The sequence below is a fragment of the Lissotriton helveticus genome, chromosome 8, assembly GCF_964261635.1.
Source record: "Lissotriton helveticus chromosome 8, aLisHel1.1, whole genome shotgun sequence".
NCBI classification, from domain to species: Eukaryota; Metazoa; Chordata; class Amphibia; order Caudata; family Salamandridae; genus Lissotriton; species Lissotriton helveticus.
The window spans coordinates 65,925,334-66,456,985 of record NC_136069.1 but is presented as its reverse complement, the minus strand read 5'-3'; the positions used below and the strand labels follow the sequence as shown (position 1 = coordinate 66,456,985).

Genomic DNA, 531,652 nt, shown 5'->3' with positions numbered 1-531,652 from the left:
CCGGCGTAAAGTGTGTTGCCATAATCCAGTCGACTCGTGACCAGTGCATGGGTGACAGTCTTTCTTGTCTCGAGGGGGATCCAGCGGAAGATCTTTTTGAGAATACGAAGGACGTTGAAGCAGGAGGACGAGACGGCGTTGACTTGTCTGGACATTGAGTGAGAGGAGTCTAGAATGAAGCCAAGGTTGCGTGCATGGTCTGTGGGTGTGGGTGCTGAGCCCAGAGCGGAGGGCCACCAGGAGTCGTCCCAAGCTGAGGAGGAGGATCCTAGGATGAGCACTTCCGTTTTGTCTGAGTTGAGTTTTAGGCGGCTCTGTTTCATCCATTCGGCTACTTCTTTCATGCCTTCGTGAAGATTGGTTTTGGCGGTGTTGGGGTCTTTGGTGAGGGAAAGGATTAGCTGGGTGTCGTCGGCGTAGGAGATGATGTTGAGGTTGTGTAGACGTGCGATGGAGGCGAGAGGACTCATGTAGACGTTGAAGAGGGTGGGACTGAGTGAGGAACCTTGAGTGTCAGTCTCCTATGTTGTAAACGTCTCCTAATTGATGCAAAAAGCGTGTTTAAGACACAGGTTGTGTACGTAACATTTTTAGATATACTCTTCCAATCTTATGTTTGCGTGATGCCATCTTATCAATTCCATAGTGTTAAAGTTTTGTATTTGACCGACCCCACCCCATACAGTACAAAGATGCTCATGATGGACAGAACACATGACCGATTATGTTAGTGGTTCCATAACATGCAGTAATGTGTCTATTCTCAAAGTAAACTCTGTAATGGTTTAGACAGCCCAAGTGGGCTGGGGTATATCACGTCAAGTTGCTACTGTATAGTCCATTCATATTGTGGGTGTTTTGCCTCCATCTGTGGATTCAAAGAACCACTCCCAAAAGTGAGAACCCCTGTATCTCTCCTATTCCGTTACCATCTTGACATTTTTCAGTCTATCATCAATGGGCCAACCATATCAGAATACTTATGACTACCAAATCGCAAGCCAAATCCAACCAGTGGGTGGGGGCTTTCCATATTTCCAAAAGATTGTTCTGTAATTCTGACTAATGTGTTTACTGCTCCATGTGCCCTTGTATGTATGTACTCCCTGTTGAAAACGGATTTTAGAGCACCAATGAGCAAACAGAAATCACAATATTCAATATCCAGTTGCAAAACAGATTGTTTGAGTTGGTGTAATGGAAAGTCATCCTTTTTTCACCGAAATGAGACATTAAAATTGGTATTATGCCAATAGGTAAGGCTAAGTGGTGTTTTTCAATTGGTATTCATACGTACCCTGATATGGTTAGCCCCTATGCGAACCTTCTAGCTCCCTACAAGCACTTTCACCCCTATTCTCACTCTATTATCCCCTACACAAGCACAGTGGTATGTGGCCAGCACCTTTTTAATGGTGTTATGCACTTCTCTTGTGCAAGATTCAGGAGCTTTTTTAGACAAGATGGGCCTTCCTCTTTTAAGTCTTGGCGAAAAACTCTTTCCTTGAACTCACCAAGGTCAATTACTTTACTTGGATTGTTCCCCGCAGCTGAACAGAGGGGCAGACAGACACGCTTTGGGGTTTTAAGCTGAGTGCTGGGTCCTACAATGCAGAGTCTTACAGTGCAAAGTCCAGCCAGCTTGGTTATGGCTATGAATCTGAGTCCGCTCAGGTATAGAACACAAACTCTGAAGGGCGAGGGAGTACAGTTTGCAACAGCAGGCCTTGAGATGCAAAACTGCACGGCCTGCTAAAATGGAGACAAGGTGGGGTTACACCAAAGCAGACACAGCGCTCACAGACCAAGCCTGGCTGGTGGCCAACTATTGAGTACTAACAATGGTTATCTAGGTAAGCCTAACCTTTGAAGCCTGGGGTACCACAAAGACTTAACAACTCAGAGAATCTTTGACTTTGCCTGATCATTGGAAGAGGACTATTGTCATTTGCGATTAAATGTATCGTACATCTAAAACTTTCTTTGCCCCTCCTGGGAGTGGACCCTGTATTTTGATAACGTAATAAACTGTGAACTCCAGCACGTCTACATTTTGTAATTTTTTTAATTTATATAGTGATTATTATCCCTAAGTCATTGAAGCACTTTTCTGCAAGTAGCACGCTACTCTGGAGCCCAAAGGTGCATTAGTAGAGGCAAATATAAATTATTCTTGGGAGTGGTGGGAGAAGTAGACTTTAGTCTGTTAGTTAGATGAATAGGAGATAGGATGAATAGAGGAGGGACGAGTCGAGAAATGGATTATTTAGACATTCATAGTAGTAAAAGAAGTTTAGGATGAGTGGGAGAGCCTGTTAGTTGGATAATACGATAAAGGATGGATAGAGGAGAGAAGAGTTTTGAAAGAGTTGTTTGGGAGTTCATATCAGTAAAAGAGGTTTGGGAAGTTATAGAATAGAGGTAGGGGAAATTTTCTAAGAGTGATAGGATGAGTCATAGAGTGGTAGTTTGATGAGGTTTGGGGGTTAACTTTATTTTCTTTTTTCTCTCTGTAGTGGGAGGAAAATATATAAGTATGTAGATACATGACCACACATAAAAGTTACTTATACATAGATATTTTAGCATGACACGGATGTGGAAAAAAATCAGGAGATATAACATTGTATTTGATAACCTCCTATTTGTAAATGCATGGATAAATATTTACAATCTCATGCTTTCCATTTTTAAGAAAATGTATGTTTTTTTATATTTTATTTAGTATGTTTCTTAATAGTCTTTTTTAAAATATTTTCCCCAATATTTCAATAGTGAAGTACTTATAGATACAATTGCTAAAATCATATTCACACATTGTGACAGATATGTTATTATAGGAAAATAAACCCATAAGCATGCCCTTGTCTCCTTATATGTAATTGATGTATTGATCTATATGGTTAGAATGATAACGTTGTACATATATGTATGGAATATGTATATTTTGTTTAAATATATTTATTTACTTATTGCCATTGTCTACTAAGTATAAATATATTTATTTATAACACAGGGTGTACTATGGTAGGGCACGTTTACATCACATAGGGAGGGGGGAGGAGCCCAATTGCGTGCGCTGCCGAGTGCCGGGGGGGCACCTTCTTCCACACGGTTTTGGAGTATTCCCACATTCAGAGATATTGAGGGAATCTGTTAGAGGAACTAGGGGCTATTCTGGAGGGGACGATTCCTCTGAACCCGCAGTTAGTTCTGCTGGGAGTTTTCATGGAGGTTGAGCTCCCTAGGACAAAAATACTGCTACTCCAGCTAGAACTAGTGGTGGCGAAGCATGACCTGGCCAAGACATGGGGGGCAGTGACATGCCCATCACTGAATGAGTCGAGGAAAAATATGGACATGTACATGCTGGGGGAGAAAATTACTTATCAGGCAACGGGCTGTCCCTAAAAGTTTTGCAGAATATGGAAGCTGTGGCTTAAACACTATGGACTTACGCTTACTGACTCCCAAGAGGTCTTGAGATGGGGCGGGAAGAGGGGCGGGAGGGGGTGGGCTTGGGGGGAGCCGAAGGGACATGCTACAACCGTCTTAGAGGCCTATTCCGACATCGGTCAGGAGCTGTAACCGACCGACCTGCTGTGGTCGGTTACGGCCCTGCAAGTACGATGCGACCGAACCCTGTTCAGTCGCACTCGTATGCTTCACAATGGGAGCATGCATTCCAAGCGGAATGCATGCCTCCATTGTGAAATGCAGGGGTGCAGTTCATCCCTGCACCCTGTGGCCGGCACCCCAAGGTGCCTGCCACCAGGTGCAGGGGTCAACGGAGGGGCACCATAGTTACCCATAGGCCCATTCGGCAGCCTCACACCCATGGGGACCCTGCTGGGGACCCCCAGAGACAGTTTCCGACTGCCAGTGAAAAACTGCCATTGTACTCTCTCAGTCGTAAAGAGGCGACCGGGGAGTACTGGAGGATTTCCAGATGGCAGACGGGCTCTCCCGGCCCGTCATAGGCCATCCGGAAATCCGAGTCGGATTCCTTTCTGACCGAGCCCATCGGAATGGCTCGGTCGGAAAGGAATCCGGCTGACACGTTCCAATTTGGTCGGAAGGGCGCCGAACATGGTTCGGAGCCCTTCCGACCAGAATCGGAATCGGACCCTTATTATTTACCACTGTACAAAGAACTTGATGCTGAAGTATTATTATTGAAACGTCTTCACATTCTTAATGAGTATTGTTTCTGTATTGCAACTAGGAAAATGCCAAGAAATACATTAAAAAAATAATTATATATATATATATATAAATATATATATATATATTCTGTCACGCCTTTGCACCATCCGTCGCTCCTCTTTGCCTTGGGTGCCTCCTTACCGCACGGTGAGATGCGTAATATTTTCAACACACACGGTCCACACTCGCAGGTCCGTTCCACAATTAAGGGCACACACAGCAATTGCTCCGTCGTTTTAAATGCCAAAGTTTATTCTTTTTGGCGCTGCATAATCAAATCAACATATGTTGATTTGATTATGCAGCGCCAAAAAGAATAAACTTTGGCATTTAAAACGATGGAGCAATTGCTGTGTGTGCCCTTAATTGTGGAACGGACCTGCGAGTGTGGACCGTGTGTGTTGAAAATATATATATATATATATATAGAGAGAGAGAGAGAGAGAGAGCGAGATACATACCTACATTATTTTTGTTTAGGCTATGTTCCATTAGTTAATTAGTATTATTTGTTCTTATTATTTAATTATTTTGATTTATGTAATAATTGTTTTTTTTAAGTATATTGAATAGTTAACATTTACACATACTTTCTGTATATTCAAATGTATATGTTGTGATATGAGTGATCATAATAAATGGAGATCCATAAGCCCGTAGTCAAATACCTATGCTATATATGTAATGACCTATATACATTTTAAGCACAAATATGTAATCATAAATAATAATTTCATGTGTACATATGTTAAGCATAAATATAAGAAGGTATAAACATTTTTATTCAAATGTATTACATGCATTTGCACAAAGAAATGCACAGATCTGAATACATGCATATAGTCAAAGTATACATATTTACAAACACAGGTATATGCCCTATTGGTGCCTTGTGCATACTATTGCTGTACAGTTGTAGAATATGGTTGTCATGTGGTCCAGTGGGCTATTGAAGTTTCCGTCCACCTTTAATTTCACTTCCTGTTTCCTTGGTTGAGAAAATGGGGAACAGCGAAAGTAAGGAAAATGCTTACAAATTGTATCAAAAATAAGGTTATGTGGTTAAAGTTGGAAAATAAATCAAGTGGAAATGAAACTGTTAGCAGCAAGAACGAGTGTGTATATATATATATATATATATATATATATATATATATATATATATATATATATATATATATATATATATATATTTCTTTATTGTTTAGGGCACTTCCCCAGGCAGTGGATTTCGCACATTCACCACAAGCAGATATTGAAGGCAGATTCGTCCGTGCAGGCAGCATTTATTTACAGACTGCAGCGACCAGCAGATTCCAGTGCACAGCTGGCCTCCCCGGAGGGTACCATTGCGCCGAGGTGTCCGGCCCCGCTGAAGGCGCGGGGCTGTCAGTCACCAAGTGAGCACCTCTCTAATGAGCCGTGCCGAGCGAGATGGCATCGCAGCTGGTTGGCAGCTCCTGGCACAGCGGTGCCCGCCGCGGCGCCCGGGCAGCAGCTGCCCCGAGGTGATTGCGAACCTGAACGTTTCCCCTCTGGCTGGCCGTGACTAATACACCCCCCCCCCCTCGCGCAGAGGCAATGGTCTCCCCCCAGGCCGCGCGCTACCTGTGCGCGAGGCAGGACAATCGAGCCGCCGCGCGGCCCCGGGGGTTAACAGGAACAAGGCGCGCGGGCATCTGTGTTAATGGCCGTGACAAAGCCAATGGTCCCCCCCCCCCCCCCCCCCCCTGGCCGCGCGCTACCTGTGCGCGAGGCGGGACAATCGAGCCGGCGCGCGACCTCGGGTGATACAGGAACAAGGCGCGCGGGCAGCTGTGTTAATGGAAACCTGCAGGCCTAGCAGCGGGGGACATCGAGGCGCTAACTCGATGAGCTCCCAGCTGCGACAGGGAACAACAACCAAGCTTGCTTAGCATGGCAAACCTGTGTCCGGGACCAATGTGTCTCTGCGACCCACCACCACCAACAACAGGCCGCCCGCAGAAGCTGGAACACGATCACAGCAGACCAGCTCGCCACCTCCCTGAGCCAGCACCCTCCTGCCAGCTCAGCGAACCCCAGCCAGGCCGCCGACTACCTCACGAAGTGGATCAGCAACTGCGCGGACGAACTCGCCCCACTGAGGACCCCGCCCAGCAGACCCGGCAGCAAGAAGGCCCCTTGGTTCACCGACGAACTCAAGAGCTCCAAGAAGAACTGCCGAGCCCTCGAGAAAGTCTGGAGAAGGGATCCGACACCGGACAACAGGACCTCCTTCAAGCTTGCCACCCGGAAACACCACCAGCTGATCCGCGCCGCCAAGAAAACAGCATTCAAGGACAGGCTGGACAACAACGCACACAACAGCAAGGAACTCTTCAACATCGTGAAAGAGCTCTCCAACCCCAGCGCAGGAAACAACGACATCACCCCATCGCAAGACCTCTGCAACTCCCTCGCCTCATACTTCCACAACAAGATCGCGGACATACACAACAGCTTCAACAACCAACCAACGCACACCATGACCAAACAACCACCCCCCACCACCACCCTCCACGCCTGGACCCCGATCAGCACCGAAGACACCATCCGCACGATGAACTCCATCCACTCCGGATCGCCGACCGACCCCTGCCCTCACCACGTCTTCAACAAGGCCGACGCTGTCATCGCACCCCATCTGCGAGACATCATCAACACATCCTTCGACACCACCATCTTCCCTGAGAGCTGGAAACACGCCGAACTCAGCGCTCTACTCAAGAAACCAACAGCGGACCCCACCGACCTCAAGAACTACCGCCCCATCTCGCTCCTCCCGTTTCCAGCCAAAGTCATCGAGAAGACCGTCAACAAGCAGATGGCCGCCTTCCTCGAGACGAACGGATCCCTCGACCCCTCACAGTCCGGCTTCCGAGCCAACCACAGCACCGAGACCGCCCTCATCGCCGCCACCGATGACATCCGAGCCCTGATGGACAATGGAGAAACAGCGGCCCTCATCCTCCTAGACCTCTCCGCGGCATTCGACACGGTCTGCCACCGCACCCTAGTGCAGCGCCTCAGCAACGTCGGAATCCAGGACAAGGCGCTGGAATGGATCATCTCCTTCCTCGACGGAAGAACACAGAGAGTCCGCCTACCACCGTACAAGTCAGAGGCCTCCGAAGTCATCTGCGGCGTCCCTCAAGGATCATCTCTGAGCCCCACCCTCTTCAACGTCTACATGAGCCCCCTCGCGGCCATCGTACGCAAACACAACCTCAGCATAATCTCCTACGCCGACGACACCCAGCTGATCCTCTCCCTGACCAACGACCCCGCCGCCGCCAGAGCCAACCTGCACGAAGGGATGAAGGAGGTAGCCGAGTGGATGACGACCAGCCGCCTGAAACTGAACTCGGACAAGACGGAGGTCCTCATCCTGGGCTCTTCACCCTCCGCCTGGGACGACTCCTGGTGGCCTCCCGCCCTGGGCACCGCACCCAAACCGACAGACCATGCACGCAACCTGGGCTTCATCCTGGACTCCTCCCTCTCCATGACCAGGCAAGTCAACAACGTCTCCTCGGCGTGCTTCAACACCCTACGCATGCTACGGAAGATCTTCTGGTGGATCCCCACCGAGACCAGGAGGACCGTCACCCAGGCCCTCGTCACCAGCCGACTGGACTACGGCAACGCCCTCTACGCCGGTACCACCGCCAAGCTCCAGAAGAGACTCCAGCGGATCCAGAACGCCTCAGCCAGACTCATCCTCGACATCCCACGAACCAGTCACATCTCCGGACATCTCAGAGACCTTCACTGGCTCCCCGTCAGCAAAAGAATCACCTTCCGCCTCCTCACCCACGCACACAAAGCCCTACACGACCAAGGCCCGAGCTACCTCAACAGCCGAGTCAACTTCTACGCTCCCAAACGCCACCTTCGATCAGCCAACCACGCCCTCGCCGCCGTCCCCCGCATCCGAAGAGCGACTACAGGAGGAAGGTCCTTCTCCTACCTGGCTGCCAAGACCTGGAACTCCCTCCCGACCGACCTGCGCCTGACCCAAGACCACCTCTCCTTCAGGAGGAAGCTGAAGACCTGGCTGTTCGAGCAGTAGCGGCACCCCCCCCCCCCCCAGCGCCTTGAGACCCTACGGGTATGTAGCGCGCTTTACAAGTGTCATTGATTGATTGATTGATTGATTGCCTCAGGCTTGCACGCCATTTAGACCGTGAGATTTTCAGTAGCTGTTGTATTAGGAGCATCGGATAAATGCAAACAATCGTGTCCACTTTGCTAGTAACAGTCTGTTAGGGAAATATTGCCTTTTTAATTTCAGCACGCTCCCCCCGTGTTTTGTGCCACATCATTATAATATATGGAATACATTTCCTCCTGCAGTATATTCTAAAGATATTGCGAGTCACCCAGGAGTTATGTGACCATACAGAGGAACAAGGGGGCATTTAATCAAGGGTGTAATCGCCGCTTTTTCAGCGCCGAAAAAGCAGCGATTTTTTTTATCATTCTATCAACAAGGACACGCTAACAAGCGTTAGCGCGTGTTTACTTGCTACTTTGCATGTCAGCAATCAATATCGCTAATGACATGCAAAGTAGGCGTTCCCGTCCATAACTCTATGTCAATTCACGTTGACACGCTTCACGCTATTTACAACCCTGCAGCAGACCCGCGAAGCAATAAAAAAAACTGCGCTAACCGCGTTTATCGCTGGAATTTAACATCTGCTTTTTATTTGACTTAGCTATACTAATAATGGGAGGTGGATTGTATGTTTAGGTCCACACTCCCCTATCAGCAAGCAGCCCCGTAGCGCTGTGAAATCTTGGCTGGATTTCACACGCTATTTCTCATTTTCGTCCTTGATCGCCGGAATTACATCGCCTGTTAGCAAAGCGTTGATAATACGCCGCTAACACGGCGATGTAATCCGGCAAGAAACAGAAACACGCTAAGAGTGCTTAGCGTTGTTTATCGCTATTCTTTGATAATATGCCCGAGGCCTTTTCGGCCTCTTTCCTCTCTGAGGTTTTTGGCCTTGTTCCTCTATTACATGGGTACTCACAAACATGTTCCCAGGGGCCAAAAGGTGTGTGTGGTCTGTGATGCGACTAAGGGCCGCATTGATGCCAGTAGGGTGCAGTGGCCCTTTGCTGTGGGGGGCATTGGCGGTAGGGTGGGTGTAGGGAAATCAAGGCATGTACATCTAGTTGCTAAATGTGAAACCAGAAAATCTGGGATTAATCCCAGCTTCCTCACTTTACCAAATTGAGTGATCCTAGACAGTAGTTTTATTTCACTTCCCGTCTTTTTCTTCATTATCACAGCAAAAAATGTGGGTGCCTAGGGCACAAGGATGATTTTGCAACACTTGTACATATTACTTATCCTTACATTATTCTATGTTTACATAAATAAGTAAATCTTTTATCATAACTATTTATCTACAATTGCTTCACTATTGAATTAAAAAAATAAAAGTACAGCAACACTTGAAAGTCTGAGTTTATTAAATGCAACTTTAATCTACATATATTACCTTCTTTGTACATTTATACCTTCCATGTACTTATGTATCTTTATATTTATTACTTTGCTTCTAATTCAGCACATCCAATGCACCACCCTATATTTCACCATATATCTCTTGCAATATATTCTCTACCTCAACTATCTGACTCATCTCAAACCTCATTCGACTCCTCTCTACCAATGCATTACCCTATTTCTCACCCTATATGTCTCTCAATATATCCTCTACCTCCACACACTCATTCATTCCAAAACCCATTCCACTACTATGATCCCCAAAATAACCCTTTCTAGACTCTTCCCTCCTCCATCCCTCCTTGCATCATTTCTTACATCTTTCACTATTCAGATCTCCAAAACAAGCCTTTCGAAACCCTTCCCTCTGACTCTTCCCCCTCCTACTGCTATGAACTCCAAACAAAACAACAACTTTCTAGACACTTCCGTCTTCCATCCCTCCACTATGTCTTTTCAATCCAAATAACACGTCCTTAAGATGGTCTGACAGACAATTTGCCACAAATAGACTGAAACATTGATGGATACATCTATTTTCTCAGCATCTGTTGCTCTTTAGGAATTGTTCTCTCTTGTTTAAGATTCATTTCCTTTCCATTTTCATTTGGAATAGATGGTTACACCTATGATTTGTAGTTTTTTTTGTATATCCTCTATCATGGTGTTTTGTTGTATTCCAATGTACCCTTTTAAAATTTTGTTTACATTAAAAACTGTGTACCTTTGAAAAAAAGATATACCTGTGTTTGTTAATTTTCTGCTGTTGAATACCTATGTTTTGAATAACCTTATTGATGTTTTTGATTTTTTAATGGTTAGCTACCAATAGTGGTTGAACGTATAAGTAACTATCTTGTATAAAATTTGACTAAGAGTAGCTAAAGAAATCCCTTGAAGGCACCTTTACCTACTACTAATGTACCTGCCCAAGCCTCCAAGTATATATTGGGTTTCCCACTTCTCTGTTACTACTTTCTTCATGCAGGCTGCATCGCAGCCTACCTGGAGAAAATGGCCTCCCCATAGGTGCCTGGCTGGGCGCCGTCCCGACCAATCACAACCCAGCCAGCATTGTGATTGGCTTAGGGGAGGGAAGGGATGCTCCCTGCTTCCTGTTCCTGTCGGAAGCAGGAGAACAGAAGCAGGAGCCGAGAAAATGCAGGACCGACCAGCCGGCAGGCAGGTACGTTTTAAAAATGTAATATTACATTTACCATCCCCGTTCCCAACGCGATCCCCCCTCCCCATGATTAATGCCCGCCGCGACTGTGTGTCCATCACGTTTTGGATGATCTGTCTCTCTCTATTTTCTCTCGTTTTCTCTCACAACGGTGCTGCTATGAATGTGTGCACAAGAACTTCAGCACTGAAACAGGCCCCCTCAGTGCTTAACATGTAGAAATGTAACTGCATAGGCCCTTCTCAGGAGGCTCCTGTGGCCTGCACAACTCATTGCCTCTGCCAGCGCTGATAACAACAGAAACAACACAAGCAGTAACCATCACACTGCAACAAGTGTGATAATTCAAACTATCCCAGGCCACCCTAAGCTAAAATAATGATGTGAGCAACAGATGTCATTAATTTTTTATGCATATTGACTTATTAATCCCTGTTGTGCTTATGTCAAACTTTGACAGACAGCGCCACCATGTGATGGACTATCACTAGACCCAATGTTGACAATTATGTGCTGGTGCCGAGCACCGGAAATCACCTGCTCAAATTAAGCAGTGCTAAGCCTGCATTTGTTGGTTGGCAAGGCAGCACCTGTCTTGATAATCACATTATGGTGACTTAGCACTTCACTCGCAGGCATTCTCTGTCTGCTCTGGAAGTCACAAAACTCAGCCCCTCCCCTTTTTTTCATTGGTTGCCATCTGTGATGCTCCAGTTGCCACAAAAGTACGGTGTGTGGGAAAACTAACACAGCAAACACTCACTCAGTCGGGCAGTGGAGTGAGGTCAACAGGGAAAACATGGTGGCTGCAATCATTGCTGATTCGTTTGCCTAACATTTGTATGGGATTTGAGTGATTTCCAGTGGCAGGGGCTGGCAGGGAGCAGTTGGGCAATTAAAAAAGGAGAGTGTCACGCTAGTGATTTGCCCCCCCACTCGCCACACTCACAAGCGCTGATCACCTCTGCACTGGTTGCAACCACTTTCTCAAGATTCTGCGGCACTCATCCCCTTGAAGGTGCTGGATGCTCTTCTGACCTCCTGTGCGGCTCAGACCTCTTTTTTCAAGGTTTTGTGCCATTCATTGGTGGTGTTGGACCCCGGCGACAACGACCTGCTTTGTCAAAGCACTGGTCCACTTAAAGAAGATGGACGCTGCTCACTAATGCCATGCCTGCCCTCTTAATGCTGCTTACTCCCAGCACTGCTCTATGTCTGTACCACTCATTATCTACTCCTGCCCTTAAAGCTGAACATTCTATGCCAACATTATATTTTATTTATTTATTTGTTTATTTATTTGAAAAGTTGTACTTAGCGCTGGCTAGACCTGGAGGTATCAGTGCGCTTTACATGAGGTAGGACATTGTTTCAGAACATTGTTACATAGTTACATCAGTTGCTGGAGCGTCACATAACATAGAAAGGGAAACAGTATAACGTAGATACGTGAGTAGCAGGAGCATAACATAGCATTAGGGGGGGAAAAAATCCCCTTAAATCCATTGATCCATCCATTTGTGTCGTTCTTCCCATGGCTGTGTCATTGTGGCTCGTTGTATGGCTTTGGCTGGGGTTCCTTGGTGTCGCCTCTCCGCCTGTGCTGACGAGTGAGCTTGCGGCTGCACTGAATCAGCTTGTCAGTGGCGTGTAGCAGCAGCTGCGAAAAGAAAACATGTTATTTCACGCTGTAATATTATTTGTGTTCTGCTCATGGTTCCCTCTGACATTGCTGTTGGGCAGGTGGGTGGCGTTTGAGCATTCTTTTTGGAATCCATAATAAATTCCAGCAATGCGGCGAGGGTTTCCATATCCTCTCCCCCTCCATCGTCTGAAGCGGCCGGACATCGCAGGAAGTAGGTGAGAAATTGAGAATCATTCCTGTACCTAGGGGCAAACCACCATCCTGGCTGGTGGCAGCCCGTCCTAGGTTTGGGGGAGCCCTGCTCCTCCAAGCTCACTTTAAAGTGTGAGGTGGTCTCCTCAGTGGGCCCCACTAATTGTAAAGCACACATTCACCCAGAAGGGTAACTTGTCGTTGGATAACAGATGTTTATTGTTTCCCAACGGTACTAATTTTATCGACCTCAGAAGGATGAAAGGCTGAGTGGACTCACCGGGATTTGAACCTGTGACCATAATGTTAAACAAAGACTCTGTCACGAACGCGATCCGAAGGAACTACGGTTCCCGGCACGCCCTGGGCCAAAAACTACCGTTCCCGTGATCCTTCGCGTTCCAACGCGATCACACGAGAACGCATTTAAAACAGCCGGCGGCTGACGGCGGTGTCGGGAATTCTTCCAGAGGGATTCGAGGCGTTGTGGAGTTTTGGAGTATCTGGTGTGGTAAGGGTGCCTGGCACCACAGCGCTATGCAGCGGGATCGCTGAAGTACTTTGTTTGGTGTTTGTTTATGGTCGTCTCGGTAACGGCAGTTACCGTGATTAGGTTTTGTGACCATTTGTGACTTTGGATTTGGCCCGGTTGGTATTGTCGGCCAACGGAGATTACCCTGAAGGGGTTTTGGGTGTGCAGGGCGCACATGAACTGTGGTGATCATTTACCCTCTCGTACTTTGGAATATACCCTTGAACCCATCTAAGAGGCATTATTTGGGCTAGTAATTGAACTGAATTACCAAGGGTCTTCACATTTTTCTTTGTTATTGAAATGGATAATACAAAAGGTGGCAGTGTGTAATTCATTGTGTCTAGGTGCTAACTGTTGTATTTACCTCTTCCACTTAACAGGGGTATACTAGAGGTGTATGGTTTCACTCTTCCCCTGTGATGCATTGTTAGAGGTATACTTAGGTAGGTTCTTCTCTATGTGTTGTATGTATAGAGAGAAGGCTGAAAGGTGTGAATAATTATTATAGTGCTGTTACTTGCTTTGTATTGTTTTAGTTACACCGCAACAATTTCTACGCTACCATAAGTCTCTACACATCTAGAAGAGTTATATTTTCCTTTACAGGTATAACACTTATAGGTGGTTGTATATCTATTGTCAGTTCCGATTGATGCAAACATAGTCTTATGTGTGTGCTCTGTTTGTGTCTTACAGATCTCCCTCCCTGCTGTCCCCTTCCTTTCCTTCCCTGATTTTTGCATCTTTTTCCCTTCGCTTGATCCTCTCAATGCTCTGTGCCATTACGGCTATTCAGGCGTTGACTCGATCTAGAGGTGGGCATACTATTCCACAAACCGATCCTGAGGACGTTAACATAACAGACTCCTACAGTGGCCTCCTGAAGGCCGAGCCCCACCACCCTCCTAATCCTGCACCACTCACACCTGCTTGCTCAAAGCACTGGTCCACTCGTCCACTTAGACATGGTGTTCACTGCTCACTCATGCCCCCTGAAGGCCTTGCCCCGCTCGCCCGCTGAGCTGTTGTGCAGCAGACGTGCATCTTTCAGTTTATTTCTCATAACAATGATCAATCAATCAATCAATCAATACATTTGTAAAGCGCGCTACTCACCCGTGAGGGTCTCAAGGCGCTGAAGAGAGGGGGAGGTGCCTACTATTGCTCAAATAGCCAGGTCTTGAGGTGTTTCCTGAAGGTGAGATGGTCTTGGGTCAGTCGTAGGTGTGCGGGGAGGGAGTTCCATGTCTTGGCTGCTAGGTAGGAGAACGATCTTCCTCCGGTGCTGGTTCTTCAAATCCGTGGGACGCTGGCGAGGGCGAGGCTGGTGGAGCGGAGCTCTCGGGTGGGAGTGTAGAACGAGAGACGGCTGTTGAGGTATTCGGGGCCCATGTTGTGGAGCGCTTTGTGTGCGTGGGTGAGCAGCCTGAACGTGATCCTCTTGCTGACGGGGAGCCGGTGCAGGTTTCTCAGGTGGGTGGATATGTGGCTGTGGCGAGGGATGTTGAGGATGAGTCGTGCAGAGGCGTTCTGTATGTGTTGAAGGCGTTTCTGATGTTTGACTGTGGTTCCTGCGTACAGGGCGTTTCCGTAGTCCAGTCGGCTGGTGACGAGGGCCTGGGTGACCGTCTTTCTGGTTTGGGTGGGGATCCACCGGAAGATCTTTCGGAGCATGCGCAGGGTGTTGAAACATGACGATGAGACTGCGTTGACTTGCTTGGTCATCGTGAGGGAGGAGTCCAGGATGAATCCCAGGTTCCGTGCGTGGTCTGTGGGTGTCGGTGCGGTGCCCAGCGTTGTGGGCCACCAGGAGTAGTCCCAGGCGGATGGGGATTGTCCGAGGATGAGGACCTCCGTCTTGTCCGAGTTGAGCTTCAGATGGCTGTGCTTCATCCATTCTTCGACATCTTTCATTCTGTCCTGGAGGTTGGCTTTGGCGGTGAGACGGTCTTTGGTGAGGGGGAGTATCAGTTGGGTGTCGTCGGCATAGGAGATGATGTTGATGTTGTGTTTACGTGCGATGGTGGCGAGGGGGCTCATGTAGATATTGAAGAGAGTTGGGCTGAGTGAGGAGCCCTGTGGTACGCCGCAGATGATCTTGGTGGCCTCGGAGTGGAAGGGCAGGAGGCGGACTCTCTGGGTTATGTCGGAGAGGAACATTGTGATCCAGTCCAGGGCCTTTCCTTGGATCCCAGTGTTGTAGAGGCAGGTTATTAGGGTGCGGTGGCAGATGGTGTCAAAAGCTGCCGAGAGGTCTAGGAGGATGAGAGCGACTGTCTCTCCGTTGTCCATCAGGGTCCTGATGTCATCGGTGGCTGCGATGAGGGCGGTCTCGGTGCTGTGGTTGGCTCGAAATCCGGACTGGGATGGGTCCAGCGAGTTGTTTTCTTCAAGGAATGTAGTCAGCTGTTTATTGACGGTCTGCTGAGGTACTGGGTTTTTCGGAACCCAGTGGTGTCAGGGTACACCCTAAGACCTCGGGTACTTTCCTGATTCAGACACCGAAACTCAGAGTCTTCTAGGTGAAGTCAAAGATCGAATTTATTGGCTGCAACCAAGTAACAGGCGTCCTAGAAGTACAACACGTTGTATATTCTCAGGAGACTGCTCAATCTTACAAAGCCAGTCTTCTCTTTTTATACAAAATATTATGCTTCAGGCAAACATTCTTAGGTTTACAGTTGACCATTCACATATTTTCACTACAAAGAAAAAGCAGAGTCATGATGACAAGCCCACATTTCAGTTCGTCCAGCCCACAACAAATTACCCGGCAAGGCCCAACATTTTCATCAGATATCGGTGGACCCCCAATAAAAACGGGCACCTCCTCCTCGTAAAGCAAGTCGTAGAGAAAGAAACAGGGACAGGTGTGAGCAAGATTAGGCAGGGTGTGTGTGCGATGAAAAGGTTTATGGTAGGCTGTGCCTTGATGCTATCTCGCTCGGCCACTGGGAAAGGAACTGGCCGGGCAGGTTCGGCCTGGGGCGATGGTTCCAGCTTGCCCAGGTCGCAGAGAAGTCAACCAAGGTGTACGTGTCCTTTGCAATCATGTTTGGCCTGAATCATTGGCCTATGTGAGGGCAACTCACAAAATGGCTGCCGTACACAAAATGGAAGCCGAGGGTTCAGGACGCAAATGACGATTTCGAAGTGAAATCGTCACTCGAATATGACGAAAATGCTTGTGCATAGTGTACTAGCCATTTTCGGTCTTCTGATATCAAAATCGTCTTGCTACGACAAAGTTTATTACACGAGTCCAGAATTTTCAGAACCGCAAACCCTCCTTTTGCCCTTACATAGGCAATTAACCTATCCTCATGCTAATCTGAGTCCAGGTCTATATTCCTAAAGTCATTGAGATGTTGCTGTAACATCATCCTAGTACTTAGCTCGTCTCTTGATACAGGTTTCCTTCCACATGATGTAGCACAGAGGCCACATATTGCAGGAGCACACTGCACGCACAGACAGAACAGGAAAAGAATTGCTAAGACCATCCCAATGACCATCAGAAATTTCCATCCCCAGGCGGATATCAGTTCCCAGAACCATCCCATTAACGACCAATCTCCTTTATCCACATGAATAGATTCGGAAATCTTATGCAGTTTGGAGATGGCCTGGTACACTGTTGGAGCGTTATCTGGAATGAAAACACAGCAACTCGATTGGATCAATTTACATACCCCACCTCGGTCTGCAAGTATGACATCTAATGCGACCCTGTTCTGAAGGGTCATGAGACGATCCGACTGGAGCTCAGCAGTCAAGTTACTAAGGGCACCGGCAGTTTCTACCACGGTGGATTCAACCACCCTTGTCAATTGCCTTATGTTCCTGCTGTTAGCCATCGGTCCCCAGAACGGCAGAAAACCCTTTACGAAGTCCCCAAATTGTCCTGCAGTGTCTTCTTTACTGAAGACACCTCTAACTATCCTTGTCTTATGGTAATCTGCCGCAGCTGTGTAGGTGGGAGGCAGCAGGAACGAAACAAAACATGTGCCCGAAAAGTCAGGGGGCAACCATGTATAGGCTCTATCATGGCAGATGAAATAGGTACCCTTAGCTGCTAAAAACGGAGGGGAAGTCTGAGATGCAAAAACATATGTTTCAGTGCAGGTGCTTTTCCCTAGCTGAGCTCTGGGATTCTTGCCAGTACCTTGCAGACACAGGTGACCCTGATGGGGTACAATCCAAATCAGGGAAGATCTCTTAGCTTGCTGTTTCTCACTCAGAGTAGCTCCATATCCGGTCACGTTCCATCCTATATATACTAGTGTCTCATCTCTCGGGATAGTCTCGTAGGAAATATCTTCCTTAATCATGTCTACTATACCCTTAACTAGAGCACTATTCTTAGGATTGTCTTTTACAGAACGTAGGGGGTAGACTTCATGTGCGTAGATGAACATTGTTCTGTATGCCCACACAGAACCATTGTGGCTGAATGGCAGGACCAGATAAGGGATACCTTTATCCTTTGTGTGAGGCATAAGACCACACACCCAACAATTAGTCGTGTTCATTACTAGTTGGTGTTGGTGCAAAAGCTGAACAAAGGAGTTATTAATAAACTCTAATCTCCTAGCGGATTCATGTTCAGGAAGGGGCTGAAAAGAATGAGGGGAAACAGTAGGAGGAGGAGGAGGAGGTATAGGCGATGTAGTGGGTGCAAATGTCACTCGAAAAGAGAATAAAACATATCCTATTAAAAATATCATTACACAAAATAACATGAAAATGCATATTATCAAAAAGCTTTTCATGGTCATCATTTTACACATTCTGCTTTTAAAGTTCATTTCTTTGGCAGGTCTCTCCATCTCGAAAAACTCCATCCTCTCTAATATGCTGCTCGCGATGGTTGGGTGTTCTATGCTAAGGAATGCTTCTGTCAGTCCAGGGCAACTCCCTTAGACCAACCAGAACTGTCGACCTAACGTCTTCAGCTGCACCCCAAAGACTTTGGGCAACCGCGACCCTACAGCGGAACCCGGATGGTGGTTCGAAAAACAAAAATAAAAAAGTTTCTCAGATGGGAGAGCTGCACTTTCAAAAATAGCAATAGAAAAGGAATATCTTTTTATTAGTTCATAGTTCTCGGCCTCAGATTATATCTTTGTTTTCCCGGTATTGTCTGGTCTCGGAAAAGGAGTTCAGGTTCTGTAGTGTCCAATCGAATTGACGGCGGCACAGCTGCTTGCAAGAGATTGTCACTTTCTTGTTCGGAAATTGTTCCTTTTATACGTGCATCACTGAAAGGTGAAAAACGAGGCAGAGTTTCAGTCTCTGAGTCGGCGACACCCTCCTGGACCCACCGGTCGTACGGCAGAGGCAAAGGCACCCTCTTGCAATGTACACCGTGGATCCAGTGTTTCTTTCCTTCTACATGAACAGCTGATCTCGTTGACAGGACGAGGTGAGGGCCGGTCCACCTGGGCTGGTCGTTCTTTGTTCGCTGGAAGTTTTTCACCAACACCCAAGATCCAGGTTCGATGTGGTGACCTGGAGCTTCAGAGGCTTGAGGCAGAGTATCGTGAACCTGTTGGTGTAAAACACGCAATTTAGCCGTCAATTCGTACAAATAGTCAAGCAAAACAGGGTGTTCGATTTCACTAAATTTTGTGGGCCTTGGCACTCCCCATATGTTGGCCGGTCGGCCAAAAACTATCTCGTAAGGACTAAGTCCCACTCACGAATGCACAGTCATTCTGGTTGATAGGAGTGCTAAAGGGAGAGCGTCAGGCCATTTAAGACCAGAGCTCGCTTGAATTTTGGCCAGTTTTAACTTTAACGTGCCATTGTAGCATTCTACTAGTCCAGCTGATTGAGGGTGATTTGCAGCGTGGACTTTCTGATGGATGCCTAGCCCTTCGCATACTTTCTTCATCACACGACCCACAAATTCACTCCCATTGTCACTCCAGACCATTCTAGGCATTCCAAATCTAGGGAAGAACTCTTTCACAAGGGCTTTAGCTGTGGATAAGGCAGTGTTGTCTTTTAGCGGATATGCTTCTATCCATCTTGAAAAGGCACAAACAACAACAAGTACGTATTTCAAATTGTTTCACCTTTCCATGTGGATGAAATCTAGCTGCAAAACCTCAAACGGATACGTAGGAGGTGCAAAAGGACCAGCTGGAGTTGGGGTTCCCCTACCAGGATTGTATTTCAGACACACCATGCAATTCTTGACCACATTCTCTGCACACTTAGGAATTCCAGCATTCTGCCATACTGGAGCCAACAACTTACAAATCCCTTTCACACTGATGTGAGCCATTCCATGGGCCATTGTAACCACTGCAAGCACATACGCATCGGGTAACAACCATCTCTGATGCTCTGACAATTCAATCCAACAACCATTGGTATCCATTTTACCCGTACTTTCTCTCCACACACTCAATTCTTTCTCTGTAGCTTCAGCTTGAATAGATTTCACACTCTCTATCGTGTCTTCACACATTCCAACGTCACCAATCCATCTTGCAGGGCCCGCAACATACATTCGACTCATCACATTCCTTGCTGTTTCTTTCGCGATTTCGTCAGCAAATGCATTTCCACGACCAACATCATCAGTCACCTTCTTATGTGCACTGCATTTCACAATCGCAACTTGCAACGGCAAGGTAAGTGACTCGAGGAGCTCATTCACCAACTGACCATGTTGAATCTTAGCTCCATGCGAAGTCAGGAACCCACGTTCTTTCCACAATCGTACAAAACTGTGAGCCACACCAAATGCATACTGGCTGTCGGTATAGATAGTCACTTTCATTCCTTTCGACAACACACATGCTCGTGTAAGTGCAATCAACCCTGCTGCTTGAGCTGAATTATGTTGGATACGTGCAGCTTCAACAATCGTATGCAAAGTCGTGACAGCATATGCTGCAGTCGTATCACCATTCGGAAGCTTGAAGCATGAACCATCCACCCATAAGGTACCATCACACTTTACAAGAGGAGTATCTTGGAGGTCTATTCTCCCTTTCGTTTCTTCTTCTGTTCTGAGAAAACAATCATGCTGTTCAGAAGCATCTAACTCTGCTACACTCGGCAACAACGCTGCTGGGTTAAGAGTGTTGCATCTTTTTATGTGCACATGACTCGCTAACAATGTTAGCTCGTAACCTGACAATCGAGTACTAGTTAAGTGCTGTGTCTTGGTTCTGTTTAACAACGTGTCCACTGCATGTGGAACCATCACAATCAATGTGTTATTCATCACTAAACCAGCAGACTGTCGAATAGAAACAGCTGCTGCTGCTGTGGCTCTCAAGCAACTTGGCAATGCTTTAGCTACCGGGTCCAAAGTCGACGAAAAATACGCGCATGGACGCTGCTTGTCTCCAAACAACTGTGTCAACACTGACAATGCACAACCTTCTTTCTCATGGACATACAATGTAAAGGGCTTACTGTAGTCGGGAGTACCCAACACAGGAGCCGAACATAATGCATCACGCAATTCGGAAAAACGTTTCTGACACTCTTCAGACCAGGGAACGGGATTTGGTGTATCTTTACAAGTTAATGCCACCAAAGGTTTGGCCAGCAAGGAAAAATTTGGTATCCATTGCCTGCAATATGATGTAATGCCCAAGAAAGCACGCACTTCTCTCTGTGTTCATGGCACACTCAATTTCGCTATTGCCTGAATTCTTTCTGGAGTCAGTTTCCTTCCCTCCTTCGATAAGAGATGACCGAAATAGGTCACTTCTTGTCGACAATATTGCAATTTTGAGAGAGACACCTTGTGATGCAAATCACACAAATGACGCAACAATGACAACGTGGCTTCTTTACAAATTTCCTCAGTATCTGCAGCAACAAGCAAATCATCTACATACTGAATAAGGGTAGCGCCATCAGGGAAAACAATCATATCAAGCTGTGTTTTTAGAGCTTGACTATATATTGATGGACTTTCACAGTAGCCCTGGGGAGCGCGTTTAAAGAGGAAGCTTCGACCTCCTAAACTGAAGCCGAAAATATCCCTACCCTCCTCGGCTATTGGGATGCTGAAGAAAGCATTCTTCATGTCAATCACCGAAAACCAGGTCGCGGAAGCTGGAATCATAGTCAATAGGGCAGTGATATCAGGAACAACTGGAAATTGTGGCACACCTATTTTATTGACCTCTCTAAGATCAATCACGAATCTGTAAACAGGTGGCTGGGAAGGGTCAGATCATTTCAAAACAGGCAGAACAGGACTATTGCAAACGTTGCCTCTTGTCTTTTCAATCACGTCTTTTTCAATTAGATCGTAAATGATCGCTAGCAAAGCTTTTTCACCTTCACTAGAAATTTTGTATTGGGGAATACGTGGCATTTTAACATTGGCTTTCAATGTCACAACATATGGCGGTATTTCCAAAAGACCTACATCATTAGGACCAGTAGCCAAAGAATATTAGGTAGAAACGACAATTCTGTCGGAAGTTTATCCCTCGATAAATACATTGGAGAAACCACTTTCTTACCCAGTGTAAGTTGTACTCCCGAAGGAGAACAGTACAAAGTCGCATACAATCTTTTTAACAGATCCAATCCCAACAAGTTTTCACCACAACCTGTCTTTAGAATAAGGGGTGCTTCGAATTCACAAGGTCCAACAGAAAGGGACAAAGGGTCAGAAATCGGGTTTCTAACTGGGGCGCCAGAAAAACCTACTGATACATTCGTTTCGCCAGACAAAGGTGCGCCAGGGAGTTTTGAGTGCATAATAGAACTCTTTGTAGCACCAGTATCCAACAGAAAAGGTTCTGACACACCTGATGTAATCACCTCAACGTAAGGTCCACTCTGATCTACTGGAACTGAAACAACTCCCTCTCTTTGTATATGGCTGTCCTAGCATGCTCATCTTCTGCATAGTAATCATCAGCATAGTACTGAGCCGTCCTACGAGACGCGTTTTTTTGCTGATCAAAACTATTCATTGCATTCTGAGGCGGAAAGGAACGCGCGTTCTGGGGGAAATTTCCACGCCTCTACCTCTAGGAGCTTGTTGAACACCTCGACCTCTTGCACCAGAAACACCATTCATACGCGGTAACAAAATAGGGCAACTATACTTAAAATGATCCTCTTCCTTACAATACGAACACTGATTGGGACCTACAGGGACACGTGGTTGAGTATACTCGACTCTTTGCGAGTTCCTCTGAAACTGTTGAGGCTGCTGATAGTTATTCTGATAGTTACTCTGACCACCACTATTTTGACCACCACGTGGCGGATACGCTTGCTGTAGCAGAACCCTCGTTTTTAACTCTTTAGTTTTCTTCTCTGCTCTATCTTTCTCATCTTTGTCTCTATTTTCATAATACTGTGCAGTAGCCAGTATTTGTGCTGAAGAGGAAACTGCCCGAGAACTCTCTGAATCCTTTAACTTCTTACACAACTCGGGAAGCAGATTATGCACAAATTTATCGACGAACAACCGTTGGCCACCTTCTGTACTCATATCCTGACCACTGTGGTCGACAAACGTTTCTTCAAACCTGGTGAAGAAATCTGACACCGTTTCATCTTTCTTCTGCTTACACGCAGACAATTTATCCCAATTTACTCTCATGGCAGGCATTAAAGTTTTCATGAAATTAATGATCCTACCAGGGAGATCTGTTACTAAAGGCTCGGGTTTAGCACCACCAACTTGTCGGGCATCTGCAGCAGTAATATTAGCCCATGAGTCGCCTAACTGCTGATCATGATCTGCATGACGAATCTTTCCCCATAAAGGATGTGGAACAACATTTCCAAACAACATGTCAATATCGGCTAAATTCATAATGCAAGAGCCTGCAGTCTGTGACAATTCTTTGTAATACCCTGCAGGATTTTTACGGGGATCAGGCAATGTCTGCTTAAGGGCCAAAACTTCAGCTCGCTTCCATGGAACATGTACCCAGACACGCTGAAAGTGTGGTGGAATGATCGGATTAGCATTCGCGTCCCCATCTCTCCAAACGGGGGGAACTTCTCTCATGGGATACTGTCTCACCTTCTTTTTAACAGAGGAATCAGACTCAAACAATGACCGAGAAACACCTTCAGTCCTTAATGACAACAATGTCGCAACTGCTTTCTTAACATCTGAACTCACAATTGCGCCTTTCCCAAACTCGAACCGTACACGACACAACTCAGGCGTATTGGGCTCCAAATGATTCTCCTCTCTATCCTCACAAAGGAAAGTACATATTTTCTCAAAAACGTACCTCTGCTTTGATGCTTCCCACTGATGGAAGACATCCATAACAGATTCTAGCTCATACGTTATCGGATCGGTAACCCATTTATGCGCCAAATAATTCAGTGTTTCCTTCTCCCTAGAATCAGGCAGTTGGCTACGTAACTGCTTACGCTCTGTGACAGGGGTTACACTTGTTGCACCAAAGAGAGGATATAGAAAGCTAGTAACAGTGCTAGTCATTCTCTGCCGAACAGAAGGAGAAGTCGATGCAAGGACAGGCGGAAAAGCAGGGTGAGGCAAGGCAGACGCAGAGGCAGTGTCAGGAGGAGTACCAGGAGTGGTAGTCGATATAGTGGTCAAAGTTGTAGGAAGTAAAGGCAGAGCAGATGTCAAAGCCGGTGGCCCTTGAGGAGGCTGCACCAGAGGAATAGGAACCAACTGAAGAGCAGCTGGTAGTTGTGGAGGAGCAGGAGGCAATACAACCAAAGGTTGCGCAACTAAAGGTTGCGGAGGTGCCGTAGCATTCTGCGCATAAGGGGGTGGCGAACTTAACAAATGCGACATTAGGGGGTCTTTTTCAAGGTCTTTTGCTGCATCTTGCTGAAGAGGCGGCAAAACTGGATAACATTTATCAATCACCATTTTACGTTCCCTGTGCAACTGCTCACTCATCTGTTCTTCTTCGTTATCTTTAAACTGCATAGCAGCTTGCATTACCAAGATACCCCTTTCTCTCTTATTTTTCTTCGCTAATTTAATTTCCTTCTGTTTGGCTTCCTTACGCCATAGGCGGAAAGAGTCAAACATCGCCGGCCGGGCTTTCTTCTTGAAAAGTTTAACTTCGAGGTTATCTAAGATTTCCGTGTCAAAGCTACCATATTGGGGCCATTTTAAAACACCATCCTTTTTGGTGTATCGGATCCACACTTCATTATATGTGATGGAGCTACTCCATGTTTCACATACAATTCATAAGTTGGAGTTCCAATCGGAGGAACCGGACACGAGTCCTCCAATCGGGAATCCCTATTACTACCACAACAAAACAAGTTTCCAAGTCTGCTAAGACCAGGCATCTTCGCTTTCTAGTCTAGCTTCAAACTTCGAAGGATTATCGATTACGATATTCTCGTGAATACACGAGTCCTTCGGCTTTGGTACTTGCAAGTTCCAAATCAAAGAACCCAAGGGGATACCCAAACTAAGAACCAAACTAAGGACTGGGAGACGCTCCACTTATACTTAACTGAGGTATCGATGACGTCACCAGAAGACTCGTCTATCGTTTCGCTCTACCAAACATCAAGGGTCCAAATCAGGGTGATAGCCAGGGCAGCAGTCCTTCGTAGCCTTCGGGAAGCCGGGAACCTCGCAGCAAAGACTTTTGGACCACGTCGACATGCAGGGGTCGATGAAGTGGCGGCCTTCCTCCAGAATTTTCACACGAAGCTCCTCACGAACCTCTGGCTTGGACCGGTACCGTTGGTATCACCCCACGTTGGGCGCCAGCTGAGGTACTGGGTTTTTTGGAACCCAGTGGTGTCAGAGTACACCCTAAAACCTCGGGTACTTTCCTGATTCAGACACAGAAACTCAGAGTCTTCTAGGTGAAGTCAAAGATCGAATTTATTGGCTGCAACCAAGTAACAGGCGTCCTAGAAGTACAACACGTTGTATATTCTCAGGAGACTGCTCAATCTTACAAAGCCAGTCTTCTCTTTTTATACAAAATATTATGCTTCAGGCAAACATTCTTAGGTTTACAGTTGACCATTCACATATTTTCACTACAAAGAAAAAGCAGAGTCATGATGACAAGCCCACATTTCAGTTCGTCCAACCCACAACAAATTACCCGGCAAGGCCCAACATTTTCATCAGATATCGGTGGACCCCCAATAAAAACGGGCACCTCCTCCTCGTAAAGCAAGTTGTAGAGAAAGAAACAGGGACAGGTGTGAGCAAGATTAGGCAGGGTGTGTGTGCGATGAAAAGGTTTATGGTAGGCTGTGCCTTGATGCTATCTCGCTCGGCCACTGGGAAAGGAACTGGCCGGGCAGGTTCGGCCTGGGGCGATGGTTCCAGTTTGCCCAGGTCGCAGAGAAGTCAACCAAGGTGTACGTGTCCTTTGGAATCATGTTTGGCCAAAATCATTGGCCTATGTGAGGGCAACTCACAAAATGGCTGCCGTACACAAAATGGAAGCCGAGGGTTCAGGACGCAAATGACGATTTCGAAGTGAAATCGTCACTCGAATATGTCGAAAATGCTTGTGCATAGTGTACTAGCCATTTTCGGTCTTCTGATATCAAAATCGTCTTGCTACGACAAAGTTTATTACACGAGTCCAGAATTTTCAGAACCACACTTCTCGATGACTTTAGCCGGGAAGGGGAGAAGAGAGATGGGGCGGAAGTTCTTGAGATCTTTGGGGTCCGCTGTTGGTTTCTTTAGAAGGGCGTTGATTTCTGCGTGTTTCCAGATTCCTAGGAAGGTGGCTGACGTGAAGGAGCTGTTAATGGCGTTCCGGAGGTGGGGTGTGATGGTGGTGTCGGCTTTGTTGAAGATATGATGAGGGCATGGGTCGGAGGGGGAGCTGGAGTGGATGGTGTTCATGACGCGGGTGGTGTCTTCAGTGCTGATGGGGGTCCATGCGCTGAGGCTGGTGGTGGGGGTCATTGGTTTGGTGGCTGGAGGCGGAGTCTGGGGTCCGAAGCTGTCGTGTATATCTGCGATCTTGCGGTGGAAGAATGTGGCGAGGGAGTTGCAGAGGTCTTGCGACGGTGTGATGTCGTTGTTGCTGGCGCTGGGGTTGGAGAGTTCTTTGACAATGCTGAAGAGTTCCTTGCTGTTGTGGGCGTTGTTGTCCAGACGCTCTTTGAACGATGTCCTTTTGGTGGTGCGGATCATCTGGTGGTATTCGCGGGTGGCGCTCTTGAGGGCTGTAATGTTTTCTGCTGTCCGTTTGTTGCAAAACAACAGGTGATGGACAGAATGCAGAACAATGTCATACATTCACCCCAGTACAGAGATCTGGGCCTAAATCCATCGTTTTTTTGCTCACCATGCCTTTCCAGTTTGAACCCAGCTATATGCAAATCAGTCTTCAGCCTGTGCCCCATGGGAACAGTCCAGACCGAACTGCTAAGCCAGGTCCTCCCTGGACTGGAAACAAGCATCCAAGGGCCGGTTTCAGGCTTTCAGCCCTCTTCAGCCTGGATAGCTTGATTCCAGTGGCATGGAGAGCACGGGACTCACATCTGAGCATACCCGTCCCACTCGGGGTGACAAATGCAAAACAACAGGTGATGGACAGAATGCAGAACAATGTCATACATTCACCCCAGTACAGAGATCTGGGCCTAAAGCCATCGTTTTTTTGCTCACCATGCCTTTGCAGTTTGAACCCAGCTATATGCTTGTATGCTCAGACGTGAGTCCCTTGCTCACTTTGCCACTGGATTCAAGCAAGCCGGGCTGAAGACGGCTGTAATGCCAGAAACCGGTCCTCGGAAGCTTGTTTCCGGTCCAAGGAAGGCATGGCTTGGCAGTTCGGGCTGCACTGTTCCCATGAGGCACAGGGTCAGACTGATTTGCATATAGCCAGACTGATTTGCATATAGCCATGTCTGAACTGGGGTGGCGGAGTGGGCTAAAGAACGGTGATGGATTAAACCCAGATCTTTTGACTGGGTGTGAGTGTTTGATTGGTTCAGATGCTCCGTCCATTACCACCCCCTTTTGTACCGTCCGTTTGTTGCGGCAGGCTTTTTCGAGGGTTTGGCATGATTTCTTTGCGATTTTGAGGGCATCATGATCACTTCCGCTCGATGCTGAAGATCTCCTTAAGCATCTGACAGCGCCTGGATTCATTAGACAGACCGTCCCGCTGATCTCACTACAGCTCAGAGCTGGAGCATCGCCTGCCACAGGCCATAACATAAACAGAGTATTTGTAAAGCACACTTATCACCCAACGGTCTCAAGGCGCTGAATAACAGATGTTTATTGTTACCCAACTCAATGGGACTCATTTTATAGACCTCTGAAGTATGAAAGGCTGAGTGGACCTGCCAGGATTTGAACCTGTGACCATGAGGCCAGCACTGCAGCAAATCAGTCCAATGACACTCAAAATATTAAATCATATTCAGGCTGGTGTTTTTGGTTTATTTTTATGTTTATGCTGATTTTAGTTAAGCTTGATAAGCCATTAAGCTTGTCGGTAATCACTACATGTGCGGTGCCGTACGTAACAGGCTGCTACACGAAGCTACAACTGGCGGCTTTTGTGACCGCGGACATTGCCGTAGGCTTGCTCCATTACTTTCTAAGGGGTTGATCATAGGAACATACAGTTGATGTTCCATTGCGCTATTTAGATGCATCACCACCTTAATATAGGTACCATAGAGCTACAGGGTGTCGCCGTCCCTGAACCCTATTTTTACTATTTTATTCCACTTCACACGGTCCTGAAGAAGCGCACCGGGACTGAGCGAAACATGTCGACCACACCTTCACCTTCACATACACGCATGGAATTTTAAAGGAAGTAGCAGAGCAATACTCTCCCCTCCATTTTATTTGTTTTTTGGAGGTGCTTTATATCCAGCGTGGTACGAACACACACCTTTTTACCTCCTGGACCCCTGAATAAAGGGTGTTCTCTAGGTACCAGTTTGGGTAATTTTAAACCACTTTTCACACTTTTTAAGGCCCACATGCACAACTGCGGTGTCTCCTAAAAAGATCTCTGATAAAGAACCCTCTTGCGGGGCCTGTGGGGAACTGCAGCGCCACCCCCACGAGGAGCAACGCCCAATGATCAAGCATGACACTCGCAAGAGTTTGTGAGGGCACTATTTCTTAAAGGAGAAATTCCCCCAGCTTCATATTATCTCAACCTGATCACTTAGAGACATTTCTTTTCTCACTTTTTCACCTTATCGGCCTTGACTCGCAACCAAAGTTTGGCCGCGGACTCTACTCTTTTGGGAACTGTTACCCCTGGTGATACATAGTGACCCTTGGGAGCATTGGTACTGGACCCGTTTATTTATTTTTTCTAAATGCTCCCTGTCCCCCCTTCTTATTGTCTAGGGTAATCACTACAGGCCTAGCAGTTCAGGTGAAAAGCCGTGCCAGGATTGGCAATCACTAAGCGCTGCCTGCTCAGGGCTAAAGATGTCAGCCTGTCCCATGGCAGTTCTACCCGAGGAAGTGCACCCATCACAGAGCACTAGCAAGGAGGCGGAGCTGCTCCTCCTTGTCTTTCTTAATTCATTCTCCTGCTGGGTCTGGTGGCTTAGTGCCCTGATGCGTCCACTGTAAAGGCCTGTGTTTAAGCTTATGGTCACAGGTTCAAATCCCAGTAGGTCCACTCAGCCTTTCATCCTTCTGAGGTCGATAAAATGAGTACAGTTGGGTAACAATAAACATCTGTTATCCAGCGACAAGATACCCTTCTGGGTGAACGTGTGCTTTACAAATACACATGTTATGTTTGTGCTTTGGGTAAGTTTATAAGCAGGTTTGGTGTGTTTGGGGAACACATGCTGCCTCTTCTTTACAGGCCCCGGCTTTGCTGTGGTGAACTGTGAGCACAGTGCTCTATTTCATCACTGAGACTCTCAAGTGCCGCTGTCGGTAGTCACATTCTGTCCTTTTCCTTGCTGTTCCAGTCTGCTTTGTTAAACAAGCACTGGCAAAGCCAATAGGTCTGGCACTAATATGCAAATACATGCAATCATCATTTGTGTATGCCTCAGCATTAGCACTTTAAAACCAGATTCATTGGCTTTACCAGAGCTAACTGACATCAGCAAAAGTTAAAGACGGTATGTCCATGCTGCTGGGTGGCTTCTGAAGGCAAGACAGTCACAGTAAGCACCGCATTCAGCCTGATAGGTGGGGGGCATATGAGGCAGTTAATGAAAGAACACAGGGTAAATAGGACAGAGTGCTGGAAATGGAAAATGAATGATTTGAACGCTGTTTGTTTCATTTTGTGCTAAAAAATGCACAGGTAACTTTAAACAATTTCTTATGTACGCTGATGCAAAATTTTTCTTTATTAAAACCAACCATAGGAATAGACATCCTTCTGAGACCCATGGGAACCTTTCAGAATTTTACAAAACAAGACATTGCTCCTCAGAGGAAGATTTTGAGGGCGGGGGAACTAGAATAACTTTTATACACAGGACCGTAGTAGATAAAGACAAGCCAACAACTTAACAGGGGAGCTGAGCCAAAGGTCTAAAGGTCCAGGCGGATGTATGACATTACAACGCATGCTTTTACCACGCATGCTTTTACATCGCAAGTTTTACAACGCATGCCTTTACAACACATAGCGCTTTGGGGTGCTGGATAGTGAATAGTTAAATTTACTATTCCAACTCCAGTCCCCGTGGATAGTAGGGAAGGTGTTGGATAGTAAATTAAATCTATTCCCTATCCTAGAGCGCCCCCCAACGCAATGCCTTGTAATGGTTTGCGTGGTAAAAGTTGCGTTGTAAAGGATGTTTCCCGTTCCAGGCACAAGCTGAACAATGGAATCATGTGGCATGGAAATCACGTAACAGATATTGTATTAGGACGCACGATAAAAAAATTGCCTGCAATCACACAATTTGAAGCCAGGATTGGTTCCAGGTTTTTTGTTCTCACTCTGTGTATTTAAGCCATTTGATTGGTATCCCTTTCTCACTATTGTTTGATATCAAATGTTATTTTGCCTTTCATTCTTTGTGCATGAGGTTAGAGCATTGGGTAGCAGCAGAAGGCACAAGAAAGCCCACTGCAATGTGGGCTCAAGGGCTCAGGAGAAGCTCGAACTGAACCAGAGTATAGCATCTGCCTCGAGCATTCAGTGGCTCACCCACCTCTAAACTTTGTTCTGAGTATTATGTGCCTCAAATAAGCTTAGATGTTTTCTCCAGTGTGATATCAGTTTTGTATGTGAGGATATATTAGCTTGCACGGCTGATGACCTTCTTGTATCTGTGTTGCATGTGAGGGAAACTTGCACTGATCCAAAATGCTCCACAGTGTGTGTGTGTGTTTGCACACAGTCTTGGGCTGCTGTTGCAGATGCTGACCATGTTCTGTGCACACGAGAAGCTTGCATTGTTTCTGACTAGAAAGGTTTGTATTCTAAGGGAATGAGGGAAGCGTGCACTCTAGCCTGTCCCTGTACCTGTTTGTGTGAGGATGTTGCTATGCACGTGAGTCAAATTTGCACCCGTACAGTTACACTTGTACCAAATATTAAATCCTGCTTATTCTTTGTATCTAAAGGAGGCATTAGATGGTACTGCACAATGGCATGCTTGTTCCATGTCTTCAAAGGAAAATCGCACTAGCCCTGCAATAGCCTTCTTCATAACTTTGGAGGAAGCGTGCACTGCCTAGCCCTGCGGTCCCACATTTGTTCCATGCTTTTTAAGAAACCTTGCTTTGTTGCCATTGCTTGGCTCTGCCTAGTTGACAACCCCTAGTCTTTTGGATGTCAGGCAGTCTGAGTGCCATTATTTTGCCTACTTACTCTGCATCCAGAGGAGTCCAACCTCCGAAGATATTTCCTTTAAGTTTATCCCCCGGCAGTTTATGCAAGGTACGACTAGTGCTAATAGAGTAATGAGACTACCAGCAGCTGCGCTGCCAATGCTACTGGACCACAACGCATTTTACCATTGCGGCGGGTGCTGCAGACTTGCAGAACTACACTGCAGAGAGTGCAAATACAATAGTGTGTGTGTGTATAAAAATGGCAGTGAATTTTGATACTGCGGATATAGACTAAGGAAGGAGGTTGAGGAGTGTCAGGGGCAGCTGATAGACTGAAGTGTCACCCCAGTGAGGGGGGCCAGTTACTTTTCTTGCTCTAGTGCCCTTGGAAACCTAACTACGCAACTGACACAAACTTGTGTGTGTTCCTCACCTGGAGCATAACCTATTTACCACCCTCTTGACAAGCTGACTTGTGTCCTTCCACTGCTCACTTTTGGGAACTTTTCTTATCTTTTTGATTAAGCACTCGACCAGGGTACATATGTTTTCCAACTCTTTCCCTCTTTTGTTTCTTACTCCGCCAGCTGAGCTCTCTGTGTTGCGCCCTCATGTGTGCTTCCCCCATGTGCTCCTCCCTTCAGAGTGTGTTGCTTCACCCTTCCCCAGCTTTATTGTTAATTCATCCCCCTCTGACTCCCTGCTGCTCCCCCGTCCACCTGCCCCCTCCACCCACTACTCCGTTGCCTGCCACCCTGCGGTTCTCTTTTTAACTTTTTTTGGGAGTGCAGGCACCAAATTACTGCAATTACTTAAGATGTATTTTGTTTTACCAATTTAAAGGTGCAAAGTAAAACAAAATGGCTCCACATCATTCTGTTGGCACTAAACAGCAAAATCATTGTGCTTTTTAACCATCCTGTTCAGGATCACAATAAAGCTTTGACAAAATCAGTGGGTTCAAGAAGTGAGACCTATTGGCTTTGCCGGTGGTTATTGGAAATACCACCAACTTCTTAGTGAGGGTTTAAGTTTATTGATCCTGTCCAGACCAAAACATTTTGTGGCATTCAAGCCGGGTACTGCTTATATTATATGTAACCAGCAGAGGGAGCACTTTTATTAGAAATGACTATAGGTTTTGCACAAATGTGGTTCTTCAATTCATGGAAAATGTATAACAAGCACTGGCAAAGCCAATAGTTTGGGCATTGGCTGTCATCCTTTTGGCTTTGTAAATCTTTGTTTTGTTTTTTCATAGTTTTTGTAAATTTTTATTTTTGATGGCGGTGTCAGGCTCTCACCAATATAAATATTTAAGCAAATTGCTAAATGCAACTGATAGAAATTGGGTCTCTAGTTGGCAGAGATATGCACCCTGTCGAAGTAGGGACTACGATCCTAGCCAGAGTAAGTCAGATACACACCCTTAGGTTAACTGTTGCTCACCTCTGGTAGCTTGGTACAGAGCAGGCAGGCTTAACTTAAGAGGCAATGTCTAAAGTATTTGTGGAATACTTATTAAATGTGTTCGGAAAATAGAGCTTAATTTATTGAACAAAACAAGACCGAAATGACAAAAATACAATAAGTAGAAACGGAGTTATGAATTTTTAAAGAATATCTTGAAATCTAGTGCTTAAAAGCATTAAGCGCCAACAGGGGCTATCGGGTCGCGGTGGACCGGGTCAAAACCGGAAAGGCTATCCGACCGCAACGGAGCGTTAGTCAAATACAGGAGCCATGCAGGGCCCGCTGCAAAAAGTCCCTTCACAGAGGAAGCGTTGACGTCGAGGAGCAACTGCCTTCAAAAAATCTCTTAAAACATGGATCTATGGCCTAGCCGAATCAGTTTACAAATCACTTGTCTGATCCCCTTGTATACAGAGCATCTACAATCAGCTAAACTTTATCAACTTACCAGCAATGAAATCGCAGCGCCAGGATGCTCCTTGGAGCGACAGCGCGCTATATAAATAACCTCAACATCAACATCAAGGAGTCGTCAGTTGTGATGCCTCGTTGTCGATCTATCGGATTATAGGCAATGCATCGGTTCTGAGTCACGCTGTTGGCCGATAAATCGTCGTCGAACCCCTGGTGATGAAGGCATTGCGTCGTCATTGAACTGGGCAGTCGGCTGTGTGATGTCCTCATAGCGGCTATGCGTCGACGTTGAAGGAAATGCTTTGTTCCTACTGGCATAAGGTCAATGATGTGTGGATTGTGAGGCAGCAGCACAGAAATACCCACTTTATAGGGCCCAGGACTGGATTGGCACCACTTGGCAAGGTAGGACTCACAGATGGCAGAGTCCAGGTGCTGGTTGGAGAGTTGCAGGCAGTCTTTAATGTCCCTGAGACTGCAGAACAAGCAGGAAAGCCCTTGGAGTCACACTGGGTTCAAGTGGTGTAGGTCCAGTCCTCCTCACCGAGGCTGAGAGGGCTGCAGGCCGGTCAGCACAGCAGAAAAGCAGTTCTTCCAGACCAGCAGACTGGCAGTCCTTCAGCAGTACAGCAGTCCTTCTTCCTGCCAGAGTATCCAAAGGTCCAGAAGTGTACTGATTTGGTAGGTTCAGAAGTCCAGTTCTTATACCCAGTGGTGCCTTTGAAACGGGAAACTTCAAAGAGGGGCTTTGAAGTGCGCAGATGTCCTCCCTCTCCTGCCCTGGCTCCAGACACACTACGGGGGGTTTGCAGCTTTTTGTGTGGAGACAGGCACAGCCCATTCAGGTACAAGTGTCAGCTCTTCCCTCCCATCCTGCCCAGGATGACCCATCAGGATGTTAATGGCCAATCAGGATGTGAATGGCCCATCTGGCACAACTAAGCTCCCTTTGTGTGTGACTGTCTAGAGCAGGGGTCTTCAAACTAAAGGGGCTTTAATTCATTCCAGGGGGGGCACCAGGCTCTGGTTGAAAGAAGCAGCATGCTGATGGCAGTGCTTTGTTTTAAGCTGAAAACAAATGATCAGCAGTAAGCTACTTTGTAATGGGCCATTACTTACATATTTTGTAGTTTATATCTGGCTGGGAGCATGTGTCAAATGTGGAGGGACTACACATATTCTTCAAATTCCCTGCCCCCATGTCGGATAATCACAATGTAGATACCTTAGGACATTAGTAAGGTCTAGCTAGCCAGAATAGTATGTTTCGCAATCATGCATTTTAAAAATGTTTAACATAACTGTAATGTTTAAATAAGTCTAGACATATTTAACCATTGCATTAGGGGGCGCCATATTTGAAAGTTTGAAGACCACAAGTCTAGAGGGAATGCACAAAACCCAGCTATCACCCAACCCAGATATGTATTGGGGACAGACAGCAGGCACACAGGGCTTAAGAGCAGGAAAATTGCAAATTTCTAAGAATGGACATTTTAAAGTTGTAATCATAAATCCAACTACACCATTAAAGAGGACTTATCATTACAAGTCCATAGGTACCAAACATGACTGGTCTACTCCTTCTCAATCAGCAATTACACTTAATAAAAGTTTTAGGAATCTACAATGCTATCCTATGAAAGGGGTAGTTCTCAAAGTAGTGAAAAATGAATTTGGGAGTTTTTCACTGCTAGGACATGTAAAACTAAAGAGTATTTGTCACATTATTTTACTTGCACAGCATCCTGCCCTACGTTAGGGGTGACATGTATGCAATAAAAGGGGAGTTTAAGGCTTGGCAAGAGATTTTAAATGCCAAGTCAACATGACACTCAAATTGCATGTACAGGATCTGCAGTGGTAGGCTTGAGACATGTTTAAAGGGATACTTCAGTGGGTGGCACAGGGATGTGGAATTCCTATAGCCCGACGCCCAGGACATATTGTTTGGGGTCAAGGGCAACAAGTTTTAATGTGTATTTTGTTCTTGGGACAAGTAGGCCCAACCCCCTGCAGCACAAACCCTTTGGCTACCAGTTTGCAGTACCACGTTAAAGGTCAGGGAAGGGCACTGCCTGCAGTTAAAGTTAATATTTGTGTGCATATGTTAATGCTGTTCAAATTTGCATTTATGGTTCATTAATTTAAAGCCTTTTTTATTAAGGTGAGCGCTCTAAGTAAATGTAAATTCTGACTGCACTACTGTGAGTGTTTCCAGTATAAAATGAGGCTATGCATAATGCTCCCAGAATGCTCTATGATGAGATGCAAATATTTGCAGAAGCTTGAAAGCAAGATTAATGATTCTTAGCTTTCAATATAAAATGTTCCTAAATGAAAGTAGGGAAAAAAACATTTTGCTAAACTACTGTAAAATTTCAGGTACCATTTCTTTGCAGCATCATTTAGTAAATTGTGTTGATGCATGCTAGTATTTCCCAAAGATATTCATATTGGAAAATCAGAGTAACCAGTATCAATAAGATTATGGAAAACATAACAAATAAACAATCATTGGCAAAGCCAGTAGGTCTGAAATTGCTGGTAAGTGTTTTAGTTTTAGCAATGCGTGACTTGCTTTGGCATGGTTTTTGTAAAGCCTTATTGATGTGAGAGCTGCCAGGCCCTCGCCATTATAACAAACATTGCCAAAAGCAAAAATAGTTTTTGGTCTCAAAAAGCACACACTGCCAAATTAGTTAGTGGCGCTGAACAAAACTATGTTGTGTGCAGATATGCTCCTTGTGAAAGAGCAGAATGCTGTCACTCACAGTGAAGCAAGCCAATAGAGAGAGAGAGAGAGAGAGAGAGAGAGAATTTTAATAAACCCAAAAGGTCATGGTTAAGGCCACACAAAACTAGAGGCCCAATTATTAAAGAAAGTCTCAAAAGTGCAACCTTGGTATATGTACTTGCATTAAGTTTAGCTATATGGTTTTCGTGAATTCACAAGAATTTACAGAAGTAGGACAAGAAATTGTACTCCTAGAAAATATTTGTGAACTGCATTTTAGCATGAGCAATATATGCATGTGTAGATTTGCTCATGCGAAAACCTGAGTGTCTACAAGTTCATTTTCCCTCCAACCACTTTTTTCCTAACTCTGGAAGAAGGTTTGCGTCCGCCATTATCAGGAGTACATTTCCAACATTTCAAAACTCAAAAGGGCATTCCAACCCTGAAACTATTGCTTACCACTGCCTTCAGTCCCAGTAAGTAGATCTGCTGAAACATGGCAACATAAAGGGATTGCTAGTATTCAAACACTACCATGGTATGAGCCCTGGCATAATCAGAGAGGCTATATAAGAGCTCTTATATAATGAGATTGCTGCCATAATTTGTCGCCGCACTACACGGCACCAAAGGGACAAGTGGATTTTGTTACAGGACAAGTAGATTTATGAAGCAACCTGCCCTATGGACAAGTAGATATTTTAATAAATTCCACACCCCTGGTGGCACAATCAGTTCTGCAGGCCCACAAGTTGCATTTACTTTACAGGCCCTGGACACAAATAGTGTATTTTGCCAGGGAATTATAAGTAGACCAAATATACCAATTGTGGGGATTGAGCACTTTAGCAATGGTAAATTGTCCAGTATGGCCAACAAATATAGATCAGCAAAAAGTAAGGCTAACAGGCAAAGCGTTTGGGGGAAGACCACCCTCAAGCTGACAGGTGTAACAGCAACACATTTGTTTGATCTCAAAAAGCACACATTGCCATAATTATCCCTGGCACTGAAGGAAACTATTTTGTGCACCGATGTGCTCTTTGTGAAAGAGCAGAATGGTCATACTCACAGGGAAGTTAGCTAGCGGGTGAAATGGGCTGACCTACTGCACCATGCTGTATGCAGTAATCTGAAACCACCAGTCACTTGTTATTGAGGCTTCACCAGAGACTTAGAAAGCACCAGGATGTCCTCTAACTAGGGTAATACAAATTGATTCAAAACAGCAGAAAATATAGACCCATAAAACACTAATAAATATCTAGGGGTAGATTTACAACTTCTGGCGCATCTCTGCAAATCAGCAGGGAAGCGCCAGAACAGATGCGTCACGTAATCCCCCACTTGCGCCACCACAGATGCGTCGCATTTACAATGTGGCGCACCATGGTGCAAGAAGGGGCAGATGCGTGACGCATCTTGTGGCGTACGGGCGGCGCATTGCTGGAGTTGCATCAAGCGCGACACAACTCCTTCAATGCACAGGGGCCGCCCATACTTAACGGGGTGCGTCACTCCTTACGCCTACTTGAAGCATGCGTAAGGATTTGACGCAGCAGCGTTGTCAAACTGACTCAGTGAAATCTTGTAGATTTCACTGCGTCAGTTTTACGGGGCTTTCCTGCGAGGGAACGCCCACCCTGTGACATAAAGCCCACATGAAACCTGACGCAGGTTTCATGTGGCGCAGGGCTTTACAACGTGACGCATCTGCCTAGATGCGTCACGTTGTAAATAAGTCGCAACATGGCGCATGGTTTACGTTGCCGCTGCGTCAAAAAAGTGACGCAACGGCGACGTAAAAGTGTTGCAAGGGGCTTGTAAATCTGCCCCTGCGTTCATAACACAACCCAAATGGCATTACGCAATATTCAAAATGCCCAAATGAGTTGTGAAAAGCAAATTGCATTTCTCACCCTCTTTTATATGCATAAGATCACAAGTACCTCGTCAGTCAAGCTTAGCCAAGCAAACAAAGGATATTAAACCTTCATCGTAATTTGATTAAAACATCGATAATCAATGTAAGGGAGAAAGTCCTGATCTTTCTTGGATGCTAAAAATAAATGTGTCTCTGCCGGTGAAGAAGATGATACAATTAAACCATTTTGTAAATTCTCCTGCAAGTAAGGTTAAAGTTCCTTCTTTTCTTTTTCCGCCAGTAAATAATTACCTCCAAAGGTAACAATAGTATCAAGTTCTGTTGGAATGGCACAATCATATTCCCTGTGAGGGGTATTGCGGTGATTTTAGGCTTAGTAAAAACTGGATAAAAAAATGGTACTAAAGAGGCATTGCAAAAAGTTCAGCAACAATCAAATCTGAGCTGGCCTTTTTGATCTCATCATTAGATGGGCAATGGCTTTCTGATGCATAACAATGCTCATGACAAAACTGAGATTTTAAAGCTAGTGTTCTGGTCTACCAATTAAGAAATAGTTATGGCTCTAACACCAGATTTATAGCATAATTAGGACAGGCAATAACCTCAAAAATATTACTTCCAAAAGTAGCTTGTAATGGTGATGAGGCAACCCAAATTAGACCTGAAGTCGATGGAAACCTATGAACTTCAGGCGTCGTCTTTACTCTTTTTGGAATGTTTTTCCTACTGAGCCAATCCCGAGCAATAATAAAATCTGCAGACACCACTATTTAATAATGCAGAAGGATTAATTGCTTTCTCTTCTTCCACTCGCAAAACAAAAGGTAAAAAAGGATAGATGACTATCAGTATTATTTATAGATAATCCAGTATAAGGGAGCCAATGCACTCTTCTTTTTCTTATGAGATGAATGGACTCTTCCTACATTCTTCTGAGGTCATTTAGCCCATGTCTGAATCATATTTCTAGCATTAAGACAATATAAACATAAGCAAGCCTTCTGCAAGCATTGCTTTTCACTCTCAGAAAAAGGAATTCTTAATGATACTATTTCCATAAGTTGGACATGAGAAAAAGGATCCACTCAAAACTCTGACCAGCCATGTGAGGTAACTCTGGATACATTAGAAAAATGGAAGAGCTGGGCGAGCACGCACAGAAAGATGGCCACAACCCAGTAGCTCCGGATAAGCCAGTAACGAACGTAGAGCATTTAAAATTTATTTTGGGCTATTTTCTACATTAAAATGTACATATTCTTACCTTTAAACCCCAAAACTATCTAAAATCTGACTTTTCCATGAGAGAAGATTTTTCATTCCAGTTTCAATGACACCAAGCATGAACTAGTTACCTGCTCCCAATGTAATAAGGTAACTCCATTGACACTGTCCGACAATCCCTTCACCACTAAAGCTAACTTCCACAGATGCAGGAACAACTTTGCAGACTGGATGAAGGACAACTGTCTGAAACTCAACACCGAAAAAACAGAAGTCCTCATCTTTGGGAACAACACCTCGTCATGGACCGACACATGGAGGCTCGATGATCTTAGCACCCCTTCCACCCTACGCCTGCAACCTCAGCATCATCCTGGATAGCAAGTTATTAATGCAGAAGCAAGTCAATGCAGTTTCATCTGCCTGATTCTTCACCCTTCGGATGCTCTGCAAGATCTTCAGGTGGCTCCCAGCAGACACCAGGACCCTCACTCCGGCTATCATCATCAGCAGACTGGACTACAGAAACATAGGAATCACTGCATGCCTCCTGAAGAGACTTTAGACAATACAGAACTCAGCAGCAAGACTCATACTCGACCTCCATAGAAGGACCCATATCACACCACATCTCAAGAAACGACATTGGCTCACGATTCAGAAGAGATGCCAGTTCAAGATGTTGACCCATACCTACAAGGTCCTGCGCAACGAAGGACCAGCATACATCAACAAACACCTGACCCTTTGCTCAGCTTCCCTCTCCCTCACAGACACTCCATAGATTGGTCGAGCCAACAGCGGAGGACACTCCTTCTCTCACTTGGCAGTCAAGACTTGGAACAACCTCCCCCAGTACTTCAAGACTGCTTTGTCATGCCAGCAAATCAGAAGAGAACGAAAGACCTGGATGTTTCAATGAGCAATCCTCCACGCAGCAGCAAACAGCTCCAGTGCCTCGAGTCCCTCATGGGTGATTTGCTGCACTCTATAAATGTTCGATTGATTGATTGAGCCTATGGGACAGTTAGGCCTTGCAGTAGTGAAAAATTGATTGTAAAGTTTCTCACTTCTGGGAAATGTAGAACTTAAAGGTACATGTCCTACTTTTGTGAATGCTACTTGCTTTAATCGCTCCAAACTTGTACCACTGGAACATCAAACGGTGTACACCGCTTGATGTTCCAGCGGTAGACATTTGGCACGACAAAGCAATTTGGATATTCTGGACTTTGTAAGTGGCGCCAATAAGATTCCCTTCAGCATTGAGCCTGATCATATGCCTAATTGTTAGGCTGTACCGGTGTCTGTAACCTGGAATTCTTTTTAAGTCATGCCCCCCCTTTTTTGGTACACATTTAGTATTTTACCAGACATAAGGGACTGTTTTAACATCTTTCTCTTCGTCCTGAAGATGGTCTAATGAACTAATTTGTCAAGAAAGACCGAAACGTCGACAAACTCATCTAATTCCCTGTCAGCACCCTTTGCGTTCAGGAATTGTTTTCTGCTGTTTTTCAGATTAATTTTCTATGTTAAATCATTTGGAATAGATGTTTACACTTATAATTTGAAGGTTCATTCTGCTGTACAACATTTAATATCCTCTATCATGGTGTTTTGTTATTACCTTATGTACCCCTTCCTGATTTGTTAACATTAAATTTGTTTACAGCTTGAAGAATACATTCCTATGTTGCAAGATTGTTTACCACAGATTATTAATTTTTAAATAAATATATTGAGATTGAGATTGCTCAATAGCCAGTCACCATTAGGGACTTCACCAACAAGTAATTGATTGGAAATAACCAACTGAGTGTTTTGAACAAAATCCCTTGAAGGAACAGTTACCTGTTATTACTTAAGTGGATGACACAATCACTGCTGCAGGCATTCAATTTACAGGCTCACCGTACATGGAGTGCCACAGTACTAGTCTCTTACAAGTAAATTAAATATGTCAATTGGGGATAGCCAATGTTGCTATTTTTTGAGGAGTATGCACATGCCCTTTAGGTCTGGTTAGCAGTGGTTAAGTGTGTAGAGTCCTAAGACCAGCAGAAAAGAAATCAGCAAAAATAAGGATAGAAGGCAAAACATTTGGGGTAAGACTACCCTAAGGCTGAAAGGTCTAACAATGGCGCTTACAGTTTCCAACTCATAAAGATTTTACTTTTTTCTCTACTCCCCATAGCCCATATTCTCTAATTGATGTGCATTATCCTCAAGAGATTTAGTCCATTCTATAACTGAACTCACTATTAGAAATATTGACATATCAGATCATGCTATGACTTCTTTATGTTTACAATTGGATACATCTCACCTATCTTGATCAAAATGGATTATGAATGTTGATTTTGCTCTTAATGAAAATAATAAGACTAAAATGTTATTTAAGATGGAAGAATATTTTTCTCTTAACTATTTCCATAATGGCAAACAAAAATTTATATTTTAGGCAATAATTTATGACCTATAAAAATAAATAGCTAAGTATGAACGCATTTAATAATAATTCTTTTAAAATTCAATTACAAAAGCTTTGTTATGAATATAATTTTTTAGTAAATCAAATCAAAAATCTAAATTCTATTTTAATGCTACTAGATCTGGGAAACTTCTAGCAAATCAATTTAGCATTAAGAAAAGACAGAACTCAAATTCATGCTATTTATAGGAATGGTGGAAAATGGCATTATCTAATACCGATATTGTTAATGAGTGTTACTCTTCTTTACATTGCGAATCTGAATGCATTGACAGTCTCTTATAGTTTTGTTTTTGAAATCATGTAATCTCCCACTAACTTCCTAATCTGACAGATCTATTGTAGAATTACCCATTTCTAATGAAGAAATTAAAATAGCTATTAATTTTTTGATGCCATGCAAATCACCAGGATGGTATTCCTGCAGAAATTATCAAATATCTTCTCCCTGCCTCACTCTTTACTTGTTTCACTTGCTTACTAACTTTGGTAATACAGGTGTAGTTTCAGGTTCTTTTACTGAAGTATTGATTATAAGTCCTACCTGAGACAGATAAAGACCATACTAAGGTATCCAACTACTGCCTTACCTCCTTAATAAATCAAGACTGTAAACTTTATGCAAAAATCCCTGCCACTAGAATATCCAAATTCTATCAACCATCATTCATGAAGATCAAACACGTTTTATGAAAAAAAGATGCTGTGTTAATAATACAATACTTTTGTTCTATGTTATTGAAACTATTCCATCTTTATCTTTTCCTTCTTGCCCTCTAGAACTTGGTGCTGAGAAAGCTTTCGAGAAGGTTCACTGGCAATTTTTATTTCATACTCTTTCTACCTTTAATTTTGGTGAATCATTTATTAGAATGATTTCTGTTCTACACTCGTGCTCCTCTGCCAGTCTGTTTATCAATGTACACTTTCCTAAATGTTTTCACCTTTTAGGGGCACTAGACAAGGTTGCCCATTATCAACTTTATGTTTTTTTTGCTATTCAACCTTTACGTTCCATCATCAGAAATTCATCTAGAATTCAAGGTCTCATTATTAAAAACATTACCCTTAAAACCTCTGCTTATGTAAATGATGCTTTATTATTTATTAGTAATACACTCTTATAAGGTATACATGACTATTCTTTTGTTTCTGGTTAAACTTTAAACACATATACACATTAAATACTTCCTTTGAATGCCATTGTACTCATGATATGCTAACCAATACTAATATCATACACCAAAAAGAGGAAACAAATATAAGGGAATTAAATGTTCACACTCAGTAATCCATTTCATTAAATTGTGAGTGCTTACTTTCTAAAATTACTGAGAAAATCCAAAACTTATCCACAATACATCTTTGATGGTGGAGTAAGACTGATTCTATTAAAATTGTTATTGCTCCTTAAATATTTGATCTATGCTTCCACTCCATTCCCCTCTCACATTTTATAACAAAAAGTAGACAGGACAGTATCTCAATTTATTTGGAATCACAAACCCCACGTTTAAGCTATGCTAAACTCAAACTTGCAAAAATTCATGGTGGACTTGGTTTACCATATTTTTATACATATTACAAAGCATTCATTGTAAAACTAGGCTCACTATGGTTTACACAGGTAGACGCACCTAATTCATCTACATGGGCTCAAGTTGAACAAAAACTAGTTTTGCCCTTTCCCTTACATGCACTAATATCCATGTCTAACTCCAGTAAAGTCCTCCACCATTATTACATTTACTACATTCATAATACCAGATTTTGACTCATTGAATAAATCACCTATTTCTGCATGTGCAAAATTGTCTTTATGGCATAATCATAACCAATATTATAGCGCCAGAAAGACTATTTAAAGCTAGACAGAAAAGAGTACCATCACCTTGGTACTCACCGGAACTAAAAACGGCCAAAATTAACTGCAGACAGAAAGAGCATGCCTGGAGATCTCACTATGATGCAGCCGAAAAGAAGATATATTGTGCTGCACTTGAGGGCAGAATCTTATTATTCAAACCAAAACCACCTACTACTCTAGGAAGATACAGCACGCTGTGCACTCTGGCCGAGAATTATTTTTGACCGTAAGTGCTCTGATGAAATGTCCTCGTGATGTAGTTTTTAGACCAGACCAAGTATTTGTGGATAAGCTGGCCTCTCATTTCCAAAACAAGGTACAATCGGTCTACAACGACTTATCTAAAGCAGCAAACTGTACAGAGAATAACCAAGGTAAGCTAGATACCAGTAGCGATACTCAGGGGGGTCTGCTACAATTCTCACCTCTTGATGTGAACTCGGTGACAGATCTTCTGTTAAAAACCAAGTCAGGATCTCCCACTGATCCTTGTCCACCTTATGTACTTCATCTGGCTCCCACAGAGATCAGTGCATTATTAAGGCCAGTCCTGAATAAGGCTCTGACTTCAGGAGTGTTTCCGTCTGTATGGAAAAAGGCTTGTGTTCGCCCGTTGCTAAAAAATATAAAACTTGACCCCCTTGATGAAAAAAATTATCGCCCTATTTCTTCCTTGCCTCTGCCTGCCAAATTAATGGAGAAAGCCATGAACGTGGAGCTAACTTCATACTTGGAGATGAATAACCTGCTCGATAATACCCAACACGGCTTCCGTGCAAATCATTCCACGGGAACAGCATTAATATTGGCGGTAGAGGAAATACGAAAGGGCATGGATGAGGGAAATAGAGTCACTTTGGTCCTGCTTGATTTAATAGCAGCCTTTGACACCGTAAACCACGAGGTACTTATTGAAAGGCTCAGGGATTTTGGTGTCAAGGGCAAAGCACTGGATCTCCTCACCTCCTTCTTGACAGACAGAGATCAAGCTATCTTCTGGAATTTGTTTTAGAAATTTGCCAACAATGGAATTTGTTGATGCATAAATTACAGGTAATTGATCAGTCTAAACCTTTACAATTGAAATCAATTTGATTAAATCATAACCTGTTGTAAATCTATTTTGTCACTTCAGTTCTTGGCATAATGGTAAATACTCATAGGAAAAGAAAATGCTTCACGGGGAATAGATTCAAAGAAATTACACTTTATGTAAAGTTTTCATCATTCAGGGTACATTATTCATATCTTCAGAGAAAAAGAAGAAAAGAAGAAAATAAATTAACAATATACAATTGGACAAGAAGTAAATTGATTGTTCTTAAAATTCAGTTGCGGTGTGTTCCACTCTTTAAAGATATATAGCAGCAGATCTTGTTAATTGAACAAAGACCACGTTGTCCAGAATAAATCTGGTTAAAAAGATGTGGATTTTTAAGTCGACGTTTCGGCCTTATTGTTGTCAAATCCTTAAGGCCATCTTCAGGTCCTTCAATCTTTAAAACAATTATGAACCCCTGTGGAGGATACAATAACCATATTGTTACCTCTGATCAAAATAAATCTATGTACATTTTATCACCCGTGTGCAAAGAAAATGTTATTACAATTTTTGTTATCTACATGACTCCATAGCTCCATAACGTCAATCGTATACTATGTTATCAATTGTCATCCTTATAACACATTTCTGACAATTTGAAAACTTAATTTCCAAAAATCTTTGATTATCTACTTGAACATTTAGAGTACTCATTTTAGATGTTCATATTTAACTAAAGATGTTTGTCGCTTCATGATTCGTTAAGATATCTAACCACATGACTGTTGCATGTACTTGTGCATAATTATTGCACAAAATTACAAACAAGATGACTCTGTGATTGAATATTTATCAAAAATCCCCTTGGGATACCTGATTGTCCACTTGGTCGTATCCAAATGCCGGGTATATGAGGGATTTGTGTCTTAAAATCTCCTGCCAGGGAAAAAGACTCTGTTATTTATAATCGATATCCCAATAATAATGGTGGCTAAGTTGACCAGCCTCTAAATCTTTTCATTCACTTGAAAAAATATTTACCTTGTTTTATTAAAACTCGGGCACGTAAAGGATGAAGATGAGATTTGATGCTGCGTACTTAATCCGCTTCACCAATTCGTTATCTAAAGAAACATATGTTTGATTATATTTATTTTGTTGTCATAGGCTTTTTGGAAAATAGATACCTTAAATATTATGCTAGATTTTGGTTAAGAACCAGGTTTATGTATAATCCTTGTCGGTTATGATATTCGACAACCTTTAGTTTTGGCAGCATTTCTATTGCAGGAATTGTCTATTATTCAATGGTCCTTTAACAATCCTTCTATGTTGGAAATGTTGTTCGAACAAAAACGTACTTCAGGGTATCGTTATCTTACTGCCATTCTAAGCAAAAACTTGTCCATTTAACATACAGATCACTATTCTTGGGGATATTATAAACCACCAATAAATCGATCATGTCTTGTTTATAAATATTGTAGTTAGATAAATATCTTTTCACTCTTAAACTGCAAAATGACGGATATAAACTATGTATCAAACTAACGCCTTTAACTTGTTGAACTGTCTCTGTACCCCACATAAATTGTTTAAAGCCAAACTTTTAGATTCCTTGCTATGTTGGCATCCCAAATGATTGATGGTTCATTAATACATGTATTGTTTGAATGTGCTAATATTTCAAATTTGGAAAAATGTATGGGACATATTTATGAAAATACATCACATTCCTCATAGTCTCTCATATGACAAGCTTATCTGTAAATCTATTTCTTTGACCTCTAAATTATCTGATATACACAAATGATTTAACTTGCATCTTTATTACCAATTCATACATAGTGATTACATTCGCTCAACAATGAGCTAATTTAGCTACAACATGTTTTGTTAATTCTACTTCCTCTTTTTATTTGTTTTGGAAACCTGCTGAGAATTATAATGCATTGTATTTATATTGTTCACAGCTTATATATACAGATTATTCCAATTTAGTTATGTCATTCCTTCTAAGGGATGTGGCTCTTGTGTCATTTATTTTTCAGTTCATTTACAAATTACATCAATATTTACATGTTTTAACTCTTACCGGTACAGCATTACTTGAATATATTTTGTTTTTATATTTTCTTTCCATATGTACTGTTTCTGTATTCTTGTATGTATTGACCTTTTCGTTTTCAAAATCAATAAATTATTATGAACTCTAGAAAAATTTCCTCAGGACTTCTTTCTTTCTTTCTTTTAGTCATTTGTGCAGCCTATGTTCAATTAACAACACTTGACTACTCTCTAGCCAAGAAGTGTCAGCTGCCAATTGACGAAAATGAGTTGCATAAATCATAACATCCATTCCACTTTGCAGAATACCACAGAAATCATAGTCCAAATGCCTTATGTTTCCAAACAGGCATCTGAATTTGTTACATGAGGAGTAGCCTAAGACAAAGCAAGTCCTGTAAGGCAACCAATACTTTGATCCACCTTTACTCAATATTGATTGAACTGTGGAGGGCAAAAAGCCAGATGCACTATCGGAGACTCCAAAAATTCTCTTAAGTTCATAGTATCCCTAGAGAAAGATGATGCACTGGAAGGGACTTTTGGGGTGTTTCTTCACCTAGGAAACCAAGATCTGTTTTAATTAGGAATTCTCAAGGCATAATTGTTATAATTATTGTGGGATGTCCAGAAAATTGAAATGCAACTTTCTCTTGTGAGTGCCGGCTTTACATATGATATAAATGGAAAAAGCCTTCACAGAAATGACTGTTGCTTCATCTTGGATTGCGAGCATCTACTAGAATTGTCAAGGCACTCTATCATCATGGGAAAGGGAATTCATATGCTTAACTGTGCCTCTACCTTTAGAATCATGGGGTTGGCTAAACATGTAAAGAAGACCAAGTTTAACATCCTGTGTCCAGTGCAATATTCTGCAACTCTACCACCACCACTACCTGTCCTGACTAATGTCAACCGATCACAGAACAGCCCTCCGATTGACTATGAACACAGTACCATCAGCGCAGAACATGCAGCGAGAATGCCACGCTATGTGCTGGGCATAGAACCCAGCAGTGCACTGCCTGAATTTTCACAATCTTCTTCTGACCATGGACTCCTGTCAGTAAACCCTGAATATGCCGTTGGTTTTCCTGATTGTCCTTCCTTATCCATATCCCTGTGGAGACACACATTAAAGTAATCAGAAATCCCCAATTATGCTTTAACATGCACCTGTATGCCCATCCCTATATTGTCACAGATATTAACATACTCGCATATTATGCTTGGGGTTTGGCTTGCCCCTGCATGCTCTGTTCCTGTGAAGTCACACATTAAAATACTCTGAAAGCTCTCACACACAAACACTATGCTTGGACATACACCTTCACGCCTCTTCCCTGCAACGTCACACACATTAATATACTCTGAGATTCTTCATATTCAAGACTACGTTCTCCTTCATGCCCTATTCCTCTCTGTGCACACTTTAAAATAACCTGATGCTCTCAGATACCATGGTTATGCATGGACCTGCACCTCAATGTCCCCTCTCTACAGGTCAAAGAACAAAGAGAAAACATTCCATCTGGGCTTCCCAAAACCTAATCTACAGCTAAGATTTACATTTCTTTGATGGCCACAGTACCATTACCTAAATGTTCCAAATAGGAGAGGTGTCCTTCTTGATATTATTATTGGTTTCCTGAGCACCATTTTCCTGTTATCTCCACCAGGTCAATGAAATATATGATGGTAACCACTAGAAAGGATACAGTGATTCCTGCAAATCTCAATAGTTTGATGTCAGATGATTCTTGACTTCTAATGATTCTAATGATTCGAAGATAACCTTGAACTGTCCACTCTTGACGAATCACAAGGACCATTTCTCGGTTTGCTCAGCCGCGTTGTCGTAGTTTCCAGTGATAAAATAAAGCCTTACTCTGACTCAAAGAGTTTCAAACAGCCAGTTTATTCTCAAAAACAGACAAATGGGAAGACAAAACATGTGTATGTTAGAACACATTGTCATAATGATAAACTCAGTGCTTTTCATAGTGTCCTAGTTGAGTAAATATAAATATTGTAGCTTTTTATCATATAAATTTAAAGATCTAGACATTTAATGCATTCACAAACTGCATGTTTATGGCATCACAGGTAGAAAAATATATTAGAATAACACTAGTCCCACATCTGGTCTAGTCTTAGCAATGGTAAGCTGGACAACTTTCCCACTGTATGACTGTCCAAGAGATTATATACTGGTAGGTAAGCAATGGGGTAAATAAGACTTTAAACATTCTAGGGAAAGGGAATATCATTCTTATGGGATCAGCTTCTGCAAAGGTGCTTCTCTAGTGCAGTGGTTCATAACCTGGTACCTGTGGAACCCTGGGTCTCCGTGACAGCTACTCTGGAGGTCCACAACTTGTTATACATTTAAATATGAGTAGAAAAATGTAAAACCCCTGTACATGGGAAAGAATTTGAAATTGGATGCTAAAAATGTGCATCCTTAGATTGGTTTGTAGGAGCAGCACAAGTACAGCAAACATAATCAAGTATAGCCAATTGGTGGCTTCAATTAAAGCTCGGGTATCCACCGACAAAATGAGAGCCTGCATCAGGGGCAAAAAAGACAAAGGGCCTGATTTAAAATTTGTGAGACATGTTACTCCATCACAAACGTGCAGATATCCCTCTACCTAATTACAAGCGATCATCATATCCTATTGCAATTGTAATAAGGCAGGATATCTGTCATGTTTGATGGACTAACTCATCATCCAAGCTCTAAATGAGGCCCAAAGTGATATGCTAAAGTCTACTGTATCGCATTATCTTTCAGAAATGAACTCAAATTTTGTAAAGCTCTAACCTTCCCATTAATTTTTTTTAGTGTGAATTAAATAACATACTGTGTCATTTGTGTGTGTGTATGACGTATACTTGTTTTTGTATTTTTGTGTATTGTTTTGAAGCTCAAATCAGAGAAATGTCTTACACTGAAATTTCTAGCTTCCAGTAGTGATTCCATGGGTGTCCATACAAAAGGTATCTACAGTTCCTGCTCTAACTTTGTCACAAGGCATGCAGACTTGTTGTGATATCATATGTTACTATTACAACTAATGAATTCTATGCCTAATACAGAGGGGAAGAGCTGCAACATCACTCGATGATGAAGCAACCAGCCCCGTTTGCCCTGCTTGCCATCCGCGTACTGTCAACCGCTCCTAACCACAGCAGGAGGACCTTCTAGTAGGGGAGTCCTCATTTGACAGGAGCAGGCTGGGCTCTCTCCATCTGCTGGGGTGTCTGAAAGTGGGAGAGTGACACAGAGGTGGTAGTTGTCTTGGCTTGGCTATAGGGTGACTCCTGGGTGTTTGGGGGCTGGTGTCAGGGAGTGATTGAGTGGGCAGGTGGGCCGAGGGGGGCACGTTATAGTCCATTGTTTCTACCCATCAGCTTTTTAATATTTTGACTGGTGAGTGGTGAGCCCAAAGCGGCGAATGGTCCTTACGTGCAATTGATTTTATCAATTTGATTTCATTATTCAGGTTTCAGGTTTTAATGTCTTTATTTCGATAATAAAATCATAAAAGACAAAATAAACATTCATGAACAAATCAAGAACCACTTCAACATACAGACATTTGTAAAAGGCCGAACTTATGCATGTTATCAAATTTACACGTTATCAAATTTACACTAAAGCTAAAACCACAGCTAAAAAGTTATTAAACATTTGTAAGTTCCACAAGACATTAGATGAGCCTGAGTCTAGAAATACAAAAAACACATTACAGGATATAGTTAAGAAAGGGTTGAGTTCCTTCTGGCTCTAATTGCCCAGGCCCAGCCTAAAAATTTGGCCAAGCATATCACAATGATTTCAGAGGTGTTTGTTTTTAGGGCCCATATTGCATCCGAGGATTTTCTACAGGGTAATCGTTTAAAAAGGGGTTTTAACCACTTGGAGCGGGGTTCTGTATATTGAGGACAGGCAAACAGAAAATGACCCTCGATTTCTTTACAGTCAAGACAACAGCTACAAAAGCTTGATGAGGTTTTACCCCAGGATGAAGTAAAGGAATTCAAGGGTAATGAGCCCACCCGGAATTGATGATACAGTTTTTTATCCAGTGGCCTGGTGATGGAATCCCAATAGGTCTCGCGGGCAGGATCCAGCTTAAAGCTTAGAAAACGCCCCGTTAGACCCTCAGAACTAGAGGCATGTACCAGGGAAAGGCGGGTTGAGGCCCAAAATAAATCCTTAAATTCCTTTTTCGAAGGAAAAGTATTGATACCTGGGGACACCCACAGATGAGTTAAGCCCATGTCGCACAGACTCTTTTTCACCGAGCGAAGCCAGGGGATCCGCTCAGAACCCCCCATGGCCCTCACTTCCGCTAGCTCTTTTGCAAAGAGAACAAGGTCCTCAGAGGTCCACAAGCGCCTCCAGGTAGACACTACTCTATATCTTGCCATGTCCATAATTGGAAGACAACCCATATCATGGCAGAGAGGGATCAATGGGGTCGATTGGGGTAGCCCTACCAGGTTACGAAGAAATCTACACTGAGTTCTATATAGACTCGAAAGATCCATAAACCCCCATAGCTCTGCCCCATAGAATGTGGCTGTATTTATTTTGGTGTCATATATTCTCAAGGCGGGGATAACCCGTTTTGTGATGGATTTCTTCTGCTCGCGCAGAAGACATCCAGTCAGTTGGGCGAGTTTTAACTGCTGGGTCGCTATTTGATCTTTCCAGGACAGACGACGGTCCAGAGTGACCCCCAGATACGTCATGGTTTCAACTTGTTCCAAGTTGACCCCATTCATTTGTACGCTGCTGCGTATTAGATTTTTCCTGGATAAAACCATAAACTTGGTTTTACCCACATTTATCTGGAGGTCATTTTTTTTACAAAACTCCTCAAAATGATTTAAGGCCCGCTGTAGGCCTCCCCGGGTCTTTGATAGGAGTAGGGTGTCGTCGGCAAAGATCAACATAGGAAATTTAATCCCCGCCAAAGATGGAGCATCGGTATGGGTGGACATGAAAAATTTAACTACTTGATCAATAAAGAGTAAAAAAAGGGTGGGAGCGAGAACGCACCCCTGGCGAACTCCTCGTGTTACTGGAAACGAGTCCGTGAATTGGCCTTGTGCTCCCCACCTTACCCTGGCGTAGTTCTCGTCATGTAGTCTAATAATCATCTCGACTAATTCACCCGGCATACCCAGATCCCTCAAGACCTGCCATAATTTTCCCCTCGGTACCAGATCGAAGGCTGACTTCAGATCTATAAAGGCAGCAAAGATAGTACCACCGCCAAGCGTAACAACCTTCCAAAAAATCATACAGAAACGTAGCACCTGATCAATGGTACTTGTACCGGATCTGAAGCCCGCCTGCATTGGGGACAGTATGTTTTCAAGATCCATCCACCCCTGCACTCTCGCCAGGATCATGCGGGCGAAGATTTTTTGAAAACAATCAATTAAGCTAATCGGGCGATAATTGCCTGGGGTTGATCTATCTCCCTTTTTGTGTATAGGGAGAATCTCAGCCCCCTTCCATGTTTTGGGAATACAGGCTCCTCTCGCTATAGCGTTAGCTATGTTTGTTAAATAAGGGACCCAAAGGGCTGTGTTGGCCTTAAACAGATCAGCTGGGATTTGATCCAACCCAGGGGCTTTCCCCCGCTTTGTCAAGCCTAAAGCTATCTCCGTTTCTGTTTCAGTGAAGGTCATGATCACATCACAAGGGGGCATTACATGTAACAGGTTCAGTGTGGGCGGAGGGTCAGCAACCTCTGAGCAAAATTGGGAAGAATAATAGTTTATCCAGGCTTCAGGGGATACATGATTGGATGGGATACGAAAATCACCATCCTTACCACATTTAACAATGTCCCAGAATTTAGTCTGATTATTAGACTTGCTGGCATCCAAGAGATCCGCCCAATAATCATCTTCCCACGCCCTCTTTGCTTCCCATTGAACTCTTTTGTACCGTTGCCTAGCCACCTTTACTGCGCTCATGTTTCTGGATTTGACTTTCTCAATTAAAGAGCTATGGGCCTCCCTACACTCTCTGTTGTACCATTTTGCTCTTGGGGCTTGCAAATGCCCAGTACCTTTCTTACAGGGTTTCGAGAGAAGTTGTTTAAGCTCCATAAAACATTTTTCATGCATGCCCATAATCTTATCTAGTTCAGTCTGACCCCTCCCAACAACATCAGGCCTCATATTATTTAATACAAGCTTCACCACATTTTCTATACTAGCCTGTATAGTTGCATCACTTGATATGGTGGACCATTTCAGTCTCCTCATTTCATTATTCAATTTTGGTTTGTTTTATACTGCCATCCTGAGCGGGTGACCTACTCCACACTTATGGCCTGATTCTGATGCGGGTTGGAAAGCTTCCAGACCAAATCGGTTTTGAAATGATTTCCGACCCACTCGGATCGGTAGAATCCGACTGACGGAGTACGATGCATCCAAATTTTTCCAGATACAATTTGGTTGGACACCCATTGACTTCAATGGGAGCATATGTTCCTACCTGCATCATAATTGGGCCCTGGGTCGGGAAGAGACATTCCCGATCCGATTTGGAAGGAGCAAATGCCATTAGGAGGCCTTACTAACCGCATCAGAATCAGGCCCTTGGTGGGAATGCTTTCCTAACCGCATCAGAATCAGGCCCTTTATTAGGACATGGGTATTAATCAGCTTACTGGTCTCTATTGACTTTTAGCAACTCAAATTAGAACACAATTAATTTCAAGCTACTTAATTTAGCACAGTATAATCATTGATCATAGGCTATTTCAAACAATAATAATGACCTTCAACATCAACACCACATTTTATCAACTTACTCTTTTACTTGCTTAGTCGGTTGTACGGATACATGGGAAAAGAAACCCCGTTCACCAAGGCGCCCAGCAAGGACAAACATTATATTAGATCTAAGGAAAGGCCCTTCTCTCCCTCATTCACCCCTGTTAATTTTATGGGGGGTGAGAATAGTTCTGATTCAGACAATCTACCATGGACTCTGAGTGCATACCAATGAATACAAACCCACAACAAATAGACAAAATACATCAGTATGGGGTACTGATAATTACACACAAACAACAACAGTCAAGCGTGAATCAAATACCAATCAATCCCATATAACTGACAACAGATAACCTTCAATTCAGGATTGTTTCATCCCAGCAGGACAACTGCGGAAGACCGACCTTCATAACACTGCTCATTTCTGTAAAACAACTGATATACTTCTGTTATCTCGCTTGAGCCAATCAAAGATTTGACATCTCTCATCACAACCACAACAAAGATAAACATCATTCCACGTGACCAAACTTCATTTGCTGATGATTCCCTCAGCGACTCCATCTATGGGCGAGAGGAAATGGGGCATACGGATTCTAAAGAAATCCAGAGCAAAATATCTCGACTAATCACCAGATCATTAGACTAACGAACTAAGATGATATCTCTGAAATGAATCTTTGATCCAAACACGAACCCAATTTATATCTTACTACAAACAGTTGATTTTTGTTAAACCTCTGTCTTCATAGCTAAAGAAAGAACTCCTCTCTCACATCCAGTGCTAGCAGTCATAGAAGCTATCAGTACCGCACTAACACAGATATTGATGGAGCAAGGTTTCATAAGTACAGAAACTTGCTTGTATTCAATCCTCTCGAAATAAAATGTATCGAATTAACCAACATGTTTTGTGAGTACTAAAACCGCAAAACACGACATTTCTAGTAAGTAGGGGAAGCTTGTCTATGTGCCTTTACTAATAGTAACCCGAGTGTCTTAAAATGGCCACCGAAAACACAGGAATCTTTCTGCGCATGCGTCTGCCACATCTACGTGGTGTGACGTATCTATGCTTTTGGTGGGAATTTCTTGCAGCTGCGCATTAGTGCCAAGATGGCCGCTTCATGCTTCACATACTAATGCACATGCTCCTGCTCGAACTAAAACTTGTCTGTTCTGCTTAACTATTAATGCTATAGTTAAAATAAAGTAATGGGGTTAGAATAGAAATAAGTGGTATACAGTGCATTCATTTATTTTTGTATTCTAATAAGCCTCTCTTTGACTTCATTATTAGCTCGTATTTGGGCCTGAAGGGGGTAGCAAACTCCATTTTGAAAAGGCTGCATCTGCGCAGACGATCCCAGAAAACCTTGAAGCCGCTGACATTGACAAGCAGCCAAAGTCCTGACTTACTCACAATGCTCATGGGAACCTGACCGTGTGAACCCTGGAGAGGACGAAATTGAATGATTTTGCATACATTGTATATGAAATTGAAACTAATATTGCTGGGTGGAATAAAATCATGGGAAAGTAAATTATGGGTGGGAACATTGATCAACTATATCGAATTGAAATTATCTCATCTTAGTATGGTGTGATGACCTCTCCTTGTCTTTCTGACCAATCAAATGAAGGGAACACATAGAATCTGCAACATTAGGTGGGTGGTACACACACTGAAATTGTATAACTAAGGTAGGTTTAGTCAGTTAGATTGTCCGACTTGTCACAGACCTAACGTAGGAGAATCGAGAGTAGAGTACTGGTCGACCACTCTGACAGAAGAATCGAGAGTTTGCTGAGGAAGAGTCAGGGTCCGAGAATAGCCGTAGAGAGGGGTGTAACGCTGGTGTTGCACTTAGCGGAGGTTACCTGTCCTGTTCTGTACCTGTCCTGTCCTGTTGGCACCTGATTAGTCGGGAGCCCTTCTTTTGTCCCAGCCCGTGGCCAGGATTGGTCATCGCACCATTCTAGGTAAATATAATCCATGTGGTATGTCCTTGTGCCGTTTCCCTTTTTCACCCTTCCAGGGTACCTATGTTTAAAGGCATCTTCTTAAAATCCTGCAAGATTTATGTTCTAATAGTTATTTTCTTACTTGCAAAGCTTTTGATCACACTATTGTGGCCCTTGACTTATAAAATATTGCATAGATAAAGTGTTTAAAACTTCTGATGAGTCTGTGGTTATTTTTCATGAAGATAAATGTCAAATCGCTACCTATTATTCTAACGTCTTGATCCTTAGTTTTAGGACTTAAAGCATTAGTGACAAGGATTTGGTAAGTCATGGTACAGGTGTGAGTCCTAAGGTGAAATAAAATTCTGATAGGCAGGAAGTTGAATCTGGATTACCGGTTCAAAGTATGAATGTTTATGGGCCTAGGTGAATATGATTAACTGAACTGGTAATCCCGCGCCATCAATATCAAACACCTTAATTAACCAAACGTTATTATTTTCGGAACAGGCGTCCTTATTATAACACATAAATGCTAACCATATATCAAAACAGGAGAACTCCAAGAGTATATATAGCAAGTATTGAATCAACATAAAAAAAATATGAGTTCAGTTATTCAAATCTGTCTTGTATTGATGACATCATTAATTTACTTCAATTGATGTCTGAGAAAATTTGAAATCATAATGGACAAGTCATACTATGAAACACAAGTAATGGAACATCTGGAGGATGAGAATGTATATATGCAATTAGACAAAGACCCGACTCAAGAAATACAAAAAACACTGCATCAGATCATACAGAAAGCAGTAGACAAAGGAGTCATATAGGAACGTACAAAAAGATATCTCTTACAAGAATATCCAAAAAATCCCACTTTTTACATGGTGCCTAAAGTGCACAAAGATTTGAAACGACCACCATGTCGACCCATTGTGTACACTAGAAACAGCATACAAGAACCGATAGGGAAATTTTTAGATAAATATCTGCAACCTTGTGCCATGGCAGCGCAATCATACATAAAGGATACAACAGACTTTTTGAATAAATTATCCAACATAAGTAGCAGGGATCACCAACAAATCACACTGGCAACCATTGACGTCAAGTCCTTATACACTTCGATACCACACAATCTAGGCCTGGAAGCTGCAGAAAAGGCACTGTTACAGAGCAACTACGACCAAGATCTGAAAATATTTCTCATGGAACTGTTACAATTTACTCTCATGCACAGCTATTTTTCCTACCAGGGGAAGTGGTATTTACAAAAAAGTGGTACATCCATGGGATATCCAGCGGCCCCAACTTACGCTAATATATTCATGAAGAACTTTGAAGAAACCAACATTCTACAGAAACAATCATGGAAACAGCATATTCAACTATATGTACAGTTTATAGACGATATCTTTATCGTATGGGAAGGACCACAAGACACATTGATCGAACAAATCACAGCACTGAACGCCATAGATGACAGGCTTCAATTTACATGGGAAACGAGTAAAGAAGTTATACACTTTTTGGATGTGGAAGTAACCAATGCACCCACGGGCTTTAAAACCAACTTATTCAGGAAAGACACTGATAGAAACAACACTCTCAAATATGAGAGTTTTCATACTCCATCGCTAAAAAAACACTTACCGTACTAACTGATGAGTGTCAAGAGAGTCGTCTCGGAACCAGAACATGTGGAAACTCAAACTAATCTCATGATAAACAGGTTTAAAAATAGAGGATACCCAGAATCTGTTTTACAACAAGCTCAACAAATAATTTCCAACAAATCCAGAGAAGAGTTACTAATACAACAAAGCAAACCGGAAGAGCAAAGAATTACCTGTGTGAATAAATATTCCACCATGAGTCATCACTTCAAGAAAATCATAAAAAAACATTGGCCTTTATTAACAGCAGAACCGGATTTCAAAGAGTCATTCTCAAAACAACCATTGTTTGCATACACCAGGTCCAAAAACATCGGACAATTATTAAAACCAAGTAACTTCAAAGTACCAACATGCAGATATAGAGGGACAATACCCTGTTTAAATTGTCATAATTGTGCAAACAGTGAATGGAATCTGTGATTCGACCAATATCATCTATCTTTTAAGTTGTCCATGTGGCAAAAGCTACGTGGGGCAAACAGAGAGGAAACTGAAAGTAAGGCTTAATGAACATAAAAGCAATATACGAACTAAAATGATGAAGTCTACCATTGCCACACACTTCATTGAAGCGCAGCACCAAACGGACCAATTAAAAGCCTGCATTTTAGAGCAGGTGGAAAGACAAGCAGGAACAGACAACAGGAGAATATTGCTCAAACGGGAAAATCACTGGATTTATTTTTTGCAAACCATGAAACCGAACGGTTTGAATGAAAGGATTGAATTTACTTGTTATTTATGATTAATAACTTGTTAAAAACTCATTTGATTACATATTTCCGCTTATGGCTAACCAACATTTTACGTTATTGTATCTGCTCATGATGAGATGATGAGGGCACAGATACAGATTGCCAGATTCCCCTCATTGTAATTTGGATGAGAACCCCCTTTTTTTAACACAAGCCACGCATTTAACTTTATCAACACCGATTTGGGTGATGTTGCTTTAAATCCACACGCCTCTACAACGATTATAACACGTAGAGACACGCGTCCTGCGACGCATTAGCCGATACCCCAGCATGCACCAGGCAGTGCAACATTGTAACGGTTTCAGAACGCCATTACGGTAAGCAGATATTCAGTTAACAGCATTAGAGTAGTAGAATTTTTGTTAACGTGGCCAGCGTTCAGATAATGTTAACGTGAAAGAACCATTTCATAACGTAAACCGCTTATTTAAACACAGCACCTCCGGTTTACACATTTGTAACAAACCACGAACCGCAACGATTAAGAAGTGTTTAGAACACAGAAATGAAGGGGCAGAAAGTTCCATTTAACTACGATTCGGCTATGGCAAATAATGAACACTTTTTTTTGGTTTTTTTTTATCCATAATCGCACCAAGTGAAGATATAGAATTGTTTAATAAGCACATTACAGATGGGTGAATACTCGGTGAATTTGTAAAGATGCATTTATAGGTGGCATTAGTAAGCAAAGTAAAACATTGTATGTTATATCGTTCTTTTGACAGATTGATCCCTTGACAAAGGTGCAAATGCGCCGAAATGCATTGGGAAAGGGAAAGTGGCATACGCATTGATGTTTAACACGATATAAAGCTTGAAGAAGTATCATGAATGTGAAGTTAGATGTGAAATGAACATCTGAAATTACCAGAAAATTGTTGAATAAAAGGAATCACAAGACTTTAAAGTTCTTATGTTATCTTTATAAAAAGCATAGCTTGAATCACAGCATATACTGTGCCCAGGGAGACAGGCCAAGAATCATGGATCTGCCCTATAAGATAAAATTTTAAATCAGCAATCAGATTTTAATATCTCTGGACCTTTTCAGCCTGTTACTTCAAATACGAGATCCATTACAACTACCAATGAATTGAATGGTGTCATGCACCTGTGTGCTTCAAACTCCACACAAATCGGCACAGAGGGAGTTCAGGTGCTCATTTTTCTCAAAGGGAAATTATAAAATCCCTGACAGGAGCAAATGACAAGCATTTACCACCCACTCGAGAGCATAATTGATATTTCAACGGAAGAGTAAAATGCAACTAAAGAAGCTGTAGAAGTTGCAGAAATCAATGAATCAAATAAAGTAACAAAAGCAGACTCACAACAACAACTGAAAATGTCCTGGAAAACAGAAACTCTATTGTATTTGTACTCAGACAGACCCAAATATCCTGGAATAATGGTCAGTTTTACAAAGTAAGCCCTAATTCCAACAAAATTGATGAGGATGCTGTTGAAGACCAAAATATCATTGTAAATGATCAAGCACTAAGCTCAGCTATCCATACCAAGTCTTCTAAACCAGCACCCACTTATTGTCAGATTGCCGCAAAAGACTTACAAATTCTACCCGATTTGGCCAGATCAAATGCATTAGCAAGTGATACTGAAGGCATAAACACATCTGATATTACAAACATTATTGCAGACAATCTGGGACAGCTAACAAGAACATTATTCACTTCAAACTGGAATTATCAACCTTCACTTAATATGCAGAGCTATGAAAGGAGTCCAAGGAGCTCACCCAAAACAGCAATTCTAATAAAAACTAAGATACGCCTCGGGCATTGGATGATTCCGAAGTCACATTTCATACACGATCACCATTGTTAAGTACAGGGGATAACTGTAAGCCCATATCACCAGAGTCTCAATGGGTCAATTCTGAAACCATTAAACTAGATTTATATGCAACTTATAAATCAAGGAAAAACAAAACATTTTAAACCAGAAAACTTATTAAAATGACTTGGTCATTTTCCACAACTTAAAGGCATTAATACCAGTGCTTTAGTGAGTATACAGTTTATACAGTCCAATCTTGATGCACTCTAATATTACACTCTAATATGTTATGTTATGTTATTCGGATTTATATAGCGCACAGCTGTCCCAGCAAAGGGGCGTTCCGGCTGTACCTAAACACCAGGACAATAGAACGCCAGAGAATAGAAAGAATGACCAAGGAAACTAATTTGAGGGAAAGAGTGTGTTGTTATTCTCTGAGGCGGAAGCCGGAGAACTGTATCTGCAACTCTGTGTTTTAAAATTTCACTCTTGTCACTTTATTCTGATTTTAACCCTCGCTGAGCTTACCTGCTTAAAAAGCCCGATCTGAAGGCGCTTGACAGCCCGTCACGACCACCCCTGAGACAGCGACCCCAGCGCTGAACAGGGAAACGCCCAAAGGCGGCAGCCACGCCCTCTGCGAGGCCATGCCCCCTCTAACGAGTACAAAACGCTGACTGGAAGCGGAGTGCACTCGTGTGTTGTTATTCTCTGAGGCGGATGCCGGAGAACTGTATCTGCAACTCTGTGTTTTAAAATTTCACTCTTGTCACTTTATTCTGATTTTAACCCTCGCTGAGCTTACCTGCTTAAAAAGCCCGATCTGAAGGCGCTTGACAGCCCGTCACGACCACCCCTGAGACAGCGACCCCAGCGCTGAACAGGGAAACGCCCAAAGGCGGCAGCCACGCCCTCTGCAAGGCCACGCCCCCTCTAACGAGTACAAAACGCTGACTGGAAGCGGAGTGCACTCGTGTGTTGTTATTCTCTGAGGCGGAAGCCGGAGAACTGTATCTGCAACTCTGTGTTTTAAAATTTCACTCTTGTCACTTTATTCTGATTTTAACCCTCGCTGAGCTTACCTGCTTAAAAAGCCCGATCTGAAGGCGCTTGACAGCCCGTCACGACCACCCCTGAGACAGCGACCCCAGCGCTGAACAGGGAAACGCCCAAAGGCGGCAGCCACGCCCTCTGCGAGGCCATGCCCCCTCTAACGAGTACAAAACGCTGACTGGAAGCGGAGTGCACTCGTGTGTTGTTATTCTCTGAGGCGGATGCCGGAGAACTGTATCTGCAACTCTGTGTTTTAAAATTTCACTCTTGTCACTTTATTCTGATTTTAACCCTCGCTGAGCTTACCTGCTTAAAAAGCCCGATCTGAAGGCGCTTGACAGCCCGTCACGACCACCCCTGAGACAGCGACCCCAGCGCTGAACAGGGAAACGCCCAAAGGCGGCAGCCACGCCCTCTGCAAGGCCACGCCCCCTCTAACGAGTACAAAACGCTGACTGGAAGCGGAGTGCACTCGTGTGTTGTTATTCTCTGAGGCGGAAGCCGGAGAACTGTATCTGCAACTCTGTGTTTTAAAATTTCACTCTTGTCACTTTATTCTGATTTTAACCCTCGCTGAGCTTACCTGCTTAAAAAGCCCGATCTGAAGGCGCTTGACAGTCCGTCACGACCACCCCTGAGACAGCGACCCCAGCGCTGAACAGGGAAACGCCCAAAGGCGGCAGCCACGCCCTCTGCGAGGCCACGCCCCCTCTAACGATTACAAAACGCTGACTGGAAGCGGAGTGCACTCGTGTGTTGTTATTCTCTGAGGCGGAAGCCGGAGAACTGTATCTGCAACTCTGTGTTTTAAAATTTCACTCTTGTCACTTTATTCTGATTTTAACCCTCGCTGAGCTTACCTGCTTAAAAAGCCCGATCTGAAGGCGCTTGACAGCCCGTCACGACCACCCCTGAGACAGCGACCCCAGCGCTGAACAGGGAAACGCCCAAAGGCGGCAGCCACGCCCTCTGCGAGGCCACGCCCCCTCTAACGAGTACTAATGTGCCGTCCATACCAGCGCAGCGGACGAGCGCAGCGGGAGCGCCTAAGGTAAGCCCGTCTGCGCCCGTCCGCGCACGACCGGGCACCCCTGCCCAAAGCAGCCAATACTAAAGTAAGGTACTCACGCAGAGAGCTACTATGCCTCAGACCCCCTACGTCCTCCTGCGAGTACACCCACGATCTAAATGGACCTTTCATTCGCTGCTCTTTATGTAAGCCAGTCCAGCTCACGCTCCCCACAAAACCTCACAAACCCGTATCCCTCAAACTGGCTTCACTAAACTGTCGCTCACTTCCAAAACACTCGACACAAATCAACCATCTCATAGAAGACCTGGAGATAGATGTCCTCTTCCTCACGGAAACGTGGCTTGCCCCACAATCACAATCAGATATGGCACTAGCAACCCCACCGGGCTACTGCATCCAGTCCCTACCCCGCCCTTTAGGCAGAGGCGGTGGTGTCGCCATCATCCATCGAGACCATCTCCACTGTAAAACCAGTGAGGCGCAGATTATTGACTCAGAAAGCCTCCACTTCACCATTAAACTGAACCCAACTAACTCACTAATAGGAATACTTGTGTACCGTCCCCCCGGTCCCCCAGGTCCCTTCGCTAGCTCCCTCCTGGACTCTGTCACAACCCAGGCCAACTCCCTATCTAACTTTATTATAGTAGGTGACCTGAATATACATCTGGAAGACCCGGCAGACACGGTGGCTAACGATCTGATCCTAGATCTGGCGGCACTTGACATTCACCTACTCAACTCCGGAGCCACTCATATCAGGGGTCACCTTTTGGACCCGGTGTTCACTAGCTCCCCCTCGATGCAAGCGAAGAAGGCCCTTCCCCTCCCCTGGACAGACCACTTCTTAGTCCCCTTCCAATTACCTGATACTCTCAGGAAACCCCATAAACTTCCCACTTATAGCAAGGACAGGACCTGGTCCAGACTCCCCACGGAAAAATGGGCTAACACTCTTGAAAGGACCACCCCTGCTCATGCAGAAGACCCGGCCATCGCAGACAAAAAATTCAGGGACTGGATCACTTCCTCCCTGGACCTAGTACTCCCACTTAGAACTAGGGAAAACAAAAATGGCAAACCTGGGTCAGCCCCATGGTACACCGCGGACCTCCGTATACTACGCAAAAATTGCAAAAAAGCCGAACGGCTTTGGAGGAGAAACTGGCAGCATGCCAACAAAGAAGCCTATCAGACTACAGTCAGACTCTACAAAGAGGCCATCAGACAAGCTAAAACCTCGCATTACGACTCGCGGATACAGGAATCTTCTAACTCAGCCAGAGAATCCTTTTTAATTGTAAAGGAGCTGCTTAAAGTCCCCATCACACCCTCCCCCACCACCCCCATAGTCGACAGAAGTAATGAGCTAGCGAATTACTTTAATGACAAAATCACCCGTATCCTAACATCCCTCCCCCCCCCCGGTTCCACCAGTCACATGGAAAGCCGCTTACCCCTAGACCAGGCGGAAAGTATCCCATGCCCCATACTGTCAACTTTCCGGCCAGTAACCAGCCTTGAGGTAGAACAAACCTTAACGAAAATAAAAAGCGGATCACCCCTGGACCCAGCACCAATCAGGTTCCTTAAAACCGTAACCTCAGTCATCATACCCACTGTTACGGAACTTATCAACAGCTCGCTCGCCCACGGATCTGTCCCCGACAACTGGAAGAAAGCTGTGGTAAAAGCACTTCTAAAAAAACCTCAGCTGGACCCAGCAGATATGTCTAATTACCGTCCAATATCTTTACTCCCGGGTATCAGCAAAATAACCGAGAAACTGGTAAATACACAATTATCCCAGTTCCTTGAAACCAACAACTTGCTCAGACAATCCCAAACTGGCTTCCGCCCGGGCCATGGTACAGACACCGCACTTCTCGCCGTCATTGAAGAAGCTAGGCGCATACTGGATTCAGGAGGATCAGTGGCAGTGATCCTCCTGGACCTAAGCGCAGCCTTCGACACAGTTAACCACCGTGTCCTTCTGCATAGACTGGCGGATGTAGGGCTCACCGGGACGGCACTCAGTTGGATTAAATCCTTTCTTACAGGGCGCACGTTCCAAGTGTGGGACGAAAACCACCACTCATCCATCCTCCCACTCACAAGCGGTGTCCCTCAGGGCTCCTCCCTGAGCCCGACGCTTTTTAATGTATACATGGCCCCTCTCGAGGACGTGGTAACACCATTCAACATAAAAATGGTAAACTATGCTGACGACACTCAGCTGGTCGTCTCCCTGTCCCAACTGATCGACCACCCAGAAAACCTGATCAACTGTCTTACAGAAATCCATAACTGGATGAACAACTCATCCTTAAAACTAAATGGGTCAAAAACGGAGGTGATGCTCCTAGGAAAACAATGGACGACCATCCCTCCAGCACTCTGGCCCGACGTGTTCGGGGAAATCCCCCCCCCGAAACGTGAAATTAAGACACTCGGTGTGTGGCTCGAACCAGAACTGACCATGAAAACACAAGCAACCAAAACTTCGGGTACCTGTTTCGGGCTGATGCGCACGACCCGCAAGATTTTCCCCTTACTGCCACCCACCTCCAGGAAACTACTTATCCAGGGACTGGTACTGTCCCGCCTGGACTACAGCAATTTGGTCTCCCTGGGAGCCCCTGAGGCCATACTAACGAAGCTCCAGCGGACACAGAACGCGGCGGCACGCCTGCTCACCAATACCCCCTCTAGAATGTCCGCCAAGCCGGCCCTCAAGGCCCTGCATTGGCTCCCTGTGCGCCAAAGGGTGCACTTCAAAGCGATGTGTACTACACATAAGCTGATCAACGGATCGGGCCCTGCGATCCTCAGCAAAATGATCACCCCCTACACAGCAACCAGACCCTTACGATCTCAGAATGAAAACCTGGCTAGCATTCCTAGATTTAAAAGATCTCGCACAGGAGGACGACAATTTTCCGTTCAAGCTGCCGCCGGATGGAACGCTCTTCCCCGCTCCCTCAGACTGGAACCCAACTACCTGCCATTTCGCAAGAAATTAAAGACACATCTATTCCCTAAATAAAATCCCCTTCAAATGTCTCCCCCCTCTCCCTTCCCCTCATCAGGATCACAACTCTCACAGCGCGGGGATGCCCTTGGGTCACCAGGCGCTTTAGAAATCGTTAAATAAATAAATAATTTGAGGGAAAGAGGAACATTTGGATAGCTTTCCTGAAGTCCAGCAGACATTCCATCCTACTGATCTGAACAGGCATGGAGTTTCATAACTTGGCTGCCAGGCAGTGAAAGGACTGGCCCCCGCGCGAAGACGTTTCACATGGGAAACAGTAACCAGGTGCTGCCCCAAGGAGCGCAGATGGCGTGGGGGAACATATGGGGTAAGCAAGTTACCAAGCAGGCTAGGCGTAGCAAGCTTCAGAATCTTAAAAGAAAGACACAGCGTCTTAAATTGAATGCGCTCTGCCATGGGAAGCCAGTGAAGTCTCCGGATGGTGCCAGCAGAGGGGCAAGACCGCGGAATCCCCAACAGCAGGAAATATAACTTCTAAAATTAGTTCAAGGTAGGTCGATCTAGAGGCATGGGGTATTATTGTTCTTCAAGTTGAAAAGCCGTCATATCCATATCTATTAAAAGGACATGATTCAATAACAGAATCTTCTATGACTTTATTAAACACAAACACTTACTTTAAGGGTCCGGATAGCCTAAATGTACTGTAGAATTCGCCAATCACTACTAATGAGTTTTTGACAGGATATTGCAGTGTTTTCATGCCAACATCATCAGCTAAATCGAGAAGTTACCCTGCCCTAACCACATTATCCCAACAATTTTTGCACATTAACAACATTTTTATATGTTCTTGGAAAATTTCTGGAATTGGGAGGCACATTTTGTCCAATAATCTAAGTACTTTTCCAAATGCCATGTTATATGTTTACAAGTCTTTTGTTTACCAAACTTTACCACTGACTCAGTGCTTTATATACTATAACTCTAGGATGATTTTAGTAGTTCAGTCAGAAGATAGGAAGAAAAATCAACTTCTGATTGTAAACTTGTACAAGCTCAATATCAATTAATGCTCAATAAAAATCATCACAATATATGTAGACTTTTTATAATTTTGACTGGTGACTTTAATCAATACTTACTAGTTAAACCCGTAAATGACTCATTGCTTCAGGAATAAATGTAATCAAAGAATATTGACTATTAGTAATGCAATAATTTAAAACGTTATGAGTATTTAGGTATAATCATTAACAAAATGTTAATTTGGACTGATATAGGGAAAAATAGGAAACATTATATCCAAACACAAACAGAACTTGGGCCTGCAACTCCGATGCTCAGGTTTCAAGTTAGAAACAGTTTTAGACCCCAAGCCTCCGCAAGAAATAGTTAAAAAATACCATGTCACAAAAGACAATAGGGCACATGCATCAACATAAGGAATTACGATTCCTCAATAGCGATTTATTAGAAATCGCTATTTACGAATCTCACTTCCTTATGCATGTAGGAATCTCTAAAAAAAACTGTGAGTCCTACATATTTCTTAATTGTGAATTGCGATTCGCAATCAAGGAATAGCTAGAGGCCCAAAGGAATGAATGGGAATTAAATGAGCAATTTGCGAGTACCAAATAGGTACTCTCAAATTGCACATGCAATTTCAAGGGTTCAGGGGTGCCAAAAGGACACCCTGATGCACCCCTGAAATTGCCATGTGACCACATCTTGTGCACACACATGGCCCAAGGGCATGGGTGTGTGCAACATGGAACTTTGAAAAATGCACTTGAGTGCATTTTTCAAAGTTTTCGCAAATTACCATCGACTTTAAATGTATGGTAATTTGCGATCCCTAATTGCAAACTCTCAATTTAAAATTGCATCATGCATTGCATGCATTTAGGGAATCGCAATTTGCAATTCCATAAATGCATTTGCAATTTAAGTAATCGGAAATTTTCAGATTACTTAAATTGCGGATTTGCATTTGGGTTGATGCATTCCAAATGCAAAAATACCGGTCGCAAAGGGGGCGATTTGCAGAATTGGCCCGTTAGCGGCCGGTATGTTCAATGATGCATGTGTTCCAATGTGTTTAGCTGAAATAATCAGGTCACACAGTTCGTTGATCTGTCAGTAAGTAGTCTGCAAGGTCACGAAATAGCTTGTGGTCAGAAAGTTGAGCTACTACATGAAGCATAGTCTTTGTCTTCTTTCTGACTCAGGTAGAAACTGCAAAAATAGGTTACCACAAGTTCCATCTGCTAGAGAGACAGGCCAAAATGCACCAAGAGCATGCTCCATCTGAAATGCTATAGTTTCTTACACCTTTAAACTTGAACATGTACATCAGAAGAAATGCCAGGTGCACATACTGCCTTAGTACATACTGACGCACATGTGTATGCTTCTGCCAAGATCACACCTACAAGTCAGATATCTGGTCACTCGCTTCTGCAGAAACCACAGCTTCACACCTAACCGGCTAGATGGCTTAATGGAACATACCACATAAAAAAAGAAGCTTGGCCAATAGTGGTTGAGCAGGACATAACCACTTGCTGAGCAGTTAAATAAAGATATATTTGCTCCGCTTAGATTTAGAGAACCAAAACCCAGAGGGGGGTTTCCACGCTCATCATATAAGGCTAGGCCCACCTACATGTGCTTCTGGTTCGGAGAAATTGCTACATCTACTGATGCTATCTTGTATGTCCTGTATGAACATTGCTAATGTCAATGGTCCACCTTTTCCTTCGTGGTTTAGAAGAATAAATAGAGCTGATTCTGAGCTAAAACTAGAGACATCAAGTTGCATCTTCTCTGAGGTAAACTGATCTCTCCTGTAGTGACTGATCCTCACTACAGTATTGTAATAAACCCATAGTGTATTGTCTTGGTGTTTGTTCAATAGATTTTTTTCCTTTAACAGGACATATTGTCACAAAGAAACAAAAAGCAGGTTTATATACTAAGGATGTTGAAAGGATCTCTATGACTTACCGAGGAAGAGCGATAGGTCATTTGGTATATGGTTTAAACATAAAACATATTCCCTCACTTCTCTATGCAACATCCATCTTTAGTGATAAGGTAATATCGGACTTGAACTCAACTTACATACAAAATACAAGATCTATGCTTGAGTTTCGTTCAGCTACACCTCACTGTAAACTATACTTTGAATTACATTTGAAGTCAATATTTGTCCATGACATTATTACTAAAATGAACTATATCTGTGACTGCAGCACCGCAGGTAATAATAAATTGAAGTATTTAATTATGGAAGAGTTCAAATCTCGGCACTTAAGAAAAATGGGCATGGAAGTTTCAACACTTAATAAAGTGATTAAAGTTCAAAAACGACCACAATAGGTTGATCTCCCCCAAATGAATAGAAACTTGAGTATGAAATTATTAAAGAAAACTTTGCTGAAGATGAAGATTCGTTGTCAATTTTGAGGTATAAACGTACAGATTTGATATCTGACTCTTATTTTACACTAAAACAACCATATATCAATTGTAATTTGGGGGCTGCATTAAAAAAACATTGGACATATGATTTGCTTCTGTCCATAACAATTAGATGTCAGAAAGTAATTTTTATGGCCAGCCAAAATGAAGATGGTTAGTTAGACTGTAAAATACTGTTTTACGACAGAAACTATTCCTTTTATTAGCACATTTATGAATGTATTTGATTATGCTTACTGTCATCCAAAATGTATAAAAAAAGTAATTTTAAATTTACTCAGATTTTATATAATGGGTTTTCAAGGTTTTTAACTTCATATCCAATGGTCTTTATCGAGCTACATGCCGATGAAGACTCGATCTCTTGTATAATTTTATTTAATCTTATTTGGTGTGTATAAAATATTGCAATCACTGATTGATGGAGCAACCTTTTCTCTTTCTCTCTCTAAAGGTAGCCTTTTTTGTACTGCTAGAAGAGCCTACGCCAAGCAACATGCGATCCCAAACACATTTCCTCTTCTAAGAAAGACAAAGTTTGGAGAAATGTGGATATTTCGCAGAATGGTTGTTAATTAATTCAACTTAATGATGTTCCTCCTAAAATTAGGTTAGCAAGTCCATTGACAGAATATTGTCCATCAACACTCCTACATGTTTATGGCCACAAGGATATGCTATGTGTCCTGCTGGACTAAGTGAAGGATGCATAGGGCCAAGCAAAAAAAGGCCCTCTAATCTCATCCCTGCCGTTATTCTTTATGATGAAAAGAAATAGCAGTTCAAAACAAACAAATATCTTCCCAATCAAATCCAGTAAGGTCCCTGGCTTCTCACCACCTATTACTTTAACACATGCTTCCTTGATATCCCTGTGTCTCAGCTGTTCTTCTCCAGATGTTCTTTGACACCTACTTGCACATGCCATATCTGTACATACCACTACCTATTTTCAGCACACCCCACCTATAATCACTAAATATGATGTTCATACCAAAGAACACCCATGAATAAATAAATATGTGACTAGATTCTGGGTTCATGGCAGTACTGGCTAGGTCTAGTAGACAAAAATGTTGGTAGGAGTTAGGGTGAGTTTCAGGCAAACATGCAGGGTGCTCGAATACACTCATCGAAGGCCGATAATGCTTTCAAAAGAATGGGTATCTTCAGAGGAAGGTGTATTTTAGTAACTTGTCTTTGAGCACTTGAGTAAATGTCTAATGTCTAATCGCCCTACCTGGGAGTTGCTGCAGAGTTTGCCACATCGTTTCTTGCCTGCCACTACGCCACGCCACGCGGCCCCCGCTGCGCGGGCGCCGCTCGTGGTTTGAAGATCTTTGCTGGGGATATCGCTATTGGACCTCGCCTGGCCATTGAAGGACCCACGACCTCGCTGCTGACCCTCTGCCCCACACACACGGCCGGAGGCGGGACTGCGAGGACCAGCCTGCTCAGCGGCGCTGATCGGCCGCAGCTGGTCCTCTTCCCGCCCCCTCCTGGTACTCCCCTTGATAACGCGTCATAGCCTCGCGCACGCGGGACGCGCGCGGGACTAAGGCCGGGGCGAAGACCGGGCTAAGAGCGGGCCGTTTGAGACTGGGAGAGACTGGACTGGGCCACTCTCCTTGGCCCTATCTTTCGGTCCACTTGTTATAGTCAATATGTCATCCCGTGAGTATAAAGAGAGGGCAGCTAAGTCCAGACAGAAAAATGGTACCCTAGATGATTTTATCACCAGGACCAACACAGCAATTGACACAGAGATTGCCAAAATGCAGCACAGAGTATCTATTGAACTAGATGCCGCAAGGAGATTGTCACAGGAGTTAGCAGCAGCCACAAAATCTTCATTAGGGTCCATAGCCTTCGCTAAAACTCCTGATCGTTTAATTGGACCACCTCTCATTTTGATTGAAACCAAGGCAGATGTTCACCAGTCATCAGTACCCACCACATCTATATCAAAGGGGGGCTCACCACCATTATTATTCACTAATTCCCCAAAATCTTCTATGGTCGGGATAGACGGAGAAGAGAAGGAGGGTGAGGGCGGACCCCGGAAATGGCGCTAAGACCTAATCCCATAGAATTGGGTGAGGGAAATTCTTGTATTAAACAACAAGGGCAACTAAATAAAAGGAAGCGTAATCACTTGACAGCATACGCAAGAAAAAAGGCTAAGATTGCGAAGGCACAGTTACCTTCCAAGGCACTATTTCCGCTATTCCAACATTTACCCCCAATGAGTAACACACAGCCATCTGATTTAGCACCTGAAATCGATATAGATTTGCTGGTGGTAACTCATGAAAATAAGAACCTCGTAATAGAGAATGAAACCAATGGGGTGCCACTCTGCGTCATAAAAGGGAAAGACGTAGATTTCCTGACTGTGGTATGGGAAACACTTAAAAAGCTCCTAAATCCCTTTGAAGAAAGACTCTCACAGATAGGATCCCAGCTCTTGGATATGGAAAAAAGTATTTTGAACTTAAATAAAAAACCAACCCATAGTCAAGACAAGGACCTTATGGCCAGTCTTGAGAAGCTGATAAAAACTCTGCTGAATCCCTTGATGGAAAAAACCCAAGTCGTTAATCTAAAATTAGATCAACCAGAGTTTTTAACATCTAAAAACACTGCTTTATTGGAGAGCCTTGTAGGGAACAGCAAACAACCTGTTGCTACTGGGGGTAATAATACTACTAATACTAGTTTAGTTAGACAGTGTGTTAAGAATAACCAGACACAAGCACAGCAACCTAAAACTGCAGTGTCCGTAGACCCTAATGGTATTATCCCCTGTACAGCACCAGCTATCTTGTCCAAAACTAAGCCGGTGACTACTGCAGGATATAAGCTAAACAACTCTATGGTGGTGGCTACACCAATAAATACAGCTGCCCCAACCTTGCCAAACCCAGAAGGGAAAGAAACTCCAGTTAGTAAACCCCTAGTTCCTAGCAAAACACCCCTACATGGTAAACAGATCTATGTAAATATACCCCCTGAGGCTGCCCCGTTTATGGCAATTTTGACAGGTGTTCCATTAATTGCAGAGAACAAATATGAGAAAATGGAGGACCTTTTAAATAAAACAAAATTTTGGCTAAATAATAATAGGCCCCTAACCGAAAGCACTGCCACAAGAATACTAAGTGTGCGGAGGGTACCCTGGGTTGGTCCAAGCAAAAAAGATCTGGAGGGAGATTGCATCCTGATTAACTTTAGAGACATCTGGGTCAAGGATATTATCTGTAGCAAAGCGAGGTTTGGAAGGATGGGGGACATCCAGTGTGTGGGTCTAGAATATTTTTATCCCAACCTTTATCATACTACCCCAAACCCCAACCACCACGGCCGTAGAACAAATGGTAAAAATCACGTGGGTTGGGCACATAATTTGAACATGAACCAAGGCCCGCTAAACTACTACGCCCCCTGGCATGAGACAAATGGCCCCTTCATGGGACCACTAAGTATGGGCCCGTTTACACAAGTCCCGTTTAACCCACGAAGACCAAGGCTTCAGGGCGTAGAATACCCAGGATGGATCTCAAATAACAATAATAATATCTCATTGATGAATCGCTTTGACCCATTAATGGATTTGGACGGGGTAGACTGACCACCAACTGGGTTTAAGGGCAATGCGCCTACCGTCCTAGCTTCAGGAAAGAGGGAAGATTTAGGGATACTTCTCAATGATGACTTAGTGTTGGTGAATGTTAATTGTGATACTGTGAGCATTGGCCCCCCATACGTAGAGAATGTTGTTACTCTTGGGGGAAATATCCCTTTGGGTTGTGAGAAACATATATTACTACCTGACCAAGACTCCTCAAGTACAAGAGATGAATTGGGAAGTAACTATGGGATACAGGGGTCGTCTTTAATATCCTTAATATCATGGAACATTGCCGGTCTAACAGCTAGACTGGAAGATGAGGCATGGCTGGACTTTGTGGGAGCCCAGGGAATCCTGTGTTTACAGGAGACTTGGACCAGGACTACCTGTGACATTGAGGGTTTTCAATCATTCTCGGTCTTGGCCGTTCCATCAACATCTGGGAGAGCAAAGGGTGGTATAATGACAGCGTTGTCTATAAAACTACAGAAGTTGAAAACTTCAAAACTGGTGGACACAAACTGGTACCAACTGCTGTTATTAGAACATCTTTTCCCAGAACCTGTGTTGTTAATCAATTGGTATTATAACATCTTCAATGGACATGACATATCGATAATTCAAAGTCTGGAGGAGGCAGTGGCTAAAGCACGCAGCAGACACCCTCTATCGTCTGTCATTTGGGTTGGCGACTTCAACTGCACGTTGTGCAGTTTTGGAGGCTCGAACGTGTGTGGTCTGGAGGACGTAAACGCTCAGCCCTTGACCCACTTTAAACACACACCTCAGGGGGATGCTCTGAACAATATTATCATCATGAATGACTTGTGTGTGGTAGATCCTGGGTCTGCCCTCGATACACCGCATATACCAACTTTTCAGGGTACAAGGGGGGAGATGAGCACAATTGATTTTGTCCTGGTATCCAGCAGCTTCCTCAAATATGTTGATAAGTTGGAGGTGGTGGCTAATCCCGCAAGTGACCATAACCCCCTAATGTTGTCATTGTTCGTGCCAGCACAAGAATCACCAAAGATCTGGGAACAGTCAATTAAGTACAGCAAGAATCAGGGCGTTACCATGAAATGGGGGAAGGTAAACACGATAAAATTGGAAGAAGATATTGTTGTTAATTGTAAAATGGAAATAGAATCATGCTTAGTTCCTGTATCTGACCCCCATGAGGTTATTGACAGCTTTGAGAAATTGTGTGGTCATGCAGCAAAGCACCTTAGGAAACCCAAGGGGAAGGGTGGACACAAGGCCTTTAGATGGTTTGATTCCGTGTGTTCTATCACACATCGATCCCTAAAACTAGCTCTGCGTCAAAAACCAAGAAACAAAGAGCTTGTAAGAACTAGCAGAAAGGCTTATAGGGAGGCAATTGCAAAAAGAAAGCAGGACCTAAAAAACATTGCCTGGGAAGACCTTGAAAAGGCAGCAGAACTAAAAGATAGCAGACTCTTTTGGGAGGTTCTAAATCGCCCCCTTTTTAAGAGCGACAATAAAGAATCTATAGTTATGCAGGTCACCGCAGAACAATGGGTTCAACACTTTACTAAGATTTTTAATCCCAATTCTATTTCTATGGCAAGTATGGAAAGGATAGAGGAATGGGTGGCACCTCCCTCGGCTTTGACCCTCAGCTCTTCACTTACACTGATAGAGATTGAGGAAGCCCTAGGGAAGGGATTATCATTAAAAGCCCCAGGCCCAGATGCTGTCCCTTTGGACCCTTTTAAATCTAATGTTAGTTTGTGGGCACCCATACTACTGAATGTTTTTAAGGCTGTTGTGGTCGGGCGCATGCCTGGTACATGGGAGGAGGCAACCGTAGTGCCGATTTTTAAGAAGGGTGATAGGGGCGACCCACGTTGCTATCGCCCGATTTCTTTAATAGATGCGTCATGTAAAATCCTGGGTAGGGTAATCCTAGCGAGATTAGAAAGTTGGGCAGATTCTACAGGACTTATAGTTGACTCCCAATACGGTTTTAGGCGTGGAAAGGGGACCAATGAGCAATGTCTCAACCTGGCACTAATTTTAGGCAAGTACACGAAGGCAAAAAAATCCTCAATACATCTTGCCTTCATGGACTTGACAAGTGCATTCGATACAGTTTGTAGACATAGGTTGTGGCGGATGATGGACGATATGGGCTTTGAGGAACCCTTGGTCACATTGCTTCGTAGGTTACATGCAGTAACAACTGTATCAGTTAGATTTGGCTCTGGAGGTGAAATGACAAAACCAATTCCTTCCACTGAGGGTGTGCGTCAAGGATGCATTTTGGCGCCTTTTCTTTTTCTGGTTTATACAAATGGGCTAGAAAAGTATCTACTAAACCAGGGCTGTGATTTTCCAAAAATTAAAGGCAAAAGCATTCCCATGCTTTCTTATGCAGACGATACTGTCCTAATGACATTAACTGGAAATAGCATGCAAATATGTTTAGATGCTTTCAATACTTTCATGCTTGACCTTGACTTAAAAGTGAATTTTGATAAATCCTTTGTAATGTCTTGTGGCCCTAAAGGGTCAAACATTAGGAAGTTTGTGGTCAATAATCGCGTAATTGGAAAAGTGGAAAACTTTAACTACCTTGGTAATTTGTTTAATAGCAAATTAAGCTGGATGCCAGTCATGAAGGTTCGAGCCCAGAGCGCGATACGGGCTATAGAGGGTATTTTCCGTTTCTGTAGCAAACTGGGGCAAAAACATGTTACGCACCTTAAAACCCTCTATACATTAAAATGTATATCGGTGGCCACCTATGGGGCAGGGGTGTGGGGGACTGAAACACCATCTGTGATACAGGTGGTGGAAAATAATTTTATAAAAAGGGTTTTATCAGTTCCCAAAGGCTGCCCAAACATCTTCTGCCACAAGGAAATTGGAATGGTCAGTGTTTCAGATACGATTCATTTGTCCCCTTTATTGTTATGGGGCAAAGTATGGCAATCTGAAGACCTGCAACTTACCAAAGACATTATCACTGATTGCATGGCCTTAGAAAATTCAAAACAGATCCCCTGGTTGTCCTATGTTTGTAACACGTTTAATAAAATTGGATTGGGTTCCTATTATGATAATCTTGAAAAAATAGAGGGAAACCATAAGGTGGACATAAAGGCAATGTATTGGAAATCACTGAATCCACCATCCTCGGACAATGTTAATGTTTATGCTCGTAAGCTCCAACCTCAGTTTTACCTAACATTTACCCTTAATGTGCAATGGCGATTCCTTCTAACAAGGTTTAGACTGGACATTTTGCATTTTTTGCTTGCCTTCCCGAAACAAGGGGGCTGGTGTGAGAGGCTGCCCCCATGTCCATGTAATAACAGGGATAGCCAAAACACTATACATGTGATCCTTTTTTGCTCCTTATATCAAGAGCCAAGACTTCGGTTTATTAAACCAATCTTGAAGGGGAGGCAACCTTGCACCTATAAGGAAGGGTACGATTATTTGACAGCATTATCATCTGTAGAAATTTGCTGTGCCATGCTAAATGTTATCAGAGTTTCGCTAAAGATCAGGAAGGTCTATGGTTAGCATCACATTGTATATAATACCCTCTGGTGAAAATCATGTATTATATATTTTTATAACAGTCATTATTATGCCTTTTAAATTTGGGAAAAAATGTGTATTTAAACTAAACTTTCTTGTTATGAGGTATGAAATATTGTATGTTCAGTACTTTTATGATCCATTTTATGAATCGAATAAAGTTTTTGAATACGAATACAAGTAAATGTTTAGGTGCTGCCAACAATATTTGGAGCTGTCTGTTCAATCCTGCATCACCTTAATCAGGCGAGTGACAACCTAGAAGACGAAGTCTCCTGACCTTCGCGTGTGATCTGGGTGCTATCCAAATGCCACTCAAATTTAAATCCCACAGTCATCCAACTGGTTGAATGTTACACTATTTATGCCACTACACAGGCTGACAAATTCATAATGTCTAGTACATAAAGGGGTGTTACATTATCTTGGGGGTGGGGAAACTCCTCGGATCTCCCTTTTTAATTTCTTTTTTAAATTAAGTTACTATTACTATATTTTTATATAAATAAATCTTACCCTTAACTAATGCCCCACAATTTACTGCAGTAGGATTATACCTTCCATTTAGTTACTCCCTTGTCCCATGCATAGTTTATAATGTAAGTAAGGCAGAGAAGCCCCTGGGTTTGTTGTCAATCCAACTGTCCAATTTCAGAGAGCAGTCCTGTGGTGACCAAAGCACCCGCCACCCTAATGGAAAAAGTTCGAATACGTTTAATATGAAATTAGCAAGAATTTATGTTCTGTGAAATGGGTACAATACTACCTTTTCTGGTGGCTTTCAATTCCCCTGATTCGAGCTGACCTGCTTCCATTTTTTTGTGCACCAGTTTGACCACATTTTTCCAAATGCATTTTTAGCTGTTTCTGATATGAAATACCATTCTCTATAAGAAACCATACCCAGGTATTCCTGTTGCCTCAAATGCTAATGCTTCCTTGCACATGTATACCACAGTGGCTCTGCAATATTAAATAATTGAATATTAGGTTTTTATTTTAACCTGAACAGTTCATCAGCCGTGACAAACATGCAATGTTTCATGATACTCATAGGCCTAGAAGCCATTTCATTTTAGGTAATATATCTGCCCATCTCCTGCATCTTCTAGTAAAGCGTAGCCTCACTTTCAAAGTTGGCAAAAAGAAACATGATTTAAGTAGAATGTGTATGTATCTTTGTGGTCATTTCAAAGACCTCCTGCAGTCTCTCCATGAGAAGATCCTGCCTCCTGCTCATGAGATAGTTTAGTTGAAGCAACAGTTTCTGTCAAGTGTTTATGCTCCATTGACATGCATTGAGAGAAAAGTGCAAACGAACGATACAAAATGTCATGTGTTTTAACGTTATATGCTGCAAATAGCTTTTTGAGCTGGAGTGCTTGTTGGCTGAAATAAATATTTGCTGTGTTGCTTACTATTTATAAATATCTTAAATGCATGTTAGACAAGGAGGCCTTCTGACTTGCATTTTATTTCGACACTTATAATTTAATTATACACAATGTTCCACTATTTTCAATGACACTATGTTACTGTATTTTGAATGTATTATTACCTCTCTACTGGACAGATTGCTTTTTTATCTGTTATTCACTTATGTATACCCTGTAAACTTGGTCAATGGAATCATGCAGCAGGGAAGGTCAAAATATTTCCACAGGGTTAACTAAATTATGAGGCAAGAAAATTGCAAATTATGTGGCATGATGTGGCACATTTTATGGCAGTACAACTTCATTATTTTGGCATTTTTACACGTTTACACGTCTGAGCAAATGTTTCACTGCATTAATATCCATTTAACACTTAAAAACAGCAATGAACAACTGAATATTAATTTGTACAAAGGGCCCACTGTGTGGCATCACGTGAAATGTGTGGCAGACTTTTGTTTAGTAACATTTGATCCATTTAAATTAGATACATTTATTTTTTGCAAATTCTGCAGCAAATGATGAAATGTGTGGTAAGTGCAGCGAATCCATAACTCCGAAGAAAATGCTGCAGAATCGCATAATTCCAGTCTTCTTGCTCATGGGACCTTAAAACGCAGAGCACTGGCAGCAGAGATCCACGAAGGCCCTCAGTACATAAAGGCATCTAATCCTGGTTGCTGGCCACATTATGCTACGGGCCATCATGAAAAGGGTAGTCGTCTCCGGCAGGGTGCTCAGCTGGCAGTCAAATCTATGCCACATGGGCCACCGCGTACTGTCTTATACACTTAAATATTTATTTTTACTGGTCTGTTCCTCGAAAGTTTTAATCTGGGGAACACATTTTTTTTCTAATGGAGTACCTCAATGGCATTGAAAAATACATAGCCAAAGACTAGGCTCGATGCATGCTGTCATAAGTCAGTTTCCTTAATTTCACATTCAATAAAAAAACACCTTCCAGCACCCAACAAACTGGGCAAATACATTGAAATGCCCTGGAAAATGCTTTCTGATACCGCCAAAAACTAGAAACATAAAGAGTGGATGGACTGCAAGTTGCTTATGCAATAAGGGCAAAAGGAGAATAAATGACCGTCCAGGAAGTCTTATGCTTATTCTAGTGGTGCACAGCAGTGGTGTCTCTTAAGTACACGAAGTAAGGCTGTTGTATAGACAACTATCAATTATTGAAGTTTAAAAAACTAATTGTGTAGTGCAGGTGACCACAAAGTGTACTTGATAAGTGTGGCTCCACTATGGAGAGAAACCAATGCCACAATTCCAAGCCATGTGCGTAGGATGATCAAATATGTAAAAGTCAGTGATGCATTATGTCTATTACAATTAGGTGTGTTCTCTCAAGTTGAGGTTGGTTTATAGTATACACATTGATGTCCTGTTGTATCTGACTGACTTTATCTCACATTGGGTAAGAGGTTCAATAATTCGAACAGAAAAGCTAGCTATGATACTGTACACAAGGCAGCTTCTATTACAAGATGTGCTACTAACATCTGTTATACTCATTTTGCCAGAAGAGGTACATTTCCCACTTTCTGCCTCCTCAAATGCTATTGTCCTTTAGAAGTTTAGAAATTGTCCATCTTTAGAAATGGAGATGACAGCAATAGTTTGTTTTCTATTTTATGCATTACTTGATGATTGGGTGATGGAGAACAAGCCTGGATTAGCTCCAGAGACACAGTTCTGATCTTGTAGATGGCAGGCAGTAATTATTCACTAGAATACCATGATCCTAGGGAATAATTACTGTTGCTCTTAAGCCTAGCTGATGACGGCTGATTAGTCAGAAACTGGTCCTAGGATGCTTGTTTCTGGTCCAGGGAGGACCTGGCTTGGCAGTTCGGGCTGGACTGTTCCCATGAGGCACAGGGTCAGACTGATTTGCATATGACCATGTCTGAACTGGGGTGGCGGAGTGAGCTAAAGAATGATGATGGATTAAACCCAGATGAGTTGACTGGGGGCGAGTGTTTGCATTGTTCAACACTCCGTCCATCATCCCCTTTGGTTTTGCCTTTAGGGCATCTCCAGCCTCTTGAGGTCGGTCCGCTTCTGATGTACAACAAGCAAGTTTCTGAAGGTTCAAGTGCTCAGAGCCTCTCCCGGAGGTGAATGAGGCGTGCCTGGGATGGCCTATTGGCCCTTTCTTTGGGTCCGCACATGCTCGTTAGAGGGAAAGGGTCCTTCTTGGGTTCCACGGCATAGAAAGGGCAGGTCTTTAGATGTTCGGACATTGATGGGATGTCATTGAACTCCCATTTGGACACCGTAGAGAAGAGGCTGCTGAACTGCCAAACCTGGTTAGAGCAAAACAGAAAATAAAATATTAATAAGTAATATTAAAAGATACTAGCTATTATAAAGTTTTTAACATTACTAGTCAGTAAAGGTCACATATAAGAATATAACATTTTAAACATTACAATAGAAAGTTATGATATCCTTCGGGATCAAGTTCGCGCTGTATAAAACTTTATAAATAAATAAATAAAGACACTTTCAACCAGTGTTGAATAGCACGTAAGACAACTCATAATATAATACTAAACAGCCTGTTTAGCTCTAATGAGATATAAACAAATTACAGAAATTCCACATTTCTGTCTAATATTGCTGTATACTATGTGTTACCATGTCCACTGATTAGGTCAACACAGAAACATCAACCTTTTATGTTGGCTAAAAGCAATGTAGAGGCCCTACTGCAGGAACCTGACAGTTCTAAGAACCTCCACCCCTCCATTAAATGGATGTATGTGATGGTGAAGTAGGAGCAATCTTGTAACACTTTCAGGAGGATTCTAAAATGCACCCTGTGGCATATTTATCTAGAAAAGTAAATACACCATCTTTTGATCTAAAGTAACTTAAAGCAGTGGCCAATGCATGTAGTTGTTGTGGATGAAATCTAAAATATTCAGAAGAGCTGTTAGAATTAATTCCTGATCACAGAAATTTGATAAACTACTGTTATAAGGATACTGCTTGTCTCCTGATTAAAATTTATGAGCATAAGAATGTCAAAGTTGGTTTCTAGACCAAGTAACGAAAGACAACAGAGAGTTTGAATCCATTGAATAAAAAATGTAAATCAACTGGAGTAGTGGAGTGATTTAATAAGCTAATGTTATTATCATATGAAAATTTGGAATGCCTAAATAAGAATTGGATTCAGCCTCAAGTAAAGGGAATGTAGTATGCAAACTAGATTGTTGTATGAACATGTAAGAGACAAGGAAGAAGTGGGCCTAATTGCAAAAGACACTGGAGTTGGCTTTTCAACTGTTTGCCAGACTCAGGAGAAAAGGAATTGAGGGATATGTAAGGTCATGTGGTCAATATATATATTACTAGTGCCATCTCTCACTCTTAGTACAGTTTGACATATTGTTTTTTTTATTTGCTGAATACCTTTCTTACATTAGAGCAGAATAGTGTGGTGTAGTTATGGTTGCAATGGGTGTGGTTTGAAATATGGCAGAGTACTGCTGCATTGTGTGGGTTGTCTCTTTGAAATCTGCTTATCTATGTTGATGAGTCACCTGGAATCACAACATATGTAAATATATTCCCTGGCACTGATTGGGTTGCTGAAATAAAATCTTTTTAGCAATCCATCCACAATCTGATGGCCATAAAGAAACCTTTTTTTGCACTGGGCCAGTTTGCACAGATTTGTGTTTCTTAGGGCCAGATGTATGACCATTTCATTTTGCAACTTGCAAATTGCGATTTTTAGCGATTCACAAAATTAAATGTACTAATGTGTCTCATTTAGCGATTCCAATGCGGTCACCAATGACCTACCCCATTAATATTCATGAGGTAGGCTGCAATTTGCAACCCATTGGGAATGGCCTGTAATCACAGGGATGGTGGCTTGCTGGGGTCAGCAGACCACCATGTCTGTGATTGTTTTTTGAATAAAGCATTTGTTTTCTAAAATGCAGCTTGTTTTCCTTAAAAAAAAACGGTGCATTTAAAAAAAGAAAAATGAAAAGTTTCCTTTTTCATTTTTTAAGAGTAGACGGTGGTCTGTGGGACTATCCCCTGCTCTTAAAAAATATTGCCGCCCACCTTCACAAAGTTTGTGAATTGGTTACCACCTCCTCCACCGAGTCAGTAAAATATGAATGTTTAGCAACCGAATTCTGATCACAAAACATTTATACATGCCGCTGCAACTCTCTATTAGGAAGGGATGCCCTTGAAACGCCCTAATAGCGCAAACCCTATTTTGTGAGTCTGTAAGATGTTACCAAATAGCAAAATTGGGTTAGCACATTTCAAAAGCCGTTTTAGCAGTTGCAAATGCGCAATTCTCCATTTGCTACCGCTAAAAATGGTGGTATATCTGGCCCTTAGAGTCTTTAGATTGGGCACCTCTCAAAACAAGAGAGCGACTGATAAATGCCAAGTCATGGCTGGAAGCTACCTCTTGATGATCATTCTCTTTCATCATTTTGCACTCTTGGTCTACTCAGCACGGCTCATTGACCATTGGCAATGTGTGGCACAATACTAAACTCTGTACTAAATAAATATATACATGAGTAAATAAATATAAAGGAGGTAACTCTTCTTCAGGGCTCAGTGAAAGAACCAAAGCTAGCTGGTCTTGTTTTGGACCCTGTTGCCCTATTTCAAGCCACCTGAAAACTTTTGATATTAATCTGAGAGAAAACAACTTGATTGTAGGCTGTTGTTTCAGAAAGCAAAACTCAGAGAAAGAGAAAAGAGAGAGAGGACTAAACACCCTCGATGTGGTAGAAGATCCAGGTCAAAGAATTAGGGGCCAGATGTAGGTCGCCCAATCCCGGTCGGTAACGGCCGAAATTACCGAATTTCGGCCGTTACCGACCGGTATTGGGTTTTTTAGATGTAGGTGGCATTTTTGTAGGATTCGGTATTTTACCGAATCGGTAATTTAAGGATTCGGTAAAATACCGAATTCTTAACATACCGATTCGGTAAATTACCGAATCCAGGATGTAGGGAGCACTCAAGTTAGTGCATTCCTCAGTTAAGGATTCGTTATTTACCACCAACTACAAGTTGGTGGTAAATAATGAAAACCTTTGAAAAAGCATTTTTTTTGCTTTTCCAACAGTGCTGGTAAATACCGAATTTTACAGATGTGATAAAATGTACCGAAAAATTACCTACATACGATTTACCTATTCTTCAATACCGAATCGGTATGATTCGGTATTTAAGAATATGTAAATAGTAATTACCTACATCTGGCCCTAGGTATCCATTTGCCAGCCCCAGGAGGCTAGAAACAAAAACAAAATCACTGTCCTGCTTAAGAACCACGAGAATCATCTGCCACTCTTGAGTGTTCCAACATTTGTGGATGAACATAGGAAGGATGGCATTGAGAAACTCTTCTCCAGTGGATCAAAATAAGTCTATTAGGGAGTCTGTGGCTTGAAGTAGAAAGTTTTTTCGCAGTCGAAAAACCTGACATTCTCAAAATCTCAGGCTTGGCATTCGCAACAACTTGACTCACAAAGTACTGAAGGCACTTGCCTGTCTCCAATGTTTTTGTGACTCATAATGGACACATTGTGCCCCATTACAAATTAATAGGAAAAGGGGGTGAAATGGGTGCCCCCCTATCCTAGAGGGCTACAATGAGATGAATAGAAGGTTTATAACTGAAATTGCGTTTGCACGCCATCGTTTAGATACCAACGTCTGAAATGGGTGATATCCATTTGTACATTGGAAGCTGAGAGATGAGAAGGACAGATCCATTTCAGATTTTTAGGATATCTGTATAAGATATATTTAAACTCAGTGAACTTAAATGGGCATCCTCTGTGATTTGTCTAGCATAGATCTGACCCTCCTGGATTGAGGTTGGCCATGTCTGACCTGGGGTGGCTTGGTGAGCAAAATAACGATGGATTAAACCCAGATCTGTGACTGGGGGCGAATGTTTTGCCATTGTGCAACATTCCGTCCATCATCTTGTGTGTTTTGCTGTTTACCCTATGTGGGAAGGGTATGCCCAGACGTGGGTCCCTTGCTCACTAAGCCACTGGAGTCAAGCTATCCTGGCTGAAGATGGCTGATAGCCAGAAACCGGTCTTAGGATGCTTGATTCCGGTCCAGGAAAAACATGGCTTGGCAGTTCGGTCTGGACTGTTTCCATGAGGCACAGGGTCAAGACTGATTTGCATTGGCCATGTCTAAACTGGGGTGGCTTGGTGAGCAAAATAACTATGGATTAAACCCAGATCTGTGACTGGGGGCGAATGTTTTGCCATTGTGCCACATTCCGTCCATCATCTTGTGTGTTTTACTGGACACTGTACTAGAGCATCGGGCCACCTACCCTACATTTCAAGTGTAAACTACAACACACAGTTACCAACCAAGAAACTGGGACGTTAGCTGACCCAACAACCGCAGATCCCTTCTATACACTTACAGACTGAGCCTGAAACACATTTGCATTTTAACATCTTCTCAATGTTAAGACAACTAAGAAGTTTAGATAGCCCCTTCCTATACACAACCTTACATAACTTAACACACAACACATCTTCATAAACATTTCAGCAAAGCATTTCATTAAAAAAAAAAAAAAGGTCAGCTCTACAAGCTAAGTTTTTGCTTGATAAGGAATAGCCAAGTGCAGCCAATAAATGGAATACATGCATTGGTTCAGTCCAAGCCAATGTGCTTTTTAAAAAGTAGGAAACAGTGGCCATCTTAAAAAAGCATGATAACAGTAAAAAGCACAATATATACAGGTAAAGCATTGGAATAAGCTACCCCCTCTTCTCGGGAGAGATGCTATGCTTTAAATGGCACAGTTACAACACATTTCTAAAAAACATTTATTCCAAATCTCTCAGGCGAATCCAACATATAAAGAAGCAACCAAAACTCCCTGGTTCTAGAATGCCAAAGGTCAACACTCGTAGGAGCAAGACTAGATTAAATGGAGCCAAACTTAGGGAACGGAGACACCATGGTTAACCTGAGTAAGTGCGTAAAGAGTATGTTTATTTAGATAACTGACCATACAACCAATATAGGTCACAAATATGCAATTATCTCAGTAATAGTCACTCCAGTGCATGATTATTCAAATTACTCATAAATATTTAGATTTCTCACAGATAATACAAATATGTCCCAGCGGGACTGCAACATCTAAAAATCTGATTCTTGAGAAAAGGTCAATCACAGTAGGACGCATTAAAACACCAAACTTTAAGAACAAAGGTTTCAAAAATCTTGAGGTCAATCTCTCTAAATCCTTTCTTCTTAATATGTCTACCTCCCAGACTGAACTAGATGAGATAAGGAAGTCCTCACCATTCCAACAGGCCAAATAGGAAATAACTTACCTAGGTATTAAGATTACGCCAGATCAGGCAGACTTATACAAAGCTAATTTTCTTCCTCTACTACGACACCTTAAGCTAGATCTCAAACGGTGGACAATGGTCTACCATACCAGGATAGGCCGCATAATTGTGACTAAAATGATGGTACTTCCCCTCGTCTTGTACCTGTTTCAGGGTCGTCCCATCGAATCAAGCAGGGAATTTTTCTCCAAATTGTATACACTGATAATGCGATTCATTTGGCAGGGGCACAGAGTTAGACTCTCTTACAGTCTACTAATACACTCGAGATCAGCCAAGAGCCTGACCTTACCCGACTTTCTACTTTACTACAGAGTGGCTTAACTTAGATTTATTTCTGAATGGTCTCTCAGGGCCTCGAATAAGCTTTGGCTCCATATGGACAGTGCTGTGTTGGGCCGCCCGATATGGGACCTTCTATGGAAACCCCGATGAGACCGACAGAGAAATTCTTACCTAAGTATTCCTACAGCCACTACGCTTAAAGTCTGGGATACGGTCCTTAAATCTAACAAACTAACAACTTTTCTGTCCCCGTATACGCCTGTCCACCATAATCCCGCATTTCCTCCTGCACTCTCCGTAGGCCCGTTTGACAGGGGGCGGAAAGGGGGCGGCTTAACTATCTCTGACCTGTTCCATGGGCATGATGTTGTGACCTTTCAAAGTTGCTGTCGCAATTTCCATTTGCGGCCATCCAAGAGATTTCACTATATTCCATTGAAACACTGGGTTCTGCAGTCGTAGATGAGACTGGTGGCTACCAGGGACCTCCTTCCTGTCGAGCAATTTGTTCAAAGTGGTAGGGCATCTAGAGGTTGTATAATCTTTTTGAACTCCCTATTGCGATCCACTGGGCCCCTGTCTGCCCGGACATGTGTCCTTTTGGGAATCCACGCTGGATATCACTGTACAAGAGAAACACTGGGCAACACTTTATAGAGATATCACTAGGTATGATCGCTCTATGAGCTAAGGGAAGCGCATTGTAAGATTTTGTACGATTGGTACCTCTATCCCGAGAAACTCCATGCAATATTTCCTGATACCACCGATAGATGCTGGAGAAGCTGTTGGGTGTTGGGAAATTTTCACCGCATCTGGTAAAATTGCCCCTCAATTCGACCTTTTTGGAAGGAGATTCTCTCACGTATTAGGGAGATCTTGGGCTATCGGATCTTTGAGAGCCTGGAGCACCTGCTGCTAGGCCTACGAGACCCTGCTCTGAAACAACAAACAATGGGTGATCGCTTCATTATGTGGCTCTGTCTGGGAGCATATCAATCACAACAAAAGAATTTGCGGGTTCATCTGAACTCAAAAGAGCTCTTTGAGCACGAAACAATACCGGCTTTTATGACCCACTCAAGAGAGAGGGGTGTCCTTTAAAGAGGACGGAATCCCATCACCCACTGAGGTGGCATGCTTCATCATCTGGGATCTCCTCAAAGGGGCCGATTCCGATCTCAGTCGGAAGGGCACCACATTGGGTTTGGCATTAGCGGATTCGATTCGGAGGCTGAATTTCCGTCCGAGTCGTACACGGGTCCGGACGTCGAAGTACGATGCAAACAAGCGCGAAATCTCCATCCGAATCGTTTCCGGGTTCGAACCGGTCCGTACGACTCGGTCACAAGCAAGCCGTGGCACGCAATGGAGACGTTTTATGACCGAGCTAGTACGATGCTGGATTCGGACATCCAAATCGAGTCGGAGCGGCCAGCTTGCAATTGCTCCAGGAGTTGGACTTCGGGGGTCTGCGTCGGACCCCCATGTTACCCGCAGCCTTACGACTCAGACACAGGGGGAAACCCATGGGTCTCCCCAAAACCGGCATGTACGGTACGGATGGCACTGACGCATACCCACTGTGGGGGGCGCACTTGTCTGCGACGTACCCATTCAGTCAATGGGAGCCCATGTACACATTGTACGACCAGCTCCCATTGACTTCTATGGGAGTCCGACCGAACCGAGTCCGACAGCATACGGCTGCATCGTACTCGCTCGGTCGGACTGCAGGAGTCCGGATCGGTCGGAAAACACCTTGGATCCGGTTCGGTCGGAGTGCATTCCTACCCAGATCGGAATCGCCCCCTTAGTTGCAACGCCTAGTGAAAGCAAGATCTACAACTCCCTCACTGTGAGGGAGGAGCTCAGGGATGTTTTAGTTTGATCAAACTAGAGGATTAACTAAAATCCATGAGAAATGAAGCAAGCGATGCTTTTAGGGTGATGGTTGCAGTGCACGTGATGAAGTGTGCAGTGATTTAAAATTGACTACCAAAAGAAAAAAGATTTATTAGATATCTCTTGGTGCCAAAACTAAAAGCAGTGCAAGTGCAGTATGAAAAAATATAGTAACTGCACTAGTCTTATAAAACAGGTCCAGGAGCAGCCAAGACAGCCCCGGCCGCAGCCTGGAAGAAGCAGGAGCCCCCTACACTCTCTCAATGGTATGCTAGGCTAGCGCTCTGATACCATAACGGGTCAAGTTTGCGCTCTATAAAACACAAAAATAAATAAATAAATATACAACAGATGTCGTAGCCGATACATGGAAGAGCTTTAGCTATATATAGGGCCGCTAAGTACGACATCTCTCGAGGGACTTCCACTGTTCTCTTGTCAGCCCCGACTGCGAGCACTCCAATTTTTCCAGACTTAGCCGGACTTTACTTGCTGCTCCTCCCTGGAACCCAGAAGTGTACTCTGTGGATTTAACCCCCTTAGCGTGAAGTCCTCTTGTGTCCCACCCTTCCATAACACTCATAAGGCATTCTCCATCCGTAGCTGTTAACTCCGGACATGCAGGTTCTGCTGTGTTGGTTTTATTCACTTGGATAATTTCTTATGATGATGTTTTCTTAAAATGTTTCCTATCAAGGGTATTGGGCCACATGTGACTGGAAATGGGCCGAATTGTAATGTGTTCAATTGCCTTTATATTCATGTCGAATTTGTCGAATTTATAATGCTCATAGCTGCCCCAGCGACGGGGCGTCCCAGCGCAAACCACAGACTCCAAGACAAGAACCAGAGAGCAGAAGAATTACACAGGAAAAAGCCAGGTCTTTATGGCCTTCCGGAACGCAAGGTGGTTCTGGATCACTCTGATGGAAACAGGAAGCGAGTTCCAAAGTTGCGCGGCCAACTTCATGTCAGTCTGTTCCAGGTTTTTTGTATTGAGAATGCTGGGACTTTCTGTAGCCTGCGTATGTAATTGAACTAAAGTATGGATTGGTGTCCTATGAGGCGTTGTTACCCGTGAAAAAATTTTAATAAAACATTTTGACATAAAATCTGAAGAGTAAACATCTGTCAATCCTGGGGTGTGTTTAAACGGGGAGAGAAGCTTCAATGTATTTAATGGGCATTTTTTTCAAATTTTTTTTCCTTTACAAAGGATGTCAAAGACTGAGGTGCAGTGACCCTGTACTTTTGTGATCTGTTTTTATGGGCTATTTAAGATTGGATTATTTCATACTTTGTCAGACTGCATTTTTAGCTCCTGTTTTGAATTACTTTTCTTTAAAATGTTGGATTTTGCAACTTTTTCCACACACATTATTTTGCCTCAATATTTGTCCGTACGAGTTCATTCTGATTTGAACATCACTACTTTGAATTCTGTTGGTATTTAGAACCGCACTATGTTGGCTTAACACAATTCATTTTTTCCTTATCCCCTCGAAAGTTGAATAGGGTTTTTATTTTTTTATTTTCTGTAATCTAGCTGATATTGTGTCCTTTATTGCCTCAAATAAGGCAAATTGTTGTTGAAGAAAATCTATGTTTGATAAGCATTGGCCGGAAGGTAATATATTCAGTCCCCTTTATGTCTACTTCATCATTTGACAAACCATCAGGGGCTAAATACGACTGGAATATGATCTTCTCCCAGATTACTCGTGAATTGATAAGCACGTTCTATGCGGTCACACTTATTGGTCTTATTAAAGTGGGTAAACAAATATTCACTTTTTGTAGTTCCACAGTTATATTTTGCAGGAGAGTTGTATGGGTATCTTGGCTTTTGTTCATGGCTACAGGGCTTCTAAAATATCCTCAAGAGACCCTTGCATTAGCAATAATACATCCAATCGAGCAGAAGACATGTAGGATCTATCAGCTAGATTCATCAAACAAAAATCCACTCGCAAACTTTGCGACCGGTATTTTTGCATTTGGGATGCATCATCCCAAATGCAAAAATCGCAAATTGAGAAATTGCTCAATTGCGATTATTTGCATCTAAGAAATCTCAAATTGCGATTCCTTAAATGCAATGCATGAACGTTTTAAAAATAGCGAATTCGCTAATAGGGCATGCAAATTACCATGAAGTACAACTTCATGGTAATTTGCAAAAACTTTGAAAAATGCACTAAAGTGCATTTTTTAAAGTTTCATGTTGCACACACACATGCCCTAAGGGCATGTGTGTGTGCAACATATGTGCACATAACAATTTCAGGGGTGCAACAGGGTGTCCTTTGGACACCCCTGCACCCTCGAAATCGCAATCTCAATTTGCAATTCGCTTATTGCGATTCGCAAATTGAGATTGTCTTCCCATTCATTCCTATGGCCTCTAGGCCCATAGGAATGAATGGGGAGGTATTCCTTAATTGCGACTCGCAATTTTCGAGTCGCAATTAAGGAATTCTAAGAAATCGCAATTTTTTTAGTGATTTCTTGATGCATTCCATTTTGCTATTCCTTAATAGCGAATCGGTATTTTTCACTATTAAGGAATCGCAAAATGGGTTGTTGATGCATCTGGGGGTTAGTTTACACTTGATAACAGTAAAGAGGGTAACAAATGCCTGTTTCAGCTGAGATCAAAGGATCTCAGTTTAAAGAGGCATCTGTTAAACATATTTGTTCTTTGGGCATGTGGGAGTTTCCTACTTCAGCTCTGAGGCTAGACCCTTTAGTGTCATTCAACAGTATCTCTCGTATACACAGTGATAGACTGGGACTTGGAGGCCCATCAAATAGACCGAATGATCCTATAATGTTCATACTACTTTCTCCCCATGGATCTTCAACCAAATTTGTCAGATTATCTACTGGAATACTTTGCTGGACTCCCCATTTGCAGAAAGAAAATGCTTTAATACAAACTTTCCTGCTGGAGTCTGAGAAAGGGGATCTAATATCTTTATCATTTGAAAATGTATCATTTTCCCCAATTCATATTCATGGTTACTACTGGGGCTTCTAAGTCCTATATACACTGCTTTGTTGCTTTACCTTGTACCTTGGACTCTACACGATTTTTATTGGACCTCAATGTATGTGTAGATACTCAGTCAAGTATGGGAAGGTGAGGCACATCTCCTTTTTGTTAATAGCAGAGAACCCACAGTTCCTTGTGGGATGGCTCATAACCAAGGTGGGGGTGTTCTAGGGTGTTTAAGTGGCCACAGGCCGCTACCGAGCCGCCTTCACTGATTTAAAAGCCCATGAACTGCCACAACCTGCAAACATCCACATACTACCACCACTTTTAAGGTAATAAGGACCTATAAAGTTTCTACGATGGCATAGACAAGGAAGTAAAGCGAGTGGCTGTGGTGGCTCAAACACCAAGGGCACGAGCACCGTATCCACTTGTGTATCTCTTTCTTCTTCTCCATTCCTTAATATCTGACTCTCTTCTGAAGGATTCAAATCACTCTCCTCAATGGTCCTACACTATGTTGCATCAACGCGTTCGCCTCAGCTCATCTCCTGCTATAGCAAAGCACACTAAACAGTACACTAGCATTGCCTATCACCGATACTATAGGATTGCACAATCGCTTATAGACACTAACACCTATGTCTGTGGTACTCTTTGACATTGACTCTTGCTTACATGTGCATGGTCCCAACAATTTTATCAAGGACTTCCAGTAGACTATTTCCCACCATATGTTCTGTTAACTTGCCTTTGCTCGAGGTCTCCATGACTCGCCTCCATGCGAATAGCTCTTCTTCTCCCACCTCAGAAGGACCATTCCTCGCTGATGCAGCAGCGTAGAGCTGACATCTCTCATGAGACTAGACACCTGGGACAGCTGCGACAAGCTGAAACTGTCCAAATAACTAGCAATATGGTGGAGGATCTCCAGCGGCAGGGCGCCCAGAGCATCTTTGCTCTTTCCTCGCTTGCTCCTGGAAAGGTTGGGCTTGACGCCCTGGCAGAGGACTGGGGACAAGTGTGGCTGGCTGGCAAACGTGCCAACCTCTTTACTGTAGATGATCTTGGCCTGTTGCCCTGAAGGGCGGAACTGGTTCTGAACGAAGGTGCATCCCAAGTAAGAAAGCGGACAACGCACTTGGAACCAGCCATTGAGGGAGGACTGGACATCCGCATGAACGTTCTTGAAGTGAGAAGGAAATTCATCTCTTCGGAAGAAATGATTGCAGTTGAAGGTGAAGGCAGAACAGTTTTTGTTATGTCTTCGAGTCACGCACTCGCTCTGGAGTCCCAGGTGGAGCCTTGGGCTCTTTTGAACCTCCAGATCTGCAAGGACTGTAGTTGGGGAGAATGGCAGCAAGCCAAAATCATACGTCTGGGTTGCAATATCAACAAGCAGGCCATCTGTGACATTCGTTTGAGATATAAAACTCATTTTTAACTCCTTTTCCATTGAACACAGCAATGCAGTTGCTACAGCATCCATGGTGGGAGTACCCACATGGGTTGATTCCAATTCTGAGGTATCTACACCCTTGTCTGCCTTTACCATCTTGAAGCCTTCATTTCCTATACGTGCCCTGTTGCCACTTCTGTAGCTGGTGGGAACCCTAAACGTGTTGACGATCTTCAGCTCTTGCGCCTCAAGGTTACCATACACAAAGTCCTTTTCCTTAGGGGTACATGCTGCCATCTGTCCAAAATGAATAAGCATCCGTCCATGATGAACCAGATACATGTTGTAGTCACTCACAGGTGCTTCGTTTCTTAACCTCTCCAACACACCCTCCTGCCAAGGCGCAAAACCAGTTTTCTCTACATCTATTTTACGTTGCTCTTCTATATTATGTTCAGCAGCTGTGGCTTCTGTCTGCTTATGGCCGCTCTCACCGCTTGCATCACTGACCTTCCTGGGACCATCCTTTTCTTTCGGCTTTGACGTCGGTTCCTTGTTGAGAAGAATAGATGCAGAAAGCTCTTTACTAAATATCCCCTCCCATTGCCTGTACTGCGATAGATCCATACCTTCCTTACTTGTTGCCAGTTTTTCATAGTCTGTCTGGCTGAGCTCCACCTGGTCATTGCCATTCATATACGCGTCATCAGCCTCAGCTGCATCACCTGGTCCATCAACGATGCCACCAGTAGCCCCTTCTTCCACGCCAGTGGCGCCGTTGATATCTTCCAGATCTTTGCTCTGTTCCACAAGTTCCGGGAAGAGGGAAGACATTTTCAGTGAGTCAAAGAGGGTGTTCTGGTCCCTGAGGGCAAGAGCGGTGTCTAGACATTCCTCAGCGTGCCCTTCCTTCATGATGTTGTCATGTAGCGTCACATCCGCGTCAATTGTGGGGAAACGGTTCCACTCCATGGAGCAGCAGACCACGCTGGCAGGACATGACTTCAAGTGCTTGGCCAACTTACAGCGGAGCATGGAGAAAGGGCATCCATAGCCAGAGTTGAGGCATGGCACCTGTTGCATGGGGCAAAGAAGTTGGTGCTCCTCCTCCTTGCACAAGTGGAAGGTAACACCACAGTGGGAGCTGCATTTGATCATCACGCAGGAGACGGCGGGATCCACAGGCGCTCGGCAGTGGCTGTTGAAACATTTTTCACAGTGTCGGTGATGACCCGGGTTGGTTCTTTGTGCTCTTCCCTGGGAATGACAGCAACAGAAGAAGAAAGAGAAGTTACTTGTATCATGAGAAATTCATTAGTCATTAGATAGTGTATGCTTTTAGACATATAGTACAACATTAGAGCATTATGTGGAGCCATTGAAGTAACATGGTGCAACTCAATGCTGTCAATATGGATATTGAATTAAAAATCTGAATCACAATTCCTATCTCTATCTGGAATTTGGCCAAATTTAGAAATTTACTTCACAATAAATTCTCCTGGTATTTATCTACTACAGAATTTAAATCAGTGTTTGTCTAGTTTCCGGAAGCATGTGAAAATGTAGCCTTGGAAACCATATTTTGCAGAAACATGGACTTCAAAGTAGAGACTACCAAAATATTGACCGTACATCAATATATCCCATCTTAAATTGGCTCTAACATGCACCTAAATCCGCGCCCAGATTAGCTACCACTGGAGTAGAATAGTAAATGAATCTGGGATTTAAATATGTGGGGAGTGAGTTTGGCTGGATAGAAATTAAGATGTTGTTGCCTAGGCATTTTTTCATGCAGGTGAAATATTTTGTTACACGAATTTTGTGAAGTTTTGACACATTTTGTTGGCCCATATTTGATAAGATTTTCACCCACAGGAGACTGATCCAAGCAGAGCACTTGGGGACATTTTTACCTTAACGCAGTCTCCCAATATCTCACATGATGTTTCAAAGCATTCCAAATTATATTGAGACACCAGGAAGTATATTTTGGGAAATGTCACATAATTTCACAAAGAATAGTTATTTTGCCTGCCATGGACTCTTGCACGTTGCAGTCGTCCTCCCTAAATGCATTTTAAATCTCCTGACATGCGACTTTTTCTGTGATGACGGATGTTACTCAACTTTATACAAGGGTCTAACATCTGGCAGAACAGAAAAAGTGCATGTAGCCATTGCTCATGGAGTCAAAATAAGACATGACACCAGATACTAGGAATGAACAAATATTCTGGCTGTTAAAGTTAAAAATTGAGAGCTTGGGGCGGGTGAGTTGATCAGATATGCCTGACTTCCCATCGTTCAACCACCATCATATGACATGGTCAACGAAAGATCAAATGGTGACCAAAGAGCTGCAAGACATGGCCTGCATCTGAATGATCTTTATACAAAGGAGCAGCGGGGTCCTCAAAAATGTGGAGAAGAGAGGGGTAATCGATAACTACAGACGAATCTGAGGAGGAAATGAAGGACGCAAACGGCTCCTTTAAGGTTGGCTGGAACAAAGACCCGCATCTTGCTTTGGTGGAGGAAACACCTCCATATACCTACGATGGACGGTCTACCACATCTTAAGCTGGTCGCTCTTGCCGCAGAGCTTTTTTTACACAGTCACCTCCGAAAAAAATGGCCATGGTCGCCATGCCACAATGCCGGCTTGGCATGATGCCATTTCTCTTAGTACTTTAAATGTCTTTTTGATAATTTTATTGATTCAAGATGCAATGTATTGTTTTTGTCTTATGTTCTTTTATGATTTTACCTGTAAAATCGAATTAAGATATCTTGAATTGAAGTGTATACCCCAAGTTGAGGGTAAATTTGCAGTACACACATGACAAATGTCCATGACCTGCTGGGAGTTTTCTCTCAGCATATTAGTGTCCTGTAAAAGGCTTTCGATAATAGACAATCAGGTGTTTATGGTGGAAATTAGGGCTGGGCGGAATTTGCGTAATCGCATTACGCAAATCTCCGCGAAACGGTAAAAAATCTCCGCGAACAAGCAGAAATTCTTCGGACACGCGTAATTGCTTGCTTGCGATGTTTTTTTACTGTTCGCAATCGCTGTTTGCGTGCTCGGGGCAATATCTTGCGAACATGCATTTTGAGAACACGAACAAGCAAAAATTTTGCAAAGCCGCGGAATGCATAAATGTGGGCAATTTCACGTTCTCCGCGGAACGCGAAATTACCCACATTCCGCAAATTCCGCGAGCAGAACAGAATTTACCGCCCAGGCCGTGGATATATTGATGGTCCCACAAGTGTAAATTGCCCGACCTAGTCGGCAACATTTCCAGTGGTATCACAGGTGCAACGCTGAGCTCAGGACAGCTCTATCCCCAGACAGAATGGATTCCTCCACTGCGGAGTCAGGAGAACACCAAGGTGGGCAACCAGAACATTCCCCATTTTTGGACGAACGCCGTATTTCCACCCAGCTCTAAATCTGACCCTGTGCTTCGGAACACATCAGTTCCAGAACACATCAATGTCGTCATCACTCCTCCCAAACCCCGACCAATGAAGTTGCTACCACTAATGAGATGCAGCGGTATGCCTCAGACTTAAGAGTGCAGAGGAGATGCATGTCCTTCAGAAAGAGACTCCTGACACTTGGACTATCCTCCAAGAGACATCAAGGAGAAGGATGGAGAGGGTTCTGGGTGGTTGGGACTCTAGGTAAGAGAACACGGTAAGAGGGCTGAGCCTATCCACTGACTCTGACCATAGAAAATATTATTGTAAAAAAAAAAAGGAATTTGTATGATTGTATTGGTTTACTTGAACCGTGCAGAGACTTCATGGCACTAAATTGCAGACACTTGTCCATGAATGTTTTCACTTATATAATCCAAGTTCAAATCCCTTTGCCTGGCAGTCCCTCAGATGATTAAGCGCTGACTCAGCACACCAGTGGCCACTCTTTGCAACACTCACTCAATATATTTTCTGGCCGCTTTCTTCACTCATGAGCATCATTACATACAAACCAACCACGCAGCTCACACTTACCATGGCATTGACAGTCTGATGGTCTTACAATCCCTGTAAGAAAATGGAGGTAGTTAGCTTTAAGATTGTTTTAACTTCTAATCAATTTGAAGAAAGCATGTAAAAAAAACAATTTATACAACAATTAAGGGGTGGAGGGGGTGGAGGGGCTGTGGGGTGCCGTGGGTGGGGAGGGCTGGGGGTGTGAATTGGGTCTAGGCTTCTCGACCTCTCAACACCCATTCCCCGCAAAAGAAAACCATACATATAAACGGAGGTACAGCAACTTCAAACAGGGTACCCTTGGCTCACCTTCGGTAGCTCAGCGTGAGGGACAGGGCAGTCCTCAGAGATATGGCTGCAGGTGTGGTGTGTAACAAGCAAAGAGTGACAGCCCTCCTGAGTAAAGAGCCTAGAATGTCTACACTAACTCAAATAGGCAGGCAAATATTTTACAAATAAAATAAAAATAAGACATTAACTGTTATTCAGGAGTTATGTATTTATTGTGCAACACTTATTTATTGGATATTGGAGAACAGAGCAACGTGTATCAATCAGGGTGTCGATTCAACAATATATAGAAAAAGAAAAATCAATTTGTGTTCACTCTTTCTTCTCAGCGATTACAGTAACGGAGTTCATAAAAGAAAATACACCCGCTGTACACAATTCTAGAAGGTACAGTGTGTACACCGGGAATGCATGAGCAGCGACAAAGGCTATGGAACTGTGGAGCACTGGGAGGTAAAGGGGAGACCGGGGTGGGGATGATGGGCGTCCGCAGGGAGGGGCAAGAGGGGGCGCTTACCCCCCTTTAATGACTTTGTCCCTGCCCTTTGACATAGTCAAAAAGGGTCTGAGGGGGGACGTGGCCAAGATGGCGGCGTGAGCGGACGTGCTGCTCCTCTGTTCCCACCGACGGCCGATCTACAGCACCGGTTCTGGCCGTTCCCTTGTTCGCTGACACGGGCTGGGGGGCGGATCGGACCGCGGAGGCAGCCGGCCCGGCCTGAGAAGCTGAACCGGAGCTGTGGCGAGCGGGGACCGAGCGGGGTAGTGCCTGTGGCTGGAGACGCGCCCCTCCCCCCACGGGGCCGCGGCTGGAGACCTTGCGCTGCCTGGCGGGGAGAACCCCGAGCATCGGGATACGGAGGGCCGGAAGAGGCTGCTGACGAGCTCAAGCCGCCGCGGGCTGGGCGAGTGCCTGGAGGCGGCGAGGGTGGCGGACACATAGCGGCCGGACGCGGAGACCTGCAGAGCTGAAACGGAGGACGACTGCGGCGCCATCTTGCAAGGCGCCTCGGGAAGCGGTGGCACAACGTGAGCGGTTGAAGGCCTGACAGGAGGACTGCGGCCCTCCCGCGTTACTCCGGAGTGGAGAGGTGGGCGCACCCCTCCCTGCAGGGTGTGCCAGACTGCGGGTGTCCCTCAGGTGAGGTGGGGACATTTGCCCGGAGGCGCGGGCGGCAGGCGGGTTGTGGCTGGCTGCAAGCTCAGACAGGGCCACAACAGAAGGAGGCCGCGACGCCATTTTGAGAGGGGCTGCGTGAAGTTACAGCGCCGTGAGTGCGGTCAAGGGCCCGATGGGAGGATCGGGGCCCTCCCGCGTTATCACAGGACAGAGACGTGGGCAAGTTTTACAACACAAGGAGTGCTGGACTGCTTGTGAGCCCTGAGCGAGATGGTGACTCCGACTAGAGGCGATTGAGAGGTTGGACGCTGCTGGGGGTCGGGAGTCGGACGGAGAAGTGCCTCAGTAAGACCCCAGGGACCTGGTGGCGGGGACCAACCCCCCTAGTGAGGATATTGGCCACAAGGGGGGAGCAGACATCGGGGAGAGCACAGCAGAGCTCACTGGGCCTAGGGGATAGGCCTACAAGCAACCGAACACTGCACCGGAGGGCCTGGAGCAGCAGGCCAAACCTACGGGGAGCTGCTTGCTGCCGGACAAGGCGGAGAAGGAGTGGCCCCGCGGAGACAAACTATAGTGGGAGCCAGGAAGGCCGGGTACAGGACATCCGTACCCTGCGGTGGCGGGACGACGCAGGGAGCACCACCACCGTCTGGGCGTAACTCGCAGAACTTTTGAAGAGGCCCGGGGGAGTGGATGATCGGCGCTGGCCCATGGAGAAAGGGGTCTAGGGGGCTCAGCACGGAGCTGGCAGCGAGGGGGTCATTGCACGCCCCACGACAGGCTTGGTACTACCGGAAGAAACCGCTGTGAGTGGCGGACATAGGAAAGGCCCTGCACCTGTCTTGCCAAATCACCGGGGCAGAACGGGATAGAGCAGAGAAGCGTCACCCGGTACAGCAGACCGGTGTTTTTTAGACTGCTGTGTAGCCCACGACAACAGGACATCACTTTAGCGACACGGACACCGGGAGGGAACGGCGTCTACGGCGTTCTGGGTCCGGTGAGAAACTTCTGAAGGGAGACCCCCTGACCATGGCGCAAACGTCATGTCCGCCGTCGAGGGTCCACAAGGATAAATCAGTAAAGGACCTGTTTGCCAAGGCCCAGGCGAACCAATCGTCTAAAGACATGGCTACAGCTACGGCCCGCCCGGCTGCGGTCGCTGCCGACGGCTCAGAACCCATTCCGAAGGACTTCTTGGAGTCCCTATTCACGGCTTTGAGAGATGACATCCACACCTTCAAGAACGAATTTTCGGAGGAGCTCAGAGAGGTTCGCAAGGACGTAGACGGCATTGGGGAACGTGTAGCGGAGCTGGAGACCAAGAATGATGGTTGAGGCACCGAAATCGAGGCACTACAGCAGGAGATCCTGCGGATACATGATCAACAGGTGGACTTGCAAACTCACTTGGAAGACCTGGAGAATCGTTCTCGTCGCCATAATGTGCGGATCCGGGGGGTGATGTTGACAGAAGATACTAAGGATATGTTTAGATTCACAAGAGAACTCTTCAATCACATCTTGGGGCGACCTTTGGAGTCAGAACTTAGACTTGATAGAGCACATAGGGTGGGACCCCCACGCACCACGTCGGACACCCTCCGGACATTTTAGTCTGTGTGCAAGACTTGCGGACAAAAGAGGAAATTCTCCAGAAAGCTCGGCAGCTACATCCTCTCTCCTTCAGAGATCAATCGCCGACCCTATTCCAGGACTTGTCAGCACTAACGTTACAGAAGCGTCGGATCTTCAAACCGGTTACAGCATACCATCAACAGCACATCTCCTACAGCTGGGGACATCCATTCCGCATCGTGTTCAAACTAGGAAATAAACTCTACCAGCTCCGTCCACTGAAGGAAGGATGTCACCTGCTGGGCATCGACCTGCCGGTGGAGGACGAGGAACCGGTGGGTGCTGAGGCCTCGGGATCCCAGTGGCGCCAGCACGGAAGAAGACGTCGTGTCAAGAAACCCCCAGCGGCCGAGATCAAAGATGGCCAGCGAGCAGCAGTGAAAGCAGTAGCCTCTGACTTGACCTCGCCTCACCCAAGCTGAATGTAACGCTCTTATCTTTTGAGGCTGGTGGCTGTTTGTTCTTATCGTTAGGTCGTCGGCGGGAGGGGGGAGTGTATAGATTGGATCACATTACCCTGATATACCTTGTTTCCAATCACCTGTGAAGATGATGGACTATGGACTTTTCAATTTTGCGGTTCTTGTTGGAGGGGGGGTGGGGAGGGTTTTTTTTGAGGAGTTAGGGGGGGGAGGTCGTGTTCCATGTCCACCGGGAGAGTAGTGGGATGCCTGCCGCATGCTCCGCAGACCCGCTGAGGCAGCCAGAATTCCTGCTTCCTGCACCTCACCAAATTGCCACAGCTTTCCTGCCTATAGACCATGTACTAGTACGGTTGCTACCTACAGGCTGTCAGGCCTTGTCCCCCTTTGTTACCTGGTATTCCGGCTACCATGCCTAAGATTCTGACCCTGAATGTAAGGGGTCTAAATAACCCCGTGAAACATAGAGCGGTCCTGTCCTGCCTAGAAAACACACAAGCAGATATCTGTCTCCTGCAGGAGACTCACCTTTTAATTAGAGAGTGCCATCGCATGCGTACCCCGAAATTTCCCACACAATTCTTTTCATCTAGCCCCAATAAGACAGCGGGGGTGGCAATCTTAGTGGCCCAACGGTTCCGGGGGGAGGTTTTACAGAAGGAGGCGGAGGTCAAGGGGAGGCTATGGGTTTACCGTTTTGCTATTAACAGCCTGCCTTTCACCATTGGCGCTATTTATGCTCCTAACGACGACCAGGAGAAGTTCTTACACCAGGCCATCTCGAAAGCTACAGACACGACGGATAGACATATTTTCCTGGGGGGAGACTTCAACCTAGTTTTTGATAACCAGATTGATAGGTCAGGCCAGCGCTCTCAGCAGACAGGCGCCATTTCTAGGGAGGGGCTCGCCCGGGTTACTGAGTTGGGTCTATGTGATCTGTGGCGCGCTTGTCATCCTCACGAACGAGAATATACATACTACTCCAACGCACACAAGACATATGCGCGATTGGACCACTTTTTGGTATCCACACAGGCCCTCACGATTGCGGTGGAGATAGGGGTAGCCTCCCTATCGGACCACGCACCGGTAACTGTCACTCTCACTCTTCCACCACAGTCCTTACCCTCTAGGGTGTGGCGCCTTCGGAACCCGCTCCTACATCGGGCAGACGTCGTTAAGCGCATATAACTTTCTATCACTGAGTACCTCTCACATAACGCCAACTCGGACACCACCCTTGCAACACAATGGGCAGCGCTAAAGGTGGTAGTGAGGGGGGAGTTCATTGCTATTTCGGCAGCGGATAACGCAGAACGCAAACATAAGCAGGAAGAATTGACACAGCAGACTTGGGAACTTGGTAGGATACATCAGAGGACAGGTGCTCCGCGGGTGTGGCGACAACTTAAAGCCGCACGCCGCCAACTTGCAGCACTGGTTCAGGATAGAGCAGAATTCGCTGCGCTCCAGCTAAAACATGCCTATTACACCGGGGGGGATAGGTGCGGACGCCTACTGGCCCATAAGTTGCGAGAAGCCCAACAGAAATAGGGGGTTCGTGAAATCCATAGAGCGGATGGTAAGTGCGTGGCAGAGGATAGGGAGATAGCAGCAGTGTTCCGTGACTTTTATGCCACCCTTTATACTGGGGCCCCGCTGGCTGGCGCGGATGGTGCTGCCTTCCTGGACTCGGTCACCCTGCCGGTGCTCACACAGGCCCAGGCCGACCGCCTTGATAGGGCCATACACACGAAAGAGTTTATTGCAGCCATCTCCCGCCTTAAGCAAGCTAAATCCCCAGGACCGGATGGCTTTTCTGCCATCTTTTATAAGACATTCTGCGCCACTCTGGCCCCTTTACTCACCAAACTGTTTAATTAGTTTGCTGACCCGGTGGCCATCCCGAGTGACCTCCTGGAGGCTTCTATAATGGTCATCCCTAAACCTGGGAAGAATAAATCTAGATGCGGAGCGTATCGCCTAATCTCTCTCTTCAATATAGACCTTAAGATTTACACAGGCATTCTCGGGGCCCGCTTAAGCCCGCTTATGCCGGGCCTTATAGACCTGGACCAGGCAGGGTTCATCCAAGAGCGCCAGACGCCTGACAACACCAAACAGGTCCTCCACCTTATCGAGAAGGCCACGCGCATCCCGGGAGAGTATATGATGCTTACCATCGACGCTGAGAAAACGTTTGACCGGGTACACTGGCCCTACTTGGAACAGGTTCTGGAACGCATGGGGATGGGAGAGCGCTTCCGCACATATATACTCAATCGCTACAGGTATCCGACAGCGGTGGTACGGGTAAATGGACATACGTCCTCCCGCTTCCCCATTGACCGAGGTACGAGACAGGGGTGCCCCATGTCGCCCCTACTTTTGCCCTCTATATGGAACCGCTAGCTATGCGGCTACGACTGAATCCCGCCATCACTGGTATAAAGTTTGGTGGATACGTCCACACAATCTGTTTATACACGGACGACGTACTGATATCACTCACCAACCCAAGGACGGCACTACCAGCATGTCTAATAGACCTGGACGCATTCGCTCAGGCAGCAGGCTTCAAGGTGAATGCGGACAAGTCGGTGGCCCTTGATCTCTCCCTGTCGAAATCCACCCGGGAATATCTGCAGAATTTGCTTCCTATCCAATGGGCGGCAGACTCGACCCCGTATCTGGGGATCCAGCTGGCCCCCACGCTCTCCGAGGTGGTCACCACCAACTATGCGATCCTGAGTAGGAAGATCCGTAGGGAGCTTGGCAGATGGAAGCACTGTACCATCTCCTGGCTTGGCAGAATAGCAGCAGTTAAAATGACCATCCTACCCCAGATCCTTTATCTTTTCCGCACCATCCCTATACGGCCACCCGCGGACTGGATAAGACAGACACAAGCAGAGTTGGCACAATTCATTTGGTACGGGAGGAAGCCACGAATGTGACGGGTGTTGTCAACAGTAGCCCCGGAGGGAGGAGGACTGGGGATCCCAGATCTTCACCTTTATTTCCAAGCCGCTCAGTTGAGGTACCTAGTGGAATGGAGCCGATGGGAATCGGAGAAACACTGGTAGTTTCAAGACCAGGCGGTGGCGGCACGGCCCCTTCAGGAAATTCCCTTTCTGCGTAAGGCCCATAGGCCCCCGAACCTCTATGCCTCATATGTCACTCGGGTACCCCTTGAGACATGGGACGCTACTAATCTCAAACACAAACTTACATCCTTTCCCTCGCCATTGTCCCCACTACTGAATAACCCAGAGTTCACTGCTGGCATGGACAAGGTTGCCTTTGCACGATGGGGACCCGCTGGGTGCCGAGTGCTGTATCATGTGTACGGAGCTGATGGAGTCATTCCTTTTCCCCAGCTGAAACAGATGTACGGGCTTCCGGAGACGGACCGACTCCGATATCTGCAAGTTAGACATTGTGCGCTACAACCTCAAGTCCACTCTGCAGCGAATAGACTCCTCACCCCTTATGAGCGGTGGTTACTCACGCGCACATCGGATAAGAAACTTATTTCTGATTTGTATAAGATGTTACAGACACGACTCACATATACTTATAACCCCAGTAAGGCACGGTGGGAGAAGGAGCTAGGCAGGGTCCTTAGCCAGAAGGAGTGGGACAACATATACTACCGGGCCCGACACTCCGCATACCATATGGGGCTTACGGAGACTCTTACGAAGGTAGCCACATATTGGTACTACACCCCGGAACGTTTGCATGCTATGGACAAAACACAGGAAGCGACATGCTGGCGGGGTTGTGGTCAAATAGGTACCTTAGTTCATTTGTTGTGGGAGTGTGACCATATCAGGTGCTACTGGACCCAGGTCTTGGATGAGGTGGATAAGCATTTCGAGATTGAGATCCCGCGCTTTCCAGCATACGTTCTGCTTAGACTCCCCAACCCCCTGATGTACCCACTGCGGTCTGGTAGAGGCAGACAGCTAGCAATCGCGTTGGGGTCGGCGACACAGAACATACTTATACATTGGCGTACCCCTACTGCCCCGACGCTCGCTCACTGGCTGCCTACACCGCCTATGGCTCGTCCTTGGGATGGAGAAACTGACACTCACCTTGGCAGGGGAGGGATCTAAATACGACAAATTGTGGCAACCCTTTCTATCACTACTGGCCACGGAATTTAGGTAGATCACCTGCCCCAGATACCTTAGGCTATTGCGCCTCACAGGGTCGCTGGGAACGTCTTGAAGGATGAAGGGAGTTAAGGAAGAGTTTCGACATTTTGGGTAGTGGACATGGAACACGGGTGGTGGGGGCGGGGGGGAGGCGGCATTTATGGCATCTGTTTTGGTTGGATTCAATCATACACAGCTGTGACATAGTTGGCTGGGACTAATGCGGGCATGTTTTCGCCTTGGAATTGCCTAATATGATTGCTTATGTTAAAGCCTTCCTGACTAGTAATGAATGCACATTATCATATTTCTGTGTTACACTGTAAAACCACAATAAAGAAATTTAAACTTAAAAAAAGGGTCTGAGGATGGATGACGTTAAAATGATGCCCCACCTGAAAATATTTCTGCGGACGTCCATGGTGCGGACGATATAGAAGGGTCAGTGCCTGGGTGCCTTTTAAGATTCATGGGAGTAGCGACTGAGATCTCCTAGGGGTATTTAGGATGATTTATCATACTGAAGATTTGACTACAGGGCACGCCATGGTACCCATATGAAGGAAGGCCGGGTAGGTGGACTCATGGGGGCGAGGTGTTATCACTTATATAGAAGGTTCCTCCATACTGCCTCAAGGACCTGTATTTTGTCGATGGGTTTCGAGGTAGTGCTCATGGCTACTCACTCTATGGAGCTTGATCAGCCCTTCGGTACATGTCGGGTAAAAGCTTTTCGCCAATGGAGGAGTAGGCACAGCTGGACTACAGCAGAATACCTTCTGCATAGAGTAGGGACTTTTATTTCACCTACATCCGTAGGGACCCCATCCACTTCCTGAACAACTTGGACTGCCGCTGCCAAGACTTCTAATGCTAAAAGGAAGAGAAGAGAGGACAGAGGGCACCCCTGGTGGGAACCACAGCCAATTTTGAAGGCCTCCGAAAGGAATCCTCCTCATGCAACCTCTGCTGTAGGCGCATCGCACAAGAGGCGAACCTTGTGGAACCTTGTGTATGAAGTTATCACTCAGAACCATATAGGACATGATGTAAAACACACTCCACCCAGTCAAATGCTTTCTCTGCGTCTAATGAGAGCGCCAGCGTCTCTGTTGGATCGTCTTTCGTCCGCCATAGAAGGAATGCCAACGCCCACAAATTATTGCAGGAGCTATGGTCCGAGACAAACCCCACCAGAGATTCATGGATAAATTGAGGGATCAATTTACCTAGGTGCATCGCCAGGATTTTAGCCAAGATCTTTAGATCCACAGCCCCGTATAAAGTAAAGAGATCGGGCGGTAACTGGTGCAATCTAGTGGGTTTTTGTTAGTGCCGGCTCTAGGACAGTGCGACCGGTGCCACGGCACCTGCCGCTGACTTCGGAAGGCGGGGGTTGTTTTCAAATATATTCTGGATGTAAAAGCACCAGCTGCAGCTTCTTTGCCTCCAGCAACTTCTAGGCAACAATAAAAATGCCAAGATAACGATGGTGGTTAATGGGTCTGCTGGAGAGGGATCAGAGTTTTGTCTAGTGGAAGGTTTGACTCGTCATAAGTTAGCACAGAGGGTTAATATGCCTGCTGCGAACAGCGTGCACCATGCAGATCACAGAAATGCAAATAATTCCGCGGGTTTCTGCTTCTGTCACAGAGATCATTTTGTTAGTTGCAGTTTATAAGTTAAAATCCTTACATAGAACAGTGAGCTATTAACTGTCATCAAAAAGCTGCATAAAGCCTGCAAGTTAAAGGTTAGTACATTATGTTTTCTTACCCAGTCTCTCATTATCCTAATGTTGCAGAAAGGGTTAATTTGGGTAGAAATCAATTCTTAGTACGAAAGAGAACTCCCAACCCTGGTGTTAGGTTTTAAATTCTGAGGGCCCGATTCACAAAATGAATTTACGACTCAATCCTAAACTTACTACTATTTTGGTATTCACAGAATGCACTTACTACTTTTGGTATTCACAGAAGTTAGGATTTTGTCTTTAGTTTGTCTTAAGACAAACTTAAGACAAACTTAAGACACACTTAAGACAGACTTAAGACAAAATCCTAACTTAAGTCTGTCTTAAGTTTGTCTTAAGACAAACTTAAGACAAAATCCTAACTTCTGTGAATAGCAAAAGTAGTAAGTTCATTCTGTGAATGCCAAAAGTAGTAAGTGCATTCTGTGAATACCAAAATAGTAGTAAGTTTAGGATTGAGTCTTAAATTCATTCTGTGAATCGGGCCCTGAGTTTCTGCTTCTCCAGACCAAGCAAACAAACTACACTACCTACCAGTATGGATGACGTGACTCCTACCCCTTGTAGTCCTCTGTCTTGTGTAACATTTCCTATACAGTGATTCACCACGTATGAATTCATTGTCTCAGTGTAATGTGTGTGTGATGTAAAGCGCTCTGACACCCTACACTGGCATGAGTGGCGCTATAAAACAAATTAAATTAATGTGAGAGAGAGTGGTTATGGAACTTCGAGGGGGACTGTTAAGGGTGTCGCAACATAGGCCCCCGCGGTTTACATTGTGTACTTTAAGTTAAATATTTAGGGGCATATTATCAAGGACTGGCAATAACATTATTGCCGACAAGGACACACTATCGCGTATTTCCTTGCATTAGCACTTGGTTTCTTTCTGCCTCGCCTCGCATTGCATCGCTAATGAGATGCAAAGTAGGTGTGCCTCGTAAAACTTCATTGTAAAATATCGCTAACGGGACTTCACGATATTTACAAACGAGGCCTCGTCCGGTGTAGCGCTGATCTTTTTCGCCCTAACTCGGCCTTAACGCAGGAACTTACCGTCTGTTAAATTCCTGACTAAGGCATACCTAACATGGGAGGTGGATTGTGGGGTTAAGGCCACAGGGCCCTATCATCAAGCATATCGCCGTTTTCCATGGAACGTCGCTGGAAAACCAGCATTGTTCCATGGAAAACGGCGATATCCCTGCTATCGCTGGAATATTTATCGCCATAGTGCTAAGTGTTATATATTCCAGCGATAGCCGGCGATAAAACAAACCGCGCTAAGCGCGGTCAGCAATAATTAATATGCCCCTAAGTTGTTTATGAATGACTGTATTTTTTCTTTTTTAAAGTAAAAGCACTGCCTGGAAATGTATTTATTTCATGTCACTGCACACAAAACGGAGGTCTACGTTTTCTAACCACCACCACCACCTCTCTCAGTAACTGGACGCATGGAGGAATTGGGTGAGAGAACAGATGGAAGCTTCCAGACACTTTCACAAATTAACCTTTGCTAATGCCTGTTTTTCTTTGCAAGGAAAATAATTTTCCTTATGAAAACTTCCTTTCCCCTATGCCCCTTGAAAGATGCGGGTGTTACATGCTCTTTCGCGGACTTCGTGTGCTATTAACGTCCTGTCCTTTTAGATGTAAGTTTGAAACTTGTGAGGAAAATAGCACATCAATTATATTTATTCTTTCTGAATCTGAATTTATCTTATGTTTGCAACTTTTTAAATGCACGTCTGCGAACATTTAATTTTGTGTTGTGAAACCACATTGTCTGGCTTACTCTTGTGTTCACAAGCTCACCCAAACAGGGAGCGTGGGTAATTAAACAATGACGTAAGGGACATTGTTTGCCAGCTGGTCTTCGAATACCAGAGCATGACGCGCGGGTTTCCATGCAGACGCTCGCCATCTCTATGTTTGGGATGGAAAGAACAAGATGGCGGGAGGCCAGTCAAACCCCACGCTGCAGCACCCGGAGTGTCAGGAATAGCGCCTAGAAACTATCCGGGCCGCTCATCTGTTCCTGGGTCTGTTAAAGCGTTTGCACAGTCGTAGCTGTCATTGGTGCAGCAGGTGCAGCGGCACCAGGGCTCCGAGTTGGGAGGGGTCCTCTGCACCCTAGTTAGGCCTGTATTTTTTTCTAAATGTCCTAAGGTGGGGCAGGCACACTTCAGACTTGAGGCATGACCATTGGTGAAAGTGACGTAGCAGGAAGTGGCGTCACAGTAATTGACATTTTAGGATTGGGTCAGGAGGAAGCCAGTGGGCAGAGGACGAAGAGCGTGTACAAAAAACAGGTCAGTGGCAGTGATTCGGTACTGGCACTGGGGGACTGACTAACATATCCACCACTAAAATTACTTTCATGTTTCACCATACTAATTCAACACTAATCCTGATGGGTTCCGGAGTAGCGTGCTACTTTCGCTTCAAAACACCATCAGAGGTAGCAAGCGCTATATAAATACAAACCTCTTTCCCTCTTCTATCCCGCCACCTACCCTTCTCTACCCAAATAACTGAATAACATATCCACTACTCAAATTACTTCCTATTTTACTATACTAATTTTCAACACTAATCCTTTATGGGTTCCGGAGTGGCGTGCTACTCGCCAGAAAAGCGCTTCAACAACCATCAGGGGTAACAAGCGCTATATAAATACAAACCTTTTTTCCTCATCTATCCTTCTGCTATCATTCCAAATCCAAATAGCTGACTAACCTATCCACCAGTTAAAATATACCTGCATGTTTCACAATACTAATTCAACAATAATCCTCTATGGGTCCCGGAGTAGGGTGCTACTCGCTGAAAAAGCGCTTCGACGCCTCGTATGGGGTAGTAAGCGCTATATAAATGCAATTACAATACAATACAATACATGGAGGCTGGCACCGAGTGATGGCACTGGAACGGTAGAGTACATGGAAAATAGAATCGGGCAGTTGGGGCGGGATAGGTGGCATGGAGGCTGGCATTGGGTGCTGATAATAATGGAAGTGCAGGTGTGCCGGTTGGTATTAAGTGCTGGTACTTGGGCCCGGGGTGATGCATTTAGACTGGCAGTGTGTGCTGGTACAGCAGGAGGTGGGCGAATGTAGGGTGGTATTTAGTGCTGTTACTGGAGAAGGTGGGCATGCATGGAGGCTGGCACTGGATGGGGACAATGGGGCGGGCGGGCTATGGAGGCTGGCATTGGACATTGCCACTGGGGCCGGTGGAGGTGCACGGAGACTGGCCTTAGGTACTTACCTATACTGGGGTGCGGAGTGCATGGAGGTTGGTACTAGAAGCTGGTACTGGGACAGGTGAGGGTAAGTGCTGTCACTGGGGCAGGTGGAGGTGCAGGGAGGCTGCTATAGGGCACTGGCCCTGGCAAGTTGCGGTGCATGCGGGCTGGCACAGGATGCTTGTATTGGCACCAGTGCGGTGCATGGAGATTGGTGCAACCTTTTGAGACCGGTGGTATGCATGAAGGCGGGCTTTCGACACTGGCACTGGGGCAGGTCAGGATGCGTGGAGTTGATCCCAGGGTGTTGGTACTGGGGCAGGTAGGGTGCATGAAGGCTGGCACAGGGCAGGTAGGGTGCTTCGAGGTTGGCATATGGCATTGGTATTGGGACTGTTGCGATAAAAGGAGGCTGATACTGGCACTGAGGTAGTTTGGGGTGTATTGAGGCTGTCAATGGGTGCTGGTTCTGGGGAGGAAGGAGTGCATGGAGGTTGGCAGTGGGCACTGGCACTGGAAAAGGCACGGGTGCATGGGGGTTGGCATTGGGCGCCAGCACTGGGGGAAGTGGGGGGTGAATAGAGGCTGGCATTCAATACTGGTATTGGGGTACACGGGGCGCATAAAGTCTTGCACTGGGTGTTGGCACTGGGGATGTGCCAGCTGGAGCACATTAACGCTGGCATTGGATGCTGCCACCGCGGTAGGTGATGGTGCTTGGAGGCTGGCATTGAACGCTGTGACTGGGGCAGAAGGGATGCATGGAGTCAGTCACCCACCTGCAGCGGGGGCTACAGGGTGATGGGCATCAGTGGAGCACCAGGTGGGGGGCACCACAGGAGGGGGGAGATCAACAGAACACCAAGTGAAGCACTAGAGATGGCCCACTGGGGAGTACTGGTGATGAGCCTGGTGGGGCACAGCACTGGGTGGTGTTACAGCAGAGATGCACTGGAGGAGTCCTGGTGCCCGCCTCAGGAAGGGGCACACCTGCCCTGGGAGTTCAGAGGAAGGAGCTGCGAGGGGGGTAACATGGGCTCTGGAACATGTGCCTGGAGGCAGAGAAAGCAGCGCTTTACCAAAGTGGGTGTGAAGCAGTGATATGTAGCAGTGACTGCATGCATGGTTAACTAGTTGAGGTACAACAGAGACATAATTACACAACAAGATCCCAGCACAGCATTACATGGCAATAACACATCACTAAAAAAAACACAACAGCAATACAACACGTGAACACACCAAAACAACGCACAACAAGACCACAAAACATAAAATATAACACACCAACACAATGACAAGTCAGTAATATAACACACAAACACCAACACAGCAGCCACAACATGACAACAAACAACAACTCTGCAAGCAGCAACACAACAAATTAACACAACATACTGACAGAAAACACAACACAATACACAAATACAACAGTAAAACCATAGTACAGACTGCAATTGAATTATGTTTCTCTGCTAAGGTTTGTTTGTGGATGGTGTTATTTTGTTGTGGTGGTCTGTTGTTTTGTAATGTGCTGGGGTTGTGGGATTGTGTTCCTACTGTGGTGTGTTGTGTTGAATAAAGGTGAAGGGTTTGAAGTACACTATTGTGTTGTGTTGGTGAATTGTGTGTTTTGAATATTTCTACTGTGCTGGTGTCGTTGTGATATGGTGTTGTTATTATGTTCTGCTGTTTACTTATTTTACAGACATGGCCGATGCTGTTCTGCCTGCAGCCAAAGCAGCACATTCCAATATAATAACAGCAAATAACAACCATTTACCAATGCAAACGTGGTACCCTACAACGGCTTCCACTCTTTACTTTTTCAGGACATCAGGCATCCCAAAACAATGCAAAATCCTGGCCTTAACTTAGCACTTTCCTTGCTCACTTTATTGATCCAGTCCTTGGTCTGGAGATAAATTTACTGAACGAGTCATTCATGGGTCTAAACTCACATACGCTGACACACCAACGTGTGTGATCTTGGGCAAATCACGTGTCCGAATTTCACTGGCTAGCAAACAATAATTAGTAAGTGCATGCAATTATGTTAATAAACATCCAGTCGAAAATCAAAAAATATCACAATTAAATCTTGTGCATTTGCTTTTGAAGGGTTTCTGGATGATATCCAACCGCCCCAGCCTCGAACTTTGTATGTTCAGTTTAGATATGGAACCCTTCCTCTGAATTCAATGAAGAGCTCATGGGGAAACCTGTCTGTCAACCCATTGTGTCCTTTATGCCATATCCTCCCTGAAACCATCGAGCACTTTTTTTTCTGTTGTTCCTTTTACGCTGAACATAGGAAATCTGGCTGTCCCCTGTATGTCACACTTTACCTTTTAATTGTCCATTGGAAGCCATGCGTATATTTAAATCAGATACTACAAGCTGGTTAGTATTTTTTGTCTCAAGGTTTTTAATGTTTGCATGGTGGAAAAGGTTAAAAATGGGCAAATGTGTTTGTTAGAAACGGGACCCCCGGCCGGCCAAGGCTCACGCCAAGGTCAGTCAGGGATCACCATTTCTAAGGTCAGGGCAAGGGAGTCACACACCAAGACAACCCCCGCTCACCCTCTAGGTAACGTGGCGCGAGCAGTGTTGGACAGGCCGCATGTTCGAGCTGTCCCCCCTCCCCGCAATGGGACCAGGACCCTGGCTCTCCCTGCATCCCCAGCCAGAGTCCACAAACGACCACCCGAAGTACCCTGCAATCCCTCCACTACAAGACACCAGCTCCGGACCCAGCTGGCCCGGGTCACCATCTACCCCACGACATCGACCCGGCCGCCATCTTGGGGCACTGCAGCACGAGGCCGCGTGGCCTCAACTCGACCCTAACCCTGGGCCCGGCCGGCCCCGACATCGGGGCACCAACCTCCCCCCAGGAGGCAGAGTGACCACTTGGCAAGTCAATGGGAGAAGGAATCGTCAACGGCTCTCCTCCGCCAGGTGTCGATCACCCCCGGCCGCCCTGGGCGCTGGCTCCACCCCCCTGCTGGGTGTCTGGACTCCCTCATCCCGGACCTCCCGGCCCCCAGGCGCGAGGGTCCGGACATCAAAGGGGACCAGACCTATAACTGGGGCAGTGCCAGACCAGGAAGGCAGTTGTATCCTGGAGTCGAGAGACCCGAGAAGAACTCATCCGTGACTTGGCCTGCTGGCGCTGCCGCGGCCCTCTGCCTCGTGAAACCATCGTCTTGGCCTGCTGGCGCTGCCGCGGCCCTCTGCCTCGTGAAACCATCGCCTTGGCCTGCTGGCGCTGCCGCGGCCCTCTGCCTCGTGAAACCATCGTCTTGGCCTGCTGGCGCTGCCGCGGCCCTCTGCCTCGTGAAACCATCGCCTTGGCCTGCTGGCGCTGCCGCGGCCCTCTGCCTCGTGAAACCATCGTCTTGGCCTGCTGGCGCTGCCGCGGCCCTCTGCCTCGTGAAACCATCGTCTTGGCCTGCTGGCGCTGCCGCGGCCCTCTGCCTCGTGAAACCATCGTCTTGGCCTGCTGGCGCTGCCGCGGCCCTCTGCTTTATGAGACTATCACCTTGGCCTGCTGGCGCTGCCGCGGCCCGATCCACAGACCCTCCAGCTCGAGGATTGTGAGCTCGCCTTTTACCACAACCTGTACCGATCCGGTACCAAGACTGTCCCGCTACCCCCTTTCCCTACAGAGACTAGAAGTGAGAGGACCCCCGGGTCCAAGTTATCCTGTATCGCTGATATCCTTGCCTTAAGAACCTTATATAAAGCCTTGAACTCGACTTGGTGTGGTGCCTGTTTGTGGGGAGGGAGGGTACTTGTCTGTACGATCGCCGGAGACGGTCCCCCTCGGGGATCTCTCCCTCGGTATCCGGCCGACCCTCAGGGTCCCCGTCTAACATTGGTGGCCAGCGACGGGATCCGAACCTACGCATAATCGTACAGAAAGTCACTCGCCCCACCACACACAACAACCATGTCAATAGAGAGCGGAACAACGGAAAAATTTCAGATGGAAAAATTGGAAGACTACAACCACCGGGAACTGAAGCAATATTGCATAGAACTTGGACTTCCAACCACAGGTCTTAGCACAAAGGAAGACTTCAAACGAGCCCTAGAAGCTTGGGCAGAAACGGGTACGGCCGTACCCCGAACACAAACAACCGAAACTAGCCCCGCACCAACTAAAGAAAGAGCGGATCTCTCCCTGGAAGAGATCCGAGAAAGAGAAAAAACCAGACTCCACGAATTAGAACTTGCCCGACTTCGCCTGGATGGGGAACTCAAGCTGGCAGAACAAAAAATAACCCTGGAACACTTACGGCTCAGGGAAGAGCGGGAAGACAAGCAAAGACAGAGGGAGCTAGAGGAAAAGAGACTAGAGTACGAACATGAGCGCAATCTCAAAGCACTGGAGATTCAGAAACAGAATAAAGACCTCGGGCTCCCCGAACGACCGACCCCGTCTGCCTCGACCGAGCCCAAGGTTCACATCCCCAAAGATGTCATCCGGGAATACCACAAGAACGATGATATCCAGCAGTGGTTTAAAGCCTATGAGGTGGCAATGACCTCCCACCGGATTCCCCGAAGCGATTGGGGAGCCGGATTATGGGGGAGGTTTGTCAACGAAGGGCGGGACGCCCTGCTGCAACTCCCGGACCAGCTAATGACCTCCTACGACCACATGAAGGCCGCCCTCCTCACTCGATACGGGCTCACACCTGAGATGTACCGCCAACGGTTCCGCGACTGCAAACGGATTCCGGGTACAACTTGGGTGGAGTACGTGAACTTTTTTAGCCGAGCCTTCGAGGGGTGGATCAAGGGCAACAAAGTAACCACCTACGAACAACTCTTTGACCTTATCGTATGGGAACACCTGTCGAACAACTGCTTCGTGGAGCTCCGGCAACACCTCCTGGACAGCAAGCTAACCGACCCTCGACAACTCGCCGCCGAAGCCGACCGGTGGGAAAGCACCCGAGTTGGCCGGAGCGCACCCAGCGAAGTATCCAGATCGTATCGCCCCCGAGGGGGAGGAGGAAGTCAGGGTCGGGGGAGAGACCCCGGCCCCTCGTCACCCCCCAGAAACCCCTCGACCCCGGTTGGCCGGGGAAGCCCTGCCGTCCGGGCCGGTTTCCGGGCCAACATTACGTGCCACAGGTGCCAGCGACCCGGCCACTACGCCAGTGATCCCAACTGCCCAAAGAATCCGAACACGACTCCCCGCCAAGTTGCAGCGGCGGCCCTAGGGGAAGAAATAATCCCGGAAGACCAAGAGGAGTACGAGACCGATCCCTCGGAATGGGCACCCGCCGCCATGGCACTGGTCTGCTTAGGGGAGAGAGACATGATTCCGCGGGCCCCCCTTCCCGCCAACACACAGAAGTACGGTCAATGGGTTAACATCAATGGTCGCCGGGCGGAAGCCCTCCGCGATACCGGGGCCAGTGTAACGGCGGTCCGACGCCACCTCGTCACTCCAGACCAAATCTTGCCGAACATTCTTTGCCCTGTTCGATCAGCCGACAACTCCGAAAGCCTATGCCACATGGCCTGCGTCCCCTTCGAGTGGGGAGGAGTAACAGGGATGTTAAAAGTAACTGTCCGCGATGATGCCCCCGTGGACTGCCTCCTAGGAAACGACCTTGAAAGCTCTCCCTGGGCAGCTGTCGAACGGAGGGAGCACCTGGGGATGCTTGGCCTCCCCGAATGGGTCTGCGTCACGACCCGGTCCATGACCGCCCGCGCGGTCCCCAGCCCAGAAGAGCCCGAGTGGCCAGAACCTCCTCCCGCGCTCCTCCCAGAGGAGGCCGCCCCAGAAGCCATTCCCTTGACCCAAACCGAAGAAGGACCCGACCAGCTTCGGGACGTCCCTGACCTGGCACAATGGCGGCAGGAGGGAGGCCCCACGCAGGAACAATTCCGGGCCGAGCAAAAAACCTGTCCTTCTCTCGAAGGACTCCGGCAGCAAGCCCTGGCCCAGAGCACCGGGGATACCTCGGGGGCCCACTGGATCTACTGGGACCAAGACCTGCTCTACAGCGAGCAGAAAATTGCAGAACTAGGGGCCAGTCGGGTGCTGGTGGTGCCCCTTCGCTTCCGAGACTTCCTCCTGAACTTAGCCCACGATGTCCCCCTTGCCGGACACCTGGGGCAGGATAAAACCTACGACCGCCTGGTGACCCATTTTTTCTGGCCCCACATGCGGAAGGATGTCACCAACCACTGCAAGGCCTGCCCCACCTGCCAGGCCAGCGGAAAAAGTGGCCGAAAAATCAAAGCACCATTACAACCCTTTCCTGTCGTCACCACCCCGTTTGAACGAGTGGGAATAGACATTGTGGGGCCCCTCGACCCTCGAACAGCCCAAGGACACCGGTTCATCCTGGTCCTCGTAGACCACGCCACCCGCTATCCCGAGGCCATCCCTCTTCGGACTGTGACGGCCCCCGTGGTGGGCCGGGCCCTGATGGGGATCTTCTCCCGGGTGGGGTTCCCCCGGGAGGTCGTCAGTGACAGGGGCACGAACTTTATCTCCAGATATATGAAGTCCCTCTGGCAGCAATGCGGGGTCACCTACAAATTCACGACCCCCTATCACCCGCAAGGAAACGGACTGGTCGAGAGATTCAACCGCACCCTCAAGGGGATGATTATGGGTCTAGAAGAACCCCTTCGACGCCAGTGGGACGTACTGCTTCCATGCCTCCTGTTTGCCTATCGGGAGGTCCCGCAGAAGTCCCTCGGCTTCAGCCCCTTTGAACTACTGTACGGGCACCCCGTCCGGGGCCCCCTCAGCCTAGTCAAGGAAGGTTGGGAGCAGCCTCCCCAGAAAACTCCCCCGGACATCTACCGGTATCTCCTGGCTCTCCGCAACCAGACCCGGCGGTTCCGAGACACCGCCAAAGCCAACCTCGAGGCCAGTCAGGAGGACATGAAGAGGTGGTACGATCAGCACACGTCCTCCATTGAGTTCGAACCTGGACAACAGGTCTGGGTGATGTCCCCGGTTGAGCCCTGTGCCCTCCAAGACAGATGGTCCGGGCCCTTCAAGGTAATCGAACTCAAGGGGCCCGTCACCTATTTAATCGACATGGAGACTGCCCGGAACCCCCTACGGGTCCTCCATGCCAACAGGCTCAAACCCCATTTTGTGCGATCCGAACTCAGCCTCCTGATGGCTACCGATACTGGGACAGAAGAAGACTCCGAACCCCTTCCGGACTTACTGAGGGCCCTCGAGCAGGATGGCTCAGTGGAAGGGGTCCAGCTCTCCGAGGCCCTGTCCCCGGAGCAACGCCAAGACTGCCAAACGCTCCTGAGGCAGTTCGCCTCCCTGTTCTCCCTCACCCCCGGAGTCACCCCCTGGTGCCTCCACGATGTGGACACCGGGGACAGCCCTCCTATTCGACACCGAGCATACCGCGTACCAGACCGGGTACGAGCCTGCATCCAGACCGAGGTGTCCAAGATGCTGACCCTAGGAGTGATCGAACCCTCAGACAGTCCCTGGGCGAGCCCAGTCGTCCTGGTTCCCAAGGCAGCTGCCCCGGGCGTTGCCCCTGAGCTCCGGTTCTGCGTGGACTATCGAGGGCTGAATGCAGTTACCCGGACCGACGCTCATCCCATCCCCCGGGCAGACGAGCTAATTGACCGGATGGGGGCCGCCCGCTACCTGAGCATCTTCGACCTAACAGCGGGCTACTGGCAGATCGGCCTCACCCCTAGGGCCCAAGAACGATCCGCCTTCTCTACCCCAGACGGGCACTACCACTTTAAAGTCATGCCCTTCGGCATGAAAAACGCCCCGGCAACGTTCCAACGGCTGGTAAACCAGGTACTGGCGGGCCTGGAAGACTTCAGCGCCGCCTACCTGGACGACATTGCTGTGTACAGCCACCAGTGGACCGACCACCTCCGCCACCTGCGGGAGGTTCTACACGCCCTCCAGCAAGCCGGGCTCACCATCAAGGCCAGCAAGTGCCAAGTTGGCCAAGGGTCCGTGACCTACCTGGGACACCAAGTGGGAAGCGGGCTGGTGGCCCCTCTCCAACTCAAGATTGCTGCCATCCAGGCCTGGCAACCCCCTACGAGCCAAACGGAGGTCCGGGCCTTCCTGGGACTCACCGGATACTACCGGCGGTTCGTGAAGGACTATGGCAGCATCGTGGGGCCCCTCACAGAGCTCACCTCCAAAAAGAGCCCCAAAACCGTCAACTGGACCCCGGACTGCCAATCAGCCTTCGAGAAGCTAAAGACCGCCATGTGCACAGCCCCCGTGCTCCAGGCTCCCGACTACAGCCGGGAATTCATTGTGCAGACGGACGCCTCCGATCATGGTGTGGGGGCCGTCCTCTCCCAACTCAACACCGAAGGGGTCGACCATCCGGTGGTCTTCATCAGCAGACGCCTCTTGCCCCGAGAACAGCGCTGGAGCACCATTGAGAGGGAGGCCTTCGCCGTAGTCTGGGCACTCAAGAAGCTCCGGCCATACCTCTTCGGCACCCACTTCCGGGTGCAAACAGACCACCGACCCCTGCAATGGCTGATGCAAATGCGGGGGGAGAACCCGAAGCTGTTGCGCTGGTCCATCTCCCTGCAGGGGATGGACTTCACGGTGGAACATCGTCCAGGCCAGGACCACGCCAACGCCGACGGCCTGTCACGCTTTTTCCGCCTCAGCGAGGAGAGTCCCCAGGAAGATGGCTGACTCTCCCCGCCTTCAGCTGGGGGGGACGCATGTTGGACAGGCCGCATGTTCGAGCTGTCCCCCCTCCCCGCAATGGGACCAGGACCCTGGCTCTCCCTGCATCCCCAGCCAGAGTCCACAAACGACCACCCGAAGTACCCTGCAATCCCTCCACTACAAGACACCAGCTCCGGACCCAGCTGGCCCGGGTCACCATCTACCCCACGACATCGACCCGGCCGCCATCTTGGGGCACTGCAGCACGAGGCCGCGTGGCCTCAACTCGACCCTAACCCTGGGCCCGGCCGGCCCCGACATCGGGGCACCAACCTCCCCCCAGGAGGCAGAGTGACCACTTGGCAAGTCAATGGGAGAAGGAATCGTCAACGGCTCTCCTCCGCCAGGTGTCGATCACCCCCGGCCGCCCTGGGCGCTGGCTCCACCCCCCTGCTGGGTGTCTGGACTCCCTCATCCCGGACCTCCCGGCCCCCAGGCGCGACGGTCCGGACATCAAAGGGGACCAGACCTATAACTGGGGCAGTGCCAGACCAGGAAGGCAGTTGTATCCTGGAGTCGAGAGACCCGAGAAGAACTCATCCGTGACTTGGCCTGCTGGCGCTGCCGCGGCCCTCTGCCTCGTGAAACCATCGTCTTGGCCTGCTGGCGCTGCCGCGGCCCTCTGCCTCGTGAAACCATCGCCTTGGCCTGCTGGCGCTGCCGCGGCCCTCTGCCTCGTGAAACCATCGGCTTGGCCTGCTGGCGCTGCCGCGGCCCTCTGCCTCGTGAAACCATCACCTTGGCCTGCTGGCGCTGCCGCGGCCCTCTGCCTCGTGAAACCATCGTCTTGGCCTGCTGGCGCTGCCGCGGCCCTCTGCCTCGTGAAACCATCGTCTTGGCCTGCTGGCGCTGCCGCGGCCCTCTGCTTTATGAGACTATCACCTTGGCCTGCTGGCGCTGCCGCGGCCCGATCCACAGACCCTCCAGCTCGAGGATTGTGAGCTCGCCTTTTACCACAACCTGTACCGATCCGGTACCAAGACTGTCCCGCTACCCCCTTTCCCTACAGAGACTAGAAGTGAGAGGACCCCCGGGTCCAAGTTATCCTGTATCGCTGATATCCTTGCCTTAAGAACCTTATATAAAGCCTTGAACTCGACTTGGTGTGGTGCCTGTTTGTGGGGAGGGAGGGTACTTGTCTGTACGATCGCCGGAGACGGTCCCGCTCGGGGATCTCTCCCTCGGTATCCGGCCGACCCTCAGGGTCCCCGTCTAACAAGCAGCAAGGCTGATCTCTCAGGCGATGTGTAAAGCGTTTGCGCGCGCACCCCAGCGACAACACCCTAGGCCCACCACAAAGGAAACTCCACACAAGGTTATATCAAAAATAGCCTTTGTATTATAATAATAAAAACACATTAGATAACACACACACTTTACAATGTGCCAACAGGCACGGGCAAGATTTACAAGGGATTATGTACAGGACAGGGCCACCTGGACCACTGTCAGGGGTATGCACTTTTTAGAAATAGCACTTGTAGGTATAACACTTAGCACATAAACATATAATGACTGTAACACAGAAATAGTAAATGTAGCATACAACCAGTAACTACTGGTAAAGGGTAAATACCTCCTACGCCACCCTAAACACTGTAGGGAAATCACGCAGGGAACTAGGACCTTATCATCAGGACCTAAAGAAGGAAAACCTATCACCTAAGCAAGTCACATTTAGCAAAGGGAAGGAAACCTAAAATAATCACCTAGGCAAGTAACATTTAGCAAAGGCAATAAAACATCAACATTCCTCTAAGCAGGTCACTTTTAGCAAAGGGAAATAAAAGCACAAGGCATTACCTAAGCAGGTCACTTTTAGCAAAGGTAATGACACAAACAATCCTCTAAGCAGGTCACTTTTAGCAAAGGGGATAAAAACATAAAGAATTACCTAAGCAGGTCACTTTTAGCAAAGGTAACAACAAACATTCCTCTAAGCAGGTCACTTTTAGCAAAGGGGAATAAAACAAAGAATCACCTAAGCCGGTCACTTTTAGCAAAGGTAATAACAAACAATTGCACATGAAACATTAAAACACATTCAGAGGTGCAGGTAGAACATTTGCGCAGGAATCAAATTCACAAGTAAATCACAATGCGCAGGGTGCACGTAGCACCACACTCGAACTGTCCCTCAGGCCAACTGGCCTCGCAAGGGGCTTAAATGCCCTGAGTCTCAATGTCAGGGGAGGCTGCGCAGGCAGCCAAGAACAAAACCTAAACGTAGCAACTGTCCACTAAGTGCTGGACAGTTGTAAATAACAGGTAGACAAACGTTGGAGCCACGTGGGCTCAAGAACAAAGGTGGGGAGACACAGCGTGGGAGCTTCGGGGCTACAACCAACTAACTGCCTGTGTCCCCCTAGAGCCGCTCTGGCTCGCAAAACAAATGTGCACTCAAGAGCTCAGCGCTCAAAAATAAGGAGGGGCTGTGAGCCTCGTGGGCTCTAGAACAAAGGTGGGGAGACACAGCGTGGGAGCCTCGGGGCTACAACCAACTAGCTGCCTGTGTCCCCCTAGAGCCTCTTTGGCTCGCAAAACAAGTATGGGCTCAGAGCCTCGTGGGCTCAGAACAGCTGCCCCCTCGAGCCTCGGGGCTCGTGAATACAATTGTGCTGTGAGCCTCGCAAGGCTCGAAGTAAGAAATGCCCCAGGATCGTTGGAGTCCCTCACGGGGGACTCAAGACAACAGAAAAATGCCCCACGAGCCTCTGGGCTCGAACACCACGAGGGCCTCGCTCGGCCCGCACACGGAAGGGGAGGGGCGGGCACCGACAACGTGCCCCGACGCCCTCCTCCCTTCCTTCACTCACCGGCTGTCTCGCTGGGGCTCCTCTCTCCTTACGGGGAGCCTCGGACACGGCCAGCTGCTTCCTGCTCCTTCGGCAGCCTGGAGGACGCGGCGGAAGGCCCGGCCGGCTGGGCCAATCCCAGCACGGCCGGGCGGTGACGTCAGCGGCGGCTTCCTTGCGTCCCCAGGCTGCGGCGGTGATCACGGGCGATGCCGGGTGGGCTCCGGCTCGCAAATAATAAAACAATAGCGGGGCAATGCCGGGTGGGCACCGGCCTCACATAAAAATATAAAGCGAGGTGGGCACTCGCTCGGGGTACCACAAATCGGCTAATCTGCTCCAATGCCGGGTGGGCACCGGCAATGTCAATAAAGCGCTCCCAAGCGCTCTGGGAGCAAAGGAGAAGCGCGCTCAGCGCTAAAAGGGAAATAAAGCGCTCCTAGCGCTATAAATCAAAAATAAGAGCGCTTCCAGGCACAGCAAAGCTCCAGCAGGGTCTGGAGGCAGGCAGAGGGGCAAGGCAGGGCCAGAGCCAGCACACTGGGTCTCCAGGCAGGGAGACAAGCCAAGTGGCGGTCCTCCTGGCCCCAGCAGCAGCAACAGCCCCCTCTGGCAAGGATCCAAAAGTAGAACAACTTCTGTGGGGACACAGCCCCATTTTTATACAGCGAAATCCTTTGTTTCCAGGGTGCAGGGTGGGGGGAAACCAGTTGCAGCTGGCTTGGGAGTACCCTTGATGGCCCAACCACCCCTTTTATTCACTGGGGAGGCTTGGGTCGTTAGGCAAACCACAGGGGGCGGAGCCAGCATTGTGTGGGGAAAACCCCAGCCCATCAAGGACCCAGGTGCACTCCTCCCACACATCACTCATGCTGATCTCACACTCACCACCGGGCAGACCCATCCAGACTTCCTGGAGCCTGGCATGCCAGCCAGCTCCAGCCAATCACCCTCCAGCACCCTCACTGCACACATACATCAATGTCCAGCAGTAGCACTTCCCTTCTAGACACATACATGCCGCATACACCATCTTGCAGCATTCACTCTCACGAGTTCATACATACTAAACTCGAGCCTGCACTCCCCACACATCAGGAACTAACATGGACACTCACATTCCCCATGCATTCCTATGGGAGGGCAGGCCAGCCATACTACACGCACGCACTTTACTCTGGGACACAGGGAAAAAGTGCGCCAAGACCCAGAAATCACTACACAGGGTCACAAATAAAAGCAAAAAGATTAGGGGTGAACCTGCCCTAAGGCCCAAGTCCAACACGACCCCCTTCCAGCCAAAACGCAGGGCAGACCAATCACCACCGCGATGGACTTCCCTGCTTGGGGCGATAAAACACGGACGCGGGCCCACAACCGCAGGGACACCCTCCGGTTTTACGCCACGGTGAACCCCTAGGGTTCCTTCTAAAGCTACTGTAGGGACTAACTGGGGTACCCCACTGGTACTCTCCAGCTGCCCTTGGCCAGGACCAGGCCCTAGGCCATCCAGGTACCACTGGATCCTGCCTACTCACAAAGTGGGGGGTAGTAGCCCCTGGCACATAATAGCCATGCTCCACTCTTCCTGTCTGTAAGACAGGGCTAGACTGCCACTGGTTCTCCAGCCTAGGGTCTACAACCTCAGGCGGACCAGGAGTCTCAGGGAAGGCTCTCCTCCCCTTACCTCTTCTCCTAGGGTTCCTCCTCCTCCTGCGAGGGGTCCCCTCTAAACAACATTCTCCCAACCTAGGGTTTAACCCCTCAGGTTGCACCGGGGTCAGAGGTGGGCTCTCCCATCCTCTGCACCCCCTTCCAGAGTCCTGCTCCCTCCCAACCGGGGCGGTACCTCTGGAAAAAGAACTGGTCAGGACACTGATTACAGTAGTCCCACCCTTCAGGTCAGGCGGATCCTGAACCTGGCCTTCCAACCTCTGGTCTAAAACCTTTGGTGGAACCAATGCCTGGCACTCCAGGACTTCTGGGGACTCACATCCTATCCCCCAATCACTCCTTGTACTGGAGTCCTGTACCCTCCCTACTGGAGCGGTACTGCCAGACTCTAGAACCATAGAAGCTCCGCTTACAGATGCTCCAGGTCCTCTACCCACTAGGAGATCTCCCTCAAGTGAACTAACAGGCAAGTCTAGGTTCCCTTCCTGGTGTTCCCTAAAGAAACCATCCAGGCTCTGTGACAGGGCTTCGGGCGTCTGGGGACTCTCGGTCACACACTCACTCCCGCTCCACTGAGACAGGCAGTCAGCCCCTACACCCTTCTCACTAACCAGGGACCTAGCTGGGCTACTCTCACCCTCCTCCACCACACTGGGCTGGAAGACACCTGACCCACTATTGTTGGAATCACTCACTAGTGACTCTAAAGAACCTCTCGCACTGTCCCAGCGCTCTGCTTCCTTTGCAAGCTCACAAGGCTTAATCAATCCACACCCTAACAGGTGTTGGCGCAACTCTGGCGCAGAACAATTGAGCAGCTGCTCCCTGACAACTAGGTTGAACAGCTTATAATACTCAGGTTCCCCGTGAACCCTTAACCAATCAATCAGGGCATCCTCACACTCATCGGAATACTCCTCCCAATCCTGGTGAGGCAGTCTCCTAAGATTCCTGAATCTCAACCTTAACTCCTCTTCTGGGGAAACAGGCACCATACTCGGGGAACTGAGAATGGGACTGTCTACACTTATACTTAAAAAGCTGCCACCACTGGACTCCACCCTCCCTGGGGAATCCAGACCATTACAATTACACTCAGGGGATAACCTACTCTCCCTGAACAAGGCCCTCTCTTCCTTCCTATCCAACCACTCCTCTGGGGACAGGGAAAGGGATGGGGCGCTGGTACTGACACTGGACCCAGCAAGGGGCTCCCTATCTATGGGGTCCTCACTATCTGCTGATATCCATCCACTGTCATCCTCATTCACTTCACATTCTTCAGGGCTCCCAACAGACTCACCATCCTCATGACGTGCGGCCCGGGCCCTATCTCTCTCACTGTGCTCAAGATCCCACTGACCCTTTTGCCATTGGATCAGGCTGTCCCTAAGCTGGGACTGAGTATCCAACTCACTCACCTCCATGCCTCCCTCTTCACAGAATCTGACCAGCTCTGACCTACTGTACCTAAAAAGACAACAGAGATCAAAAACAGGCTCCATTTTGGCGGACGTTCTCAAGAAGAGTTTGACACAGAGAACCTGGGGGTCTGAGCTTACACAGGAGTACACAATTAACACAATTCAGCAAGATACCTATCTCAGAGAACTTGCACTCCACTGTCCAGTGTAACACAACACTCATTCACACACAACCCTCCCCTTGGACCGGTAAGGCAGTTTCTACCACCCCTGATTTTCTCAACCTGACCACAAAGACACAGGTACCAAACTCTGGGAGCAGGGCGGGGAACAAATGTACTGAACGCAAATCACAAAATGACACCTTTCAGGAGAAGCAAAACTGATCTTCCCTAAAAAACAATAATCCCCAAAATGTGGTTATCTAAAATTGCAGAGTTTTGTGATGTGGCCTGTCGCCACTGTGGTACAGCGCAAACGCAAGTCCAATCCGCACCGCTAGCCACCAATGTTAGAAACGGGACCTCTGGCTGGCCAAGGCTTGCGCCAAGGTCTGTCAGGGATCACCACTTCTAAGGTCAGGGCAAGGGAGTCACACACCAAGATAACCCCAGCTCATCCTCTAGGTAACGTGGCGCGAGCAGCAAGGCTAATCTCGGAGGCGATGTGTAAAGCGTTTGCGCGCGCACCCCAGCGACAACACCCTAGGCCCACCACAAAGGAAACTCCACACAAGGTTATATCAAAAATAGCCTTTGTATTATAATAATAAAAACACATTAGATAACACACACACTTTACAATGTGCCAACAGGCACGGGCAAGATTTACAAGGGATTATGTACAGGACAGGGCCACCTGGACCACTGTCAGGGGTATGCACTTTTTAGAAATAATACTTGTAGGTATAACACTAAGCACATCAACATATAATGACTGTAACACAGAAATAGTGAATGTAGCATACAACCAGTAACTACTGGTAAAGGGTAAATACCTCCTACGCCACCCTAAACACTGTAGGGAAATCACGCAGGGAACTAGGACCTTAACATCAGGACCTATGGAAGGAAAACCTATCACCTAAGCAAGTCACATTTAGCAAAGGGAAGGAAACCTAAAATAATCACCTAGGCAAGTAACATTTAGCAAAGGCAATAAAACATCAACATTCCTATAAGCAGGTCACTTTTAGAAAAGGGAAATAAAAGCACAAGGCATTACCTAAGCAGGTCACTTTTAGCAAAGGTAATGACACAAACAATCCTCTAAGCAGGTCACTTTTAGCAAAGGGGAATAAAACAAAGAATCACCTAAGCAGGTCACTTTTAGCAAAGGCGATAAAACAAACAATTGCACATGAAACATTAAAACACATTCAGAGGTGCAGGTAGAACATTTGCGCAGGAATCAAATTCACAAGTAAATCACAATGCGCAGGGTGCACGTAGCACCACACTCGAACTGTCCTTCAGGCCAACTGGCCTCGCAAGGGGCTTAAATGCCCTGAGTCTCAATGTCAGGGGAGGCTGCGCAGGCAGCCAAGAACAAAACCTAAACGTAGCAACTGTCCACTAAGTGCTGGACAGTTGTAAATAACAGGTAGACAAACGTTGGAGCCACGTGGGCTCAAGAACAAAGGTGGGGAGACACAGCGTGGGAGCTTCGGGGCTACAACCAACTAACTGCCTGTGTCCCCCTAGAGCCGCTCTGGCTCGCAAAACAAATGTGCACTCAAGAGCTCAGCGCTCAAAAATAAGGAGGGGCTGTGAGCCTCGTGGGCTCTAGAACAAAGGTGGGGAGACACAGCGTGGGAGCCTCGGGGCTACAACCAACTAGCTGCCTGTGTCCCCCTAGAGCCTCTTTGGCTCGCAAAACAAGTATGGGCTCAGAGCCTCGTGGGCTCAGAACAGCTGCCCCCTCGAGCCTCGGGGCTCGTGAATACAATTGTGCTGTGAGCCTCGCAAGGCTCGAAGTAAGAAATGCCCCAGGATCGTTGGAGTCCCTCACGGGGGACTCAAGACAACAGAAAAATGCCCCACGAGCCTCTGGGCTCGAACACCACGAGGGCCTCGCTCGGCCCGCACACGGAAGGGGAGGGGCGGGCACCGACAACATGCCCCGACGCCCTCCTCCCTTCCTTCACTCACCGGCTGTCTCGCTGGGGCTCCTCTCTCCTTACGGGGAGCCTCGGACACGGCCAGCTGCTTCCTGCTCCTTCGGCTGCCTGGAGGACGCGGCGGAAGGCTCGGCCGGCTGGGCCAATCCCAGCTCGGCCGGGCGGTGACGTCAGCGGCGGCTTCCTTGCGTCCCCGGGCTGCGGCGGTGATCACGGGCGATGCCGGGTGGGCTCCGGCTCGCAAATAATAAAACAATAGCGGGTCAATGCCGGGTGGGCACCGGCCTCACATAAAAATATAAAGCGAGGTGGGCACTCGCTCGGGGTACCACAAATCGGCTAATCTGCTCCAATGCCGGGTGGGCACCGGCAATGTCAATAAAGCGCTCCCCAGCGCTCTGGGAGCAAAGGAGAAGCGCGCTCAGCGCTAAAAGGGAAATAAAGCGCTCCTAGCGCTATAAATCAAAAATAAGAGCGCTTCCAGGCACAGCAAAGCTCCAGCAGGGTCTGGAGGCAGGCAGAGGGGCAAGGCAGGGCCAGAGCCAGCACACTGGGTCTCCAGGCAGGGAGACAAGCCAAGTGGCGGTCCTCCTGGCCCCAGCAGCAGCAACAGCCCCCTCTGGCAAGGATTCAAAAGTAGAACAACTTCTGTGGGGACACAGCCCCATTTTTATACAGCGAAATCCTTTGTTTCCAGGGTGCAGGGTGGGGGGAAACCAGTTGCAGCTGGCTTGGGAGTACCCTTGATGGTCCAACCACCCCTTTCATTCACTGGGGAGGCTTGGGTCGTTAGACAAACCACAGGGGGCGGAGCCAGCATTGTGTGGGGAAAACCCCAGCCCATCAAGGACCCAGGTGCACTCCTCCCACACATCACTCATGCTGATCTCACACTCACCACCGGGCAGACCCATCCAGACTTCCTGGAGCCTGGCATGCCAGCCAGCTCCAGCCAATCACCCTCCAGCACCCTCACTGCACACATACATCAATGTCCAGCAGTAGCACTTCCCTTCTAGACACATACATGCCGCATACACCATCTTGCAGCATTCACTCTCACGAGTTCATACATACTAAACTCGAGCCTGCACTCCCCACACATCAGGAACTAACATGGACACTCACATTCCCCATGCATTCCTATGGGAGGGCAGGCCAGCCATACTACATGCACGCACTTTACTCTGGGACACAGGGAAAAAGTGCGCCAAGACCCAGAAATCACTACACAGGGTCACAAATAAAAGCAAAAAGATTAGGGGTGAACCTGCCCTAAGGCCCAAGTCCAACACGACCCACTTCCAGCCAAAACGCAGGGCAGACCAATCACCACCGTGATGGACTTCCCTGCTTGGGGCGATAAAACACGGACGCGGGCCCACAACCGCAGGGACATCCTCCGGTTTTACGCCACGGTGAACCCCTAGGGTTCCTTCTAAAGCTACTGTAGGGACTAACTGGGGTACCCCACTGGTACTCTCCAGCTGCCCTCGGCCAGGACCAGGCCCTAGGCCATCCAGGTACCACTGGATCCTGCCTACTCACAAAGTGGGGGGTAGTAGCCCCTGGCACATAATAGCCATGCTCCACTCTTCCTGTCTGCAAGACAGGGCTAGACTGCCACTGGTTCTCCAGTCTAGGGTCTACAACCTCAGGCGGACCAGGAGTCTCAGGGAAGGCTCTCCTCCCCTTACCTCTTCTCCTAGGGTTCCTCCTCCTCCTGCGAGGGGTCCCCTCAAAACAACATTCTCCCAACCTAGGGTTTAACCCCTCAGGTTGTACCGGGGTCAGAAGTGGGCTCTCCCATCCTCTGCACCCCCTTCCAGAGTCCTGCTCCCTCCCAACCGGGGCGGTACCTCTGGAAAAAGAACTGGTCAGGACACTGATTACAGTAGTCCCACCCTTCAGGTCAGGCGGATCCTGAACCTGGCCTTCCAACCTCTGGTCTAAAACCTTTGGTGGAACCAATGCCTGGCACTCCAGGACTTCTGGGGACTCCTCACATCCTATCCCCCAATCACTCCTTGTACTGGACTCCTGTACCCTCCCTACTGGAGCGGTACTGCCAGACTCTAGAACCATAGAAGCTCCGCTTACAGATGCTCCAGGTCCTCTACCCACTAGGAGATCTCCCTCAAGTGAACTAATAGGCAAGTCTAGGTTCCCTTCCTGGTGTTCCCTAAAGAAACCATCCAGGCTCTGTGACAGGGCTTCGGGCGTCTGGGGACTCTCGGTCACACACTCACTCCCGCTCCACTGAGACAGGCAGTCAGCCCCTACACCCTTCTCACTAACCAGGGACCTAGCTGGGCTACTCTCACCCTCCTCCACCACACTGGGCTGGAAGACACCTGACCCACTATTGTTGGAATCACTCACTAGTGACTCTAAAGAACCTCTCGCACTGTCCCAGCGCTCTGCTTCCTTTGCAAGCTCACAAGGCTTAATCAATCCACACCCTAACAGGTGTTGGCGCAACTCTGGCGCAGAACAATTGAGCAGCTGCTCCCTGACAACTAGGTTGAACAGCTTATAATACTCAGGTTCCCCGTGAACCCTTAACCAATCAATCAGGGCATCCTCACACTCATCGGAATACTCCTCCCAATCCTGGTGAGGCAGTCTCCTAAGATTCCTGAATCTCAACCTTAACTCCTCTTCTGGGGAAACAGGCACCATACTCGGGGAACTGAGAATGGGACTGTCTACACTTATACTTAAAAAGCTGCCACCACTGGACTCCACCCTCCCTGGGGAATCCAGACAATTACAATTACGCTCAGGGGATAACCTACTCTCCCTGAACAAGGCCCTCTCTTCCTTCCTATCCAACCACTCCTCTGGGGACAGGGAAAGGGATGGGGCGCTGGTACTGACACTGGACCCAGCAAGGGGCTCCCTATCTATGGGGTCCTCACTATCTGCTGATATCCATCCACTGTCATCCTCATTCACTTCACATTCTTCAGGGCTCCCAACAGACTCACCATCCTCATGACGTGCGGCCCGGGCCCTATCTCTCTCACTGTGCTCAAGATCCCACTGACCCTTTTGCCATTGGATCAGGCTGTCCCTAAGCTGGGACTGAGTATCCAACTCACTCACCTCCATGCCTCCCTCTTCACAGAATCTGACCAGCTCTGACCTACTGTACCTAAAAAGACAACAGAGATCAAAAACAGGCTCCATTTTGGCGGACGTTCTCAAGAAGAGTTTGACACAGAGAACCTGGGGGTCTGAGCTTACACAGGAGTACACAATTAACACAATTCAGCAAGATTCCTATCTCAGAGAACTTGCACTCCACTGTCCAGTGTAACACAACACTCCTTCACACACAACCCTCCCCTCGGACCGGTAAGGCAGTTTCTACCACCCCTGATTTTCTCAACCTGACCACAAAGACACAGGTACCAAACTCTGGGAGCAGGGCGGGGAACAAATGTACTGAACACAAATCACAAAATGACACCTTTCAGGAGAAGCAAAACTGATCTTCCCTAAAAAACAATAATCCCCAAAATGTGGTTATCTAAAATTGCAGAGTTTTGTGATGTGGCCTGTCGCCACTGTGGTACAGCGCAAACGCAAGTCCAATCCGCACCGCTAGCCACCAATGTTAGAAACGGGACCTCTGGCTGGCCAAGGCTTGCGCCAAGGTCAGTCAGGGATCACCACTTCTAAGGTCAGGGCAAGGGAGTCACACACCAAGATAACCCCAGCTCACCCTCTAGGTAACGTGGCGCGAGCAGCAAGGCTAATCTCGGAGGCGATGTGTAAAGCGTTTGCGCGCGCACCCCAGCGACAACACCCTAGGCCCACCACAAAGGAAACTCCACACAAGGTTATATCAAAAATAGCCTTTGTATTATAATAATAAAAACACATTAGATAACACACACACTTTACAATGTGCCAACAGGCACGGGCAAGATTTACAAGGGATTATGTACAGGACAGGGCCACCTGGACCACTGTCAGGGGTATGCACTTTTTAGAAATAATACTTGTAGGTATAACACTAAGCACATCAACATATAATGACTGTAACACAGAAATAGTGAATGTAGCATACAACCAGTAACTACTGGTAAAGGGTAAATACCTCCTACGCCACCCTAAACACTGTAGGGAAATCACGCAGGGAACTAGGACCTTAACATCAGGACCTATGGAAGGAAAACCTATCACCTAAGCAAGTCACATTTAGCAAAGGGAAGGAAACCTAAAATAATCACCTAGGCAAGTAACATTTAGCAAAGGCAATAAAACATCAACATTCCTCTAAGCAGGTCACTTTTAGCAAAGGGAAATAAAAGCACAAGACATTACCTAAGCAGGTCACTTTTAGCAAAGGTAATGACACAAACAATCCTCTAAGCAGGTCACTTTTAGCAAAGGGGAATAAAACAAAGAATCACCTAAGCAGGTCACTTTTAGCAAAGGCGATAAAACAAACAATTGCACATGAAACATTAAAACACATTCAGAGGTGCAGGTAGAACATTTGCGCAGGAATCAAATTCACAAGTAAATCACAATGCGCAGGGTGCACGTAGCACCACACTCGAACTGTCCCTCAGGCCAACTGGCCTCGCAAGGGGCTTAAATGCCCTGAGTCTCAATGTCAGGGGAGGCTGCGCAGGCAGCCAAGAACAAAACCTAAACGTAGCAACTGTCCACTTAGTGCTGGACAGTTGTAAATAACAGGTAGACAAACGTTGGAGCCACGTGGGCTCAAGAACAAAGGTGGGGAGACACAGCGTGGGAGCTTCGGGGCTACAACCAACTAACTGCCTGTGTCCCCCTAGAGCCGCTCTGGCTCGCAAAACAAATGTGCACTCAAGAGCTCAGCGCTCAAAAATAAGGAGGGGCTGTGAGCCTCGTGGGCTCTAGAACAAAGGTGGGGAGACACAGCGTGGGAGCCTCGGGGCTACAACCAACTAGCTGCCTGTGTCCCCCTAGAGCCTCTTTGGCTCGCAAAACAAGTATGGGCTCAGAGCCTCGTGGGCTCAGAACAGCTGCCCCCTCGAGCCTCGGGGCTCGTGAATACAATTGTGCTGTGAGCCTCGCAAGGCTCGAAGTAAGAAATGCCCCAGGATCGTTGGAGTCCCTCACGGGGGACTCAAGACAACAGAAAAATGCCCCACAAGCCTCTGGGCTCGAACACCACGAGGGCCTCGCTCGGCCCGCACACGGAAGGGGAGGGGCGGGCACCGACAACGTGCCCCGACACCCTCCTCCCTTCCTTCACTCACCGGCTGTCTCGCTGGGGCTCCTCTCTCCTTACGGGGAGCCTCGGACACGGCCAGCTGCTTCCTGCTCCTTCGGCTGCCTGGAGGACGCGGCGGAAGGCTCGGCCGGCTGGGCCAATCCCAGCGCGGCCGGGCGGTGACGTCAGCGGCGGCTTCCTTGCGTCCCCGGGCTGCGGCGGTGATCACGGGCGATGCCGGGTGGGCTCCGGCTCGCAAATAATAAAACAATAGCGGGGCAATGCCGGGTGGGCACCGGCCTCACATAAAAATATAAAGCGAGGTGGGCACTCGCTCGGGGTACCACAAATCGGCTAATCTGCTCCAATGCCGGGTGGGCACCGGCAATGTCAATAAAGCGCTCCCAAGCGCTCTGGGAGCAAAGGAGAAGCGCGCTCAGCGCTAAAAGGGAAATAAAGCGCTCCTAGCGCTATAAATCAAAAATAAGAGCGCTTCCAGGCACAGCAAAGCTCCAGCAGGGTCTGGAGGCAGGCAGAGGGGCAAGGCAGGGCCAGAGCCAGCACACTGGGTCTCCAGGCAGGGAGACAAGCCAAGTGGCGGTCCTCCTGGCCCCAGCAGCAGCAACAGCCCCCTCTGGCAAGGATCCAAAAGTAGAACAACTTCTGTGGGGACACAGCCCCATTTTTATACAGCGAAATCCTTTGTTTCCAGGGTGCAGGGTGGGGGGAAACCAGTTGCAGCTGGCTTGGGAGTACCCTTGATGGCCCAACCACCCCTTTCATTCACTGGGGAGGCTTGGGTCGTTAGACAAACCACAGGGGGGCGGAGCCAGCATTGTGTGGGGAAAACCCCAGCCCATCAAGGACCCAGGTACACTCCTCCCACACATCACTCATGCTGATCTCACACTCACCACCGGGCAGACCCATCCAGACTTCCTGGAGCCTGGCATGCCAGCCAGCTCCAGCCAATCACCCTCCAGCACCCTCACTGCACACATACATCAATGTCCAGCAGTAGCACTTCCCTTCTAGACACATACATGCCGCATACACCATATTGCAGCATTCACTCTCACGAGTTCATACATACTAAACTCGAGCCTGCACTCCCCACACATCAGGAACTAACATGGACACTCACATTCCCCATGCATTCCTATGGGAGGGCAGGCCAGCCATACTACACACACGCACTTTACTCTGGGACACAGGGAAAAAGTGCGCCAAGACCCAGAAATCACTACACAGGGTCACAAATAAAAGCAAAAAGATTAGGGGTGAACCTGCCCTAAGGCCCAAGTCCAACAGTGTTCCTGTGTCGAAATACCGTTAATGTAATTTCAACCAGGCAGGGTATGCCCAGAGGTGGGTCCCTTGCTCACTTTGCCACTGGATTCAAGCAAACCGGGCTGATGACGGCTGATTAGTCAGAAACCGGTCCTAGGATGCTTGTTTCCGGTCCAGGGAAGACATGGCTTGGTAGTTCGGGCTGGACTGTTCCCATGAGGCACAGGGTCAGACTGATTTGCATATGGCCATGTCTGAACTGGGGTGGCGGAGTGAGCTAAGGAATGATGATGGATTAAATCCAGATCAGTTGACTGGGGGTGAGTGTTTGATTTGCTCCACCACTCCGTCCATCATCCCCTTTGGTATTGCTTTGTTTTCTGTGCCTGACCTATCTTTCAGAGCAAGTGTGAAGGTTTTAAGATGTGTGTGAAGTGTAGGCATCATGTCTACCTACTGTCTAGGCTGACATAACTTCATGTCCACTCTTGGAAGTGGACACATTTTGTGTGGTATCCCCCAGATTTTTGCCTTCACTGCCCTATTTTTTTGCTTAGCCTGTTTTTGTTGACATTAGGACTCTGCACACTTTACTCTTGCTAAACAGTGGAAAGTGCTCATTCTTTCCCTCCATAACATGGTAACATTGATATACTCATTATTGGCATATTTCAATTAATTATAATTCCCTAATAAATGGTACTACATGTACCCAGGGCCTGTAAATTAAATGCTACAAGTTGGCCTCAGCACTCTAACATAGCACTGTAAAACAATTCTCAGGCCTGCCATTGCAGCCTGTATCACAGTTTTAATCTGCCATTTCGGCCTGGCAAAATAAAATTTTTGTCAGGATAAACCTTCCATTTTAACACTTATATGTCATCCCAATGTAGGCCCTAAAGGCCTACAGGGCAGGATGCATGGTATATACTGAAGTGTAAAACATTAATGACTGATGAAACGCTACTGTAAAGCGCTCTGATACCCTACACTGGGTCATGTTCGCGCTATAGAAAACACTAAATAAATAAACAAATAAATATAAAAAGTAGGACATGTACATGTCCAAGAGGTGAAAACCCCTCAAAGTCACTTTTCACTGTAACAAGGCTAGCTCTCCCATAGAATATGAGATGTTATTTCGCATGCCATTACTTCGCATGCTATTACTACACAGTTATTACTTAGCAATAACCGTTACTAGGCAAGTTTTTACTGCGCATACCATTACTTTGAAAGTGTTAATGTATGCTAAGTAAAAACTTGCCTAGTAATAAAAATCGTATGCGGAATAACGTCATATATTTTAAAAAAAAGTCTTATACACAACACTATAGAAAATACACTACCCTACACATCTAAAACACTAAGGGCCCGATGTAGGTAATTCTTATTTACCACTTCTTAAATACCAAATTTTACCGATTCGGTATTTAAGAAGTGGTAAATATGAAGGGGGGAGATGTAGGTATTTCCAGATGTGTAAATACCGAATCTTTAAGATTCGGTATTTACCGAATCTGGAAATACCGAATCGGTATTTCCTATTGATTCCTATGGGCTGTGAAGCCCATAGGAATCAATGGGCAATACCGATTCTGTAATTACAGAATCGGTAATTACCGATTTTAGCAAGGGTGCAGGGGGTGTCACTTTGACACCCTCTGGCCCCCCCAAAACAGGCTCGGGTGCCGTGTGGCAGGCATACATGCCCCAAGGGCAGGTCTGCCTGTCATATGGCAGAGGTGTGCATGCACACATGTGCATGCACACCGGAATCGGTATTTTACCATCAAATTGGATTTGATGGTAAAATACCGATTTTGTAAGGCTTGTGGGACTCAGAAGAGTCCCACCTACATCTCAAATTTACCGAATCGGTAAAAATACCGATTCGGTATTTTACAGAATCGGTAAATTTACCGATCGGTAAATTTACCGATTCTGTAAAATTAAGGGCCCTACATACCATTTCTGGAATACCGGTCGGTAACGGCCGAAAATACCGATTTTCGGCCGTTACCGACCGACCTACATCTGGCCCTAAAACACTACACTACCCTACACTACTGAAACACCACTACACTAGCCTAAACCCTAAATCACTACCCCCTGCACTAACATACACATTCCCCTACTCTGCTCCCTACAATCATTCACTACTCATCACAACCACAACACTACACTAACCACTAAAACAGTAAACTACACTACACTAACACTACTACACTACCGTAAACCTTAAAATACTACCCCCAGCACGACCCTGCCCCTACCCCCAGTCCTGTCGCTACCCCCAAACACTACCCTGCACAACCCCGACACTACACCCTAAACCCTACACTACACCAACCCCACAACACTACCCTAAACCCTACACTACACTAACCCCACAACACTACACTAAACCCTAAAACACTACCTCATCACGACCCTGCCCCTACCCCCAGTCCTGTCCCTACCCCCAAACACTACCTTTCACGACCCCCTGCACTACACTACGCTGCACAACCCCCAACACTGCCCTAAACCCTAAAACACTACCCTACACTACACTAACCCCACAATACTACCCTAAACCCTAACCTTATACTACCTAAACACTACCCTCTACACTACCCAACACCCAAATACACTACTCTACATTACACCTACACAACCGTCCCTACTCCCAAACACTACCCTGCATGACACCACCCTAAAACAGTACAACCCTACACAAGTACACAACCCTGCACGACCCTACACAGCCCCTACATGAACCTACACAGCCCCACTTAACTCTTTCCACGCGTGGTTCCAATCTTCTCCCCCTTCCTGCTTCCTTCGGCTTCCTACATCCTCAGCAGCAGCAGACCCTGGGAGCAAATGGCTGCCGCGACGACCTCCAAAAGCGGCGCCCGCCCCCTACGCATGCGTTGTTAGTACGCATGCGATGTAACAGCACACGTACTAAAGGCGACGCATTGTTACATCGCATGCGTACTAACGCTTGCGTATTAATGGTACGCGAAAAAATGTCCGCGCACTTATGGATGTTTCCCCTACCATAGACTAACATGGAGTTACCTTATTACGCTTTATAAGTGATAACTTTACTTTGGGAGCAGATGGCGAAATACTTCCACTCATTTGAATTGTAATTTTAAATCCTCTTTATTAGTAAAGTCAGATTGTAACTTACTATTCTGAGAATGCCACTTTTCGAACGTTGGCATCTTTCTGTCTTAACCAAATATCACTATCTGCCGTATCCAAGGTCACATGAATGGTTCTCCTGTGGTGTGATGTGTATTCTTTCCATATGGGGAAAAAAGGCCCTGGGTGTTTGGAAGGCTGTTCCTCTCCTAAGCAGGATGGCCTGGCGTAGTACTCCGCCATTCCTGAGCATCAAAGGGTAGCCTGAGGGCTGTACTCAGCCCTTCCTAACTTCTGTAGGTGCCTGCCCTGTTACTAGCAAATGCAGCTAACACTTAGGCCTGTCTGCCCTTTGCCCAGAGACAGAATGGAGCCAGACCCAGGAAAAAAGAAAGAACTGATCAGAACCAGTTCAGGGCTAGACAAAGGCGGTGCCCTCCACACACAGGTTGACACTAAAAGGTGCAGCCTCAGAACCTCTTATCAGACCACTCCTGGACCTGTTGAGGCTCCGAAGAAGGACTTCCCTTTGCCTGAATCCTGAAGGACTACATGACTGGCTTGCCTTGAACCCAGGACCCCAGAAGTGAATCCCAGGGTCACTTGGCAGACCTCCTGTTTCAGCTACAGGGGCACAACTAGCCCCCAGAGACCTTCCCTACACCTACCCAGCTGACAAGTACCAATTGGACCTGCCTGAACTCTGCTGCTGGCCTGTGCTAGAGTGAGTCTTGACCCCCCAAGACTTGTCCTCAGGTCCTGAACCCTTGTCTGGTATCAGAGTGTACTCCTCCAAACTTAAAACTGCCGGAACTGGACTCCAGGTGACAAATCAGAGGTTCTGGGCTCTTCACGTCGAAAAGAATCACCCCTGGGCTCCTTATGAATGTGAGCGGACTTCACCAAGGCGAATGCAGATCTTGCATCTGACTGCCAATGTGACTTTACGGGATACAGACCCCAGACTTCACCGCCAGGAGCTCTTCGTGTTGGCAACAACTGCCTTACATTCCCCCACAAGGTAAAGTATCAATTGGCGACCAGCTCTTTGTGCCGATGATAATCGCACCACCAACATGAAGTGCGGACCGAGGTTTCTTGTGTGGAATAGGACTCAGATAGAAGATAATCTTTCCATCGGTCACTGTATTCGACCTGTGCTTTATTGCAGTTGGCCTGAACTTTTACATTTGCTCTGGTCCAGCATGACCAGATAACCTCAATTGATGCTTTCTGCTTCAGTTTTAAAATTCTTGACTCTGGTTGTACTTTTTGAATTTTTGGCGTTTTGATGTCATTTTATTTACTAAACCACACAAGGTTATATCAAAAATAGCCTCTGTATTCTCAAACCACATCAGATAGTAATCACACCATGTACATTGTGCCAACTGGCAATATTTACAAGGGATTATGTACACCTGAAAGGGCCACATGGACCACTGTCAGGATCATCACAAAGTGAACTTGGTAAAAGTGAACTAAATCATAAACATACAAGTAAAAATAGGTCATAGAACGTACAGCCAGTAAACACTGATAATCACTGTACTTTGCAACAGTCTGTGACATGAAATCCATTTTGCACAGTATCCCACAAGTCTAACTACATTAGACCCTAACCACCTAAGTAAAAGTTACACTAGGGGCGTAAATCACACAGGGAAGTATCATCTCCCTAACGCAAACCTAAACAGGTAAAACAACCTCCTATGCATAAACCATATCTAGAGGTATCAAAACAGGGTGAGCAAAACATACTATACACCATACATTTCCTAGCACCCAAAAGCATTAGTACACAAATCACATCAGCACATAAATCAATTTAGCACATAAATCACATTAAATCAATTTAGCACATAAATCACATTAGGGTCTGGCGCCCCTTAAAAGTAACCATCCCCCTAGCCAACTGGCCATCTAAAAAGGGGGCTCAGACGCCCTATGTCCAGAGAGTCAGGGCTGCTGCCTAGGCAGCGAAGGTCCAGGTTGCGCCACTGCGCCAAAACCTAAACGTTGCAGCTGCCCACTGCTTGCTCGGCAGCTGAGAACAATGAACTGGGCCTAAACGCTGCAGCTGGCACTAAGTGCTGCGCAGCTGGGGAAGGCCAAAGTAGGGCGAAGGAGTGTGTCTCACTCCTGGGTTCCCAAGCACAGGTCCCCTGAAAGAAAGAACCTAAACGGTGCAGCTGCCCACTACTTGCTGGGCAGCTGGGATCTGTAAACTGCGGCATGGGCTCTCACTGGCCCTCAGGAACAACTGCGCCACAGGTTTGGAGCCCTCTAGGCTCTGAAAATAAGCAGGTCCCCTCAAACACTGGGGACAGGACACAGGCCCTTAAAATAATGGTGGCACACGGTGGAACCCTCTAGGCTCTGAGAATAAACATGTGCCTTGGAGCCCTCGGGCCCCTTAACTAACTAGGCGCAGTATAGGGAGTCCATCAGGCATCCAGGGGCAGGGCCCAGGGGCCAGCACACAGGGCCCTCCAGCAGTGAGGCAGCCCCCATGGCGTTCCCTCCTGGGCCCCACCAGCAGCACGCCCATGGTAGATTCAAGTAGGAGAACAAGAACATTTTCATGGGGTCACATCCCCTCTTTTATACACAGAAACCCTTTGTTTCCAAAGGTGCCGGCAAGGGTGCGAACCAGATGCAACTGGTTCTTGAGCACTTTGTTTTGCTCAGCCCCTCTCCCTATTCACAGGACAGGCCAGGGACATTAGACACACCACAGGGGGTGGAGCCAGCCTGGTGGAGGGAAGGCCCAGCCCTATTCAGTTCCCAGGTGCACTCCTCCCTGCCATCAACATGCAGATCTCCTCATTCACCACCGGGCAGACCCATCCTGACTCCTGGAGCCAGGCACACCAGCCAGCTCCAGCCAATCACAAGCCAGACAGTCAATTCACATTCACTGCACAGACATGCCAACTTCTAGAAGTGGCACTTCTACACTAGACACAATAAATCTGCACACATGATCGCGCAGCATTTAATCTCACGAGTTCGCACATACCAAACTCGCCCCTGCACTCCCCATACATCAGGAACTACCATGCACACACATATTCCCCATGCATTCCTATGGTAGGGCAGGCCAATCTCACCACATGCACTCAGGCAGCGCACGCACTTTACACTGGGCCACAGTGCTAAAGTGTGCAGAGACCAGAAATCACTACATTAATGTCAGAGTTCAAGGCAAAAAGTTCAGGGGTGAACCTGCCAAAAGGGCCAAGTCCAACAAAGCCGCATTTATTAAAATAATTGTTTAGTTTTGATGATACTTTGGTGTCTGCACTACATTTGTTTACGCAATATCAGATAAAATTGGGGATCAGATACTATAAAAACCCAGGTATCAGGTCACAGTCAGAGAGGGACTACGTGCTAGGGCTATCACACCCGAGGTTATGCTGGTTTACAACCTCAGTGTGAGGCGACACTATGGCCAGCAAGAAGTGGCCGTAGGCCAACCCCTGTTTATTCTAAAGCCCCAGGAAATTGTGACAGAGAATAGCTGTGCTGTTACTGAACAACAAAAACAGGTATGTATGCTGTGCAAAGCAATTTAAGAAACTCAATTATAGGCTTGCTATTTACGAATGCTGCAAAATTTTAGCAGTATGCTTAGAAACTGCTTGAAGTTGTTAGGATGCCAATAACTCAATATTCATGCTAGAAATATTATTGCTGTTTTCGCTGACTATGATTAGGGCCTCTGCAATTATGCGGCATGGGAAGGCCAAATTATGTGGCAGGGTGGAGTAAATTAAGCCACAACAATAGGCTAATTAAGTGGCATAAGGCTCAACATTTTGTGGTAGTATTACTTCATTACTGTTTCACTTTTAATCTTGTCAACACCGTTTGGACATAGGATGCATATATTAAGTAGTAGTTTAACACCCAAATATAGCAATAAGCAATAGAAAGGTGATCAGTTACCCATTGGAAAGTGGTGCTATGAGTGTGTTATTATTTCACAAAAGAGGGCTTGGAGTTCCACTGTGGGCCTGAACTCATTTTGTGGGCCTGATCCCCACCCAAAAACACTTCCTGCAGGATTGTTCAGTGGATTCTGTGTGGGTTGCAGTCCAATTGGAGTTCTAATTTACATTTTTGCATTGGCCAAGTACTTGCACCTGGGATAAAAAATCTGCCTACTGTGGCTCTGGGGGTGCGGGCCCCCCCGGATCATATTAAGAGCGGCGCAAAATACATACCTGACGGTCAGGCCATAGTGCAGTCAATAGACAGTACAAACAAAACACAGGCTAGAGAGGATATTATGGGCAAAAATGTAGGCTAGGCAAATAGTTGAAACACAGGACAGGGAAAACTTAAGACTGCTTAAGAGGAAAAGTCTAAATACAGGACTGTCAAACTCTAATGCAGGATGCAGGACAAAAACACAGAGCATGCAAAACACGTGACCAGTAGTAAGTAAAGAGTGCAACAAAATGAAACGACAAAATCAGAAACCAATCAAAACCCAGGACAAGTAAAACACAGTCGGTCAACATACAGGATAGTCAGAACACAATACAACCGAAACAGGCATTTGCAATACAATAGGACTCGCATCCACGCGAGTTTGAGCTATTGGCATTGTAAATGACAATGCCTTTTATTTAGGTTTTGGGTTTTAAAACATAAATAAAAGGCATTGTCATTTACAATACTAATAGCTGAAACTCTTGCAAATGCGAGACCTATTGCATTGCAATAAAGGGCCTTCTCGACTGCTTGTTAGATTGTAAATTTCAAAGGAAGAGACCAGCCTGTGACGTCTTCAAAGTAGTGAGAAATAGTGCAATGAAGAAGATGTATAAGTGTTGTAAATTACACAGACACAAAGTGTGAAGTGAGAGTAACATATGATCCGAGCTATAAACACTAACAAGTGCTCCAACACTATTTGCTCTGTGATTACACTGTCGCAGCTCAGGAGGAAGAGCAGGAGGGGGGCTATTTCCTGCCCTCTCCGGGATTTGAGTGTGCAGTGTGGCATTGCGTAATGTCATTGCCATATTTGGCCTATTAGAAAACACTCCGGCTGAAGTAAGGCCCTGGCTTCACCTCCAGGTGCAGAGCGGGCTGTGCATTATGGCAGGCATAGAGGGAGAGCGGGATGTGCTTTATGGCAGGCATAGAGGGAGAGCGGGATGGTACCGGCTGCAGCTCCAGCCTCGTACAATGCACCTGCTATTATAAGTGAGTGAGAAGCGCAGAGGTAGTGGTGTTGGTATTGGTGGTGGTGGTATTGGTGGTGGTGCTGGTATTTGTTGTGCTGGTATTGTTAGTGGTGCTGGCATTGGTGGTATTGGTGGTGATGGTATTGGTGGAGGTGGTGGTGGTGGTATTGGTGGTGGCAGTATTGCTAGTGATGGTGGTACTATTGGTGGTGGTGGTACTGGCATTGGTGTTGGTGGTATTGGTGGTGGTAGTATTGGTGGTAGTATTGGTGGTGGTAGTATTGGTGGTAGTAATGGTGGTGGTGGTATTGGTGGTGGTGGTATTGGTGGTGGTGGTACTGGTATTGGTGGTGGTGGTATTGGTGGAGGTGGTATTGATGGGGTGGTAGGGTATTGGTGGTGGTACTGTTATTGGTGATGGTGGTGGTGGTATTGGTGGGTGTGGTATTAGTGGTGGTGGTGGTGGTATTGGTGGTGGTATTGGTGGTGGTGGTATTGGTTGGTGTGGTATTGGTGGTAGTGGTGGTATTGGTGGTAGTTTTGATGGTGGTGATATTGGTGGTGGCGATATTGGTGGTATTAGTGTGGTATTGGTGGTAGTGGTATTGGTGGTGATGGTGGTATTGGCGGTGGAGGTATTAGTGGTGGTACTGGTGGTGGTGGTGGTGGTATTGGTGGTGATGGTGGTATTGGTGGTGGCGGTATTGGTGGTGGTGGTGATATTGCTGGTGGTATTGGTATTGGGGTGGGGGTATTGGATTGGTGGTGGTGGTGGTATTGGTGGTATTAATGGTGGTATTGGTGGTGGTGGTAGTGGTATTGGTGATGGTGGTATTGGTGGTCGTATTGGTATTGGTGGTGGTATTGGATTAGTGGTGGTATTATTGGTGGTAGTGGTGGTATTAGTGGTGGTATGGGTGGTGGTGGTATTGGTTGTTGTGGTAATATTGGTGGTGGTGTTATTGGTGGTGGTATTGGTATTGGTGGTGGTGGTATTGGATTGGTGGTGGTGGTATTGGTGGTGGTACTGATGGTGGTAGTATTGGTGGTGGTGGTGGTGGTATTGGTGGTGATATTGGTATTGTTATTGGTGGTGATATTGGATTGGTGGTGGTGGTATTGGTGGTGGTATTGGTGGTGGAGGTGGTGGTATTGATGGTGGTGGTATTGGTGGGGGTGGTATTTGTGGCGGGATTGGTGGTGGTGGCTGTTGTGGGGTTCGTGGTGTTGGTATTGGTGGTGGTATTGATGGTGGTGGTGGTATTGGTATTGGTGATGGTGGTATTGGTGGTATTGGTGGTGGGACTGGTATTGGTAGTGGTCTTAGTGGTGTTACTGGTATTGGTGGTGGTGGTACTGATATTGGTGGTGGTGGTATTGGTGGTGGAGGTGGTGGTGGTGGTATTGATGGTGGTGATGGTATTGGTGGTGGTGGTCCTGGTACTGGTATTGGTGGTAGTGGTACTGGTACAGGTAGTGGTGGTACTGGTATTGGTATTGGTGGTGATGGTACTGCTATTGGTGGTGGTGGTGGTGGTTTGGTGGTACTATTGGTATTGGTGGTGGCAGGTATGGTGGTTGTGGTGGTATTTCTGGTGGTATTGGTGTTGGTGGTGGTGTTGGTACTGGTGGTGGTGGTAGTGGTGGTGGTGGTATTGATAGTGGTGGTATTGGTGGTGGTATTGATGGTAGAGGTGGTATTGGTGGTGATGGTGGTGATGGTGGTATTGGTGGTGGTGGTATTGGTGGTGATATTGGTATTGGTATTGGTGGTGGTGTGGTATTGGATTGGTTGTGGTGGTGGTGGTGGTGGTGGTGGTATCGGTTAAGGTATTGGTGGTGGAGGTGGTGGTATTCGTGGTGGTGGTATTGGTGGTAGTATTGCGGGTGGTGGCGGTGGTATTGGTGGTGGCGGTATTGGCGGTGGTATTGATGGTGGTGGTATTGGTGGTGGTTGTATTGGTGGTGGAGGTGGTGGTATTGGTGGTGGTATTTGTGGTGTCGGTATTGGTGGTGGTATTGATGGTGGTATTGGTGGAGGTGGTGGTATTAGTAGTGGTGGTACTGGCACTGTTATTGGTGGTGGTGGGACTGGTATTGGTAGTGGTGTTATTGGTGTTACTGGTATTGGTGGTGGTATTGGTGGTGGTGGTATTGGTAGTGGTGGTCCTGGTACTGGTATTGGTGGTAGTGATACTGGTATTGGTAGTGGTGGTACTGGTATTGGGAATGGTGGTACTGTTATTGGTGGTGATGGTACTGCTATTGGTGGTGGTGGTGGTGTTGGTTTGGTGGTACTGATGGTATTTGTGGTGGCGGTAATGGTGGTGGTATTGCTGGTGGTATTGGTGTTGGTGTTGGTGGTGGTATTGGTACTGGTGGTGGTGGTAGTGGTGGTATTGGTGGTATTGGTGGTGGTGGTGGTATTGATGGTGGTGGTATTAGTGGTGGTATTGGTGGTGATGGTGGCGGCATCTGTAGTGGTGGTATTAGTATTGGTGGTGGTATTGGTGGTGATATTGGTATTGGTGGTGGAGGTGGTATTGTATTGTTGGTGGTGGTATTGGTGGTGGTGGTATCGGTGGTGGTATTGGAGGTGGTGGTATTGGTGGTGGAGCTGGTGGTATTGATGGTGGTGGTATTGGTGGTATTTGTGGTGGTGGTATTGTTGGTGTCGGTAATAGGAGGTGGTTTTGATGGTGGTGGTATTGGTGGTGTATCGGTGATGGTGGTGGGGGTATTGGTGATGGTGGCGGTGGTATTGGTGGTGGTGGTGGTGGTGGCATTGGTGGTGGTGGTACTGGCACTGGTATTGGTGGTGGTGGCACTGGTATTGGTAGTGGTGTTAGTGGTGTTACTGGTATTGGTGGTGGTGGGACTGATGTTGTTGTTGGTGGTGGTATTGGTGGTGGTTTTATTGGTGGTGGTGGTCCTGGTACTGGTATTGATGGTAGTGCAACTACTGCTGCTGAACGTCGGTTTCAGTTTGCTTGCTGGTTTGCATTGTTAGTTTTGCAGCTGGAATGCAGTGTCATCTCTGAATGTGGATGCAGTGTCGGTGTTGCGCTTGGCTTGCAGTCTCATCACTGCTTCTGTATTGCAGTGTCACTCAGCACTGTGGCTGGGTTGCGCTTGGCTTGCAGTCTCATCACAGCTTCTGTTTTGCAGTGTCACTCAGCACTGTGGCTGGGTTTAAGTGTTATCTCCACAGCTGGACTGCTCATTTCCGCAGATAAATTGAAGTGTTAGGTCAGAAGCAGAATTGCAGCCACCACACTGCTCCGGAATTCCAGTATTGCCACTGCTCCTAGTTTGCAGAGTCAGAAAAGCAGGTGGATTGCTCTACCTCAGGTGCCGCTGAATTGCAATGCAAATTCTGCTTCTAATTTGCACCACATCAGCAGTGCTCTGGTGGCAGTCCAGCTTCAGATCTGGCCCTGCACCACCTCACCTGTGCTCTGGTGGCAATCCAGCTGCAGAACTGATACTGCACCATAGCAGCAATACTCGCAGTACAGTCCAGCTGTAGAACTGACGCTGCACCTTTGCAGCAATGCACTGGTGGCAATCCAGCTGAAGACCTGACACTGCATCACAGCAGCAATGCTCTGGTGGAAATCCAGCTACAGAACAGACACTGCACCACATCATCAATACTCGCAGTGCAATCCAGCTGCAGAACTTACTCTGCACCACAGCAGCAGTGCTCTGGATGCAGTCCACCTGCAGAACTGACACAAGACCACAGCAGCAGTGGTCTTGTGTCAATTCACTTGAACAGCTGACAGTACAACTTAGCATCAGTGCTGTGTCTGCAATCCAGCTGCATAATTGACATTGCAGTCTAACTGCAGCATTGGCACTGCAGCTGGATTATCAGAGCACTGCTGATGTGGTGCAGTTTCCACTCTGCAGCTGGATTGCCAGCAGAGCACTGCTGCTGTGGTGCAATGTCAGTTCTGCAGCTGGATTGTACTGCGAGTATTGCTAATGTGAGGCAGTGTCAACTCTGCAGCTAGATTGCACTGCGAGTATTGCTGCTGTGAAGCAGTGTCAGATCTGAAGCTGGATTGCCACCAGAGTATTGCTGCTGTGGTGCAGTGTCAGCCCTGCAGCTAGATTGCCACCAGAGTATTGCTGCTGTGGTGCAGTGTCAGCTCTGCAGCTGGATTGTACTGCGAGTATTGCTAATGTGATGCAGTGTCAGCTCTGCAGCTGGATTTTACTGCGAGTATTGCTAATCTGATGCAGTGTCAGCTCTGCAGCTGGATTTTACTGCGAGTATTGCTAATCTGATGCAGTGTCAGCTCTGCAGCTTGATTGTACTGCGAGTATTGCTGCTGTGGTGCAGTGTCAGCTCTGCAACTGGATTGTACTGCGAGTATTGCTGCTGTGGTGCAGTGTCAGCTCTGCAGCTGGATTGCCACCAGAGTATTGCTGCTGTGGTGCAGTGTCAGCTCTGCAGCTGGATTGTACTGCGAGTATTGCTAATGTGATGCAGTGTCAGCTCTGCAGCTGGATTTTACTGCGAGTATTGCTGCTGTGGTGCAGTGTCAGCTCTGCAGCTGGATTGTACTGCGAGTATTGCTGCTGTGGTGCAGTGTCAGCTCTGCAGCTGGATTGCCACCGGAGCATTGCTGCTGTGATGCAGTGCCAGTTCTGCAGCTGGATTGCACTGCAAGTATTGCTGATATGGTGCAGTGTCAGGTCTGAAGCTGGATTGCACTGCGAGTATTGCTGATATGGTGCAGTGTCAGGTCTGCAGCTGGATTGTACTGCGAGTATTGCTGCTGTGGTGCAGTTTCAGCTCTGCAGCTGGATTGTACTGCGAGTATTGCTGCTGTGGTGCAGTGTCAGCTCTGCAGCTGGATTGTACTGCGAGTATTGCTGCTGTGGTGCAGTGTCAGCTCTGCAGCTGGATTGTACTGCGAGTATTGCTAATGTGATGCAGTGTCGAGTCTGCAGCTGGATTGCCACCGGAGCATTGCTGCTGTGATGCAGTGCCAGTTCTGCAGCTGGATTGCACTGCAAGTATTGCTGATATGGTGCAGTGTCAGGTCTGAAGCTGGATTGCACTGCGAGTATTGCTGATATGGTGCAGTGTCAGGTCTGCAGCTGGATTGTACTGCGAGTATTGCTGCTGTGGTGCAGTTTCAGCTCTGCAGCTGGATTGTACTGCGAGTATTGCTGCTGTGGTGCAGTGTCAGCTCTGCAGCTGGATTGTACTGCGAGTATTGCTGCTGTGGTGCAGTGTCAGCTCTGCAGCTGGATTGTACTGCGAGTATTGCTAATGTGATGCAGTGTCGAGTCTGCAGCTGGATTGCCACCGGAGCATTGCTGCTGTGATGCAGTGCCAGTTCTGCAGCTGGATTGCACTGCAAGTATTGCTGATATGGTGCAGTGTCAGGTCTGAAGCTGGATTGCACTGCAAGTATTGCTGATATGGTGCAGTGTCAGTTCTGCAGCTGGATTGCCTCTAGAGCCCTGCTGTTGTGGTGCAGTGTCAGCTCTGCAGCTGGATTGCCTCCAGAGCCCTGCTGTTGTGGTGCAGTGTCAGCTCTGCAGTGGATTGCACTGCGAGTATTCCTGATGTGATGCAGTGCCAGTTCTGCAGCTGGATTGCACTGCAAGTATTGCTGATATGGTGCAGTGTCAGGTCTGAAGCTGGATTGCACTGCAACTATTGCTGATATGGTGCAGTGTCAGTTCTGCAGCTGGATTGCCTCCAGAGCCCTGCTGTTGTGGTGCAGTGTCAGCTCTGCAGCTGGATTGCCTCCAGAGTATTGCTGTTGTGGTGCAGTGTCAGCTCTGCAGTGGATTGCCTCCAAAGCCCTGCTGTTGTGGTGTAGCGTCAGCTCTGCAGTGGATTGCACTGCGAGTATTCCTGATGTGATGCAGTGTCGGCTCTGCAGCTGGATTGCCTCCAGAGTATTGCTGTTGTGGTGCAGTGTCAGCTCTGCAGTGGATTGCCTCCAAAGCCCTGCTGTTGTGGTGTAGTGTCAGCTCTGCAGTGGATTGCACTGCGAGTATTCCTGATGTGATGCAGTGTCGGCTCTGCAGCTGGATTGCCTCCAGAGTATTGCTGTTGTGGTGCAGTGTCAGCTCTGCAGTGGATTGCCTCCAAAGCCCTGCTGTTGTGGTGCAGTGTCAGCTCTGCAGCTGGATTGCACTGCAAGTATTGCTGATATGGTGCAGTGTCAGGTCTGAAGCTGGATTGCACTGCAAGTATTGCTGATATGGTGCAGTGTCAGTTCTGCAGCTGGATTGCCTCCAGAGCCCTGCTGTTGTGGTGCAGTGTCAGCTCTGCAGCTGGATTGCCTCCAGAGTATTGCTGTTGTGGTGCAGTGTCAGCTCTGCAGTGGATTGCCTCCAAAGCCCTGCTGTTGTGGTGTAGTGTCAGCTCTGCAGTGGATTGCACTGCGAGTATTCCTGATGTGATGCAGTGTCGGCTCTGCAGCTGGATTGCCTCCAGAGTATTGCTGTTGTGGTGCAGTGTCAGCTCTGCAGTGGATTGCCTCCAAAGCCCTGCTGTTGTGGTGTAGTGTCAGCTCTGCAGTGGATTGCACTGCGAGTATTCCTGATGTGATGCAGTGTCGGCTCTGCAGCTGGATTGCCACCGGAGCACAGGTGGACAGTAAAACACAGGCATGCATTGGGTGACTGGACAGTAGACTGCAGCCATAATATGGGTGCATTGGGCTACTAACACCCTGGGGTCCAGGCGCCACTGCACCTGCTGAACTATTGACAGCTGCACCCCTGGCTGCAGGGCGCTCCTGTAATATTCATTTATGTTTAATATGTCCCTCGCTCTTGGAACTGGGAGAATACTCCTCAGCAGACCACACGTTCCTTGTTTACTGTACATATTTACATCAGTTACATTTGTAGTCAATGTGCTCGCACGTTCACAGCACAGGCAGGCGAAGTAACTTGCCCAGAATCAAGCGATTTGGAGGGTGACGCGTGATGCCGGGACCCCAGCGCATGATAATGTTGTAATAAGTAATGGAGAAGCAGGAGTCGCATCTCTCGCCACGCCCACTCTCACTTCTGGAAACACATGACGTCATTTCCTTGTGTGGATCTAGTTCGCCCTCTTGTCAGACAGCGTGATGCGCAGATGTAGTTGAGGTCGTTGGGCAAGACTGACATGATGCCAAGGTCACGACCTTCACGTCATGTGGATTATCAGAGCCATTTGCCCCCGTCTCTTATTACAAAGAAGCCCCGAGGGCCAGACATGGAAAGGATACGATGCGCCAGCCTCTCCCCCCTCGACAGCTTCTAGGCACGCGGCACTATGGACCCAAAATATGCAACTTGGCTGGGTAATACATATTTTTTTTAAAGGAAGGCAGATCACATATCCAAAGGAAGGTTACAAACATGTGCAACTTTGGCTAATCTTTATTTTAAAAAGAAGGCAGATACTTTATCCTTTCCCCAGTGCACTGGACCACTTTTTCTTCATCATAAATTCAGCATCTGCCACCAAAGCAAATCTCTAGATCTAGCGCTCTCTGGGCCACCCCTGGCTTCAAAGCACTGCACTGGCAGGGGGGTCTATCTCAGGCCGGGCGGCCAAGGCCAGCCAACCGCACCTTTAAACCATGCACCTGAGGAATGCCTGGAAGTGTATGAAAATCATAGCGCTTTGTGGCCTTGTCACGGGCACTATATACGCTCAAAAGTATACTCTACAACACTGACTTGAATCATCATTAAAAGAGTCATTTCTTATAGCTCCTGGTGAATCAGAGCGCTTTACAGCCTCGTAGCATATAAAGCACTACATAGATTCAAATATATACTCTACGTTAGATGTCATCATAAGAGCCACTTCTCATGAGCCCTTTACTGCTTTTTTCCAATCAAAATAAAGCAACCAAAAATAAGTTTTTTTGTTTTTTAAGAACTCGCCCAAACTGGATTTAAAACCAAAGCTAGCCGCTACAAGACAACTTCCGAGGGGCCCTCTTCCTTAGGGTGAATGTTCAAAGGGTACAAAAAGTCTCCCAGTACATTCCCCAAACTTAGACTCACGCGTCGGAGGGTTAATTGATATGTTAGCTACAGTATCAGATTCACAAAAGGGCCTTTAATGCCTGGGTAGGGGTAGGATTCTGGGTTTCAGGCACTCTGAAACAGGGCACAAGTCCTATAAAAAGAAGTGGGGGGCTGACAATATGCAAATGACCTTATGACGTCACGTGCTGAACGTGTCCCGGTGTCTGAAAATTACACCGGACACGTTCAGCATATTTCTGTGGAGCCCAGCTTCTTGGCAGGAGGGACGGCGTCCACCCTGTGAAAAGAGTGGGGGGACGCTGTGTACCTGCGTGTACCCCCGACCCGAGCCCTGCTCTGAAAGCATCCTGCGACACGTCAACGGTGGCACATGTTAGGAGCGCTGACAGCATCTGTGCTTACGGATCCGGAAGTGCACAGATGTGCACTTGTGGGCATGCAGAGATATCCCTTCGGGGGTCGATTCTAGCGCTATATAAATAAATAAATGCAACACACCTGATCCGGCAGACCCACACTCTGGGTCTACCCACAAACCCACTAAATCCCAATTACCAGACTACAATCCAAGCACTCTAGAGTCTGTGGGCCATTAACATCATTTTGTCCTCATTAATGACTGCAGTCGCCCACCTAGGGTCACCTTGGGAGTTCACATTGAGATGTAGGCCCAGAATGTACAGAACAGTATTCAAAGAGCAAGGTTGCTGGGTCGGTGACAACAGGAGTCACTAAGTGGACGGTGCACTTGTAAGGATGACAGGCTCTGTAGGCCCTGCCGAGATTCGGATTTGTGACCGCCATATAACGTCAAATGTCAGCAACCAGTGTTTAACTCACAGAGACACTCTTTCAGCCTCACTTTAGAAATTAAACTCATTGAGACATTAAGGGTCGTGCGCCACAATAACAACTTCAAGTTAATTAGATTTTAAAAACTGCCAATCACGGCTAGAGCAATCGCTATCGTGTGCACCTTCCACGTTCTCTCCCTGCAGATCGACGGCTCGTGTTTCCCAGAATGTCACCGGCTTCCACCCCATCACACCCTGGGTCTCCCTTGTGACGCCCACTCCTTCTGCTTCCCTCCAAAAAAACGAATCTCCAAGTCGGGAAACAGCATCTAAAGCCCTGAAGCGCCTAGAAAGCAGAACCGTAACTTCAAGGCGCCCCCTCGTGTTGGTTCAATCAGTGTGCAATGCCGCTAGTCTCAGCCAACAAGCAACTAAAGGAAGTTTCGAGATGTCACCGGAGGGTATTAAAATCTGGCGCGCGCAGCTTCCTTAAAACTTTTGTTGTGAATTTCCAATTTTACTTACCTCGAGGCCGGAAGTCCACGGGTGAAGTCCACGGAGGCGTGCACGCGGGCCCCTACAGTGCACGCGATGCCCCTACTAGTGCATAGGTGTGCACGAGGGCCCTGCTGTGCACGCGGTGCCGGGACTCGTGCCCAGGTGTGCCCGTGCTCTGCTGCAGGCCTCTGCCGGTGTGTGTTTGTTGTTTTGGGTCCGGTGCAGCGGTCTGAAGCGCAGCAGCAGGCGGGGGTGCGAGGAGGCGGCGCGCACACATATTTCAAATGTTCCTGTGGTTATAAATACAGCAGCGACCCGCCGGGCTCGGCTTTCCAGGCCTTTCCTTCTGGCCTCTGCGCGTTAACACTGACACCGCTGAGGGGGAGGAAGGAAGGAGAGAGGGGGTGCCTGCCAACGGGGGCACGAGGGAGGCCGAGGGGGCTGGCAGAGGCACCAGGCCGAGTCCCACATACCCAGCCGCACACGTACATCCCCTTAATGTCATCTGCTCCCTCTGCAAACCCTAGCATCCTCCACCACTCGCTTGGAGCGTGGGTGCCAGCCACCTTTGCCCTTTCTGTGCCCTCTGCAAACCCTAGCATCCTCCACCACTCGTGCCAGTCACCTCTGCCCTTTCTGTGCTCTCTGCCAACCTTAACACCCCCTCCACTCTCTTGGAGCGTGGGTGCCAGTCCCCTCTGTCCTTTCTGTGCCCTCTGCCAACCTTAACACCCCTCCACTCGCTTGGAGCGTGGGTGCCAGCCAGCTCTGGCCTTTCTGTGCCCTCTGCCAACCATATCACCCCCTCCACTCGCTTGGAGCGTGGGTGCCAGTCACCTCTGTACTTTCTGTGCCCTCTGCCAACCTTAACACCCCCTCCGCTCCCTTTTAGCGTGGGTGCCAGTCACCTCTGTCCTTTTTGTGCCCTCTGCCAACCTTATCACCCCCTCCACTCGCTTGGAGGGTGGGTGCCAGTCACCTCTGTCCTCTCTGTGCCCTTTGCCAACCCTAGCATCCTCCACACTGGCGTGGAGTGTGGGTGCCAGTCACCTCTGTCCTTTCTGTGCCCTCTGCCAACCTTAACACCCATCCACTCGCTTGGAGCGTGGGTGCCAGCCAGCTCTGGCCTTTCTGTGCCCTCTGCCAACCTTATCACCCCCTCCACTAGCTTGGAGCGTGGGTGCCAGTCCCCTCTGTCCTTTCTGTGCCCTCTGCCAACCTTAACACCCCTCCACTCGCTTGGAGCGTGGGTGCCAGCCAGCTCTGGCCTTTCTGTGCCCTCTGCCAACCATATCACCCCCTCCACTCGCTTGGAGCGTGGGTGCCAGTCACCTCTGTACTTTCTGTGCCCTCTGCCAACCTTAACACCCCCTCCGCTCCCTTTTAGCGTGGGTGCCAGTCACCTCTGTCCTTTTTGTGCCCTCTGCCAACCTTATCACCCCCTCCACTCGCTTGGAGGGTGGGTGCCAGTCACCTCTGTCCTCTCTGTGCCCTTTGCCAACCCTAGCATCCTCCACACTGGCGTGGAGTGTGGGTGCCAGTCACCTCTGTCCTTTCTGTGCCCTCTGCCAACCTTAACACCCATCCACTCGCTTGGAGCGTGGGTGCCAGCCAGCTCTGGCCTTTCTGTGCCCTCTGCCAACCTTATCACCCCCTCCACTAGCTTGGAGCGTGGGTGCCAGTCCCCTCTGTCCTTTCTGTGCCCTCTGCCAACCTTAACACCCCTCCACTCGCTTGGAGCGTGGGTGCCAGCCAGCTCTGGCCTTTCTGTGCCCTCTGCCAACAAATATCACCCCCTCCACTCGCTTGGAGCGTGGGTGCCAGTCACCTCTGCCCTTTCTGTGCCCTCTGCCAACCTTAACACCCCCCTCCACCCGCTTGGAGCATGGGTGCCAGCCAGCTCTGTCCTTTCTGAGCCCTCTGCCAACCTTAACACCCCCTCCACTCGCTTGGAGCCAGGGTGCCAGCCAGCTCTGCCCTTTCTGGTCCTTTCTACCACTGGCAGCGGGTGTTGGCAGCTGGGGGAGCCCCATTGCCCCTCGTCTGGAGGTCGCAGTGTCTGTTCCCGCCTGGCATTTGATGCCAACATAATCCTTCCTACTTTACACGTCTCTTCTTGCCCAGTCATGCTTTCTCAGCACAGGCCTTGATGATTGAATGAATGAATGACGTGACTTGTAAAGCACAGGGCTGCTTCTAGAGTGTTACATAAGGGGGTGGTGATGGACGGAGCATCTGAACCAATCAAACACTCACACCCAGTCAAAAGATCTGGGTTTGATCCATCACCGTTCTTTAGCCCACTCTGCCACCCCAGTTCAGACATGGCCATATGCAAATCAGTCTGACCCTGTGCCTCATGGGAACAGTCCAGCCCGAACTGCCAAGACATGCCTTCCCTGGACGGTTTCTGGCATTCCAGCTGTCTTCAGCCCGGCTTGCTTGAATCCAGTGGCAAAGTGAGCAAGGGACTCACGTCTGAGCATACCCTGCCACACTTATGGCGGCCAAAGCGGTACAAAAGAGCATCTGAACCAATCAAACACTCACACCCAGTCAAAAGATCTGGGTTTAATCCATCACCGTTCTTTAGCCCACTCTTCCACCCCAGTTCAGACATGGCTATATGCAAATCAGTCTGACCTTGTACCTCATGGGAACAGTCCAGCCCGAACTGCCAAGCCATGCCTTCCCTGGACCGGGTTTCTGGCATTACAGCCGTCTTCAGCCCGGCTTGCTTGAATCCAGTGGCAAAGTGAGCAAGGGACTCACGTCTGAGCATACCCTGCCACACTTATGGCGGCCAAAGCGGTACAAAAGGGGGTGGTGATGGACGGAGCATCTGAACCAATCAAACACTCACACCCAGTCAAAAGATCTGGGTTTGATCCATCACCGTTCTTTAGCCCACTCTGCCACCCCAGTTCAGACATGGCTATATGCAAATCAGTCTGACCCTGTGCCTCATGGGAACAGTCCAGCCCGAACTGCCAAGCCATGCCTTCCCTGGACCGGAAACAAGCTTCTAGAGTGTCCCGGGGATAGGTGGCACACTCCAAGAGGAGAGTAGGCAGAGTTTATTCTTTAAACAGATTGGGTTTTAATTGTTTACAAACAAATGTTTTGTCTGGCATGCATCCAATGGGAGAGGAAGGGCATTGCAGTGTTTGGCAGCAGGGACTGGACAGGTCTTCTTTTTTAAGTTAAAAATATTTTATTGAACTTTCTTAATGGAAAATAAACCTGGACATACATAAAAATAAAAAAAATAGTATTGAGCAATAATATTTATTACGATATATAGAATACGAAATCATCCTTTTCATTACAATAGATATGAAACTATTCATATTCAATAAGAGAAATAAAGAGGGAGGGAGGGGGGAGGAGAACATCCAGAAACAACGAATGCGCAAGCTATAAATAGAGCTACTATATCTTATTAGTTAATGTAATATATAAACACTAACTAGGGAAACAAGCAATAAATATACAATTAAGATGATAAATAAACATCAACAGGTATCCAGAATGACTGATAAGAGTTCGAGTTAGGATTAACCCATTTCTTCTTTTTGATAGGGATGAGCTGTCTGCGAACAGAGGGGTCGTTGAGGGCCGTACCTGGACAGCGCTTTCTGCAGGTAGGTGGGACCTGTTTTGTCATAGGCCGCACGCGCTACCGCCAGGGCTTTGAAGATAGCCCTCTTTTCACGGGGAGCCAGTGTAGCTGGATGCGGTATTGAGAGACAGAGGCAGACTTAGGGAGTTTCAATAGCAGGTGAACTGACATGCTTTTAATCTTTAGTCGCCTATGATGATGTAGTCTGTGTAGCCTTGATGAGTTGTTACCGTGTGCTCTCAGACTGTCCACCCTGTCTTTGCCTCTCCGCCTAGAGCCAGACTTGAGAAGACACTGCAAACTCTTGAAGACCCTCAAACATGCTGACTTGCACTCACCAGACATATATATATATATATATATATATATATATATATATATATATATATATATATCACTAAAGGCTACAGGGACGTTATAGTTAGGAAATAGAATTTAATAAACCTTAGCAATTCACTGAAAAAAAAACAAAGGTTACAGGGACATTATAGTTAGGCTCAGATTTCACTCATAAAAAGCCAGTGAAAATCAGTTACCTGAGCTAACTATAACTTATGCCCCCCACAATGCACTGCATATGACATCACATATTACATCAGACATGACATGATCAGTGACATCACTGATGACATTACTGATAACATCTCAAACCGCATCACAAATTACATCACTGATGACATCACCAACAGAACCACTCAGACATCTACTCACACCCCCACTCACTCACCCATACAGCCACTCACGTCCCATACACTTGCTCCGATAGCCATCCACTCACCCATACAAGTGCTCACACCCCCACTTATTCACCCATCCCTACAACTACTCACACACCCAGTCACTCACCCATACAGCCTCTCAATAGAGCCACTCACCCATACAAGTGCTCACACAGCCACTTATTCACCCATCCCTACAACTACTCACACACCCAGTCACTCACCCATACAGCCTCTCAATAGAGCCACTCACCCATACAAGTGCTCACACAGCCACTTATTCACCCATCCCTACAACTACTCACACACCCAGTCACTCACCCATACAGCCTCTCAATAGAGCCACTCACCCATACAAGTGCTCACACAGCCACTTATTCACCCATCCCTACAACTACTCACACACCCAGTCACTCACCCATACAGCCTCTCAATAGAGCCACTCACCCATACAAGTGCTCACACAGCCACTTATTCACCCATCCCTACAACTACTCACACACCCAGTCACTCACCCATACAGCCTCCGAACAGAGCCACTCACCCATAGAACCACTCAAACACCCACACACCCATGAACGCGTTTACATGGGTACTCACTTACCCATACAACTACTCTCATAGACACTCATTCTCCAATACAACCACTCATACAACCAATCAGTTAAACATACACCCTCTCAAACAGCCACTCAGTCACCCATACAGCCTCCCATACAATCATTTTACACCACTCACTCAACAATAGAAACACTCCCACACCCACTCACTCGTCAATAGAGCCACTCACTCACCTATACAGACATTCACACACCCACTGCCTCACCAGTACAGCCAGTCACAGGTACTCACACACTGATCGAGTTACTCACACACCCGCTTATTCACCCATACAGGTACTCACACACCCCCACCCATTTATTCAGCCATACAACCACTCACACACCTCTACAGCCACCCAGACATCCACTCACAAATGAATACAGTCACAGAGCCACTCACATTATATATGTTAGAGAAAGTATCACTCATGAGTAGTACACAAAGTCTAGTCATTTAACTTTTGCAGTACCTTAGTATATATGTTTAGCACTCATAAACTTTAAAAAAAACACTCACAATCACTGGATGATGTCATGATATACCGTGGGACATAGCAGGAGCCGGCCCTGGAAGGTGGCGGTGCCCACTGCCATGTATGGCTCCAGGAGTGGGGGCCACGCAGCCCCCCTCCCATGATTTAGAAGTGCCTGCCCTGGGAAGAGGGTGGTCCCCAGGACCGAGGACTGCCCGGGAGGGTGGTGGCCCTCCTTAAAAACAATATAAAGCCCCGGGGAGGTGTTGGTCCCCTTGGCTGGGGATCCGCGCAGATCCCCTCTTGACTGTGTATTTTTGCCCTGGGGAGGTGGCGGTCTGCTTGGCTCCGCAATTTATTTTTTGTATGTGGCCCAGGGAGGTGGTGGTCCCTGGGGTGGTCCTAGCAGCCCGTCTCATTATGAAAAGATAAGCCCCGGGGAGAAGGTGTTCCCCGAGGCATAATTAGTCCCCAGGAGGGGGGCCCATGCACCTGTCTTTTTTTTTTTTTTTTTTATCCTGCATGCCCTCAGGAACTGTCCCACCCGAGGGCAATAATCTAAACAAGTGCGGGAGACCACGCTTGTCTTTTTTTCTATTTATTTTTTTTGGGGCGAGAGAGTGTGGATCCAGTGAGACTCTTGCTGAAAAATAAAAATAAAAAAAGGTTTTTTGCCTTTTTGCCCTAGGCAGGTCTCTGCCCCTCCAAGAGGCATAGGGGGTGAGGGTATTCCTACCCCACCCCTTCTGTTTTTTTTCATGTTTTTTGTTTTGTTATTTTTGTGAGCTCCAAGATGGCTGCCAACACTTCCTGGTTGAATTGTTAGTAGCCAATCACATTTCAGCACAGAGACTGTCAGATCCTGTCAGATAATCTACCATCAGGTCAGAGGTGTGGCGATGGGGGCCTGCTTCTCACCTAGTCAGCAATACCTTGGAGCCAAGAGCCTCCACCACTTGGTCGAGGAGGGTTTTAAGGCATGTCCACAATGCAAAGCCTGCCGATTTGGCAGCAACAGGACTCACTTTAAAAGCCCATTCCATGAACACCCTATTGCTATTTCCAAGTGGCTTACCTGCAAGACTGATTATGCCATTTATGTGTTGGAGTGTCCGTGTGGACTCCAGTATGTGGGCAGTACCAAACTGCCCGCCCACAAACGGATACTCCAACACATACGTGCAATATCAGGGCACGACCAAAATTATCCGGTTGCCAGGCACTTTCAAGATAAACATCTAGGCATACCTGATAAGCTCCAATTTTTCTTGATTGATTGTGTCGAAGTTTCAAGGAGGGGATGGGACCGTGAGGCCAAACTCCGTCTCCTTGAGACTAGGTACATTTTGGAGCTTAATACGAAAAATCCTAATGGACTTAATGATAGGGAGGACCTTTATACTTGTATTTAGGATTAATCAGTTTGCCTATAAGACCTGTCCGGATTCATAAAATACAATTTCTGTTCCCAATGTGGTGACTCTCTTTTTTGTATATAACAAAAAACAAAAAAATCTTTTTTTAACTATAAAATCAAGAATTTTTAACCAAAAACCTTTCCGTGATTATATCTGGGAATTATCTGTTGTAACAGTTGCACTTTATTGCTATTTTTGCACAATCACTTTTGCACTTTTCATGTTTCTAGCAGGCATTGTGACAGGCCCACTTGGGCTCTATTTAGATCTTTCCAATCTTTGTCTCATGAATTTGGACCAACGCTGTTGTATTGAATATGAGCATGTTATTTGACTTTTTGCACAAACTGGAAATTTAGATTACACATCAACAATGGGCGGACGCTCTTGTACATAGACATAATTATTTGTCATGTATGTATATCGTTTTTATCAGTTTGTGTTTTTGTAAATATGCTTATTTATTTATAGACTGTATAAATGGTTTTATTGATGGTGAAACATTACTGAGCAACTTCAAGATGTTTCATCAGGGCTTTCTTTATTGATTGCACGATCTCAGCGTTGTAATGTATAGTATTTCTACCATTTTTATGATTCAATCTTATGCACTGTCACTTTAAATGCTCTGCTCAATGACGAGCAGTTTATCATGTGATCAAGCCTTCTCGAAGGCGAAACGCGTCATGGCGGCAGCGCTGGCTTTACTTGAATAAATCACCTTTGCACCAGCACCATTTGGGTCGACTCTTTGTCGCTTCGTATCCGGCAGTTCCCTGTCTTCTGAGTGACAAGCCTCGCAAATATATATATACATATATATATATATATCCACCGAAAGCAGGACCCTTTTGAAGTATGGCCCCACGAAAATGAATCAGCTCTCAGTTCTTTATTGACAGTATGCCAACAAGCCCTTCTGAAGGCACAACCATAGCTTAAATATGCCGCCAGACGCGTTTCAGGACTCTCCCTTCCTCAGTGGCGAGAGCATCAACCCGTGCAATGTCAATTTGAATACCTGCCTCAGTGGGCGTGGCCAGCATGGCCTTCTGGTTCTTGCAGTTCGTAGACATTAGTTCACAGTGGATGCGCTGTTAAATAATAAAACTAAATCTTGGATGTAACCGTCCTTCCGGGTACTTGTTCCGCTTTGTGCTGTCAATAAGAGCTATAGTTTTCACCAGCCTCTATTGGTGTCCGCTCCGGTGCAGGGAGAGACGGAACGAAATTTAGCGGACACCAATGCAGGCTGTCAATGTAAGAGTAGAGATATAAATTCCTTTCTGTATTATTTCCTTTATATCAGAGTCTGACATATTTAGTTGCAAGTGCAAATTATTGAACAGGGTCAAGTTTACTTTTGGCATGAAGGCTTCTGTAGGTCCTTTATAGTGCCAAATCCCAGACAGGCAGTCACCTATATAGTTTCATTCAGAAAAATAATTTCTTTAGGTATTATGCATGTTCAAAATGAGGCCTCTTAGCCTTAACTTTGCCACAATTTGGGTACCAAAATACTTTTCTCATCAATATTTGCTTTCTACTACTCATATTCCTGGATAGCTAGATTTTGACTAAACTCACTGGAATTAATCAGTTTGTTGGCAGTGATTAGGGTTTTCTGAATCAACTGTGACTTGTGTGGAAAAAAAACAGATTTGTGCAAGTGCGTACACTGCTCCGCAATGGTAGCCGGACACATGGTTAGACAACACCATTAGTGCACGTGCGCGCAGGCAGGACCGTCCCTGGTGCCCATACCCGTTCCGGCCAGCAAGGGCAGATCAGACGCTGGCGAAGCCCGCTGTTGGGGCTGGCATGCACACTAGCCTAAAGTAGGAGGCTATTGACCTAAATCCCGAGATCATTATTGTTGCCCGGGCGCCGACCAGCCTGCAATGGTGGTCTGGAGATATGCTAAGCACGTCACCGATGCCAGCACGCTCACCATCCTGCTGTGGCAGGCTGGTGACAGGGCTCTAGAAACATCATAGGCATGAGTGTGACCAACTGGCTCGCAATAGTAAGCCGGACATACGTTCAGCGCTCCTGTGGCCCGCACACACCCCGCTTCCATTGGGGGATGGGTGATCTTTTTCTCCCCCTCAGGTAAGCACCACTTCCTACCAAGGGTAGGATGGGTGCGCACACTTCCCTGACAGTGGGGAAGCGCCCGAGCCTTTCAGCCACCCTGAAGGTGTCTGCCTTGAGGGAGCAGACCGCCGAAGTAGGGAGAACCCACTCAGGGTCCCTGTGTTCCTGCCTGGCCACTCGCCTACCCTGAGCACTCCTCTAGGGACATACCCTAGGGCTACTCTGGTGGTAGAGGAGCCCCCCAACCCCCTCAGTATTGGCAGCCAACCTGAGCAGGTTACATGATTGGCCTGCAGGTCCAGTGGGGGTACAGTCAGTCCCACGTCCCACTACTCGCTAGTGCCATACCCGCCCTGGGTATTGGGTGTACCTTATCACAGGGGTGAAAACTAACTCAACAACATGGACAACCCCACTTAACCTGGATAGGAGGGGGTCACACTTTCCAAATACAGTGGAAACGTGTCCAGAGTCCTAGGATCACAAACAGAGAGTAGGCAAAGACTAGGGGGGCAAATGGCAAAAAGGTTTGGGAAATTCTCCCTAATAAGGCATGTCAAGACTATCCTATCGGATCCATATGGTTTAGAGACGGGACACAGGGTTGTGTGTTCATTTGTGACAAACTAGGCAGTAGGATGCCCTGATATTGCAATTGATCTAATATTGCTTGTATACCACATTTTGCTTCTGGCTTTAAAGGGTTTTGTGCTTGAGGTAACCTGCGTAAGAGAATGCCAGGTGGAATGGATTGTTTATCCCACCCTGCTTGACTTCTCTATAAGGTCGGAGCCTGTCTTACAGCCCATTCACTGATTTCACCGATGTCTTCAGGTACTATGAGAGAAGAAGCTACCTTATAACTTCCTCTCCCGGGAGCGCTTTCCAAATAAAGACAGGAGGCAGGCCTCTTCAGCTGGGGTGATGTCACGATCATCAGGCAACTGGGACCAGACTGCTTTAATGGTACATCCCCTTCAATGTGTATGCTTAAGCTATTAACTCTCTCAGAAGGATTTAAAGAACTATCCAGAGTGTCAACTCGTATAAAGTTATCAGTTGGATTTGCATCCAGAAACCACCTGAAGCACTGCTGTAACTTCTGCGCTGTCTAGAAGCGCTCTCATCCAAGTTCTGTTATGCAGGAGGACTCCGAGTTGTATTGGCATGTTTTTTTTTTTTAAAGTCCTGCTACTTTCTTCTTCTTTGATAGAGTTCTGGAGTCCAATTTTTTCTCCTCCCTCTTTACGCTGACGTCACTCTCGCATCCTGCTACATTTTTCCTGCTATACTCATTCTTTCTTCCCTTCTGCTGCAGATTTCTTTTGAACTGACCCGTCATTGTTAGAGTTTAGATGTGGCTTAAAGGCTTGTGTGCTCACGGTAACACAAGCCAAAGAGGTATAAACGTCTGCGATTATTTTTGGTAGTTCTCATTCACAATGCTGAAACGGAGCCGCCTATAGTCTGACCTTCAGCCAGAACAGAAGCAACTCCCTTAAATATCGAGGAGACAGAATCTTCCGATTGGCTCTCACCTGTGCTTCTGGTGAAGAAAGCCAATGGAGATCTGCGCTTATGTAAAAATTTCTCACATGAAACTTTGATATTCACAGAAGACAATGAAAAGCATTCCGATGCCCTACACACATTTTGCTGCAGGCCATTCAACATTAGCCTTGTTCTGTGTGCAGAGAAATGTAGATTGTTCAAAACCTAGAGTATTTCAGCCACATGATCTCTGCAAATAGAGTGGTTCCAAAGGAGTCATTAGCAAGAACTATCAAAGATGACCCAATGCCAGAAAATAAGGAGAAGTTGATGTCCTTTGTTGGGCTCTTGGAGTACTAAGGGAAATGTATTAAGAATTGTGCAACTGTAATGAAATCCTTACCAAATCTTGTATGCAAGGGAGAACACGAACAGGCGGCATTTGACAGTATGAGCCCCTACTCTATAATCTTTCTCTATGGGGAAGCCATTTGTGATCACAATCTTTCTCTATAGGGAAGCAATTTGTGATCACTGTGGATGTCAGTGCCTCTGGGTTAAGGGATGTTTTGTGCCAGAGATCAGGAAAGGGGGAGCGGGTGGTGACATACCTGAGAGATGACATGCTGTAATCAGATGTGAGCTACTAGCCTGTGTGTGGGTCACTATAGAAGCCCACAAGGCATTAGTGTAGATGTTATCCCCTGGGGAGGGTTAACCTTCACTTCGTGTACAGATGGGCTCTGCCCAAAGCTCCAAGGGTACTGTTTTGAACCATCATATGTGCCAGGGAGCAGGAACCAACCTGCGGATTGCTTGTCCCATTTACCATGCCCAAGTAATGATGTGAGCAAGCTGCACCAGAGAAAGGTGGAAGTGGCTGCATGCATCGGTGATGTTTATTCCATACTTGGACAAGAGTTTACTGGAGAGCAGTGGTTGTTGGACCATGAAAGGGATGGGGTGCTCAACCTGGTAACACAAAATACATTGGCAACAGTTGACTTGTTTTGCACAATGGCAAGTGTTTCTCCAGAGGGAATACGGAATCTTTAATGAAGATTTGCCACACGAGGCATTTAGGGATGTACACGCTAAACACCTACTGAGAAGGGATTTCTGGTGGCCAGGCATGGATGCTGAAGCTGATGGTTTGGTAAGAGGGTGAGGAGTGCCCCGCATGCGACGAAAACTGCAAAATCTCCTTCCTACCTATGCAACAGGGACAATGGTAGGCTTGTGCTTGGCTATATATTGGTTTTGGAATTGCTGGATCATTTAAGAGATTACCACCTCACATCTAGTATGGCCTTGTCCTTAGAGATACCACTGAAAATTGCCCATGTTCGTGGAGATGGTGTCCACATCTAAAAGCACTTGATTTCATCCTCACAAGTGTTCAATGGCAAGGGGTACCCTGAAAACACTGTCGCTGACAACAGTGTACAATTTACTTTGAGGGAAATGTCAGAGCTCTTTCTACTCCATAACATCAGGCACATCAGGACTGCACTTAATGACCCGCAATATAATGAACAGGTGGAACGTTTCAATTGGCGCCTTTAAAAAAAGTGTGCATCCAGCCTTCTAAGGACATATCCCTGTGTCTCTGGCCATCAGAAGCCAGGGACAAACGAAAAGCACCATGCAAGTGATAGCAAATTAAAAGAGAGAGCAAGGTTGCAATACAACAAGAACCTGGATCCAACTCATGAAACCATGAAGCACTAGAAGAGCATTGCTTCCGGGCCCCCCTTGCTATGTAACTTTGATATGCTGCTAGTTCGCAGCGTACTTCCTGCCTTTCTGACCTTTGGCTCGTGCTGGGACACTTTTGTCTTATCTGCTGGAGGTGTGGCACTGTGCCTTGGACTGCTCAGCGTGGACACGGGCTCGGGGGACTGCGAGGACCACCGTCCTCTGTTCGAACCCAGCTGGTGCCTCTTCCCCTGATTCCCCGCAGCCTATAGCCAAGAGTATATTCGTAGAGAACCAAGATATGGGAGAGTGGGAGACATTCAGTCCCTAGGCCTAAACTACTTTTATGCCCACGAGAGTTGCGGTCCATCCTACCCATTACATTATTCTCACAGAAGGAGATTATATGATGATAATCCCTCTGTTAGGGTGGAGCACTATCTCCCTTTGACAAACCAATTTGACCCGCTTATAGGTTTAGAGGGGGTGGATTGACTTACCAACCCTACTGCTGGCAATACTGTGACCAATGCATTGGGTAGGGCCCCTTATGAAGGCCAACCCTGCAGGGCGACGGGTGTAGCACCAAGTGAATGTTTTGGGGAGGAGAATGCATTTCTGGTAGAGAATGTTCCGGATCCGGCCAGGGTTGGCCGGATGGTTGGTAATTGTGTGGACACGTTGGACTTGGGCTCCCCAGTCAGAGTTAATCCTCTAGTGGGAGGTAGGCAATCGGGGTAACTCCTGAGGGAGTCTATGGAAACCTAGCTTATAAATCAGGACTCTTCGCTTAAAATTGTCTCGTGGAATATCGCGGGGCTAAAGAGTAAAATTGTTATAAGCGAATGGGCCGACTTTGTGGACAATCATGATATATTAATTTTCCAAGAAAGCTGGGCTATGGATCCAATTTTTTTTTCCGCTTGGGATACATTAATTTTCATAAACCTGCTACTAGAGGTTTAAGGCGATACAAAAGGGGATGATGGACGGAGCGTTTGAGCAAATCAAACACTCACCCCCAGTCAACTGATCTGGGTTTAATCCATCACCGTTCTTTAGCCCACTCTGTCACCCCAGTTCAGACATGGCTATATGCAAATCAGTCTGACCCTGTGCCTCATGGGAACAGTCCAGCCCGAACTGCCAAGCCATGTCTTCCCTGGACCGAAAACAAGCATCCTGGGACCGGTTTCGGATTCATAATCCTCATCAGCCAGGCTATCTTGAATCCAGTGGCCAAGTGAGCAAGTGGCAGGGTATGCTCAGACGTGAGTCCCTTGCTCACTTTGCCATTGGATTCAAGCAAGCCGGGCTGAAGACGGCTGGAATGCCAGAAACCGGTCCTCGGAAGCTTGTTTCCGGTCCAGGGAAGACATGGCTTGGCAGTTCGGGCTGGACTGTTCCCATGAGGCACAGGGTCAGACTGATTTGCATATAGCCATGTCTGAACTGGGGTGGCAGAGTGGGCTAAAGAACGGTGATGGATTCAACCCAGATCTTTTGACTGGGTGTGAGTGTTTGATTGATTCAGATGCTCCGTCCATCACCACCCCCTTTTGTACCGCTTTTGGCCACCATAAGTGTGGCAGGGTATGCTCAGACGTGAGTCCCTTGCTCACTTTGCCACTGGATTCAAGCAAGCCGGGCTGAAGACGGCTGGAATGCCAGAAAACGGTCCTCGGAAGCTTGTTTCCGGTCCAGGGAAGACATGGCTTGGCAGTTCGGGCTGGACTGTTCCCATGAGGCACAGGGTCAGACTGATTTGCATATAGCCATGTCTGAACTGGGGTGGCAGAGTGGGCTAAAGAACGGTGATGGATTCAACCCAGATCTTTTGACTGGGTGTGAGTGTTTGATTGATTCAGATGCTCCGTCCATCACCACCCCCTTTTGTACCACTAGAGGTTTAAGGGGCAGACCATCAGGTGGTTTAGTTATATGGGTGAGGCAGTTGCTTGGCTATAGGCCAACTGAGGTAATAGTACTCAACCCGGATTTACTAGTGATAAAGTTGTCCCGGTCCAACCTCCAGGAGCTAATTATTGTTAATATTTATGCTCGTGGACGGAGCCCGAGTATTATTAAGGAGTTGGATTTCCTCCTTAACTCCATAGGGAGGGACATGTTTGTGGTTATGGCAGGAGACCTAAATTGTACTTTCAAACCCCTTTCTATTGAGGGGGAAGATATTTTTGTTGAGGAAGATGCACTCTGGAATATCCCCCAATTAGAACTACAACCCATTAAGAAGTGGTCTGAGGCCGCATTACAGTGGCTGGGTCTCTGCCTTGAGTGGGGGTTGAGAGCCGTCAATGGTCGATCGTGTTCTGACAAAATTGGAAGGGCAACATTCAACAATGGTATAAACACAAGTCAAATTGATTATATCTTCATTAAGGCTGAGCAGTGGTCCCTTCTTGAGGACATGATAATCATCGCTCGCCCCGAGAGTGACCACAACCCGCTCCTTCTCAGCTTAAAAACCAATGACTGTCAGGAGAGCATTGGAACCACCGAGATTGTAACTGCTGAGACACTTCTTACAAATGACAAGCGTAGGGTTAGGTGGAATAGGGTAATAGATGATCCCATAATTCTAGGTAGGGTCACCCAAGAGGTCTCTACTACCTTCCGTGACTTACAGGTCCTGGTAGAACAAGAGAACTATTTTGCGAATGTCAGTGTACTCCACGAGCAGCTTTTTAGTGTTCTGAAAACTCTTTTTTCTAAAAGTGCTAAACCTGGCAAACCTATATCAAAAAAATCGGGGAATAAATGGTACAATAAATTGTGCCGTTTGGCATATAGTTCGCTTGTTAAAGCATTAAAATCGCGAGTTATTGAAAATATCAGGATAGCAAGGCTTGAGTATAAAAAACCAAAGGCAGGCCAAGAAAGAGTGGGAAGATAAACATTGGCAGGACTTATTAGAGGCAAGTAGATTAAAAAATCAGACTAAGTTCTGGCAGATTGTTAAATGGGAAGTACTGTGGAATTACCAGTTCCCGCAAATCATGTATCCGCAGCTGACTGGGTCGAACACTTTGAGTCGCAGTTTAGGGGCCATGAATCGGAAACAGTTTGTGTCTCCGGTGACTCCTTTATAAAGTCCTTGACTTCGAGTCCCTCCCTAGTGTTTACGTGCAAGGATGTAGAGAGTGCATTAAGGTTGGTACAAGCCGGAAAAGCAGCAGGCATGGATTGTATTCCGGCCGACCTTTTTAAATACGACTCTTTGAACTGGGTGCCATATATTACCTTATTAGCTAATGCCATAGTGAAAGGGGCTCCAATCCCAGACTCTTGGCGGGGGGCCGAGATCCTACCAATATTCAAAAAGGGGGATCGCTCGGCCCCGGGAAATTACCGCCCTATTAGCTTAATAGACGCCATCCAGAAAATTATAGCTAGGATGGTGTTAGCTAAAATTCAGGACTGGATAGACCTTGAGAACGTCCTGTCTCCATTACAAGCAGGTTTTAGATCCTGTGTCAGTACGATCGACCAGGTATTCAGATTCCTTTTAATTTATTGGAAGGGGGTTATTTTGGGTGGAGGTACCATTTATGCAGCGTTTGTAGACTTAAAGTCTGCATTTGATTTAGTACCAAGAGATAAACTATGGGAGGCGTTAGGAACTCTAGGAATGCCACGTGACCTTTTGGAAATAGTGAAAAGACATCATGATGCTAATTTCGCACAGGTTAGGTGGGGTTCTCAGGGGCAGGTTACTGAGAGATGTCCTGTCACCAGAGGTGTATGCCAGGGCTGCGTACTTGCACCGACAATGTTTCTGTTATTCATTAACAGGGTTGTGCAGTACTTTGATGAAACACCTACAGACGCTCCAGCCCTAGGTGGCACAAAGTTTCCGCTCCTCATCTTTGCGGATGACACCCTCATACTTTCTAAGACTCAGAAGGACCTCCAGATCGCTTTAACTAAGTTTGAGGAATTTTGTCAACATAATGACCTAGAAGTCAATGTCACCAAGACAAAATTCATGGTGTTATCCAAAAATAGGTCGCAGACTGGTCATGTTAGCATGAATGGTTATGGGTTAGAGCAGGTAAAAGTTATGACATATCTGGGGTCGGTATTGGAGAATAGGCTTAGTTGGAAACCATGATGCACTGGGCCAGGGACAGACTAATTTGCATATAGCCAGGTTCTGAGCTGGGATGGGGCAGTGAGCTAAATAACGGTGATGGATCAAGCCCTGATCTTTGGACTGGGTAAGAGTGGTCTGCTTAATTCAGACACTCTGTTCATCACCACCCCCTTTTCTGAATCATTTTGTCCACCATAAGCGTGGAAGGGTATACTCAGACATGAGTCCCTTGCTCACTGCTCCATCAGGATTCAAGCAAGCCGGGCCGACGACGCCTGAAATGGCAGAAACCGGTCCTCGGAAGCTTGTCTCCTTTCTGGTGAAGAATTGGCTTGGTAGTTTGGTCTGCCCTGTTCCCATGATGCACTGGGCCAGGGACAGACTAATTTGCATATAGCCAGGTTCTGAGCTGGGATGGGGCAGTGAGCTAAATAACGGTGATGGATCAAGCCCTGATCTTTGGACTGGGTAAGAGTGGTCTGCTTAATTCAGACACTCTGTTCATCACCACCCCCTTTTCTGAATCATTTTGTTCACCATAAGCGTGGAAGGGTATACTCAGACATGAGTCCCTTGCTCACTGCTCCATCAGGATTCAAGCAAGCCGGGCCGACGACGCCTGAAATGGCAGAAACCGGTCCCCGGAAGCTTGTCTCCTTTCTGGTGAAGAATTGGCTTGGTAGTTTGGTCTGCCCTGTTCCCATGATGCACTGGGCCAGGGACAGACTAATTTGCATATAGCCAGGTTCTGAGCTGGGATGGGGCAGTGAGCTAAATAACGGTGATGGATCAAGCCCTGATCTTTGGACTGGGTAAGAGTGGTCTGCTTAATTCAGACACTCTGTTCATCACCACCCCCTTTACTGAATCATTTTGTCCACCATAAGCGTGGAAGGATATACTCAGACATGAGTCCCTTGCTCACTGCTCCATCAGGATTCAAGCAAGCCGGGCCGACGACGCCTGAAACGGCAGAAACCGGTCCCCGAAGCTTGTCTCCTTTCTGGTGAAGAATTGGCTTGGTAGTTTGGTCTGCCCTGTTCCCATGATGCACTGGGCCAGGGACAGACTAATTTGCATATAGCCAGGTTCTGAGCTGGGATGGGGCAGTGAGCTAAATAACGGTGATGGATCAAGCCCTGATCTTTGGACTGGGTAAGAGTGGTCTGCTTAATTCAGACACTCTGTTCATCACCACCCCCTTTTCTGAATCATTTTGTCCACCATAAGCGTGGAAGGGTATACTCCGACATGAGTCCCTTGCTCACTGCTCCATCAGGATTCAAGCAAGCCGGGCCGACGACGCCTGAAATGGCAGAAACCGGTCCCCGGAAGCTTGTCTCCTTTCTGGTGAAGAATTGGCTTGGTAGTTTGGTCTGCCCTGTTCCCATGATGCACTGGGCCAGGGACAGACTAATTTGCATATAGCCAGGTTCTGAGCTGGGATGGGGCAGTGAGCTAAATAACGGTGATGGATCAAGCCCTGATCTTTGGACTGGGTAAGAGTGGTCTACTTAATTCAGACACTCTGTTCATCACCACCCCCTTTTCTGAATCATTTTGTCCACCATAAGCGTGGAAGGGTATACTCAGACATGAGTCCCTTGCTCACTGCTCCATCAGGATTCAAGCAAGCCGGGCCGACGACGCCTGAAATGGCAGAAACCGGTCCCCGGAAGCTTGTCTTCTTTCGGGTGAAGAATTGGCTTGGTAGTTTGGTCTGCCCTGTTCCCATGATGCACTGGGCCAGGGACAGACTAATTTGCATATAGCCAGGTTCTGAGCTGGGATGGGGCAGTGAGCTAAATAACGGTGATGGATCAAGCCCTGATCTTTGGACTGGGTAAGAGTGGTCTGCTTAATTCAGACACTCTGTTCATCACCACCCCCTTTTCTGAATCATTTTGTCCACCATAAGCGTGGAAGGGTATACTCAGACATGAGTCCCTTGCTCACTGCTCCATCAGGATTCAAGCAAGCCGGGCCGACGACGCCTGAAATAGCAGAAACCGGTCCCCGGAAGCTTGTCTCCTTTCTGGTGAAGAATTGGCTTGGTAGTTTGGTCTGCCCTGTTCCCATGATGCACTGGGCCAGGGACAGACTAATTTGCATATAGCCAGGTTCTGAGCTGGGATGGGGCAGTGAGCTAAATAACGGTGATGGATCAAGCCCTGATCTTTGGACTGGGTAAGAGTGGTCTGCTTAATTCAGACACTCTGTTCATCACCACCCCCTTTTCTGAATCTAGTTGGAAACCTCAGCTTGACGTTCTCTCTTTAAAGTTTGCCCAGCTGACAGGATGCCTAATTAAGGAACAGAGATCTTCCATGACTGAAAGGATAGGTCCTGCGTTAAAAATATTTAATGCCAAAATAAGTTCAGCGATCCTGTACGGTGCGAACTTATGGGCTTCTTCGGACCTTTCCTCATTGGTCAGAGTTCAAAACAAATTTCTTCGAAATCTGGTTGGTCTTCCCCAATCGAGCCCTATGAAGCCCCTGCTACTTGATTTAGGCTGTAATTCTATAGATGATTGTGAGGGGGTGGGCGGCGGAGCCTGGTCTGACACAGGTACCACTAGTGGGCCCAAGAGGGTATCAATGGAAGCAGAGTCAGCATAGGCAGGAATCCGTTTCAAAGAGGGTTTTATTTTAATAGGCACAGTATATGTTTTCCGTTGGCGGCTGGTTAGCCTTTCCCTCGCGAAGGCGGCAGGGTCGTAGGTGGTCCGGGCAGTATCCAGGGTGTCAGGGCCGGTGGTCCGGTCGTCCCCAGAAGGCAGCTCCGGCCGCAGCAAGGAAGGAAAGGAAACCGGAGGTTAGTGGCTGCTTTCTCAATGTTATGCAAGGACCAGGGGTGAGGGACACCAGTGCACTCATGTGTTATACTCAAAGGCAGGCAAGTGCTCGGTCGGTGCTCGTGAGGTCGGGGGTAGGGGATGCGGTAACAGGGACACGCGTGCAGGATTCTTTACGTGCTAGGGGGTAGCGGACTTTGTCCCAGCCAACCCGCCATACGCCCCCGTACCTGTTTGAGCCACACTCCTCCCGTGGGCGTGTGGCAGGGCGGAACGTGTCTCCTCGGCTCTCCTGGCCGCTGGCTTGCTTCTCCTGGGCTCCTCGAGGACTCGTCTTGTGGGCTCGTCAGGGAAGGTACAGCTGGGCTCGTCCGTGGTTCTCCTCCGCCGGGGCTACTCCTGGGAAACACCTCGCGTCCTCTCGACTCGGGGCTCGCGTTCTCCGTCTCTTCCTCCGTCCAGGGCTCTTTTGATGTTGCCTCTTCCTGTGCCGGGGGCGGGGCTACCGTGCCGGTCTCCCAGGCCTTAAAGGAGACGTGCTCAGCCTCCGGGTTCATAGGCCACCAGTATTCCGGGTCACCCGTCCTCCATTCCTCGGGGTCCAGACCGTCCTGGGGCTGCATGGGGGCAAGGGAAGAACGTAAACCAGGTGCGGTGGTCCACCAAGGGGTCATCGGCTCCCCGTCCACGGGGTCAGTTGCCCCCACCCCGTGACACACCTCCCCCCCTGGACTCTCCCGATCGGGGAGAGGCTGAACCCTTGACAAGAAGTCCGCATTCCCATTGTCCGTCCCCTTGCGGTGTACCACTGTAAAAGCATAGGGCTGGAGGGAGAGGAACCATCTGAGGACCCTGGGGTTGTGACTACCTTGTTGGTGCATCCCACGGAGAGGGGCGTGGTCAGTATGAAGGATGAATGGCCGGCCCTCAAGGTAATATCTCAGCTTCTCTATCGCCCACTTGATGGCGAGACATTCCCTTTCAATGGTGGAATATTTTGTCTCCCTGGGGAACAGCTTGCGGCTGATGTACACTACCGGATGTTCCCTCCCGTCGGCCCCTGTCTGTGACAATACTGCTCCCACTCCGGTGTTAGAGGCATCAGTGGCCAATGAAAAAGGTTTGTCGAAATTAGGGGATATCAAGAGGGGGGCCGTGGTCATGGATCTTTTGAGCATGTGGAAGGCCTGTTGAGCCTCAGGGGAAGGAGAGGCTATGTCCCTGGGCCGGACGTCCTTTCTTAGCAAATCGGTAAGCGGAGCGGCCACTTCCGCGAAGTTGGGTATGAACCGCCTGTAATACCCTATGAGGCCTAAAAAGGCTCTCAGCTCCCTTTTTGTGGTTGGGTAGGTCACCGCTGTTATGGCTTGTACCTTGGCCTCTTGGGGGGCTATCTGGCCGTCACCCAGAACGTATCCCAGATAATTCACCTTTGTGAACGCCACTCTGGATTTCCGGGAGTTGACATGTAGTCCGGCTTTCTGTAGAGCCGCTAGCACTACTCTTAGATGTTCAAGGTGCTCCTCCCAACTACCACTGAATATCACTATGTCATCCAGATAGGCGGAACAGTAACGAAGGTGGGGCCTTAGGACTTGGTTCATCAGGCGCTGGAAGGTTGCGGGGGCCCCGTGGAGGCCGAAGGGTAGGACGGTGAACTCATACAACCCCTGATCCGTTACGAACGCCGTCTTCTTCCGGTCTTCCTCACGGAGGGGCACCTGCCAATACCCCTTCGTGAGGTCCAGGGTGGTTATGTAGACGGCGTCCCCGATCTTCTCGATCAGTTCGTCCACCCTCGGTATGGGGTATGTGTCAAAGGTGGATATGGTGTTCAATGCCCGAAAGTCCATGCAGAACCTCTTCGTCCCGTCTGGTTTGGGTATCATCACGATGGGCGAGGACCACTCGCTGGTCGAAGGCCGAATCACCCCCAAGTCCAGCATGGCTTGGACTTCCTTGTTCACCGCGGTTCTTCTTGCCTCGGGGATCCTGTAGGGTCTCTGTTTTACAATCTTCCCGGGTTCGGTATTGATGTGATGCTCTACCAGCGAGGTTTTACCGGGGAGGTCCGAAAATATGTCCGAATAGGAATGTAGGGCTTGCCTCAGCGAGTCTTCCTCTTCTTTGGTCAAAGCGGGGTTCACCACCAGTTGGGGAATGGTCGACGTCTCCGCATGGAGGACTCCCCGGGGAGCCGGGCCCAACCACTCCTTCAGCATGTTGATGTGGTAGCTCTGGAACTTCCTGGGGGTCAGTTGTAGGCGATACGTGGTGTCGCCGAGGGCTTCCACCACTTTGTAGGGACCCTGCCACTCCCCCTTGGATTTCCCCCCCCTGGAGGGCATCAGGACCAGGGCCCATTTCCCCACCGCTATACTTCTCAGTCTTTTTCCCCGATCGTAGTACCTTTTTTGTTCCTGTTGTTTCTGTTCGAGGTTCGAGGAGGCGAGACCTCGTAGTTTCCCCAGTCTGCTCTTTAGGTGCCTGGTGTATTCGAGGACGGATTGCTGTTCCTGTATCTCCTCGGCTTCCCAAAGGTCCTTAGTGATCTCCAATAAGGTTCTGGGGTGCCTTCCATACAACAGTTCAAACGAAGAACACCCCAAACTGCTCTGTTTTTGGGACCGTAAGACGTAAAGGGCCAGGGGCAGCAGGCGATCCCAATCCGGTCCTTCTGCTGTCATCATCTTCTTCAAGACGTTCTTTAGGGATTGGTTATATCGCTCCACCAGTCCGTCGGTCTGGGGGTGATAAACCGACGTTTTCAGATGTTTGATGTTTAAGGCCTTGCAGACTTCCCTCATAAGCTTGGAGGTGAAGGGAGTCCCTTGATCAGTCAGCACCTCTTTCGGGAAACCCACTCTAGCAAACAACTCCACAAACCGATCTGAGATGGCTGCGGTGGTGGGTGCCCTCAGGGGAAATGCCTCCACGAACCTAGTGGCATAATCCACGATGACCAAGGCGTAGACGTGTCCTTTTGCTGTTTTGGGCAGGGGCCCTATGAGGTCCATGCCGACTCTCTCAAAGGGAGTGCCCACGATGGGCAACGGTCTAAGGGGCGCGGCACTCGGCCGGTTGGTGTTCCTTCGTTGACACACTTCGCAGTGGGAGCAGTATTCCTGGACCTCCTTGTATATGCCGGGCCAGAAGAAATACCTCAGGATGGTCTCTGTGGTTTTCTCCTTGCCCGTGTGTCCGGCAGTGAGGTGGGTGTGCGCATAAAAAAGAACTTGTTCCCGGAAGGAGCGGGGTACGACCAACTGGGGTTGGCAGTCCTCCCGGGGAAGTCGGTACAGGAGCCCGTTCCGTATGCTGAAAGTCGGGTACTCGGGGCGGTCTGGGCTTTGGGGGGCGTGAGCTCTTTCCCATGCGTTAAACAGGGTCCTGTCTTCGGCCTGCGCGAAGCGGAAACTGTGGTCCGTGGTCCAGGGCTCAGGAGCAATGTAATGCGAAAGGGGGTTAGTCCCTGACCCAGGGGACCGGTTTAGAGAGTCCCTGAACATCGAGAGGAAGTCGGGGTTATCCACTCCCACTATCACGTCTTCGGGTAGGGTGTCCACTACTCCCACCCTTACTGTGCATGGGGCTTTCCCCTTGGGGGTGAGGGTGATGGTGGCCAGGGGGTAGGGCTTGACATCGCCGTGAACACACCTGATGTGGACTACGGTGTCGGGGATGTACTGCCTCGGAGTGACCAGATGTTTCTGCACTACGGACTGTCTGCACCCTGAGTCTAACAGGGCCCTTATGCGCAAGCCATTCATCCACATACTCACATAAAATGAGGAGCCCATCTCCGAGGAATAGAGCACCGCTCGAGGCAAGTATCCGACCTCCATCGGTTCTTCCGGGGGTGGACGTTTCCGGGGACACAGCCTAGCGATATGGCCCCACTCGCCGCAGTCGTAACACTGAGGTCCTCTCATCAGGGGGGCTATCGGCCCCGGTGTTTTCATCCGACCGTAATCCCCACCGGTTTTCGGTTTCTTCTCCGTCTTCCCCGCTAAGGGTGTTTTCAGGGCCTTCTCGTGTTCCCACGGGAGAGCCTTGGGTTGGGCTCTAGCGAAGTTGGCGGCCATGTTGATGGCCTGTTCTATCCCCAGTCCGGAATGTTGCCTCAGCCACCTTTGTGAGGCATATGGAAGGGCTTCCATAAACTGCTCCAAGTACACCTTGTGTAGGATCTCCTCTTTGGTGCAAGTGTCTGGGGTGAGCCACTTGTCTGCGGCCATCTTGAGGCGGTAGAACAGGGTCTTTGGGTTTTCTCCCGGGATGCCCCGCTCTTTCCTGAATTTGACTCGGTAGGCCTCCTGGTCTAGCCCCAAGTGGTCCAATATCACCCCCTTTATAGCCGCATAGGGTGTGTTCCCCAAGGGATTCGCGGCCTGGTAAGCGGACTGGGCCTCCCCAGTCAGCAAAGGGGCCAGGAAAAACGGCCATTTGTCTTCTGGCCATCCCAACGCCCTCGCGGCCCTTTCAAAATTCATTAGAAATGCATCAGGGTCTTCCCCCTGCAGGTATTTCTGTAGGGCGATACCGGAGGGTGGGGACTATGGATCCTTGGTTCGCTCGTAGGGGTCAAAGAAGGGGGGGGCCCGCTCTTCATGCTCTCTAGCTGGGCGGAGAAGGTGGACTTAAACAGGTCTCTGTCTGCCTGTGCGGAGGTCAGCTGCCTCTCCACTGCCCATTCCAGTTTTTCTTGGCCCTTGATGAGATGCTGGATGAGGGCGTCCATCTCGGTGTCACAGATGGACTGGTCTACCGATCCCACTTCTGACACCACTTGTGAGGGGGTGGGCGGCGGAGCCTGGTCTGACACAGGTACCACTAGTGGGCCCAAGAGGGTATCAATGGAAGCAGAGTCAGCATAGGCAGGAATCCGTTTCAAAGAGGGTTTTATTTTAATAGGCACAGTATATGTTTTCCGTTGGCGGCTGGTTAGCCTTTCCCTCGCGAAGGCGGCAGGGTCGTAGGTGGTCCGGGCAGTATCCAGGGTGTCAGGGCCGGTGGTCCGGTCGTCCCCAGAAGGCAGCTCCGGCCGCAGCGAGGAAGGAAAGGAAACCGGAGGTTAGTGGCTGCTTTCTCAATGTTATGCAAGGACCAGGGGTGAGGGACACCAGTGCACTCGTGTGTTATACTCAAAGGCAGGCAAGTGCTCGGTCGGTGCTCGTGAGGTCGGGGGTAGGGGATGCGGTAACAGGGACACGCGTGCAGGATTCTTTACGTGCTAGGGGGTAGCGGACTTTGTCCCAGCCAACCCGCCATACGCCCCCGTACCTGTTTGAGCCACACTCCTCCCGTGGGCGTGTGGCAGGGCGGAACGTGTCTCCTCGGCTCTCCTGGCCGCTGGCTTGCTTCTCCTGGGCTCCTCGAGGACTCGTCTTGTGGGCTCGTCAGGGAAGGTACAGCTGGGCTCGTCCGTGGTTCTCCTCCGCCGGGGCTACTCCTGGGAAACACCTCGCGTCCTCTCGACTCGGGGCTCGCGTTCTCCGTCTCTTCCTCCGTCCAGGGCTCTTTTGATGTTGCCTCTTCCTGTGCCGGGGGCGGGGCTACCGTGCCGGTCTCCCAGGCCTTAAAGGAGACGTGCTCAGCCTCCGGGTTCATAGGCCACCAGTATTCCGGGTCACCCGTCCTCCATTCCTCGGGGTCCAGACCGTCCTGGGGCTGCATGGGGGCAAGGGAAGAACGTAAACCAGGTGCGGTGGTCCACCAAGGGGTCATCGGCTCCCCGTCCACTGGGTCAGTTGCCCCCACCCCGTGACAATGATGTTGCCCGTTTTAAAACGGTAGCACTGTGGAGGAGGATATGGACAACCCCGGAATTGGCACTCTTCGCAAATGAAATCTCGGATCTTAGATCCATAGTGGGTTCAGGCAATATTCCTTGGTTTAGACAAGTAAGATCACTACTGGTAAAGATGGGTCTAGGTCAGTTGTGGACGTTCCCAGAAAAAAGTGTTTTTCCCTCTAAAAAGGATTTTAAAGCACTTTATTGGGCTACAATAAGACAAGAACTTATCACACAGACAGATTCCACCTCTTTGACTGGTAGATTTTTGGTACATAAGCTTGACCCCTCCTATGAGGATTATTGGGATACCATCACCAATAGTGGAGATAGAAAGTTATATAATCAGTATAGGGTCGGGTCGCTTCCACTGAGGACATTTACCTCTAAATGGCGTGGTAATCCTAACGAGTTTTGCCCATGGTGCAGGGATCAAAAAGAGTCGATATGCCATGTTTTCTTTGTTTGCCCCGCATAATTAGCCAATTTGTACTAATATGAGAACACGGGTTGGGCTGGAGGCCTTATCTATATTGAGGACAAATACTACAGATCCTGTGGCCATTGCTGTAGCTAAGTTTTTGGGGTGGTCATGGATCATTAGAGCAAAGCATCTAACGGACATTTGATTATTTTTTTTTAATTGTTTTATAACTTTGTATATTTTTCTTACTACGTCTTTCGATTTAATCATGTTTTATTCATGTTATATTACCAGTTTTGTATGACACTGTTAGTAGATCGATTTAGTGATGTACTGTGTCTAGGATTAAATTTTACGGTGTAAAAAAACCAAAACCTTTTAAATGGAACGTTTGACAGTTTAATATGGGTATTTAGTGTATTTTGTTTAGTGTAGAGCATTATACGACTGTCTTTTTAAGATGAAACATTCTGAAATAAAGATGTATGAACCTGCTATGTAACTTTGATATGCTGCTAGTGTTGTTCTACAGACCAAAGTCCTCAAAGAGGTCCATCCATGCTTTGCTCCCACCTGTCCAAGGAAGGCCCTCCTTTTGTACAGCCCCTGAACCGATGACCACCATCAATAAGAGAGGTGTGCAAATGCCTGTTAGTGTAGAACCGAGGTAAAAATGTATGCAGTTCATAATGATGCTTTTGAGCCAAAGTAATCTAAACATCCTCATTTATACGCAGAAATGTATTGAGGGACATTCCCTTCCCTACTCCCAAATCACAGTTATTTTTAATTTAAATAATGTTGCACACTTAATGCCTTAAAACACGGTTTTTGACACCGTCTTTTCCCAAAGGTCCATTATGGACACTCTCCAGACCTCACCTCCTGTAAATGTCTTTTAATTCCATCTTATTGTTCATACAGTTATTAGCCAGTACAAATGCATTGTATGCTTTAAACCCGTTGTATATTGTACCATTTTGCCCACAAATGTCAGGGAAGAAAGCCACTCTGTGCATGACTGATTAATAAGGAGCATGGCACCCAGTTTTTAAACTATTCCTGATTAATCCACTAGATGGCAGACACAGGCAAAGAATGTGAATTCTATAAATCAAACCATGTCAGAGACAGCACATGCAGAATACAAATCGTATGCTTGATGAATGCATAGATTGAGACTTCCGTTTCAGAATAATTCAGCAAGTAACCTGATCTTTATAATTTGTCCTGAGGCTTTTCACACTAAAATACAGTGCAACAAGCTAGATTGCATTCCACATTTTTACATGTAAAGTTGCATAATTTCCCCCAAAATTTTCAATAGTTACACAGAGAGAAAGTTTTACCAACATGGGAAGGTCAGACTTAGTTGAGAACCCGGAGAAAATCTGCAGGAGAGACCTGCATAGTGTGAAGGAGAATTGTTTTTAATAAGCGCACTTGGGTCAGGGAAGAAATAGAGCCGAGGAAGCCCAGTGTCCAGTGTATTCCTAATTGAAAACAGGGCCCTAATATGTGCCAGGGCCCTTGTCCAATGGCCACTGCAGCTTTAACCACCCATTGCCCCTGCCAGGGCTGCAAACGACAATACCTATTCAACTGTTAACCATAACACTCATTCAAGTGTGATAATTCAGACTATTCTAAGCCCCAAAGTTATAGGAATGGCTTGGATGGCCGGAATTTTTTTTATCGTTTTAATGTATATTGAATTAATAAACAGCTGTTGGTCTGCTCATCTCAGAGTTACATAATAAAGTGCTGGTGCAGCGCACCGGAAACCACTGGCTCAAATTAAGCACTGCTTTGGACATCTTTCAGGACCTTCTGACCCACCCTCGTGGGGCACAGAAAGGGCAGCTTCTCTCACCCTGTGGCTGCGACAGGAAGTTTCCACAGGACATAATGCACTTCTTAATGTTCTGTAGTTTTAGGAGGTACCAAGAAAGTCTTTTTATGGTTCCTATTCTTAAAAATACAAATTTTAGGCAGGTTAGACCTTCTTTCATCTTTTTACAATTACTGTAGAAGAAGCCTGTATTATATGTTCTTAGTTTTTTAAGGGCCGCGATCAGACTTGGGGCCAGTTGTGATTAATTATGCATGGACAAATCTCCGGCACAGTGGTGACTGGAGATCTTTCTTAATTGAAGTCCCTGCTATTTACTTTACACTTAGGGGGCCAGGATGGTTTGATTTATGGTTATGATATGAGATCCCTTATTTGTTTTGCACTCTATGGGGCCATGATAAGATTGTTTCTAATATAGTGCCTGTTATTTTTCCTGTATTCTATGGGGCTCTGATGAACAATTTTACTGTGTTTGATATAACATTTTGTGTCTTCTTCATTTTTTGGGGCTTTGATTATGTCATTTTCTTTTATGTCCGGACTTCGGGTAACTCTTGACGCAAGTTTTGGTGAAATTATGAATCCACTGGATTGCCTCTTTTAGTCCTTGATGCTAATTGTTTACTATGTTTGCTTGACTGTTACGGTTTTCTTTGTAAAAACCAAATACAGTTTTGTTGACTGATTGAATAGTTACACAATTGTAATTACATGAATGCTGCATATGCTTGTTTGAGTAGAAAAGGGCAGGTGGTACCTAACATGTAACACACAAGAGGTGATGGGACAAATGCTTGCAATAAGTCTAACCCAGGGGTCTCCAGCCTTGCCTGTAGTAGGAGCTACTTTTGCTCAATGGAAATCATCCAGGGCTCTTAATATTAGTGATTTAAGTGACCACTTCCAACAAGATGACCTTAGTGTGCCACCCCATGCAAGATGATGAGCAGCGACCAGAGAGCATCGGGCAGGATTTCCAGAAGCAATGTAAAAAAAAAAAAAATGCTTTATCGATTTGGAATGCCTCTACAGGGATCACAAGGCCACAGCTTCAATGCTCCTGGCTCCAAACTAATAATGCGAGTAATAAGCCTCCCCGACATAGTAGTATTTATAACTCAAATTCCAGCTTTAAATATATTTTGGCATTTCAACCATTTTTCTCCAAGCATCAGCATTTGAATTCTGAGTATCCACATATTTGCTCTCAAATACACACTTGCCAATTACAGTCTACATATTTTGATTCAACCAAACAAAAACCTATGTGGTTCACTGGGCTGCTCACAGGAGAGATACTTACAGGTATCCGTAGTTCACGAGCTACCCATTGGAGCCTGGTCTAACCAGAGGCAATCACTTGGGGCAGCATTCCAACCAGTCGTCGTTTTGGCCACCATGCCACCTCAGACTAGATGCAGGCATATGCAAATCAATTTTGGTCTTACCCCAACAGGAACAGCCCACCCCAAATTGCCTAGCCAGGCCCTCTCTGAACAGGAAGACAAGCAACCCAAGAACAATTTATTTGATTTGATTGTAGGATTTATATAGCGCACGATTGCCCGGGGGCGTCTAGGCACTCAGCGGATAGTCAACCGGCATCTAATAATGAAAGTGAAATTTAGCTAGCAAATAACCAGGTTTTTAGTGATTTCCTGAAAGTGAGTAATGTCAGGCTGTTCTTGATCTGGGATGCCCCTGGGTAGCCATGCGCTATATAAATGTGTATTCATTCGTTCTATCTGTTGTAAATTCCACTGTTTCACTGTACCCAGAATGAAGCTTCTTCCTCCCCAACGTGCTTTCTTATATTTGGGTGTCTGAAGTAGTTTGCACTGAGATGAACGTAGGTTTCTAGCAGGCTGGTACCAAGAAAAGTGTTGTCTCAAAAACATTGGTCCGGTTCCCTGCAGAGCCTTGTAAACTAGATGGAGGGATTTGAATTCTGTCCTCTTTATCATGGGAAGCCAGTGAAGTTTCTTTAAGCCATGGGCAATAGGCTGGAATTTGGCAATGTCCAGCAGCAATCTGGCAGCTGCATTTTGTGCCCGGGGCGTGCAATTGTCCTGTTCACAGTAGCCCCTGTTCTAGGCTTGGACCACGTGCCTAGAAGGACATGTGTTAGTGCTTCAATAAAGGGCAATAGGGCCCAACCAGCACAGTAGGAATGTACTTCTAAGAGCCAGTGTGGGAAAGGAAAAACTCCTTCCTTCACTGCCTCTTTGTTGCCCCCCAGGTGAAACAAGCATTGGCATAGCCAATAGGTCTCGCCTTTGGGACCTTATAGGTGTTTAGTTATCCAGCACAATATCCTTGGTGCAACATCAAGTGTTGCATGGCTAAACACTTATACGGTCCCAAAGGCGAGACCTATTGGCTATGCCAATGCTAGTTTTGAGTGAGTGGCTCGTGCAGGTATGCCACTGTGAGGTAGAGATGCTGCAAGTGCTTTTACAGGAGCCCCTGTGACATTGCGCCTCTTCAAAATGTATCTTGGGTCTGGTGTAATATTTCTAGCCTCTATTCCAGTCTTCTCGTACCCAATGCATCCTTAAATGTTCCATGTAGAGCTGGGGTTGACACTCCTATTACCCCTGCCCTCTAGTGACACTTTACCTGTCACAAGTGGTGGTGGACGTGGTGGTGGTAGTGGACGTGGTGGTGGTAGTGGACGTGGTGGTGGTAGTGGATGTGATGGTGGTGGATGCAGTGGTGTACGTGGAGGTGGACGTGGTGGTGGATGACGTGGTCGTGGTTAACGTGGTGGTAAACGTGGTGGTGATGGACATGGTGGTGGTGGACATGGTGGTGATGGGTAGAAAAGCAGCCCCAGCTCCTGACAGAGTGAAACTCTGGACACAGAAGACAAAATAACATTTGAACGTGTCACAAAAGGAGCGCACGCTGATGTGGAGAGAGTCGCGAAAGGCACGCACGCTGACATATTATGTAATCCCCAAGAAACGCTGTACTTTCTCCCCCCCAAAAAAGTGCCTAGTGTCACGTCGCCAGTGAAGCCTCCAGTCTACGCATGCACATCTTCTGTCCCTCCGCGTGCACATCGGAATCGTATCGATTCCAAAAGGCCCTTGCCATGGCGAGAGCAGAGCACACGCACTGCTAACGCCAGGCGAGACCTAAAAATTTACTTTTTATCCTTGGCGCTGGAAGAGATTGCTTCCAGCGCATCCCCGGCCTGCTCTGATTACATCAGCAGGCCGTGCGTGCGCCAACATTATCAGATCGCCATGGGGGAGGGTTGGGGTGGCAGCAGAAGCGGTTCCACTGGCATCCCCAGTGGGGGCCTGTAGATGGGAGGGCCATGGGGGTAGCGCCAGCGTGTCCCCAGTGGGTTGGTGCCAGGACGTAATGGTTATGTCCTTGGCAAAGCAACCAAGGACATAACCATTATGTCCATGACACACACAAGGGGTTAAAAAGGCGTCCCTAGTCACAGGTAAATGTTAGCGGACATCTGAGGAGGTACCTTTTTTAGTCCCACCTGACTTCTGTCTCTGGGGGCGCACTTGAAAGGAGGGGAATCATAAAGCAAAAACAATTCTTGTGCATCCACTGTCTGTGTGCTGGAAAACCTTGCTTTATTCTACCAGACTTTGGTCTCTGTGTTTACTGTGGGAGAAGTGACAGCATCAAACTGTATTTTGGTATTAGATGTCCGCATAAACACACCCAGCTCTTGGGCCCAAGTTTTATGTTGCTGAAGACTTACCCCTTTTTGAAAATGACCAGATGGGTAGGGTTGGCCCCAGGAACGAATGTATGCCGTTACAACACAAATTCACAACAAGGTATTTTACATACTAGTTTGTTACGACTTGCGCTGGAGGGCGCTGGACTTAGGAATAATATGATTTACTATTCCAACTCAAGCCTACGTTTAACAGAAGGGAAGGTGATGGAATAGTAAATCATACTATTCCTTAGCTTAGAGCACCATCCAGCACAAGTTGTGGTAACGACTTGCGTTGTAATGCCTGCGATTTAAAAGTACCGTGGTGTAACGACAGCACTGTAAAGGTCGTTTTCCCCCAGGAACATTTACCCCATTGGTTACCGTGAGCCCAGGAGTCATTCACACCAACTAGCATGAATGTGGCATCTAAAGGCATCCACTTCAGAACACTCAGATGTGAGGAAGGTCAGCGCTGACTAAACTTTCTGTCTGCGGCCTGAGAATAGCCCAGAGGTACTGGACTGGCTCACTTTTGTAACCAGGATAAAGAAGTGGACTCCAAGGGTCATAAAGCTGACCTCATGTTAAAGAAACAACAAGCTACAAGAGGTTTGTACCTGCAACTATCCAGTTAACCAGTGTCAACTTGACCTGGACTGAACCCTGCTGGTTGCCTCTGCCTGACACCCCAAAAGTCTCTGCTTCCGCTGAGGTCCACGTTGGGGTCGGATGGGCCGTGGAGGGAATGGTTTGGGACTTTTGAAGTGTAATGCTGTGGTGGATTGGGATTTAGTAGACTTGAGTCAGAAGGTAAAATCTTTGATCAGGATAAACCTGGTTATTGTATACATCCAGAGCTCCATTGCGGTTAGCGCCAATTGCGCCTAGGTCCTGATCATTGGCACTGTATGCTTCTTGGTGCTACTGCTAATAAAACCATAACAAGTTATATTTCCAGTTCCCCTTAATGTATGTTTATCATTTTATTTCTTACATTTTACTCCATTTCTTTAATTTGGTTTAGGATTTTTATTGTGCTGGGTTTCAACTTTATTTCTGTTTTGGTACTGCATAAGTACTTTATATATGGCCCTAAGTTAACCGGGTCTGATCTGGGCCATACGTACCAGGGGGTTAAGCTCAGGTTAAGTTACTGACTGAGGGTTTACCCTCATAATGTTTGTGATTATGCTTTGAGGTGGGTAGCCACCCCCAAATAATAATCCAACAGATTCCTCATGTAAAAAGTAACAAGGGATCTGTGTGATCCACGACAAAAACAACAGGACTGCATAAAAGGGATTCTTTCAGATAAAACATCACACATCCTGCAAATACTATTAATTTAGGACACTCTGAGGAAACAGGTTAGGAGAGAAAGGCTCTCCAGAACAGGTTTCCTTAGGTATGCTTTTTCTTCATGATCACATACAACCAAAGACACAGCCAACAGACCCTCAAAAAATCATCAAAGGATTGTTTCAACAAACAAATGACAAGTGATAGCACATGGTTCATCCTCCCCCACACACCAAAGTCTGAGGGTCCTCTTGCTCAATGAACAGTTCATCACCAGGGAGGTGATTATGGATTCTACGTCTGCTGGATCTTTGCAGGACCAAACTTGAGGAGTGCGCTGACTTCCGTATGGTAAACGCACTAACCCCGCAATGTGCAGGAAGGTCTTTCGCATGGAGACATTTTAGGTCTTCGGTTTAGTGATGAAAGTGGAGAGGAAGCTTTTAATAAACAACAGATTCTAAAGCTACTATTAAAGGCTGTCTTATATATTTCTTATCTTATTTATACAGTTTGTTTTGCATTAAAAGTTAGCACAATGAAAACCATAAAATACATTGAGAGTGTGAACAATTAAATATACAAAAGAGACACTGCTAAAGAACAGGTATGTACAAGGCAAAGCTACGCTAAGGTGCACGCGCAACATGTACTACAAGGTATACAGCTAAGTTAATGTGCAAGAAATCTTCAGAGACAGAACAATGAAAGGTGCAGCGCTTTCCATTAGCATGATGCTGAAAGCAAGTCTGTACGTCACGATGCCTTCCTATGGTTCTCTGGTGGATCTCGGCGTTAGCGTAAAGGACCTCCCAAATTGACACTTTATTCCACAGCAAATGAGGAAACTCATCTGGTCATCCTATCACCTCACTTTTCTTCCGGGTGCAGACTTTCTAGCACCACTTTCTTATATTTTTCAGCCATCTCCCTGAAGTCTTTCCAAACATCATCTCTCTGCACCTCTTCCAGGTCTTTGGCAGCCTTTGCATTCTGGTCATCCAAATATTTCTAAGGGAAAAACAGATTTCGTGAAAATGGGCAAAGTTTTCCAAGTAAACTTTTCTATCAAAATACACAGATCCAAGAAACTCTGCTGCCTAGTATAATACACAATTGACATAACAGGTAAGAACAATTGTTACTTACCTGTAAACAAGTGGTTCTCCAGTATTGGTGTCTTTCATAGATTCACATGCTTGAATATTCCCCGTCGTCAAAGTGGGAGTCCCACGGTAAATAAAATAGCAATAATGCTAAATATATATAAAACATAATACAAGAAAATAAAGGAAATACACTGAAATCCTCTAAGAAAAACGATTCCACATAGGAATGCAAGGCAAAGAGAAAAACTATCTGTAACACCTTAGTGTCATTATGTTAGTCCAAACTGCAGCCAATCAGGCGCCAGCACCCTCTAGAACCTTCTCCCCAGAAGCTCAAGCCCTCAGATTTTCGTAGCACAAAGTAACCAAGAGTGTATGAGGAGAAAAGAGCCTCTGAGGGGAGGAGGGTGGGTCGCATGTGAATCTATGAAAGACACCAATACTGGAGAACTACCTGTTTACAGGTAAGTAACAATCGTTCTTCTCCAGTATTAGGGGTGTCTTTCATAGATTCACATGCTTGAATAGAATAGAAAGCAGTAACCTCCGAGAACTGAGATTGCTAAGCATAGCAAGAAGAAATCAAGACAGTACCAATAATAATACAGTCATAAAACACATCATAGCAATCACAGGAAACATAAAGGAGGAGGGAACAGAGGCTCACCTTACTGAAAAAGATGGCGAAGCACTGCCTGTCCCACTGCGGTATCCGCTTCATTGATGGCAACCAAACAGTAATGTTTGGTGAAAGTGTGCCTGCTGGACCATGTCGCTGCACGACAGATCTGATGAAGTGGCACACCAGCAAACAAGGCGGTGGATGAAGACATCGCCCTCGTAGAATGAGCCCTCACTGAAGACTGCAATGGTTTGCCCGCTTGTTGGTGGCAGAAGGCAATGGCTGAGGAAACTGAATGTCCCCTGCGCAGTCGTCCGTAGGCAATGAAAAGTTGGTCGGACTTGCGGAAGGGGGCAGTTCAGGCAATGTAAAATTTAAGACATCGTTTGATGTCCAAAGAATGTAAGCGCTGCTCCGCCGGAGATTTAGGGTCCGGAAAGAAAGTCTTGAGAAACACAGGCTCATTCAAATGAAAATCCGTAGGTACTTTAGGTAGGAAAGAGGGGTTGGTACGAAGTGCCACTCCGTTAGGCTTGAACTGTAGATAAGGCGGCTTGACAGTAAAAGCGTGGAGGTCGCTCACGCGACGAGATGAGGTCAAAGCCAGAAGAAGTGCAACCTTCCAGGTGATGAATTTGATATCCGCCCTATGGATAGGCTCAAATGGTGATTTCATAAGTTGAGATAGCACAACATTGAGGTGCCAAGCTGGAGGAGGGGGACGCACAGGTGGGAACTTGCGGAAGAGCCCTTTGAAGAATTGACGTATAATTCGTGATGAAGAGCCATCATGTCGGAAACGAGATATTGCAGCTAAGACAACTCTCAGAGTAGCATGAGAGAGTCCTGACTGAGCGAGGCTCAAGAAGAAAGGAAGGAGCTGCTCAGGAGTGGAATGGATGGGATGGATCTTGGCTGTAACGCACCAATGACAGAATCGCTTCCATTTAAGTTTGTAAGTTTTGATGGTAGACGGAGCTCTGGCATGAGCTAAGATGTCTCTGCACTCCTGGGATATGTTCAAGCCAGCGAACTCAAGGTGCTCAGGTTCCATGCCCACAATTGTAGCGTTGAGGGATCTGGATGACACACTAAGCCCCTGTCCATAGTTAGTAGGTCTGGGCGAGGACGTAGAGGAATGGGCTCGCACTGGGACATTAGAAGCAGTTCCGAAAACCATGCCTGTCTGGGCCAACGAGGTGCGATCAACAGGATGTGGCAGGGCTGCCTCCGCATCTTCCACAGTACCCGCGGTATTAATGGGAGCGGCGGAAAGGCGTAAGCGAATAGATCGCACCAGTTGATCAAAAGGGCATTCCCGCAGGACCCTGGGTGGGGATGTCAACTTGCATAAGACGGGCATTTCCGATTCTCCGGTGTTGCAAAGAGATCCAGATCTGGGTGACCCCATTAGCGGAACACAAGATCCAGAGTCGGTTGGTGCAGTTCACATTCGTGTGTTGAGGAAGTGGACCTGCTCAAAGAGTCCGCCAGGAGGTTGGACACGCCCGGAAAGTGGACAGCTGCCAAGGTGATGTGATGGCGAAGAGCCCAATCCCAGATCGACTGGGCCAAGCGGGACAGAAGTGGAGACCTGGTCCCTCCCTGCTTGTTCACGTAGTGCATACTGGTGGTATTGTCTGTTTGGATTAGCACTGACTCCCCGTGAACAACTGGGAGGAAGGACTTGAGCGCTAGGAAGATCGCCATCAATTCTAGCCTGTTGATATGCCACGTGCGCTGCGTCGGCGACCACTTGCCCTTGATGGAGAGGCCCTGGAGATGAGCGCCCCACCCCTCCAAGGAGGCGTCCGTCGTCAGCGTAAGGTCTGGAGCATGATCGAGGAAGGACACACCCATTTCCAGATTTGCGGGCCGCGCCCACCAAAGCAGGCTCTTTTTCATGCGGGATGTGACGGCAACTAGGTCGTTGAAGGACCCGGAGACCTGACGCCACTGTAAGTCCAGTTCTTCCTGAATAGGACGGGTGCGCAACCTGCAATTTGGGATCAGTGCGATACAAGATGAAGCCATTCCCAAGAATGATTTTAACGTCCGAACCGAAACGGACTGTTTTCTTCGAATGAGGGAGACCAGACGAAGGATCTTCTGACGTCGCTCGTTCGAGACTAACGCTTTCGAGAGCTGCGTGTCTAGGATTGCTCCCAGGAATGATCTGGTCTGCAGAGGTGCAAACTGTGACTTCTCGACGTTGATGGTCAACCCCAGAGACCGAAACACTTGCTGGCAAAGGTGCGTGTCCCGACCCAGCTGATGGTGACATTGAGATTTGAGAAGGCAATCGTCTAAATAGGGAAAGATCTCAACTCCTTGTAGACGCAGGTGAGCCACCACTGGGGCCAGTACTTTCGTGAACACACGAGGAGCTGAACGCAGTCCGAAGGGTAGAACTTTGAACTGAAAATGCATAGGTCCCACTTTGAAACGCAGGTACTGGCGATGTTGTTGGATTATCGGAACATGAAAGTATGCGTCTTGAAGATCTATGGTGGTCATAAAATCTTTGCTGGATAGAAGACGCAGGACTTCCAGTAGCGTCAGCATACGGAATGATTGAGACTTCAAGAACTGGTTGAGAGCCCTCAAATCCAGAATGGGTCGCCAATCTCCGTTCTTCTTGAGTATGAGGAAGAATCGAGAGTAAAAACCTTTCCCTCTTTGATGTTCTGGAACCACTTCGACTGCACCTTTCAACACAAGAAGACGGACCTGATGGTAAAGCTCCTCGAGATGTGGAGGAGGTGGACCACGAGGTGGAGTGCAAGGAGGAATCTTTGTAAACTCCAGGGTATGACCCCGTTTGACAATGTCCAAAACCCAGCGGTCCGAAGTGATCGAAGACCACTGGGAATAAAACAGAGAGATTCGTCCTCCAACACTTTGAGAGTGGCAAAAGTCATTGGCGTTTCTCATTTGCGCCACGATAGGACGACTTTCAATCAATCAATCAATCATACCATTTGTATAGCGCACTACTCACCCGGGAGGGTCTCAAGGCGCTTGGGGGAGGGGGTATGCTACTGCTCGAACAGCCAGGTCTTGAGTTGTTTTCTGAAGGTGAGATGGTCCTTGGTCAGCCAAAGGTGGATGGGGAGGGAGTTCCACGTCTTGGCAGCCAGGTAAGAGAAGGATCTTCCTCCGGCGGTTGCTCTTCGGATGCGTGGTACGGCTGCGAGGGCGAGGCTGGTGGACCGTAGCTGGCGGGTGGGCGTGTAGAAGGTCAGGCGGTCGTTGAGGTACTTGGGGCCCAGGTCGTGGAGAGATTTGTGTGCGTGGGTAAGGAGCCGGAACGTGATCCTCTTGTCGACGGGGAGCCAGTGCAGGTTCCTCAGGTGGCTGGAGATGTGGCTGCGTCGGGGGACATCCAGGATGAGTCGGGCGGAGGCGTTCTGGATGCGCTGGAGTCTTTTCTGTAGCTTGGCTGTGGTTCCGGCGTAGAGGGCGTTTCCGTAGTCCAGACGGCTGGTGACGAGTGCCTGGGTGACAGTCTTCCTGGTCTCGGTCGGGATCCAGCGGAAGATCTTGCGAAGCATACGCAGGGTGTTGAAGCACGATGAGGAGACGGCGTTGACTTGTCTGGTCATCGAGAGGGAGGAGTCAGGATGAAGCCCAGGTTGCGTGCGTGGTCGGTTGGCTTGGGTGCGGTGCCCAGGGCTGGGGGCCACCAGGAGTCGTCCCAGGCGGAGGGCGAGGATCCCAGGATGAGGACTTCCGTCTTGTCCGTGTTCAGTTTCAGGCGGCTGTCCTTCATCCACTCGGCGACGTCTTTCATCCCTTCGTGTAGGCAGGTTCTGGCGGTGTCGGGGTCTCTGGTGAGGGAGAGGATCAGCTGGGTGTCGTCGGCGTAAGAGATGATGTTGAGGTTGTGCTGGCGTGCGATGGCTGCAAGAGGTCTCATGTAGACGTTGAAGAGGGTGGGGCTGAGTGAAGATCCTTGCGGGACGCCGCAGATGACTTCGGTGGCCTCGGAGCGAAACGGGAGGAGGCGGACTCTTTGTGTTCTTCCAGCGAGGAACGAGATGGTCCACTCCAGTGCCTTCTCTTGGATACCGATGCTGCTGAGGCGCTGGACTAGGGTGCGGTGGCAGACCGTGTCGAACGCAGCGGAGAGGTCCCGGAGGATGAGGGCCACTGTTTCTCCTTTGTCGAGCAGGGTCCGGATGTCGTCGGTGGCTGCGATGAGGGCGGTCTCGGTGCTGTGGTTGGCTCTGAATCCGGACTGCGAGGGGTCGAGGGATCCGTTTGTCTCGAGGAAGGCGGTCAGCTGTCTGTTGACGATCTTCTCGATGACTTTAGCAGGAAAAGGGAGGAGCGAGATGGGGCGGAAGTTCTTGAGGTCGGTGGGGTCCGCTGTAGGTTCCTTCAGGAGGGCGCTGAGCTCGGCGTGCTTCCAGCTCTCCGGGAAGGTGGCGGTGTTGAATGAGGTGTTGATGATGTTACGGAGTTGGGGTGCGATGGTGGAGTCGGCCTTGTTGAAGACGTGGTGTGGGCAGGGGTCGGTCGGTGATCCGGAGTGGATGGTGTTCATTGTGCGGGCTGTGTCTTCGGTGGTCACCATGGTCCAGGTGCGGAGGGTGGCGGTGGGGGGCGTTGGTTCGACGGTTGGGTGCGTGGGTGGTGCGCCGAAGCTGTTGTGGATGTCGGCGATCTTGCGGTGGAAGAACGAGGCGAGGGAGTCGCAGAGGTCTTGTGACGGATGTCGTTGGTGCCGGTGCTGGGGTTGGAGAACTCCTTGACGATGGTGAAGAGCTCTTTGCTGTCGTGGGCGTTGTTGTCCAGTCGTTCCTTCAGGGATTTCTTCTTGGTGGTGCGGATGAGTTGGTGGTGCTTGCAGGTCGCGTGTTTGAGGGCGGTCATATTGTCGGTGGTCCGGTCGAGGCGCCAGGCTTTCTCGAGGGTGCGGCAGGCCATCTTGGAGTCCTTGAGTTCGTTGGTGAACCAGGATGCTTTCTTGCTTCTGGGTCTGCTGGGCGGGTTCTTTAGTGGCGCGAGGTCGTCGGCGCAGGCGGTCAGCCACTGTGTGAAGTTGCGGGCTGCTTCGTTGGGGTCCGTGTTGTAGGCCGGTGGGCTCTGGTTAAGGGAGGGGGTGAGCTGGTCCGCGGTGATCTTGCTCCAGTTCCTGTGAGGTATCTGTTGCGGGTGGTGGTGGGTCGTGGGTCTTTTGAAGCTGAAGTGGACGCAGCTGTGGTCGGTCCAGTGGAGTCCGGTGGCTTGGCTGAAGGTGATGTCCTTGCTGGAAGAGAAGACGGGATCAAGCGTGTGGCCGGCGTAGTGGGTGGGGGTGTTGACCAGTTGCTTGAGTCCGAGGTTGGCGAGGTTTTCCAGCAGGGCGGTGGTGTTGCGGTCCTTGTTGTTCTCATGGTGGAAGTTGAGGTCCCCTAGTAGGATGTAGTCAGCGGAGGGGAGGGCGTGTGGGCTGATGAAGTCCGCGATGTCTTCGCTGAATTGTGTGTGTGGTCCCGGGGGTCTGTAGACGAGGGTGCCTCTGAGGGTCGTCTTAGGGTCGGTGTGAATCTGGAAGTGGAGGTGCTCGGCGGTGGCGAAGGTGTAGTTGGAGTCAGTCGTGATGCGGATGGTGTTCTTGTGGACGATGGCGATGCCTCCTCCGGTCTGGTTGATGCGGTCCCTCCTGATGATCTTGTACCCGTCCGGGATGGCGATGGCGATGTCGGGTGCAGAGGAGGCGTTCATCCAGGTCTCCGTGAGGAAGGCGACGTCCGGTGATGTAGCGTCGAGGAGGTTCCAGAGTTCCACGGCGTGTCTGTGGACGGAGCGGGTGTTGAGCAGGATGCATTTGAGGTGGTTGCTGCTGGTGTTTGTCTTGGCGGGTGCGGGGCAGGTTCGGAGGCAGGTGAACTTGCAGGTACAGCAGGTGAAGGGTCCGTAGGTGCGTCTCGGGGTGGCTCGGCAGCAGGCGTGGGTCCGGCCGGCGTTGAGTGCGTGGGGAGTGGCGTCGTCGTAGGACAGTCGGGTCGTCTTGCATCGGCGGGGAGGGCCAGGGGTCCTGGCGCTGGGCACGGTCCAGGCGCGGACGGGCGCAGACGGGCTTACCTGTGGCGCACCTTCAGCGCTCAATCGGTGCTCCCGCTGCGCGCGTCTGCTGCGCGGTCGCTCAGGGGGCGTCATAAGTAATGCGCTGGGAGGGCGGGTCACCTGGGTGGCGGGAGCGGGGCGGCCAGTGGGCAGGGGGGGGCGGTGTCGGCTGGAGGACAGTGGCGGGAAAGGAGGGCCAAGGGCGGCTCAGCGGCGGCTGGGTCGTCCGGCGGCTGGAGGAGACCCACAGGTAGGGGGAGAGCAGCAGAAGGGGGGAAAAAGGGTACAGAAGTCAAAGGGGGCACAGGGGAAGGTGAATACAGGAGGCAGAAGACCAACAGGCAAGGGGCAAATAGGCGGAAAAAACGGAGGCAGCAAGAGGGGGGAAAAACACAGAGGCAACACAGTCGGCAGGCAGCAGGCAGCGCACTGGAGGTCAGCGGGCAGGAGCAGCGGTGGGTGGGGGCGACCTCGCCTGGAGCAGGCTCAGCGGTCGTATGATTTGGAGGGTTGCTGACGAGACTGCTGATTGGGCGTGTAACGTTGGCCGCTCTGATTGTAGGAGCGGTATTGTTGCCCTCGTCAAAAGTTGGAAGAAGTGCCGCGTCCACGCGCACATCGAAAGGGCTGTTTCCGAAATTGCAGCGTGCCCAAGGACTTCGCCGTATCGGTGTCCTTCTTGATGGACTCAAGGGCATCATCGATATGGGATCCGAATAGCGATTCCCCATCATATGGCATATCCAGTATTTTGGCTTGGACTTCCTGCCGGAAGGAGGTGAACTTCAGCCAGCCTTGACGACGGAGTGCAGCCGCCCTGGCCAGGAGGCGGAAACCTGTGTTCGGTCATAACGGCCTACAATGGCTAAGGCATTAGCTGCCCGGACAGATGTTGAAGCCATCGTGGAGAACTTGCGGCCAATAGCATCTAAGCGTCGACCCTCTCTATCCGGAGGGGCTGTGATTTGGGAGGCTGGATTCCGTGCTCTACGCTGTGCGGCCTGAGTCACGACAGAGTCCGGCTTAGGATGAGAAATCAGGCAAGCTGGAGAACCAGTTGGGGCCTTGTACTTCTTCTCAAGGCGCGGAATCTGAGCAGGTAAGGAGTTTGGAGCATTCATTAGTTTAATGCCCTCTTTCCAAACGAAATCAATAATAGGAATTGTGTGCACCTGCTTATAAGGTTTATCTTTAAAGTCATAAAGAAAACAATCCTCCTTGCGTTGTGATCGCGGAAGTTTGAAACGTTGAGCCGCTCTATCCATTAGAAGATGGAAACTGGCGATATCTACTGGTGGTGACTCACTCGAGGTACCAGGTTGAGGAGAGGGCGTCTGCGCTCGATAATCATCCCATTCGGCCATATCCTGGTCGCCTGCCTCATCATCCGTGTTGTCTGGGACTTCACCATCCTCCCGTTCCGCGACCGCCTCATCATCCGCATCCTGCGGGTATATAGTGGTATGGATGCTAATTGATCTATGAACCTGAGACGAAGTCGTAGTTGGAACGATAGGCGGCAATGAAGGTGGAGGTAGTGCCACAGGAGCGGGAGATTGCGCAGGAGTAGACTGCGGTGTTGCAGGAAAACGCCGGTTGTAATCGTCCAGCATATGTTGGAGATTAGAAATTAAGGTCAAAGGAATGGTGGCCACATGAGCTTGAGTGAACTGCTCCTCTTGTTGAAAGTGTGGGTCACCACCATCGTCAGAATCTGTGACCTGACATTTAATTATTAAATCAGAGGGACTATGTGCTTCCCCAAACATGTCCTCTTCATGCTCCGAGTCTGTGTCATGCTCAGATGTAGTTGCGAACATCGGAGAAGGTGGTTGAGGCTCTGGATCCGAGATCTGATCTGTTGGCAGGGTACTGTAGTGCGAGGATGTGAAGATTTAGAGGTCTTCAATGGCACTAACGGTACAGAAGCATACGAAATCGGTGCCGCCGTCGACGGAGCCGTCGCCGTTAGCGTCGACGAGCCTGATTTTGCTGTCGTCAACGGTAATTTTGAAGAAACCTTCGTCGACGGATCGGTCGTCGACGGGGTCGTCGACGGTGTCACTGTCGACGGGCGATCCATTGTAGATGAAGACGTCGACGAGGTCGTCGTCTACGGGGTAGTCGTCGATGCTGGTACTGACTCCGTAGACGGAGTCTTCGTCGACGGGCCTGTCTTCGTCGACGAGAGCTTGGTCGACGGTGTCTTCGCCGACGAGGTTTTCGTCGACGACGACGATGTCTTCGGGTCTTTCGTCGACGAGGATTCTCTCTTCTTCGTCGACGAGATGGGAATCGTCGACGGGACAGGTTTAGACGGTAACAAAACTCTCGTCGACGTGAGAAAGCTGCTGTGGTAGTCAGCGTCGTCGTCGAAGATGCAGGCAATGCTGTTCTCGTCGTCGGAGCGCTCGCCGATGCTCCCGGCGACTGCGGAACTTTAAGAGGTGTGAAAACACCTCGAGAGGCAGCCAAAGACGCCTGAGAGCCAGGTCTCGTGGGCGTAGAGGTGGTAGGAGTGGCAGAAGACACCACAGGAGCCACAGACAAGGCTAATTTAGGCTTCTTGAGGAAAGGAGAAGGAACCTCCCGAACACTACCACGCTTTGAGGCTGCTGAAGAGAAGCCAGAATGTAAACTTTCTGCGTCGGACAGTACATAGTCTTTGTCCTTAAGACGTTGCAGCCAAAGGAGAAGACGGCCTTCCCTGTCCTTAAGAGTTTTGGTAGAAAAGGTTCTACAAAACTTGCAGCTGCCAGTCTCATAATCCGGGTATAAACAATAAATACACTTCTGGTCGGGGTCCTTTTCAAAAAGGCGCAGCTTCCTGTGAGAAGTTGGCCTGATATATAATGTTCACTATTCTAGTGAGCACTTTGTATCAGTCCAAACAACCCTTATTGATGATTGGTTGTAAGTCAACCTTATGGACCAGCTATCCTAGTAGCATGGATACGAGCAGTCTAAGGCTAAGACTCTAGAGGGCGTGTTAAGCCAGCTGTTTTACCATCACATTACCCCTTGAACACCCAGTGAAAGGACACCACACAAGTTGTTATGAAAATAAATGTATATTTATTTCTAACAAGTCTACCCTGAACTCTTTATGAGTCAGGGAGCTAAGCACAATACAAAACTCTTATAAAAATACTTAAGTTAGCACAGTATATACAAATGCCCGAGGGGCACGGGAAACCATATACACAAAAAGTGGAATGCGAAACTACTAGCAGGTAAGTACAGTACTAATAGGCTTTGGAATCGCTAGGACTTGACTATAGAATCGTTAGATTACTTCTAGGAGGCCCAGGGGACTCGGGTGCAGTGTGTGCACTCTCACGCGGGATGCGGGACAAAGTCTATGATAGCTAGTAAAGGTAAAGTTAGTGTTCACAGGCGAACCCGACCTGGTAGGAAGAAAACGACAGTGGATCCTGACCCTTGGATAGTGAGGCTATGCTGGGGCACCGAAATGCCGAAGTTACCTAGCCCAGGGGCTGCAGCTGCATATGTCTCAAAAGACGTCGGGAATCCTCGTAGACGAACCAGGAGCCTGGAAGAAAGATGCTGGCAGGCGACCAGTGAAGAGAGTTCGAAGTGATCCAAGCCTGGATCTTGAAGATGGATGACACCTGAAAGCAGAGGGGACCAAGTTCGTGACTACTAGCCAGTAGTCAGGGGCACCAGGAGGGCACCGGAGGGTAGTCACCTCGACTAGGTGAGTGGGCGACGCTGTGCTCTGCAGATCTCACGGACCAGGAGGCGTTGTCGGCGACCAGGATGGAGGGGCGAGCTGTCCCACGATGGATGAAGCTGTCGGCGTCGAAGGACCCAGGATTGGGCAACAAAGCCTTGGCTAATTCAAGCCCACGCGGTGGACTCAAAATGGCGTCTTGAGTGGACCAGGAGGGTCCGGGGTGCTCCTCTTCTGGAAGGGAGCAAGAACCAGTCTGGAGCAACCAGACCAGCAGCAGTGATGTCGTCGGGCGTCGTTCAGAAGGCCACAAGCCAGCGGGCTAGTAGCCAAACAACGCGGTGAGCAGCAAAAAGCAGAAGGGCCCCACGCCGATCGTGGAGATGCTGGGGGGCTGATCTTCTGTGCTGGAGCTGCTCAGGGTCGGGGCTTCTCGGACCCCAAAGCACTCGCCAGTAGATTACCCGGCGGGCTTGCTGTGAAGAAGTCGTGCAGTCTTGGCAATAGTCGGTCCCTTGAGGTCTTGTCGCACTCACGGTTCTCAGCTTGGCTGTAGAGGTGAGTAGAGGTCGGAGGTGCCAGGGAAGCCGGGTCTTGTCGAGCTGGAGAGTCGGATTCCGGAGGAAGGACTTGCAGCAGACCGCAGTGTTCTTAAGGTGGTGCCTGCGGATGCAGGGTGACTACTCCTTAGTCACAAGGGAGAATCTTGATGAAGAAATCTTGATGTCCTTTCGTAGAAAGTCGTGTCTTGATTCCAAAGATGATCTAATTTGGAAGGGGGCCAGTTCCTACCTTTATCTGGGAAAAGGGGGCTGGCACGCGACTAAGTCCTGCCCTATGGGTGGGACCAGGAGGGGGGTGGTTACACCCCTCTCCTTTGGCGGGCTTTCCCCAGGCCAGGGGCTGGAGTGCCCCTGGAACTGGTTTCAGCCGGCCTATGCACAGTGAGCACCGGGGTGCCACTTGCAGTCACCTTCCTCTGTAGCCCTGCCTACCTGGAATACACAAAACCCTGTCTGGGACGGTGCTGGCACCGCCCCTGGCAGGAAACCCATTGTCCTTGCCTCCTGCTCTGGGAGGACTCCCAGCAGCAGGAGGGCAGACTTGTGTCTCGGTGGCAGCATCCATTTTGTGGATGCTAAGGCTCTGTCTGACTTTAACCGGGGTTACAGGTTACATACATGTCGTGTCCCTCTAGAAGGGTGGAATGCTAACCCCGTCGCCAGAATTGGCGAGGGGTTAGTATTCCAATTCGTATGACACCTTACTCGACATGTTTTGATAAAGCGATACCAGAGTTGGCATATAACCGCGAGGATTATAATGCACTTAAGAGTATATGGTATGCGATATCATGGAAACGGCTAAGGGATGGATCCCGAAAGCCGCAGACAGGCTCAGCTCATGCCAGAGCACCATCTCACACGATTCCAAGCACTCTGCCTTCAGGATTGTTAAGGCCTGCCATAGGAGTGACTGATAGGAGATCTGTGTGTCCATTTTAGGGTTAGATATAGGTATACTATATCTAAAGCAAAGGGTGATTACACCACCTTGCCCCAGCTGTCAAGCAGCCAGTTGTGTCAGATTTGGATGGCCAGCCAGGGGTGGCATAATACATGCTGCAGCCCCTGGTAGGCCCTGGGTACACCTATGCCCTGGGTACCTAAGGTACACTGTACAGGGACTGATAAGGTGACTCAGTATCCAATTTAGATATGTACCTAAGGTACATGGAATCCATTTTACAGAGAGAGCAGTATGCCTGGGGTCCTGATTAGCAGGGCCCCAGGTCAACTAAGTCAGAAAACCAGCAAAACACCAGGCAAAAAAGTTGGGGGCAACCATAGTCAGGGATCTACCTTCTTATACTTCCCACAAGAAGAGCAGGGTCTGAATAAAGACTTCTTACTTGACATTTTGTAGAAATAGCTGGAACTAGAAGAATAGAGATGAAAACTGTGCAGAGCTCAGGGAGACTCCCTTCACACGACGTGCGGTAGAAAATCTGAGGGCTTGAGCTTCTGAGGAGAAGGTTCTAGAGGGTGCTGGCGCCTGATTGGCTGCAGTTTGGACTAACATAATGACACTAAGGTGTTACAGATAGCTTTTCTCTTTGCCTTGCATTCCTATGTGGAATCGTTATTCTTAGAGGATTTCAGTGTATTTCCTTTCTTTTCTTGTATTATGTTTTATATATATTTATATATGTGAGAAGTTGGCCTGATATGCAGTGCTCACTGTTCTAGTGATCACTATGTATCAGTCCAAACGACCCTTATTGATGATTGGTTGTAAGTCAACCTGATAGACCAGCTATCCTAGTAGCATGGACAAGAGCAGTCTTTAGGCTAAACTCTAGAGGGCGTGTGAAGCCAGCTGTTTTACCATCACATTTACCCCTTGAACACCAAGTGAAAGGACACCACACAAGTTGTTATGAAAATAAAGTATATTTATTTATAACAAGACTACCCTGAACTCTTTATGAGTCAGGGAGCTAAGCACATTACAAAACTCTTAAAGAAATACTGAAAGTCGCACAATTTACACAAATGCCCGAGGGGCACAAAAAACCATATACTACAAAAGTGGAATGCAAAATTACTAGCATGTAAGTACTATTCTCAGAGACTTTAGAAACGCTGGGCCTACAATGCTGAACCCTTGGATTAGAAGCAGGAGGCCTAGGGACGTCGTGTGCAGAGTGGAAACTCTCACGCGTAATGCGGGACAAAGTCTATGGATACTAGTAAATGCAAAAGTTAGTGTTCTCGGGCGAACCCGACTAGGTAGGTCAAAAACGAAAGTGGATCTAGACACTTAGAGAGTGGATCTACGCTGGAGCACCGTGGTACTCGGTTTACCTAGCCCAGGGGCTGCGGCTGCATAGGGTTCAAGTGTCGTCGGGAAACCTCGTTGACGAACCAGGAGCCTGAAGTAAGAGTTGCTGGCAGGCGACCAGTGAAGATGTTCCGGGCTGATCCAAGGACTGGATCAGTTGAAGAAGAGTACCTGTAAGCAGAGGGGACCAAGTTCTGAATCACTAGCCAGTGATTAGGTGGGCACCAGGATGGCACCGGACGAGGTCACTCAGCCAGGCGAAGAGGTGACACTGGATTCTGCTGCTGCACGGACCAGGGCGCTGATGTCGACCAGGCTGGAGGTCTGCGAGCTGTCCCACGTCGGATGTCTGCTGCTGGCGATGCGGGATCCGTTGAAGGAGGCAACAAGCCTTGGCTAAGGCAAGCCCACGTGGCAACACAAAATGGCGTCTGGAGTGGACCAGGAGGGTCCGAGGAAGTTCCCCTTCAAGAGGAGACAAGGGCCAGTCTAGAGGAGCTAGACCAGCGGTGAAACAAACGTAGGACGTTGTCTGGAGGGTCACTAGCCAACGGGCAAGTGACCAGACAACGTGCCAAGCAACACAGAAGCAAAAGGGCCCCACGCAGATCTGGTGGATGCTGGGGGGCTGGACTTCGGTGCTCGTGCTGCTTGGGGTTGGGGCTTCTCTTACCCCAGTGCACCCACTCAAGGGTCCCTCGGTGGTCGTACTGGTTCATTGTCGTGCTGGTTCTGATGATCGCCGGGTCCTCTGGTCTCGTCGCACCTACGGGTCTCAGCTGTGCTGTAGAGGCAGGTTGAGGTCAGAGAGGGCAGGGAGTCCGGGTCTCGTCGAGCTGGGCAGTCTGGTTCCGGAGAAAGGACGTTTCAGCAAACCGCAAGATACTTAGGTGGTGTCTGCTGCTGCAGGGTGACTACTCCTTAGTCACAAGGGAGAAATCTTGAGAAGAAGTCTTGAGTTCCTTTCGTAGAAAGTAGTTTCAGGATTCAAAGATGATCTAATTTGGAAGGGGGCCTGCTCCTACCTTTATCCTAAGAAAAGGGGCTGGCACGCGACTAAGTCCTGCCCTATGGGTGGGACTAGGAGGGGGGTGGTTACACCCCTCTCCTTTGTCCGGTCTCTCCCCAGCTCAGGGGCTGGTGTGCCCCAGGAACTGGTTTGAGCCGGCATATGCACAGTGAGCACCGGGGTGCCACTTGCAGTCACCTTCCTTTCAGCCCTGCCTGTGAGAAGTTGGCCTGATATGCAGTGCTCACTATTCTAGTGATCACTATGTATCATTCCAAACGACCCTTATTGATGATTGGTTGTAAGTCAACCTGATAGACCAGCTATCCTAGTAGCATGGACACGAGCAGTCTTTAGGCTAAACTCTAGAGGGCGTGTTAAGCCAGCTGTTTTACCATCACATTTACCCTTTGAACACCAAGTGAAAGGACACCACACAAGTTGTTATGAAAATAAAAGTATATTTATTTATAACAGTACTACCCTGAACTCTTTATGAGTCAGGGAGCTAAGCACAATACAAAGCTCTTAAAGAAATACTGAAAGTCGCACAATTTACACAAATGCCCGAGGGGGACGAAAAACCATATACTACAAAAGTGGAATGCGAATTACTAGCAGGTAAGTAACTATTCTCAGAGGCTTTGGGATCGCTAGGACTAGACTACTGAACCTTTAGATTACGAGCAGGAGGCCTAGGGAGGTCGGGTGCAGAGTGTGCACTCTCACGCGGGATGCGGAACAAAGTCTATGGAGGCTAGTAAATGCAAAGTTAGTGTTATCGGACGAATCCGACTAGGTAGATCTGAAACGAAAAAGGATCTGGACACTTAGATAGTTAGGCTATGCTGGAGCACCGAAATGCTCAGGTTACCTAGCCCAGGGGCTGCGGCTGCATAGGTCTGAAAAGACGTCGGGAATCCTCGTTGCAGTCTATGGAGCCTGAAAGAAGAAGTTGCTGGCAGGCGACCAGTGAAGATGTTCGATGTGATCCAAGCCTTGATCGATGAAGATGGAGACCTGTAAGCAGAGGGGACCAAGTCCTGAATCACTAGCCAGTGATTTGGTGGGCACCAGGATGGCACCGGGCGAAGTCACCTCGACCAGGTGAGTGGGCGACGCTGGGCTCTGCAATCTCTCGGACCAGGAGGCGTTGTCGGCGACCAGGATGGAGGTGCGAGCTGTCCCACGGTGGTATCTGCTGTCGACGTCGCTGGACCCAGGATTGGGGCAACAACTCTTGGCAAATGCAAGCCCACGCGGTGGACTCAAAATGGCGTCTGGAGTGGACCAGGAGGGTCCGGGGTGCTCCTCTGTTGGAGGGGAGCAAGGGCCAGTCTGGAGAAACAAGACCAGCGGTGTTGTCGTCGTGGTTTGTCGTCAGGAGGGCCACTAGCCAACGGGCAAGTGTCCTGGAGAACGCGGTGAGCAGCAAAGAGCAGAAGGGCCCCACGCAGATCTCGTGGATGCTGGAGGGCTGGACTTCGGTGCTGGAGCTGCTCAAACCCCAAAGCACTCACTCAAGGGTCCCTCGGTGGTCGTGCTGGGCAAGCGTCGTGCAGTCTTGAAGATGGCCGGTCCCTTGAGGTCTCGTCACACCCACGAATCTCAGCTGGGCTGATGATGCAGGTAGAGGTCAGAGGTGCCAGGGAAGCCGGTTCTCGTCGAGCTGGGCAGTCTTGATCCGGAGGAGAGACTTACAGCAAACCGCGATGCTTGGATGGTGCCTGCGGATGCAGGGTGACTACTCCTTAGTCACAAGGGAGAAATCTTAGGAAGAAGTCTTGAGTTCCTTTCGTAGAAAGTAGTTTCAGGATTCAAAGATGATCTAATTTGGAAGGGGGCCTGCTCCTACCTTTATCCTGAGAAAAGGGGCTGGCACGCGACTAAGTCCTGCCCTATGGGTGGGACTAGGAGGGGGGTGGTTACACCCCTCTCCTTTGTCCGGTCTCTCCCCAGCTCAGGGGCTGGTGTGCCCCAGGAACTGGTTTGAGCCGGCATATGCACAGTGAGCACCGGGGTGCCACTTGCAGTCAAATTCCTCTATAGCCCTGCCTACCTGGGATACACAAAACCCTGTCTGGGATGGTGCTGGCACCGCCCCTGACAGGAAACCCTTTGTCCAAGCACTCCTCGCTGGAAGGACTCCCAGCAGCAGGAGGTCAGACTTGTGTCTCGGTGGCAGCATCCATTTTGTGGAGCTGAGGCTATGTTCAACTTTAACCGGGGTTACAGGCTACCAACATGTCTTCTCCCTCTAGAGGGGTGGAATGCTACCCCCGTCGCCAGAACTGGCGAGGGGGTAGTATTCCAAAGCGTATGACACCTTACACGACATGTTTAGATAATGTCAGACCAAAGTTACCATAACCGCGAGGATTATAAGGCCCTTAAGAGTATATGGTCTGACGCTATCATGGAAACGGCTAAGGGATAGATCCCGAAAGCCGCAGACAGGCTCAGCTCATGCCAGAGCACCATCTCACACGATTCCAAGCACTCTGCCTCCAGGATTGTTAAGGCCTGCCATAGGAGTGACTGATAGGAGATCTGTGTGCCCATTTTCAGTTTAGATATAGGTATACTATATCTAGAGAAGGGGTGATTACACCTCCTTGCCCCCAGCTGTCAAGCAGCCAGTTGTGTCTGTTTAGTTAGTCAGCCCAGGGGTGGCATAATACATGCTGCAGCCCCTGGGAGACTTCTGGGTGCACCTCTGCCCTGGGTACAGGGACTTGGAGAGGGCCCAGTGCCAATTCAGTACCTGGGTACAATTTGGAATAGAGAGAACAGCTAGGCTGTGGGTCTGATTAGCAGGCCTACAGCCAGGGAAAGTCGTAAACCAGTGAAGCAAAAAGCAAAAATCTGGGTGATCATAGGATTGCAGACCCTACTCTCCTACATGACCCCCCCCAAACTTTGGGACAATAAGCTAACCTTGACCAGGTGAGTCTTCTTGCTCTAAGTGGAAATACCTGGAGAGCCCATCAGCATTGCCATGATCAGTACCAGGTCTATGCTTCACTGTAAAATCCATCCCCTGTAGGGAAATGGACCACCTAAGTAGTTTGGGGTTTTCACCCTTCATCTGATTTAGCCACAAGAGGGGCTTATGGTCGGTCTGAATCTTGAAGTGAGTGCCAAACAAGTATGACCTCAACTTCTTCAGGGCCCAAACCACAGCAAAGGCCTCCCTCTCAATAGCTGACCAATTTTTCTCTCTGGGGGTCAGCCTTCTGCTAATAAAAGCAATGGGCTGGTCGTTACCATCAAAATTCAGCTGAGATAGAACAGCTCCCACACCCAACTCAGAAGCATCTGTTTGGACAATGAATGTTTTGGAGTAGTCTGGACTCTTTAGGATAGGTGCTGTGCACATGGCCTGCTTTAGGTCATCAAATGCTTTCTGACAGCTTGCTGTCCACTGAACTTTCTTTGGCATCTTTTTACTTGTCAGGTCATTAAGTGGAGTCACAATGGACCCATAATTCTTGACAAATTTTCTATAGTAACCAGTCAGGCCCAAGAAAGCTCGAACCTGAGTCTGGGTGGTTGGAGGAGCCCAGTCCTTGATGGCCTGTATCTTGCTCTCCAATGGCTGAACCTGGCCTCCACCTACAAGGTGGCCCAGGTATACAACCTGTGTCTGCCCCATCTGGCACTTAGTAGCCTTGATAGTGAGACCTGCCTTCTGCAGTGCCTCGAACACTTTTCTCAGGTGGACCAGGTGATCCTCCCAGGTGGAGCTAAAGACAGCTATATCATCAAGATATGCTGCACAGAAGTCATCCAACCCAGTGAGAACTTGATTCACCAGCCTTTGGAAGGTGGCAGGTGCATTTTTCAAACCAAAGGGCATTACCACAAATTGATAATGCCCACCAGGGGTAGAAAATGCTGTCTTGGGCTTGGCCTCCTCAGCTAACCTGATTTGCCAATACCCAGCTGTCAGGTCAAATGTACTTAAGTAGTTGGCAGAAGCCAATCTATCTATAAGTTCATCTGCTCTTGGTATTGGGTGGGCATCAGTCTTAGTGACTGCATTGAGTCCTCTGTAGTCTACGCAAAACCTCATCTCTTTCTTACCACCCTGGGTGTGAGGCTTTGGCACTAGAACTACTGGGCTAGCCCAAGGGCTATCTGAGGGCTCAATGACTCCCAGCTCCAACACTTTCTGCACTTCTGTCTTGATGCAGTCTCTGACATGATCAGGCTGTCTGTAGATTTTACTCTTGACAGGCAGACTGTCTCCAGTGTCAACTTCATGGGTACACCAATCAGTTTGACTGGGTGTCAGAGAGAACATATATCTAAAGGATTGCAGAACCTGTCTACAATCCTGTTGCTGATGTTCAGAGAGGCTGCCACAAAAGACAACACCATCTACTGATCCATCATCAGGATTCTGAGTGAGCAGGTCTGGGAGAGGGTCATTCTCTTCCTCCTGTCCCTCATCTGTGGCCATGAGCAAGCCCAATTCCTTCCTGTTGACATATGCCTTGAGCCTGTTTACATGGAGCACCCTGAGGGGGCTCCTGGGAGTTCCAAGGTCCACCAGGTAGGTGACCTCTCCCTTTTGCTCAATGATTGTGTGGGGCCCAGACCATTTGTCTTTGAGTGCTGCTGGGGCCACTGGCTCCAGCACCCACACCTTCTGTCCAGGCTTGTACACAGTCAGGACAGCCTTTTGGTCATGCCAAGCTTTTTGGAGTTCTTGGCTTGCCTCAAGGTTTTTAGATGCCTTTTCCATATACTCAGCCATCCTGGAGTGGAGACCAAGTACATAGTCCACAATGTTTGTTCCAGGCTTTTTGAGAGGTCTCTCCCACCCTTCCTTTACCAAACAAAGGGGTCCTCTTACAGGATGCCCAAACAGAAGTTCAAAAGGGCTGTAGCCAACCCCCTTCTGTGGGACCTCTCTGTAAGCAAACAAGAGGCAGGATATCAGGACATCCCATCTCCTCCTGAGAGGTTCAGGTAGTCCATGAATCATCCCTTTGAGGGTCCTGTTGAATCTTTCAACAAGCCCATTGCACTGTGGGTGGTAGGGTGTGGTGAACTTATAGTTGACACCACATTCCTTCCACATTGCAGTCAGATATCCTGACATGAAGTTTGCACCTCTGTCAGAGACAACCTCCTTAGGGAAGCCCACTCTGGAGAACACTCCAATTAGGGCTCTTGCCACAACAGGTGCTGTAGTGGTCCTAAGGGGTATAGCTTCAGGATACCTGGTGGCATGATCCACTACCACCAGTATAAACTTGTGCCCTGATGCTGTCTGGGGTTCCATTGGACCAACAATGTCAATCCCCACTCTCTCAAAGGGTACCCCCACCACAGGTAGTGGTATGAGGGGGGCCTTTGTTGTGCCACCTGACTTGCCACTGGCTTGGCAAGTGACACAGGAGCGACAAAACTCCTTGGTATCTTCACTCATGTGAGGCCAGTGAAAGTGTGTGACAAGCCTGTCCCACGTCTTGTTCTGGCCTAAGTGACCTGCAAGGGGAATCTCATGGGCCAAGGTAAGGAGGAAACCTCTCTGAGACAAGGGGATGACAAGCCTCCTGGTCGTACCAGGCTTGGGGTCTCTTGACTCAGAGTACAGGAGTCCATCATCCCAGTATACCTTGTGGGTACCTGTGGCATTCCCTGCAGCCTCAGCAGCAGCCTGCTGTCTGAGGGGTTCAAGGGAGGGGCAGTCCAACTGTGCCTTCCCCAGGTCTTCCCTGGAGGGTCCCACTGAGCCCAGAAACTCAACTTGATCAGGTTCAAGCTCTTTAGGCTCAGTTTCCCTCAGTTCTTTTAGATCAGCCTCCTCAGAGACTTGATCCACAACCTGGGGCAAGGGGAAGGCAATGCCTTAACCCTACTGCTCCTCTTCTTGGAAGGTGTCTGGTCCATTGTTCCAGGATCCAGCACCTGTTCAGTGGGGCATCTTTTGGCCTGTGACCTAGTCACAGCAAGGACATGTGCTGGCAAGCCTAACATTTCCATGTGAGTCCTCTGCTCCACTTCTGACCATAGGGATGTTTCCAAATCATTGCCCAACAGACATTCTACTGGGAGGTCTGAACTAACCACAACCTTCTTTGGGCCACTTACCCCTCCCCAGGAGAAATCAACAACTGCCATACTATGATTGGTAGTGACGTTGCTGGCATTGGTCACCAGGTAATCTGCACCTGGCATGATCTGTCCAGGAAACACAAAGTTAGGTGTCACCATTGTGACACTGGCACAAGTGTCCCTGTAGGCCTGAGCCATTTTTCCATTAATTAAATGTGTCTGCCTGTATTTGCCCAAAGTATTGGGACTGGCATCAGGGGATATATCCACATCCCCTGTACAGACAAGGACAGCCTGAGTGAGTGTGCCAACTAAGTTGTCAGACCCCTCAGTTCCCAATGTCAACCCAACTATTCCCTTGGGAGGTGCACTACCACTACTGACTGTACTAGGGGGTGCAGTTGCCTTAGGGGCTGTAGTGGTAGGAGTTTGCCCTCCTCTTTTGGTGCACTCACTAAACCAGTGAGACTTACTTTTACAGTACTGGTACCACCTTTTTGACTGGCCTTCTTGAGTCTTCTTTTTCTGCTGTGAAGCCTGACCCCCACCCTCTTTGGTTTGTTGGGGACCTGTTGAAGACTTCTGGTCATTTTGTTCACTCTTGTTACTACCCTTTTGGTCTGCTTTCTTCTGACCACCCTGGTTCTGAGTCTGGTTCTGCTTGATCCTTGTTCTGACCCATCTGTCTGCCTTCTTTCCCAATTCTTGGGGAGAGGTCAGATCTGAGTCGACAAGGTGCTGATGCAACAACTGGTTCTGACAGTTATTTAAAATCTGCTCTCTCATGATCAGATTGTACAACCCTGTATAATCAGTAACCTTACTGCCCAGCAACCAGCCTTCCACAGCCTTAGTGGCACAATCCACAAAGTTAGACCAATCCTGAGACTGAATTTTCTGGGTGTCCCTGAACAGCAACCTGTACTGCTCAGTGGTTAGGCCAAACCCATCAACCAGTGTATTCTTCAGGACTTGGTAATTGTTAGCATCCTCAACTCTAGTAGTGAGGAGCTTATCTCTACCTTTGCCTTCAAAGGAGAGCCACAGTATAGCTGCCCACTGACTCTGGGGGATGCACTGGACAGTGCAGGCCCTCTCCAAAGCAGCCATCCATTTGTGGATGTCATCCCCTTGTTTAAAGGGGGGCACTATCTTACTCAGGTGTTTAGTATCTAAACTCCTTTCTTTATCTCTAGGGAGATTGCTGCCACCAGTGGGGACTACCCCACTCATCTGCTGCTCTCTAGCAAAGGCAAGCTTCTCTTTGGCCAGGGCAAGTTCTTCCCTTTCAATGCTTAGATTAGCCTGTTTCATCCTTGCTTCATGCTCTCTCCTCTGAGGGGAAGTCAATCTCCTCTGGGGAGAAATCCTTCTCCTCTGAGAAGAGGCATTAGAGTGCAGAGATCTATTGGAGTCCCTAGAAGGAGATCTATCTCTTCTAACACCAAGGTTAGGCCTCATTAGGGTCAGTACTGGGGGTCCCCCAGATCCTTCCCTATGTAGGTCTAAGTTGGCCCTAGTAAGTCTGCTGACTAGCTCAGGCCTGTTGTCTGCCTCATCCCCAGAGATAACCTCTTCATCCTCTTCCTCCTCTACTTCCTCAGTTTCAGGGAGGTCAGGATCACCAAGGGTACCCTCTAAGGCTGGCATATTCCCATCTGTATGAGAAGCTTTCCTAGCATCATATGTCTCTAAGAGACCTAACAGAAAGGGAGTGGTGGGGTTAGACCCCTGTTTCAATTTCCTGGAGGTACACAATTGTCTCAACTCCTGGAAACTGAGAGCTGCATATCTTGAGATGACCTGTGGAGGGTCACTAGCCACTAGGGGAGTCTCTGAAGACTCTCCATGGGTAGACATGCTTCTAGTGTGGTGTAAGTGATGCACCTACCTACACTATGGGTTTACCTACTGATCCCTTGCTAGAGTTGTAGGTTAGGGTGTGCTAGGCCCTATTACTCTACAACAGCTGGTTCAGTAGAACTCAGAGTATTCTAAGCTAAGTTATATGTACCTATGTGATCTTTCAAATGATATTCTTAGGATACGTGTGTGGTAAAACAACAGCAAGCTCAAATCCCAACCGCTGCTCACCAATGTGAGAAGTTGGCCTGATATGCAGTGCTCACTATTCTAGTGATCACTATGTATCATTCCAAACGACCCTTATTGATGATTGGTTGTAAGTCAACCTGATAGACCAGCTATCCTAGTAGCATGGACACGAGCAGTCTTTAGGCTAAACTCTAGAGGGCGTGTTAAGCCAGCTGTTTTACCATCACATTTACCCTTTGAACACCAAGTGAAAGGACACCACACAAGTTATGAAAATAAAAGTATATTTATTTATAACAGTACTACCCTGAACTCTTTATGAGTCAGGGAGCTAAGCACAATACAAAGCTCTTAAAGAAATACTGAAAGTCGCACAATTTACACAAATGCCCGAGGGGCACGAAAAACCATATACTACAAAAGTGGAATGCGAATTACTAGCAGGTAAGTAACTATTCTCAGAGGCTTTGGGATCGCTAGGACTAGACTACTGAACCTTTAGATTACGAGCAGGAGGCCTAGGAAGGTCGGGTGCAGAGTGTGCACTCTCACACGGGATGCGGAACAAAGTCTATGGAGGCTAGTAAATGCAAAGTTAGTGTTATCGGACGAATCAGACTAGGTAGAGCTGAAACGAAAAAGGATCTGGACACTTAGATAGTTAGGCTATGCTGGAGCACCGAAATGCTCAGGTTACCTAGCCCAGGGGCTGCGGCTGCATAGGTCTGAAAAGACGTCGGGAATCCTCGTTGCAGTCTATGGAGTCTGAAAGAAGAAGTTGCTGGCAGGCGACCAGTGAAGATGTTCGATGTGATCCAAGCCTCGATCGATGAAGATGGAGACCTGTAAGCAGAGGGGACCAAGTCCTGAATCACTAGCCAGTGATTTGGTGGGCACCAGGATGGCACCGGGCGAAGTCACCTCGACCAGGTGAGTGGGCGACGCTGGGCTCTGCAATCTCTCGGACCAGGAGGCGTTGTCGGCGGCCAGGATGGAGGTGCGAGCTGTCCCATGGTGGTATCTGCTGTCGACGTCGCTGGACCCAGGATTGGGGCAACAACTCTTGGCAAATGTAAGCCCACGCGGTGGACTCAAAATGGCGTCTGGAGTGGACCAGGAGGGTCCGGGGTGCTCCTCTGTTGGAGGGGAGCAAGGGCCAGTCTGGAGCAACCAGACCAGCGGTGTTGTCGTCGTGGTTTGTCGTCAGGAGGGCCACTAGCCAACGGGCAAGTGTCCTGGACAACACGGTGAGCAGCAAAGAGCAGAAGGGCCCCACGCAGATCTCGTGGATGCTGGAGGGCTGGACTTCGGTGCTGGAGCTGCTCAGGGTCGGGGCTTCTCAAACCCCAAAGCACTCACTCAAGGGTCCCTCGGTGGTCGTGCTGGGCAAGCGTCGTGCAGTCTTGAAGATGGCCGGTCCCTCGAGGTCTCGTGACACCCATGAATCTCAGCTGGGCTGATGATGCAGGTAGAGGTCAGAGGTGCCAGGGAAGCCGGTTCTCGTCGAGCTGGGCAGTCTTGATCCGGAGGAGAGACTTACAGCAAACCGCGATGCTTGGATGGAGCCTGCGGATGCAGGGCGACTACTCCTTAGTCACAAGGGAGAAATCTTAGGAAGAAGTCTTGAGTTCCTTTCGTAGAAAGTAGTTTCAGGATTCAAAGATGATCTAATTTGGAAGGGGGCCTGCTCCTACCTTTATCCTGAGAAAAGGGGCTGGCACGCGACTAAGTCCTGCCCTATGGGTGGGACTAGGAGGGGGGTGGTTACACCCCTCTCCTTTGTCCGGTCTCTCCCCAGCTCATGGGCTGGTGTGCCCCAGGAACTGGTTTGAGCCGGCATATGCACAGTGAGCACCGGGGTGCCACTTGCAGTCACCTTCCTCTATAGCCCTGCCTACCTGGGATACACAAAACCCTGTCTGGGATGGTGCTGGCACCGCCCCTGACAGGAAACCCTTTGTCCAAGCACTCCTCGCTGGAAGGACTCCCAGCAGCAGGAGGTCAGACTTGTGTCTCGGTGGCAGCATCCATTTTGTGGAGCTGAGGCTATGTTCAACTTTAACCGGGGTTACAGGCTACCAACATGTCTTCTCCCTCTAGAGGGGTGGAATGCTACCTCTGTCGCCAGAACTGGCGAGGGGGTAGTATTCCAAAGCGTATGACACCTTACACGACATGTTTAGATATTGTCAGACCAAAGTTACCATAACCGCGAGGATTATAAGGCACTTAAGAGTATATGGTCTGACGCTATCATGGAAACGGCTAAGGGATAGATCCCGAAAGCCGCAGACAGGATCAGCTCATGCCAGAGCACCATCTCACATGATTCCAAGCACTCTGCCTCCAGGATTGTTAAGGCCTGCCATAGGAGTGACTGATAGGAGATCTGTGTGCCCATTTTCAGTTTAGATATAGGTATACTATATCTAGAGCAGGGGTGATTACACCTCCTTGCCCCCAGCTGTCAAGCAGCCAGTTGTGTCTGTTTAGTTAGTCAGCCCAGGGGTGGCATAATACATGCTGCAGCCCCTGGGAGACTTCTGGTGCACCCCTGCCCTGGGTACAGGGACTTGGAGAGGGCCCAGTGCCAATTCAGTAACTGGGTACAATTTGGAATAGAGAGAACAGCTAGGCTGTGGGTCTGATTAGCAGGCCCACAGACAGGGAAAGTCGTAAACCAGTGAAGCAAAAAGCAAAAATCTGGGTGATCATAGGATTGCAGACCCTACTCTCCTACACTGCCTACCTGGGATACACAAAATCCTGTCTGGGATGGTGCTAGCACCGCCCCTGACAGGAAACCCTTTGTCCAGGCCTCCGTTTGCTGGAAGGACTCCCAGTAGCAGGAGGGCAGACTGGTGTCTCGGTGGCAGCATCCATTTTGTGGAGCTGAGGCTGTGTTTAACTTTAACCGGGGTTACAGCTACCAACATGTCTTCTCCCTCTAGAGGGGTGGAATGCTACCCCCGTCGCCAGAACTGGCGAGGGGGTAGTATTCCAAAGCGTATGACACCTTACACGACATGTTTAGATAATGTCAGACCAAAGTTACCATAACCGCGAGGATTATAAGGCACTTAAGAGTATATGGTCTGACGCTATCATGGAAACGGCTAAGGGATAGATCCCGAAAGCCGCAGACAGGCTCAGCTCATGCCAGAGCACCATCTCACACGATTCCAAGCACTCTGCCTTCAGGATTGTTAAGGCCTGCCATAGGAGTGACTGATAGGAGATCTGTGTGCCCATTCTAGGTTTTAGATATAGGTATACTATATCTAAAGCAAGGGGTGATTACACCACCTTGCTCCCAGCTGTCAAGCAGCCAGTTGTGTCTGTTTAGTTAGTCAGCCCAGGGGTGGCATAATACATGCTGCAGCCCCTGGGAGACTTCTGGGTGCACCTCTGCCCTGGGTACAGGGACTTGGAGAGGGCCCAGTGCCAATTCAGTACCTGGGTACAATTTGGAATAGAGAGAACAGCTAGGCTGTGGGTCTGATTAGCAGGCCCACAGCCAGGGAAAGTCGTAAACCAGTGAAGCAAAAAGCAAAAATCTGGGTGATCATAGGATTGCAGACCCTACTCTCCTACATGACCCCCCCCCCAAACTTTGGGACAATAAGCTAACCTTGACCAGGTGAGTCTTCTTGCTCTAAGTGGAAATACCTGGAGAGCCCATCAGCATTGCCATGATCAGTACCAGGTCTATGCTCCACTGTAAAATCCATCCCCTGTAGGGAAATGGACCACCTAAGTAGTTTGGGGTTTTCACCCTTCATCTGATTTAGCCATAAGAGGGGCTTATGGTCGGTCTGAATCTTGAAGTGAGTGCCAAACAAGTATGACCTCAACTTCTTAAGGGCCCAAACCACAGCAAAGGCCACCCTCTCAATAGCTGACCAATTTTTCTCTCTGGGGGTCAGCCTTCTGCTAATAAAAGCAATGGGCTGGTCGTTACCATCAAAATTCAGCTGAGATAGAACAGCTCCCACACCCAACTACGTAGCATCTGTTTGGACAATGAAGGTTTTGGAGTAGTCTGGACTCTTTAGGATAGGTGCTGTGCACATGGCCTGCTTTAGGTCATCAAATGCTTTCTGACAGCTTGCTGTCCACTGAACTTTCTTTGGCATCTTTTTACTTGTCAGGTCATTAAGTGGAGTCACAATGGACCCATAATTCTTGACAAATTTTCTATAGTAACCAGTCAGGACCAAAAAAACTCGAACCTGAGTCTGGGTGGTTGGAGGAGCCCAGTCCTGGATGGCCTGTATCTTGCTCTACAATGGCTGAACCTGGCCTCCACCTACAAGATGGCCCAGGTATACAACCTGTGCCTGCCCTATCTGGCACTTGGTGGCCTTGATAGTGAGACCTGCCTTTTGTAGTGCCTCCAACACTTTCCTCAGGTGGACCAGGTGATCCTCCCAGGTGGAGCTAAAGACAGCTATATCATCAAGATATGCTGCAAAGAAGTCATCCAACCCAGTGAGAACTTGATTCACCAGCCTTTGGAAGGTGGCAGGTGCATTTTTCAAACCAAAGGGCATTACCACAAACTGATAATGCCCACCAGGGGTAGAAAATGCTGTTTTGGGCTTGGCCTCCTCAGCTAACCTGATTTGCCAATACCCAGCTGTCAGGTCAAATGTACTTAAGTAGTTGGCAGAAGCCAAACTATCTATAAGTTCATCTGCTCTTGGTATTGGGTGGGCATCAGTCTTAGTGACTGCATTGAGACCCCTGTAGTCTACGCAAAACCTCATCTCTTTCTTACCACCCTGGGTGTGAGGCTTTGGCACTAGAACTACTGGACTAGCCCAAGGGCTATCTGAGGGCTCAATGACTCCCAGCTCCAACATTTTCTGCACTTCTGTCTTGATGCAGTCTCTGACATGATCAGGCTGTCTGTAGATTTTACTCTTGACAGGCAGACTGTCTCCAGTGTCAACCTCATGGGTACACCAATCAGTTTGACTGGGTGTCAGAGAGAACATATGTCTAAAAGACTGAAGAACCTGTCTACAATCTTTTTGTTGATGTTCAGAGAGGCTGCCACAAAAGACAACACCATCTACTGACCCATCATCAGGGTTCTGAGTGAGCAGGTCTGGGAGAGGGTCACTCTCTTCCTCCTGTCCCTCATCTGTGGCCATGAGCAAACCCATGTCCTTCCTGTCGACATATGCCTTGAGCCTGTTTACATGGAGCACCCTGAGGGGGCTCCTGGGAGTTCCAAGGTCCACCAGGTAGGTGACCTCTCCCTTTTGCTCAATGATTGTGTGGGGCCCAGACCATTTGTCTTTGAGTGCTGCTGGGGCCACTGGCTCCAGCACCCACACCTTCTGTCCAGGCTTGTACACAGTCAGGACAGCCTTTTGGTCATGCCAAGCTTTTTGGAGTTCTTGGCTTGCCTCAAGGTTTTTAGATGCCTTTTCCATGTACTCAGCCATCCTGGAGCGGAGACCAAGTACATAGTCCACAATGTTTGTTCCAGGCTTTTTGAGAGGTCTCTCCCATCCTTCCTCTACCAAACAAAGGGGTCCTCTTACAGGATGCCCAAACAGAAGTTCAAAAGGGCTGTAGCCAACCCCCTTCCGTGGGACCTCTCTGTAAGCAAACAAGAGGCAGGGTATCAGGACATCCCATCTCCGCCTGAGTGGTTCAGGTAGTCCATGAATCATCCCTTTGAGGGTCCTGTTGAATCTCTCAACAAGCCCATTGCACTGTGGGTGATAGGGTGTGGTGAACTTATAGTTGACACCACATTCCTTCCACATTGCAGTCAGATATCCTGACATGAAGTTTGCACCTCTGTCAGAGACAACTTCCTTAGGGAAGCCCACTCTGGAGAACACTCCAATTAGGGCTCTTGCCACAACAGGTGCTGTAGTGGTCCTAAGGGGTATAGCTTCAGGATACCTGGTGGCATGATCCACTACCACCAGTATAAACTTGTGCCCTGATGCTGTCTGGGGTTCCATTGGACCAACAATGTCAATCCCCACTCTCTCAAAGGGTACCCCCACCACAGGTAGTGGTATGAGGGGGGCCTTTGTTGTGCCACCTGACTTGCCACTGGCTTGGCAAGTGACACAGGAGCGACAAAACTCCTTGGTATGGTTGGCTTGTTGGCTGCATATTACCTGTATTGCGCGAGCTTTGAGACGCTTCTAGCGCTTTTAAATTACCCGTTTTGGTCTTTTTATTTTCGTTTTATTTTTAGCACCGTATCCCTCGTTTTTACTCACTGTCCGCAATTCTGCACTGTAAACTGTGTCTTCACCGCTATTCAGGCGGCCCTGACCCTCGCTTCTTAAAATTGGTGGGCGCCATCTTGGGTGGGTGTGGGGAAGCGCTGCACTATTGGGCGCTCTAGTAGGCAGGCAGAGTAACTAGAGCCCTATTTAAACCGGACCCATGACGCGCAGCGTGTAAGCCGTCGCTACGCCGGAGTCACGCCAGAGTCCAGCGCGTCTGCGCCCGTCCATGCTGAGGACGTGCTGGACGGCTGGACCTTTGGGCCGGAATCAGTGGGACACCGTGTATTGAAATATTCTTTACATGATGTCTTACGCCTCCGACCTTCTACGGCACCGTGCTTTCATAGAAGCACTCCTGAAGATCTTCTTTTGCCCATGGGATGTGGGTGCTTTCAGGTAGGCCCGGAGAGCTGGAATTCTGCCCCCTCCCGCCCCTCCTCAGGAGCTCCACTCGCTAGTTGTACCTAGTGAACTGAGCGTAAACTGCCTTCTTCTTAATACGCGCTCACTCATTAAAAACAATATTGTTTTTAAGGAGCTTATATTGGAGAAGAACCCGACATGGGTTTTCATTACGGAAACGTTGGCCAAAGACTCATCGGGCCCAGACCTCATCGAAGCAGTCCCGGATGGGTATTGCCTGACTCGGCAGGACAGAATAGGCCGGGTCGGTGGCTATCCTGCATAGAGACAGGTTCCAATGTCATATTATGCCCTTATCTGACCCTAAGGACGCTATCCAGGTGCTGCATTTTTCATTATATGACTCTTCAGTCTCTCCATTTAATGGGATTCTGGTTTATCGTCCTCCCGGTCCTAGAACAGACTTTAGCCTAAAATTGCTTCAGTTCCTGGAACCTTACTTTGGCTGTGAGAATTTAACGATTCTGGGTGATTTTAATTTTCACTTAGAGCTGTTGGAGGCTCATGACACCTCCGCTCTGCTGGAAGCACTGACAGCATGCGGATTCACCCAACTGGTGAAAGGACCCACCCACCGAGCGGGGCATACGCTCGATGGGATCTTTTCTAATGACCAGAGACTGTCAGTAACGGATCCTTTTCTTCTTTCCTGGTCAGACCACTTGGCTGTTCCTTTCAACGTGGCCTTCCCTAGCCAGGAGATCCCTAGGAAAGTTCCGAGTACTTTTGAAGTACGTAGGAATCTTAAAAACATCGGGGAAAACTCCTTTGACCCGTGGATTCCTAGTCTGTCTTCAATTCGGGAGATGGATCTTTCTCTGGCGGTGCCGCAATATGATAACATTCTCACTGAGGCCCTGGATGAACTGGCACCGGCTCGGTCCTGTTATTCAGCCAGGAAAAAACCCTCAGCCCCCTGGTTCTCTGAACAGCTAAGACTCCTTAGACAGGAAGTAAGGAGGCAGGAGCGTCTATGGCATGCTAGTTGGGACCAAAAAGACAGGGAAGCCCATAAAACCCTGCTTAAAAGATATAAGCTGGAAGTCATTGGGACCAAACAAGACTACTTCACGGCCCTTACAGCTTCTCTTTCATCTCCCAAAGAGCTTTTCAGGATTGTGGACTCTTACATCTCTCCAGGTCCCCGATCCTGTAATTTCATCTCAGGAGCTCTGCAATGACATAGCTCTCTTTTTTCAGTCCAAAATATCGGACATTTATACCTCCCTGGAGTCACAGAGATTATCAACGGCTGAGCCACCGGCTACTGTGGTCTTGGACGTCTCCTCGGCAGAGCTTCCCTTGGCCGGCTGTCTGGAATCCTTTCCTCCGCTCTCTCTACAAGATCTTGAGACGCTGCTTGACAAAACAAAGTCAGGGTCTCCGCTTGATGCTTGCCCTCTTAAGATCCTGAAGCAGTGTAGAGGATCTCTCTTACCCCCTTTGCTGGACATCATGAATGGGGTAATGAGGGAGGGTGTCTTTCCACAACAGTGGAAAAATGCTGTGGTAAAACCACTGCTTAAGAAACCCTCCCTCGATCCAGGGGTACTAAAGAACTTTCGCCCCATCTCACTGCTCCCGGCGCCCGCGAAGATGTTAGAGGCCCATTTAAATGGGCATCTTGCTGTCTTTGTGGAGAATTCGGGCTGCTTGGATCCTTCCCAGCATGGTTTCAGGAGGGAACATAGCACCGAGTCTGCCCTCACCCTGGTGCTCGATTCCATCCGCACGAGCGTGGATGGGGGTCGGACATCCCTCCTGATCCTTCTGGACCTCACGGCTGCCTTCGATACCCTCTCTCCCCGTGTCCTAACATCTCGACTGGGTGAGATTGGGGACCGGGGGGCAGCCCTGGGGTTGCTTTCCTCTTTTCTCGATCACAGAGAGCAGAGGGTAATGCTGGGAAAATTTCTATCTCCATCCCTGTCTGTGCAATGTGGGGTCCCTCAGGGGTCGGCGCTCAGTCCCACCCTTTTTAACATCTACGTGACCCCCCTTGCCAGACTCATTAGATCTTTTGGGATGGAGGTAGTTTCCTATGCGGATGACACCCAGATCCTCCGTGTCTCTCTCCCATTCAACCGTGCTGACAGCCTCCAATTTTAGATCTTGCATGGAGGCTGTCAGCCAGTGGATGATTTACAATTCACTGAAATTGAATGGGGAGAAGACCGAGGTGATGGTGTTCGGCGGAAAGGAAGAGATCTGGTCTATGGAGTGGTGGCCTGATTCATTGGGTGCCTGCCCTAAACCTACATCTTTGGCTAAAAATCTTGGGGTCATGATCGATCCCATCCTTGGTATGTGCCAACAGGTTAATAGGACTGTATCCACCTGTTGGGGTATAATCCACATGCTAAGGAAAATTAGGCACTACCTTTCCCTGCAGGCAAGAAGGCAACTTGTGGTCGCCCTTCTGGGTTCCCGCTTGGACTACTGCAATGCACTGTATGCTGGACTGAATAAGAGTCAGCTGCAGCGCTTGCAGGTAGTCCAGAACGCGGCAGCCAGATTTGTCCTTGATCTCCCCCGCCGCTCTTCGGCCACGCTGGCCAGGAAGCAGCTTCACTGGCTTCCGATCAAGGAGCGGATAGTCTTCAAGTCCATGTGTATGGTCTATAAGGCTCTGGTGAAAAGCAGCTCTACAGGCATCGGATCCATCCTGTCTTACTATAACCCTGGCAGGAACCTCCGCTCCTCTAATCATCTTCTTCTCCGTGTCCCGCGTATCCGGAAAACCAGATGGGTGGTAGGGCTTTCTCCCATCTGGCTCCTAAATGGTGGAACGATCTTCCGATAGAACTTAGGTCCCTCCCCTCCCTACAGACTTTCAGATCTGCCCTTAAAACACGTCTCTTTGTACAAGCATATGAGTAGATGTGCCCTGCATTTTGATCTTTTTGTTAGGCGCCTTGACACCTTCGGGTTTAGTTTGCGCGGTATAAGATGCATAATAAATAAATAAATAAATAAATAAATAAATAAATAAATAAATATCTTCATTCATGTGGGGCCAGTGAAAGTGTGTGACAAGCCTGTCCCACGTCTTGTTCTGGCCTAAGTGATCTGCAAGGGGAATTTCATGGCCCAAGGTAAGGAGGAAACCTCTCTGAGACAAGAGGATGACCAGCCTCCTGGTTGCACCAGGCTTGGGGTCTCTTGACTCAGAGTACAGGAGTCCATCATCCCAGTATACCTTGTGGGTACCTGTGGCATTCCCTGCAGCCTCAGCAGCAGCCTGCTGTCTGAGGGGTTCAAGTGAGGGGCAGTCTAACTGTCCCTTTCCCAGGTCTTCCATGGAGGGTCCCCCTGAGCCCAGAAACTCAACCTGATCAGGTTCAAGCTCTTTAGGCTCAGTTTCCCTCAGTTATTTGAGATCAGCCTCCTCAGAGACTTGATCCACAACCTGGGGCAAGGGGGAAGGCAATGCCTTAACCCTACTGCTCCTCTTCTTGGAAGGTGTCTGGTCCATTGTTCCAGGATCCAGCACCTGTTCAGTGGGGCATCTTTTGGCCTGTGACCTAGTCACAGCAAGGACATGTGCTGGCAAGCCTAACATGTCCATGTGAGTCCTCTGCTCCACTTCTGACCATAGAGATGTTTCCAAATCATTGCCCAACAGACATTCTACTGGGAGGTCTGAACTAACCACAACCTTCTTTGGGCCACTTACCCCTCCCCAGGAGAAATCAACAACTGCCATACTATGATTGGTAGTGACGTTGCTGGCATTGGTCACCAGGTAATCGGCACCTGGCATGATCTGTCCAGGGAACACAAAAGTAAGTTGTCACCATTGTGACACTGGCACAAGTGTCCCTGTAGGCCTGAGCCATTTTTCCATTAATTAAAGATGTCTGCCTGTATTTGCCCAAAGTATTGGGACTGGCATCAGGGGATATATCCACATCCCCTGTACAGACAAGGACAGCCTGAGTGAGTGTGCCAACTAAGTCGTCAGACCCCTCAGTTCCCAAGGTTAACCCAACTATTCCCTTGGGAGGTGCACTACCACTACTGACTGTACTAGGGGGTGCAGTTGCCTTAGGGGCTGTAGTGGTAGGAGTTTGCCCTCCTCTCTTGGTGCACTCACTAAACCAGTGAGACTTACTTTTACAGTATTGGCACCACCTTTTTGACTGGCCTTCTTGAGTCTTCTTTTTCTGCTGTGAAGCCTGACTCCCACCCTCTTTGGTTTGTTGGGGACCTGTTGAAGACTTCTGGTCATTTTGTTCATTCTTGTTACTACCCTTTTGGTCCGCTTTCTTCTGACCACCCTGGTTCTGAGTCTGGTTCTGCTTGACCCTTGTTCTGACCCATCTGTCTGCCTTCTTTCCCAATTCTTGGGGAGAGGTCAGATCTGAATCAACAAGGTGCTGATGCAACAACTGGTTCTGACAGTTATTTAAAATCTGTTCTCTCATGATCAGATTATACAATCCTGTGTAATCAGTAACCTTGCTACCCAGCAACCAGCCCTCCAAAGCCTTAGTGGCACAATCCACAAAGTCAGACCAGTCCTGAGACTGAGTTTTCTGGGTGTCTCTGAACAGCAACCTGTACTGTTCAGTGGTTAAGCCAAACCCATCAACCAGTGTGTTCGTCAGGACTTGGTAGTTGTTAGCATCCTCAACTCTAGTAGTGAGGAGCTTATCTCTACCTTTGCCTTCAAAGGAGAGCCACAATATAGCTGCCCACTGACTCTGGGGGATGCACTGGACAGTGCAGGCCCTCTCCATAGCAGCCATCCATTTCTGGATGTCATCCCCTTGTTTAAAGGGGGGCACTATCTTACTCAGGTGTTTAGTGTCTAAACTCCTTTCTTTATCTCTAGGGAGATTGCTGCCACCAGTGGGGACTATCCCACTCATCTGCTGCTCTCTAGCAAAGGCAAGCTTCTCTTTGGCCAGGGCAAGTTCTTCCCTTTCAATCCTTATATTAGCCTGTTTCATCCTTGCTTCATGTTCTCTTCTCTGAGGGGAAGTCAATCTCCTCTGGGGAGAAATCCTTCTCCTCTGAGAAGAGGCATTAGAGTGCAGAGATCTATTGGAGTCCCTAGAAGGAGATCTATCTCTTCTAACTCCAAGGTTAGGCCTCATTAGGGTCAGTACTGGGGGTCCCCCAGATCCTTCCCTATGTAGGTCTAAGTTGGCCCTAGTAAGTCTGCTGACTAGCTCAGGCCTGTTGTCTGCCTCATCCCCAGAGAGTTCCTCTTCTTCCTCCTCCTCAACTGCATTGGCAGTGTTGGGGAGGTCTGGATCACCAAGGGTACCCTCTAAAGCTGGCATATTCACATCTGTATGAGAAGCTTTCCTAGCATCATATGTCTCTAAGAGACCTAACAGAAAGGGAGTGGTGGGGTTAGACCCCTGTTTCAATTTCCTGGAGGTACACAATTGTCTCAACTCCTGGAAACTGAGAGCTGCATATCTTGAGATGACCTGTGGAGGGTCATTAGCCACTAGGGGAGTCTCTGAAGACTCTCCATGGGTAGACATGCTTCTAGTGTGGTGTAAGTGATGCACCTACCTACACTATGGGTTTACCTACTGATCCCTTGCTAGAGTTGTAGTTTAGGGTGTGCTAAGCCCTATTACACTACAACAGCTGGTTCAGTAGAACTCAGAGTATTCTAAGTTAAGTTATATGTACCTATGTACCTATGTGATCTTTCAAATGATATTTTTAGGATACGTGTGTGGTAAAACAACAGCAAGCTCAAATCCCAACCGCTGCTCACCAATGTGAGAAGTTGGCCTGATATGCAGTGCTCACTGTTCTAGTGATCACTATGCATCAGTCCAAACGACCCTTATTGATGATTGGTTGTAAGTCAACCTGATAGACCAGCTATCCTAGTAGCATGGACAAGAGCAGTCTTTAGGCTAAACTCTAGAGGGCGTGTGAAGCCAGCTGTTTTACCATCACATTTACCCCTTGAACACCAAGTGAAAGGACACCACACAAGTTGTTATGAAAATAAAGTATATTTATTTATAACAAGACTACCCTGAACTCTTTATGAGTCAGGGAGCTAAGCACAATACAAAACTCTTAAAGAAATACTGAAAGTCGCACAATTTACACAAATGCCCGAGGGGCACGAAAAACCATATACTACAAAAGTGGAATGCGAAATTACTAGCAGGTAAGTACTATTCTCAGAGACTTTAGAAACGCTGGGCCTACAATGCTGAACCCTTGGATTAGAAGCAGGAGGCCTAGGGACGTCGTGTGCAGAGTGGAAACTCTCACGCGTAATGCGGGACAAAGTCTATGGATACTAGTAAATGCAAAAGTTAGTGTTCTCGGGCGAACCCGACTAGGTAGGTCAAAAACGAAAGTGGATCTAGACACTTAGAGAGTGGATCTACGCTGGAGCACCGTGGTACTCGGTTTACCTAGCCCAGGGGCTGCGGCTGCATAGGGTTCAAGTGTCGTCGGGAAACCTCGTTGACGCACCAGGAGCCTGAAGTAAGAGTTGCTGGCAGGCGACCAGTGAAGATGTTCCGGGCTGATCCAAGGACTGGATCAGTTGAAGAAGAGTACCTGTAAGCAGAGGGGACCAAGTTCTGAATCACTAGCCAGTGATTAGGTGGGCACCAGGATGGCACCGGACAAGGTCACTCAGCCAGGCGAAGAGGTGACACTGGATTCTGCTGCTGCACGGACCAGGGCGCTGATGTCGACCAGGCTGGAGGTCTGCGAGCTGTCCCACGTCGGATGTCTGCTGCTGGCGATGCTGGATCCGTTGAAGGAGGCAACAAGCCTTGGCTAAGGCAAGCCCACGTGGCAACACAAAATGGCGTCTGGAGTGAACCAGGAGGGTCCGAGGAAGTTCCCCTTCAAGAGGAGACAAGGGCCAGTCTAGAGGAGCTAGACCAGCGGTGAAACAAACATAGGACGTCGTCTGGAGGGTCACTAGCCAACGGGCAAGTGACCGGACAACGTGGCAAGCAACACAGAAGCAAAAGGGCCCCACGCAGATCTGGTGGATGCTGGGGGGCTGGACTTCGGTGCTCGTGCTGCTTGGGGTTGGGGCTTCTCTTACCCCAGTGCACCCACTCGAGGGTCCCTCGGTGGTCGTGCTGGTTCAGTGTCGTGCTGGTTCTGATGATCGCCGGGTCCTCTGGTCTCGTCGCACCTACGGGTCTCAGCTGTGCTGTAGAGGCAGGTTGAGGTCAGAGAGGGCAGGGAGTCCGGGTCTCGTCAAGCTGGGCAGTCTTGTTCCGGAGGAAGGACGTTTCAGCAAACCGCAAGATACTTAGGTGGTGCCTGCTGTTGCAGGGTGACTACTCCTTAGTCACAAGGGAGAAATCTTGAGAAGAAGTCTTGAGTTCCTTTCGTAGAAAGTAGTTTCAGGATTCAAAGATGATCTAATTTGGAAGGGGGCCTGCTCCTACCTTTATCGTAAGAAAAGGGGCTGGCACGCGACTAAGTCCTGCCCTATGGGTGGGACTAGGAGGGGGGTGGTTACACCCCTCTCCTTTGTCCGGTCTCTCCCCAGCTCAGGGACTGGTGTGCCCCAGGAACTGGTTTGAGCCGGCATATGCACAGTGAGCACCGGGGTGCCACTTGCAGTCACCTTCCTTTCAGCCCTGCCTACCTGGGATACACAAAATCCTGTCTGGGATGGTGCTAGCACCGCCCCTGACAGGAAACCCTTTGTCCAGGCCTCCGTTTGCTGGAAGGACTCCCAGCAGCAGGAGGGCAGACTGGTGTCTCGGTGGCAGCATCCATTTTGTGGAGCTGAGGCTGTGTTTAACTTTAACCGGGGTTACAGCTACCAACAAGTCTTCTCCCTCTAGAGGGGTGGAATGCTACCCCCGTCGCCAGAACTGGCGAGGGGGTAGTATTCCAAAGCGTATGACACCTTACACGACATGTTTAGATAATGTCAGACCAAAGTTACCATAACCGCGAGGATTATAAGGCCCTTAAGAGTATATGGTCTGACGCTATCATGGAAACGGCTAAGGGATAGATCCCGAAAGCCGCAGACAGGCTCAGCTCATGCCAGAGCACCATCTCACACGATTCCAAGCACTCTGCCTTCAGGATTGTTAAGGCCTGCCATAGGAGTGACTGATAGGAGATCTGTGTGCCCATTCTAGGTTTTAGATATTGGTATACTATATCTAAAGCTACATTGCTCCCAGCTGTCAAGCAGCCAGTTGTGTCTGTTTAGTCAGTCAGCCCAGGGGTGGCATAATACATGCTGCAGCCCCTGGGAGACTTCTGGGTGCACCTCTGCCCTGGGTACAGGGACTTGGAGAGGGCCCAGTGCCAATTCAGTACTTGGGTACAATTTGGAATAGAGAGAACAGCTAGGCTGTGGGTCTGATTAGCAGGCCCACAGCCAGGGAAAGTCGTAAACCAGTGAAGCAAAAAGCAAAAATCTGGGTGATCTTTGGATTGCAGACCCTACTCTCCTACAATATATATTTAGCATTATTGCTATTTTATTTACCGTGGGACTCCCACTTCGACGACGGGGAATATTCAAGCATGTGAATCTATGAAAGAAACCCCTAATACTGGAGAACGTTTGTTCTACCCACGAGCTGTTCCCTCACTGGATTTAGCATAAAACAAGCAATGGCAAAGACAAAACATAGGGCCTTTTTCATTACTGACAACAAAACATACACAGCTTCTCAACCCCATGCCCATAACACCATTTTTCTCTCCCTCCCTCCCTCCCATAAAACACACACACACAACTGTGAACCACACATTGCTCTTACACATACACAAAATAACAAGAATACTGTGCGTGGGATAGTAGCGGTGGTATTGATGTGGCAGTGATGGTACTCGTGGATGGTGATCATAATGCAGATGGTGGTAATGGTAAGGGAGGTGATAGTGGTAGCAGTAGTGATGTTTGTGATAGTGGTTCTACTGGTGATGGTGGCGGGAGTGATGACAGTGGTGACAGTAGTAGTAATTGTGGTGACAATGGTAATGGCAACTGTGGTGGTGATGACAGCTGTAATGGAGGTAATGAGGCACTACAATGTCAAGATCTCAAAAGGATATGCATGCCACAGCCCCCATTCCACAAACATCACCTTGCAGGACTGGTGTCGGGCGCGCAACACTGAAAAGTCATTAGCTGGAACGTGAAGCAGGCACCGCAGAGTATAGGCAGATACCACGGAGAGCCATGGTAAATAGGGAGGGGGGGCACAGCAGGAGCCAGGATCCCTGTAAGCATCAGTGAACAGGATGGGGAAGAAAAGGAGTCAGGCCATCAGTGAAGCACTCACCGGAGGAGGTGGGTGTAGAGCATAAGCCAGGATTGCTGTGAGCCGCAGGAATGTACTTACTAGGGAGGTGTGGTAGAGCCGGAGTCAGGATTACTGCGAGAAGTGAAGCACCTACTAGGGCGGCGGGTCACAGCAGAGCTGGGACCACTGTCAGCAGGAGTGAACCACTCCAGAGGAAGGTGAAGTAGATAGGATGACTGTGAGCAACATTGAAGCACTTACTCGAATAGCGGGGTACAGCAGGAGCCAGGATCACTGTGAGCGGCAGTAAAGTGCTCACCGGAGGGCGCGGGGCTGGGGATAAAGGACGAGCCAGAGTCGCTTTGACCAACACTTAAGTGCTCATTAAGGAGGTGGGATGGGGCAGGCGCGAAACAGATTGACACAGACTCTTTTGTGTTTCATTGGTTGTTCTGTCTAGATAGACATTAAAAAGCAAAATGCTGTCACTCACACTGCCTGCCCAGCCATCCAAGGAAAGGTGTCCTGTGCGCTGACGCAAAATGTGACTAGCATTGCTTACAAGCCAATGGCTGAAGCGGGTTGACACGCCTTCCAGTCTATGTATACTCTCTCGTGGGATAAACTAAAGTGTGACTGAAACAGATATGGCTGAAGCACTCTGACACCAAAGCGCCTTGCTGTATTGTTACCAAGAAAATGATATATTCATATGTCAGATCACTATAAAGTGATGACAAGTCTAAAGCTGTTAATAAGCCAGACCTAAAACTACACCAAAGGCAAATGTGCTTGCACATGACCACAAGACATCATGTTCCTAGAATATTGGCCAGTGCTCTGACATTGACTAACTAAAGTTTTAGCCTCTAAATTAGAGAAGCCTCCAGAGATCCTATTACCAGAGGAGGCAGCCAAGAAGAACAGAGCAACTGGTCAACACTAACTTAGGGCCTTTCTTCACCATTGACCACTAGCTGAATAAGCCCGGACAACAATAGGATTTCCTGCTGTCTTGCTTCACGTTTTGTTTTTCTTGTAAATAAATATGGCTACAATGGACAGAGCCTGTGTTCTGGGACCTCCAACATTAAAGCAGATACAATATCTGAGGTGTTGGCTGCCAGTGCAGCATGCTGGGAATGTGAGAACTCCTTGTGACTTAACTGTTTAGCTTTTACGTTTTCGAGATGGCATGCCTATTAAAACAATGTCCTTTCATGTCTTCTCTTTTCAAAGGCCAAAATTAAAACAGAACAAAATGGTTTGAGCAGAAATGCAGTCTTGTGTATTTGTAAACCCAAATTCCATCTTTGTAGGGTTTTTACATAAATTGTGGTTTTTGTTAAGACAGAACATAGAAAAGAAAAAATACTTCTCGTGGGATTTGTTATTGGAGAGATTCATTTCAATTAGGTTTCCTTGGTGCCAAGTACACAGACTTCAGATGCCACTGCAGAGCCCATATTGTTAGATGGTAATGTACACTAGCAAGATGCAAGCGGCCAGTGAGAGCTGTACACAGTGACCCAGATCAAGGGTCGAAACATTAAGGGCCCGATGTAGGTCGCCAAATACCGGCCGGTAACGGCCGATTTTGGCCGTTACCGACCAGTATTTGGGATTGGACATGTAGGTGGCCTGAATTGTACCGATTTGCTAAATTTAACAATTCGGTAAAATACCGAATCGGTAGAGTTACTGAATCGGTAAATCAAGATGTAGGTGGCACTTTAAACAGTGCCACAGGCCATTACCGATTCATAATTTACCACCAAATAATATTTGGTGGTAAATTATGAATTTCTGTGTACATGCACATCTGTGCATGTACACCGGTGCCATGTGGCACACATACATGCCCTAAGGGTCCCTAAGGGCATGTATGTGTGTCACATTGCACACAAGCCAGAATCTGGGGTGCAACAGGGTGTCAAAGTGACACCCTGTCCCCCTTGTAAATTCGGTAATTTTACCGAATCGGTATTTACAGATTCGGTAATTGCCATTGATTCCAATGGGCCTTACCGAATCTGTAAATACCGTTTCGGTAATTACCGATTTTTACCGATTCGGTAAAAATACCTACATCGCGATTGCCAGTTCTTAAATACCGAATCGGTATGATTCGGTATTTAAGAATCGGTAATCTGGGATTACCTACATCAGGCCCTATGTATCTTAGTCCAAATGTCCTGGACTCGTCTAGGTGGAGTGAAGGCTCAAAACAGCCCCAAATCAATGATGGTTCTGATAAAATGTAGCCTCTGTGAAGGAGTCACGTGTAACTTTGTCACACTCATGGAAAACCCCAGAGTGGACCACTGTCTGGAGATGCTTCACAACTGTTTGAGGCAAGCCCGCCTTCAGCAACCAGTCGTTGAGGTATGGAAAGGCTGGTATTCCTAACCTTTGAATATGGGCAGAGAGTACCACCATCACTTTCATGAACAACTCGGGGGCACTGGTAAGGCCAAAGGGGAGCATTGCAAACTGAAAATTCTCCGGACCTACCTGAAGCTGCTAACCATCATTCATTGTAACTTCATTCTCTCTTGCACAGCACTTTCAAGTCCCTCAAGCAGCACAACTGATAGTGCATTTAGGTGAATATTATCAATTGGAGAAACAGCATAAGCACAAACAAACCAACCAAATCTAAACTATCTCCTGGACATTTTGTTTGACATTACCAAAAATGTTATACCTCAGTTGTCTCCAGGTGGAGGCCAATGGCTTCTGTCACTCTATTTAATTTGTTCCACAAATGCCTTCCCACATCAGTCGTCTGTTGATCAACCAGTTGGAGCCTGTGAAACGGAAAGAGATACACGAATCAACCATTTGTTAGAACTTTCAAGTAGCAACTTGTTAGCATATTTGTTAACATTTTATTGAAAATGATCCTATTATGAGCATTGGCCCACAGGCATCAAGGTAAATTGCATTCGCAAACGGTGCGAATCGCAAAATTCGGCCGTTTGCGAATGCAATTTCCTTTTTTGGGATGCATCATGTTTTTTTATATTTTTGCAATTTAAGGAATCGCAATTATGTTGCGATTTCTTAAATTGCGATTGCATTTAAGAAATCCCAATTTTCGATTTCTTAAATGCAATTCATCACACTTTAGAAATTGCGAATTCGCAAATAGGGAGAGGTAAATTACCATGAAGTTCACCTTCATGGTAATTTGCGAAAACCTTGAAAAATGCACAAAAGTGCATTTTTCAAAGTTTCATTTTACACACACACATGCTCTTGGGGCATGTGTGTGTGAAAAATGTTCTTAAAGTTAAATTTCAGGGGTGCAGGGGGGGGGGTCCTTTGGACCCCCCCCCCTGCACCCTTGAGATAGCATTCTCATTTTGCGATTCCTTAATTGCGAATCGCAAAATGAGAATGGCTTCACATTCATTCCAATGGGCCTTTAGGCCAATAGGAATCAATGGGGAGGGATTCCTTAATTGCGATTAGCAAATTGTGAATTGCAATTAAGGAAAAATAAAGGAATCGCAAAAAAATGTGAGAATTTTTAATGCATAGCCGTTTGCGATTTCTTAATTGCGATTCCTTAATTTTCGCAATTAAGAAATCACAAACGACAACAATGATGCATGTGGCCGATTATCCCTTAAAGCCGCGATGCTTATATGGTGCCTGGATCCTGTTCGAACCACAATATGAAACACTAAAATTAACAGGTGCTCGATCCTGTGAGTCATATTCACCCCAGTCATAATTCCATATTTTCTTTAGAAAAAAGTCAGCGCCATGCTACCAATGACAATCCAAGCACAAACGTCTACTTTACTCATCAAGTTCTAGTCATGCACCAGTCATAGATTTATCAATCCAGCCTATCAGGTTAATCAATCCCTGAGCCTACAGGGATTAAATGCAATTCATCTGGAAATTTGTACTGTGCTGAACACAAAAAGGAAATCTGATGTCAGTGCAGTGAGAACTGCCTTGTGGTATTTTTCCCATGGTAGGAAGTGCTTTTTCAGTGATTTGCACCATGAGAAGTGGTTCTCGGTCTTGAAGATGGGTTTCCAAAGTTGGGCCTCTAGCACGGGGAGGTGTTGTGCAGTCAGGGATGAAAGTGAATGTTGCTAGAGAAGAGGATGTACATCCTGTGGTCCATGTAGAGTTACTGAGGTGCACTATGATCCCCTCAAGGATTGCTATGTTTCTAAAGTGATCCACTTTGACCTTTCTGTAGTTTTCCCAGATACACTGGGCTCAGAGAATCTCAATTCACAAATAGTGGTGGATTCATCGCAAAGTGATTGATCTGTGGTCATACCATTGTATTGTGATTGGAAAAAAATGTTTCTCTTTCTTTTATCTTTTTTCCTTGTTAGTTTTCGGGGGTTATTTTTGTATGTCCTTTGTTTCCATCCACCTTTGTCCGGTATTCTACTAGGTTGGTAAAATGCTGCTGGACTTTGTCACATATATTGAGATTGTCTCTTGAATTGCTAGATAGTTATTGTGGAACAATATGTGAAACCTGTAGACTGTGTACACATCGCAATGCGGCTGTGGATGTTGTATTGTTTTTGCGTTAAAAAAAAAAATACAAAAAAATAAATTACAATTAAAAAAAACAAATAGTTGTGTGGATTATGACTCTTAAGAATCTGTAGGGAAGGAATAGAAGCATGTGTCACTGCCTCTGGGGTGCCGATTACTTGCCTCACCGTTAGTCTGGGAACATGAAAAGGATTTGCCGGTTTGTGATATGCTAAGAGTATGAATTAGGGCAAACTGATTAAGACAGTAAAAGAGCAATGAACAAAAAATATGCTTCATGCTATGGTGCTTAATAAAGCAAACAAATGCCAAAACCCATCAGCTAAGGATGTGGTATGTTTGAAGTACTCAAATGGTTTTTCCAAATACAAACCAACTATTGTTCAGTGAAGACACTGAATCCTGGAACACTGGTCTGTCAAACTCCTTCACTGCAGTCAATGACAACCCTGTATCTCAGATTTGAATTAAAAAGACACAGAAGTGAACTGTAAATCACTCTGTATGAAAATGGGGAAAACTGCAGCGCTTAATCTCAACTTCTTCCTAACACTCTTCTTGTAACTAACAAACTAATAGTTCTGCTTTACTGTCCCATGCATTAGCTCAAGCTCCTTCAAGCATGCCTTAGATCCTACACTCCTCCAAATGGTAAATGATTAGCTACAACAGGCACCAGTCAAGGTATATCCCTGTGAGCGCGCAGTGCACGCTCCCTCTGTTACTTACGTAATTCGAGGCTGTACACCAACTATAAGACGCCATAACTTTTCAGAAAAAATATATTGTTTATTTGCTTTGGATTCCGTTTACTTTTCATTTCGAATAATTGATCCATTCATTCAAAAACTTCAGCTGGTCCAAAATGCGGCTGCAAGACTGCTAATGCGGATTCCTTTCAAGCACTCAGTCTCTCCGTATCTTCGGTCACTTCATTGGCTACCAGTTGCCAGCAGAATCAAATTCAAGGCACTCACGCTGGCCTTTAGATCTCTGTTTGGCACCTGTCCTAAGTACTTGAAAACCCGACTCCCGAGATACTCCCAGGCCCGAGCACTTCGCTCCAGCTGCCGCGTTCGGCTTGCCGTCCCACGAGTAAAAAGGGCCCGACTGGGGGGTCGAACTTTTTCGGCAAATGTTGCGACACTGTGGAACACCCTACCCCCAGCAATTCAGCTAGCCCCCTCTGAAATCTGCTTCAAGCTGTTGTTAAAGACTTGGCTCTTTACCCAAACGCGATAGGCATCACTACTTCAGTCCTCTTGGTTAACTGTGTTCTGCCAAGCGCCGGGACACCTCCCTGTGAGGTAGCTGTTCGCGCTATATAAAATGCCGTATTATTATTCATAATGCACTGTACATACTTTTCAGATAATCAGTGATGATAACATTAGTATTTTCTGTGTGTTGTACATTTATTTCAGAAGAATTCATCGATATAAGGCTCCTTGTAGATTGTCCACCAAGAAATATATTGGGGCTATCTAACAAAGCGAATAAGATAACACTCGTGGCTGGTTACAACTCATCGGGGTTAACATTATTTTCTGAGATGACCACAGCTCTATAAACGAATCTCCTTACACGAGAGTGAATACGCTGTTCAATGGGGAGTGGGAGACATTTCGTGTTCTAGATTGGGTGCATGTATATTCTCATTCCCGGCATCCCCCGCAACTAACAAACCTACTTTACAGATATCCCAAACTCCTGCCTCCAGAATGGATCCCTTTAACGAGCTACTTCACCATCTCTACCTCCAGTAGACACAGCTCCAATATTGGGTGTATCATCTGGCTGTCTTGAATAACACCTCAACTTCTTCCAACACTGAGATTCTCTACAGTTCAAGACACTCAACCCCACACACTATCCAAACTCCTTCAAATCCAACAACCCCCTCATAAAAGTTTCACAAGTTCAGTCGGCCTCCTGGGCATCCATAAACATCACTCATTTTGCTGGCAAAAACATATCTCATCAAAGCACCAGCAGCTAAACTAGACACACCTGTACTCATTGACATCCACCAATGCCTAAGTGAGTAAATTGAAACCTACACATTCCTCTTGATGACAAGTCATTAAAACAACTCCCCACATTACACAGATCTTGTAAGTATGGCCATGCTAATTAATGGCTGCCTTTCCACACACTCTGGATAGCAACCAGCCACTACTGAACACAACATTGTGTTATTCTTCAGATAGCATGCAATGTACAGCAGTCCACCTGAGCCTGCTGACCTTGCTCTATATTTTGCACTGTCTTCCTAAGAGACCTTAGTACTTATTTATAAACTGAAAAGCTTGCTATTACCATACCCTGTCTTTCCCCTTCCTCACTTTCTACCCCATGTCCACAATTCCTTCATTTCTATTGGGGCACAGATCTACACACCTGCCAACCCTTCGCTTGCCCCATCTCAACAGAAGCTCTCTCTTCTCATTGCTTCAGTCTGTCCACATCTGCATCCTTTCCAGATCTCCGCCACCCCCTCTCTCTCTCTCTCATCTGGCATCTTGCCTTATTCGTTCAAACACACCACTATCATACCTATTCTTAGCCTTTCCTCTCTGCCGAACTACCGCCCTATTTCACTTCACCCTCATCCTTTTAATATCTTGAAATAAGTTGTATTCAATCAAGTGTCTTTCTAGCTTGATCTTAACTCTATCCGCTCGCTGTTCCACTACAGCCCTTGACCCATTTACTGACTGCTCTTTTCAGTCACTAACAATATCACCTTTGCTCAGAACAAGCTTCCTTCTCTTCTTAACCTTTCGCCTCTTCAAGTACTGTTAACTACTCCATCTTAAAGCCCTTTCTTTCCTCCTGAAGTATCGGGGTTAAACTTCTCCAATGGCCCTTCACTACCTTCCAAACCCCACCGCTGCATTCCAAAACTTTCGACCCCCTCTTTCCTCCATGTCAGGGTCCGTCGGATGTATGCTCCTTCTCACCATCTCTCCAGGTTATACTACAGTGTATTTTCTACACTAATTATTCTCAAAGCCTTTTTCTCCTTATTTGTCCCTTTTCTTAATACTTGGCTTTCCAACTATCTGTCCGCTAGCCAGACTTTCTCCCATTCACTCCATCCCACTTCACTTATCCTTGCCGCATTCCTTACAATTTTTATCTCCATCTTTTTTTATTTTTATTTCATGTTCTCTAATGTATTTTTCCCATTTCTCACCCAGGAAGCTACTTAAATCCTTAAGTCCACTTCATCCCTGCTTGCTATGCCCTGCCATTTCTGTTTCCACATCCACCTCTCGCACTGCCTTTTAATTTGTCATTGCAGCTCCCTGTCTCCTCTATGTTCATTTACATTTTAGCGATGCCTCTCTATTGGTCCTCAAACATTGGAATTCTCTTTCACTTACAATTTGCTCCATTTCCTCACTTATTCTTTCCAGTCCCTCTAAAAAGAAGCCTACTAGCTTCGAGCTGAGCTGCACAATTGGTAAGTGTATATCATTCTATGTGCTTTAGTATGTTACTTGACCACACTTACGTCAATCCCTTCCCCGTTGCACAGCGTATTCACTCTTGTGTAAGGAGATTCGTTTACAGTTTATTAGTTTATAGAGTCGTGGTCATCCCTAAAAATAATGTTAACCCCGTTGAGTTGTAATCCAGCCACGAATGTTATCTTAATCACTTTGTTAGATAGCCCCAATGAATTTCTTGGTGGACAATCTACAATCAGCCTTATATCGATGAATTTGTCTGAAATAAATGTACGACACACAGAAAATACTAATGTTATCATCACTGATTATCTCAAAAATATGTACAGTGCATTATGAATGGATCAATTATCAGAAAAGAAAGTAAACAGAATCCAAAGCAAATTAATGATATATTTATACTGGAAAGTCATGGCGTCTCATAGTTGGTGTACAGCCTCGAATGACATATGTAACAGAGGGACCGTGCAGTGCTCACTCACAGGGATAGACCTTGACTGGTGCCAGTTGTAGCTAATCATTTATCATATGGAGGGGCGTAGTATCTGAGGCATGCTTGAAGGAGCTGGAGCTAATGCATGGGACAATAAAGCAGAACTATTAGTTTGTTAGTTTCAAGCAGAGTGTTAGGAAGAAGTTGAGATTGAGTGCTGTAGTTTTCCCCCCATTTTCATACACAGTGAGTTACAGTTCACGTCTGTGACTTCTTAACTTGAAATCTGAGATTGGGGGTTATCTTTTACTACAGTGAAGGAGTTTGAAAGACCAGTGTTCCAGGATTCAGTGTTTTCACTGAACAAGAGTTGGTTTGTCTTTGGAAAAACATTAGAGTACTCCAAACATACTCCACCCTAAATTTTAGTTGATGGGTTTTCGCCTTTGTTTGCTTTAATAAGCACCATTTGTTTTGCTGATCACTTAAGCAATAATGGAATATAAATTCAATAAAACATGAAAGGTAAGAGACATGGTTAGTCCTACTCAATGTATGAGCTATCGGAGACCAGAGTGGCTCTCTGATCATATTCAGTCAGAGGGTGATGATCTTCAAGAATGCACCACTTTGAAGAGAAGGAGCACTCGCATTCGTAGTTACTTGTAAGACTTTGGCTCAAATACGAGACATAAGAAAAAGACAGCAAGTTTCTACTGTCTGCATGGTCCACCCCCTGTGCTTCGGTTCTACCTCCATACAAGTAAAAGTAACTTCCCCTTAATCTGCGAGTAGATGCGGCTTTCTAGCAGGCTAGAGTTGGTTGCAGGTGAAGTAGGAGGCTGTGATAGGAGGACGAAGGGTCTGAAGAGAAGGTGCGGAATGGACAGCAAACTTAGGGAGACCTGAGGAGGATATGTTTGGAAGCAGGAGATCAGGGTCCGAATGTCAGTTCCCAATAGCCCTGTTGCTCTCTTGCTGCAGGGCATTAACCTCTTCAGCGTGGCACACATTTTCACGCTGTGCTGAAGGTTCTATTGAGCGGGCGGGGCCATGACGGAGTGGTTCCGTCATTAGCACAGCTCAACCAGCGCTCATGATGGAACCACTCCGTCATCAGCACCAATCATTTCCTATGCACTTACTGAGTGTCTTCACATTTTTTTTTTGAATCTTTATTTTTCAGTTTTAATACACAATGCTCAGGGAATCAATATTAGAGCGGTACATTGTTAGTCGTTTCATCATACAACAATGATATACTGTGATATTCATGACATTATTATTTGGCAACAGTAGAGAGATTCCTGACATCAGGGCAGTACAAATTAACTAACAGCCGGTCCACATGTTTCGAGGTCAGCAATATTGAGAACTATATAAAGACTACGGATATAGCAACGGATACACAATCCTCAGTCAAGTGCCACCCCAGAGATAAGTGTGGTGCAGAAATGTGGATACAGTGTACAACATTAACAGGATTGTCACTCTCATATGACGTTTTCTTAGCCTACCCCTTCTGGCACATGCCACTCTCCACCTGCCTTTCAGAGTCCCTGTTTTTCTCAGCAATATACGCCCTGTAAGGGCCCCAGATATCTTTCGGGCGTGAGTGTCTTCACATTCGGGTTGACTCGACAGGCAATGAACAGCCTTTATTGCTCGTAGTGCCGAGCAATAACAACTAGGAATATTTAGCATATGTATAGTAAAATGGAACTAATGAGTGCATGTTAAACAGAAATAAGGTCCAGTGCCGCACTACTCACGGTGCCTAGGTTCAAACGGGCCAGGCTAGGAGGTAGAGCTTTTAGTGTGGCCGGCGCTCGGTTGTGGAATGGACTCCCCCAGAGCCTTAGACAGATCAGCGCCCTGCTAGAGTTTCGCAGGAACCTGAAAACCTGGCTTTTTCCCCAAGGCCTAGTGTGAGTCTCTTTTAGGCTCGGGCAGGTGTGACCTATTCAATCGTGCTTCAGTTGACGGTTTGAAGCGCTCGGATACCCGTGGGGTGACAGTAAGCGCTATATACGTTTTAAAATCAATCAATCAATCAATCATATAGAAAATTAATCATCATCATAAATAACTTTATTCGATTCGAAAAGAATCATAAAAGTATACAATTTGACATACAAATTCACAAATGGTGTTTCATATCAAAAGGTTCAAACACAAACACAAAACACAGCATATCAAAAAGCACAATAACAGTAAACATTATATTCTTATATACAAATTCTTTAAAAATCAATCCAATAGAGCTAAGCATAAAAATTACATTAAAAAACAAGAACAATAGAAAATGAATCAAAACTCTTGAGAAGGGATGTCCTCCATTCATCTCACCTGGGAGAGAAACTGTCATGTCCCAAGTACAGAATACTTACTGCTGCTGGGCCTCCTGCAAGGTCTTTTGTGTTTCCTCCAGGTTTGTACTGAGGCCGGACTCAAGAATCTGTCGGTGTTTCTCAAGAGATTCCATCTCCAGAGCAAATTTCTTCTGCTCCTCTTCAGATTCCTGCAACAATTATAGATCATAGAAAGAATAAACTGCAAATGTTTTTCATAACTGGAAAGTTCTTACAGGCTATTGTCAGTACAGTCGTACCCATGTCTCTATTGGACCAGAAAAAACAGGTTACTAATCTGTAACTGCAGACCTCCCAAAAAATCTGTGCTTGGCATGGTAGATTATCCCATCGGTGGCCAATTGACACCCCAGCCTCAGCGCTCCTTGGATGAGGACTGGGATGAGACCGGGGACCCCGATGACACAAGGCCACAAGGGGATCTGGTACTGATGAGGATAGGGGTGCAGCAGTGATCGGGGTCCAGGACTCTGCGCAAATGAAACAAAGTTTCCTTGGGGGAAGGAGATCAAATTAAAAAAGACTGGGATGCAGTCACCTCCTTTTATCCTGATATGAGCAAAGAGATCTGATCATGGAAACAAATCAAGACAGACAAAGACAAATTGCCTTTTCCTTGGCAGTTGCCACTGTGAAAGGCTAAGTGCAAACACCGGTGAGATGAGACTAAGAGGGTTCAAAGTCGACCGCAATGAGCAACAAATTGTAACCCACATGGACCAACTTGGTGCCAATTTCTTTAGACAAACAAGGTGATGTTTGCCACGTCTAGTGGTCAATGTCTTTGATTGACTGAAGTGTCTGAGGACTGAGGGGAAGGACCAGATCATCCTGCTGCAAAAAAAGCAGATCCATCCTGTGTGGCAGAGGTGATGGAGTGATGAGTTCCAAAGAATTCAGAGTACCAAATTTGACTCCCTCAATCTGCAGAACCTCTGAGAGAAGTGGGATTGGCATGAATACTTGGAGCAGACCCCCTGACCATTTGAACCAGAAGGCATTACCCAGGTAACTATTCTAAGGGAGGAAATGTGTGGCACTAACAGAGGATACCTCCAGTTGTGGTCTTTGATGACGAGATCCACACAGGAACACCACAATCTGGAGACCGAACAGCACCTGCCAGATGTGCCCCCTCAGGGAAGCTGACTGGCTGAAGGGCCCATGGCCAAAGGCGTAAGGGCTCACAACAAGGGTCCAAGAATCTACACCACCCTCTCAGTTCACATAATGTACAGTGGATGTGTTGTCTGACAGAATTTCAACTGTGTTTCCTGATACTAAAGGGAGTAATGCCTTCAGAACAATGCAGACTGCCTGCAACTCCAGCACATGTATGTGCAGCTGTTGCTTTGACAAAGACCAAAGACATTGCATTGTCATCTCGCCCAGAAGAGCACCACAGCCCAAGGAGGAGGTGCCTCTAATGACAGTGGTTGGCACCTGCGAAGGGCTGAAGGTGCAACTGACAGAGATAGGAAGAGCAAATCCATCAATAGTGATCTGGGAAAGTGGAGTTGAAAATCCACTACGAAGCCGAAAGGCTCATGATGCTGCAGCCGCTGCCTTCTCAGGCACCACTAAAGGGGTGCACAGGCCATCCAACATTCAGAACAAACAAAATGCATGACGCCCTGTAGCCAAAGGACCAGCAGAATGGGTATCGGAGTCCGATTCAGAAACAGTGGAATCATACTCAAAGTATGTGCAATCCTCTGAAAAGGTGATACAGCCTGTATGCAGATAATATGCAACACTGCACCTATTAAGGATGAGGAGGGACTTCTGGGTGCTGATGGAAAGCTCAAATGGAGCGTAAGGGTCATGGTGCACTGACGATGACCAGCATAGGAGACCTCCCTTCACAGCACAATTATCCAAGTACAGAAATACATGGACTCCTGTTTCTGCAGTGAAGCTGCCACCATGGTCAAATATTTGGAGACAAAAACTGAATTTGACACAACCCCTTTGAGAATAGATGATGTAAACAAGAATCCTGGAGATTAGGGATACCAACCAATCTCTACTGTTTAGGGATAGTAGAACCAGGAAGAAGTGAAAGCTGCGGAGGTATCTGGACAAGCTGAGGTTGCTGATATTGTGAGGGTTGCGCTTTGGAGAAGTCCTTAAGCGACTACACTGCTGGTGGAACTGCTTTGCAGGCGTGCCAGACCCAGAAAACTTGCAATGTCAGGACTAAGTTCCCAGGTTGAGTAAGCCTTCTCCCCAAAGAGGTGCTCACCATTGAAGGGCACGCCTATCAATGTTGTCTGGATAGCTCCCAAAAAGCCTGTGAAGTTCATCCATGCAAGTCTGTGCAGAATTACTGCCATGGCCATGAATCTTGCGCAATTGTGTTGGCAGAAACCAAGCGGACTTCAGCATTTGCTTCAAAGTGCCCAAAACATCTCTCACCTAATCGAAGACGCTCATGACTGGACAGGTGTGTACAGGCCGTCCAAAAGCAAAGCTGTGCGATGCACAATCTTATCTGCCCAAGCAGACTCACAATACAGAGAAGCCATGAGAAATGCATTTGGATTCAGTTTGGCTGAACTCTCTAGTGAAGGACTGTCACCAAGAACTTGGAATCAGAATGTGCGCTCCAATGGCACTGTCCACATGCTCATCCCAAGCAACCACATCAGGGTCCTAGAACACATCACTGAATGACAGGAAGGGTTTTGGAGCAGCTGAGGATGGCTCCAAGATTTTCATCAACACACTGCATTTCACCTAAGCAATTCCAGTGCCTCGGCTGCTTTTCGCACTACAGATGTAAATGAACAAACTTTCTCTGAAGGAGGAGGAGGTGGATATGGAATGCGTAGCTCTGAAGGTGCGTCAAGGTCAGAAGCATTTTGTAGGTGAAGATAAAGACCAGCATTTTAGAGACAAAATGGAAGAAGGTTATTGGCCTATGAAAACTCTTCCGTTGTGCTTCTCTAATCTCAGTTGGGCATGGGTAAGGCATCAGGATATGAGCCAAAAATCTCTTCAGTAGAGTGAACTGTGTAAGGGGCTGGTCCTCGGAGGAGGGTAGGACTTCTTCTTTTACCAATCAAATAATGTCAGATGGCTGAAGCACCGCAGTGGATGGGTTCAAAGTGGCGTTCGCTTCATGGGCGGGGTCGAAGGCAAGGGTAGGATTAAGGGTCCAGCGCCATAATAGGTAATGGCTTTCCTGCAGCAGCCCCAAGGCTTGAACCTGTGGGGGTGTAGAGTGTGGTGGTGTGAGGGATGGACCCACTGCAATCATTAAACCTGCAATAATGGCACCAGCCTTGGGGAGTGGCCCAGAGGGCTGTTAGCCACCCTGAAAATGTCCAACACCGCCTATCGAAGGCCTCAACCTGTGAAGGGTTAGTGGGGCTGGAAACTTTGGTTTTATTGCAGAGTCTCTGAACGGCCTGGTAGTGCGGTTGTTTCCTTATGGAAGAAGAGGTCTTCCACAGACGTTATTTTGGGAGGATCCATTTGGAATTTAGGGAACTTATCTAAGGGAGTGGGGTAAGGCTGTTTTTAGAGTACCCTTAAGAATCCTCGCCAGGACATGCACATGAAGAGCTCAGACCTATGTCAATGAGGTATGGAAAAACAGGAGCTGATGACAGTGTGCCAGAAGGTGCCACATATAGCCGGCCATATATAGCAGTATATTCCGCAAACAACATAGCCTCCACCCCTGAAGTATCAGACTTTGCACCTCCTCAGAAACCACTGTACCATCAATAAAAAACACAATTGCGGATTTAAATTACAACTGGCACTTTCCTGGGCTGCAATGATTGCCCTTTGAGGTTGTGAGGAGCTGGGTTTGTTACTCAACAAAACATAATTGTGCATATGCAGCAAGATTGTGTGAAAGAAGGGGCGAAAGGGTGCAGAGGTGGCAGCAGTTTTTACACACTAACATCAACAGCGCTACATAAACTAGTAATGAGGATTAGGACAGCTACTACATTCATTAATTAAAAAAAAAAAAAATGTATGGCATGGCCATTTCAGGGATCCATAGGGGGTAGCTCATCAGAAACTCCATTATTAGAAATTGTTCATTTATGGATACAATGTAAAATGAGCTATTATAAAAGTATACTTAGTTTATACAGCAACTCTTACCTCCGTTTTCTGCTGATGCAGCTCCTCCAGCTTTTGACATTCATCAGTGAGCAGCTTTACATCATGTTTTTTCTCCGCTAACGCTGTATTCACCTGTGAAAAACATTCGGATTAAAAATCTCCACATAGCAAACCCTTCTAGAGATAAACTGGTGTGTTACTGGAAACAGTACTAAATGGTACAACACTCAAAGAACATCATAATAATCTGTAACTCTGAAGTCTATATTTCAGGTCAAGTAAACGCCCCTAATATTTAATATGAGGCACGCAACTAAGCCACTCCCTTTGTAATGACTACACCATAATAATTCCATTCTCAGAATGACACGCCTTCAATCAACAGCCTCTGGGATATCCAGGTCAAGAGCTGGAACGAGCTGGTGCCAAAGACTGCACAAATATACTTTATTGTCTTCCCTGGCTGAGAATAGTAAAAATGGGGAGGTGTAGATGGTGTACTTTGAACATTGAACTTTCCACGTGATGGTGATGTGAATATATAAAGTGATAAATGCCATTATTTATCCAGAATGTTTTTCATTTCAGGTGTTTTAAGATATAAAAGTGGTATATTTTTTCTACTCCCTGAACAGGGAACAAAGGACAGTGTTTGTGACCAGCAGTCCCACCATTTGGTGTACCTTCGGTGACGTCAGCGTGCTTCCGGCGGAAGCTACCACCCTTGGGCGCCATCTTCGGATTCTTTTTTCTGTCTCTTTTTTCTTTTCTGTGTTTGTAGTGAATCCATGGCTATGTTTGTTAATCGTTTTTTCAACGTAATTCTTTTCACGTATCTTTTCACGTATCTTGTAAGCTTCAACTTGCTTTCTTTTCTATGTGTTTCCACCTTCTTCTCCAGCCTCATCTTTCTGGCGGAGACGGGTGGGTTCGCTAGTGAATCCAGAAAGATCTTCAAGCTGCAAAACTACACCGACAGGTAAGAAACTATTAGTTTTGCAGCGTGAATCTTTCTGGATTCACTATGCTGTGCATAGATTTTGTAGCGGTTTTCGTTACTTTTGTGGCGGTTGGGTGGCAGATGAGCGTTGGTTGTTGAATATATGTTGAAGCACCTTTTGTCCTACTTGTGCTTCTTTGTTCATTTGTACATCCACGCAATAGTGCTTAGTGAACGTGTGCACTGAAGCCCATGTTGCCACCAGGCATATATCCTGAATTGGTGTGTTGGCCAGAAAGGCGATTGTTGCTCCTTTCTTCCTGGTCGAGAGGGCCTGTGCCCCTCCGGTTAGCTCCTGGCCCGCTTGTTTGTGGCAGAATTGTATTGTCTGTGCGATCCATCAAGCTATGGTGTTTTTAGTCACTGGTTTACCCATGTAACTGTTTGCGAAGGATATGAAGAACTGTTTTGTCTTCCTGTGTCCCTTCGTCCTTTCAATGCAGTGCATCACAGCCCTTCTTGCGTCTAGAGTGTGGAGCGACCTCTCAGCGCTTGTAGTGGGGTTTTGGAAGAAGCTAGGAATCTGAATACTCCGATTCATGTGGAACCTTGACACCACCTTTGGCATGAAGTGTGGGTCTGTTCTCATCACAACCCTGTCACTGTGTATCTGGATGTAGCGTTCCTGCAGTGTGAGTGCCTGCAGTTCGCTCACCCTTCGTAGTGAGGTGATTGCTACCAGATAAGCATTTTCATTGTTAGCATTTGCAGTGATGCTTTGTGGATGGGTTCGAAAGGTGCTTTCATGAGCTCCGTCAGTACCACATTCAGGTTCCAGGCCGGTGGCGGCATTCTCTTTGGTGGCGCTATTCTTTTAGCCCCTTCCAGGAATCTTTTTACGACTTGAGATGTGAAGAAGCTTCTCCCTGTTTCTCCTCTTGTGTACGCCACAATCGCTGCCAGGTGTATCCTCAGCGAGGATGAGCTTAGCTTAGCTTTTATTAGGTGCATGAGGTACCTTAGCACCGTAGATTCCCTGGTCAGTTTTTTATGGAGTTTTTTCTTGCAACACCATTGAGTGAATCTTTTCCATTTTTCCCCATAGCACTTGCGTGTGCTGGGCCTTCTTGCCTCTCGCAGCACCCTCAGGGGGCTCTCTGGTAGTTTTAGATGTGCGAACTCTAAGTCCTCAGGAGCCGGGCTGAGAGGTTGAGGCTCTCCGGCTCTGGGTGTAGAACGTCTCCGTTTTCCATGGAGAGTAGGTCTCTACTTTTCGAGAACTTGGGGGAGGGGGGGGGGCTGTGCCATCTCCATTATCTGCGAGTACCAGGTCTGCCTGGCCCATTGTGGTACCACCAGGATGAGCGTCATGTTGCTCGTCATGCATTTGTTGAGAACCCTGGGGATCAGTGGTATCGGGGGGGGGGGGGGGGGGGGGAAGCGTAGGCAAATGTTTTTGACCAGCTTATCCATAGGGCATTCCCCTGTGATAGTGCCTCTGGTTGCCTGGATGCAAAGTATTGGCATTTTGCATTCCGGCGTGTTGCAAACGGGTCTATTGTTGGTGTGCCCCACCTCCTGAATAGTCTCTCTGTTTCCTGAATATTGAGTTCCCACTCGTGGGACGCTGAAGTCTGCCTGCTGAGCCAATCCGCTTCTACATTGTCCTTCCCTGGCAGGTGTATGCCTAGCAGGTCTATTTTTAGTGGTATAGCCCATCTCCAGATTTCCTGTGCCAAGCTTGACAGAGGGAATGATTGAGTTCCCCCCTGTTTGTTGATGTAAAACATCGTTGTGGTGTTGTCTGTTTGTATTAGCACCTTCTGGCTGTACAGGTGTTTCTGAAAGGCCTTGAGGGCTAGCAACACTGTTTTCAATTCCAGGTAATTGATGTGTCTGACTGCATCTGTAGGGCTTCACAGACCCCTCACTTTGAGCCTGTTCATGTGTGCGCCCCATCCCCTCTGGGATGCGTCTGTGGTGATGGTCACTGTTGGGTCCGGTGGTGTTAGAGGTTTCCCTACTGTTATTCTTTCCTTGGTCCACCACCTTACTTCTTCCTGCACCCTGTGCGTTACAACCACTAGATCCTCCCAACTTCCTGTAGCTTGTGACCATTGCTGTTGCAGCCACTCTTGGAGTGGTCTCATTTGTAGGCGTACATTGGGGACCAGGTGTATGCATGACGCCATCATCCCCAGGATCTTGCTAACAGTCCTCACTGTCAGAGCTCGCCCCTTCTGGTAGTGACGTTTCTCCCTCAGTAGGCTGAGTGTTCTCTTTTCGCTGGGTAACACCCTGCATTGGACGGTGTCGATTTGAGCTCCCAGGAAGATTTTCACTTGCTCTGGTTCCATGGAGCATTTTCCCCAGTGTATGGAGAATCCCAGGCTTGCTAGCGTTCTTGTGCCCTGTTCTGCATGATCTTTGCATGTCCTCGAGGTAGGGGTACACGTGTATCCCCTTCCTTCGCAGATGTGCGGCCACTGCCGCGAGGCATTTGGTGAACACCCTTGGTGCAGGCTTTAGACCGAATGCCAGGGTTGTGAATTGGTAGTGATCCTTGTTCACTGTGAATCTTAGCATGTGCTTGTGCTGCCTGTTCATGGGGATGTGCAGGTACGCATCTTTGAGGTCTATGGTGGACAAGAAGTCCCCGGCATTTATCTGCGGGATGACCTCTTGTAGGGACGTCATCTTGAATTTTTGAGTCTTTACGTATTTGTTTAGGAACCGTAGGTCCAGGACGGGTCTTCGGCTTTTGTCCACTTTTGGCACCAGGAAGTAGTTTGAGTACACTCCCTTGTTCCGTTCTTTGAATGGAACCCGTTCGGTGGCCGCTTTGAGGAGGAGTTCTTGAGCTTCCTCTTGGAGTAATCGCAGCTCTCTTCCTGAGTGCTCTCTTTTCTTTGGCTTTCTGTTTGGTGGTCTCTTTTCCAACTCTATGCAGTATCCGAACTGCATGATGTTGAGTATCCACTTGTTTGTGGTTATTTTTCTCCACTCCTGGAGAAAAAATCTTATCCTGCCTCCTACTGGTGTTACATGTTCCCTTGTGTCTTGTCCGTGTAGCCCTCTCCTCTTTTTTTCTTCCGTGCTCCTCCCTCAGAGGGTTCGAGTGGGTGGGCACCTTTTCCCGTGAGCAGTCACTTAGAGGGGGGTTGTTTACCGCCTCTCCTTCTCTGGCCCCGTCCGTTTCCTCTTGATCGAAAGGACTGGCCCCTGTTCTGATAGTTCCAGTATTGCCTCTGCTGGCCCTGGTGACTTTGGTTGTCACTCTGTTGCCCCTGGTGGAATGCCTGGTTTGATTGCCCTTGCTGGTTTCCACCCCTGCCGTTCGGCCTCCGTGTAGGAGTGCCCCTTCTCATCCCCCTGAATTGCAGGGCCCCCATGGACCTTGCCGTCTCGTTGTCCTTCTTCAGTTGGGTGAGCTTCTCATCAACTGGGGCTCCGAACAGTGTTTCACCGTTGAAGGGTGTGTTCAGGATGTTGTTCTGAACCTCAGCCTTGAAGCCTGAGATCCTGAGCCAGGCTTGCCTTCTCTCTGTGATGCCTATAGCCATCAGTCTGCTGGATGTTTCAGCCCCACCCAAGGCTGTCTTCAGGCACGAGTTAGCGATGGTTTTCCCCTCTTCCACAAGGTGCGACGCCCTCTCACGGTATTGTTCCGGGAGGTGCTTGAGCAATTGGCCCATCTCATCCCAATGCTGGTATTGATGTCTATTCAGGAGGGCGTTGGAGTTCGCCATCCGCCAGTGCGTTGCGGCGTTCCTCTCTATTTTCCTGCCAGTTAGATCCATCCTCCTGCTTTCCTTGTCAGGTGGAGGTCCAGATGTTGTTGGGACGTTTGCCCTTTTTCTGGCCGTTGCAGCGATTATTGAATCTGCCGTGACGGATCCCTTGATGTAAGCTGGGTCCTGGGAGGAGAATTTGTATTTCTTCTCCGTCCTCGGCGTTACTGATCTGCATGTAGTCGGGTCTTTGAAGGCTTGCTTCCCCTGGTCTGTGATACTTTTTAGCATGGGCAAGAACTGGCTTCTTGTCTGCGTGGGGAGCAATGTTTCCAGCAGGAAATCTGCTTTTGGCTTCTCCTCTTCCAGCTTAACTCCATAAGCTGCTGCAGCCTTCCTGACCACATCATTGTATGCCCCAATGTCATCCGGTGGCGAAGGCCTCGATGGGTATGTCTCCAGAGCCTCCTCCGGGTTTTCGGCCTCGATGTCCTGCCATTCCTGGCCTTGGGCCGTCGAGGAACCTGAGCCGTAGCTTGACTGCTGCTCCCCGTAATCCCCTTCTGTGTAATAGAGGTCTTCTTCCTCTTCGTGCTCCGAGGGCTCCGGAGTTTTCGGCGGCTCTTCGACGTCGAACTCCTGCAGCTCAGCGACGCCCGTTGCCGGCTTCGAGGGTATCCTGTGACTTCTCATCTTTTCATCGAAGTCCTTCTTTCTCTGAAGGATGTTCTCCATTTCGGCCTCGAGCCTTCTTTTCTTTCTCTGCATTTCTGCGGCCTGCTCGTCGTCGAGCGTTTCGGCTGCTCTTTTCGACGGCGTCGTCGACGTCGAAGCTTTCTTCGGCTCCTTTTCCTTCGAAGTCGAAGACCCTTTTTCGGGGGCTTGCTTCGACGACCTTTGCTTTTCGCTGGTCTTCGGCCTCCGGGAGTCCTTCTCGAAGAATCCGCTGGGCTCTTTTTCGGAGGATGCAGTTTCGGTCGTCGAAGTTTTCGGCGCCGGTGCTCCTTTCGAGGCTCTGGCTTTCGAGAGTCTGCCTCGGGCTTTCGAGGCCCTGTGGGGGTTTTCGGGGTCGTAGACTCTCCTACCTTGTCAGGCGTTTTCTTATCGGTCTCTGCGACCGTGAAGTCATCTGGACCTTCGGCGATGTTGTCCTCGTGGTCGGTGGAGAGGCCCAGTTCGTAAAGCGTAGGGGACTGGCCCTTGCCCTGCATCGTGAGGTGAGCTGTCCTCTGTCTCTCTCGAACTCGGAGTGTCTTCGGCTTGAAGACGGAGCAGGCGTTGCAGTCTCTGCTCTCGTGGTCGATTGGCAGGCAGAGGTTGCAGACCGGGTGCTGGTCCTTCTGCGCGAACTTGTGGTGGCAGTTTTTGCAGAATTTAAAGGGTGTCTTGTACATCCCTGCGCGCAGGGGACCCCTGTGTGCGCATTCCTCCAAGGACGTCGAAGATCTCTAGGTTCTTTCCTTTCTTCGTCGTCTCTTCTCTGATGGTCCTCTTCTCCCAATGTTCTCAGGTCTTTACCGTCGAAGAGTTGCTGTATTTCTTCCTTTTCTCCTCCAAAACTTCTGGAGCTTCACGCGACGATCCAGACCCAACGGCGGAAAAAAGAATCTGAAGATGGCGCCCAAGGGTGGTAGCTTCCGCCGGAAGCACGCCGACGTCACCGAAGGTACACCAAATGGTGGGACGTCGACGCTCACCTGGGCTACAAGAAAAAAAAAAAGAGAAAAAAAGACTACGATTCCGGACCCAACCACCAGATTGCGGAATATGCACAGCATAGTGAATCCAGAAAGATTCACGCTGCAAAACTATAACTCGTGCCTCTTCCATGCAGTTTTCTCAATAATTTACCCCCGGGGACCTGGCGCATCCTGCACAAATTTGTGATTACAATTTTTTAAATAAAATTGGGGGAATCGCCACATTTCCAGGGCCATACTTTAAAATTAAATAGGGGGCCACCAACTCCTTCAGGCTAAATAAAAAATTGGAGGAGGGGCGGGGAGGTGCGCGGACCCCATCCTGGAGCCAATAATGGCCCTGAGGACGTCCAGCGCCAGTTCCTGCAATGTCCAGGGGGTTCCCACCCCATGAACATTGCTGTTTGCTATGGCTTGACGCCAAGCCATAGGAAACACTGCTATGCTTCTAGTAAGCAAGATAATAAAATGCTCTTGCTTACTAGAAGCGAAGCAGAATTGTTTTTGGACAAAGGGATCTGCAGGTTAGCAGCTCCCTCTGTCCAAAAATTCCTGCTCCCGCAGGACATGGGGAGCAGACAGGGACCGCAAGGGCTTTTAGGCTCCCCCCCCCCACAATGTTTAAAAAGTGAGTGCCTTAGGTGGGACCAAGGCACCGGGGTCCCAGGGAAGGGGGCATCGTAGCCCCACTTCGCTAACAGATGAAAAAACAAAATAAAAATAAAAACCTGCGGCAATTCGACAGAGGCCATGCCCCTTTTACCACCACTCTGCAAATGCACCTCCTGGAACAGTGGCGGTTGGGGAATTAAGTCTCCTTGAATGCGGAGGGTCTTTGGGGGGCCAACATGCCCTCCTGTCACCTCCGAATAGAACACTATGTGAGAAGTATCTGATTTTTTTGAATCAATCCTTTTGATTTTGATTTTATTTCAAATTTTCATTGTTTCATTTACTTTTTACAAATTTCACATATTTCAAAGAAACATTTCAGAAAGACATAACATAAATGGACAATTACTTAATCACTATTATACCCTTCAAATCATACACACTATCACTAAAGATCTTTGTCAGACATACTCAACACACACTCACGCTCCTAACACTCTAATATCAAAAATATTTTTTATACAAATCATATACAATTTTTTGGGGAACCATAGAATCTAATTTCAAAAAATGAATCAATATAATACAAGTATCATTTGATATTCTTATGGTTTCAACATGACAAGGTCTGTACACAACAAGGTTTTGACCTTGTTGTGTACAGACCTTGTCATGTTGAAAATATATATATATTGTCCGCAGGGGGTGCAGCCCCAGGGCCCATAAAGTGTGGGGAAGGGAGCCTCACAGACCCCTCCCTTTAAAATTAATATGGCCCAGCGGGATGGGGTCCCTGAGGCGTGCAAAGGCTCAGGGAGATGCATGACACCCTCGCCAATTATTATATTATATATATATTTCAACACCAGGGGATGGGGTCACAGAGCCTCAAACAGGCTTGGGGACAGGGGCAGCGCGCCCAACTCGCCCTTTCTTTTACAGAAAAGGCCCTGGGGGATGGGGTCTATTGGACCGCAATCGGTTCAGGGAGGGGGGCCTCACGCATGTCATGCCACTCAAATAATTATTTAAATTCACCCCAGGGCAATTCAAAGTAAAACAAATTATGGTGCCCACCAAATTGTTTCTTTTCCTGCTATCCAGTGTGAGTGCATAAAAAAATGCGGCCCAGGGCCCCCTCCTCCCCAGTCCCTTATATAATTTTTTTTCTTTCCCCCCCCCCCCCCCCCCAAGACCTTTATTGAAGTTGTTCACAGAGGGAATAGTTACAAAACAGGGCCTACAACCCATCGGGCCGGCCGTTACCAGTGTAGTCAATATCTAGCCTGTACAGTAATACACAGCCATATGTCCGACAACCCTGGGGTCCGATAGCGCTTTCTATAATCCTTTCCTTCATAACATCCTCTAATATGTGTTGAATAATTGTTAGGCCTTATCAGTTTTAATGTACATAATGTCTACATTAATTACCATAACTCAAAACTGTGGCTCTCATCGCTGTTCACATTCAACTGCTAACACCATTACTTTCTTCACCCACTGTTTAGTACCTTCATACACCTCGACTATCCACCAGCCATGCCTCATTCACGGTCCTCTCCTAGTTTTTCTGTGGGCTGAGTCACCCGCCCGCGCCCTCTAGACATCCTCCTCGTCCTCATCCGAGCTCACCTCGTCATCCTCAGGTAAAGGTTCGCACAACTCCCCTCTGTATTTATTCCAGGCGGACCACACTTTGTTCCATTTACGGGAGCAGGCTCTAATCTTATACACCGCCCTTTCCGTAAACATTAATAAGTCCATATTCTTACTCCACATGGATGTCGTGGGTACGTCTGGGGCTCCCCACTTTTGTGCAATTTCCCTCTTTGCCACCATGATAGCTAATGTGGCCCATATGAGCCCAAACCTGGTCAAATCGTTCGGTTCCCAAATGTTCAACAGGCATTTGCGTGGTTCAGGAATGAGGGAGATTTGAAGTGCTTGTGAGATAGTGCACATGATTTGCCCCCAATATTCTACTATGCAGGGACAGTCCCAAAGCGTGTGAGATAGTGTACCCTCTTCCCCGCAGCCGCGAAGACAGAAGGGGTGCGGTGCTCTGAGTATTTTGTGTAGCATGCACCGCGTGTAGTACATGCGGTGTAGGATTTTGAGCTGTACTAATCTGAATTTTGCCGATATGCCTACTTCTTTTGGGGAAGCTAGCGCCTCATTCCATTCTGTGTCATCAATTTCTCCCACATCTCCCACCCATTTCTCGTGCAACGCCATTGTGGGGTCCTTCAGATTGTTAATCAATTTCTTGTATGTGAGCGAGGTGGCCCTTTGTTGCATATAGTCAGTAAGTAGCCTATCTTCCAGTGGTGAGGATTCTGGCACCGTAGTGCCTGATGGTATTGCCTGTAGTAGTGCGTGCCTGATTTGAACGTACCTATAAGTTTCGTTCGGGCCTAGCCCATATGTTTGTCGTAGCCGCTCTAACGGGATTACCGTGTCTTTCTCCCACAAATCACCCGCCGTGGAAATACCAATACAGTCCCACTGTGCAAATCCCTTGCTGTATTGCAATTGTCCCAGGGCCTTCGTGTCCCAGAGAGGGGTCAGTTTGGTAATTTTCCCCTTCCACCGCAGTCGCGCCTGTGCCGCGTGCCATAAAGTGATCTTGTGTTTTGCGGGTCCCCATAGTCGCAAGACTTGTTGTTTATTGTACAGCGGTGACAGCATACTATCCGTCCCTAGCTGCGCCCAATCGGCTCTATATGCCGGGTCATCTCTCGGCACGTGCATCCCCTGGTTCACAATCTTGAGTTGTGCCGCCCAGTAGTATAATTGAATGTCTGGCAGGGCAATGCCCCCCTCATACCAGTCTCTTGTCAGTTTGTCGTGTGCGATGCACGCCGGGCCATTGCTTCATAACAAGTTGGACACTAACGCCTTTATTTGCTTGAAGTAACGCGGTGCGATCAAGTATGGTGTGTTCTCCAGGGCGTACAAGAATCTTGGTAGTGCCATCATTTTATATAAGGCCGCTCGCCCGAGGAGGGTCAACGGCAGGGCCGCCCAGTGTTTGACATCTATTCGGAGACGTTCCAAGGGGGGCCTCAGGTTTTTGTCGAAGAAGTCTGGGGCGTTATCTGTGATATGGATGCCCAGATACTTAAAGGAGTCCGATGTCAGTGCAAGGGGGCAGTCCGGTGCCAGCACCGGGCTTGGTCCCTTCAACACGTAAATCAATGATTTTGCCTAGTTCAGTGTATAACCCGACGTCTTTCTGTGTGTGTCGCAGATCGCTAAAAGCGCCGGGATGCCTCCTTCGGGATTCGTTAAGTAAATCAGCATGTCGTCGGCATAGAGGGACACTCGGTCCTCCCAGCCGTCCGCCCATCCTATCCCTCTAAGCAATGGTGTTGTTCTAATCAGTATCGCCAGTGGTTCCAGTACTAAGGCAAAGAGCAAGGGGGACAGGGGGCACCCCTGTCTTGTCCCCCGCGCCAGCGGGAACGTGTGCGAAATATGACCATTGGCGATAACCTGAGCAACTGGTTTAGTATAGAGGAGTTTGATCCAGGAAATGTATTTGGGGCCAAATCCCATACGGGTCAGGACAGCAAATAAGTATTCCCATTCCACCAAATCAAACGCCATCTTGGCGTCTAGTGAAAGGATCACCGCCGCTTCTGATAGTGAGTGGGCTCGCGCTATTACCCCGTGTACCCGTCTAAGATTAAGGGCCCGTGCTCCTGTGGGGCATGAAGCCCGATTGATCCGGGTGGATCAACTGTTGCAGGTGGTTCAGCAGTCGGCTAGCCAATAGCTTCGCCAGAATTTTTACTTCCACGTTGAGAAGGGAAATGGGGCGATACGTGGAGCATTCTTCTGGTGGCTTGCCGGGTTTTGGTATAGCCACAATTGTCGCGGTACGCTGGTCTAGTGGAAGTTCCGTCCTTTCCAGGCTGTCCACATACATTGCCAGCAGGGGCTTGCTAAGAGTCTCTGACATGGTTTTATACCACTCTATAGGTATCCCGTTGGGGCCCAGCGCTTTCCCAGGTTGGATCGCCTGGATTACTCGCTGTATTTCTTCTCTTGACAGATCCGCCTCAAGGTCTTGTACAGCGTCTGGCGGAAGTGTGGGGATATCTACGCCATTAAGGGAGGTCATCGCTGCCTGTTCTGTGATCTCTTGTTCTGGGGTGTATACTTCTCGGAAATGTTCCGCCAGAGTGTGCACTATGTCCTCTGGGTGTGTCTGCGGCTGTCTCTCACGAGTATGCAGGAGGTGTATGCCTCTGTTACCGCCTCTTTTCTTGTCAAGCCACGCTAGCATTTTCCCCGCCTTGTCCCCAATGTCATAGATCCTGTGTGCAGTGCTAGAAATGCTGTCCCTGACTTGCGACTCAAGGTGGGCTCGGTATTGCTGTTGGCGCAATTTCAGTATGTGCTCAGTTTCCGTCGTGGGATGTGCCATGTGTGTCGTGTCACCCTCCTGGAGTGCTAGCTCCAGTTCCGAGAGCTCCTGCTGGTATGTTCGTTTGTGTTTTGTGACGGAGGCAATCGGGTGCCCCCGCAGCACCGTCTTATATACCTCCCACAGAATTGAGGGGGAGGTCACCGACGTCGTGTTTTCTGCAAAGTAGAATTTGGTCGCCGATTTAAGGTCTTTTTTGATCTGGGGGATCGTGAGATAGTTGGGATAGATGGGATAGATTCTCGCGCGTTTCTTCTCTTTAGTGGAGAGGGACATTAAAACAGGAGAGTGGTCCGAAATACCTCTAGGGAGTATTTTGATGGTGTCTATGTCCCTCATTCCGTCGCCGAGGAGCAAAAAGTAATCCAGACGGGACAGACTATTGTGTACCTGCGAGTGATACGTGTATTGTTTCGCTGTGGGGTGGATATGGCTCCATGCGTCTTTCAACCCCAATGCCTCCATGAAGCCTGGAAAGGTAGAGGAACCCGATGCTCGTGCTCTAACGGGAAACGTTTCTAGCGCTGGGTCTACAATGGCATTGAAGTCCCCCCACCTATGATCGTGTCCCCCGTCGGGAGATTCAAAAGGAATTCCCCCAGTGCTGGCAAGGCTATGGAGTGCAGTGCTGGAGGAATATAAACGGACACTACGTTCAAGAGTTTACCCTCCCATTGCCCATGGACCGCTGTGAAGCGGCCTTAATCGTCTACTTTGTGTTGTAGCATTATAAAGGGGGAAGAGCTTTTCACTAGGACACCCGTCCCTCGTGACCCCGCCGTGAACTCTGCGTGCGCCGCCATTTTGTAGCCTCGTCTATCAAGTGCACGGCATGCTGTCCCCGTAAGGTGTGTTTCCTGTAGTAACACTATTGCGGGGCCTTGGCGCTTAATCGCATGTAGGACCTGCCCTCTCTTTATTTTGTCCCCATAACCTCTAACATTCCATGTAAGTAGCCGAAGGGGAGGCACCGCCACGGAGCGCGGCCCGTCTTCAGTGACTACCGTGTGGGATTGATGTGTCATCATGCGGTCTTTTGAGCATGACCGGTGTCCGTATCAACTGTGGTTTCTTGCGTTCGTTGCCGTCTGTGTGGGTAGAGCGAGTCGTGGTGCATCATAGCGATTGTATCTTGAGCCAAAACCAACAAATCTAACTTCCACCCCCTTCCTAGTGTGTCAAACTGTGAGTCTAGCTTCAATTTGCGTTTTCTTTTGAACAACCAAACAACCCCCCCATGCCGCCCCCCCTCCCTGCCTCCCTGCTTAACGGACCTGGAACTGCCCGCCCCCCCAACTCAGCAGAGTGCTTCTCCCATCCCATAAACAGTTACTTGCTTGCTGGGGTGAAGTGTCTCCCGGAGCTGACGGCTCCCCTGCCCTCTCCGGTTTCCCCCGGGTCAGTGTCCAAGCTCAGCCCCACCGGTAAGTCTTTTGAAAGGGTTATCATTGTGTCAGGAGCTCATTCCTCCACCCCGTCCTCTGCTTCAAGGTGTTCCTGTGCAGGAGACTGGGCCGTGTCATCTCCGCCCGAGGTTTAGGACCTCGACTGGCTGCCCCCTTGCTGGTTCCGGTTAGTCCTATTTGAGCGGCGGGGCAATCCTACCTGCCTCCATCCCTCCAGCCAATCCCGGGCCGCCTCCGGTGTGTCGAAAAACCATACCTTGCTGTCCGCCACCACTCTCAGTCGTGCTGGAAATAGCATAGAGTACGACAGTTCCCTAGTTCTCAGTTCCTTCTTGACTTCAAGGAAGGTCCTCCTCCGGCGCGATACCTCCTCAGTTTAAGCAAGTGTGGAGTTTTGAATTTGTATCGGTGTGGTCACTCTCGCCGCTTGCAGGATGGCATCGCGAAAGTTAAAGAGTCTCGCTAATATCGGTCTCGGGGGGGCCCCAGGCTTGGGCTTACCCCCCGGGACTCTGTGCGCTCGTTCCACGGAGAAGAATTGTGGCAGTCCCTTCGGTTGTAGCTGCGTCTTGATCAGTTCTTCCACATACAGGTCCATGGCGCGGGTGCCTTCCGATTCTGGCACCCCAATAATTCGTACATTGTTTCTTCTGGAGCGCTCTTCTTGATCATCCAGCATGTCTTTTAGTGCCTTATTCTCCGCCGAGACACGATCCATTGCTGTTTGTAATTCCAATACATCCTCCACTAAGGATTTTGTGACTACCTCCACCTGTTTCACTCGCTCGCCCATTTTCTGAAAGTCTGCACGCAGCAGGGAGACCTCAGTAGCTGTGGATCCCACCGTCGCCTTTACCTGTGCCAATATCTTCATTACATCTTCGAGCGTTGCTTTCTTGGAACCCTCACCTTCTGGCGTTTTCCCCATGGATGTGCGCGGATCCGACTGAGTGTGGGCATGTTTGCCGTAGGCAAATTTTTCCAGCCTGGATTGCGATTTGTTGCTTCTCGATCCCCGGCCTGCCATTGTTATTTCCAGTGGTGCCTGCTAGCCGCTTTCTCCGCAGTGCGTTTTCAGGGGTGCCTTTTCCAGTCTGACTCTAGGTCGTGCCGTAGTTTGTATGACTTCTTACTAACCTAGCGCACCAAGATTTAACCAATGGCTGTGCGTCAGGGTGTCGTTAGTGGCCGGCGCCTCAGGTCTTGCCCGGCATCTCTATTTTAGGATCACTGGCCGCAGTCCTCCTTCCTACCAGGGCCTCGTCCCCTGTTTTAGCCGTCAGGACTGTGTTCGTCTCGTGTGAGCACTTCTTTATCGCACTCCGGCTGCTGGAAGGTTCTGTATGCCCACCTGCTGCGTCAGGGTGCCCTGTGTCCTGTGGAAAAGTAAATTTTGTCATGTTCTGTGTCCCTACGTGTCATCCATCATATGTTATGTGTGCATGACCAATATGCATATGTTATTCCCCATGTCCGATTAATGACGCGATTATAGTTGTGTCCACCTCTAGTATGCCAGTTTCCAGTCCTCGTGAATACTACGAATACCAGGCCTATGTAAAGCTACGTTGCCACGTTTCTCAGTGTGCACGTTATTCCATTATAAAGTCCCCGTTTCTAGGCCTCAAAAGGGCCTGGACATCAGATTCAGCTCCTGTCTCCTGAAGCCTCGCTGAGGAGCGATACAGCCCCCACCTGTATCCTCGACCTTTCACTTACTTCCTGCCTCGCAGTGCCCGGTGCAGCTTGGCTCTGCCTCTGAGTCTGCCAAAAGTATGTTATAGTTCCAGTTATCAGTTCAGTCCTCCTTCTCTGCATTCCTAAGCTACTGAACTGCATCAATAGTTTCCGTCATTGTCTAGCCTTCACGGCTCCATGTTAGAGAATACTGTATTTAATGGTCATTTAATATTCTTCATCACGCACTACATGTAGAATAATGCATGGTCCAGTCTTAGAGTCAAGTTAGCCTTTCCCCTCTTGACTTCTAGTTTATATCAACATGTTCTCTAAACATCAGATACTAGATAGGGTTTAGGTACATGTCGCTCCGACCCTCCAGACTTTAGTCTCTGCTCCTAGCACAGAGTTCATAGCCCCCAGCTTCTCCTAGTAACACGTCATTGCCAGTTTGCGCGCACCATTAGGTTAGAGGTCCCGGCTCCTTAGGTAGCCCCCTCCAATGTTTCCGCCCCATTCATGACATATTCTGTTACGTCTGCACCACATGTCCATGTATACGCCCAGTTACACCTCTTTTTACTCTTATCTTTCGCGACTGCTACGCGTCACGCCTTCTGCTCCACCCACTGCTACGCCTACTGCAATGTAATGCTATGTGTTCGCGCTATGTATATAAGCTCATGTATTGTTATCAAAAGTTAGCGCGCTCATCCCAGACCCAGCCCCAGCAGCTGCTGGGCCCCTGTCGTCCTGCTGGGCCCCTGTTCCTATGCAGGTTGTCCTGTTCCTGTCCTTATGCTGTATTAAACCTGCAAAACTCCTACTACCTCGAATCTTGACTCTTATTTATTGAGCTATCTGTTATGATATATGTCTAGTCAAAAATAGGGTATTATTTATTTATTTACCACATAATGGCGCCCGAACAGGGACTTGCCCTTTCCCCACGCGTCGGTGAAGCCACGCCGACCCCCTGACCCTCTGCAGTCGTGACGGAACTCTTCTGCGCAGTGGCAGATATTTCTGCTCAAGTATCCCTCAGGCCCACGGAGGAGACGGAGGAGGCGGTCCAGCATCCAGACGAGACGGTGGAGGAACGCGGCGAGTCCCGACCAGAGCCCAAGCCAAGAGTTCAAGGTCCGAGGTATCCGGAGGCCCACCCGTAACTGAAGTCCGAAGTTCGTCGTCCGTCGTCGTAGCAGTCCAGTCCAGTCCAAGGCCTTTCCGTTCTTGCTGCCCGGTGAGTACCATTGCTGGGGTAGTATCTAGACAGGGTCAATCTAAATTGACTCTGGTCCGTGGGTTGGTGGTACCCAGGCCCACTAACGAAGTGTTCACCTAGGTGGATACGGGTCTTGATGCGTCCCTTTATGGGACCGGTATGTTCCGTACTGTTTCAGCAGTGCATCCAGTAACTCTAGTCTGTTCCGTTCTCGAGAAATTCTTGTGTTTCTGTTCTTAGTATTCCAGGTAATATTTCTGTCCGAACTGTAATGTTATGATGTTGTTCAATGTATTTCCAATATCGTGGTATGCCTGAATTGTTTTCCCAATTGTTATTGTTCCTCGTCTATTGTATTGTGTTCCGATTCAAGTTTACAATGTCTCTCTTTTCGAGACTACGTCAGTTAAAAACTAGAAAGGGTTTGTTAGAAGAAGCAGTTCCTGTCCCGCCCAGGGACAGTCCAGGTCATTTTATGTATCAGAAACATGGCATAAGCGCCATATTGTATCTAGATTTATGGGTAGATTATACCAAACAGTTAGAAGAAAAGTATAGATGGCCCGTATCGGGTACATGGGATGCCGAATGCATCATGCGAGTAGAAGAAGCCTTATGGAAAAAGAAAGCCAGACAGTCACAGAAAGATGCCATCGAGTTATGGCGGAAAGAAGCTCATAAAAGAACCGAAAAAGAAATCAGAAAGACAGAACTAAGTAGAGAATCCCAAGAACGAGCCCAAGAAAGAGAATTAATCGAGATAGGTGAACGAGTCAAAGCCGAACAATCAGACAGACAGAGGCATGCCCTCATTAAGGGTATGTATCCTCTTCTTGCTGAGGGCTTGCCAAAAGCGACCCCAGAGGCATCCAGTAACTTTCCGCCACCATTAGTCCCGACCAAGCTACGTCACAAACCGACCGCAGCCGATATTTTCATCTCGTCCTACTTGGACGACACAGTCCCCGAATATGCAAATCCTGTTCACGCTCCGTCAGTCCCTGTAAATCAGGTAATTCCTGCTCCTCCAGATACCGGGGTGCCCTTAACAGCCCCCCCGGGTCAGCCCGCCATACAAGTCCAGCCCACGTTACAATTACCGACCCTGCCAGGACGAAAAGCATCAGTTGATGATTCTAGTTTAGGGGCCGCAGGAGGAGGTCTTCCTCAAACCCCGCCGCCATACAAGCGTTTATCAGCACTCGAATTACATGCTCAAGCATCACAGCGTACTCCCAAGAGTAATAAGTCTGTTGCAGAAATCAGGCAAACCCTTGGCGAATGTGTCTATGACCCAGTTCCAGGCGAGTTTAATATGGTTTTATATTCCGTACGCGTAAGGAGAGTGACCGAGTATCTAGTCACCTTGCCGAATATGAAAGAAGACCTAGACAGAATATATCGTTTCATCCGTACAGGGGATGATCCAGAAAGTATTAGTGATGCCATGTCTCAAAGGAAAGCCGAGATTCAGCGTATGATATTAAAGTTCTTAATTAATTGTCTAATAAGAGAACAAGATTACCCGTCTAAAGATCCAGCCGAAATGAAAACTCTGACAAAGTGGAGTGATAATATAGCCGAAGGAAAGCACAATACCATTAGTGCCATGGAAAGTATGTACAAGAAAATCCGTAGAGAGATAATAAAGATACACGAACAGCGTAAAGCAGCACAAGTAAGCGAGAAAGAAAGTACCTCTGATCCTGAAGAGGAAGACGACGAGAATACTGCCAGAATAGCGTATGTAGGAAAATCTAGATTTCCAGATCGCCATTTGCGTCTAGAACACAAGTCTATTTTCCATCATCCAGCACCAGAACAAGGTTCCCTAGAACAAGTATTCCAAGCTACCGATCACATTCTAAAATCACGAATTGGTTATAGTGAGTTAAGTACTATGCATGAACAAGAAATAGCCCGATCAGCAGTCAGATGGATTACTGATTCTACCACTTTTCCAGACGAAATAGTGGCACAAATGTTTCTGAAAATGCCCCCAGCCGAACAGCGACTGGTGGGTATGTATATGATTCAGCACCTCATTACTCTGTATGAGGGTCAGCACTCTGATCCAGGTCCGTTACATGATGTCCTGAACGAGTTACTCCAGTATAAATGGAGAGGTCTAGGTACCGATTTAATTAGTGTCATTCTAGAACAACGTCACAAATATAGAACGTTCTTGAACCCGCATTTTGTTCATGTCTCACCCCCAGAAAGTAAATCATTCTACATAGACAGACAGAATCCGCTACGAGAAGTCCACCCAGTCAGAGGAACGGGTGGCGAAATGCAACGAGTGTTTGTATACACTCCGATCACAAAGATGGAACTCCTTGAAATGAAGAAATTAATTCCCTGTCATGACAAAGATCCAGCAGGGTTCCATAGAGAATTAAAAGACATGCTCCGTATGGGAGAATACACTTACCCAGATATCATTAAAATGTTAAAGGTCCTGTTGCCCGCAGGGGTGTATGAAAAGCTAAAGGAAAAAGAATGGGAGGTGGGAGAGAAAAAGATCGATTGGGCAGTTCTAGAAGCTGAAGACAAGGCACGAGTACCAGGTACCGGTCTTGGAGATAAATGTAAAGAATTACCAGAATTATTAATTCAAGTTTTACCTAGATTATTAACAACGAGAAAAGAAGACTGGGATGCAATCTCAGCCTGTAAACAGAAACAAGATGAAGATATTAGTGATTTTTATTCTAGATTTGAAAAATGTTTTAGCATCAACAGTGGTCTCAAGACAAGTAGTGAGTCATACCCTCACCTGTTTGTTACTAAATTAGTCGAGAATTCAAGTCCATCAATTAAAAACCGAGTTTTGAAAGTCAAAAGCACCTGGCAAGCTAATACTCCGTCCCAGATGCTCCAGATGCTCCAGTACCACCAGAATAGAATCAGGGAAGAGCAAGAACACGAGAGAAAACGTATGAAAGACACGAAAATGAAAGTACTAGTGGCACAATCTGTTCCTCAAGACAGTCAGAAGAGGGGTCCGAATCAAGCCAGTCATCCTGCAGCTCCCGTTAAAGGGAACTGCAATTATTGTAAACAGCCAGGTCATTTTATAAATGAGTGTGCAGTTCTGAAACATAACATAGCTACTGGTAAGACTAAAGAAAGACCACGTCCGCCTAGACAAGAACAAGTTTCACAGACTCCTCAGTCACAGAATGCACCACAGACAGTTACAGCACCGCAGCCTATCGCTGCAACACAGCACGTTACATCGCAGATGTACCAGTATGCACAGTCTGAGTATCCAGAGTACCAACAGTACTCATGAAACAGCCTAGAGAGGGAGGTAGGCTTGCCTCTCATCGAGATACCTGTAGATCAAGAAGGTCCCTATGTTCACAGTCAAGTATTAGGGAAAGACAGAAAGTTTTTGATTGATACAGGGGCAAGTAGGACCACAATTAGTCATGCCGAAGTTCCAGGGGCTCCGCTCTCAGGCTCAAGAAATGTTTCCCTTGGATTTTCAGGAAAGCCTATCGTTAATGAGATATCTAAGCCAGTTACTCTAGAAGTAGGTCCATTGTCCCGCACTACTGACCTGTTACTTACTAAGTCATGTCCAGAAAATCTATTAGGCATTAAAACACTGAAAGAATTAGGTGCAGTTATTTGTTGTTCCCCAGAGGGAATACGTCTGTTCCTACGTGACTTTAAGGGTCACTATGTATTACGAGATTTTGATTCCAGACTGTCTAATGTTCCGCAGCATTTATGGGCGCAAGGTCCAACTGATGTAGGTTACATGCAAATCACACCCTATCGTGTGACTCTCAAACCAGGTGTAGTGTTACCACGAATCAGACAGTACAGATTGCCACCCGAGGCTGTAGCAGCCTTATCCAAAATTATAGACGAGCTCATCGCTCAAGGAGTAGTTGTAGAAACTGACTCCAATGTATGTAACTCTCCGATCATTCCAGTCATGAAACGTACTGATCCAAATGCACCCCCAGTATATCGATTAGTGATTGACCTACGAGAGCTTAACAAATGTATTATTCCGCAGTACCCAGTTGTCCCAGACATCTCTTCCCTATTGACTGCTATTGATTCCGAAGCCACGTTCTTCACTGTCATCGACCTCAAGAACGCATTTTTTAGTGTTCCCATTCATCCAGACAGCCAGTTTCTTTTCGGATTTTGTTTAAATGGAAGGAGCTATATGTTCACACGCGCTCCTCAAGGTTTCACAGAAAGCCCTAGTATTTACAGCCAAGCACTTAAGAGACAACTAGACAACATTCACATGCCAACTGACACTGCCCTGCTCCAGTATGTCGATGATCTACTGATCACAGCCCGTTCTGAACGTGATTGCGAGCGAGCGTCACTGGCGGTTTTGTATTTCCTAGCCGAGATGGGGCACAAGGTGTCCCCTTCGAAGCTTCAATTCTGTGTCCAGCAAGTGGTATACTTAGGACACTTGCTGTCCAAGAGGGGTAGGCAGTTGACACCAGACCGTATCCAGTTAATAGCGAGTCTTCCCCAGCCCAGAACCCAGAAGGAGGTACGTGCCTTTATCGGCCTTACTTCTTATTGTAGACAATGGATTCCCCAGTATGCATTCCTAGCCAAGCCACTGATACAGTTAACGACACAGGAGGCAGCCGTATCGACTGTTCTCCCTTGGACATCTGAACATACACTTAGTTTCAACGAGTTAAAGAAAGCCCTATGCCAAGCTCCAGTTCTAGCTACACCGAACTACAGTAAGCCTTTTACACTTTTCGTTACTGAACGTGAAGGTACAGCATTATCTGTTCTCACACAAGATCAAGCAGGACAGTACAAGCCCTGTGCTTATTTTTCGAGCACACTAGATCCTGTAGCCCAGGCTCTGCCTGCGTGCCTCAAGTCAGTTGCAGCCACAGCACTAGCTATTAGACAAAGTGATTCCATAGTCTTAGGACATACCTTGACAGTACAAGTTCCACACTCCGTGGAAGTTCTTTTAAACCGAACACAAACTCAGCACTTGACAATTGCACGTTTAACAGGTTATGAATTGACACTGTTCCAGCCACACATAGAAATTAGACGCTGCAACGTCCTGAATCCTGCTACACTGTTACCACCAGTTAATTCAAATCCTGACCCACATGACTGTGTGGAAGTAGTCAACATTACGACAAAGCCAAGACAAGACCTGACAGACATTCCGTTACCAGATCCTGACCTGACACTTTATGTGGACGGTTCATGTATGAGAACTAGTACAGGAGAATTAGTCGCCGCGTACGCAGTGACTACTGACACCGAAGTTATTGAAACACACCGTATTGATACCCTGTCCGCTCAAGCAGCAGAGCTAGTTGCTCTGACACAAGCCTGTATACACGCCAAGAACCTGAAAGTTAATGTTTACACAGATTCACGTTACGCATTTGGAGTTGTACACGACTTCGGAGTGCTCTGGCAGGAGAGAGGTTTCATGACTTCTCATGGAACCAAGATTCAGCATGGTCTCCTTATTCAAGCTCTGTTAGATGCCATACATTTACCGACATCCATTGCTATCATGAAATGCAAAGCACATACGAAAGTTACTGACATTATTTCTCAAGGTAATGATCTAGCAGATCGCACAGCCAAGCTTACAGCACAGACTCCAGACATTCAAGTTAATCCGACACAGACACAAATTCCAGATCCGATTACATGTATGACAGTTAAGGACCCTACCCAAGATGTCATAGATATCCAGTTACATGCTACTCCCGATGAAATCAAGAAATGGTCCGAACAAGGAGGGGTCCAGACAGATCAAGGATGGTTAACGAAGGGTAGAGCCACATGGTTTCTCCCCGACTCTATGGTTCAAGTCATCATTAATACCGCACATAGTCCAGCACATTTAGGAGAAAAAGCTATGTTAGACAGTATCCAGAACATTTGGTCCAACAAACATTTACGAGCTGCAGCCAAGCAGAAAGTCCGTACCTGTATGATATGTTGTCAGTTTAATCCAGGTAAAAGTGTCCCGGTGGAACAAGGTGGTTTCCAGCCTCCTGACCACCCTTTTGAAGTCCTCCAGATGGATTATATTCAGATGGAGCGATGTCGAGGTTTCAAGTATGTCCTTGTAGTTGTATGCGCTTTGTCCAGATGGACAGAAGCATATCCAGTCCCAGATTACACAGCCGCGACCACTGCCAAGCAGTTGGTTCGTGAGTTTTTCCCTCGATATGGACTCCCTAGAGTCGTATATTCTGATAACGGTCAGCCATTCTCATCTGAACTGATGAAGCACGTTTCCCTGTTGTTAGGGTACCAGTGGAAGTTTCATTGTGTACGCCATCCTGAAGCAGCTGGTCTAGTCGAGAGACATAATCAGACTCTGAAAATTCGAATTGCAAAAATATGTAAAGATAAGGGTGTGGACTGGCTAGTAGCTCTGCCAGTCGCTTTGTTTTATATGCGCATGGTCGCACATTCCAGATCAGGTCTGTCCCCGTATGAGGTCGTATTCGGCCGCCCCCCTAACATGTGGGGTACTCCTAGACCCCGAAGTATTACTGATGTTTCATGTAATATGCTGACAGATTACCTAGCTTCCTTGATGTCTGCCCTCAACTCATGTCGTTCACAGGTTGCTGCCGCATTTCCAGACAATACCGAGGTGGCACCGCACGAAATCGTTCCAGGTTCGATGGTGATGGTCCGTAACTTTGACAGATCAAGTCCGCTGGAGCCTCGATGGAAAGAGCCCCGTTAGGTCCTCCTCACCACCCGTACAGCCGTGAAGTTGGAAGGCCGAAAAGGATGGATACACCTTTCTCACGTTAAACTTTTTAAAGGACTGAAACCGGTCTCTAAAAACATTTCCCAGGATATCAAGACTTGCCAGAACATTGTTCCTAAGGACTGTCCCGCAAATGACATTGATATAACCCCTCCCTTGGTAGAGAAAACTCCGCAGCAGGAGTATAAGCATAAATTACGGTCTAGTAAAATAAGTCAGTCAGTTTGATTGTATAAGTCCTCCCCTAGGTGAAACGGTTAGACTGTTTCTGACATGTATAAAATAGACCCCCATAGTGAGAGAGTTAGTCAAAACTCAATTCAATGTATCGTTTTTCTAAGTTTCATATTATTCATCAGCATTATGATTTCCTGCACCAGTTATGCCTTTTTCCTATATTTCCCAGTTCTTCATGTAAATAAGCCTCCTAATGTTACAGTAGAGCACACGTTTAGTGATCTGCCCCCTCACGAATATTCATACCGCCTCGCTATGCGTAATAACTCATTTATCCGCATGTTACATTACTCACACCAGACCAGCAATGCCACTAATTGTTGGGTGTGTGGTCGACTCCCCCCTTTCCAGACACCGAAGGGAGTTCTGCCACTTTTTCCTTATCCGTTCTCACATAATGGTTCGTGTGGAGCATGGTCCACGTTAACGTCATCCTCAACAGATATGTCTTTTCTTAACAGTACATGTTTCCCAGACAAACAAGGTCTCCCCCACAGAACAGGTTTAGATCTAGAAAATGAAGTATATAATTTAGGTAATTATTCGTCGAATTTCATGGTCCTGAATGTTCAGTCAGATACTACTCCAGACTCACCTGCTATTTCAGTACTACCAGTTAAAGGCGAATTATGTGTCCGTAATTATGGTTCTGTACATGTAGGACATAGTGATTGCACTACTATTATCCAGTATAGTGACAGTGGGAAATCTATTTTCAAAGCTTCACGTCATTCTTATTTTGTTTGTGGTCAAACCGCATATGTTCGTCTGCCCCTCGATTGGGAGGGAACCTGTTACATTGCTTTCCTACTGCCACCAGTTTTTCTAGCCCCACCTGACTACCATAGGAATTCCTTCCTAGTACATACTAGACACAAGAGAAACCTCCCGATTGTCGATTATACTGAAACTGCTGCAGAACAATTCATTGATATTGATAAAGGTGTGTTCCCTTATTTAGGTACAGTTGTAAACAGTAAGCTAATCCGTAGGTTAACAAGAACCCTTGAAGCAGTAGTAGATGAGACTGCCTCCGCTCTAGGTAACTTAACCGAAGAGCAATCCTTTATGAGAATTGTCGTTTTACAGAATCGTCTCGTCCTTGACGTCATACTGGCCGATAGGGGCGGGGCCTGTAGAGTCCTCGGATCCAGTTGTTGCATTTTCATTCCAAATAACGCGCCGTCTGTTTATTCAGCTATAACCAGACTCCATAAAATTGCCCATCTGTTACACCAAGATCCAGGCACCTGGACATGGTCCGGTTGGTTCTGGAATATAATTTCCGCTTGGGGATGGAAAGTCCTGTCCTTTCTAGGTATTGCAGTAGCGATCATATTCAGCTGCTGCCTCTGTATACAATGTGGCCCTGCGATTTGTGGCATGTGTGCTACCTCTTGTATTCCTAGTCCCAAGCCCCGTTCTAAATCTCGTTCCAAGACAATTCGAGATGAACAAATGGTACTGTATGAAATGATAGATGGTATCATGAATATTGATGTTTCCTGATGGAAACGTAGTGACAAGGAGGGAATGTGGAAAAGTAAATTTTGTCATGTTCTGTGTCCCTACGTGTCATCCATCATATGTTATGTGTGCATGACCAATATGCATATGTTATTCCCCATGTCCGATTAATGACGCGATTATAGTTGTGTCCACCTCTAGTATGCCAGTTTCCAGTCCTCGTGAATACTACGAATACCAGGCCTATGTAAAGCTACGTTGCCACGTTTCTCAGTGTGCACGTTATTCCATTATAAAGTCCCCGTTTCTAGGCCTCAAAAGGGCCTGGACATCAGATTCAGCTCCTGTCTCCTGAAGCCTCGCTGAGGAGCGATACAGCCCCCACCTGTATCCTCGACCTTTCACTTACTTCCTGCCTCGCAGTGCCCGGTGCAGCTTGGCTCTGCCTCTGAGTCTGCCAAAAGTATGTTATAGTTCCAGTTATCAGTTCAGTCCTCCTTCTCTGCATTCCTAAGCTACTGAACTGCATCAATAGTTTCCGTCATTGTCTAGCCTTCACGGCTCCATGTTAGAGAATACTGTATTTAATGGTCATTTAATATTCTTCATCACGCACTACATGTAGAATAATGCATGGTCCAGTCTTAGAGTCAAGTTAGCCTTTCCCCTCTTGACTTCTAGTTTATATCAACATGTTCTCTAAACATCAGATACTAGATAGGGTTTAGGTACATGTCGCTCCGACCCTCCAGACTTTAGTCTCTGCTCCTAGCACAGAGTTCATAGCCCCCAGCTTCTCCTAGTAACACGTCATTGCCAGTTTGCGCGCACCATTAGGTTAGAGGTCCCGGCTCCTTAGGTAGCCCCCTCCAATGTTTCCGCCCCATTCATGACATATTCTGTTACGTCTGCACCACATGTCCATGTATACGCCCAGTTACACCTCTTTTTACTCTTATCTTTCGCGACTGCTACGCGTCACGCCTTCTGCTCCACCCACTGCTACGCCTACTGCAATGTAATGCTATGTGTTCGCGCTATGTATATAAGCTCATGTATTGTTATCAAAAGTTAGCGCGCTCATCCCAGACCCAGCCCCAGCAGCTGCTGGGCCCCTGTCGTCCTGCTGGGCCCCTGTTCCTATGCAGGTTGTCCTGTTCCTGTCCTTATGCTGTATTAAACCTGCAAAACTCCTACTACCTCGAATCTTGACTCTTATTTATTGAGCTATCTGTTATGATATATGTCTAGTCAAAAATAGGGTATTATTTATTTATTTACCACAGTCCCCACCACGTGGTTCGTGCCCTGCCGCCTGACTCCCCGCTGTCTTTGCGCCGTGTAGTGCCTTCTCCCCACTCAGGCGTGAGCCCATAGGAGCACCCGGATGAGGCAGCGTTAGTTAAGAGCGCAGTGTGGTACCTCCACAGTACTGCTGAGTGGCTCGCACCGACCCCCGGTTGCTGTGTGGAGAGGCGGGGCCAGCGCCCACCGCAATTCGGTGTGTCTCTTGTCCCCGGCGTCCGGGCAAATCGCGCTGTGAGGTCACCGCAATCTGATTATAGGGAGTGGCTGTCGGTCACGGCTCCCGGATCGGGAAATTGCCCCTTACTCCTTAGTTTCCGCTACAGTGCGTGAGGGGCCACAAGTTCTCCAGGGCCCCGGTCAGCTGTAAGTCGGGCGCTCCTCCGCCGCCCACCCCCGTCTGCTCGACTCTCACCGATGATGTTAGATTGCAGTGACACTGGGGAGGGGTGAGGGAGGGTCCCGGTATCCGCCTCCACCGATACGTATCGGGAGTCCGCAATCAGCGCGGACTTCCGGTTTCCTCCTGCCGTGTCACCCGCACTTCCGCCCGGCCTCCAAGGATACTGGAGCACTGTGCGGCAGCCAGATCAAGGCCCTCTGTAGACGGGTTACTCAGCGTCACTCCCCGGCACACGATTTTCACCAGGGTTCCGCCGGTTGAACTCCGCTCGGTCCTGGACCCAGGTTCCTCCGGTTGGAGGCTACAGTTTGTCGGATTAGTGTGCGGATTTCTGTGGGGAAGCCGATTCATTCACGGAGCTTCACGGCTATGCCTCCGCCATGTTCCATCGTTAGCCACGCCCCCATAATTTCTTTTTTTTAAACTCTTTTTCAGGACATGGGGACTAAGGGCCTGATTTCCATATCAGTGGACACAACGGTGATGGATATACCGTCTGTCGAAATATAAAACCCATAGGAAAGAATGAGATTCATATTTTGGCAGACGGGATATACGCCATTGCTGTGTCAGAGTAGCCATCTGCCGAAATCTAAATTAGGCACCAAGTCCCCGAGTCCTTTAACCCCTTCGGTGCTCATGACGGAGTGGTTCCATCATGAGCGCCGGTTGAGCTGAACAGAGTATCGTAGAATGGAGTGGTGTGTTGTGCAATGGAGTGGCGTGTCATACAGTGAAGGTTCATCGACTGTGTGTTGTTGAGTAGACTGGTGAACAGTGACAAAGATTGTTTTAGAGTGCCTTTCATAGAGTAGAGTATTGTAGAGTGCAGTGGCGTACAATGGGTGTTGTACAGGGGCGAAGACTGGGATAAACTGTTGTAAAGTGGAGTCGAGTGGTGTGGCATAATGCAGAGTGGACTGAAGTGTCATATAGTTGAGTGGTGTCTGATGGAGTACAATGTAGTGGCATAGCACAGAGAGGAGTAAAGTGTTATAGAATGGAGTGGCGTGTCATACTGTGGAGTGTAGTATGAGGGCCGTAGAGTGGGAAACTGTCAGAGTGGAGTGGCATGCAGTGGAGTACAGTGTTGTGGAATGGAGTGAAGAAGAGTAGAATGGAATCGAGTGTTGTAAAGTCGACTGCCATACAGTGCCATTGAGTGAGTAGAATGTTATAGGGTACAGTGGGGTAAATTCTAATGGAGCACATAGATGGAATTGCATAGATGTTGCAGAGTGGAGTACAGTCTTTATAGAGTGGCATAGAGTGGAATACAGGGGAGTGGTTTAGATAGTGAAGGGGCATAGAGCATCGTAAAGTGGAGTAGAAGTTCATAAACTTGAGTGGCATAATATCTAGTGTTGTAGAGTGTCGTATTGTAGAGTATAGTGGCGTACAGTGTTGAGGCGCACAGTGGAGTGGCGTAAAGTGGAATGGCATACAGAGGAGTGGCATAGAGTATAGTGGCGTAGAGTAGTGCAGCATATAGTGGAGTGGTGTACAGTTGAGCAACGTATAGTGGAGTGGCATAATATAGAGAGGACTGGCATCCAAAGGAATAGCGTCCACTGAAATAATGTACACTGGAGTGGTGTACTGTATAGTGGAGTGGCATATAGTGAAAGAGAATAGAGTTTATTGGCGTAGAGTGGAATAGCAGAGTGGAGTTTCCAAGACAGGAGCGGTGTACAGTTGAATGGGGAAGGGTAGAATATCATACAGTGGAGTGGGGGACAGTGGACTGCCATACAGTGGAATAGTGTACAGTGGAGTGGTGTAGAATGCAGTGGCATACACTGGAATATCAGAGACTGGATTGGAATACAGTGAAGTGGCATTGCATAGAGTGGAGTAATGTACAGTAGAGTGGCTTAGAGTGTAGTGGCGTAGAGATGAGTTCCATACAGTGGAATAGAGCAGAGTAGACTGGCGTAGAGTGGAGTGACGTACACTAGAGGTGCGTAGAGTGGCATACAGTGGAATGGTAGAGTGGAATAGCTTAGACTAGAGTAGGAAACTGTGAAGTTACTGTCAGGTTTCGGGCTCCCTTCGCGCCTACCTAAGGATATAAACTACGTTTCCCATGAGCCTTCACTTCAGGAAGGTACTTAGCGACATCACGCGCGGAAGCGGATGCGCGTAATTCTGTTTGTTTCCCGTTGCCATTGCTAGAGGTCCGTAGGAACGGGTCTTGAGTCTTTTTCTTTGTTTGCTTCCTGCTTTGAGTCTTCGGAGGCTTCCGAATTCCTCGGTGCGGCAGTGGGTGAGTTGACGACGTGCTGCTGCCTCCCTTTCCCAACAACGGAACGTTGTGTGTCGGCCGACCACACGTTACCGTTGTTCCGTCATCATTTCTCCTGTTCTCGGTATTCCGAGTTGTTCCAGCGCGGCTGCGCTCGTGAAAGATACAGAACACTGTGAGTCGGCTGGCCACGCGTCTCTGTTGGGATCCTGATAATTGCGATATCCATGCGGAACATAGTGGTAGTTACTACATGTTAGCGTGGCATCCAAAGCTTGTTTCTTGTATGCGGAGCACAGTGTGTATCCTGCCACGCGCTACCGTTAATGATTAATCATTCTGCGTTTGTAGCGGAGTAAGGTGTGTTGGCTAACCACTTGCTGCCGTGAACCCTTGTTTGTACTTTGTTACGCTGATACAGCGGAGTATTGTGGTGGTTGCTACATTCTGCCGTTTGTATTGTCTTCTCTTGGGAATACTCTATTTACCTTTTCCTATGAACAATATCTGGATATGGCTCTATAATATTCCAGGTGTTCGGAACCTTGTTTCAGTCCTAAGAAACGATTGGAGTAGTTTACTATTGCTGAACTTCAGGAAGGTTGCTGGAAGACAATAGGCTCTCTTATTTAACGAGTGCTGAAGACTCATTCATTGTTTTCTTTGTTATCTCTGCTGGGTGTTTTTTGGCTCTGAGTTTCAGGTGTGTTTCTGTGCCAGCAGGCAATCCCCTCATAGCGAGAATTGATGAGAGTAGTCATGTTATTACTATGCAGTGTTTAACCATTTATTCTGTTCATATATCGTTTCAGAGCCTTTGTCCCAGCAGTCCCCTCCCCGTTCCTGACATCCCTCGCCTAACGGTTCCAATTCCCTGTATTATAAGATCAGGGAGCTGGTAACGTTAGGAGGTGGACCCCCATTAGCAACGACCGGATCCTGTGGAACGTAATCTTGACAGTTACACTACAGATTCATATGGTGAAGTGGCCTGGACTGGAGTGGCGTAGAGTGGAGTGGGGTAAAGTGTGAGGTTCCGTGAAAATCGTCACGACGTTTTGGGCATCGCCGAATATGGACGAGTGTGGTATCTATGAACCGTAAATGACGAGTTTAGTAAGTGTACGCGGTATCGCCATGCTACTCAGAAGAATTCATCTCATTTACAGGTTTTTACCAATGAGCCCTCGGGTTCCATTTTAGATACGGCATCCATTTTGTTTCTTGCCCTCACGTAGTCAGCGAACAGGCAACTGCCCGCATCGTGACCCTCTGTTCCCAAGCTTTACGGTGGAAGTATATCCCTTTCATGCGTCTTTTATGAGTAGGGGGAGGACACTGCTAAAGCAGTTGCCTCCGCCCGGAGGTGATCCTGGCGTGCCGGTCTATTGTTTCAGCCTTGCACGTGCTGGGATCAAGCCCTTTTAAGCCACGATTACGCATCCAATATTATCCTCACACTCTCTCCTCCCTGTTGTCTGATTTTCTATGCAGCTGTTCTTGTCTCTGTCTCTTGCTTATTTACAACTCAAGTGGAATGTACCTAATGGTGGGAAGATGTGCTTTTACAGTTGGAACTGGTGATGTTAATGTAATTATGTTCCGGAGCTCTGAATACATGAAAGCGATCCTTTGAATTTTACTGTGGGAACTGAGCTGTAACCTTTTGCTTACATATTGTGCAATGACAAGATCTTGTATAAAAGAGAGCGACACACAAATGCAATTTGAAGCAGACTCTTGGAACCTACACTCTGTTGTACTTCTCATGACTTTTGCATCCCTGCAGTAATAAACACTGATCTTTGACGCCGAAGGAAGTCTCCCGTGTCTCTGTCTTTAGTGCGCCAGAACAGGTATCCCACGAAGGTTTTAGGTGTTGTTCCCTGGCACCGCTGGGCCTTAAATAGCCCAGTCCTTCAGTTGGCGCCCAACGCGGGGCGACATCGGCGGTACCGGTCCAAAGCCTGACGATTGTGAGGAACTTCGTGTGAAATCTCCGAGGAAAAGGTGCACCCCGCTTCATCGATCCTGTTGTCGAAATAAGTGGTCCGAAGATTTTTCCCGCGAAGATTCCCGCCTCCTGACGGCTGCGACGGACCGATGCCCTGACTGTCGACCTGTTTTCGACGCCTGGCGTAGACCTTTCGTACAGCGAGACGATAGACGGGCCTTCCTGGTGACGCCATTGAAGCTCTCAGTTAAGTATTTGTGGGTCGCTCCCAGTCCTTAGTTGTTGTTTCAGCTTGTTGAAGCTTTGTTGTTTGCATGGTTCCATTGCATTTGTGGTTCTTAGTTGTTGGTTCTTAGTTGTTATTTGACAGTTGCAATTGCCAAAAACCGAGGGTTTTGTCTTTCACGAAGATTCAGTACTTCGGTAACCCTTGAAGTTTGATACTAGGTTAGTGTGCACGATGCCTAGCCATAGTGGTATTCTTGGTTTCTTTAAATGTTGCAACAATGATTCCCGGTTGGAGGACTCATGTCCGATACCTCCAGTTGGAACTCCGATATATGAGCTCTATAGTCGACATGGTGTGGGCCCTATTATATATAATAAATATTGGGTCCGTTACACGAAAAAAGATGGTGTCCTTAGTTGGCCACCGCATGGAAGTTTTGAACTTGCGATTTTAGATAATCTTGAAGCTAAATTATTTAAAAAGAAAGCTAGGCCAGCTATGTTTGATTCTTTTCGGTTGTGGCGTAAAGAGGCCAAACAGAAAGAAATCAAACAGCTTAAAAAGGATCGAAGAAAAGGTTTCGTCCCGATAATGCAAGTTGTACAACAATGTCAGCGAGATAAAGAAGAAAGAGAAATAGAAGTTTCCACTAGACTGCATCACATGAGGATAGACAAATGTTATCCGGTTTTACCAGCTAGTCAGGATAAGAAAGAAGAGGATTTAAAGGAGGATTCCTTGTTAGCGTATTTGATGAAATCGCCACCTCCTTATGCACAGGGTGCTACAGCCCCTGTAGTTCCTCCTGTAGTTCCGCCTGTTGTTCCTCCTGTTGTCCCTCCTGTTGTTCCGGCGGCTGCGGGTCAGCCCGGTGTTGGTCCTACATTTGTCTCACCACCTGTCTCTATTCCTACTGCTCCTTTGCCTGTACCTTCTCAGCCTCTTGTCCCTGCCACCCCGACTACCTTGCCTGCTTCTGCTGTGTCGGCCGTCACTTCAAACGTTGTGGCTCCTGCTCTCCTTTCTCCTTCTGTTCGTAATCGTATCCCTAACACTGTTGCTACCCTTTATTCACCGCTTTCTGGTCAGTTATTTCCATCCGATACTTCTGAAACTCCCCAAAGACGGAGTCAGATCCCTAGTGGAAGGGAAAAAGAGACGTTAGTGACAATGGCACATAGGTGGATAAGACATCCTGCCAACTACCCTCCACGCATGGTTTTCGAGACATTTTCTCAGTTTAATGAGCCTACACAGAGATTCGTGTTCGAAGAAATGTGTAACTTTTTGAGGGAAGAATGGTATAATAACAATTTAGATAACGTACCGCCCGATATGATTGCACTTCAGAGTCAATTTTTGAGCGGTATGATTGTAGGTGGAGATGTACGACGTGCCTTAGAGCGACTGTTAGCCCATAGGTCGACAGTGCCTTCTCGAGTGTCATTTGATGACGACTCTGAGAATTGGAAAGCGGCTCCTGGTCAGTACCCTATGAGAGAGGTCCCGCCAGTGTGGATGCCAGGTGATCCTGGTGCTGCTCCCCCAGTTTTGCCACATTTTCAAAGAGTTTGGATACACCTCCCATGGAAGCGATCAGAAGTCTTACAGGTCAAACAGTCCTTGCCTGATCCACGCAAGAATCCGGCGGGTTACTATAAGGAGTTGTCCCAATTGGTAGATGCTACTATTATGAACCTTGCCGACATCGACATGCTGTTCGGTAATGTTGTGCCACAACCGGTTTGGGCGAAAATTCGTCAGGAAAATCATGCGAATGAGTTAGGCGGTGATTGGGCTGCACTAATAGCAGCTGATGGCCGACAAGTTGGTGGGGCTAAGCCTGAGCAGTTAATTACGGATCTACCTCAGAGAATAATTACACTTATGAAAACTCTCATGCCAGCGATGAGGGTGAACTGGGATAAATTATCAGCTTGTAAGCAAAAGAAAGACGAGAGTGTCTCGGACTTCTTTACTAGGTTCGAGGAAGCATTTGTCGATCATAGTGGTCAGGATATGAGCACTGAGGGAGGTCAGCGGTTATTCATTGATAAGTTCGTGTTAAATTTGTTACCCGAACTATGCAACAAATTGAAGAATTCAGAAAGTGCATGGGCTGTTTCAACCACTGCACAGATATTAGCAACGGCTCAATATTATGAGAATAGGGAAAAAGAAGAAAGTGATCGTGTAGATAAGAAAACGAAGGAGCTCAAAACGAAGGTTTTGTTGCAGCAAGCATACCCTCCACGTTCAAATCAAAATGATTCGCAACAGCAATGTAGACCACAATCGCAATCCTCCAGAATACAGTCACGTCCTGACTCCTCTGACTTCAGATCTACGCTTGGGTATAACCAGTGTGCATATTGTAGAAGAGAGGGACATATAAAATATGATTGTCCGGCTTTACGTGATCGCCTTAATGGTGTATCGGCACGAGGGGGTCGTGGTGGTCCTCAACAATCTTCTCGAGGTAGAGGTCGCGGTACCTTCCAAAATCACACTGAGCGCCCTAATACGTCCTCGGACGCGATTAATTGTTTTGACCAGCGAAATGTAAGGTCCGATAAATCAGCGCAGTATTATGCGGACGACTATTACGTTGAACATGAAACTGTTGTAAACGATCGTTACTAGGACAGCCACCGACAGAGAGAGGGAGTAGTATCAGTTCCGGTTGATCAGAGTGGGCCTTACGTCGCAGTTGCTACATCTGGCGTAGTTGAGCCTTTTCTGTTAGACACTGGTGCGACGAAAAGTTCCATCATGCATTCGAAACTCCCTGGCGCACCTTTGTCCGGCTTAACAAATGTTTCCGTTGGATTTTCTGGCGCCCCTGTTAGCAATCCTGTCTCTAGCCCTTTACCCCTTACAATTGGCCCTCGTGAGCTGGAGGCTCCATTGATTCTATCTACTGGTTGTGGTGAGAATCTTCTGGGCTTGGATTTGTTAAAACGGTTATATGCGACATTGTATTGCTCTCCTGAAGGAGTGGAGCTTACATTAGGTCGAAGAGTAATCTCTCCTATGTACTTGTCGATCGATAAACTCCCGCCGGAATTGAGCTCCCTTCCTGCGTCTCTATGGGCCACAGGTCCCAATGACGTGGGACTCTTGGACATCCCACCTTATATGATCAAGCTGAAACCCAATGTGCGATTGCCACGTATACCTCAGTATCGTATCTCCATTGAGGGAGAACGGGCGCTATTAACGATTGTGCACGATCTGATCGAAAAGGACGTCGTTGAAGAAACTCGGGGAAATGTGTGTAATAGTCCTGTGTTACCGATTTTAAAACGAACTGATCCATCTAAACCTCCTGTGTACCGTTTCATAATCGATTTGAGAGAAGTAAATAAAATCGTGATTCCACAGTTCCCCGTGGTCCCTGATATCACGACTTTGTTGACCCTGATTCCAGCATCTGCCTCCTGGTTCACGGTGATCGACCTAAAGAATGCTTTCTTTAGTATCCCGATTGCTGAGGAAAGCAGAGACCTATTCGGATTTTCATTACGTGGTCGCAGTTTTAGACTGAAACGTGCACCACAGGGCTATTGTGAGAGTCCGTCTATCTACAGTCAAGCCCTTAAAAGTCAACTTGATTCATTTGTATTACCGGCAGGCGCAGCCTTGATTCAGTACGTTGACGACCTGTTGGTAGCTGCTGATACCGAAGATATTTGTAGAACTGTTACAGTATCGTTGTTGCGGCACTTATGTGACTTACATCACAAGGTGTCACCTTCCAAGCTGCAATATTGTTGCCAAGAAGTAACATACTTAGGTCACTTATTGTCAAAAGAAGGGAGAAGGTTGACCCCAGAGAGAATTGCAGCGATTACCCGAATGACTGTGCCAAAAACTCAGAGAGATGTACGTGCCTTTCTAGGTATCACGTCATACTGCAGACAATGGATCCCACATTTTTCACTATTGGCGAAACCATTGTTAGCTCTCACCTGCAAGGATGTTCCGACTCCTTTGCCATGGACTGAAGAGTGTCAAAAAGGTTTTTCTGAATTACGTGATGCGTTGTGTTCGGCTCCTGTGTTAGGTACTCCGGATTACAGTAAGCCGTTTACACTGCACGTTCACGAGAGGGATGGTTGTGCGTTGAGTGTTCTGGCGCAACAATTTGGTGACAAACAGCGTCCCTGCGCATATTTTTCTTCGACCTTAGACCCAGTAGCTAGAGCTTTGCCGAGTTGTTTAAGAGCAACAGCGGCAGCTGCGGCGTCCATTCGACAGTCCGCAGGTCTGGTCATGGATAATATGCTCACGGTGATGGTTCCGCATGCAGTTGACACTCTCTTGAACCGAACGAAAACTCAACATTTGACGAGCGCAACGTTGTCTGGGTATGAGCTGACGTTACTGGCTAGTCATATACGGATAAAAAGGTGTAATGTGTTGAATCCAGCAACATTATTGCCGATCAACACGGAGTCAAGTGATGTAGCATCACATGACTGTTATATAAGAACTGAGGAAGAAACGAAGGGTCGTATCGACCTAAAAGATACTCCATTGGTAGATCCCGATGGTACTTTGTATGTTGACGGTTCCTGTTTTAAGTTACCGAATGGTGATGTGACGACTGCGTATGCTGTAGTGACGTTGAGTACGATTGTGGAAACTGCGAGATTGAGTCAGAACTCGGCCCAGGCAGCTGAGTTGGTCGCCTTGACAAGAGCGTGTGTGTTGTCCAGAGGAAAGCGGGTGAATGTGTTTACAGACAGTCAGTATGCTTTTGGTGTGGCACACAGTTTTGGGCGATTGTGGAAAGAAAGAGGATTCTTAACGTCGCATGGCACGAAGATTCAGCATGGACAGCTTGTGAATGACCTTTTAGGTGCACTCACATTGCCTAAGCAGGTGGCCATAATTAAATGTAGTGCGCATCGAAAAGTGACGGATGATGTTGGTCGTGGTAATGCGTTTGCAGACGAAACTGCTAAAGAGACAGCTAGAGATCTGACAAATCGAATGTACGTTGCGAATTCAGTAAGATGGCCAGCAGAAACTAGCATGTGTGAGGACACAGTGGAGAGTGTGAAGGAAATACAGAATGAGGCCACTGAAATGGAAAAGACTAAGTGGAAAGAAAGCACGGGAAAGTTAGACGAGAATGGATGTTGGGTTGACTTGTCAGAGAAACAGAGATGGATGTTACCGGATGCATATGTGCTTGCTGTTGTTACAATGGCCCATGGCACAGCACATATTAGCTCGAAGGGCATATGCAAGTTATTGTCTCCTGTATGGAAGAATGAGGGGATTACTAAATGTGCAGAGAGAGTGGTTAAGAATTGCATGGTATGTTTGATGCATAATCCCGGTAAGGGCACCCCCACTCCACCTGGTCAATTTGCCCCTCCTACATGTCCCTTCGAAGTTATCCAATTGGACTTCATCCATATGGAGAGATGCAACAATTTGAAGTATGTGTTGGTCGTAGTATGCGCATCCTCCAGGTGGATTGAAGCTTACCCTCTTAAGGATAATACTGCTCTATCCACAGCTAAAATTCTGCTCAAAGAGTATTTCCCCAGGTACGGCATGCCTCGGATTGTATGGTCGGACAACGGAAGTGAGTTTGTGGGAAGTGTGATGAAGAGTGTGTGTCGTGGTTTAGGAATATCCCAAAAATTTCATAGTGCTAATCATCCTCAGTCAGCAGGTTTGGTGGAAGGATATAATGGCACCCTGAAATTGAAGCTTGCTAAAATCCAGGCAACGACTGGTTTATCATGGCCCGACGCTTTGCCTCTAGCTCTCTTATCGACCAGGGCTACTGTACACTCTCGAGTAGGGCTTAGCCCATATGAGATTGTGTTCGGCCGTCCTGCGAACATTTGGGGGGTTCCAAGGCCTAAAGAATTGAACAGACTTGAATATCCGATGTTAATCGATTATCTATATGATCTGACTGCTAAATTGAGTTTGATTCATCAACAGGTCTTTGAGGCTCTGCCGTCACAAACAGAGGGTCCTGGTCATCGGCTCCAACCAGGGGACTGGGTCCTCACCCGTAATTTCGGACGAAAACGTCACCTTGAGCCAAGATTTGTGGGACCCTTCCAGGTGCTACTAGCCACGAGGACGGCGGTTCGGCTGGAGGGACGGAAACACTGGGTGCATGCCACCCACACCAAGAAGGTTCCGCTTCCTCTGCCGGCAGACACATGGATGCGTAAAGGTTTTTCCTCGTCTGAAACTGACGTTCCCCAACGCTTTGTCCCATTTAGCGAAGCTCAGACCATAGGGAACACTTCAGTGTTATCTGACACCCCTGTTGATTCCCCTCAAACAATTTCCCTTCCTTCAACATTGGGAAATACAAGTACTGAACAATTGCCTGGACCATCGAACACTTGTTCGCCATCCAATCCACTGTTTGAAGATCAGACTCAACCCGGGAGAAGTCGATACTTTCTTCGACCGCGCGTTAAGGACAAATAAAAGAGTTCTGTTTTTTATTCCCTTTTTGAAATTTACAGTACCCCTTACCGTTGTCATGAACATTGTGGACATTTTATATTGTGTTTACCTTTTCTTTTCATGCAGCTAAGAGACTATTATTGAATTGATTCTAATTCATTTAACCTATCATCTGGGTTGGCCGTAGGGCCGTGCGGTTACTTCCTTCTGTTTAGCAGCTATCAACACTAGGTCGGTTTCTTTTGTCGATTTCTTGGAACTCCTGGGAATTGGCAATCGCTACTCAGAACGAAGTGCGTCAAGAACGTTGCGGACGGTTGTTAGAGGATGGAGTTCTCCAAGCTGTCGAAGCTAGAGGAAAAGGCGGCGCAAAGATCTAAATTGTACAGCACATTTCGAACAAAATGTTTTTTTTTACAGGTTTTCATGTTGTTCCTAACTGTTTCTATGCTGCTGGTGGGTGGAGTATATTTTGGTTTTCAATCATTACTGCCTTCTGCCTTACCTACCTCTCCTTCTCACGATCTAAATTTCGTCTCTACTGTTTCTCCACATTCTTTTCACCTACTGCCCCAACATGAGCAAGTCAGACGTGCGGAATTTAGAAACAATTCCTTTGTGCAACTTTTGCATCAGCATCAGTTGGTGGTAAATACTACAAATTGTTGGGTGTGTGGGCGAATGCCACATACCATGGACAGAGGTATCCCATATTTGGTTCTTCCGTACAGCCCCCAAGGGTCAGCTCGGGCATTCCAAATCATGTTCCGTAGTGCACTAGATTCCTACCCCCATCGAGAGCCACGCTCAGCAAGCTTTGGTCCTGGCCCGTACCATAAGTCTCTGGCGATAGCGATGGCTGATCTAGATAGAGACATTTTTGATGCTTCGCTCATCCCAGAGGAGGAAGTGCAGGCCTATAAGTACCTTAGTGAGGCTGAGTATAGTATATCAGTAGGTGATAGGCAGCTTAAAAGCTCATCTCCGATCTGGAATGTACCTCACCTAGGCCACTTTTGTCTGCAAGGTCGTGGCCGAAATCCAAGAGCCCAGCTTGGGAAGAGTGCTTGTGTGGATACTTACGTTCTACCGATGCTCTTTTCCCCTGTCTTTCTGACTGCCAAGGGTACCTATTTTGTATGTTATGACCGAGCATATACGTGGTTACCTCATGACTTCTCAGGTACCTGCTATATTGCAAATCTCTTGCCCCCGACTTTCACTGTTGCTGCCGACTATCACAAAACCAGAGTTGTGAGAGGTGTCATTAGTAAAGAGGATACTTCCGGTCAAGAAGCAGGAGACTTCTTCAAGGGTTTTCTACCGTTTTGGGGCCCTATGGTCAATAGCAGAAACCTGAGACAGTTAACTCGTGTAGTAGAGTCAACCGCTAACATAACTGCAAGCGCCCTTGGTAATCTGACAGCAGAGCTTCAAGCGGATAGGCTTATGACGTTACAGAACCGTATGGTTCTAGACATTGTTCTAGCAGATAGAGGTGGTGTGTGCAAGGTCATCCATTCGAGCTGCTGTATATTCATACCGGATAACGCTCCAACGGTTTATCAAGCCATCTCCAAGTTGCACAAAATCTCGGAGTCCATACACGTGGACGAGGGAGATTGGACGCTTCTAGGATGGTTCTGGGGTCTAATGTCGACTTGGGGTTGGAAGATTCTGATGGTTATAGGGGTTGTTGTGACGTTTCTGTTCACGTGTTGTCTTTGCGTACAGTGTGGTCCTGCCTTATGTGGCCTTTGTGCTACAACGTGTATAAGAAGGCCATCTGTTACCAAAGAGACATTGATGGATAGAATTATGTTCCAACAACATCTGAATGATCTAATGAGAATCGAGATTGACTCCGACTTCGACTAGTTCTTGCCTACATGAGGGCAAAAGGAGCGTCTGAGGTTCCGTGAAAATTGTCACGACGTTTTGGGCATCGCCGAATATGGACGAGTGTGGTATCTATGAAACGTAAATGACGAGTTTAGTAAGTGTACGCGGTATCGCCATGCTACTCAGAAGAATTCATCTCATTTACAGGTTTTTACCAATGAGCCCTCGGGTTCCATTTTAGATACGGCATCCATTTTGTTTCTTGCCCTCACGTAGTCAGCGAACAGGCAACTGCCCGCATCGTGACCCTCTGTTCCCAAGCTTTACGGTGGAAGTATATCCCTTTCATGCGTCTTTTATGAGTAGGGGGAGGACACTGCTAAAGCAGTTGCCTCCGCCCGGAGGTGATCCTGGCGTGCCGGTCTATTGTTTCAGCCTTGCACGTGCTGGGATCAAGCCCTTTTAAGCCACGATTACGCATCCAATATTATCCTCACACTCTCTCCTCCCTGTTGTCTGATTTTCTATGCAGCTGTTCTTGTCTCTGTCTCTTGCTTATTTACAACTCAAGTGGAATGTACCTAATGGTGGGAAGATGTGCTTTTACAGTTGGAACTGGTGATGTTAATGTAATTATGTTCCGGAGCTCTGAATACATGAAAGCGATCCTTTGAATTTTACTGTGGGAACTGAGCTGTAACCTTTTGCTTACATATTGTGCAATGACAAGATCTTGTATAAAAGAGAGCGACACACAAATGCAATTTGAAGCAGACTCTTGGAACCTACACTCTGTTGTACTTCTCATGACTTTTGCATCCCTGCAGTAATAAACACTGATCTTTGACGCCGAAGGAAGTCTCCCGTGTCTCTGTCTTTAGTGCGCCAGAACAGGTATCCCACGAAGGTTTTAGGTGTTGTTCCCTGGCACCGCTGGGCCTTAAATAGCCCAGTCCTTCAAGTGAAATCGCATGGAATGGAGTAGTGTAAAGTGGAGTGGCGTACAGTAGAATAGCGTGAATAGTGGAAGAGGTGTGGCGCCGCGGCCAGGGCGACTGGCTCCGGAATCTGGGGATCAAGGTTCGATCCCCAGCACCGGCAGCAGATTAGCCCAGCACCATGTAACTCTGGGCAATAGCTTGCTTAATCTTCCCGACGGCCCCCAGCGCCTAGAGACCCTTGCGGGTGATTGTGCGCTTTACAAATGTGGATTTATTATTATTATTATTACAGTGGAGTGGCCTACAGTGTAGTGGTATAGAGTGAAGTAGTGTACGTGGAGTGGCATGCAGTGGAAGAGTGTACAATGAAAATGCATACAGTGGAATGCATACAGGGGAATAGCATAGAGTGGTGTAGAATGGATTGGCGTACAGAGGATTGCCACAGCGGAAGGGTGATATACCTTATATTTCAGACTACATCCAGTTAGCTCCACTCCTCCAATCTGGAGGAGAGACACAGTTCCATTGAACCAATCAATACTAAGGAGATGCTTAGCAATGGATAAATGGAAGAGGTCTAGGTGGCTCAGCTATGTAGACTTACAGCTAAGGGAGATTGGGCTCCACAAACTTTTTAGCCTGTAAGAAGGTTGCCAAACAGAGAGTTAGTGACATGTTTATGTTGATGACCAAGTATAAACGAAGGGTACAACAACATGAGAAATATGCAGTCCGGGCATATGGCCTCAACCCACCTTTAACTGGAGGAGGCATTTCCTATTTAACTAATGTAAACAGGAAGCAACATAGATTTATACTATTAAGGTTCCGCACTAACTTGATACCTTTAATGTTAGGTTATCCGGAAAAAATATATAACCACGCTGACTTAAGTTTGTGCCCTTGTGATAACTTATCACCTCAAACAGAATTGCATATATTTCTATTCTGCAGCCTATACGAGAGGGAAAGGAATGTCTTAATTTTAAGCAGTGCTGGGTAGCATTATACTTTCTGAAAACACTTTCTGACCCCTTTGGTTTGTTATTCAGTTGCGTCATTCCTGTGGGCTAGCATGAGAAGAGGAAAGGGTCAGCGTGTAGGCCATTGAGTATGTAAAAATGACAACCTAAGTATCCAAAGTTAGTACATGAAAAGGCTCACTTTTAAAAAATATTTTATGTATTCTCGTCTTTATCCTAGAATCTGTGATGAAATATTTGTATCTTTTTTAAGACAGAAATATGAAACTATTTATAATGTGATTTAATTATATGTGCTTTTATGATCCTTTTAATATGATTGAATAAAGACGAATTGATTGATTTATTGAGTGGTGACAGTGGAGTCATGTACAGTTGAGTGGCGTATATCTGAGTATACATTACATTTGTCAGAAATGTACAATATGGTGTGTAGTTTAAGACAATCATATGAGCTGCCTTGCGTTTCTCCAGATATACCAAGCAACACAGGTCAAAACATAGTGACCTTGTGTTTCTTTGTAAATGTGACTTAGGTATTGTGTTTCCCATGAGTCAACGTGTGACGTAAGGGTAACACATTACAATAATACATCTGGACCTTTGTTTTATATTGTGACACTGTAACTTTGCGGTATACCACGTTACATGCTGATAACAAGGTAGTGTATAATTGGCTAACGGCAGACATTTTTTTTTTTTTTTTAAATACGCTTTATCTAGGTTTTGGGTTAGGGCCTTAATATTAGTTAATTACGGTTTTATTATTATTCCCTATCCATTAACACTTTATCAAAGTGTTAATGGGTAGGAAATGGAATTTATATTTTAAAAAACGTTTACAGAGTGCTGCGCTAGTATCTAAAAATACCATATAAAAAAATGCACAGTAATTCCTCTGTCTTTCAGCAGTACTCCGCAACTATTTTAAAATTAAGAACTAAATATGTACAAAATAAAAAAATTTACTGTAGTACACTATATTTGTGAAATATAGTGCATTACAATTTTAAATAAATAAATGTGTATATATATATATATTTTTTTTTTTTTAAACATATTTAAAGATTTTTTTTAAGTACCTCCTTAGGAGTACTGCAGTGCACTGTGAATTATTATTATTTTTTTAATATATAGTAACTCTATATAGTTTTTCCCTATCTATTACTAATTTAATTAAGTGGTAATAGGTAGGGGAAATTATAAAACCTAATACTTATCTATATCTAAGCCCCTGACCCAGAACACAGGGAAAGTGGCCTTAAAAACAAAATGGCTGCATTTAACTTTTGCAAAGGCAGTCATTAGCCAATCCCAATCGCTAGGCACAGTGGTACTTTCGCAAAATACTGCAACAGTACTGTAACAGATATCGCTACGTTAAAATACCTGGAGTTAAAAAATACTTATCCTACTTAACTCTACTTCTCAAAAGGATCATCTACAATAATCTACACTCCTGCTAAATTTCATTCAAATCCGTTCAGCCGTTTTTGCGCTATGCATGAATGCAAAGTCTATGGAAAATGAATTGGTGGCGAAACGCATTTTGGGACCCCCTCCTTTTCTCTATGCACCCCCTTGATGAATCTCTGCAAAACTTTGCATCTTCTGCAATGTAGAGAAAGGAATAGGTATGCAAAGTTTTGTGGAGCTTTGTCAAATGGGTGCAAAGTTATATAAGCGTCCAGAAAACCGACTAATTACTATCGCAGGAAGCCCTAACTAACTACAGATGTATATGACATCGGGTAGTTACAGTTAGGGTTGCTTTTCCATGGACAAGGCGTTTTTCTGGTTTGCTAATAACTTTGGCACAGTTTAATAAATCTTTACGAAATTTCGACTTGGCTCCTTCCTGGAGGGTTTCGGGGAGATCCCTCAAGCGGGGACTGGGGAAAAATGGAGAGGGGGCCAGATAAGCTGATTTCTCCATGCGTTTTCTATAGACATCCTTAAGCAGCACTACAGAAAACAGTGCTGAATGGAATTACGCCAAAATTGGAAGAAGCTAGATCGTGGCCCTCAACTTGTGCTTTTTGTAATTTGATATAAATTTGACGAGCAGTTTTTGAGAAATTAGTAACATATTTGGGAGGTTGTGTCCATGGGACGCCTCGAACCCAATAGAGGACTCAGAATGGCCCAGGGAGCTTTTTTCCCTTGGGTCAATTTGCTCCTGCAGAAGCGAACACTCTGAGTGGCTGCCATCAACATGGGAAGAATGTTGCTACCAGCCAATACAGGACTCATGGATTTAGGCCCCTGTCCTGAAGTTTAAAAAAGATAAAAATAAAATAATATAAGGGGGCAGGGTACGGACCCGGCCCCCACCAGGCCCTATTGTGTGTCTGAATCCAGAGGGATCCCCCAAGTGGTAAAAAAGAAAATAGTGGCCAAACTTCTCTTTATTAAATGCATTAAATATATGGGGAGGGGGCCAAGAGTATGGCCCTCCTGCTCCCCGAGACCAATTTGGCCAGAGTACCCCACCACCCGGCAACAGGTATATTAATTAAGTGGAGGGAGGGATGGACACTTGGCACCCCCTCCCGAGCCTACTCAATCCCCCCTAGGCTGATATCAATATAAAAAGGGGGTGGGTGCGGCCGCCCTCCCTGAGCCTTTAATCCATGTAAAAAAACAAAAAAAACAAAGGTTCAAATGATGTCATAACCAGGCGGGTTAGTACAATCATAGTTTTAAAAGCCAGGACACATTAACTGAAAAAGAAATGGCTAAAGTAACATTATAGTTAGGTTTTCAAAAGAGATAACGTTTAAAAAACTAAAATGAAAAAGTACTGAAATTCTTCCAGATTAGTGAACCACCTATAACCTGTGCCCCCATAATGCACTGCTTATGACCTCACATCTTACATCACTCATGACATGTTAAGTGACAACACTGATATCTGAAATGACATAAATGATGCCATCATCCATGCTACTTCTATTTACATTACTTCAGAAACCTTTACATCTTTTAAAAATAAAATTTGTTAGTAAAGGGCCTATAGTCATTTATAGCAGAGTTGGTGTGTGTAATGGTGTGGGTGCAAAGAATGGAAGTAGTGTAAGCCTTGGGAGGCAAAAGCGGTTGTGCATGTTGAATCTTATATAGGTACACCGTTTCTAAATCAGTAAAGTTTGGGGTTCAAGTAGTACTCAATGGGGGTACTGAGCTACCAGGCACCTGTGACCCCATTTTGTGGGTCTCCGCTTGACGGATAACTACAAAACTTTCTATGAAGGAGCATATTTTTGGAACGTTTTGTGCATATTTGTCAAACTGCGCCAAAGTCATTAAAAAGAGCACAAAATCCCTTTTCTATGAAAACCTGACCATAACTACTTACAGCCACTGCTATAACTGGTGTATTTCAGTGTTTTTTTTTACCTTAAACATTAGCTCATGTCTCATTCCAACACCCAACTATAACATCACTTTAACCTTTGTTTATGTCAATTTACTTTGTTTAAAAAAAATAATAATAACTTTTTGAATTGGACCAACAGCTAACTCTCCACAGGCAGTCAACCCCACTTCGAACAGTCTTCAACCGGACCCTGCGCCCAACCCCGCATAAGGCCAATGTCCACTGTGCACCACAGTACTCCTGCGCTACTGGCAACACAAGTTTCCACCCCATGGCCCCACGGCACCAAGAAAGCTTCCCTATGGAAGCTTGCACGATGTTGCGGTGCCATGCAGTGAAAGCTTGAACGGGGTACTGGACTGGGTCCCGTGAGAGTTTCCAAAACCCATGGCTGAAAAAAATGGAATTCATTTTTAATACTTGGGGTCCCCAAAACCCATCTCCCACACCTCTGCCCCGCCCCTCAAAAGTGCCTTTGGGTCACCCTGTCCCTGTCCTGGCCCCGTATACGCTAATTATTTTCCAGAACTTGGGGACCGAGTACCCACATCCTGGAATGGCTGCTGCAAACCTTTACTGAGATACTTCGGCTGGCCAATCATAGTGTGAGGTCCTGCAGTACCCCATTGGCCGAAGGGAAAAAAGGCTCCCTCAGCCAATGGGAACAGAGTAGTTTTTTTGATTTTCGGTCCTGCAGGATCCAATAGTCCAGATTTAAGTCATTGGTCTAGAAGATTATCCCTTCATGACTACCCTGAGCATCTCTTTAAATGCAAATTTCTTCACTACTGAAACAAATCACGAAAAGCATACTTTCTGAGTAATGTTTGAGCCAAATGTGGTGTAATTTCGTTGTTGTTTTAGTGGAGAAGTGTGGCTCAGTGGTTAGAGGCGGCAGACCCGGAAGCTGAGATCGGCCGTGGACCAGGGTTCAATTCCCCGCCTCGGCGGGACTCGGGCTCAAAAATTCCACAGACTCGACAATTCTCGCTCCGGTGCCTACTCGACTCACGGGGTCACACTCTGCTACTCTGGGCAATAGCTTGCTTAATCTCCACTACGGCCCCTCGCGGCGGGATGCCTGGCTTTCACCCTGTGGATACCCTGCCGGGGTATCTCACAGGGGAATACCAGGACGGGTTCCCTAAGCAAGCGCCTGGATGCCTTCGGGTGATACGTGCGCTATATAAGTCGCAATACATTTACATTTTGTTATATATAGGAGAGCAAAGTTTCCTAAGGGAATTCACATGGGAAATCAATGTTTTGGGACCCCCTTTGTTCCTTGGTTCCTCGCTTGAAGGATCAGCACAAAGCGTTGCATTAAGGAACTGAAGTGAGTGAACCTTTTTTTTGGAAAGCTTTCTGAAGATTCGAACAGTTTCAAAATTATCTAAAAAAAAAATATATATTACTTTCCTGGGGAATGTCAGACTGAACGATAACTACAATGACGTTATCTATCAGACACCCATGAATTTCTACATTACTGAAAGGCAGCTAAGTTAATACAAACATCCACTTTTTGCATTTTTGTATTTAAATCAACTGATGCACAAGACATTATCCTTCTAATATTTAATCTACAGTATGTGTGAAGAGTTGTTCTGGCTTTTGAACTGTATTAACGTTTTAGAAAATTACCAGCCCAATAAGTGCAGAAAAAACGGGCTGCATGTTCGAATATGGGCCACTCACCGAAGCAGCATCTTGAGAACCAGCCCCTCTTCACTACTGATCAATGCTGGACAGGTGGCTCGAAAGATTCAGCCTCCTTAATTGTATATACCATTGGTTGCAAACCTGTTTTTTAAATCAACTACATTCATGTTTACTTTCATATTTATTTTTTGGATCAAAGAATATATTTAGGAAAGGAGAATACCTAATTAAACAAGCATTTGCAATGCAATAGGTCTCGCATTAGGAAAGTTTGAGCTATTGGCATAGTAAATGACAAATTTTGTATTTATGTGTTGGTTTTGAAAATAGATACATTAATAGCATTGTCACTTACAATGCAAATAGCTTAAACTTTTGCAAATGTGACAACTATTGCATTTGTAATGCAATATGTGTTGAGAGTGAGTGAGTGAGCCAGTGCGTGAGAATGAGTGGGGGAGTCAGTCAGTGAGTGAGTGAGTGAGTGGGGGAGTCAGTCAGTGAGTGAGTGGGGGAGTCAGTTAGTGAGTGAGTGAGTGAGTGGGAGAGTTAGTTAGTGAGAGAGTGAGTGTTGGAGAGTGAAGAAGAGTAGAATGGAATCGAGTGTTGTAAAGTCGACTGCCATACAGTGCCATTGAGTGAGTAGCATAGAGTAGAGACGAGTAGAATGGAGTAGAGTGTTATAGGGTACAGTGGGGTAAATTCTAATGGAGCACATAGATGGAATTGCATAGATGTTGCAGAGTGGAGTACAGTCTTTATAGAGTGGCATAGAGTGGAATACAGGGGAGTGGTTTAGATAGTGAAGGGGCATAGAGCATCGTAAAGTGGAGTAGAAGTTCATAAACTTGAGTGGCATAATATCTAGTGTTGTAGAGTGTCGTATTGTAGAGTATAGTGGCGTACAGTGTTGAGGCGCACAGTGGAGTGGCGTAAAGTGGAATGGCATACAGAGGAGTGGCATAGAGTATAGTGGCGTAGAGTAGTGCAGCATATAGTGGAGTGGTGTACAGTTGAGCAACGTATAGTGGAGTGGCATAATATAGAGAGGACTGGCATCCAAAGGAATAGCGTCCACTGAAATAATGTACACTGGAGTGGTGTACTGTATAGTGGAGTGGCATATAGTGAAAGAGAATAGAGTTTATTGGCGTAGAGTGGAATAGCAGAGTGGAGTTTCCAAGACAGGAGCGGTGTACAGTTGAATGGGGAAGGGTAGAATATCATACAGTGGAGTGGGGGACAGTGGACTGCCATACAGTGGAATAGTGTACAGTGGAGTGGTGTAGAATGCAGTGGCATACACTGGAATATCAGAGACTGGATTGGAATACAGTGAAGTGGCATTGCATAGAGTGGAGTAATGTACAGTAGAGTGGCTTAGAGTGTAGTGGCGTAGAGATGAGTTCCATACAGTGGAATAGAGCAGAGTAGACTGGCGTAGAGTGGAGTGACGTACACTAGAGGTGCGTAGAGTGGCATACAGTGGAATGGTAGAGTGGAATAGCTTAGACTAGAGTAGGAAACTGTGAAGTTACTGTCAGGTTTCGGGCTCCCTTCGCGCCTACCTAAGGATATAAACTACGTTTCCCATGAGCCTTCACTTCAGGAAGGTACTTAGCGACATCACGCGCGGAAGCGGATGCGCGTAATTCTGTTTGTTTCCCGTTGCCATTGCTAGAGGTCCGTAGGAACGGGTCTCGAGTCTTTTTCTTTGTTTGCTTCCTGCTTTGAGTCTTCGGAGGCTTCCGAATTCCTCGGTGCGGCAGTGGGTGAGTTGACGACGTGCTGCTGCCTCCCTTTCCCAACAACGGAACGTTGTGTGTCGGCCGACCACACGTTACCGTTGTTCCGTCATCATTTCTCCTGTTCTCGGTATTCCCAGTTGTTCCAGCGCGGCTGCGCTCGTGAAAGATACAGAACGCTGTGAGTCGGCTGGCCACGCGTCTCTGTTGGGATCCTGATAATTGCGATATCCATGCGGAACATAGTGGTAGTTACTACATGTTAGCGTGGCATCCAAAGCTTGTTTCTTGTATGCGGAGCACAGTGTGTATCCTGCCACGCGCTACCGTTAATGATTAATCATTCTGCGTTTGTAGCGGAGTAAGGTGTGTTGGCTAACCACTTGCTGCCGTGAACCCTTGTTTGTACTTTGTTACGCTGATACAGCGGAGTATTGTGGTGGTTGCTACATTCTGCCGTTTGTATTGTCTTCTCTTGGGAATACTCTATTTACCTTTTCCTATGAACAATATCTGGATATGGCTCTATAATATTCCAGGTGTTCGGAACCTTGTTTCAGTCCTAAGAAACGATTGGAGTAGTTTACTATTGCTGAACTTCAGGAAGGTTGCTGGAAGACAATAGGCTCTCTTATTTAACGAGTGCTGAAGACTCATTCATTGTTTTCTTTGTTATCTCTGCTGGGTGTTTTTTGGCTCTGAGTTTCAGGTGTGTTTCTGTGCCAGCAGGCAATCCCCTCATAGCGAGAATTGATGAGAGTAGTCATGTTATTACTATGCAGTGTTTAACCATTTATTCTGTTCTTATATCGTTTCAGAGCCTTTGTCCCAGCAGTCCCCTCCCCGTTCCTGACATCCCTCGCCTAACGGTTCCAATTCCCTGTATTATAAGATCAGGGAGCTGGTAACGTTAGGAGGTGGACCCCCATTAGCAACGACCGGATCCTGTGGAACGTAATCTTGACAGTTACACTGCAGATTCATATGGTGAAGTGGCCTGGACTGGAGTGGCGTAGAGTGGAGTGGGGTAAAGTGAAATCGCATGGAATGGAGTAGTGTAAAGTGGAGTGGCGTACAGTAGAATAGCATGAATAGTGGAAGAGGTGTGGCGCCGCGGCCAGGGCGACTGGCTCCGGAATCTGGGGATCAAGGTTCGATCCCCAGCACCGGCAGCAGATTAGCCCAGCACCATGTAACTCTGGGCAATAGCTTGCTTAATCTTCCCGACGGCCCCCAGCGCCTAGAGACCCTTACGGGTGATTGTGCGCTTTACAAATGTGGATTTATTATTACAGTGGAGTGGCCTACAGTGTAGTGGTATAGAGTGAAGTAGTGTACGTGGAGTGGCATGCAGTGGAAGAGTGTACAATGAAAATGCATACAGTGAAATGCATACAGGGGAATAGCATAGAGTGGTGTAGAATGGATTGGCGTACAGAGGAGTGCCACAGCGGAAGGGTGATATACCTTATATTTCAGACTACATCCAGTTAGCTCCACTCCTCCAATCTGGAGGAGAGACACAGTTCCATTGAACCAATCAATACTAAGGAGATGCTTAGCAATGGATAAATGGAAGAGGTCTAGGTGGCTCAGCTATGTAGACTTACAGCTAAGGGAGATTGGGCTCCACAAACTTTTTAGCCTGTAAGAAGGTTGCCAAACAGAGAGTTAGTGACATGTTTATGTTGATGACCAAGTATAAACGAAGGGTACAACAACATGAGAAATATGCAGTCCGGGCATATGGCCTCAACCCACCTTTAACTGGAGGAGGCATTTCCTATTTAACTAATGTAAACAGGAAGCAACATAGATTTATACTATTAAGGTTCCGCACTAACTTGATACCTTTAATGTTAGGTTATCTGGAAAAAATATATAACCACGCTGACTTAAGTTTGTGCCCTTGTGATAACTTATCACCTCAAACAGAATTGCATATATTTCTATTCTGCAGCCTATACGAGAGGGAAAGGAATGTCTTAATTTTAAGCAGTGCTGGGTAGCATTATACTTTCTGAAAACACTTTCTGACCCCTTTGGTTTGTTATTCAGTTGCGTCATTCCTGTGGGCTAGCATGAGAAGAGGAAAGGGTCAGCGTGTAGGCCATTGAGTATGTAAAAATGACAACCTAAGTATCCAAAGTTAGTACATGAAAAGGCTCACTTTTTAAAAATATTTTATGTATTCTCGTCTTTATCCTAGAATCTGTGATGAAATATTTGTATCTTTTTTAAGACAGAAATATGAAATTATTTATAATGTGATTTAATTATATGTGCTTTTATGATCCTTTTAATATGATTGAATAAAGACGAATTGATTGATTTATTGAGTGGTGATAGTGGAGTCATGTACAGTTGAGTGGCGTATAGCTGAGTATACATTAAATTTGTCAGAAATGTACAATATGGTGTGTAGTTTAAGACAATCATATGAGCTGCCTTGCGTTTCTCCAGATATACCAAGCAACACAGGTCAAAACATAGTGACCTTGTGTTTCTTTGTAAATGTGACTTAGGTATTGTGTTTCCCATGAGTCAACGTGTGACGTAAGGGTAACACATTACAATAATACATCTGGACCTTTGTTTTATATTGTGACACTGTAACTTTGCGGTATACCACGTTACATGCTGATAACAAGGTAGTGTATAATTGGCTAACGGCAGACATTTTTTTTTTTTTTAAATACGCTTTATCTAGGTTTTGGGTTAGGGCCTTAATATTAGTTAATTAAGGTTTTATTATTATTCCCTATCCATTAACACTTTATCAAAGTGTTAATGGGTAGGAAATGGAATTTATATTTTAAAAAACGTTTACAGAGTGCTGCGCTAGTATCTAAAAATACCATATAAAAAAATGCACAGTAATTTCTCTGTCTTTCAGCAGTACTCCGCAACTATTTTAAAATTAAGAACTAAATATGTACAAAATAAAAAAATGTACTGTAGTACACTATATTTGTGAAATATAGTGCATTACAATTTTAAATAAATAAATGTGTATATATATATATATATTTTTTTTTTTAAACATATTTAAAGAATTTTTTTTAAGTACCTCCTTAGGAGTACTGCAGTGCAGTGTGAATTATTATTATTTTTTTAATATATAGAAACTCTATATAGTTTTTCCCTATCTATTACTAATTTAATTAAGTGGTAATAGGTAGGGGAAATTATAAAACCTAATACTTATCTATATCTAAGCCCCTGACCCAGAACACAGGGAAAGTGGCCTTAAAAACAAAATGGCTGCATTTAACTTTTGCAAAGGCAGTCATTAGCCAATCCCAATCGCTAGGCACAGTGGTACTTTCGCAAAATACTGCAACAGTACTGTAACAGATATCGCTACGTTAAAATACCTGGAGTTAAAAAATACTTATCCTACTTAACTCTACTTCTCAAAAGGATCATCTACAATAATCTACACTCCTGCTAAATTTCATTCAAATCCGTTCAGCCGTTTTTGCGCTATGCATGAATGCAAAGTCTATGGAAAATGAATTGGTGGCGAAACGCATTTTGGGACCCCCTCCTTTTCTCTATGCACCCCCTTGATGAATCTCTGCAAAACTTTGCATCTTCTGCAATGTAGAGAAAGGAATAGGTATGCAAAGTTTTGTGGAGCTTTGTCAAATGGGTGCAAAGTTATATAAGCGTCCAGAAAACCGACTAATTACTATCGCAGGAAGCCCTAACTAACTACAGATGTATATGACATCGGGTAGTTACAGTTAGGGTTGCTTTTCCATGGACAAGGCGTTTTTTTGGTTTGCTAATAACTTTGGCACAGTTTAATAAATCTTTACGAAATTTCGACTTGGCTCCTTCCTGGAGGGTTTCGGGGAGATCCCTCAAGCGGGGACTGGGGAAAAATGGAGAGGGGGCCAGATAAGCTGATTTCTCCATGCGTTTTCTATAGACATCCTTAAGCAGCACTACAGCAAACAGTGCTGAATGGAATTACGCCAAAATTGGAAGAAGCTAGATCGTGGCCCTCAACTTGTGCTTTTTGTAATTTGATATAAATTTGACCAGCAGTTTTTGAGAAATTAGTAACATATTTGGGAGGTTGTGTCCATGGGACGCCTCGAACCCAATAGAGGACTCAGAATGGCCCAGGGAGCTTTTTTCCCTTGGGTCAATTTGCTCCTGCAGAAGCGAACACTCTGAGTGGCTGCCATCAACATGGGAAGAATGTTGCTACCAGCCAATACAGGACTCATGGATTTAGGCCCCTGTCCTGAAGTTTAAAAAAGATAAAAATAAAATAATATAAGGGGGCAGGGTACGGACCCCGCCCCCACCAGGCCCTATTGGGTGTCTGAATCCAGAGGGATCCCCCAAGTGGTAAAAAAGAAAATAGTGGCCAAACTTCTCTTTATTAAATGCATTAAATATATGGGGAGGGGGCCAAGAGTATGGCCCTCCTGCTCCCCGAGACCAATTTGGCCAGAGTACCCCACCACCCGGCAACAGGTATATTAATTAAGTGGAGGGAGGGATGGACACTTGGCACCCTCTCCCGAGCCTACTCAATCCCCCCTAGGCTGATTTCAATATAAAAAGGGGGTGGGTGCGGCCGCCCTCCCTGAGCCTTTAATCCATGTAAAAAAACAAAAAAAACAAAGGTTCAAATGATGTCATAACCAGGCGGGTTAGTACAATCATAGTTTTAAAAGCCAGGACACATTAACTGAAAAAGAAATGGCTAAAGTAACATTATAGTTAGGTTTTCAAAAGAGATAACGTTTAAAAAACAAAAATGAAAAAGTACTGAAATTCTTCCAGATTAGTGAACCACCTATAACCTGTGCCCCCATAATGCACTGCTTATGACCTCACATCTTACATCACTCATGACATGTTAAGTGACAACACTGATATCTGAAATGACATAAATGATGCCATCATCCATGCTACTTCTATTTACATTACTTCAGAAACCTTTACATCTTTTAAAAATAAAATTTGTTAGTAAAGGGCCTATAGTCATTTATAGCAGAGTTGGTGTGTGTAATGGTGTGGGTGCAAAGAATGGAAGTAGTGTAAGCCTTGGGAGGCAAAAGCGGTTGTGCATGTTGAATCTTATATAGGTACACCGTTTCTAAATCAGTAAAGTTTGGGGTTCAAGTAGTACTCAATGGGGGTACTGAGCTACCAGGCACCTGTGACCCCATTTTGTGGGTCTCCGCTTGACGGATAACTACAAAACTTTCTATGAAGGAGCATATTTTTGGAACATTTTGTGCATATTTGTCAAACTGCGCCAAAGTCATTAAAAAGAGCACAAAATCCCTTTTCTATGAAAACCTGACCATAACTACTTACAGCCACTGCTATAACTGGTGTATTTCAGTGTTTTTTTTACCTTAAACATTAGCTCATGTCTCATTCCAACACCCAACTATAACATCACTTTAACCTTTGTTTATGTCAATTTACTTTGTTTAAAAAAAAAAATAATAACTTTTTGAATTGGACCAACAGCTAACTCTCCACAGGCAGTCAACCCCACTTCGAACAGTCTTCAACCGGACCCTGCGCCCAACCCCGCATAAGGCCAATGTCCACTGTGCACCACAGTACTCCTGCGCTACTGGCAACACAAGTTTCCACCCCATGGCCCCACGGCACCAAGAAAGCTTCCCTATGGAAGCTTGCACGATGTTGCGGTGCCATGCAGTGAAAGCTTGAACAGGGTACTGGACTGGGTCCCGTGAGAGTTTCCAAAACCCATGGCTGAAAAAAATGGAATTCATTTTTAATACTTGGGGTCCCCAAAACCCATCTCCCACACCTCTGCCCCGCCCCTCAAAAGTGCCTTTGGGTCACCCTGTCCCTGTCCTGGCCCCGTATACGCGAATTATTTTCCAGAACTTGGGGACCGAGTACCCACATCCTGGAATGGCTGCTGCAAACCTTTACTGAGATACTTCGGCTGGCCAATCATAGTGTGAGGTCCTGCAGTACCCCATTGGCCGAAGGGAAAAAAGGCTCCCTCAGCCAATGGGAACAGAGTAGTTTTTTTGATTTTCGGTCCTGCAGGATCCAATAGTCCAGATTTAAGTCATTGGTCTAGAAGATTATCCCTTCATGACTACCCTGAGCATCTCTTTAAATGCAAATTTCTTCACTACTGAAACAAATCACGAAAAGCATACTTTCTGAGTAATGTTTGAGCCAAATGTGGTGTAATTTCGTTGTTGTTTTAGTGGAGAAGTGTGGCTCAGTGGTTAGAGGCGGCAGACCCGGAAGCTGAGATCGGCCGTGGACCAGGGTTCAATTCCCCGCCTCGGCGGGACTCGGGCTCAAAAATTCCACAGACTCGACAATTCTCGCTCCGGTGCCTACTCGACTCACGGGGTCACACTCTGCGACTCTGGGCAATAGCTTGCTTAATCTCCACTACGGCCCCTCGTGGCGGGATGCCTGGCTTTCACCTTGTGGATACCCTGCCGGGGTATCTCACAGGGGAATACCAGGACGGGTTCCCTAAGCAAGCGCCTTGATGCCTTCGGGTGATACGTGCGCTATATAAGTCGCAATACATTTACATTTACATTTTGTTATAGGAGAGCAAAGTTTCCTAAGGGAATTCACATGGGAAATCAATGTTTTGGGACCCCCTTTGTTCCTTGGTTCCTCGCTTGAAGGATCAGCACAAAGCGTTGCATTAAGGAACTGAAGTGAGTGAACCTTTTTTTTGGAAAGCTTTCTGAAGATTCGAACAGTTTCAAAATTATCTAAAAAAAATACAAAATATTACTTTCCTGGGGAATGTCAGACTGAACGATAACTACAATGACGTTATCTATCAGACACCCATGAATTTCTACATTACTGAAAGGCAGCTAAGTTAATACAAACATCCACTTTTTGCATTTTTGTATTTAAATCAACTGATGCACAAGACATTATCCTTCTAATATTTAATCTACAGTATGTGTGAAGAGTTGTTCTGGCTTTTGAACTGTATTAACGTTTTAGAAAATTACCAGCCCAATAAGTGCAGAAAAAACGGGCTGCATGTTCGAATATGGGCCACTCACCGAAGCAGCATCTTGAGAACCAGCCCCTCTTCACTACTGATCAATGCTGGACAGGTGGCTCGAAAGATTGACTCCTTAATTGTATATACCATTGGTTGCAAACCTGTTTTTTAAATCAACTACATTCATGTTTACTTTCATATTTATTTTTTGCATCCAAGAATATATTTAGGAAAGGAGAATACCTAATTAAACAAGCATTTGCAATGCAATAGGTCTCGCATTAGGAAAGTTTGAGCTATTGGCATAGTAAATGACAAATTTTGTATTTATGTGTTGGTTTTGAAAATAGATACATTAATAGCATTGTCATTTACAATGCCAATAGCTTAAACTTTTGCAAATGTGACAACTATTGCATTTGTAATGCAATATGTGTTGAGAGTGAGTGAGTGAGCCAGTGCGTGAGAATGAGTGGGGGAGTCAATTAGTGAGTGAGTGAGTGGGGGAGTCAGTCAGTGAGTGAGTGAGTGGGGGAGTCAGTCAGTGAGTGAGTGAGTGAGTGAGTGGGTGAGTCAGTCAGTGAGTGGGGGAGTCAGTCAGTGAGTGGGGGAGTCAGTTAGTGAGTGAGAGAGAGTGGGTGAGTCAGTCAGTGAGAGTCTGGACAGTGAGTGAGTGAGAGTGGGCGAGTCGGTCAGTGAGAGTCTGTTAGTGACAGTCAGTGAGTGGGAGAGTCAGTTAGTGAGTGAGTGAGTGAGTGGGAGAGTTAGTTAGTGAGAGAGTGAGTGTTGGAGAGTGTCAGTGTGAGTAAGCGGGAGCTTTACGGCACCCTGGGCACTAAATGGCTACATGTGAGCTGCCAATCGAGGCACAGTGTGACCGTCTGCTGGAAGAGTCATCAGCTGCAGCTTGTGGCAACACTCATGACAGAGGAGGGCGGCCATTGGACAAGGAAGGTCCTGAAAATAGCAGCGCCATCTCGACCATACAGAGCAAGGTGAGTTCAGCAGGTCACTATGTTAGGGTGCACATAATATTACTTTTTCGACGCACTTCAGAAAACATGTTACAATACTCGATGACCAAAAAAAACTCGCCGTGTTGAGCCTTATTGCCCTAATTAACGAAGCAGCTCTATATTAATATGTTCGTTCAAGACCTCAAAATGCTTCTAGCAGGTAATTTTTTTAAAACAGTAAATAACACCAGAAAATAGTCATGGGAAAGCAGTTTAGTTGAACTGCCCAGCTGTGCTAAGAAAACATCGCTGCGAACGTTAAATAAAGTATGTAATGGCAAAGGCGGACTGGTGATGCTTGAGAAGGCAGAAACGCGAGGCCGCGTTCCCACCGAGAGCGCGCGGCGACGAGGCAAGTATGCACTGACGCCTGCAGGGGTGTCCATGTCCCTCACCCGGAGGGAGGCATGTATGACTTCACCTTTATCGCGCAATCTGCTCTCCGAGGTCTAAGCGCTTGGCAGCTCCGCAATTACCATGAGAAATGAAATAATTTCTCATCTATGAAGTCACCAGCATTCCACGAACCTGACACTCGCCTGGCTTTTCAATCTTAAGGGACGGTCAGTTTGACTGCTCGGTCAATCTCCATCCAATATTTTAATCGGCATGGAACGATCTCAAAAATCTTTCTAGCTGCATACGGCCAACACCGCACTCAATTACATTTCCGACTTGTGGCCCAAAAATCTCTCTAGGCGCAAATACCTCTGTTGTTGGTATTTTAAAAATCGTGTCCGGTGCATTGATGGCTGGTGACATACAGGGTGGTGGTATGGGCGCAAATCGCTCCGCCATTCCTTCAAGACAGCACACGCCACGCGAGACGCGACCACAGGGTGGACCACTGACTTTAGCATCACCACGGTGCAGTGGAAGCAGCCAGGCCGCCGCTCAATCGCGGATCAGTGGGAGCTCCTCTCACAGCATAGGGCCTGTGTGGGACTGCCAATTCATTCTAACCTGGGTGCCGGAAGGTGGAGATCTTCGCTAGAGGACATGCGAACACATTGTAATACAAATCCCCCCTTTCACTGTTTGAAATCAAACTTAGGAAATGCATGAAATATTATGAATTAAAAGTCATAAATTACATAGAAACGGGTTATATCATCGGAAAAACTTCACAGCACCTACACTAAAAAAGAAAGTATGCGTCACCTGCAGTTACAATTATATTACCTTATTGGGGTGTGCGGGTGTCTGTCACCTTGCCCTATTACTGCGGACAGTTCACATGGTGAACAAGCAAACTCACTGCCGCAGCCCGGCTTCAACAGGAAGCCAGGCAACCTTTGTTGGGACGGGGCCGGACAAATACAGGAAGCAGACGGGAGCCTAGCCCGCGCTCCTGTGCCCGCCGGAAGATTTCCGTCTCAGCTAGCGGGGCTCCCGTGCTCGTGGAGAGCTCCGCTGCCCCCGCCTGTTAACCAGAATGACCCGCTGGCTGCCGAGGGACACGCGAGAAGAACCTGGTGAGTGGGGTGTGAGGGGGATGTGTGCGTGCGTGTGTCTGTGTGTGCGCGCGCGTATGTATGCATGTGTGTTTGTGTTTAAAGTGCCCGATGACTGGTTGGTGGGGGGTTGGGGGGTGTACGCGAATGTCTGTCTGCCTAGCATAGCATGACGCCACTTTCTAGAAGATGCACACTGTTTAAAAGCGGTTTGCAAAGTCTCTCCGCAGTTTGTAAAACAACTTTCATAAAATACTGGCTTTAATTTTGAGGTGTACGTGAACGTTGTGATAGGAACATACCTGTAGCTATGACACATGTCATGTTTACAAGCGCGCCCCAAACAGCAGAATGCCAGCACCCAGCACTACACGTCTTGAGGAAGACAAAACCGAAAGCGAAACAGCGCACACACAGCAAGCAGCCAGCAGCAAAAGCACGCTCACGAGGACAAATCTGGGACAGCAGAAGCGCGTGGCCGAACGCTGTCTCAGATTCCCAGGAGACTGAAAACAATAGTTGTCGAGCTAGACGCATGCTTCGCATGCGCACTCTAGCTCGACCTAAAAAACATGACGCAGGCGACAGTAATTCTGTGTGCACGAAAACAAATTAAACTTTTCGATTATTTTTTTAACAAAACCATAACCTCTCTAGAATACATCAATGTTTACTGCAAGAACAAGTGACGTATGCACCCTTTTGTCTTAAGTGCAAGTATTGGAAACACAAGAGAAACATCTCTTGGCTTGTCTAGAAAACACCAATCTCACTTTCAATTCAATATAGCAGTCTCAATCGCTGTTGTTATATGTGGAACACAGATTAATTCTGTAAATTTTGGAAGTTTCCCAGAAGCAGCCAGTTTGTTTGTTTCAGTCAGATTGGGGGTCTCCAACCTTTTCAACAATAAGAGCTACTTATGTTCAATGGAAATCATCTGGAGCTATTAATATTTAGTATAGTGAACATATCAAACCAGATTACATTAGTTACCACACTAAGCATGTTAGTAAGCAGTAAACATATCCATGCACTAGGCAGGGCTGCCAACAGTTATGTAAAACAAGTATTTGCAATGCAATAGGTCTCGCATTGCGAGAGCTTGAGCTATTGGTGTTGTAAATGATGATGCCATTTATTTATGTGTTGGTTTTCAAAATAGATAAAAAAAGGCATTGTCATGAACAATGCCAACAGCTTAAACTTTAGTAAATGTGAGACCTATTCCATTGCAAATGATTGTTATTTACGGTAGTTGCCACTGGATCTTATCTTGTGACCTTACAGAGGTCAAAGAATTCACTGTGTGCACACTGAAAGGAGCATGAGGATAGCATGGGTGCAGGTAGAACCAGCAGCAAAAAGGAACTCATTGTCCAGCTGAATACAATGATAGAGAAGCTTCACCTGGAGTACTCGATTACAGTACAGAGGCCTGTCCGATGCGAGGCCCAACATGCTGTATCCTTGCTGGTACTGGTGGGCCCATGAGACTGAATATACGCAGATATTTTAATTAAAAGCAAACCCACCTGAAGAGGAACTAAAGTCAAGTATGAAAACCCTTGTGTCCACAGGCGAAGTTCAGTGAGGAAAGGAAAAAGAGGGCCGAAGCTGAAGTCCCTCTGCCAGTACGGTGCCCTCGAAGGTGCTTCAAGATGGCAGCGCAGGATGAGGCCCGACCAACGGCAAGCTAGAGGAGAGTCAGCAGCAGGAGCAAGAAGCTGGACTCTGGGAAACTCGGACAGCGGTCTTAGAGCGGGATGCGAGCAACAAGGAAGTTCGGTGGGATTATATTTACATGAGGCAGAGTGATGTTCCCTCCTAATTCTGGTTTATAAACATATATTCCCAGCATAGGTTTTATTTCAAATGCAGTGTTACGATGCATGAGCGCCAGACCCGCAGGTGTTTTGAAAACACTGGCTGAGTCAGTCTTGGTGTCAGGAACAACTGTATAAGATGCTGATAATTTAATTCACTTGTGGTCAGTGCTGCACAGTTGATGGGGCAACACTAATTATATCTCTGCGAAGAATAAAGCTCTAGAAAGACATTGAAAACAGAGGCCTGAGACGGTACAGGTGACTTTACCACACTGGTAAATCTCCGGGCACCGTCGACTAAAGGGGGCATTCCCATGTTGCTGCAGGATTTTACAAAATACATCACTGCTTGCTTCAGAATACTACTAGGGGACACATGAACTTGGATCTTTCTTTGTAGAAACCAAAGGCACAAACTGATCATAGTGAAACTGAAACATCCTTGGGCAAGCACGAGAATAAGATGAAATCGAGTCAGAGACCTTGATAAAAACAAATGCTGTTAAACTATCAAGTTCAGGTAAATTGATTTTGTTGAAATAATCCGATTACTCATGAGATTGCAACTAAAATTTCAGACATGGAGCTGGCAGGTTATGATCAGGCTCTGTTACGTCACAATATTCAGGTGCCTTATGGATTGTTGTGTGTATTTGTAAGGCGCACAATCGGCCGCAAGGGTATTCTGGCGCAGATAGATGGGAAACAGTGCTCAACTTTACCCACAGGATATTCTCATCTTCTAGACACGCAAAAAAACGTACGCCCAAAGTGCTAAATTTCTAGATGAAAGAAGATCTAACGATAGCAGACAGATGTCACGATACAATTCACTGTAAAACTGAAAACAAGTACTCGCCATGAATACACATTGCCAGGAAAAGACAGAGAAACAAGCTGTCTCCGTGGAGCCGACAGGGGGAGAAAAAGTGAAAGCGTGCGATGCGCGCGCTTTGTAACGCCAGCCAAAAGGGACAGGAGATGTGCACGCGTACCGAGTGCACATCTCCTGTCCGTACGCGTGCAGATCTCCTGTCTGTGCATGCCACCTCCTGTCTCCCTTCGGCAGTGAAACCGGCGACTATAGGTCTCGCCAAGGAGAGCATTGCATGCGTTGATTCGCTAGGCGAGACCTAAAAAGGCTTTGACAATTTGGGATGCCTTGTCATGGTTAATATGTAATAACCATAGCTGCAGTGCTCCTGGCACTAAAGTAATAACATTAGTAATAATTCTCCCCAATGCAAATGAATTATCAATCAATAGCAGATTTACATTTATTTTGGAAATTCAACCCTTTTTCACATAACATCAGCTAATGAGTACAAAATACACACATTTTTGCCTCAAATACACTCTTTGCAATCTTGGTAGCCATATTATTCTATCCAAGCAAATGTTTCTGATTTACTAGGCTGGACTGCACACAAGAGAGCTACTTAAAGATAGCTGGAGAGCTACCAGTAGCTCACAAGCTACTGGTTGGAGAAGCCGGAGTCAGATAATGGACTTTTTAAAGGCTTACGTACACTGTGCAACCCAAAAAGATGTCACTTTTCAAACCCAGGTTTTATACACAGAACAAAACCCATATTTGTTTTATCACCTGTCATAGACTGTAGAAGTCTCCATGTCTGGCAGCCACTAATTGGATAAACCTAGAGGAAACTAAGTGGAACCTCCATCATCTTTTAGGGCTGTATAGGTTTCAGAACACACACTCTTCCTAACCAGCGTGGTCAGTTTTGCTGTGAGTAAACAGGATGTGTGGCCTTACAAAGACACCCTTTGTACTGTGTTAAGCACTGGTATAGTGGTGGGTCAGCTCTTTCCTAGGAGTAGGAAATCAGACTGCGTATGGTAAGTAACTCACAGAAGTACCTGTATCATTCACTGAAGCATTACTGACCATATCAGTGCTAGACCGGTGGTGAGAAAAATTCCGTTTCTTTTGTCTAGAATACAGATTGTAGGACTAGTGCATTCTTTTCTTTGGAGATCAACTCAACTCCAAGCAATTTATTAGATCATATATTTTTTGATGAAATAATTGATATATGAATGACCAATAACTCGCTAAAGTCCTCAAAACAAGATGAATTTTACAAGATGCCTCAATACTCCAACAACACTTAAAAACAAAGTCTTCTTTGCGTTATAAAGCCTGGCGAAAGAAGCTTAAAACTCACGTGTTCCAACATGTCCTCTATATGGATTTTGTGGTTGTTGGCGGCTGTGATTTCACCTTCGATGCAATTCATCAGCTTCATCAGCGGAGCCTGCAAATTACAAATGCACAGCTTACATTTTCACTTTCTTTGCGATAACACTGTACTGCACACACACATGGAAATTTGTATGCACTGTGAAGTGGAATAAAAACAAGAACAGTACACTCACTGTTACTCTAGCTCCCTTATTCCTCCCTACTGCACCTTTGTATGAACAGAATGATTTTTCCTATGACAGACACATACACAAGGGCCACAAGAATAAAATAGGAGACCTCAGGGCAAAAATGGCCCAAGCCACATCCTGTCCTTGCCCAACAGAAGCATGTTCAGTCTCACTGCCTACGTTTGCTTTTAGTACTCAGCTACATTGAAATAGAATACATAAAGACACTCAGTCGGTTGGAAGGCTGCTGGGTCAAGTGAAGGAGTAAGGCAAACAGTATTACCAGAAGTTATAAACTTTAGTAACTAGAACTTGTTTCCCTTACATTCTAGCCCCCTCCTCTAGAGTATGAAAGACTCATGGAGTAAGACTAATGTTAACAGAAACGATAAACTGTCTCAGAGAGGGTGCACTGCAGGGGAGTCACAGATCGGCCACTAAAACTGCCTTGGACTCAGCAGCGCAGGCATTGATCTATGGAAGTGTATGAATATTATCAAACGTATAGCATCCTCGAATGTATGGTTTTCATGAGAGGTCGAGAAATGCTATGGTCCAAGTAACTCTAGAATGCAAGATACAACCCAGGTGCAAAAGACGTCTAAGAATGTTTGCTGATCTATATCATCGCTTTCACCTCATACAATTGGAAATACTTCACAGATCCTATCTTTTCGGGGTGCTCCTGGCCACAATAGGAAACCGAAAAGATGTGCTATGCCTCAGAGGATGCGCTCAAGACAGTACCCTTTATCACATCCTATGGGACTGTCCATTCATATGGCCCTGTGGGATGGCACCACTAATAAAATGAGAGACACACTGTACCTCTCCATCAGAAGACATGGCGATGAGAAACATGCGACATGGAGATTTGCCAAATTTGTAACTGTCTGTCATTTCTTAATACTGCCTAGCGCTTGTGGGGAGGTCTGAACCTTTCTCGTAAAGATATGGCAATGAGTAAACATTGTGACAGTAAAGCCTTCAATTTTTCGAATAACTATGAGTGATGTATAAGGTGGCGCTATAATATATGTGAAATTGTACTTGAATATGCTATTGAACTAATGTATCTGTGCTTTAATTCTAATAAAAATGCTGCATGCCTGGGAGGAAACAGCCTATTGCATTTTCTTGCAGCCAAACACAGAAACACAACCTGCAAAAGAAGGATATGGCAGACAAATCACGGGAAACCTCATGTCAGAAGCACTCTCCTCTACTACAAAGAGGAGACTTTATTAGGTAACATTAAATTAGTTATAGGTGAGGAAGTCCAGTGTATGGTTCTGTAGAGCTGCTAAAGATACTTTGTGCTCTGGAAAGTCCTAGCACAAGATGAAACTGTCTAGAACAAAACATTATATTATGGATCACTAAATACAATCAGAGATTTCAATTGTGAACATTTCATCTTTTTCATTTCACATTCAGATACTTTACATGTAAGTTAGACAAACTCTTGATAATACTTACAATGATGCTAGTTCGGTACTGAGTGAGACAAGTTGAATTACTGTTTGGATTAAACTCAATCTGGAAATTGTGACCACTTGCATTTTCTGCCGTTGGAGGGATTAATTTTAGCTTACGAGCCACTTTATGATATTCTATTAGTTGGGCTTCGACCTGCAGAAGAAAGAAATCGTTATAATGCGTAGAATTCCCTAAGAAATTCATTTAAAGCTAAGAACAACTTTTACATCAAACTAAAAAAGTCAGTAAAACACATTTCACATTTGTTTTCTTCCATTTCATTCCTTTGGGTCATTCTCTAGCCATGGTCCATCATGCTCACATTCATGACATTTCTAGCTTAACTCTACAGTGGTGGTTTGAACTGTCCTGAAGCCAATCAAGGGCCATCTGCAATGGACACACTTGCTACAAGGATGGGCTAGACATTTTGCATCAGTCTTTGGGCTGAAAGTCTTTTCCGCCTCCGCTGAGCGGTGTCTCCTCCTTTTCTGATCTGAAAGTGGAATTCACTGGTACCAGAGAGATCGGTAGTGGCCGGCCGGATGGATATCCACTCGTGGCACCCAAAATGATGTCTACATAGAAAATCGCAGAAAAAAATCTAGCACTTGTGATCACATTGGAAAGTAGCCACTACAAATCAGATGGAAGATAGAGGACATTTTCCTGGCAGTGCTTCAACATGAGTGCATTGTGCTCAAGAGCCTGAAGTCAAGGCCCAACTCTGCCAAAGTTGTGCAGGAGCGTGTTCTTTTGAGCAGACCACAGACCTGTGGTCTTGTCCCTCGTATCTTTTCATATGTTACCCCCAACAACATAGACTTAGTCTTTTACTTGAGAACCTAATTGGTGAGAAGTGCGCTCTACAAAACCCTGATTGATTACTATTGGATTATGCTCCTCCAAGATAGACAATTGGTACTAACCACATTGAGCATGCTTCCGTGGATGTAGCAGGGGAGTCGATGGTAATCACTGCTATCTCTGGCCACAAGCAGGAGGGGCCAGGAGTGTATACGGTTAGTTTCTTAAGCACGCCAATCCAGCGAGTCCACAATATCCCACCCTCCAACACTATCTTAACTTTTGACCATGTTGGAGAAATGAAATTGACCACTATGTAGCTGCATTGCCTGGGGTGGACTTAATAGGGACGGTTGACTCCTGGCTTAAAGACTGTTGCTTCTGAAAGAGGTATGGGTTTAGTAATAATTGTATAATTTTAGAGATGCTTTCCCTTTTTTTGATGTGGCCATGATTGTGAGGGACTTCTTTTTAAATGTATGTATTTAGAACTGATCATGGGCCACAAGAACTGCCTTGACCTTTCTTGTAGAAGACAAACAAAACTGCAGAGTCCTGAAGCGCCAAACAGTAAGCATGGGACCTGGAATACGATTCATGACGGTTTACAAGCGAAGGTTATTTGTGGAGAGGTAGACTCCAATCATGTAGGATGGCAGTGTTCTTTGAAGAGATAAGCCTGTTTGCTGCACTCGTAGACATCTGTTATTACGGGTACTCCAGACCGGTTGGCACGCTGGACCTCATGGTCATAACAGGTATTCAGCAAGCAGTTTCAAGAGTTTTTGTGCATTGTGTCAGTCATTTTAGAAAATTAAGGAGATGCACAATCGCCTTTTACTTTCCTGAGCTTTTAAAGACATTATTTTTATGAGTGTCAGATGTAAACGTGATCACGGGAATGACCGCATGTTCCGGACAGTGACCCATCCAGCGCACTATGTTCTTTCTGACCATCTTTGCCAGAATGGAAACACATAATGGAGCACATGTCCCATTCAAACCTGAAAGCAGCCCAGGTTACCTTTTAAGGGGGAATTCTCAGAAGCAAAAGTGGCCACATTTATGAATGTTGCAAGTGGAACAGAGGTATGTATGACATGTTAGCAACTGAAAAGTACTTTGAACACATACTCGAAATGCATCTCCATTTGTGGGTGGGTGATATCAGTCAGATGAGCGCATCAGCCAAGTGCCCTTCTCCTCCTACTTCACTAGACGTGCTTCGGTAATGACATTGTTAGCAATCTCCAACACAAGTTCTCATCAGCCCTCTCAGTGTTTAATTAAGCCTACTTCCCAACTTATTTTGATGTAATGTAAAGGCTTCTTCAAAAAGCTATAAGTATCCAACCAGTGAAGGCTTCTCTCCTATCATCAAAGGGGTCTGCTAAGGACATCATCAAGGGGCACCAATACGTCAGACCATTCACTGCCGGGCTCCAGAATCTCCATGCCTATTAGTTGTCGCTTCAAAGGAGATGGCCTCAATTTGAAGACTTACAGAAGTCTTTCTAATAAATGTAGCAAAGGAAGAGCATCGCTCCAAGGCACTGCAAAATAGGCAGGGAAATCCACTCTCAGCGAATGAGCATGGCCTCATGAATGACCTCGGAGGAAATGCCATGGCAGGAAGTTGTCACAGTCTTGGTGGGAGCAGAGTCTAAGTTATTGCAGTGCACAAACCTCACAGGGAAAGTAGTTTCACAGAGTGGAATGCTGTAACACCTATGGAAAGTCGACCATTGCAAGAGGTATGTATGTTTGGAAAGGGTGGTTGAGCAAACTAAGGCAGTTAGCTGAAGGCTACCAGCAGCCTCTCGGGTATTTCACAAGAACTATGAGGGCTGACATTCTACCAGTGGCTGTAGTTCTTGCACCGGTGTTATGTAAATGGGTGTACGAGAGGAACACGGATGCTACAGCAAAATGCTCAAGTTTGATGTAAAATAGCTATTGGAATTATGTTCTTTATTGTATAGTCAATAAAAACCGTTACAATATTCAATACAATAGAACAATAAATAAAAATACTTTCCTATGCAGGCTATTGTACAAAAAAAATAAAAAATTTAAAACAGCCGTTAATTAAAACGATAAAAACACAGGTATTCTTGGTATCCTAATGATTTCGGAAGCAGATTCTAAATTAGCCAGTGCAAATTCAAGGTTCAAAAAGTTCAAGCTTGTGTTAGCTTTTCAGTAAGTTTTTTTTCAAAGTTAATAACATATGTAATTATTCGACAAATGAATTGTCGATCCGCTGAGTCCAACTCATGTAATATCGCTGAGCGACATGTGCAAATTCCTTTTTCGTTGAACTTTACCCTTTGTAGGCTCCGGCGATCACAATCCAATACTGGACCAAGTGGATGATTTCTTGTACTGCAGCACCACACAGGTTGCAATCCTTCGGGCCCGGTATCCTCCAGCCAGGTTGGCCATTTGTTGGCAGTTTGCCCATGCGTAGTTTGCGTAGTTTTAGGTATTTTAGTTTTAAATGCGATGGAAAAGCGAGGCCTAAATAGGCTGCAGGTACCGGCCTTTGGTAGGATTGTATTATCATCCAAGCGTGTGCACGGTGTCTTAGAGTTGTTTTGTCTTCGATCAACGAGTGCATGTTGACTGCCTGTTTTACGGTCTGCTTAAATGATGATACAGGTAACTTCCTTTTCCACACTGACGCCATCTCAGTAATTTCCAGGGAGGAGTTTAGGTACTCCGCGTACTGGGAATTGGGATTGCTTTGCAGAGCTTCCCAAATAGCAGAGTTAATTTCTATTTTGCGATTGAGCCAGATGCTATACCAAAATTTGACTGTCTCGTATTTTTTATGCAATATTTGGGACTGCAAACCAAATTCGAGGCGAACCTGTGCAGGTGAAGCATCACATGGTAAGCTGAATACACGTTTGTAGACTCTTATTTGGATTTTATCTAAGAGCGGAGCACTCCTTCCACTATGTACCACACTGCCGTAAGCTATCGTTGGGAGTAGCTTGGCTTTGATAACTGTGAGGAGGGGAGTGAACAGAGGGCCTTTTAGCTGCTTGGATAAGCTGCAAAATGCATGCAGTAAGGCTGTTCCTTTCTTTTCGATAGCGTCAAAGTGCGTGGAGAAGGTGAACCGTCTATCCAGATGTATCCCCAGGTATTTGTAGCTATCCACTACTTCCAAGTTCTTATTATCGATTGTGAAGTTCAGCTGTTTTATGCGACGATCCGTTATGATCATGACCTTGGTTTTTGTACTGTTTATTTCCATTAGGTTTTGTTTGGTATATTCAGCCAGTTCATGCATGAGACCTTGCAGTCCTATTTTCGTTTGACTGAGGAGGACAACATCGTCTGCGTAGGATAGATGCGTGAGGGGCAATGTTCCTAGCCGTGGAGGATGTGCATGTGCATTGATCCCATCTAGCCTTGGTGTCAAATCGGCCATGAATAAATTAAACAAATGAGGAGCCAAGACGCAGCCTTGTTTTAATCCTTCACTAGTTGTGATCTTCCGTGTTAGCCGTCGGCCATTGTCAATCTTAACCTGCATCCAGGTGTTGGTGTAAAGGTCCATTATTGGGTTTAAGATCGTATCCGGCAGGCCCTGCTGTTTAAGTTTGGCCCATAATGTTTGTCAGCTAACACGATCAAAGGCCGCCTTGAAGTCCACGAAACATAGATGTAATGCTTGACGCTCTTGCAGGCTTTTTTCAGCTATCAGGCTTATTGCTATGGCGTTTGCCATGGTGCCTATGCCACGGCGAAACCCTGACTGATTTATGGGGATTTTGTTGTTATCGTCGGACCATTTTGCGAGGTCTGTTAGGACCAGTGAGGTGAAATATTTAGCCTCGGCATTGATCAGCGTGATCAGGCGGTAATTTGCTGGATTTTTTCGATCACCGCCTTTGTATATTGGGTTGATGATCGCACCTCTCCAGCTTTCCGGAATCCGACTGGTGACATTGATCGTCCGGAACAGATTGTTGAAGTTACAGGCCCAAAAATGGGGATCTTGCTTGTAGACTGCCTGGGGGACGCCATTCGGTCCTGGTGCGCTATCTTGCCTACATTGCTTTATTATTTGCAGTATTTCTACTTCCGCGTAAGCTCGAGATGTTTGGTCTGAGCCTTCCTGTTTCCTATACGAGATGTTTATCAAATCGAAAGCAGTTGTGGACTGAATCTCTGCGTTTGAACTTTCATGTACAGGGGTTACTGTTGATGACGGCTGCGTCATGGGGTTTATTGAAAATGTATCAATTAGATTCTGTACCCATACCATTTCCGAGACGCAGGTCATACTTACAGTGTTTGCAGTTCTGTTCAATGAGGTTACCTGGGACCAGAATGCTCTAGAGTCGGATTTATTTGCATTGTATAATATTTTTGTCCCGAAGTTGATGTCCTCATTTTTTTTCTCATTCCAAATTTGTTTCTTGTATAGTTTCTTTAGGGAACATACATCCTGCCATTCTTTGGATTGAGAGCTATTGCTTTTTCATACTGACGAGAGAGAGATTCAGGACCAAGATAAGGTTTAAGCATCCTTGACTTTGAAGAGGTTTGGGCTCAAATACATGTGATCTCAAATGAGGAACGTTTGAGGCACATGTAACGCTTTTTAAAGATGCTAAAATTACCAGCCTTTAATGAGCCTCAGGACTGAGAACTTTTCGCTGGTGCTATCCTAACTTTCAGCACATCATTTGAAAGATAATCAAACAGAAAGCACATGAAATGGCGGACAGATGGGCAAACACAGGAGGCAGGGACTGTGGAGGTATAATCCGTGCTCTTAACCCGGTTTTTGTCCTCCGTCATCTAACCTGATGATCTGTATCATGAAGAAGAGGCTAGCAAGTGTTGTGGTGAAAACTGAGATGCAATGCCCATTGACAAAACTGAATGTACAAAGAAGTCAAACAAGAGCAGAGAAAAAGCAGGAACAGATACATCACAGATCCATTGGGTGAGGCGGTTGGAGGGTACACACAGGACTAGTAAAGCTTGCTCCAGTTCCATCCTTAATCTGGAAGGATGTCATAGGAATAAGAATAAACACCATTTGGATGTTAGAGTAATTTACTGCAGCAAACATATTTGTAAGATACAAAGACCATGGATGGTAAATCACCTGTTAGGATAACAAAATTATGCTATTTCTTTCAAACAACCTTTATTATAATCTTATAAACGTGTTAGATGTCTAAGAAAACTGGAATTAACAGGATATGTGCGGGGTGATTTCCTGTTTGAGACAGATACCGATCTTACCAGCCATAACAAATTAATTCCCAATTGGGGCGAGACAATACTTTATATACAATGATACTATGATTTGAAAGACCAATGCCATTATATATTACTCCAAGGGTCGGCACTCCTCGCCAGCCCATGAAGTAACTGACAACCCTGAGCAGGGTGAGCTGAAGGAATGCATGGTTTACTGCACTTGCCACTGATATACAAGTTGTTTGTGTGTGTTTGCAGTGTCACTTCCTCATAACGTTGATACAAGATTTCTACATGTCAGACTGCTACCATTAGAGCATTATGATGGGTACCAACTATAATGTTGTTGAATTTTTCATCCTAAGTAAGCAGATATAATAAGTGCAGGTAGGACTTTTCTGTCTCACCTCGTCTGATTTATCCACAGAGACTTAAAAATAACGATCCCTGAGTAGCCCTGAAGAATGCCCCTCACCATTTACATGGCACATAGAAGGGCAGAAACATGTTGGCACATTAGAAGATTGTTAGCATCATTGTACCCTTAAGTAATCATACCTAAGTTAGTACCTTAGGTATGATTACTTGTATAATCATACATAAGGTACTACCTAATAAAGGGCACTCCTGTGGTATACTTTAGCTCTAAGTGGATCACTGTATTATCTAGAAATAAGCTTATCTTAAGAATATCCGCATAAAATGTGGTTGAGTCCATCCTTTAACTAGGGTGGGCTGGTGGCCAATGACGAAGCATGCCAAATTACGTGGGCGAGACCTTCTCATCCAAGTATATGACTTTTTGCACATCTTGCTTCTAGGTATTAGGATAGGAAAATATAAGATAATTTACCATACCTGTGTGTATTAAGATAACAAAATCATAAGTTGCCACATTGTTGAGTGCAAAACGAAACGAAACGAAGCAAGAACTGTTATTTGAGCAACGAGGCATAAAAAACATACCCGTGCCTTGTCTATTAAGCGATTACTTTTTTCAAATCATTTTTAAACACAGAGAATGTTTTTACTTACACTCTCTCGGATTTTGGCAAATCGCAGCTCCTCATTCCATAAATTTTTTCTGTCATCATCCAGTTGTTTGGTGTGGTTGTTTATAGTCTGCTGTAGCTCATTTTGCTCATACTTGATCCGCTCAATGTCGGCCACCGAATATTTCTGATTTTCCAGAATGTTCTTAAGGCGAGCGTCCTCCGCGTTCATTGCTTCAAACTCCAATTCTGTGCAAAACAAAGACAGTCTAAACTCTGTGGAAGGGCTTTAAAGTCAAGCAGACATTCTTCTGTGTTCTGTCACCTGAAAAATGGCTTTGTCAGGCCGGGAACACCCTTTTCAGTAATCTGAAGTACACAAGTATTTCTGTATGTTTTGTATTTTTAATTGTGTCCCCCTCTGTGTTTTCTGCTCTCCTCCATCCCACTTCACCACATATACACCATTAAAGAATTCCCATATTTGTTTTGCATGACCCATCTTGTAACTGGTGTCTTGATACTCTGTTTCTTGTAAACTTTGTTATGGTTGGTACTGCAAACCTAGTAAAGCACTCTCACCTATATTTGGTCTGTCATGTGTTACTTGGAACCAGAAATATATACATTTTGCTTTTATCTGGTCTCTGGGACACATCAGTAGACCTCCTGGTCCAGTAGATTAGCACTGCACTAATCCTTTGTCTTCAACAATCCCAACTAGAACTAGTAAGGTAGTACCATTGGTTGTAGTAGTAAAATACTGGTAATGAACTCATAGTGGGTCGCAGTCGAAGTAGAGTCTAAGCTAGAAGTAGATTTAGTACCAGTGATTTCAGGAGCATTTGTACTACTCCAGCTAAAACTGTGAAACAACTTTACTAAACTACTTAAACGTGATACAGGGCAAATCAAACCTTTTCGCTGCAGTGTCCAACGGTGTAAACAATTCATGTGATGAGTAAGATTTTGAGGTTTTATTCTGAGTTCACTAGTCATCATTTTAATAACTCCCTTGTGAAAGGCACAAAAGCATACTTTATAATAACCATAAAAAGAGGACAGAACTGGGAGTAAAAAGTTACATGAAGAGAGACTACAGAGCGGGAGACTCATTGAATATCAGCTGTTTAGTGGGGTGAATTCCCTAACTGAGGCTGCATTGGAGTACTTGTACCACGGTACGGGTAAGGAGGCAGTCCTTCCCATAGCCTGATTTAATATCCTAGTTCTGTTCAAACACCCTTTAAGGAGCTCAGGCAGGACGAGCACGCCCACTGGTGTAACAATCTACATGACAAATACCTAAATCCAAAGCTTACAAGGGTCTCATGCGATAATGAGATTTGTACGGATCAACATAATAGTTTTTCAAAAATGAAGAAACTAAATGTGAAATTGCACGCAAAGGAATTATAGTTGAAAGCAAGCGACTCTTCACTATTTGGGTTTCTGGGTGTGGCGCTAGTTGAACCTCTTCTTGAAGCCACAAAGAATCAAGTTCTAACCGCTGTGGCTACTTTACTGTGCATGTTAAAGACAACAATCAAATTGCATGTACATTGATTTTGGGCAAATTACTAATTTGGAGCATTTCGTAATCTCCTCTTACCAAATCTCAAGCAGCTCTCTGACCCCATAATCAATAGTCTCACCTGGAGAAGGGTTAGTGAGTCTGTCTTCATTGAAGTGGCCACTTCAACCAAACAGATTGTCAGTGAATCAAAGTCTGCATCTAGGCTGCACTGGCATCCTGGCAGACCTGCCTCTGGATGAGGTTAATATAAACCTCAAATGGGAAGCATTCCCTCACACATGGGGGTATGTCCCCCGGGCTTCCTTGTGGTCCTTCACCCAGAAGGTTTCACTGTTCCTTTATATATGACTTAGAATGTTTGTTATGTTTCCTCAATATTTATTTCCAGTAAGCAATTCCTGTTGTATTCACAAGACATATGCGTTTCAATGTATTCCAGCAATTAATCCAAATTTAAGCTTTCCCAATGCATTTCGGCATTCATGATCTCGAGTTACATCTCTTCGTGCATGGACCGGAATCGCTCGACGAGTGAACCGGAATATAAACCTCTGCACAAACCATTAGGAAGCAATGGCCTCAAGTGACACATGGAAAATCAATGGTATTGCAGGAGAGAGGGGACTCTATTGCTTGGTTGAGTTAACATAGTCATCTAGCCACATATTAAAAATTTCTGCCACCTTTAACAATAGCATAGGAAAGTTCAGTAAAAGAGGAAGATTAAGTCCAGCAAAAATGCAGCATGTCCAGCTAACCTATACACAAAGGTGATGAAGAACAAGTTACTTACCTTCGGTAACGCTTTTTCTGGTAGATACTATATCTGCCTGTGGATTCCTCACCTTGTGAATACCCCCTTGCGTCAGCAACATTCGGAAATTCTTTTTTCGTAGCCTCGCGCCGACGTGGACTCCTGACGTCATAGAGACACGACCTCGCTCGCGACTCCGCTGACGTCACCGACGCCTATAATAGGCCCACGCCGGCGTGATGACATCAGTTCCGCCCTTTTTTCCGTGCCATCGAGGCACACGGACGGACCAATGACAGTAGAAATATACAAGTATACACAGTACACAGTACTCAAGGCAAAACACACAGTGTTAAGCAAAAGCAGGAAAGCAACTGAAACATTTCCTTGACAATAAAATATATATATATATTACACTACAGTAACTCTGGCATAGAAGAGTGGACAACGGGGAGGCGGGTGGGTCAGTGAGGAATCCACAGGCAGATATAGTATCTACCGAAGGTAAGTAACTTGTTCTTCTGATAGATACATCTGCCGTGTGGATTCCTCACCTTGTGAATAGAGTCCCACAGCAGTCCCCACTCCCGGAGGAGGGTGTCCACTCTTCTAAACCAGGAAATCCTGAAGGACAGAGCGCGCAAAATGGCCGTCCCTCCTCACTTCGGAATCCAAGCAGTAATGCTTCGCGAAAGTGTGGAGGGAAGACCAAGTCGCCGCCCTACAAATATCCTCCACAGGCACACCTCTAGCCAATGCTGAGGTTGAAGACTTAGCTCTAGTTGAATGAGCCCTTATACCCTCTGGTGGTTCCTTACCGGCCAAAGAGTAGCAGATCTTTATGCAGAGGACGATCCATCTCGATAAAGTTCTTTTATGGACCGCTCTTCCTTTCTTGCAGCCAGCAAATCCAACGAAGAGCTGGTCTTCCAAGCGAAAGTCCTTGGATCTGTCCAAGTAAAAGGACACCGCCCTCTTAGGGTCCAGACGGTGCAGTCTCTCCTCCTCCTTGGAAGGGTGAGGGGGAGGATAGAAGGTAGGTAGGGTAATGGACTGTCCTAGATGGAAGGGAGTTACCACCTTAGGCAGAAAAGCAGCCCTGGTCCTAAGAACCATTCTATCAACATGAATGGTCAGGAATGGGGGCTTGGAGCTAAGAGCTTGAAGCTCACTAACCCTCCTTGCCGAGGTTATTGCAACCAAGAAGACTGTCTTAAGGGTAAGAAGCCTCATGGGACATTTGTGGAGAGGCTCAAAGGGAGCCCCCATCAAAAAGGTCAATACAAGATTTAAATCCCACTGAGGCACAATGAAAGGTGAAGGAGGGAACATATTAGTAAGACCCTTCAAAAACCTTAAGACCACAGGAGACTTAAAAAGAGAGGGCTGGTCAGGCAAGCAGAGAAAAGCCGACAGCGCCGACAGGTAACCCTTTACCGTGGCAACCGCCAGACCCTGCCGCGCCAAAGAAAGAGCAAATTGTAGAACATTAGACAAATGGGCCCTCAAAGGATCAACAGACATTTCCCCACACCACGTGACAAATTTCGCCCATCTATAAGAATAGATGGACTTAGTGGAGTCACGCCTGGCTGACAAGATGACATCCACAACGTCAGGCGGGAGGGAAAAGGAATTCAGGTTGCCCCGCTCAATCTCCAGGCATGAAGGTGCAATGTCTGGAGGTGGGGGTGTAAAACCTGCCCCTCCATCAGAGAGAGGAGGTCTGCCCTGAGAGGGAGACGGAGCGGCGGGTGAGAGGAGAGGTGGAGTAGATCTGTATACCACACCCTTCTTGGCCAATCCGGAGCGACCAATATGACTTGGGCCCGGTCTTGGCGAATCTTCCTCAGAACCCGAGGAATCAAGGGTATGGGGGGAAACGCGTAAAGGAGTTGACCTCTCCAACTCAACTGAAACGCGTCCCCCAAGGCTCCTTGCATCGGATACTGGAGACTGCAGAACGACAGGCAGTGCGCATTCTCGCGAGTGGCAAACAGGTCCACCCGAGGAGTCCCCCACATCTGAAAGATGTCGTGAACCACCTCCGGGTGCAGCCTCCACTCGTGGTCGGCAGAGAACTGCCGACTGAGACTGTCTGCACGAACGTTCAGAACACCGGCCAGATGATTTGCCATCAGACAAATCTGATGGTCCTGAACCCAGGACCAGAGACGCAGAGCCTCTCTGCAGAGACACTGCGACCCTACTCCTCCCTGCTTGTTGATATACCACATCGCCGTCGTGTTGTCCGTCAGGACTTGAACAGACTGACCGCGAAGGGAAGGGAGGAAGGCCTTGAGCGCCAAACGTATCGCCCGCAATTCTAGAAGGTTGATGTGAAGCAACCTTTCCTCTGGAGACCAAAGGCCTTTGACCTCCAGATCCCCCAGATGAGCACCCCACCCGAGAGTGGATGCATCCGTTATCACCGTGGCCACCGATGGGGGAAGTTGAAAAGGCTTTCCTTGGGACAGATTGCCTTCCACGCCCCACCAAGACAGATCCGCTGCAGCTTCTCTGGAGATCCTCACTGACTCCCTGAGGTCTCCGCTGTGCTGATACCACTGCCTGCGGAGACACCACTGGAGCGCCCTCATGTGCCAGCGTGCATGGTTGACCAACAGAATGCATGAAGCCATCAGACCGAGCAGGCGAAGGACCTTCAGGACTGGAACGACCGCTCCATTGTAAAACAAAGGAATCATCTCCCGTATGTCGCGAATCCTTTGAGGGGGAGGGAATGCACGACATACGGTTGTGTCCAGTACCGCACCTATGAACAGGTTGCGCTGGGAGGGCACCAGGTGAGACTTGGGTACATTTATTGAAAAACCCAACCTGTACAACAACTGGGTTGTCTCCCGCAAATGACGGAGCACTCTCTCTGACGACTCCGCTTTGATCAGCCAGTCGTCTAAATAAGGGAATACCGGAATCCCTGACCTTCTGAGATGTGCCGCCACCACTGCCATCACCTTGGTGAAGACTCGAGGCGCAGTAGTAAGTCCAAACGGAAGGACCGCAAACTGGTAGTGCTGCGATCCCACCGTAAAACGGAGATACCTCCTGTGCGACTTCAGGATTGGGATGTGAAAGTAAGCATCCTGCAAGTCGAGTGACACCATCCAGTCTTCTTCTTGCAGCGCTTGAAGAACCTGAGCAAGGGTGAGCATCTTGAATTTCTCCTGTTTCAGATAGAGATTCAAGATCCTGAGATCCAGGATTGGACGAAGCCTGCCATCCTTCTTCGGAATCAGGAAATACCGGGAGTAGCATCCCTGACCCCTTTCCTGCTCTGGGACCACCTCTATCGCACCCTTTCTTATCAGAGTTAAAACTTCCTCTTGCAGAAGAGACAGATGCTCCTCGGAGCAATACCCTTGGCAAGGAGGGAAATTGGGAGGGAATTCCCGAAAGGGAAGGGCATACCCATTTTCCACAAGATTGAGAACCCAAAGATCTGACGTAACCGATTCCCAATCCTGTAGAAAATGGGTAAGCCGGCCCCCAACCGGACCCACATGATCCTGAATGTCGGATCTAGGGCTGCTTCTCAGGGGCAGGAGGGTTGGAGGAAGTGGAGGAGGAAGAGACCTGACGTCCACGAGGACGCACTCTTTGCTTTCCCCTGTAGGACCTGTATAAGGAGTTTTGCTGCTGCTGTTGTTGCTGCTGCTGCTGCTGGCCTTGCCGGAAATTTCGAAAGGCAGGACGGCCAAAACCTCTGAATCTTCTGCCAGTTGAAGAACCTCTCATTTGGAGACCCAGGGATTTAGCAGTCGCCTTGCAATCTTTAAACCTCTCAAGTTCAGCCTTCTTCCCAAAAAGGCCTGAACCATCGAAAGGAAGATCTAATAATGTCGCCTGAACATCAGCCGAAAAGTCAGAAGATTTCAACCAGGCAGACCTCCTAGTAGCGACAGCAGTGCCCATAATGCGCGCCACAGAGTCTACAGTATCCAAACCGCTCTGAATGACCTGGCGAGCCGCTGCCTGAGCGTCAGAGATGACTTCCTCAAAATCCTTCCTGCTGTCATCAGGAACTTTTGGAACCAGAACATGTAAAGAGTCCATCAGAGCGTGTAAATATCTCCCCATCAAGCAAGTGGCATTTGATGACTTCAATGCCATACTGGCAGAGGAGAAGGACTTCTTTGCCACCTGATCCTGCTTCTTTGCTTCCTTCTCAAAAGGAACCTGAGGGAAAGCACTAATGTTCTTTTTGGAGCATGCAGCCTGAATGACCAAACTCTCCGGTGAAGGGTGAGAGGTTAAAAAGGCAGGATCATCAGGGGCAACCCTGTATCTTCTGGCTACACTTTTAGAGACAGCTGGAGCCGACAAAGGTTTTTTCCACACCTCCAGAATGGGCTCTGTTAGAGCATCATTGAAAGGAAGAAGAGGTTCCACCACTGAACTCGGAGAATGGAGTACTTCAGTCAGAATATTAGATTTGAATTCTGCTGTAGGCAAAGTCAACTTAAGCAGACTGGCAGCTTTTCTCATAATCAAATGATAGGGTTGAATGTCCTTAGAAGGAGTACTAGAACCTGATGGTAACTCCCACTCTGGAGAGAAATCCAGGCTTCCTGCTTCTGCCAAATCTTCAAAAGTATCTTCATCCAACTCACCCTCCTCAAGGTCAGATTGTGAGTCCAAAAACCTCCTTTCCTCCAGAAGGTGCTGAGCCTCTCTTCTGGATCTCATCTTGACCCGTTTTGCCCTCGGATCCACCATCGGCTCCGACGGATTCGGAATCGACGTCGGGATCGAATCCGCAGGTTCAGAGGGATGTGTTCTAGGCCGACCCGGAGCAGGCGAAGCCGGAACCGGCGTCGACGGCTTCGGTGGAGCCGGAAAATGCCACGGCGGCGTCGGAGCCGGCATGTAAGGCATAAACGGAGCCGGAGGGTAGGAGTGAGGGACTCCTAAGTTAAAAGCCAAAGGACCCATGGGACCCGAAGGTGCACCAGAGGGGTACCACGACCTCGAAAAGACTCCATACATCGCGTTGAGAAACGCAGAAGGGTCCTGGCCTGGGGCAGGAAATGGTGGATGAAAACCTTCAGGCCTGTCCCGAGGAGCGTTCGGATTCGGCTCACCTAAGGGCTCGGAACCCTCATCCTCATGAGGCTCCTCCTCATCTCGGGCCGGGGACGGCGCCGGAGATGGATTCGGAGCCGGATTCGGAGTCGGAGACGGAGCCCGTGACTCAGAAGGGGAAGCCTCACCTTCAGGTTCTGGATCCGAAACTTCAATGGTCACCACCTTCGAACGAACCTTCGGTGACCTCGACCTCGACCCCGACTCCTTACCAGAACGACGTCGGGACTCATGTCTCCTCTTCTTATGTTTCCTCTTCTTTGAAACATGGTCCGAAGCCGACTTCGAAGACGACCTTCCTCTAGATCTAGACCTGGACCTCGATCTCGACTTCGACCTCGCCCTTCGAGAACGAGACTTCGACGATTTTCCTTTTCCAGCTTTCATTTTAGCCACCAGGAGCTTCGCCTCTCTCTCCCTCAGGGCCTTCGGGTTCATTTTCTTACACGAAGAGCAGTCCTCCACATCATGGTCCGAGCTCAAGCACCAGATGCAGTCGCTGTGTGGGTCGGTAATGGACATCATTTTGCCGCATTCTCTGCAGGGCTTGAAGCCGTTTTTTTTTGAAGACATTGTCGAAGAGACAGGATACAGAGACGCAGAAAATGTTAATAATATAGACAACAAAGTATCCGTTGGCTACAGAGATTCCCGATAACCGTTAGCGTCGACGACGCGGAAAAAAGGGAACTGATGTCATCACGCCGGCGTGGGCCTATTATAGGCGTCGGTGACGTCAGCGGAGTCGCGAGCGAGGTCATGTCTCTATGACGTCAGGAGTCCACGTCGGCGCGAGGCTACGAAAAAAGAATTTCCGAATGTTGCTGACGCAAGGGGGTATTCACAAGGTGAGGAATCCACACGGCAGATGTATCTATCAGAAGTCTATTTCCGCGAAATGGTACAACCAAGGGTCACAGTTAAATATGAACCAGATCGAGCTTGACTGAAATATCCATCTTTTCTAACCAGCTCTTACCTCCTGCAACACAGAGACCCTGGCAGGGTGCAGGCCGGCCAAAGGTTGCGTGAGTGAGAAATCCGACACAGTAATTCAACATACCAAATTGGCACAATGGCATTGGTTTTCCTCACTTTACCCAAATAAGAGTCCTCAATGGAGGAAATGTTGCAGCTGCAGGGTAGACCGGCAGGACAAGGATCGGAAAAGACAACACCACGAGAATTACAGCCATGGACAACCAGGATAGCCGGTTTTCACTATATTGTTCAACGGAATTGATAGCCCTGGCCTGCTCTGGTACCTATTACGGCTCGATACACAGATTACGCCGCAACAGGTTCTGCATTGAGCAGCGACCAAGAATCCTTATCCACATAACCAACGGAATAATCCACAGAAACCCTAACCGGGTCGGAAATATCACCGGTTTAGCTTCTAATTGAAGAAAGCCCTGAAGAGTGGGAGTGTAATACACTTTGACGAAACACGTGTCAGCTGGCGCTGTGTAGTTCGAGTATTAAAAAAGAATTAACAACAGACGTCAACTACCCTTTCTTGTCGGAGGAAATGTACTAATGAACATAATATATATATATATGTTTAAATTGGCTGTGTGTGCACGGGTTGTGTTCATATACCAACTGGCTTGTTTGGAGGATCTGCGGGTTATGGCTGGTTTGAGGGGTGAGACTCCACCGTCTGCGTTGGTGATCCAGGTGTTGAAATTCTCGACTGCCTGCTCCAGGCTGGTTGTGGCGCTGGGATGTGTTGAGGGCAGTCCATCCATTGGGTCTATGTCACTTTGTTCCAGCTGTGGAAGGAGGCGCTGGAGGGCGATGTGGGAGGTGCAGTTGATCCTGCGATTGTGAAGTGGACAATGGAGTGGTCAGTCGAGACGAGTTCTGTTGTGTGGCTATATTTGACTCTGTTGCTGGGCATGAAGATAGGGTCGAGTGTGAGTCCTGCTCTGTGAGTGGGGTCTGTGACCAACTGGGTATGGTTGATGTTGTCCATTCGTTCCAGGAGGTTGGCGGATTAGTGTCTGTGGAGTCATCCAGGTTGAAGTTGAGGTCTCTGAGGAAGATGTGGTGCTTGGATTTGACAGCAAGTGGGGCGATGAAGTCTGTGATGGCGTAGCAAAGGGTGGTGCGTGGTTCTGGGGGTCTGTAGTGAAGGGAGCCTTTGATTGTGATTTATCAGTGTGTGGTGTGGAGTTGGAAATTAAGGTGTTACGTCGTATTCGGTGGTGGTGCAGAGGATTGATTCTTTGTGGTTGCTGGTGATGCTCCCTCCATGTTTGTGAGTAATCTTGTAGCCATTGGGCATCGCAGTGGCGATATCGGGGCCCGAGGAGAGGTTGAGCCAAGTCTCAGTGATGAACGTTACGTCAGGGTGAGTGTGAAGATGGTGTTCTAGAGATCTACCGTTGATTAGGAAGCATGAAAGTATTTCCAGGGTGGTGTCGGTCTGCGGGATGGGCATGGCACAGGTTTCTATGTGGGTGGGTTGTCCTGGGTTGCAGGTGAAGAGACAGCTTGCAGATGAATGGTCCTGCTATGGAGCAGGGGATACCAAGCAGCAGTTGTTGCATCGTCCGGGGTCCAGGGCTTGAAGATCTGTAGAAGAGTACATGTGAGTGTCCAGAGGGCCAGGGTTCCTGGCGCTGGGTGCGGTCCAGGAGCAGAAAGGCTTGCATTTGGAGCAGCGGCGGCGTGGATGCGTTGCGGCCTCCATTATGTAGGTCCTGTAAGGGTGAAGGGTCGCTGGGGAGGTGGGCGGGTTGGGAAACGGGTAGCGAAAAATTGGGAACAGCGGGGCGGGTGAAAAGAAGCAACTCCTGAGGAACCTGTAGCTGGATGGCAAGCTGGCTGCTAAGGACTGTTCAGCCCAGGGCAGGAGCAGCCCTAACAACGGCCCAGCAGCCCAGAGTATGGAGGCAAGTAGGAAGCACTACGGGCAGCATGGGGAGCTGCTGAGGACTCCTTACTGCTCTGGGCCCCTTACTGCTCTGGACTGAAGTTGGTGCGTATTGCATCTCTGCTACCGGGATGCAATGCAACTGTGCAAATAGGTTGCTGAGGCTACGACTTAAGACTGAACGCTCTCTAATGACATGGGGCAGTGTTACAGGTGGAATGTGTAGTATAAGGTGTACTTTGTCAAGGGACATACAAATAGGAACACACAAGGTTTGCGAATTCATACTATTTCTAAAATGCCCTGTGGAATATTGTCACATGTATACCAGTCTCGGACCAATAACAATAATATGTTCTTCTAGGTCTATCCTAAAGTTACTCAGTAGTGCTGACACAATCCACATATTTCTATACTACATCATGTCTTCAAAGTCAAAAACATTACAATGTTTTATGCTGCATATTACAGCGGAAGAAGTAATGGCACTTTTTATATGTTATGCCATTGTGGTTAAAAAATGACTGTTCAGTTCTAGAATATAAGAAGTAATCCTACTTACCCGCAGCCTCTACATCTTTAGATATACACTCCGCTTTCTGCTCCAAATTAGACAAACGGGACCGCAATTCTGCCAAATAAGTCTCATATGTGTAGATGTCTTTTTCAAGTGAAGCTTTCTGCTTTTTCATGGCAGCCAAACGATCCTGTAAAGAAAAAAGATAAAGTTACTTTTATGTTGGCACGGTTACTCCTAGTGCATATGCTCTCTACTATTCAATATGTGGGTGCCATGCCAGATACTGTCAGGAGCAGACACTGCTTCAACAGCTGTAAATAGAGTCTGCACACCTAATGCCAGGTATGCGATTCTCACATCCTTCTTCCCTTATGAAGAATGGCTCAATCACTAACCACTCATCTGTTAAAATGAGACAACCTGAGGTTTAATTTTTGAGGGTGGAAGACAGCTGGCAATGGTCAGAACTTACTAGGTTAAGGTGGAGTCCTAAAGTTAACTTCATTCTATTCTTACATCCTGGCTCACTCCCATTTTCAAAGAAACGGAGCATTAAGATTATGCCTACACAAATGGGCACTGCCGAGACATTTGACATTTGACTTGAGAAGGAAGGCAAAAAGACCAAAGAATGATTGTGGTGTAGCCAGTGGTAACAACCCTACAAACCATTCTACAAACAACAACTATTGGGGGAAAAAGCACTGAAGTCACCCTAATTCTGGTGCAGCGAGCTGGGACACCGGAAGAAGGATTTGGATGCAATGACCAGTAACGGAAAATGCAGGAGGTAAAATGTTTGGGAAAGGTGGTCTTATCAGCATCTCTGCCAGTTGGTAAGTATCAGTTTAGTGAAGCAGAGAGCATGCCAGAAATCAATCTGTGTAGTATTTCCAAGGTCAAAAAAAGCATAGAGATGCTTACCAAGAGGTGGGAAGAAAAATGCCTGTTCGATGGAACAAGGTCAGTGCCTGGGAAAAGATAGTGGGATGAGTCGTCACATGCATCACGTTGCCCCAACGGGGAAACAGTTTTCAGAGGTACAGTGGCTTGAAGTGGACAGTAGTAATAGCAACTAGAATTAAGTCACTCAAGAGAGAAGTCTCATGTCTAGAAGACAGTAGCCTCAAAGGGATTGTGCATGAATCTAGCCAGGGCCAGATTTAAAATCAAACTCACTGCAGAATGCCTATCGGAAGGTTTACTCGTGTACAATTTAACAAAATGTATTTTGCACAACGCTCGCCCAAATTATGAATGTCAAGCCAAATAATTCAGTCCTTTTGCCCACAAATAATGCAAACTTGCTGCAGATTTACCATGTTATGATCCTCTCCACAAATACCATTTACCACCTATGCATTCTCTGTAGAATCCTCTCTCTTCTACCAATAGTCTTCACAGAGATCCACTATCGTAATGGAATCTCGTTAGGCCTGACAGCCAGGGCAAAGCTCCAGAGAAACGCCGACCCCTGTCCACCCAGGATCTACAAGATGGCCCTCCCCGAGATCGAAGGCGAGATTCTATCAATCCTGAACATGTCTCTGGAAACAGGAGTGGTCCCAAGTGATTTCAAGGAGGTGCGTGTGATTCCCCTCTTGAAAAAACCCGGGGCGACATTAAAAATCTGAAAAATTTTCGGCCTATATCCCAGCTCTCTTTCCTTGCCAAAGTCCTTGAACAGCACGTCCTTGCCTCTCTCGCTCATCATCTAGAGGTTAATGATCTTCTGCAATTCAATCAGGCTGGTTTCCGGCCTCATCACAGTACCAAACTAGTGATGCTGGCAGTCCTAGATGATCTGAGACTGAGGGCCGATTTAAAGGACCCCCTGCGCCCTGATTCTGCTAGACTTATCCGCGGCCTTCGATACCGTGAACCACGAGTTACTTCTGTCGCGGATGTCTGACTTCGGGGTGAAGGGCATAGCAATGACATGGCTCACATCCTTCCTGAAAGATCGCTCTCAGAGACTGCAGCTGGGGGATGCAGTATCCAGGTCGGGCACCCTCCCATGCGGAGTCCCTCAGGGATCCGCACTGTGTCCCCTTCTATTTAATGCTTACCTCCAGCCCCTGATAGCTGCACTCAACCAGCTGCAGTGCCAAATATACAACTATGCAGATGATACCCAAATTATCATTCGGATAGACAACTCCCTACCAGCTCACCAGAAAGTACAGAACATCCTAAAATTCACAATAAACTGGATGTCGGCCAACCACCTCAAGATCAATCCAGATAAGACGGAGGTGCTGGCTGTCACTAATGATGCCAATCCCTGGAACTGTCTCTTTTGGCCACCCGAGTTGGGCAAACGCCCAGAGCCAGGTACGGTAGTTAAAAGCTTGGGAATAAAAATTGACAACAAACTTACCTTGGCTCCACAGGTATCCACCACAGTCGGGGCTTGCTCTAATATAATTAGGCAGCTGCGAAAACTGGCCCAGCTACTTACCTTTGAGACCATCAAACGAGTAGTAGTAGCACTTATCTTATCCCGACTGGATTATGGTAATTCGCTCTACTTAGGACTCCCAGACTACCAATTGGCCAGACTTCAGACCACTATGAACGACGCGGCTCGGCTTGTGTTTAAAGTCCCACGTCGCACTCATGCCTCCCCCCTCCTGCGCCAACTACACTGGCTCCCTATCAGACAGAGGATTAAGTTCAAGGGTCTGTGCATTGCACACAAAGCCATCTATGGCAAGGCACCGACATACATCAGAAACAGCCTAACTAACTACGCCCCAACCAGAGTACTTCGATCCTCGGAAGCCAGGATGCTAGTTTGCCCCCGCTCCCGCCTGTCCTCCATGGGAGGCAGAGCCTTCTCGTCTATCATTCCACAGATCTGGAACAGACTGCCTGACAACCTCCGTAAGGAACACTCCCCGTTACCTGTCAGGAAACAACTCAAAACCTTTCTGTTCAAGGAAGCCTGGGGCCCACAGTAAAGTACCGCCTCCCCACCCTCAACCTTAAGCAGGCCCCTCTCTCAAAGCGCTTAGAGACCGCTGGTGATAATGCACTATATAAATGTAAATTACAAATTAAACAAAATCATGACACTTCCGCCAATCTTGGACAGAAGGACACAGACCTTATGGGATCCAATATCACTTCACTGGCTCTCAACCATAGAATGTGTTGAATTCAAGAAACTACACCTCATCCATAGAGGCCTCCATTATCCATCACCTTCCCACAATTGCAAATGTGTGTGCTCTAATAAATAAATCTAAGTATTTGAATTGGCTTCATTTTGAATCACTAGATAGTTCCCCTCTGGGACACATTTGGTCCTCTTCTGCCAGGGATTTATTTATTTATTTATTTATTTGAAAGTTTTATATAGCGCGGACAAGATCCTTGCAGATATCAGAGCGCTTTACAAAGAGAAGTACATGAGGGAGCATGGTTAAACAGATAAAGCAATAGGTCAATAAGTACAAATTGGTGGCAACTAAGCCCAACATGAGTACAAAGTAGTACAAATAGGCGGTTACAGAGCCAGATCTGTGAGTAATAAACAGTTAATACAAATAATCAAAAGGGTCAAACATGTAGTATAGATCGGTACAGAGTACTAACAGTGATCAAGATAGTAGTTCAGGTGTATTTAGCCATGAGGATAGCTTTTACTTCATTTTTAAAGAGTGTGGTGGAAGAGATAAGCCTGGTTTCGGTCGGGAGAGAGTTCCAGATCCTAGGCGCCATTCCCGAGAAGGAGCGCTTATATGTTTTTTCCTTCCTGAATCTTCGAGGTTTCAGCAGAAGATTGTTTGTGCCTCTGGTGTTTCTAGCTCCTCCAGAGATTGTCAGTTTCTGAGCGAGGTATCCAGGTGCGTTTAGATGTACCGCCTTGTGTGTCATGCAGGCGATTTTCAGATGTATTCTAGCTTCAAATGGCAGCCAGTTCAGGGATTTCAAGTCAGGGGTAATATGGGAGTGTTTCTTTGACCCAGTGATGAGTCTCGCGGCAGCGTTTAGAGAAGCTCTTAGGGGTGCTGTTGTAGTTAGGGGGAGTCCGCAGAGGGCGATGCTGCCGTATTCAATTCGAGGGATGACTAGTGCTTGTACTGCGGTTTGGAAGTCTTTGGCTGGGAGGTGAGGTTTAAGTTTCCTCAAAGTGTTGATCTGGAAGTTTGCTCCCTTTGTTGACTTGCTGATATGTTGCTGCATGTTCAGATTGGTGTCAAGTGTTATGCCTAGGGATTTTGCTGAGTCCACGATGGTGGGTTGGACATTGAGTGCAGTTAGGTCTTTAAGCCAAATTTGAGTGGTGGAGACCTTCGCTGGAGGTGAGATCAGAAGGAACTCTGTTTTCAGGGCATTGAGTTTGAGATGATTATCGGGCAGCCAGGATTGGGTGCTTCTGATCGTTGAGTTCAGGAGCAAGATGTCCTTGGGGGACTGTAATTTGAGATAAAGTTGGGTGTCATCTGCGTACATGTGAAAGTGTACATTGGATGCTTGTAGCAAGGTGGTGAGCGGTTCCATGACTAGGTTGAACAGAGTTGGGGAGAGCGAGGATCCTTGGGGGACACCTAGTGTTACGGGAATTGGCGAGGACATCAGGTTGTTGCTCTTGAATTTCTGTGCCCTGTTATGAAGAAAGGAGGTGAACCACTTGAGAACAGTTCCAGATAAGCCCATTCTTGTGTTTAGAAGCTCTAGTAGATTCTCATGTTTAACAGTATCAAATGCCGAAGAGAGATCAAGGAGGATGAGGAGGCAGGTGTCATTTTGGTCTAGCATTTGAAGTGCGTCGTCAATTATGTGAGTCATAGCCGTTTCTGTACTGTGCCCTGCTCGGAAGCCTGACTGGTGAGGGTTGAGGAGCTCGAATTGTTCAATGTGTTTAGTCAATTGTAGTTGTGCGCATTTTTCCAGCAGTTTGGCGAGAGTGGGAATATTGGTAATGGGACGGTAATTGTTGAGATCAGAAGGGTCGGCTGTAGGTTTCTTTAGGAGAGGTGTGACCTGACCAACTTTTAGTGAGTCAGGTATGCTTCCTTGTTGGAGGGAGCTGTTGATAATTTTAGTCCAGAGAGGGATAAGGAAGGGGGTGAAGTCTTTTACTGCTGCAGCAGGGAGGGAGTCCGTGTGGTGATTGGATGGTTTCAGGGTGCTGAGCAGATTGCCAATTTCTTCTTCTGAGTATGTGCCAAAGGTTGACCATGTGGCATTGTTTTTAGGTTCAGTAGCTGCTAGGCACTGTGGTTTGGAGTAGCGGCTTGCGTCAATGAGGAGATCGCTCTTTATGTTGTCAGTTTTTTGAGAAAAGAAAGCAGCGAAGTCTTCACAGGAGGGTGCCTCACGCGCAGTGATGAGTGGTTGGGGTTGATCCTTGGATTGTGATCTGATTAGCTCAAACAGTTTTCTCGGACGGTTTTTTGCTTGGTCGAGCTGGAGGCTGAAGAAGTCTACTTTTGAGCGTTTTATTTTCCTGAAGTAGGCATTTCTCTTTCTCTTCAGATCTTTTAGGTGCATTGCCGAGGGAGCTGATCTCCAGGTACGCTCTGCCATTCGCATGTCTCGTCTATCTTCATTGAGTCTCCCGTCGTACCATGGATTGGAAATTTTAGTAGAGGCTCTTTTTAGCTGCAAAGGTGCAGCCTCATTAATTATAGAGGTCATAGCGTTGAGATAATGGTCAGTCAGTGTTTGAACGTCCGTATCGCCTGTCGGTGGCAGTAAGAAATTGCACCTGTTAGGGGGCAAAGAGCCTGGGTTGAGTCTTTTCATGTCTCTTTTCCAGACTTTTGGCTTGGATACTTGAGCCGGGTTAACTTTAACTTTTTCATTGATAAAAAATGTGACAGTATAATGATCTGACCAGTCACAGGGTTGGATGGAGTCGAGTTGGATAGATTCCTCTTTGGAGATGACCAGGTCGAGGATAGATCCTTTCTCGTGGGTCGGGCTGTTGCATATTTGGGTGAGGTTGAGGGCATCGAGGAAGTTTTTAAGACTATTTACCACCGCGTCCTTGCAATCGTTCCAGTGGAGGTTGAAGTCACCAAGGTATATTTGGGTGAGCTGTCGTCCGGAATTGGTTGAGATCATATCCATGATTTGTTGGGAAAAGGTGAAGTTGTCCCTGGGTGGGTGGTAGATGCTGTGAAGAGAACATATTGGTTTGCCCTCACTGATAATGTCAAGGCAGATGTATTCCCAGGTTGTTGGGGATGGTAGGGAGGTAGAATTGACTTTCTGAACAGAGAGGTTGTTCCTGTAGATGCATGCGATTCCACCACCTAATTTGCCTGCTCTGTCTAGCCTGATAATGTGGTAATTGGGAGGAACCAGAATGTCCATTATAGGTGTCGAGGATTCAGTAAGCCATGTTTCGGTCAGGATGATTAGGTCAAGGTCCGTTGATAAGAGGAGATCAGCAATAGCGGCAGAGTGTTTCGAGGCCGATCTACAGTTGAGGAGAGTGCATTTGAGACGAGGTGTGTTGAGGGTGGTGGATGGTTCTAGAGAGAGAGGGACTTTTCTAAGGTTATTGGGGATGGAGAGTCTGCTGTTTAGTGTGGGGGGTCTAAGGGGATTTGAGTGTATCGTGGGAATGTTGAGGTGTGGGGTGGTTATGTGATTTTGGGGGGCTGGGTCGTAGGAGCGGAGAAGGGTGAGTGTCGCGGTCAGAAGTATCGTTGTGGGTGCGACGAGGGCGGTTGTTGCGATTGCTAGCTGGGAGTGAGGACAGGTTGGGGGAAAGTTGAGTGAGAGAGTTAGTCGGAAGAGTGTGGGACCCGTTGGGCGGGGAGGTGTAGTTGTGTGAGGGGGGGTTGTAGGGACGGCGAGGGGGACGAGGGCAATTGCTGCGCCTATGGGCAGTGATTGCCGCCCGGTTTGGGGCGTGTTGAGTGAGGGAGTCAGCTGGAGGGGTAGGGGACAAGTTGGGAGGGGAGGTGGGTGCTGGGTGTATGGGGTGGGTGGCGAGTAGTTCCTTGATGTTGTGTATGTCTTCTTTGATCTGAGTGAGGGTGGCCATGATGATGTCCATCGTGGGGTAGGTGGTGGAGGTGGGGGCTGCAGTCAGAGGCGAATGGCTGACCAGGGAATTCGTGTGCATGTGGGAGCGTGGGCTGTTATTCGAGGAGGTATGCGTTGTGTTGGTGTCCAGGAAGGTGTTAGGGAGGAGAGATGTTTTGGGCGGGAGGGGTGTGGATGAGGTAGGGAGGAGGTTGGTGGTATGAGTGCGGGCATTGGTGGTAGGCGAGGGGGTCAGGGTGTCTGCTGGGAGACTGATAGTCGTGGTGGGGGAGCAGGAAGGGTAATGGGGGCTGAGAGTAGGAGGGGAAATGGGATAGGGTATGGTCCTGTTGTGGGGAGGGGGAGTTAAATTAAGAGAGGAGGTGTGCTTTGCGTGATTGGTTAGAAGGTAGTGGGGACTGAGAATGGGGGGGGAATGAAGGGGGGGATTTGTCGCAGTGCGTGTTGTTCTGGTGCTGGACTATGTTAGGTGCGTTGTGTGTGAGAGCTGTGCTGTTAGGGGTGAGCGGAGTAATGATGCCCGCTGTAGGTGTGAGAGGAGTGTTGATGGTATGTGTGGTGGTCTGGGAGTTGGTAAAGGAGGTGGGGGTGTGAGTGGAGTCTGGGAGGGCGCGATCTGTGTCTGAGTTTGAGGAGTGTGTTACAACTGCAAGGTGCTGAACTGGGATAGAGGGGTTGTGGGTGGGAGATGGGCGATCAGGGGTGGTAGGTGTGTGCCTGATTGAGGAGTATGTGGCTGTGAGGTCATGAATGGTGGGACTGGAGGGGATGTGAGTGTTGGACCTCGAATGGGAGAGGTGCTCTTTGAGGATGGGGAACAGGTTGTCTAGCAGTTCCAGGTTCCTGTCTGTGGATTGAGCTAGGACAATCCCATTATTGTAAATGGTGATGGTGGCTCTGCCTGGAAAGAGTTGGGATGGTGTGATGGAGAGAGTTAGGCTGTGAGCGGATTTCCTGGTGGAGGAGACGGTGAGTAGGGTGAGGAACGATTTTCTCCATTGAGCTCTGCGTGCGGTATGGAATATGATATCAGTGTTCAGGGATCCATTGACCGGTGAGAAGTAGGTGTCAGCAAAGGGTGTTTCAGGGTGTGACCTAAGGAAGTTGTGTTTAAAGCGTTTAGCGGCTTTTTTGGTGAGTGACGGTGGGTAGTTGATTTTATGTGTGTGATTGCCGATAGGATCCATGTTGCGATGATGGTTTAGGAAGGAATGGGGGAATGCAGTATAGTGGTATACATGTGCAGTGTAATCAAATACATACAGTAGGTTACACAGTGCAATAGTAGTACTAGAGATCGCTCAGCATAGCCCAAATGTAAGAGTGTGCAGAGAACCATATACATACAGTAAGTTATAGAGTACACGAGTGGCGCTAGTGATCAATCAGCATAAACCAGGATATGCGAGCGTGCAGTCTAGCAAATACCTACGATATTTAAGTATAGCAAATACATACTAAATTACAAAGTAGAGCAAGTATATAAGCCATACAAAGTACCAAAGTGAAGTAAAATCCTGGGAAAGGGTACAGATGCACGTATCAAGTTACGTGTGCAACCAGAGATATATGGGATAGTAGTCTGTGCCTTAGAGAGAGGAGTGAAAATGGATGCAGGTTGTGTAGCTGTGCAATAGTGCAGGGTACATTAGAAGTATATTAAGTATGAGGTAGCGGTCTGTGCTTAACATGAGAGAGCAGGTATGAATAGGAGTAGGTTACATTAGGTGTATATTAAGTATGAGGTAGCAGTTTGTGCGTAACAGGAGAGCGAGGTAGGAAAGGGAGTAGGTTACGGAAATGTGCAGAGTAGTGCAGAATACAATCGTAAGTATAATATTGATAGAATATAGGGAAAGGATCCAGATACAACAATTTACGTGAGTCAAAACTCCAGAATCGAAAGTGACATTGGTTGTCAACCCAAAAAGTATGAGGTAGCAATCTGTGCATTTACAAATGTTCAAAATACAGGTAAAAGTGGCACTAGTGAGGAACCCAAATATATGAGGTAGTAATCTGTGCGTTACAAATGTTCAAAATACCGATATAGGTATAATACTGCAATGATATGCAAACACTGTCATATATAAGGTAGTAATCTGTGCAATACAAATGTTTAAAATAAAGCTAGGAGTGTAATAATGCAATGATGGCAAACACTCTTTCATATATGAGGTAGCAGTCTGTGTATTACAAAAGTTCAGAATAAGGCTAGGAGTGCAATACTGCAATAATACAATAATAGGCAGACATTCTTTCATATATGAGGTAGCAACCTGCACTAAACAAATGATCAAACTATAGGTAGAAGTATATTACTACGGGCATAGACCGGCATTCTGTCCCACTAGTCTAAAATGCTATAGTTCAATAGAGACTAGACTAAAATGGCCGCCAATTAGTTCAGATCAAGACAGTAGTCCTTTGTTTGTTGCTGTGCAGGCTGGGAGAAAGAGAGATTAGTCCTCTGTTTGCTGCTATTACTTTGAGCATAGGGGAAGAGATTCCACTTTCTGTTTAAGCAAGCAGAGCTCAAGGCTAGCTGGGAGGAATTCTTATCTCTGTGTGGGGGAGTTAAGCTGAGGGGCCACATGGACAACCGAGGTATGGGGGATTTATTGTTACAGTTTTATGGCCCCAGCCATTTTGAACAAAGGAGTTAGATTTTTTAAAAGAGAGCAGGCGGGTGGGAGAAGTAAATACCTTAAGTCTCTGTGTTTCAGTAAATATTGCCAGTAGAGTTTTATAGAAGCACTGCATTAATCCATGATTGGCTCAGACCCTTCCTCTTCGTAGATGTATGTGGCTGTATGTACTTGATCTCACATCAGAGCTCCCAGCCTGTATTATACTGAAAAGCAGCTCATCCATTTGCCAGGTATGATGGATGATGGGTTTTTGTCACAAGGAGCAGTCACAGAGACCTGGAAACAGAGGCTGCAGGCAGCGGCGAGAAATCCACATCGGGGAAACCTAAGGTAGGCTTCTGGGGACCATGCTGGCACCTTTGGCCCGCTTCAGCTCAGGCTAGACGACTCGGGTGCAGTGGTGGGACACCCCCGCGCCGCACGGCCACCAGCTGCTGCGTGTGCCCCATTGCCTTGCCCTCTGCCTCGCTGCCTGCCTCGCTGCCGGCTGCCGGCTGACTCTGCTGCTGTTTGTTTTTGTTTTGTTTTGACCTCCATTTGTGCCTGTTTATTCTTACTTTTGTGCCCGTGTTAGCGTTCTGACCTTCATTTGTGCCTTGTATTGTTATTGGTAATTGTTGCCCGTGTTAGCGTTTTCCTTCCTGTTTCCCGCCTATTCTCGCCGCCCTCCGTCTTCCCTCCCCGCTCCCCGCCACCACCGCTGACCCCGCCCCTTTTTTCCTTCTGTTCCCTCCCCGCTCCCGCCTCCCAGCTGCTCCGCCCACCCGGGCACTTCGCCTTATATGGCGACCGTGCGAACGCGCAGCGTTGACGCGCAGCGGGCGCGCCGATTGTGCGCCGAAGGCGCGCCAAAGGTAAGCCCGTCTGCGCCCGTCCGCGCCTGGACCGCGCCCAGTGCCAGGACCCCTGGCCCACGAAGACCCCGACCTACCCGCCTGTCGTACTCCGCCGCCACCCTCACCGCACTCAACACCGGCCAAATCCCAGGATGCCGCCAAGCCACACCACGACGCACCCACGGACCTTTCAGCTGCCACGCCTGCAAATTCACCTGCATCCGGACCTGCCTCGCACCAGCACCCGCCAAGCTGAACTCCAGCATCACCCACCTCAAGTGCATCCTGCTCAACACCCGCTCCGTCCACAGACACGCCATCGAACTCTGGAACCTCCTAGACGCCACAGCCCCTGACGTTGCCTTCCTCACGGAGACCTGGATGAACGCCTCTTCAGCCCCCGACATCGCCATCGCTATCCCAGAGGGCTACAAGATCGTCCGGAGGGACCGCAACTCCAACCAGATGGGAGGAGGCATCGCCATCATCCACAGGAACACCATCCGTCTCACGACCAGCACCGACGACACCCTGACCAGCGCCGAACACCTGCATTTCCAGATCCACACCAACCCGAACACCACCCTCAGAGGCACCCTGATCTACCGACCCCCGGGACCACGCACACAATTCAGCGAGGACATCGCCGACTTCGTCAGCCCGCATGCCCTCCCCTCCGCTGACTACATCCTCCTGGGGGACCTCAACTTCCACCTGGAGAACAACAACGACCGCAACACCAGCACCCTGCTCGACAACCTCGCCAATCTTGGACTCAAGCAACTGGTGTCCACCCCCACCCACTCGCCGGACACACACTCGACGCAGTCTTCTCTTCCAGCACAGACATCGCCTTCAGCCACGCCACAGAGCTTCAATGGACGGACCACAGCTGCGTCCACTTCACCTTCAAGAGAACGACGACCCACCACCACCAGCAACAGGCCGCCCGCAGAAGCTGGAACAAGATCACAGCAGACCAGCTCGCCACCTCCCTGAGCCAGCACCCTCCTGCCAGCTCAGCGAACCCCAGCCAGGCCGCCGACAACCTCACGAAGTGGATCAACATCTGCGCAGACGAGCTCGCCCCGCTGAGGACCCCGCCCAGCAGACCCGGCAGCAAGAAAGCCCCGTGGTTCACCGACGAACTCAAGAGCTCCAAGAAGAACTGCCGAACCCTCGAGAAAGTCTGGAAAAGGGAACCTACACCGGACAACAGGACCACCCTCAAGCTGGCCACTCGGAAGCACCACCAGCTGATCCGCGCCGCCAAGAAAACTGCATTCAAGGACCGGCTGGACAACAACGCACACAACAGCAAGGAACTCTTCAACATCGTGAAAGAGCTATCCAACCCCAGCGCAGGAAACAACGACATCACCCCATCGCAAGACCTCTGCAACTCCCTCGCTTCATACTTCCACAACAAGATCGCGGACATACACAACAGCTTCAACAACCAACCAACGCACACCAGGACCGAACAACCACCCCCCACCACCACCCTCCACGCCTGGACCCCGGTCAGCACCGAAGACACCATCCGCACGATGAACTCCATCCACTCCGGATCACCGACCGACCCCTGCCCTCACCACGTCTTCAACAAGGCCGACGCTGTCATCGCACCCCACCTGCGAGACATCATCAACACTTCCTTCGACACCGCCACCTTCCCTGAGAGCTGGAAGCACGCCGAACTCAGCGCTCTACTCAAGAAACCAACAGCGGACCCCACCGAACTCAAGAACTACCGTCCCATCTCGCTCCTCCCGTTTCCAGCCAAAGTCATCGAGAAGACCGTCAACAAGCAGATGGCCGCCTTCCTCGAGACGAATGGATCCCTCGACCCCTCACAGTCCGGCTTCCGAGCCAATCACAGCACCGAGACCGCCCTCATCGCCGCCACCGATGACATCCGAGCCCTGATGGACAACGGAGAAACAGCGGCCCTCATCCTCCTAGACCTCTCCGCGGCATTCGACACTGTCTGCCACCGCACCCTAGTACAACGCCTCAGCAACGTCGGAATCCAGGACAAGGCGCTGGAATGGATCATCTCCTTCCTCGACGGAAGAACTCAGAGAGTCCGCCTACCACCGTACAAGTCAGAGGCCTCCGAAGTCATCTGCGGCGTCCCTCAAGGATCCTCTCTGAGCCCCACCCTCTTCAACGTCTACATGAGCCCCCTCGCGGCCATCGCACGCCAACACAACCTCAGCATTATCTCCTACGCCGACGACACCCAGCTGATCCTCTCCCTGACCAACGACCCCGCCTCCGCCAGAGCCAACCTGCACGAAGGGATGAAAGAGGTAGCCGAGTGGATGACGACCAGCCGCCTGAAACTGAACTCTGACAAGACGGAGGTCCTCATCCTGGGCTCGTCTCCCTCCGCCTGGGACGACTCCTGGTGGCCTCCCGCCCTGGGCACCGCACCCAAACCGACAGACCATGCACGCAACCTGGGCTTCATCCTGGACTCCTCCCTCTCCATGACCAGGCAAGTCAACAACGTCTCCTCGGCGTGCTTCAACATCCTACGCATGCTACGGAAGATCTTCTGGTGGATCCCCACCGAGACCAGGAAGACCGTCACCCAGGCCCTCGTCACCAGCCGACTGGACTACGGCAACGCCCTCTACGCCGGCACCACCGCCAAGCTCCAGAAGAGACTCCAGCGGATCCAGAACGCCTCAGCCAGACTCATCCTCGACATCCCACGAACCAGCCACATCTCCGGACATCTGAGAGACCTTCACTGGCTCCCCGTCAACAAAAGAATCACCTTCCGCCTCCTCACCCACGCACACAAAGCCCTACACGACCAAGGCCCGAGCTACCTCAACAGCCGGATCAACTTCTACGCTCCCAAACGCCACCTCCGATCAGCCAACCACGCCCTCGCCGCCGTCCCCCGCATCCGAAGAGCGACTGCAGGAGGAAGGTCCTTCTCCTACCTGGCCGCCAAGACCTGGAACTCCCTCCCGACCGACCTCCGCCTGACCCAAGACCACCTCTCCTTCAGGAAGAAGCTGAAGACCTGGCTGTTCGAGCAGTAGCGGCACCCCCCCCTCCCCCAGCGCCTTGAGACCCTATGGGTATGTAGCGCGCTCTATAAGTGCCACTGATTGATTGATTGATTGGTGCTTTCTGGCATCAGGTTTTCACAGCCTTGGAGCCTCAGTCTTTGGTACCTGCAGGATGCAAGGGAGCAACTTTGCTGTTCCACAGGAGTTCCTGGTTCTTGGGCGAAGTGTTAGCAGTTGTCCCATGCTTTGGAGACAAGGCAGCTACAGGACAAGTCGTTTTTTTGGTCAAATTGTTTAAGAAAGCAATAAGATTGCCGACAGGGTTGGTGCCAAGTCTGTGGCTTGATTTTCTGTTCTGGCGTCATGCGACTCTTCGCATCCATCTTTTTCTTTCAGGTTGGCAGGATCTAATTTTCTGGTGGCACGGTCTCGGCTAAATAATAGATTTAGGGGCATTAGGGGAGTGTAGGGTAGTAGCCAATGGGCTACCTACACTTGGGGTCACTAGGTCCCTTATATGACCACTTTCAATGGGAAGTGGGCATAACCCTCTCTCAGAACTCCTTTTCTTGTCCCCATCTTCCTTCTCACCCTCTCCTCTGATCCTGACCTGCCGTCTTGTTCTGTCCTTTGTCAGTTCCTTTCTCCCTGCTCCCACTCATTCCCACGTTTCCCTTCTCCCTCTTTTCCCTTTGCTCCCATTGCTCCTTAATATCTTATGTTTTTGTAATGATCTAATCATTAGATGTATTTGTATAACCTTGTTTTTCCTCTTCCTCGCAACGATCTTTCATGTAAATTTTTAACGTTTGTAATATGCTAAATGCTAAATTCCTCATGTAAAGCGCTCTGATACCTCCGGGTCTAGCAGCGCTATATAAAACTCTTAAAATAAAAACAAAGATGGCAGACACTGAAAAGTTGAATCCACTTCAGGTAGCCCACCTTAGGGTATGAGGGTGGGCATGCCTCTCTGACTACTAATTTTCCTGCCTGTCCAGGTGCCAAAGGGCTCTGGACAAAGTGGGGCGGCATCCTCTACTGAGAAGCAAGCTAGAATCGCATACCAAAGGAGGTGGGCTTTTTGAAGTTCCCTGCCTTGGAGTGCTAATTGGCAGGTCATTTTGCGGGAGGGGGTGTAAACACTCTCTGCCCCAGCAGGCTTTGTTTCTGACATCCTAAGAGCAAAGGCCCTCACCCCTGGAGGTCAGAAACTCGCCTCTGCTGTCAGGCTGACTGGGACCAGTCAGCTGGCACACCAGTGGTTGGTAGGCTTTAGGAGACACCTCTAAGGTGCCATCTGGGTGCTTGTATTATTAAATCCAACACTGGGATAAGTGTGGGTTTATTAATAAGAGATCCTTGATACCAAACATCCCTGTTTTCAGTGACGCCGTCATGTTGCTGGGAAACTTGTTTTTACCAGTGCCCAGCACGTTATTAAAATGGCTGGCCTGGTCACTTGTACTGGAAGTGGTGGGAGTGACCATCACAGGGGCATATCTGCTCCATGCAGTTATGCCCACACATGTATTAAAGTGACCTTGCCTTAGCGCTGTAAAGCCTGCTGTAGGGGTGACTAACAATTATTGCATGTAGTGTTAGGGGACATGACACACAGGGATGTGTAACATGTTGTGTTTTCACTTTTGCCTGCACCAAAACACGCATCCTCCAATAGCACTCTGTAAGTGTTTGGTGAGAGGTCCCTTAGGGTGGCACAATACATGCTGCAGCCCTTAGGGACCCTCTTTAGCCCTCTAGCCCTAGGTACCAGGTACTAGGGACTTATAGGGAGCGCTAAAGGTATTGCCAATTGGAGTACAATTGCACGGTTTTGGGAAAGATATCTGGCATAGGGGACCTGGTTAGAAGGAACCCAGTGCACTTCCAGTCAAATTCACATCAAATACAAGGCAAAAAGTGGGGGCGACCATGTCAAAAAGGGTCAGTTCCCTGCAAGTGCCACTCGAGGCGGAACATGTCTTGGATCGAGAGACACATTGGAAACTCTAAAATGCAGAAGTGCTGACATTGCGAGTGCTCAGCAGTGACGAACAGATCAAGACATGGTTCTACTTATTCAGGAAGAGACCTTGCGACACATCCAGGTGTTACTGCCACTCGTGATCCGTGAGGCACTGACAGCTGAGTTTGTGCACCCTGGCGTTTAATGGTTCTGCAATGTCATGCACCACCATGAAGATTCCATGTGGGCCCAGCCACTTCCAGAGGCGCAAGGACTCGTGGCACAGTGTCTGTGGCCCCACCTTACCCTGTTTCCTGCAGTAGTATACGGCGAAGTTGTTGTCTGTGAGAACCTGAACCAACCTCCACTGATGTATGGAAGGAAGGCCTTCAGTGCCAATGGGGATGGGCCTTAGCTCTGGCAGGTTGGTATGGAACCGGTACTCTGCCGGAGACAAGAGGACTCTGATCTTCACTCCTCCCAGGAGGGCAACTCAGTCTATAAGAGACGAATCAGTCACTTCCGTCAGCTCTGGGAGAGAAAGGGGCCGCCACTGACCTAATCGCAGTCCAGAAACACTACAGCAGATCCTTTGCAGTCGACTCCAAAATCTGAATGTGCTCGGAGAGGTCCCCTTGATGTTGAGTCCACTGAGACTTCGGATCTCATTGCAAAACAGCACGTGCCACCTTGCATGCATGACCAGCAGGATGAAGGAAGTCATCAGTCCCAGGAGCCTTAGAATCAACTTAATTGCAATCCAACACTGAGCCTAAAAGATGGGGGATCAAAGCCTGAATGGGCTGCACTCTTTCTCTGGAGAAAGGCACAAAATCAGACCGTGTCTACAATGGCTCAGATGAAGGGGGAGCACATGAGAAGGGGTCAGGTGTGACTTTGGCACATTCATAGTGAACACCAAAGATGATAAGAGGATCGCCATAGTCTAGGGGTGGATGACGACTGCTTAAGACAAGCCCGTCTTCAACAACCAGTCATCAATGTAGGGGATGATTGGCATCCCTTATCTCGGAAGATGTGCAGCCACCGCCAACACATTTGTGCACCCCCAAGGGGTGCTGCTTAGACCAAAGGGAAGCACAGCAAGCTGGAAATGCTACTGTCCCACAACTAACAGCAGGTAACGTGGGTGGACCGGCAGTACGGGTATATGGAAATAGACGTCCTGCCGGTCCAAGGCTACCATTCAGTATCCAGAGTCTACGTCAGACTGGAACAATGTGAGCACTTTGAATTTTTCCTTCCGGAGGAGGGCACTGTGAGGGTGCAGTCTAAACTAGCCTTGAGGCCTCCGCCAGAAAGTAGCAGGACGAGCAACCACATCCTACTTTTGATGCAGGCACCCTCTCGATATACGCTTTGACCAAAAGGGCCTGCACTTCCTGCTGCAAAAATGGTTCTCTCTCAGTTGTTGGCGAGAAGGCAAAAGGTGCGGCAGTGCAGATAGGAAGGGGAGGGCACAGCCCTTGCGAACAAGTGGCAGGACCACTAGTTTGATGTTATGGCCTGCCAACCCAACACGAATCATCTAAAGGGGCTTTACGGATGGACCTACAGGGGTTCGGGTAGCAGACCAGGAGGCCCACTGACCTTGGCTGAGGGGGCGGTGGGCCCCATGGCTGCTACTGCAAACCTGCTGTGCACCATGCTGGGGCTGGATTGGCGGTATGGGGTACTTCTACCAAAAGCGTGGAAGGAGTAGCATGTGGCTGGCAAGTTGGGGCAGATAAGCCCAAAGACTGTGCCATAGCTCTGAGCTCCTTGACCCGCTCGAGAGTGAAGTCTGCCTGGTGCCCAAAAAGGAGAGTCCCATCGTACAGCATGTCTATGAAACTGGGCATCGCCTACAAAATTGGTGGTCTGCAGTCAGGCATGACGGCAAATTAATGGAAACGGCGGTGTCCAAGACACTACAAGTCATGAGCTTGGCAGCATCCCGGCTGTTCTGAATGGCTTGGGCAAGGATAGGCTGGAGATTTACGGGGACACCTGTGAGGACTTGAGCCTCAGAATCCCGAAGGGCATGGGAATAGCTTCCCAGTTGCCAGCTGGCATTCACAGACTGGAACGCCAAGGTACTAGATGAAAATACTTGTTTGCCAAATGTTTAAACACATTTAGACTTTCTGTCCAGGGGAGTAGCTGGAAATGTGTTTGGATTGGTCCTACATCCAGACATTCGCACCACCAAATTCTCTGGGGAGGGATGCTGAGATAGCAAAGGGGAGCAACTGGGGCAGGGCAATGGTATTATACAATGTGATTGCGGACTGGTGGGCCATGGCAATTTTTAGCCTATGTCCCTAATAAGGTGTCTTATAAGGCCTTTTAAATGGCAGGAGAGGCTCAGAAGATGTTTGCCCTCCGGAACTTCCATCAATATGTTAGTCTTGACTTCCAAAGTGGGGAGCTCGAGGCCAAGGACTTCAGCTGCCCTATGCATTACCCTGGCGTAGGAAGCGTATTCTTTAGTGTGGCTGGTACAGGGTTTGAGAGAAGGCCCGTTTCAGGGGAGGTGTTAAGACCACTAGTCCCTTGCAAGTCAACATACCAAATGAATTTAAGAAAGGGCTGAGCTAACTCATCACACGTATCATATTCATTGTCCCGAGTCTGTACCAAAAAGAGAATGCAAAGTGTGATGTCTGTGAAAGTGGCGGAGCAAGCAGCACCTCAACTGCTGTCAGGAGCGACATCCAGTGAGGTCGGACCAGTGCCTTCTCGGAGTCAGACAGGACTATCGGAAGCACTTCGAGTGGCGTCTTATGGATTTGTTATCCAAGTCTCAGTAACTGGCGGGGACTGCTCTGCTCAATGTGGGGTCTGGGAGGAAGCCAGAAGCAATGAAAGGGACTAAAAGGGATCAGCTGGCGTCAACGGCGAATCTGCCAGCGTTGTTCCAGGTGGTGGACCTCTCGGATACTTGGGGACCGAAGGCAAACCATGGGGAGTCGGTAAGAAGCCAAAGCATAGCTGTGCAGAACTTTTTGATCTGGTTCGGGTTGAATGGCGAACCCAGAAACTTGGGTGTTTCTGGAACCAGTTATGGTATTGGCTCCAAAGTTGGCTGACTCAGAGTGTGATCTAAATCCATGAAGGCACTCTAGCTAAGGCGAGAGGGGGCTGAGTCCCACTTAAATTTATGTTTTTTTTGACTTACCGAACAATTTGGATTGTGATGAAGGCCAGCTCCACAAGCAGCTTTGACAAATCCTGGGGAAGGAGTGGGACTGAATCTTTGACTTGTACAACCACTTAGAGTGGTCTCCGAGAGGAGTCTTTTACTCAGCGATAAAGTTTTGCATTGCGTTCTCAGATGGCCTTCAGATTCATCGACGCGCAATCACTGCATGCTTTGGAGTCATGACTCGACCCCAGGGACCACAGGCACATCTAATGGAGATCTGTCAAAGACAATTACTATCCAGAGTCCCAACAGGGCTTAAAACCTGTAGTTTCAAGAGGGGGGGGGGGGGGGGGGTGTCATCATCCCTCGCACACAGTAGAATTTAGTAGAAATATCGAGGTAAAGAGTCTATAAGAAGAAGCTGTAAATCAGCATCAGGAGGAGCAGACAGAGAGGAATTGACTTCAGCGTGTTGGAGTGGCGCTTATATTGCCCACTGCCCGTTAGCTGAACGATGTTGGGTGTGGAGCTGCTTGGTACCACCTTCCAGCATGCTAACGTACTGCTGAAAGGGTTCTGGTTTCAGTCTGACACCAGGGGAATATTCAAAAGGCGAGGAATCTGTGGCTACAAGTCTCTATCAGAAACACTTATTTTTCGTTCCTTTGTCCTAAACCCTGTTTAACATTAAGATGTCTGTAGCTCGCCACCTTAGGGCACAACTGTTTAGTCACTTCCTTCTTTGATGGAAAGGAAGTTCACAAGTACCAGGCAGAACACGTTTTGCCCTCAGTGATTGCCGACTCCATCTTGAGGACTAAAGATTTAATTTGTGAATGCAATATGAAAGAGCCATACATGCCTAATCTATGATCTCTTTCTGACACTTGCATGCTGTCTATGACATAGAACACTGATCACAAAAAAACTATTCCTCTTGAATTCCAAAAACAGTACTAAGACAGAAGAGTTACTAATCTAATTGGCACATACCAAGACAGGAAGAAGTTGGTAAAAACAAAGTGGGATTGTAACAAAAGATGGTGTGGGTAGAAATACAAAATACCAAACAAGGGCATTATAAACAAGACATCTCTCAAAGTTAGGAATTAAACTCTGCATACAGTGCATGGGATTATCAAAAGAAATTGCTCGTTGTCATCCAGTATCCATGTTCTTTTGGACATGTGCTTTATCCTTTTCCTGCTTTTTGAACCCTCACTGCGTTCAGTGTGGCCCGCTCTTTCTCTTTTTCTCCTCCAATTACCTGTCTTCTAATGTATCGTCCACCCCAGCCTTCTCCTTTGTTTCTGCCAGCATTTCAAGACCTACTGGCCAACTTGGTGGTTAATTATGCCTCTGTCCTGGTGTCAGGTGATTTCAACTACTGGCCCTCGGACCCTCTAGAGTGCACCTCCTCTAAACAATTCACCGAATCCCTCCAGTCCTTGAACTTTGTCCCTCATGTATTTGTCCCCACACACTCCCATGGTCACACCTTAGACCAGGTTTGGTCCCTCAATCTCTCTGTTTCCCCTGTGTGTGTATTCCCTTGCTCTTGGTCTGATCATGACCTTATTTCCTTTTCTCTCGTCCTCAACCCCGTCATCAAGGTTCCACACGCCAAAAACACCTGGGCGCGGAATTGGAACCAGGTTGATTTCCCCACACTGACCTCCCTGCTTATGAATTCCTCTCCCAATCTCTCAGGTCTATCTTCCAATTTACAAGCCACTGCTATTAACACCTGGCTTGCTGGAAGCTGCGACTCGGTCGCTCCCCTACGCCGCATTTCTACTCGACGGCTCAAGGACTCTAATAGGTGGTTCAGTGACGACTTAAAGGAACAAAAATTGGCCGTACGACAAGCCGAGAGGCAGTGGAGAAGAAACTACTGTCCCCTATTGAAAAACCAATATTCTTCATTGCTAACAGAGTACAAAAAAGCTATTTTAGCCACCAAAACTATGTATTTCTCTACAAAAATTCATTCAGCTGAAAATAAACCCAGGGAGATTTTCACCATAGTTAACGATTTAGCCTACTCGGACAGGGCCTTACCCCAATCTCCTCCTACTCAGGCCCTGTGTGACCAACTAAATTTCTATTTTCTGGACAAGATTGCAACTATCAAGGCAAATATCCCCCCTCCCTCTTCTAATTTTGTTGACCCTCTCCCCCTACTGTTCAGTCCCGTGTCACCTCAATTCCTCCCCTCACCAAAGAAATATTTTTAGAGATGCTGCCTAAAGTCAAATCTGGCTCTCCGGCAGACATCTGTCCGGCACGAATTCTACAACAGATTTACTCTGCCTGCCCCCAGCCCCCAATCACTTTCCTCAATAGCTCTCTTACCCAGGGAGTCGTGATCCCCGCACTTAAATCAGCTACAATAGTGCCCATTTTAAAGAAGCCCGGCGCTGACCCGTCCACTCCAGCCAATTACCGCCCCATTTCCCTACTGCCCTATTTGGGGAAGGTGCTTGAGCGCCATGTCACCTCGGTACTCAGCACCCATGTAGAGGTAAATGGGGGCTTGGCGTCTCGTCAGGCCGGCTTCCGCCCTAGGCACTCTACCGAATCCGTTGTGGTGTCGGTCCTGGACAATCTCAGGGAAGGCATGGACCGGAATAAACATCAGGCGCTGGTGCTCCTCGATCTCTCCGCCGCTTTTGACACGGTGGACCATACCATCTTACTTTCACGTGTCAGAGCGGCGGGAATCGAGGGCTCAGCCCTGGTCTGGCTATCGTCCTTCCTGAGGGACCGCACCCAGGCGGTTCGGTTGGGGGATCTCACGACTGCCCCACTCCACGTCACTTGTGGTGTTCCCCAGGGTTCCTCACTTTCTCCTTTACTCTTCAACCTATACATTTCTCCTTTAATCTTTGCTCTCCAGCAGCTGGAGGTCACCGTATATAACTATGCGGATGACCTCCAGCTCATTTTCAGTCTCTCCTCTTCTCCCCACTCTATTTCTAATTTCCAGTCTATTATGATTTTTATCAGGGACTGGATGAACCACAACCATCTCAAATTGAACCCGGACAAAACCGAGTTGGTTCTCACAGGTGGATCTTCCAGTCCCTGGAACTCTCTTTTTTGGCCCCCTTCGTTTGGTCCTTCCCCCACTCCTTCCTCCACAGTCAAAACCCTGGGTGTTAGGGTGAATAACCAACTCACCTTACACTCACAAATTAGTTCTGTTGTCTCCTCCTGTTTTCTCACTCTCCGCACTATTCGCACTGTCTCCCGTTTCTTTTCCCCTCTGGCACTTAAACTGATCATGTCCGCTCTGGTGATTTCGCGGCTGGACTACGCCAATGCCCTTTACAACGGCATCCCTGCATTCAGCCTGCGGAAGCTCCAGCTGATTCAGAACCAAGCGGCACGATTGGTGTATGGTCTTTCGCGTTCTCATCACTCTACACCCCTCCTTAGGGAGCTTCATTGGCTCCCTGTCAAGGAGCGTTCCCTTTTTAAAATTGGTTGTATGATTTTCCAGGCTCGCCAAGGGTCTGCTCCCGCTTTTATTTCCTCCTTGATTAATGAATATGCTCCTGTCAGAGAGCTCCGATCATCGTCCAAATCTCTCCTCCAAAATCCGCGCTACAAACGAAAGAAGTGGGGAGGTGCCAATTTTTCAACTCTGGCTCCCACTTTCTGGAATTCCCTCCCCGACCATTTACGATTTTTCTCCCATTATCCTTCCTTCCGCAAAGATCTTAAAACTTTTTTGTTTAAACAAGCATTTTCTCTGTAAACTGTGCCTCATGTTATTTCTTGGGCCAGTCATCCACAGCTTCGTTTTGCCTAACCTTGTCTATACAGCGCCAAGAAACCGCAGGGTGTATGCCGCGCTCTACAAATGTTTTAAATTCAAATTCAAATTCAATTCAGTCATTTGTTCGTATGCACATCATTTAAGTATAAAGTGCATAATATTGTTTGCTGTTTCATTCATACGTATTCACAGTAAAATTATGCTTCTTTAAAGGTTGCTAATGCGTCACTATAATATATTATTTACATTCATGCAGTATGATATTTAGAAAGAAACAATAGTTTTAGACAAATGTTCAAGAGAATTTCCGCATTTGTTTCCACAACTTACATTGCAAATCACAACACTCATTTTTCTGATAAAAAAGTTGAGAAACCTTATATAGGATAGATAGAAACATATTGTAGCAAGAATGAATTTTCAGCATTCTATGAGGAAGCATCACATTTATAAACTGTCCATGTGAAAATTGTATGTTAGAGCTTGCAGACTTCAGTGGCTGGCTAGATATCTGGTTCTAGAAAGAACAGCAACACACCAAAGAGTGACCTTGCTTCCCACACAGACTGAAAGAGCATTGACTTTCAAACTGTAATGTTTGTGCCAGGCTACTTGGAGAATACTATTCATGCTATTTTGGTTCTGATGTAGATATTGGCTTGAGGCTAGGAAAAAAAGTATAACATCACAGACTAAGGGTATCCAAATATTTATTGAACAATGAGGAAATAGGAGGAACAGACTATCTGAAGAGTACCCTTCTTACAAGTAATGCAATAAGCAAAACAACCATTCAAGATTGTGAGAAAGAGTGTTGCGTGACTTTAGCATAGCACTTTACACTGTTCCTTTACTAATGTAAATGTAGCATGTTAGGATAAGGACAGCATCAAATTGGGGTCCAAGTCCTAAAGAAAGTTGCTGACCTTTCAGGAGGCTTGAACTGTCAGCTGAAACATGTTGGCCATTGGAAATGTGGACCATTGATTATCCTCTCTATATGTCCCAATATTACGGTTTTTAATCTTATCCTTGGAAACCCAATTAAAGTTACTCAAGGTTCACCTCTAGGTAAATTTAAAATGTTTCCATGTGTTCCCTTGTCTATTTATGCATCTTTGGAGTACTAATATTCACAAAAAAGGCCTTCATGAAGTGTTTGCATACAACAGAGTGCGTCCATACTACCAGTAATGGAGTCCAGGTGAGGAGCAACCCAATGATGAAGAATAGCACCCAAGGTGGGTGAAGCTTTTCTCCCTTTTAAATAACTATGTTCTTATAGAGATAAACCAATTTGTTCCTATTTATCTTATTACTTAATCAGTTCCCACAGTCTGAATGTCGGTTTTGTTTGCCGTTGTATCTAAATATTGCCATCTAACATACTGCCAATTTGATCTTTTTCATGTATTGCATTTATTCTATTCATCATAATTTTCCTATCTGCAACTACAATTATTCATATACTCTGCATTAGCCTAGGAGTAAATGAAGCCTCAAACTCCAGTGTGGATTTCATGTGTGTGTTTATTTTTAGGGAAAGGGGTTTCAATAACCCATTTTAAATAAATGGATTCCTGCAGTCTCTATCAGGAGTGATCGTGCCCCAATAGACATTATCTTTAGGTAAGATGTAGGAAGTGCATGTCTACAGCGGACATGAAAAAGGTACTTTAAATAAAGTATTTGCAAACCTAGCAGTCTTATTTCATAAGGACAAAATATAATTTCACAAAAGTCTCTACTTTAGTGACTTGAATAAAAGACAATGGAGATGTATTTATGGTATAGGGGTAAAAACAATCTGCCTTCTTTGCCATAAAATTGAGGGTGGTGGGATTTTTTTTTATAATGCATTAGGTGAGATTATTTGGTGGACCTGTTAGGCCTGGGCAGTAAATTCCATTCCGTTCGCGGAATTTGGGTAATTTCGCGGAGAACGCGAAATTGCACACAATTCTGCGTTCTGCGACTTCGCGAAATTTTTAGCTTGTTCGCGTTCGCAAAATGCGTGTTTGCAAGATATTTCTCCCCGAGCACGCAAACAGCGATTGCAAACAGGAAAAAAGCATCACGAACAAGCAATTCCGCGTGTTCGCGGAATTTCTGCGTGTTCGCAGAGATTTTTTACCGTTTCCTGGAGATTTGCATAACGCGGTTACGCAAATTCCGCCCACCCCTAGAAATTGTGTTACCTGAAAGTCACAGGTTCATATTTCTCTGGGTCCAGTTCAGGCTCTCTTCCTTAGGACAATGAAAGCAGTACTAATAAGTTGGATGCTAAAGCCCTACGCTAGTCCGAAGCAAGCACTTTGGTGATAATTTTACTAAGACCTAAACATTGGAAAAACGATTGAAAACACTTTACTTACCGGTTCATTGTCTTTATCTCTTTCAAGCCTTTCCAGTTCTTCGAGCAGTGATTTGTGTTGTTCGTGCAGAGCTTCCAACTGGGATTCACTAACTTTATAAATATCCTCTACAGAAAAAAGTAAAAGCATTAAAATCATTGCGATCATTCCTACTTCTCTACTGCGCAGAAGAACTACTACTGGCTGTGGTAGGCCACTTTATATAACCAACTACATAGAATGTGTTTGTCTTTTATTTCGCTTTAAACAAGAACTCTGTAGAACATTTGGTTTAAGCAGTAAAAATAGACTGATCTGTTTACCCATTAGTTCAACTAACACTTGGATCCTGAGATTTGAGGAATATTGCCTAATGTCACCATTTACAAAATAGCCTGAGCAAGTGCCATGTAGTTAAAGAAGCTGCCTTTGAAGGAAAATTTCAAATGTTCAAGTTACTTCACTATATCACTGGTTATCCAACAAAGACCATCTATGTCACAATTGTGGATACGCTTTCTGAAATCTTTAGACCCTGGGGCAGAACAGACTTCGTCAAATTACCATCATGAGACAGAGTACCCAATGAACTGTAATTCACGCAACCCACTGAGCATTACATAAGAAAAAAGTGTATTCGGTAATGATCAGTCCTGTGAGACTCACAGCATATTTGTTATTAGTGACTCCAAACCTCTTTTCACTATGAAATGACAAACCCAAGAATTCACATTAGGAATATTTCTACAACTTTATTCAAATCAGAATATGACCCTAGTGTACATAATATGTACCTTGGTTACTACGAAAACAAACAAGGTAGTGGCAATAACATTTGTTAATAAAAAAGTAAATAATAATGCAACATTCAATCAGTAATTTAGAGTTCCTCTGCATCAGTTCTCCAACCCCTCCCTAAGCTAATGTTGGCACTGAAAAGGAGTCGGTGTTACTTCTTAGATGGCCTTTTTCTCACAAAAGTATTGTTCTGTAAGAAGATGGTGTGCCCTCTGTCTCCGCTCTCAGCAGCTAAGGTGTCTCATAAGCCCATCTGGAGCTAGATGTGCCTTCCTTTAGCCTTCAGAAATTAAAAGGTATTTACAGCTTTTGGCTATGCAACCCTCAGCATGCTGTCCCTTAGAACAAGTATTCCTCTCTCCTAATGACATTCTCATTCGGCTTATATACTCTCCTTCAGACTTCCTTGAATGATTTTGAAACAATCAATATCAAAGCTCTAATATCCTTTCACCTACATATGTTTCAGTGAAACCTTGTGTACAGTTTAGAAAAAATAACTATAAAATCAAGATTTCAGATTATAGTGAAACAAACATAAAACAATATAGTCGAGCAAACTGAACTGCAATGAAACAACAAAATCATTCTGGCTTGTGTGCATTTCTAATGAAAAGAAAATGCATTTGAATAAATGTAAATGAAATGTAAGGGAGAGGACCTATATAGGAAACATGTGAAGATCATATCAATGCTTGCCTAATATTGTGCCAGAATTGAGTGGATGATTACAACATTTTGGTTAGAATCTTTTATTCAGTGAGTCATACATTTGGTGTGGGGCACAAAGGAATGAAGTTACCTACCTTCAACTCCTGCTCTCCAGTTCTGGTATCTTTCATAGATTCACAAGCTTGCATTATTCCCAGTCAACAGACTTGGAACAATCCGTAACAATGTTAATACAGCAGAATAACCCTTATACTCAGCAACCTTGAAATTCCAAAGACTATCTGCAATCTAGCCACAATTATAAATGATCCAAACTAAAGCCAATCAAAGAGCAGCCTCCCCCCAATCCCCTTCTTGCTGCTCCCTTGTCAGAAGCTTCCAACTATCAGAGTTTTTACCTCATAATTTGCTCATTTGACCATTTCTTTGAATCTCATGGCAAGGGTGGGTCGCATGTGAATCTAAGAAAGAGGTCAATGCTAGAGAACAGGAGATACAGGTAAGTAACTTTTTTTCTTCTCCAGCATTGGATCTTTCATAAATTCACAAGCTTGAATTCAGATTATCACAGCAGTATCCACCAAGGTGGCTGGAGGGCATGAGGCCTACCTTATGCAAATAGGTTTCTGAGTGCTGCCCTTCTTACAGCTGTATCCTTGTTGGGATCAACATCAATGCAGTAATGCTTAATGAAAGCATGTGATGTCTTCCCTGTCACTGCTTTACAAATGTCTTTTGAAGAAAGCCCAGCAAAAAAGAAGGTTGTTGGTGGTGCCATTGTTGAGTGTGCTTTAACAGTCCTTTTCAATGGCGTGTTCATCAATGCAAGAGACTTTTTGATACAAGACACAATTCATCAGCAGAGTCTGCTTGGTTAATGAATGCCCTTGTTTGCAGTGTCAGAAGCCACGGATAACCAATGTGATTTTTTTTTCTACTACTCAAACATAATTTAAGACCACTCATTACACCTAAAGAACGCAATGTTCTCTAGGCTGCTAAAGTTTTTTACATAAAATATAGATGGAACTTCGGGTATACATTTTTGATTGGTTCCGGGTTTGAGTGGGAAAACTGGCCCTCCTGGACTTCGACCTTACTACTTAGCTGCACAACTCCAGTGTGTAGCTTGATGGCTCTCGGGGCATTCCCCGTACGAGGTAGGCCTCTCTATAGCGAACTTTCAGAACAGTCTTTTGATCTATATTCTATAACTCTCCACTTGTTTGGACTCTCGAGCTAAGAGGGCCTGTTTAGCCAGAATTAATAGATTAAGGAGCTTGACGACGACCGTTACTCCTGCTATCCTCTTACTCGGCCGACTGACCACAAGAGTGCAACAGAGAAGGGCATCAAAATGCTTGGGAGGCTGATCAAGTTAGATCATTTCAATACACAAAATGAACAAAGGCCTTGGAGAATCACCTAAAGGTTTCTAGAGTGGCACGTTTTACATATGCACAATTTAATATTCTAAACAAAGCCCATCTCATACTGGCCCGCATCAATAATATATTCGCTGGTTCAAACACGAACTGCCCCGATACCCACTTCTGGACACTGACCACCTCCACATGATATTAGTCCTGCCCCTCGACACAGACTTATTGGTCATGATGGGAAACATCCTTTACAACGCAACTTTTACCACGCAGTGCTTTTACATCGCAACTTTTACAACGCAAACCATTACAACGAATTGCGCAGGGGGGGGGCGCTCTAGGATAGGGAATAGATTTAATTTACTATCCAGCACCTTCCCTACTATCCACGGGGACTGGAGCTGGAATAGTAAATTAAACTATTCACTATCCAGCGCCCCAAAGCACTATGCGTTGTAATTGCATGCGTTGTAAAAACTGCGTTTTAAAGGCATGCGTGGGTAAAAGCATGCGTTGTAATGTCATACATCCGTCATGATACAAGTATTATAAAGCACAACTGGCCTTCCTGTGCTTAGGGCCCCCGATGCTGTACTCTTGGGGCTGTTCCCCTCGTCCCAAACTGGAGCGACCAGCGCTTAGGTTCCTAGACCTTGCTCTACTATTGGCCAAAAGACCCATAACTAAGCTCTGGAAACAATATTCGACCCCCACCTTGGCAGTCTGGGCACAAGCGGTTGCTTCATGGAGCCAGGTGAAAAGCATATTGGTACACAGAGAGGAGCAAGCCAGCAAAAGAAAGCATTTTATTGCACACACATGGGACATGATATTGGAGAAGTTTCAAAGAAAACACTAAGGACAATATTCACTCACTAAGATGCTCCGCTCACCCACACGTACAGCCTTACATACACCCGCTGCAGATCACTCTAACCACTGGCTGGATGGAAAGGGACTTGACATGAGGGGAACCCTAGCTGGACACTGCTACTTACTGTAGAACTCAAGTGCCTTATGCGGAGATATACTTGGATCACAGCCTAACTGCAAATTATTCTGATAACCTAGATAGAATGGAAAGGGACGGAGAGGAGGTCCTACAGTCATTGACGTTATGTTTAATCTGTTATAGGTTATGTAGAAAACTACACTATTGACTATCTTACTCCATGCAGACAATGTGATTCTGATATTAAACTGAAAATGCATATTTTACTCTGAACATGTATGTAGTGCATCTATAACTACATGTACTTTATTAAAAACATTTTTGTTTAAACTTGGATTCATTCTAAGTTAGTTTATCTTGTGCAAAATAGGCTCTTTACATGATAATGCTTGTAATTCGCTTACTCTCCTAGCCAAAGTGATGGCGAGATGCAAAGCTATCTTCAATGCACACAGCTTTTGCAGACTACATCAATGCTAGCACAAACAGCAGCAAAGAAATCTTCACCATCACCCCCTTGCAAGACCTTTGCAAGAAGCTCTTGGAATTCTTCTGTAACAAAATCACCTACAAATATGGCATCTTGATCCTCAACTGGATCCCATCTCCGTCGCAACTAAAATCCCGATCCCAGCCGAAGAACCAACACTGAACTCGTGGTCCATTGTCACACCTGTCAAAACAACAGCTATCATGAACACCATCCACTCGGGCCCCATCTGACCCTTGCCCCCACCATCCCTTCACTAAAGGCCTCCTACCTATCAGTGAAGCAGTAATACCCATCCTCAATGGCTCCATCTATTCAGCAACATTCCCAGTCTCATGTAAGCATGCTACTGTCACGCCCCTGCTTAAGAAACTATCCACTAACTCGTCACATTCTCCAACTACAGAAACATCTCCCTCCCACAATACCCGGCCAAGATCTTAAAGAAACGAATCAACTGACGCCTCACAACCACCTGTACCTCACTACCCACACAATCTGGATTCAAGACCACGCGGAAACAAACTAATACAGAAACAGCACTCGTCACCGCCACATGAGATCAGCATGATCCTGGACAAAGGAGCCACTCAAGCTCTCACCCTCCTGGTCCTCTCTACAGCATTTGACATGCTCTCACATCCCATCCTAATTAGGGGTCTGCATGAGATTTGCATCCAAGGACTCGCTAACCACTGGATCTGCTCCTTAATGGATAGATCACAAGCTGTCGGTCTGGCACCTTACTCCTTGGGAAAACGCAAACTCCTCTGCAAAGTGTCTCATGGTTCATCGCTCAGGCCCACCCTCTTCAACACAAACATGATCCTTCTGGCCAGCAGTAACCATGTGCACATCAACATCCTTTCCTATGCCAACAGCACACAACTCATACTCTCCCTTCCAGACAATACCCCCAAATCAAGAAACAAGTTCACCATACGCATGACCAAAGTCACTCATTGGATGAAAGCCAAGTGTCTCAAGCTCAACATAGACAAGACAGACGTTGTGATCTTTGACAAGAACACCTCACCCTGGTACTCCAACTTGTGGCCAAGAGACCTCGGACACGGGCCCAGCACCCGCACCAGGAACTTCTGAATCATCATCAACAGCAAACTGGACATAACTGTACAAGTCCACGCTGCCAAGTGATTCCTGCTTCCACACCCTGAAGATGCTGAAGAAGATCTTCATGTGGCTCCCAAGCAACAGCAGAAAAACTGTCCCTCACACCATAGTAACCAGAAAGTTGGACTAACAGACACCCTCTATGCCTGGATCACCAAGCAACTCACCAGAAGACTACAAACCATCCAGAACTTAGCAGCAAGACTCATCCTCAACCTCCCGCACAGAATTCACATCCCACCACAACCCGGGGAACTCCACGGGCTCCCAATACACATACGTGCTTATTTCAAACATCTCACACAGACACACACACTCAAGGAACTACAGAACTTAGGCCCCACTTACCTAAATAGTCATATCTGCCTTCACCAACCACCCAGACACCACTGCTCCCTAGGAATCCTACTCACATACCTCTCATGTATAGAGAGAACCATATCAGGAGTGCAGGCATTCTCGTGTATAGGCCTTACATTTTCGCCTGAAAACATTTAAAGGGAACAAACCGATAATTTACTTGGAAACCTCCATCTAAAATATGAAGGTATGTGAGTACTAAGGGGCAGCAGGTTTAATTATCTTGTACTGTGGCCCCCATTTGTTTTGGGATTAGGAGGGTCTTAGTGTCACGTGATGGTCCATGCTAACCAACAGAACCTGCGATATAAATTTGTTCTAAAATTCCTTTTAATGAAATGTACGCGATGTTCTGATATTAAGTACAACTCATATAGTGACGTAAATAGAATAGGACTATGGTACCACCTCAAGATCAGTGTGGACATGCCGGAGGTATTGTTCAACAAACTAAGTATGTTGGCGTGAAATCACGAATACCTAAATTTACTGCTTCAAGGAAGGGCCCTGTACAGTACAAAAACTAATGTCTGCTGTTTTGGACAGTGTGTGTCAAACTTTGAGAAATTAAACAAGGATGAGTATTATCGAAAATTTCTCGAATAGGTCAGTTGAAGGTATTAGTGTTGCTAAACTGACTCAGAATTGTCTAAAGTTATGAGTTTACTCTGGTGTTTTTTTAATGAAAATTGGAGGAGTATGATATATTTACAAAATGTTTACATATACAATAATGTGGATTATTATATCCACAGACTGATTAACAGTTATCGGCATGGAATGGATTAGAACCATGACTGTTACAAAGTTTAATCAGGTATAAAACCCCTTTTTCTCTTACACTATTCTGGGTAATGGATGAATAAATCAAATTTCTATATAAATATAATTCAAGGGAAGAATAATCCTTTTCAGCAAACAAAACAGACATTAAGAGATTATGATTTATATGTAAAGGGACCATGGTGCTATATGTTATTATGTGTAATGTTTAAGCACTCCTTTGAGCTCCCTCGACCTCTCGCAGTCTGGCTTCCGGGCCAACCACAGCACCGAGACCGCCCTGATCGCAGCTACCGATGACATCCGAGCCCTGCTCGACAACGGAGAAACAGCGGCCCTCATCCTCCTGGACCTCTCCGCGGCCTTCGACACTGTCTGCCACCGTACCCTAGTACAGCGCCTCAGCAACGTCGGAATCCAGGAGAAGGCACTGGAGTGGATCACCTCGGCCACCAAAGTCATCTGCGGCGTTCCTCAAGGCTCCTCGCTCAGCCCAACACTCTTCAACGTCTACATGAGCCCCCTCGCAGCCATCGCACGCCAGCACAACCTGAACATCATCTCCTACGCCGACGACACCCAGCTGATCCTCTCCCTCACTAACGACCCCACCACCGCCAGAGCCAACCTGCATGAAGGGATGACAGACGTAGCCAAATGGATGTCGAACAGCCGCCTGAAACTGAACTCGGACAAGACGGAAGTCCTCATCCTGGGATCCTCACCCTCCGCCTGGGACGACTCCTGGTGGCCCCCCGCCCTGGGCAGCGCACCCAAACCAACAGACCACGCACGCAACCTGGGCTTCATCCTGGACTCCTCCCTCTCCATGACCAGACAAGTCAACGCCGTCTCCTCGTCGTGCTTCAACATCCTGCGCATGCTACGTAAGATCTTCCGATGGATCCCCACCGAGACCAGGAAGACGGTCACCCAGGCCTTCGTCACCAGCCGTCTGGACTACGGCAACTCCCTCTACGCCAGAACCACTGCCAAACTCCAGAAGAGACTCCAGCGGATCCAGAACACCTCAGCACGACTCATCCTGGACATCCCCCGCCGCAGCCACATCACCGGACACCTGAGAGACCTGCACTGGCTCCCGGTCAACAAGAGAATCACCTTCCGGCTCCTCACCCACGCACACCAAGCCCTACACAACCAAGGACCAGGATACCTCAACAGCCGCCTCAACTTCTACGCTCCCAAACGCCAGCTTTGATCGAACAGCCACGCCCTCGCCGCCGTACCCCGCATCCGAAGAGCCACCACAGGAGGAAGGTCCTTCTCCTACCTGGCCGCCAAGACTTGGAACTCCCTTCCGAACCACCTCCGCCTGACCCAGGACCACCTCGCCTTCAGGAAGCAGCTCAAGACCTGGCTGTTCGAGCAGTAGCGGACCCCCTCCCCCCAGCGCCTTGAGACCCCCCGGGTGAGTAGTGCGCTATATAAATGCTCTGATTGATTGAAATGCTCTGATTGATTGATTGAATTGCTTTTAAACAAATGTTGGATTAGGTCTACATTAATATGGATGTTGTACTAAAATGTTTTCCCAAGTATCTTAAACAGAAGAAAAACTGTTATAAATTATGTGAACACGGACAAGGTAGTAAAATATTTTCTAGATCTGGTTTTTGTCTTGTATATAGATAAAATGTTTTTATATGTATATAATTGTAAATAGCACTTTGTGTGTGTTTGTTTTTTGAGTTCCTTTATTATGTTCATGTAAAGGCGAAAATGAGGCTTCAGAAGAATGCACCAAGGCATTGTTTGTAGGCTTGCTTTCACCTTTCTTACTGTGGTAATTTCTTTGAAATCAAGAATGTTGCTTGGTGAATCCATTTTTTGCCTCCTCTTGTGATGGATAAAGTAATCCCTCTTCTGTGGAAATTCTAGCTCCCAGGAAAATCAAGTCCATGCTTGGGGTTAAACACAAGTTTATTTTGCTGCCAGCCAAGCCTAAATTTAACAAGCCTCTTCTTGTTAAGTTCGTTATCAAGTGTTATGTTTCTGCCCTTTTCAGACAGTTGTCTAAGTACAGATACACCATACATCCCTTTCATCTTATGAAAGCTACCAGTGGTGCTTGTCATTTGGTGAAGATTCAAGGAGCTGACTGCAGGCCGCAAGGCTTGGAAGTGGTAGTGGTAGTGGTGACCAGCAACCATGAAACAAAGGAATGTTTTGTGTGTCAGATGTATCTGGTGTTGAAGTACACATCCTCCAGATCTATAGATGTTAGATTGTCTCTCTATTTTAGGAATGGTAGTCTATCTTGTAACGTAACCATGCAAAACTTTGGCTCCTCAAGAATTTGTTAGAAACCAGGACTGGTATCAATCCCCTGATCTTTTTAATATGAGAAAGAATCTTGAGTAAAAACCTTTAAATGTTTCCTTTACTAGTACTTCCTCAGTGAATTTCTTGCTGATCAATTTTGATATCTTCAACAGTAGTTTTTGCAGGTGTTTGTGTTTTTCTTTCCTTGGTGGAAATTTAAGAGGGCTTTCCGTAAATTCTAGGGTGTGACCATGATGGACAATGCCCGACACCCATGTGTCTGTATTAATAAGCTGACAGTTTACTTGGAATAACACTATTCTGCCCTACCCCACCCCTCCAGTGACAGTTCGTCTGGAAGTAGTTCTCTTTCGGGAAATCAAGTGCTTATTCCCTTTGAGTCGGATTTCAAAGACTGATTTCCTCTTCGTCTTTGACCCGTTATTCAATTGAGACCTTTGCTGTCTTTGCTGATGATTTGATCCATATTGCTGTTATAGTAAAAAAAATAAAAAATGATCCTTAGACATATGACTTGATTTTGCCACCTGAATCCTGTGTAATGGTATTTATTTTGCAGCAATCCTAAGGTTCTGGTTGTCTCCATGCCGGTTTCATTACTTGTAGCCGGTTTCATTACTTCTAGCATATCATCGTTTTTCCGAAAAACATTAATCTTGTCAAAGGGCATGTCCATTACAATGGACTGTACTTCCTGCCTGAATTATGTACTTTTCAGCCATTCATATGTACGCATCATAGTTGTATTATCCATCGGCCTAAGAGTTCAGGTGTCAGCGTCCATAGCAGCATCTATTTTTGTAGCAGATGTGTGTTCGCCATCCAGTATGATTGCTTTTGTCTTGACCTTATCTTCTTCTAACAATTTTTCTAATAGCAGAGCGGTTTCACTCCTCAGTTACCCATCAAATCTTCCAACTATGGCTGACGCATTAGTAAACTTGATTGAATCTGCAGCAAACGCATTTACTCTTTTTCACATTAAATGTCACTTACGGCCTTCCTTATCTGTTGGGGGAGTGCATGGAGTTGAAAAATCCTTTGACCTGCTTTGCACAGCGGCTGACACCACTAAATCGATTTTGACTTGATTTAAAATACATGCTTGTGCCAAATTTGTGGCCTTATATTTTTTCTCTATTTTAGATAGATTTACGGTCACTATTGCTGCATTCTGCATTGTAATCAGACCACTTTCCCATAGACGTACTAAAATGGAATAGATCCAGCACTTCTAGGGGATTCTCTTTAAAATCAAAAGGAAAGCATACATTTTCTATAGAAGTAGTCAGTAGAGTAAAATGATGGGATGAGTTTTCAAACAATGGGCAAAATCTTTCTATATCATTCAGTGTAGAATCTCATGGTATTGTTTCTAAGCTGGAAAATGGTTGTATGTGGAAGACAGGGGCGGGTCCCTTGTCGGAATTAAGGAAACCTCACACAACAGGTTGGTGCTACCCGTCAGGCATTGCAGCGCCGGCTTGACGCAGGAGCAGGAAGCCGATGATGACACGAAGCAATCGGTTGGTAATGTGATAGCAGCCATAGAACCAACCTGTTGTGTGAGGTTTCCTTAATTCCGACAAGGGACACCCGCCCCTGTCTTCCACATACAACCATTTTCCAGAGAGAGGAAGATAGTCCACTCTTCATTACGTGTATACCACCCCCAGGGGAACTTTGTGCAATTGGTTGGAATATAGTTTATTGGGACGTGCACACTGGACCCCTATAAATATTGTCCCCCTCCTGTCCCTCCTTGTTGTTAACAATTGTTTCTAAGCTTGCATCTTCTGGAATTATGAAATCATTCCAATCTGAATCTCTGCTCGGAGGTGCCGTAGGGTCTTAGAGAGATGTTTTTGCACCATTATCATCCTAAATTAAGATGATATACAACGATCAAAATCCTCTGCATCATCTAGCAGCCGTCATCTGAACAGGATCCATCTCCATCCATCCCACTGTTCACTCTTATGGGAGAGACACCTCCCTTAGGTGATGAGGACTTCCCAGGGATTTTTTTTTTTTAGGCATTTTGTAAAGGCTTTTAATCCACCGGAATGCATATTAATGTTGGTGTTTGAGGTGTGGATACCCTTTCTGACTGAGAGCCTGAAGTAGAAGGTGGAGTGGGTCTGTGATGAATGTCTTCCATCGCATTCTGCATGCTGGCTAGCTTTTGCAATTGTACTTGAAACATTTGCAGGGGAGGTAGACCCCATCAATGTCGTGCGATTTCTTCTTCAGGTCTAGGTGAACACAGTTGCTGCACCTTACATGCAGGAGGATTATATTATTTGTATTCCTTCTCTGAGTTCCATATACTGTATGTTGAGGTCTGAAGATTTGATAGCCTCTTCTCACTATCGTCACTGGCTTGACGAAGCGTCTTGTAACAACTTCTTTGGAGGGAGCATTGGAACCGGCTGCACCATCATAGTCTCTAGAGGAGTCTTCAGACACATTCATAATCTATGTAGTGCTTTCTCAGCTGAAAAACACTGACTAGTCGTAGCACCATCTTAAGACTCAGCTTCATTTAATATTTTAAAAAAATCACACCGTGGTTCTTAATTCGAAGCTTGGAAATAATGATGTAACACAATTTTCTTTGCTGTAACAATTGTTTGCATAAAGACAAAATCATTATCTCATACAGAAAATGTCAGGAAGCAATCAAGGCTTCCAATTCTGTGAACATCGTTACCAAAATCAGACAGAAACATGAGGCAGGAATTTATTTTCTGATGCATAAATTACAAACGTTCTATGTTTCAAAATGCTGCGAGATATAACAAAATAGCTACAACTGAATAAAAATACAAGGACCCTAACTGGAATTTCTCATGGAGATGTGATTAGTTCAAAGGAAGGGAGCAAAAACTGTCTATGCTTTGGTTAGTAAGTGTCATAGAAGGGACTCAAGAAGAGGATTTTCGCTTACTATCAAAGTTCTTCCAAATATCTTAAACACTTCTTCTATTTGATTCTAAACAATCATTTCAGTCCTCCGTAAAAAAAAACATTTGAAGCACTAGACAGATTTATGGAGCAAGGTTGTCTTTTCTCTTAATGCCACACATCCCTGGTATATTAAGCATCACCATACCATTATGCATAATAAAACAAATTAAAACACATTAATAGGATTTTTCACTCAGTTTTACTAAAAATAGTTTCAGTTAAACTGGTCTTCTGGCAAGGATTTTGTATTTCTTCTTTTAATCTACCAAAATACATATAGCTGTTACAAATGGGTCAAAATATCTTCTCACAACCAATCAACTCATCAGGGGATGGACTGTCCTAATCACAATTTGTAATTTCCATACAGTAATCAAAATAGAGTCTAAATACTGAGATGTTCACGATGGCACAGATTCCACTGAGGGTGGGAACTATTCTATACTTTGATCCACAATGACCATCTGAGCTATCCTTGCAGCTACAGTAAAATAAGAATTACTGTTATGGTATGCCTTTTCTTACAACATGATGTTACAACTCTCAATGCGTTACCCAGTGCTCATTTCACATACAGGATTATGATTTCCGACTACCATTAACAGAAGGTAGATATTCATGGGCCATTGTTTCTCGAGGACGTCAGCTATTTCTAGGTTTTGAACCAGTTTGGCACCTTGGTTCAGCAATGCTTCCCTCTCGCTGCACTGCGATTACACACTAGCACATTTTTTTCAATAATGTTTTTATACAAGTTTTTTTATGAATGTTTTAGGAAAATGATTCTGAAAGTTTGCAAATATTTCACTGTCACATATAATCAATGTCTCTTTGTCTAACTGTAATGTGACAATCACAAAGAAGTTTCTAAAAAAGCTTCTAGAAGATTTCTTTAAAAGAATTTAGGAGGTACAGCGCCCTTTGTATCAGTATCTCTATCCTACTGATGGGGAGAAAGAGGAGACTGGCCTGCCAGAGGAAGGCACGTGCATCACCTTGGCCAGCAAGCCCAGGACCACATCAGCCTTCAGCACAGGCCTGTCTAGCAGACTTATGCAACATGGTTAGCAGTATTGTGGTTGTGCCGGGTTGCCAGAACAGGTATTCGTGAAATAATAACAGCATCAACAGTATTTTTCTTTTTTTTTTTATTCACCTTTTGAATACATGTTTGGTGGTCAGATCAAGGCAACAAACACAGACATTATGAGAAAGCCTGGTTCATAAATGAAACAATCCTATACGCCTTTTGTCGCCGGTGAGCACTGAGGAGTGCCTCGGAGTGTTCCAATTAAGTACATAGTAGTCTCTATACGACATCCCTAAAATCTGAACCAGAACTGTATACCTTTACAGCAGCCATGGGTAGAGAAGTAGGTATTTATGTAACATTATTGATAACACAGTCATCTCTCTAGCTGTGTGCCTACATCGCCGTATTGCATCGACTTAAAGAAAGGAATCTATATCCTTTCATGCTGGAAGTAATCATATCTACTAGAGCTATACTTCGCAGTTTGAAACCCCAAATATATTTAGTGGATTGGGGGTGTCTGGAGATCATCAGGTCTATATAATTTACATTTTTGCAGCAACTCCTGAAATATTCAGCAGGCAGTGCTAGTGAGTCACTGTGTCTCCTCCCTACCGTACAATAAAATAGGTAGGAGTCCCAATGGTAAGACAAAACCCTAGAATCCTTTAATGCACCCTGGTGGCTATTTGTAGAAGACTTGGAACCTTCAGTCACCTCCACCAATCATAGAACAAGGCTGCTGGCAAATTCACTTGCCCAACAACTTCCGTCCGTTACATTTGGGCTGAGCTGATGTTGCCTACAGTAGGTCATCATCACCTGCAGCATAATTTAGATATTATCTTAGGCACACATTTATGATTGAGCAGCCAGACCACATGCCCTCTGCCAAGTTTCTGCATTATTTCTCTATGCAAATGATCATCCCAGCTTGCTTTTTCGATCACTTTATTGTTTCATAAGTTTGTTCATGTAACAAACCATGATCAGTAGAGTGGCAGCAGGGAGACGGAGTGGGGATTCTGCCGGGGTGGCAGGAGGCAGATGGTACTGGATAAGGAGGGGTTTTGAGCTGCAGGTGCATTTGTGACCTCCTTGCCTGGCTGAATGCTCCCTTTCGTAGATCAATGCCTTCCAAGGAAAACAAACATTGCACTGGGAAAGATGAACAGAGACCTTTCACCAGCAGAGAAGCCAGGCATGATTCACTAGTGGAGAGTGATTTTCAAGTTGCCCACCTTAAAAAATCAGGAAAGGATAAGTGCATACTTCAAAATGAGATGATCAAAGGTGAGAGCTCATGACAAGATAAGGAGCTCAGTGTGCCCAATAATTGTAGGACTTTGTTTAAACATCATTATTCCCAGATGGAAATTAAGGTGGAAGATTTTGAAAATGAGGTGAAAACCTAGACAGTCTGCCCAGTTACACCACCTACATGGAGTTACGGGATAAGTTGCTTTGCTTCATTATGGAACAGGTCCTGTAGTAGTACTGATACCCTAATGACAAGATTGCAAGTTATGTCTCCTCCCACAAATGGTCACTATGGAAAAAAAAATCAAAGCAGGCAGGCCTACCTTGGTGCCTGGACATTACAGGAAGTGTAAATTCTTAACCAGACTACCAAGTGAAAAAGAATAATCTCATCTCCAGTAGTTTCACAATTCATGTCTTTAAAAACGTTAGCTTTGCTACTACAAAAAGGAGAATGGAGTTGCAGTAAATTAAAACATATTTTTTTTGAGTGTCAGATGCTTCTCTGTGGTTTCCAGTGAAGGTGGGGGGAAAGACTGCTAATTTACCACAGCAGAATCTTGTGATTTCTTGTAATGATTTAGGTGGTTGGGCGGGTTGAACCGTCAGGACTGAGCATCCAGCATCCCAACCTTGATATTTGTGGTGACGTTTTCCGGGCTCTGCTGGACGACAAAACTCATGGCCAAGAGGAGAAGGAGAGATGGATTCTGTGTTGGATAACCTTAGTTTGAATACATGTTCTAATTATGCTTTCAATGGTGGAGAAACACTATGTTGACACTTTCTACCATTTTCCGCTTTCTTTTCCCTTTCCTTCTCTTCCCAGCATACCTGCTTGTGTAGGAAGCAGTAGTTATATGCTTAGCAATTCTCCTTCATTCTGAGATGAAGCATTTTTTTCAGAATTAACCAGTTTAAGACTGAAGCAAGGGGGGAGGTTCTGGGGATAGCCAAAGCCCAAGATGGCTTTGCAGTCTCCAGGCTCCCAATCTGATCCACTTTTGTCTGCCTGCTGGAGTTCTCTGGGGAGACTCTGCACCCATCCGGACACGCCTCCCAGTGGAAAAAGTAGTGACGCCACCCTCCTGGTCAGCAGCGGTTACAAAGTCACTGTCCTAATGGAAAAGCCTGCTGAGTCCTCGTTCATGGCCGTATCAGCCTGTCTGCAGCAAGTGCGTTCATATGCAAGTCCCGGAGGCGCCCATGGTGGTACTTTGGCATGCCCCAGTTTCAGACTATGAAGTGTGTGAAACTTGAAGCATCTGAAGCCATAAAGACACTCTGTGGGTAAGGAGAATAAAGTTAGAGTGCTTACTTAACCAGGTCTGGAGCAATTTTGAAGGGTTCCTACAAGGCACTGAGGGAACGTTAGACTGATCTTGAATGGACAGATGTGCCCTACTGCAGCTCCAGGCCCCTAAAAGCAGTTCTAGACAGTCAAGGTTAGGAATTTGCACCCTGATCAAAGCAGTTCATGGACACTTTAGTCTGGCTGATCTCAACCCAGAGATCTTGTCAGAGAGGTGATAAAATGGATAATCGTAAGAAGTGGATGGAGGAATTTTATACACCCATCTCTGCCACAAACAGGGTATTAAACAGAGAGAAGTGGTGGCATGCCTTCCTGTAGAAGTGGATGTCACAGGGATGGGAAAGTCCATTAAGATGTATTAGTGAGTTCCATGTAGATTTACTTGTCAGAACCTCAAAATGTGAGGCAGCAGTCATGGCAGTGCAGCAGCTGGGAGCCTATCTGGCACGGTGATCATAGAGGGGCACGGAATGGAGGCAATAGTGAGAGGAACTGGAACTCTGCTTGTCTGCTGTCGTTAAGTCCTTCAAAGCCTGAGCTGTTAGGAGCATGGGGAATCTTCATGAGTACTTGAAGCTCTTAGAAAACCTGAGAAGTGGGGCAAACCTTTGAGTTCTGTGGTCACCCCGAATGCTGTGGAACCATTGGTGAGTGAAATGGAGGGTGCACCGCAAGTCCACTTACAACTGCATCCAAAGCAGAAATTGGTGTGGTATTGTTACCGACTCCGTTTAGTGGTGATTCTTCATTCATTGGAGTTGGGAAGAACGTTTTGAGAATGGTAAAGCTATATCTCCTTCTAAGAAGAGTAGTCTGCATATCCCAATCTGGAGAATTTGCTGTGAACTTTGGGCGACTTTGGTATCATGAGGCTTTTGCACGATTCAGTGCGGTCTTGTGGGGAGAAGGTGGTGTGATGCCGTTCAAGACCTGCTGACTTGAAGAGCTCTCCATTATTGGCGGAAAACACAGACTTTTTGTTTGCATTACTTTGCATTGTGTACGCTAATCATCTTAACTTTGTACCCTTTTTCATAGTCAAATTGTTTGGTTTTAAGATGCATAAATTCTATAGCTTTTGGCAAACGGAAATTACAGTTTTAAATACTTGCTTACCTCATTGGATTCCAATTTCTTATGTTTCTGCTCTAAAGTTAACTCCCCTAATTTTACATAGTGCGAAACTTAGAGCAATATATCCTTTAATGATCAATACGGCCGCCTCACAGACTGGTCCTCAAGTCTCAATTTCTGCTTGATTCTCTAATAAATGATGGGTAATCAGGTCTTATCATATAACATATAGTCCTTCAAATGCACCTTATTCCGCTTTACGAACCAACAGAAAACCTGGATCCATCTTCCCAGTTATTCTTTAGCCTCCTTCCTCAAATTCAAGAAGCGACCCTTTGTCCAGGGCGTGGGAGTTCCACATTGTAGTGTTAACCCAAAAGTGAAAGGTTATGATCTGGAGCATGTGACAGTGAGTCTCTTGTGATGTTCCTTCCCTAACCTTTCATTACTTCTTCCTGGGAAACATCACTTACAACGCAACTTTTACCACGCGATGCTTTTACATCGCAACTTTTACAACGCAAACCATTACAACGCATTGCGCTGGGGGGGCTCTAGGATAGGGAATATGTTTAATGTACTATCCAACACCTTCCCTACTATCCACGGGGACTGGAGTTGGAATAGTAAATTAAACTATTCACTATCCAGCGCCCCAAAGCACTATGCGTTGTAATGGTATGCGTTGTAAAACTTGCGATGTAAAAGCATGTGTTGTAATGTCGTACATCCCTTCTTCCTTGTGGTAAAAGCTATCAAGAGCAGTATTCCAAGATGATGAAACTAAGATTACAGTCTGCTTAGCTCCCTCGGCCATCCATGTCCGCCCATTGGGCTGGCTCAGGGTAATCAGCTGCCTCTCTCTCTACTTCAAACTGAAACCCATTCCAGGTGGTCATCGTATCTACTGTACATCCCTGCGTGTGGAAGAAGCCAAGTTGGCTGCGCTAAGGCTTTCTTCAGAAGGGCCCCTTCTCCATCCACACAGTCTGGTCTTTGGAATGTGAATGATGCTGGCAGGCTGCCTTGCCTGCGTTTCTGAGACAGATGGCCAGTGTACCTTTCCCAATCTAGCCCTAATTAGTCCAGCAGAGCCTTTTTATGAATGTAACTCAAATCCGTGGAGGCCAAAGCTCTGAATTCAGGGGAAGGACCTCAGGCTGCCTTAGCAGGCCAGTTAATTTTCAGTTTACGGGGAAGAAATGTAAACCCTTTCTAGAAATCATACTTGGGACATTGATACTACATATCTATGTCTGCCAATGAATTACATTTGCACCATGTAAAATTGCAAATATTTAGTTTATAGATTACTCCTAAATCATTCTAAATCCCTGTGCAAACTTTACACCAGCCCCTTTTGTGCTACGACTGCTAAGATCCTGATACCGCTCTAAACAAGTAGTAATCTCAACACTCATGTTTTAAATCTGCTTCTTAAGGAACTGGCCCTTGCACCTATAAATGCACTTGTACATTTTACTTACCTGGGTCAGTTTAATCCTTACAAGTGAACATCGGATTTGATTTAACATGTCAATATTGGGGCGTACAAACTAATGTGGCAAGACTACTTTTTAGCCCATTACATTTGAGCCCATTGCCTACATTTTTAAAATCCCATATATGAGTGGGTTATACCACAAGGCACCCAATTGTGCATTTGACTTATGCCACCTGCACACAGGGGACTTATCTACAAGTCAAACAAGCAAACAAACCCCATGTTTTTGGGTATAGCATACACAGGGGTAAGCTGGTTAGTAGTCTTCCCAACTTTCCAGTGTCAAACTATGCCAGCCATTCAGTTCTTTACAAAGCAAAATAATTCTGGGGAGACCATGTGGAAAGCAGAAATGTCCTACACTGATACAGAGCATCACCTTCTTACGCAACCATCTTGTGATCTTGCATATTTCCTTCAGCTTTTGGACTGCCCTCAAGATGTTGTGGACTTTCATCACTCGTAGGCAAACACTGTAAACATTTTGTTGGAAGCAATTTTCTCCATCTTCAGGTTTGGTTGTTATGTTCCTTTACTGCTTTTCCAGGTCTTACAGACCGCTCCATAACAAAGATTATTGATTGCCCTGAAGCCCAAAACAGGGTTCTGATTCTGTGATCCTTCGGTACACTGCTAGAATGTTAGTTATTGTCAGTTGTAATGTAATGTATGTAATGTATGTATACTTGTAAAGCGCACTGTTACCTCGTTACGTGGCGTCCTGGCGCTGTATACCGCTGGGGAACCCGTCCTGGCTTTCCCTGTGAGAGGGCACCCCAAGGTGAAGCCAGGCATCCCCGGCGTTGCTGGGGCCGTTGTGGAGATTAAGCAAGCTATTGCCCAGAGTTGCAGAGTGGGACCCACGGTTAGCGTAGGCACCTAAGCGAGAATTATGGAGTCCGCGGACATTGACCCAAGACCCTGCCGCGTCGGGAATTGAACCCTGGTCCCGGGCCGACCTCTGCTTCAGGGTCTGCCGCTTCTAACCAGTGAGCCACACTTCTCCACTAAAAAGTTATGCCCTAGTATGGATTTCAAAAGGCCACCTCATTCTTGAACTCCTGAAGAATTATTTTAAATTTGATTAGATCACTGCTTTTGATACTGCACTAGTGTTTTCTAGAAGCGATGTAACCTCGCCCTCAAAGTAATGAAGGTATGGCTATCAATGCTTTGGTTGCCATGACTCAAACGTACAAGATTGGAAGTTGGGGAGGGGATGTGGACAAATGCTCCACCTAAGAGGCAGTTTGCAATTCATCTGCAATATAATTGGTCAAGGTTTTTCTTCTGGTGTTCAGGTCTTTGAGATAGCTCAGGAGCCAAATTACGAGAACAATCATTCAGTTTGGAGAATGCAAGCTCATGCAGCTGATCAAAGGAGTAAACTACAGCAGAGGGAGCCGGCTAAAGAGTGACTTACAGGCGGCACGGAGTCTTGGTCTGGGGGGATCATTTGTATAGTGAGGGGGGCACAAGAGTTACATGCATTTTATACAAAATTGTCTGACAGAATATTACAGATAAGTTGTAAGTGAGGATCTGTGGGCGAAAGAAAGCCCCCAAGCCCTTTTTGTTGGGTCAGTTAGAAGATTCTGCTGTCCAGACAGGACATCTTCATGAATAATGTGACTGGCAAAGTCTACAAGCCAGCATCCAGTACAAAGAGAATTTGAGGTATGTGGTCAATGAGAACATCAGGAATAAAAAACTGTTTTAATTACATACATATAGAGTTGGGAGGGTGCACAAGTTAGGTGGAGAGGCGGTCATGGGTAGAAAGTGCGAAGAGGGAGTGGGTGAAGGTGTAGGGATTGATCTGAGGATCCACAAGGGAAATAGATGGGGTGAAGAAGCAGAGGCAGGGCAATTAGAACATCAGTGACACACTGTGTGTGGTGGGGTGGGAGAGAGAAGGAGGAGGAGCAAGATCATTTGGAAGCAGGAAGGTAAGAGACAAAGGAAGGAGTAGCAGGAAATGTCATAAGGTAAAGGGAGTAGAAAGTGCAATTGACAAGAAGGAAACCGTGGATTTGAGTTTTACGTGAAAATTAAGTTATATGGTGGAGAGAGTCACATAAAGGTAGGTGAGATTAGAGTATTTAATGGAGAGGCAACACAAGTGAACTATTTGGAGGGGCACAGAGTGAAGATAGGGATCAATAACGTTGGTCAACTGTGTGTTGAATGTCGTGGGCATACTTGTCCAACTGTTCCTGGAAAAAGGCAATGTAAATTGAAGCAGTCACAAACTCATGCAGTCTGGAATCTAGATTCTGTAAATCAAAAGAGCTATTAAATATGAACAGTAAGGAGCCTTCCAAGTCTTTTTAGCTGTAGATGATATTACTAACATACTGAATTTAACAAAACCAAATCCCCCCTAACGTAAAAATCTACATCACAATCTTGGTCAACTTAAAATCACACATCACTTACTTAGTTTTGAGCACACCTCGCTATCAAGTTCTTCATACGAGTCACGACCCTCCATAAACAGCGAGTAGCACTTTGCAGTGTAGTCCATGAACAACTGTAAGAGATTTCAAGAAAATGTTAGTTTAAAGTTGATTCACAAATATACACTAGATACTGACAGAATAAACAACGGTCTTTTTAACTAAATGTCCATGTGATGGCTTATCAAATCAATGCCCATTGCACTATGTTTTTGCTGTACATTTTACAAGACACCTCAGAAGCATCTTATTCTACCTATTTTATGTGAACATAATTTGAAACAATGTCGCCCTGTCTTATTATTTTTGCAACAATTAACATCTTCACCAATTTGTTGCAAGGTATCTAGTTACCTGTGGTCCGTGATTCACCTTAGGAAAAAAATGGACTATTAGAATTTTCTAGGTAATGACAGGGTGGCTTCCTTCATGCTGCACACTTAATGTGACGCTATTACAATGATTTTAACTTACTTGTGTAATACTGTCTTGTTTTAATTTTTATATTTCATTTTTTTTTTCAAAACATAGTTTATTGGTTTTCTTGCACAAAACATGCATGGACAATGAGATCGCACTCACCATCCCAAATCTTGTGACAATGCAGCGTTGACATCTATCAGTTCTTGCAACCAAAATCACTATTTGAACAAGATTCCGAATTTTTCAGCCCAACAATCCTCAATCAATCCCCTGCCTCCCCTTCCCGCCTCCCCAAAAACCTTGTCACCAGTGCCAGAAGTCGTAACCAGTCTCCTTAACATGTATGCGCAGGATGGAATGTGTTCACGCCTGTATGATGCCCTGTCATGCTCAAGGTCGAATCTCAATCAGAGAACTATACTTTATAATTCATTGATATTGTAATTTTTTGAATGCTTATAGGATTTTATCAAAATCTAATCAAGCAAAGTATTGATTAACTGAGAAAATAAGGTTATTTTAATAAGAATTCTGTAATATACATTTCAGAATGATCGGAGTGAGAAAATCTATGCAAATCTAAATATCAGAAACTCAAATTAAGCACTGGATTCTGCAAGCGAGTTAGAAACAAAATCGACGCAAGCAAACATCAAAAGTCTTTTTCACCTTATTGTGCTCAATTCCATCTTCAGTTACTTCTTCCTCCCAGGATTCCTGGTTCAGCCTAGTTTCCCTGAGATGGTAAACCAACTGAGAAGCCAAATAAAGATCAGAGTTAAATGAGAAAGACCGGCAAGGTCAACTCCGTAAACCAATATATGCATATTTCATTCAAACCAGATACTACTGTCCAATGATGAACTATCAATTGAAGCATTACAAGCCATTATTAACGTATAACTTCAAGGTCAAATAACCAAGTTAGATATCTAATTTCTTAACATATATTTGGCCTATCCCTAACACTGTATTTTACTACGTGAGGCACAATTTGACAAAGTTGATTATTGGCTCTTACGTGGCTCTTCCTTCATTTGTTTTTCTTTCTTAATTCATTATACACACAGCTTTGGGGATCAGGACCAGCACGTAGAGGGCGCAAACCAGCACCAAACATACAGCACCAGCGGTACAAGGGCAGCCGGGTGCAGGGTGCAATTTCCGCCTCCGGCGCCCAATGCTTTTCAATGAGAATTCTGTTTTTCGACAAACAGTCAGCCGACTTTGCACATGAGATTGCAGAAGGAGACCAACGACAGCAGAGGTAAGTAGAGGTGTAGGGGGTCATAGGAGCACCGTCTGTTCAGATCACCAAGGCCCAGGGGCATAAGGTGCACGGGTGCCTTTAGACGTTGGAGTGTTCTTCCCGGAGCCAGTCACAGTCAGAGGGAGCCTCTGGATTCAGGCTGCAGGCTTCGTAGTGGAGTCCAGTAGGGGTCAGCCAACTTAAGGCTAGGACCGCAGGGGAACCTGTTCTGGATCTTTGTCCCATCTGGACACAGGCCGGAGGCGTCGGGCGCAAAGTGGTATGGACTCGCAGTTCCAGCTGGCATGGTGTTGGATTCTTGGCGACAGAACCTCGGACCTCAGGAGTTCTGGTCTTTGTCAAAGTTCAGGCAGTCTTCCTCTGGTTTCTGGAAGTCACTAGCTGCACGACAGGCAACGCCTTCTCGCAAGGTTGTTTTAAGCTAGAAACAGAGCGGTAGGGCTGGGGCCAAGTCCGTAGTCGTTTTCAGGCGGTGCTGCACGGTGTCTTTTTCGTCTTTCTTCTTAGGTTGCAGGTAACTAGTTTCAAAGTCTGAGGGAGCCTCCTAAATACTAGATTTAGGGGGTGTTTTAGGGGAGTAACAGGTAGGACAAATTTTGCCACCCTCCGGTGGGAGAGGGCATACTCCAAGCCCTGATTGAAGGAGTCTCCTCATCTTCAAGATGGAGGGGACTCAAAAGTGTGCTTAACCTCACCTCCTCCACCTGAGGGGTGGAGTTGTCAAAGGGGGCACACCTCCCAGTCTTTCTAAGTCTTCCCGCCCAAAGTCGGGGTTACTGGGGCTGCATCTGCTGCTAGCAGCAGAGGCTGGGGGTCCCATTACAAAGGTGGCCTCCCCTTTGAGCACTGTGACCATCCTGGGGGAGGAGGTGTGACACCTATGCCCAGGATGTGCATTGTTTCTGGTGCCAGAGAGCAGAGGCTCTCCACCCAAGGGATGTGTGGCAGGCTGCCTAAAGCCAGTCTATGACCACACAGGGTCGGCAGGTTTTCAGGGGGCACCTCTCAGGTGCCCTCCGAGTACATAGTTTAATAAATCTCACACCGGCAGCAGTGTGGATTTATTACAAGGAGTTGTTTGGTACCAAACACTCCTGGTTTCAGTGGGGCCATCATGGTGCCGGGGAACTCGAGTTGTCGAGTTTTCAGCACAAGTACTCCTTATGGCTTTCCCGGCATTTACAATATTTAAGAATTGACTTAAGTTTTTTAGGAGCAGATCCACTCATACAGATATGCCCTCACCTGTGGTATAAGGCGCCCTGCCATAGGCCTGTAAGGCCTGCTAGAGGGGTGACTTACCTATACTTTCAGGCAGTGCTGGCTGACATGACACCCAGGCAGGGTTCCATGTCGAAGTTGTCATTTTTCACCCCACAGGCGTATGCAAGCTGCTAGGGTAGTGGCATGGTCCTAGTGAGGGTGCTTCAGGGGACTCTCTTCAGCTTCCAGGCCCTAGGTACCCAGGGTACCACTTACTAGGGACTTACAGGGACAGAAGCACCAATTGTGGATATGTTTTAGGGAAAGAGCACTGGTGCTGGGAACCTGGACAGCAGGGTCACAGTACTCTACAGTCAAAGTTGCATCAAAAGCCAGGCAAAACGTGTGTGAGTAGGGGCGGGGGGTGTTCTGCAATAGAACCAGATTTTCTCACACAGTCTCACTTTCACACCTCCTTCGCCCTCCCGCCCAATTCTTTTCTTCTCTCTGGTTTGCCTTGTATGAGCAACATGTAATTCTTTAGCAAACCAGAGAAAACACGCGTATTGATTGCCTGATGTGAGGTCAGATATATTAGCCATAAAATTTGAATTTTCATCAAATATTTTATGCGGATGTGGAAGATTTATGCAGACCTACATTTTACTGCATTAAATTGATATTTAACATGATGGGTGCGGTGTAAGGAACTGTAACCTGATCTTCTGGGGCATCAGTATAATAGCTGTTTCAGTCACACTCCTCTTCACCCATGACAGAAACCTTCCAATCGTCGATGTCCTTACTGTAAGGCTTTGCAAGTGTCCTCTTAGTGCTGTAGGCCCAGTGGCATCTACCTGAGGTCTATGGTCAGGTGTAGATCATCCTGGGTCACAGGTCTTACCCACCATCTAGAATAGCAGGAATAATGCCTCAGAATGGCAGCCCAAGAGTAAACTTGGGAGGCACTGCCCCAGGTCTGCGGAGACAGCTTCCCTTACTTAAGTATAAGAATAATAGGCTCTTTTAGCATCCACATATTAATATACTAGGACCTCCGGCACAGCTGGTCTATTGGGATCATACAGCTCATGAAATGTGATTTTCTTTAAGGGCACTCCAAGGTGCGGCTAAATAGGTTAGAAATGTAAATCTATGCTTCGTTCACTTGGACAATGTGATTCGACGAAATTATAATGTGGTTATAAGGTGAAATACTAGCACTTTGGCACATCTTGAGTAGTGATTTTTGCAAATACATCCATGTATGCCATCTTACAAACAACAAATTAAAACAGTACCTTGACACATTCTGTTAACCAGACCAGAGCTGCTACAATTTGGGGCCAGGTGTGTGGTGCTCCTACAGTGTACATGGAGCTTTTCGACAGTGGGAAAGGATACCTGAAAAAGGAAAAGGAACATAGCTGGATCATTCACAAAATAAATATTAATTCATACTTTTATCAAATTGAGGGCTTCTAATGTATGCAGTGACCCCCCACAGTTGAGTCTTGTCATGATGTTTTTCTGGCCTTCTGGGTAGATAATTGGGAGAGGAGATGGGCTTTTATAGGTAAAATTACTCTTTGTTTTGTACAGGGGTTCTGGGTTAGCCTTCGAAAGTTAAGTACAATGAAGAAGAGACAATATTAGCCTTTGCTTGTGCAGTTAATAATGTAGAGGGTCTGCTTTACATGGAAAGGCACCTGCTCCAGAGATGTGAGATTCTGTAGATGGCGCTGGACCTCAGAGCTAGTGCGTCTCATGAAGGACTCATATTTAACCTGTATGTTTCGGTGGTTCCAAGCAAGTAGGCCCCTAGATTAACCAATGGTTTCAGGACTTAAAACCAAGTAAGTAAAGTTGATTGTGCAAGCTAGTCAGTAAGAAAGGGGGAAACTTTCGTAAGCCCAGGTTGGACATGAGGTCTATATCTGCAATACTAGGCAGACATTGCCAGTGGTTAAAGTCCGCCTGATAAGCATATTTTTGCTGTTGAATGACCAGGATTTTCTATCTCCTGTACTATTCATAAAGATATTTTTGTGGCCTGCAGCACAATATTCGACTCGTTAGAAGAGCTTATAGGAAGATGTTTGCTGAGTAGACCTGGTTTCTTTCTATTAATGCGTATTGGCAATGCCTAGGGCTCCGCTCAGTTGGCAATATTCAGACTTCGGACACTCATCATTTAGCTTGCTGCTGGAAACAGTTTGCATTAATGAGATACTTCTAGAAAGAGCAAATTTGGAATTCAATACCAAGATTGTGTACTCTGATTTCAGTTACGAAAATGGCTTGCTGTAGGGGGTATAAGGTGTTGAATTTAATTCCAACACCTTCCCTACTGTTGCACAGACTGGAGTTGGAATAGTAAATAATCCAGCGCTACCCTGACAGCAAGTCGGGGTAAAAATTGCGTTGTAACATCACACAACTGTGCTAGAGCACTGAGGTGAGACTAACAGTGTGGTCTGTAGCCTTGATAAAGAACTGATGTTCAAGCAGTGCTTTTAAACCTTGCTTTGCTATTTGCTTTTATCTATTTTTTTCATTCTAGATGTGGGATCAGTCAGCTATTGGCATGGGAAGTAGTAAGCTTTTTTCAGTGATTTCTAATTAATGAGAAGTGCTCTAGAGGTTTAGGTGTTGACTGTGAAGTAAAGGGACCACAGTGCTAATCCAAGGCCTCCCTTTAAATAAATAGTGAAATTATGGAAGAATCACTATCTTTCTGTACTCCATTTTCAACAGCAAACAACCTGAGAGCACGTAGAACAATCATCTTTAATTATATGTGCCATATGAACATCTTAAGCTTAATGCTTATTAGCATGAGAGGAGTGAGCCACTTCAGGTCAATGGTATAATCCATAGCTTTAGTGATGCGTGGTTATTAAACCTAGGAATTCTTTGTGTCTAGCAAACGTTCAGTGCTGAAGACTGGGAAAGAATAAGCACATCATTATCCCTGGCTAAAAAAAAAAAATTAAACAGCAGTTAAAGTAACCTTTTTCTCTATTATTGGTAGATCTGAGTCAGAACTTTGTTAATGTGTATTACAGGATATTATTAATCACTATCAAAACATATCCTATTATTAGGGGCAGACTAATAGTTATGGGTTAGGCCATAGGTCTGGAGCATTTGAATAATTAATCTTGATGAAGCAGAAGTAATGTAAAGCAAATTCTATAAGTCACAGTTCTAATCCTGAGCTTTCATTTATTTCAATGATTGTATGTCAGCGAAATCTGACAGGAAAAAGGAAACTATGCAAGGAGTTTAAAAAAAATGGGATTTTATAAAAGCGGCAGTTCTCCTTTGTAAATGAATATGGAACAAGAGTAGACAGAGACCTTTGCACCTCCTGTTACCTTTTTGCCAAACTAGTAAACTGAACAATCCCCCAATATTCTTTTATCCTCTAGCAGTGTGCAGGTGATTTTTGGGCTTCTTTTCACAATGGTCTTGATAACAAATGGTCTCAAATGTAATACATAAATAAATAATCTTGAATGTCCACAATGCTAGAGAATCCTAAATAATTCATTAAGAAAAGACCAAACCTTGCTACACTTAACAGACCAAAGATTAGGACTGTAACCATATTCAATACCCAAGATCTTTAAATATCCGCGGAATCTCTTCTTCAAACTTGGCAAGAGGTGCCTCGTATCCTGGAGAAAGGCAGTTATAGATGAACGAGAAGATCTTGACGAAGTCCTTCGAAGAAGGCGCCTGGAGAGACTTCACAGATATGTTTTGGGAGTAGCCATTTTCTACAAGAAACTGAAGACATTAAGCAAGTTACTTTGGTGCAGCTGGCCTGCAGACAAACCTTTATGAGCACTCACTTTGACACAAGCAAGAAAGCCCTATGGATTTAATTACATAAGAAGATAAGCAACTTGTCACTTCATGGCCACTTTAAAATGGTTTGCAGTACATGAAAATGCAATGGTTGCTGAATTGACGTTAGCTACTTATGCAAAGGGAAATGCTTTCTCACAAGAAGTTCAGTTCATATTTCACATATATCTTTATAGCCTCGGTCACAAGGATGTGGGTACTGCAGCCATTTGTAAGTTTGATTACACCAACAACTTAATTCAGCCACTGGTAGTTAAAATCGATGATAAGTAACAGTGTGCCCAAGAAACTGTTTGACCCACCTTTGGCAGGCAGAAAGATGGGTCATAAAAATGACACATCACGAGCTTCACTTGCTTCTATCAGCCACATTTGCATTTAAAGGATTTAATGCCTCTGCTGAATCGAGGTTCTGCAGAGGAAAGGCACTGTAAGAACTTGGGCTACTGGTTGAAGAGGGGGGAGGGGGGACACTACTCACGCAGCAACCACAATCCTGGCCAGGATGAAGTCACACACTAACCCTAAATTAACTTGTGCTCAACCCTCTGGTAGCTTGGCACTTATCAGTCAGGCTTAACTCAGAGGCACTGTGTAAAGTATTTGTGCAACAATAATAACATGCAAATGCAACACAAGAACCACCCCACAATACATTAGAACAATAGAGTGAATTTTAATAAATGAAACAGGACCACGATGACAAAAATACAATCAGTAGAACCGGAGATATGCAAGTTTAAAGACTTCCATGAAAATAGCGCCAAACAGCACAATGCGCCAACTGTGGTTATCTGGTCGTGCCATACAGGGACAAAGTCACAAGTTCAGGCCGTCTACAAAGACCCAATAAGGCCTGATAAACAAGAGTACCTTAAATCCAGGTTGTGGAAAGGTGCAAGTTCATCGTCAAGGATGCGTCACACAGTCGAGGCGATGTGAGGTTCGGGCACAGATGGGTAGCACAGCGTCGGTTCCGGGGAGCTGCAAGGCTGCGATGTAATGTCCTGCGTGGTCGTCGAGGAGGCTGTCGACAAGGGGAGCTGTGATGCCAAGTCCTATGTCGAGGATGCGTCGCACACCGGCTGGTTCCAAAGAATCTGCAAGACTGGTGATGTGAAATACTGCATCGTTACCGGGGATGCAGGCGGCAAGGGGTTTGCGATGCGAGGGCCTGCATCAGGGGTTCGGCGTGCAGCGGCAGTTTAGATGAGACTGCAACAGTGATGCAAAGTCCTTGCAACTGGAAAGTCCATGCAGCAGAGGTGATGGTTTAGTTCTGTTCAGGGATGCGCTGGCAGAACTTGGCTGGGTAAGGCTCACAGTTGCAGAGTCGAGGTGCAGTAGACTAGCCCTTGGAGCCACTCTGGTGGTCCAGGGTACAGGTTTGGTCCTTCTCACCCAGGCAAGAGAGTGGCAGGTCAGCAATGCAGGAGGGTGGCAGTCCTTTCAGCAGCACAACAGTCCTCCTTCCCGGCACAATCTTCCACAGGTCCACACGGGTACTGAAGAGTTGCTGTTTGAGGTCCAATATTTATATCTGGCGCATTCTTTAATGTGGGAAAAGCGGCTACAGGATTGCTTTTAAAATGCTCAGGTTCTGGCTCCAGACTAACGTCAGGGGGTCTGCAATCCTTTGTGTAAAGGAAGGACACAGCCCATTCTGGTATCAGCTCCCCCATCCTACCAGTGATGGCCCATCCAGGCCAGGGCCGGACTGAGAACAGAAACCGGCCCTGGCAAACTGCTCAGCAGCCCCCCAACCCCCTCTCCCCCCCCCGGGTTGAGGGGGAGTGCAGCAGAGCAGTTTGCAAGGGCCGGTTTTGGCTGATTTTGTTACAGGGGGCCGATATTGCCGACCCACGGTAACAAAACCGGCCCCCACCCTAGCGGCCTACCGGGGAAACGCCCGGTGCCCACTATGGCCAGTCCGGCCCTGATCCAGGCACAACTAAGCTCTCTATTGTATGGGGCTGTCGGGGAGGAATATAGAAAGATCGACTGCCAACTACACCTAGTCATGTGACAAAGGGTCAGGCTGAAGGCACTAAATGGCTACGGCAGGACATGCCTAAAAGTGCCATTTTCAAAATTGTAATTTAAAATCCAACTTTACCATAAAAGAGAATTTCTCATTACAATTCCAAAGACACCAAACATGAACTGTGTACCTGTTCTCATTTGAGACTTATTCCTTTTTAAATGTAATTAGGTAACCCAAAAGTTATTCTATCGGAGAGGCAAGCCTTGAGGTAGTAAAAAACTACCAGGGCATGTAAACTTAATAAAGTACATGTCCTATTTTTAAAAAAGTTACTGCACCCTGCCCTCAGGTTTATTCAGGACCTACCCTAGAGGTGACTAATATGTATTAAAAAGATTCGAGCCCAGCAAAAGGTTTATTTTGTTAGGTCAAAATGGCAATCTAAAACTGCACACACAGCCTGCAATGTTTGAGACATGTTTGTAGGGTTACATAAGAAGGTGGCACAATAGGTGCTGCAAGCCCAATAGTAGCATTTAATTTACAGGCCCTGGACACGTGTAGTACTCCTTTATTAGAGGCTTACAGGTCAATTAAATGTGCCAATTGAGTGCAATTCTATTCTACCACATTTAAAGGAGAGAGCACAAGCATTTAAGCACTGGTTAGCAGTGGTTATATGCACATAGTCCCGAAAGCCAACAAAAATGGAGTAATTAAACAGGAGGGTGAAGGCAAAATGTTTAGGGATAACCCTGCATATAGGGCCAAGTCCAACAGGCATCTCGCAAGGTAGAATTGGCCTTTTTGAGTCTACACAAGCCTTACGCAATAATGTTTTTTTCACTACACTGCCAAAAAGTCGATAAATGGTGTTTGTGGAATCATCTTGCTTGGCATGTGCACATGCACAGATCAAGTTTCAGAAAGATGGACCCTTTGACATAATTTCATAGATAGTTCATAGGAAAAGCCAATTTAGTTTTGTTTTTAACTTTGCCTGTGTTTGAGAAATCTGCTCAAACCTTTCTCAAAGAAAAATTGTAAAAGTTTTGTTAGTTTCGTGCAGATTGGTTACTGCAGAGCAAATCTATAAAGGTGTGGGTGTCGCAGGATTTTCCATTGTTACCTATTAAATCGAAATCCATCCTAAAAACTGCAGAATGGCTTAACAACAAACACAGAGCCTGGAGTGTGCTTTTCAAAATTTGGTGTAAGTGTTCAGTAGTTTTGAAGGGGTTTATTTTATATGAATCAAACTGTACGGACATCAAGTATCTGGTTCGCGAATTACAAAGTCATACCTTAAAGGTATGATTATTTGGGTAAGGTGGCCTGGTGACTGGGTGCACACCGTCAATACCAGATATCCACTGGTATTCAAAGTTACAAATTAATTGATAAGAGGAGCACCCTACTTAATAGTGATATAACATGTATAGAACAATTTTCATATGAACGAGAACAACATTTATTAGACTTGATGATTCATACAGAGTCATGGCATTATATCAATATGGTAATAATAAATCCAACTGACTGTCATTCTTATAATGTCCCTGATCACAAAATCTTACAGTTCTTTATCCAATGCCCAAAAGTGATCATATAATGATGTTTGTCTAAAGACAGGAGAAAGGTCTTTTCAGTTTTAAAATTGGATTTCCAGAAATGATCTTAACAAATCTTCAATGCTGACAACATATGTAGTCACAAGCAAACCTTAAAGAGAACTGTTTTACCCCATACATTTTGGGATTCACCAACCTCTAATCAGGCTGGCAAACACAATAAAAGTGATTGTTTGTCGCCATGTGTAATTGTTTTTCCACCGTTATATATTGTAGGCTTCGCAAGCCTTGTATCGGAAAAAAAAGAATCTCAGGGTAGCATTTGGGCGCAGGAATACACACTACCTCTGTGATGGCCAAGGGAAAAACCAGAGGTTTGAGAAATACCCTACTTAAAGAATAAAATTGCAATGTGGGCATAAGGAGGATGATCTATAAACGCTGTGTATGAGGTTCATAGAACAATGGAGACGCTAAGCACATTGACAATGATCATACAATAGTTTGTAAATCGAACTACACAAAAACAGGGAATGGTTATACTCAGTGGTGGTTTGTGAACCATGCTATGTACATAACAAAAATCTATACTCATTGTGAGCAGCTGAAGTCCAAAAATATTTCACAAACTTAAAAAATAATTCAATACATTTATAAAAAAATAAAACCAAATCAGTATCCAAAACATGAGCACGGAGGTCAGAAAGAAGCGTCTTAGACTAGAGTGGTGTCAGAGCTCCCAGCCCACTGGGCACTAAGGTTGGGGGCAGCAAGCCCTGTGAGCAGAAATGGGTAATGGGTGAGGCCAGCCGTCACACTTACTTGCCTCTGTGGGCTCAGAGAGTATAGGGTGTGACCAACGGTCACATCCTGCAACCAAAGCCTGCTAGGCATAGCCAAAAGGGACAATAAGTGTAGGGCCTGTACTCCGGGCACATATGCTAAGAACAAAGCTAGGGCACTGAGGGTGTTTGCACCCACTGCATTTTGGGAAAGTTGAGGTTCATTCATGCCCAACAATCTGGCCAAGACCAGGCTCTGTGACCAGATCTTATGAAGTCCGACTGGATGCTGTATCCCGTACGCAATGAGGAAAGAGGTGTTCACCACAAGACACGGCTAAATGTCTATATGTTATGAAGTTCCAAGTGATTTCACTGCCATCTACCATTGTGGCGTCATAAAAAGTGTGTGATGCGGGAGGAAGGGCGTTTAAGGTAGTGTCGCTCATTGTAACGGTAGAATGTTAGTGGTTGATACGTTTTGATTATAACCAGAATTCTGCTTCAAATTGAAGATTTTAAGGGAGATTTGCATTTTTTTGCACTGAACACTACTTTATAATGCGAGAATAGAACCTTAATATCCATTTAACAGAGTTTTAATTAAAATAATTGCCTTTCATGATGATTTAGGAAGGGCAAATCTCTCCCCTCCTTCCTCCACGAGCAATTTACAAAACTGCTAAAGGGGTTAGAATGTTCTATTTAAGAAAAATATAATGTCTGTTAATAATTCAATCAAAGCCCACTTTATATGCATTTTCTATGAGCACTAGGCCTAGCTTGCCTCCTGTGCAATCCTTCAGTCCAACTAGTTTTTTACACTAAGTTTGATATGGGAGCCCAGCATTTATTTCTGGACAGTAGCCAGACAGGACTGGAGAAGGGGTGAGATGAAGCACTCCAGCACTTGAATGAGGATAGGGAGACCTTCTTCACTCTGTTGATATTATCTACTGATTGTGTCACAGTGCTACATGCTTTGTGAGCTGGAAGAAATTCAACAAGATAAAAATTAGGTCAATCTTTTTGAAGTCATTTACAGATAATCAATATTACTTTTACTATTGTGCAATTGAGCTTATGTATGTGTCACCTCACCCATATTTAGTGGATGGCATCCTCTTTTATGCTTGTTTTCAATCAACCAAGAAACAAATAGCCTCTTGGATCATATTCAAAGTAAAACATGCATCCAAACCCCTCAGGTGACCTGTGCCTGACCTTGTGGGAGAACTGCACTCAACCCCATGTGGGTGGCCAACTACCCCCTAAAAGTAGAACTGCAGGGGTGGGCTGGCAGGAGGGCATGGCGCTCAACCCCCTACAGGTGGCCAACGCCCTCTGTTCACATCCTACAGTCTGCACACTGGAGGTTGGTCGCAGGGCATGGTCCATGACAAGACCCTTCTGTAAAGACATACAGAAGGCAAGTAGAGAAACTGAGACAGAGGCAGCCAAAACATGCGCTGACCAACATGAGACCCCATCCCAAGAACCACCTCCACCATTTCTCATGTGGCCTCAAACGCTCTTGTGGACTCGAACATGGAGACAGCTGCACTCCATACCCACCCACACTGCTAGGTCTCCATTCAGCTTTTGTGGCCTCACAGTGGCATCTTCCTTTATGTTAGGAAGTGGTGCAGGAGGTAATGCTTACCCCTTAGTATGGTCCAAGAATATGGAGGCCGTACTTCAAATTCGCTTGTGCTGGCTGCCTTTTAGCGAAGGGAAGGTTGCCGGTCATCATAGAGGACTGGTGCAGTCTAAACTCAAGCTGCATGCCAAGGACACACTGCGTGGCACAGGGCTAATAATGAACTATGATTCCACCCTGCCATGAACGCCTGCATGTTCCAGAGAGATTGGTCTTGAGCCTGGCTTGCTTGAATCCAGTGGCAAAGAACGGTGATGGATTAAACTCAGATCTGTTGACTGGGTGTGAGTGTTTGTACCACTTTGTTCGCCATAAGTTGGCAGGGTATGCTCAGACGCGAGTCCCTTGCTCACTTTGCCACTGGATTCAAGCAAGCCGGGCTAAAGACGGCTGAAATGCCAGAAACCGGTCCTCGGAAGCTCGTTTCCGATCCAGGGAAGGCATGGCTTGGCAGTTCGGGCTGGACTGTTCCCATGAGGCACAGGGTCAGACTGATTTGCATATAGCCATGTCTGAACTGGGGTGGCAGAGTGGGCTAAAGAACGGTGATGGATTAAACCCAGATCTGTTGACTGGGTGTGAGTGTTTGATTGGTTCAGATGCTCCGTCCATCACCACCCCCTTTTGTACCACTTTGTTTGCCATAAGTTGGCAGGGTATGCTCAGACGTGAGTCCCTTGCTCACTTTGCCACTGGATTCAAGCAAGCCGGGCTGAAGACGGCTGAAATGCCAGAAACCGGTCCTCGGAAGCTTGTTTCCAGTCCAGGGAAGGCATGGCTTGGCAGTTCGGGCTGGACTGTTCCCATGAGGCACAGGGTCAGACTGATTTGCATATGGCCATGTCTGAACTGGGGTGGCAGAGTGGGCTAAAGAACGGTGATGGATTAAACCCAGATCTGTTGACTGGGTGTGAGTGTTTGATTGGTTCAGATGCTCCGTCCATCACCACCCCCTTTTGTACCACTTTGTTCCAGAGAGATGGCAGTCATCTTGGATCATTGATTTTAATTCTGCTGTGGTAGGCGATCGCGCTACAATATTGCTGCAGGCAGGACATTGCTACATGGATTCATAATTTTTGCTCACATAGACCAAGGCTTTCGAAAGTATTGTTTTGAGTGGGTAATTGGATTGCTGATAATAATCCTGAAATCGTATAGCTGATGACAATTAACTCTGAACTGCTCTCTAGGACATGTATTTATTCAGACTAGGATTTTAGTATAAACAGGTTACCATGCAAAGAAACAAATACACTTGAAAGTGGATTTTTGCACCTGTATTTAGAAATGTCATCTATAAGGTATTAGAGTTTAAACCACCATTTACAATTGTTACCATTAGTGAACAACAGGATATTAACAGTATTATTTGGCAGTTCTACTGATGTCACGTAGAAACTATAACTCATCTTCCACAAGAGACAGTGAGGCGACAAACCTTGATGAAGATATTCAAAGCATAGGGAGAAATATTAGCACACCTACATATCTGACACTTATTTTTTGTATGCTCGAGTTTTCAGTAATTATCAGTATCATAATGAAGTACAGAATTGGTTACACAGAGATCATGCTGTATACAGATTAACAATTGCAGTTACATTTAGGTATTTAAATGACAAGTCACTTAAGTTATCTCTTTATCTTGTAGGGATCATCAGACCTCATCTACCAGCTAAAGGCAAAAGTGGTAGAGTTCTGTATCTCGGTGTTCTTTCTTATGCCATTCTACTCGCCCCAATTCCACCACTGGGTCTCAGATTCTTGCATATGTGGTCACTGATGGGGGTTGTCAAAGACAGAAAACAGGATTGCTCCTGGTGGAGTCTGCGCACAAAGTAAGTGCAATTTGACACTTCATCCAGATGACCAGCTGTAACCCAACAGTAGGCAGGCCATCCAACACCAACTTCGTGATGCTGAGAAGCAGACGTCCCACATTCTGCAGACATAATAAAATGTGTGCCCTTGCCTCGCCCTCTGAAGAGCCTTAGCTTCTGCTGCTTCTAGTGAGAAACATGGAACAAGTGGGCAAGTTTCTTCCTCGGTTGTCTTAAAAAAACAGCATCTGCTGCTCTGGGGAGGGAGGATTATTACATTACATCTTCAGCTGCGGAGCTGTAAAGGCTTAAGGCAAGCTTTGAAATATCGCTTCGCTTCATTTCTTGTCTGCCCTTTCTTGCACAAAAGGTAGTGAAGTCACCACTCTATCAATTAGTTTTTATGCAGCACTTTAAAACCATACTACTGCAGTTTATAAGCACAAACTTTATCGTCCACAAAAGGATGCAGAGCAGACCAGGTCCTGCTGGGATTCAAACTTGTAACCTAAAGATCAGAACAGGCTTCAGAGGCAAGAGTTTACTATAACAAGCCATTTTATCAGCTACCTGGAACTTTGGGATGCTAGAGGTGAATTTGATAACTGAATGATTTTCTTAGTGCGTTCAGGGAGTCAGATGGCAAGTTGTATCCAAGAACTTTGTGCAGTGTTCTCCACCATGGTAACAGATTTGTAAAGGCTGAGTTTGCTGGATCCCTGCATTCAGACCTCCTAAGTACAATACTGTAGGAAATGGGACCCCCGGCCGGCCAGGGCTTGCGCCACAGCCAGTCAGAGACCGCCACTCCTATATAAAGTCGACCCCTGCTCGCCCTCTAGGTAACGCGGCGCGGGCAGTCGGGCCTATCTCGGAGGACATGTGTGAAGCATTTGCGCACGCACCCACCAACAGCAACATCCCAGGCCCCCCCCACAAAAGGAACTCCACACGAAGTATATATGAAAATAGTCTTTGTATTAGACAGGACACATAGGAACATACACTTTACAATGTGCTCAAGGCACGGCAGGGGTTACCAGGGAAAAGGTACAGGGCAGGGCCAAGGGACCACTGCCAGTGGTACGCATCTGATGGAACTGGCATTAGAACACATATCCCCTGGGAGCTTCCTAGAACTAGCAGTAGAACTCACTCTGACCAGGGATCACATACATGAGACATCGGGTATTCAGGGGGGAAGGGACAAGGTACATAACACAACAGAGGCCCCCATCAGCAGGGCAACACATAATTCTCAGCATCACATTGATATCAGTCCGTAGCACCCCCTAGGCCAGATGACCTTCCTGGGGCAAGGGCGCCTTAGAGTCTCGATGTCCAGGGTGGGCTGCAAGGGGCCCGGGGCAAACCTAAACGTGGCAGCGGCCCACGAAGTGCTGGGCCGCTGAGGGACTTGGACGTAGCCTTGCAGGCTCAGAGGGACAGGGGGGCAAGGGTGGAGCCTCTCGGGGCTCAGGGATTACAGCTGGAGCCTCTCGGGCTCAGGAAGACAGGGGGGCACGGGTGGAGCCTCTCGGGGCTCAGGGATTACAGCTGGAGCCTCTCGGGCTCAGGAAGACAGGGGGGCACGTGGTGGAGCCTGTCGGGGCTCAGGGCATCGTGGGAGCCTCGCTGGGCTCGGAGCAGCAGCAGGATAGGGGCGGAGTCCCTCTCGGGGGACTCGGTTTTCAATCAGAGCCTCTGGGGGCTCGAGGATCACGGGCGGAGTCCCCCTCGGGGGATTGGGGCCAAGTTGGGGCAGCGGAGTCCCACTCGGGGGACTCAGCATCATTGGGGGCCCCACGGGCCTCTACACACATTTCTGCTCGAGCCGGAGGGGAGGGGCGGCCACCGACAATGTGGCCCGACGCCCCGCCTCCCCTCCAGCAGCACTCACCGGTCTGGATGCGCCAGTCGCGGCGGCGCTGGCTCCCCCTCGCTCTCCGGGGCTCCCTCTCGCTCCTGGGGGCCCCGGGGGGGGGGAAACAGCAGTCTTCCGGCAAGCAGGGGCGCGGAGTAGGCTCCCGCCGCCCCCTTCCTCCTCGCCTCTCCCGCCAGCCGGCTCCCAAGCTCCCCGGGCCGCCGTCCAATCACAGCGCGGCCCAGGGAGACGTCAGAAGCCAAGCCCGGGCCGCCGTCCAATCACAGCGCGGCCCGGGGGCGGGCTTCAGGGAGGGGTCCCGGGCCGGCGGCGGTGACTCGGGAAAATGACGAGGGCCAGGCCCCCCTCGAGATTGGGGGCCATAGCGAGGTAGGCACTCGCGGGGGAGGTAGAACCCCCAAAGAACTGGGCAACTGCCGGGTGGCACCGGCTTGGTGAAGGTAGCGCTCACAGCGCTAGTGCCACGAAGGATGCGCTCCAAAAGCGCTAACAGGACAGAATGCAGCGCTCTAAGCGCTAGGGTCAGAGGAAAGCCCTCCCAAGCGTTAGAAGCGGGAATGAGCGCCCCAAGGCGCTAGGTTAGCAGGAAAGCGCTCTCAAGCGCTAGGGCCATAGCTAGCAGAGACCCCAGGAAGCCCAGGAGCCCAGCAGATCAGGAGCAGAGCAGGGCCCAGGGAGGCACGCCCTTCCCTGAGCCCAAGCAGCAGCACGACCCAGGTAGGGTCCCCAGCAGGAAGAAGAAGAGAGCGAGAAGGGGGCCCACCCTCCTTTTATACAGGAGCTCCCTTTGTCTCCAAAAGGGGCAGGCAGGGAGAGAACCAGCTGGAACTGGTTATAAGGAATTTCTTGGTACTGGCCAGGCTAGGGACACTGGACGCACCCCCAGGGGGGTGGGGCCAGCCTGGTGGGGGAGGCCCAGCCGGCTTCAGCCAATCATGCGCCAGCACACCTACTGCACACACACACCAAGGTCTAGAAGTGGCCCTTCCCTACTAGTCACACGCATGCCGCATACATCATCTTGTAGCATTCAACCTCACGAGTGCACACATACCAAACACGGCCCGGCACGCCCCACGCATCAGGAACTACCAGAGCCACATACATCCCCCATGCATTCCTATGGGAGGCAGGTCTCTCTCACCACACACACACTCAGAAGGGGAATCACCATCCCCCGGACACATATAATAAGCACAAAACTTCAGGGGTGGACCTGCCAGACGGGCCACGTCCAACACGTGCCCCTCCCAGCCCAGACGCAGGGCAGACCAATCACTACCGTGATGGACTTCCCTGCGGCAGGGCGATAGGACGTGGACGCGGCCCGCACTGCCGGACCAACAGACATACGCAGACTAAACTAATAAAAGTTCAAGCAAACAACATAATAAAAATAATTAAAAAAAAGAAAATGAAGACATAGGCCCAACCAGGCTACCCACCTGGTACTCCTTAGTTGTCCATGACTAGGACCAGGCCCTAAGCCATCCAGATACCCCTGGTCCCTGCTAATCCGAAGTGGGGGCGGTACCCCTGGCCCACAATAGCCATTCTCCACTCCCTTTCTCAGTGTAGCCACGACTACCACTGTTCCTTCCACCTAGGGTCCGCACCCTCAGGTTTGCCAGAGGTCACGGGCAAGAATGCCCCACCCTACCTCTACTTCTGAGGTTCCGCGTTCTCCCAGGAGAAACACCCTCAGAACACACTTTCCTACCAGTCTTGGAGCTTCCTCCCTCCACTGGTCTTCCACCTGGGAACTAAGCGTTCAGCTCTCCCCAAGGCAAGCCGCGGCCGAGCCAGCAGGTCTTCCTTGTCCGGGATACAACTTAACATAAATTCAACAAAACGAGCCGCGGCAGCGCCAGCAGGACTCACGGTTCAGCTCTCCCCAAGGCAAGCCGCGGCAGCGCCAGCAGGTCTTCCTTGTCCGGATACAACTCAACCTACATTCAGCCAGGGCGACACCGGACACCTAAAACACCACAAGATGAGCCGCGGCAGCGCCAGCAGGTCTCAGTACAACTCAACATAAATTCAGCCAGGGCGACACCTGACGCCTAAAACACAACAAGATGAGCCGCGGCAGCGCCAGCAGGTCTCAGTACAACTCAACATAAATTCAGCCAGGGCGACACCTGACGCCTAAAACACAACAAGATGAGCTGCGGCAGCGCCAGCAGGTCTCAGTGTTCAGTTCTCCCCAAGGCAAGCCGCGGCAGCGCCAGCAGGTCTTCCTTGTCCGGGATACAACTCAACATAAATTCAGCCAGGGCGACACCGGACGCCTAGAACACAACAAGATGAGCCGCGGCAGCGCCAGCAGGTCTCAGTTCAACTCAACATAAATTCAGCCAGGGCGACACCTGACGCCTAAAACACAACCAGCGGGGTAAGGGAACCTGATGCATCCAACACATTCAGCGGGGTAAGGAAGGACAGGATTATCGTTGATTCAGCAAGCTCCCCATCCCAGAGAACTTACACTCCATTACTCAGCACACCTCAACATTCATCCACCCATCGTCCCCATGACTGGTAAGACAGTTTTCTACCGCCCCCGATTCCTCAACCTGACCCTTGTGGCACAGGTACCATTACTCTAGGGGAGGGACAAGGACCATACACATTTGAACACAACTACGCAGACACCACTGGATCCCACCCTCCTGGTGAATCCAGAAAACCGTATTGTACTAGGGAGATGATTTACCCTCCCAAGCTAGGGGCAACTAACTAACAGTGTACACGCACACTTTTTCCACAGAACAGACATTTAAGTAACCTTTAAAACTTTCCACAGAACAGGTATTTCTATTGATCATTAAACATTTCCACAGCACAGACATTTTTAGCAACCTGACCTGACCCCATGTGGCGCAGGTATCATTACTCCAGGGAAGGGACAGGGACCATACACATTGAACACAATTACGCTGCCACCCCTGGATCCCACCCTTCTGGTGAATCCAGAAAACACATTGCACTAGGGGGTTGATCTACCCTCCCGGGCTAGGGTCACCTAACCAGAACACATTTTTCACAGAACGGACATTTCAGTAACCTCCTAAAAACAATAATCCCCTTTCTTTGCGACCAGTTAAAATACAGAGTTTTTGTAGGGAGGCCAGTTATCGTTGTGGTACTGCGCAAACACAAATCCGGATCCCACCGCTAGCCACCAGTGTAGGAAATGGGACCCCCGGCCGGCCAGGGCTTGCGCCACAGCCAGTCAGAGACCGCCACTCCTATATAAAGTCGACCCCTGCTCGCCCTCTAGGTAACGCGGCGCGGGCAGTCGGGCCTATCTCGGAGGACATGTGTGAAGCATTTGCGCACGCACCCACCAACAGCAACATCCCAGGCCCCCCCCACAAAAGGAACTCCACACGAAGTATATATGAAAATAGTCTTTGTATTAGACAGGACACATAGGAACATACACTTTACAATGTGCTCAAGGCACGGCAGGGGTTACCAGGGAAAAGGTACAGGGCAGGGCCAAGGGACCACTGCCAGTGGTACGCATCTGATGGAACTGGCATTAGAACACATATCCCCTGGGAGCTTCCTAGAACTAGCAGTAGAACTCACTCTGACCAGGGATCACATACATGAGACATCGGGTATTCAGGGGGGAAGGGACAAGGTACATAACACAACAGAGGCCCCCATCAGCAGGGCAACACATAATTCTCAGCATCACATTGATATCAGTCCGTAGCACCCCCTAGGCCAGATGACCTTCCTGGGGCAAGGGCGCCTTAGAGTCTCGATGTCCAGGGTGGGCTGCAAGGGGCCCGGGGCAAACCTAAACGTGGCAGCGGCCCACGAAGTGCTGGGCCGCTGAGGGACTTGGACGTAGCCTTGCAGGCTCAGAGGGACAGGGGGGCAAGGGTGGAGCCTCTCGGGGCTCAGGGATTACAGCTGGAGCCTCTCGGGCTCAGGAAGACAGGGGGGCACGGGTGGAGCCTCTCGGGGCTCAGGGATTACAGCTGGAGCCTCTCGGGCTCAGGAAGACAGGGGGGCACGTGGTGGAGCCTGTCGGGGCTCAGGGCATCGTGAGAGCCTCGCTGGGCTCGGAGCAGCAGCAGGATAGGGGCGGAGTCCCTCTCGGGGGACTCGGTTTTCAATCAGAGCCTCTGGGGGTTCGAGGATCACGGGCGGAGTCCCCCTCGGGGGATTGGGGCCAAGTTGGGGCAGCGGAGTCCCACTCGGGGGACTCAGCATCATTGGGGGCCCCACGGGCCTCTACACACATTTCTGCTCGAGCCGGAGGGGAGGGGCGGCCACCGACAATGTGGCCCGACGCCCCGCCTCCCCTCCAGCAGCACTCACCGGTCTGGATGCGCCAGTCGCGGCGGCGCTGGCTCCCCCTCGCTCTCCGGGGCTCCCCCTCGCTCCTGGGGGCCCCGGGGGGGGGGAAACAGCAGTCTTCCGGCAAGCAGGGGCGCGGAGTAGGCTCCCGCCGCCCCCTTCCTCCTCGCCTCTCCCGCCAGCCGGCTCCCAAGCTCCCCGGGCCGCCGTCCAATCACAGCGCGGCCCAGGAAGACGTCAGAAGCCAAGCCCGGGCCGCCGTCCAATCACAGCGCGGCCCGGGGGCGGGCTTCACGGAGGGGTCCCGGGCCGGCGGCGGTGACTCGGGAAAATGACGAGGGCCAGGCCCCCCTCGAGATTGGGGGCCATAGCGAGGTAGGCACTCGCGGGGGAGGTAGAACCCCCAAAGAACTGGGCAACTGCCGGGTGGCACCGGCTTGGTGAAGGTAGCGCTCACAGCGCTAGTGCCACGAAGGATGCGCTCCAAAAGCGCTAACAGGACAGAATGCAGCGCTCTAAGCGCTAGGGTCAGAGGAAAGCCCTCCCAAGCGTTAGAAGCGGGAATGAGCGCCCCAAGGCGCTAGGTTAGCAGGAAAGCGCTCTCAAGCGCTAGGGCCATAGCTAGCAGAGACCCCAGGAAGCCCAGGAGCCCAGCAGATCAGGAGCAGAGCAGGGCCCAGGGAGGCACGCCCTTCCCTGAGCCCAAGCAGCAGCACGACCCAGGTAGGGTCCCCAGCAGGAAGAAGAAGAGAGCGAGAAGGGGGCCCACCCTCCTTTTATACAGGAGCTCCCTTTGTCTCCAAAAGGGGCAGGCAGGGAGAGAACCAGCTGGAACTGGTTATAAGGAATTTCTTGGTACTGGCCAGGCTAGGGACACTGGACGCACCCCCAGGGGGGTGGGGCCAGCCTGGTGGGGGAGGCCCAGCCGGCTTCAGCCAATCATGCGCCAGCACACCTACTGCACACACACACCAAGGTCTAGAAGTGGCCCTTCCCTTCTAGTCACACGCATGCCGCATACATCATCTTGTAGCATTCAACCTCACGAGTGCACACATACCAAACACGGCCAGGCACGCCCCACGCATCAGGAACTACCAGAGCCACATACATCCCCCATGCATTCCTATGGGAGGCAGGTCTCTCTCACCACACACACACTCAGAAGGGGAATCACCATCCCCCGGACACATATAATAAGCACAAAACTTCAGGGGTGGACCTGCCAGACGGGCCACGTCCAACAAATACGGAACAGGGGTTGCACATGCTGTGGAGTGCCCCAAGAGGACTTGGTCACAAAACTAGCTCACAACACACATTACAGCATACACTTTGAACCATAAAAATTGCTTGCCCAATAAACACAATTGAAAAGTTTGTAGTTCCTAGTTAGCAAACGGATAAAAGCTAAGCATAAGCAAACATACAATAAATGTGTTCACTGTCACAGTAGGGCCTAAAGAGCTCGGCTCAACAGCGAAGAGAACAGAGTTGGACCACCTGGTGACTGGGACAGTCATAGAGCTCGGCCAAATTGTAAGGTCAGAAATCCCTGCAAAGGCAAAGACTTTACTGTGGTTTCATATGGTGGCAAGGACTGTGCTGCCAGTGCCAGTGAGAAATGGCAGCCGCATGAGTGAGTAACCAGGCATGACGAAATGGCAAGCTTGCAACTTTTTAAGGAGTGAGGACCAACAAAGTAGTGGAGGACATGCTGCATCACTATATGTTGCATAACTATCTATAGCTTGTACGCATATTTGGGTGGTGTGCAAAAGATAGCCCTTTTCACACACAATTTAAGCAGTAAAAAATGTAAGCAATACCAATTTAAGCAGTAACATGTGCATTTCAAAATCAAACTTGTATGCGTGTTGAGACTATAAAACCCAACGCGCATGTTTACTTTTTGTTAGGTAGAGGAGAGGAAAAGCACAATACCTCACAGAGCTGTCGAATGCATTGTTGAATGTAGGATTTGTCATGAAGTGGTCTTGGCTCCTTGATTTTCTCAGCGCCTCCGTAAGGGCCATACTGACTAGTTCGGACAGTGCCAGTACTTGATCTGATTTGGATATTCAGCGAAAAAAGAGAAACATTGCCATTATATTTTTGCAAAAATACAGTCTCACATGCACTTCCAAATTGCTTTACATATAAAACCATGCTATGCAATTTAATTCTATGGTGGGGCGATGAAATGCAGACGTCAAAGACTGACAGAAGCATATACATGACGTTTCCAAAAACAACTGAGTGAAGAAAGATTACTGTTTAAATGTCACTCTGTTGCAACCTCTTTGGAGCATTGTTACTGCAAAAGGTGTGTGACAAAACCAAGGCAACAGCTTTGCAAATCACTTCAACTGTAGTTGATAGCTGGTAAATACTTTACATGTAACTGGGAACACCAGAACATTATACATTATCCTTAAAAGTAAAATAACTGGTTATGTTCCACAGTAGACAACATTGTGCTTTCAATGGAAATGTATAAGGGACACCAGGGCCTGCTTTTTCAGATTAATGTCCAGAGACTTCATTTTGAGCTGCACCTGTGGAGGAGTATTGGTAGACTCCTGAAATGTTATAAGACCGATACCGATCAAATTAGCAGTGTCAATTGTAAATTTAAGGCTGGACAACAGACCACATACTTCAACAAAAAAACATCAAAGACATTAGCCAAAGTCATTGATACTCCAAACGCAGTTTGATTCTTCTCTGGATCAACTAATGTTACTTTTGTTGGGATTAACAGCAATCATCAGCAAACTAGACACTTACATCCTAACCAGATAAACAACTGGTCGATGGAAATCCCAGGATGGGAAAGTTGCCTTTATCAAGACAGCACTTTGGCAGAAATCCCTAAGCAAATACTGTATCAACCAGAGCCAGTTGCCACTGGATACTTATAGTTAAGATCACTTTTACAAAGGAAAGCGATTTTTGTATGTATATAGGTCTATGGCATTTGTATTTTGTGAACCTCGCCAAAGACAGCATAAACCTGTACAGGGTCAAAGGCAAAGATCTAGTCAACAATTCATTAGAGGTATACCTGACTTGTTAGAGCTTAACCGCATCGCTGCGGCGGCTATTCCGCCGCAGCGCTAAGGGGGCGTGGCGGCCGCATGGCAGCCGCATGCTGATGACGGAACCGCTCCGTCATCAGCCGCGGTTGGGCTGTGCTCATGACGGAGCGGTTCCGTCATGGCCCCGCCCGCTCAATAGAACACGCCGCGCAGGCGCGGCGGCCGGGCCATGATGGAACCGCTCCGTCATCAGCACAGCCCAACCGCAGCTGATGACGGAGCGGTTCCGTCATCAGCATGGAAAGGGTTAAGTGAACTGCAGCATGATGTAGCTTTATTTAAAGCTTGACAAATCTACACGCCCACTCGCTATGGCGAGTCAGATTTTATCAGGGCGAGCTACATTTAACGCCTACTCACCCCTTCTGGCGAGCTGACAAACAGGTGTTCTGTTCACCAGCAAAGTGAAAGAGCATTAAATATGTCTTTAAATCTTGTTTTTATCTTGCCAATTATTCTGTGTTCAGAGACAGAGGTCAAAAGTCATTTTACAGCTACAATTACTTTTCTTTCTCTGACTGCAAAGTTCGAGGACCTTGTAAAGTCAATTGTCTGACAAACGAGCCGTACAAAAAGCGTGAAATGAAAGGCTGTAGGTTGTCATGTTTTATTCCGACCCATATTTAAATAGCTAAAAAGTGAACTGTACAATCTTTTCAAAATAAACTTCAGTAGTTATGAAAGCCCTTCTTTTGTAATTCTGTGATGATAAAAAATATTTTAATAGCATTAAAACAAATCAGAACACTTTACTTAGTGAAGTGCAAATGATAAATATGTTTGCGTAAACCCAATTTTCACAGATTGTTTACACACTATATAGTTTTTGAAGTAAAACTGCATGTCAGCGGGAACATTTTTGGCCATTTCAATAGAAAATGTGCTGTGTGTAAATGACAGTGCACCGCCACCTCATGCTTTAGTAATATATTTATTAAAAGTGAGCTTTTAAATGTGAACTGAGAAACATTCCTGTCCCTGCTCTAATGGCAATGCTATTAGTGAGTTAAGAGGCAAGTCAGGGGGGGGATGTATGACGTTACAACGCATACTTTTACATCGCATGCCTTTACAACGCGGTATTTACAACGAATACCTTTACAATGCATAGTGCTTTGGGGCGCTGGATAGTGAATAGTTTAATTTACTATTCCAACTCCAGTCCCCGTGGACACTAGGGAAGGTGTTGGACAGTAAATTAAACTTATTCCCTATCCTAGAGCGCCCTCCAGCGCAATGCATTGTAATGGTTTGCGTTGCAAAAGTTGAGTCGTAAAGGCCTTGCGTGGTAAAAGTAGCGTTGTAGAACAAGTTACTTACCTTCGGTAACGATATATCTGTAAGAAACAGTAGTTAGTATTAGATTCCTTACCTTAGAATATCCCCAGGCGTCAGTCTGGATCCGGAAACTTTTGCGTAGCAGTACCCCTGCGCGTCGGTAGGCGTCGTCTGCAGGCGTCCCCTGCGGCTCCGCGTCGTCGGCGTCGTGCGCCGTGATGACGTCGCTGGAGTATATAGACGCCGCCTCCGCGCGCTGACGTCAGTTCTTTGCACACAGCTTTTCCGCGCCAGAACACGCAGAGCCATGTGAGAACCAACACTGGTGCCATTTGAAACTAGGGCCCTGAAAGGGATGTCCTTAACCCTAGGTATCAGTTCGCAGAACGGGGAGGATGGGCGGGGCGGTAAGGAATCTAATACTAACTACTGTTTCTTACAGATATATCGTTACCGAAGGTAAGTAACTTGTTCATCTGAAAGAAACAGGTTAGTATTAGATTCCTTACCTTAGAATAGATACCCCAGCAATACCAACCCCGGTGGTGGGTCTGCGAACCAATACAACCTACACCAGAAAGTCCTGGAGGACCGAACGGCCAAAGAAGCCATCCCTCCGGACTTGACTGTCCAGGCAGTAGTGCCTCGCAAAGGTGTGCAGCGAGGCCCACGTGGCCGCCTGGCAAATGTCCTGCAAAGGGACTCCCCGGCCCAGGGCAGTAGTAGCCGCCGTGGCCCGAGTGGAATGGGCCCTCAGCCCAACAGGAGGCTCCTTCCGAGCCAAAGAGTAGCATGCTTTGATGCACAGGACGACCCACCGAGAGATGGTCCGTTTCTGTACCGCCCTTCCCTTCTTCTCACCCACGTAGCCAACAAACAGTTGGTCATCCACCCGGAACTGGCGTGTGCGATCCATATAGAATGAAAGCGCACGTTTTGGGTCCAGACGATGGAGCCGCTCTTCATCCTTTGAAGGATGCGGAGGCGGGAAGAAGGAGGGCAAGGTGATGGACTGCCCAATGTGAAAAGCAGAGACTACCTTGGGCAGGAAAGAAGGTCTAGTCCGAAGAACCACCTTATCGGGATGAACAGACAAGAAAGGAGGTTGAATAGAAAGAGCCTGGAGCTCACTCACTCTCCTGGCAGAGGTGATGGCTACCAGGAAGGCCGTCTTTAAGGTGAGAAGACGGAGAGGACAGGAATGAAGGGGCTCAAAGGGAGCGCACATCAGGAAAGTCAAAACCAGGTTCAAGTCCCACTGAGGCATCACGAACGGAGTTGGAGGATACATGTGCGTGATGCCTTTTAAGAATCTTAACACAATAGGGGACTTGAACAAAGATGGCTGATCAGGTAGCCTCAAGAAGGCGGAAAGGGCAGAAAGATAGCCCTTGATAGTGCCCAGAGCAGAGCCCTGCTGGGCAAGGGAAAGGAGGAAGAGGAGAACCTCAGACAGAGGGGCAGAAAGGGGATCCACAGCCTTCGCTGTGCACCATGCCACAAATCTGTTCCACCGGCAGGCGTATACCGACTTTGTGGAGGGACGCCTGGCTGCCAGAATGACATCACAGACTTCAGGAGGCAAGTCAAATGGCCTCAACTGTCGCCGCTCAATCTCCACGCATGGAGGTGGAGACTGGACAGGTTCGGGTGGAGGACCGTCCCCTGCTGCTGCGACAGAAGGTCCTCCTGAAGGGGCAGGCGGATCGAGGGACCGACTGTCATGCTGAGTAGCTCGGGATACCAGTACCTTCGAGCCCAGTCCGGAGCCACAAGGATAACTTGGGCCCGGTCGCGCCTGATCTTCTTCAGCACTCTGGGCAGAAGTGGTATAGGCGGAAAGGCGTACAACAGACCGCAACTCCACTCGCGCCGAAAGGCGTCGCCGAGCGAGTGCCGTCTTGGAAACTCCAACGCGCAGAACTGATGACATTGCGCGTTCTCTTCTGTGGCGAATAGATCTAACCAAGGCTCTCCCCATTGCTGAAAGAGGCCTCTCGCCACATCCGAGTTCAGACGCCATTCGTGATCCACCGAGCACCGACGGCTGAGTTCGTCCGCCCTGGCGTTCAGAGAACCTGCCAGGTGTTGAACCGTCAGAGTCACGCCCTGACGTTCCAGCCATTGCCAGAGGCGCAGAGCCTCTTGGCAAAGGGTCCACGACCCCACACCGCCCTGTTTGTTGCAGTACCACATGGCGGTGGTGTTGTCCGTGAACACCTGCACTACACTCCCGTTGACAAAGGGGAGGAATGCCTTCAGTGCTAGGCGAATCGCCCGCAGCTCCAACATGTTGATATGGAGCCGGGACTCCGCCGGAGACCAGAGGCCTCTGATCTCCGCCTCTCCCAAGTGGCCACCCCAGCCTTGGAGGGACGCGTCCGTCACAACCACGTGCTCCGGTTGGGGAAGGGAGAGGGATCTGCCCCTGACCCAATCGCGGTCTGTAAGCCACCACTGCAACTGTCTCGCAGTGCCCTCCGAGATCAGGACATGGTCGGATAGGTTGCCCTGATGCTGGGCCCACTGAAACTTCAGGTCCCACTGCAGAGCCCGCATCCGCCATCTGGCGTGATGCACCAGAAGGATGCAGGAGGCCATCAGCCCCAGAAGCCGCAGCGTCAACCTGACCGAAACCCGGGATAACGGCTGAAAGATGGGAATCAGAGCCTGAATATCCCGGACCCGCCGTTCCGGAGGATAAACCCGAAACTGCGCCGAGTCGAGAACCGCTCCGATGAAAAGGAGCTTTTGAGAGGGACACAGGTGTGATTTCGGCACATTGATGGAAAACCCCAGCTCGTGCAGGAGGTCTGCCGTCATCTGAAGGTGGTGGACGACTGTCTGGGGCGAGCCCGCCTTCAACAGCCAGTCGTCGAGGTAGGGGAAGACTGAAACCCCTAACCGGCGCAGATGAGCTGCGACCACCGCCATCACTTTCGTGAACACCCGTGGGGCGCTGGTAAGGCCGAATGGGAGCACGATAAACTGAAAGTGCTCGTGGCCTACCGTGAACCGCAGGTAACGCCGGTGGGCCGGCAGGACGGGGATGTGAAAGTACGCATCCTGCAAGTCCAACGCTACCATCCAGTCTTGTGGGTCTAGAGCAGCCAAGACCTGAGCCAAAGTCAACATCTTGAACTTCTCCTTCCGGAGGAAGCCGTTGACGTTCCGTAGATCCAAGATAGGACGCAGGCCTCCCTTGTCCTTCTTGGGTACCAGAAAGTAGTGGGAGTAGCAACCACACCCTACTTCTGGCCCAGGAACGCGCTCGATGGCCCCCTTGGCCAAGAGGGCCGTAACTTCCTCCTGCAGAAGTGTCAAGTGGTCCCCCGACACACGGTGGTTCTGCGGTGGCATGGCTGGAGGAGTGGACTCGAAGGGGAGGGCATAGCCCCTTCGGACAAGCTGCAGCACCCACCTGTCCGATGTTATCGCGCGCCAGCGGGAGTGGTGATGGCGAACCCTGCCACCCACTGGCGTCACGTGAGCCCGAAAGCTCGGACTAGGAAGGCTTGGATGCCGCAGCGGAGGGAGGCGTGGACTGACCACGACGCTGGCCTCTACCGCCACCACGGCGGAAACCACGGGCGCCACCGCGCTGGGGAGCGCTCTGCGCCGCGTGGCTGGCAGCACGTGTGGGACCTCCTCTCCCTTGGCCACGAAAGGGCCGAAACGAACCCGTCTGCTGGCGCTGGGTCTGGGTCGAGAGACCCAAGGACTTGGCCGTGACCCTGGAGTCCTTGAAGCGCTCCAGCGCGTGGTCCGCTTTGTCACCAAATAGGCGACTGCCATCAAATGGCATGTCCATAAGTGTATTTTGGACGTCTGGTGAGAAGTTGGCAGATCTCAGCCAGGCATGGCGACGAATCGCCACCGTAGTGGACATGGCCCGTCCCAGTGAGTCCGTGGTGTCCAGACCACAACGGATCGAGTACCGCGCCGCATCCCGGCCTTCAACAAAGGCCCGGGTGAGCTTGTCCCGCACTTCCTGGGGGCATTGCGGCAAACACTCCTCGACCGTATCCCACAGGGAGTGGGTGTAGCGGCCCAAGAGGCACGCGGTGTTACAAGACCGCAGTCCAGCACTCAAAGAGGAAAACACTTTTTTTCCAAATTGGTCGTACCTCTTTGATTCCCGGTCGGGCGGAGCCGACGGAAATGCGGACTGTGAAGTGGAGGCCTGGATCACCAGACTCTCCGGGGAGGGATGGGTGGACAAGAAGGCAGGGTCGTCCGCGCAGGGACGGTGACGCCTGGCAACGTTCCGGTCAACCGGCGCACCAGAGGCGGGCCTGGACCAGGTGCCCAGAAGGACATCCGTCAGGGCCTCATTAAACGGCAGCAGAGGCTCCTGGGGGCATGACTGCGGTTTAAAAACTTCTGTCAGGATATTCGGTTTGACCTTCGCGACGGGGAGCTCAAGGTGTAAGGCCTTGGCAGCCCTCATCAGGACCACCGAATAGGCAGCACCCGCCTCGGACGCCACAGGGGACGGAGAGACAAACCCAGGGTTGGGCGACTCGTCCAGGCCACTGGCATCACCCAGATCACCTACCCAGTCCACATCGTACTGGCAGGCACGGGATAGAGGGTCCTCAGACCCCTCCCAACCCTCTCCATACTCCTCCTCGTCATACCCATATTCTGGGTCGACGATATAGACATCGGGGTCAACGGGCCCCATCGGCGTCGGGTCCGGCGTCGGCCGACGCCGGTCCGGCTCCGAGTCCGGAGTCGGGGAGGAAAGGGGGGTGGCGCCGCGCGGCGTCGGTGCCGGGGACCCGACGCCGGCCGGAGCCGACGGCGGAGTCGCTGCACCACGCGGGGGCGGTACCACGGGCTGGCCCACAGGAACCGACGCCGGAGAGGCCGGGAGACCAGCCGGCGACGAACCAGAGGGAACCAGCGGCGCCGGGGCCGGAGCCACCGGCGGCGCCGGGGCAGGAGCACCCGAACCGCTCGGGCCCCCAGACGGGACCGACGGGCCCGCAGGCGCCGAAGGCCCCGCCGGAGAAGACCTCGCCCTCATAGCAATGAGGAAGGCCTCGATCTCCTCACGCGACGCGCCTTCCCCAGGGACCGACAGGTGTGGGGTAGACGGCGTCGGCGACCCATGCGGGACCGCGGGGGTGGGGTCACCCGAGCCCCCGGCCGCAGCACGCGGGCGTCGGGGGGAGTCGGGGGTGCGATGGCGACGCCCCGACTTCTTGTGCTTACCTGACGAGCCGGAGGAATGGTGGCGACTCCCGGAGCGCCCATGGCGGCTCCGCGACCGCTCCCTCGACCGCTCCCTCGACCTCCGACCGGACCGGGACCGCTCTCGACGCGGGGCCGACAACCGGAGCTCGAGAAGCTTGCGGGACCGCTCCCGCCTAGCTTTTCCAGTCAAGGCCCGACAGTCGACGCAGGACTCCACGTCGTGGTCCGCGCCCAGACACCGGAGGCAGAGTCGATGGTGGTCGGTGACCGACATCAGGCGGTCGCACTCGTCACAACTCTTGAAACCGGGCATCCTACCGGCACCGTAAAGATCAATCAGTTAACAAAAAACTTGGTCAAAAGACCGGAGTACTGCTCTTCGGATCTGCGCTAACTGGCGCGGAAAAAAAGAAGAACTGACGTCAGCGCGCGGAGGCGGCGTCTATATACTCCAGCGACGTCATCACGGCGCACGACGCCGACGACGCGGAGCCGCAGGGGACGCCTGCAGACGACGCCTACCGACGCGCAGGGGTACTGCTACGCAAAAGTTTCCGGATCCAGACTGACGCCTGGGGATATTCTAAGGTAAGGAATCTAATACTAACCTGTTTCTTTCAGATAAGGATGTTTCCCGTCAGGGGTCATGTGTACCCTGTATGTGGGCTAGATTCTTATTATGCATGGAACAATCATTTAGTCGATTAAATCAAACAGAAGAGGCTTTTTTTCTACAGCAGGGAAGCTGAACTCATATTGGAAGGTGCTCTTATCTGTGATAATGAAGAAAAAAGTGGTTTTGAAAAATTCAATATTTGCCTAGGATGATATAATGAGACCACCTTATGGATCAAGTACATTACAGTTAGGTTGAGTAGATTATTCAAGTTACTAGACCTGCAGATCTAGTAAAAGTGTTATGATTTTTCGAGGCCTGTGAATAGGTACGTCGTCAACTCTTTCCTAAATTGGGGGACTGTTGGGACAATCATGATGGATGTGCAACGTCATTCCAGATCCAGGTTCCATAGATGTAGAAGGTATGTTGCCTTGCTTTTTTTCATTTTTGCAATTTTTCAGGCTGATGGTGACTTGACTGCGGGTGTCCTGGGAGCGACCAAAAGATGTTCGATTGTCAGACAGATCGGCCAGGGGTCCTGATGCTTTTAAAGCTGGTGCATATGGCTTTGAAGATAGTGCGGACTGACAGGAGGCAAGAGGGGAATTCCATGAGGGTGCGGGTGGTCACTAACTTTCTTGATAATGTTATTGGAAACAAATAATTGTTATTGATTGTTTCCTAATAACATTTGGACTCAGAAGGCATGGAATTCCTCATCGCTATGAGTTCGCTGTGGAAGATCAAGCATCAAAGATAAATAGCCCACAAGAGAATTAATACCAGGCACTGATCAGAGAGAAATATTACTTCACGCTACTCGTTGCTCGGAGCTGTGGCAAGGTTCACCTTATTCTATGGGAAATACTCTAGATCAGCTCATAACTTAGAGGGTTTGGTCCATTTAAAAACAGCTAAGCACCCTTTCTTCTGGGAGCCAAATTTGTTCTTCATTTCAAATTGTGAGCCAGCAGCCTCACCCACTCACGTAGGGAAAGGGCTTGACTGGGGTTCAGCAAGACATGCGTACTGTGAGCAGCCCTTCATTCTGTGCGTGTTTTTGCCTTTATGTGTCACGACTCCTCACTGCTTCAATATGTATAAAAGGGCAGTAACCAACTGCAACACCATTTAATCTACTTGGATTCCTCAAGGTCCAATAGCAGAGAAAAACATTGTGTTCTGCCACTTTCACACATTCTAAATTAGAACTTCTGGTGCTTCCTTTTTAGTCAATAAATTATAGGATAATTAGCCATTTTATTCTTATTCACTTAAACCCCTGCACCTTGAAGTGAAAAGAAAAAGTGCCATTTTGACTAATATATTTAAAGTACCATTGAATAATACCCACAGCAAGCATTTGTGTTGTTCATTAGTCCGTTTTGCAATGTTCATTTTATTAGTTCACTCTGCTTGTATTAAATTTAGTACCATCAGACCGAAAACCCAAAGCAAAAGAGATTTATTAATATTTATTTGTGAAGAGTACAGTGCAAGTATTGCAACACTAGGAGATATAGTGAGCTTAATAAATCAGATTAAATGAATGTTGGGAGCTCCATTGAAGACAATGAAGTAATGGCTAATGGCTGGTATAAGTTACGTTATTTGTTTCAATCCAATGTTAATTGGGATTTTTCATGCTTAAAGGTACACTTCTGGCAAGTGTGTGCAAGTGTCATCAGGATTGTACCAGTGGCTGCAATGCCGTACATTTGTTTTTGTGCACTGCGAAATTTGGAACTTATCTGAAATTGCTGACCTTGGCTTATGCAGGTTGGGCGGCTGATTTTAGGGCCTCAATCCAGGATGGGTGATGGCGGAACAGAATCTGGATTTTAAAACCTGAAAGATGATGCCATTTTGTTTGTTGGGGGAGGAGGGTTGTTGGTATGTGGTGGCCAGGATCAGACTGGCCTAAAGGGAAATCAGGCAGTGACAAATGGGCTTGTCTGACAGGTTAGTGTGTGGACAAGATGTTTGGCTGGTTGTGGGCCTGTTTTATGGCCAGATGGTACAGTTTTTCCTGAGGATTTCCCTGATATTACCACAAGCATTGCCTGCAGCAAACACAAACCCATGCAGTTTCCCCTACCTTGAAAAATACCCATGCAGGATGTCTTTACAAGTTCATAACTGGCCTAATTTAAAATGTGAGGCATTTTTTAGCTATCTGCATTACTAACGAGGACCACTTTTATTTTGTTGCAAGATGCTCTTAAGGGATGCCAGATGCAAGAATTTAACTATTTAAATACTAGTTTTGAAGTCGCTTTCTTGTAGAAAAAGTCACATTTTCTTTAGGATAGAGAGCTGGTGCAAGGCTATCCATGGTTTTACAGCAGTGTGTTCCTTGAGGGTCAGGTTGGTGTCCAGGGTGAATGCAAGTGACTTGGCATTCGGTTCAACAACATTGAAATTCTAGAAATAAATGTCCTGACATGAATGCAAACATCTTTAAAAGATAGGGCAGACATTCACGTATAGATTGCTCGCATCAGATTAAGGTGCCCCCATACAAACACATTGAACAAGGCCATAGCGAACAGCGGGAAAACACAGACTTCAAAACAGGACATGGATTATAAATAAGCACTCTGCCCATACCTTTTTCCAAAGAGGTTAGAACTTCTCTCCGACTTGACCGAGCTGGGACGAGTTAAGCTCAACTTTGCAAAACCAGGACGTTCTTTACTGAAAGAGGGAAATAATGTTGTTATTTTTCTTTATATTATTATTAACGAAGCTTATTTTCATGCAGCATTCCAGACCACACTTTTACCATTCCTAATTGCTGTAAATAAACACACACTGTTACTACTATCCAATTTATGGGACTGGCTTTACCAACACTGGAACAATAAATGCATATTTGGCCTTGTTGGCCATGCAGATCAAAATAGTACCAGCAAAAAGGATTTCACTGAACAATCTTCCGGGTATTTACATGAGTGGAACATATTTCTGAACAAATACATAGCTCAAATTCTCATAATATATTTTTTGAAGCCATTAAGTAGCAATCAAACTCCAAACTGTAGGGCACCAATCAAGCATGTACTGAAGCCCCAAGTACAGTGGAGTGGAGAGCAGGAGACCAACAAACAGGAAAAGAATAACTTCATGGTAATTCTAGAGCTCTTAATTCTTGACGCCTCTCCTTCACAACTCGTGTGGATGCCTGCACAGCAAGCAGGGCCAGATAAAAGGTCTCAAAAAGATAGCTTCACATTAAATGTTTCTGCAAAGGGCCTCAGACAGTTTCCTTTTCTTGTACATAGTCCCATCCCCCCTTCAATCAAGGCTCACCTGTCGCAGCACAGTTCTTGTTTTTTATGTTCCGCTTTGTATAATTGGAACACAACATTTGCTAATGGAGGAAATGACTTGAGTGTGGTGCAGGAGGGATTGACAGGGATTGGGGATCAAGGAATGTGATATCAAGGTCTGGAATTTAGAATCAAGGGTTGGAAATAAAATATCGAGGATCAAGGCTACATATCTGCCCTTAGTTTTGCTCTAACTTCTCTCAACTCGCTGGGAATCTAGTCCCTTAGCACCAAATGCTTTGAGGAGAGACAAAATATGCCAGAACAGATGTGTGAACATGGGGTTCTGATGCATTACCCACCACACACACATTGCCTGCTTTTGATGCAACTTTGACTGTAGAGTACTGGGTCCCTTCTATCCAGGTTTCCCTAAACCTGATCCACAATTGTCCCGTCAGGGCCCCTGTAAGTCCCTAGTAAAAGGTACATGGGTACTGAGGGCACTGGGTCTGAAGACGGTGTCCTAGGGACCCCCCACCTAGGCCCTGCAGACTGCCACTGCAGCATGCATGGCCTGGTGCAGACAAAACAACAAAGTCAACTTGGCACACTATCTGTGTGCCACAGCAACTAGCACTGCCCAAGATATACGTACATCTCCCCTCTGGCAGGCCTTACCAACCTTAAGGCAGGATGTACTATATCACAGGTGCGGGCATATCTGCATGAGCAGATATGCCCCTACAGTGTTAGGGTTGATTCCCTAATATTTTAAGTGCCAGTGACGCCATAGAGAGTATATGGGCTGGGAACTTGACAACTCGAGTTCCGCAGCACCACGATGGCTGGAATGACCCAGGAGTGTTTTGTACCAAACAGCTCCTTGTAATAAATCCGCAGTGATCCCAGTGGGAGATTTATTAAACCATGGACCTCAGAGGTGCCACCTGAGAGTCGGCCCTGGTGTGGTCATTGAGTGGCTTTAGGTAGCCCGCCACACACAGACAGGTTTTGGACTCCTGGGTGGAGAGCCTCTGGTCCCTGGGACTAGAATCAATGCACATCCTGGGCAGAGGTGTTCCACCTCCTCCCCCAGGATGGGTTAGTACTCGAAGGGGAATCTTTCAAGGCCTGCCGCCTTTGTAATTAGGCCCCCACCCTATGTTGCTAGCAGCAGATGGAAGCCCCCGGTTTACACCCCCACTTTGGGCAGGAAATCTTTGAAAGGCTAGGAAGTATGCCCACCTTTGCAAACTCCACCCCCCAGGTGGAGGAAGCAAAGTGAAGCACACTTTTCAGTCCCCTCCATCTTGAAGATGAGGGGACTCCTCGAATCAGGGCTAGGTCTATGTCCCCTCCCACAGGAGGGTGGCAGAATAGTGGGTGTAGTCACCAATGGTAAGGTACCCATGGCTCCTACCTATTACTCCCCTAAAACGCCCCCTAAATGTAGTATTTAAGGGACTCCCGAGATCTAGAAGTTAGATCTGTGACAACCTGGAAAGAAGACAAGGTTGAGCATGGGACTTGGGCAATGAACGGCTGACGTGAACCCACGCACGTCGCCGCTGTGCTTCCGGTTTCCTTGTGGCCACGCCCATGCGTGCAACGCCGGACCCTCGCTAGGTGCTGGAGCCAGGAGTCGGAGCTTGGATGCGTACCCGCGGATGATTTTCGAAGGGGTTTGAACGAAGTGCATCTGTCGCCTTCTGGGGTTCGATGCCTGCTCGATTCCGCTGACGAGACTCTAGGACCAGCACCTGCGGCAACAAACTGGGGACGTTGGTTTTCTCCCGCGAGGTAAGGCGCGCTGGGCTCTACCCAGCTACCCAGCTCACGCTCGCACTCCCTCCTCTCTCTACGCCTGCTCATCTGCCTCTGCCGCCGCTACGCCGAACTCTGTGCCTCTCAGCTTGCTGCTGGCCTCGCTGCATATTAAAAAAAAAAAAAAAAAAAAAAAAAACTAAGCCGAGTAGGACGAACTTGACTCTGACTCCCTTGGCCACGGACCTTGCAATTCTTCGCTATCCCTCGCACTTGAGAAACCGGGCACTGGTGTAGCGGAGTTTGAGGAAAGGCTGAGTGAAGTAAGACCATTGGCAGAACCAAAGCGAAACCATTCAGCAGAACTCTCTGGTCACACCTCCATAACTTTTTAGTCGATGTGCAAGAAGCTCCTTTTGAAGAACCGCGAAATCCAGTGCATAGCCCAGAGTATCTAATATATCAGCAGCTCACGTTTGATAATCCGAATTCTCAGATGGTGGCAAGAGCAAGAGGCAAGCAGTCCAAGCCAGAGCTGGGGAGGGAGCTGCTAAAACTGCCAGTCCCGACTAGATCCCCACCAGCTGCAAAAGGAGAGGGGGAAAAAACAGAAGGAAAAATCAACAAAAGGAAGCCCTTAAACAGAAAGCAATGGAATCTGCTGAGCCATATAGAAAAAATAAATATAATGTTCTAAGAAAACAGGTCAAAGAAGATAATGACGACAATGAAGAAAACGATCTAGAGGAGGGCGAAGAGGATGAAAATGTAGAGAGCTTGACCCTATCTGAACTATCAGCAGAATTGAGCTTGCTTGCTGTTGGCGACAAAGGAGAGGAGGATGGGAAAGACAAGGGAACAAGGGCGGACCAGGCAGGTAAAGCTATGGACAAAATGGTCAAGGCTGCTAACATGCCTCCTACTATTCACCATGAGAGTCAATCTACCCCCAAGCAATATCCTCTTTTTTTAAAACCCCTTCTCCAGCAGGGGCAATTTTCGAGCACTCCTACACGTGGGGAGCTGAAACAAGGGAGTGCAAGCGGCGCTACAGAGCATGATGTCTCCAACGCTGGAGGTAAAACAACCAGCCCTACAACGCATAAGACACCGATGGCAATACCCGTAGTGGCGGCAGGTCTAGAAGATGCAGTATTATTCGCGCCAACGGTATCTACCCGGGCCTCTCCCTGCACCGCCGCCCTCCCTTCCCACCCTCCGATACAGCCGGCTACAAGCCTAAGCAACAAGCAAACCACGAAAGCTCCAAGTCAAGACCTAAGTCTAGAAGCCTCCCTGATCTCCCAGGAGGATGGTTTGCTTTCTCTCCCGAGCGCTACAAAAGCGAATACGATTGAAGCTATATTAGCGACTATCCTTCAGGAACTAAAAGATTTTAAATTCTCCCAGGCTCAGGAAATCTCACTCTTACACAGCAGGCTTACGAAGATGGAGGAGTGTCTTGGCAATATCCCCCTAAGAGTTTCTGAGGCTGAAGTCCGGATATCATCCTTAAAGGATTCTCTGACAGGAATGCAGAAAAACCTTTCAGTGATCAACAGAGAGAAATCTTAATTAGAGGAAAAGCTGCAGGACCTTGAGAATTATAATAGGAGGTCTAATCTACGACAAGTAGGCATACCAGAGGGGCTTAAAGATAAGGATGTAGTTAGATGGTCAGAGTCTCTACTGAAAAAAGCCATTCCTGAGGTCCAAGGCGACCTGACTATTACAAGGGCGCAAGGAGTCCCTGCACATAAACCTAATAACTTGAAATACCCCCGCACAATCTTGCTCAATTTCTCAGACTTTAGGGTAAAAGAAAAAATTCTTAACATCGCATTCTCTAAAAGAACTTTCAACGTGGAGGAGGTGAATAATTTTTGAATCTTTGCTGATATGTCGGCAGAATCTGCCCACAGACGCAGGAACATTGTTAAACTCATTGACTCCTTTAAGAGCAAGGGAGCTCAAGCCATGATAGTGCAGCAATCGAAACTCAAAGTCCTGGCCAAAGGGAAATTTTTTATCTTTTCGGTTTTGCATGAAGCCCAAACTTTCCTTGATGGCCTCGGGGTATAACACGTTGCTAAATCCACTATCACTCAACGGCGGGCCTATGATGCACGAGGCTCAGTCTCTCCTTGAAGGTCTTGGTCCATAAATTTGCAGCTGAGTTTTTCACTTTTTGATTGGCGGTCACATGTTGGAGACAGGAAGCATGAAAGAAGAAATACCAGAGAAGGACGGAAGTGGGACACAGGGGGTTACCGTCCACTCGGGGGGGGGGGGGGGTCGCAGGGGGAAAAAAGAGAGAGAGAGAGTTCATATTTTGAAGATCTATTGTTTCAACACAGCTATGGTACAGACAATGTCATATTTAAAAGGCTTTTCGATTTCACTATTTTGCACTTGCACTTGTCACTTTAAAGATCAAGTAATATGTTTACACTCATCTTTCCTTTGCCTTGCTGCTATTATTCAATTGCGCTGCTTATTTGCATATTTGCACAAGGTTTAGTACTATTGGTGCTGCTGTAATTGCACAATCATGACGGTTATGTTTCTATCTGCCTTTCGCATAAAAAATGTTGCTGCTGTTTTCTCCTGACAATTTGCTGTTTCTAAATACCCATGTTGCTCAATATACATCTGCACATCCAAGGGGAAGTTTGGTTTAATATCTTTTGCTGCTAGTACACATCTGTGTCACTCCTTTGCGTATTTGCACAAAGAAAGGTTTATGTATATGCTGCTTATTGCTTTTTTGCACATGCTGAGATTTAAGACTTCTGGGAATACATTGATCTACTACTGGTTGCTTTTGATAGTGCTTTTATCACTTACTACTGGTTGTTTTTTTTATAGGATGTTCTTAACACTTTTAAGGAACAAGTAGTATGCTGAAGTTTATTTCTTTCAACGCAAACGGTCTTAATAATGTTCGGAAAAAAAATGCTATTGAATGTTGGCTAATTTTTTTTATTCCAGACGTTATTTACTTACAAGAGACTCATTATAAAGTTCAGGCTGAGTCAGATAAAATTTTCAAGAGCTGGGTTGGCCACAAGATTTCGTCAATAGCTGGACTGGCGCAGAGAGGAGTTTGTATTTTAATAGGAAAACATGTAGGATTTAGTTTGGAAGGGACACTAACAGACCCTAGAGGTAGATGGGCAGTTGCATATGGTAAATTAAGAAATGCAAACATAATTTTTGCCACAATTTATGCACCTATTCTTGATGACCCTCTACCAATTTTACAGTTAAAGAATGCTATAACTGGACTTCCCGGGCCTATAATATGGGGGGGGTGATTTTAATCTTTTACAAAACCCTTTATTGGATTCTTCCAAAAAAGACCGCCGTCAAAACAAACCTCAAGTCGCTACGGCCATTCAAAGCTGTAAATTTGACCTTGATGTCATTGATCATTGGCGTGTCTCTAATCCCCTCAAACGAGAATATTCATGTTATTCGGCTAAATACAATTCCGCATCTAGATTAGATTTTTTTTTTTTACTTCCCATGTTTTAGAGCCACACTATTATGTCCATCTACCAAATGCTTTCTCTGATCACGTGGCACTCTATATGGAGGTAAAACTGGGACTACAAGATGTAAGGCCTTTAAGAAGATGGTTTTTTAATAAATCAAACCTTCTAGACCAACAATGATGTACAGAGGTTGAAGGAAATATAGAGCAGTTTTTTTTGCAGAATAGAGGTACTGCCCCATTAAACACGACCTGGGACGCATTTAAGGCCACCTTGCGAGGGATAATCACATCTAAAGAAATACCAAAGCAGAAGGCAAGAAAGGAGGAGAAAGCCAACTTACATGTCGAACTCACTGAGGCAACCCAAGAACATTATAGGGTTAGATCAACGCTCACTGGGCAAAATTTGCAGGAGGCAAAGTCCAGGATGAAGGACTTCTATTATAATTTAGGTGAAACTACTAGCAATCTCTATGCCCAAAGAATATATTAGGAGAGTGAATACACAGGGAAGCTCTTGGCCTGGCAAGCCAAAGAAAAGCAGGTCCGAAACAGGATAGATCAACTAACTGACCCTATCACTAAATTACATGCCAAGACCACCACCTCCATTGGTGAGCTGTTTTTGAAACATTATGAGGGAATTTACCAATCAACTGAAGGAGCTACATCTGACTCCATTGGGGAGTTTCTACAGCCACTTGCAATACCTAAATTAGATGATGGGAGCAAGGAATTCCTCATAGAGGACTTCACAATGATAGAATTAGATGAGGCGATTGCCTCCCTCCCTAATGGTAAGGCTAATGATGAGGATGGTCTTCCTATTTAATTTTTTAAAAGGTTTGGAGGAACCCTTCGTAAAGAACTATTGCTTTTAGTTAACCATTTACTGAAAGGAGGGTCTCCTCCGGACTCTTTTCACTCAGCGGTGGTGGTCAGCATTTTAAAACAAGCATTTGCAATGCAATAGGTCTCGCATTATTTAAGTTTGAGCTATTATTATTGTAAATGGCAATGTTTTTTGCTTTATGCTATAGTTTTCTTATGTACATAAAAAGCTATATATAAAGTATTTGTTGTTAAAATTATTTATGCAGTATTTAAATTTGTTTGCATAAAAGAATTTTTTTTGCAGTAGTTACATTTTGTTTTTATAAAAAGGGACATATAAAATATGTTGCATATTGACATATAATGATGCAGCCCACCTATGACTTATGCAGCAGCAAAATGGCGTCTTCTGCATGATTATAGCCCCTCCCCTCCACATAATTCATCACTTGCCAAATAATGTATCACTTGCCACATAATTCATCGCTTGCCACATAATTTATCACTTGCCACATAATTCATGACACATAATTTATCACTTGCCACATAATGTATCACTTGCCACATAATTCATCGCTTGCCACATAATGTATCACTGCCACATAATTCATCGCTTGCCACATAATGTATCACTTGCCACATAATTCATCGCTTGCCACATAATGTATCACTTGCCACATAATTCATCGCTTGCCACATAATGTATCACTTGCCACATAATTCATCGCTTGCCACATAATGTATCACTTGCCACATAATTCATGACACATAATTTATCACTTGCCACATAATTTATCACTAGCAAAATAATTTATCACTTGCCACATAATGTATCACTTGCCACATAATTCATCGCTTGCCACATAATTTATCACTGCAGGCACAGCCGCACAGTGCTAACACGGGAATTTAAATTGCCAAAACTAAGTCCGCGTTTGTGAGCACTGCATGCAGCAGCAGCCTGCAGTTACCGCAGCTAGTGATTAGTGAAGCAGGTCACACTGTCACAGAGGCTGCCGCATAGCTGCCAAGGTTTCAGAGTGCTGTGTGTGACATTTTCATAATTTCAGTGTAATTATGAGTGCCATTTGAAAGACTTTGAGTGACACTTTCTTGCGAGCCAAATCAAGCAATGAAGATAAGATAAAACATATAAATATCAGAAAGTACACCCGTCTGAGCAACGAGAAACTTTAATACCTTAACTGCTGCAAAGTACCAGAAATGGAACGGCACTAACATAGTGCCCTTATAATCTGAAGTGGCATTTGAGCTCCATTGCACTGACTGGTGATTGCTTGCCTATGATGCAATTTAGAGGAAGACTGCAAACAGCAGAAAACCGTCATGTAGAGATGGCAGGTAATGGAACATCCACCAAAAACTGATGGCTACAAAATCTGTCTTACCTCTCAGCACCCCCCAGTCCCGCCCCTCCTCATTCAGAGGTTGGGTACCGTACATCGGTGTGTTCGATCATGATTGTGAATTGTGGAGTAGCTCCATCGTCACTGAAGCCTAGCAGGAGTGGTGTGGGGCATCAGCTGCTAGCCTGCTACAATTTGGTATGGCATTACGTAAGAAGGCAAAACAAATCTGTTGTTTTTTTCCTGCATACACGATGCAGAACATGGTGGTGCTGGTCATGGAAAAATGATCAGTGGCTGCTGACTTTGGCACTGGGAGCCAGGTTCCAAACTCGACTAACCGGCCCAAAATATTGTGATTCTGGGAAAATAATTTAATTTCCACGTGCCAAACAGCTAATGAACTTGACCTTGTAATGAAACTGTGGCGCTAGAATAACCCTTCAATTATACCATCGGGTCACCTTCGCGCCATATAAAAAACACTGCAAAAGAAAGCACGCCCTGGGACTAACTTTCCAGTATGTGTGGAACCCTGGCTGAATAGTGGACTGAATAAGGCCCTGCCCTGCCTGAAACCTCCTTCGCACTATTTGTCTTGTGAAAAACCCGGGTGGCACAGAACGTTGGGGAACACTGAAAAATGTAAATTAAGTACTCACGTAGTTTGAGAGGTGAAGTAAAACTGCACGCAGCTTCAGGGTCAGCGATACCAGGTCCTCGACGCTCCAGTAGCTTGTCTGAATGAGGGCGTATTTAGTTTATAATTTTGAAATAGTAAGGGCGGCTGCAATAATTCGGCGGGGAGTAAATTAACAACTGAGCAACAGGCAAGGCGATAGCCCGGGTCAGTGCGAGGTGCCTGCAGCAGTATTGTGAACGGCGCCATGATTCAATTTGCGGCGCCACCAGCAAAACGGCCAGCAGTGAGGGGCGGCACCTTCCTCAAACTCCGCGCTCCAGCAGCAGGATGTGCTGCAAAGTGCAAGCACAACCTGACTGGGCCCGGCATTCTAGTCTTTGGTTCATGACGTCAGGCGTCAGAGCCGTGCCGCGGGTGAATGTTCCCGCAGCCCGGCTCGAACAGGAAGCCAGGCAACCTGTGTTGGGACGGGGGCGGGGCCGCAAAAAGACAGGAAGCAGACGGGAGCCTACCCCGCGCTCCTGTGCCCGTCAGCCGGAAGATTGCCGGAAGATTTGCCTCGTGGAGAGCCCCGCCTGCTACTAGGATGACCCGCTGCCTGCCGAAGGAGAGAGGGAAGGAGAGAGGGACACACTAAAAGAACTCGGTGAGTGGGGTGTGAGGGGGGGAGCGGACATGTGCGCGCGCGCGCGTGTGTGTCTGTCTGTGTGCCTGTGTGTGCGTGTGTGCCTGCGCGTGTGTCTGTGTGTGTGTATGTATGCATGCATGCGTGCGTGTGTAAAAAAATCCGATGACTGGTGGGGGGGGGTTGCAAAGTGAAAGTAAGCAGCGCGTGTGTATGTGCGCATGCGTGAGTGCTGTGTATGCGTGTGCCTGTGATGTGCGCATGCGTGAATGTTGGTGCGCGTGCAAGCAGCTGAATCCAGCCGGGGAGAAGCGCGTGACAGATTTTTGTCCCTCATTCCCCCGTGTCAGCTCGCTATAGTCTCCGACCCTGGACTGACGCATCCTTCGGATGCTATTCCAGGGCGAGACCTAAAAAGGAAAAGACAAGGAAAACATAAATTCTTATAGACCCATAAGTCTTTTAAATACGGACTATAACATTTTTACAACACTTTTAGCGAACCGATTGAATAAAATAGTAGGATCTCTAGTAGCCCATGATCAATGTGGTTTTATTGCAGGCAGGCATCTTGATTCAAATACCAAATTTTTATTAGAGGCACTAGATTTTTTTAAGATCAACAAGGTGAAGGCTCAAATTTGGTTTTTAGATGCAGAAAAAGCCTTCGATCTAGTGTCGTGGGATTGCCTCTTTGCTATTTTGCACAGTTTTAATTTCCCGATTGTTTTTATTTCTCTTTTAAAACAACTTTATATGAACTCCAGGGCACAAATTATTATTAATAATACTAGCATCGGGACGGGCCGGGTCACTAGAGGCACCCGCCAAGGATGCCCCCTGTCGCCAATTTTATTTGCGCTATTCATTGAACTTTTGGCAATTGCGATCAGGGATATAAGTTCCGACACTGCCCCAGTAGCTGGTATGACAAATATAAAATTATACGCAGATGACATTGCCCTCTTTTTAGATTCTAAACCAGCAAGTCAATTGAAAATTACAAAAAAAAAATCTGACTTTCAAAGACTAGGGGGTTATAAGATCAATATTAACAAAACGGAAATTATTTTAGTCAATTGCACTACAGACACTTTAATTCCAGAATTTAGGCAGATATATAATACATCCCCAAAGAGATAGCTAGGAATATTCATATCGGATAATTTGGAAGACGTGTATTCATTGAACTATTTACCTCTGTTAAAGAAGGTTGGGTCCCTTTTAGATCGCTGGAATCTAATACCCTTGTCTTTAATGGGACGGGCAGCCCTAGTGCGTATGTCGGTTCTGCCTCTTTTTAACTTTCTTTTCAGCGCCGTACCTTGTGCTATTCAGCTCTCCTTTTTTAAAACAGTAGACGCTTTGATCTCCTCTTTCCTTTGGGCAAAAGAATCTCATAGGCTTGCATTTAGCACTTTATATCTTTCATCTGCACAAGGAGGATTATCTCTTCCGAACATTAGAGAATATTATTTTGCATCTTTTGCACACCATAGTTTTAGTTTTTTTTTTTCAGAAACTCACGAGGCAGATAATTTTTTCATGAAGAGGATGTTGTCAGAATCAAAAATTATCGACCCAGTTAGAATCACGAAAGATCCAAAGAAAGTCCGATATAAATCCCTTCAGTGGATTCTGAAACAGAAATCTCAGTTCCTGAAATTCTACTCTATCCCTATAATAGGGAATACAACGAACTTAACCAACTTTAGCTTAGGAGAAGAGGGCTGTATGGATAATAATACAATAAATCTCTGGAAGGAGAACGGCTTCGTGAAAATCGAAGACTTCCTTATGGGAAACAGGTGGAAGTCCTGGGATGAAATCTATAGACAGTTACAACACTCCCACAGAATTCTAAATTGGTCTTTTCTTATGCTCATTTCAAAACTTAGAGAGCTTGACATTGGGAATCTATTTCAAAAACAAAATATCTCCACAGTCTTGAATACTCGAATACAGAAGAGGTTGAGTAGTTGGATTATAGTCCTAAAAGAAAATAATGGACAGGAATCCTCTAGTAAGATCATTGAGAGGTGGAAAAAGAGGGAAGAAATTGAAATTAGCCCGCAGCTATGGGATAAAATAAATAAATTTAATAAAACTATCTTTTGCGGTGCTAATTTTAAACGTATGCAATTTTATAATAAATGGCTTATTTATAGAACCCCCTCTTTCCTCCACAATATCTTTCCCCAAATTGCCGACAAATGCTTCCGGTGCGAAGAAAAAGGTACCTGGAAGTATATTGTCTGGGAGTGCTCAAAAATTCAGCCATTGTGGAAGGAAATTGAAAAATACCTCACTTTCGAGCTCAAAGACTCTATAGTATTTGATGATCTAATTCCTGTCTTAGGATGTTCCACAATTTACACCCCACATAATGAGCCCCTTTTCATAGCTTCTCTAATGGCCAAATCCCTTATTTTACAGTCCTGGAAAACAGATCTAGTACCAACATTTCAGGCATGGAAGGCAAAATTATTACGAATCCAGGGAAGGGAGAAAAAATACGCACTGAGATCAGGGGCTCTTAAGAAATACGAAAAATGTTGGAATGTATTTGAATCCTAGACTGTTTTCTGACAACATCTAATCTGAATCACATTTTCTTAATATTAGTCTGCTAGATTGTTTCTATTTATGCACATTGCACTTTAAAATTAAGTTTTGAATTGATGAAATTTGTACAGGTTTCTATATTTATGTGTCCAGTACTATATGATTCTGTTTTTATCACTGTGTTTCGAAATGCTGATTTTGTCTTCATGAACTCTCAATAAAAATATATATTTTTTAAAAACCTAGAAAGAAGACATTCCTGAAGCCGACCAAGCATAGAAGCCAGAAGACGACAACTGCCTTGGCTCCAGCCCTCCTGGCCTGTCTCCAGCTTCGACGAACCTGTAACGCAAGGTGACCAGTCTTGCAGCCAGGGACCTCTGAAAACCCTGGGAGGTCCGCTGCCTTCGAAGAAGACCCCAAATAAACTCCAATCGCTCCAGATCCAGCCTCAACTGCGACTCCAGCCCACTTTGCACCCAACACTTCTGGCCGAGTCTGAATGGCTCACCTGCTCTGTGAAGTCTCCCCAGCGATCCGGACCATGAATCCAGCGTTGGCTTGCCTCTCCTGGCCTCCATGACCGTGTCTGCAGTCTAAATCCAGAGGCTCCCCCTGACCGCGACCAGCTAGGGGAAAAACACTATGACGTCGACAGGCACCTCTGCACCCAAAGCCCCTGGGCCTTGGTGAGCTGAAATAAAGGTGCCACTATGACCCCCTACACCTCTACTTACGTCAGCTGTAGTTGGTCTCCCTTCTGCAACCTCATGTGCACAGTCTGCAACCGGTTTGTCGAAAACAGAATCCTCATTGAAAAGCATTAGGCGCGTGATGCGGAAATTGCACCCGCACCCGGCTGCCCCTGTACCGCTGGTGCTGTATGTATGGTGCTGGTTTGAACCCCCCGTGCTGGTCCTATCCCCACAGCTTAGGCCCTGCAACCAATCTACTTACCTGCAAGTGTGGCTTGAAGCACCCTCAGTCTTCATTTAAACACATTGGGCCAAACTCCAACTTTGGCCTCTGTACCCGGCCGCCCCGTGCCGCTTGTGGTGTAGTTTTGGTACTCACCTGACCCTTGCACCTTGCTGACCTTGGGTCCCGAAGTCTGGAACTGTAAGTGTAGTACTTACCTGTTTAACCGCAATTATGTTTTTCCCATAGGATAACATTGAACTGTTCAGAAATTGCACTGTGTCGACGTTTGAAATTGAAAAGTATTTTTATTTGAAAACGTATTTACCTTATTGCGAAGATCTTGGTCTTAAACTAAAGTACAAACAAAGCTTATTTTTCTAAAATTGGTGTGGATCTCTGTTTTGAGTTGTGTGATATTTATTGGTCATCGTGTATGCATAAAATGTCTCGCACTCCTCTGTGTTAGGCTTAAGACTGCTCGCCCACACTACCACTAATAGAGCACTTTGTGTTTTACATTTAGCCCTGTACATTTTTGGGGAGACCCTGGACTCTGTGCACGGTATAGCCACCTAGTGGCATACCATGTACAGAGCCAGCTTCCTACATCAGACACCAATCAAATATTTTGCACTGAACTTCCTGGCCAAAGGCAGCATCTTTGAAAGAATATGTGGGGTAGCTTACTAATGCTTGCAAAAGCCACGTGGGTAGCCCAATTTGCTGCTATAGAACCATTTGCAATGGCGACATGCCTTTGGAAAATCACAGGTGCTGCTTTGGGTCTGGTGTAACGACCACGAGATCTCAGCAGAGGTACCTCTCTTAAGTCACAGGCTTTGAAGTTGCAACTATCGATACTGTTGCCTGGCAGAGAATCACGAGGACAGCCACATTTCTAAAGAAAGTCATTCTTTACAGGTAGAATTTAAAAGCCATAGAAACATTAAACGTTTCGATTGTTTTCTTAGGGGATAACATGCAGGCTTTCGTTAGGATACACAAATTATTTTTTGGTTAAATTAAATTGTCTCAAAATTTTGGGAAGAAGCCAAAGGGTGTTATTGCAGGGTGTTATTTCTTATAGAGAACTAAAAATGATCGTCTGCATAATGAGGTTTAAGCTTTGCAAGCCTGATAAAGGATGTTGTAGATACTAAAAGGTAGCATTCAACCTCTGAATGTTTGAAGTTGCAAGGCTTCTACGTTTCTACTTCAACAATGCAATTAAATTGCCTATTAACTCGACATGCCATAGTCTAGCACATTTACTAGTCTAAAACCAAACCTAGCAATCTGGTCTCTAGAGCCATGCCATGCTCATGATGAGTCAAGTTTGTTGATATCAATGTAATCCTTTATTACCTGAAATATCTTTCTATAAAAACAACTTGAATTATTCCTTTAATTCAATTGATCTAGGATGCTGCAGCGTCAACTCATTAAGGACTACACAAGCAACGTATAATTGACTCAAGAGCCTCCTCTCGGAGTCTCTTTTTAGGGACTAAAACATGTCCAGATTGCTGCAACAAGTTTACTTATTTTACATTTTACAATTCCTAAGATCTTAAACAAAAATGCAGTGCACAGAATTGTGGAAATTCTCACAAAGCAAATTTCAAAGGCCTGGATTCAAGCATTTGCATCATCACTCGAGGTATAGCGTGCACAGAGTTCAGTGCAACCCCAAAGGTAGGCAAAGGTAAAGTTAGATAGCACCTTACTCTCTATTTGTGGTAGAGTGGTCGAGCAGTAAGGCTTTATCAGAGGACAGTGTTAAGTATTTGTTGTACACACAGGTGCTGGCTGGTGCCTCCTACATTCTTCCTCTCTTCTAAGTTCTATATAATGATCTAGTATCCATCCCCTTGTTAAGGCCACATTTCACTTTGCCTGCAGGAAGAAATAAATGTGTCTGTCAGTGAGCTCTAGGGATCTCCGGTCTTCTTTCCTGCTTCCCCTCAGACTTCTGGCTTATATACACTACCTCCTGTTATCAGCCCTACTTTTCCGAGGCAATTATAGGTTAGATGTACCACCAACTTCCTCCCATTCGGACTAATCGGTTGGGTGTAAGCAGTATGTATGGACTATTCCTCCTTTGGTATCTAGTCATGGTGGCGACGGACAAACTGGCTAATTGTGACCTTGTGTGTCTCTGGTGGGCTCCCTCTCTTACCTATAGTCAATGCTGCACCAGACAACCAAGAAGGACCCGATGTGGAAACACCACGAACACCGCCATGCTCACTGCTCCTAGGCAGGAGTAGCCACCTTGTATGCGTCTTCGCCTGTGTTGAACAGTGGATGGGTACAGGTGAAAGTGCTTCCCTTATTATGCTGCATCTCACATGGGCTCTATATGTCCCATTATAATGCCTTTGAAAAAATTATCCCTCGCGTCTCAACCTTTGCAGTTTTAGATCGAGCAGTACTATTGGAGAAGCCTCCTAGTTTACTGGCTCAGGGTTTGTAAGAAAAGAAAGGAAATGGCAGCCAAACGGTGAACAGGTCATTGCAGATTTAGTCTCCTCATCTTTCTTCTTGGCAAAACCCCGACACTCCTCGCATGTACTACTATTAAGACGCAAAAGACGTAATGCACAGAGAAAACAAAAGTAGCACAGCAAACACTGCTAATGTCTACCCAACTGAACTAAGGTGGCGCACTTGTATGTTAGGAGGGAAGGCAAAAAACCAGCTGTCCAGTGGGCAAGTACATTTCAGTGCCCATCACACAACCTGCAACAGATGATTTCTACAAAGCGATAATTATGTTGAAAATCAAACATTCCCTCGATTCAGAGTCGGAAAGGGTTCTTTACAATCTTCAAGGGCATACAAGTGGAATATATGACGTTACAACGCATACATTTACAATGCATGCCTTTGCAACACAGTTTTTACATCGCAACTTCCTTTACAACGCATTCTTTTTCATTGCATGCCAACACATCACATTTTCAGAAACTACCTTTACAACGCATTCCATTACATCACATTATACCTTTACAACGCATACCATTACAATGCATACCATTACATCGCATTTAAGGTAAGTGTTGGATAGTATAGGGGTAATAATTACTATTCTAACTCCAGTGAGTGCAACTGTAGTGTAAGTGTTGGATAGTGTAGGGGTAGAAATTACTATTCTAACTCCAGTGAGTGCAACAGTAGGGTAAGTTTTGGATAGTGTAAGGGTACTATATGTTGTAATGGTATGCATTGTAATGCCTGCGTTGTAGTGACATGCGTTGTAATGACATGCGTTGTAGTGACATGCAATGTAATGGCTGTGTTGTCATGACATGCTATGTAAAGGATGTTGCGATGTAATGACTGCTTTGTAAAGGTAGTGTGATGTAATGACTGCGTTGTAAAGGTTGTTTCCCATACAAGTGCATATTGCCTCTAGCAAGTGCCTGTCTGCCATCACTTACTTCTGGGGTGTGGTCTGGTTTGTTCTGCTGTGTGACTCCTGCACTCTTAGAGGCAGGAGAGATTGTCTGCCAACACCACTTGAGCTGCGACTCATTCTTCAGCTGGAGGAGAAAAGAATTATATAATTACCATAGTGCATGTTAAAAAAAAACCTTACTGTCCCCCTCACTGCGTGAAATATCACCGGCATACTTCTCCAGCTGAACCCTATGTGTACGATCTGCAGTGAGTGGACCAGATCACCAATCACTGACCACAAACAGTTATAAACCAAACCACAATGACAGGTCCAGTGGTTCAAGCTCAAGTGATGAGCGCCATGTGCAAAGATGTTAGAACGTTGTCCGTACCTGGTAAGAAACTGTAATAAGACTTTAAATCTTGTTCTTATCTTGTCAAATTTGATGTGAATTCAAAGACAGAGGTCAAATGTCAGGCTCTGTCTTCCAAGGGAGCTTGATGCTTAATTTTCTTTCTCGGACTTCAAAGTGATATGATTTATGTGACAATCTTGCTGAGTACTGGGGGTAGGAAAGGAAACTTATTTTTCTGGCACACAACACAATTCAAATGTCTGTACATGAACTGTGCACATATTTTGGAATATATCAGCATTAGGAAAGCACAAATAAAGCACTTTGTTTGTAATTCTGAAGTGTGGTGGAAACAAATATTTTAATAAGATCAAAGCAAATCAATACACTATGTGATGTCATTTCCACACAATATCATTTGTGCACTTTATAGTTTTACCACTATATAGTTTTACCAGTAAAAAATGTTTAATGGTCATTTCAATTGAAAATGTTTGGTCTGCATTAGCAGTGCGCTCCACTATGCCTACTCCACTCTATGCCCCTCATCTGTATGCCACAACACACTACTCAACTCTATGCCACATTACTCTACAACACTGCACTTCACACCACTCTCCTCTGTGCCACTAACTAAGTCATGCTGAACAGCAGCCATGTTGGTGTACAACATGGATAAAACACATTGGCAAAGCCAATAGCTCTTGCATAGGCGAGACCTACTGACTTTGCCAATGCTTATTTAGGTCAGGAGCCTAAAATGTCCTTCGAATAATTTCTTCATTCCTGGCATGCACAGGATGGGTTTGTTTATTAAAAGAGGAGACCTGTGCTCAATCGGGCACCGAGTGTTAGGCCTACACCAGGAGACGCAGTGAAGGGACCCCAGAGCGCCGTGCGCCACGGACGCCCAGAGTATCGCGGTGGGCCACCAGGGTGAGTTCTGATGACTTCAAATGACATCACTGATGACATCATCTAGTGTCTGTGTGTTTTTGTAAAGTTTAAATATGTTTTACATATTGAAGAATGAGTGGATGTATGGAAGACTGAGTGTGTGTGTGGCTGGCTGGGAGGTGTGTGACTCTGTGCATATCAATGTGTACTTGTATCAGTGATTGTATAAGAGAGTAAGTATGTGTTAGTATATGTGTGAAAAGTATGGTGTTCTGTGTTTAACTGTATAGATGAGGAAATCGAAGTGTGATTGATTCTTCACAGGACTGACTAGGTGTATGAGTGCATATGATAGTGTTGTAATAATGAGTGACTGTATGTATGAGTGATTGTATGGGTGAATGAGTGAATGTGTGTGTAGACGTAGGAATCAGTGAGTGCGTATATGGAGTAACTGGTATTGGTGTGTCATGATGTCATCAGTGATGTCATTTGAGATGTCATCAGTGATGTCATCAGTGATGTCATTTGAGATGTCATCAGTGATGTCATCAGTGATGTCACTGACCATGTCATGAATGATGTAATATGTGACATCATCAGCAGTGGATTGCGGGTGCGCGATATATAGTTAGTGCAACTAACTATATATGGAATGTCATTGGTTTTATGTCAATAAAATGTCCAGCTAACTATATATGGTCTCTAACCTATGGTTTTTTCAGTGAATTTTCAAGGTTTTGTAAATGCAAATTCCTAACTATATATGGTCTATAACCTATGGTTTTTTCAGTGAATTTCATTGGTTTTTTAAAAGCTAATATCTATAGCTGTAAAATATATTCTTTATTACGTGACGTATCACGTAGCCACGTGAGACGCCTCATGACGCGTCGCATAACCGTGACGTATCGGCTCTGCAGCGCAAACAAAACCCGTAACGTAAGCGTGCAGGAGCACGCTTACAGATATATATATTTTTTTTAACCTTAATTAGACAAAATCCACACGTGCACATATCTTGAGGCCTTGCAAAGGCACATCAAACAAACAGTCCCTACAATTTTGCCAAGTTTGCTGGAAATCTATTCCCTTAATTTTTTTTTTACTGTTTCTCTTGGTTTTCCCCTTGTTACGCTTACCGGGACGCTACCCGGTACGCGAACCGGACGCTCCAAAAACACAAGATGGCGGACTCCCGTTACGCTGCCGGTTAGCTGCCCGGTTCGCGTACCGGGAAGCGCCTCTACCGCGAAAAATCGCGGGGGACTTTAATATCCCCCTCATCAATCCTAGGGGGTCAGGAGGGGTTTACCTTGCCCCCTTTCCTTCATTTCCCCCTTCTTTTTTCACCACATCTTGTCTCTCGAACCTACCGAGAGACAAGATGGCGGCCGCTCCGGACTGTTTACAATGTTGACAGCTACGCTGCCGGTTAGCTGCCCGGTTAGCTGCCCGGTGAGCTGCCCGGTGAGCTGCCCGGTTCGAGTACCGGGACACGCCTCTACGGCGTAAAATCGCAAAAAAATGTTCTTTTTTATTTTTTGCCCCGCGGGGCACTTTAATATCCCCCTCATCAATCCTAGGGGGTCAGGAGTGGTCTACCTTGCCCCCTTTCCTTCATTTCCCCCTTCGTTTTTCACCACATCTTGTCTCTCGATCGTACCGAGAGACAAGATGGCGGCCGCTCCGGACTGTTTAGAATGTTGACAGACACCGGAGAGCCAATCAGCTTCGTTTCGCGAAGTTCCGTTACGCGTCAGGTACGCGAACCGGGGCGCTAACCGGAGCGCTGTCACAGATATATATATTTTTTTAAACGTTAATTTCTCAAAATCCACTGGAGCACATATATTGAGACATAGCAAAGGCACGTCGGGCAAACCATATCTACAATTTTGCCAAGTTTCATGTAAATCTATTCAGCCGTTCGAGCTAAAAGTGAGTCCAACCGCCCTATGGAAAAATGAATGGGAAAAACGTGTTTAGGGACCCCCCTTTTTTCTCGGCCCCCCCTTGACGAAACCCCCCCAAATTTTCAGGGGCTGCTCAGAAACAAAATGTGCCATTTTCCTGAAAATTTCAGCCAATTCCGTCCACAAACGCCAAAGTTATTAGACATAGAATTTTCAGAAATCCCATAGAGAAAAAATCCTAACTATATATACCCACTGGCTATCGCCAGTAGGTAATATACATATATAAACATATATAATCTGCATATCTATATAAATATAAATGCATGCATACATATACATATATGCATACATATGCATGTTATTTACATGAAAGTTTTAAAAACACTAATAAAAGCAAAGCTAAAAAGCCACCTCATTACAAACAGAATGGCTTTAACTTAAACGAGGGCGAGATCTATTGCATTTTCAATGCTTGTTTACTTTGGTTCTATCAAGAAGGCATTCAGATGTGTCACACATTTGCCATAAATTCTGAATGTTAGCACTCTAGTTGCTCATTAGATCACTGTAGTAAAGCTAGTGCTCACCAGGGAAGTCTGCTGCTAATCATGGTTTGCAGCCATTTTCCCGCATTTTTTATCCCGCAGACTTTCAGTCCGCATACCATTATCCCGCAAGGTCATTGACCTCGCATACCATTATCCCGCATTTTTTCAAAACGCATGTGCATTTATCGCGCATGCCTTTACAAAGAATTACGTTTTAAAGGCATGTATGGTAAATGCATTTGCGTTGTGAAAACCACGATGACGAGAGAGGTAAGTGGGTTTGTGTTAATTTTTTCGTGGGTTAGTGATTGTGTAGTGTAGTGTAGTGTTGTGTAGTGTAGTGTAGTGTTGTGTTAGTGTAGTGTAGAGTTGTGGTGGTTGTTTAGTGTAGGGTCATGCTGGGGGTAGTGTTTTAGGGTTTAGGGTTGTGTTGTAGTGTTTGCGTAGTGTAGGGTCATGCTGGGGGTAGTGTTTTAGGGTTTAGGGTAGTGTTGTAGTGTTTGCGTAGTGTAGGGTCATGCTGGGGGTAGTGTTTTAGGGTTTAGGGTTGTGTTGTAGTGTTTGCGTAGTGTAGGGTCATGCTGGGGCTACTGTTTTAGGGTTTAGGGTAGTGTTATAGTGTTTGCGTAGTGTAGGGTCATGCTGGGCGTAGTGTTTTAGGGTTTAGGATAGTGTTGTAGTGTTTGCGTAGTGTAGGGTCATGCTGGGGGTAGTGTTTTAGGGTTTTGGGTAGTGTTGTAGTGTTTGCGTAGTGTAGGGTCATGCTGGGGTGTAGTATTTTAGGGTTTAGGGTAGTGTTTTAGTGTTTGCGTAGTGTAGGGTCATGCTGGGGGTAGTGTTTTAGGGTTTAGGGTAGTGTTGTAGTGTTTGCGTTGTGTAGGGTCATGCTGGGGGGTAGTGTTTTAGGGTTTTGGGTAGTGTTGTAGTGTTTGCGTAGTGTAGGGTCATGCTGGGGTGTAGTGTTTTAGGGTTTTGGGTAGTGTTGTAGTGTTTGCGTAGTGTAGGGTCATGCTGGGGTGTAGTGTTTTAGGGTTTTGGGTAGTGTTGTAGTGTTTGCATAGTGTAGGGTCATGCTGGGGGTAGTGTTTTAGGGTTTTGGGTAGTGTTGTAGTGTTTGCGTAGTGTAGGGTCATGCTGGGGGTAGTGTTGTAGGGTTTTGGGTAGTGTTGTAGTGTTTGCGTAGTGTAGGGTCATGCTGGGGGGTAGTGTTTTAGGGTTTTGGGTAGTGTTGTAGTGTTTGCGTAGTGTAGGGTCATGCTGGGGGTAGTGTTGAAGGGTTTTGGGTAGTGTTGTAGTGTTTGCGTAGTGTAGGGTCATGCTGGGGGTAGTGTTTTAGGGTTTAGGGTAGTGTTGTAGTGTTTGCGTAGTGTAGGGTCATGCTGGGGGTAGTGTTTTAGGGTTTAGGGTAGTGTTGTAGTGTTTGCGTAGTGTAGGGTCATGCTGGGGGTAGTGTTTTAGGGTTTAGGGTAGTGTTGTAGTGTTTGCGTAGTGTAGGGTCATGCTGGGGGTAGTGTTTTAGGGTTTAGGGTAGTGTTGTAGTGTTTGCGTAGTGTAGGGTCATGCTGGGGGTAGTGTTTTAGGGTTTAGGGTAGTGTTGTAGTGTTTGCGTAGTGTAGGGTCATGCTGGGGTGTAGTGTTTTAGGGTTTTGGGTAGTGTTGTAGTGTTTGCGTAGTGTAGGGTCATGCTGGGGGTAGTGTTTTAGGGTTGTGTTGTAGTGTTTGCGTAGTGTAGGGTCATGCTGGGGTGTAGTGTTTTAGGGTTTTGGGTAGTGTTGTAGTGTTTGCGTAGTGTAGGGTCATGCTGGGGGTAGTGTTTTAGGGTTTAGGGTAGTGTTGTAGTGTTTGCGTAGTGTAGGGTCATGCTGGGGGTAGTGTTTTAGGGTTTAGGGTTGTGTTGTAGTGTTTGCGTAGTGTAGGGTCATGCTGGGGGCAGTGTTTTAGGGTTTAGGGTTGTGTTGTAGTGTTTGTGTAGTGTAGGGTCATGCTGGGGGTAGTGTTTTAGGGTTTAGGGTAGTGTTGTAGTGTTTGTGTAGTGTAGGGTCATGCTGGGGGTAGTGTTTTAGGGTTTAGGGTAGTGTTGTACTGTTTGTGTAGTGTAGGGTCATGCTGGGGGTAGTGTTTTAGGGTTTAGGGTAGTTTAGTTGTTTAGTGTATGCTAAAGGCATATTCGTTCTAAAAGTTTTCGTTATTTTAATTTGCGGCCTAATAGTACATGCGGGATTTTTTTTGCGGACTGATGGTATGCGGGATTTCGTCATATATTCGCTAATCATACTTTCTATGGCAAAATGAACCCCCTCATTTTGTTCCTTTTTAAATTAAATGTTTTAAGAGTTACCACTTTATTTCAATCAAGATGGCTTCAGGTGTGCCATACCTTTGTAATAAGTAGGACTGTTAGCACTCTAGTTGTTCTTTAGAACACTCTGGGACATTCTGTCATTGGGCTATAGTTGGGCTACATCTGGCTGATATTTGGGCTACATTTGTTTTTTTTTGTCTCTGGTGGCCATCTTTGGGCTACATTGGGCTACATTGGGCTACATTTGGGCTACAACATATATATAGCCCAATGTAGCCCAATATATATTTTTCAAAGTTAATTTTCGTAAAAACCACTGGAGCCTATATCTTGAGACATAGCAAAGGCACATCGGGCTACCAGTCCCTACAATTTTGCCAAGTTTGGTGTAAATCCATTCAGCCGTTCAGGCTAAAAGTGAGGCCAACCGCCCTATGGAAAATTGCATGGGAAAAACACGTTTTGGGACCCCCCTTTTTTCTCGGCCCCCCCTTGAAGAAACTCCCCCAAATTTTTAGGGGCTGCTCAGAAACAAAATGTACCATTTTCCTGAAAATTTCAGCCAATTCTGTCCTCAAACGCCAAAGTTATTCGACATAGAATTTTCAAAAATCCCATAGGAAAAAAATCCTAACTATATATACCTACTGGCTGTCGCCAGTAGGTGATATATATATATATATATATATATATATATATATATATATATATATATATATATATATATATATATATATATATATATATATATATATATATATATATATATATATATATATATATATATATATATATATATATATATATTTTTTTTTTTTTTTTTTTTTTTTTTTTGGAATACAGAGAGCCAACTGTGACGACCACTGCTATATAAAGTTGCTGTTCTTGGCTCCTCAACGACATGGTATAACTTTCTAAGGGATCTGTCATTACATTGTATGTACAGTTGGATGCGAGGAAAGCCTAATAAATATACTTTTTTTTTAAGGGGTGGTGGTGTCTGAGGGTGTGTATTAGAACGATGAAATGTTGACAGCTGTAGTCTTATAGCAGTGTTTACAGCCTGCCATAACTTTACCAACACTTTACCAACAACTACATTGGGATTGTGAGCAATAGAAGAAAGATATACGATTAGATAATGCCTCATTAGAAATATGTACACGCAGCGTCTTGTAGTTTAACACGAGAGGAGTGATTTTTTTTCTTTCCAATTGTGGACATGTTTGAAGGATTGAGGATCATTTGAAAATCATATTGTCGTAAATAATAGGCACTTTATTGTCCTGGTGTCCAGTTTCTGTGACTAGAGAATTTGAGTACCATTTACACTAGCATTAATTTACAATACATTAAAGGGAAGTAACGTCCTCTGGTGTCTCTTTCTCACAAATGTAGTAGTGCATTAAACCTTAACAAATATAATACTGCAGAGAAAGACTAAGGACAGGATGATATGGATCATAGCCAGTAACATTTCAGGCAGAGCTCAGCATTTGAAAGGCTCTGCTCAGCCCTACCAGCACTTAAGAGGCACGAGACGGTTGCAAAATGTCTCCATGGGCCTACCTTGTATTACATTCTAATGAGACTCTCTCAAAGTGCTATGAGGTAGACAATTGGGCAGTGCAAAACACTACAAATCTAATTAAAAACAAACCAAATAAATAGGAAAAGAAATAATGTTGTGAGCATACTCAACGCGAGATTTGTGAAACAAGGAGAAAGTCATCTAAACTCAGTTCAAAAGTCTGCTTTTGTATAAAGTATTTAGCTTTTTTTCCAACAGTTAGTTTTCACTTTCACTCTTCAAAAAATTGACACTAAAATAAATAATGTCACCTATAATATCTGCAACAACAACAAGGTGATGGATGGAATGCTTGAATTAATCGAAGCCACTGGTAATCGCTCAGGGTCGCATTCCAGTACATTGTTTTTCGTCCACAATGCCAATCTAGACAAAGGCCCATCTTATATAAATCAGTACCGAACCTGCTCCTCATAGTAACAGTCCATCCTGAACAGCAAGGCGAGGCCCTCCACCCCCAACTCTGATACTTGTGGCACTGGTATGTGTTGTAATTAAGTGTTATTGATCCCCCTGTGGGAAATAATGGCTGTTAATTACACTCACATTAGTTATGGGCCCAGCCGCAGACAAAGGTTGATATCATGGGTCAGGTTGTGCAGAGGGATTAGCAGCTGTTAAGCCATGGTCAGGGAGCACTGAGGAAGAATGAGCAGCCTCTCACCTGAATGTTTGAATGGTAAAAAACAGCTCCATCCTCCTTTGGAGCTCCTTCCAATAAAGCTGCTGGTACACAGGTGGCTGTCTGGGCTATTTTCCTGGCTTTCGTTAAAGTGAAGCCCAAACAGCCATTTAATATTTAATAAGCAAAAATAAACTGTGCACATATTTTGGAATATATCAGCATTAGGAAAGCACAAATAAAGCACTTTGTTTGTAATTCTGAAGTGTGGTGGAAACAAATATTTTAATAAGATCAAAGCAAATCAATACACTATGTGATGTCATTTCCACACAATATCATTTGTGCACTTTATAGTTTTACCACTATATAGTTTTACCAGTAAAAAATGTTTAATGGTCATTTCAATTGAAAATGTTTGGTCTGCATTAGCAGTGCGCTCCACTATGCCTACTCCACTCTATGCCCCTCATCTGTATGCCACAACACACTACTCAACTCTATGCCACATTACTCTACAACACTGCACTTCACACCACTCTCCTCTGTGCCACTAACTAAGTCATGCTGAACAGCAGCCATGTTGGTGTACAACATGGATAAAACACATTGGCAAAGCCAATAGCTCTTGCATAGGCGAGACCTACTGACTTTGCCAATGCTTATTTAGGTCAGGAGCCTAAAATGTCCTTCGAATAATTTCTTCATTCCTGGCATGCACAGGATGGGTTTGTTTATTAAAAGAGGAGACCTGTGCTCAATCGGGCACCGAGTGTTAGGCCTACACCAGGAGACGCAGTGAAGGGACCCCAGAGCGCCGTGCGCCACGGACGCCCAGAGTATCGCGGTGGGCCACCAGGGTGAGTTCTGATGACTTCAAATGACATCACTGATGACATCATCTAGTGTCTGTGTGTTTTTGTAAAGTTTAAATATGTTTTACATATTGAAGAATGAGTGGATGTATGGAAGACTGAGTGTGTGTGTGGCTGGCTGGGAGGTGTGTGACTGTGCATATCAATGTGTACTTGTATCAGTGATTGTATAAGAGAGTAAGTATGTGTTAGTATATGTGTGAAAAGTATGGTGTTCTGTGTTTAACTGTATAGATGAGGAAATCGAAGTGTGATTGATTCTCTTCACAGGACTGACTAGGTGTATGAGTGCATATGATAGTGTTGTAATAATGAGTGACTGTATGTATGAGTGATTGTATGGGTGAATGAGTGAATGTGTGTGTAGACGTAGGAATCAGTGAGTGCGTATATGGAGTAACTGGTATTGGTGTGTCATGATGTCATCAGTGATGTCATTTGAGATGTCATCAGTGATGTCATTTGAGATGTCATCAGTGATGTCATCAGTGATGTCACTGACCATGTCATGAATGATGTAATATGTGACATCATCAGCAGTGGATTGCGGGTGCGCGATATATACTTAGTGCAACTAACTATATATGGAATGTCATTGGTTTTATGTCAATAAAATGTCCAGCTAACTATATATGGTCTCTAACCTATGGTTTTTTCAGTGAATTTTCAAGGTTTTGTAAATGCAAATTCCTAACTATATATGGTCTATAACCTATGGTTTTTTCAGTGAATTTCATTGGTTTTTTAAAAGCTAATATCTATAGCTGTAAAATATATTCTTTATTACGTGACGTATCACGAAGCCACGTGAGACGCCTCATGACGCGTCGCATAACCGTGACGTATCGGCTCTGCAGCGCAAACAAAACCCGTAACGTAAGCGTGCCGGAGCACGCTTACAGATATATATATTTTTTTTAACCTTAATTAGACAAAATCCACACGTGCACATATCTTGAGGCCTTGCAAAGGCACATCAAACAAACAGTCCCTACAATTTTGCCAAGTTTGCTGGAAATCTATTCCCTTAATTTTTTTTTTACTGTTTCTCTTGGTTTTCCCCTTGTTACGCTTACCGGGACGCTACCCGGTACGCGAACCGGACGCTCCAAAAACACAAGATGGCGGACTCCCGTTACGCTGCCGGTTAGCTGCCCGGTTCGCGTACCGGGAAGCGCCTCTACCGCGAAAAATCGCGGGGGACTTTAATATCCCCCTCATCAATCCTAGGGGGTCAGGAGGGGTTTACCTTGCCCCCTTTCCTTCATTTCCCCCTTCTTTTTTCACCACATCTTGTCTCTCGAACCTACCGAGAGACAAGATGGCGGCCGCTCCGGACTGTTTACAATGTTGACAGCTACGCTGCCGGTTAGCTGCCCGGTTAGCTGCCCGGTGAGCTGCCCGGTTCGAGTACCGGGACACGCCTCTACGGCGTAAAATCGCAAAAAAATGTTCTTTTTTATTTTTTGCCCCGCGGGGCACTTTAATATCCCCCTCATCAATCCTAGGGGGTCAGGAGTGGTCTACCTTGCCCCCTTTCCTTCATTTCCCCCTTCGTTTTTCACCACATCTTGTCTCTCGATCGTACCGAGAGACAAGATGGCGGCCGCTCCGGACTGTTTAGAATGTTGACAGACACCGGAGAGCCAATCAGCTTCGTTTCGCGAAGTTCCGTTACGCGTCAGGTACGCGAACCGGGGCGCTAACCGGAGCGCTGTCACAGATATATATATTTTTTTAAACGTTAATTTCTCAAAATCCACTGGAGCACATATATTGAGACATAGCAAAGGCACGTCGGGCAAACCATATCTACAATTTTGCCAAGTTTCATGTAAATCTATTCAGCCGTTCGAGCTAAAAGCGAGTCCAACCGCCCTATGGAAAAATGAATGGGAAAAACGTGTTTAGGGACCCCCCTTTTTTCTCGGCCCCCCCTTGACGAAACCCCCCCAAATTTTCAGGGGCTGCTCAGAAACAATATGTGCCATTTTCCTGAAAATTACAGCCAATTCCGTCCACAAACGCCAAAGTTATTAGACATAGAATTTTCAGAAATCCCATAGAGAAAAAATCCTAACTATATATACCCACTGGCTATCGCCAGTAGGTAATATACATATATAAACATATATAATCTGCATATCTATATAAATATAAATGCATGCATACATATACATATATGCATACATATGCATGTTATTTACATGAAAGTTTTAAAAACACTAATAAAAGCAAAGCTAAAAAGCCACCTCATTACAAACAGAATGGCTTTAACTTAAACGAGGGCGAGATCTATTGCATTTTCAATGCTTGTTTACTTTGGTTCTATCAAGAAGGCATTCAGATGTGTCACACATTTGCCATAAATTCTGAATGTTAGCACTCTAGTTGCTCATTAGATCACTGTAGTAAAGCTAGTGCTCACCAGGGAAGTCTGCTGCTAATCATGGTTTGCAGCCATTTTCCCGCATTTTTTATCCCGCAGACTTTCAGTCCGCATACCATTATCCCGCAAGGTCATTGACCTCGCATACCATTATCCCGCATTTTTTCAAAACGCATGTGCATTTATCGCGCATGCCTTTACAAAGAATTACGTTTTAAAGGCATGTATGGTAAATGCATTTGCGTTGTGAAAACCACGATGACGAGAGAGGTAAGTGGGTTTGTGTTAATTTTTTCGTGGGTTAGTGATTGTGTAGTGTAGTGTAGTGTTGTGTAGTGTAGTGTTGTGTTAGTGTAGTGTAGAGTTGTGGTGGTTGTTTAGTGTAGGGTCATGCTGGGGGTAGTGTTTTAGGGTTTAGGGTAGTGTTGTAGTGTTTGCGTAGTGTAGGGTCATGCTGGGGGTAGTGTTTTAGGGTTTAGGGTTGTGTTGTAGTGTTTGCGTAGTGTAGGGTCATGCTGGGGCTAGTGTTTTAGGGTTTAGGGTAGTGTTATAGTGTTTGCGTAGTGTAGGGTCATGCTGGGCGTAGTGTTTTAGGGTTTAGGATAGTGTTGTAGTGTTTGCGTAGTGTAGGGTCATGCTGGGGGTAGTGTTTTAGGGTTTTGGGTAGTGTTGTAGTGTTTGCGTAGTGTAGGGTCATGCTGGGGTGTAGTATTTTAGGGTTTAGGGTAGTGTTGTAGTGTTTGCGTAGTGTAGGGTCATGCTGGGGGTAGTGTTTTAGGGTTTAGGGTAGTGTTGTAGTGTTTGCGTTGTGTAGGGTCATGCTGGGGGGTAGTGTTTTAGGGTTTTGGGTAGTGTTGTAGTGTTTGCGTAGTGTAGGGTCATGCTGGGGTGTAGTGTTTTAGGGTTTTGGGTAGTGTTGTAGTGTTTGCGTAGTGTAGGGTCATGCTGGGGTGTAGTGTTTTAGGGTTTTGGGTAGTGTTGTAGTGTTTGCATAGTGTAGGGTCATGCTGGGGGTAGTGTTTTAGGGTTTTGGGTAGTGTTGTAGTGTTTGCGTAGTGTAGGGTCATGCTGGGGGTAGTGTTTTAGGGTTTTGGGTAGTGTTGTAGTGTTTGCGTAGTGTAGGGTCATGCTGGGGGGTAGTGTTTTAGGGTTTTGGGTAGTGTTGTAGTGTTTGCGTAGTGTAGGGTCATGCTGGGGGTAGTGTTTAAGGGTTTTGGGTAGTGTTGTAGTGTTTGCGTAGTGTAGGGTCATGCTGGGGGTAGTGTTTTAGGGTTTAGGGTAGTGTTGTAGTGTTTGCGTAGTGTAGGGTCATGCTGGGGGTAGTGTTTTAGGGTTTAGGGTAGTGTTGTAGTGTTTGCGTAGTGTAGGGTCATGCTGGGGGTAGTGTTTTAGGGTTTAGGGTAGTGTTGTAGTGTTTGCGTAGTGTAGGGTCATGCTGGGGGTAGTGTTTTAGGGTTTAGGGTAGTGTTGTAGTGTTTGCATAGTGTAGGGTCATGCTGGGGTGTAGTGTTTTAGGGTTTTGGGTAGTGTTGTAGTGTTTGCGTAGTGTAGGGTCATGCTGGGGGTAGTGTTTTAGGGTTTAGGGTAGTGTTGTAGTGTTTGCGTAGTGTAGGGTCATGCTGGGGTGTAGTGATTTAGGGTTTTGGGTAGTGTTGTAGTGTTTGCGTAGTGTAGGGTCATGCTGGGGGTAGTGTTTTAGGGTTTAGGGTAGTGTTGTAGTGTTTGCGTAGTGTAGGGTCATGCTGGGGGTAGTGTTTTAGGGTTTAGGGTTGTGTTGTAGTGTTTGCGTAGTGTAGGGTCATGCTGGGGGCAGTGTTTTAGGGTTTAGGGTAGTTTAGTTGTTTAGTGTATGCTAAAGGCATATTCGTTCTAAAAGTTTTCGTTATTTTAATTTGCGGCCTAATAGTACATGCGGGATTTTTTTTGCGGACTGATGGTATGCGGGATTTCGTCATATATTCGCTAATCATACTTTCTATGGCAAAATGAACCCCCTCATTTTGTTCCTTTTTAAATTAAATGTTTTAAGAGTTACCACTTTATTTCAATCAAGATGGCTTCAGGTGTGCCATACCTTTGTAATAAGTAGGACTGTTAGCACTCTAGTTGTTCTTTAGAACACTCTGGGACATTCTGTCATTGGGCTATAGTTGGGCTACATCTGGCTGATATTTGGGCTACATTTGGTTTTTTTTGTCTCTGGTGGCCATCTTTGGGCTACATTGGGCTACATTGGGCTACATTTGGGCTCCAACATATATATAGCCCAATGTAGCCCAATATATATTTTTCAAAGTTAATTTTCGTAAAAACCACTGGAGCCTATATCTTGAGACATAGCAAAGGCACATCGGGCTACCAGTCCCTACAATTTTGCCAAGTTTGGTGTAAATCCATTCAGCCGTTCAGGCTAAAAGTGAGGCCAACCGCCCTATGGAAAATTGCATGGGAAAAACACGTTTTGGGACCCCCCTTTTTTCTCGGCCCCCCCTTGAAGAAACTCCCCCAAATTTTTAGGGGCTGCTCAGAAACAAAATGTTCCATTTTCCTGAAAATTTCAGCCAATTCTGTCCTCAAACGCCAAAGTTATTCGACATAGAATTTTCAAAAATCCCATAGGAAAAAAATCCTAACTATATATACCTACTGGCTGTCGCCAGTAGGTAATATATATATATATATATATATATATATATTTTGGAATACAGAGAGCCAACTGTGACGACCACTGCTATATAAAGTTGCTGTTCTTGGCTCCTCAACGACATGGTATAACTTTCTAAGGGATCTGTCATTACATTGTATGTACAGTTGGATGCGAGGAAAGCCTAATAAATATACTTTTTTTTTAAGGGGTGGTGGTGTCTGAGGGTGTGTATTAGAACGATGAAATGTTGACAGCTGTAGTCTTATAGCAGTGTTTACAGCCTGCCATAACTTTACCAACACTTTACCAACAACTACATTGGGATTGTGAGCAATAGAAGAAAGATATACGATTAGATAATGCCTTATTAGAAATATGTACACGCAGCGTCTTGTAGTTTAACACGAGAGGAGTGATTTTTTTTCTTTCCAATTGTGGACATGTTTGAAGGATTGAGGATCATTTGAAAATCATATTGTCGTAAATAATAGGCACTTTATTGTCCTGGTGTCCAGTTTCTGTGACTAGAGAATTTGAGTACCATTTACACTAGCATTAATTTACAATACATTAAAGGGAAGTAACGTCCTCTGGTGTCTCTTTCTCACAAATGTAGTAGTGCATTAAACCTTAACAAATATAATACTGCAGAGAAAGACTAAGGACAGGATGATATGGATCATAGCCAGTAACATTTCAGGCAGAGCTCAGCATTTGAAAGGCTCTGCTCAGCCCTACCAGCACTTAAGAGGCACGAGACGGTTGCAAAATGTCTCCATGGGCCTACCTTGTATTACATTCTAATGAGACTCTCTCAAAGTGCTATGAGGTAGACAATTGGGCAGTGCAAAACACTACAAATCTAATTAAAAACAAACCAAATAAATAGGAAAAGAAATAATGTTGTGAGCATACTCAACGCGAGATTTGTGAAACAAGGAGAAAGTCATCTAAACTCAGTTCAAAAGTCTGCTTTTGTATAAAGTATTTAGCTTTTTTTCCAACAGTTAGTTTTCACTTTCACTCTTCAAAAAATTGACACTAAAATAAATAACGTCACCTATAATATCTGCAACAACAACAAGGTGATGGATGGAATGCTTGAATTAATCGAAGCCACTGGTAATCGCTCAGGGTCGCATTCCAGTACATTGTTTTTCGTCCACAATGCCAATCTAGACAAAGGCCCATCTTATATAAATCAGTACCGAACCTGCTCCTCATAGTAACAGTCCATCCTGAACAGCAAGGCGAGGCCCTCCACCCCCAACTCTGATACTTGTGGCACTGGTATGTGTTGTAATTAAGTGTTATTGATCCCCCTGTGGGAAATAATGGCTGTTAATTACACTCACATTAGTTATGGGCCCAGCCGCAGACAAAGGTTGATATCATGGGTCAGGTTGTGCAGAGGGATTAGCAGCTGTTAAGCCATGGTCAGGGAGCACTGAGGAAGAATGAGCAGCCTCTCACCTGAATGTTTGAATGGTAAAAAACAGCTCCATCCTCCTTTGGAGCTCCTTCCAATAAAGCTGCTGGTACACAGGTGGCTGTCTAGGCTATTTGCCTGGCTTTCGTTAAAGTGAAGCCCAAACAGCCAAAGAAACGCAGAAAACATTTGTTTTAATTGTTGCACTTTTCTTTGGTTCTTCAGGCTTTCCGTCACCAAAAGCGATGGGAGGAGCCTGGACAGCCATTGGTGTACCGACATCTGTTAACCAAGAGGAAAAGGGAGTGCCTTGGGGGAAAATGGCTCGAACAATTATAACAATTTCTTTAGATCTGCAGGTCTAGTAACTTGAAACATCTACTCGACCTAACTGTAATGCACTTGACCTCTGTCTGTTAGCCGAACAAAATTGACAAGTTAACAAGATTCAAAAGCATTTGTATTGCTCATTCACTTTGTGAGCAATAAAGATGCCTTCAAATCTTGTTATCTTGTCACATTTGCTCTGCTTTCAGAGACAGAGGTCAAAAGTCAGTTTGTCTTCCTACTCACCAGGAAGGGCGAGTAGGACCTAAAATTAGGTCATCTTAATTAAATCTGTCTCGCAAATGCGTGCGGATTTTTCGAGCCCTGATGGAGTTGTTTTTTCACAAACACATTCAGGCGAGAGGCTGCTCATGCTCCTGCAGAACTCCTCTGCATGCAGTATACTTTTCTGGAGGTGGCTAGCCACAAAATGCTCCTCTTGTGGGCTTGAAAACGTCAGAACAATAAGACCTTCGTTGAGGACAATAGAGCGGCACTGAGCTAGAAACACTGATAAAGGCAAAAATGTGACTCTTTATTTTAGAGTCAAGCAACAGCTCACCTTATTCACTACCAGTGCAGCCTCTTGGAGGCTTATAGGAACCTTCCAATTTCAGAACAGTGGCATCAACATGATTCTGTGGTGTCTGCCTCGGAACAGGAGAGAGACAGCTGTGCAGCCAATGAGAAGCAGCTTGGGCCACTCACGAGCCTTTCACACCTTTGTCGCCAATGGGGTATGGTGGCGCAGGGTGCAGCATCAGAAATAGCACACAGGAACTACACCAGGGCTGGGTTGCAACTGCTGGCCATGTGCCAATCAGTCCCATTTACTGTTACTGGTGACAGTGCCCGGTCACCAGAGTACATGGTTCATCGTGCACCTGAGATAGTCAGGTCAAACCTCTATAGGACAGTACACTACCACCCCATCTGTGTTTTGCTAATAAAAGCAGGCAGAGGCGATTGTATTTTATGTGTGTGCTTTTCTACTGTACAAACTCCAAAATCAATGTTATTGACCAATTTGTACTTTAAAATGAATCAATGAACCAAAGTTTCTTCCAGTACCGCCGCGATCCAAATAGTGTTCAAAGATCTGCACGAAATGACACTAATTTTTATCTTGAAAAGTTGACATGTGTGAATTAAGTGTGAAGCTCACCAAGTGAGAATGTACTGATATCAGCAACAACAAAATAGTTGGAATAATTGAAGGGGTCACAGCATGGGCTTCTTTAAGGTGACCAGATGACTCCATGCTACTGGGAAACCAGTTTCCTAGTCATGGGATCTAATTAAACAAATCGGTGCAGTCTGGATAGGAGAGGATTGGTTTTGATTCCATTTCAGCCAATTGCACCTCACTGGACTTACTTGTAATAGGAAAGGCCAGAACTTGAAAACTGAAGTCTTCTGGTCCTCTATGTCACTTGAAAAGTATATACATCCCTTCTAGTCTTCCCACCACAAGGATTAGAGGGTGGCTGATTTAACCTCTTCTACAAAAGATGTTCAGCCCGTCCCTCTCATGTTAGATGATACTAGCCCATGCTAGCTTCCTGCTGCCTCGCTTGTGCTCCCATTTAGCCCTACTGTGGCTGATTTCTGCTGAGTGTGCCTTACTATTTTTGCTGAATGTGCCTGTTAATCTTGTTGGCTGCGGCCTGCTATTCCCACCGATTGTCCCTGTTATGTTTGCTGATAGTGCCCTTGTATCTCACTGTACTCCTCTTTTTGTTATTGTGTGCCCTTGTATCTTATTGAATTTACTATTCTAGCCTTGGTAAGTGTGCAATTGTCATATTCATTTCTGTTTACGTTGTTGTTTCTTTTAGTATCGCCACCCATCCGAGTTTACCTGCCTTTGTGTTTTCAGTCCGCTTTCCATCACTGCTAATCCTGCCCAGCGCCCCTCCCACAAACTACTTAATGGAGGCCGCCGGTGGCGCAACAAATGCAAGCCCGTCAGAGCTTGGACCGCTCCCAGCAGATGGAACACTGGATCTCCCTTACCCACAGCTACACCAGTGCGGAACTCATCACCTTGTACTCCAGAACCCACTACAGCTGCTGCTGCGTTCAACAGTGGGACCTTTAGCATACCGCCACTGCCTCTTCTCCTGCAACACCAGAGCACCTATGCACGCAACTGCCGCTGCCACGCCAACCACGACTGCGGCTGAACAACTCCACTGCCTCCTCAATGCCCGATCGCTCTGCAAACATGCCAAGGAGATCTGGGACACCATCACCTACCTCACGCTGGACATAATCTTCCTCACAGAGACCTGGCTCAACCCTGCATCCCACCAGACATCGCTACGGTCACGCCAAACGCCTACAATGTAGCACACCAGGACCGCATCAACCAACACGGAGGGGGGATTGCCATGATCCCCAAAGATTCCATCCACTGCACCACCACCACAGACGACACCACCCTCAACTTCCAACTCAGAATAGACGGCAAAACTACCATCAAAGGCATCCTCGTCTACAGACCTCCAGGATGACGTCCCAACTTAATGAGATACTATGCCCAAATTCATCGCTCCTCAAGCCAAAGAAAGCGAACACTACTTCCTCAAAGACCTCATCTTTCACCTCGACGACACCAGCCTTCTCGAAAGCATGAACATAACTTTCACCCAGCTAGTCACCTGGTATTTATTACAGAAACCTGGTTAGATGACAATAATTCCCCTGATATTGCCTCTGCCCTTCCTTTTGGCTATAAATTATTAAAGTGTGATAGACAGGGGCGGAAAGGAGGAGGAATCGCCGTCATTTGTAAAGACTGTTTTCTCGTCTCCCTGAACCAGTTACTTCACTAGGTGATTATGAACTATTGGTATTCCAAGTTTCCAGGGGAGAATATAAATATTCGTAAGGGTAGTTATTTATAAACCCCCGGGCTACAAGCCTGAATTCAGCGCTAACCTATTCCCTCAACTGTTTCCCTTCTGCTTGAAACAAAGTCACTTTTTGGTTATAGGTGATTTCAACATCCATTACGAACACAGAGCGAATTCTATGGGTAAACAACTTAAAGACGACATGCAGATCCTGCAGCTCAAACATTGGGCTAATGGATCCACCCATGTTGCCGGACATACCCTCGACCTTTTATTTTCCAATATCGAGTTTTTAAAGATCACAGAAAGTACAGACCTCATATGGACCGACCATTCTTTAATAGATTTTTCCTTCACCCAGCCGGCCTATAAACCCAGCTCAAGTACTTAATTGATAGGGGTAAAAAGAGCCTAGAAACGTATTACCCTGAACTGTTTGCCTCACACTTCCCATTAAAAGATCAGGCTTTCTTAAGGACACCCCCAGTCCAGACAATGGTTGACACCTTAAACTGAGCGATAACTGTTACACTGGACTGATGTGCTACTAAGATAGTAAATAAATCTACAAGGAAATCACCTTCTGAAAAGTGGTATTCATCCAGACTCCAAAAAAGAAAATGTAAATCTTTAGAACACAAATGGAGAATAACTAAAGATATGAACGACAAATTATCATATAGAACAGAACTAAAGAATTATCAAAACAGCCCTTAAACATGCCAAGAAGGCTTATTTCCTAAAACGAATGGAAGCAAACAGTAATTCAAACAAAGAATTATTTAAAATAGTGAAGGAACTGTGCAGACCTGCAGGCTTGTCACAAACGTTGACTCCGTCAATAGATAACTGCGAGAAAGTTAGTAACTTTTTCTCCAACAAAATAAACCAAATTAATTCTACATTTAATAAACAGCCTACTCCACAGGATACTGATTGAGAAATCCTGGAACCCCATCTGGTGCTCCAACTCACGGAGGAAATTCCGTCCCTTTCTCTGATTAACAAGTTGCCAAAGCGATGTCTGAGGTCAAATCGGAATCTTTGCTCGACCCCTGCCCACATTTTATATTTTCCCGTCTTTCATCAGTTCTCTGCCCTGATGTTACACACATTTTCAGTCACTCACTAGATACAGTTGTGTTCCGTGAGTCCTGGAAACAAGAAATTGTATCCCCTTTGGCAATAAAAGCCAGAATGGAGGTTACCAATCTAAAAAAACTACAGACCAATCTCCCAACTTCCCTATCTGCCCAAAATTGGAGATTGATCAATTGACAATTAACTGATTACTTTGAAACTAATGAGCTTCCGGATTCCTCTCAGGCTACCGTGCCTAAATGCGTTTTTAAAAACCTGGAATTCCTGGTAGATAATACACTAAACATGCAAAATCAAGTCCAAGCTTTGTGTAGGAAATGTTTTGCCATGCTCAAACTACTCAGGAGACTTTTTATGGGGATCCCTTTGAACTGGACGAAAACTATTACTCAAGCCTTGCTGACAGAAATTTGGACTATTGGAATGCTCTTTATGTTGGCATAGCCAACGACCTTTTTTTTCCGTCTACAAGTTATTCAGAATGCTGCAGCCAAATTGGTTCACAATCACAACAAGACCAAGTACAGCTCGGCTTCGGGCTGCTTGAAAGAACTTCAATGTCTGCCTATGAGACAGAGAGACAAGTTTAAACTACTATGCTTCATGCACAGAGTGTTACATAAACTCGGCCTCAGAATTCTGCAGGATAAATTGGAATTTTTATGTCCCCTCCCGCGACCTTCGGTCAGGCAACCACACTCTAGCTAAAACCATACACATAAAAAAAAGTTAGAGCAGGAGGTCGCTCCTTTTCCTATTTGGCAGCTACCCACTGGAACAAACGCCAACTAAAGCTTCTTCTCACTGAGGGTCAGGTGAGATTTAGAAAGAAGCTGAAGACATGGTTTTTCTCAGGACTCAAGTATTGATGTCCATAGATTACTGCTTTAGACCTCATGCTTTATGTCATATGGCACAAACTCCACCCTAACAGGTTTCCACGTATTCGAGCGACGTGATGTCCGTTGGGATGAATGCCACGCTCTACAAATACAAACCACACACACATTGAAGAGCACATGCTGGGCCCTATCTTCACAGATAGCAACAGAGTCAAGTAGAATCATTCCACCGAGCTCACCTGGGCAGACCACGCAAGCGCCCACTTCACCTTCACAGTAGCCCCCAGCGCCGCCAACAGACCACCCAACACTCCACACCACAGCCTGAACTAAGTATCTGAAAGCCAATGTACCAATGCCCTCAACACCTGCCACCCTGAAATCACTACCAACCTTGAACAAGCTGTCAAAACCTCACCACTTGAGTTGCCCCCATCAAACCAACCAAACACAAGAGATCCACTCTGGAACAGAGAACCACAAAACAGAAATGTAAGGAAATGACACACCAGCAAGGAGCCCATCAATCAGACCACCTTCAAGACAACACTCAACCAGTACCACAGACTCCTGAAAGAGACAAGAAAACGCCTTAGCCGACCGCATCAAAGCCATCTCCAAACACAGTAAAGAACTCTTCAGCATCGTCAAGAAGTTCTAAAATCCCTCAGCGACTGAAAACACCATCATCGCCTCCCAAGATCTCAACGACACCCTTGCGGACTTCTTTCACTATACAATAGCCACCATCTACGAAAAAATTTACCCCCATCATGCCCCCACCAACATCCTCCGCCTCCTCGCTTCCACAGTCACAATATCAGTCCACCGGATTGAGGCTTGGGACCAGCTCACCACGCAGAGCACCACCAACATCATGCACTCACTCCACTCAGGACCACCCACGTACCCCTACCCCAACCACATGTTCAGCCTCTGCAACAAGACCATCAGCGTCAAGCTCACACTCATCTTCAACACATCCATCATCTCGGCCACCATCCCAGGTGAGTGAAAAGACGCTGAAAACAAACTCCTCTTCAAGAAAACGCCCGCCGATCCAGACAAGCTCAAAAACTACCAGCAGATCTCCCTGCTCCCCTTTCCCACCAAGGTCCTCAAAAAGGCCAACAAACGCCAACTTGCATAACACCTTGAGAACAATGATCTTCTGGACGCATCCCAATCCGGATTCTGCACGAACTACAGGACCATAAGCTCCCTGATCGTAGCCACGGACAACATCAGAACCCGCCTGGATCGGGGAGAAGCGGCTGCCCTGATCCTCCTCGGCCTTTCTGCAGCCTTCAACACTGTGCCCTTCCTCACCCGAATAATAAGGCTTCTTCACATCAGAAGCCAAGAGGACGCACTCAAATAGATCACATCCTTCCTCATCTGAAGAACAAAGAGAATCTGCATTCCAGCATTTGCCTCAGGGCCCAAGAACATCATCTGTGGTGTTCCCAAACGTTCATCCCTCAGCCCTACTCTGTTCAGCCCTGACCCCATGGACAACATTGCCGAAAACGACAGACTGAACATCATATCCCACGCAAACGCGCCCATCTCATCCTCTCGCGATCCAAAGTCCCTGTCACCACAAAGACGTACTTTCACCTATACATGACGAGCGTAACAGAATGGATGTAAAACAACTGCCTCATGCTCAACACAGACAAGAATGTAGTACTGATCTTCAGGAACAACATTTACATGTCGAACGACTCCTGGTGGCTTGCTGAACTGGGACTTTCTTCCACCCCCACGAACCTTGGCATCGTCTTAGACAGCAAACTAACCAAAAAGAACCATATCAAGTCTCCTCCGACTGCTTCCTCATACTGCGCATGCTCCAAAAGATCTTCAAATGGCTCCCAGTCTCCACCAGACGCACTGTCAGACCATTCGGAACTCAGCGACCAGACTCATCCTTGAACTACCCAGACAGACACACATCACCCCTCACCTGAAGTTACTCTCATTGCTGCCTGTCCACAAAAGATGTCAATTCAAGATTTCTATGTCAGGACTGGAGATTCAGATTATGCGTCTCTTTCTTTGCTCTTCAAAAAACAGCAGCCAACCAAATGAAAACTATAAAAACACTAAATTTCCCATGGCTTCTGCACAGTCACCTGATCAACCATAGCGACCCAGCCTTACATAATCCACTTTTAACAACCCAGCTTCCTCTTTCTTTGCTGCTTCGCAGCTAATTAAGTTAACTACTCATATTTTGCTTTTAATGTTGTTTTCCTCCCGACAGGACGTCTTTTCACCCTCATCCTATGTTGTGGAGCAGGGGAAGGGGAGCGAGGACACACGAATAATGGTCACGTGATCCTCTTTCTATTTTCTATGTTGGGTGGAAGACACACATGCGTGGCAGCCACATTTGGTTGCCTCCACACTCTGGGGCTTGAATTGGACGCATAAGGAGAAGTGTTTACATTCTCTTGTCTCGGCCCTCCGTATCTTGACTCTCCTTGGCCTCTGTTAATATCAAGGGTGGAAAATGTACAATCAATCAATCAGGTTGATTCTAAAGTGAGACTATTCACCCATAAGAGTCTCTAGGCGCGGGGGCGAAACAGCTGGTCCGCCATAGGCACTGTAGTTTAGTCGAAGAGTCAGGTCTTAAGGTCTATCCTGTACTGAGGCAATGATGGCGGACTTCTAGGAGGAGGGATAATATTAGTCTGGTTAAGACCACGGAGGTGTGCCGTGATACCTGGTGCTCCCAGCTGCACCTGTCCACTTGTCCTGTCTTGACAGTGTTGCAAGTAGGTTAGGTAGGCAGCAGGACACGTCTTCAGGTTATTAAGATATATTTATTAAGTTACACAAGATAAGACAGCAGAGCAGTAAACCTCACAGCTGACCAGACCATCAACTGACAAGGCTGGAATCTTCACATCACAGATAGAACACTCTTAGGTAGCATGGGAGACTGGTAAGATAAGAACACTAAGAAAGGACTACAGACACCAAGTAGCCATATTGAAGAAAGTATATATAAACACAACACATCTTCTCCCTTTACAGATAAAACACAAATGAAAGACTCAAACACATATTAAATCCTTAGTCACTTGGCAGAACTTTGCCGCCATCTCAGAGATTGATCTCCTCAAATGCATCCGTGAAACCAAACCCTCCAACCATTCCTCTGACCCCATTCCCAGTGGCATCGCCATTGATTTCAATACTAACACTCTCTCCTACTGGACCAGACTAGTCAATCTCTTCCTCAGTCAAGGCTCTCTCCCAAGTGTCCTCAAAACAGGACAGGTTACCCCCCTTCTAAAAAAAAACTCTGCAGATGCAAATGACCTCAGTAACTTACGCCCCATCACCAATCTCCCCTTTCTTTCAAAGATCACAGAAAATTGTGTTGCAAAACAACTGTCCCAGCACATTATGGACAATAATCTCCTCGACATGTTCCAGTCGGGCTTTATTCAAAACTGCAGCACTGAAACAACCCTGCTGCAAGTGATCGATGATGCGCTGCATATTCTTGATTCAGGGGAATCGTGCCTTCTGATTCTTCTTGACCTATCTGCAGCTTTTGACACTGTTAATCACACCACCCTCCTTAATCTCATAGCTGCTATGGAACGTCCAGCTCCAGTGCTGGACGTTCCATTGCGCAAATGCAGTTTGAACGTTCAACGGCCGACGGCAGCACTACGGAGGTAGTGGTGCCGTCGGCCGGTGAACGTGCGCAGCACTTAAGGGGTTAACATTCTTCAACAGAGAATGGCCGTGGAAGGCACAGTACTCAAATGGTTTGCCTCTTTCCTCACAGACAGATCCCAAATGATCAAGATTGCAAATAGTCTCTCGTCTCTACTGGTGGTTGGTCAAGGCGTCCCTCAAGGTTCTATCCTTGCTCCCACTCTGTTCAATCTCTATCTGGAACCATTAGGGAACCTTCTAAGCAAATCTAGAATCCTCTACCATCTCTACGCTGATGACACCCAAATCTACCTCAAGGTGTCTTCCCCTCATGATCTCTCACTACTCAGCTCTACTCTCAACACTATTCACAACTGGATGCTAGTTCACCAACTCATTCTCAATCCCTCCAAAACGGAATTCCTCCTCATATCTAACTCTCTCTCGCCGCCTCCTGTTCAAGCCTGGATGGATCAATCAAATCTGCTCAACAGTAAACCCATCATTATGGACTGCGCTAAATCCCTAGGTGTCATACTAGACAAAAGACTCAACCTAGTCTCACACATCAACTCCATGGCCAAGAGCGCACATTATCAACTGCGACTCTTATGGGGGATTCGTCGATTCTTCCCGGAGAATGACCTAAAAACCTTGATCCAATCGCTAGTTCTCTCTAGACTGGACTATTGCAATTCTCTTCTGACTGGCCTTCCCAAATCTCACCTCTCTCCCTTCAAATCTGTCCTCCATTCAGCAGCTCGCTTCATCTCAGGGTCCAAACGAAATGACCACATCACTCCTATCCTGTCTTCTCTCCGATGGCTTCCCATTGAGGCTAGAGCTATCTACAAAACAGCGTGCATCACCCACAAAGCTTTGCACTCTTCCTCCCCTCGCTATCTGGCGAATAAACTCAAACTGTCTGGAGGCTCAAGACCTTCTCGGAATGCAGAAAAGTTCCTTCTTGAACCCCCCTCCTTCAGAAGAGAAAAACTGTTGGCACAATCGTTCTCAGGGAATGCAGTGAGAACCTGGAACTCGCTTCCTCCTTCACTCCGTGCCATCACCTCCATCCAGATCTTCAAAGCGGACCTCAAATCTCTTTTCTTCCAAAGACACGTTCATAACTAATTCCCTCCTTCTCAGACGCTGCCAGGAAGTTCTTTAGTCTTTGTAAATTTGTCACATATGTTTATATTTGTGATGTACATCCTGTGCTTGCTGAGTTTGAAATTGTTTTCCTTTTGCCTGCGTTGTTTTGATTCTATGGCCTGCTATTGTTCGCCAGGAAGTTCTTTGGTCATTGTAAAATGTGTCATATTTATTCTTACTTTTGCTTGTACACTGTGTTCAGGCCATTTTTGTTTGTTCTATTCCTGCAACAGTTCTCTCATGTAACGTAACTGGTTTATTGTACAGTGCTCTGACACCTTCGGGTAAAGTCTGCGCTTTATAAAAATGCATTAAATAAAATTAAGAGTTAAAGCATGGAAAACAAGAAGAAAACATATAACACATGAGGTGAGCAACCTCGAAAGTATAAATATACAACAGACAGCTACCTGAATGGGCCCAGCTGAGTTTTGTTTTGTTATTTTGTTCTCTCCCACAGGTTGCCTTTGTTTTTCCCCATTTTTAATAAAGCTTGGGATGGATGCAGTTACCGGCTCCACGCTTTCTAGTGTTTCACAGTAATGGGTCTCCACCAGCCACTCCTAGAGAGCTGCCTTCAACACTCACCCCACACCCCTCCATCACAGGTGTCACAAGTCAGGTGACACTGTCAATAAAAGGGGCTGGGCGCACGTGCCCTGAGCCAGTTCCAAATACCATACCATTGTTTCTGCCTGGTTATTCTAAATGCATGGGGACCTAGGGCCCGACCCTTACAGTCATTATAAGCAAAAATGTATTTAACACCAAATGTTTTACAAAGCCCTAGTATGCTGTAGCAGACGGGCACTGCTTGCCTCTGCAGCCCATCTCCATCAAACAAACAACCACCACCCTCCAAACATGCCTGTATGATACCTTGAGAAGTACTCACGGTATAGAGTCCTGTCATCGCCATACAAAATGCGCGCTCCAGCACCAGCCAACCGCCGCCTACTGTGCTAACACCCACCAATCCGAGCAGAGCGCTCTGCCATGCTCCGCCAATCGGCTCTGTCCAGTGACATCGAAACCACGCACAGTCCTATTACGTCCTGGTTTCAAAACTGCCTACCGCAAAACAGGATATGACGTCAAAGCACAATCTAGCCCCGCCTTCCTCGGGTCGAATGCAGCTGAGTTGACCCTACCTAAATAGTGTAAACAAGAAAGGGACTAGAGCAGCACATAGCCTACTGCTTGAGGCGCTCATGGGGCTATGAAATATTGATAACACCGGGTGAAACGAATCCCGTGCTAGTCTGTATAAAAAAGATAGGAAATGATTCAACCCTTATGGCAGCCAGGCGTTAATTTATTCTTGGTTCTCTAAACATTGGAAGCACAATTAAAAAGGCTTAAAAAGTAAGTGACAACTGTTACATTATCGATAACATTATTCATATAAAAAAAAGGCTAAAATTGTTTCTTTATTTATTAAATAAAATAGAAGAGTTCTTTTCATTTGACCTAAGAGGGTAACTCAATGGTACTCAACCAATTGGAAGACAGCAAAGCTCCTTCTTGTCCAATGCGATAAGCTTTTAGCAGTACCAAACCAATGGGATGACGGCAGAGCTCCCACGTATCCAATAGGAGCAAAGAAAACACTACGTTTCAGGAAGTGAAAACAACAACAGTAGAACTAGCGCCAAGACGCACAGTGTGTGTTTATTGTGGTTATTCATAGCAGGAGCAGGTATTGATAATGTCCTGTCAGCGGCGCTGCTGTGCTTGATGTTCTCTGCCCTCCTAACACCCTCGGAAAGGAGATGGTTGTTAGGACCAACGACGGTTATTAAAGCCTGTAACCAGCTTGTGTCTTTTTAGGGGCGGGGCTTGTTTGGACTCTTATTTTTTTACAACGGAAGTTATTAAATCTGGCACAAAAAACGAAAAACAAGCGACACAATGGCAGACGAGGACGAAGATCAGACAGTGAGTGGGTTTAATGGAATAGTAGCAACTCGAGGAGGCTTTTTATCATACTAAGGGGGGCTTGGCAATGCTGCTCTCTATCCCACGTCGTTATCAGGGCCTCTTTCCTAGCAGCTCTGGTGTCAGAGGAGTGTTTGGTGTGTTCCTGTCGTAGTATCTTGGTTTGTGAGTGTCCCAGTCAGTGGCTGGCTAACCCATTTAGTCCACTGGGTTGGACGGGGGCAGATAATAATCCCAGACACCAAGATAAGAGGCCCTCATTAGTGAATTGGAATGCTAAACAAGTGGCCAATGTTGGCAATTGGAAAGTTGTAAAATCAATCTAAAGTGTGGAAGACTCCATGTATTTTAACTAGCTCCAGGCAATGTTCAGACCTCCCAGGATATTGCGGCATGGATTAGCACATTTACCGGCATAAATATGGAAATTTAGCTGCACAAATATGGAAATTTAGCTGCATTTTTGTTGCACTTTATTTTACTCATAATTATCCATTTTCAGCTTTAAAACAATGGAAACTGTTTTAGCCAAGTATTCCACTTTGAAATAGGCAACCTGGGATATGGAACAGAGGAAGCAGCCCACAGGCGAAGGCTGCTATCCCTTGGAAATGCAATCCCCCCCATTTGCTTAGCCCATTCTTGTAATCGGCACATCGAGTGGGAGACATTTGAAAGACTGTATTCTGCTTCCTGGACCTGTGACTGGGCGTGAAGCTTCAAATGAGTCCTCATTGGGACCACTAGGGCAGTTTGTAATTCTGAACACTGACTGAAGGAAATGTATTTTGTTTCTTAATTGCAAGTACCAAACTTCACCAGTGGCTTGGCATGGCACATTTTGCACTACCCAAACAGTCATGTGCCGTGAAGGGAGTGCACTACCACTCCCCTCAGTGCCTGTCACCCTCCAGGCCCCGCCCCCAAGACTCAGTAGGAAGGGAAAAATTAAAGGAGTGTTTATTAATGTTTTATTTTCCTTTCCTGCCATTTTGTGGGGTGGAAGGCGACGCTCCTCCGCCATAGAGGAAGAGCCACCGCTTGTCTTATCACTGCCTGGATGTTTTGTTGTCAACCCTGATGCGTAGTCTATCCTTCTATTTGGTAATTCCAATGGCCCTGAGTTTATCTAACATACAATCTCCTTCACTGTTGCTGATTTATTGGAAGATCTGACCTGAGCAGAGCGGTCATACCGCACTGCTCGCTCTGTGGGGCATCTAGCTTGATTCTCAAGCAATTTTAACAATCCTTCGTTTTTTGCATTTTCTTTCATTTTAATTTCGTTTTCCCTTGCTTTTAATAGCTGCTCCTCATACCTGCATTATAATTGTTAAACCACCGCGTTTTGCGGGTCCTGGGTCCTTTAGTTGCTGCCCCTCGGCAGTTGGGAAGTTCGGCGGCCATATTGGGTGAGGGGAAGGACGCTGGGCGTGCAGTACACGCTCTAGCGCCTAAGGACGCTCGACCTCCTCTTAAGGAAGTCATGCTGACGCGCAGCGGTCACGCGCGGCGGGAACGCCGGATCACCGCCGGAGTCACGCCAGAGTCCAGCCCGTCAGCGTCCCGGAGGCAAGCGGGGTGACGGGTGGGGCTCTTACATCATGTATGTTTGCTCCTGCGCCTATTATGATACGTTATACGTCGTCAGAGCTACGATCTTTGCAGAAGACGTCCGGTGGCTGTCATACAGTCTTTCCCGGTCGCTATAGAGGCAAGAAGCGATGTCCTGGTTGTGGGTGGTCTCCCAGCTCTGTTCCGCTTTCTTGCCCAAACATAGAGATCGATAGTGTGAAATATCCTTGCATGCTGTTAAACACTAGGTCAGTATGCAGGCACGCGCAGGACATTAATGACCTTCTGGTTATGGAAAAGCCACTCTGTCTGATGCTGACTGAGACCTGGTTGGGGGAATTTTCTAATCCCGATATAACCATAGCTATCCCCCCTGACTACAACATTTTCAGGCAGGACAGACTGAAGGGGAGGGGTGGTGGAGTGGCAGTGGTGGTGAATAAATGCGCCACTAGCTCCATTCTGCCCATGGACGGTATCCAAGGATATGAATCCCTTGCCTTTTCCATTACATTGACGCCTCATCAATCCTTTAAAGGCCTCTTAGTCTATAGGCCACCTGGACCGTCTGGTACCTTCTTTGATGAGCTTCAGTCAGCAATCTCGGTGTTGGCCTTGAAAGCGGAACATTGTGTTCTTGCTGGGGATTTTAATTTTCACCTGGATGAGCAACTGGACCCTGACACTATCAAGCTGTCTGATGTCACGGCCCCTTTCGGCCTGATCCCTTATCTTTTTGGACCAACACATGATAAGGGTCATACCCTAGATCAGGTCTTCTCCACGTCCCCTTTGGAGGTGACGGATCTTGTACCAGTGCTTTGGTCGGACCATAGACTGGCCAAATTCCACATCGGGGGCACGATGAAATTGTCCAATACTGCTTCTAAGCAGCAGGGTCGTGCCCCTAGGGCATATCACCGGGTGACCCCAGATATGCTGGCTCAGGCTGCTCAGGACCATCCCTGCCCCCTGACGGGAGAGTTGGAGAGGGACTTGGATTCCTTGCAAGTGTGGCTATTGGATAGATTAAATGAGCTAGCCCCTGTGATGGCCCCCCGGTTAACATCTAAGCGGGTTTCTGCTCCCTGGTTTACTGAAGCGCTGTCGCTTTCACGACGGCAGTGCAAGGTAGCGGAAAGAGCCTGGCGCTCGCAGTACGACCCTGTGGCAAGGCTCGCCTATAGAGTAGTAGTTAAAGCCTACCATCGGGACATTCTCCTGGAGAAAAAAGGCTACTTCGCAAGGAGGATAGAGGCCGCCTCTAATTCTTGTAAGGAGATCTTCACAATTGTGAGGGAATTCACGGCCCCCCGCTCTAATGTGACTCAGGTTGCTCCTTCGGAGTCCTGGGCTTCCGATTTGGCTAACTTTTTTACCAATAAGATCAAGCTGATCCAAGACTCCTTTCCTCTGCGGGTGCCTGCAATTCCATCCAGCCCCGTAGATGGATCAGTTTCACCGGCCCCTTTGGGTTCAGTTATGGCCGTCTTTCCATCTATCTCAGTTCCTGCTTCATTGGCACTTATGGGAAATCTCAAATCTGGGTCGCCCCTTGACCCATGCCCAGCCAAATTCTTGGCAAAAATGGCAGAAGTGTGGTAAATAAATAAATAATACCCTATTTTTGACTAAGCATATAGTATAACAGATAGCTCAATAAATAAGAGTCAAGATTCGAGGTAGTAGGAGTTTCTGCAGGTTTATTACAGCATAAGGACAGGATCAGGACAACCTGCATAGGATGACCCAGCAGCTGCTGGGGCTTGGTCTGGGATGAGCGCGCTAACATTTAATAACAATACATTAACTTATATACATAGCGCAAACACATAGCATTACATTGCAGTAGGCGTAACAGTGGGTGGAGCAGAAGGCGTGACGCGTAGCAGTCGCGAAAGATAACAGTAAAAAGAGGTGTAACTGGGAGTATACATAGACATGTGATGCAAACGTAACAGAATATGTCATGAATGGGGCGGAAACATTGGAGGGGGCTACCTAAGGAGCCGGGACCTCTAACCTGGTGGTGCGCGTAAACTGGCAATGACGTGTTACTAGGAGAAGCTGGGGGCTACGAACTCTGTGCTAGGAGCAGAGACTAGAGTCTGGAGGGTCGGAGCGACATGTACCTAAACCCTATCTGGTATCTGATGTTTAGGGAACATGTTGATATAAACTATAAGTCATGAGGGGAAAGACTAACCTGATTCTAAGACTGGACCATGCATTATTCTACATGTAGTGCGTGATGAACAATACTAAATGACCATTAAATACAGTATTTCTCTAACGTGGAGACGTGAAGGCTAGACAATGACGGAAACTATTGATGCAGTTCAGTAGCTTAGGAATTCAGAGAAGGAGGACTGAACTGATAGCTGGGATCATAACATACTCTTGGCAGACTCAGAGGCAGAGCCAAGCTGCACCGAGCACTGCGAGGCAGGAAGTAAGTGAAGGGTCGAGGATACAGGTGGGGGCTGTACCGCTCCTTAACGAGGCTTCAGGAGACAGGAGCTGAATCTGTGGTCCGGGCCCTTTTGAGGCCTGGAAACGGGGACTTTATAATGGAATAACGTGCACACTGGGAAACGTGGCAACATTACTTTACATAGGCCTGATATTCGTAGTATTCACGAAGACTGGAAACTAGCATACTAAAGGTGGACACAACTGGAATTGCGTCATTAATCGGACATGGGGAATAACATATGCATATTGGTCATGCACACATAACATATGATGGATGAGGCGTAGGGACACAGAACATGGCAAAATTTACTTTTCCACATACCCTCCTTGTCACTACGTTTCCATCAGGAAACATCAATATTCATGATACCATCTATCATTTCATACAGTACCATTTGCTCGTCTCGAATTATCCTGGAACGGGACTTAGAACGGGGCTTGGGACTAGGAATACAAGAGGTAGCACACATGCTGCAAATCGCAGGGCCACATTGTATACAGAGGCAGCAGCTGAATATGATCGCTACTGCTATACTTAGAAAGGACAGGACTTTCCATCCCCAGGCGGAAATTATATTCCAGAACCAACCAGACCATGTCCAGGTGCCTGGATCTTGGTGTAACAGATGGGCAATTTTATGGAGTCTGGTTATAGCTGAATAAACAGACGGCGCGTTATTTGGAATGAAAATGCAGCAACTAGATCCGATGACTCTACAGGCCCCGCCCCTATCGGCCAGTATGACGTCAAGGACGAGACGATTTTGCAAAACGACAAATCTCATAGCAGATTGTTCTTCGGTTAGGTTACCTAGAGCAGAGGCAGTCTCATTTACTACAGCTTCAAGGGTTCTTGTTAACCTACGGATCAGTTTACTATTCTGGACAGGTCCTACAAAGAAGAAGAAACCTTTATTGAAATCTGTATACTGTTCTAGAGTAGTTTCAGTATAATCGACAATTGGGGACTCCCTTCTATGTCTAATGTGTACTAGATGTGTGTTTCTGTGATAATCAGATGGGGCTAGGAAAACAGGTGGCAGTAGGAAAGCAATGTAACAGGTTCCCTCCCAATCGAGGGGCAGACGGACATATGCAGTTTGACCACAAATAAAATAAGAATGACGTGAAGCTTTGAAAACAGATTTCCCACTGTTACTATACTTGATAACAGCAGTACATTCACTATGTCCTACGTGTACAGAACCATAATTACGGACACATAATTCGCCTTTGACAGGTAGTACTGAAATAGCAGGTAAGTCTGGAGTAGTATCAGACTGAACATTCAGGACCATGAAATTCGACGAATAATTACCTAAATTATATACTTCGTTTTCTAGATCTAAACCTGTTCTGTGGGGAAGACCTTGCTTGTCTGGGAAACAAGTACTGTTAAGAAAAGACATATCTGTTGAGGATGACGTTAACGTGGACCATGCTCCACACGAACCATTATGTGAGAATGGATAAGGAAACAGTGGCAGAACTCCCTTCGGTGTCTGGAAAGGGGGGAGTCGACCACACACCCAACAATTAGTGGCATTGCTGGTCTGGTGTGAGTAATGTAACATACGGATAAATGAGTTGTTGCGCATAGCGAGGCGGTATGAATATTCGTGAGGAGGCAGATCACTAAACGTGTGCTCTACTGTAGCATTAGCAGACATATTTACATGAGGAACTGGAAAATACAGATAGAATGCATAACTGGTGCAGGAAATCAAAATGCTGATGAATAATACGAAACTCAGAAAAACGATACATTGAATTGAGTTATTACTGACTCTCTCACTATGGGGGTCTATTTTATACATGTCAGAAACAGTCTAACCGTTTCACCTAGGGGAGGACTTATACAATCAAACTGACTGACTTATTTTTCTAGACCTGAGCTTTAACTTATACTCCTGCTGCGGAGTTTTCTCTAACAAGGAAGGGGTTGTAATAATGTCTTTTGCGGGACAGTCCTTCAAAACAATGTCTTGACAGTTTTTAAAATCCTGGGAATCCTGGGAAATGTTCTTGGAGACGGGTTTCAATCCATTGAAAAGTTTTACATGAGAAAGATGGACCCACCCCTTCCTGCCTTCCAACTTGACGGCAGTACGGGTGGTCAAGAGGACCTGACGTGGCTCCTTCCAACGTGGTTCCAGCGGACTTGATCTGTCAAAATTTCTGATCATCACCAAGGAGCCTGGAACGATCTCGTGCGGTGCCACCTCGGTATTGTCTGGAAATGCGGCGGCAACCTGTGAACGACATGAGTTGAGGGCAGACATCAAGGAAGCTAGGTAATCTGTCAGCATATTACATGAAACATCGGTAATACTTCGGGGTCTAGGAGTACCCCACATGTTAGGGGGGCGGCCGAATACGACCTCATACGGGGACAGACCTGATCTGGAATGTGCGACCATGCGCATATAAAACAAAGCGACTGGCAGAGCTACTAGCCAGTCCACACCTTTTTCTTTACAAACTTTGGCAATACGGATTTTCAGGGTCTGATTATGTCTCTCAACTAGACCAGCTGCTTCAGGATGGCGTACACAATGGAACTTCCACTGGTACCCTAACAAAAGGGAAACGTGCTTCATGAGTTCGGATGAGAATGGCTGACCGTTATCAGAATATACGACTCTAGGGAGTCCATATCTAGGGAAGAATTCACGAACCAACTGCTTGGCAGTGGTCGCGGCTGTGTAATCTGGAACTGGATATGCTTCTGTCCATCTGGACAAAGCGCATACAACTACAAGGACATACTTGAAACCTCGATATCGCTCCATCTGAATATAATCCATCTGGAGGACCTCAAAAGGGTGGTCAGGAGGCTGGAAACCACCTTGTTCCACCGGGACACTTTTACCTGGATTAAACTGACAACATATCATACAGGTACGGACTTTCTGCTTGGCTGCAGCTCGTAAATGCTTGTTGAACCAAATGTTCTGGATACTGTCTAACATAGCTTTTTCTCCTAAATGTGCTGGACTATGTGCGGTATTGATAATGACTTGAACCATAGAGTCGGGGAGAAACCATGTGGTTCTACCCTTCGTTAACCATCCTTGATCTGTCTGGACCCCTCCTTGTTCAGACCATTTCTTGATTTCATCGGGAGTAGCATGTGACTGGATATCTATGACGTCTTGTGTGGGGTCCTTAACTGTCATGCATGTAATCAGATCTGGAATATGTGTATTGTTAACTGGAATGTCTGGAGTCTGTGCTGTAAGCTTGGCTGTGCGGTCTGCTAGATCATTACCTTGGGAAATAATGTCAGTAACTTTCGTATGTGCTTTGCATTTCATGATAGCGATGGATGCCGGTAAATGTATGGCATCTAACAGGGCTTGAATAAGGAGACCATGCTGAATCTTGGTTCCATGAGAAGTCATGAAACCTCTCTCCTGCCAGAGCACTCCGAAGTCGTGTACAACTCCGAATGCGTAATGTGAATCTGTGTAAACATTAACTTTCAGGTTCTTGGCGTGTATACAGGCTTGTGTCAGAGCAACTAGCTCTGCTGCTTGAGCGGACAGGGTATCAATACGGTGTGTTTCAATAACTTCAGTGTCAGTAGTCACTGCATACGCGGCGACTAGTTCTCCTGTACTAGTTCTCATACATGAACCATCCACATAAAGTGTCAGGTCAGGATCTGGTAACGGAATGTCTGTCAGGTCTTGTCTTGGCTTTGTCGTAATATTAACTACTTCCACACAGTCATGTGGGTCAGAATTTGAACTAACTGATGGTAACAGTGTAGCAGGATTCAGGACGTTGCAGCGTCTAATTTCTATGTGTGGCTGGAACAGTGTCAATTCATAACCCGTTAAACGTGCAATTGTCAAGTGCTGAGTTTGTGTTCGGTTTAAAAGAACTTCTACTGAATGTGGGACTTGTACTGTCAGGGAATGTCCTAAAACTATGGAATCACTTTGTCTGATAGCTAGTGCTGTTGCTGCAACTGACTTGAGGCACGCAGGCAACGCCTGGGCGACCGGATCTAATGTGCTCGAAAAATAAGCACAGGGCTTGTATTGTCCTGCTTGATCTTGTGTGAGAACAGATAATGCTGTACCTTTGCGTTCAGTAACGAAAAGTGTAAAAGGCTTACTGTAGTTCGGTGTAGCTAGAACTGGAGCTTGACATAGGGCTTTCTTTAACTCGTTGAAACTAAGTGTATGTTCAGATGTCCAAGGAAGGACAGTCGATACGGCTGCCTCCTGTGTCGTTAACTGTATCAGTGGCTTGGCTAGAAATGCATACTGGGGAATCCATTGTCTACAATAAGAAGTAAGGCCGATAAAGGCACGTACCTCCTTCTGGGTTCTGGGCTGGGGAAGACTCGCTATTAACTGGATACGGTCGGGTGTCAACTGCCTACCCCTCTTGGACAGCAAGTGTCCTAAGTATACCACTTGCTGGACACAGAATTGAAGCTTCGAAGGTGACACCTTGTGCCCCATCTCGGCTAGAAAATACAGAACTGTAAGTGACGCTCGTTCGCAGTCACGTTCAGAACGGGCTGTGATCAGTAGATCATCGACATACTGGAGCAGGGCAGTGTCAGTTGGCATGTGAATGTTGTCTAGTTGTCTCTTAAGTGCTTGACTGTAAATACTAGGGCTTTCTGTGAAACCTTGAGGAGCGCGTGTGAACATATAGCTCCTTCCATTTAAACAAAATCCGAAAAGAAACTGGCTGTCTGGATGAATTGGAACACTAAAAAATGCATTCTTGAGGTCTATGACAGTGAAAAACATGGCTTCGTAATCAATAGCGGTTAACAGGGAAGAAATATCTGGGACAACTGGGTACTGAGGAATAATACATTTGTTAAGCTCTCGTAAATCAATCACTAAACGATATACTGGGGGTGCATTTGGATCAGTACGTTTCATGACTGGAATGATCGGAGAATTACATACATTGGAGTCAGTTTCTACAACTACTCCTTGAGCCATGAGCTCATCTATAATTTTGGATAAGGCTGCTACAGCCTCAGGTGGCAATCTGTACTGTCTGATTCGGGGTAACACTACACCTGGTTTGAGAGTCACACGATGGGGTGTGATTTGCATGTAACCTACATCAGTTGGACCTTGCGCCCATAAGTGCTGCGGAACATTAGACAATCTTGAATCAAAATCTCGTAATACATAGTGACCCTTAAAGTCACGTAGGAACAGACGTATTCCTTCTGGGGAGCAGCAAATAACTGCACCTAATTCTTTCAGTGTCTTAATGCCTAATAGATTTTCTGGACATGACTTAGTAAGTAACAGATCAGTAGTACGGGACAATGGACCTACTTCTAGAGTAACTGGCTTTGATATCTCGTTAACTATTGGCTTTCCTGAAAATCCAAGGGAAACATTTCTTGAGCCTGAGAGCGGAGCCCCTGGAACTTCGGCATGACTAATTGTGGTCCTACTTGCCCCTGTATCAATCAAAAACTTTCTGTCTTTCCCTAATACTTGACTGTGAACATAGGGACCTTCTTGATCTACAGGTATCTCGATGAGAGGCAAGCCTACCTCCCTCTCTAGGCTGTTTCATGAATATGGCTGGTACTCTGGATACTCAGACTGTGCATACTGGTACATCTGCGATGTGACATGCTGTGTTGCAGCTATAGGCTGCGGTGCGGGAACTGTCTGTTGTGCATTCTGTGACTGAGGAATCTGTGAAACTTGTTCTTGTCTAGGCGGACGTGGTCTTTCTTTAGTCTTACCAGTAGCTATGTTGTGTTTCAGGACTGCACACTCATTTATAAAATGACCTGGCTGTTTACAATAATTGCAGTTCCCTTTAACGGGAGCTGCAGGATGACTGGCTTGATTCGGACCCCTCTTCTGACTGTCTTGAGGAACAGATTGTGCAACTAGCACTTTCATTTTCGTGTCTTTCATACGTTTTCTTTCGTGCTCTTGCTCTTCTCTGATTCTATTCTGGTGGTACTGGAGCATCTGGAGCATCTGGGACGGAGTATTTGCTTGCCAGGTGCTTTCGACTTTCAAAACTCGATTTTTAATTTGTGGACTTGAATTCTCGACTAATTTAGTAACGAATAGGTGAGGGTATGACTCACTACTTGTCTTGAGACCACTATTGATACTGAAACATTTCTCAAATCTAGAATAAAAATCACTAATATCTTCATCTTGTTTCTGTTTACAGGCTGAGATTGCATCCCAGTCTTCTTTTCTCGTTGTCAATAATCTGGGTAAAACTTGAATCAATAATTCTGGTAATTCTTTACATTTATCTCCAAGACCGGTACCTGGTACTCGTGCCTTGTCTTCAGCTTCTAGAGCTGTCCAATCGATCTTTTTCTCTCCCACCTCCCATTCTTTTTCCTTTAACTTTTCATACACCCCTGCGGGCAGCAGGACTTTTAACATTTTAATGATATCTGGGTAAGTATATTCTCCCATACGGAGCATGTCTTTTAATTCTCTATGGAACCCTGCTGGATCTTTGTCATGACAGGGAATTAATTTCTTCATTTCAAGAAGTTCCATCTTTGAAATCGGAGTGTATACAAACACTCGTTGCATTTCGCCACCCGTCCCTCTGACTGGGTGGACTTCTCGTAACGGATTCTGTCTGTCTATGTAGAATGGCTTATTTTCTGGGGGTAAGACATGAACAAAATGCGGGTTCAGGAACGTTCTATATTTGTGGCGCTGTTCTAGAATGACACTAATTAAATCGGTACCTAGACCTCTCCATCTATACTGGAGTAACTCGTTCAGGACATCGTGTAACGGGCCTGGATCAGAGTGCTGACCCTCATACAGAGTAATGAGGTACTGGATCATATACATACCCACAAGTCGTTGCTCGGCTGGGGGCAGTTTCAGAAACATTTGTGCCACTATTTCGTCTGGAAAAGTGGTAGAATCAGTAATCCATCGGACTGCTGATCGGGCTAGTTCTTGTTCATGCATAGTACTTAATTCGCTATAACCGATTCGTGATTTCAGAATGTGATCGGTAGCTTGAAATACTTGTTCTAGAGAACCTTGTTCTGGTGCTGGATGATGAAAAATAGACTTGTGTTCTAGACGTAGATGGCGATCTGGAAATCTGGATTTTCCTACATACGCTATTCTGTCGGAATTCTCGTCTTCCTCTTCAGGATCAGAGATACTTTCTTTCTCGCTTACTTGTGCTGCTTTACGCTGTTCGTGTAACCTTATTATTTCTTTACGAATTTTCTTGTACATACTCTCCATGGCACTGACGGTCTTGTGCTTACCCTCGGCTATATTATCACTCCACCTTGTCAGGATTCTCATTTCGGCGGGATCTTTAGACGGGTAATCTTGTTCTCTTATTAGACAATTGATCAGGAACTTTAATATCATGAGCTGGATCTCGGCTTTCCTTTGAGACATAATCTCGCCAATACTTTCTGGATCATCCCCTGTACGGATGAAACGATATATTCTGTCTAGATCTTCTTTCATATTCGGTAAGGTGACTAGATACTCGGTCACCCTCCTTACACGTAAGGAATATAAAACCATATTATACTCGCCTGCGACCGGATCATAGACACATTCGTTAAGGGCTTGTCTGATTTCTGTGACAGACTTATTACTTTTAGGAGTACGCTGTGATGCTTGAGCATGTAATTCGAGTGCTGATAAACGTTTGTGTGGCGGTGGGGTTTGAGGAGTAGCTCCTCCTGCGGCCCCTAGACTGGAGTCGTCTACTGAGGCTCTACGTCCTGGCAGAGTGGGAAATGGAACTGTAGGCTGGACCGGGGGTACCGTAACAGGTACTCCGGTGTCTGGAGGAGCGGGAAGTGCTTGATTTGCAGGGACTGGCGGAGCGTGAACAGGATTTGCATATTCGGGGACTGTGTCGTCCAGATAGGACGAAATAAAAATATCAGCTGCGGTCGGTTTGTGACGTAGCTTGGTCGGAATTAATGGTGGCGGGAAATTACTAGATGCCTCTGGGGTCGCTTTTGGCAAGCCTTCGGCAAGGAGAGGATACATACCCTTAATAAGGGCATGCCTCTGTCTGTCTGACTGTTCGGCTTTGACTTGTTCACCTATCTCGATTAATTCTCTTTCTTGGGCTCGTTCTTGGGATTCTCTACTTAACTCTGACTTTCTGACTTCCTTTTCAGTTCTTTTATGAGCTTCTTTACGCCATAACTCGATGGCATCTTTCTGTGACTGTCTGGCTTTCTTTTTCCATAATGCTTCTTCTACTCGCATGATACATTCGGCATCCCATGTACCCGATACGGGCCATCTATACTTTTCTTCTAACTGTTTGGTATACTCTACCCATAAATCTAGATACAGTATGGCGCTTATGCCATGTTTCTGATACATAAAATGACCTGGACTGTCCCTAGGTGGGACAGGAACCGCTTCCTCTAACAGACCCTTTCTAGTTTTTAACTGTCGTAATCTTGAAAAGAGCGGCATTGTAAACTTGAATCGGAACACAATACAATACACGAAGAACAATAACAATTGGGAAAACAATTCAGGCATACCACGACATTGGAAATACATTAAACAATATCATAACATAACAGTTCGAACAGAATATTACCTGAAAATACTGAGAACAGAAATACAAGAATTTTCTCGAACGGAACAGACTAGAATTACTGGATGCACTGCTGTAACAGTACGGAACATACCGGTCCCATAAAGGGACGCATCAAGACCCGTATCCACCTAGGTGAACACTTCGTTTGTGAGTCTGGGCACCACCAACCCACGGACCAGGAGTCAATTTAGATTGGTCCTGTCTAGATACTACCCCAGCAATGGTACTCACCGGGCAGCACGGAACGGAAAGCCTCGGACGGGACTGGACTGCTACGACGACGGACTTCGGACTTCGGACTTCAGTTACGGGTGGGCCTCCGGATACCTCGGACCTTGGACTCTCGGTTTGGGCTCTGGTCGGGACTCGCCGCGTTCCTCCACCGTCTCGTTTGGATGCTGGACCGCCTCCTCCGTCTCCTCCGTGGGCCTGAGGGATACTTGAAGCAGAAATATCTGCACGTGGCCGGTATGGTTCCGTCACGGCTGCAGAGGGTCAGGGGGTCGGCGTGGCTTCACCGACGCGTGGGGAAAGGGCAAGTCCCTATTCGGGCGCCATTATGTGGTAAATAAATAAATAATACCCTATTTTTGACTAAGCATATAGTATAACAGATAGCTCAATAAATAAGAGTCAAGATTCGAGGTAGTAGGAGTTTCTGCAGGTTTATTACAGCATAAGGACAGGATCAGGACAACCTGCATAGGATGACCCAGCAGCTGCTGGGGCTTGGTCTGGGATGAGCGCGCTAACATTTAATAACAATACATTAACTTATATACATAGCGCAAACACATAGCATTACATTGCAGTAGGCGTAACAGTGGGTGGAGCAGAAGGCGTGACGCGTAGCAGTCGCGAAAGATAACAGTAAAAAGAGGTGTAACTGGGAGTATACATAGACATGTGATGCAAACGTAACAGAATATGTCATGAATGGGGCGGAAACATTGGAGGGGGCTACCTAAGGAGCCGGGACCTCTAACCTGGTGGTGCGCGTAAACTGGCAATGACGTGTTACTAGGAGAAGCTGGGGGCTACGAACTCTGTGCTAGGAGCAGAGACTAGAGTCTGGAGGGTCGGAGCGACATGTACCTAAACCCTATCTGGTATCTGATGTTTAGGGAACATGTTGATATAAACTATAAGTCATGAGGGGAAAGACTAACCTGATTCTAAGACTGGACCATGCATTATTCTACATGTAGTGCGTGATGAACAATACTAAATGACCATTAAATACAGTATTTCTCTAACGTGGAGACGTGAAGGCTAGACAATGACGGAAACTATTGATGCAGTTCAGTAGCTTAGGAATTCAGAGAAGGAGGACTGAACTGATAGCTGGGATCATAACATACTCTTGGCAGACTCAGAGGCAGAGCCAAGCTGCACCGAGCACTGCGAGGCAGGAAGTAAGTGAAGGGTCGAGGATACAGGTGGGGGCTGTACCGCTCCTTAACGAGGCTTCAGGAGACAGGAGCTGAATCTGTGGTCCGGGCCCTTTTGAGGCCTGGAAACGGGGACTTTATAATGGAATAACGTGCACACTGGGAAACGTGGCAACATTACTTTACATAGGCCTGATATTCGTAGTATTCACGAAGACTGGAAACTAGCATACTAAAGGTGGACACAACTGGAATTGCGTCATTAATCGGACATGGGGAATAACATATGCATATTGGTCATGCACACATAACATATGATGGATGAGGCGTAGGGACACAGAACATGGCAAAATTTACTTTTCCACAGAAGTCATAAATCCGCTGGCGAACCCACTTTTGAACCTTTCGTTGAGTCAGGGAGTGGTCCCGCAGGCCTGGAAGCAGGCAATGGTCATTCCTTTGCTCAAGAAGCCTGGGCTCGACCCGGAAGTCTTGGCCAACTACAGGCCTATTTCTCTCCTCCCTGCGCTCACAAAGATTCTGGAGAAGCATGTACACATGGAGCTTTCTAATTATTTAGAATCCCATAATGTACTACACCCTACTCAATCTGGCTTCCGCCCTAACCTAAGTACCGAGACGGCGCTCTTGGAGGTATCGGAAGCCATAAAAGAGGTTCTTGATTCAGGGGGCAAAGCCATGCTTGTCATGTTGGACCTGTCGGCGGCCTTTGACACCGTCCCCCATGAGGGTCTTCTCGCCAGACTTCATGAGATCGGTCTGAGGGGGACGGTGTTCAGCTGGTTTAGATCATTTTTGGCTGGCCGTCGACAAACGGTCTGGGCCCCATCCAGCTCGGCCGTGATGCCGTCTTTGGGAGTCGGAGTTCCGCAGGGTTCTGTGTTGAGCCCGACTCTTTTTAACATCTTTATGACCCCTTTGGCGGCATTGGCGGAGTCTTTTGGGGCCCAGATCGTATCCTACGCCGATGACACCCAACTCCTCTTTTCATGTAAGAAAGGAGGGGATTTTGATGGAGAGAGTATCCGGAAGTGCCTTGGGGCTGTTTTTAAATGGTTCCAGCTGAACAGCCTCAAGTGCAACTCAGACAAATCTGAGGTACTCTTCTTCGGTTGTCTATCGGATCCGGACTGGCAAGCATGGTGGCCTGCTAATATGTTCCCTCCGTCTTGTTCGTCCCAGATGGTTAAAAACTTGGGGATCAGGATGGACAAGGGCCTTACGTTAAGATCTCAGATCCTTGGTTTAACGGGAACATGTTTTGGCCTTCTCAAGATGCTCCGGAAGTTCTTGCCTCTACTTTCGGAGGAGCACAGGAAGCTGACAGTGCAGGCCATGATTGGCTCAAGACTGGACTACTCCAACGTCCTTTATTTGGGCCTGCCGGAATATCTATTGCAGCGGCTGCAAGTCGTCCAGAACTCGGCTGCGAGGGCCATTTATGGCCTAAATAGGCGAGTCAGGGCTGCTGGTCTTCTGCAGTCGCTCCATTGGCTGCCCATCCGGAAGCGGATAGCATTCAAGGCCTTGACCTTGGCCTACAAGGCTCTTCATGCTGTGGGAGCAAAGTATCTCCAGAGGAGACTTGTCTTCTACCGCCCGGCTCGATCTCTAAGATCTGAATCTCTGCTTCTTGCGGTGGTTCCGCGGGTAAAAAAGGCTTGTATTGGAGGCCGCTCCTTCAGCCTGTTGGCGCCACAGCTTTGGAATACTCTGCCGCTGGCGTTGCGAGGCGCCACTAGTTTGTTTACTTTCAGAAAGGACCTTAAAACCTGGCTTTTTGCCCTTTAGCCTATCTACCCTGTTTTCTCTGCTTTTTTATCTGTTTTTATATTACTGTGTTGTGTTCACTCTGCCTTAGGTTTTCAATAAAAGCGCCGGGACACTCTTTTTGAGTAGCCGTGCGCTATATAAAACAACGTATAACATAACATAACATAACATAACATAACTGTAACTCATTCTGTGCACATAATAGCGAAGCACTGCCAGTGAATTAGCCAGTAAATGTTACCCATTATCTGTCGCACTATCACCGTGTTGGTGAATCTGGTGTAGTCACGATTGCACAGTAGGTAATGATATATATATTTAAGAGTTTTATATAGCGCTAGCTAGACCCAAATGTATCAAGAGCACTTCACAACTGTAAATGTACACATTAAAGATAACCAGTATAGACAGAGCAGCTGAGTTGCATCATATAATATCAGTGGTTGAGCAGGAGGGAGGAAGAATAATAAGGAAGGTCAACTTGATGGCCTGAATGATAGACGACCCGCTAGTTGAGATGCTGGTTTAGGAGGACGTCCTTCAGTTGAGTAGGATGGTTAACTTCAGTTATATTAAATGTAATGCCTCCAATCTCTCCTCTTCAATCCTCCAGCAGCTGCCAACTCTCTCTGCCTCATGCCAACATTCTAAATGAGCGTCGGTATTCCCCCAACCTTCTAGAGGACAGTAACGGGTGGACGGGGGGAAAACACAGGATGGGAATGGGAGAGTCCATTATATGTTTTCTGTAACCTCTGGGCTGGGCAGGGGTTCTGGCCATCACTACCGCACTCTGACCTGCTTACCCCAGGTTGCCTTTACCCTCTGTCCATTTCAACATGAATTTGCAGACAGGAAGTGCTATACAACGTCTGTGGTTACTTGAACCTTCCACGTGGTCCTAGCTTCTGTTCCCTTTACCACAGTTGGGTCAAGCCCCTGCAGGTTTACACAAAACCGATAAAATAAGCACACTTGAGTCGGTCAATCAAATCAGAGGCTACAGATTTTTTAAACTTAAATGATAGAGTGCTAGATAAACAACGGACTCCCTGCGCCAGTGAGCGAGATAAATCTGAGAAAATAAAAACATTTGCCTTCAGAAGCACATTTCCTGGTAGCATGTTCCAGTAGTTTACATACACACAAAGCTTTAATTGCCTAATTACGTTTCCAGTTTGTATACATTCCATCACCCCTGCTCTCTACTGTGTGCAAGTTTTCATTCATGTTTTTTTCCAGATCGTTTTTACATCACTTCCTTTGTGTATGCTTAATAGTGTGAGACTCCGTCCCAGGTCTATGGACCCAGCCAGTGCAATGTTAACGTGATTCTCTGTTGCTCTCTCAGCCTCTCGCTGTGTCTGCCGCCAGGAATTCTCGCATCCTATTTGCCGAAAGCTCCTGCTGGTTTGGTGCAGCCGCATGTGAAGCAAAAGTGCGCCCTGGTCCTGCCCTGTGCAAAAACTCCCCACACATCCACAACGCATCCCCATGGTCTGACCGTGAACCCTCACAACCTCAGACTGAGCCAGCTTACCACAGCAGTCAGTGCCTGTGAACAGAGGCTTGCAGCGCATCACTGAGCATGGATCAGCATATTTCACAAATCATTGCACCAATAGCACTTATGTAAAAATCGCGGCATTTTTACAAAAGTGCAGATTTCGCTGGCACTTTTGTAATAATCGTGGCATTTTTACAAATCACAAAACCCTGGAGGGTCTGAATGTTTGTTTTAGTATCCCAGACATCCACAGTACAAACCGGCCCATCAGACCATAAAACAGGCCCACAAACAGCCAAAAAACCAGAGCACATGCTGACCTATCTGACCAGTCAGTCGGCAAAGCCTAATTCCCGTATAGGCCTGGCAGACCCTGTATAGTTATGCAGGTTAATGATATTTGGGCTGGGCAGCAACAGAGGTTTTTGAGCTGGTTCCTGGTTGGTTTAGGGCTGGTCCTCTCCTGGCTGTGGGCTGCTTCTCTGTAGATGTTCACATTTTTTAAAATTAGCTTCACTAAAGGTAAAAATGTTTTTCCTTTCACCTTCTGTGATGTATCTTCCCCCATCATCTCAGTCATAACTAACGCGCACAACCGTACAACTCCCTCTCTGTTAAATAATAAAAAAAATACAAACATATATACAATCATAGCTATTAAATGAGTCTTTGTGGGAGGAGCCAAGATGGCCACTTGAGCATCGGCTCCGCCGACCACTTCATCCTGACTTACCATCCGGCACATTACCCTGACCACCGTCCCCGCCACCAGGTGGGGGACCAGCACCTGAGCCACCAGGTGAAATGTTGGAAGATTTGGACGCACCGGTGACCTAATACCGTTGTCTGGGAAATTTGGGCCTTTGGGATACGCCCCCGGGACCATGCGTGTGGCACTGCCCGCTCTGGAGTTCGACAACAACGGCGAGTGGGACCGGAAGTGCTCGGGGACACCCGATCCTCGGAAGTCGTATCACATCCACGGGACCCCGGGGCCCCCTCTCAGTCTGGTTCACACGGGGCCGCCCTGTCTGGACAGGAGCACCAGCAATCGGCTGGCTTTTGATTGACTTTGTGGCAGATTGACTCGGCTCTGTCCAGCGAAGTTGGTGTCTGGACGGTGGCTGAGAATGGCGGCGAGAGGGGACCCTGAAAAGCCACCACCGAAAACATCGCGGACTACCAGACTAGTGCAGTCCCATAAATTGGAAAAGTACAGTTTCTCCAAAGGTTCACCGGGGGACGAGAAGCATGCACAAGTGAGCGGCCAGGAGGGTGATCCATTCGGAGAGGATCCGACGCTGAAAGATCTAATGGCAGCGATCACCGGGATTTAGTCATCTCTCGGCAGGATGGACTCCAAATTAGACACGGTGACCATCGAGGTGGGCCTCATCCGTGCGGACCTCGCCAAAACTACGGAGAAGGTCAAGTCACTGGAGGTCAAAACATCAAGCCTCACGGATGATGTGTCCGAACTCCAGCGAGAGGTGAGGGACCTGAAGGTGTCTAGGGCTCAATTTGACCGTAAGCTGGATGAGTATGAGGGGCGAGCGAGGTGCAACAACGTCCGTATCCTGGGTGTACCGAAAAGGTCGGAGGGGCAGGCCCGGATCTTTTTGTGGAGGATCTTATCCTGAAACACCTGAAACCAAAGGGTCTCAGTAACTTTTTCACGGTGGAAAGAGACCACAGAGTTCCCGGGGGTCGCCCGAAGGAGGGGGCGCTCCCCCGCCCCATGACTGCATGAATACTGAACTTTCGGGATCGGGACGCCATCTTACAGGCTGCTAGATCATCCGGTCCTCTGGCATTCGAGAATGCCTCCTTGCACTTTTTCCCTGACTTTACCCAAGCAGTCCAAAAACAACGGCAGGGTTTTATGGCTATCAAGCGCCGGCTGCGGGTCTCCGAAATCAAGTACTCTATGCTGTTCCCAGCCCACCTTCGGATAGAGCGCAACGGAAAATGTTGGTTCTTTGATCATCCTGAGGCCGCTGCGGACTGGCTGGACAGAACTCAGGTGTCGGACCCGGAGAGAGACTCCCAGGTGGACCACGAGGAGAAATGACTTTATCTCTGAACTGGTCGACTTGACTTTGTTGGTGGGGGTGCTGGTTTGATCGGGGCGATCTTTTTTCCCTATCGATCTTTAGCCTTTTTTGTTTTTTTTTTCCTTTTGGGAAGATATTTTGATAGGGTTTGTATGCGGGTGGGGGTTGTGGAGGTCGGCGGCCTGTTGGAAGGTCCTCCTCCGTCTTCTACGTTTAGATCATAGTCCTAGGGAGACAGGCACACTGCGAGTTGGGGATGTGCACAAGTTGCATGCAGGGGTGCAGGGTGGGGGGTCGGCAGGTTGGGTTTGGTTTTTTTTTTGTTTGATTGTTTTTGTTGTGTTTATGACCATTGTCTTCCTATGGGTGTCACGGACTGCTTCAGAATTCTCGGGGGATGAATATGACTTCCACTGGGTTGGGCATGGGTGTATCTGTCCTCAGCTGGATTGTGAATGGTTTGGGAGATAAGATTAAGCGCGCAATGGTGGGGCAGCTAATTAGATGGCGATCGCCAGATGTGGTTTTGCTACAGGAGACCCACCTCATGGGGAAGCGATGTAGGGGAGGGTATAAATTGGTGGCCCACGCCGGCTATACCTCCGGCTCTAGAGGGGTGGGGATCTTAGTTAAGAACTCCATCCCGCTCACCATCCAAGCTACCTGGTCCGATAACCGTGGCCGCTATGTGGGAATCTCGGGGCTCTGGGAGGGTAGGACTGTCACGTTCCTTTCAATTTATGTTCCCCCTACATTGCAGACGGACACCTTTAGTGACTTGACCAGGGTGTTTTTGTCGCTGCCTATTGGTATTATGGTGATTGGGGGGGACTTCAATGCAGTAATGGATGGCGAGTTGGACAGATCCCCCTCCCGTTTGCTGCTGCCCTCTCGTAGATGGCTGTCTGATTTTGTCTCTGCAACTGGTATGGTTGATGGGTGGAGACTCTGGCACCCTAGGGACCTGGAATATACACATGTGTCTGCGGCGCATCGCTCTTCCTCTAGGATTGACCACGTGTTTGTGCCAGCCCCACAGGTGGCGTTTGTTCAGGATGTGGGTCACCTGGCTAGGGGGGTGTCTGATCATTCACCGATCTGGTTTCGATTGAATGTCGGACAGAGTGATGTGGCCAGGATTGCCCCGATTAGTGCGTGGCAGCTAAATGACCCCACGACTAAAAAGGAGATAGTGTGTATCACGTATAGCTACTTCCGGGAGAACGCCAGGACGGTCGGTCCTGGTTGCTCCCTCTGGGAGGCCTACAAAACTGTTGTCAGGGGGGAGGCGCTCTCCCTAATCTCCGGGCAGAAAAAGAAGAGTAGGGCAGAAGTCGATAGAATTGAGGCGGAGCGACTGGTCCTGGAAAGGGAGGCCTCCATCGCGGAGAACCGGGGCTGACACATTGCTTCGGTCTCCTCAGAGATGAATATAAACAATTGGCGCGTGATAGGGCGAGAGTGCAGCATGCCGACACACAAAGCAGAATATATGAACACGGCGATAAGGCTGGAAAATTGATTGCTTGGTTGGAGAAGGGTGACTGGGGGTCTCGTCAGGTGCCGGAGCTGCTGATCGCGGGCTCGGGTGTCACGACGGACCCCCAGGTTATAGTGGATGAGTTTGCTCGGTATTACGAGGAGGTCTACACCTCGACAAGCCTGTACACAGTGGAGGAAAACGCGGAGGTCATCCGAGACATTCCAATGCCTGTTTTGTCAGTCGAGCACAGGGAGTTCCTGGATTCTGCAATCACGAACGATGAGGTCGCGATGGCGATCCGGGGGGTCCACTCCGGGAAAGCCTTGGGTCCGAACGGTATCCCTGTAGAACTCTATAAATTGCATGCAGATCGTCTGGCCCCGTTCCTAAAAGACATGTACCTCGAGAGTAGAGAGGCCGGTATTATTCCTTACGACCCACGCATTGCTAATATCATTGTAATATATAAAGATGGCAAGCCCCGGATGGAGTGCTCCTCCTATCGCCCAATTTCTCTCCTAAACGCAGAGCCTAAGATTCTGGCTAAGTTACTTGCTAACCGGCTAGTGAAAACTGTCTCAGAACTGATACACCCTGATCAGTCCGGTTTCATGCCGCGTCGTAACACTGTTCTCAATCTTAAATCGCCTCCATGGGGTGGTGGCGTGGGCCTCCCGCATACTTGAGCCGGCAGTGCTTCTGTCTCTCGACGCCACAATGGCGTTCGACAGGGTTGAATGGTTTTACCTGTTTGCGGTGTTGGAGAAGCTAGGGTTCGGACCGGAATTTATACGGTGGATCCGTCTTCTTTATTCTGCTCCGTTGGCCCGAGTTGTGGTGAACAATCATAAGTCCCGCGATTTCCAGTTAGGAAGGGGCACCCGCCAGGGATGTCCCTTATCGCCACTCTTGTTTGCCTTGGCCCTGGAGCCGCTCGCGGCTTGGGTGCGATTGGATAGATCTATAAAAGGGTTGCGGTGGACCCCGGAATGGGAGGACAAAAACTCGCTTTATGCGGATGATATTCTCATGTATTTGACCTCCCCCCGACAGTCCCTGATGGTTTTTCTAGACATCTTGGCGATCTATGGTAGGTATTCGGGCTTCGCCATTAACTGGACGAAGTCTGTCTTCTTTGTGTTGAGCGGGGATCCCCCTAGAGTGCCAGCGAATTGTCCGGTAAGAGTGGAGTTGATTGGTTTCCGCTACCTCGGTATCCACGTCTCTAAAGACCCGAAGGTGCGTTTCGACTTTAACCTGGGACCACCTCTGGCCCGGCTCCACCGTGATATCGCCAAATGGAAAGGGTTGCTGCTCTCCCTGTTGGGCCGGCCGGTGTCAAAATGATGGCGCTACCCCGGTTTCTGTACGCTTTGCAGAACTCCCTCTATCCAGTGCCCCCTTCTTATTTTAATGAGATTGAATCATTGCAAAGTCAACTTCACTGGGCTGGGAAGCCACGGATTGCACTGCCTAAACTGATGTTACCCTGGTATGATGGGGGGATCGGATTGCCCAATGTTAGGAAGTACTACTGGGCTTCCCAATTAGCTCCTATCAATCACGCGGTCTATGGCTCTCCGGTTGACCCCGGGTTTGCCATGGATCGCGGCCAGTTGCCAGGGGGTGAGTATATTAGGGTCTTGTATGCTAGGCGGGGTAGGTTCTCCCTGCTGGGTCCGACGTCTGTTTCGGTGCGGGTCTGGCATGCGGCTAACCGTGCGCTCAACTGTGAGGGCAAGATAACCATGGCCACCCCGCTATGGAATTCGAAGGCTCTGGGTAGTCTGTGGAAGTCGAAGGGTTTTGACCGCTGGGATCTGATCGGCATCTCGCAGGTCTGAGACATGTGGGGTAAGAATGGGATATTGACTTTTGAGGAATTGCAAGCCAGACATCAATTGAATGAGAGTGAGCGGTTTCGATATCTACAGATCAGGCACGCCCTGGTGACAGCTCTCCCTCACGAAGTGAAACCCCTGGTGGCCTCTCCGCTGGAAGATCAAATCTTGGACGGGTACCTCCCCACCAAAGCGATCTCTCTGGTTTATAAGAAATTGATCAACCATACCAAGGACCCACTGGTGCGGACCAAGGAACAATGGATTGCGGATGGCCTGGTCTTGGATGAGGAAGACTGGGGGGAGGCTGTGGCGTCCCCCAGGGAAGTGGCGATTTCCATGAGGCTTCGTTTAGTACAGCTCAGGATCCTTCACTGGTCCTACACCACGGGTCCAGGGTTGTGCCGTATGGGGCTCACCTCCAATTCAGACTGTCGTAGGGGTTGCAGTATGGTATGCCTGGTACATTTATGCATATTCTATGGGAGTGCCCGGAGATCCACAACTACTGGATCAAGATTCATGAGAGAATGAGTGAGGTATGAGGAGTGCAGATTGTACGTGAGGCACGTCGTTGCATACTTAATGTGTGGGAGCCTTCCGACCTCCCGACCCATGGTAAAGTATGGGTCACTCTTGCATGTATGGTTGCAAAACGAAACATAGCACAACTTTGGGGAGCCGGCCGGGCTCCTCAGCTTGGGAAGTGGATGGAGGACCTGGATTGGTGTATGTTTCGGGAGAGGGCGGAATATGTGGCCAGAGGGCGACCCCGTAAATGGGTGAAGATATGGGAAGTTTGGAATGCTTACAGGGGGGATATATGTACACCGCCAGACTTAGACCCCGTTCTGGGAGAATCGGATGCACCTTGAACCCACTTCCTACACTCCTTTTTTGATTCTTTAATGTTGGAACCTACATTCTCCGATAGTGATTGGCGATACCTACGGCACGATGGTCGTTTTGTTTGTGTTTGTTGATTATGTTTAATAAAAATATATATATTTTTTTTAAATTAGTCTTTGTGGCGTCCTGATCACACATCCTGATTGTGATGCATCTCCCCCCGTCATCTCAGTCATAACTAACTTGCAAGATATCTGGGCTGGGCAGCAACAGAGGATTTGAAGCTGGTTCCTGGTTGGTTTAGGGCTGGTCCTCTCTTAGCTGTGGGCTGCTTCTCTGTAGATGTTCACATTTTTTTTTTAATTACCTTCACTAAAGGTAAAAATGTTTGACATCAATACATGATGAGCAAGATGTTGGAAATGCAAGGACTCTCGCATAAGGGACTTTCCAGGATGCTGGGCAGTCACCATTGTCCTTTTCAGGTCACAACATGAAATGGCTCAGCATCGAAGCGAGCATCAGATTTTTGTCTTCTAGACTGATGCAAAAGCACTCGATCGCCTGTAGTGAAAGTAACGTCTGTTGCATGTCAGCACTTACCTGCATAGATCTTCATTTTCCTTTTACAATCCAAGTCTTTTGTATGGGTTTCTTCCTCAGTACTTGAGCTTCTATTGGTCTGTTGAAAAAACTTGGTTGTCATGGCTCTCCCGAACATCAAGGTAGCATGGCTTTCAGTTGAGGTAGAGTGAGGAGTCCAACGATAAGCTCGAAGAGTAGAATTCAATATAGTTTTAAGGTCAACCTTTTCCTATACAGCACGCTGAACAGCTTCTGATGAAACGTTTGACAAGGCCATTGTCCTAGGGGCAAAGAGGTGTGCACTTCTGTTGCTTCACATTAAGATGACCGAGAAAGTATCTGAATTCTCGACTGTGATTTTCGATGAAAGGCAGTTACAAAGATGACTGGCCTTTCAACTCTCATTGCGATGATGAAACCATTCTCTGTCTCGGAGAGCTCGTTTTGTTGCACTTATATCACGATGTTCTTCAAGCGCCACTTCAATTATCTGTTATCGCAGACTCTCCATAATAACAATTCTCAAACCTCACAGAATAAAGCCTTCCTGAGTAACGGACAGTTCATCTTCGACATTTTAAAACTTCTGGTATATCTCTGTCACTGGTAAGAGGTCGAGTGTACTGGTTCCAAGACTGATGCATCACCATCTTCTTTAGTTTTAACATGTCATTTCCTTGACTTGTGGCAGGAACAATTTGTTCTAAAAAAATGAAAGCTGGTGTGCTTGATCTCACAATGAAATTTATGTACGCTTGCTTCAGCTGTCTTGGAAAGGGTGCCAATGCACTGTAGAGGCGCTTGTAAGAAGTAGTCTGCAGGGTTTTGGTCTTTCCCTGGACAGTGCACGATTAAGTAGTTGTATTCTAGCAATAGTAGACCCCAGCGTTCAATGCGATGAGGCAATTTGGCCTTTGGATTGCCAAAGATGGTCAACAATGCTTGATGATCTATCATAAGTGTGAAACACTTTGACCAACGCCGCCACCGCCGAGAGTCACTTACCTGCAGGGAAGGTATCCAGTAGCTTCAGCCGCCACAGCCAAGAGTCAGGAAGGCACTTGACTCCGCGCCGCCGCTCCGGGGGACTACAGCACCCGGCAGGCCACGCGGCGGCGCGTCTAGGGTGACGCACACGCGCCTGAGAGCGCCAACGGCAAGGATAAAGCAGGGAGAAGCCCGGCAGAGCGGGGGAGACATTTGACCAACGCCGCCACCGCCGAGAGTCACTTACCTGCAGGGAAGGTATCCAGTAGCTTCAGCCGCCACCGCCAAGAGTCAGGAAGGCACTTGACTCCGCGCCGCCGCTCCGGGGGACTACAGCACCCGGCAGGCCACGCGGCGGCGTGTCTAGGGTGACGCACACGCGCCTGAGAGCGCCAACGGCAAGGATAAAGCAGGGAGAAGCCCGGCAGAGCGGGGGAGACATTTGACCAACGCCGCCACCGCCGAGAGTCACTTACCTGCAGGGAAGGTATCCAGTAGCTTCAGCCGCCACCGCCAAGAGTCAGGAAGGCACTTGACTCCGCGCCGCCGCTCCGGGGGACTGCAGCACCCGGCAGGCCACGCGGCGGCGCGTCTAGGGTGACGCACACGCGCCTGAGAGCGCCAACGGCAAGGATAAAGCAGGGAGAAGCCCGGCAGAGCGGGGGAGACATTTGACCAACGCCGCCACCGCCGAGAGTCACTTACCTGCAGGGAAGGTATCCAGTAGCTTCAGCCGCCACCGCCAAGAGTCAGGAAGGCACTTGACTCCGCGCCGCCGCTCCGGGGGACTACAGCACCCGGCAGGCCACGCGGCGGCGCGTCTAGGGTGGCGCACACGCGCCTGAGAGCGCCAACGGCAAGGATAAAGCAGGGAGAAGCCCGGCAGAGCGGGGGAGACATTTGACCACCGCCGAGAGTCACTTACCTGCAGGGAAGGTATCCAGTAGCTTCAGCCGCCACCGCCAAGAGTCAGGAAGGCACTTGACTCTGCGCCGCCGCTCCGGGGGACTACAGCACCCGGCAGGCCACGCGGCGGCGCTTCTAGGGTGACGCACACGCGCCTGAGAGCGCCAACGGCAAGGATAAAGCAGGGAGAAGCCCGGCAGAGCGGGGGAGACATTTGACCAACGCCGCCACCGCCGAGAGTCACTTACCTGCAGGGAAGGTATCCAGTAGCTTCAGCCGCCACCGCCAAGAGTCAGGAAGGCACTTGACTCTGCGCCGCCGCTCCGGGGGACTACAGCACCCGGCAGGCCACGCGGCGGCGCGTCTAGGGTGACGCACACGCGCCTGAGAGCGCCAACGGCAAGGATAAAGCAGGGAGAAGCCCCGCGTCGCGGGACGCCCGGGGCGAAGCCCGGGCAAAGGGCGGGCCCTCTACGGCAGGAAGAGGCTGGGCTGGGCCAGAAACGCTGCTGAATTTTTCGCTGCAGTTAATCCTCAAGTAAGACTTACTCTCCAGTTCCTTTTTTTTTTTTTCTGTTTAAACACTGGTCCTGTGCGCTGAGTGTACACTATGCCTAAGAAACCGGAGGAAGTTCAGACTAACACCATTAATAATTACTTGGTGCAAACTGTTAAGAAAATCAACGTGCAGAGAAGAGAATCCTTAGGACTGAGTCAATCCCCTGATATGAGATGTTTGTCACCCCCTACATCTACTTTGATTGATGACATTATCTTGCAAGAAGATCCCTGTGTGGAGATTTCCAGCGGGCCTATCTCCCAAGGCTTGATTGACATATCTATTAATGTTACTCCAGTACCTGAGGTTTTATTATATGAGGAGGCCGAGGGTAATATGGACATGGGCACTGAACTTGATATAGAAAAACAGTCTTGTGCATTATCGGATGAGCAGTCGCCCACAAGACACGGTCCTAGGCCACGAAGACTTTGTACCAAAAATCTCCCAAAGAGGGCAGGGCTTCGCTCAGGCGCTAAACGGAAGAGGGTTACTACCCCAAAAGCTAAACAACTGATTAGCGATGAGGATGATACACCAAAATTATCTCTTGAGGATGCTTTTTATGATAAAATTACAGATTTCCTCGAGACAAAAATTAATACCCTCATCAAACCCCTAATGTCCAAAATTGATAAGTTGCAAACAGAGGTCAAGAAGTTGAGTGGTCTTCACAATGCGGTTGCTGGTGGGATAGAAAATATAACCGCGCTAGTTACACATTTAAGCGATAATACAGGGGGAAATGCGGTTGGAGATGTCGTAACTGAAAATGTGTTAAATCATTTACCAAGGGATATATTATCATCTCAACTACCAACACTTGTTGCTGATAGAGAGGGTCCCTTGTCAGCGAACATTCCCATAGATATAACCCCCAAGGAAAATACTACCTCAGCACAAAGTCACTCATCAGACCCTCCACAATTTTTGGTAGAAGCCACACCTGTGGTCTTAGTCTTAGCAAACGTGCCCCCACTGGAAGAGGGAGCAGTGGAAAACCCTACCTCTCTTAGCAGCAAGGCCCTACACTGGCTGACCGGCAATACACGGTTTGCACCAGGGGGAAAGCGCCATCTGGCTAGCGTCAAGTCAGTAACCAGGGTCCCCTGGTTGGGAAACCGACCTAAAAAATTCAAAGGGGACTGCGTGGCAGTGAGTTTCTCTTCAAATGATGTCCTTCCCAATATTCTTGCTAATATCTTTCCTCCCCAACGCAGACGTGGCACTGTTGTTCCCCTGACTTTAAAGTTTTTTTATGGCGAACAGCAAAACGTCACTTATCCAAGAACCCCAGCCCTGGGGAGGGATAGCAACTGGGATTTGAATTTTAGATGGGATCAGGAATCAAGGCAAAATATAGCAGCTTACCACCGTTATCCAGCACAGTTTAACCCGGTCGCACAACCTCTTCAATTGTTCAATCGCTATGCTCCATTATCCTTTTTGGATCATAACGATTGACTCTCCCCAAGACAAGATAATAGAGGCGACGGCCTTCTGCCTGCTTCTAGTTTATTAGCACAGAGTTCCGCAGGAACTAGAGTTTGTAAAATTATGAGTTGGAACATCGCTGGCCTTAGAGCAAAATTAAATAATAAGCATTGGCTGGACATAATTAGTTCCTACGATGTTCTTGCTTTCCAAGAAACATGGGAAACATCAGACAGTTTGGTTCTGGATGGCTTTTCCCATTTTTTTGTTCCTGCAGACCCTAGTAAAGCAGGAAGGGCAAAGGGGGGCCTGGCTATATATATTTCACTAGATCTTAAAGGAAAGCCAAGACACATTAATTTTAACTCAACTAACTGTTTAGCGGTGGAATTAACTCTGCCAAACTCCTCTCCCATAGTATTAGTTAATTTTTATAATTCACCTGTCAGTCAAACTGTTAACGAGCATTTGGCAACTTTAGAGGAATTCCTGTCTACCCACAGTGAGAATAGTACATGTGGGTATGAGATGATCCTTATGGGAGATTTTAACATTCATCCCTGCCAAGAGGATTGCCACTTGGAACAAGAGGATCTCTTTTCTTATTCCTCCCCACCACATTTTGAACACACATCGCGTGGACAGACGTTGGAATTGATCTTAGCCACTTTTAATTTGTTTGAGTCGTCTTGTTGCCCTATAGGCCCGAGGGCACCGACATATGTAGGCAATAGCACGGGCACAATCATAGATTATGTTTTTTTATCGTCTAGTCTCTTACCCGAAGTTACTAATTACAAGGTAGAGACCACAGCTTTTAGTGATCACAATCCTGTGATTTTAGAGATTATATCTCAAGGAGTCTTGGGAAAAAGAAAGGTTGACACTTTATGTGCGACAAATTTAGTCTTAAAAGACCAGAATCGAAGATTAAAATGGGATCAAGTGACCCCTATTGCCTTCTTACAGGAAACCCTGACAAAGGTAGAGGGGGAGGTCGCAATTTGTCTGGATAATAAGAACCCTGGCCCTAACCTGATTGCGGCCTTTGATGTCATTTGCTGTCAGGTTAATTTAGACCTAACTGTAAAGATAAAGGCTGATAGGACCAGGGGCCCCAGATGGTTCGATTCAAACTGCTCTAAGGCTCACTCAATTCTCTTAAAGGCTTTAAAAAACAAACCAAGAGACAAAGCACAGATAGCTTTGTTGAGGAAGCAATATAATCAAGCTATCAGGCTTAGGAAATCTGAGATAAAAAATGATGCCTGGAGTGAATTATTATTGCCTGAAACACAACGAGATAGCGCTAAATTTTGGGCAATAATAAATCACCCATATTTTGCTGGAAAAGATAACCAGAGAGCAGATTGCATCATACCAGATGATCAATGGGTGATCCACTTTAGTAAAATCTATAGCCACCCTGACATCCTTTCAGATTGCGAGACGCTATCTTCGCAACCATCAATGACTACAATCTCTCCTTTCACCCCTGAGGAGGTTAGGAAAGCGATTGATGATACACTCTGCAAAAAGGCACCAGGGCCCGATGGGGTCCCTGCAGATTTTTTCAAAAGTGCCCCAGTATTTAGTACCAAGATCCTTACAAATATTTTTAATGTTACTAGGGACCTTATTTTTCCTGTTAGTTGGACAAAGTCTACCATAGTACCTATTTTTAAAAAAGGACAAAGGACAGACCCGGCCTGTTATAGGCCTATATCCCTTATAGATTCAAGCGTTAAAATCTTAGGTAGAGTCCTTTTAGGCAGACTGACCCAGCTGATAGAGGGGAATGGCATTTTATCAAACGTACAATATGGTTTCAGAGCTAAAAGGGGCACCTTAGATCAATGCTTAAACCTGGAACTAATTCTAAATAAATATGTAGTTGCCAAGGGGGGCTCTCTGTACATGGCCTTTATGGATCTCTCTTCAGCTTTTGACCTGGTCAACAGGGGTAAGCTGTGGAGGATCCTCTTGGCCGTGGGCATTGACCCCCCCTTGGTCAATTACTTATCAGAATTACATAGAGAGCTTAAGACATCGGTCAGAGTGACCAGGGAAGGAAGATGCACTTGCCATTTCAACTCAGAGAGGGGGGTTAGGCAAGGATGTATCCTTGCCCCCCTCCTCTTCACTCTTTATATAAACGATCTGGAGAAAGTTATGGCTGCATCTCACATTGACATTCCACGTGCAGGTGAGACAAAGTTACCTGTCCTCCTTTACGCGGACGATGCAGTCCTATTAGCACGTTCTGGAGTGGCTTTAAATAACCTCCTCTCATCCTTTGGAGATTTCATGACCTCGTTGGACATGAAAACTAACACAGAGAAATCCCATGTGGTGATTGCAGGAGCAGCAGGTAGGAAAAGAAAGACTAAAACTTTTTATTGTACAGGGAAAGAGGTTAGGAGAGTCTCATCTTTTCCATAGTTAGGTGTGACCTTTGATGAAAAGGGCACTTGGGGGCCCCCAGCACTCCGTTAAAAGCAACGCTGTCGCTAGAGCGGCCGCAGGGTTGCTCGGTTTTGCTAAGAAATTAGGTGCCCGCCCCATGGAAAGCATCATCAAAGTCTACAAGGCAAAATGCGTGTCCATTGCCCTGTACGGCTCTGCCATTTGGGGGTACGCTAGCCATGATAAAATTCAGAAAGTAGAAAATAAATTCTTGAGATCTCTGCTTTCAGTCCCCCAATCGACACCTACTTATATATTGCACGCAGAGCTAGGTTTGGGCTACATAACGGACTCTTTAAAATTAGCCCCTGTTATTGGATGGATGAAAACCTGGCTCAATCAGGAGCTCACATTATCTTAAAAGATTGTTTAGCCCTGGATAGAGCCTTAGATATTCCGTGGATTAAATTTGTACAAACACAGTTGACTCTTGCCGGTCGTCCGGAGCTTTTTTCTTCCCCAGACCTAATAACTCAAGATGATCTCAAAATTGTAAAAAATACCTTGACTGAGTTATATGTCTTGGAGAGGGAAGCTACAGAGTTAAGTAAACCCACGGTAAGGAAACATTGTATGCTGAAATCTGGCCCAGGAATAGAACCATACCTCTTCCTGGTAACTAAACCATACCATCGTTTCCTTTTAACGCGATTCCGTCTTGACCTGATCCATCTTATTTTAGGTAATTATAAAACCTGGAGTAGACCTGGTGATACCGATCCATGCGATTGTGACCACTTTTCCATTCAGGACACAACACACCTCATTATGTTCTGTGAACATTATATTGATATTAGGAAAAAATATCTGTTCCCAATCCTGCGTAATCAAGGTTTTATTCAGGTTAAACCAGCCCTGATATTTTTGCAACTCCTTCCCAATGATAAAGTAGCTTTTCACGTGGCTAGCTTTTTAGTTGCTGGTGCACGGATAAATAAGAATCGCACTAGAGCTAGGCACCTTACTGATCACTGAATAATGTCTTCTATTTTAAAGTTTAAAATGTTTTCTTTGTCTCCCGGAGGGTCCCTCTTTTTAATATTTTTTTAACATTTTTAATATATTTCGTGTGTATATTGTGATTTTAAAATGGTTTTTTAATACATATCTTTTTAAACATGTTGATTATGTAAATTTTGTATGTTTCTGTGCTGATGAATTGCTATGTACTTATGCTCGTTCTTTTATGATTTTTAATAATCGAATAAAGATAATTTGACTGACTGACTGACTGACATAAGTGTGAAAGGCTTTCCATATAAAAAGAAGTGGAAATGTTAATGAGCCCACACCACTGCTAAACTTTCTTAGGTTGTGAATAAGTACGTTCAATTTGGGACAAACGTCTGCCTTCATATGCCACAATGTCTTTGAGCATTTGGGTGTCTGCTGTGCAAGTATTGCCCCTAACCTGACTGGGCTAGCGTTAAGAACAACCTCTGTATGACGCTTTGGATCAAAGTATGCCATTTCAGTAGCATTCTTAATAGCTTGTTTGATTTTCTTAAAGCCTTGCTCGCATTCATGTGACCAATGACATGAAGCATTCGTTTTCGTCAAGTCTTTTAAGCAGAGTACTTACGGTGGCAAAGTTTTGCATATATCTAGAACAGTAGTTGGTAAGGAATGAACGTAACATGGAAACATCTTGTGGGGGACTGGCAGTTGTCAATGCCTGCACTTTAGCTGGATCGGGACCCATACACCCATCAGGAAAGATATGGCCAAATTATTTTACCTTTTTCTTATGGAACTCACATTTCTCAGCATTCAAAGTTAAACCTGCATCAGCGAGCGGATGACACACTTGCATCAGAGCTTTATCGTGCTTCTTCTGTGTAGCTCTGAACACCAATATGCCATTACTATAATTGAAAGCTTTCATGACCGGCTGTATGATATGTCGAATGACATCTTGTCTCTGCAGCTTATGTCACACCAAAATGAGTCTTTTATACAGAACAAATCAATGTGCAGAAAAGGTTGTAATGTACCTGCAATTCTCCTCCAGTTCCAACTGCTGATACCCTTTATTCAGATCAAGACGAGAGAAGACCTTCGCGCCATTCAGTTGTTATCATGTCGCTCTCTTTCAGTTGCCTTGTACACTTGACGCATATCTACACAACTGCATACAGCTCCCCCTCTGTCTTTTTGGGTACCACAACTATGGGAGAAACCCATGGCGTTCGACCAGTGAAATGCTCATTGATATCACGCTTGAGTAAGGATTCAAGTTAATTTTCAACAGCTTCCTGTAGATGAAAAGCAATTTGTCTGTGTTTTTGAGCAATCAGACAAATGTCCTGATTAATATGTAATTGTACTTTCCTAGTCTTGAGTTTTCTTAACCCACGAAACAACGAAGCAAACTGATATGCTATTTCGTGTGAGCATTCATGTTGTAGTTCACTGATATCAGTCTCATATCAGCTGCTGTGCTGAAATGGAGTAAACAGGCATTTGACGCAGTTCCTTGAAGTTCATAAATGGGCGCTTGTACTTTTGTGTTCTTGTGTATAATCGTTGCTACAAATGAACCCTGACTTTCATGTTCATGACCTGACTCACTCTGGGCACTTCCGGCCTTCATGTCAGCAGCTTGTCGATCAGCATGCTCTTCAGCTCTGACAGCTACAAGAACTCGCGACAGACTACGAGTTTCTCTCAGCATCCGTTGTCTGAATGAATCTGACAGGCATCCGTCAATAACTTTAAGGCGCATAGCTTCCTCATCATTAAATTAATTGAACTTTCATTGTTTGATGTCCGTATCCAGTCTTTCAACAAATTCATCAATGGTTTCACCAACTTTGTCTTTACAAACTGAAAATTTACCTTTCGTAATCTACATTTGGCATTGGGTTGAACTTAAGATTCAAGGCTGCTTTTCAGTTCCCAGTATGTAATTTCTTCAGCTCGCAGCATTTTCTTTGACTTCTTTTACACCTTCAACAGCCAGACTCTTGAGATATTTGATCATCTTCTTATCTGCTTCTTCTATTGCATTAATGAAATCATCAGATGTCTCTATCCAAGCTGTCCATCTGTTTCCAATGGTTTGCATTTTGCGATATCAAATGGAAAGTAGTGTTCTTTTCGACGCTGCTTGGTGATCTTGTTTATGCAAACCATCTCAGAGGCCTTGGAATGTGCTGGTCTCTGGGTCATCTTTGATAGTTACGGGCAACATGACCTTATTCTTGGTCTCCATTGGAGCCCTTCACTTTTCTGGAGATCTTTGGAGTTGTTCTGAGCCACCACCCGGCAGCGTTGGTGGTATACCGCTTCATGTATGGATGGCTCCGTAAGAACAACCCGGGCACCTCCTCTTGGGCCATTCCATCCAATGCTGTGGTATGATGACTCTACTCAGTTCTGGTAAGCAGATGACTGTTTCTTGTATTTGAATTGCTTGGCTTTTTATGCTTTTCGTGTACTGTGACACCTGGTTGAAATCTGCCTCGCAGCACCTCTGATTGCATCATTAGCTTGCAATTTGTCGCTATTTGCTGCTCTTTCAAAACTTGGTTAAATCCGCCTTTTAGGTTATCTCTCCTTATGATGTATACCTTTTAGGTTGCATAGTAGTGCAATATCTGTTTATGGCCTTCCCAGCAGATTCTTGGCCAACAATATGATGACTTCTCATGAAGCTTTCGTTATCTTCAAATGCTTTACACTGGCTGAAGTTGCGCTTTGACTCCACATACGCCAAACGTTGATTCTGCACTTCAGTTCAGGCTCATGTGGCACGCATGAGTAATTTGCTGGACCATGGCAAACTGTTTTGGAGAGCACTGTCAATCACAGGGTTGCTTATCCCCTATCTCGCCCCCATTTTTGTCCTCAAAAGCCTGTGTACCCACAAATAACTACGCCACACACGGAGCTTAGTATTACACGTCTCTATTTGTCTGCATGTAACCGCAAACTCAACATTTTAAACCTGCATTCACTTCACCATGCTATAACACTTGCATCACAGTTCTGCAGAGTCAATCGGGAGCCAAAAGGGTTCGGTCATTGCGAACTCGCACAGTACTGCAATGTCCACAGTGTGCAGAGCTGCAAGAGAGACATCCCACAGAGCTGTTTGAAGTATCCCAGTCCTGAAGCATCCCAGTTCGCCTGTTTAGATCTCGCCTAGGCAGCGCATCTTCAAGACATGCTATATCTACTCTGTGTGCTTTGAGCACGCCCATCGCTTTTCATTAATTACTGTTACTGCCCTTGGTAAATGTGTGCTTTTCTTTGGTGAATCTGTTTTATTAGTCCCTCCTTTTGATATTTTGGTCCCTCGCATGGAACCTGCCCCTGTTACATGTGGTCTTACTCTGTTATTTGTGTTATTTTGTGGTGACTAGTTTTTTTGTTTTTTTCGTCAGCCCATGTTTTAGGATTTTAGCTAATTGTTTGTTACGCTCACGGTGTGGGAACTCTTCATGTATCGCAGTTGCGCTGCTGTTTTCTCACCCATTTAGCAGTCATATGAAGCTCGTGAGGTAAGAAATCGGGGCCTGCAGACCTTGTGGTGAGGTGTGTGCCTGTACAGGAATATGGTAGAGGATTGCACGTGGAAGCGATTGCACCCATTGTGAAGCTTCTTGTGGTAGGATGCACAAAATGACGGCAAAGAGTGCGTCAGCCTCCCGCACTATGAACCGCCTGCTACTTGTGTGAAGAACAAAGAATGGGTAGCGACATTTAGAGAGGGTGATGCATTACCTGCCAACTGCATGAGAAATTCAGTGGATTGCTCATATTGGGCTTGTGCAAATGTATTAGTACTTACTTGAGGCATCCCTGTCTGAGATCAGAATCGCCGCTGTGTAACCTGCCGGTAAAGAGGGCATTCTACCAATAGCACTGTTAATTATTCACTTTACTCCTCCCTCTGCATAATAGGGAGAGCTCATTGTAACCTGGTGTTGTTTTGGAAAGAGGGCTTAAGAAACCTTCCAGACAGATTACTGTGCTTTTACATTCACATTTTAGCTGCTGTTTTCCTCTCATGGCACTGCCTCCAATGAAGACCCATGGTTCACCTCTTGATAATCAGAGCATCCTGTTAACATGCCCGTCTGCCAGGATCCTGCACGAAGTACTGCTTGTACACCATTGTTGAGACTGTCTGTTCCTTAAAGAAGTTGTTAGCAGAGTGATTTCTTGCTAGCCAAGAAAGGTGCGAGGAACTGTCCTGGGAACCCTCCCTCACCGATAGTATTACTCTCCAGTTGCCATTTTGTTCCATCTGAGAAGGCAATCTTTGACAGTGCAGTTTATAGGCCAGAACTCTTGATGCTAGTGAATAACCCTGGAACAGCGCTACAGTGTTTAATACATTCTCACAAAGAAGAGAACAAGGGCCGCTGTTTATTATGTTATGCACATTTGTAGAGCACTTTATTACCCGGGCTGGTATCATTCCGTTTAGCAGGTGTTAGTCTAGGCAACAAACACACAAAAGGTGATGAGTATGCTTTAATAAGTCTAAGCAAATCGCTCGAGGTAGTATTCTAACCCATCTTTCTTTTACCTACCAGGCCACCTCAGATTAGATCCAGCCATATGCAAACCACTCTTGACCCTGCAAAACCAGGTCCTTTCTGAACCAGAATTCAAGTAACCCAAAGCCGGTTTCACTCTGATTGGAGCTTTTCAGTTGGGTTTAGCTTGGTTCCAGTAGCACAGTGAGGAAGAGACCCACATCTGGGTATGCCCTTGGAATATTGGATTGTTACATAAAATGCACAAAAGGTGATGGGAGGGTGCTTGCAGTAAGTCTAACCTTGCACAATCGCTTGGTGTAGCATTCCAACCCATTATTCTTTTGCGGACCATGCCACCTCAGATTAGACCTAGCCATATGCAAATCAGTCTTCACCCTGCTCCAATAGGAACAATCTACCCTGAACTGCCAAGTCCCCTCTGAACCGGAACACAAACAACCCATGCCAGTTTCACCCTGATTGGGGCTCTTCAATCGCATGTAGCTTGGTTCCAGTAGCCAAACTGTGAGCCTAGTGGGACTACCCAAAAGCCAGTATTTCAGCTTCTTGCAAAAGTCAACAAGTGAGGCAGAGTCTCTTATTAACATTGGAATAGGGTCTAATGCTAGGTTTTGGCTTCTAACCACTCTGATGCATGTGGCAGCCTACAGGCACCTCTTACAATAGTTTGAAATGGGCCGTTTGTCAGTTGCTGATTAGAATGACATCTGTGGTAGCATAAAAGGAAGGAGGTGAGCGAGAAGCTGGTGGTGTACGTGGGGCTGCTGGCATACTTTTCATGTCTTTATTACTGAATACACCATTTCAATTAAGTTAATTTAATTATTTGTGTAACTCGTTTCTCAATGATAACCCGGGCAATACTTGTATTCAGGGTCATCAACAATGAAAACCCTGAGCAGTGCCAGTCTTGAATATGGGTGTTTGTCTTAGCTCTCTGAAGTCTTATGGTGCAAGGTTCTTCCACAGATGACCAAAAGAAAGAACATCAGAAAATAGAATGCCTGCTGTCCATAAACCTATGTGCTTGAAAATCATTTATTTGTTACTTTAAAACCCACTTTTGTGTGTAGGGTCCAACATTTTTTCTAACAGTGTGCTATGAAATACATTGGTTATTACCTGGGAATGAGGTTGCAATATTATTTATTTTAACAACACGTGTTTATGATGTCCCTTTTTTAGGTTTCGCAAGCACTTGAACTGTGCTTGTGAAATCTATTGTAGTTAATATAAATCTTAAATGGGACTTGCATCCCACCCCCTTGCTTTTCATTGGTTCCAGTGCTTGTCATTTACTTTTCCTCCTCTTCTATTGGCTGTAGAGTTCTATTTCCTGTTGTTACTCCGTGTGCTACTCTGATCAGTTTCCCGTCGCCGAAGTACTGGTTCTATGCGCTTTTCTGGAACTTTTTAAAGGTTTTTTTACCTTTTTTAACTTCTTTTGAAAGTGCTGGTATTTCAGTTCGGAGGCTTAATTAGTTTGTCAACATTTTTCGCCATCTGATCTGGTGTGTATAATCTGCTTTCTATTTCAATTGCGCTGTACATTTTTCTTCTTAAGCAAGGCTTTGAACGCATTGTTTTCCAAGCCTCACTTTCAGCCCTGCCTCTGGTCAAACATAACGTATTGCAGCCTACGAAATTCTCTTCGACAAACAAATTAAGAACAAAGTTACCGAGGCTCGCTCTCTAGTCATTGTCAGACTGTCACTGACTCTCGAGTATTTATCTTGTGTATATTTTTAGAGCATGGTGACACTGCTGAGCCTGTTACAGCTCAGTCTGCTCTCCTCTGCCTCAGACTGCACTGGACGGTGCCGTGGCGGCGAGCTGGCTGGACTGCAGCAGTAGCGAGACAGTACTTCGGCACGGTGCTGTTGTCACAATAGTCCTTACTCTGTTTCCACGGTCGTGGCTGTAGGTGATGTGAAGCTGGAAGAGCGGTTTCCTAGTGACAGCCCCTAGTTACTGTTATGCCACGGATCCTGCATGTTCACCTATCGGGATAGCCTGTATCAGCTGTGAGGCCCTCTCCAGAGCTTCAGCAGCAGCCCAGACAGACTTGTCAAGGCGAGCAGAGGTAGTAAGGACCGCAGTGCACTAAAAGCAGCAGCAGATGGTCACCAGGAGCGCTGGCAGCTCATCAGCCACAACAGTGCCACCTACATCCCACCTGTGCTCATGCCCAGGTAAGCGAGGGGCCTCTACTTATAGCCGCCACATAGACTAGCCAGTGACAGTCAGCTCTCTGAAGGGTTGGTCTATGCTTTGTAGAAATGTAAACACATAACACATACCGCCTCATGCTGTTATCGGGCTGTGATTATTGTAGTGGCTACAGCTCTGCTCATCTTCATGCTGTCTCTCGACTGACCAGATTCCCATGGCTGCTCAAGAGGCTGGAGTACTTCGGTACAGATCAAGCTCTGAGAGTCGGATGACTGAATGATCGGGTACTGACCTGCTGCGCCTGGCTGCAGCTGATTGTACTAAGCCTAGAAGCCTCACTACGGCATCCAAATGCGTTTATCTCGACGAATGGAGCACAGGCCCATTTGGGGGGGTACTAACGTATCTGGCGTCACATTGATTTGTGTCTCGCACAAAGCCTTAGTTTTCATTTTGTACGTTCCGTGGCACAGACCATTGCTTTTACTTTTGCTATAGGTACCATGGCACTCCAACCTCCACAAATATTCAAATCAAGCTCCCTAATAAGTTAACTTGGACAATGTTGAGGAAACAGTCCTCCGCGTACACACTCCTCTAATACGCAGTTTTAGTGTTCTCTGCAGATCCGTTTTTAGATCGAGTCTGGGCAGCCATGCTCTGCTCTGCGAGGCATGCTTTATTCAAGTATTGAGTTGAAGCTCGACCCACTCTCCACCCAGATTTTTAATTGGCTTGTGTCATTGTCCTTTGTAAATGCTGGCTTCTGATTCGTTATTAGGCTTGTTAGTCCCTCCTTAGTACCGCCTTGTCTTCATTTGTAACCGCACGAGGACTGGCCCTTTACTTCTGTTGTTACACTGTTTGACTTAATTAGTCTATAAGCACTATTTTCTTTAATGAGTTTCTCCTACTGCAGGCACGACATGGTTTCCTGCAACATTCAGTGCACCATGTGCAATTTCACTTTCCAAGAAGTCAGGGACAATGGCGGCCGCTTCTTTAAAATGCAATAGGTGTCGCGTTTAAAAGAGTTTCAGCTATTGGAATTGTAAATGACAATGCCTTTTATTTATGTGTTAATTCTCAAAACAGATTCATAAAAGGCATGGTCATTTACAATGCCAATAGCTTACACTCTTGCAAATGCAAGACCTATTGCATTGCAAATGCTTGTTATTTTCAGCATTTATTATTATTCGAGGCTTGGAACACATCGTGCTCCAAGCCTCACTTTCAGCCCTAAGCCCCGCCCTCCACAAAAGCCACAAATTGTGTTTTTCATTGTCCGTGTTCAGTGGCACAGACCATTGCTTTTATGTTCGCTACAGGTAAGATGCCTTTTGCAGTTTTGCACTACTTTTTATACCGTTTGCATTACAATTGTGCTTGACTTCAGAACCAGCTATTCTTTTGAACATGCTGTCTGATTAAATGGATGAGCAGATGGAGCGTGGAGTAGAGCATGGGTCAAGAAAATCTTTTGTTAGGTCTCTTTTCAGAGGGGGAGAGTTGGCTCTCAGAGGCCCCTCATACACAAGCAGGCCCTCACTGCTCATGAAAGCACATTAGACTTTTCTTTAATTAAATGCATCATTGCCTTCTGAATGGATCAATGCTTTGTTGTAGTGTAAAGCGATCACCACTTGTGTGTTCATGCTAATTACCCATTGTGTAGCGCTTTTTATTAATAACAGAAGAAACCAATTCATTACTTAAGCAATTTTTTTTTAGGTTTTTTTAATGTCACACGGAATAAAAAAATATAAAGTCCACATAATTTAGAGCACTGAAAGTTATCTAAAAATTCATGTTTTCTATTAATTTTAATGGGTAATACGCATTTGATCGAAAAATTGAGCACCAGAAATTAGACTATTTTACAAATGTTTTCATTTTTTCCTTTTCCCAGCATATGCAGTGTAAGCTTAAAAGTAAAAATGCTGCTGTCAAAAGGTTGAAGACCTATGTTTGCAGTGAACATTCAGAAACCAGGGCACTGCTTTTCAGGTGCTGTGCACATGTAATTGGGGAAAAAATGTAATGGGCACTTTCAAGAACCTCCCATATGACATACTTTCACTTGTATGTTCCTGTATTATGTGTAGATCATCTCAGTTAAAACTTTAATCTCAATTTCTTTCTCTGCATTGTGTTAGTTCGATGACGACAACGAAGACACAGGCGGAGGCACCGATGGCGGTCAGGGGCGAAGGAAGAGACTCTTCTCCAAAGAATGTATGTTTTAGTAGCCATGGCCACTACATTTTCTTTTTTGATGATTTCCTGTCTGCTTTCTCTGGCTTTGTGGTTTTCCAACCTTTCGAGAGTGTGATATTGCAACCTTTTCATGTCACATTTTGTTAGGAGTACATGTTTAACTGAATCGTCAGTCACTTTAGCACTCTGCGTTGTCCTGGTAGGGGTATGCAACTCCTCCTGTTTTCTGACTGCATTTACACTTTGTACTCAACACTTGCCAACCCTTCCAGGACCAGTAGGTTTCGGTTGTTAAACCTTATGCTCAACTCTGGTTAGCTGTGGCTCTGAACAGTCAGGCTTACACAAAGGAACTATTTTTAGGCATTTAATAAACAGCACCCAAACAATTGAAGAACAAATTCATGAGACACCAGAAATCTGACACCAATTTATAAAAATAGACTGTATTTGTATGCATTTTTAGACACCATAACGAAACAGATCCACCGGAGGGTTCTGCAAATACAGCAATTACAGTATGCACTTTTTCACTTAACTGCGAACAAGCAGTGGCAAAGTCAATTAGTTTGACCCTTAAAAACTTTTCGAGAAAAACTTGGGGAAGTATCACTATATTGCTTTGAGTTACTTTTGGCAACCAACTCTGTCAGGTGGACCAGCAAGGTCCTCAGAAAAAGTGAACTCCTTGTGATAGCAGTCTTCAGTTAGTTCAAGGCACATTCCTTTGCTATAGGTTCCTATGGCAGTGGCCCTGATGCAAAGGATACAGTTTACTGAAGATGCTTGAGAATGCTGTGGACGTGATGCAGTCGACGGAGTTCTTCCTGCAGCTATGCTTCGGTCCACGAACTTAGTGAGGTGGTCCTGGCTACTTGGGTTGATGCCCTTTGAAGTCCTCTTATCCCTGTAGAAGTCCAGTCGCCACTGGGCTACCCGTCACTCTGTATCACGGTGACAGCGGACCTGGACCTGGCCAATGCCATCCCTCCTAATTATAACATCTTTAGGAGGGATAGAACATTGGGCAGAGGAGGTGGAGTAGCTCTTATTGTGAAAAAGAGTATTTCCTGTTCTACCTTTCCGGTGGAGAACATCCAGGGATGTGAAGCCCTTGGCTTCACCTTACATCTCTCCCCTCTACAGGCTTGTACTGGGATACTTTTGTATAGAACCCCCGGATCAACGGGACCTTTCTTTGATGAATTGCAAGTAGCTCTTTCAGTCCTTGTCTTAGGTCTGATCATTGCATTCTTCTTGGAGATCTTAATGTCCATATGGACAATAGTTGTGATCCCGACGCTACAAAACTTATTGATATCACGGCTCCGTTAGGGTTATCTCCGTTTGTGAAAGGTCCAACACATAACAAAGGCCATACCTTAGATCAGGTATTCTCAACGAGACCTATCTCTGTTTGTGCTATACAGCCAGTACTCTGGTCGGATCATTTTTTAATCTCCTTCTCTCTGCCTGTCACTGCCCTTATTCGGGAGAGAGAAGTTGAGATCACGCGGGCATCACGCCCGTTCCATCTGCTCTCCGGGGACATGTTATCTGAGGCTCTCATCACCTTTCCTTGCCCCCTTCTGGGAAGTTTGGAGGAGAATCTTGTCCTCCTCCAAAAATGGCTTTTAGCCAGATTTGAGACTTTAATCCCCGCAAAGAGACCTAAATTAGGAGAGCGCAGAGCGTCGGCCCCATGGTTTTCTCCTCTGTTGAGGACACAACGACAGGAGTGTAAAAGGGCTGAGAGGGCCTGGAGGCGGGCTTATGATCCAATCGAGAAATTGAAATTTCGAGCAGCAATAAAAGCCTATCATCAGTCAATCTGGGATGAAAAAAGGGCCTATTTTGAACATCGTATCGATGAGGCTGATAATGTCTGCAAAGAAATTTTTAAAGTGGTTCAGGATTTTGCTACTCCTGCTGTCTGTACCCCTAGACACACTCATACGGACTCTTGGATACAACAACTAGCCATCTTTTTTGTTAGTAAGATCACAGCTATCCAGGCCTCTCTCTCCAGCGCTCAATCGGATTTGAGCCTTTTAACGCCACCATGTTCTGTGGAAGGTCATGGTCCTTTCCTCTCCGAATTCCCTCACATGGATCTTAGTACATCCTTGGAGCTTTTGTCAGGCTTGAAATCCGGCTCTCCTTTAGATCCATGTCCGGCCAAATACTTGGGGAAAGTGGCATCCGCCATTAACATCTTGGTGAACCCCCTGTTGAATACATCCTTGTCTACAGGGGTGGTGCCTCAGGCTTGGAAGCGTGCCATGATTCTACCTCTGCTCAAGAAACCCACCTTGGACCCCCTCATCCATGCCAATTACAGGCCAATCTCCCTTCTCCCTGCTCTGGCGAAAGTGGCCGAGCGACACGTGCACAGGACAATTTCCAGTTTCATCGAAGGAAACTACCTGTTGCACGCCTCGCAGTCCGGTTTCCGCGCTAATTTTAGCACGGAGTCGGCTCTGCTTGAGGTCACCGATGCCATCAGGGAAGTACTCGACTCTGGGGGAAAGGCCGTGTTAGTCATGCTTGACTTGTCGGCGGCTTTCGACACCGTTCCTCACGAGGTCCTCCTTGCAAGACTCTGGGAGTGTGGCCTTCGCGGAACGGTGTGGAAATGGCTAAAATCTTTTCTGGCCGACCGCCGACAAACGATCTGGGCGCCTCCCTTTTCCGCTGATATGGCTCCGCTAGAGGTGGGAGTCCCGCAGGGCTCCATTCTCAGCCCTATGCTGTTTAACATCTTTATGGCCCCTCTGGCGGAAGTCGCTGAATCATTTGGCGCCCAGATCGTGTCATATGCTGATGACACCCAACTCCTGTTCACATGTGATAGGGGTGGGTCTTTTGATGGCATACAGATCAGGGATTGCCTTGGTGCGGTGTTTGAGTGGTTTAGATGTCATGGCTTAAAATGCAACTCAGACAAGTCAGAGCTTCTCTTTTTCGGTTGCGCCCCTGAACCCGAGTGGAAATCTTGGTGGCCTCAAGATATGTTTCCCCCTGATAAGGTCTCTCTTAAGGCCAAGAATTTGGGAGTGATAGTAGATTGTGAACTATCCTTTGGACCTCACATCCTGTCTCTTGTTGGGAAATGCTTCGGCATTTTACGGATGTTGAGGAAATTTCTTCCTCTACTATCACTTAACCACAGGAAAATAGTTGTTCAGGCATTGATAGGTTCACGACTGGACTATGCAAACGCTCTTTTTTTGGGTCTACCAAAATATCTCATGACCCGTTTGCAAGTTGTCCAGAATTCGGCAGCCCGTACCATCTTTGGACTCCCGAGGAGAGCTGGTGCCACTGCTTTACTGAACACCTTACATTGGCTACCTATCTCCAAGCGAATTATTTTCAAATGCCTGACTGTGGCCTTCAAGGCCCTACATGGTATTGGCCCCAAGTATATTGGGAAACGTCTTTCCCGGTATGCACCGAGCAGGACTCTCAGGTCATCTGGTCTGTCTATGATGACTGTCCCTGCAATTCGCCGTGCAAGATTGGGAGGTCGGTCTTTCCGCTATTTAACACCTAAAGTTTGGAACGACTTACCACTGTCCTTGAGACAGGCTCCCTGTCTTCTTGCTTTTAGAAAGGACCTGAAAACATGGCTCTTTATGAAATAGACCCTATTCCTTCTCTGCTCTTTTCTGTTGTGTGTGGCTGCCTTTTTTACGCTGTTATTCTTTGCCAAAGCGCCGGGATGCTCCTCGGAGTAGCCGTGCGCTATAAAAGAAATAAAGTAACATAACATAACAGCGGAATCCTTCCTGGTACGATAACTCAGAGCCTTCTGGGCAACGAAGCTCCAGTCTAACAAGACTTCTTAGTCCAGCTGACTCGGTGCAACTTTGAGCGTCAAACGGCGGCTTAAAGATTTGGGGTACCAACTCGCCCCAGAAAGCTTTTTCAGCTGTTGTGGCCGCTGTGCTGCGTACAGGAGATCAGGCAACTCACCCCTGGAGTCTCTTGCTTCTGCTGGGCTCTGGAGATGATTTCTCCGTGAGCAGAACACAGCATACACAGTCCTGGCTCCTTTACTAGCCACCAGGTTCAGCAGGTACAGTTCATGCCTGTGCAGTCTCTATTTGCCGGTTCTTTGATGCAGCAGGGCAGTCCTTTTTTTTGGTCCTCTTCTCCAGTAAGTCAAGATCTGAGTTCCGGAGGTGCCCTTTTTATACTCTGAAAATGCTCTAGGGTTGGATGCGTTTGGTGGCCAGTGGGCTACCATGTTCCCCACCTACTGATGTTGTGGCATCTGGCTATCACAAGATGCATCATTCTGCCCACTTCCAACATGGCAGAACCCCTCTCTTGGCGTCCAGACCCCCCGAGCCTAACCCAGAGGTGTGGCTACCAACTCTTTGTGGAGAAGTGTGGCTCAATGGTTAGAACGGCAGACCCTGATGCAGAGGTCTAGCCCGGGACCAGGGTTCAATTCCCCGCCTCAGCGGGTCTTGGGCTCAAAATTCCACGGACCTGATCATTCTCGCCTCGGTGCCTATTCCAATCATGGAGTCCCACTCTGCAACTCTGGGCAATAGCTTGCTTAATCTCCACAACGGCCCCCACAACGCTAAGGATGCCTGGCCTCCACCTTGGGGGTGCCCAGGAGTGGACATCTCACAGGGAAAGCCAGGATGGGTTCCACAGCGGTATTCGTACAAGCGCCTTGAGACCCTTGCGGGTGAGTAGTGCGCTATACAAGTATCAATTTACATTTTTACCAAGGGGGCACCATGCACCTGGAAAACTGGTTTGGCAACTGGTTTCCCCTCTCCTTCCAGCACGCTAGACTGTCTGCATATACAATAGAGCAGCCCCTGTACCAAGTGTTCCCCATTTGCTCTTCAAAGTCAGCTTAACCTTTGAAGCTTGGCGTTTGGGCCAACACCTGAGTGGCTACTTGCTAGAGAGAGGTAACACCTCTCTCCCATGCAGGTTGCTATGGTAGTGTTTCCTAGAAGTCGTTTGCACATCTCCTGATGCGGGCAGAAAGCTGTCTGGAAGGCATACCAGGTGCACAACTGTAAACCGCCGCTGGAAATCTTGGTCAACTAAAGTGGCAACTTCTAAAGTTGCACGTTGCCCACCAGTGATATTAAATTTGATTAAACCATGAAATCGAATTTGTTGCTCTGATTACCTTACAGGACCAACTCTAGTAGTCCCATTCAGAAGTTAGCAGGTCTGAAATGTCAGCTTGTTATTCTGTTCTTGCCAACGGGGCTACTTGCCTTTCTACACTAAAAACAATAACGAGTTTATACTGTTGGAGCATGTTAAAGTACATGTTCCACTTTCTAACATACAGCAACCTGCCTTAGGGCTCGAGAGGCCTATCTTAGATGTGACTTACAAATATTTTTTAAAATTCAAAAGTTGGTCTTTCCCATTACTTAAATGGCAGCATCGACTTAGCAGCTTTAAACTACTCTTCCAGTCTGCAGTGTTGTACCTTGTCATACTTGTGGTGGAACAGCTAGTGCTGCAATCCACAAGAGACACTTCAACATACAGGCCTTAGACACCGCTGGTACCATATATCAGGGACTTAAAAGTAAGTTGGGCTATGCCACTTGGGCACAAGCCAATTAAACAAATCATTTTAAGGGTCAGAACACACGCACCGAGTCCTGAATAGCAGGGCTCATGGCAGGTCAGTGCCATTACACCAGTGGCTAGAATCCAAACGGGGGGGATAAAGTGGGGGCAGGCCCAAAGGATAGCAGTAACACTTAATATCCCAGTCCCACCCAAAAAATAACTGTGTCCTTATGTAATGTAACTGGTGCTTGTGTAAAGCGCTCCAATACCTTTGAGTTCCCGCTATATAAAACTTTATATTAAAAGGGGGAGGGGGGGAGTTTTCTGGATGCGAGAGAAAGCTGAATATAAACAACATTGAGCCCACGAGGCAGGTGGAACTGAGCAGGGTAAATATACAGCGTCTCCATGTGAAGCAGTCGCCCAGAGTGGGGCTGTTAGGGTTTGTAGTTGTTAATGCTCTTATTAACAGTTAGAGGTAGACTGGCCGTAGACGTTGCGATGGTCCTGGGGCAGAATCAGTAACGTTTCAGCATTTCTGATGTCTGGCATATATGCTGTGACAGTTTCATAGCAGGCTCGACTCTGCAAAGCCGGCAGGGGCAGAGTTAGTGGTATGCCAGGTGCGCGACTGCAGGCCCAAAGGATACTATTAAAGTTGTTGTATCTTCTTTATTCGGTAAAATTGATCACCATAAAAGAGTACATTTTACACAATAAAAGTACATTTTACATGATAAACAGTAATGAACTATCAACAGTAAAATCATGAATAAAAACCTACAGAATATACAGTACATTTCTAATTATTATGGCATACTATTAAAGTAATTTTCAGTTTGTAAATTGTGCGGTTATTGTAAGCACAGTTACACATTTAATATAGCCTTATAGCCCGCCGTACCGGCTATACCGACCATTAAAAGCTTGTTCGGCTCAGGCCTTTAACAAGGGAACGGGACTTTAATGGCCGGTACAGCCCAGCTATGAAAGGCTATAAGGCTATTAGAACATTTTGCCACTAGAGGGTAGGATGTTCTAACAAATAAAACAAAGGCTTCAGGAGCCCAAGGGGATTGAAATCCCCTCAGGCTCAAGAGGACTTTGTTCAAACAACGTTGGAATGTTGCTCTGCTGGCTTTTACCGGCCTGTAGAAGCACGGAGCACTCCATTGTACTGAATGGAGTGCTCCACATTCCAATGTTCTAATAAATGTTAATGGTAAAATGTAAACAAAATATAATAATGTATCAAACGCTTGCTGTTTCTTCGGTTCAGATCGGTTGTTAGCAAGCATATTTCAAACTTCCACATAAACCAATATATTCCTCTTATAATAATAAAACCTTTACTGCGATCTACGTGACCTTGCAAAAAAACTATACTAAAACAAACCGTTATTACGGACACTCACCCATGTACACAGGGGTGCTTTAAACGTTGCCAACCACTTTAAAGTGTGAGGCTGGAGGAACGTAGGCTCGGTAAAGATACAGCGACTTCATGTACAGCAGTGGCACCAGATTGAGGTTGTTTGGGTTTGTAGGGACGCTGCGGTTGCCTCGCCCAGTCGACTGTTCATTAACCCCTTGCATGCTGATGACGGCCCCCATCCGTCATGCACTACGGCGCTCGTGTGCTGATGACGGCTGGGGGCCGTCATAAACCCGCCCACTCACGATTTTGCCGCACAGGCGCAGAATCGCGGCAGTATGCAGGGGGTTAAAGGATGAGAAATGCATCTCTCTTGGATAATAAAAGAGCAAAAGATAAAACATTGCCAGCAAACCGAGTTAGGGGTTCAAGCCCCCATGGTTGGCTGGACCCTGGTTGCAAACTCTCAAGAAGGGGTAAGCCCCCACCGTGGGGGGAGGTCATTCCAACCCTGTAAATTTTTAAGAAGCAGCAGTGCCAGTAAGGAAGGTCTGAAGCACACCTTCTAACTGTAGCCGGTAGGTTAACGCCAGCTGCTGACGCCCTGAGCCGAACTGGATAAAATAAATATACCAACAAACACCTACATTAACAACAGAGTAAGCAAACATCTAAACAAAGTATACTGTATTTATAGTACCATTTTAGTAAATAATATTACAACAGTAAAGGCTGTTATAATGCGATTTTGTCTACCAAAAAATGAATGTGTCCTTATGTAATGTAACTGTTGCTTGTGTAAAGTGCTCCAATACCTTCGGGTCGCGTTTGCGCTTTATAAAACTTCCCAAATAAATTTATACCGAAACCCCTAAAGGATTGGTAGAGGAAACTGTCGAATATTTCCTTTGAAAAATGTCATGTGCACTCTCTCAAAAATGAGGAAAATATAGTGATGAAGGTCCTGAGCCATCAAACACCAAGTGCCGACCATAGGCAGCTTAGAGCTCAGAAGTCCTCGAGGTCTGAGAGTATTCAACCCTGCTGAAGAGACAATTTAGGTTCTGAGTTAACAGCCCAGAGACTACTACAGCAGCAAAGATGTGGTGTGACATAAGCAAACTATCAGCTATCGAGAGAATGACAGGGTAGACTTCTGGTACTCAGATAGGCTAAGGAGGCTGAACTCTGAGCGAGGGCGGCTTTGAAGGGTGTAGTATTGAGTGGATAGAGTATGTCTACCTCAGTCAGTCCTGATTAGCCAACTGCGTTGAGCACACTGGTACTTTTTGTTCAAAATGTCAAATTACAAAATCTGTGCATTTAAGTCACAAGTTGCTTAGTGCTGTTGAGTGAAAAATCAGGGCTGGCTGAAGGTCCCCCTACTCACATAGAGCCACTAGACAGTTAAAGTGTGTTGTGCAAGGAAAGAACAATGCACACGATCTGTAAACTAGAGACTAGTAAGTAAGGGTGTGCAGATTCAGCCCAGGAAAGGATAAGGTGATAAGTCACAGGTAATGCAGCGATTATTTGTAAAAAAAAAAAAAAACACCAAAAAAACATGTCTCATGCTTCGTTTTATCAAGGATCCCCAGGAAGGAGCCTGCGCTTAGTCCTGTGGGGGTTCTGCCGCTTTTTCTGTGCCATGAGTGCAGGGTTCCATGCTCCCTATTGGGGGTAATACCCTCAATCCAGATTCTGCTCTCCCCGTGTTTCATCACCTTGCCAAGCTTGGGTACAGACAGACCGGGTGAGTGCTGTAGACAAAGAAGACGGACAAGCGTCTGACTCTTAGTACAGATGGCGCCATCTTGAGAGGTGTCTACCTTTTGTTTTCACATTCAGAGCTACAGTGAAAGAAATGTCAAGAAAGTGCGTCCTGAATAATGCATGTTTATTTTATTTGACAATTTTTAGCACATCGGTAAAATACATTAAGTACACAAAGTTAATTACACTTACCTGTAGGCACTATCACATATGGCAGACAAGTTAACCGGAGTGTCATTTAAGTTTCCTCTTGAGGAATATTAGTTTTCTGGTCACATAAACAGGAAACAATCAACTACTTATTCCGAGTTATGTAAAAGAATTGTATTGCAAGTGAGACATTTATTTTGTAGTTGTTTCTTTTAAATGATTTGGACTTTAGGCTTGGGAAGGATGGAATACATAGTACACTGGAAAGCTGCAAAATGTCACTTCCTGTTGTTGGATAAAAACACTTTAGGCCACAGATCACATGCCTGGATGGTGATTAAAAACTATAAGAACTTAAAACAGGCACCATACCCAAGTCTTTCCCAGCACACCTAAAGAAACAATTGATGCCACTTCATCAACAGCGGACCAACCAAGCTCGAAGCAAAATGGATCTACAGCATGCAGACTCTGCAGCAGCAAACATGAGGATTTTATTCACCCAAATTGTATATGCCCCTTTTTACACACAGCATGTGTCACTATTAAAATAAGATTTTATAACGAAAGGAATCAGATCACGTATGGCTACTGTTATACTAGGCCTTGACCCATCAGACCCCCAGTTGAACTTTAAACTGCTAAAATACCTCAAGATTCACGATCAGGCTCTTAAAATCATGGTCCAGAAAGAACGATGAATTTTATTATAAACGGGGAAAAAAAATTGAGATTTAAGAGGGAACCATGCAACTTTTATATAGAAACTGATTGATTAAATAACCTTACCTGTTGAGTACTTCTAACTTAAACCATGTATGACACAATGTATGAATGTTTATATGTAACATTGTTACGGTTTTAATTAATCCAACAATAAAGCTATTTATTGTTATTAAAGCATAGCAACTTGGTGTTCATAAACATCTTAAATCAACACTTTGGATTTTGCCCATAAGAAATTACTTTTTAAATTGCTTTTCAGAAATGGAAGTCTATGCTAGAACGTATTGAAAGACCTGCATTTTCCAATTTGTTGCACAGCCTTTAAGTGTATTTTCAAATAATTTGTTGTGGGCATTAATTGCCTTTATTTTTTGCTATGCCCAATCCTAAGTGTAAAAAGAACATTTAATTAATTAATGTCTGATAATCTAACGTTGCAACCCTGGAACTTGCACCCACAACCTAGGATGTGTTATTTGTATACAAATCCGCTCCACTAGGACCTTTGCCATTGCCCGGCAGCTACAAATGTGTGGACGATAACTGATCATAGCGAGTACCAGTTAATTGGAGATAGATTTTGGACAGTGTTGAATGCATGTTTGAAGTTCTGTCTTCTTGTGTTTTGCTGAAGAGTAGTATGTGTGGTGTGTCTTAGTGAACAGGGATGTCGTGATTTCAGTATTCAGTGATGTAAAATTTGCTTAATTTACATCTCCTATTGATCTTCTGTTAGTGCGCTGCATGATGTATGGCTTTGGGGACGACCAGAACCCCTACACGGAGTCTGTGGATATCCTAGAGGATCTGGTGATCGAGTTCATCACTGAAATGGTGAGTAGGATCAGCACTTCTGGCAATGCCATGTTTAGGATATTTTTCCTTTGTTTGTCTTCTCTCTGATCCCATTATTGTGTTTTTGTATAGAGCCAGCACTGAGCATGCCATCCTCTCCAGTTGACATGGGAATCTGATGAATTGCTGTTTTTGTTAAGTTACCAGGCCAAACCTTCACTAGGAAGAGGACCTCTGGTACTCTCAAAATGATGCCTGTTAACTTTAATTGGAATACAAAGGCCATATTTCCTAAATGCACAATTCATGAGCTCTTTGCATTTTTTCTAACATAAACGCAAAGAATTAAATGTAAAGATTACACCCTCCATGAGATCACAAGCTGTCGACCTTGGCTTTCATGCACTCCTCACAGGGTGAACCGGAGATGCCCTTTGTTTATTCAGTGATGAATTTGACAAAAGCTTTAGTTCTCTGAATAGGCACTTGCAATCAGCACTTCTCCTTCTGCTACAGGTAACTTTGATTGCTGTCAGATGGCAAGCTAGCTTCTCACTAAATACTGTGGCAGTACTTAATTGCTGCCCGAATGTTTGCAGGAGCCCCTTGCGCACACAAGCTCTCTGGACGTAAATTAGATTTTTGCCCCTCAGTTCAGTTGTCCTATTATACCTTGCTTTGAGGAACATGGCTTGGTTGATACATTGGAAAACCGGTCTTCCCTTGGCCAAGGTGTCAAAACGAGTAACATACCACCTGCAACTACCTTATTTATGTTTTTATTGGTTGAGAGTCTGGCCACCTCAAGAGTTGGAGCACAGAACAGTAAATGTGCATGATGTATATCTGCTAATAGTCATATATGTTCACAATAGATGTGCTATACAGATTGGCTATTATAGCTGTAACATGTTTAGCTCTGGTTAGAAACAGTTGGGAGGCTTAGCATGCCATTTGCTAATGGCATAATGCAAGAAGATGGTGGCCTTTGGTAGACAGTAGCTACCTTTCAGTAGTGCTCATCATTGGATAAATTTGCAAAGCATTTGCACATTTAAACCAATCACGTTTGGACAAAAGTTAACTATGCACTTAGATCCTAGTTTGAACTAATTTTCGGTTTGCATTTTCCTAGCCCATGACCAAGTGACTTCCAATCCTTAAAGCTAAATTTCAACTGTGCATTTCTCAAGGGTTTGCTTTACATAACATTTAAAAGTGCTACAGCAGTACTACGCTGCTGAACACGATATTCTACATCATTACCATGCAAAAAGTGAAGCTTAAGGTGGTACAGACTTTGCACAAAGAGGGACAGCTTGGCATTGATAAATCTTGGAAAGGGGAAGCCTGCCTGATGCAGCCCACTTAGTAACTCACTGATACCCTAGCTCCTCATCCCAACCCCATATCATCCCTCAAAGGCACTCATTTCATTGGATGATGTCACACCAGGTATAGAAATGCGTATAAACTGCAAGTCAAACTCCCACACATTTACCTTTTTTGTGTGTGTTTTTGTTTCCAATTATCAGACTCACAAGGCAATGTCGATTGGGCGGCAGGGGCGAGTGCAGGTGGAGGACATTGTGTTCCTGATCCGGAAGGACCCACGCAAGTTTGCCAGAGTTAAAGATCTGTTGACGATGAACGAGGAACTCAAAAGGGCCAGGAAAGCTTTCGACGAGGCAAACTATGGCTCGTGATCCCCACTCAACTGTACATCATCCTGCTGGGTGGTCGCAATGTGCTTGTTGGACCTTGCAAAGGACACAGTAGTTTTAAAACCATTAATGGAGAGGATCAATGAAGGTGCTTTCAGATAAACCTCCATTGCCAGGGTACTGGCAGCTGCCTTGTACTTCTGTTTACTCTCATTCTGAGAAAACATTTCAAGAAAACATGTCTGAATATAAATATTAGACGAGATTTTTTTATGTATTGATTCTTGTATTTTTTTGAAAAATATTCCCTTGTCCTTCAAATTATTATCAGACATACATACCTCTGTTTGTCCAAATCTCTCTAGATGTTTGAGGACCTGTTTTTGAGTGCAAATTGTTTTTTCACGTATCTGCTGAGGGATTTTTACAAACTGTGCAAATATATACCCTCTCTGTACTTGATAATGCGCTAAAGAATTGTGTTGATTGCAGACATGTCATAGTTTGAAGTATATATCATGTGTTTAATCTCAGAAAATGCGTGTCATGTTTCTTTTTTGATGAATAGCAAATAAAAGTTACTCCCTTTCAAAAAGTAAGCGAAAATCACATTTGGTGTAACAGACACAAAAGCATCTTGAAGGGACATTTTTCCTTAAAATATGATTTTTTCCGATGTTGCTGACTTGGAACCTACGATGTGAATGAATGTTGTTCTTCAAACTATAAATGAGGACTCCTCTGGGTCATTTTTATCCCATTGATCCTACTCCCCAGGCGTCAGTGTGTCAATAATATTAACTGAAGGCGTCCTAGTGACTCTGGTACTGGTGGTCCGTAGCCCCCATGCTCTTATGACTCCCTTTGAAGCCGGGCATAAACTATCTTTTGAACAGCACAGGTCTATTGCCTTAACCCCTTGGGCGCGGGCGCGATTCTACGCCTGTGTGGCCGTTTTAATGAGTGGGCAGGTTCATGACGGCCCCCAGCCGTCATCAGCACACGCCCACCGTGATGCATGACAGCCGGGGGGCGTCATCAGCATGGAAGGGGTTAAAACACTAAGGGCCTGATTTAGATCTCGGTGGACGGGTTGCTCTGTCACAACAGAGATGGATATCTGTTCTGCTGAAAGATAAGTCCCGTAGGATACAATGGAATTTATATTTCGGCGGACGGGATATGCATCATCGTTGGGATGGAGTAACCCGTCCACAGAGATCTAAATCTGGCCCTAAAGCTCACGTGCATGTGTACCTCAGAGCACAGCCCTACTCCTTGTTTATGCCAGTGGCTGAAAACCCGGATAAATGGAGACCTAGGTTGGTAGGTGGTTACATGGAGGGGGTACAGAAGATGCTATCCAGCACTCACCTGTAGCTCTGATGTGTTAATTGTACTTACCAGTACGTGCACACATTTCTGCTTTCCATTCTCAAAGGATTCTACACTTGATCTTAACCACAAGGCTGAAAAGTAAATCCATTTTCCTGGCAGGGGTTAGATTTTCTGAAAGTCCGGTGACTGTGGCCTTGAGAGAAGACGGCGACAGATGCAGGGTGCCCGGAGCGCTTTCGGGGAGAGCCATGCCAGAAGGAGGGAATAGGACATTGGTAGGACAGACAGCAGCGTTCCCACTTCTAACTCTGGTGGTTAAGGTGCAGCACACTGTACACAGACACCCCGCGGACTGTATTTAAATGGCACATCCAAGACCACATGGTGTACGAACGCTTTGTGTCAAACAGATGAAACTCGGGCTTACAGCATGAGCCATGTGAGTCGCATCGGAGGACGGCCGTAGGCATTGATAACAGGACAAATCCACTCACTTAAATACACGCTAGAAAAGATTAAAAAGTACAAACCATGTTGGTTAATTGGGAGATTAAAGAAACCTTACAGAAGGCAAAAAGGCAAATGGTTAGCCAACTCAAATCCATATCAACCATTAGTGAAATATTCTAATACAAAGTCATAAGGACTGTGTGAGAAGGTGGCTTGGTATATGCTGTCCACTAGTTAAAGTTGGCACCCTGTACCAATCCACACGACCCTTATGATGTCAAAGATAGTCCTTATTGAAAGCTATCCTAGTGGTAGCTGTGGAGAGCGGCCTTCAGGCCTAATCTTGAAAAAATGTAAAGCAGCTTGTTTGACAAGAATCACCTCCTCAATTATTAAATTAAGGAGAACCACACAGTAGTTACATAAAAGTATGTATTTATTAATATAACATTCTCTACTATTCACTACACGAGGATAGAACATAAAGCACACAATACTGGTTTTATAGAACAGTTGTAAGTAGCACAGTACACAGCGGGTTCCAGGGGAAAGACTGAACCATATACTAAAATAGTGGTATAACAATCACGACTTGACTAGACACAGTGCTTAGAGCACGTAGAATCACTGGGACCCCAAGGAACCACCCAAGGTGATGACACAGGAGACCCATGAAGGACTGGTGCAGTGAGGAAACACAACCACGTGCTCCGTACAACTCTGTGGGAAAGTTGCAAAGTTAAAGTTTAAGGACCCCTCTAGGAGGACTTTGAGCGAACCCCTCGGAACTTAAGAGTTTAAAGAGCCAACCCACCTGTGGATACTGTAGTACCAGAGTTATCTAACCCAGAGAAGCCGGGTGCATAGGTCTGAAGTGGCATCGAAAGCTCTTGTCGTTCTCTATGGAAGGAAGTGAAAAAGTACTGCTGCTGTGAAGCTGAAAAGGGTTCAGTGGAATCCAAGCCTGGATTCTGGATGGAAGGAACCTCAAAGCAGAGTGGACAGAGTCTGGTTCACTTCAGGGTGACGAGGGGCTCGGGAGACGAATGCCCACCGATGTCTGGTTCATCAGGTGCAAAGAAGGGATGCTCAACTCTGCAGCCGCAAGGACCAGGAGACGTCGAGGACGACCAGGAGCCGGAGGTGATGAGCTGTCCCACGAAGGATGTCGGGTGCTGAGGGGTCGGTGTCCGGCGGGAGCACCAACAAGCCTTGGCAAAAGCAACCCATGCAGGAAGGACAAACAGGTTACTATGTAGACCAGCATGGTCCAGGGGACTCCCCAAGCAACGGAGAGTCAGGGCACGTCTGGAGCAACCAGGAATGCCCATGTACAATCAAGATGACCCTCAAGGGGACACACAGGCCAACGGACCAGAAGTCGCGAGGGACCTCGAGCAAGTTTGCAAAGCACCAGCCCACGGAGCACACGATGTGAGGAGGCCGGAGTTCTTTGGTGCAAATACTGCTCAGGGGCAGGACTACACGAAGTCCAATGCCCAAGCTCCGGAATTGCCAAAAGCATATGAACTTTCAAATGGACACGGTGCTCAGGGGTTCGGGTTACGTAGCCCCCACAAGGGATACTGGCCTCAAACTCGGTGAGAGGGCAGATCGACCTCGGGGACCTTCAAGAACCCACCTCCTGTGTTGCTGAAATCTTTGTAGTCCGCAGGAGCAGCTACCGGTCAATTGCGCTTTAGGTGCTTGCGAAGCAGGGGAGTGACGCCTTCACTCCAAGGGAGATTCTTCAGTTGTCTTAAGTGCCCCACAGGTCTTGCACGGAGCCTATATGGAGTGACAGCACAAACTAAGCTTCGGATGGAAAGGGGGACGAAGTCAGCCCAGCCGAGGTCCACCGAAGTCCAGATGTCCAGACGGTCGAAGGTCAGTGGTTTCTTCTTTGTAGAATCTTGTCCACGTAAAATCCAATGTCCTGTAGCCAGGTAACCCATTTTATACCCATCAGAGAGGGTTGGACAGATCAGGGGGACCCTCTTAGGGGAGGGGCAGGACAGAGTGGTGGCTACACCCATGTCCTTTGTCCAGTTTCGCGCCAGAGCAGAAGCCAATGGCTCCCAGAACTGTTTTGAGCTGGGCTATGCACAGGGACACCAAATGTGGCCCAAGTACAGACTTTCAGGCACTCTGAGTGCACCACCCCGTCCCAATACACAAAAAAATTAACAGTAAATAAAACAACAAAACAAGGAAGGACAGGAATTTGAAAAGAAAGCAAGAACAAGGCATTATGGGCATTGTGGTTCTGAAAAGTATAAATGAAATGCAAAACTAAGACAGAGCTGCAAGGTAATATGTTTAATCATGCAACTACTGAAAGGTGTTTACCTGCACAAGAATTATGGAAAACTAGCACTGTCCGCATACCAGAAAACATGTTCAGAACCTCATGACATTTGAGTGATTGCCACATTAAGTAGAATAACATATAAGCATCAGAGTCCTTTTTTCCTGTTTTGGAGACCCACTTTCAAAATCAGACAAATTCTCAAGCATGGTGTGCATATGATTAAGGCTCATGGGGGCCGAAACGCGTAATTCCATTGATTGTTGCCTGGAATAAAGAACTGTTTCTAAGAGCAAGTCTGGAGAGCCTGTTTGTACAGCACCGAAGAGTGCATGTCTCCTTTTTTGGAATATAAAATTATATTATATATATATATATATATATATATATATATATATATATATATATATATTAAAAAAAAAATTCCTTCACCCACAGGTACCACCTGTGGTATGCTTCATCATTGGGCCCAGACACTGAGTAGGTGGGCTTGACACGTTTGTAAGTGGAGCTCTTTGAGTGCTAGCAGTGAGTGAAGGCAGGGTTGCGTGAGTGTGTTAAAATAGCCTTTTAATCCTTTGTAACAAAATTATTATTTTGGGATATCTAGGGCTAGTTTAAAATAGATCAGTTTGATGATTTTAGGAATTAATGTTCCTAGGCATCCGATAGGTCGACATGTTTCTGCCTTTATATAGCAAGTGAAGGGTCAGTAGGCTTTCCTCAGGACCTCGTTTTACCCTGCTTTTTGCGATTTATGTAATTTTTGTGCAATTAAATAGTAAAAAAACATGTATGTAACCATACAGACCATATTTATAGGACCTTTTCCTTGTATGGTTGTTACTGAAAAGAAAAAAAAGTGTGGGACGGATTAGGCATCAGTGAGCGCTCATACTTTTTTGGAGCACCCCCAGTAGTGGGATTATTAAATCGGCTATAAATATTTAGGTGAAAACCTTGTGTTTGCTTTAAAATAGTTGTCACCAAATCTAGAAACTCAGCATAATTAAAATTTAAAGTAGCACTATTTAAAAGGAAAAACAGACAAGACCTGTTACATACATGACCATTTTTTCCCAACCGACATCATAGGGGTACCAGGGGAGGACAGACTCTGTAGTCACACACTAGGTAGAGAAAATTAATTTAAAGTCATTTTGCTATAAAAGAATTACTTTCTGCACTAGCAGAGCAATTCAGCCAATCAGCGTAGAAAAATGGGAGGTAAAATTAAGAGAGAAAAGACCTTCCCCCATCAAGAGTATGCGGCCGCTCGCAGCTTCTCCCTGTGTAATCAAAGGGCGCCATAGCTCTATGTTACATTTTAAAGATCGATTTGGGACCTCGTCTGGCCCGGGCGCTTTCCCACCTGTGCTCTGGTGTATGGCTAACTCCACTTCTGGTAAAGATATCGTAAGGGGTGCAAAGTTTGATAACTTTGTAATTAATTTTTGAGCTCAATGTTCTCCTCTAGGTGATTGTTGACCGAGAAATGTGATGCCCAATCTGACCCGAAGATATTGCATGCACTGCAGCAATGAGTTTACTGTGGCATTCCTTAACCTTTTCTCTTCACTGTGTCCCAGAAGCTGCTACCATTACTCCCCTCCTCAGCTAGTTCCAATAACTCCCAGTGTTGCTTGTGCAGGACCTCCTTCCTAGTTTTGAGAGCTGTCTTATACCCCAATCGGGCCACCCAAACATCAGCCTGCACTATTGGGGTGGTGAACAAAACCCGCCTCAATCTGCGAGTAGCCACGGAACAAGAATCATCATACCACCGCAGGACCTCCTTTTCAGCCCAAACAGTTTTAAGAAGAAACAGTTTGATAGCCTGGCCTAAGCTATTATAATGAACTGACATAATGTCTCCACAAGCTTCTGACTGACAATTAAGAAATAACCCCTGGTGCAGGCACAGGAGAGTCTTAAGGCGTCTGTAGGATTTTTAAGCCGCCAGGAGAGCCTGAGGCTGGTACTAGAATATTGAGTGGATAAAATCATTGGGGTGCGTTGAAGTTTACTTACAAGCAATTGCCACAAGATGAAAAGGGTAATATCGTCACTTCATTCTGTCTACTCGACCCCCTCCTCTGGTAAAAAAAATGTTGACAATTCAATCTTGCCTATAAGAACAATTCCAAGAAGCCCCTTACATTTACCATGGTTAGATTCAACACTAAGCCCAACATTTGAACACATTTCTTCAGCGAATTCTTCCACTACATTTACTTAGACATTACGATTGTAATATTATTTTTATTGTTCTTACACGCTGCTCTGAAATTATCCATATTTTGACATTGTAAGCACTTTTTGCCAATTGAAGATAACCTGGAAAACCACCTAAATGTAAGCCTGGTCGGTGAACTCCACTCCGTTTACAGAGTTTGCAGAGTTTTCTGCACTTCGCGCTCTACAGAACTCAAGGAGTGCAGAAAACTCTGCTGTGCTAGTTTTTCCCCCACTTGCGCTGGCCAACGAAAAGTAGAATTTCTAACCAAGTAGCAGGAAGATCAGCGTGAACGGTAGTTCGCGCCGCACTCCACTGCTTGCAGAACTCTGCAGAGTTTTTTTGTCACTTCGCCCAGGTTTATCTAAATGTGACTTAGAGCTACTTCTGCAAAATAAAATAAGTTTCCAAGAATTAACTTTAAACCTATCTCCAGGACTTAACATGTGAATGTTTTTCTTTGATTCAAATTTCTTTTCGTTTACAGCACATATTAAAGGCATTTGTGAAGACCAGAAGACAGTGCTGTGGCCTATAACACTGAACGCTCAATTCCCCTGACAATGGCTAGAGCGGTCGACCTCGAAGCTGGGGGACCGGGTTCGAGTCTCTGCAGGGACGCTCAACATCCTGTGAATCTCGGAAAATCACTTATTCTCCCTGTGCCTAACAAAATGAATGTGTCCTCATGTAATTTTATTTATTTAGAAGTTTTCTATAGCGCTAACAAGACCTGAAGGTAGCAGAGCGCTTTACAGTAAAAGGAATGAAAAGGTGAACAACAAGACACGTAACAAGTAAAGGCGATCAACGAAAGACAATTTGGGAGGAGGAAAAAGTTCGTACAGTAGGACTTCTTGGTAATAGTAATGCAACTGGTGCTCATGTAAAGCGCTCTAATACCTTCGGGTCGAGTTCACGCTATATAAAACAAAAATAAAACATGTTGATAACCTTGTGTAAGTTGGATCCCCGCAGGCTAATAGTCTCTCCTGGACTTTTTTAAAATATCACTGGAACACAAACTGATCCCATTTCATGTGCGGCATATATTGAAGGTCTTTGTGAAGATTCAGAAGACAATACTTTGGCCGATAACATTGACCGCTCAGTTGCCTTGGCAATGTCGATAACCTTCTGTGAAGTTAGATCCCTAAAAGCTAACAGTCAGCCCTGGACTTTTTTTTAGAATTGCAATGGAACACAAACTGATCCCTAATTTAGGTGTCCATTATGTCCCCAAATTCACACAAGCCTGACAGAATTCGTAAAGCAGCAATATATTCTTCAATACTCTCATGTTCAAGTTTATTCAAGAAAGATCCATGCCTTTCAACTATGGCATTAGGCTCTTCTGTAAGTTGCTTTTTCATCTTTTTTCACAGCTTCCTCATATTTGTGAAATGGAGTGAACTGAGCAGGGGGTGGTTCTATTTCAGGCAAATTATATCCTGACCCGCATTGCCTAACAGTCCAAGCATTAATTCCTTCCTCCATGCTGGTCCATATTTTTTTCCATCAATGGCAACCAAATAATTTTCATATGCCCTGTGCAGTTCTTCCATTTCATAAGTGGTTTCTCTGGATTTTGTAAAAATAATGCAGGTTTATTTATTTCATAGTAGTTTGCCATTTGCAAGAAAAACAGTAAGCATTGTGTGAAAACTGTGAAACATCAAAGGAAATTTCACTGGTTAAAAAAGTATTATAAAATAAACCGCTTACTAAATCAAGTTGATTAGTGACAGGTATACTCTAAAAGCATGCAGCCAACGTACCCTCACAACCAGTTCTTGAAATCCTAAAGACTGGTATTAAATCAATTGTAAATCACAAAACAAAGTTATAATAGCAGCATGTAAAGGTCACATTTTGTGACCCTACATAATAACTGATGCAGACTTCAGACCCTTTGATTCTCACTCGGGGAGGGACCGATGCATGCAAGGTAAGATTGCTTCAAGCACTCACGGAATTCATTCAAAGATTAAAAATGTGAGATTAACTGTAGCAATGTAAACATTGGTGCGAGCCAGTAACCAATATTCAGCCCTTCGATAGATTGTGTTTGTTTCTTTATTAACTGTTCGATTAATTCCCAATTCTTCCCATTACACCCGCACACACAGCGCCTTACTGAGCATTGTGGAGGATCATCACCTGACAGACACATGGAGGCACTCCCATCCATCTATTAGACAGGGCACACACTTCTCCGCTGTCCACTCTACCTGGGCGCGCATTGACTATGTCTTTCTCTCTGCCGGTCTTACCCCTTGGCTAATCAAGACACAACACCTGGCCCGCACCTTCTCAGACCACTCACCCGTCCTTCTGAACCTACGTATTCCCCTTGATGTTTCCCCCTACCTAAGCTGGCGCCTAAATCCTGCTCACCTGACTGATTCAGCCTTTAAAGCGGACCTAGAGCAAGAAATAACAGAATTTTTCGACCGCAATGTCAACTCCGTCTCCAGTCTCACTACGGTCTGGGAAGCCTTTAAGGTTACCGTTCGTGGCTGGTGCATCTCCAAAGGGGGAGGGGTCCTCAAATCTCTACGTGGTGACTTGAGAAAACTTGTAGGCGAAATAGGCGAACTTGAGAACGAGATATCCCTGGGACGGGGTGGGCATACAGCCAAGGCACATATACGGGAAAAAATTAACGAATATACTGAGGCTGCCGACAAAGAATGCAAATTTCTGGGGAAAGCCCTTTACAGCGCGTACATACGGGGAGGGAGACAGACCAGGCAGAGCGCTCGCAACTGCAGTTAGACCACCTAGGCACAATAATTATGTCACCACACTCCTTGATAGTCAAGGCACACCCCAGAGAGACCTCCCTAGACAGCTCCAGGTCCTGACCGACCACTACTCCGAGCTCTACACCTCCCATAGAGGAGCTGAGCTTAACCTTCCCACCTATCTTGATGACACCGCGATAGCCTGGCTCGGCCCGACCCAACAGCAGTTCCTTCACCTGGAACTGGAGGTCGACGAAATTAAGGATGCGATCATGTCCATGAAATCGGGCAAGGCCCCAGGCTCGGATGGCCTTCCGGTGGATTTCTATAAAACCTTTATACATCTTCTTGCCCCGATTCTTAAAAATGTATACTATTCAGCCCTTGAAGATGGCATTTTACCGCCCAGTATGCGGGAAGCCCTAATTGCCTCCCTGTTAAAACCAGGTAAACCGCCGGAGCACTGCGATTCGTACAGGCCTCTTTCGTTATTAAATACCGACGTCAAAATACTAGCGAAGGTCTTGGCGACCCGTCTGAACCTGCTGATGGAACGTCTGGTCCTGCCGGACCAGGCGGGCTTCGTCCCGAACCGCGCCACCTCCCACAACCTCCGCACCCTTCAGGCAGTACTACAGGATATAGACCCCAGATGCGAGGCAGCCGCGGTCTTTCTTGACGCCACAAAGGCTTTCGACTCCCTTGAATGGGACTATTTACTGGCACTTCTGGAACGCATGGGCACCCCCTTCAGCTTTATTGGCTGGATCCGCCTGCTATATTGTAAACCACAGGCTACAGTCCTTTTAAATGGAGCCCGTTCAAAACCATTTGAGATTCGCAGGGGTACTAGACAGGGGTGTCCTCTCTCCCCTGTCCTTTTTGCAATAGCGATTGAGCCTCTTGCGGCCAACTCCGGCAGCACCATAATCACCGCTCCCTCATCTACCCGGAACGGCAATTACTCATATCACTGTACGCTGATGATATGACCCTGTATATCGTTGAACCCGATCCTACGTGAGATCACTAAATTTGGCGCCATCGCGGGAATACAGATAAACTGGGCAAAGTCTGCCCTGTTCCCCCTTACGGACAAGACTCAGCGGTTTCCTCTCGACTACCCGCTTATGTGGGAAAGCGAAGAACTGAAATATTTAGGGATCAACATCACTAGAAACCGGGACACCCTTATACGTGCTAATTACGGTACTGTCATGGATAAACTGATAGATAGCGTCACTAAATGGATCCACCTCCCTTTATCTATGGCGGGGCGTATCTCCTTAATTAAGATGGTGGTGCTTCCAAAGTTATTATACCTCTTTACTAATATACCTTACAGCCCAGGTGCACATTTTTTCCGGGCCCTAGACTCCCAAATGTCCAGACTTATATGGGGTGGAAAACAGGCTAGAGTCGGACTAAAGACTCTCATGCTCCCCTACCATCAGGGGGGGTTTGATGTACCGAATTTCCGTCTCTACTATGATTGTGCGCAGGGTCATTTTGCAGCGTACTGGCTCCACCCTCCTCCCTTTATGGCTCACCTAGCTGTGGAGGATGGATACATGCGGCCCGAAAAACCCTCGGGATATCTTTACACGTCCTCCCGAGTGATCGATCGCGACCCCACAACGGTAGATTGTACCGTGCATGCTTGGCGCCGGATAATGACACGCATGGGCGTTACTATACTATACTCCCCCCGCATGATATTAGCACATGACCCCAGACTAAGCGTTACCCGCGAAGAGATTGGTCGCAAACTGCTCACTAAATTGGCTATACGCACGTGGGGCGATTTGTACATACAAGGCCGATTCCGGTCGGCCGCACAATTCTTCGGGACGCACGCACCCTCAATCATGGACACATTCCTATACATGAGATTATGGCAAAATGTCCGCGCGGTTACCCCTGACTTCCCGGACGAACCGGAAACCGTTGCCCCATTGCACGCCCTTCTACTAACTGATACCCCGACGCATGTAGTCTCTATGCTGTACAAGCAGGCGTACGTGGCCCTCGACCCCCCCGCCGCTCAGAGCTAGGCGCGATTGGGATGCGGACCTAGATTCCCCCCTCTCCGACGAGCAATGGGAGGAAAGCTGCTCGCACACGAATGCTGTGACTGGCAATGCCCGTCTTAGGCTGGTTCATTTTAAGTTCCTGCTCCGGCTTTATCATACTCCTGCCAAATTGTGTCGTTTTGGTTTACGAACAGATGACAGGTGCCTTCGATGCAAGAAGGCTGGAGCTGACTTTATTCACCTAGCCTGGACATGCCCGGGCGTGGCATCGTACTGGGTGGAGGTGTTTCACGTTATGTCTGATATGGTGGGAGTGGCGATCGCCCCCTGCCCAAAAATAGCCCTACTGGGGCATGCCTTTTCCGCGCTCAAGACGCACCGAAAATTCTTCGCGCTAGGATTCTTGCTGGCTAAACGCCACCTGGCCTGCAGATGGGGACGTGGGCGCGCCCCCAAATTCAAGACTTGGCTGACTACTATGTCCACTTGGCAAGAACAACTTCACAACTACGCTGAATTGTTACCCCACAAAATGCGACCCAAGGACTTATGGGGCCCCCTTACCGCTTATCTTCTCCGGACTCAGGAGGAGGACCCGGATGGCCCTGACCAGCAGGGATCTCCGGCCCGATCTCACCCCCCGAGCGCTCACGACCACGGGCCCGACCCCCGATGAATCACCCCTATCGTGCCTCCTGTCCTTCCCCCCCCCTCCCCTGTCCCCACTCCCGCGGCCAGTTCATCATCACGCTGCCAATATGCAGGGTTAGTTGGGACCTGTCGGAGGGTGGGTGGCACAGTCCCAGTGGCAAACTCCTTGGATAGCTCCTGATCTCCCCTCCGACACAGAATGGGAGGGGGCTCGCTGGCCGTCCTCCCATCCTCCCTCTTGGGAGGGGTATCCCGCGAGCTCAGACATGACGGATGCGAGATGTGGTACGGGTAGCACACCTTTCAGCTAGCACATACGATTCCTGACTACACTCCCCCATCCCCGCACCAGTTTCAAGTGGTTACGGGGCTGCAGAGCAGTTCGGACCCCCTACCGACCCACCATCGTGTGGGGAAACTACACTCTTAATGCTCTGCCCTGTAATTCCCTCTGCATTGCATGCTGTATGTGGTGCCCACGGTGCTGGATGAGACGAGACACATGTTATTTTTCACCAAGATTCCCTCTCAGAGTTGGGGGGGAGGGGGGGTGGGGGGGGAGTTACACGGAAAATGACCTCAGCTGTTTAATGCTTAGTCTGTAAACCAGCTATGGACGCTTGCTACAGGAGGACGAGTTATGAAGTGGAGTTTCTCACATTACAACGCTGCCGGCCCGGATGGGTTGTAGGCGACACGCTGTGTTAATTGACTGCACCTCTCCACATCGTAACCACAATATTGACACCACCTGATGTTGCTGCCGGCCTGTCATACAAGGTTGTAGGCATGAAGCTGTGTATTAAACGCTTGCACCGAATAAAGGTCTTTAAAAAAAAACACAAAAAAAACTGTTCGATTAATTAAAATCATTATTGTTGGAAATGGGATTCCCCGTTGGCTGAGGGTTGCACCAAAGCCAAATAGGAACCCCACTCTGACGTAAAAGAGGGGAGGTACCCTCCCCGAAATAACGCCTCCTCCCCCTTGTAGTACTGTAGCCAGGGAAGACAGGCTTACCTCCTAGATAGCATGCCAAGCATTTATGACCATGTACAGTGATAGAAGAGACCCACTACAGACGGACGCTACACAGAGGTCATGTAAAGATATCTGATTCTTTATATACATTTATCACAAGACCAATAACGATAACAGTCCACAGTATTACTTTCAAACGAGGCTTAGGTGACTTTTTACAAAGGCTGAGGCTGGAATAGTTCAGTTCAATTTAGGTAAGTTCTTTACACAGCGCCACTTCTACTCACAGGATCCCGGACATGTGTGGAGTAACAAGGAGAGGCGGGCTCCCAAAGGGGAGGACGAACTGGTCCCGTTGAGGTGAGACCTAGCTGTGTCAATCTCAGTGCAGAGCCGTCCCAGGGCGACACGTGGTGGCCCAATGCCGTTCCCCTCAGGTAGATACCAGGCCAGGGGTGGTTTAGACACAGGCCCTGGGGCGGGTGTACAAACAGAGGGTACCCCCTCAGCTGAGGCAACGTGGAAAAAGACCAGGCCCCCCTCCCGGCTGGGGCGATGTGGATGAAAGACAAGGTCCCTTCAGCTGGGGCGACGTACACAAAAGCAGGGATGCGCACCGAATGGTGTGGGTCACCGGTACGAGGCGTACAGGCCGATATGGTGCAGCTAGTCCGTCGCTGCGGGTACGGTGCGGGGAAGGAGTACGAGGCATACTCTGGTGCCCAGCTGCTGATGGGATGCAATGCGCACCGGCTGGTGCGTGCAGTCAGAACGAGGCGTACTTGATGCAGGGGAAGGCTGCGATATGATGCGCACCGGCGGGTGCGGGCAGTAAGTACGAGGCATACTTGCTGATCCTTTACAGGCTGAAGGACAATGCGCACCAGTGGGCAGTCAGTACGAGGCGTACTTGAGGATCCTTGACAGGCTGAAAGACGATGCGCACCGGCGGGTGCGTGCAGGCAGTACGAGGCGTACTTGAGGATACTTGACAGGCTAAAGGACGATGCGCACTGCTGGGTGCGTGCAGTGAGTACGAGGCATACTCGGCTGATCAGGAAGGCTGGAAATGCGAAGCGCACCGGCTGTTGCGTGTGAGGAGTACAAAGCATACTCTACGCTGATACTTGCGATTCGATGAGGAAGACGGGCCTGAGCCGCGACGAAGTCAGCAGGGCGCTTGAAGTGGTGAGGTCTGGAGCCGCGACGAAGTCAGCAGGGCTCTTGAAGTGGTGAGGTCTGGAGCCGCGACGAGGTCAGCAGGGCTCTTGAAGTTGTGTGGTCTGGAGCCGAGACGAGGTCAGCAGGGCTCTTGAAGTGGTGAGGTCTGGAGCCGCGACGAGGTCAGCAGGGCTCTTGAAGAAGTTGTGTGGTCTAGAGCCGCGACGAGGTCAGCAGGGCTCTTGAAGTGGTGAGGTCTGGAGCCGTGACGAGGTCAGCAGGGCTCTTGAAGAAGTTGTGTGATCTGGAGCCGCGACGAGGTCAGCAGGGCTCTTGAAGAAGTTGTGTGGTCTGGAGCCGCGACGAGGTCAGCAGGGCTCTTGAAGAAGTTGTGTGGTCTGGAGCTGCGACAAGGTCAGCAGGGCTCTTGAAGTGGTGAGGTCTGGAGCCGCGACGAGGTCAGCAGGGCTCTTGAAGAAGTTGTGTGGTCTGGAGCCGCGACGAGGTCAGCAGGGCTCTTGAAGTGGTGAGGTCTGGAGCCGCGACAAGGTCATCAGGGCTCTTGAAGAAGTTGTGAGGTCTGGAGCCGCGACATGGTCAGCAGGGCTCTTGAAGAAGTTGTGTGGTCTGGGGCCGCGACGAGGTCAGCAGGGCTCTTGAAGAAGTTGTGTGGTCTGGAGCCGCGACGAGGTCTTGAAGAAGTTGTGTGATCTGGAGCCGCGACGAGGTCAGCAGGGCTCTTGAAGTGGTGAGGTCTGGAGCCGCGACGAGGTCAGCAGGGCTCTTGAAGAAGTTGTGTGGTCTGGAGCCGCGACGAGGTCAGCAGGGCTCTTGAAGAAGTTGTGTGGTCTGGAGCCGCGACGAGGTCAGCAGGGCTCTTGAAGTGGTGAGGTCTGGAGCCGCGACGAGGTCAGCAGGGCTCTTGAAGAAGTTGTGTGGTCTGGAGCCGCGACGAGGTCAGCAGGGCTCTTGAAGTGGTGAGGTCTGGAGCCGCGACGAGGTAATCAGGGCTCTTGAAGAAGTTGTGTGGTCTGGAGCCGCGACGAGGTCAGCAGGGCTCTTGAAGTGGTGAGGTCTGGAGCCGCGACGAGGTCAGCAGGGCTCTTGAAGAAGTTGTGTGGTCTGGAGCCGCGGCGAGGTCAGCAGGGCTCCTGAAGCAGTTGCATTCTGCGCTTCCAGTCTGCCGGTGATGAGGGGTCACTGGAAAGTACTCCAGCGGCGGCGGGCACTCCAAACCCCCAGCAAGGGGTTTCAGGGGAAGGCAGGAAGGTGAAGTCTACTGCTCCTGAGACTTCAGTCAGGGGGCCAGCTCAGTTCCAGGCCCTTGGAGATCTTTCTTTCCACAAGTCTTGAAGTAGAAGTCCTTTACCTTAAAGTTCTCTCCTCCTGCAGTCTTGCAGGCGTCTTGAGTTTTTCCCAAGGTAGTCTGCCCTTCTAGTGCAAGGGTCTTTCCTTTATACCAAAAATGGCCTTTGATGTCTTTGATGTTAGCAGTGATGTTAGCAGGGAGTTCCCCTTCCCAGATCCTGGTGGTGGGTGCCGCCCGTCATGAGACACCTAACCCTTTGAAGCCGGAAGGCAGGGTCATCAGCCGCCCAGCAGGACAGGGCGTCAGCATTGTGGAGGACAGGACACAGCCCAGAAACCACTCCTCCCCCCTAATCTAAAATGCAGACAGCTAACACCAGATGCTGGAGTTTCCCCAGGCCCTGTCACTATCTCCAGACGGGGAATACACATTCCGCAGTAGCACACAGCAAGATTCTACGATGAAACAGTCACCTCCCAGAAGTACTATTTCCAAACTTAGAATTTAGAAATCATCCATCCTAAAGAATGTATTAATCAATTCGGATTTCAGGGACGCTAGTCTCATATCTTTACCATGTTCCCTGAGGTAAATAGATCATCAGATGTAATAATCAAACTGCCCCTTCTGGCCTAGGGGAGGCAGGTATCCTTACAGTCATAAAACGAAAATGGTTGTAACTCATTACTAGGTCATGCCACATACATCAGGGCACGACCTACCTTCAGCTGCCAATGCACCCTGCACAAGGGCCGACCATGATATTTAGCAAAGGAACCCAAATAGGTTAGAGAAAGGGGTAATGTCTTGCAAAGTTTAGGGGTTAGCCTTTTCAAAGAGTGCCAGGTCCAACAATTATACTAAAATGTGCTATGCTATACCCTTCTCCCCTACCCCTCAGCCTCTCTTGAGGCATTGGAGCAGGAATGTTCCCCTGGCCCGCGAATGCTCTTAAGTCAAAGTTATTTGCAATTGCAGATGGACACGGCTTCAGCTACAGGGCCGATTGTTGGTGATGACTCTCCTCCTGGACAGTTGGTTGTGTATCCTAAATTAAGGCAAGTCTCTTCTTCTTCTCAAAAGCAACTATTGGTACCAAGAACCAAGGAGAGGAAGTGGGGGGATAGGGCATTCTCAGTGGCAGTGAGCAAACTCTGGAACTCCCTACCCCTTGCTCTTAGATCTATCCCTCTTTTTCTCCCATTCAGAGAAGCCATTAAAACCTGGCTATTCACAGTCAAACGGTGAGCTGGAGTTCTCTTGCTTTTTTTCGAGTCTCCGTGGTATGTATGGCCTCTCTCTAGTGCCTTGATGCCCTCGGGTGATTGCTGCGCTATATAAGTATCAAAATCAGATCAAATCAAATGTTGAGCATATACTGATCTACACTACATGAGGCCTAGCTCGTCCTGAGGACTTGTGAGTGAACTGGGACATTCAGGCCGAGATTGAATACACAGGTGGACAGTGATGCCCTTGCAGCCCAGGTCGTCTGCGCCTGTTGTGGAAATACATTAAAAAGGACAAGGTGGTGGAAGTGCTGATTTAAAGTGCTATGTGCTTTCCCCTCTAAGCTTTTCAACAAGGGGGAGCAGGGGTGTTTTCCACTCCAATGGAGTGGGGATCCAGCTGCAGCGAGTGCCCCAAAGTGTCCGACCAAAAAGGAGCTGGGCCGTTCCTCAAAGGGAGAAAGGTTATAGTCACACTATGCTGATGCCACTGTTCTTGATAAGATCACAGTTGGGCATCCATTTTGTTGGATGTAATGCCCTCACACACCCTTGCGGGTGTCATGCTTCATCATCTGGGCTGCTCCTTGTTTGGTCGGCGGTGCAATACCCAACGGGTTCACCTCAAGGAGGGGCTCTTTACCGGAGATCTTTTTCCAACAGCCGTTTGGTGAAGTGCGGGTGTGGGGCCAAGAGTGTGTAGACTTGGGAGCGAATTAAAATAAGGCTGGGAGTACTTATGAGAAAATCTTTTTATTTTGGGGGCCTCCTGTCTTAATTAAAAAGGTGAGATAGCCAGCACTTGGCGGAATATGATGTTCCTATTTCAGTGTTGGTTAGTATTGATAGTGGTCAACATGTTTCTTGCATCTGTGTTAGTTCACTAGCGATTCTTCAGGACCTATAAAATTATTAACTAGAAATTGTCTACACTAGGGGACCTAGGTAAGTGTCCCTTCAGTTCATTTAAATGTCACAAAAAGAAAAGTGCTAATTGTGTTCATGAGTCTGTGATGTGCTGGATCTTCCTGTAGTGAAGAGAAAAAGCATATAAAAACAGGTGTAGGTTTCCAGACCACAGAAAATTGTGACTTGCATATATTTCTCCAGGACACGCTTGATACAGTGCGACTAGCGTGTATAGTGCTTAAAAGGTGATTAAAAATATTTTGGCTAGATATCCTTAGATGAGCAAGTCAAGTTCTGCATGCCCCCATGGATACTGAAGCCTAGCAATCAGTGGTAAGAAGAAGTTATAGGACTCACCTATTTTGCAAAGGACCACTGCATCAACAGTACCCGGCGGTCTGCACAATGGTTTAAGGTTTCCATCAAGTCATGGCTGTATGTAAAAATGATGTAAAAAAGTGTCATCTAGTACCTTTTGTAAAATCATGGTTGATCTGGATTCTCATTGCTTAATCTGGCTGTATGATTTCCTAATTGTTACTGGTTGAAGTAGGTTGTGTGCAACTTTCTTCTACCTGTGGTGGTTACTAAGATTATATTGTTGCAGCTGGGTCTATTCACAAATTACTTAATGTTAAACACCACCGTCCTCAAGGGCTGCAGGGTGTAAGAGGTCTATCTAGGCGGTGTGTCACTGTTCCTCGATAACGATCACAGTGGTCATAGTGGGTCGCTTCTGTTTCTTATGAGCTATCTCTAGCCCCTAATTGAATAAGGGGAGCTTAAAGTCTTTCTTCGCTTTTTCCCATGTTTAGTTGGCCCAAAGTCTATGTATGGACTCTACGATGGTATATGAAAATGGCTGTGGCTTACAGGTATACACTGTCGCTTCCGTGTGTATATTGGAAACCTCTGTTGGATGTGTCGCTACATGTTTGTCATCTACAGCTGCTTATTAGGTCCTAATTAAGTGTTTAAGCATTGCACAGCTCAAATCCATCCCCTTATTTTGAACGACATCGCCCGCAGTAAGTATTCAATGGCTCGAGCGAATAGTACTTTCCCTAAAGTTAAAACTTAAACACTCAAGAGATTAGATTCCCACCCAGGGGTGCGCTTAGTTATAACCTAATAAGCCCTCGGGAGACCCTGTTGTGCATGTTTGTCATCTACAGCCGCTGATTAGGTCCTGGTTAAGTGATTCAGATTCAGATTCAGAAAAGCTTTATTCGATTTTTAAAAGAAAATCATAAAAGCATACATTACAATACAAAGTGCCATAGACATTAAATTGATTATACAGGATTTTAAAATTCAAGAATAAATAGGTTAAAACAAGGTGTTTTCAGTTAAGAACAATCTAAAGTGAGATTAATCATCAGGGTTATTTCATTGAAGTCCGGAATCTTATGACAAGTTTTATAAAGCCAGATACTGCATAAATTACTGAATCATTTTCTAGTTGTTGCAGTCTAATAAAGGCTAATTTACAAGTGCGGATACCCCACTGCTTTAAAATGGGTTTCAGAAAAGCCCTCCGTGGTGCCTGGTAAAATTTACAAAAAAGCACACAATGGATGTTTGACTGAAGGGATATGTCGTCACATGGACAAATTAAATTTTCCATAGCCCAATTTTTAAGGTGAGGGAAAGTAATCAGGCGAAAAAAAGTACAAAACCTAAAACGGGTAAGTAGCATTCGGGCCTAACAGCTGGGATTGGACATAAGGTACCGTTGGAGCCCTTCAGAGGTGGTGATTTGTTGGTATCTAATAACTGTGGGCTTGATTTTTTCCATGCCCCACCTCTTGTTATTTAGGTGGTCCAAAACCATCTTTTTTATTGATTTTCTGGGCACCAATTCCATGCTCAATGGGCTGGTGTAAAATTCCAAATGCCCAATCTCGGTCATCATATTCTTCACATAGGTTAACCATTTAATGTTTCCTACCCCGTCGAGTTTAAGACAATCACTTATTAAGTCTCTATTTACTAGGGTTTAGGGGGTGACCAAGACTTTGTGCCATAGTAATATGGGCGCAGTTTTTATGATGTCGGAAATGTAAGGCAAACCCAGTTCAATATGTGCAAGATAGGTGGGAGTTGATTTTGGTGCAGCCAGTAGGTGACGAATAAACTGGTTTTCGCTATGTTGGATCATTTGAACATTTTCCGTTCCCCAGAGACCTGAGCCATATACAGCTGTAGAAACGCATTTTGCATTATAGATGTGGATCCGCACTCTCACTGGTCTACCCCCTATTTTTGCCTCAAAGTTGTTCAGGGCGCCTATAGTCCTAGAGAAGGCTAGCTGTCTGGCAGTCACAGCAGGCTGCCAGCTGCCTTTTCTATCAAATAGTATGCCCAGGTAAGAGAATCTATCTGTAGACTCAATTCGCCTGCCGTCAAGAAAAATAGGACAAGATGTCCTCTTAGACCCTGGGCCACATGGTATTGTGTATGTTTTTAAGATGTTAATTTTTAGTCCTCTATCTCTCATTTAATTAGCAAATTTGAGAACAGCCTTCTGCAGTCCAACCCTAGTGCGGGACATGATAGCAGCGTCATCCGCGTATAAAAATAATGGTACTGGTGTTCCCATTATAGTTGGATGATCGTGCTGAGACTCCCTAAGATGTTGGCTCATGGAATTTATGTAGAGGGTGAAGAGAAGGGGTGCTAGAATGCACCCCTGTCTCACACCCCTCTTAATGGGTAACTTGTCTGAGCACTCACCCAGTCTGCCATAACGGACCCTAGCGCCTGCTCCCCTGTAGAGTTCTTTAATAAACTGGAGAATTTGGCTGTCCAAACCCATGTCTCTTAAAGTTGCCCATAGAAAATCATGGTTAACGCAATCGAAAGCAGAACTCAGGTCAACAAAGGCAATAAAAGGATCACTGAAATAATATCGAGGGCCAGAATATCGACCAACAAAAATATCGTTGACAAAATATCGAGAGACAAAATATCGAGTTTCTATCTACAAACAGGTAAGTACAAAAATATCGAGTTAAAAATATCGTTTACAAAAATATAGTTGTAAAAAATATCGACTTTAATAAAAACAATGTTTAATTACATTAATATAAAAAATTAATTACTAAAATATACTTAACAATACTTAAAATAACTTTTAATAATTAAATAATTAATGAAAGAAAAAAAAAATATTTTTTAATCATATTTCTTAAAACATGTATATATATAGTAACAAAATTTAATTAAATAATAGCCAATATTATTAACGTACAAATACCAAAGAGTAAAAATTACTATTCCCACTCCAGTGGGTGCAACAGTAGGGAAAGCGTTGGATAGCGTAGGGGTTAAAATTACTATTCCCACTCCAAGGAGTGCAACAGTGGATATATGACGTTACAACTCAACTTTTACAACGCACTACCATTACAACGTAAGTATTGGTAAGTATATAATAATTTTTATAATTTAAATTATTTAAAATTAATTTAATATAATTTAATTTTATTTCATTTCATTAAATTAAATTAATGTAAATTTAATTTTACTTTATTTTTACACTGTACCCCTGTACCCCAAAAACCCAAAACTGACCCTGAACCCTAAAAAAACTTTACCCAAAACTGACCCTGAACCCTAAAAATACCCCTTTACCCAAAAACTAAAAACTGACCCTGAACCCTAAAAATACCCCTTTACCCAAAAACCTAAAACTGACCCTGAACCCTAAAAATACCCCTTAACCCAAAAACTAAAAACTGACCCTGAACCCTAAAAATACCCCTTTACCCAAAAACTAAAAACTGACCCTGAACCCTAAAAAGACCCCTTTACCCAAAAACTAAAAACTGACCCTGAACCCTAAAAATACCCCTTTACCCAAAAACTAAAAACTGACCCTGAACCCTAAAAATACCCCTTTACCCAAAAACTAAAAACTGACCCTGAACCCAAAAAATACCCCTTTACCCAAAAACTAAAAACTGACACTGAACCCTAAAAATACCCCTTTACCCAAAAACCAAAAACTGACCCTGAACCCTAAAAATACCCCTTTAATTTAACATAATTAGCAATTAATCAATTAAATTAAATTAATTACCAATTACATTTTAAATAATTAACAAATATTATTTAATTACCAATTCATTAAATATTACTACCAATTAATACATTTACATATTTAATTCATTATAATTAAATTACTTCCCACCCTATTCCCCTATAAACCCACAACCCGCTACAGGAAATAAATTATTTTAATTTACATAATTAGCAATTAATCAATTAAATTAAATTAATTACCAATTAAATTTTAAATAATTAACAAATATTATTTAATTACCAATTAATTAATTATTACTACCAATTAATACATTTACATATTTAATTAATTATAATTAAATTACTTCCCACCCTATTCCCCTATAAACCCACAACCCGCTACAGAATAAAATTACACAATAATTAAAAATAAATCATTAATTAAAAATAATTATAACATAACATGACACTTTTCACACATATTATAACATAAAAACACTATAAATAATTAAATATTATTTAAAAAACGATATTTTTTACTATCTAGATTATATACTTGGATATTTCCACTTTCTATATTATTTACAGTCGATATTACTTCACTTACCTTAAAAACGATATTTTGACTGTCGATATTCTGTCCTGTCGATATTTTGTCCAAACGATATTTAAAACTCGATATTCTGTCCAAACGATATTTTGGAGTCGATATTATGTCTGTGCACCGCAATAAAAAGGTTTCCCTTCTTGGCCTGAGTATACTTCGATATTATTAACGCAAGGTTTAATCCCTGCTCTATTGTTCCTTTACCCGTTCTGTATCCTTATTGTAAATTTAATATAATGTCATTTTCCTCTACCCATGATTGAATCCTGTATAAAACTATCCGACCTGCTACCTTCAATTAGTGCATCAAGCAATGAAATTGGTCGGTAGCAGGTGGGATCATTTCGATTACCTTTTTTAAAAATTGGGACCACTATAGCTTCCGTCCAAGAGGGTATAAACCAATGTTGGTTTACTTTATTTAAAACATTTGTTAACAATGGACCCCACAAGTCAATTGCGTTTTCATAAACATCTATTGGGACTCCGTCGGGACCCGGAGCTTTACCTGAGGGACTATCGCTAATGACCTTTAAGACCTTCCCACAGTTTAAAATAATGTCTAACGGGAATGCCCTAGATGGGACAGTATCAGAACATGTGTCCGTTAAGTGTTTAAGCATTGCACAGTCTGAATCTGTCCCCTTAGTATGAGCGGTATCGCCCGCAGTAAGTATACAATGGCTCTAAGTAGTAATCCTTTATCTAAAGTTAAAACTTAATCACTTGAGAGATTCGATTTCGAGGGAGAGGTGTGGCGCCGCGGCCAGGGCGACTGACGCTGGAATCTGGGGACCACGGTTCGATCCCCGGCTCCGGCGGCAGGTTAGCCCAGCACCATGTGACTCTGGGCAATAGCTCGCGTAATCTTCCCGACGGCCCCCAGCGCCTAGAGACCCTTACGGGTGATTGTGCGCTTTACAAATGTGGACTTTACTTTACTTTACTTTCCCCTCTTAGCCCATTGATTATCTGTTTCAGCACATTGCATAGAGACCGGTAGGTGTTAGTAACTTGTTAGTCGAGAGTTAGTAAACTGGACTAATGAGTTATTGGATGGTGGCCCATGTTTTGCTCCCCTTTCTAACCTGCCATGGACTTGCCTTGCAGCCTCTCGCGGATGAATAAAGTGCACCGTGCTAACAATGTGCAATCATTTGCCTCTCAGGTGACTGGCATTAGTCTGTGACGACTAATTATATCCATGAACTTCCCTAGTCTGGCTAAGTTGCATGACATGTTTTCAGTAAAGCACAGATTCGAAGCCTCCTTGCAAGTCCTAACTCCCTGTAGCCTAAAGATAGGACGAAGCAGGCGACGAGGATCGTAGGCCAGTTTGGGGCAGCAACACAGAAGATGCAGCCAAGATCTTAGCTGTAAAAGCATAGTCTGCACAATATCACTTTCCCCTAATGTGCCCAGGCTGGATTGAAATCTGTGATTCGTAGCGCGGTAAGTCTCATGTGGAGTATCTTCATCCGGGCCTGTGCTGCCAATGCATCGCAAAAATAGGGCTGTGCTTTACCCAGGATATATAACCTTTCCAGTGGATCTGTAATGGAGCAGGGGTGGAAGGTAGCAGAGTCTTTTTTCAAACGATGTTATCAATACCTGCTTGTTCACTGCTTTCTTCCAAGCTGATGGAGGATTGTTGAATGATTGCAGGCTACCAACTTCAATCTTCAAGGTGTCAATTGCTTGGCCGAATCCAGAGCTCCAAGGGGAACCCTCTTCCTCAAAGATGACCCTCAGTTGGTGTGTAAGTGTATCTACTATGGGTTTCAAGATCCTAATATAGAGTTTTATTAGGTCCCCCTGGCAGGCCAGGTCCGGGCTGCCAAATCTAACCTCAAGCCTCAACCTTGCTTTTCTGGCTAGGCGCGGTGCTAGCAGCACTGACTTATGTGCCTTAGCCTGTGCAGTAATTAAGGACCTTTCCAGAGCTCCAGGAAAGGCCAGGAGGCTGTAGCTGATGGCCGGTATCAGTTTTGCTCTTAAAACTGTCAGCATTGGCGAGCTCATATTAGATTCACCCTCCATGTGATTACACCCCAGTCTGGCAAGAAATAGAGCGGATCCTCCTAAATAACCGTAAGCCGCTAACACTACTTACGTCCGACACCAAACACCTCAACAGCTCCCAACATATTTTTCCGAAACATTAAAAGCTCCCTTTTAAGAATAAATAGAATTCTATCAGTTGGAATAAAACTATCCAATTCCGCCTCACTTTCGAACAACCCCAACATTAAATATAATGGCAACACACTGTACCTCCAAACATGGATTGACCATGAAATCTTCTTCCTCCACCAGCTGGGTCCCAGCACACAACCACTTCCCTTCACTGAACTACAAGAAGCCTATCACCTAGAGCCAATAGAATGTTATAACTTCCTTATTATCAAAGTAGCCTTCTCGAACTCTAAGGTTCATACTGTCACACCCTCCCTACCAAATCTTATCTTGAAAATTAACAAATCTGGCCACCAAGTTTCCTACCTTTACAAACTTCTACATCCCAAATTGTCGCAACTAAACAAGAACGTAACCTTTTGGGGAAACCACTCTTCCAAGGCCATTTAACCCACAGACTGGTCCTGTATTTGGAAGTCAGTTACCTAACAAACAAGCATTGGATATGAAATAGGTCTCGCATTAGAAAAGTTGGAGTTATTGGTCTTGTAAATGACATATTTGATTTATTTGTTGGTTTTTAAAATTGCTAAATTGATGGCTTTGTCATTTACAATGCCAATAGTTATAACTTTCGCGAATGTGACACCTATAGCATTTGGAATGCAACATGTTTTGTATTTACGTCACTTAGATGGCAGCTCTGGTCGTTAGGCCACATCTCTAGAGAGCAGGAGAGTGCAGCAGGGGAGAGAAGCACAGCAATGCAATAGGTCTCGCATTAGGAAAGTTTGAGCTATTGGTATTGTAAAGGACACATTTTTTATGTATGTGCTTGTTTTGAAAATAGCGAAATTAATAGCTTTGTTATTTACAATGCCAATAGTTTTATCTTTCGCAAATGTGACACCTATTGTAACACAATATGTGTTGTGAGGGTGAGTGAGGGTGAGGGTGAGGGGTTGAGGGTGAGTGAGGGTGAGTGAGGGTGAGTGAGGGTGAGGGGTTGAGGGTGAGGGGTTGAGGGTGAGTGAGGGTGAGGGTGAGTGAGGGTGAGGGTGAGGGGTTGAGGGTGAGTGAGGGTGAGGGGTTGAGGGTGAGGGTGAGTGAGGGTGAGGGGTTGAGGGTGAGGGGTTGAGGGTGGGGGGTTGAGGGTGAGGGGTTGAGGGTGAGGGGTTGAGGGTGAGTGAGGGTGAGGGTGAGTGAGGGTGTGGGTGAGTGAGGGTGAGGGGTTGAGGGTGAGAGGTTGAGGGTGAGTGAGGGTGAGGGTGAGTGAGGGTGAGGGGTTGAGGGTGAGTGAGGGTGAGGGTGAGTGAGGGTGAGGGGTTGAGGGTGAGGGGTTGAGGGTGAGTGAGGGTGAGGGTGAGTGAGGGTGAGGGGTTGAGGGTGAGGGGTTGAGGGTGGGGGGTTGAGGGTGAGGGGTTGAGGGTGAGGGGTTGAGGGTGAGTGAGGGTGAGGGTGAGTGAGGGTGTGGGTGAGTGAGGGTGAGGGGTTGAGGGTGAGTGAGGGTGAGTGAGGGGGAGTGAGAGTGAGGGTGAGTGAGGGGTTGAGGGTGAGGGGTTGAGTGTGAGTGAGGGTGAGGGTGAGGGGTTGAGGGTGAGTGAGGGTGAGGGGTTGAGGGTGAGTGAGGGTGAGGGGTTGAGGGTGAGTGAGGGTGAGTGAGGGTGAGTGAGGGTGAGTGAGGGTGAGGGTGAGTGAGGGTGAGGGTGGGTGAGGGTGAGGGGGAGTGAGGGTGAGTGAGGGGTTGAGTGTGAGTGAGGGTGAGTGAGGGTGAGGGTGAGTGAGGGTGAGGGGTTGAGGGTGAGTGAGGGTGAGTGAGGGTGAGGGTGGGTGAGGGTGAGGGTGAGTGAGGGTGAGGGGTTGAGGGTGAGTGAGGGTGAGTGAGAGTGAGGGTGAGTGAGGGGTTGAGGGTGAGGGGTTGAGGGTGAGTGAGGGTGAGGGGTTGAGGGTGAGTGAGGGTGAGGGGTTGAGGGCGAGTGAGGGTGAGGGTGGGTGAGGGTGAGTGAGGGTGAGGGGTTGAGGGTGAGTGAGGGTGAGTGAGGGTGAGTGAGGGTGAGGGGTGAGGGAGGATGAGGGTGAGGGTGAGGGTGAGGGAGGGTGAGGGGTTGAGGGTGAGTGAGGGTGAGGGGTTGAGGGTGAGTGAGGGTGAGGGTGGGTGAGGGGTTGAGGGTGAGTGAGGGTGAGGGTGAGTGAGGGTGGGTGAGGGTGAGGGGTTGAGGGTGAGTGAGGGTGAGTGAGAGTGAGGGTGAGTGAGGGGTTGAGGGTGAGTGAGGGTGAGGGTGAGTGAGGGTGAGGGTGAGGGGTTGAGAGTGAGTGAGGGTGAGGGGTTGAGGGTGAGTGAGGGTGAGGGGTTGAGGGTGAGTGAGGGTGAGTGAGGGTGAGGGTGAGTGAGGGTGAGGGTGAGTGAGGGTGAGTGAGGGTGAGTGAGGGTGAGGGTGAGGGTGAGTGAGGGTGAGGGTGAGTGAGGGTGAGGGGTTGAGGGTGAGTGAGGGTGAGGGTGAGTGAGGGTGAGGGTGAGTGAGGGTGAGGGGTTGAGGGTGAGTGAGGGTGAGGGTGAGTGAGGGTGAGTGAGGGTGAGGGTGAGTGAGGGTGAGGGGTTGAGGGTGAGTGAGGGTGAGGGTGAGGGTGAGTGAGGGTGAGGGTGAGTGAGGGTGAGGGGTTGAGGGTGAGTGAGGGTGAGGGGTTGAGGGTGAGTGAGGGTGAGGGGTTGAGGGTGAGGGGTTGAGGGTGAGTGAGGGTGAGTGAAGGTGAGGGGTTGAGGGTGAGTGAGGGTGAGGGGTTGAGGGTGAGGGTGAGGGGTTGAGGGTGAGGGGTTGAGGGTGAGTGAGGGTGAGGGTGAGGGGTTGAGGGTGAGTGAGGGTGAGTGAGGGTGAGGGGTTGAGGGTGAGTGAGGGTGAGGGTGAGTGAGGGTGAGGGGTTGAGGGTGAGTGAGGGTGAGTGAGAGTGAGGGTGAGTGAGGGGTTGAGGGGTTGAGGGTGAGGGGTTGAGGGTGAGTGAGGGTGAGGGTGAGGGGTTGAGGGTGAGTGAGGGTGAGGGGTTGAGGGTGGGTGAGGGTGAGTGAGGGTGAGGGGTTGAGGGTGAGTGAGGGTGAGTGAGGGTGAGGGGTTGAGGGTGAGTGAGGGTGAGGGTGAGGGTGGGTGAGGGTGAGTGAGGGCGAGGGTGAGTGAGGGTGAGGGTGAGTGAGGGTGAGTGAGGGTGAGGGTGAGTGAGGGTGAGGGTGAGTGAGGGAGAGGGTGAGTGAGGGTGAGTGAGGGTGAGGGTGAGGGGTTGAGGGTGAGTGAGGGTGAGGGGTTGAGGGTGAGTGAGGGTGAGGGGTTGAGGGTGAGTGAGGGTGAGGGGTTGAGGGTGAGTGAGGGTGAGGGTGGGTGAGGGTGAGGGGTTGAGGGCGAGTGAGGGTGAGGGTGAGTGAGGGTGAGGGTGAGTGAGGGTGAGGGTGGGTGAGGGTGAGGGGTTGAGGGTGAGTGAGGGTGAGGGGGTGAGTGAGGGTGAGGGTGAGGGGTTGAGGGTGAGTCAGGGTGAGGGGGTGAGGGTGAGTGAGGGTGAGGGTGAGTGAGGGTGAGTGAGGGAGGGTGAGGGTGAGGGTGAGGGTGAGTGAGGGTGAGTGAGGGTGAGGGTGAGTGAGGGTGAGTGAGGGTGAGGGGTTGAGGGTGAGTGAGGGTGAGGGGTTGAGGGAGGGTGAGGGGTTGAGGGTGAGTGAGGGTGAGGGTGAGGGTGAGGGTGAGGGTGAGTGAGGGTGAGGGTGAGGGGTTGAGGGTGAGTGAGGGTGAGGGTGAGTGAGGGTGAGGGGTTGAGGGTGAGTGAGGGTGAGTGAGAGTGAGGGTGAGTGAGGGGTTGAGGGTGAGGGGTTGAGGGTGAGTGAGGGTGAGGGGTTGAGGGTGAGTGAGGGTGAGGGTGAGTGAGGGTGAGGGTGAGTGAGGGTGAGGGGTTGAGGGTGAGTGAGGGTGAGGGTAAGTGAGGGTGAGGGTGAGTGAGGGTGAGTGAGGGTGAGGGTGAGTGAGGGTGAGTGAGGGTGAGTGAGGGTGAGGGTGAGTGAGGGTGAGGGTGAGTGAGGGTGAGGGTGAGTGAGGGTGAGGGTGAGGGTGAGTGAGGGTGAGGGGTTGAGGGTGAGTGAGGGTGAGTGAGGGTGAGGGGTTGAGGGTGAGTGAGGGTGAGGGGTTGAGGGTGAGTGAGGGTGAGGGTGAGTGAGGGTGAGGGGTTGTGGGTGAGGGGTTGAGGGTGAGTGAGGGTGAGGGGTTGAGGGTGAGTGAGGTAACCTGGCATGGTAACCTGAAAAAAATGTGGGTGTGAGCCATGTGAAGGGGTCTGCGGTGAGTTTGAGACCCGAAAAGGCAGAAGTCGGGAAGGAGAGGCTGCGGGTAAGGGTGTGCACGAAAGTGAATGTGCACAAATGGGGCCATGCGGTGGGCGACCAAAGCAGAAGCGGCTGGCAGAATAAGCGGGCCAAGGCCGAGAGTCCACTGGGTGCACGCGTCCTACCCGGAAATGACTGGGGGATAGGTGGGGAATGGCATGGTAACCTGAAAAAAAGGTGGGTGTGAGCCATGTGAAGGGGTCTGCGGTGAGCGCGAGACCCGAAAAGGCAGAAGTGGGGAAGGAGAGGCTGCGGGTAAGGGTATGCACGAAAGTAAAATGTGCACAAATAGGGCCATGCGGTGGGCGAACAAAGCAGAAGCGTCTGGCAGGATGGTGGTGCCGGAATAAGCTGTGCACATGTCAGGCCATGCTTCGAGTAACTTATAGAGATGCGGCTGACAGGATAGTAGGGTTGAGAGCAAAAGCGCCGAAGGGGCGCCTGTGTATATGCTGCTAATAATTAAAAAATGCATATGAGAACTGTATTATCGCAAATGATGGAAAAGATATCTCACCTGAAAGAAAAACAAGAAAGGAAACAAGACGGAGGGCATTGCTGTGGGGAGGGGGGGGGAGGAGAAATGCACACGGCGGGCAGAGGAGGGGGCGGAGCGGGGAGAGCGGCATGAGGGTGTGAAGCAGCCGGGGCCTTTGAAGTGAAGCTACGCTTCACTTCAAAGGTGTGGGAGGAGTGCGGCTGAGGGAACAGACGGCGATTTGGTGATGTGCACGCGCATTTTAGGTCAATGCGCTTGCGCATTGACCTAAGAGCCACGGGCACAGCACCAAATCGCCACAGTTAGGTAAACTTTGTTTAAAGCCCTATAGTCTCGCTTCTCTCAATGCGCATGCGCATTGATAGGTCACGAGACCTAAAAATGTCCCCTGTACTTTCGCAAACCAAATTCTGGCTCCTGCACAGAACGTTCTGGACCCCAGCCCACTTACACTCCAAGAAAATCCTAGACAACCCTACGTGTTGGAATTGTAAAGAAGAGGTTGGGGATATTGCTCATCTCATCCTACACTGCAAGGTCCTCTCACAATTTTGGGATAACGTTTTCTCTTTCCTATCAGACCTATTCAACTGCCACCCAAAAAAAGAATTTGCATTCCTCATTAAAGGGTTTCTCGACAGTAACTTAACCAACCCCGCAGATAACACCTTGCTTGACCTTCTACTCACATCGGCAGTCAATTTAGTCCTATTGAACTGGAAAAATATGCACAAAGTCTCTTTTAACACTTGGTTAAAATGGGTCACTCACATTAGAGGAGCTGCCAACATTTCTCTTTTGCACTCACCTTGGAAGTCTACCCCCAAACCCATTTGAGCCACCCTAGACAATTACTTTGCCACAAATAAACCCCCTTGGACACTACTGTGCTTTACCCTCCTCCAAAATCAAATCTTTGCGAAGACCTTTCAGCCTCATAAACTGTAAGCGCCCCTCTGGACCTATATCGTGCTCACCCCTAATTCGCCCACTGCAAGTCCCTTTGCACCCACGTGTCTATATTATGTCCCAGCTCAACTTATCCATATCATAATAGTACTGCTGTGAACGTATTGGTGATTAATCCTCTACCATACTTGTCTATACCTCTGCCTTTGTACACACACCAATGCCTTAATAACCAATGTCTCCCTCAAATGTCCAAAACTTTCACAAATACCTACCTGTGGAGAGGCAGCGGCACATACCTCGGCGCAACGATGTCCGAGCGCGGGGGTCCTGTCCCCCGCGCCCGGTCAATTAACATCCCGGACACCCAGGACACCTTCTCTTTGTCGTCCCCTGCAGGTACCGACACCGGAGCTTGAAGGACCGGAAACACTCGCCAGTGACCCCGGAAGCGACAGTGGGACGACCCCTAGCGACCCGGAAGCAATCGGCCCTGACCCCGGAAGTGGACAGACAGACAACCTCCCGGAAGGTAGAAAAAGCCCCGAGGACGAAGGAGAGGAGTTCGGAGCAACCGACTCGTGGCAGGAGGCAGCGGACAGCGACGAACCTCGGAGAGAGAGAGGAGCAGTACTGCGAGACCGAAGCGAGGACGAGGAAGAGGACGTCTGGACGGAGGACTGGTGGCGTCCTCAGGAGGAAGCTGGAGAGCGGCCGCAACTCGGACGAGAGTTGCGGCGGGGCACGTGAGTACCCGTCACCCTTTCTCCGTGTCCCCTCCTGTATATAGCTGTAGCTGTAAATAGACTTGTATATAACTTAGACTGCACGAGCACAGGGATATTTACCTAGAATTCACGCGCACTGTACCAAAGACCGAGCACTGCCCAGCACCTGACAACCTTCTTCCCTCCCATCTCTTCCTTGCCTGTTCCATCCTCCCTTACCGTCCCCTCCTCACAGGCCTTTCTCCGTACCCTCTCACTCCCCGGTGTAGGTGGTGGTATTCCGATTGTGTACTCGGACTAAAGCCCTACGCTTCTCTCCTTTTTCAAGCCTCCAAGGAGCCCCAGTACCATACCGAGGAGACTACTGGCGGAACAAGGAGAAGCAGGACCTGATCCCATATGACCTCGCCGAGCCTGGTCCACAGCAGTATCCAGCAGCCCACCACCCCCAGGAATCTACCCTGCGACCCTCCCTCATTGTGACTTTGTCCATCTGCTGAATAAAATCTCCTGTCATAGCTCACTATATCCGGCCTCCCCGCCTGTTATTCCGGTCCGCCCGTCACCCAACTCCACAAGTGGTGTCAGAAGTGGGATCACCCGGAGGCATGGAGGCCGCAGTCAAACAACTGGCGCAAAGCCAGGAACAGCTGGGAAAAATGATGGAGAGGTTCCTCAAGACGGCCGAAGACGATCGGGGCCAGCTGCATGACGTGCTGAAAGGTCAGGGAAGCGCACAGGACCAAGCCCTCGAGAAACTCACAACCGTCATGGGGCAACAAAGACCGGTCACCTCCCTGCCCTCAGTTGTTCTACAGAAGTACGTACCCGGAGAGGACCCCGATTACTTCTTCACAAACTTTGAACGCCTAGCCCAGGCGGCTGCCTGGCCTGCTGATCGGTGGGGCCACTACCTGGGTCCCCTGTTGACTGGTGAGCTGCAAGCTGCCTACCAGCAAGCCAACATCCAGGGACAAACCCCATACGCCGACATCAAGACCTGCATCCTGGAACGGCTAGGAATAGATGACGAGACATATAGGGTTCGGCTGCGTCAAGCCAGGGAAGGGCCCCAAGAAACGCCTCGGGCTTTATCCTTCCGTATACAAGATCTGGCAAATCGGTGGCTGAAACCTGCTACGGCCACTAAGGAGGACATTCTGGCCAAAATATACTTGGAACAGTATTTGGCTTCCCTGCATCCTGCCACCCAAAAGTGGGTACGCCAACATGCTCGCCTAACGCTCGACAGCGCTGTAGAAATTGCCAGCGCCTATAGCCGAGCCCAGGAAACCCAACGACCCAAGGAGGAACACCCTTCCCGCATAACTCCAGGAAGCCATCCCCGGGGCCCACGACCCCCTCAGGTGGTCAGGAAACCTGACCCCGCTCCCCTGATGCCATACCCTATCCTGCCTCGACCCCACCCTCCTGGACCTCAATGTTACCACTGTGGTGGGTACGGGCATATTGCTCGCGTCTGCCCCCAAAAGGAGGAACCCATGGACATAGGGATGGCTAGAAACTATGCATGCCTCACCGCGGACACCACCCCTCCTCCATTTCGATGTCCGGTGCGGATAGAAGGACACGGAATGATGGCCCTGGCCGACACTGGATGCAGGCAAAGCGTTCTAAGACCCCAGGAGCTACCCCACCCTGTCGGTCCAGTGACAGGCACTGTGGCTATCACGTGTGTACATGGCGACACCAAGAACTATCCGACCACCCGAGTCCATGTACAACACCCCACGGACACGGGCAGTCTGCTGACAGTGGGCCTGATTCCCAATCTCCCTGAACAAGCGATATTGGGCAGCGATTATAGTGGGCTTCCCCATCTACTCCAAGACACAACCGATTCCCTGAGGAAATGGTGGGCCGAGGCCCCGTTCTCCCATGAACTCTCTCCTGTGAATCCGGCGACCAGACCTACCAAGACCCGAAGACAGAAGAAAAAGGACAAAAGAGAGGTCGCTATGGCCTTTCCCGCTCAAGTAGATGTACATCCATGGGAAACCAACCGGGAATTCCGCGCCACGCAACAGGAAGACCCGGTGTTGCAGGAGGCTTGGGCCCGTGCTCTGGATGCTGAGGACCCGCTGCATGTAGGTCCTTATTTCTTCCGAAAAAACGGGCTCCTCTACAGAAAGGGAGGACCCCAACAGCCAACCAGCTGGTTATCCCCGGGTTATTCCGGGATAAAGTACTGTTCCTAGCCCATAGCCACTTGCTGGGAGGTCATTTCAGTGATGAGAAAACCGGACACGCGATCCTGGATAAGTTTTATTGGCCTGGGGTACACGGTCAAATCAAACAGTATTGCCGGGAATGCCCGGTATGCCAACGAAACAGCCGCTACCGTCCCCCCAGGGTTCCTCTACAACCCCTCCCCCTCATTGATATCCCTTTCACAAGAGTAGGCATGGACATCATCGGACCATTGTTGCCCTCAAGAACCGGTTGTCGGTATGCTCTTGTGTTGGTAGACTATGCCACCCGCTTCCCTGAAGCGGTACCCTTACGCCATCCCACAACTCAAAACATATCCAAGGCCCTCATATCCATCTTCTCGAGGGTGGGTTTTCCCCGCGAGATACTAACCGATCAGGGGACACCCTTTGTATCCTCCCTTATGCGCCAAGTCTGCTCCCACCTAGGCATCAAACAAATAAGGACAGCGGTCTACCACCCCCAGACAGATGGGTTGGTGGAGCGCTACAATGCCACCCTCAAAACGACCTTGAAGAAACTCCTAGGCCTCGAAAGCAAAAGGTGGGAGGAGATGCTGCCCCTGGCGCTGTTTGCCATCAGGTGCAAGCCGCAAAGCAGTACTGGTTACTCTCCTTATGAGTTGTTGTATGGCCGAGCCCCACGGACACTCTTGGATATGGCTAGGGAAGCGTGGGAAGCCGAACCCGACAGAACCCGACCCCTACCCGAATATGTGGACAATCTAAAGACCCACTTAGAACAGATAAGGGTCATCGTGAGGCAGAACCTGGTGGCCGCTCAAAACACCCAAAAACACCAATACGACAAGGGAACCAAAGCCCGGAAATTTAATCCTGGGGATCTAGTGTTGTTGTTACTACCTTCTTCCGACCATAAGCTGCTAGGGCAGTGGCAGGGCCCCTTCCCTGTTCTAAGAGCCGTGACCCCGGTTACATACGAAGTAGAAACCGAACCCACCCGAGGAATCACCCAAATCTATCACGTGAACCTCCTAAAGAAGTGGGAGGGACCCCGTCCTGTCCTGTCCAGTGCAACAACCCCTCCCTTCGAAGGGTGCATAGACCCTGACCTCCCAGAACAGAACAAACGGGATCTCAGACGGACCTTGTCCTCAGTGCAACCCGTATTTTCCTCCCTACCCGGACACTCCACTGTGGTGGAACATGCCATCCATACGGAACCAGGAAAGACAGTGAGACAAAGGCCTTACCGCATCCCTGAAGCTCGTAGAGCCATCATCAAAGAGGAGACGAACCAAATGCTGAAAATGGGCATCATAGAACCCTCCAGTAGCAGCTGGAACTCCCCAATTGTTCTAGTCCCCAAGCCAGATGGCTCCTCTAGATTTTGTATAGACTTTAGGGAAGTGAATAAGATATCGGCCTTCGACACCTACCCCCTACCCCGCGTAGATGAGATGGTGGAACGAATAGGCAAAGCTAGGTACATAAGTACCCTTGATCTCTGCAAGGGGTACTGGCAGATCCCCCTCAAAGCAGCCGATAAACCCAAGACCGCCTTCTCCACCCCTGAGGGCTTGTTTCAGTTTAAAGTGATGCCCTTTGGACTTCACGGGGCCCCGGCTACGTTTCAAAGGGCCATGAACTTGGTGCTACAACCGCATATCAAGTACGCCGGGGCATACCTGGACGACATCGTTATTTATAGCGATAGTTGGGAGCAGCATCTACGACATCTAAGAGCCGTAGTCGCCTCTCTAGGGAACAATGGTTTCACCATCAACCCCTCCAAGACCACCTTAGCGGCCCAGAGTGTGAAATACCTCGGTTACCTGTTAGGGGAAGGGCTCATCCGGCCTCAGGACAATAAGATCAAGGCCATTCAGGCCATCCCCTTCCCTCAAACCCGGAAGGAACTCCGTGCCTTTCTTGGATTATTAGGGTACTATAGAAGGTTTATCCCGAATTTCTCCCAAACGGCGGCCCCTTTGACCGACCTGTTGAAGAAAACCACGAACACAGAAGAACTACTCAGACATCCTACACCCCTGGTGGTCCACGCCTTTGAACGACTGAAACAGTCCCTGATTTCTGAACCGGTGTTAGTCAGTCCAGACTATACCCGAACATTCATACTTCAGACCGATGCCTCTGATCAGGGCTTAGGGGCGGTGCTCTCACAGAGGGATTCCTCAGGGGTCGAACGGCCTATCCTCTACCTCAGCAGGAAACTGTTTCCCCGAGAAGTAAACTATGCTGTGGTAGAGAAAGAGGCCCTAGCAATCAAATGGGCAGTGGAAAGTCTTCGGTACTATCTGGAGGGGCGGGATTTCGTTCTCTACACTGATCATGCCCCTCTGGAGTGGATGGCCCGCAATAGGGGCCACAATGACCAAGTACTCCGGTGGTTCCTCTCCCTACAGCCATACAGGTTTAAAACATTGCACAGGAAAGGACTGCAACAGGGCAACGCTGATTATCTGTCCCGATATCCACCTCCCAGTCCCCCTACAAGAAAGACAGCTAGGGAAAGGGGATGTGGAGAGGCAGCGGCACATACCTCGGCGCAACGATGTCCGAGCGCGGGGGTCCTGTCCCCCGCGCCCGGTCAATTAACGTCCCGGACACCCAGGACACCTTCTCTTTGTCGTCCCCTGCAGGTACCGACACCGGAGCTTGAAGGACCGGAAACACTCGCCAGTGACCCCGGAAGCGACAGTGGGACGACCCCTAGCGACCCGGAAGCAATCGGCCCTGACCCCGGAAGTGGACAGACAGACAACCTCCCGGAAGGTAGAAAAAGCCCCGAGGACGAAGGAGAGGAGTTCGGAGCAACCGACTCGTGGCAGGAGGCAGCGGACAGCGACGAACCTCGGAGAGAGAGAGGAGCAGTACTGCGAGACCGAAGCGAGGACGAGGAAGAGGACGTCTGGACGGAGGACTGGTGGCATCCTCAGGAGGAAGCTGGAGAGCGGCCGCAACTCGGACGAGAGTTGCGGCGGGGCACGTGAGTACCCGTCACCCTTTCTCCGTGTCCCCTCCTGTATATAGCTGTAGCTGTAAATAGACTTGTATATAACTTAGACTGCACGAGCACAGGGATATTTACCTAGAATTCACGCGCACTGTACCAAAGACCGAGCACTGCCCAGCACCTGACAACCTTCTTCCCTCCCATCTCTTCCTTGCCTGTTCCATCCTCCCTTACCGTCCCCTCCTCACAGGCCTTTCTCCGTACCCTCTCACTCCCCGGTGTAGGTGGTGGTATTCCGATTGTGTACTCAGACTAAAGCCCTACGCTTCTCTCCTTTTTCAAGCCTCCAAGGAGCCCCAGTACCATACCGAGCAGACTACTGGCGGAACAAGGAGAAGCAGGACCTGATCCCATACGACCTCGCCGAGCCTGGTCCACAGCAGTATCCAGCAGCCCACCACCCCCAGGAATCTACCCTGCGACCCTCCCTCATTGTGACTTTGTCCATCTGCTGAATAAAATCTCCTGTCGTAGCTCACTATATCCGGCCTCCCCGCCTGTTATTCCGGTCCGCCCGTCACCCAACTCCACACTACCAAAACCCATTGTTAATGCATCCGCAATAATTTAGACTACTACCAATGGTCCGGCCCCTGTTTAATTGGCATGCATAGACAAGTTCCTGCTTCCCCTTTGTCTTTTCTTTCCCTTTTGTTTTCTTTTCTTAGGGGCCTTCGTTCTCTGTATTCATAATTTGATATATTATCTTATGCTCTCCATTAAGTTTGCTTTTTACTATACTGTATCATTTTTTTATAATTTCGTACTTTTTGTATCTCTATATAAAACCCAATACAAAAGCTTGAAATAAAAAGAAAAAAAAGAAATGATTAGCGAATTAAGTCATGTGAATTCCAGGTAGCACATAATCCCGTTCTAATGGGATGAAGCGGACAACAGCACATCTATGTTACATGTCAGCTGTACTAAAGCCACCTGACGGCTTGTTTTCAAAAGCCTGTTTTATTACCAACTCCAACACAATACCACCACCACCACCAATACCACCACCACTGCTCATACCACCACCAATACCACCACCCCACCAATACCACCACCACCAATACCACTACCACCACCACCAATACCACCACCATCAATACCACTATCTCCACCAATACCACCACCACCAATATCACCACCACTGCTCATACCACCACCAATACCACCACCCCACCAATACCACCACCACCAATACCACTACCATCAACACCACCAATACCGCCAATACCACCACCAATATCACAACCACCAATACCACTGCCAATACCTCCACCACCACCAATACCACCACCACCAATACCACCACCACCAATACCAACACCACCACCAACACCACCACCAATACCACCATGTGAGGAAGAGCGGGACGTGCAGGAAGGACTCACCGGGGTATCACCGTGGGAGGATATACGGAAACAGATTCTACGCCAAGACCAGGACTCTGTCAGGGGACTACAACATCCATGCCCCTCTCCTGTTTGTTCACAGGAAATCGCCGACGTCAAAAGTAACCCGGAAGTGACCGAGATTGACCCTGGAAGCACTGCCTCCAATCCAATGAAAGGAGGTCTAACTTCAGAGGAGGATCTGAGACTGGTGGCGCGCCGACAACAGGACGGAAGTCGAGGAGTGAAGACAGACCCTGGGTGTGGACATCGGAAGACGTGGGACCCGAGACTGAAGACACGGGACCCAAGACTGAAGACGCGGGACCCGAGACTGAAGACGTGGGACCCGAGACCAAGGAGGCGAGACCCTCAGGAGAATTCGGAGAGCTGGACGAGGACTGGTGTGAGGACTGGTGGTGTCCTCCAGAGGATGCTGGGGAGCGGCCGCAACTCTGGAGAGTTGCGGAGGAGCCGGTGAGTGAAAGCGGCTCGAGGGATTTGAAAGGAGGGGGGTGGAAAGCGGGTGGTAAGGACGGGGTGGGCTGCGGGTAAGGGAACAGTCTCCTTAATGTGTTTGGTTGTTGTTGTTTTTTTCTCTTTGTGGCATGAAAATGAGATGAGACCCCGTAAGAACCAGGCTAATTAAGGAATCATTGTCAATTCGGTTCTTTCCTTGCCACCTCTATAATTTTCGTGTGAGAAATTGAAACCCTCCCTCACTGCATCAAAATACCCTAGGCGTCCAGGAGGCAGAGCCAGCACAAGACGCGGAACACGCTTCCAACGCGGCCTGGGACTTAAAGTCCGTACCTCCTGACGGGACCTGGTAACAATTACCTAAAGGTTCATTCTGTGTACACCCTAAATAGAGGTGACTATTCAGAACCTACATGGGTAAGACTATTATGTTGTATAGACCCACTATTGTCACAAAATAGTGACAATATACTTTTAACTGTGTGTGTTTATTGTTGTCCTGACGAATGCTCTTAGACCCACGGGCCAAGAGAGCAGAAACATGTTGACGTTTTTTCTGTCCTAATGACCTATGCTAAGGATTCCTAATTATCCCCAGAGCATACCCTTACATTTTAATTAGTGGACCAGCGATTTGAATAAAATACAGTATCGCCTGGAAACTATTTTACTCACTTTTTCAGCTTCAGTGGGGTCACTCAAACTTTCTCTGGACACTGCCACGATAAAACCAGAGATCGCCTCGGGTGAGGCTGGCAAGATACTGAATGCAAAAACCCAATGACTGTTGCCATAACGTTTGTGTGGGGCGGAGAACAACATATACCGCTTCTCGTAAAACACAACGTTTATGAGGGTTTTTCATCATATTTCAATATATCTCTTGGAGTAAGTGGTTACAAGTGTCCTATCCTTTTTGATGAAACTTACTTAATACGACCCTCCCTCGCCGCATGTAACTACCCCAAGCACTAAACCCCCCCTATACTCCGAAAACCCGAGCACAGAAGAAGAGTATTTTACAACACCAAAGGTGCGTGGTGATGGGTAGAAAGCCAACAAACATTGATCAAATCCTCATCTGATGGTTTCCTCTTTTCCTCCTATGAGCCTCCGGGGAGACCCCCTTGCCACCAAGGAAGAGGAACCGGAAACATCACCGGTAGGATCCCCCTCAAGTTCAAGTTCATCTCAAGGCACCTAAGGAGAAGAACAAGAGGAAAAACTGTCTGAAACACCCCCTACCTTCACTGCTGATAATAAAAATCTTGCTTTTCGAAAATATCTACAGCCTCCTCACCTGTTTATCAAACCCACCCTCCCACACACCACCACCACCAACAAAACCACCACCAACACCACCAATACCACCACCACCACCACCAATAACAATACCACTACCAATATCACTACTAATACCACCACCACCAATACCACCACCAATACCACCACCAATACCACCACTGATACCACCACCAATACCACCACCACCACCAATACCACCACCACCACCAATACCACTACCATCAACACCACCAATACCACCACCAATGCCACCACCAATAGCACCATGTGGTCGTGGGGGGTAGGCGGACCGGAATAACAGGCGTGGAGGCCGTATGTAGTGGGCTATCTCTTAGCCGATCTTTAATGTTTTATACACAGCTCAAGGGGAAGGAAAAGGGATAACAGAGTCTTGAAGTGAGGCTTGGTTCTGCGTCGAAGTGATGGCTCTTCGGGGAGGGAAGGTACTTGACTGGAAGGCGGGTTGAGGGTTCCAGAGAGGGGTGGTTCAGTTGAGCAGCTGGAGGTTCCTCGGAGGTATGGGAAGGAGAGAAAAAGCGGGCCGTTAGTTATTTCACTCAGAACTATATAAAGCCGTCTACCTTCACCAGGGTTGTGTGGGAAGTCAAGCGAACGTGAGGTAGGGAGGGGAGGAGGAAGAGCTGGAAAGAGGAAGTAGGGGTAGGCAGAAGGGTGACTGAGTGACGGGTAGGTGAGGGGGTAGTATATACAATCGTGCCAGTGACAACAAACGGCTATATATATATATATATATATATATACAAGATCCTACAGTGCTGGGTGCAAGGTGGGGGAGGGCTTACTGTACACTACGTTATTTACACTCAAGGGGAGTCGGTACTCACTTGGCCCGCCGCAACTCTTCCCGCGAGTTGCGGCCGCTCTCCAGCTTCCTCCACCGGACTCCACCAGTCCTCCGTCCAGACTTCGTCTTCTTCCTCCTCCGCTTCACCGCTCGGCTCCCGGGGTTCTCTGCATGCTGTCTCCTGCCACGAGTTCTCCTGCTTGAACGCCCTGATGTCTTCGGTTCCGGCTTTTCTGTGCTCTGCCTCTGGACTGTGGGAGGGACTTCCGGGGTCACGGGAGAGTCCTTCCGGGATCCCGCTCGTCGTCATTGGTTCCTGTAAGGAAGGAAAGAGGGGTGGAGTCCGGGTTGCTATGGACGCCCGAGGATCGGATGGCGGGCGCCGGGATCGTGAGGGAAGGCGCGGCTTGGCCAAGGTAGGGGTCGTGGCCCCTTCACACACCACCACCACAAATACCACCACCAATACCACCACCACCTCCACCACCACCTCCACCAATACCACTGGCAATACCACCACCACTGCCAATACCACCACCAATACCACCACCTCCACCGCCACCAATACCACCACCACCAATAACACCACCAATACCACCACCACCAATACTAACACCAATTCCACCACCAATACCACCACCAATACCACCACCAACAATATCACCACCAATACCACCACCAATACCACCACCACCGGTACCACCACTAATACCACTACCAATACCTCCACCACCAATATCACCACCACCAATACCACCACCAATACTACCACCACCAATACCACCAACGCCAATACCACTACCACCACCACCACTACCACCAATACCACAACCACTATTAATACCACCACTATTAATACCACCCCCAATACCACCACCACCACCAATACCGCCACCAACCACCTCCACACCACTACTACTACCACCACGAATACCACCACCACCAATACCACCACCACCAATAGCACCATCACCACCAATACCATCACCACCAATACACCACCACCAATACCACCACCAATCCAATACCACCACCAATCCAATACCACCACCACCGCCACCACCAATACCAATACTACCACCAACACCACCACCACCAAAACCACCACCACCACCAATACCACCACCACTAATACCCCCACGCCAATACCAGTACCACCACCACCACCACCACCACCATTACCACCACCACCACCAACAATACCACCACCACCAATTCAATACCACCACCACCAATATCACTACTAATACCACCACCACCAATACCACCACCGCCAATACCAATAAATAGCACCAGCACCAATTGCACCATTATCACCACCACCAATACCACCACCACCAATATCACCAATACCACTACCAATACCAATACCACCTCCACAACCAATACCAATACCACCACCACTAATACAATACCAATACCACCACCACCAGTACCAATACCACCACCAATACCACCACCAATAGCAATACCACCACCAATACCATTACCACCAATACCAAATACCGCCACCACAAATACCACCACCAATACCACCACCACCAATACCACCACCAATACCACCAATACCAGCAGCACCAATACCACCAATACCACCACCACCAATACCACCACCACCAATACCACCACCACCAATACCAATACTACCACCACCAATACCAATACCACCACCACCAATACCAACACCACCACCTCAGCGCCTCTTGCTCACTAGTAATAGCAGGGGCACTGTACAAGGCCGGAGCTGCAGCTGAGACTATCCCTCTCTCCCTTCCTCCATGCCTGCCATAAAGCACATCCCGCCCTGTACAAGGAGGGGAAGCCATGGCCCTACTACAGCTGGAGTGTTTTTCATTAGGCCAAAGATAGCAATAACATTACGCAATGTTGGCA

General features: G+C 46.8%; 3 protein-coding genes across 3 annotated transcripts; 1 reads left to right on the top strand and 2 right to left on the bottom strand.

Annotated features, from left to right (window-relative positions):
• Window positions 1-78,616: 78,616 nt before the first annotated feature.
• FBXO40 (F-box protein 40) lies at window positions 78,617-91,744 on the bottom strand. Its single transcript, XM_078655892.1, has 2 exons — window positions 89,859-91,744; window positions 78,617-78,825 (listed from the first exon to the last, which is right to left on the bottom strand). Exons 1-2 carry the CDS (start codon window positions 91,662-91,664, stop codon window positions 78,619-78,621), a joined length of 2,013 nt encoding a protein of 670 aa, XP_078512018.1. The 5' UTR covers window positions 91,665-91,744; the 3' UTR covers window positions 78,617-78,618.
• An 88,864-nt stretch (window positions 91,745-180,608) lies between these two features.
• On the bottom strand, window positions 180,609-436,562 carry NDC80 (NDC80 kinetochore complex component). Its single transcript, XM_078656636.1, has 17 exons — window positions 436,445-436,562; window positions 410,049-410,150; window positions 393,720-393,806; window positions 382,854-382,977; window positions 366,631-366,803; window positions 364,310-364,412; window positions 361,205-361,288; window positions 360,093-360,186; window positions 339,641-339,747; window positions 314,877-315,021; window positions 304,080-304,285; window positions 297,006-297,158; window positions 295,319-295,408; window positions 234,512-234,604; window positions 230,405-230,535; window positions 222,274-222,376; window positions 180,609-181,196 (listed from the first exon to the last, which is right to left on the bottom strand). Exons 2-17 carry the CDS (start codon window positions 410,141-410,143, stop codon window positions 181,056-181,058), a joined length of 1,929 nt encoding a protein of 642 aa, XP_078512762.1. The 5' UTR covers window positions 410,144-410,150; window positions 436,445-436,562; the 3' UTR covers window positions 180,609-181,055.
• Window positions 436,563-437,400: 838 nt separating this feature from the next.
• Window positions 437,401-490,539, top strand: TAF13 (TATA-box binding protein associated factor 13). The gene is made up of 4 exons (XM_078656635.1): window positions 437,401-437,487; window positions 477,833-477,911; window positions 488,222-488,319; window positions 489,816-490,539. The coding sequence occupies exons 1-4, from the start codon at window positions 437,461-437,463 to the stop codon at window positions 489,984-489,986; spliced, it is 375 nt and encodes a 124-aa protein (XP_078512761.1). The 5' UTR covers window positions 437,401-437,460; the 3' UTR covers window positions 489,987-490,539.
• The last annotated feature ends 41,113 nt before the right edge of the window (window positions 490,540-531,652 follow it).

What these genes read in the sequence shown, in the direction of transcription:
- FBXO40 (XM_078655892.1), bottom strand. Translation starts at nt 91,664, where the DNA reads ATGATCAAATGCAGCTCCCACTGTGGTGTTACCTTCCACTTGTGCAAG. An exon ending in CATGGAGACCTCGAGCAAAG is followed by an intron (nt 78,826 to 89,858) that starts GCAAGTTAACAG and finishes TGCTCTAACCAG; the next exon opens with GTTTGGCAGTTCAGCAGCCT.
- NDC80 (XM_078656636.1), bottom strand. Translation starts at nt 410,143, where the DNA reads ATGAGTCGCAGCTCAAGTGGTGTTGGCAGACAATCTCTCCTGCCTCTA. An exon ending in CGAGGTGTGCTCAAAACTAA is followed by an intron (nt 339,748 to 360,092) that starts GTAAGTGATGTG and finishes TTTTTTCTGTAG; the next exon opens with AGGATATTTATAAAGTTAGT. An exon ending in TAGAGGACATGTTGGAACAC is followed by an intron (nt 234,605 to 295,318) that starts GTGAGTTTTAAG and finishes TGTTTTTCACAG; the next exon opens with GTGAATACAGCGTTAGCGGA.
- TAF13 (XM_078656635.1), top strand. Translation starts at nt 437,461, where the DNA reads ATGGCAGACGAGGACGAAGATCAGACA. An exon ending in ACGAGGACGAAGATCAGACA is followed by an intron (nt 437,488 to 477,832) that starts GTGAGTGGGTTT and finishes GCATTGTGTTAG; the next exon opens with TTCGATGACGACAACGAAGA. An exon ending in TCGAGTTCATCACTGAAATG is followed by an intron (nt 488,320 to 489,815) that starts GTGAGTAGGATC and finishes TCCAATTATCAG; the next exon opens with ACTCACAAGGCAATGTCGAT.